The 465759-nt window shown below is 36.4% G+C and overlaps 12 protein-coding genes, 1 long non-coding RNA gene and 1 pseudogene across 21 annotated transcripts; 3 read left to right on the top strand and 11 right to left on the bottom strand.

Moving 5' to 3' along the window:
* Nucleotides 1–442: 442 nt before the first annotated feature.
* Nucleotides 443–41547, bottom strand: kcnh5b (potassium voltage-gated channel, subfamily H (eag-related), member 5b). The gene is made up of 11 exons (XM_052571942.1): nucleotides 41226–41547; nucleotides 39934–40057; nucleotides 38954–39060; nucleotides 38151–38279; nucleotides 36353–36471; nucleotides 34100–34492; nucleotides 27071–27500; nucleotides 22313–22512; nucleotides 21970–22222; nucleotides 17427–17623; nucleotides 443–2205 (listed from the first exon to the last, which is right to left on the bottom strand). Exons 1-11 carry the CDS (start codon nucleotides 41296–41298, stop codon nucleotides 1183–1185), a joined length of 3048 nt encoding a protein of 1015 aa, XP_052427902.1. The 5' UTR covers nucleotides 41299–41547; the 3' UTR covers nucleotides 443–1182.
* A 12293-nt stretch (nucleotides 41548–53840) lies between these two features.
* Nucleotides 53841–78422, bottom strand: ppp2r5eb (protein phosphatase 2, regulatory subunit B', epsilon isoform b). The gene is made up of 14 exons (XM_052572748.1): nucleotides 78060–78422; nucleotides 74305–74465; nucleotides 63339–63535; nucleotides 62594–62695; nucleotides 61992–62084; nucleotides 61750–61880; nucleotides 61606–61665; nucleotides 57410–57518; nucleotides 57261–57314; nucleotides 57123–57173; nucleotides 56854–56973; nucleotides 56476–56603; nucleotides 55383–55484; nucleotides 53841–55285 (listed from the first exon to the last, which is right to left on the bottom strand). The coding sequence occupies exons 2-14, from the start codon at nucleotides 74459–74461 to the stop codon at nucleotides 55186–55188; spliced, it is 1404 nt and encodes a 467-aa protein (XP_052428708.1). The 5' UTR covers nucleotides 74462–74465; nucleotides 78060–78422; the 3' UTR covers nucleotides 53841–55185.
* Nucleotides 78423–80049: 1627 nt separating this feature from the next.
* wdr89 (WD repeat domain 89) lies at nucleotides 80050–84176 on the bottom strand. 2 transcript variants are annotated; one of them, XM_052573472.1, is made up of 3 exons: nucleotides 84027–84176; nucleotides 82374–83055; nucleotides 80050–81354 (listed from the first exon to the last, which is right to left on the bottom strand). In XM_052573472.1, exons 2-3 carry the CDS (start codon nucleotides 83035–83037, stop codon nucleotides 80858–80860), a joined length of 1161 nt encoding a protein of 386 aa, XP_052429432.1. In that variant the 5' UTR covers nucleotides 83038–83055; nucleotides 84027–84176; the 3' UTR covers nucleotides 80050–80857. The 2 variants fall into 2 exon arrangements, with proteins under 2 accessions (XP_052429432.1, XP_052429431.1); XM_052573471.1 differs by having other exon boundaries at nucleotides 82374–83048; nucleotides 84027–84168.
* Nucleotides 84177–86522: 2346 nt separating this feature from the next.
* On the bottom strand, nucleotides 86523–105933 carry sgpp1b (sphingosine-1-phosphate phosphatase 1b). The gene is made up of 3 exons (XM_052572491.1): nucleotides 104965–105933; nucleotides 94557–94646; nucleotides 86523–90232 (listed from the first exon to the last, which is right to left on the bottom strand). The coding sequence occupies exons 1-3, from the start codon at nucleotides 105643–105645 to the stop codon at nucleotides 89681–89683; spliced, it is 1323 nt and encodes a 440-aa protein (XP_052428451.1). The 5' UTR covers nucleotides 105646–105933; the 3' UTR covers nucleotides 86523–89680.
* Nucleotides 105934–107125: 1192 nt separating this feature from the next.
* Nucleotides 107126–112329, bottom strand: LOC127969899 (uncharacterized). Its single transcript, XR_008156402.1, has 4 exons — nucleotides 112006–112329; nucleotides 110480–110580; nucleotides 110126–110241; nucleotides 107126–109885 (listed from the first exon to the last, which is right to left on the bottom strand). It is a non-coding gene; the product is annotated as an uncharacterized LOC127969899 (long non-coding RNA).
* A 1562-nt stretch (nucleotides 112330–113891) lies between these two features.
* Nucleotides 113892–136271, bottom strand: syt16 (synaptotagmin XVI). Of its 2 annotated transcripts, XM_052571819.1 has the most exons (7): nucleotides 136049–136271; nucleotides 128234–128410; nucleotides 122097–122309; nucleotides 119547–119863; nucleotides 118261–118701; nucleotides 116898–117081; nucleotides 113892–115503 (listed from the first exon to the last, which is right to left on the bottom strand). In XM_052571819.1, the coding sequence occupies exons 1-7, from the start codon at nucleotides 136059–136061 to the stop codon at nucleotides 115190–115192; spliced, it is 1659 nt and encodes a 552-aa protein (XP_052427779.1). In that variant the 5' UTR covers nucleotides 136062–136271; the 3' UTR covers nucleotides 113892–115189. The 2 variants fall into 2 exon arrangements, with proteins under 2 accessions (XP_052427779.1, XP_052427780.1); XM_052571820.1 differs by lacking the exons at nucleotides 128234–128410; nucleotides 136049–136271 and adding an exon at nucleotides 126087–126414.
* A 1089-nt stretch (nucleotides 136272–137360) lies between these two features.
* snapc1b (small nuclear RNA activating complex, polypeptide 1b) lies at nucleotides 137361–141478 on the bottom strand. Its single transcript, XM_052571874.1, has 10 exons — nucleotides 141241–141478; nucleotides 140717–140876; nucleotides 140224–140364; nucleotides 139769–139876; nucleotides 139415–139564; nucleotides 139108–139152; nucleotides 138893–138955; nucleotides 138579–138714; nucleotides 138419–138490; nucleotides 137361–137902 (listed from the first exon to the last, which is right to left on the bottom strand). The coding sequence occupies exons 1-10, from the start codon at nucleotides 141369–141371 to the stop codon at nucleotides 137847–137849; spliced, it is 1062 nt and encodes a 353-aa protein (XP_052427834.1). The 5' UTR covers nucleotides 141372–141478; the 3' UTR covers nucleotides 137361–137846.
* A 1774-nt stretch (nucleotides 141479–143252) lies between these two features.
* Nucleotides 143253–149407, bottom strand: LOC127970427 (interferon alpha-inducible protein 27-like protein 2A). 2 transcript variants are annotated; one of them, XM_052573018.1, is made up of 11 exons: nucleotides 149259–149407; nucleotides 148780–148815; nucleotides 148536–148697; nucleotides 147152–148369; nucleotides 146127–146183; nucleotides 145979–146047; nucleotides 145805–145909; nucleotides 144464–145634; nucleotides 144361–144390; nucleotides 144034–144195; nucleotides 143253–143920 (listed from the first exon to the last, which is right to left on the bottom strand). In XM_052573018.1, the coding sequence occupies exons 1-4, from the start codon at nucleotides 149266–149268 to the stop codon at nucleotides 148170–148172; spliced, it is 408 nt and encodes a 135-aa protein (XP_052428978.1). In that variant the 5' UTR covers nucleotides 149269–149407; the 3' UTR covers nucleotides 143253–143920; nucleotides 144034–144195; nucleotides 144361–144390; nucleotides 144464–145634; nucleotides 145805–145909; nucleotides 145979–146047; nucleotides 146127–146183; nucleotides 147152–148169. The 2 variants fall into 2 exon arrangements, with proteins under 2 accessions (XP_052428978.1, XP_052428977.1); XM_052573017.1 differs by having other exon boundaries at nucleotides 145979–146032.
* Nucleotides 143253–168102, bottom strand: LOC127970428 (interferon alpha-inducible protein 27-like protein 2A). Its single transcript, XM_052573019.1, has 12 exons — nucleotides 167965–168102; nucleotides 167465–167500; nucleotides 167219–167380; nucleotides 166867–167051; nucleotides 147152–148184; nucleotides 146127–146183; nucleotides 145979–146032; nucleotides 145805–145909; nucleotides 144464–145634; nucleotides 144361–144390; nucleotides 144034–144195; nucleotides 143253–143920 (listed from the first exon to the last, which is right to left on the bottom strand). Exons 1-5 carry the CDS (start codon nucleotides 167972–167974, stop codon nucleotides 148170–148172), a joined length of 408 nt encoding a protein of 135 aa, XP_052428979.1. The 5' UTR covers nucleotides 167975–168102; the 3' UTR covers nucleotides 143253–143920; nucleotides 144034–144195; nucleotides 144361–144390; nucleotides 144464–145634; nucleotides 145805–145909; nucleotides 145979–146032; nucleotides 146127–146183; nucleotides 147152–148169.
* Nucleotides 143253–170795, bottom strand: LOC127970426 (interferon alpha-inducible protein 27-like protein 2A). Of its 2 annotated transcripts, XM_052573016.1 has the most exons (12): nucleotides 170664–170795; nucleotides 170519–170554; nucleotides 169627–169788; nucleotides 167965–169483; nucleotides 165954–166043; nucleotides 165824–165853; nucleotides 164231–164392; nucleotides 163465–163569; nucleotides 144464–145634; nucleotides 144361–144390; nucleotides 144034–144195; nucleotides 143253–143920 (listed from the first exon to the last, which is right to left on the bottom strand). In XM_052573016.1, the coding sequence occupies exons 1-4, from the start codon at nucleotides 170668–170670 to the stop codon at nucleotides 169380–169382; spliced, it is 309 nt and encodes a 102-aa protein (XP_052428976.1). In that variant the 5' UTR covers nucleotides 170671–170795; the 3' UTR covers nucleotides 143253–143920; nucleotides 144034–144195; nucleotides 144361–144390; nucleotides 144464–145634; nucleotides 163465–163569; nucleotides 164231–164392; nucleotides 165824–165853; nucleotides 165954–166043; nucleotides 167965–169379. The 2 variants fall into 2 exon arrangements, with proteins under 2 accessions (XP_052428976.1, XP_052428975.1); XM_052573015.1 differs by lacking the exons at nucleotides 143253–143920; nucleotides 144034–144195; nucleotides 144361–144390; ... (2 more) ...; nucleotides 170519–170554; nucleotides 170664–170795 and adding an exon at nucleotides 162563–163178 and having other exon boundaries at nucleotides 167965–168108.
* A 730-nt stretch (nucleotides 170796–171525) lies between these two features.
* Nucleotides 171526–182608, top strand: LOC127970424 (PHD finger protein 3). Of its 4 annotated transcripts, none has more exons than XM_052573009.1 (16): nucleotides 171526–171712; nucleotides 172729–172994; nucleotides 173074–173184; nucleotides 173766–175020; nucleotides 176082–176325; nucleotides 177095–177137; nucleotides 177339–177459; nucleotides 178203–178359; nucleotides 178572–178688; nucleotides 178907–179035; nucleotides 179138–179276; nucleotides 179559–179754; nucleotides 179834–179981; nucleotides 180076–180165; nucleotides 180255–180450; nucleotides 180539–182608. In XM_052573009.1, the coding sequence occupies exons 1-16, from the start codon at nucleotides 171540–171542 to the stop codon at nucleotides 182110–182112; spliced, it is 4959 nt and encodes a 1652-aa protein (XP_052428969.1). In that variant the 5' UTR covers nucleotides 171526–171539; the 3' UTR covers nucleotides 182113–182608. The 4 variants fall into 4 exon arrangements, with proteins under 4 accessions (XP_052428969.1, XP_052428972.1, XP_052428971.1 ...); XM_052573010.1 differs by having other exon boundaries at nucleotides 171643–171776; XM_052573012.1 differs by lacking the exons at nucleotides 172729–172994; nucleotides 173074–173184 and having other exon boundaries at nucleotides 171609–171712.
* Nucleotides 182609–183029: 421 nt separating this feature from the next.
* On the bottom strand, nucleotides 183030–372923 carry LOC127970451 (protein eyes shut homolog; annotated as a pseudogene).
* Nucleotides 318745–325795, top strand: LOC127970425 (uncharacterized). 2 transcript variants are annotated; one of them, XR_008156612.1, is made up of 2 exons: nucleotides 318745–318915; nucleotides 325653–325789. XR_008156612.1 is itself a non-coding variant. In XM_052573014.1 (2 exons), the coding sequence occupies exon 1, from the start codon at nucleotides 320853–320855 to the stop codon at nucleotides 325167–325169; it is 4317 nt and encodes a 1438-aa protein (XP_052428974.1). In that variant the 5' UTR covers nucleotides 320782–320852; the 3' UTR covers nucleotides 325170–325378; nucleotides 325653–325795. The 2 variants fall into 2 exon arrangements, 1 of the variants encoding a protein (XP_052428974.1); XM_052573014.1 differs by lacking the exon at nucleotides 318745–318915 and adding an exon at nucleotides 320782–325378 and having other exon boundaries at nucleotides 325653–325795.
* Nucleotides 372924–437326: 64403 nt separating the features above from the next.
* Nucleotides 437327–442625, top strand: zgc:171579 (uncharacterized protein LOC557116 homolog). Its single transcript, XM_052573126.1, has 3 exons — nucleotides 437327–437502; nucleotides 438222–439151; nucleotides 439801–442625. Exon 3 carries the CDS (start codon nucleotides 439808–439810, stop codon nucleotides 440819–440821), a length of 1014 nt encoding a protein of 337 aa, XP_052429086.1. The 5' UTR covers nucleotides 437327–437502; nucleotides 438222–439151; nucleotides 439801–439807; the 3' UTR covers nucleotides 440822–442625.
* The last annotated feature ends 23134 nt before the right edge of the window (nucleotides 442626–465759 follow it).

Here is a 465759-nt window from a genome sequence, read left to right as displayed (position 1 = left end):
TAAGAACATTTTCAGATTTGGTTTTCGTTGTCATTGTGGTGTCCTGATCTGCAGAATAATCTTGTTTTGCTGAAGAGAAGATGATGGTTGAGTAGCCCAGATGTGTTTGTCATGTGCCTTCCAGTCCTAAAACAACGGACTTTGTTTTGAGAGCTAAAAATATCATTTATTAAGTTATCTTGAATATGTGAACAAAATGTTGCAGTTTACAATTTTTTATTAAGTCAAGAGATATACAGTGGTGAAGCTGCATTTCAGGCCCAAAAACTGCTACTGTTGCTATATTAAATAAAACAAACCCAATAACATTCAGTGGAACATAAATGAAGGGCATATAATCTTACATGCTCCAAAATCCTTGACAAAAAAGCTGAAATGAAAACTGACACATGTAAGTTAAAATATATAGAAAGACAGATGAAAAACAGACCTGTCCATCACCGATAACCAATGCAGGTTTTATTTCTTCAGCTTTATCTCAAGAGTGATGTTCAGGTCATTTAAGGCAAAGTTCTTGAGTGCTGTTAAGGTCATTCATGCATATGTAAATGTTTCAAACACAACACATTCTTCTTCAGTGATCTGTCATGCTACATTTTGTCAAAAACCTGAATGTACATTATGGTGATACCAAGACAATCAGCAGTCTCTTTCATTTACACATTGAAAATAAGCATTCTGTGAGAATAAACAGATCTGCATGCAGTTAACTGCATAATATACAAGCATTTAAATATCAATTGTACAGACTTCATCAGGGTTGTACATTTTTGGCAAGCCAGAACCCAGCTGGTCATGCATTATATATACAAACTCACACTGAGAAAATGGGAAAAACAACATTTCCTGTATTACTTCAGTGTGCAAAAAAGTGCTGATTGAACATTAAAAACACTAAAACTAAAAATCCTCTTATTTTTGTATTTCTCAGTGCATTCACTGTACTCTGATGGGGTTAGAGTTCCTGGCCCTTATTTAGATCCAGAAACAAGCTCCTGTTCCCATACAAATGTTCAGTTGTCAGTTTTATACTTAGAATTCAGAAGCTAGAAACCAACCCAAGCTCCTATTTTGGGCATTCCTGTAACTGCAGATACAGGTGCCAAACTTGGATGCACCAAAGCCCCAGTGATGCTACAAATGCTGCATATCAAATGTTTATTGAATGCAAAATCTGTTTTACTATGGCAAACCCTCATCCTTTTTAGAGTCTGGTGTACTGAGGGTGGACACTGGGATGCTGCCTTGTGCTTTGTGTTTGGGTCTGTGCATTTTTGGGGTTGGGTCTTCACTAGACGTGGGCTTTGAAGTCTCTAAAAGCAGCCTGAGAATCTGTCCAACCCGTTCTTCTAAAACTGCCATCCTTCCATTCAGAGCTTGGATCTCTGTCCGCAGCTCCAGCCTTGCCTCCTGCAGCGAAGCCTGGAATGAGCTCTCACTACTGGGGTAAAAATCCTGTGCTGGTCCTTCTCCTCCACCGACTCCAGGAACAGGGCTCTGGGGCTCTGAAACCCTGTCCAGTCTCTGGTCACTGTAAGTCAAGCCACTATCCCAAGAGTCTGTTTTGCGAAGCGAACTCTTCCTGGATGTTCCAACCTCCTCAACACTTTCTATCTGAACTTTGACTTCTGGTGAAACGCGCTCCATGGACACAGCTTTAGCCGCATTGTTCAATCCATCCTTCCTCTCATCTTCTGGAGGTGAGCCAGGGGCAGCCATGTTGTTTTTCAGTCTCATCCAGCCACGGGCAGTTCCTGCGGGTTTGGTCCGCGCTGTGTTATTCACTTTGAGTCGATTTGTGACTTGGTCCCCACTGACCACGTCAGGTTTGAGTTCCATGATGTCGCGGTTGTTCTGCTTGACTGAGTCGCCCGCTTTAGGATAGGCCAGGCAGTTCTGGATGGGTGTGATTTGGGATATGGTGACCACGCTGCTTGTGGACCCGTTCTGAACTGCGTGCAGTGAGTTCTGCATGAGGGAGGCGTGAGGTTTTGCCATGCGTGTGGGCTGCTGTAGATGCTGCTGATTCTTCTCTAGGTCCAGCTGGACTGAAGTGCCCTGGCTACGGAGCTCTTTCTGCTGTTTAAACTTCTGGAAAAGTTTTCGGACTGGGTGGTCCACAGGAATGCTGAGTGGAACCTCATTCTTTGAGCGCTGCCTCTCTTCTTCCTCCTTCTTCACGTCGATGATTTTACGAAATATAAACTGGATAATGCAGAGAAGAAATACCATCAGTTAGACAGAAAATGGCATCTGAGAATTTTGGAATCAACAAAACTTTCATTTACAGTGGAGATAAAAATCAGAGAACAACCTACAAGTTCCTAAATTTTGAGGTCACTGGTTGGAGTCCTATTTTTAGGTTATCCTAACAGGAGTTAAAGTGCAGTTTTTTAAGCACATTTCAAGAGTTCAATATATTCTGAATAGCAGTATAAAGACTTTAAATACGATATTTGAAAAAGAATGCTGATCAGAATTAGAGAACACTTTATTTGGTGTTAATCTCATGCTAACTTCCTTAATTATCTGAGAAACTCTGTTTAACTGACCACCTAACTTTCCAGTTTTGACTGACATTGAAAGACGGTGATCTGTTCTAAACAGACGGAAACACTCTGACAGCAGGTTGTCCAGATGAAGGCCAATAGCAGCCATAGCAAAGAAGTTGGTTGTTCCAAATCTGTGATTTCTTGAATATTTCTTTTTTACAGTGTCACTAACTCATTCAAATCCCCCAAAAAGGCTGGTTGTCCAAGAAAGACAAATGCATGAGAGGACGGAATAATGCAGAGACTCTCAATGGGCAACACTGAAGCTGGAATTGCTGAATTCATTCAAAGCAAGGGCCTGTACAATTCCTACTAATATTTGACTTCAGTAACCTTCAGAAATTTTTGCTTTAATCTTTCTTCATGCAACAATCATTGCTGGTTTTTGTTGAAGTATCTTGGTTATTTTGTAAAACACTGTTCTACTAGCATGGTATAGCCACAGTTAAAATTCCTTCAAATTCTGAATGACATTTTTTTTTGTCAAAACTTTAATGTTTTTTAAAGAATTATCTTTTCCACACAAAGTCTGCATTTATTTGATCACAACAAAACCAGTAATATTGTGAAAAAAAAATTCTGTTTAATGTAACTTTTCCTCCTCCGGCTTGCCTCTTTGGCCCGCATCACTGAGCACAAGAACAAACCTGTTCTTGATAAAGCTGCTGTGAAAACATGGGAAAAGCCGATGAGGAAGAAGTTGGGGTGAAGTGAACTTTATATAGCCTAGGCGGAATAAAATCGTTAAATCGGAGTTAATCGTACCGTCTATAGCGCTTTGTGATTGGATGTTTATACTGTCAATACATGAGACAAACCAATGGGCCACTGGCTGCTTGCTGTCCCTGCGTGATGGTCCTTGGCAAAAAACAAACAAACAAAAAAAATTATGTCGGCCCCTTGGGTGCCTTGGCCTACCGGGAAAATGCCTGGTATGCCCGATTACCAATCCAGCCTTGCTTTGGTGTAATTTGACCAAATTCCATGTTTGTAAATTTTGAGTTATTAAAATAGCTTTTTCTATTATTTAAAAATAATAGACGCCAAAATGTTATTAGAACATGTAATAACAGGAATTTCGGAATTCCAGGGTATTATTGAAAATGTGGGGAAAGAAAGATCTAAATGATACATGTTTTTATCTTCTTCTCCCACCGTCACACTAAAGCTTCCATTGTGAGGATTGCCATGGTCTGCCCACAGAATACATGTGTTTGGAGTTCAGTCTTAAATTATGTATCTGTTGTTCTTTTCACCCCCTCTTTGTCTTTTTCCTGCCTTTCTCTGATCTCATCTTTTTATAATTTTTTTCACCACATGAAAATCATCAAGTTCTTTACTGAAACTCATTTTTGGTGATATATTCATTTAGTTCAGCTGATGATATTAATTAACTTGTGTGTCTTTCTCCCAAGTTAATGTAAAACATGAGCAAGGTTGGAATGCAGACAAAAAACTGCTCAATTCAATAGCTACTAACAAATCTATCTATCTATCTATCTATCTATCTATCTATCTATCTATCTATCTATCTATCTATCTATCTATCTATCTATCTATCTATCTATCTATCTATCTATCTATCTATCTATGTCTGTCCGTCCATCCATCCATCCACCCACCCACCCACCCGTCTGTCTGTCTGTCTGTGTGGTGCCATGTTGAACTGAATTAGGATGCAAAATCAACATACAAATGGCTAACTTGTCTATTCACATTGAGCTGGGATAGGAACAAATTAATATTTTTTTTATCACCCATTTTCCTATTTTTCTTAAGAATCTGTATTGTTTTGAAGAATCCATACTGAGTGTGTTTGACTCCTAAATCTGAACACAAACATACAAAACTGATGGATTAGTTCAGACACTGGAGCCCACAGAAAGAGAACATCTGTCTATTCTCTTTTGCCCTTTTTCTGAAAGTCAGCAAAACAAGAGCTGAACACTGCCACATTCTCTGTTTGAACATTACAACATTTTCTGTCCCACCGAGGCTACGTTTGAGATCACACACCTTCCTCTGACACACAAAGCTCCTGGTAGACTTTAGAGTTATTCACACAAAACCAACAGAAATTATTTAATGAGTTCCAGTCACAGAGGGAACTGCGGGTATTTGTGTTGTTTTTTTAATAACGCTGGGAAATGAAAGCTCATTAGAACCTATTCCTCCTGACCCCTTTCAAGGCAGTAATTGCTTGTACGCCTTGTACGCCTTGAGATGATTGTACATCTCCAAACCAAGTTTTGTGAAAAACACAGTAAATTTGATTTCACTAACTGTGGTACAGCTGGGGATGTACTGGCAATAGGGATAACAGTGATGCTGGGACTGTTGTCTTGTAGGCTTGTCAATATCAATTTAAACATACAAAGCAAAAACAAAGATTTGAAGAGAGAAAAGGTTCTGATATCTTCAGGCTGGTCCATTTATGCCAATGTTGTGGATTCGGGCACAGAAAACATTGATAACAGCCTAAAGCAGCAAAGTTCTCTAGCCTGTCACTAGACAGTTAATGTCTGGCTCCTGCTTTGACTGTTTTTTCTTCTTTCTGACCTCCGTCGCTCCCTGTGCTGTGACAAGAGTCCTCAGTGAAAGGTTAAAATTAAGGCAGAATCTCTTTCATGATGTTGTAAGCACACATAAACCAATCATTTACTTAACTAAACCTCAAAAACATGAACAATTAATATTAAGGCTTAAAAGTGCAACCAAGAAGTAGAGAAGATTTACAGCCTTTTCTGTAATTTTCAATAAGTAAATGTCATTGGCTGCTGAAAAAGATGAGATCATGCGCGTTATGATATTGTAATCGTGTACCCTCTTGCGGAAAGGACACAATGCAAATTTGCAATATGCATATTCAGGTTTGCAAAATGCATATGGTAATATCAGAGATTTGACATTGCCAGAAGGCATATTGTATAAACAATTACCGCCACAACGAGGTGCACGACAGAAATAATTACATGAAAATCTATAAATTCTTTCATATCAGAAGAAAGAGGCAGAAGAAGAGGCATTTATAAACTCATAAACTCCAGCCTCGGTCTGGGTCAAAGCCATTATCACATTCTTTACGGATCCGAAGCAATGATACGGTTCGAAATTTTCAAATGGACCGACTCACATTCACCTCAAAGGACTTTAGCATCTCACTGTGTCTAAACAAGAGACAGCGGTGGCTGACCTGACTGTCCTTCCCTGAAGGAATATCACACACAATGCACATCACAGCAATATGCAATAAGCAAAACGTCATGCTTTTTCCTGGTGTATTAAAGCACTCTGGTTATTTTAAGATTCTACTTCTGATCTTGGAGCAACAGAGTGAAGGATTTGCGCACTGGTGTGTGTTCACCTGCAACTGTCAACAGAATAAGAGAATGAGAGATAAAAAAAACAGCTGTTATGACGCATGTAAGTGCTGTGGTCAGTGGAGCAATTAAAATACTGTAGCAACCATAAGACAGATATCATATATCCAATATACCAATATCTATCAGATTGTCTACCTGTGTAAACATTTTTAAACCCTATCTTAAGACATGTCTGCTTTATGAGGCCTTTGCTGCTTCATGAGGACCACTGGTTTGGATTAGATGCATTTAAATGAGTTTATTTTAATCTTGCAGTGTTTTAGTATCTCTTTCTTTGTATTTCTTTGAAATTGTACAGCACTTTGCTACACTTAGATTTTAAGGTGCTTTATAAATAAACTGTGATTAGATTTTTGCAACTACATGTTTATTTTTTTATTTTTTCAAAATTTTAATGCACTACCATTCAAAAGTTTGGCGTTAGTGATTTACTTATTTATAATAATAATAATAATAATAATAATCAGCAAGGAATAAATGTAATACATTTCTTGATTTTAAATTAAAACCAAAGTAAGTTTATAATGCCACAAAATATTTTGATTTAAATTTTCTATTCAAAGAATCCTTAAAAAAACTATCGTTTCAACAGGTTTTGATAATAATAACCATTATTGATATTTAAAAAATAATTACTGAACACCAAAAAAGCATTTATGATTAGAACATTAGAATGATTTCTGAAGGATCATGTGATTGACGACTGAAGTGGTATATATATATATATAGAGAGAGAGAGAGAGAGAGAGAGAGAGAGAGAGAGAGCGAGAGAGCGAGAGAGCGAGAGAGCGAGAGAGAGAGAGAGAGAGAGAGAGAGAGAGAGAGAGCACATCTGTGGTTATTCTGAACATGTCACTTGTCAGTCCTTTCCAGTTTGAATGTTTATTATGTGTGTGAAGAACTGAGGTTTGAGTGACTTAAAATTACATAGAAGCCTGTTAGCAACACAATTGCATAACATAACTTGGACACACACACACACACACAAATAAACTGCAAACCCACAGTGGGGAAGCGTCTTCTCTCTGACGAGAGGTAATTGGCTCAAAATGTGTCCACAGCGTTTACTGCTGAGAATCAGTGACAAATGCTTCAGACCCTCTTACTGTCACATTACAGTTAGGAGGAAACCAGGTGTGCTCACACACACATAACAACTCCTCATTATATACTAATAGATAATGTAACTTCATCTTACATGTAAGAAACCCCAAGCAGGTGGAGAAATAAATTAAATTCCCTTGACATTATGGCAGCAAAAATATCACACACACAAGCTTTCAGATTTACAGCTGCCACATCACTCCAAGTCCCTTTCACGCATTCTTGCCAGCAAGTGAAAAAGCTGGGCCACTCCACTCCTCCTTCAATCTTTCACTCTCTAGAATGTTCTGGAAGCACTCCGGAGAGAAGCCATTATTCCAAAGAGAAAATCGGCAGGGGAGTCTCACCTACTTGCCTGAGGACCTGTGTGTGTGTGTGTGTGTGTGTGTGTGAGGGGGGGCGCTGTGTGTATCCATGATTAGATAAGATGGTTTTTTTTCTTGGTAAGAGCTCTTGGGGACCATCACCCTGAGGGGAGCTAATTGGAGCATTTCATCTTTATCCATTTGTTTATGTGTGTGTGTGTGTCACTTCTTTCAATCTGTTTTACATATATTTATAATATAGTGTTTAAACTTGTGTTTATGTATCTATGTATCTCTCCGGAGCTCTAGCACTACAGCGAATAAACTTCACTAATTAGACCACTAAACAGACCAAATAAAGATAAAGACAGGACTGAGAGGGAAAACAAATGAGCGAGAAAGAAAGAAAGAAAGAAAGAAAGAAAGAAAGAAAGAAAGAAAGAAAGAAAGAAAGAAAGAAAGAAAGAAAAAGAAAGAAAGTGTCTTGGGGCGAATTTACTTAAAGTGAAGGTGCTGTCCACATAAGCACCTGTTTCACTAAAGGAAATGCAATCAGGTAATGGTGTAAATATAAAAATTATACTATATTATATTATAATAAATTAATATAAATATTACATGTAAATTAATTGTATTATCATTAATAAAATAATAATAAATAAAATAAGAGCAGCTAGTATATGGATATATGCCTTGTTAAATCACTCTTCTCCATCATTTGATGCAATAGAAAATGTGCATTCAGAAGTAGAGCACGACCGATATGTTTTTTTTTTTGGGGGGGGGGGGCTGATACCGATACTGATATTAGAGGGTATATTCTTTGTGTATATTATAGTAGAGTATCATTCAGAAGATTGGACAATTTCCCTTTCATGTGTACATTTGACTGGTACTATATATAGAATACAGTATATATATATATATATATATACATATATATATAACAAATTTTTGCAATGATCACTCAATTGTGGAGATCAAACACTTATAATGACGTGACGTAATGGAGGCAGGGCATTTAACAATTTAACAATAAAATGTATTATCCAAAAAAGTCTGAAATCAGTGCAAGTTGAAGTTTATCAAGTTGAAGTTTATCCAACTTTAAATCGATTAAATTCCATTCAACTTTATTCCGGTTGAAGTTTATTTCACCTCGCTACTGTCTTCACACACAGATGAAACTTACTAGAGAAGTCTGAAGTGTGACATAATATACATCAGTAAATAAATACAATATAAATTCTCATCTCGCGCAATTTAATGTCCTTTGAATGTAACGTGCATGTTCCCTTGGAACTGGAATCATGGCGGACTCTAATGTACAAGAGACCTCCTTACTGGAGTGAAAGTGTTGACTGGTGTCACTATCTTGCGAACGCGCTGGTGGATCTCCACCAAATTCGGGGGATCCCTTCAGCTCGAGGAGCCCTATGGAATGCCATGCATCGGCAGCCCCCCGGGACCACTAGATCGGTCAGCGCCAGATCTAAATTTTACCACCCGTAACTCCCGAACCCTGGAGGCTATCAACGCGGGGGTGGTCTCATTCGAAAGAGAGCCTCTAGACATAAACTCAATTCACGTTCGAGAGGGTTCCTCGAGCTGAAGGGACCCCTGAATTTGTTGTGGATCCACGGAGCCATTTCGGAGATATAGCCATTCAAACTTTCAAAGTTTCAGGTTCATATCGGCTGATAATATCAGCAAAACAATATCTCTGTCAGACTCTTATCAGAAGTGTGTGGATGCTGCTTAGATGATAACACTGCACCTCCCCTTTAACCCTCTGGAGTCTAAGGGTATTTTTGGGGCCTTGAGAAGTTTTGTCATGCCCTGACATTTGTGCTTTTTTCAGTTTCTTATAAATATCTAAATGGGTAAAGTCTAATATCACTGTAATCAGCACAAACTGGGCTATAATAATATGTGAAATGCATGCATGTACGTGATTGTATTTTTGAGAAAAAAAATGTTATGCATGGTTAGTGAAAAACTAAAAATGTTAAATCACTTGAATAAGGCAATAAAACACATACATAAAATTGGTTGCCGGAAAAGTTGAGAACTGGAGCTTGTAGCCTAGAATTTTTCTTTCTGAATGATGTGAAAATCATCTTGTTTACTCACTCACAGAAAACAATATATTGATTTAAATTTTCTAAAACACTTTTTGTTGGTAAAAGTCATATGCGAGTAGGCGTCAACTATCATGAATATCATTGTGATTTACACCTGAGAAGACAAAGGCCTGCATAATGAGCTGCATAATGAGCCTCTCATTCAACTGTGCCACTCTGAGGGAGGACTTACAAGAAAGAATGTGAGAACAAAATAAAAGTATATAATTTTATGTTTGTAGTTTATTAAGAATATATTTAATTATCCCACAACATAATTTAATATCCACTTGGGGGAGCAGTTAAACGGTTTATTAGGAACAATCAAAGCTGACTTTCAAATTTTTTGGCATCCTTTCTCTAGTCACACAATCCTTCAGAAATCCTTTTAACAATCTTATTTTCTACCAAATAAACCCCATTTATTATCATCATCATTATTATTATTATTATTATTATTAATGTTGAAAAGAGCTGATAATATTTTTCAGGTTTTTTTAGGGGGAATAAATCGAAAGAACTGCATTGTTTTTACATTTGTTAGAGTTATCTCTATTTGTCACATTTATATTATTTACATCAAGCTTTTGAATGGTATAGTATTGTATATTGTTAATGAAACTTCATAATGTTTCACTTGATTATACATTAAGTCAGGAATTATAGTTTGGAAAAAGTATTTGGAAAAAGTCTAACTAGTAAAATGTTTACACGTTATTTGAAAACTAGTACAAATAAATAAAAAGAGACTTACTCATGTTTATGATCTCTGCTGAATAAAGTGCTTCATTCTTTTTTCTGAGGAAATCCATTTCTCAAATCCTCAACCACATCACATCTTTTTGGGGTGAATTATGTCTTATTCCTCTCATCGCGAAGCAAACAGTAAAATAAAATAAAAACTTGAAGAATAGTCTGGCTGCTTTTTCTTCTGTGTGGGCGTATTCAAGCCGCGCGCTTCAGTTTGAATCTGAATAGCGCGTTAAGCGCGGGGGCGTGGTCACATTAGATATAATGAGCAGAGATATGAAAAACATACATCGCGTTGTTTTCATGTGGATTACTTTATCTCAGAATATTTGTTATCGGCAGCACTTGTTTAGTTTAAAAGTAGACATTCCAGGCTTTCTATAGATATCTCTCTCATGTCTCTTCGTTGAGTATTCACGGAGTTACAGTTCATTTTAATGAAATGTTTGTACATGACGATCAGCGGAGACAAAGACTGTAGACAGCGCACCTTGTTTGTTATCTTTATTTTATAAGTGCACAAAGGTTTTTTGTTATTATGTCTGTATCCAAAAAAAACTAGACCCTTTACAGATTCGATTGATGTATTGCTCTTATCTGTACGATCAAAACTGAGAGTGTAATTTAAGTTCTTTTCGGGGATATCAGGTGAAAATGACTCAAAACGCATATATGCGTTAATCGACTCGAAAGGGTTAATCTCTAAATATCTTTTCTCATTTTTTTTTCAGCCCTACCCTGGTGCCATCACTGTACCGTAACCAAACCTTGCTCCTCTCTCACTCACATTGAGGGAGAGTGTGTCAGTGTCAGCGGGTGATTAGGTGACACATTAGGGCTGTTTAGGTAATCCAGCCTGTCACCTGCAGCCACACACACACACGCATCTAATGCAGCCATGCACTCAGACAGACTGATGAGATATGAGATTCAATCTTCTGTTCAATTTACTGCTTAAAGAAAATAACTCTAAACCTGTCTGAATCTTTTTACCGGAGAAAGCATTTCACTCCCAGTGGAAATAACACAACCTTTCACAAATCTGCAGTTGCTACATGGTGCCCAGTGTTTCTGCCAAGATGCCACAGTTACTAAAGTCATTTCTTCAATAAGACAAATGAAGCAACACCTCCAGCAAACCACATGACATTTGAGGCTATGTGCAGTGATTTTGGAAAATTTATTAATACAAAATGAGGGTTTAAAATTGGTAGATTATATGTATTGCTAAATATAAAAATTACATCTATATAACTCTATACATAATAATGTATACTACCTTTTATATTAGATATATAATATATAATATATAAAATTATAATAGAAATAATAATAATAACAGTGATGATAATAACAATATTAATAAAGTGTAATTATATACACACACTTGTGTGTATATATATATATATATATATATATATATATATATATATATATATATATATATATATATATATATATATATATATATATATATACAGTTGAAACCAGATATTTACATACACTTAAGAAAAAAACAAAAACTATTATTTCTTTACTGTCATACATTAAATCAGAGTAAACGTTTTCTGCTTTAGATCAATAAATATTAACATATTTTCTTGCAATTGTTAAATGTCAGAATTGAGAGAGGGAGAACTTTTATGTATTTTTTTTATCACTTTCATCAAAGTCAGAAGTATACATACACTAAGTTTAATGTGTCTTTAAACAAAAAGAAAACTCCAGATGATACCATTCTGAGCTTAAGAACCTTCTGATAGGTTCATTGATTCCATTTGAGTTACTTGGTGGCACATCTGTGGATGCATATAAAGGCACACCTTAAACACAGAGCCTCTTTCTTTGACATCATGGGAAAATCAAGAGAAATCAAACAAAGACATCAAGAAAAGAATTGTGGACCTCCACAAGTGTGGCTCATCCTTAGGTAAAATTTCCAGATGCCTGAAGGTCACACGTTCATCTGTTCAGACAATAATACGCAAGTATAAAAAACATGGGAATGTACAACCATCATACCAGTCAGGAAGGAGACGGATTCTGAGTCCCAGAGCGGAAACTTTTTTGGTGCGAACTGTGTGAATCAACCCCAGGACAACAGCAAAAGACCTTGTAAAGATAATTGCTGAAACTGGTAAGACCGTGTCATTATCCACAGTAAAACGAGTCCTGTACCACCATGAACTGAAAGGTTACTCTGAGAGGAGAAAACTATTACTTCAAAACAACCATAAAAAAGCCAGACTACAGTTTGCAACTGCACATGGGGACAAAAATCTTAATTTCTGGAGACATGTCCTGTGGTCTGACGAAACAAAAATGTAACTGTTCGGCCATAATGATAAACGGTATATTTGGAGGATAAAGGGCGAAGTTTGAAGCGCCAGAACACCATCCCAACCGTGAAGTATGGGGGTGGTGGTATAATTTTGCGGGGATGCTTTGCTGCAGAAGGGACTGGTGCACTTCACAAAATAGATGGCATCATGAGAAAAAAAATTTTTGTGGATATATTGAAGCAACATCTGAAGACATCAGCCAGGAAGTTAAAACTTGGGCACAAATGGGTCTTCCAAATGGACAATGACCCCGAGCATACCTCCAAATATGTTACAAAGTGGCTTAAGGACAACAAAGTCAAGGTATTGAAGTGGCCATCACAAATCCCTGATCTCAATCCCATAGAAAATTTGTGGGTGCCACTGAAAAAGGCAAGTGCGAGCAAGAAGGCCTACAAACCTAACCCAGTTGCACCCGTTCTGTCAAGAGGAGTGGGCCAAAATTCCAGCAAACTATTGTAGAAAGATTGCAGAAGGATACCCAAAATGTTTGGCCCAAGTGAAACAGTTTCGGGGCAATTCTACCAAATACTAAGGAAGTGTATGTATACTTCTGACTTTGATGAAAGTGATAAAAAAATACATACAAATTATCCCTCGCTCGATTCTGACATTTAACAAATGCAAAAAATATGTTAATATTTATTGATCAAAAACAGAAAAAGTTTACTCTGATTTAATGTATGACAGTAAAGAAATAAAAGTTTTAGTGTTTTTTTCTGAAGTGTATGTGAATATCTGTTTTCAACTGTATATATAATTAAATATATATAATAATTTATATTTTATAATAAAAATATAAATTATTCATAAATAATAATAATAAATAATAGTAGAATATTTTTTATTGTAAAACAATATTTCAGCCAGAACTTTTTACATTTAATAATTACACATGTAATTAACAGGATAAAATGAATGATGTCATTGTTTGCTTGCAATGTTGAGATAATAATGTCACTTATGAAAATTTGATGTGGTTTGACAGTAGTACTGTAGTACTTTAGGCAAATAAGCAGTCTCAGAATTTGTAAGTTAGTGACAGACACACTCTTATTCTGGGTCACATCATTAATGCAAAAGCCTTGTGGTGGAAGTGTGTCTGTGTAGAGTGTCTGCCTGAAGGCCCACAAGCTGTCTTTAAAACTTTGACTGATTAACCAGAAAACACATACCATCAAATATGTGAGAATATTACACAAACCTTCGAAAAACCATAAAATATCATCTCACAACTCTTCCCTGCACGCACACAATCAACAACATACCAGCGATACTAATTTTGTGTATGACTCTCTTTCTTTCTCCATAATGATTTCATCCCTCCCAGTCTCTCTCTCTCTCTCTCTCTCTCTGTCCTCCATTAGATGGCAGATACATGCTTGCAATCTAAATCTTTCATTCTGTTGTAACCCTCAGGCTCCCTTGACAGAGACACTAAACACGACTGGTCTTTCATTTGACCATTAAAGAGTTTTGAATTCACTAAGCTGCCGTTTTGTTTCTATACCATATATACTGTACAAAATGGATAAATTGCTTTTATATGATGAGAAATATAATTTTTTTTATTAACAATTAAAAGCTTTTTTTGTCTAACTGTTTATTCACGGCAATCATGAAGATTTAAAAATGACTCCCAGTCCTGATTCCACACCATTCCCTTTATTTTCTGTCCTCTAAAGTGTACAGCTCAAAAATACTGATATTACTGCAGACATTTCTACAATAAGGCAAAGAAAATAAAGCATTATCATCATATGATCTTTGAAGCTATATATACACAGCCAAGACTTCTGGCAATATTATTATTAGTGTAAGTTGCTTTCGATAAAAGCATCTGCCAAACTCATAATGAATAAATTAATTGAGACACAAACCTGACTTCTGATCGTATTCTACTCTGTTCCTTTAATTTTCTGTCCTCTATTTTATATGAATACAGTAGCAAAAAGACAAATGATCAAAAATATGTTGAGACTGCTTAAAACCAAGCTGCTGTGAATTTTTGTTTTGCTTCAGCATTGATGCAAGACTTTGACAGGGTAAAAGCAGGGCAGGGAACAATCAGGGTGGAAAAAGGGAATAACATTAAGAAAAGATGGAGAGAGAGAGAGAAAGTGATAAACAGGAGAAGTACTTATGAGAGCAGCTTTTGCTTTTGATTTATTCATATCTGACCATTAACCTAGAAAAACTCTGTTGTTTGTAGGTTTTAATGTGTGTGTCTTTGTGGTTATGTGTGACTCTTAGTAATTGTTTAGAAAAGAGGGAGAAAAAACAGAGGGAAGGAGCAAACAATAAGCTTCTAGTCAAATCCAAGGCTGCTGATAAAGAAAATGAGTAAAGTATGTAACAATGAGAAGACACTAGAAAGATAACAATTGAACAGTAAAGGGGAGAGGATTGAACATGAGAAGAGAAAGAGAAAGAAAGAAAATCTTCGCTCCATATGCACCAACATACTGAATCTTTTTTCTCCACAGGCTTCCCCTCTTTCACACTACTGACCCAATTCTACCCATAATCCCCCTGATGGCCACGACACATCTTTATACTCTGTACTGTATCCAATACGATTAGGGGAACTGATGACAAATGTGGCTTATGTCCAATCAGAGCTATGAGAGCTTAAAGGTTTATTTATCCTAAAAATGTTTTTTTGTAATTTATTTTCCCTTATGTTGTACCAAACCTTTATAATTTCTGTTCTTTACGTATGAAGAGATCATTTTAATGTATTCTAGTTCAGTTTGTTATTATCCAAATGGTAAGCAAAAAACCCCACTGTAGTCTATAGTAGCTTTCTGTGTGGAACAGACCAAAATTTAACCTCCCCTTCTGCAGACCTGTCAAATCACTTACTGTATGTGGCTTGTGACCAACTTGATGATGATGATGATAACCTTTATAGCGCCTTTTCCCGAATATATATACCCATCCACTTTCCAAGTATGAAAACAGCAGCTTACACACCAATAAAATAAAGAAAGTCATAAGAGGTTTGGAAAGACAGGAGGGTGAGTAAATGATGACAAAAAAAATCATTTTTTGGGTGAATGTAGCTTTGAAAACAAGCTTCATCTGCTTCAAATGAGAATACATTCTGAGAACAAAAACATCACTTCAAAGTCCATAACCCAATTCTTAGCTTGTCACTTAAAAGAATACTTCTGTCATCATTCACTCACCCTCACATAATTACAAACCCATAACACTTAGAATATAAGCTTTAAAACACAAATTAAGATTTTTTGTTTTCTTTTTTTAAAGGGGGGGGTGAAATGCTCGTTTTCACTCAATATCCTGTTAATATTGAGTACCTATATAGTAGTACTGCATCCTTCATAACTCTAAAAAGTCTTTAGTTTTATTATATTCATAAGAGAAAGATAGTCTGTACCGATTTTTCCCGGAAAAACACGACCGGCTGGAGGCGAGACGTGTGGGCGGAGCTAAAGAATCTCGAGCGCCAGTAGGCTTTTGCGTTGATAGCATGTGGAAGCTGTGACATTACCGTGAGGGAAAAACCATCATCCAAAACAAACCATGGCTAACAGTCAGATTCAGCCGTTTATTTATGATCCAGAATCAGATCCCGAGGCTGAAACTGAACGAGAGCAGCAGCAGCAACGACTCGCTCCGAGCGGGGCTCGAACCCGGGTCTCCGGCATGGGAGGGGACGCACTAACAAGGGGGCAGAGATATTTTAAGCAGTTTTACTCACCGCCTGCGGTTCCAACACACGATCGTGACCCTTTTTCTTTGGGATTGCATCATCCTTAAGAAATAAACGATACGCAAATCTGTCTTCAAACTGGGCCTTGTTTGTAAAACAAGCGTCTTCAAAATGCAGGGAACAAACAAAAACACTTGCACAACTCCGTTGATGCTCTGTAAAAATAAACTCCATCCACTGGTCCCTTAATGCTGTTTCTCTTTTGGTAATCTGTGCAGGGTTGTCTTGCCCTGGCAACCAAAAACACACTCCTTTTGTGACATTTCGCAACGCTCTCGCTCTGATCAGTGAATGTCTGTTGTGCTCTCAGTGCTCTGCTATACGGGAGCGCGCGCTCTTCCAGCAGAAGTGCCCTAGGACCCATATAAGGAAATTCCGCTCCATCTAACGTCACACAGAGCCATACTCGGAAAAAACTTTCTGAAACTTGTGACAAACCGGAAGGAGTATTTTGGGAACAAAAATACTACTTCAAACGTACAACTTAATTTTTGAAACTTTGTCCATGTTTAGCATGGGAATCCAACTCTTTAACAGTTTAAAAAACTCAGTATGCATGAAATAGCATTTCACCCCCCCTTTAACGAAACCTCGGATAACTTTTATGACATTTTTGTGTCTTCTAGGCTTTTGTTATCAGGAGGGTGATCTTAATTTGTGTTTTGAAGATTAACCAGAGTCTGAGTTTGGAACAACATGTGGGTGAGTAAATAACAGTTTTCATTTCTAGATGAACTGTACCTTTAATTTATCCAACATACCATCAATAAATCTAATCATTATAATTCCTCTCTGGGTAATTCAGTCCTTTAAACACACTTACTGTTTCATCAGTATCACAGCATAGCTTAAAAGAACATAATAATTAAGGTTTCAAATCATCAGCTGTTACACTTTTTTAACTCTGTAACACGTGATCAGAGAACAGGGCCAATAAATCAACAGGGAACATAATAAAGAGCCTGTAAACTAACAAGGGAAAACATTAGATTTCAGCACATAGGAAAAAAGTAATAAGATTGAATAAAGCTGAACTCAGACAAATAAAACACTGAAAAATCCTAGCAGACTCAAATGAGAGGGATACATAACATAAGAGAGGTGTAGGTGCAGGGGAATGCGTCTCACCCTTTTTCGTAGGTTGCAGGTGAGAATGAGGTTTCGAGAGAAGGAGTTGGCAAACGCTGTGTAGAAGTCCAACACTTTCAGCAAGGCTTCTCTCTTTATGATGTGAAGATCACAATACGTTAACGCCCGAACGTTAGCACATGAGTGGGCCAAAGTTGTCTCCTTCCAAAACACATCCCCAAACACGTCCCCTTTACCTGAGAGAGAAAGAAGAAAAAATACCAGAGAATAAGCAAAGGGAAAATAAGAAGAGTCAGAGTGAGACCAGACTATTTTAATTGGTGTCAATCAAAATGCATAATCTCACAGCAGAATGATCAAATCTGACATTTCAATTAATGTTCTCTTTATAGACCTGGAGCCTGGCACCGACTTGAGTTGAAGAATTACTTAACTGCACTGGAAAAAGTTTAGCTTACTCATCTTAAAATGGGTAACTGACCTAAAATTAAAAATGTTCTAATCAATTACTCACTCTCTTGTCATTCTGAACTCACATGACTCTATTCTTCAGTGGAACACAAAAGTAAGTATTCTAAGGCCAAACAACAGGTTTATGTTAAGAACAGAGAAAAATAACGGGAGAGTTCACTTAAACATGAAAATTCTGCCATCATTTAATCATCTCATTCCGTTACAAGACTGTATGACTTACTTTACAAATGATATTTTAAGATCTGTTTTTAAATATTGAAAGTCCTACCCTTGCTCTGGTCTGTTCCTACAAACTTCTCATTTGACTTCAGAAGGTTTAGAAGAAAGTGCATGAATCATGTGCATAAATTATAATCAACTTTTTCAAGCAGCTGAGCATTCTGCAAAAATGATTTTGTGTTCCACATGAGAAAGACAATCAAATGAGTTTGGAACAGCATGAAGTTGAATAAATGACAGAATTCTAGTTTTCTGGTGAATGGAATGGTTACATCTTTTTGTGACTTGCATTCAAATTGGATTATTAAAAAGAAAAGAAAAAAATACGTAAGGAAGGGACTTGGTTCTATTCAACAGTTAACAAAACATTAAAAACAAGATCAATAGTATTAAAAAAACTATTTTCAATTTACATTTCATGGCAAGTTTAAATTTTAAGGCCTGAAGGAAACCAAAACTATTCACAAATGCAATAAATGTGAAGCACATGACAAACTTATAGCTCAAGGATCATTTTTTAATTATCTCTTACTTTCAGAACTGACAGAAAGCCTTGGTGAAAGAAGGCAAGAAACAGTAAGCAGGATAATTGTTGCATTAGATGAATGTGGTATTATCGGAGAGGAGTGTAGTTGTCTGTACTCGTTTGAGATGCCAAAGATCAATGGCACACTGATCTCTCCCATCACTTTCCGAAGATCCTCGGCGCCAAGAACCTAAAATAGACCTTCAACCTTCAAGTCCCAACCCTGCACTGATTCCACAGGATGCAGCATTGCTGAACATGCAGTTACCACAAGAACAACAGACATACACCTGGACAGACTAAAAACCTTATTTGGTTGGTTTCAAAAAGGATATATCTTGTTTTTGATGCTGAGCTCAGCATTATCTCACCACCACCATCTGACACAGGTGTTTGTCCTGCCAATTAACTTATTCCTAGTACCAAAACACATTTAATTGGCTGTACGTGCCAGACCAATTAAACCACAATTAACAGCTGCTAGAAGTGAATGCACAAATGTGCTCTTAACCTTTTAAAGCAAAGCTAAAAAACAAAAAGATTTTCCTGAAAATCCGTCATTTTTATAACAAAGCAACCAATCTCGTGGCAACTCTAATTATAGGTTATAGAGTGCAAGCACAAAAGCTGCTGAGATGCATTTGGTAGAAAGTGAATTTAACCTCCATACAACTTTTTTTAAGCTTTATCTAAACAATATTCTGGTACGAAAAAATAAGGTGTGATTCACATGGTCAGGGTGTTTATTTTGACTCGAATACACTGTGTGCAGCAGATCTGGCCTGCAGAGACTTTGTCAATGGCTCTACTGAGAGTTTGAAGACATCTGTAGTACAGCGAAGTGGCTGTGGGGATTTACAGTTTATCTCAGACAGAAGAGCAAAGCCACCAAACATGGTCTCCAAGGAGTCTTTTGTTACCATGGCACTCTGTTGCCTTGGGGACAATGGAACCTATACCTTCAGAATCTAAACTGCAATATTTTATGATACTTTAACAATAGCTATGTTTCCATCCAACTATTTTTATGTTTTATATTCAAGATATGCATAAATGTTAAAAATGCACATTAAAAACGTATGGCCTAAACCAAGAAAACATTTAGCAAAATATATTTTTTAATGCAGATCAAAAATACAAAACGTGGGACCTACCAGCAGACCGATCTCATTGCACAGCATCTGAAATGCTAGTTTTGTCATTCTAAAATGCTTGAGCAAAGTCTTGTCAAAGTGCTTTGTTTTAATTAACTCCCAGGACGGCATTCCCAAACATCAGGCTATGAAAATAAGATAACATGACCTCATTTCACCTGCAAGATCTGCAGCTCATAATTTATTGTATACACACATTATTACATACAGGCTTGAAGTAAAGTCTTACTTATTATATATACATTATATACAGTGCCTTCTCCTACTGCAGCAAACTAAATTTCTTTGTAATATTTAGCACAAGATACAGGAGTAAAGAATATGTTTTCTTCAACTCAATGAAAACATAGCTATTGTGTGTAGAGTTTGAGAATTTTAGGCGGAATAGGTAAATGAGCAAATATGCAGCGGAAAAGGAGGCTCTGAATCCAAACACACAATTTATAAGAGATAGTTCCAACAAAAATGATTTTTTTTTAAATTTACTCAATATCATGTTGTTCCAAACCATGATGGTTTGAATAGCATGATGTTGAGCAAATTATGCCAGAACCTAAATTTGGGGTGAACAATGCCTTTTAAGTAACTCGTGGGAATGTTTTTCCTTCTTTTACACACATTTACAACAGTTCTGTTGAAGACAGTTCAGTGAAAATTGTTTTGGGTAAATGTGAGCCATATGGATAAATGTGACTAATGACTTAACTTCATCTCATTCATCTCCTGCAGAGCTGCTCAACTCTACACCTCACTAACTCAGCTCTACAGGAGCTCATCTTCCTCTGCCTAGACACCCACCACCCTCCTGGGCACAGAGAGACACTGTGGGCCCAGGCCTCCTGCTGAGCTGCAGGAGAGACAAGGCCTCAGCTCAGTGGCCATTAGAGATTCATGATTAATGGTGAAGTATGGTTCCGTCACTATGACAACTCAAGTGAGAATAATAATCCAGAGAGATTTCAGTGAAGCAGCTGATTGAAAGTTTGAATATTAGATGGTGTTTTTAATGGAAGTTTGATAGCTGGAGATCCAATAAAAAATCTAATTAATAATGTCAAAAAGACAACTTAAAAAAAAAGTATTTTATTTGAAGTGATAGCTCACCCCAAATTTGTAATTCTGTTTTAAATTACTTAAACTTATGACGATTCAAAACGACTTTCGCTCATCTTCGGAACACAAATTGAGATGCATCGTGGTACTGTCATGAAGTACTTTCATAATTTAAAATTAAGGTCGAACTACTGATAACATATAGACCATTATAACATTGTCCTTACTTTGTTTCTGGGCCTTAAAAGTGGTAGTTGCATTGCTGTCTATGCAGGATAAGAAAGCTCATGGATTTCATCAAAAATTTCTTCATTTGAGTTCCGAAGATGAAACTAAGTTCTTATGGGTTTGGAACAATGACATGATTAATTAAACACGAATATTTATTTCTTGGTAAACTATCTCTTTACATTTCTGAGAAGCATATGCTGTTTTTTTTCTGTTGTGTCACAAATCTCTGTTGCTGCTGCTTTTTAAATAGTTTTCTTCACCATGGCAACCAAAATGCAATTCTAATCTAGCATTCAAACGCAAACTCTGACAGCAAGAAAAGACAGATTTAGAGACACGCTTATGGAGGAACAAAAGCACCAAATGCATATCCCATTTGCTCACATTTATCAAGTGTGAACGACAAATAAATAAAATCATGTGAAATACGATTTAGTCCATCAAAGCCACATTCATATGTGGTTTAATCACATTTATGGAAATCCGTTTCAGTCTGACCACTATGATCGGTTTTCGCATAGCATCTTTGCTTGTCATTTTCTCACGCCATGTGCAACCTAAACATGTCAGAGGTTGTTGTATAAAACATACTGAAAGCCTGTGCAGAAACAATGTTGTGTTGTTGCGAAGTGCAGGTCAAGTGCAAAATTACGGTATACTGCTAGTCAGCCTGGTCTACACTCTTCTTTGAAGTTTGAAACCAATGGAGACAGCAGCACAGAATAAAGCCACGCCAACATCTGTATTGCAAACCCCATCACAGGATACAAAAATCTAATCTTATCAATTGCATCATAGAGTGTGGATGGTCAATCATTTAAAACAGATTCCAATTGGATATAAATAATCAGCATTGGAATGGCAGGGTGAACAAAGCTGAAGTTCATGGAATGTATTAATTAGCCTAGAACTTTTAAAAACGAACCCAATATAGCGATGACCTCATCGTCCTGGATGACCTCTAGAGACCCTGACACAACGAAGCAGAGCAGGTCCACGCTTTCACCCGCATGAAAGATGAGGTCACCGGGGGCAGAGTGTATCATCTGGAACTCCACGGCCAATGAGCGCAGGCATCCGTCACTGGCCAATCGGAACGCTGGGTGCTCGTTGAACACCTTCCTGTTCAGGTGCACGCAGATGTCTGCCCGCATGTCCTTGGGGCAAATGGAGAGCACCTGCACACAGATGAATTTCCAATTTAGTATTTTCCACAATTAATATCAAAAACTTCAGTCATGCACCCATCACTTCTGTTTCAGTTTCACCTTCTCTGTGTCGATGCCTTTGGACATAGACCACGTGGAGACGATATAGTCCATCACTCTCTCACTGAGGCCTTTGGGCACCTGGTAGAGCTTGAGGAAATCCCGCACATTATTCAGCATTTCATGGTAACGGTTGGTGTTTGCATACATCTGCTGGAAAATGGTCGTCACATTACCGAAGATAGTGGCGTAAAGGAGAGCTATAGGACATGAAGAAAGAGAGAAAAAAGGGTCATGTCAGATAGATTTGAAATGTTTCTTTTTTAGGGTCCAAAAATGTGTCCAACTAAAGTACTTAAATATTAAATTAGTCCTTCAGTCATAAAAGAAAAGTATTAAAAAAAATCTAAAGTTGTACTAATCTTTTTTTTCATTTAAATAAAGTTACATTTGCATGTATAGCTTTTGACCATAGTACTTAAATATTTATTCTAAAAATGGTTATATACGTTATTTTCAAACCAAGAGTGCTTGTAAAAATGAAAGTCACTGGAAGCCACATGGATTTTAAGAACTACAAATTATTTAAATGGGTAACAGGACTAGTACAAACAATAATGTTGTTTCCTTTAATTTTTTTTTTTTTTTTTTTGAGTATTTATAAATTTTACATTTTACAATAGGCTATCTGGTAACACTTTACTTAAAGCCTATATGTATAATGCATTATAAAAGTAGTTTTAATGCATTATAAACCTTATCAACTCATTGTTACACTATGCATTTTAAATTCAGTTATAATTATTTATGCCAAAATCTAATATATTACAATGCACATTATTAATTATAATGCATTATACCCATTAATAACCCTTTATAGTGCATTAAACATAAAGGCTTGAAGTAAAGTGTTACCGGATATGTACAATGCAAACTTCTGTTTTTTTTTTTATTGCTTTTCTCATGAGTTACCACTGTATCTTTGCTCTTTGTCTCTATGGCAACCTTCCCTGAAATAGCTTTCCAAATACTTCCACTCATAACCAATAACGGACGAGCGGGAACAGAGAAGAAAGCAAAGTGGATGGAATATAATGAGGTAAAAACGGATGATGAAAAGTCATCAAATGACCAAGAATTTGTACAGTAATAAAAATTATTCTGATCGCAGAAAGGCAAAGATAACCATGAGTTAATGGGAGGAGAAGTATAAACAAAAATATTAACCTCATAAACACACCAAAGTGTTTGACAGTAATTTAAAAAGAAGGAATTCAGAAAGAGCTTTTACTTTACGTTCTGATTTTACTGAAATACTGTGGCTCTGTTCATGCTGTAAACAGATTAAATTGTTTTACTGTTGTCCACATAAAAACATCCTTCATAAGGTAAAAAACATTCTGTGAAAATGTAACCTTTATATCTTCAATATTGACTGAGAAGGGCCATGTCAAAAATGGTTGAAATCAAACTTTGATGTTTGTTATCTCATAATTAGATTTTGAGACTTTAACCTGGATTTCACAGAGAGAGTCATAAATGTCCATGTATGATGTTTTTAACAGGCTGTTAATCAGACTGAAAGCATCAACACATTTTCAGTCGTAAACAAATGACTCTTTTTGTCATACCTAGATCAATATGATTTGAGAAACAAAAATGATCTCTGAGACAATTAACCTCCATGCAAGCTGTGAATATATATATATATATATATATATATATATATATATATATATATATATATATATATATATATATATATAGATATATATAGATATATATAGATACATAAGATATATCTAGGTATATCTTATATCTAGGATATAAGTCTAGGTTTATCTGGTATGTGTAAATAAAATACAACTAAATTTTACCCTACGTGTCACCCAATGAGATTTTATGCTTTTTATGACATGGAGAAATTTGTAGAGCAAATGGTATGGATGGTGCAGGAGGGAGAGTCTCAGGAGAACCTGTCCAAACTACCACAAATAATGAGGCCTTCTAGGACCTCACTACCAAAGACACACAGACGAGATGTGGGCAAGACAGGAATAAAGACAGATTAAGGCAGAAGATTCAGATCTTTAGTGAAACATGGACACAAAAGAGAAAAGATATTGACTGAAGGATTAGAAGATGAGAACAATGTGTTCAGATAATTACAGACAGAGAAAGAGAGAATGGGTCTGCACTGTGTATGAGCCTCATCAAAGAGTCATCAAAACAGCTAACTACAATTATAATTTTTATTGTGCATGGGTGATCATCTCCCCTTGATAAAACTAGTGTTGTCACGGTACCAAAATTTCAGTATTCGGTAACGATACCAGTAAAAATCCACGGTTCTTGGTACCAATTTTGGTACCAAAGCAAAACACAAAAATATGCTAATTCCACACTTTTTATCTCTAAAAATAAAACCAATGCCATTCTTTATACTTATAAAGTTTATATATAATAAAGGGGATTTGCTATTAAAATTAAAACATGGGAGAAATATTGTGCGATTTATTTCTTTAAAAAGTTTTATAAATTTTTCAACAGTAGTAGTAGTATCACATACATTCTACTAAATAATAGTAATATTTCTAGCACAATGCCTTTATGTAAAAATGAACTTTTATTTTGACGGTTGCCATGAATACCTTTAAATTGATGCTGGTTTTACTCAAATGAAATGGTAAAATGCTTGTGAAGTGACTAAGAACAGTTTTGGTGATGTTGTTTATGTATTTATGTCCTCATTGAGGTGGCAGATGCTGAAATTACTGCAAGCATCATGCTCTTCAGTCTATGTAGTAAACAAACTCGCACGTCTCTGCCATTCATTCCTTCACACAAAACATGCAGGATTCATATTTCAATCAACTTTTGTGGCTTAACATTTACAGATACTGGTCCATATGGAGATTTGATTTGATTAATTTATGCTAACTTTGACAAATTCCGTGACTGTCCATATTCAAATGTAAGTTTCATTTTCATAACTGGATTTTGAGATTCCATCTGCGTTTTCTGCTTCGTGGAAATCACAGCGCTGTATGCGTCAAGAACCGGTTTGAGTGGGTACTTGGTACAACAGGTACTTAAAGAAACCTGGTACCTTGATATTTTCATTTTTTTTACCGACTTGGTACCGAAGTACCGGGTCTTTTGACAACACTAAATCAAACCAGTGTTCTGAAGACAACATCAGGTGTAGATCAACAGCCCTGTTAAGGGCCTTTAGCTTAAAACAACCTTGTTTCTGACTTTACACTTTGGCATAAAATTTTACAGCATACCACTGGGGTGGTACTAATAGGTACCTTCAAGGTACTAATATGCACCCTTTAAAGTACAAACTTTGGTATACCTTTTAAAATGGTACTGCCCCAGTGCACTTTTAATTTTTTTTTTTAAAGTCTGGCCTTAATGATGTCTGTCTGAATAATGTCATTAGACACATGGGAGAAATCCCTTTTGCTAGCCGTTTCTTGCTGTTCCTCGAAGAGCCCTACATTTCATGCATCAGCACTCACAACAGCACCAACAGCTCATTTGAGCATCCTCTTAAAGGTTCATAATGACCCATTAGTCTAATAAGCATTTAAAATGACTCCTCCACCTGTGTGATGTCAGGTTAAAGAATATTACAGGTCAGGAAAACTGTTGTCTGGGTCAAAAGCAAGAAAATCCCTTATGATTCACAGATCTAATGGGGGTATTTTTACAAAAAGGCTAAGGAAATAAACATGAGTTGGAGCAGAAATGGGAGGCAAGTCATATTTGACTCATCTAAAACAGGCAAAAAAAAAAAATGCAATAAGGCAAAATCTCTTTCACTCACTATTAATTTGATCAAAAATATTTAAATATTATTACATTAAAAAAAGTATACACATGCACATACACACACACACACACACACACACATATATCCTTTGGAAATCATTCTAATATGCTGATTTTCTGCTAAAGAAAAATTATATGTAATATAAATGTACATGCAAATTTTAAATGTTTTTTTTTCACTCTTGATAATTTTTATGCATTTTTGCTAAATAAAAACATTAATTTCTTAAAAAAAAAAACATATATTATTTGTATTGTAATATTGTAAATAAGAAAAGTAAAAATGTAATTAAAAAAATAAATTAATGAAAAGAAATATATAGAAATAACCATATATCTCAACATAAAAGTCATTGTTTTGAGTTCAAGGGAATGTATATATTTGGCATTTGAACCTGGGTTTTCTTGCACACTAAAGAAACTTAAAAAAGTATCCCTAAAAAAACATGGAGGAGGCCCCTGTGAGTCAGTGCATGGGGGTGAGTGGGGTTTCTATATGTGTGTTTGTGCGTGTCAGCACTCACACACACTGGTAATTATGATCACATCTTTGTTTAGTCTCCAGAGTGACTCCTCTCCACATGCACGGATCTGGAAAAGCACATTAACAACCACTGGCCTCGTTCCTTCATTCTGGCCAGTTTTATGTCCCTCTCTCTACCGATCTCTCTCTATTACTGTCTCAGAGTTATTTCTGAAGGAGATGCACTAGAAGCAAAGCACTGCTGTCTGGAGGACAGAGGGGCAGATGAGATTAGTCTGAGTTATTCTGACAGAGGAGAGAATAAACAGAAAAAAAGAGTAAAAAGCAAGAAAGGAACAGAAAAGAGACCCCGTTTAACCTGGTATTAAGATTTACTTTGGCTGATTCGATTTTCCAATTGAAAATGACAATCTTTCTACCCTGATCATCTGTGATCAAATCACTTAGCCAAGAAGGGTCTAAAAGAGAAGACATGAAAGAAGACAAGCACTCACATCCAACCATCATCATGGCCACAGAGAAGATCTTCTCTCCGTCTGTAGTTGGCGCTATGTTTCCGAAGCCAATAGTGGTCAGGCTGGTCATGGTGAAATATAGTGAAGTTATGTACAGAGAGTCTTTCCCAGGGCCACCCTCCCATTGGCCAGTCCCACTGGCATTGTAACGGTACGGGGATCCAATGCTGGTGGCTAACTGGTAGAGCCAGCTGTCAGTCTTGATGGTGTTGGTTTGTTCATCAATGACCTCGTAATCTCCAATGCTGTACCATATACAGGCAAGCCAGTGGGCAACCAATCCAAACACACAGACCAGTAACACGAGCACAGCTGCACCATACTCCAGATAGTGGTCCAGTTTACGTGCAACACGACCCAATCGAAGCAGTCGAACCACTTTTAGAGAACTGAACAAGCTACTGATGCCCTGGAAAATAGAAAAAGAAATAACAGACAGTCACATTTTAGTACAAAATATTATACATGGTTTACCTTTACATATCTGTTACATTATTTAAAACTATACCTGTTGTAAACACAGACTGTATGGTTGTAAAAAATATACTGTGTATAAAACATCAGCAGATTTCAACATCAGCATATCAGATGCCCCTTTGTGTGTGTGTGTGTGTGTGTGTTTATATCTATCTATCTATCTATATATATATATATATATATATATATATATATATATATATATATATATATAAACATACACACAGGTGCTTCACAAAAAAATTTTATATCGTGAAAAAGTATTAATTTTTTGTCATTTGTTCCAAAAAGTGAAACTTTTATATATATTCCAGATTCATTACATTTAAAGACTTTAAACTTTTTTTTTAATTTTGATGATTAGAACTTACAGCTTAAAAATATTAGTATATTTACATTTGAGTGGCATTAAATGACCATTCCCTGCAGTATAAATTCCAGGTATCTCTTGTTCTTTGAAACCACAATAATGTTGGGGAAGACTGCTGACTTGGCGATGGTCCAGAAGAAAATCATTGACACCCTCCACAAAGAGGGTAAGCCACAGAAGGTCATTACTGAAAGGGGTGGCTGTTCACAGAGTGCTGTATCATAGCTAGGGCTGCACAATAAATTAAAATGGAATCGAAATCGTGATTCGACAGAAACTGCTATTGTCTTGCGTATCTTTCAGCAAAAATTTTTTTTTATAATCATCAGTAAATCTTTATAGCGGTAGCTGCTCTTATTGATTCAACGTGACTAATAAACACACGATTATGATGATATATGGTATATCTGTGTTATTATTATTATAATTTTCATAAAAAAAAGTATATTTAAAATGCAATGCTTTCAAATGGAGCGGCTTGAGCTACACAGAGCCGTAGTTCACTAAGAAGCTATGCAAACAGCTGTCATTATCGCAAACAATTATTTAGATTTCATAATCACGCAATAGAATCATCTGCGTTTCTTTTGTGTAACTTGTCAGTGAACTACAGCTCTGTGTAGTAAATGCTGCTCCATCTGGAAGCATGCGATGATTTACTGCTGATTGCAGAACTGGCTTTACTAACAAAATGTGTATGACAATATCATTTCATTAATCATGCAGCCCTAATCAAAGCACATTAAATGTGAAGTTGACTGGAATGAAGAAAATGGGTAGGAAAAGATGCACAAGCAACAGGGATGACCACAAGCTTGAGAATTCTGTCAAACAAAGCCAGTTCAAACAATTGGAAGAGCTTCACAAGGAGTGGACTGCAGCTGGAGTCACCACGCTCATACGTCTTTTTAGGAAAAGGGCTAGCTTCTGAAACAGAAACAACGTCAGAAGCATCTTACCTGGGCTAAGGAGAAAAAGAACTGGACTGTTGCTCAGTGGTCCGAAGTCTTCTTTTCAGATAAAAGTAAATTTAGCATTTAATTTGGAAATCAAGGTCTGGAGTGTGGAGGAAGACTGGAGAGGCACAGAATCCGAGTCCAGTGTGAAGTTTCTAAAGTCAGTGATGATTTTGGGTGCCTTGACGTCTGCTGGTGTTGGTCCTAATGTTTTATATTTACATTTAATCATTAAGCCAAAGCGACTTACAAATAAGGGGAACAATAGAAGCAATCAGATGAATGACAGAACAACAGTACACATGTGCTGTGACAAGTCTCAGTTAGTCTAGCACAGTTCACAGGGCTAGGGCTTTTCTTATTATAATGGAGTAGAATGGCCTTTTTCGGCTTGTTAAAGATCACTCTCATTGCTGTATTCTGGATCAGTTGCAAATCCTTAATAGTACATGCGGGAAAGCCTGCCAAGAGAGCATTGCAATAGTCCAGTCTGGAGAGAACAAGAGCTTGGACAAGGAATTGTGCAGCTTCTTCTGAATGGAAAGGTCTAATCTTCTTAATGTTGTATAAAGCAAATCTGCAGGACCGTACAGTTCTAGCAAAATGGTCTGCGAAACTTAACTGAGCTTCGATCTCAACTCCAGGGTACTTGGCTGTCCTGGAAGGAGTTATGGTTGACAAACCTACCTGTATAGAGAAGTTGTAATGAAGCTCTGGATTGGCTGAGACCACAAGCAGTTCTGTCTTAGCAAGGTTGAGTTGAAGGTGAAGGTCCTTCATCCAGCTAGAAATGTCTCTCAGACTCAATGTGAACTGCTAACATTGGATCATCTGGTTGGAATGAGATGTAGAGTTGAGAGTCATCAGCCTATAGTGATAAGAAAAGCCATGCTTCTGAATGACAGATCATAATGATGACATGTAGATGGAGAAGAGAGGAGGTCCTAGCACTGAACCTTGAGGAACCCCAGTAGCAAGAAGTTGTGACTTAGAAGCCTCACTCCTCCAAGAAACAATGAAAGACCTACCTGAGAGGTAAGAGTTCAACCATTGGAGTGCAGTTCCTGAGATGTCCATATTTATGAGGGTGAACAAGAGGATCTGGTGGTTAACTGTGTCAAAAGCAGCAGACAGATCCAGCAGGATACCAAGATTTATTTATTTAAGTCCAAAGTAAATGCAGCCATCCAGAGAGATTTTGGAGCACTTCATGCTTCCATCTGCCGACAAGCTTTATGGAGATGCTGGTTTCCTTTTTCAGCAGGAGTTAAGAACCTGCCAACAGTGCCAAAACCACTTCCAAGTGAAGTGAACCCCATATGGAATCTATGGGATATTTTCAAGAGAAAGATGTGAAACAGTCATTCCTACAATACAGATGAGCTGGAGGCTGCTATTAAAGAGATTTTGGCTTCAATAGTGCCTCAGTAGTGCCACAGGCTGATCGCTTCCATGCCAGACTGATTCTGGAATTTGTGCTTAAGGAGCCCTGACCAAGTATTGAATGCATAAATGAACATACTTTAAAGAACTTGAGCTTTTCTGTTTTGAAAATCCCTTTTTCTTTTTTTTTAATTAATATTAGGAAATATTCTAATATTTTTATCAAATGGATTTTGGACTTTCGTAAGTCACAAGTCATTTTCATAAAATACATTTGTGAAACTTTTTTTTTTTTTTTTTAAATAAATTTTTCACAGTGTTGTGTGTGTATAATACATAAAAAAAATGGATGCATCAGAAAATCTGCAGATTTTCTTTCATACACAGATTTGTTATTAAAAAAGTCATAATTAAACAATTATCTACATACCGACATGCAGCACTCATAGGGAAAATCAATTTGACATTTAATCTGTCTAAATCATTCTTCCATTGTCATTTATCACATAGATGCTTAATGCAATGTTAATTACACACTACATTCTGAAACAATGAGCACTACTCATATTTTTCAGTTCACTGAACACACTCTTTACCTTCCTAATTGCTAAATTCTGCAAACAGTTTTTTCTAAATTTGGAGCAGGTGAGCTGAGCCAAGACGACAAAGAAGTGTGAAAGCGGTAGGACATCAGAACCACTTTGTGGTAAAACACTCTGTTCTCCGACATGATCCAACAACCTTAAAAGGCATCTGAAAAATTTATGTAAGGCAGCACTTTAGTCCTCTCACTGCAAAAAAATAAATAAAAATGACCGTTCGGTCGGTGCAGCCTGACCTAGTGTGACCATCTGAAGCATTTCCTCTCCTTTAAAGTGTAAATTCAGTTCCAGTCATGTAGTGAAAGATTAGAGTGAGCAGAAATGACCAACAACGCAGCCTGCTATACGCACATAAACTTAGACCAAAATTGTAAAGCACAACATAATTATTTAAAGATAATAAAACTTGAAAATGCAGTCCTATCACAGGATTGCAAAAGCATATAAATAAATAAATATAGCTTGATAACTATTAGTTTAGACACTTTAATGGATATTTCATTGTTAGGCACAGAGCAAACAAACATGTGAATCATGAAATTAAGAACCAACTTTAAATAAGTATGCCTGAACATATACCAGAAAAGTGAATACCACTGAACATGTTTATGACAGAACTGGGTCAAAATTATAGAAAATTATAGATTTTTATTTTATTTTATTAAAAAAAAAAATTAGCCTTATGAATGGTTTTGGACTTGAACTAGTAAATACACAATGCAGCTGTGAGGGATTTCAAACCACTATATTTATGAATTAAGAATTCAGTTGCTCATTTTATTTTTCTGTTCCATAGCTTGATAAATTTTCCCTATGTTGTCAGAGAGAATGAGAAATGATTGTGTTAAGGGAAGAATTATTTTAATGTACAGTACAACAATATAATTATTCACAATCTTATGTATGTTCTTTCTTTTTTTAAATGTTGGGTTTAAGAGAGTTATTCATCTAATGATTTCAAAAAAATTTAATATAATGGTTAATATTCAAGCTGAGCTACTTGACGCATCACCACTTTCTTTAGCTAAATTAAAAAAAAAAAATTTGTCATAAATGAAACATTTAATGACAAATAAAAAGGACAGTCATAAATAATTATGAGAAACTGTCAAGATAACCAATCCCTTATGGTGGTTTGGATGTACAGTAACATTACACCCTTGATAGTTAAAAGTGGCTTTTAAAGATCCAGCAACCGCAGAGAACACGATGCATCAGAGGGTTAATTAAGATAATTATGTTATGTATTTGAAACAGGAAACCTTGATTAAGTGGAGCAGAAAAAAGAAAAAGAAAATATTACAAATTGCATGATATAAAATGATGTTTGCTTGACTGACATTTATTCTCCAGCTCTTGAAATACAATAGAATGTTCTGGGACAGGTCCATTGCTCTCTCAGAGCAGAGCACTTCTAGTAGATTACAAGGTCCACACTAAGGCATCTGGGGTCACTCTTACATCACGACATGAAGGCTTTCTAAGTGAGTTTCTGGTACAGTGAGCAGCTCTTTAAGGTAAAACTTGTACATTAAACTTTAGTTGTGAGTTTTAAGGTTGTGTCCACACAAACATTATAAAGCCATTAACACTTAACAACAATGACAACTGCATTTGAAAAAAGGTCATTAATTTATTGATTTCTTTTTTGGACTGTTTTCTACCCTGCTGGGTTGAAATCAACATGGAGTAAACAGTATGTTAATACTGGGGATTTTTTTGACATGGTCTCAAACTGGTAGTCTAGGCATCACAGATGGCATCAGTTCATAGTACGAGTTTGTTGAAAGATTTGTCAAATTATATGCGAATCAACAATGCTCTCAAAATTACCCACAAACACAAAATCACAACAACAAGCATAAATGCAATGCATATATTTGAACAAGTTTGAGTGTTTGTGTATTGTACTTAAAAAAAACAGTATATATATTTTTTTGCATTTTGTTGCAGCTTTTGATACTGTACGTACTGAGTAAATACTGTAGGTCTTTTTTATTAGAGACCTCACTAAATATAAAATAAATAAATAAGAAAATAACTAAATAGGTGGTATGAAAAAAAAATACTTATTCTCTTAAACAAGAAAACAAGCCTTACACTTGTAATTTATCTTGTTTTCACAAAGTCCATTTATTTTTACTGGAAAACAAGACACATTAATGAAAAAGCTGTTAATGTACTGTACTTCTCACAATATAAATTCCAGAACAGTCAGACAAAAATAAATAAATAATTGATTTGAAGCCTGCTAGCATTCAATGAAATCCTGTTTACAGGTGAGTGTCTGGGGCTTAGATCACTGCACGGACTTCCTGAGTGAAAGACAGAAGATGATCCACTCTGTGTGCACTAATCGATATCTATCCTAAAGCACATCACCTGGACAGACTCCAAGAATATATAACATAAACCAGGAAAGAATGCAAAGGACAACATGACTTTGTAACGGTTCAGTTTTCATGAGGAAGGGCTTTACCAGTCACCATTATAGGCTGAGTATATGGCCAATCAATACAGTGGGCTTCTTTTTTATTAGTATCGTTCTCAAAGCCGCAAACCACACAGTCAGTTCATTGACTGTCTTGTGAATATTACACACATAAATGATTAGAGCTGCAAAGATATTACAACTTCAGTGAGATAAAATGAGTGCCTTTTTAAACTAATTTTCTAGAACTTATTTGCAATGTAGTGGCATTTTGAGGCTCTTAGTCGTACACAAAACTTAAAATAAGCTGTAAAATGGACCAGACTTTATGCCGTCAATCAAAAGTTTTACACTGAGGTTCTTTCTGGAAAAATGTTGACATTTTTGCAGCGTGATAAATATTTCAGGTCAGCTTTTCTGTTTTTCTGTCCTGAAACTATCAAGCTTTCAAAAGTTTAAATGAATCTGAACGAGAACCCTACAGCATTATCCTCAGCAGAGTACCTTTGAGGAGCCCTGACATAAGAAATAATTGTTCAATCTTTCATCTTTGAGGTTTGACAGGTAAAAAAGTAAAAATCAAATGTTTGAAGCACTGCTAAGTTTTACTTGAAAAAGCCAACTACAGCTTCTCTACCAACAATAGTCTCACTCTCAAACGTTTTTAGAATATAATACAATTCATATTTAATTGAACTACTAACCCTTTTTCCAAGTGTTGAACCATTTCCATTCCACTCTGTGTCCTAATCAGGTACAAAGCAACAAAAAGGCAGCTTGGCTTCTCACCTCATCCACGTTTTCGAAAGCGTTGATGATGTCATAGGGCAGACAGGACAGCAGGTCTATTACGAACCAGGTCTTCAGGTAATTCATCCTGATCAGCTTCGGATCCGAGATCACCTCCCCTCCAGGCCCGACAAACGTTGTGTGGAAGTTGAGCACGATGTCCACAAGGAATATGACGTCCACAACGCTGTCCAGAACCAGCCAGGTGACATTATTCTGTTTGGTCTTGAAGGAGACGTTGTAAGGAACCATGATGGCAGTGTAGAAGGTCAGGATGAGGATGACCCAGTCCCAGGTGGTCTTAAAGGTGCAGTAGTGTAAGATGATGTGAGGAGGGGTCTTAGGGGCCTCCTGCTTATACTGTGGAAGAATGTCAGAGCCGAGCTGAAGCACCTTAGGAAAAAAAAGAGATGGAGAGTGAAGGATCTAAGAAAAAAAAAAAAAAAAGAAACAAAAAAAAAATGTAAATCCAATGCCAGTTAAATTCTGTTTTTTTTTTTTTTTTTTTTTTTTTTTTTACAATATTTATTGTGAATATTACTGCATGAAAATGCCTGGTCAAATCATTTTGATTTACATTTTTTTTTTATATTTATTTATATAAATATAATTTATCTGTTTGTTAATTAAATTAAATTGATCACCTTATTTTTTCCCCCAGTACTTTTGACATTGCTAATAAGGAGATTTTCTTAAGGGAAAATGAGAGGGAAAATTAAATGAAATGTAGAGGGCCCTAAGGAAAGTGAGTTTGTTTTAAATATTAATTCTAGCTTTGCATGCTTTCCACTCTTCCCTAGACAATACACTGTTTGTTGTATAATATGCATGCTCATATATACAGAACATGAAGTTAACTCAGAGATTTAAAGCCAGAGACAGTGAAGAACTGAATTCAAATGTGAAAATGGCTGCATATAGTGTGTTTTAAATTTTGTTTGAAGATTGTTAATAATGTCAATCTAAATCAGTGATCCTCAAATCTGGCTCATGAGATCCACTTCCTGCAGAGTTTAGCTCTAACCCTAAACAAACACACCTGAGTTTGCTAATCAATGTCTTCAGGATCGTTAGAAAATCACAGTTAGGTTTGTTTGACTAGGGTTGGAGCTAAATTCTCCAAAGTGGATCTCGCGAGCCAGATTTGAGGATCACTGGTCTAAATCAAGAGGAGACCTTTTTTTAAAATTAATTCACTAAAATTATATAATGTAAAGTTTACAAAAGAAAGTTAAAATAAATGTTTACAATTCAATCGAGAGCATCTATCGCACATTTTATTTTCTTTACAAAAAGGTGAAATTCAAGGTCACATTGATGCACATTGTACCATGGAAGTGACCGATTTTGGAGGATTTAAAAGTATAAATGCGCAAGATATAATTTTTCTAACATGTTAATTCTTCTGTTAAATTATTATTTGAGCTGTAAAGTTGTTCTCATCATTTTTACGGTCGTTTAGGGTTATAGGCATTTTAATTGGATGTAATTGCAGAAGAAAGCTCTAAAATCACATTAATTCATTTAATCTTTACGTCTTGTGGCAAGACTTTCGAAACTTTAAGTATTTTAATGCTTGCATTAATTTCCATTGTAGTACCTCTCAAAGTAGAGAGTCAAAAAAGGTCAAAATTAATTTAATATTTTGTGCTGTCCATTAAGTTCAACATAAACTGAACCCAGAATTATCCCTTAAGTGATTTAGGATGAATGAACTGGAGAAATGTAATAGCCAACCTTTACCAGTATAATGCTGCCTTGCAAACACTGTAACAATACAGATCAGAAACATTAATCCATCATAAAAGTCTCACAAAACAAACCTTTCCTTGAATGCTTTCCTCATTAAAAACTCTTCCAAAGACTTAGGCATAATAGAGTATGTAAAGATTGAACTTTACACACATAAAAACAACAACATATTTCACTCCTCTTTAACACCCTCACACAACAGTGACGGCGCAATGACCAACAGATGAGAAAAGCAGAAAAGTGAACAGGGGTTATGGGACCCCTGTACACATATACAGTACACTCTTAATCAGTGTTAATTATTAATAGCAGCTTCTGGCAGCCCACTGTAGACTTCTGCTGTCCAACAAACACGTGTGAGATTGCGTTACAGCAGTGTCCTTTGTGTGATTCTATTACAAGTTTGTCCTCAGTGAGATGAAGTTTTGAATAACCTTGTACTGCACAGTCAAGGATGTAAGCAAATGCTGCCTGTGTGTGTGTGTGTGTGTGTGTTCTCACCTCTGCGAGTCTGGACTGTTTGTGGGAAGTGATGTCGCTTTTGCTCATGGGCGTAAGCTGCTGAATGGTGCTTTTGCTGTTCGTCAACGCTCGAGTCAAACGTGCAAACTTTGTCCAACCTGCAAGAAACATATTATGCATTTTATAAAAATACTACATTGAATTAAAAGAACTACAACTGAAAGACAGATGCAGTGAGTTCATAAGATTATGTGTCTTTCAGTTCAGTGTGGTGTTTTTATAAAATACTCTGCACAACTGAATTCAGTTCAGTATTTTGCTTTAATGAACGTTCTGTACAAATTAAACTTGAATTTCACAAGCTCCTGGTCATTTCTTGGAGTTTGTTAATTTGGTTAATTAATAAAAAATATTGTGAATGTTATAAATAAAAATAAAATTTGGGGTAAGTAATTTCTTATATATATTTTTTTTAAAGTCTGCGTCTATTTGATAAAAAAATACAGTAAAACAGAAATATTGTGAAATATTATTACAATTTAAAATAATTTTCTATTTTAATGTATTTTTAAAATGTTACTTATTCCTGTGATGGCAAATCAGATGAAATATCAACCATTCCACTCTTCAGTGTCACATATTCCTTCAGAAATCATCCTAAAATGCTGATTTGTTTATATAGTATCAATGCTGCTATCATGTTTGTGTAAACAGTGATTTACTGATGAATGGAAAGGTCAAATAGAAAAATCAATTTTACATTGCAAAAGTCTTTACTGTCATTTTTTATCAATTTAATGCATCCTTGCTGAATAAAAATATTAAATTAAAAATAAATAAATAAATAAAGTACTGACCTTTTTGAATGTTATATGCACACAACAAAAATATTAATCCAAAATATCAGTCCTCTGTGGCTCAGCTATGACTCAGCAAAATGCTTTATGATGAGTAAAAGTGGAACAAATGTTTGCTGTCACTCCTGCAATGATCTTGCAATGAAATAAAACTCCTGGAAAACTGTCTGAGTATATACTGTAATGCTCTCATACACACTAGTCAATCTCCTGCAAACATGTTCATGTCACATTTCAACCCAAAATAACTTATATAATAAATAATGTGACACAATCCACTATGACATTTTCCCTCAAAATTCTGATTACTGTAACATAATTCCACTTTATCCTCAATAGTGATTCTAATTACTGCAACACAGTAACTGTCTCATTTAAAAGAAAATAATGCACTTAACGGTCATTAAACTAGTGTCATAGCTAACACAAAAAAAAAAACAGTGGTCCCAAAAATAGGCTTCTACTTTAAAAATAATATTTCTTATTTCCTTCTTTTGATTTTGGTGTGAAATGTGACTTGGACCTTGTTTTAAACAGGTTTTGTGAAATTCACCCACATACACCAAAGCAGAACGTCAACGCCAGCACTATTGGGATTTTTGGAATGAGACTCTATATAACTTTTTTCAGTTCAATAAACAAGCTCCCACGAGCAAACACACACAAACACAGAAGTGCTTGAAAATAACACTTGTGTGTGAGTGCCAAAAGGAAAAAGCTGGCAATGCTTACCAATCATAAACAAATATTTATTTGTTGGGCATAAGCAAATTAGAGGAAGTGTTTATCTGTCAGAGCAAACTCAAGCCCAACAAACACTACTGGCATGTCTGTTACCATTACGTATTAAAAATAAACTGAGACTTCTGTGAGATAATCTATTTTGAATAAATCACTGAAATTACAAGTGTATGTACAGTACATGTATAGCTTATGTGTGTGTGTGTGTGTGTGTGTGTGCGCGCGGGTGTAAAACTCACCCCTGGTGCTTTCATCTTCAATAGGTTGTTTAAAGACAGTGATGTCCTTAAATGTACACAGGAACAAAACCACTTTGTCATTTTCATTTCGGATCGGTGCAATCTGCATGTAGAACCACACTGGAGATCCTGTGCAAGGTGAGATGTCAAAGTCAGCATTATTATACCATACCATTATTACCACATGATTCTTCAGAAAGCACTTTAATATGTTGATTTGGTGCTCAAAAACATTCTTTATTATTATCAATGTTAATGAGTCTTGAATTTTGCAGAAACCATGACTTCCATTCAAGAGTTTGGAGTCAGAAACCTTTTTTTACATTTTTTTTTTGTAAAAAAAAAAAAAAAAAAAAAAAAACAGAGAGGGAGAGAGAAATAGAAGTAAAGACATTTATAATGTCACAAAAGTTTTCAATATTGTTCTTCTGAACTTTCTATTCATCAGAGAATACTGAAAAAAATTATTAGTTTCCACAAAAATATTATTTTAACACTGAAAATAATAATCATTATTAATAACTGAGCACCAAATCAGCATATTAAAATGATTTCTGATGGGTCACGTGACACTTAAGTAATGAAAAGTCAGCTTTGCCGACCAGAAATAAATGGCATATTTAAACAGAATTGTTTTATTTTAAATTGCAACAATATTTCACAATATTACTGTTATTTTTTTATCAAATAAATGACTTGGTCATAGGAGACTACTTCCAAGAATTTTAAAAGAACTTGAAAAGAAAAGCACTTTTTGACCGATAGTTTACATGGTAAAGTTTAATCCATCAAGTCTCACTTACTGTTCTTTCTGTACAGCAGCACTTCAAAGCAGGTGGACTCGTAGTTGTCAAAGGCCTGTCTCACCTTCTCTATGGTCTTCTTGTCTGTCAGCTCTCCATACATAAAACTACAGAGAGAGATTAATCAGACAGACAGACAGACAGTAATCTCCTGTTTTCAAACCAAATCGTTCGGTTTAGGAAGAAAGTTTCAGTATGGTTTTTTAAGGAATCATCCCTCCCATCAATCCTTTGATTCACATTTATAAACATTCTAATGAATTCAGGAATTAATGCGAGCAAGTAAAATGATCAGAAGATGTTCATTTTTCCACACGTTGACAACAGACATGAATTATGGTCATATGTTATTAAAAAGATTAAAAGATTACAGCAAAATCTGAAATTCATAGGCAACTCACACCTGATGCAAAGTGTGACCAATTATGGCATGTTTGTTTCTGTTGCAGTCATAGAGAATGGCTTATTAACAACACAAAATTGTCAAGAAGAGATGCTGTAAAGTGTGATATGAAGTCTCTAAGACCTGGAAAACAGTATATCTGTGGCTCAGCACTTTATGAGAGCCACTTACTGAAATGAGATTTATATATATTTATATCACTATATGACACTGAGATGCCAGATCATGGCTTGGCCAAAAAAACTTGAATTCTAAATTCATGATACCAAACTTGTTTACATCACTTCAAAAAAAAAAAAAATTATCAGTGATTTCAAGATTCGTTTTACATGTTACACTACTTTAGGCAGAGCCAAAGTGATGTAACACCTCAAGATTATGACATCATCACCTCTTGGTTTTGTAGAAATGAGTCCACATGGATCCACAACAAATAATTCAAAGTTTCAGTCTTAAACTGTTTTATTGTTTTATTTAACAGGCCCCTTAAGGTACTGCAAACCCCGAGATCTCAATACAGCATGAGCTGTGTAACACAGTGCTACAGATTTCTATTGTCACATGTATACCCACTCACCTGCACGTGCTGCTTTTCTGCATGACCTCTGCTCTGTGGTATCCAGACAGCTTGCAGAAGCCGTCATTACTGTAAACTACAGGCCAGTCCACAATCTGAGCGTTCCCCAGCAAGAAACTTGTCTCTGAAGGTTCAGAGAAGATGACAAAGAATAAAAGAGGGAGTGGGAATTAATGATCTGACTACCACACACTAATGCATTTACAGTCTTTGCTTCACAGTTAATTACTGTCACTGATCTACTTTAACATCTGGTGTACTCTCTATAAAGGGTAGACATTCGAAAGCCCATAATATTAAACTACAAATGTTGTCATTCTTATTGCAGAATGGGACGTTTTAGAAACTCTTATTAGATTAATATTTAAATTCTTTTTTCGCAACTAAATTATCACGTCTTGTATAGCCAACTATAATCCTCAGATAAGGGTTGTTTGTGATGCAGTATAAAGAAACCAGACACAGTCAGAGATGATGCTCCCTCTAGTGGTAGCAAACGCAACAGTCCGCAATTTGCGGCTCAGATCTCTCAAAACCATCAAACGGAGTATTCCAGCCAGTCCTGATGAGCTGCTGGCGCAGAGGTGTGGAGGGAAATTATATTGAGTGCCTTTTTAATCAGCTGAACGAGAAATGTCTAATTATTTAAATTGGATAGGTTATAATTAACAACACACAATGATTTAGTCAAATACAATGCTTACCGTAAGATTGATTATTAGAATTAGTACATTTTCCAGATGTTAAAACTGCTGTTTATTATTATTATTATTAAAGAACTAAAATTACTTGTCTCAAAAATCGCATAGATTTCAATAATTTAGCTAGATGAATAAAAATAAAAAACAGTGGGAAAAACGTGTCTAAAATATTAATTCTGCAGCGCAGTGGGAAATTAATATTACCTTTTGTTAGCGTTACATTTTGAAGTGCATTTATGAAAACGGCTTTATGGTAAAACATAAATACTGACGACAGAGGTTTCTCTATTTACATAGTTTTTTTTTTTTTAAAGTTATTCTCTCTCGAAAATGCCTCAATAACTCAATGCATTAAAAATAAAATTAATCACAGTATGTCCAGCTCAGAGAACTGCAGTCTCTAAAATATAAAGGAAATTAATGACTAAATAAAAGTTACAGTTTTGAAATGTTTCAGTACAGCGTCCAAAATTATTATCATACGAAAAACCTGTTAATTGCATGTTTTAAGTTTGAAATACTCTATATGTAAAAACTGTAATGTCAAGTGACCTAGTGCATTTCAGAAAGCATAAGCGTGCTCCTCCTCACCACTCGAGCGCCTGACGATATTCTCCAGGAAAGTGTTTTGCGGTGCCACCAGCCCTCTCTTTCCGCCGGGCATCGTGCGGCTGTGTGTGTCGCGCTGCTCTCGTCAGGTGGGCACTCTCTGCGCGTGGAGTCTCTGCCGGCGGAGCGGGGAGGCTCATGGTAACGTCGCGCTCTGGCTGCCGGGAGCTTCTGCGTGCCACCCGCGCGCTCTGGGCTCAAAGCTACAATCGGTGGGCACGAGGAGCTCCCCACCCCGCGCATGCGCAACTGAGCCGGCGCGCACAGGCTGGCACTGGGGATCTCCAACACCAAGCGCGTTAAATGCGCAAGAGCGCACAACAACCCCTCTCCACAGAAAAACAATGGTTAGCTCTGAAGTCTTACATGATAATATCTGACATTAGCGCAAAAGGTATCATAAAGATTAAAACGTTTTAAATGTTGGTTTTAAACATAGAATCATCTTAAGGCAAGACACTGCAGGTGTTACCATGTAGCCCACCCAGTTAATTGATTACAATGATTGCAAAATGTTTTGGTTATTACAAGTTTTCTTAAATGTTAGGTTTAAATATGCAAATGAGGCATTATTTAATGAAATGTGCATACATTTCTAGTACAAAAATCTGAACACTAAATTAAGTCGGTTTCAAAATTATTTTTGACATATTAAGAGTAAAATGTGTTTACAGAGGGAATTTTGGGTATATAATTTTTGTCACTCCATAATTCAGAAAACAATATATTTTCAACATTTTAGGGGTACCAAAATGTAAAGCTTGGTGTGTGTTTGTGTGTGTGTGTGTGTGTGTGTGTGTGTGTGTGTGTAAGTGCTATTGGAGTGGAGATAAAGACTAATTTTGAGAACTCTGCCTTTAGAAATATATTGTGCTTGAAATCTATTGACACAAATACATAAAGTGCTATAAAAGAAACACTTTACACTCTACTAGAAAAAAACACTTTATGAAAAAACAAAAAGCCCAAAATCTCAAACTTGACAGCTGCATGAATAAAAACAGTATTTTTGCCTGCAGAAATGCAAAAGTAATTTATACTAAAATGTACAAATAACTTATGTACTGTGCCTTTAAGCTACCAAAATGCACCCTTTAGGGATAAATAAGGTACAAAGCTGTACCTCTTTTTAAAAAAGAGAGTGAAGTGACATTCAGCCAAGTATGGTTGCATTTAACCCACCCGAAATGCACACACACAGAGCAGTGAACACACTGTGAGCACACACCCGGAGCAGTGGGCAGCCATTTATGCTGTGGCACCCGGGGAGCAGTTGGGGGTTCGATGCCTTGCTCAAGGGCACCTAAGTCGTGGTATTGAAGGTGGAGAGAGAACTGTTCATGCACTCCCCCCACCCACAATTCCGTCCGGCCTGAGACTAGAACTCACAACCCTTCGATTGGGAGTCCAACCCTCTAACCATTAGGCCACAACTTAAGAGAGAGCTTAAGAGAGTCGACCATTGAAAAAAATCTGTATTCAAAGGACAAAATTATTATGTCTGATCAAGGCAAGTCGTCACATTTTATAGAGGTTCTTTCATTTACCGTTTATATATATATACCCTTTATATTTTTGCTAATTATAAATTGTATTGTGTTTCACAAGTGTTTTGCTACATAAGACAGTTCACAGTTTCCCATTGTGAAAACATGGCGCAAATAATGATTGAAATATTCAATGGCATTTTATAATAACCGAGGTTATCAGGTTAGTGTTCTATATATATATATATATAGACATTTAGAAACTTAAACAAATAAACCTTGAGAAATAATTATTGGAATAAAGTGGGACATCTTGCCCCAGTCTCACCTTTATAGAAAAAAGATACAATTAGAAGTTTTACAGATTAAAAATAAAAAGATGTAATTATAGCACAGCATGTGTTTACATTTAATGTGGATTTAATTTTCACAGAAAGCAAAAGGAACATATAGTAGAGTAGGTTATTCAGTAATATTCAGTGGGAAATTTCCCTCTATTCAGATTTCTGGTTGACTAATAATTACAATTTATTTAATGAATAAACATTTACCTTTGGTCTCCTGCATGCTTGTCACAAGGCCTATGCAGGACATTGTTCCTAGCTGTCCTTTCCTTAAAAACAGCCCTGTCAAGATCCATTTGTACACAGGCTTAGGCAACAGATGACAGCATGCACAAAAATCCACCAAACTCTGGATATAGTTGCTTCTTTAAGACCCCACATATCTGCTTCAGTGCTGTCGGCTTGTGCTTGCCCTTTAATTTCTATTAAGCTTTAATCACTGGAGGCTCTCGCTCTGATGGGTCCCTCACAGAAACACCTGTTCTGCCCTCAGCCACCTGCTAACAAAAGACATGATGAATAGAGTGATAAAGAAGAGATTCATACTGAGTGAGTCTACATCAACATATTCCTGTAGTTAAAAAAAGCAATCTGTTAAAAGCAATCAGTTTTGAGGTCTAATATTAACATGATAGTAATATCTCAGATAAAGCATGATCAGAAATGAGGACGGTGAGTTTGGCATAACATAATCCACACTTTGGAACTGCAGGGGTGCAACAGCAGTCACCAGGCTAATTGCCCTTTTTTAACTTGTAAAGATGCCCAGGTCAATTACCAAACCACAGGGTTCCCTGCCTACATGCAGAAGCACATGCAAGACCTCATTTTCTGACATTCTGGTGAATAGTGCACTTATATGGTTACATAAGCAACAAAACAGCACGTTATCAGGGGAAATCTCACAAAAACATGTCAGGTTCATGGTGTGCCTTTATAAAATAGATAGAAATATGAATTAATATGTTGAATGCAAAAATGTATTTTTAATTGTAATAAATGTATAATATTTGTATATTATTAAATATACAAATCTAGTTTTAAAAAAGTACACAAAAACGTGCAAAAACATGATTTAAAATTATGATATATTAAATGTCAATAAAATATGTATATTTTAAAAATGCATTACAGTAATACCAGCTGCGTCCCTAAATTTTAATGAAAAGAATGTCACTCTGCAAACCTTTTAATGGTTTGAAAGCAGTTTATTTTCTTTATGCTAAATATAGATTCTATTTGTATAAAGAAAATTAAGTCTATTAAGATTTTAGCATTTTAACGGTTTTCTCTTTTTTTCCACTTAATCATAATAATTGTGTTCCTGTAGCTCAAGTGGTAGAGCATTGCGTTAGCAAGCGCAAGGTTGGGGGTTCAAATTGGAACACATGTTAGGGGAAAATTGTTAGCCTGAATGCAATGTAAGTCGCTTTGGAAAAAAGCATCTGCTAAATGCATTAATTTATTTAAATGTAATTATATAGTATATTAATATTAATTCAGTACAGAAATACTGGAACTCATGTTGTCCAGACAGACTGATTATACTAATGAAAAAAAGTTATGTTATAAAAATAATGTAATAGAAATTAGCTGTTGAAATAGCAGTTGAGGCCCTAAATTTGCTTTATTTTCATGAAAAACATTGCCAAATTCATACAATTTTATGGTCCAAATTTAATTTTATCATGATAAATATAATTTATATTTTCCCCCACTGGTTTTCGGCGAGAAACATGGTCTGGATGTGTTATCAAGAGACTGTGACATATCCACCAAGTTCATACCCTAATATACTGCACAGCAAAGAACAGAATGCACTGGAGAAGTTTCAAGAACTCTGAGAGCCGACAACATTGCAATCAGCAGGCCAAAACTCATTCCTCAAGACATTATCTGATTATTACAGCTCTGTTGGTTCTTTAATGAGTAACACACTTTAGGCTTGACAGCATGAATCTCAAGTGATCGATATGTTCCCAGATGTTTAATAATTCAAGTTTCACTGAGAATGTCACAGACACAGACCACTGTGGCGGGGGGGGGGGGGGGGGGGGGTGACCCCGTGACCCCACTCTACCTCCAGAGACGGCAACATGCTGTGTGATTGCAGATATACACACATTTAATTACACAGAGTCGCACACACACACGCTCAACTGTTTTCACTCACACGTTTGCGTAATCTCTCAATCTCACTCACACTCTCACACACAAAAAGAGCCATGTCTCCATTTCTTGGCATCGATTGTGACCGTTAATAAGCCCGTGAGCATATCTCAGTCTTTCTTTTTTATCTCCCTCTTTCTCTCAGTGATGCCCATATACAGTCAGATATCAAAAATTCTTCCTAATTAGAATTTGTTTGAACCTCACTAAAAATATCTTGCCGACAAGTCAATAACTTCTGAATCTGAAAGCAGAGAGGTTTCCCTAAGCAACCATGACAGGGTCAGAGAACGAATGATAACTTCACAGACATGATAGATTTTCCTTTGTCGTTACACCATTAGCGGTCTCTGCAGCATTGCCAGACTTCCCTTAGAGGGCTGAATTACAGTAATGGCCTCTACATTAAGTGAGCTAGATATATATAAGGCTCAACATACCCATTTTACATATTGTGACATACTTCAAAGCAAAATTGAATATTTAACGAAATGTAGGGTGGGACTTTTATCCATAAGGATTTGATTAGAAAATGAAAAGTAGGCGTCCCATACCAGAATGGAACAAAACATGAATGTGAGTTTGCGTTGAGTTTCTGAAGGACTACCAACTTTTGAACCACAGAGGCCAAATATTAAGACTATATAATTTCCATTTCAAATATATTGTTATTTACTTTTATATCCTTAACCTTTCTTAGAATGGGGTATTAAACTACTGTTGCATAACCAAACTACTATTTGAGCAGAAATAATAGTGTGAGTTTAGTATAAAACTACTGTTTCTGAATAATGAACGATGAGGGAGTGTTTGAAACTTGTTGGCATTAATTTTGCAGATCTGTTTGTTGCCACCAGTGGCACAGAAATTACATGCTTCATCATTAAATATTGCACAATATAAAAAATAAAATAAAAAACTGCTGTAGCATTCACTGTTGGTTAACATTAGCAATTATGCATGTGGCCCAAGTAATGTTAGCTGAAAAGGAGACATTAAAGACGTGGAGCAAATTCCATTTTGGTATCTAAAAATATATAATAATATTAATTCATTTAAAATGATCTACTGCAGGAGTGTAGAAAAGCTGCTTTATTTAATAGTAGCATTCTCTTTTGGTACAACCTATAACCCATGCGGCCCAAGTCTGTCAATACATTTTGCTGAAAAATGTATCAATTGCAAATTTAAATACTGCACTATAAAAACTGCATTATTCACAATAATAGAATTCACCATTGGATAAACTAATAACCCATTCGACCCAGGCAACGTTAGCTGAAAAGGGGACATTTAAGAGGAAAAGTAAGTTCCATCTTAATACACAGTGATTAAATAATAAAAAAAATTGAATTCAAATAGGATTTTCAAAAGAATTAGAGTTCAAAAAAAGTGGACATATTGTGTAACCTTGAGTGCTAATAAAACGGACATAAACGTTCTTCTTTCAGAGACCTTTTCTTCCTTCATCAGAGTGGTCAGGTGAGAAGTTTGGCTCATGGTTCTCTAACAATCAAACGCGTGGCCAGTACAGTTCACGGCTCAAGTGGATCACAGCACGACTCCAGCATCTGAAACTGACAGACATAGGCTACTGGCCTATTCCCAGCAGGGAATGAAATGAGAAATAACAGGCGGCAATCAAAGAGAAGAAGTGAAGATTTCCAAATGCAGCAGCATGGTTTTTCATAGCACGATTCAAATTTGTCTTTTAATACGTCTTAAACTTCAGATTTAGGTATCAGGCTGCCTCTATATTTAAGCACATCAACATCAGTATGTCCCAGAACTGGCCTCAGGTGGTGTAGGTGCTGTCACGCAATAGTTTTCCTGAAACTAATAAGATTAGACACCGTACTCCTAAGTTGTAATATTTGTTCCCTGAAGTCGCAGGGTCCATGAATCTGTTTGTACGCACTCAGATAAATACACGTGGTGCTGCTGCCGGTGATGTCGAGCGCAAACCTGATCTCTTTTGTCTCGATGCTCGGGCTAATTACAGCTCTCCCCACGATTGCTGTCCACATTCTCAGATTCAGAGCCATAAACATTTAAGAACAGGAAGTCCTTTTTACAAGAGCTCTCCTGGAAATATAAAAACAATATGTTCCCATATATTTGCATCATAAGCAGAAAGAATATGCATACATCAATGACAAGAACCACTGAATGAAGCTATTTATGATTTACAGTAGTTCAAGACTTTAGCTACATATATACTACTGTTCAAATGTTTGGAGTTGGTAAGTTTTTGTTGTTGTTTTTTTTAATGTATTATACAATTTTGATGGCAAAGCTGAATTTTTAGCATTTCTCCAGTTTTCAGTGTCACATTAGCCTTTAAATTCCTTATTTTTTGTATATGAATAATTTTTTTTTTCTGGAAATCTTAGGTGAATGAAAAACTCAAAAGAACAACATTTAACTCAAAACTTTTGAATCATAGTGTAATGTTATAGGCTAAATTATAAATAGTACAAACAAATAATTTTTTCCATACCCCTCCCCTTCATAAAATTCAATAACCTGTACAACAGGAAATATGTAGTGATGCACATGACTAAATATTGTATTCTTTTATAAAGTGATTTTGTTATAATCATGTAATATTTGTTTGTTGCTACACAAAAAGTTCAGTTTAATAAGAGAATCAGCGAATCACACTTTTCTGAATTTCCAAAATAAAAGACACAGTTCCAGTGTTTCCAAACACTGCCTTCAACACCTGCCAGCACCAAGACTCGAACCGGCAACCTTCTGGTAACTAGCCTGGCCCTCTAAGCATTAGGCCACAGCTGCCCCAAATGTGATGAAAAGTAGGTAGTAAGTAAGTAAGTACTACAATGTGTAAGTAATACAATGTGATAAGAAAAAAATTGGTTTGTAGTGTTTCTATTCCGCTACTCTGTATAATAATAATAATTACTTTACCCTGAAAATTGACTGCGTTTTGAATTATAGTGGATAATGCACCACCGTAAAGACAGGGCCAGAAAGAGAGGGAGAGTGAGAGAAAGAGAAAGCAGAGCTCATGAGAGAATGGGATCATGATGCGATGTGACTCACTGACATTCAGTCAGGCCCTCATTAAATTAGTTAAAACACCCCTGCAGTATCCAGGACTGAAATGTGTTTAATAATCTCAAATGCTCCCTAATTACAAGGATTCAGCCTCACAGGCACAGAAGTTCAGCAGTTCAAATAATTTTTTACTGTTATTCAGCTTATTATAGTCCAAGTGTGAGAGATATAGTTCCCCCTCAGACATCCAGAATGCACAGGTGATGATAAAACTGGAGCAGCTGCCTATAATGATGCCACAGGAAACAGAAAATAAACATTACAGTGACAAGCCATCGTTTATCTTCTGTTTGTGTTCATGCAGTGTTATTACAGAGATTTTTTTACTCGTTTATGCACACAAGTAGTCCCCATCTTGTATTTTCTTTCTTCTGTGAAAAGTCTATCTACTCAAAATTAGCAGAATATTTATTTATTTTGCATCAGATGTTGTGTACTATATTTTAGCACAGCTGGAAAGCTGTGTCAGCTGCTAAGCATCTAGAACCAGAACTATTCATTTAATAATTGGGAATTTGTATCTTTCTGAAGTCCTGTCTCTTCAACAATTATAGTTCCACCAGTAAAATCGAGACAAGGTTAACAGTGCTCTTAATCAGTATAATCCATTCCATCTCCAAATTTCTGTGTCAGAATGTCTCATGGCACCATGCTGGTGCATTTTAACTCCACTGAAACACTTTGATATGTCAGAGAGTTTTAGATCCAGCTCACTAAACAGCTTCTGAAGACATTAAGGCTGTTTAAATATTCAGAAACGAATGGAGAGAGACGGAGAAGCAAAAATAGAAGAGCAGCGTGTGTTTATATGGGAGAAAGTGAGAGAGACTTTATCTTTTTAAATCCCATCGACCTGATCTCAAGTTCATTGCAACACATTAATAATGCATATAATAAACCAACATAAACATATCAAGTAACCTGTCATAATTCAGCACTAAGGTCTGAAGATGATGCAAGGATGTGTTATTTAGTTAAGAATCTTGTGTGTTTCACTGACAGACAGGAATGCACTGGGACCATCACAAACTATGAATATAACAAAATACCTGTTTAACCAGTTCAACTGGTGCCCCAAAATGGGCCCAGGTCTGTTTTGATCGCAAACAGTATTGAAAAAAATTACCACCAAATCAGAACATTACAATTATTTCTGAAGAATCAGGTTACACTTATTAACTTTTCAGTTACACTTTATTTTAAGGTGTCCCTGTTACAGTGTAATTACACATTTATGTATGCAGTAATATGAGTTAAGAGTTAAGAGTTATTGGTATGTAATTATGCTTATTTTTATTATAAGAGTAAATACATGTAAAAAGGACACCTTAAAGTAAAGTGTTACTGTTTTTTCGGGAATTAATATATATATATTAAATACATATATATATATATATATATTTTTTTTTTTTTTTTTACTACATACATACACATATAGAAGTAGGAGATGGATAAGTTAGCCAGAACATAATTCATTTTCATTGGTTCATATTTGGCCTCATATTTGGTTTGACCAGCACAGTGTCTATTGGATTTGCATTTTCTAATGTTTAAAAAGCCTTCCCCAAAGTGAATGAGGTTTTACCAGGTTTCTTCCTGGGAGAAATCACAACCCCACACACATCCTCATCACCAGGAAGATTACGTAAGTCTAATGAAGGGGAGATGAGCGCAGGAGAGAGTAGGAAGACCGTCTTTGTTTTCGGCCAATAACAAGAGAGATAATTGGGGATTGTCGACCGGTTGCGCATTCACAAGTTTTCTCCAAGACTAGTCACGCAATGTTTCATCAGGTTAATAAGAGTGCTCTTTCACAACATGACATCACAACAGTGTTGTAAATCATCTTTTGACTGAAGGTTTAGTTCTGCAACTGATCACAACAGAAAGCGAGCCATGCAGGGATAAAAGAGGGAAAAATAAAATAAAACATGAAAAAAAGAAAGGAGAGACAACAAACAGTCTCAGAAAGAAACAGACAGAAAGAGAGAGACAGCGTGAATATGTGTGGGCTAGCGTTGTATTTTATTTTAGAAACAGGAGTGGGTGGATCTCATGGTGTACATCACCATATTTCATTCAGAAACAAACATTTGAAAATAGCATGACCCTCATGAGAAACATGAGACAAGCTGAGAAAAAGAGCTTGATCGGTTTTAGCATTAAAAATGATCTATAAAATATATTATCTATAAAAGTTACACTACCTTACAGATATGAATCAGGTGTCATCTCTTAAAGCTATAGACTGCCCAAAGATTAATAGAGTGTCGTCACCCTCGTGCTATTCCAAACCTTAATGCATTTCAAACACAATTATATTTTGAAGAATGTTGGCAACCAAACAGTTTCAGTTTCCACTGATTGCATTGCATTTTTGCTGGTGACATTAGTGTCAGTACATGATCCCTTCCAGATTTATAAAACAGTACTGTAAAACAAGCCCTTCAACCAACCAAAAAAAATAGCCAATGAAAAACTTGCTCTGCTTTAGAGGAGGTATATTAGAGAAAGGACATGGGTCGGGGTGGTCTCCAATCCATTGTTTAAGGTCATGTGACATGAAATGCCACATGTTTGTAATAAACAATTGTATCAAGACATTTTTAACGTCAAACATCGCTTCCAAATCGACATCTTTGATGGGCTGAGGGTGAGTAAATTTTTAGCAAATTTTCAGTTTTATTTATTTAACCATACATTTTTACATATTCCAACATTGGTACTGAAAAGTAGTTGATCAGATTTTAGTATTAGCAGATTATTATTGTTTGTTTGACAAATCAATCAATAGGTGCTGAAACAAGAATATGTCCTACCTGGGAACATCAGTCACTGAAGAGCAGCAAACTCTGTTGACCTTTAGGATGTTAACAAAGCAACCACTCAAAAAAGCAATAACTGTATGTTATGGTTCCGGATATGAGATCATTCTTGATTGTGTCCCAGTCTCTATGACACACTAACTGTGGCGCACCTTACACAATCACTTGGAGAAAACCTAAAAAACAGACTGTAAAGTGGGTGACTTTATAAGAAAAGGCAATTTGACACTTCAGAAACAAGGACTGGGTGACATCTGTGACCTGAATATAACCCAGTTTTCACTGGCCTAAATTTTAAAATCACTCTCGCCAGATTTAAAGTGCATGGACATAAATTAAGATCCCAAAATGCATGGATTTGATTACACGTTAAATGTTAAAAAACATCAGTAAAACAAATCACGCAAGTCTTATTTAATTTGTAAGATTCTTTCAACCTAAGCATCAATATTCCAATGGCAATATACCCTTTAAGCACAAATTACCAGTATTATTTGGAGTACATGCTTCTTTAATCAGTTATGCAAATAAGTTTCTGATTCAGATTGTGAAAGACTTTGCCAACCTCACATTACTCTTGACATCTTTTTTCCTCCAGAATTGTCTTTAAATTCACAGGGCTCTAGCCAGCTCCCAGGGCTAGTAAATATTTTAAAAAGACCTTAATCGAGTCCCAGATAACTTTTGCTTTAAGGATCTAAAACGCTCCATGGCCTAAGGTTACATAACTAGTGTATTTGAGTAAACCAGAAAAATGCATGCAGCCTGCACTTTTTGTCTGGAAAATTTAACTAGTTCAAACAATGAAAAAATAAATCATGCCAATCATTTTACGCATACATCATATTGACTGTGGCCAAACGTAGTGAGAAATTACTTAATTTAGTGAACAAGTATTTTTAGATTCAGTAAAACACATCTGATTCTCATCTAAGCTGGCTTGACGTTCTTAGCTGGTTTACACCGGTCTCCCAAACTAAGTTGTTGTTCACAGTTTAGCTTGTTAATATGCTATTAATAAGCCATGCCCAAAACCTTCTAAAACCAGAAAACACGCTCAGGCTGGAAGATCAGCTAAGGTCAGAGAGATTTAAACTTGTTTTTTCTTCAGCAGATATGTAATCAATGGAAAGGAGTTATGAGTAAAAGTAGAAGTTACTTTGGAAGCCCTCCTTTGCTGCATTTTAAACTGGTTTACTTAAACATTTAAAAGAGTAGTCCATTAGTATCTCAATGCAGATCATAAGGAGAGAGGGAATGCATTTTTTAACTCAACTCATGTGTTCTGACAATTATATTCACTGAAGGAATTATGACTTGTAGATGAGAGAAAAAAAGTGCACAAAAATAAAATAAAATGAAAAAATAAAATCACAGGTTTTGGACAACTTAATGGTGAAATAACATTAACTTCTGGATGAACTCTCTCTTTAAGAACTTTTTTTTTTTTGAAAAAAGAAAATCTCTGCTATTCTTGTTTCCAAGGGTGATGTTAATTAAAGCAAGCAGTCACCCAAGTATGCCCTTACTTCCTATCCCTTCCTCTCCCTCCAAGTAAATGACAGGTTAATGCTCAAACTGAAAGAATAAAGCCTGCATATGTCTTAAATACATATACTCCTGCCAATTTCAGAGCAGCTCTGAATCCTTTAACCCCTCAGGAAAAATCCTGCAAGCTCGCACTTTAGCATGCAAACCATTAGGACAAAACAAGATCGACCTGCATCTAAAGTCTACATGCACAAAGGTTGAGAAGAGTTTAAGATGCACAGCCAATGTTTTCCACAAAAGCAAATGTATTGTTAGCTGATTTTAATTTTTTTTTTTTTTTTGTTGAGCTCTGCTTCACCCTTGTGGAAGAATTTGGTACTTGTGAGTAGAGGGCTAAAATCACACACAAACTAAACATTGTCCTTTAAACAATTAATCAATCACACAAAGCAACAGGTCAGCAGAAAATGAACACACTCTTATTTATTCAACCTCTAGTCATTCCACCCTGAAGAAAAACTTTGAAGAACTGTTACAAAGATTTTGCAACAAAAATGGTATTCATAGTCTCCAGGTGTCAAAAAAAAAAAAATTCTGTTCTTACAGGAATTAACCAACTACTTGACTTGTTGAGTGTGTAAAGAACTATTCAGACTGATTTAAATAGGAGTTCACTAATAAAACATGAGTCTTTTCGATTCATTCATTAGACCAGATCAGGAGTCATTCACAACAGTTTGTTTGAGAAGTACGACTCATTGTCAAGGTTGCAGTTTGAGTTGGACAGACTTGTTGGTTAAGTAACGAACTAATCATTCTTACCGGTTCAAATAGATAACACAAAAGTTCACCAATGAATCTTGATTTTTTTTTTGAACAATTACAAGAACTGGTTTATAAAAGCCATTCGTTATGCCATTCTGATTCAGTTCAGTTTGGGAACCAATTGTTCAGACTGGTTTTGTGAATCCAATTCATTGAAACTTAAAGGAATAAATCAGTTAACAGAACCAAAGGCCATGAAAATCATTCAGTTTTAGTACTTTAGAAAACAAATCAGAACCATTTCATGATTTTCAGCTGCAATAATGCCCAAGTTATTCACTTTCAAGTTATACAGATGCATCTCTTTACCCTTTCATCCGCTCACACACGCCACAAATAAGGCAAATGTGCATTTCATCTTTATCACAAAACAGGTTTAATTTAATATCTCTTTATTTTTTAAAATAATTAAACATTTGCATTTATCCAACCCTTTCAGCTTTTATAATCGTTTGATTTCTGGGGCTTTCTAAAGCACAGGTTTAATTCTGACAAAGCTCCACAGCATCAGTCCTCCACAGTCCCCCTCTCACTCCCCCCAAATCAGCAACTAAGTAAAAAAAAAAAAAAAAGGAAGAACAAATTCCACTTGGTCAAAAAAACAAAAAACAAAACCAATTCCAGACAAAAAAATAAAATAAACCCAAAACAAATTATAAGTGAAACCCAAGAAAGGAAGAGAAAAAAAAATTCCAAGAGGTGGTGTTCAATCTTTCCTCATCATATACTGGATTCTCCTAAAGAAAAATACGCTAAAGGTTCTACTAGATACAGAGTATCTAAGTACTGCATTCAGATACAGTATACAGGTACTTAACACTGTAACAAACTCCTCACACACTCGAATGCAGAATGTGTGTGTGCACGTGCAGTTCGATTTCTCATGACAAGCATCTCCGGTTTTGCTGCTGGAATTCTGGACACCCGCTCTGATGTGTGTGTGTGTGTTTGTGTGTCCCATTTACTGGTACCAGTACCGGACTGGTGCTAAAGAGTCCAAATGAGTGTATCGGGCGGCACATTTGGACAAAAAAAGAACGAAAAGGGTGGAAAAACAAGAGCTGGTGTGTATTTATGACTTCCTCTTCTTTGCTGGTTACTGCTTAGTGTCCTTTTGCGTCTCCTTAAGGTGTCCAGACCCACTGCATTTATCCAGATGTTAACAAATAATCAGAGGTCAAGGGCAGACTACTCTGCTTTCAGATATTAAGGACACACAGGTGGCGAATGTTGAGCCAATTCAGAAACATGAGGAAGAAAAGAAATAGCGGGGAAGAGAAAGGTACATAGAGAAGGGGGCAGGTGAGGATAATGAGAGAGAATTGGGCTGGTGTTGTTCAGTAAGGATGGCCGAGGTATGTCAGATCAGTGGGATGAGATTCTCTGGTTGTTTGTTTGATTTTCTTAACAGCAGTCATTTATTTCAGTCCTACTGTCTGTTCAAAGTCCTTACACCTCCAGTGCGGGTTTCTCTTGTTTTTTTCCTTATTTTAATTGTTTAATTTCCTTTTCTAGTCATGTTGTTTTTGGGCATTATATTTTTAAGGGGGAAAAAAAGAAGATAAAATAAAGTTATTTACAGTGCTTTTGAAATTATGAGACTGACGAGGTGAATCTACCGTAAAGTAAGTCGCACAAATACAGAAAGGAAAAAATGTGGCCAACGTTCCGAGCGCGTGTTGGAGGCGTTGGGAAAAAGCGGTCCGGGAAAGGCGCGTCGTTAAGTGGGAATAATTCCGTCGCTCTGGAGGCTTTTCTTTAACTCCAGATCCTCCAACCTCTTCCACAGCTCCTCTCTCTCCTTCTCTTTTTTCTTCTCTCTGAGGAATGACAGAATGAAGAAAAAAGCTAATAAATATGAGGTATATTTAACACCGCATGCTTAAGCGGCATAAAAGAAGATTAAAAACAGCTCACCTCTGACGATCTGACTTGTAAGTAGACGTGAGTTCATCAAACAAAGGGCTGTTCATTTCCATGAAGGCCTTCAGAACATTATAGACTAAAGCTACAATGGCCCTGAAAGCAGAAAAAGAGAACAAATTAGCAATAAGCATGATTGGACGGGAAATGATTAGCCCGGTTAATGCTGGACAGTGAGGACAATGCTGTGTTGAGTACATCACATACAAATATACTAAATCTTAACATGGAGGTTGTGAAAGTACACTACTGTTCAAATGTTTTGAGGTCAGTAATGTTTTTTTTTAATGCAGATGCTCACCAAGGCTGCATTTATGTGATCACAAATACAGTAAAAATCAATATCGTAAATATGCGTTCAGTGGATACTCTCCAAAATGGCTCTACGGTGATGCAGGAGACAAATTGTTGAACAAAGTCATTATTTTTCTATTCTTTGTGTATAAAAACTATTCTTGCAGTTCTACAAAATTATAGTTGTACCTGATGTCACATGGACTGTTTTACTGATCTTTCTATATTTCTGGACATTGACTGTATTAGTTGCATTGCTATCTATGGGAGGGAGGGTAAGAGCAGTCAGAATGCACCAAAAATATCTTAATTTGTGTTCCGAAGATGAACGGAGGTCTTATGGGTTTGGAATGATATTAGGGTGAGTAATTAATGACAAAATTTTATTTTTGGGGTGGAGTAACCCTTTAATGAGCTAACTCTCTGTGTACTTGTTTCATGGATGTACGTATGTATGCATGTAAAAATATATAAAAATACGGACCCCAAACATTTGACCAATAGTGTATAAATTGGACTGAACAGTCATTTTTACACATAAAACCTATTAAACTAACATAAAATTAACTAACCCGTTAAAATAAACAAATCTGATACTCGCAAAAGCAATCTGTGCAAAAGTGTGTATTTAATATTTTTAAATTCATAGATTACATTTGATCAAATTTGTATGCGTCTTCGCAGATAGCGTCCTGAGATAGATAGTAAATTGAAGATAAACCAATAGATGTGACTGGGACAAAGATGCCAGTGATGTTGTTAAATACATCAGAAGATTGTAGGCTTGACTCACGGGTTCCAGTGTTCTTTGGAGATACGGTACAGACTTGTGAACATTATAGGAAGAATCACATTAGAGTTCTCCTCAATCAGACTCATGATGTACTCGTTATTCCAGTAGTACAGAGCTCTCTCAGCCACCTGGAACACATACACACAATCTGAACACTTTCTAAGCTCATAATATGATGCATCATCTATTTGTATTGTCAATTGCTGCATGCGTTTCAAAAGTTGTTTCCTTTTAAAAGCAAAACTGTGGTGAGAATTGGCTTGTTCTCAAATAGCGGGCTGCACAACTCAGAAAAACTGAAAAATTGTTTATTCTGGCTGCATAACTACAATTGGACCGGTTTAATTAAGTCTTGGACTAGAGTTGATTTGTGCAGACCTGAAAATGAGGGCTGGAGACACATTTGGAGATCTGTTTGAAGAGAGGCTCCTGTATCTTCACAAACTGCGTAGGCTCAATCACATCCAGAATCTCCTCCAACTCTCCTAGGTACATGACCTACACACACATCAATGCAGACAATCAGAGAAGCGTTTACAGAACATCAGTGAATGCATCCTAAAGCGTCATCAACACTGCCCTGAAATCATGACTGCTCAACCTCATGCTGTGAATTAGCTCTATTCAGGAGACCGCATTCATCTCACCTCTTTCTGACTGCAGGTTTTAGGCCAGAATTTCAGCAGACCTCTGATAACCTGTTAGAGGGAGAAAAAAAAAACAGGATTGATGAAATAAATGGACAAAAAAGAAAGTAATGATTATAGTGGAAAAACTGCACTTACTGGTTCTGTTAATGCAGGGTCTTTCTCTAAGAACTGTACAATACAATATGCCAGCTGCAAAAACAACAGTAATGTCACTGACAGCATTAACACTCCAGGAAGTGAACACACAGGAATCATCTGAATGTTTTCACACAAACGGGAAGTACCTGTGCATGGAAAAGTGAGAGGCTCTTGACGGTGTGAAGAGGAATCAAAACTTTCACCAGAAACTGTTTGTGCTCAGCCTTCAGTGGCAGAGCGAAGCCATTGATGATGCTGACAGAAGACAAACACAACTTTCACAAACAGCATTCTGAGATTGCCAAACCTTGAATTTATTGCAACAGTCAGAACAATGCAAAACTCATCAGGGGCTTCATGGTAATATAATCAAGCTTCATGGAAGCTGCGGTGCAATCTCCAGTTCTGAGGTTTTTATAAGCAAGCACGACAAATGCTGCAGCGGACTGATCTTCAGTGAATTTATTTGCAGTCTGCCACTCACAAAATGCTTTCATCTGGCCAAGATCTGTATTATTTTATTAACATTGATACTGTTTTACGGCACTTTAAAGCTCCTGTAGAGTAGACTATATGCTTTTTCTCTATGGAAACTAATGCTTGTACCACAAAACCATGGTGAATACAAAACTATATTTTCAGAAGAAACTTCTCTTTAAGAATGGTTAGATGATCAAGAATAACTCAGATCTTATGTAAAAGAAAATTCCATCTGTAAATTGCAATTATGTAACTAGAATTAAAAGTTAGTGAACTAACTTTGATGTTGGCTTGGCCATCTTGGCCATGGAGCAAAAGAGCCAAAGTACTTGTGTGCCCAACATTGAGTTGCCCCGCTGCAAAATTAATACACATAATAATGCCATAAAAAAATACACCTGCAACAGTCTTTTTCCATGCTCCCTTGCTGTTTTCTTTTTTTAATAAAAAGCCTGGGCTATGATAACAGCTATGACAGGGTTGTCTAGCTGGATGTGAAATAAGTCTTGCCTATTTTTCTCGTGTATGTATTTCACAGTCCTGCCACCGTTGCGTTGTGGGCAACGACACACAAGATTACTGAAACAATGCATTTTAAATCAAGGAGATCATAAGGGGTCCAAGCACAATGGTTTGTATAGATGATGCAGTTACACACTGTTTAAAATTGTTTAATTTGTACTGTATGTTCATTCTATTTATTTATTTGTGCTATTTACATAATGTTTACTTTTTTTAAGTTTGTTTTTGTTAATGTAAAATAGCACTGCATAGTCTTCACTGTAAGATAAAATACACAATCAAACCAAAATGTATTCAGACACCTTCAACATTTCTCACATAATCACAGTTTATTTGCTGTAGTTTAGAAACTGGTAATAATATATGACAATAACTCAGAACAAATTCATCTTGATAATTTCGGATAACTTTGATAAAAAGATATGTAATGGAATCAACCAAAACTTCAGACTGTCAGTATGACAATATTTACACAACTATCAATACTTTGTTGAACAGTTACCAAGCAAGAAATGCTTAATTTGGTTCAGTCTGTGGTGTGAAAAGGTTGCATTAACAATTAAAGAAAGAAACACTTAAGCAAAACATGGGCAGGTCCTTAATTATTATTTTTTTTTAATCAATTTCACTGGTAGCCTACTGTATGAAGAATTAGTGGGTATAATATTTCACAGATCACCATTTTGCCATACTCACTTACATAAATGAACTAGTGGCCTGCACCCACTAGTAAAACAATTCTATCTTATTTTTGGATTGACTTTGGATAAATTCTTGTACTACAAGGTAATTCAGTCAAGAGCAGTGAGTGATTACTTTCATTTTCATACATTAAAGACACTGACAGCAGAGCTAGTAAATTAGGCGCGGTCCCTTTAAGAGACAAACGCATCCATTATGATGATACACATCCGATTTTTTTTTTGCAAATCTTTACTTTCACTTAAGACATAACCACATACTTATTCGAACACACTTTCCAACACGGGTATTTCGACATATTTTGTATGTATTTGTTGTCGGTACAAAAGCAAGAAGACTTTGAGACGCGTCTCTGCTTGCTCCCTGAACAACACCGCGCTGCTGAATTGAGCTCTTTTGCTTTTCGCTCTTTTTTCTGTTTATTTAAACTGCGATTTGAATTTGTTCGTTCAGGTCCAGGAGGAAGTGAACGTCCTGAACGACAGCTCTCTTCAGTGTTGCTGTCCCTGTCCGCGATACGCGCGGCTCTCTCTCGTGCACACGCGCCATCAGCTGCTCAGTTCAGTTTCCCGCAGCGCGGGGCTGAAGCCAACTTGATGTGTTGAATGCTCGGAGCACGTTATAAAACGTATTCTTAAAATACACATTTCTGTTTTAATAAATGGTCATATTAAATCATAGCATAACACATAAGTAGGTACAAAAATAATCAGTGATGCATGCGACCCTTTTGGTCTCAGTGTAGCTCCCTGCTTTACCATGTTATGCAACGCTGAGCAATTGCTGCGACGTTAAGCCTGACAGAGAAATCTCACAAGCACATATAAACACTCATTTTCATATGTGTAATATATTCTTCTAATTGTTTTGTGCCGTTTCGCTGCAGTGTTTTAATGTGAAAGGCTGTAAATGTGTACTTCAAGTGTTCAGACAAATACATCGCGAGCTCATCTGTGACGTTCAGCATGATGATTCAGTTAGAAACCAGCTAAGACCAGCGTGACAGTGGCCGAAACTACTTTAAAACCATATAATATATTATTCTAATTGTTTTGTGCCGTTTCGCTGCAGTGTTTTAATGCGAAAGGCTGTAAATTCTCTGTGGACTTCAAGTGTTCAGAGAAATACATCGCCAGCTCGCGAGCAGTTGGCTGCCGCGAATATATAATGTTATTACTTTAAACAGTTCAGAAACATCTGAATTTAGCTCTTGGTGTGTTCTAACGTGTGGATTGCGTGTAATCGCGTTTTTAAAAGGTCTTAAATAAGAATGAATTCGCTAGTTCTCGGCTCCTTGTAGACAGCCTGGGCTGAGCAGCAGTATTTTTAACCAGTTTAAAAGTGAAACGAAACCCGACTCCGCCCCTAAATGTCATTGCAACTGTAGGGGCGCAATTTTTCTCAGACAATGTAAGTCTATGGGTAATGAATTTTGACATTTAAAAATTAATAAAAAAAAAACTTTAAGTCTGATCAGTCTGAAAAGATATAGCAACCATCACCGCTCTATCCCGCAGGTGTCTGCCGAGTTTGGGGCTTGTGGCTTTAAAGCCCTAGGAGGAGTAGCGTACAGAATTTCTGTCAGAAAAATAATAATAAGAAAAAAAAGAAGAAGTTTAAATAGCATAACAGTATGTTGGCTTGTTGCCAAGCCAACATAATTATGTTAAGTGACTGAAATAATGTAAATAGCAAACTTAGGGTGTATGAATGGCGTGACTTTTTCTCAAGCACAAACCCTGCCCTGAAGACATTTCTAAAGATTTCATTGGTCATGTCGATGAAAATGCTAATGGTCTACACAACTCTAAGGAAAAATTAAAAATTAAAACACTAAACCATAATTAGTGGAACATTCTGATAGATATAGTTGCTGTTTTTCCTGTTAAGCTCCATCCATGTTTTTTTTTTACCTTGTAAACAATAAAATCAGCTGTGAGGTGGAATTAACTTGTTTGGGGATTTTATTTTTTATAATGTTTTTGTTTACATAATATATGCGTATGAACTGTATATTTATTATGAATATATATATATATATATATATATATATATATATATATATATATATATATATATATATATATATATATATATATATATATATATATAAATACTCACACACAGAAGTATATATTTTCGAAAAATGTTAGGTTTATATATTAAATGTATTTACATGCAATATAAGTTATATGATTATAAATAAATACACATGTAAATACATGTAAATATTTCCAAAATATAAACTGTGTGTGCATTTATATATACATAATAAATATACACACCATACACGTATATATTATGTAAACGAAAACTTTGTTTCATTTTGGATGTGAATCATTTGACCGCACTAATATTATATTATATATATATAAGGGCTGGGCAAGTTAATGCATTATCATCGCATTAACATATTAATTGATTAATGCCGACAATTATTTTAATCGCGCCTAATGCAGTTTTTTTTTATTATTATGAAAATCCATTATTCTCTTGCTCTAAATACACATACTAACAAATCATGGGTCACTGGAGGGGATGCTCCCTATCAAATTATTTAAGCTAAGCATCAACATGCATCTATGTAAGCCTAGCAGTTAAGAAAATAACATTGTGACTTTAAATGAATACAACTCACCTTCCCAAAATCTCCAACAATTCTGCCACTCCACTGAAGTGCTCAGTTTCATAAACAAAACTAAGAACAAGAGAGACCGAGAGATGAATGCTTGTGCTTTATTCTTACATTTGCAAATATAATGTAAACTGTCATATCACTCACCGTAGAAAAATATTATTAATCTGTTTTCGTATAAAAGCTCTTAGTCCAAGGAATTTTCCGTAGATTCTGTGTAAGACTGTCTTCAGGTAATCTCTCTCCCGCGGGTCCTCGCTGTCGAACAACTCCAGCAGCTGACAGGCCAACATATGGACACCGCACACACACACAAAAGAAAAGATGAGCAAACAAACATTAGTAAAAAACTAATGGATTGAGAAGATTTTTAAAAAGAACATCCTCACCTGTAAGACAAATTTCTGGTCTATGTACTTTTTGGCAATGCTGGGTTGAAACTCCTGGCTCTCCAAAAAACGAATGAAGAACTCATACACGAGCTAAGAAGAGAAAAGAATGAGAGAGTTAATACTTGGAGGAGTTCTTTGAACTCTGCATGCATGCAAAGACAGGTAAAAGGTAAAAGGTTGTGGTTCAGTTGAGGTCACAGTCACAGGACACACTGCTACTGCCACCAGAGGTCACTGCCATTATAACAGGTCGGGAAAAAAAAGAGACATGGATCACATTTCTGGGAATGTGGCTTTCATTATTGGACTCTCTGATGATGTAGATGAAAGCTGGGATTAATAAAGAAACAAAAGAAGTTTTACCAGGAAGACTCTCCTTGAGATATGCATCTCATTTCTAAAGGAGTCCTGGAAGCATACAGTGAGTACACACACACACACAGAAAGGGTCAGAGTGTGTGTACAAACCCTCAAAAATACACACAAAGACAAACATGCCGAAACAAATAAAACAGACAGGAGCCCTACAAAAGGAGAGAGGGACCAGAGTGCACAAAAATATTCTCAAGAACGTCTACTGTACACACACACACACACACCTGTAAATGTGGCCATGAGGCCTCTAGGGTGGGTTCATCCTCCTCCGGATCAAACTCATTACTGTCACTGGGCGGAAGAGTTCGGAATATATTATAGGATACCTGAAAAAAAAAAGTAATATAACCATAAAAATAGATTAATCAAATATTACAGACCAGACTGTGTGAAGACAAGCTTTCTTGAAATTTCAAGCTCTAATCAGATTGACTTTATGCAACTTCAGGGTATTAGGGTGCACAGGTTTGTAATTCATCACTCAACCTAACTGGAGCATGTGCATTTGAAAGCTTTTTTAGGTGAAAATTATTTTTTGGAATAATTTTTGCATAAAATGCATGTTCATTTAATTTGAGAACTTTTGTGTATTGGTATGTCTCTTTAGGAATTATTAAATTGTATTGGGTATATAAGCAATTTATCATTTTGGCCATCTTTATCATTAAATACTACCATATCAATCAACCATAATTTAAAATAATCATAATTTACTGCTTTTGAACATGAATAATTCTGAGTTTTAAAACCATTTTCAGACACTAGAAAATCATCTGAATATAAATTGAATAAATATAAATTATTAATTAATTCTGCTGCATAACTGTGCTATAACATTTCAGATTTCCATTATTATATAAAAAAAATTTTTGTTTGTTTTTTGAAAGACATTAATATTTTTATTTATGAGGAATGCATGAAAATAATCGAAAGTGACATTAAAAGACAATAAAGAGTGTTTTCACTCACCATTTTGACGACCTCGGGGTAGGCCTGCTCTGTGAGGTATCCTCGGCTGACAGTGACATAATCGACAAGCTCGTTGAGGGTTGAGCGCTTGTATTCTTTCATCTTCAGGTCTGACAGAGTGTCCATGAAATCAAACAAAGCACAACACTGCTGAAGTTTCTTCAGGAACAAATCCGGCTGCTCCTGAGCAGAGACGTCTGTGCACAAACAAACAAACACATATGAGAAAAAGCTCAAAATGTCCTACTGAAACTTCACTTTGTGATGGGTGTGCTCACAAAAGCACTTAAGTAGAAGGTTCAGGGTGTACTTCCATATATACAGACACCATCTGACTCCGACACAGCCTGAGAGAAAAACTCATAATGGTATTCATTTTAGTTGAGTTTCAAGTCAGTAAACATGCCAAACAAGACAAAAGATCCCATATCTCTCTCAATTAACAGGAAAGATTTGAGGATGTAAAGATCACACTAGATCAGTCATCAGACATCAGGGGCAGTTTTCCAAAGGACTCCAAAGGCCTTGGATATGTAAACTAATCAGTGGGCAGCACAGGAAAGGGAAGAAAACTAAACTTCTCAGAGTTCAAATTCAGAACTTATTTGCTGACTTAACTGCATAAATGGCAGAACGCGGATTTAGAAGCAAATCTATGCTGTATACCCACTAATTTGGTTCACCTAACAGATAGCCTTTAAACAATCACCATCAATGTCAATGACAACAAAAACACCCAATGAAACAGTTTGAGGAGCAATTTCCTTCCCAGAGTTGATGTATCTCCTATTAAACAGAGAACTGGGGTTTGACAAATAACTTTTTTTAAAAAAAAAAGCTTAGTTCAGTTGGTTTGTATATTGGTGTAAAAAAACAAGCTGCTTTTATCTGCCATGTTAATCAGTAATTTTACCCATGATAAAAAAACGTGCACTTAATTTGCTAGGAAAATACTTGCGAATACGGCAGTTATAATAAAATGTACAGTAGCCCAGCCTAATAATATTTTGTCTATATTAAAAGTATTGCTCTTAACAGACCTGTGTGTTTTGTATCACTAGTGCAGTGTCCGTTCAGGGAGCATATAAGTCCTGCCCACATGAAGCGCATCACTTCCAGCTCGCGCTGTTCTGTAGTTTATTGCGCCAAAATGCGACACTGCACTCCCTTGGGTCTGCAGCAACACACCCACCATGTGTGATTGGATGAACGGTTCTCATCTAGGCTTGCCACAATAGACTGTGCTAACGGTTATACCGTTGTTAAGCCGCAACCCCAGTTATGTCACCAAACCCCACCGTCATTTAGATTTTTTTTTACAGTAATATAATTTAGTTCAGTTAAAGAACAGGCACTACAATTACTGTGTAATTTATTTATTTTATTTGACATCAAGGTGCATACCTCCAAGCTTTCTTATTCATTTTGCTAAAAAACTTTCTATATTTCTTATTTATTTGGTTGTATATTATAGATGTTTACTTATTTCCAGTTTTGTATGCCCATTTAAACTTCATGTAATTTATTTGTTATTTTATATTAGGCAAAGCCTGCCCTATAGCATGGTGTATTTTTATTCATTTTGTTAATAAGAATTCTATGTTTTATATATAGGCTAAATTTAGTTTGATGTAGGGCTGTGCAAAAAAAAAAAAACCGAAGGCGATTTTCATGCGCATATTGTCAGTGATTAGTAGTATATCTCCAGCACGTGCGTTCAGATCAGGATTGGCAGGTTTTCAAAACAAAACCTGCCCAATTACTTCTCAAAACTAGCCCAATCGCGTTTTGTTCTGGACAATAAAATAAAATTCCCTTGGTAAAATTAGCATTTTAGGGGCTAAACATCACGTTATTGGGATTGGTGTTGCTTCGATCCGCGGACATGAAGAACAACCGCAGAAATGGCAACACTGTTTAGCCTTTACTACAGAGCCGTAGATCACAGAAAATCCACACAAAATCGATTTCAAAATCGGAGGCGATTCTTTGTTACTTTTGAAAGCGATTTTGTGTAGCTTCAATTTTTTGCACAGCCCTAGTTTGATATTGCATTCAAGCAATAGACGCCGAATTACCACTAATCTGAAAATGCACACAGTGCTTTTAAGCTATTTAAAGGTCCTGTTCTTCATGATCCCATGTTTCAAACTTAGTGTGTAATGTTGTTGTTAGAGTATAAATAATATCTGTAAAATTATAAAGTTTAAAGTTCAATGCAAAGAGAGATATTTTATTTAACAGAAGTCGCCTACATCGAATGGCCAGTTTGGACTAAATCCCTCTACTTCCTTCTTTAATGATGTCACTAGAACAGTTTTTTGACTAACCTCCACCCACAGGAATACACAAAAAAAGGGGGCGTGGTCTTGTTGCGCTCCCACGGAGAAGAGGAATGGTTGCGTTTGTAGAGTGTGTTTGTCACCATGTCGTCAAAACGCAGTTATTTTCATCCCAGAGTCCAATCACCTTTGTTTGGGCTTCCCAGGGACACTGTACTTATAGATCAATGGTTACAATTTGTGTTTAACTCGGTTCCCGAAAATTATAATCCACATGTAAAACTATGTGCAGCACATTTTGCTGAGGACAGCTTCCTCAGTCTCAATCAGTTTAATGCCGTATTTGCACAAAGGTTATTCTTGAAAGATGGAGCAGTTATTTAAGTTGGTGCGTTTAACAGTTTCTGTAACTTATTACACAAAGGGCTACGCTGGTTAGCTTTGTTAACTAGATGGTAATTGAAACTAATCTGACAAAAATTTTAAGAAGAGTGTAGTAATTCAACCGGACATTATCGATTGTTGGTGTTTGTAATGATCAGTTTAAATTAATTGTTTATTATATCTATTGTTTACTGTTTAACCACATGCTAGTTTAGCTGCAGCCACGTGAATCATTGTACTAAATAAACAGCTTACCATTGTGAAACATCCTGCAAAAGTCGTGCTTGCACAGGTTCTACTCGATCCTCTTCATCTATGTTCTCTGGGTCTGATTCCGGCTCAAATTGATAGGGTAAAATTAAAGACATGTTTACAATAACACTGAGCACATGCATCTCCACGTTATGGTAAGAGGCGTGACCTTTCAGAGTAAGGTGCGCTAAGCTGCTGTCGAATCACAACACAGGAACCGCTGGCACAATCAGAACTCGTTAGTATTTCTGAAGGAGGGACTTCATAGAACAAGGAAGTCATCAGCCCCTTTTTATGACAGTGAAAACAGCGGTATACAGATAAGTAAATTGTGTGAAAAATACTGTTTTTTTTACACGCGAAACATGAAAACGTTATTGCACACTGTAAACACAATCAAAGCTTCAAAAAACACGAAAAATGGGACCTTTAAAAGTGAGTGAAGGGCACCGAATTGCCACTATTTGAAAGTGAAAGTAAAATGCGCACACCGCTTTTACAAGCTATTTAAAAGTGAAGGAAAGCAAGGAAAAGAGGGAACACCCTGCCCCCAAGGTGATGCCGGCATTCTCGTTGTTGTCACACTCCGATTAACCGGTGTACAAATTTCCTCACCATCACAACCCAACTGTACAAGCTGCAAGAAGCAGTCTCAGTTCACAATGCAGTTCTGCAATTTTTATATCAAAGTCTTTTAAATAATACAAATGACTTCTGCAAATGACGTAAAAGGGTTGTGATTCAGTATCATAGGTCACAACCCTCACGAAAAGATACAGAATCACAACATCCAAGGAATCCAACTTATCCTATAAAACTATCCAGTTGCATCTAAACCTGAACATCCAAAAGGTCAGGATAAAAAACACAGGGCAGTCAAGGCAGAGCAAAACAGCACTGCTACAGTAGAGGACATGCAGATGAACATCTAGACAAAAGACATCCGTACAATTGCTCAAGTTAGACACACTCACACTCATTTTGGGATCAGGTGATTCAATCATGTGCAGTTATTTTCCATTTGTTTCCAGACTGATTTCTTGTTCTTGTTAGTTTAAAAGTTCACAAGGCTTTGAGGTATTAAGAGACGCTTAAATAAGAGGCCTGAAGAGTAATAAATTAAACAGAAGGTCTGTAGCGAAGTCTTCTGAGTCATTAAAGAGAAACAGATCTCCAAGGTGCAGTGGCATATTCATATATGGTGATGGCTTGTGCCTTGTGCTGCTTCACAAACATGGGTGGGGAAAACCCCACTTCAATGGAACGGTGGTCTTGGATTACTTTAAAGAGGCTGTTTGTGTGTAGTTTTAAATGCACAGAGAGAGAGAGTACTGGTTACAAAGTTGTGTCCAGTTACTTACACAGACATAGTGCATGTGCAAGAGTGTGTGCGTGAGTTGTTCCGACAGGTGGAACTAGCAGGTGACTTTCACAGAGCCAGAGACTGAGAAGGAAATGTACTGTATGCATTTAATGCAAAACACACACACACACAAGCAAAGACAGTTCCCTGAATCTAAAGAGAAGGATTTTTTCACTTGGGCATGAACTCTCACGATGCGGAGTTACAATAAAGTTGACTTGTTTGTACAGATAGTAAAATTCTTCTCACATTATGGCTGAGAACTGCTAAATGGCAGATTTAATATAAATATTTGTATCAAAACAAAAAAAAAACTAAAACTCAATAGTTATACAATTTTACAAGTGAATGTATGCAATGCATCAACAATATAATTTACAGTACAGAAAAAAAAAGTATATTAATTTTGAGGTCTTCTATGCATTACATTTCACTTTGTCTTTTTAAATTACCTTTAATACGATTTTACAAGCAAAGGAAATTAGGTAAAATCAATGCATGAACAGAGAAAATAAGCACACAATTAAATATGCAATATCAGCCCATAAATCCAAACTTGATCAATACTGTGTGTGAAGAAAAAAAAAAAATATTATGATGGATAAAGCACCAATAATTCTAAACTGGGACTTACCAAATTATTTTTACAATTGGAAGAAGAACCGTCCAACAAAATTAATTTATTTGCGAAACGTGCAGCATTTTGGGCTGTATATTTATTTGAGTGTAGTCTGAGAGAGCAACACAGTGTTGTTGTTTTGTTACAGTGATGCTGTAGCTGTCATGAAACTAAATAGCAGTTCAGGAAACATTTTTAAACAAAAACTTTAGGATAAAAATGCAATAAAACAGTGGTTTTCTTTCCAATTAATGCACTAAAGTGAACATAAAACATGTCTCGTAACCTGTAACATTAGAAACCGCCTAGTTGAATTCCTCAAAATAACATTCAAAATGGTCACATAACCATGATGATACACAACAATGAACTAATTCTGAACATACTGAACTCGCATCTGCAAAAGTGACAAGTCATGTTTGTGAGCCAACTAATGGGCATGAGAGAGCGCTCTGCGCTCATCCCATCATTTAAGATCAGCATTTAATTGAACAAAAACCTTTTGGCCTGCTGATCTCACACGTGTTCACATACAGTCAGAACCAGCCCCCAAAACACCAAACACCACAGAAGATAAAACGCTGAAAGACAAAATGACAAAAATACACCATGACCACCCGCTCTTCCCTTTCACTCACTCAGACAGGTCTCTCTCTCTTTCTCTGAATTTCTTCCTGTGTTGTTAACTCCAGGGAACCGGTAGTGAGTCGGAAGTTAAAGTATATGCAAAAGTAAACCAAACATGACTGTTTGTAAGCCTCGTGTGTGTGTTATGTGTACGGTGTATGGTGCACAGAGCTGCACCTCCACAGAAGAACCCATGAGATCAGGTGTCGGATGGCTGAGCTGAGCCCACGGAAACACGGACGGGCTCTGTGTCTAATGTGCTATTTTCTGCCTTCCTCATTTAAACTCAAGCCAGCAAGGTCAGAGGCACAGCACGGATCCCGGAGAGGAGGGGCAGGAGTTTACGATGAGCCGGAAATGTATCTATGGTGGCCAGAACACATGGCTTAATAGCAGCCTGGTAATACTAGGAACACACCACACTGACCAAGACTCTAAGCATCTATATTTACAAACATCTTCCAATGAATATTTACAACATCTTCAAGATCGTATTTCTCGTTTTTTACTAGCTATCCAGAACCAATAGGCAACTTGATGACAGGTCAGTGTTTTCCTTGTGTAAAATGACATTGTGCAGCATCAGCAGTCTGACATCCAGCAGGAGAGAGTGTCCCACGCAGATGAGATACAAAAGCTCACATCTCTCGGTTGATGCTGCGTGTGTTGCCAGGTCCCACTCACCTATAGCTTCTCTTCCCCTCTAGACAACACATTTTCTGTTTTAAGGTTCTCAGACAGTTTGTACACTACTGCTCAAAAGTGACAGAAAAAGATGTTCATAATCTCACTAAATATTCAAATACATGCTGATCTTTTGAATGGTATGGTATGGTATTAATATAATAAATATATTAAGCAGAACAATTGTTTATAAGAGTGATATGAAATATTTCATGACTTCCAAATCAGCATAAGAGAATGATTTCTAAAGAATCGCGACACTGGTTGGTAAAGTTGTTGAAAATTAACTGAAAAACATTTACAATATATTCAAATACAAAAGATAGCATTTTTAAATTGTTATGATAATTCACGATATTAAGAGCATTTTGAATCAAATTATTGAAGTCTTGGTGAGCAAATAAAATCTTACCAACACCAAGCATTTGAACAGTTGTGTATGTGGCTTATTTTGGCTTGTGTGTGTTAGTGACAGTGCACAGTCATGAACTGACTAGTCATTAATTATTTTCTATAAAGGTTCAGTGTTAACAGCTAAGAGGAAGTGAGTGGTCTTAACCTCAGCCTTCAGGTGACACACCACTAAACACACCATTAAAGTCTCTTTAGGAAAAAAAAAGCTAAGTGATTCTACAGTGCCCTCTATTGGCCACTGGGTTTCATGGCGCTCAATACATCTGTCCAGTAAATATCCATGACATTAGAAATGTTATTCTGTAGTCAGTCTCTCTCTCCCTCCCTCCCTCCCTAGTTTATTTTTACTGTTCACTAAAAGGGATTTTTCATTGTGTCATTTACTCATCAGAAAGACTTTGTTTGAAAAAGCAAGCAATTGTAAACACATTTTTGCTAATTCGACAAAACCTTCTCTAGGTTAGCTAGCTAGATAAAGCTTTGATGACAAATTAGCAGCCACAACAATACATCACAGCAAAAGGTTTCCAAGGTATAAAATATATGTACAATTAACAGTGGCACTGGCCCAAAGGGACAACTTTTCTGTCAGGTCTGAACTGCTCACACACAGGCCATCTTTACTGTTGAGTCACGCTGTAACACTTGAGACTCTGAATACAGAAAGGTTTCAGAGAATCACTTTATAATTTGACAGTCTGCAGATGAACAGCTGCTAGTTTTGTAGTTGTCATTTTTTTTTTTCTGAAGTGATTTAGAAAAGTATAGCATTACATCACTTACTCACCAATGGATGCTCTGCAGTGAATGGGTGCCATCATAATGAGTTCAAATAACGGATTAAAATGACTCTATAACCAGTCAGCTGTCTAGTGAAGTAAAAAGCTGTATGTTTGTAAGAAACAACCCATCATAATCCATTAAATCATTAACTTTAAAACAGGGCTTATGATTTAACATGTTAATGTGGCACAATTATTAAATGCATTAAAAATATTAACATATTTGATGCACCCTGTACCTGTACAACATCTTACATTGTCCTGTATCATATTTGGTAACTACTGTGTGCAATTACTCTTTGCATGATGTAGCCAATTTGAATTCAGTTATACGCAATGAAAATTCAAGATATGATGGCAAATAATCCATTGGGGAGCAAGTGATGTAATTTCCAAAAATAAAATCATGGATAACATGATGGTAAGTAAATCTTCAGCAAATTTTAATTTTTGGGTGAACTATTTCTTTAAACATTATATTACCAATACACAACAGCTGCCAAAAACACAACTGTAAAAACTGATATTTTGGCTATCATGCTACGAATGCTAGGCTGTGATCATATCACTCACACACCATCTCTGTGACATTTGAGGGAGTGACCCCTGTAGGGAATGAGATTCTTTGATCCCCCCTTCCCATAATCCTAACTGAGCGATCTGCAGGGGGTAAAGGTCATCAATATAGACTAGAAACATTTTCAGTCACTCCTGCTCCATTTCTTAGTCCATCAATGAATAGAGCTGATAGTGCATCACAAGCAGAACGCAGTCATTTTCTAGGAAAGGCAGTGAATGTCAGACAAGAAACGGGTGAATCTGGCAACAGCCTGTTCTTTGATGACTGGGCAATTGTATTTTGTATTCATACATGATGAGAGATAAACAGACAAAGCCTTATGGGAGGGCAGTTTCCTTGGCAATGGCCAATCAGACGCACTCTAGAAATACTAGCTAAATCAACCTGTTTGACCACTCAACACACTGATATGGATTCAAAGGTTATTTGGTCAAACAAGTTAGTGTCTTATAAAAAAAATAAATTAAAAAAACCTATTTGCAGCACTGAAAAAAGTAATATTAAAGTTCTAATAGGGATGCACAGTTATCATTCATAATCATTAAGTATTTCTACTGATACTGTAATTTACGTTTTTAATTTGATAATGAAATTTAACTACTGTTTTGTGTCACAGAAAACAGACTCTATATAGAGCTTATAATTACTTAATCACAGTAGCCATTATTTCTAGGGATGCACCGAAATGAAAATTCTTGGCCGAAACCGAAAACCGAAAAAGAGAAAACCAAGGCCGAAAACCGAAACCGAAACACCGAAATAAATTATGCCAATTATTAGTACCATTGCATTTATTGCTATGACCGTGTACTAACTTTACTAAAATTAAGACATTGCAATTGCATAAATTAATATTAAAGTTTCAAAGATAATTACAATTACATAACTTATTTTAAAAAAAAAACATAAAAATACATAATTACAAATGATGTAAATATTTATTAAGCACATTGCAACAATGCACAGTGTAAAATAAAATTCAAACTAAAAAAGTATCCCACTCATGTGTATATTTAATAATAATGTACAGGCCTACTGGCCTGCAGAAAGGTTTTAAAATGAACAGTTCTCTCATAAAAACAAAGTGCATTTAGGTGAAGTGCATTTGAAATTTTTCTATGTAGGACTAGAAAGTGCATTACTTCTCCAGTTGGCAAGACTGTTATCACTTCTGGGGATGGGGACTTCAGACAGATAACCATCCAGCTGTTGAGCAGTTGAGCTTGTCATCTGCCTGACATTTGAGACATATTTGTATTTAAATAGGGCCAGGGCATAAATAAACATTTTTATCAAATTAAAGCAGAAATCTAGCAGAAAATCTAGCATAAATATGGCTACAATCTGATATTATGTATGTATATATGTTTGTGTGTGTGTGTGTGTGTGTAGTAGCCTAAGAACAAAATAGCCAACGTATTATTATTATTTGAGGCACTTTCTTGCAGAATTCCACTGAACATATCAGACAACGATGGTGCATTCCACTCATCTGGTGCAGAGATCAGTCTTTTTTTCTGCGCTCTGATCTGTCTCCTGCGCTTGGCGCTTCTCCGTCTCCACGCGGGTTCTCCGCATCCAGCGCGGCCTGGATCATTTCGCGTGCGCGCTGCCTTATTTCCGCATCCAAGTAATGGTCATTATAACGCGGATTAAGCACATTCGCGATGAAGTGCAGAAAAGATCTCAGTGAGACGTGTGCTAACAGACTCTATAAGTACTTTTCTTTGTTTTTACTTCGTGGTCCGTCTTAATTTCTTTGTTAGGAGACGCTTTAGTGCTGCGAATAAAGGAATACGAAGAGAGAGAATGTTCTCACTGGTGTTAAGTGAATGTCGCGGGGAGCTCGTGGTCTTTGCTATGCAGGTGCACGTGCAGGTCGCGGTTTCTGTTTGCGTCATCACAACATTTCGGCCGTGTTGTTTCGGTGATAAAAGTCTATCGGCCGAAAACCAAAAAGGCCATTTTCGGCCGAAAATTTTCGGTGGCCGAAATTTCGGTGCATCCCTAATTATTTCCAATATTTTCTATTAATTGTGCAGCCCTAGAAACTTGTTACATGGTGTGTGTTTGTGTGTGTGTGTGTGTGTGTGTGTGTGTGTGTATGTTTTCCTTGTAAGGAGAAAGAAAAAATAGCAAGTCAGACCAATGGACGAATGCAAGACACGTGATTGCACACACCCACGTTTTCACTCCATCACACATGCTCCACAAAAACAAGCTCTTCAGACACACAGCCAACTGACATAAAACTGTAAGCCCTCAGTGAAATGGACAGATTTCTGCACTGATCTCTCCTCATTTAATTTTAGATCTGCCAGCGCCAACAGCACAATTCTCAGGCGAGCTTCAGGGTGACAAAACATTGGATACGTCTCTGCATTTGTTTGTTTTCTGTGTCTCCTACAGCAACTGAGGGTGATTCAGTAAATACCGGAAAAAAACATTTATAATACAATTGAATCTACGGTATTTGCATAATGTTTACTAGCAGATACCAAAAGATATTGCAGATTTGTACTTTGTAAAGAGTACAAGTAAGTCATAATCATAAACAAGCACAGACAAGTCAAGATGTACTCTTAAATTTTACAATCTTACTTAACTGCATTCTACAATACTATATTTACTATCTGTGCAATTTGCAGCATGTCTACTGTGCATATTTGCCAAAATGTGCAGCCTATACACTACCTAGACTTATTTTAATTTGCAATAATGCTTCATATTATGACCATTTTGTAATTATGATCAAATAAATGCAACATTGGTGAGCATAATTTCTTATAAAAACATAGACCACACATGACCTCAGAAAAATGCTACATTTACAGCAAATCTTTATTCTTGTTCTATACTGTAGAGCTTTATAGACCACTAAAGCAGTCTGAATCAGAATAATATTCTACTCTGTAAGTCTGTATCAGGGACTCAGAGCTCAGGTGATTTTAGAGCATTTAGTAATCGTGAGTGGGTCACCTTTGAGCAGGGGAAGAGGTGTGAGTTCGATTGGTTTGCCCTGAGAGCGGAACTGTGAGGAACTCTGAGAACGTTTCTGCTTGGCTTTCCGGACAGACTTCCGGGAAAATCCGTCTACTTTATCCACTGATGGAGGCGTGGTGGATGCGGAGGACATAGCCCTGGAAAAAGAGAGCGAGGTGTTTAAGACAAAACATCAACACTGCAACAAATGCATATTTGAGAAAAAAAAAAAATCTAATATTGCCCCAAAATAACGTGCATCTTTGTGGTATGTGTAAAAATACATCCCATCAATAGTCCTTGGGCACATGAGAACAACTGAGGGTTATGATCTCCAATATAAGATCTTAACCTCAGCTTTTAAAATGAATACCTTCCCAGGATCATATGATCACAAACATTTCAAAATACTTCTAAAAATGCTAAAGAATGGCCCATTTTTAATGGCTTTGTTCTGTTTTGTTTGGAAACAACCCTACATAAACCATCTCCAAGTGTTGACTTTGCTATTGATCTTCATTTAAAATGACAGAAATGCTGAGACAACACTTACCAATCATAAACGTTACAGATTTAGTTAGTGGATTGTGTGTATGTTTAAGAGCACAGATTTTGAGTAATGAATGAAAGTATATGATAGACTATGAAACACTACCGAATGTTTGTAGAATGACCATAATTATCTTCATTTAATTTGCTTTGGCTATAAACAACTGCTTGTTGGTCGTTAACATGATCACTCTGTAAAGACAAGTTTTTAGATAAATACAAATAGAGAACACAAACATATTTTGCATCATCATCAACATCTCGAGTCTTATATTTGCAAGGTACTCAGTTATTATGAACCAAAATATTTACAGGTACACACACTCCTACAGTCACTGACGCTAATCAGGCTACATAATTGCATGATGATTAATAGCGAGTTATTCCTGCAAAACAACACATGAAAACAACAAAATGAAACATTTCTTATCTGTGTATTTAGATTCTGTAGGAACCTGGCGGGAGTGTTTTATGATGAATTAAATAATTCCAGACATTTAACTGCGTAGTGGAAAAACAAGACAAAAGAGTATGTCAAGTTGCTCTCAAGCAGCACCATAAACAGCCATTAGTTGCACTGAGGTCTTCAGATCAGTGACGTGTGTGTGTATTTTCATTATGTCTGTGTTCTGCAGGTCCAGTTTAAGCAGCGCTAAATCCAGATCTGTTTTAATGCCTTCGGACAAAGAAGTTTGCAATTCAAAAGCAACTGTAATTATAAAACAAGCCACAAATGGCTATAGGAAGGAAATGTGGTGGTAAAATGAAAATCTAGACAGGAGATGTAAATAAAGGCAGGAATGCACACTGTGATGAAAGATAAAACAGCATGAAAACAATTTCATAAGCAAAAAAACAACAACTCTATTTTGATGAAAGAAGGCGTGTAAAACACAGCAGGATTCTGTTGACTGAAAAAGTCTGGATCAGGTTTTTTTACAGGTCTGCTGGTGTCAGCTTAAATTACATGCATGATATTAAAGCAGATAAACAAAGAATTAACAGGTAGAATAAGTACAAAAGGCAAGGGAAGCGGAGGAGGAGGAAAAAGACCACCTAAAATTTCCTCTGATTATGTTAGTGGAACTTAGGTCATAGATCTAGAACTGAACTCAGTTATTTTGTCTTTTGAAAGCAATATCTCTGAGCAGACACAAATGAATTTGCACAGAAGAGTACATTTCAACTGATTTGATCTGAACTGGACAGTCCAAAACAAGTGTGGTCTTTAATCTGACTATTCAGTGCACTTTGATATTGCAATCTGAGAGATTTAAATTAGCAGACATCAAACGATTGAGATGATGCCAACATCTATTGAGGACATCCCATAATGCTGCACTGTGCAGCCCACCACAAACAATGACATCCCCTTTCTGAGACACTTCTCCTGTTCTCAGAAACAACAGGCCTGGCTGTATCACTACCTGTAAAAGGAATAAACCTTCTCTCTTATGTACAAGAACAATGATTGCAAGCAACAATCTCACAAGAGAACATTGACGAAAACACAATAAACACAAGCAGTCATTGTGGTTAAGACTCTTTGAGAATGTCCCAAAGCTGAGATAAGTCACATTTTACCCCAAAATCAACAGAAAGAAACATAACAATACACATAAAATATTTTTGTACATTTATTATTAATTATTAAATTAAAAAAAAGCATAAACTGCATTTAGACCATAAATCTCATTATAATGATGAAAAATCTGATAAAATATATATATATATATATATATATATATATATATATATATATTTTTTTTTTTTTTTTTTTTTTTTTTTTTTTTGCTGTAATAAAAAATATTATAATAATGAATACTAAAGGGAAAAAGTACTTCATTGACATGAAAATAATGCAAACATTTTAATTAGTGAAGTAAAAAAAAGTTTTAATTATGCAAAGATATATAATGTGGGGTGAAATAGGACCAGGACTTAAAAAAATTGTAAGAATGATAAGATGAGAGCAGGAAAAAGATAAATGTTCCTTCCTCTCCTGTTATAAAGTTCACCCTGGTTTGACATTCACATTGAGATATCTGTATGTAACCAAGACACAGACTACAGACTTCTGCAAAAAATGAAGGAATGAAATCCCTGACAGCCCATTTTAAATTTAGCACAAATGCCAAACCTTTGTCTACACAGATAGATAGATAGATAGATAGATAGATAGATAGATAGATAGATAGATAGATAGATAGATAGATAGATAAAAATCAAGCAATCACAACTGCAGTGCAGCTGAGATAGTTTATGAGATAGTGAGAGATAATCCCAAATGTCCATGCTGTTCGACAATCCAGCCCTGTATAAAGATCTGCAGGTATAAAAACATCCCAGGGTTTAGCAACTGGATTGACTGACAAAGAAGTGAACAAAGCAACCACAATCTAGGAACTCATGCCCGCTGGTAATCCAAAACACACTGCAACCGATGCCCTGGCCCTAATCTCTATAACCAGGTATTTAGAGATAACCTTTCCAATTAGTTTTGACTGAAGGTCACCCAAAACAAACAGTCCAACTGTAAACCACTCGTGGGATGCATGTGTTGTAGTTGTCGGTGATGAGATATTGGAACTGCCAAACTGCCAGGCAGCTGAAATTAACCAGACCATGGAAACAGGGCACAGAGGCATGGTGCCACTGAGCCAAAGCAAGAAGTTGGCAAAGAAGAGAGAGGAGTAGTGATCAGAACCACTTGTATTTGGTGAGTTAGTCCGTAATGAATAGACACAGAGTTTGGAGATTCACAAGAGCAGTTTAGCACTGTGGTTCCATCAAAAAGTACAGACAAAAGTATAAACCTACAGTCCATAAGAGTGCAGTTGATGCAGGTTCATGATCTCCCAATGTTCCTTAACATATTTAAACATACAGAAACACAAGCAGCTGACAAATACCTACTGCATTCCAGAACAAAACAGATGAAGAACAAGCTTTCTTCAAGGATTTTCATTCATACACCCATTCAAATGTTGCTTTACAGTCAAGAGGTGTGAGATATATTAAAAGTATGATTACATTTTTTTTCCCCATTTAACTACACAACCCCTAGCAAACTCGGTATAAAAAGTGTTCTTAGACCTTAAGTTCGTTTATTAGACATATTTACTTTAGTATATGAAACACCAAAACGTACCGGGTCTCAATTTGAGCAGGATAGGCAAAAAACATTCAAATATTAAATTTACCTTGATGTTTTCGATGTGAGGAGCTGATTTGGATGTTTTTAACCGTCTTTCCTCCTTCAAGGCCTCTTGAAGCAGCAGAAAAAGAAAAATAAAGAGACAAAATCTGTTTTTGGCCTTAAAAACTGCCAAACCCACAGCAATAATCCCATCAAACACTCAAATTGCCGATGATAGAAAATGATCCAGCTGAAATACGAACATCGCCGGGTATCTCTTAATATCCACACACCGCGCTAATATGTTATTTTAATAGAGAAAATATGTTTTATTAGGGAATATAAGTCCCTTTTTCGCCCTATTGTCAATATTACTGGGCTGAGTCCATGGCACACATAACACGGAGGCGCTCTAGGCTGCTGGGCCGGGTTCGGGCCTACAGTGCCACGCTATTGGACAGTTTGAAGATTCCTCGGAACATGATTGGGCGACGTAGGTGTCAATCACCACACATGGGCGGGAAAAACCCTAAGGCTTCTCTAATGATGAATAGGGAAGTTGGGTTGAGGTGTGTGCAAGCAGGAAAGAGTCACCTTACTATTTTAATTGTTATGTAGTTTATTACAACGTAGTAAATTACTATATAATAAATATTAAAAACTTGAACACTTTGCCAATACTAAGTTTATTATGAAATCATCTTATAAAGCTATATGTATCGTTAAAAGCACTCAAGAAATAAAAATTAACTGAATAAAAAAACATTCATAGCACTAATACATCTTTATTCAGAATGGCGACAGTCTGGACAGGGAAAAAGAAAAGGAAATAATCAATCTCTTTAGGAATGAAGTTAAACCTGTATAAGAACCCAACCCATATAAGGAGCGTCTCATTCCAAAGAGCACACCTGGCGTGAAATATCTGCACATCGCACGAGCATCAGAATCATATGGCATCTTTTACTCTCAGCTGCGGTTTCATGTGTTTCAGGAAATGAGTGACGAGAACGCGCGCGTAGGCACCCACGTCATTGCGTACACAGGGAACGGCTGATTACGCAACAGATACTCTCTGGGCTTCTGGGGTGTTTCACTGAATTTAAATGAAAATAAAACCTATTTTTGAAACCTATTTATGTTTAATCATAAACAGGGACATGTTAAAGTTAATAAATTACCTTAGTCCAGTGATAAAAAGATAAATCTGCAGATAAATCTCCAATACCATAACTTGTATTAGGGATTGAAAGGCACCAAACTGTAAAAAAAGATGTAGTGGTATTAATGCGTTTTAGAAATCAAATAAATTAACGACAGATGCTTGCTGGGGATTTTATAGTGGCTTCCAATTCAGATAAATGTATGCATTCTTTATTCTATATTTAAGGGCATTTACAAAACACATAGCACCCACAAACACCACGCAGTTGACAGTTTCTCAGTTGTCAAAATTCTGAATTCACATCACTTTCTGCCACATATTATTGAGGGTGGGGCAGTTTCCGATCGATGGAATACGAACTAATGAACAGGGCTGTCCAGTTGTGGCATGTCTTGAATTCAGCATAGTAAACCTCCCCAGGCTTCCATTACATCAGAATTATTAGCTGGACTCTGATCCTCAGTGTTTACACTGAGAGAATCAAACACTGAAAACTGTAGAAGCTACCCTAAGAAGAGTGTGTGACACTGGGGAGCTCAACAATCTCAGAGACAAACCCGCCTGCATGTTTAAAAGTCATATTTGCATTTCAAAGTTCACTCAGTAGGTATTCAAGATCACTAATGAGATTCAACAATAAAAATAAATAAATAAGATTATGATTATGATTATGAAGCTGTAGAATTAATTCTGCAGCTCTTGAGATCGAAAACTATTTCTATTTACAATTTCAGAAGTTCTTGTGGGTAAGTCCATGCTAAGAAGTAACAAAAAACACAAAATGTACATTTCTTGATGGATGATTTTGTAAAAAGCATTTGCTAAGAACAATAACCACCATTTTTGTCCATTAAACCTTTGCATAGAAAGAATGCTGACATGGGGAGAGTATGGTTGCACTTTGCATCATTTATTAGAGAGTGATTCTGACAGTGGTGCTGATGCAGGTACATATAAAAACATTTATGACAAGTTATTTCAGAAAATCCCCATGCATTAAAGGAATAGAAATAAATAAATATATAAGAATTGCTGATAATGTACCCGCCGTCATGCTAGCATGTAGATGAGTTTGTTTCTTCATCGGAACAGATATGGAAAAATGGAGCATTGCATCACTTGCTCACCAATGGATCCTCTGCAGTGAATGGGTGCCATCAGAATAAGAATTCAAACCAAAATCTCTCCAAATCTGTTCTGATTAAGAAACAAACTAATCTACCTCTTGGGTGGCCTGAGGGTGAGTACAATTTAAGATGATTTTAATTTTTGGTTTAACTATTCCTTTAATGTAATACAGCTTCAGTTTGTATTCCTGAAACCCAGAACACAATTTTATCTTTTTTAAGTCACGTGTTTAACCTCAAAAGTGATCTTATGAAACACATTTTTAAAAAAGGTTGCAAACAAAACACAAGAAATGTAATGTTTTACATAAGGGCAACAACTATCACAAAGATGAGTTTATCTGCTGGACAAATCAATGTCATGTAGCAATTTGTTACTTACAATTTAAAACCACAAAACTGTTTAAAATCAGCCAATGTCTATAATAAGCTATATGTTTTATACGGCAGAAGATTCTAATTTAGTCTCCATAAAGTGTTTGCAATTTCTCTGAGATTTCTGTCACATAACCAATTTGTTTCAGTGTCAACTGTCTCTTAGTGAAATCTGAGTTTGTCCTGTGCATGTGATCATGCTAGTTTTGAGCGGTCTTTCTGTACAGCTTGTTTTCTGTGAGCTTTAGTTTTGAGCTGCATGGAGGAGATGCTTTTCAGAGAATCTTTCTTCCCCACACTGATTTCCTCAGCTCCTGCTTTCCACTGCAACAACTGGCCATCTTCTCCACCCGTCAACAGAGACTGACTGATTGCATCCCACTGGAAGCACCTCACTGTAGCTGAATGACCCCCTCTGAGGGATTTAATGAACCTCAGACCACACCCACTGCAGTCCAGGAGGTGGAGCTCTCCATGATTACTCCCTCCCACTAACAGAATACGCTCCTCATCTGACAGCCATGTACCGCCCACAAAGTACTCAAGCGACGCTCCATCGGGGAGCTGGACAAGTGTTCGAGCATCAGCCGAGCTCAGAAGGGTCAGAGTGTCATCACTGTCTGGGCGAGCGACGTCCCATAGGTGGAGCCCTTCGTCATGAGTCAGACAAAGCAGCTGGTCAAGATCTTTGCCTGTTAATAGAAGAAATGAATTACCAGTTTAGGGTTCTGCGGAGTACAGATCTAGTGATGTTTAACATTTTAATTCAAATAGAACTTGAAACTCATATTTGTTACTTGGTAATAATAAGATTTAAACAGTTATTCCATTAAATAGCTAATCTGAATATACACATGCTAACAGGGTTCCCACACATTTTATCCAATTAACAAAGTAAATGTACTTAGAAAAGCCAATTTCTAGTCAATTCAATATTTTACAGCAAAGCATAACTGAAAAACGTATATATTCAATACTGTTATCAGTTTGCCTGTTGTTATTGTTTGATTATATTCATATCAAAATCATTATTATTGTTTGTATTTCCACATATTTACACAAATGTGTCTCATTGATATATATATATATTTTTTTGTGATAAATTTTATGTCATATTTGACAAAAATATACATAAAATAACACATTTTCATATACATTACATAAAAGTGACTGCATAATTTGTAGCAAATTATTTTACAGCAATTACTATTTATTATTAAATGTAACATTTGTTTTTAAGGGCCAGTCATCATAAACACAAACACCTAAGCATAGAGTTAGTAGAAGTATGATATTAGTAGTATGTATTAGAAATTTGCAAAAATAGTCATCAAAGGCATGGTCATCACCAATTAATAGCTAAGCATACGAGGAATAATATTCTTTATGATTATTATGATGATTATATAAACATTTACATGTCATAGAAATGTTTAAAACCTCTTAAGATGCATTTTATAAGCCTGGTCATCACAATTTAATAGCAAAGCATGAAATCTATATAAAAATAATAATTATTATATTTTTAATATTAATATTTAAAAAATGTAAACATGGAAGGCATGGTCATCAAAATGGAAAAATTCTGATATTTTACATGACTAAGGGAACTGTTTTTAGTACACTGTGACATAAAAAAAAAAAAAATACTGCTCAAGTTTTACTCTTATATAGTTTGGATTGCTCAGTCAGGTGTGGTGTTGCTGCCTACCTGTCCAGCAGAGGGAGCTGGCAGAGGAATTGCAGTTACAGGTGGTCACAAGAGCATCATCCTCTCTACCCAGACTCAGATCGAACACGTTCACAAGCCCATCTGTGGCTCCAGAAGCCAAACGATCTGCCTGCTGGGGGTGGAACTTCACCGTAGTTATGTCATCACTGTGTGACTCTGAGTAAACGCCCAGCAGACCGCCCATCTCACCTCCATCCTGAACCATACGGGCATCCCAGAATACCAAAAAACTGTCCTCCCCCACCTGCTCCGTGCCTGCGCACAGCACACGATCACTACAGCTCACATCAAACGAGCAGTACGAATGTGTCGAATCACTACGGAACACCTGGGTGGCATCAGAACCAGGCCGCCGGACGTCCCAGCACCGCAGTGTCCCATCAGCAGAGCCGGTGAACAGCAGGTGAGGTGAGAGATGAGAGAAACGCACTCCACACACAGGAGCTGTATGACCCTGGAAGTCACCCACCAGGCGGAGCGTCTCTCTGCTGTGCAGGTGCACAGAGTGATTGGAGCAGCACACAGCCAGCACATCTGACCCACTGCTGGCACAGGAGAGCTCCAAAATGTACGTGGCATCACTGGGCTGTAGCCTCCTGGCAATGGAGAGAGTCCTAAAGGTGTCCTCCAGAGTGTCCATCATCACCAATTACCCTGGCACCTCAAAAGAAAAGAGCATCATTTCACAGTGACCTAAGTGCAGAGATCCTCTACTGGTGACATATTTGTGTTTTACATGGCAAATGATTGCCTGCTGACTCTCAGAGAATGAAAGCATGGACAATTAAAAAACACAATTGACACAAATTTGGGTCCTGAAGTCAAATCAATTGAGAACCATTGATTTATTGTCCTATTTACTAGACCTAAGAAGTCATTCTTTAGTGACTAGATCAGGGGTTTTCAAGTGCCAAGAACCCCCAAATTGGTAATCCTCAAGCTGTCATCCTAAAATGTAAATGGCATCCATATATTTTTATATGTAAAGCCCCAACTTACAAGGTAAACAAAACCTAGTATTACAAATATGTATGAAATACTATTATTTGAAAAATATTTAGTTCACTACTACTAAATTACATTATTGTATAATTTTCTTCTCATTGTAGTACTGTACGGTTTTATTATTAATTTAAATCAAATTAATATAATTTTTAATTCATATAATTATATTTATTAGTTAAAATTTATACATTTATTTAATGATATACTTTTTTTTCTTTTTAATTGTTTTACTTTAAACTTTTATTTGGCCACCACTTAGAAAACATGAAAACCCCTGGTCTCGATCAAGGATAAATTAATTTTATACAACACACATAAATCATTAGAGATCGCTAAACCTTTATGACTCAAGTTGAAGTCAAAATTGTTTAAAAACAATTATTTCTCCATTATCTGGAAAGTGATGCAGAATTATTGTCATAATCACGGTTATAATTAAAACATGACGGCCAAGAACATGACTTCCTTTGCATATTAAGTGTAAACAAGTTAACCTAACAAATAAGACATAACAACGTACAAATCCCACAGCCCAAAGTACTCAAAATATACTGCTAATTAATAAAAGCTAGTAAAATGTGTAAATATTTTATTTAATCGATACAAATTATTGCACAAAACACTCACATGCGACCGTATTTGACCATACAGGCTTCAGTGTGCACCTCTTTAGCTTCTCCCCGGAAACACAGTGACGCTGAACATTAGTTCCACAACGGGAACGTGTTACGATACACTTGCTTAATTTGCTGTAAAACTAAAAAGAACTGTAATTCATCTAAATTTCTAAATCTGAAACACGACAACAGACACATTATGTATTCGTTTTCATGTCTAACATGAGAAGAGGCAAGAAACAGAAACTATACAGCGCTTTCTCGCCAGTAGATGGCAGTGATTCTCTCTGTATTATAAAATAAGAACTACTCATATCAAACATCGATTTATTTGTTTGTAATAGCATAATATATTTTCACATTTTAAATACGCTGTAAATAACTTCAAAACCAAGTGTATATATGGTACTTTGCCAGAAACCCTTTAAATGACTTGCTTTCAATTTTAACCAAGTACAGCTGTAAATTTGACTCTACTCTTTTCAAAAAATATTCGAGAATGTTAAACAGGAGGAAGTATCTGGGACATTTATATTGGAGAGTTGAAGAGTATAACATAACAAGGGGTATTATTGTGATGAGAATAGATGATGCTTTTTTCCTTTGTCCGCCTGTCGCCTTTGTTAAACTCCCAAAGGACACAAACGGGAGTGAAATTTGACATCTGAAACAACAATCAGCATTGTTATCAGATGAGGACAGGAAGTCTTTTGCGGACTTGAGCAGAACAGCAGGCCCATGTTGACCTTTATGATTATATTTCCAAAAATACTGTCCTTTTGTATTCTTTTAGAGTGTAGGGAACACATGAATCCCCAAAGTAACATTAAATAGCAAGGCCTTGACATGAGCATTTGACATGAGATATAAAACTTAAGTGAACTTTTTTTTTGTGACTGCTTATAGTTGAGTGTATTTGTGGCTGGTTGCATATGAGAAGCAAAGAGGTGTGTATTAAAGTGTTCAGTGTGTGATGAGTGGTATGCATTCACACAGGCCTGTACCAGCAAGCATACAAAAACAACCAGGCTTTAACCCTGTAAAGCCTAGTGTATCATATTTGATACATGCATTTCTAAGGCCTTTACATTATCAACATGATCAACGCTGTGCTGAAAAACCTATTGTTCATAATGTACTACATCCTTTCTGTTGTCTGATTGGACAGTGTATGTGTTCAGTTCATAGTACATGTCTTTTTACTGTGAATTCTTTAATGATTTTTATAAATTAAACATAAGAATGTTTTAATATAAACATTTATAATATTTGTAATATTTTGGTCTGTGGAAACTAGTTCCTAGTTCTATTTTGGATGAACACAAATAAGCTTTAGCTCATTTTACTAATAATTTCATTTTGGCTGATGACTAAACAGTGAAGTGAAAAAGAGGGGAGTTTTTTTTTTTTGCAACCTGAACTACAGGGCAAAACTATCTGGCTCAGCATGCTCTCACATGTACATTAATATTTCAGGCATTACAGAGAAATCTGTAATTATTCTCTACAGCCCAAACCGGAGCTGAAATTATATATAAATAAAACACTTATTCAGCAAGTTAAGGAAACAAAACTACTGGGTGTTACCCTGGATAATAAAATGTCATGGTCAAAACATTTTGAGAACACAGAGAAGATAATGGGAAGGGTGGTAGTTGCAGTAAGTTGTAGACAATTATTTACATTTGATATAATGAAAATAATATGGGACGCTTTCTTCTTCTCACAGCTGGACTATTGTCAGATAATATGAGCCAATGCTACAAAAAAGGATTTGAGGAAACTCCAATTGGTACAAAACAATTTTATTAAAAGTACAGCTACATTAAGGTGCAATTAAATCGTGGAAACTTTAACCATTGTCATTAATTAGGATAACAGGATAAATTGATTTTAAAAGGCAGGTAAAGGCACACCTTGGATTTCTGTACTTACAGGAGGTCGAGGTGTAGGAATTAATTGAATGAGCAATACGTGTTTTATATAGGAGCAGTTATAGATATAAAAAAGGGTGGAAGATATGTTTATCTTCTTATGGGAAGTCGTGGCCTAGTGGTTAAAGTTTGACTCCTAACCCAAGGGTTGTGGGTTCGAGTCTCGGGCCGGCAATACCACAACTGAGGTGCCCTTCAGCAAGGCACTGAACCCCAACTGCTCCCCGGGCGCCGCAGCATAAATGGCTGCCCACTGCTCGGGGTGTGTTTTCACACTGTGTGCGTGTTCACTGTGTGTGTGAGTGCACTTTTTTATGGGTTGAATACAGAGCACGAATTCTGAGTATGGGTCACTTATAGAGATGCTTTGGAATGTGAAGAATATATGTGACTTTTTTCTTTAGAGCATAGCCAAATAAATTAACAAATAATAAAATAAATAAGTGATCTCAGCAGGAACACTACAGAGTGTCCAGTGGAACAATGACTGAGCAAATGTGTGCTTATCAAACCCAGCCATACGATTCTGTTAATAAGATACCACTTCTGTATTTATTAAAGCAATAAAAGTATTAGCCTTTTTGATTTTTATTGAACATAATATTCAAACGTAATGATGTAGGAAACAATAAAGATCATCAGATAACAATTTCTATGAAATATTTTTTTAAACAAAGCTTCTATAACAAGCCATTTTATTAACATAAGGGCAAAGGTCTCCTTATAACACTGAATTCTTGGTCATTTGTGAATTATGCGTTTAGCCCTGTGGGAGTGCTGGATGGTCAGGAGACTTTCTTTTTTTTTTTTGTCTAACTGTTCAGTTTGTTACAGTTGCAGGTTTTACAAATGGATCTACATCATGCTCTTAACATTTTCAGAATGCCTCCCACAATATTAAAGGATGGCAAAGTCATCCGTATAATACAGATCATTAAAAAGGAAATCAAAAAGACCAAAATTTATATTCAAAGATGAGAATCAGAGCTCCAAAATAACATTCTATACAAACACACATACAGTATCCAAAACTTCTGGGATACATTTGGTGAAAAATTACAATTGAAAAACACAATAAGTAGCAAAACATACATCATTTTAAAAATCCTATTGATTTTACACTGAAATAAACATCCGAAGCAATCGGAGGGTGTCTTTTCAAATGAGACAAATGTTACATTTCTGTAATATATTTATGAAATGGTTATGACAGCAAACTGTACACTGACATATTTAACATGCAATCTATTTTCTTGTTTGAAAAAACAATAAAATATAAGACGTAGAAACTGATCGCAGACAAACCCAGTCTTCTTATATTTATTATGACTATTTACAAATATTTGGAGTTAGCTTTTATTTTTATATTTTCAGTTTTCAATTTAATTAAAAAAAATGTTTATATGGGTTTAATGTCAGTTTTAGTAATTTAATCCTCAAAGTAAAACTTCTTTAATTTCAGTTAGTAACAAAGGCAAAATTTATATTTCTTTCTTTCTTTTAGAAGTTATAGTTTTAAATAACAACACCGGATGAACCAGGATGGACTGAGCAGCAATCAGCCATTCTGATCTGTTCCACTTTAGTTTAAAGGTTGTCGATGCTCTACTTAGATGAAAGAAAGAAGAATGAAAATGAAACAGATGGGGATAATTGTCTGGGCTTATCAAACATAGCAGAGATTTAGATAAAAGGCACTATGTGGTATCCAAATTGAATCGGTTTATTCGGAATAAGCTGTTATTTTCAGTAAAACCAGGAGAAAACCAAATCAAAGGAAATAAAAATTTGACCACTGGGCCAGTTTCTGAGGAGTTTAATCTAGGTCATGAGCAGGACCACACAGATTCTGCTGCCGTTTTCTGCATTCCGTGCTGATTACAGGGGAAATGTTTTCATTTAGATATGGGAAAATGAGGTAAATTGACCTGGGACTACCATGTTTTTTGTAACAAAATAGTTATCAAATGATATTAAAATATTATAAAAAATATTAAATAAACAAGAAAGGGCTACAGTGTGTCTCGAGTTTGTTTTTAATGATATGCAATCCAATCTTTTGAAAATCCTACAGATTCCGTGTGGGGCTACTGAAAGAACTCATATTTGGTCATAAACACATGACAGATTACTACAACACAGGCCTGAGAGAAAACAAAAGCTACAATTTATCTACTGCCATCCAAAAACAAAATTATTATGGAATCACACAGTAAGGAACAAGCACAATTGGTCCAGTAAGCAATGCTCACCAAGGACAATCTCTTTCTCGTATTCTGTCCTAAATACCACCTCCAACCTTGGTCTCTCCCATATAACCTCCGACCTTAAAATTACATAGATCTGTATCCTTCTAGGTTAAGGGTCAGAGGTCAGCATTGCTCTGCGCTGAAAAGAATGGCTGGTTTTCTCATCATTAGGATCCCCCCAAAAAAACACATTCCTGTTTACAGAAGTGAGGAGTTGGAAACCAGCCTCTCTTTCAGCATAAATAGGAACTTGCATGTGCAGAAAGACAGAGAAGGCCACAGGAAGAGTATAAACGCACGCACACAGCAGTGTCACGCAAGGCTGACCTGTTACAAGGCCATCGCGGGGACACGCACAACAGCAGGCAGCAGAGCAGTGCAATCTGGGAACAGTGCATTTGAATCAGTACCACAAATTCGTCTTAACTATACACCTAATTCAACCATCAGAAGGCAGAATTATACATAGGCTTACTGGCAAAGCTTGTGTTTCAACCTGACTGAAAGCACACTGCTAAATGCTAGAAGAGAAAACATTTATTAGTCTAGTGCTGCGTTTCTTTGTGATCAATAATGCAGCACGTATGTACACACAAATATAATACAAGCAGCATTTTACCGGGAATAAAAGAAGACTGAGATTGAAGATCATCATGCCTAGAGAAACTACTTGAGTGGTCAGTTTAACATTTCGCAAAATATTTTCTTTTGCCCCATATATTGAGGGCAAGTAAAACGACAGAACTGTCATTTTGTATGAATTATCTTCTTAAGGCTTCTATCATTACAAAAGTCTTTGGAGAATAGTCCAACCTTCTTTAGATCAAAAACTAAACATCTCAATCAAGTGCAACAAAAATTACCACAAAGATCATTGCTTTTCCCAAGACTGATCATTTCTATTAACATTCGAGATTTCAGATTCAAATCTCGCAAACAAAAGAAATATAAATGGCTGGCATCAGTTCCAGCCAATTCGTCGCAGAAATTTTGCATGCTAAGTTGCATAAGTCCCATCTTCGCAAGAGAGATTTCAATCAACTCTTGATGCAAGAGTTTAAGTCCACCTACTGTGGCATGAACAAAACTTGCCAAAAGATTAGTCATAAGTCCTATAAAATTTGAGAAGTAGCAAAAATGCTGTATTGCTTGCGAAAAACAAAAGCACTGTAAGGTATAAAGTTTACAGTAGGACTTTAGATAAGAATAGAATCTGATAGATATGTTACTGTACTATACATGCATGCAAACTGCATAGAGACTATAATCTCTGGATCAACACCAAACAGGTGTTTTGAATAGGAAATCTGATAAAACTACAGTATAAATGATGTAAATGCAATCAAGGAGCATCTGGAAGGTAAAGCACAGTGTTACATTGATCGCCATTAGTTCTATCCAATCACTGATTCGAAGAGAGTTGCCTCTGCAGTCCAACTGGGCTCTTATTGGCTAAAAGAATAGGCATTTCTTCCACCTAATCACAACAGACCCACACATACAAACAGGAAAGGCACAAGAAAATGCGCATTTAACCCCACGGCTCCATAGACGATATAACGATACGGCAGCTCCACCTCCATGTGCTGCCTTGCTTTCCGGACGTCGCTGCTGGGAATCCCAAAGACCCAGCAGACCAGCGGGATGGTGAGAGCTTTCATTACGGCTCTGGTAGCCAGAAGAATGATGACACCGAGGAGAAAGCGGAGCAGACAGAGTCCAATCAGGCTGAGGGTGAAAGACGGGGGCTGAATAGGAAACATGGATGCAGGTGGGTCTGGCAAAAGGCCCAGGTGGTAGTTGATGTGGGATGCCAAAGCAATCCCCGCGCCAGAGCCCAGGATTTGGGCGGTGTCGCCGCGTGAGGTGCTCCAGGTGTCCAAGGTGAAGGAGAAGAGGCCTAGTCCTACGTGAAGTGAGATGATGATGAGTGGGGCATAGGGATGTTTGCGGTTAAAGGTGTCGATGATGTCCAGAGCAGGACTGAAGACCACCAGAATCAGCAAACTGTACAGAAAACCAGCAATAATGTCCTGAAAAGCATACAAAACACAGATATCAACGGCAAACCACAGGATTAAAAAAAAAAATGCATGTGAGACCCAAAGATGTCATTAAAAAACAAAAGGTAGTTTACATAGGAAAGAGGCTAACATAGAGAATGTACATATTTGAATATATCCTTATTTGACATGTAAATCTGTAGAGAAAGTTTGACCTAATGATAAACAAATGTCATTCTTAAAACATGGTCACAAAGAAGAACGGCATGGAAAATCAACACGTTCACACGGACATGAATGTTTGGAACCAAAATTTGGTCTGATTTTCACCTGTGATTTTTCTGTTCAGACCAATGTGCAAAAAAAACCCTGAAGGACATGCTGAAGGTAAATGTAAACTTGCTCTCTGAAAATAAGTCACACTTTTAGAAAAGAAGAAGTAACAGCAGCGGTTCTGGGCATGTGACTAAAGTACAAATCTTTTGGTCTGCCAGTGAGATGAAAGAAAAAAAAAAGTGAGAGAAAAAAAAAAAAATCTATTCAGTGACACTGATGGCATGCGAATATTCATGTTGGTCTAAACAAATGAATTAATCAAATTAAAATGTTTATCACACAATTTCTACACCAAATACCCAACAGGCCTTTATACTTATACTGAAACAGGTTAATAACTCATACAAGCAAACCTGTGGACTAAATTATTAAATGAAAGAGTTTCTCTTAATTTAAACCAGCAGCTGCTGTCTGTATCATTACATGTACTAGTCTCCAGCCTTTGGTTGCTGTTACTAACACAAGACAACATTAACAGAATATCCCATATAAACTAAGAACTTGTGTGACCTAAGGAAAGGTGAACTGTGTGATATTATTCAGTACTACAAATGTGGTCATAAAGTGGTAATTGATTAAATTATCATTATGTGCATTATATAGATTTATACATTTTATGCCTTTATAGATTTTAACAATGCAAAGCATCTTATCTGCCTCTCCTCTTTAAAGAAAATAGATGAATTATACAAGTCACAAGATTAGGAAAATGTGAATGTGATCCCTTGTACCCGGTCATATTTTTGATAATTCACATGAATTCGCAAAGATCCGAACTAAGTCTACATTAGAAAAAGGTTTAACTTCGCACAAACTGAGAGGTAAGATTAGTCAACTTTGCTTAGCAGAAGGTCAGTTCACTACATTCTTAAACATAGTTTGTGTGTGTTCAACAAATAGCAAGACTTGTGGGAGATGTCGGATTTCAGAATACTTCAGAATTGGGTGAAAGATTCCATAGAGACCACAAAACACACACATCCATGAGAAACCACTTAGACAATACATAGCGCTTTAGTCTGGCTTACTGTGTGTGGGAGAAGGAAATAAACTGGTTAATTTATAACAGTTTTCACACTCAGCACTTAAAACATCATGGAAACTCTTCACAGATTAACTTGCAAATGTTCATTTACACTCGCCTTCAGTCAAACACACACACACACACACACTTTCCCTAAGCCTACTTTTAAACCCTAACCTCAAATTTGGCCTTTCAGCATTTGTAGATGCAAAAACAGAAACCATTCAGTCCCTTTACGAAGCGGTTTTCCTTGTGGATCCCAAGTACATTTGTCTGGATGTTTTCCAATTATGTTCAAAAGGACAGAAACATTTTCTTCAGAAGACATGCCTTACCTCTCGCTCTCATCTATCAGTCATTAACCATTATGGGCTCATTTCCCACATCTGCTGAGAGTTCACTGCTTTTGCATGTTGTGCATGTACTTGTTTTGACAGAACGAGTGTGAGACAGATATCTCTCTTCAGCCTGTACTTGTGATTCTTCAACTGTCAAAGCGTGACAATCAGATCAAAGCATCTCTGTCAGTAAACCACAAAAAATGTAACTCAAAAAGGGAGAATAATTCTTGCAACAGATAGAAATGAATGCAAGTTAGAGATAAAAGCTTGACTGAAAGGTTAGTATCACTCTGGATGATGAAAAGTCAATTTATAAAAAAAAAAATATTAGCATATTAAAACATACTAGCTATGATTTTAGTCAATCAATTACATAATGAATAATTTTTATAAGATTTTTATTTGGCCATAACATTTCCTAAAGATTGTGTCATCTGACTATTTGACTGACTGTTTCACAATCCCTTCTTGTCTCGTGAATATGAGGGTGTTAAGACAATCTCACGGTTTCCAAGGGAACAATCTCTAGGGCAACGGACACTCATCCCCTCAACAGGGTGACCAGATGGATGAGGTCACCCTGAGGGTGACATAACTGCTTAAAGCAGACATGGAGCAGAACACTAAAATGAAACACCAAATTTTCAGGACTGCGGAAAAATCATGTATTCTAGACAGACAGACAGACACCTCACCAACAGATGAAATCATTCAGCAAAATTACACCATTTGTTACTGAAACAAGACATAACCAAAGGGATTTACCATGTCTGTACACGTGGATGATACATGGTTGTAATGAATTGGGATTTTGGGGCAACATGAGACCCAAACAGATGGATGTAGTTAAACCAGTCCGCTCACAGTCTATTTGACTAGCCTCAGGTCACACAAATATGCTTATTATTCAAGCCATATGCAGGGCTCCAGACTGCAACCATATGCTCACATTTTTCTGGAGGTGCGACAAAATTTTGTGAGGAGTCACACTGGTGCGACTACTGTGAGCGCTGCCATTTCTGTTGCATTTGAAAAGCATCAAATGTCAAATGAAACAAAAGTGTAACAAAATCCCACCACTCGTTTAAGCTGCAGAATGAATAAAGATTGCTGCGAGAGCTGAAGAGATGCATTAAAATTTTCAATGACAGGGCTGTGACAATAAATCGATGCAGAATCGGTATGTGGATAAATTTTTAGATTTTCCGAATACATCGCGATACCTCTGGAATCGATTTTGCGCTTAAATTTAACAGCAGATGGCGATCTAATCTAGTTTTTTCCGCACACTCAAATGCTCATGAAGAAGAGTGCTAAAGAGCTCATGTGAGTCGTGTAATTTCACTTCATCTTAGAATGCTTTTATGATGCAAGATTAATGTAAACACAGCCCACTGTGAACACCTTTGTAATTCACTTCAAACTTCTCAAATTTTATGAATGTTTATTTTAGGTTCAAGTGTCTGTAAGGATTTGGAAACGAGCAGAGTACGGGGGTTTCTAAAGCATGCAGTGCCATCTGCTGTTCAAAACTAAGCTCAGAATCGATTTGAGAAAGAATCGTGATGCATTCAGAAAATCTCAGAATAGATGCTGAATCATTTCTCGATTCACTATGCATCGATTTATTTTCCCAGCCCTAACTCAAGCAGTTCATCATTTAAAGTTTCCAGCACTTTAAAGCTCCAAAATGATCTGAATGTTATTTTTAATGGGATGACCAAAATATAATGTAGTTAACAAACACTTACATAAAACTAAAAAAATACTTAAAATCACCATTAAAACCCTTTAGATGGCAGCTTTAGTCATTCATTTCTACTTTTTTCTTTATATTTTGAAATTATAAAAACACCATAATAAACTATTTTAAAATAAATCATCAAGAAATCTGACTTTGACAGAATTTTGCACTTTTTTTTGTGTACGAAATGGTTAAAATGTGGAAAATATATGATCTATTGCATTGCAGGCTGATTAAAAGGTGTGCCCCTAAATTTTCTGCTTGTGTTCCTAAACATTTTCAGTCGGGGGCTACAGTGCTCCTAGTAAAAATAGTTAGTCTGGAGCCAAAAAAAAAAACATACTTCTGCTTGTAATTATCTGGCCCAGTAAAGAAAAAACTGATTTTTTTTTTTAAACAAACACACACACACACACACACACACACAGATAACATCTACACACAACCATAGATAAACTAAGAATAACAAATTATTAATTTAAGATTTGATTTGATACTTCTAACTCCATTAGTAAATTATGGGTTTAAGATGAACATTAAGTGAGCATTAGATAACAGCAGAGGAAATCTAAACCTAAAAATTCATTAGCATGCATTATTAAAAGGGTGGTTTTTTCAAAGGCTTGATTTTTTTATTTTTATGGGGAGCACTGTACCATGGTATGCGTTCATATAAAAAAATAAATAAAAAGAAATAACGTGTTTAATTATGCAGATGATGTTTATTCTCAAACATTACAGACTAATTAAAGTTAAAAAAGTAAAATCATAATCAACCACCCCTTTAAAAGTAACATTATATAACATTGATATAGTTTAAACTTATCTTGTATCTCTAAAAATGACATCCATCGTTTATTAATAAATACAAATATTATGTTTTGTTTCAGCTGTTTTAATTTGTCTTACCAGTATGGAGTGCATGCCCATGTATATGCGGCTCAAACACACCAGGACACACCAGCTGATAGCTAGAGAGAGACCCAGCAGCAGAGGATACTGTGAAAACACACACACACACACACACACACAGATTAGAATATGCTTCAGGTGATGAGAATTTCACTATGAATGCAAAATTTCACTATGAAACTCATCAGTAGTGGAATAAAATGTTAACCATTACTTGTGTGCTTTTATAATAGTGCTTTCTGATTTATGTGTAAAATGCAATTGAATGGTTAACATTACTCAACATTACTTCAAGTGACCTTTGAAACTGCTTGAACAAGCTAGTCCATCAATGTACATGAACTACCAGCAAAGGGTTATATAGGACTGCTTTGCTTTTGTCTTTTTGAACACACATGACTACAACAGATGGCAGAGGAGGAACAGCCGGTGTGAGAAAACATCCACTTGTCATCTCTTATAAGGATCCAGAGAATAAATTATCTGTCTCACTCGCTGTCATTTCCATGAGTTGTAGTACTATAGAGTAAACCAGATGTGAAGAAAGTACTCCGTAACACAATATAACAGCTTACACACAGATGGTGTTCTAAAAATCAAGCAAGCACACATGCAGATGAGTGCAGAGACACACACACACACACACACCCGGTGTCTTCATGTTTGGCTGTGGGCCCAGTGTCACAGTGACACCACAGCAAATGCTAACCGGTTTCATGAAGCTGTTCTGGGTGTGTGTCCATATGTCTCAAGTGTCCATGGTAGTATCTGAGCAATACCATTCTCATCATTGCCACTTGCATTTGTCCACAGATGGACCCCTCCTGTGGTACAATGGCCGTTCAACCAACAAACACTGAAGTCAAACCCTCAGCACACCATAAAACAACCACTGAACTACAATTACTGTCCCACAAAGCAAAAGATGGTCAGGCAGATGAAAAGAGTGAACCAAAGCCAGAAGGAAACTTTCTGCCACACTTTTAACTATCTATGCTGGTTAACAAACATAACATTTAATTATAAACACTCTCTGTTTTTCATCAGATATAAGTAACATTTCATAATTATTTATAGCATCTATAGATATTTAGGAAAAAAAAACTTTTACTACTAAATTGTACAATTGTTTTTACTTCATGATATATTTTAAATAGAACGTTCAAATAAACAGCATTTATTTGAAATGGAAACATTTTGCAAATTAAATGTCTTAATTTAAAAAAAATAATTGATAAATAAAAGTAGTATTAATAAAAATAATACTTTTGTAAGGCAAGTTTATGCAGTATGCAAGGTTTCAGTTTCACCTGTACATGTGTTCTCAGATTTAAAAACATTCAGTTGTATCAAATTGCTTAAACTTGCATGAATGTTAAAAAGCAACACATTCCTAGTCATCGTTCATTCGGATTAAGCTGCCTGCCTGTGTCTTTGGTGGCCCACATCCTTCTGAAACCGATTACTGCTGAGTTCAAACACTCCAGCAGAGATTTATATGCACTAACGTCCATGTTTAAACATGTACAGCAGTGGATTTGCACTGAAACACCAGCTGTCAAGAAAATGACATGGCAAATAAAATGCTGCTTTAACTCAGGGATTTCCATTCAGCTCAGTATAATAAAAGGGAACAGGACATTTCCCTCCTTGCTGTTCCCTTCAGTTCAGTGGAACTGGAAAAATATTTTTCAAAACATTAAACCTCTAACTTCTGCTTTGCCTTGACAGAAGAAATCCCCTGAATGAAAGGGAAAAGGAGAACTAATACAAACAGTTAAATGTGTCTGTTATTTAGAAATATCTTTTTTGGCAGGATCTCGGTTAAGGCCTGTTCAAGGACGTTAACTATAAAGATAACGATAAAGATATAGTTCTAAAAATCGTTCTCAATATTAAAAAATGGCAGAGTCCACACTACAACTATAACGATAAAGGCACAGAGAAACGGTATAGTTGGAATCATTTTCAGAACGATTTTTTTCCAGCTGATGAACGATACAAACAGTGACATCCAATCAGAATCCATCCTGCTATAATGAGCTCGAGAATTTAAAGTGGCAGACACACGTGCGCTTAGAATAAACAGACAATATCGTTCGCTGGTGTGGAGGCTAATATCGTTATCTTTATAGTTATCGTTATTGATGTGAACGGGGCTTAACACAGTTCTAAAAGATTCCGGAGACCGTCTTGATCACTCAAAATGTGAATGTCACTATGATCACCAAATGAAATAGCAATGACTATTTTTGGTCAGCAAACAGAAAGTTCTGTCTCAAACTCATGCCATTGGTTGAGCAAACGCCACGGTGTTGGGATCAACACATAAAATGAGTTCTGCCTAATGCAATGCAATTTAGCAAAAGAGAAGAAGACACAATCAATAGAAGATGAGATCCAATCTCAATGTTGAATTTACATTTCAAAGTAACCCGAAATTTACTATAAAACCATGGAGGAGAATCCATTTGTATCACATACAGTGTAACTGCAGGGTAAACAGTGTGTCAAGTGATTCAGATGAACATTAGAAACACAACCATTAAAAAAACCAAGGATTCAAACATAGAGAGTTAGATCATGCTTGGTTATCCAGACCGCACCTCATGCCCTGAGACCACATGACACAGAACCACATGCTGAACCAATTCACAGAGATCTTTCTCTCCCTTTCATCTGAGCCTTAGCTAACCTCAAGCTCAACATCTGCCTCTGGTTATAGACTATATGTGTGTGTGAGAGCTCTCTGCAGCGGTGTATGCTGGTGTGTGTGAGAGAGAAGGCTAAAGCTTTGATTGCCAAGACTGTATGTGTAAACAAAGTATATTGCATTAATAATGTGCCTGTAATCTCCATGACAGCAGTATAAGGGAGTGTCAGCCAGCAAGAGACTGAGAAAGTTTATTTTTATGTGCATGAGTGGTTTGTGTGCTTATCCTGCTGAAGCGTATTCAAACAAATTCAAATAACATGCACTTACCCAAGAAACTGACTGAACCACACTGAAGGGCCAATGGTTAAAATATTCTTGAAATACTTATCACTGATTTCACAAACTTTTTTTTGTCTCTCATTAACATTTGGCAGAATCTCTTATTTAAAGTGACTTACATTCACGTTGCATTCAAGGTATACATTCTACTGCACAGGTGCATCTAAATTCAAAAAGTGAAACTTTCATATATTCTAGTTTAATTACATGTAAAGTAAAACATTTCAAAAGTTTTTTTGTTTGTTTTAATTTTGATGATTAGAGTTTATAGCTCATGAAATTCTAAAATCCAGTATCTCAAAAAAATTGAATATTTACATTTGAGTGTCATTAAATGAACAACCCTAGAGTAATAATTCCAGTTATCTCTTGTTCTTTGAAACCACAATAATGGAGAAGTCTGCTGACTTGGCAATGGTTTAGAAGACAATCATTGACACCCTCCACAAAGAGGGTAAGTTACAGAAGGTAATTTCTGATAGTATTAAAGCATATTATATGCAAAGTTGACTTGAGCATGAGCTGACTGGAAGTTTGAGAATACTGTCAAGCAAAGTGGATTCAAACACTTGGGAGAGCTTCACAAGGACTGGACTGAAGCTGGAGTCACCACGTTCAGACGTCTTTAGGAAAAGGACTACCAAGCCACTTCTGAAACAGATCCAATGTCAGAAGCATCTTACCTGAGCTAAGGAGAAAAATAACTGGACTGCTGCTCAGTGGTCCAAAGTCCTCTTTCCAGATAAAAGTAAATTAAGCATTTCATTTTGAAATCGGAATCTGGTAGAACACTGGAGAGGCACAGAATCCGAGCTGTTTGAAGTCCAGTGTGAAGTTTCTGAAGTCAGTGATGATTTGGGGTGCCGTGACGTCTGCTGGTGTTAGTCCACTGTGTTTTATCAAGTCCAAAGTCAATGCAGCCATTTACCAGGAGATTTTGGAGCACTTTATGCTTCCATTTGCTGACAAGCAAGAGATGCTGGTTTCCTTTTCCAGCAGGACTTTAGCACCTGCCCACAGTGCCAAAACCACTTCCAAGTGGCTGGCTGACCATGATATTACTGTGCTTGATTGGTCAGCCAACATGCCTGACCTGAACCCCATATGGAATCTATGGGATATTTTCAAGAGAAAGATAAGAAACAGTCAATCTAAAAATACAGACGAGCTGAAGGCTGCTATTAAATAAACCTGGGCTTCAATAGTGCCTCAGCAGTGCCACAGGCTCATCGCTTCCATGCCACACCTTTGTGCTAAAGGAGCCCTGGCCAAGTATTGAGTGCATAAATGAACATACTTTAACAAACTTGAACTTTTCTGTTTTTCAATTTTTTTTTTCAATTTTTTTTTTATTTTTTTATTGATATTAGGAACTATTCTAATATTTTGACATACTGGATTTTTTTATTTATTTCATGAGCTGTAAGCTGTATTCATTACAATTAAAACTATAAAAAAAAACTATAAAAATGACCACTGCATGTGTCAAAGCCGAAACCCAGCGCGGGTGTTTTTATATCTGTATTTCTGAACAACAAAACGCTGTTATTAGAGTAGTTAATCGTTAGCATAAGCACGGCTAACACTAATACAGTATAATGAGCAATAAAATCAAGTTTCTTTATTAACTATTTAATGCTCCTATAACTTTTATTAGGGTAAAAAAAAAAAAAAAAAACAGGAGGACATGATCATATTTCATATATTTTTACACACCAGGGGTTTTGGATTAAATAAAAGCAGTCAAATTTTTTAATCAGCATGTTTTGGTGTTTTGCTTTGGTATTTAAATTGATACCAAGAACCTTGGATTTTCACTGGTATTTGTAATGAATATTGAAATTTTGACAACACTGACAGAATTATCGAATTTCCATTTTTTGTTGGACTATCACTTTAATGTACTGTACGAACTGTGTGTGACAAATAAATTTGAGATCTTCTTAAACTTAGCACCATGCCATTACAACAAAATAAATTAAGAAACATGCACTCTAAATACATTTCCAACATCACACACTGGTACCAATGTATTCCCAATATCATCCGTGAGTAAATTATAATAATGATATAATGGATTGGACATGTCTCCCATGTGCATCTTATGATATGACACCTGAAAAGACAGAAAACTTTTTTTTTTTTACTAAAAGAAAAAAAAAAAGTTTCAAAAAGCAGAGTGAAAGACGAGACAGACTGCAGACATGAAGCATAGCTAAAGTGAAAGAGATAAGAAGAGGGGGCGAGAAAGCGTGCTTATCAGCAAACCAGCAGGAGGTCTGCTTATGACTGACAGCAATGACATGACTGAGTGGGCCAAAATCAATCTCAGCACTCTCAGATAAGACTAAACTAAACAACGGTCCCTTAAATGCTTAAAGCCACTAGTATCTAAAACCCACAGCAATGACTGGATTCCCATCAAAGCCTCTCTGCATGACCAGAGAACATCTACCCAAAAATGGAAATTTGTGATTTGCTGAAGTAATTGATAGCAGTATGTCCAAACAGCTGCTGTTTTCTATGCAATAAAAGTGAATTGGTGACTTCAAATTAAAGGCTTAATTTCTTTTCCTTATACAAAGCTATTGAATGTGTTGGAATATATGACAGAGTACTGATGCTTTTTTAGTCAATAGCCAAAAAAACATTGCTAATAACTTCACCTGGACAACTTTAAAGGTGATTTTCTCAATATTTTGATTTTTTTTGCACCCTCAGATTACAGATTTTCAAATAGTTGCATCTCAGCCAAATGTTATCCTGGTTTTGTGGTCCAGGGTCACTTATAGGCTTGGTATGACGATAGTAGACGTCATGACCGACATCTTTTATTTATAGGAAATCTGTGCTTTTTAGACATCTGACATGGCTCATATGATTATGACACATTCTGAATCTGTACTGTATAAACACCATGAGTCATCAGTTTATTTTATCATAACTCTCACTCCCGAAAATTCCCAAATCATGTTCCTTTTAGCAGTCTAATTCAATCCTCCCAAATACAGTTTGTGATTATTATATGAGAATTAGGGGTGGGAATCACCAGAGGCCTCACCATACGATATTATCATGGTACTTGTGTTACGATACAATATTACTGCAACTTTAAACATAATGCGATATTCACTTGGCTGAAAACTGAAAATGCTTTGCAATGATTGTTTATTATTTTGTTCAATAATATGAAGTTATTTTGTAAGACTTTTCAATTTAACTCAATTTTAATTATACTGATTTAAAAAAAAACACAAGCCAATAAAATAACACTTTTACTGAAAGTAACAATAAAACTAGACAGATTTTATATTAATATTGTTAACACTTTACAATAAGGTTCATTAGTTAACATTAGTTAAATACTTCAGTTAACTATTTATAACATATATGTTATTATTATTATATGTAGCCTATCTTTTTTGCTCACATTTTTAGCTGTTTTTTTTACTTTAATAATTTTCAGATGCCGAAAACTCAGTGCATCCCTACTTACATCCCTTCCTTGTTTAAGAAAAAAAAAGTCCATACATCCAATCTAAATACAGATGTGAGTTTCCAGATAACATTCCACAATGCCATCATCTTTATTTTACTAACTTTCTGCATGCTGAAGGTTACCTAGCTCAACACAACCCATCTAATGATTTATTTTATTAAACAAGAATTTTTTTTTCATTTCTTCAAATAGTATACTAAAAGATCATTACTTGGCATTAATATACCATTACAGTATTCACGATACTATACTGTAATGATTTTTTCCCCTACCCCTAGAATTTAGCCATGTTCTATCTGCTGTGAGTTACATAATCAAAGCGTAAAGGTTACAAACGTGTGGGCATTTTCAAGGGTTAAACTAATCATGTTATGATTAGTATTCTAAATGTTATGTGTGTATTCTAAAGGTCATTCTGTATTGGTCTGCCACATTTCTTAAAAACCACCTCATTAAAGGGCCAGTGCACTAACAATAGGATCATATGGTCATATCACAATATGACACTAACCTCCTGATTTGTCATTGTAAAATCAGGTGATGGTAAAAGTAAACATGTCTAACTCCAAAGTAAATAGCAATGAGGAACAAATGGCACATATTATATTACTTTGTAATCTAGGTGTTATCTGCTCATGATAAGCTGCATATGAATTCATACTACTCTTTAATACTTACTGAACTTGCTAGTGGCAATAAATCCTCTAACATTTGATGCATAACAGAGAATGATACATTTGTAACACCGATGTGTACACCCAAGACTTTCTTGTTCTACGTTTCACATTGTTCATTCAATTCCCTGGGATGGGAATTTACATGGTATGCCTTTGCAGCCTCCAATTTAGGGTTAATTTATAAACCAGGGCTGGTTATGCTGACTGATGTACAAGTGTGAATACATAGCTTAGCACAGGGTTAAAAGTGGCCTTTAAATGGGGATAAAGAAGATTATGCAGGATTAAACTCAGGATGAAAATCTCTGAATTTAATTCATGAACTCAGAAAGTGCACAGAGTATAGGCCATTGTTTTGAAATATTTTAACACCCACACAGTAAAGGATTTAAATAGATGAAAGGATTACAGAGCCAGACCCTAAAAATTCACCTAAATAGGTTCCTGTGCATACCAGTTAACCTATCCATATGAAAATATATACAAAAATATAGAAAACATCTTAAACTGGTGAGGATGGTGCTGCTTACTAATAAAAAAAGAGCAATAAGTAGACCTAAAAATTCCTTAATTAGAATGGAAAAACGCCTGAAGGTGTCTGGATGATATGAAAGCATGTTTCTGTTTCAGAATAAAAAATAAAGTATCCGTTACCTTATTTCTCAAATCTTTTTATTTTATTTTATATTTTTCTCACTATTTCCTTTTTTTATTTATTTTTTTACTATGATGTGAAAACAGGCTTTCATTCTATGAAGAAGTATTCTAATTTGGTGCAGTATGTTCATCTTATTTTAAAATAGAAATGTTCTTCTACAAAAAAGTATATAGACCCTTAAAGTCGACATGAAGTGAAACTTTTCTTCATTAATGTAAAATATTTCTGAGTAAACGGCCTCTTGAATGAAAAAAAGTAGGGTGGGACTTCATTTTGCCCATCGGGAATTGACTGGTCATTGGCTAATTGCGGTTATTTTTCATGTGACAGGTTGGCCAAGTCCCAAATGGCTAAACCCTTACGGTCTTCCTCTGTGTCCACACTTCCATTACGTAATGATGCCACTTTGACTGTCGGGTAGAAGTCTGCTGCAGAGCTCGCCCTGCTGTGGGCTCAGCCGAAGTGCGCTAAAATGATGAATGAGACACCCTACAGTCTCGTGGATTTAATGGACACGCACACACGGTGGCCATTTTACGTCTGTAAGACCGCAAGTGCACATGAAGTGTTCCATTTGGGACAAGGCCGTTGCTAGAGGCAAGGGACTGAAACTAAATAAAAATAAATCGATGCATTGCGAATCGAGAAATGATTCAGCATCAATTGTGAGATTTTCTGAATACATCGCGATTCTTTCTTGAATCAATTCTGAGCTTAGTTTTGAACAGCAGATGGCACTGCATGCTTTAGAAACCCCCGTACTCTGCTCGTTTCCAAATCCTTACAGACTTGAACCTAAAATAAACATTCATAAAATTCGAAAAGGTTGAAGCAAATTACAAAGGTGTTCACAGTGGGCTGTATTTACATTAATCTTGCATCATAAAAGCATTCAAATATGAAAGTGAAATTACACGACTCAGCTGAACGCACAAGAGCTCTTTAGCACTCTTCTTCGTGAGCATTTGAGTATATGGATAAAAAGTAGATTAGAGCGCCATCTGCTGTTAAAATTACAGAGGAATTGCGATACATTCTGAAAATCTAAGAATCGATCCACGAATCGATTCTGCATCGATTTATCGTCCCAGTCCTAATATAAACTATAATATATAGGTTGAGTTACAAGTACGAAATTACAGTTTCAGTGTCGCTTCAAAGGGCTCTACACGATACCAGATGAGGAATAAGGGTTATGAAAAAAATGTATGCTTTATAAACAGAAATGCTTGCCTTTCACTGTGCGTCCACGATTTCACATTATACGCAATTACATTGAAAAGGTGACGTGTGAAATAGGCGGGAGTACCGACTTTGTTGTATGTTCAATGACAAATATTTGTTATTTGTAAACTGCGTTTGACTTGGTCTTTGCAAGTTCAACTTGTAAACACTGAAATGGTAGGCCTGTCGCAATAATCAATATATCGACTTATCGCGCAATATATGTAATGTACATGACCTCAATAATTTTTGGTGACACAATATATTCGCCCATTATATTTACTTGGAAATTTTAGTCACCATGTTTTGTACTTTCCACTTGCGCCTGTGTCTTTTGCAGCTTCTCGTACATAACATGGTGTAGTCGTGAGGAGCTTGTTCAAATTTAAGACATGCTTCTACAAAAAAAAAGTTAATCTGCCGATTTGGTCTTGTTTAGGGATCTGTGTCTTTGTGCATACAGATATCTGACTGCTAAGTAGTGATTGTGTTTTTCAACCTTAGTGTGCATCCTAGATTTACAGAGAAAAGATGGTCCCGGAAAAATCTGAAGATGGAAAAATCTCCATACAAGTTCATTGTGCATTATTCTTTTTTCTTCTCGTTACTTTGCACTTTTTGTTAAAAGAAAGTTTATTTACTATTTATTAAGATTTTTAAGGCATCTTATATTTGGATACTTAATTTCCACGATCTAAATATTCTCAAAAATTAAAAGTTTGTTGTCATTGTGTAGGCCTTCTTGCATTTTATGCTGTAACATTATGATTTTATATTCAGTGGCATAAAATGGTATTTAAAATGACAATAATATTGATTATCGCAATTATTTCTGGGGCAATATATCGCACAACAAAAAGTTGTCATCGTGACAGGCCTATGAGTTGGTACCTTTTAAATGTGATTACGTATTACGTGAAGCTGTGGATGTGCATCGCAGAGCAGAGCAAGGAGCATTTGTTTATAAAGCATAATACTTTTTTTTTGTTGTTGAAAATGACCTTGCTAGATATTTCCCGTCTGGTATCGTGTGTAGAGGCCTTTGAAGCTGCACTGAAACTGTAATTTTGACCTTCAACCGTTTGGTAGCCATTGAAATCCACTATGAGGAGAATAATCATGTAATGTTTTCTACAAAAAAAATAATTTCTTTTTGACTGAAGAAAGAAAGACAAACATCTTGGATGACACTGGGGTTAGTAAATTATCAGGAAATTTTAATTTGAAATTGAACTAATCCTTTAAGTCCTTTAAATACTTCTGGGGACACTGTACAAGCTTGCTGTATGGAATGTCACTCATCAATCATTTACTAAATGTCATGCATGCATTGAATGGTGTGATGTTCATACCTCCCATCGACCGTAGGTCAGCAGGAACAGGCTCAACGGTATTGCGGTACCGGACATGGCATGCGTGGAAGGCATGCTGTACTCCGAGTTGTAAAACATCTCCACCTTGACCACCGGAGGCGAGGCAGGTCTCGGCCAGCGGATCACATCTTTCGTGCACTGGCCGAGATACATGACCCACACCCAGACCACGACTAACCGGCGGCTCACATACGCGTCCACGTTCCACATGAAGAACGGGAAGAATGAGATGTAGAACAGCTCGTTCCCAAGCTCGGTACCAAGCGTGAACAGGTAGTAAAGAAACTTATTGTCGATGATGAACTCCTGCCCGACGTCTCCGGTGAGAGAGTTTCTGCGCAACGGCTTTACCGCGGATCTTTGAGCCTCGACCCCGTCTTTATCCTGCGCCTGCCCGTTGACGTTTTCTCCCGCAGCCCCGTTTGCCACGCCGTTATTGTGTTTCTCCCTTTCGCTCTCTGCTCCTGTTGTTCTACGGCGGGTGGCGTCTCCGCCTCCGTTCTGAACATCCCCGTGGCGAGTGCTTGGCACCCCGTTACGGAGTCTGTCAGTCGGTTCGGTCCCGCGCACCCCGCACAGCCGTTGGAATCGGGCGACGTGCTGGGGGTCCTGCAAATATTGCATGAGACGAACGAATTCCGATTTCAACGCGCCTGCCATGTCCAGCGACAAACTGCGCAAGTTGTATCCGCCCGGTAAGACCAGGAGAAGCTTGAGCTACTGTGAATAAACCGTGCTGTGGGTTATTAAACAATGTCCTTCATTGCAGTGCATACAATAACAAAATGCCCATTCTAACGAAGACAAATAGACTTATAACAACTGTTAATGTTATTGCTGGACCTATGAAGAGAATCTGAACCACCCCCCCAAAAAAAATACTTATGAACGATTTACAAACCGACCCCCACGCCGTATCCGGTTACTGACAGATCCGCGCGACCACGAGTGGGTAGAATGAAATTAAGAAAGAGCCGTGGATTCAAACTAGGCGGGGCTTAGCAGCCCGGACATGGTCTGTGATTGGTCAGTTACCATGGGTCGAAATAAAAAGAATAATATGTTAACTCTTCGCTGTTGGATATTAATCCAACTGTTAGAAAATATCATGATTGACTTTATTTACATATAAAATATTACCCAACCGCCCCTGAAACATCAAAGGGACATTATTTTCACGTGGTAGCTGTTGCTTTTCACAGCGCACAGGATTGATTGACCAACCCTAGAAGTTGGTGATTACAAAAGGTAGTGTGGGCCGATTTATATCCTTGCGTTAAGTAGTAATCGTTCAAGTGCGCGAGAACGCTTTTTGGCCGATTCTCACACAGAAGGCTGCATCTCCTGGAGGATGTCTGATGTTTGGAGGTCGCATTTGTAGCCTGCGTACAGTTATACATTTTACCATTATTCTTAGTTAAGCATAAATTGTTTTAATAAGGTTATGACTTGCGAATGTAATGCTCAGTCAACTGAAATAAATCAGACTTGATGACGTATAGAGCCTTCCGTTTAAGAAACGTCCTTAGTGTAAAAACGTTTTGTGATTTTCTTTTACTGTCTGTGGATTTAAAGGTAGCTCAATGGGAAATTCGGATTCTTGCGTCGCAAGCACCACCTGAAATAAGACCACTTTTGTCAAGGAAATGTGTATCAATGGTGCAGAGACGTGCACGTACCGATTACACCATCGTTGGAGACTCGGCATATGCTGGAGGAAAAGGCCAATACTGATACATTTTTTATGTGCATTTATATTTATTTACACAGATTAAGAGAAAGGACTTAGTAAAACATTCAATATTATATATATTTTTTTTAGGAAATGTTTATCAATGCTGCGGAGACGTGCACGTACCGATTACACCATCGTTTGAGACTCGGCATATGCTGGAGGAAAAGGCCAATACTGATACATTTTTTGTGTGCATTTATATTTATTTACACAGATTAAGAGAAAGGACTTAGTAAAACATTCAATATTATATTTTTATTTGACTGCAGTGGCATGAAAATAGACAATTCTCGTATGCTACTTTTAAATCTTTTGGCAAAATATCACTAAATTCTCTGAAGAATAGTGTTCTCTTTGAAACAAAAAAATAGCTCCATTTCAAAATAAACTGATATCCATGCCTATGCCTTGAAATCTCCAAAAGATAGCACTTTGAATTTAGATTTCAGTAAATTACATTCAGATATTGAAAAAATACAATACATATACAAATGTGCATAAACACACAAAATATTAATAGTAAGAGTACCAGTCATTATTAACCGTACCAAAATATTTTTTGCACAACTTTGCCTGTTAGAAAACTTCATGTAACCAATGTATGAGAGACATGCACAGCGATAAGAGACAAGAACAGGATCATCTGAGGTTCTGTGTAAGAGTGAATGGCAGATTTTACACTACATTGAGCATGTATACCTTGTTTTCCCTTTTAGTCATAAACCGTGGGTCTGTGCACTGACTGTAGGCCATTGTTATGAGATATGCTGACACCCGCATAGCTAGGGGTTTCAGATCCAAAGATTATAAAGCCAGAAATGAAGAAAATCTGTGTGTTTGTGATTGTGTGTGTGTGCTCTTGTTTTTGTGACATATCAGGACACAACTCTGTATAATGACATGGGTATGACACAGGTATTAGAAGGAGAGGGTGACTTAAGAGGACATAACCCATGTCCCCATTTTTCAAAACTCTTATAAATCATACAGAATTTTTTTTTTTTTTTTTTTGAGAAAGTAAAAATGCACAAAGTTTCCTGTGAAGGTTAGGGTTAGGTGTAGGGCCATAGAATATAAATTTTCTACAGTATAAAACCATTACTGGGATGTCCCCACTTTTCACAAAAACAAACGTGTGTGTGTGTGTGTGTGAAATGAGGCATTTGAAACTCAGTATACTGGCCAGACAAACTGGACAGACAACTAAAATTTGTTACAAGGTACAAATAAGTGTAAAACAGCATTATAAATGGCAGGTAGTACAGTTGATTGAATGAATGAACCAAAAAGGTCTATGCAGCTGAGAATTCATCGCCATAACACTAGATGGCAGAGTCACCTTAACATAACAGTTTATGCCAAAAGCCTCAAAAGGCTGTATGCAATGAAACACAAGAAGCAAAATGCAGTATTTTTTTTTCTTTTTTCTTTTTACATCGTGAAAGCTGCATGTCACTACACTCTCAGAAAAAAAGGTACAAAAACTTTCATTGGGGTGGTACTCTAATTAGACACAAAAGCTAAAACACATCTTTTTACATTATTTAGGCAAAATGTTACATATTAGTATCTTAAATGTGCATATTGATACCTTTATAAAGGGTACGGTGTGATATGATGAGTTTTGTACGTTTTTTGCTGAGAGTGAGACCCCGTTTAAAATAAACACCAAAAGAACGCCCTGAAAGAAAAAAATTCACTTCTTATTTGCCCCTACATTTTGCTGTTTTCTTTTCTTTTGTTATTTTTTGTTAAAGCTATGGAAACTTATATATTTTTTAATCCATTACTAGCTTGACATCAGTAGCCACTTACACAAAAATGTCCATTTCACAGCAACAAAGCTTCAGTAAAAATGACTCCATCCTTAGGAGCAGCCAGGACTTTGACACTTACAGTTTACTTTTTTTTTTTTCTTACAACATAATATAACAACCACAAGGTGCACGGCTTTTCATTTGCCTTTTTTTAATCCCTGAAAACAGTGCTTAAAGGGATAGTCCACCCCAAAATGTAAATTTTGTCATTAATCACTTACCCCCCATGTCGTTCCAAACCTGTAAAAGCTTTATACATCTTCGGAACACAGTTTAAGATATTTTGGATGAAAACCGGGAGGCTTATGAAAGTCAGTTACACTGTCAAGATCCAGAAAATCATGATACTTTATGAATTGATGAGAATACTTTTTGTACGCAAAGAAAACAAAAATTTTATTAACTTTATTCAACAATTCGTCTCTTCTGTGTATCTCGCATCACCACAGAGCCATTTATGAGAATATGAGCTGAAGGCAAGCCGCGTATGCTGTTCTGTCAGCCGCGACACAAGGATACATTTTCTATGTGTATTTACACTTTGATTTGAAAACAGCAAAAGCATGCAGCGTGGCTGACACAGAAGAGTATCTTAAATTGAAAATATCTTAAATTGTGTTTCCAAAGACGAACTAAGCTTTTAAAGGTTTGGAACTTATGGGGGTAAGTGATTAATGACAAAATAGTTTTTTTTGGGGTGGAGTAACCCTTTAAGATTATAGCTCACTCAAGCAAATTTATGAAAACAAAATGTCTGTGGTCAAAGTTCATATCAACAAAGCAGTGATAACAAGATGATGTCTTTTTCCGGTTGGAAAATGCACCCTGATATGGATAGACACCTATCATGTCACTAACCGCAGAGCTCACGCTCACCAGCACAAGCACAAATGCACACAAACCAGAATCCTCTTCTCCCTTAATGCTGGCTCCTGGAAATCAGTCATAGATAGATGAAAAATCCCCTGCATGTGTGCATGACATCTTATCCTTTATCATCTAAGTGATAGAGCAGCACTGAAGCTCCATGATCAGGAGGCAGGGTGTGGCAGCTGCCCAGGCCGCAGATGCACGTGGCTGGAGAAGATGAGAACGGCAGCAGCTTGTACTGCTGGAACTCCTGGAGCACCACCTTCAGTCTCTTCCGCCTCCTCTCCGTCTCCTCCTCCCCTTCCTTGTCATCCCTCTGTTTCTCTCTTTCCCTCTGGGCTTCGTCCAGGTGGATCTTGCGTAGCAGGTTGTTGATGAGCACAGAGCGGCGAAGGTAAGCCTCGGGGTCATCTAGGAAACGCAGCTTCTGCAGAGACAGGCGCAGGATGCAGCTGCGCTCCTCACGCAGGATCAGGTGCTGAGGAGAGACAGTTGGAAGATGACAGGTGTGGAGACATGAGACAGACATGAACAGTGTTGTTTACATGTAATCTATCATTTGTCTTTCTGTCTGTCTAACTTTCTGTCTATGTATAGTTTAAAAAAATGTTTTACTTTTTTTCAGAACAGTCAAACAATTCAAACTTTGCTTTAAAAATACATTTATGTGTATTTCACTTCAATAAATTGCATTAAAGCACATTCAAATGACACTTACTTTTTGTAAATATCCATGTAGGCTTCCCTGAACATCCTCCTCTTCCGCATATTTTCGCTTAAAGTAGGCGACTTTCGACGTTGTTGACCGTTTAGGGCACTCTTAGAGGAAAGACCCTGCAGGCAAGCACACAAGGATTTTGTGAAAACCATGGCTTTGCAACTGGATGGAAATTAGACTTGTACAGATGTAACATCTCTTTTTTCAATATCTTACTTTGAAAAATGATTCAGCATAAAACAATTTCTAGTGCAAATGTGTCCTTAAAACACTGCCACTAAGTGGATTAGGGTAGACTAATGTCAGTGTGTTTTGTAACAAGGTGTGTGTGTGTGTGTAGTGTGTATTAATTACCTGAGAACTGCTTCACGTGGACACAGTCACACACCTCTCTGACAAATCCTCTATTGACCTGAGACTCTTTCCTCTGGCTCACACACATTGCCTAATGGATCCTAGTAGGAGAAGGATAGAGACAGAGAATCGTTTACTGGATCTTTCTATTTTGAATCCGATTTCAGGTCAGTATTATATTGGTGTGGATGTGTGACAACTATCAACTATGTACAACCGATCTTCATTAGATGGAAAAAATATTGTAGTTCTGTTTCAGAAAAGCAAACACAAGTCGGATATCTGTTACAGTAATGTAATGACATTAGCAGGCAGCTGTGCTGTGGTTGCACTGAGTCTTGCTGCTGTGTAATTCAGAGCGCGATCGAGCTGCATTTTGATTTATCAGATTCAAAGAAACGTGCAGTCAACACATCAGTGCAGCGCGCGCTTACCGTGGGTGGATAGATTAGTGTGGGCTGCGAGTGAGATTGTGCGCTCTAGAGAGAGCGAGAATAAATAAAACCAAAAAGGGATTTATCTTCACTCTACGATCTGTAAAAATGCAGTTCATTTTGGTCACTGTATTTTGTAGAGTTATAAATATAAACGTCATTAAATAGGCTATGAATTATTTTATTTTTTTTGTACTGATAACACGGATGTTAGGCCTAATGCCACATGATGCCGTTAAATTCTTATGTAGAAAATTCTGGCAGTGTCCAATTATGCATAAAATATTTGTAATTCTTATGTTAGCTTTCTCATAATTATCATGAATTATTCTTATTATGTTTTGTATTTAATTTTATATTCATTTTATTTAATTGTAACACTGTTTTGAGTTGCTAGCTGCACTGTGGATCAAATAGCAGTTGTTTTTGACACTGGATGCAACAGCAAAAACAATAGTTTTCGCTTTCTAATGTAATCTAATGTAAAGTTTTTTCTTTAGCAGCATCCAAGATTTAGGGTTTAAAAAACAAGATCAAACATTCAGCTGGTCATGTGATATGTGATCCATTCTATGCAGATAAAAAAATCTTATTTAAGCTAAGTATTTGTTTGGAAAATGTAGGCTACTAATCAGTTTCAGGAAAAGCCAGTGCATTTTTACATTTCTCCGTAAAAATAAATATAAATTAAATACTCTAAACTAAAACTAAATGTTAAAATATTTTTGGACTAAATAATTTATTTACAGTAGCATTTTACTTTTGTGTGTGTGTGTGCCAAATAAGTAGCCTACCGTCAATAACTAAAAAAATCAAACAGAATATGCATGCGTGTGTTATGTGGTATAATGCAGCAGCCAGTCAACTGTCACGCTAATGAATGAATCACGGAACGCGCATTTTCCAAAAATCTAAAAAATTCCAAACTAGAGAACGGGTCTGTTATGTTTAGTACTATTAAACAACTGCATCTGCTATAACCGTTGAAAAACAAACAAAAGCATGCAGTAAAAATGGAATATGATGTTTTAAGTACGCTCACATAGAAAACAAAACAAAAAATCTGTGATTACAAGAGGTAATTGACCCTACCTTATTTCTAAAGCCACATTAACAGTCCCCGCACGCGCGTTCATCAAACCAGAGGCTCAAAACAGCTCATAACGTGCCGAATGTAGCCGCTTTCAGCTCCGCGTGAGCTTGACGCTTCGCCCCCAGATGTCGAAGTCTTGCTTTTGATATAATCCCTGTAGTATTCGGCTCACTCTCGGCTCTTAAAATATCCCCTTTCTGTGCAGCGAGCAATAACAGACTGCACCGGCTCCTGATTGGTCGACGCTGAAACAGATGTTTCCTGTTGCTAGGAGTGTCACTAGGCAATGATGACGCTCCAGCATCAAACTCCATTCTTCTCGCATCCTCTGCTGCTGCCTTTCCTCCTCTCTCTTCTTGAGTATTTCTTAACATATGGCTTATCTCTTAGTATCAGTTTTACTTTTGAAAGATTTTATTGCTCATATACTCTTCTCTCTGGCATACATTAGTATATCATAAATGGAAACCTTTTAAACTGTTAAATTATCTTTTAACCTCACATCTTCCAAGCTTAATTATCTCCTTTGAGCATAAGCGATTCTTCCACTCCCATACGCAAACACTACATGATGGGAAAATGAAAACACACACAAACAGTTTCAGATAGGCTACTTTGTCAGTCTGATCAACAGATGATATGATCATATGGTTGGTTATCTGTACATTTTTCAGTGCCAGTATTACCTATTTTCACAGTTGTGGTACACTAAGATCAATGCATTATCAGTGTAACAATATAAAAATGTATTGCTATTCTGAATCATAAAAAAATCACATTGTCAGCAAAAGTAGTGTATTACGGATGTCTTTAATGATGGACAAAAATATATGCATTTATCTCCAAAAACCATGTTGTATTTGAATGCATGCAAAACAGGCACTATTGATTTTTAAAACACTGTGGTCCATGCATCTGTAATGTTCCAGAGTTTTCCATGCTAATCTCAAATTTCACTGGCTATAAATAAAAATCCATACAGGTTTGACCAGATCAGGCACTTTATATATATATATATATATATGTATAAAGCATTACAGGCATGCATTACAAAAGAGTTTGGGTTTTAATGTCATAAGGACAGTGTTAAGATTGTCTGAAGATCTTCTTGGACATGCATAAGTGTCTGTGCTCTGAGTAGACAATTTTTGCTAAGTAGAATTGGTCTCTTTCCAAGCAATTACAATGAATGGGGACTGGAGCTTTCAAGCTTCAAAATGGATTCACAAGAATCATAAAAATAGTGCATAAGACTTGGGCACTATACTCAAAGCAATCTCAAGCTCTGTGAGAGGAACATGCTGAAAAGCATTCAGTGATAATCTCCAGTGGTCTGCTAGGGGATTTATGATCAGATCTTTGAGTAACTGATTCACATGAATTTCAGAAACCGATCTTTCTCTTCAAATAAATCATTCACACCATTTTTTGAACTGTATCACTGAACTAAATCGATTGAAAGGATTCATGCATGGTAGATCAAACATGGATGCCAAAATGTTCAATGAATAATAACATTAGTCTTTTTAAAGGTGATACAGTATACCAATGAAAATCGCTGTCCCTGGTGCTTCTACCCAAGGCCTACCAAACATTTTTACTAAGTTATTATTTTTCATTTTTTCTGGTAAAGCTTGTGACAAAACGAGCATGTCAGATTTTACTCCCCCTCTGACATAGAAAGTGGATTTCATTATACAATTACCACCCTTAATCTGCACGTTTCCACCCAAAGCACCACCTATGTGTTTTTGCAAGGGACACATGGCGAAAGTTTGAGCAAAGCATGCTAACTGTTCTGACACACAGATCTAATATTAAACATGGCATTTCTATCCCAGCTGTTTACCTTTACAGACATAACCGACTGTTTTCGTAACTCGTGTTTTCACATAAACCTGTGTTTATTTGACAGTTTAAGCGCAATAAGACATGAAAAATAACTTGGTTTCGTACTCACATGCCATGTGACAGAAACTTTCAGTGAGCGTGCTTCAGATATGTGCACTCAGTAAACCGTATATCAGAAGTTCAAACTGATATGGTTTAAAACACATGATTTCAGCGTGATAGACAAGATAATAAAAACCAAGCAGATGTTTTTTTTAGCAGAATATCTGAGGAATGAGCTGTAAACAGCCCTATTTTGGATAAGGGGGTAGGGAGCAGCAGCTCATTTGCATTTAATGAGACATCCACTACAGTGTGATTCTGCTTCCAATCAAAAAAGGCTTTTTCAAAATTATATTATACATTATCTGTGGTGTATTTTGAGCTAAAACTTCACAGACAAATTCTGGGGTGTCCTGAGACTTATATTACATATTGCAATAAGGGAAATAACAGGTCTCCTTTAAATCCTGACCAGCACCAGTCCTCATTCAGTGAAATTACTAAAAAGAGTTCAAAACTTTTGCGTTTCATGGTTGAATGAAAAGCATTCAAAATGGAACTTTATAAGGGTGAGTAAATAATAATAGAAATGTCCTCTTTGGGTGAACTACGCCTTAAAGACATTTGCTGATATCTCTTTTTCTGATATGAATAGAGATAACTTGTGCACTCCTTTTAACAACTTTTATCATAACATGAGTCTGTGACTTTATATTACAGTTTTGTTACTTGACATTTTACATCAAAATATGTATATTACATATATTGATGTGAAATGTAAAAAAAAAAAGTAAAAAGGAGAGCATGAATGAAAGTGCACGTGTTCAGCTAACAGTTTTCTACTCAAACATTTGGTCCCACTAAAACTGGTTCTGGCGTTCTAGCTTAAAATGATCTGAAGAAAGGCATTTAATCATTTCAAATCAATCCTCCATTCATGAAATCGCTAGGCGACAATCACCGTGGCTCGGGCTATAATGCGTTTTGATTGGTTGCTGCTGGAGTTGAAGAGAGTAGTCTGTATATTACACCATGAAGTCATTTCCTGGTTACCAGATAAGAGGCTGTATCAAGTACTCTCAGGGAGAAGGAAAGCGGTGTGTGGGGGTTTCTTTGTGTTTGTATGCTCTTCCAAAATTTACATGCCATATCTTTGTTTGATACTGTTAAAAGTGCTTGTTCATTCCGGGTTTTGTGGGTATTTTTGGTGTTGGCTTTCACCTCCTTCCCAAAGGAAAATCCAGCTGAACGCAGTAGGTTTGAGTGATTAGACTTCTATCTCTCTCCCCTCTAAGCTTCTAGTAGTGTGTGCCAGCGGCAGACTTGCTGATTTCCGCTCTCCTTCATGTCCTGCCAGTGAAGAAGTTCCTCCTCGCCGCTGCTGTTCTGGCCCAGAGCCACCCAGCCAATCATCTCCTTGCGCTTCATGTTCCGCCGATTGTAAATGGAGACCATTAATGTGACGTCTGACAGTTGGAACAGTGCGACCTGGAAGACAAATGTCTCCTTGAAGACAGGATTCGGCTGACTGCGTCGGATGGACGTCTTACAGCGGGATATCTCCTGTCCCATGGAGTTTAACAGAGCGAGCTTACCAAATGTATCTGAAAGAGAAACACATCACTAAATCACACCTCAATATACTTACTTAATTATCTTGAACATAAACCTTTTATGTTATATTCCATCTTCTCCAGGTGATCAAATCTTTTTGTTTTTGGATAATACTAACATTTGAATTTGCTTTACATTAAGCAGCACAACTGTTTTCAACATTGATAACAACAAGAAATGTTTCATCAGCATTGGACCAGATCTAGATGAGTTTTTTTCTCATCTGAACAGATTTGGAGAAATTTAGCATTACATCACTTGCTTATCAATGGATCCTCTTCAGTGAATGGGTGCCGTCAGAATGAGACTTCAAACAGCTGATAAAAACATCACATTAATCCACAAATAATCCACACAACTCCAGTACATCAATTAATATCTTTTGAAAAGCTGTGTGTTTGTGTGAAACAAGTTTATCATGGCGTTTTAACTTTTGTTATAATCATAGTGTGTCACTTCTGGCTAAAATGCGAGTCAATTATCCATAATAATGCTTCCTACAGTGAAAAAGTCCATGTCTTATTGTCCTCTCACATCAAAGTCCACCAACATATTTGTTTAGAACTGTTTTAAATGATGCTTTATCCGCGCATATTTCTCTCCTAATTCAGACAAAAACACCCTTTCACTGAAGAAAGCAATATAAAGGACAGAACAATTATATTTTAACCAGAAGCAATGGGTCGAAGTGGAATTGTGTGGATGTTTTTATTAGCTGTTTTGGACTCTTATTGTGACGGCACCCATTCACTGCAGAGGATCCATTTGTGAGCAAGAGTTGTAGTGCTAAATTTCTCCAAATTGGTTTCAATGAAGAAACAATCTCATATACATCTTGAATGGCCTGAGGGTGAGTAAATGTTCAGAAAATTTCCATTTTTGGGTGACCCTAATGGTAGAGTAGATAAGTACAGTAACAACGTTTTTTTATTTTTAAAGTAGGCACATATCTGTGACACAGCATTATATCACAGTATATGTTTGTGTATGTATGCATGGTTTTCTTCAGCAGTGACTCATCGACTTAAAGAGAGAGGTGTGGGAAAAAGATCTGTGGCTCTGTGATCGATTAAATGCCCTGTAACTCCATTCACCGAGAAGCATCATTGTGAGTGACTGTGACAGATTAATAGTCATACGAACAGCATGAACGTTTGACCCACAACACAATGTGTGAGGATGACACATTCAAAATGCGCCTGTACAAATGTGTGTTCTAGCAGCTTGTTCGTGTAGAAACGATTTATTGCAGTACATTTCCTCGGAATCAATATCAGACGGCTTTAACAAAGGTTATTTGCTCAAGAGTCACTCCTGATGGTCTAATGATGCCTGTGAATGTGTTTCTGAGCCTCTGTTATTGCGAGTGGGATGGTGTGTTTACCTGGAGGTCTGTTGAGAGAGAAGTTACGGAAGTGGCTGCCTTTAATGATCTCTACAGACAGTCGTCCTGTGGTGGCGTTATATGATAAACCCAGCAGTAGTTCTGGGTTTCCGCCGTGAGACACAGAATGACTGGAGGAAGCACTGTCACTCTGAGCGCTGAAAGACACCTGGGAGTCTACTGTCTGCAGGGAGGGAGGGAGATGCCAACCTAATTAGTTGGTGTTTGTACATAAAGTGTAGTTTTACATAGCTTTTCAACATATGGACACTGAACTATTCCATTATGCTAGTTTGTATTTATTTGTAATTATTATGTAGAAAACTAGTTTGGCATTTAAATTGTTTCTGAGTAAATCCTACACCAATTTATTTTCAACATACCTTTTAAAAATGTAATGCCTTGTACATATGGGACCCTCAACCACAAAACCAGTCTAAAGTAGCACGGGTATATTTGTAGCAATAACCAACAATACATTGCATGGGTCAAAATGATACATATTTCTTTCATGCCAAAAATCATTAGGATATTAAGTAAAGATCATGTTCCATCAAGATATTTTGTACATTCCCTACTGTAAACATAGCAAAACTAAATTGTTGATTAGTAATATGCATTGCTAAGAACTTCATGTGGACAGATTTAAACATTAAATGCGACAAATATTGATATTCTCAATATTTAGATCCCCAGATTCCAGATTTTCAAATAGTTGTATTTCGGCCAAATATTGTCCCATCATAACAAACCATACATCAATGGGAAGCTTATTTGTTCAGCTTTCAGATTATGCACAAATCTCAATTTGAAAAAATTGTGTTCTGTGGTCCAGATTCACATATTTACAACTTTACAAACATACAAAAGAATCGTTGTGTAAAAATATGATGGTACCGTCCGAGAAGTTTCAGCAATTTATATTCTAATGAGTTTTTAGACAATTTGTTGAGACTGTAAAGTAAAAAATCCATAAAAAGCATTTCAGAAGTAGTTTGCACATAAAAATCTCTATCCAAATGTATCTGTATATTAAATAAATGTATCTGTCCCCTTCAGTCTTTAATCATAAGGACAGGATAAGCTTAAAAAATTTTTAAAAAATGTTTGCCTACAATTTACTTTGGAAAAAAGAATTCACGCCTAAATCTAATATCTAAATCTAATATGTATAGATTATAATTCAATATAAATACATATTTTTTTTATTTCTGGTACATATACAAATACATTGTTAAAAATAAAAAATAAAAATATATAAAAATAAAACTACTGGCCCAATTGAAAAATCTTTTCTGTTGAGCCAAAAACCACAAAAAATAAATAAAAAAAGAATACTATCAAAGCAGGTACACACACACACCTTGAGATTACTACGTGGCTCCAGGACCAGTGTGATCTGGAAGCGTCCTGTGTGTTTCAGCCTGCTCAGCTTGTACATGGCCTCCCCCATCATCCTCTCCCTGTTCATCTTCCCCAGCGCATACAGGCGGAACCGCAGCGCAGAGGAACCCAGATCCCCCGGCTCTAGATGTGAGAACCGGAATGTCTCCTCAAACCTAGGCATGGAGCCTTTCTGTACGGCCGTCTTGTGCCGCTGTCGTTTACCAGGTAACAGCACCACATGCACCTGCCAGGAGTCCATGCCACTCCGTGCCTTGTCTGGAATACCTTGGGCCATTATCACTGTGACCAGGAGCCTGTGGGTTTCAGCCCGGTAGTCGAGGGCAATTATGAGATCACCACATTTTGAGATATGTCCACGAGGGGAAGCACTCAAAGGGTGGGATGGAGATTGTTCATGCTGTTAGAGAGAGGAAAAGCTTATTTGCATATGTAAACACAAACATGCTCAATGCAAATGTAAACATACAGATCTAACACACTTTCACACACAGCCTCGCACACCTCTAACAATGGATGAGGAAGATTTTACTGTGAAAAACTAATACATAATAATAAAGTGTTTCCATTAGCAACAGCTATGAGTACCACAGAGCACAGACGACTCATGAATATTCATTAGAATTTAGTTCTCATAACACTCGTGGAGAGGTGGAAATATTTAAATCATAATTATGAACAGAAAAATTTAAATATGGTGTAACACAACAGTAATAATACACAACAGTAAATATTTGATACAATTTTTATAAATTCAAATTCAGATTCTATCTATCTTATTAAATTCATACACATTTTTGTTATACATTTTGATTAAAAGCCTTTTGTATTTACCAAGGCTGCATTTGCATGATCAAAAATCTACTAAAAACCTCAATACTGTTAAATATTATTACAATTTAAAACTTTTTTTTCTGTTTTAATATATTTTAAAATGCAGCAGTCATTACTCCAGTCACACGATCCTTAAGAAATCGTTATAATATGCTAATTTTTTGCTGAAAAACATTTCATGTTATCAATTTTGAAAAAAATTACGTTTCAGAATTATTTGAAGAACAGTTCAAAAGTTCAAAAAGAAAATTATTTGAAACAGAAATCTGTTGTAACATCATACATCATCCTTGCTGAATAAAAGTATTATTTTTTAAAAAGACAAATCTTACTGACCACAAACTTTTAAAAGGTTGTCTATGTAGAAGTGATAAGAAAAGATCTGACTCTGTTGAACTCGAGCGCACACACCTCAGAGCTCCATGTGGAGATACTATCCGTAGCCTCACTGTTGTCATATCCATGATTGTCGACTGCCAGACTCCTCTGTGGGTTTTGCCGTCCAACACTGCTCAGGCGACTGCCCTCGTCCCTGGGTAGAGCCTCCAGACCGTCCCCTGTGTCCTGGGAGCCCAAAGAGATCTGCTCCGCCATCAGAGAGAGGGGGTCTGTGAAGGTCCGGCCCTCAGGAAGAGGACTCTGTGATAACGGGTCTCTCGGCTTAGACCTCACACGTCGCCTGGATGACAGGGGATCTTCAAAACTCTGCACACTGTTTCTTTCAGCTTCTACATGGAAAGAACGAGACTGAATTACTTCATATGGCTGAACTAATGTGTTGGTCAGAAAACTGCTCGGTCTCAGATGTTTCTCCAAAATTAAAAATTGTAACACTTTATTACAAAGGTTTTACAGTTTTCTGCGTTAGACCATCATTAATATTAAATCCACAAATAAAATTTTAAGGTTTCAATAGCAGCAGATATTTATTTTAGTGATTTCTAAAGATTTCAATGTAAAAATATAATAATAATAACTTTAATAATGTTTATTAGTTCTAAAAAATACGTTTTTGCTCAAAACTAACCAAAATTACAAATTTGTTCATAATTTCCACAGAGGCAATAGTGTAGATCCCTAGAGCAAATGAAACCTTATTGCAAAATTTTACCATAAACACATTGTTAATATATTTCATTTCTATTTAAAGAGTAAAGAGCTATAAAACTAATTTAGATCATTCAAACAATTTAGTCTTTATTATTTGAGCTCAAACTGAAAGAGATTTATTGTAGACTTCTTGACAAAACTGAGCACAGTTTGAGACGTTGTGTTATAGAAGAAACAACTGAGATACTAAAGAGAGCTCTTTTGTACATTTTAATTCAAATAAACAGACGACTACATTAGTAGTCTAGTAGATTTTTAATAAAGAAGTAAAGACACAATTAACAGCTGTCTCACCCACACTTTCCCTAAGCGTTTAGCAAATGAAATTTTATTGACACTCTGACAGTGATCATAATTGCAGGACAGGATTCTTTGACCAATCAGGCTCTCTGGAGCAGATGATAATGATAGTCATTTACGGCTTTAAGTGCTTGTCCTACGTGACTTGTGACTCGTGACTCTGTGAATTTCACTGAATTAAATCTCGTTTAGGGTACAAACTGTTCTACTCAGCAGCAGCAACCAATTAACTGTAGACAGGGCCGGTTACTCTGTTACCATGGCGACTGGAAAGACGCTTTTCCATGGCAACTGATGCTGTGATGAACATTCTGAGAAATACAGCTCCATACAGCAAGTATTCCGTGGACAAAAGCAACCGAGAGGAAGCTGTTTTAGTTGAGAGATGTTTAATTGCATTGTAGAGATGAGGGATGTTGACTGAGCGTTAGGGGAATTAACACTGCCATGACTGGCGGCACATTTATACATATTTTTAAAAGGTGTTTGGATTTATAATGCATCTTCTGAAACATAGGTTAGCTTTAGCCTTTATCCTGAATATTATATTTATATTATATTATATTTTTATTTTGGGTCTTAAAACTCTCAAAACAGAATCAATCTCAGCAAAAGTCTCCATTTGTTCTCCATGTAATCTTATTGCTCTCTTAGAGGAGAATTAGAGGAGTAATATTAAAGACACCTCATTTGTTAAATTTCATCCCTATATAAAAAAAAGGACTTGTAAATGGAGAACAATGTATTCCACAAACCACTAGCCAGCACAGTATCTTTCCATCAAACTTTATTTTTGGCTTACCACAGTGATATTTTAGTGTTATTTACATTTATATTATATTATTAATATTTTTAATTTTTTTAGTTTTTATTTTAGATTTAGTTACGTTTAGTATGTTTTTTTTCACTTTATTCACTTTAATTAAGTATTAGTCATTTAAGTACTTCAACTTAGTTCAGTTAGTTTGCAGGGCTAACTAATACATTTTTGTTTTCCATCTAATATTTATATGTTGTTTTATTACAGCTTTATTTCAAGGTTTCTAATAGTTTTAGATAACATCGACAATAGTTTACCATAAAGTGTATTAATTAGATTTTTATTGACAAAATATTATATATATATATATATATATATATATATATATATATATATATATATATATATATATTATATATATATTTTTTTTTATGTTAAAAAAAGCCAATGTAATTTTTTAATGGCTTATATAATATATTTCTGTTATTCTGATGACATAATAAAAGGCATTTTTTATTCACAATCACCCACACTCACACACTGAAAACAAACACACGTATCCTCAAGTAGAAATGCTTTTGAAATAGCTGAATGACCTTAATGAATGAATGTCCTTCTTTATAAACCATGGCTCTGTGCTCTATTAATCAGCAAAGAGCCGTCTCAAAGCATAGTGAAATATTCAGTGTGGTTGACATATATGTGGCTGTCATGTATATTGGGAAATCATAGCTATGCTATACATATTTTTAAACAAATGTCTGAGTGAATAGGAGAATGTGGGTGCGTACCTTCACAGTCAGATGGCTCCGTGCTTCCTTCTTCCTGGTCAGACGGCAGCCGTTTAAATTTGTGATGTTTCCCTGGTGCATTCTGGGTGTTGAGCTCCGTGACACCCAACCGGAAGCTTTGTGAGCGGGAAACTGAGATCTCAAACTGCTTTGCTAACTCATCATCACTGTCTGATGAGCTGGAAATCTCTCCATCATCACCATAAGTATTCACTACACACACACACAGATGGACAAAAAAAGAGACAGACAAAAAAAAGTTACAATAAAGATAAATGCAGAGTACATGAACGAATATAGACCAGTACAGGCCTACCAGCCATAATTCCAAGGCATTGCTATGTGGTTGCTATGGTGTTCTGGGTAATTACTGGGCCACTACAATTCCCAAACTAGGTGGATGCTAGGTTGTTGTTAACTAGCTTAAGTCAATAGAGTAAGACATTCTGATCCCCTAGAAATGGCTCTAGATCCTTATTCAATGCAACTCTATGGAAATTCTTGCCATGCTAGCAGCATTCAAGTAAGAAATGTATTCTTATTAAAGCTATAGGCATTATTCATTCCTCAGTAGTGAGTGATTTTCTGCTTTTACTTTATTTTTTGGGTCATATTAACAATGTAAACAGCAGTAGGTACTGTATGTTATGCTGCTGTCACTTACACAGATATAATATAAACAAGCGATTTATTTCTCAGATGTTTACCTTCACAGACATAACTGACTGTGTTTTTGTAACCTATGTGTGTTTTTCACATAAACGTGTATTTGAAAGTTCATGAAAATAAGACATGAAAGAGAACTTAGTTTAGTAAGTACTCACATGCCGAGTGAGTTACAGATGCTTTTTGTGCATGAGCATCGGATGTGTGCACTCAGAAAACCTTATATCAGAAATGATAACTTACATGGCTTTAAAACACATGATTTCAGCACGATAGACATGATAACCAAAACCAAGCAGATTTTTTTTTTAGCAGATTTGAGGTAGGAGCTGTAAAGGCTCAGCCCTATTCTGGAGAAGGGGGCGGGGAGCCGCAGCAGCTCATTTGCATTTAAAGATTCATACATGAAAACAGTGTGTTTCTGCTTCCAATCAAAATAGGCATTTTCAGAATGATATAACAAATGATCTGTGGGGTACTTTAAGTTGAAATTTCACAGACACATTCTGGGGAAACCTGAGACTTATATTACATCTTGAAAAAAGGAGCACAATTGGTGCCCCGTACAATAACTGATTTCTTTTCAAATAAATATTTTAAATGTAATTTATTCCTGTTTATACTTTTTTTCAGGATTCAAAAAGATTCAAAAGAACAGCGTATTTATTTTTAAATCTAAATCTTTTCTAACATTATGAATGTACTCTCACTTTTGATCAATTTAATGCATTCCTGTTGAATAAAAAGCCTACATTCTTTCTATATATATCTATATATATATATATATATATATATATATATATATATATATATATATATATATATTAGGGCTGCAGGACTAATCGCATGCGATTGTCATGCGTGTCTCGTTAGTAAAGCCGGTTCTGCTATTAGCGGTAAATGTCCATCAGCTGCTTTCAAATGGAGCGGCACTTAACAGACAGAGCCGTAGTTTGCTGACAAGCTACGCAATAACACGTTCATAATCACAGATGAATCGAATGCAGTTATGAACACAATATTGCATAGCTTGTCATATTTATATTTTCTTACTGGTCCCAAATGTTTATGCAGTATTAATAGTGGTAACCACCTTAGCAAGCACCATTAAAATATAAGACCAAAAAAACTGAAAAACATTCACTTCGTACTGATGCAGGGCGCTCTGACCACAATGAATTGTTTTTTCCCTCATAAAGTGAGATAGAAAGACAATGTTGTTGGTAGGTGACTCAGACATGTTGGTATTTTTAAAGGTAATGTAGAGTGTTTGTAGAAAGGCATGTCTACCATATGCACCTAACCATAAGAGGGTGGCCAATTAGTGTCTTTGGGTCTCTTTTTTCTCTCTTATTCATTAAGTTGTACTTCCATTCATTGCACTGCATTTCACCACATAATTCAATCACATACACACACACACACACACACACATCAAATTAGGCCAAGTGGCTATGTAAGGAGCAGCATAGGAGGTTGCCATAGTTACCAATCCCTCACACTGAAGTGCTTTTCCTCGGTACGCACCGAGTGCGTTCAACATGACATAAATGATACCTACGCATTGAATCTGAAAGAAGAACAATCATAGCAGCTGTGCCATTCCAAACAGAACAGCTCATAAATAACTGCAGCAAATAACTCTTCAAAACAATGTCCTTGTAGAGTCCAACTCATGGATATTTTGTATAAAACATATATTAAACCAATTTTACCTCTCTGATTCTGTACAAAATAAAATAGTCATTTCATTATATGATATTATATTTCTAAAAACAGAAATAATTATTTTAACTATTTTAATAAAAACATAATGTATTATGAATAAATATGAATTAACAAAGAACAGTATGTTTATATATTGCAATAAAATTATGTTCAAAAGATTAAAGCTGCAGTCGGTAACTTTTGGCGCTCACTTCTGGCAGAAGAACATTGTAGCCGGAGCTACTTCTCTCTGTTTACATCTATGGCAAGTCACGCAGGTACAGTGAGACTCTGCAGCGTTGCCGACCCCAACCAGACTAAAATAGTCAGAATATAAACACTATTATGGGGTACCATTGTAATTCAGGATAAGACAAAAAACACACATATATATATTTATAATGTCCAAGATCTTAAAGGGATAGTTCACCCAAAAATTAAAATCCTGTCATCATTTACTCGCCCTCAAGCTGTTCCTGACCTGTATGAATTTCATTATTGTTATGTGTATGTTGTATGTATGTTAAACACAAGAGATATTGTGAAGAATATTTGCTGGTCAATTGACTTTCATAGGTATATTTTCTATACTATGGAAGTCAATGGTGACCAACAACTGTTTGGTTCCCAACACTCCTTCAAATGTTTTTTTTTTTCATGTTCCACAAAAGAGAAAAACTCATAAACAAGCTAAGGGTCAGTGTCAGAAATTTCATGACAGAATTTTCATTTTAGAGTGAAATATTCCTTAAACAAGCATGTTAAAAGTATCATATTTGGTGTTTATTGACTATGTATGATTGAATTTTTTGTGTTTGTGTGATCGTGTGTGTGGGAGTGAACATGGCATGTGTATTTGATATGTGTATATGTGTGTACAGGGTATTCATGTGTAAATTTAATGACTCTCCTGTTTGTTTTGAAAGGGCGTTCTCAGTTTACTGAATATATTAAATATCCAGAAAGATGAAACACACACACACGCCTGAGGCTGTGTCTTAAACCCTGGTTATGACTGACTGCGTGTCTGTATTTAGTCTCTTTCCAAGCAATATAATTTCTCAGAAACTTTTGCAAACAATGAAAATTTTATATGAATAATCAACAAAAAAGATATCTGAAAGCATAAGCTAAACCGAATGTACAAGACTTCTAATTCATCAGCCACTATAGACAAACAATTAGAAGAATAATAGAGTACAGTAAACAGTAAAGCTAGCTGTGCTAGAAGCCAGTGTACATATGATTATTATGATAACTAATAATAATAATAATAAGATAACACATACCAGGTTGCAATATTAAGCAGCATAACAATCTGTTTTGGTAAAGTTTAAATGGAATAATCATCTGACACTGTGACTAATTGTCACATTAAAAATTATGTGGATCCAAAACTTACTGTAGCAAGGAGGAAAAACTAATTTAAGACTCTAACAAACACTAAAATTATGAAGCTACCAGTCAACAACAGGTAACCAAATCTTACACAGCAAACATGTAACCAGTTTACAAGAACAGAAGCACCTGTGATGTTTAAACTAAACAAATGAACAGCAGTCTCAACAAAAACAGACCAAGAAGATGAACCAAGCCAACTTCTAACCCACATCTTACCAGCATGAGAGCAGCGTGAAGCCAGCAGACTCCTTCTGCTCTCCAGCTCGTCTGTCTCTTCACTGATGGGAGTCAGACGTTCGGCAGAGAAGGCATAATCAAACCTGCTGCCCTGACCTCGCAGCACCAGCTTCTCCTGTGGATCCACTCCAGATCCATGAACAACCCTCAAGTTCTGCTCCACCTCTGAACTCTCATCCGTCACTGAGACCTCAGAGTCAACAGCTCCGGTTTGGCCGAGGTGGCGGAAGCCACTGGAGAAAGCATCTGAAATCTGAGCGAGCCATAAGGAGAAGGCTGGAATACCTGCCTGAGGAACGTCTGCCATTCCATCAGATTGCAAAATGGGTTTCTCAACACTTTGGACAACAGCTCAAAAGAAGGTCTATTTTCAGATGCACAGAAGACCCAGTGAATTCCCTCATGTTGTTACTGTTTTAAAAACAAAATCAACAGAACTAATACAGTACATATATTTACTTCTATAGTGCAACTAACTACCACAATTTGTAGAGCAGACAGACATCAAACAAAACTGCCTTTAGCTATCTGATGAAAACTGTTCTAAATAATACGGTTTAAACTGTTTTAAATGGTCCAAAATAAATAAAAAAAAATGTTTATTCAATTTTTTTAATGGCCAATATCTATGGAAGCCTGTTTCCGCCACAGAACCAAAAAAAAAAAAAAAAGGTTATTGTGACTATTTATCTCACAATTCTGACCTTTTTTCTCACATTTGGGAGTTTATATCTCATAATTCTGACTTTTTTTCTCAAAATTGTGTAATATGTACTCAAAACTGTGAGAAATAAAGTTATGAAGCGCAATTCTGACATTTTTTCTCAGGAATATTAGAAATAAACTGCCAATTGTGAGTTATAAAGACCAGTTCTGAGGGGGAAAAAAGACAGCTATCTCAGAATGATAGTTTATATCGCACAATTCTGACTTAATAACTCACAATTGCATCTTATAAAGTCAGAATGGAGATACATACAGTAAACTCACAATTCTGAGAATTAAAGTCACAATTGTGAGTTTATATCTCACAATTCTGATTTAGTTCTCACAATTGTGAGTTTATATATCAAAACTCTGAAAAAAAAAAAGTGTCAATTACAAGTTTGTTTCATGCAATTCTGAACTCTGAAAATAAAGTCAGAATTGTGAGATAAACAGTCCTGGATCCGCAATTGTTTTTTTATTCAGTGGCGGAAACGGCTTCAACTGATAACTGGATAATATTAAAATATTTACTTAAATATGAAATTAAATGTATAAAAATAAAAATAAATCAAGTTAATTGATTATAAGTGCTACAAGTGAATTTAGTCATCACAACATTATAATACACAGTATGAAAATAGATAGTAAAAATTTGTCAAAGATTGCATTTAACAATGTTATTAAATTATCTGTGTTTCTAAAGATAAACTTTTAGTGAGCGTTAGATGATGGTAGAGGTAATCTAAACATAAAAATATGAAAAACTAGCATGCAAAATTTAAATTTAAATTAAACTTAAAATGAATTTCAAATATCAGCCAATAGCTAATAAGGTACCGATATAGCGTGCATCCCTAGAACAAACACTTACCAGCAAGACTTCCCCAAAAAACAATCATTTAGAGCCCCTGCACCTCAGAAACTATCTACATATATCAAACCTTCATCCAAACCAGTTCAGCAGCACCTGAAGTATGGAGTTTGACTAGCTAGTAGACTCAGGACATCTCATGGGACAGACAGAATGAATGTTTACTAAAGGAGCTGCTTTGAAATACCACAGCAGAACGCCCTCCAACACCCAGCTGATATACTGACTGTGTAATATGTGTGTGTGTCTGTCTAACCCAAAGGTGCAGGGTTAACTCATTGGTGAGTGAGTGTGTGTATGTGTGTTTTCCAGGAATTAATAGAGACTGGGACAGCCCACAGAGCACACAGAGCTGTGCATGGTTCATTGCATAAAACAGATAATTAGATCCCAGTAACTCCCCCGGACTGCCAATGGTTATCAAACAGACTGCTATTATATTCACCTTGAATATAGGAGAAATGTATTTTATTAATGAAATACACCTTTGACAAAAAAAGAGCAAAAGAAAGTCATGAAAAATGTTTTGTCTGAAAAATGAACTCACCGAGTCCCTGGTGAATCCCAGCGCGGTCTCTTCGTTTGCGCCGACTGTACTGCTCAAGGCATGGCAGACCTCCGACACGAGCGAAACACAGCTTCTTACTGATAAAGAGGAAGAGTATGGCCAGTAAAATGACAAAGATGCCCACGGCTGACAGGAAGCCCACCGCCTCGGGAGTGACTGGTGAGGGAACAAACACACAGATACACATTGATCAGAAGCATTTAAGTACAGAAGTTCCAATTTCATACTGTATTAATTATATTTTCCATCCCTTAAATAGATGGTCTATCCAAACATGAAAATGATTTCATTATTTACTCACCTCGTGTCGTTCCAAACCGACATGACTTTCTTCTGTTGAACATAAAATAAAATATTATAAAGAATGTTGGTAACCAAATAGTTTTGGTTCCTATTAACTTCCATTGTATGGACAAATAATACAGTGGAAGTCAACGGGAAACAACAACGTTTGGTTATCAACATTCTTCAAAATATCTTCTTTTACATTCTACATAAGACTGAAAGTCATACAGGTGTTGGAACAATATGAGTGTGAGTAAATAATGACATAATGACATTTCCTTTTCGGAGACGTTTGGTTCGTCTACACCATATTGATGGCAGGGTTTACAATGCTTGTGGGAACATTTGGTCCTCCTCACAACCTTATGTAAACCTTACCCACACACAGGTGAATGCAGACGCCATAATACAATTATAGAGAAGCTTTACTCTTAACATTTTTACACATCCTTTTATAAAACCTCTAGATAGATTTTATAAAAAAATATATATAATATATATATATGTAAACTGCCCTAATGAATACTAATTATTGAAATGTTTGTACCACTGACCATGTTTTCTCAACTTCATTTGCTGCTAATATAACTGATGTATTATATAATGAATTTTAAAATGAAACAAAACATATACAAAGAAGTCTAAGAACACAGATGTCTTCCTAAGCTAGATTTCCTATACAAAAAGGGTTGTAAAAGTGATCTCAAATGCTAATTGAATGATATTTATTACAGCACTGCTCAAAACATGTGTGCTACAACAGAACAGAATTCATAACTAAATGTATTTGCGGATGCCAGTTTATATAAGTTCAATTAGTCCTTTTGCTCACAGTTGCAATGTATTTTCATTAAAAGGGAATTTGTTGACTACTATAAGACTGATCTCTGCCTGGTGGAAAACAGCCCTGCAGCAGACAGAGAAACCATGGCCTCATATTCAACACATATTCATCAAAGGTGCTTTGAAGTGAACACTTCAAGTGTAAAATGGACCATTAAGTTGCATAAGAGTGAATATTTTACTGAGTCTGAGAGGGCAGGCACCTCTTAGTGTGTGTTTACATGTGTGTGTTGAATGAAAGGCTGAAGCTGAACACTATTATGCTGAACCATCTAATCTGCACCCACACACACAAGCCAATTGCACAGTCACAGTTGTCACTGAGATGAACACAACTACCACTCACACAAACAAATGTGAAAAACAGAAGGAAAGATAAATATGCTTTTAAGAGTAAACCTCAACTCACTTCCATTGCATAGAAAAGAGCAGCATGAACATTCTGCCGAATATATTCTTTCATGTTTTTTTTTTGTTTTTTTTTCATTCGAAATATCATCATCGTTAGGGTGAGTAAAATTGTTGACAGGATTACATTTTTACAACTTTCATCCCTTCAAGATTCAACAGATGCACTGCTGCACAAGGCTGTACATTTCATATCCAAACACTTGGCCATGCTCTCTGCACTCTTCTAGATGCGCAAGCAAGAACACACTGACCTTGTAAGCACAGAAACACACATTCACACTCACCCACATGGACTTCTGTACTGCAAGAGCAGGATGGTTTCCCTGGAAACAACTCAAGCATTCTGTGACGAGTGGCTTTGTTCACGTAAACACACATGATTTCATGTTGCCATGGGTTTAGTTCATATAAGCTCTAAATATAATCTAAAATCATTATACCATTATTAATTTCTAACTATTATCCAAAACAAGCTAAATGTTTTAACTCAACACTGTTGGAAGGTACAAAACGGTCCCTTGAGGCGGTAAACTTTTATAAAGTTACTAATATACACACTTCATGTATTTTTAAGGTACTAATATGTGCCATTTAGGGGTATATACGGTATAAAGATTTAGCTTTTGTACCTCAAGGTACTGCCACTGTGACAACTGAGAATCAGAGAAAGGTGAATGGAAAATGGCTTGTGGCTTTATGGCTTGCTAGACAAGACGTAAAAAGAAATATGGAGAGATGGAAAAAGACAAATTATAAGGAATAACAAAACATTGTTTTTTAAAACGCCATAAATTTCTTGCCATGCCTGAAAATGGTAAAACATCTCCATCTACTGGTCATTTGTTTGAACTGCATCATATTAAAGCCTAACCGCGTAGACTGAGGAACAGCAAATCGTTTAAAAATAGCTCGATTTTATGTTTGTTGTTTTTATTTCATTGTTTTAAAATGTAAGACAACATAACACAAATGAGCATACACAATCCATATTTAATTGCTGATTGGATAATGAAAATTATTTTTTCTTAAGTCAAACTTTAAATGATATGCTTTTAATAAAGTGATTCTTTTCAATGCCACAAATTTTGAAAGCCAACATTAAAGGCCTGCCATTAGTTAATTGGTACAGGATGTCGTCTTTCTCCATTTTTACAGTAAGCTTCCTGTCAGGCACTAACACCCTTCCTGACAGCTGAAAACTGAAAGCTTCTCAAAATCCACTATCCTCTGAACACGCTAAGGCACACTCTTTTACATCTTATCCACAAAATCTAAATTCCTGGACAGAAGTGGGTCACCCTGAGTAAACAATGCTGCACAGACAGAAAAACATGCTTCAGAACACCAGTTCACAGACCAAGCCTTGATGGTGACATTTTTTATTTTTTTTAATTCATCAAGCACACATTAAACAAAGGTGTAAAAAACAACAACAATATATTTACACTTTTGTATTTTACATAAATGCTGTTATTCTGAACTTACTATTCATCAAAAAGTCCATAATAAAAAAAAAAAAATTATTCATAAAAATATTCATTAAGTATTTGAACTGTCAAAACAAACAAAAAAACAGCTTTGCCATCACAGGAATAATTTCAATTTTAAAATAAATTCAAGCATAAAACAGTTGTTTTATATTGAAATACATTTTCACTGTATTTTGATCAAATAAATGTAGCCTTGGTTAGCATAAGTCTCTTCTTTCAACTGCATTAGAAAATCTTCCCGACTCCAAATTTCTGAATGGTAATGAAACTGCTGAAATGAAAAAAAAATCTAGCCTATAAAATTCTTTATCCAGAACAATGCTGGAAAATCATATCCGTAAACCAATTCATGACAAAATAGCACCATGAAGCTCACTCTCAAACATATAATGTACAAACACAATTCCTTAAAAAACTTCCAGAGCCTAAATCACAGATGGGTCAAAAATTAGGGCACTGAGACACTACTAAGATTCGAAATTCTTTGTATCCTGGATTTGTATTGTTCAATTAACACTGGAGCATCTAGAAATGTGTTTATACAGATAGGAAGGGTTTTACATGTAAAGATGAATGTTTTCTGTCTCCTCCTTTAAAACACACACCACCTGAGATCATAACCACCCTGTCTCTAATAAAGGCAGAGGTGGGGAGCTGAGACACAGGTAAATGAATCACTCTATAAATAAAGGAGGGTTGGATGAACCTCAAACACACCAGCACATTCTCTGCAGGACAAATAAAAAGCTCATAACAGAGGCTTGTGATTCTGAATTTTCATGACGGACCATATTAAATTAAAAATTAAAAAATTAAAAAAAAAAAAAAAAAATCCAAAGCGACTTACAGTGCATTCAGGCTATCAATTTTTACATATCATGTGTTCCCGGGGAATCGAACCCACAACCTTGTGCTTCATAGCGAGGTGCAATACCAATTGAGCTACAGGAACACATATAATGGTGCAATTTCCTAGAAACGGTCTTGTTCTTGTCTGAGAATATTATTAGTCCAAGAACAGCATGGAATGCGGCAGGATTCTAGTCTCTCTAGTCTATAATCTATTAGACTAATTAGGTTATAGGTAATATTTTTTCATCTGAGCTATCTAGAGTTCACTAATCAACTAATGCATCAGAGATAAAAGTGAACCAATGCAAAAAATACAAATAATTAGATCATTTGCAGGCAAAAAGAGTTACAATCTCATCCTTGTTATAAAACAATAGGCCTATAGTAATAGTAGGGTAAATATTTAATTACAATAAAATATTTATTAGGCCCCCAACTATAGAGCAGAAATCAATAAGATAAGCAATTTATTATAAGTGAACTCCACCATTATGGAATATAGGAGATCAAATCTCTATTTCATGTTTTTTACAGTCTCATTTTGAGATATTTCACCCAAAAATCATTAACTAGCCTCAAGTCATCCAAACCTGTAAGATCTCTGTTCATCACACATTACACAAATTATGATATTTCCACTGAAATCTGATAGCTTTCTAATCCTGCATAGACAGCAATGCAACTGACATGTTCAAGGCCCAGAAAGGTAGTAAGGACTAAGGACATCGTTAAAATATGGGATATCAGTGCTTCAACGTTAATTTTATGAAGTTATGAGAATACCTTTGTGCACAAAGAAAACAAAAATGATTTTATTCAACAATTCCTTCTCTTCCATGTCAGTGAATGAATGAATGATGCATTCCTCTGCTTGCAAACAATGTGCAGAGCATCCAGGTTTTTTAAGTCAAAATGCTTGCTCCTGTTGTCAGCAGCGTCACATAGATACATGGTATTGTTGTGAATGTGTGTAGAAGAAATTATTAAATAAATGTTTATATTACATTAATGTGAATAACTGTTTTTTTTTTGTGCACAAAAAGTATTCTCATATAAAATATAAAATATATATATATATATATATATATATATATATATATATATATATATATATATATATATATATATATAAGTAAAAAAGTAATCCTCTTAAACATACGTAAATTTAAAATGCATTATAAGCTTATGGCTTCCAGACAAGATTTAAGATTTTGACCACTGAAACGTATACATTGTAGAAAATTACAAAACACAAAAACATACAATACATTAAAACTTTTCCTGATCAGACATTTTTTCAGGTTAAAATGATCAGAGTTCAGGTTAAAATGCTCCTTCGTTATAAGAATTGGCTCTTCTCTTTCAGAAAAAGGGTACAAATACAAAGGGAACAAAGAGGTACAGGCACCCTATGAGGTACATCTTTGTACTTTTTCTTTTTACCCCTAAATGGTACAGATTACTACTTAAAAATACATATTAGGCTAACTAAAGTGTACACTACACATTAGTATCTTTAGAAAGGGTACCGCCCCAGTGACAGATCTGTAGCCTGCATTTTTTTCTGATGTTTTATTGAGTGCACTTGTTTAACAAAGATTTATTATAAAATTATACTGATATTAAAGTTTCAGTTTGGAGAAAATACCCTTGTGAAATACTCCCTATGTGTAGCCAAGATCTTCATGCAAAATAAACGAGCACAATTCATTATAAATCTCTTTAATGATTTATTAATTGGACTATTTTAGTATTTGGTTTCTACATTTCCCATTGGATATCAAACAAAGTTGATTCAGAAAATAGAGTACTTTCAGCAGGGAGGGGCATAAATAAAGATGTTTTCTGAAGGTTTATTTCTATAGCCTATGATGAACACAGTTGCACAATCTGTCTCAGCGATTCTTCAGTTAGCTGGAGATATCTGACACAAATGGATCTATTTCAAAACATGAGGCTTCTTCAAACTATGCTTTATGTTAAAATATTTATGACATCTTCTGTATTAAAGATAAGGGCTTTGAACAAACTTAAAGTTGATTTCAGTGTAAGTGTACTGATGTGTATTTCTTTGTGCATTGTTAATTAGCTATTTACCTTTGAACTTGCAAGAATAAAATTTAATTCATTTCATTCATAAATGTAAAAAAAATTCTAAATTTCAGTTCTATTATCTATACTTTATATATTGTATATTTCATCAAAGTTTAATTGAACCATTTTATCTTTTGGAAAAAAAAAATTGTTCCCTATACTGCTGTTATGGTAATGACATCAGTTTGGTGGACAGTGATTTATTTAAAAACATCCATATAAATAAAGGTACTGGAAGGACCACAATCAAAATCATATAAGCCATAACGTGTGCTTTAATACTAGAATGATTACAAATAATAAAAAAATCCAACCATAAACGTTTTTAACCTCTTGAGACCCTGTGGCCTCATATGAGGACATTATATTTTTGTGAATTTCTCTGAGTCTGTTCATGCCACAGTTTTAGATCTGGATGTCCTGTACAGAGCACATTCAGGGCTTTTCAGAGATACCAAATGATTGGATGTTTCACATGACCACTCCCTCTCCTTGGTCATCAAAATGTCTGAAATTAATTTAGTGACACTCTTATAGAAATATGATAATATTTCTATAATATATTGTAGTTATCATTTAAATCTGTCTAATTTTTAAATTCTGTGTCATAAATCAACATCTCAGAAATATGTTATGGGGTTTCAAATCAAAATATGACTTTCTGTTACTAAACAGGACATTGATTTCATACATGTCCTCAGATGAGGACACCGGGACTAAACGCATGCTTATGACGCATTTTTGGAGACATAACAAATGAATAGAGAAAGAAATTATATTTCAATATTCTATGAAATATTATATATTATTATGAAAATCTTGACAATTATTACTCACATTATTACACTTCTTTTTTCATTACATGTTGCCCCAAAAACACATTTATATGCAAATTAGATTTAGTTTATAGATACATTGTATATAATTAGAAAACCCATTAATGGTAATTTTACACACATTTTGCAGAAAGAAAAATGTTATACTGAATTATTCTGTTATACCATAGTTGAGAATCATCTTTATACAAAGTTTGGTAAAAAAAAAAAAAAAATCTTGAACATTAAAAATTTATTGGTGATTTAAAAAAATCTATTGTTTTTGCCTATGCATTTTCATTCATGTCTTTTCATTTTTTTTTTAGAAATTGAGTCCCGATGTCCTCTGCCGAGGACATAACATAACTTTATAAATGGAATGCATGAATGCAGAGCACAAGGCTACACTGGGAAATCCTGTGTGCGATGCATGACATGCAATGTGCATCTGTGCTTGCAAAGTGAATGAAACTGCTTTGCAGCATTTCACATCATGATAGACCCACTGTCCTCACATGAGGACATCTTTTTTCTGGGAAAACTACTTCCTGTACAAAAACAAATTTTAGGTATTATACTTATTAGGTCCTACATATCCCAAATAGCAAGAAAAATTATAAAATGCACAACAGGCAATCTCTCGGGTTTCAGGAGGTTAAAGCTATGTTCAAAAGCAATAACAATCAGCAGGTGATGAAATAAACTGCAACACTAGCAATAGCCAGAACATGGATTATATAAAACATCGCTTGAAATTCCCCAGGCGTGTTTATAACCGTTTGGATGAAATGTCAGTTGTTATAATGTCATATATAGCAGAGAACATGAACCGTCTGAGATGATGATATGAATGATTATAATGATGCTGGCAAAATAAATCGCTGAGCCATGTCGCAAAATCAACAAAGGACCTTTAATAAGCATAATGATAGTGTGTATAAAGACATTAGACCAGGAAAGAAATCAAAGCTTTGTAAAATCGTTTAAAGCAACGCGATACTTACTATCTGATGCCATGGTCGCGTGCACTGAACCAGCGCCTCCAATCGCCCGCCCTATCGATCAATATCGATCGATATCTTCATAAGTATAAACAAAGAGGCTTGGCGACCGGTTCTCTTTCACGTATCAGTCCGCCTGTCCCTGTCAAACCTTGATGGAGACGGAGCGGAGGAGAAGCCCACCAGGACAAACTGCTGTCGCGTGCACGCATACGGGCACGCGGGCATCTGGACGAGAACGCGCTGCGCGCTCGCTACGCTCTGCAGCAATGACCTCCAGAACTTTCATCCTGACTCAGTGTATATCATATTCAGTTTCTGCATTTAGGCCGTATGCATTTATGAATCTTCAACTTTTGTGTACTAGGGGTTGATTTTTATTTTTGTTAAATGAAAACCACAACAAATCTGTCCTGAATCCTTTTACCATATGCTGTATTTTTTTTTTTCCCAGATGGACTTGTATGAAAATGTATGCAAAAATTATATTATTAAATTTGACTACACTGCAAGACTATGATCAAACAAGGAGTAAAATAAATTCATATAGTGTAAAAATAACAACGACTGACAATTGTGCCGACAAGTTCGATATAATTTTAATGTACTTGTTTACTAACAGTGAGACAACAGTGTCAGCAAAAAAATTTAGAAAAATGACAAAAAATACTGAATTATTCTGTGATGCATGTATAAATATTGTTGTGGGAAAAAGTAAATAATGCAGAATGTTTACACATTGCATACAAATATGAATCAGTTGAATCATGTAGAGCAACACTTTAAATAGTTTAAAGTTTACTGAAGTTTACTGAAATTCCTATAAATCTACTCTCAGCATATGCAAATCTGCTGCAGTTAGTTGCTAAAAATAAATATACCGTTTTTATAAGCATTATTATATTGTAAGCATTATTTTTTATCAATCTCCCAAAAAGAAAGAAGTCAGAAAACACCATATTTAGTCACACAAATTTAGCAAACAGAATCTCTTACCCTACACTGCTTATGTGTCTGATGTTCCCAGCATGCATAGAGGGGAATTAATCTCAGTCACTATGATTTGGATGTATTGAATTCATCTTAAAAGCTACGGCCTATTAGGTGCAAACTACACCAATCTTGACTGTGCTGCAGATCTAAATTATCAGGTGACTCCGCACTTTGGCTGAAGCAGGAATGAGCAAGGGAAAGGAATGCTAGGATTGGAAGTTATAAAAGATATTGATTAAAATCATGCAGCTGAAGGAGTACATCAATAAGACCTTCAGGTCAGAAAGAACTGGACCACATGCATATAAAAAGACCACACAACTCTCGTTTCTCAACGTGTGTGAGATGTATTTGTTGGCATGAATACAACAGAAAGAAAGTGGATTGATATAAAAACAAAAGAAAAACAGGAAAAGCCAAACATTCTGAATTTTAAAATCGTTACCATCATTTAAAACATCAAAATATACTTAAAAAACTGTCCATCTTAAATAGCTGCTTAATAACATGTAAGAACAGTAAACAAAATAGCTTTTTTTATATGAACTATTACTGTCTAAAATGTATATATATATATACACATCACATATTCTGATCCCAAATACTAAAATACAAAAAAAAAAAAAAAAAGAAGAAAGAGTGGTCTTAAAAGCAACTTACGTTCACTTCCCTTTTAAGCCAAAAGCAGCAATGTTTAAAATTACATAAAACAAATCAAATGAAACTGGAGCTCAAAGCACAAATCACACTAGCTTTTAACACTGGGCGGCCCGCCAATCACACTCCATCCAGATGGTGCTGCTTACTACTAAGTGGGATCACTGCTCTTGTTGGGGTTCCAGTTGAATTTTTTCTTCTTTTTTTCTAGGGAATTAAAAAAAAAGTGCAGTTCTTGCATCAAATAAGATCTTCTGTCATTATTAGTTAGGATGATCTAATGACACAAGGGTATCTGAAGGGTTTTAAAATCCAATTTAAGGCTTTTAAACACCTGCACATATAAATCATCACATTAATCAACATGACATAATCCCATGCACGTCCTGATTTTGCCAAGTCCGATGTGTTCCTAGGTCAACATATTTTGTTGACCCTGGAACAACATTTTACTCCAAAAATATATTCTTAACCATATCCCTACACCTAAACCTAACCTTAACCATGAGTAATCCCTAAAATCAGAGGAAATGATAGATGAATGACACTGATGTACAAGCACCAAACACTGATTTTAAGCATAAACTTCACAAAATCTATAAACTGGTTCTTCAAATCTGATTGGTTAATCACAATGTTGTTCCAGGGTCAACAACGATGTTGTCCCAGGAACATGTCTCACTTGGTAAAATCAGGTTAGGCTAATCCCATCTGTTTGCTTACCTGTTTCCATCTCTTCTTTCACTGCACTCAAACACCACAGCCGGGTCAAACTCGAGCCCTCACTCGAATTCCCTATCATATAAAATGGCTATAATCAATCAATCAATCCACACCAAACTGTAACTAACTGAGGTTGAGGGTGAGGGTGGGCAGGACTTACCCTGAGTTCTGAAGCGTAACTGAGTGCGCGTTTTAAGTGATGGGAATCTTTTCTTTTTTTTTGGAACGACTGGTGAAATGTCTGGTCCAGCTGTTGTGACCAATTCTGCCTGTCTGTGACGTCGGGACTTCGAAGCCTAACAGGGAAATGATGCAAAACAGTGCAATTGCTTAATATTATTATGCTTAATAATCTATCTACATGTAAAGGCCTGGTAAAGTGTTTATTTTATGTGCTCATGTCATTTATTATGTACAAACAATTAAGCAATTTAACAAGCAATCTGACCAGTCTCTTATGCTTTCTATATTTACCTCTATAACTTGTCCATATGATTTGGATTTGATTGATGCTAACAGCTGGGCTCTGCTGGAGCACTTTGGATAGAAAAAGAGAACAGTGAATGATGCACTCCTCTGGTAAAACAAAAGTACTGCAACATCACAAGACAGCCACATCACTGCAGTATGGACCACTATGTAGTATTAAAGAGACAGATATGAAAATTAATTTGAACTCAGTGTCTTACTTCTTGATTTGAAGGTCCCTCTCCAGCATCCTGCTGCTCAGATGTCTGAAAAAAAACAAATATATGATTTAAATACCTACACAGTTACAAAACACATATACAGCACATTTTATAAACATATTCAGGAATAAGCAATCATTGATGTAGAAGTTTTGCACTACTGTTCCAAAGTTAGGGTTTCTAAGATTTGTTTAAATATTTGGAAATCTTAAGTATCTTTAACTCACCAAGATTTAAATGTAATGTAAAACATTCCTCAACAACAAACAATAATACAACATAGGTTCATAAGCACAACTACACTTACTGCACGATTCATCTGCCAGCTGGAATAAGTGAGGATGGTGCTGTTTAGTTTGGAAACCAGGTTTTGTTGTACGATATTCAGATTTGGGTCTGGTTCAGTGAAAATGGCTTTCTTCACACCTTCATAATGCTCATGGATGTTTGCAATTTCCTACGGTCCGGAAGAATACAAATGGACTTGTAAACAAAAACAGCCTTCATATTTACAAGCAACTCCAAATCACACTTGTAATTGTCAAATAAAACAGATTAGCATTTAAAAATCACAAATTCGATGCGGTCTCTACAGGATGATTTAAAAAAATACTGGAGGAGATGCATTTGAATACAAAATGAAGCTGTTATGTTGACTCACCTCGAGTACATCTGTGGTGACGAGTTCCTGAGGACGTGATGGCGGATCAACAAACTCTTCACAGATTTTCCTCTTCATTCCATCTTCCCTCTTTATCCTGAAATTGAGCTGTAAACATGTACAATGAGCACCTTTGGCCCGAGTTCAGAAAACTCAGGTTAAATCAGTTGATGTACAACAATACGGACACACACAGCAAAGAAAAAATGCTGCTTAATAATGTCAACATGTTACATCATTCATCTTTCTTGTCTTACATGACATATCCTATTGAAACAGGATATTCAGTGTAAGGTGGGACTATACCCACACTAAACTGACTAATTCATCAAAGTAATTGAATCAAAGGAATTTCGGGGCAAAAGTATGGTTTATTCAAGCCTTTAAAGTTGTAACACTGTGTCTTGCAGCCTGTTTAGGTAGTAGGTACACAAGCACTGAGATTATTAACCTACCGGTGTGGGCATGGCTGTGAAGCAAAAAGCTTTATCGGACAAGAGCTTTCTGAAGACATAAACCACATCATAATGTTTAGCATTCACTGCATCCTTCTGAAACTGCATAACATCCTTCCAGTCCTTCAGAGCAACGCGGATCTACAAATTAAAACACATTCACAAAGAAAGAGACAACCGCTCAAAAACATTGCAATACATGAGTTTTAATTCATTTGCTGCCATGTCATTCGAAACCTGTATGACTTTCTTTTGGAATATAAAGAAGATATCTTGATGTTTTGTCCATACAATAAAAGCCAACAAGGTCTAAAATTAAACTTGTAAGATATAATATCTTTTGTTCTCCGACGAAAAAAAAAAAAAAAAAAAGTCACACAGGTTTTGGAATGACATGGGAGTTAATAACCCCACGCCCTAGTAACAGAACATAACGATTCAAAACACGAACGCTAAGGTAAACAGAATGTTTAGATTCTGGGTGACAGCACACCTTCTCTTTGGGAATGGCAAGTTGTGTATTGAAGAGGCCATACAGCAGATAAAGACCCCCGACTCTGATCTGGAACGTGTAGGGAGGGAAAAAGTACGGAGACGCCACAGACAGAACCAGACGAGCAAAGCGCCTTCTGTCATTTGGCTCCAGTTTACCACTGCAGAGAAAAAGAGAGAGAAAGAAATGACTATTCAAACATAATAGGGGATGGATGGGAACCCCTCATACAGATCATATTTGGGGGCCTGTGCATGGTATCTAAACGATGGAAAATCCTTGCACTAAAGCATCAATACACACAATAAAAGCAGTGACGGGGGAAAATAATAATAAAATACAATAAAACGAACATTCAACAAGAAATACTTTCAGATAAGCAGACAACTTTTTAGTGTGTGCAACTGAAATATGAGTTTTGCCACAGTATCACATGTTCTTTATATATTTCTTTTATTTGATGATTCTAATGTAATTTAAAAGGATTCACATGAAACTGTCACTGGCATCGATGTTAAACTCACTAGAAGATGCTGCTGAAGTCCATGTCTCTCCAGATCTCTGCAAACTGTTCGTACCGAACTGACTCGGTCATTTGAAAACGACCCAGTAGTTCCTCACAGTCTGTTTTCACTGGTCCTCTGAAATTATCCATCTTGGCTTGTTATCAACACGAATACTTCATTGCTTATGTTTTAAAATGTGATGGATAAAATAGCATTGTTGTTTGAATCCTCGTCTTCCTCATATGCTGCTGTTTGATAAAAGGTTTAAAGTTTTCTACTGCCATCTAGTGTTTCGGATGTATAAAAAGTGCCCGTGTCCCAAACACAGAGCGATAGAAATATGACTTGCAATTTCACTTGTGGCACCAACTATTGTCAGAGGATGATGATACACACATTTTAAAGATTGTGTCGATATAGTACAGTAAATTCGTGTTATTACTTTATAGGAAACAACTCAAAGCCAAAACAACATCTAGCACATTTTTTTATTGGTTAGCATAGTTACACATTTCAATAAGGGTTATTTTTGCATGAATTTGATAAAGACTGAAGTATTCATGCAATATGTACTAATGATTCCATTAATGACTGTCAAAAAGCAGTTCATAAAAATGAAATTGTAAAAAGTGAACAATAAAAAACAACATCTGTTGTAATAGCCTAATTCAAAAGTAGATAAATTAGCTTGCTGACACCCTCAAGAAAGTTGTCTTAGTAACAGAAGCTTGAGGCTATCGTTTTCAGAAGAAACATTCAAGCAAACATGAAACTACCTGCTGGGATGCTAACCCAGCATATTTGCTTCTCAGAGTAGTCTAAACAATGTGTGTACCTTGCTATTATTTAAAATCATTCGTTTTTGCAGACAAATGTGCTACCAGGGAAAAAGAAACCTATTTGATTTTCACTGACGTATTTTACAATGTGCCTGCATCAGCACATGGTGTTATCTATGTAGGCTACTTCTGTTGACACATCCTTCACTGGGTGAAGGGTAGGGCCGGTATGGGAACGTACACAGGTATTACAACATTATTACCTTATTACTGAATACCTAATCTTATTGTTCTGCTAGTATGTGAATTTTAACATAAGGTCTTATGTGACAGAAGAATCAAATTTTTGTGGAACCAATTTTTGTTGGCATCGCAGTGAAGAACCTTTTGAAGCAACTTTATTTTTAAGAGTGTTCATGACCGTAGATGTAAGAGTGACAGTTCTGTAGTCATTAAGTCCATTGATTTGGTTTTTTTTGGGGACCGGAATAATGGTGAAGTGTTTGAAGCAGCAGGGATCTTCACTCAGCATGTAATACAACAACAATAGCTCTATATTTGTATGTTTATACAATTCTTTTGAGCATTTATCATGTTTTTTATCAAGTAAGAGGGATTTTATTTGCATATGATTTCATTAGCAAATAATTTGTCAATGTATTGTCCTGCAGTGGCATATGTCATATCTGTGGTTATCCAACATTGATGTATCTGAAAGAAGGTAATGAAAAATGTTTTGTTTGATAAACTGGAATAAAGTACAGATTTTATCAAATTACATTAATTCATAAAAAGATTTCTCTAAACATTTTTGTAACAATTTGTTTTGTTTTGAAAATTAAAATTCTGATTTAAGTAAATTGCTTGTGTTTTGGCACATGTAAGTGAAAGTTTCTATTTGCATTACATTTACATTAATATTAGCGTCTTTAAACATTCCGTCATCATGTGAGCCAATACATGCAAAATAATTTATAAAGTTGTCAGTAATGTGAATAAAGCCATACTTATATAAAAATGTGCATATTCTATTGCAGACACTTGAAAACACACAATTGTTGTTAAAAACTATGAGTCATAAATTAGGTAAAAAAATAATTGAAAGGTTAGAGCCCCATTTAACATGACTTATTGATTTGCAATTGTGAAGTTACATAGAACTTCATAGAGTTACATAGTTACAAGAACCCTGTAATTAGTGAGACAGATGTATAGAGACAAAGCTTAACAAAAAGACAAAATACATCTATACACATTATTTCAATTGTTTATTAGGTTTACTAAACAAGGTCTCTACATACATATTGTGCAGGTCCAAACAAAACGATTTGCAAACACATACATGGTGCTTGCAAAAGACTCTTAAGAAAGCCATCCTCTGTAGGAAACCTGTGGTGGAGAACCCATTCGAAGAACCCTATTTATAAGCTTTTATTTTGGTGACCACATGAAAAATAGTGCCTATGGTTACAGAATTGTGCGGAAATCGAAGAAACCCCTTTTCATTATTCAACAAAATTCTCCTAATGACAGTTAGTCTAACTCAATGAAACATTTTATAACACAAAATTGGTTTATGATAGCTAAAGAAATGACAGAAAGATCTAATATGTTTTTTCTTCTTTTTCTATTGTCAGTGCTAAAAACAGCATCTTTAACGCAGGTGTGTATTAAAAGAAGATCTCATACACACCTAAACCTAGGGCTACTGATACAGAACAACATTCAAGAGATTCTGATCACCATGACAGACAACGAGATAATGAACATATAAAGAGATACATTTACAGCACTAGTTACTGATTCAATAAAATGAACTGGTCACTGAGTGCAGTTGCTGGCCATACTGGCAACGGCACCCACCACGGCTCCCACAGTCCCCACGATGGCTTGACCTACCAAAGGGATTCCAGCAGCACCTGATGACATAAATTCAGTTGTTAACTGATGGATTTGTGTATTTGCCCTCAAGCATAAATAAATGTCGTTTGGCCATTTAAAGTTTTTTTTTTCACCCTGATATCTGACTCACCAGCAGCTTGAAGAGTTGCAACCACGGATCCTGCTGCAATCCCTCCTCCGTTAGCGACAGCAGTAGCTGACATCAAAGAGGAGGCAACAGAACCTGCAGCAATTCCTGCGCCGGTGAAACCTGCGGCTGCTAGAACAGCAGGAGCTGCAGCGACTGTTAAGACTTGGTGCAATCACACACAGTATAAGCAGGTTAGCTCGGGTGGAAATACTGGCACACATTAGTACTGTTTACAGGCCACTGAAACATGCAACTTAAAACATTTATTTTATATCAAAATAAAATAGATTGAAAATACAATAAAAATGTAGGCCATTTCATTTTTACCTGCTCCTACACCAGCTCCAATAAGCGTCACTAAGGAAAAGAAAAAAACAAGTGAACAACATTTAACAAACATTTAAAATTCTACAGTTCTATTAGAACTTACCTGGATCCATCTTAATCGACTTTACTCAAGCAATTCGGGATGCTCTTGCTTTGCACTGACGCTCTTGCTGGTGAGAGCTTGCCTTATTAACTTAGCGGGCGGCTACTTCTTGAGAAAGGAAACCGAAACCGACCCCCCCCCCACACACACACACACACAAACACACACAAACACACACAAACAGAGCGGAACATTTGAGGACTGCGGACCGTTCAAGACAAACACATACCTTGTGTTTGCTCTGATTCATCTGTTGTTTGCTTACTGCGTAACCTCAGCCACTGGACAACTAAACTTTGACAGTTCGGTAAAACTGGCAAGATATTCACAGATTCGACTTTTCCGGATCAATAACTCGCGAGCAAAACGTTTTTGGTACACGAATTATGCCTCTTTTTACTCGTAGTGATGTAGTAAACGAGCTACAAGCGAGTTTGCCTGAAAACAAGCTTTCCTCCGCTCTGTACAAAATACGAGTTAGACGCTTTACCAAAGACTTGCTTACTAAGAATATGCACAGTGACATCTGATGGTCAGGCAATAACATGGCAGGTTGTAGACCACCCTAAATTAGTTAAAAATTGCCACAAACTGTATCCAAAAAGAAATACACAACAAATGTATAAAGTGCATAAAGCCAGGAAGTGCATCTATAATGTTTTTAATATGTTGCAAACACCAACGTTATGACAGTGGTGCAAACTACTTCAATCAAGTCACATTTTTCCTTATGTAGCGCTTTACAAAACAGAGACTGTTTTAAAACATTTCAACAATATTTAAAATGGAAAGATACAGAGTAAGTAATGTTCTCTCCATTAACTATGAAACAAATCTAAATTCTACATAATGTTACAGGCTTTTCCCTCAAGGACAAAGTTGATGTACAATGCTAGCCACGACAATTTAAAGAAAATTACATTTACATTAAATTTAAAGTAGAAAACTAGATTAGTAGAGAATCTACAGCAGAATATAATAATAATAATTATTATTATATATGAAAATCTGTCCACGATTGTGGTTGTAGATTAGATTAATGTTATGTCTGACTTCATAAATCCCGACATTTTCTCAAGGGCATTTTGGGGCATTTACGCAGTGCAGTTGCCAATTAACCTTGCAACTGAGCTCACAGCAGCTCCCATGATACCTCGGCTTGTGACAGCACCTGATTTTTGAAAACAAAAATGAGTTAATACCTGTTTTGATCACACGTTTCCAGACCTACCATAGCAAATAACAAACATCATATGAAACAGACTGCTTCTATACAGTCAAGAAAATTCTATCTTAAAACTAAAAACCAAATCAGTACTCAAATAAGAATAATGTATTCACCTGTGGCTCCTGCACTGCATACCAATGGTCCCACCACAGCTGCACCCAGAGTGCCGCCTATGGCACCTATCACAGCCTGAGCTGCAACAGGGATTCCAGCTGCACCTGATAAAACAAATGACATTCTTTAAAAAACAGTCATTCCAAATTAGATTTCCATAAAAGATTTCATACATGAATGCAGGGCCTTCACTTGAATTCACAGATCTTTGAATATTGCAAGGGTTCCTGAAAAACAGACACCTACAGTCAGATGATCAAGTACAGCCCTTTCAAAACATTTCATACACTGACTTGAATACCGCTCTGGGGTCTCACTTACCAAAGGTCAGTACGCCCAAAAGTTTTCAGATTTATAAAACCATGCACAGACCAGAACCTGCGCAAAGAAGACAGGAAGATTGTGCATACGTGCATTTCCAACTCATCTCCTCATCGAAATCATAATATATGGAACTGTTTTACTATGCATAACCTCATACATATCATTTACATGCCAATTCCCATGCACTTGACACCATGTTTAACACAGAGACAGTAGGGAAATAGTATCCCTGCTATATTTTAGAATGAATACATGAAAATATCCATAAAAACAAAATGGTTTCAAATAGTTCTCAGATATTTTAGATGATCTCATTCTTTTACGCTGGCCAAATAGAATTGTGATTATTTCAAATTAAAAGTATGCAGTTTTGCTGATAAGTTGTGGGAAGTCTTGGCCTAGTGGTTAGAGAGTTTGACTACTAACCCTAGGGTTGTGGATTTGAATCTTAGGCTGGCAATAACATGACTTAAGTGCCCTTGGGCAAGGCAGCAAACATGGGTTAAACGCAAAGCACAAATTCTGAGTATGGGTCACCATACTTGGCTGAATGTCACTTCACTTTCAGATAAACATATTTTAGTGGAAACAGATAAACGCATATTTATTGCAGTGTAGGGGAGAGCGAGGTCAAAAGTAACGTGGGATGAAAATAACAAAGCGATTTTCTCAGAGTCTCTTACTGCATTTGCATTCCAAGTTATGACAGCATGTTCAACACTCAGCCCTTGATTATATAAATGTTTGCCCTAAATTCTTGAAATGCTTAGTCAGGGGGCAAATTACACCAGCCTTTATGGTTAGAGAACCATGGTTAAAAAGTTTGTAATGAAATGCAGCAAAACTTGAAAATCATGTCTTCTATCTAGTGAAAAGACATTCAGCATTTTATTGACCTGCTCATGCGTCAGAAGCTATCATTGTACTTACGAAGTAAATGGACATAGTCCTATGTTTACTATCTGCGATTGATAAATGTGAAATATTCTGCAGAATTCCAGTTAGGATAGCCGTGTACTTACAGGGATCCATCCTGAGTAATCTCGAATCAGCCTTGGACTGTCTGCTTGTGAGTAGTGAGAGCTGGAATTTTAAATGTCTTGGTGAAGCCTTTTTTTTTTTCAGAAAATGAAAGATTCATCACAATGCAAATTTAAGTTCAACACCCACTGCACGCACGCACACACACACACACACACACAAAAGCCAGTGGATATCCAGAAATAATTAACACTAAAATGGTAAATGGTTGAAATAACATGACTAGCACACACACACATTTATAGATAAATGTATACATATATAGGAATATCAGCTAAACTCCTAAAAAGGCATTTCAATTACTGACAAAAATAACCTTTTTAATGTAAATTAAGTGAAATTATTCAACTTCAACATTGAAGCCTGATAAAAATGGTCATTTGAAATAATGTCAGATATACTTTATATTCTTTTTTTTTTTCAGAAGGAATAGTCCAAAAAAAAAAAAAAAAACTCCAATCAGTATATTCTTGATTTGTTCTAAATTCTGGGTTATTCACCTTGATAGCTCAGATGGAGGATGCTTTTCAAGAAAGGAAACCAAAACCACAAATGGAGCAGAACTTTAGACAAACATTGGAGGAAGGCAAATATATCATATTGTTCTGATTCATCATTTATTTGCTTACTGCATAGCCTATACATTTTTATTTAGTTCAATTATGTGAAAGAAACATTGATGAGAGAAGCTTTACAAAAGACTAACTTGAAATGTCGAGGGCTGGTCAGATTGCAGCAGGCGAAAAAAAAATGGCAGGTAGCAAATGAGTTTAAATATCTGACGAATCCAAATTCTGCTGTAAAGATTTAAGTATGACATTCAAGGACACAAATCCTTTTAATTACAATTTCTTGCACTCATACTTAAAAGGTAATACTTTGAAATCTGGCAAAATACAAAATTTTAGTTGATTAATAAAAGGAGTTATCTTCAATCATGACCGACATGAACACAAATACAAAGTGCTCAAACAAATACATTGTTATTAACAGAAGTCCTTATTTTGGCACAAGGTCTTTGGACTCCAAAAAGAGCATCTCTATCTCTTCTTCTTCTTCATTTCCATCATCTTCCTCCTCATGTGAAGGTGGACTCCTGGAACGAGAGAACAAATCTGCAGCTCCACCTATTACAGCACCTGCTGCTCCACCCACAGATGCCACAGCTGCCGCCGCACCTGCAGACAGTCCAGCAGCACCTGACCAGAGAATACAATCTTTAAATCACCACAAATCTGAAAAATCTTCTCTGGGATTTTTGGGAATGACAAAGGAGTCACAAAATTATTACAATTGTTATGTTTTTGTGAACACTTCCCTTAAAATAGAGAATGGGCATAGGCACATGGACTTTATAAAGAATACCTGCAGACTGGAGGAGTGCGACCAAACTTCCCACAGCCACACCACCACCGTTGGCGATGGCTGCTGATGACATCATGCTGGCAGCCAGAGACCCTGCTGCTATACCAGCAGAGGTGAATCCAGCCATGGTGAGCGCCACAGGGGCCAATGCAACCGCACCAACTAATGGACAAACACAAGTAATTATCATGTGCACAACTGATATGCATTCATTTACACAAAACAATCCTCAGAACACATTTACCTGCCCCAGCTGTGACCCCAATGATAGTGAACAGTCCTGAAAATGGATAAAAAAAATGATTAAATGACTGCAGTTTTTTTAATATAACAAACTGCACAAACCCTTAATTTTATTGGAATGCTTTAAGTTCATTGCATTAGTTGCCTGTTGACAAAAAATATTGATAAAGATTAGAGAGATACATTACCTCCTACCCAAATGTAGCTTATTTTTTTTTTTTTTTACTGATAAATAAGTCAAAAATGGAGGAAGACAGGCGGTGTCTATTATTGGGTGTCCTAATTCACCTCTTTTTTTCTAGTCATAACTTTTTTATAAATTCAGTTATGAAAAGGTAGATTGTTCTTATTTGTTATGAAAAATATAGACTGATCACCCCTTGGAAATTGCTAGTTCGTCAAACTAGTTCTTAAGACACAGTCTTAACGTTGGCTACGTTTATGCATCTGGCTCCAGCAGCTAAATTTTGCGCTACTTACCGCGTTTCATGATTTAAAAGATCGTACAGAACAATGACGTTTTCATGCACACGGATTTGCGTTTAATCTGAAGCCCAACAAAAGCCCCTTGTTCCTCTTCCTGTGCACAAGTAGAATAATGACGTATCAAAACCGAAACTCAACCGTTGCCGGAAATCAGCAGGTCTCTGCAGGAAAGTAATCTTATTGCTTCTTCATTCCTTCTTCTTCATTAATCTTATTGCTCTCGCGGTACTTTGATGTCATACAGTGATCATTATGTGCAGCGCTGCTTAAAGACGAACCTCTGGTCGAACGCACCTTTAGATTGCATTAATTAGATAATAAACCTAATTATTTCCACATTATAACCACAAGGTGATAAACGCTCACTTTTGCCAAGTAGGGGGTAGTTGCAGCCTGGGGCAATGGGCGTGCCAAAAGGTGGGGGCGTGCCAAAAGGAAGAGTTTAGTAACCTTATTTTAAGTGACATCAACCAATTAAGCAAACAGGCACAGCTTTATCCACTAAAACATTTATTTAGCTTTCAGTTTCAGTCACCAATTCAAGTAAAAAAAAAAAAAGAAAAAAAGAAGATAGATAGATAGATAGCTAGTAGATAACTCTGTAATGTCTTCCTCAAATCTGGACTGATATTTCATTCAACCATACCTACACAAAAGAAAAAAATCATATTGAGAGAATCAAACAAAAAGTAATCAATAAATAGAATAAAATCTAAAATAAAAAGTGCAAGAGTCAGAGAGTGCAAGTCTGCGGCCCGACCCTTTCCAATATATTATAATACAACCGTACTGCTGACTCTTCACTGAGTACCAAAAGTACATATGCTTCCTGTGCATGTTTTCTAAAAGAATGGAATCACAAAAACGTTGACTGGCACTCATCTATACTAATATTTGGTTAATGTGCATGTACACCTCCAACATGTTGGATTAACTTCAAAAGAGTGTTCTTGGAGTGCACTTTGGGCAATGGTACAGTTGATGCATGAGGATCTAAGACAAAAGGCTAATAATTCAGAGGAAAGTTACTGGCAGTGCTTGTCTCCATCTTCTAATGTTGACAATGTGCCTCTGAAGGAAAGTCAATGTCTTTCTCAGGTGTGTTGGATATGCAATGTTAAAAGCAGAATACATCCAGAAGGCTGTTATGAAGGCTTCATCAAGGCTGGTGCACTGGCACACGTCTATTCCATCTTCTGTCACCACATTGAGCCCTCCTCCTACGATTGCCATTTTACAGTCAGTATACATCAGCTGTATGGAAGCAAAGGGTGTAGCAGGGTCCCCCTACATAAAAAATGAGGTAAAAAAAAAGAAAACACTTTTCAAATTCTGTTTCGTCCTCTTTGGCTCAGATAGTGTAGCTACATACAGTGCAGAAGGCTAATGAAGGCTTAGAAGGCTAATGTATGAGAGTCACAATATACAGTCAGTATCATACTCATACTACAATCTGAAGTATGAGTATTTTTTGAGTACATCCTCCTCAGACATTCCTTCAGTGCTTTCTCAATGTCTCCAATGACTCACAAATAAAGATTACAATATATTGTTACTACAATATTGTGTGTGATTATGTTGATATAGACAAATCAATGGATTAAAAACAATGTAACTTATACAGTCATTTCTTTCTATGTTTCTCTGGAAAGGGTTCTTCACAACCAGTGTGTTGGCAACTTGCATTAGTTTGATGCCTAGCAGAAAGGTAGAAACAAACTCTAAATTAGAGTTTTTTTTATTTTGTCTAATCGTCTTAGATTGTGAACCGATCTTAGTTCAGTTGTAATAGCAGAGATGGTAATAATTATTATACTTACAGTATTTATTCTGTACTGTATTGCACAAAAAGAACGCAGAAATAAACTATCAACTCTGAAGGATTCGGCGTCGATGCGTTCATCGTTTTGTCTCAATGTACATATGTCTGTCAACTACAATAAACCAATTACTTCAGCTGCAAGATATAACGCAAAGGAATAATTATGATTGTATTGTAACAAACTTACGGTATCTTAATATACATATTTGTGATATATAAAGTATAGATAAACGTATGATGAATAATTACCTCACGTCTTATCGCCGCCACCTTCTCTTGTCTAAAGGAAGTTACGTAAAAGTATATTTACAGCTGATTGGCCAACACAGTAAAACTCCTCTCACCCTTTTGACACGCCCCTTTAAGCTTACCTTTTGTACAGCGGGGAATCCCCCGAGGGGAGTGCTTGGGGATTGCTAGAGTGCAGCCCTAAATGGATGTAGCCTATTTCTGCTCTAGCACCCTGACAAACTGCTGAACATGTTTACATTGATATAGCTATTAATTTAATATATTGATACAGCCATTAATTTTGTCCCAAACACAGAGCGATAGAAATATGACTTGCAGTTTCACTTGTGGCACCAACTATTGTCAAAGTCAGAGGATGATGATACACACATTTTAAAGATTGTGTCGATATAGTACAGTAAATTCTCTAGGCCTACAAAAAATATTCTCAGTTATTTTTTAGGAAACAACTCAAAGCCAAAACAACATCTAGCACATTATTTTATTGGTTAGCATATAGTTACACATTTCCGTAAGGGTTATTTTTACATGAATTTGATAAAGACTGAAGTAATTATGCAATATGTACTAATGATTCCATTAATGACTGTCAAAGAGCAGTTCATAAAAATGAAATTGTAAAAAGTGAGCAATAAAAAACAACATCTGTTGTACTAGCCTAATTCAAAAGTAGATAAATTAGCTTGCTGACACCCTCAAGAAAGTTGTCTTAGTAACAGAAGCTTGAGGCTATCGTTTTCAGAAGAAACATTCAAGCAAACATGAAACTACCTGCTGGGATGCTAACCCAGCATATTTGCTTCTCAGAGTTGTCTAAACAATGTGTGTACCTTGCTATTATTTAAAATCATTTGTTTTAGCAGACAAATGTGCTTCCAGGGAAAAAGAAACCTATTTGATTTTCACTGACGTATTTTACAATGTGCCTGCATCAGCACATGGTGTTATCTATGTAGGCTACTTCTGTTGACACATCCTTCACTGGGTGAAGGGTATGGCAGGTATGGGTATGTACGCAGGCACTATGACGTTATTACCTTATTACTAAATACCTAATGTTATTGTTCTGCTAGTATTTGCATTTTAACATTAGATCTTACAAGAATGACAACCGCCATTGTTTCGGTTTTCTTCCCACATCTGTAATTATCCATACTGGTGACACATACAACCTAAACGTTTTCCATTGAGCTCAATAATTTTAAAACTGCTCTGGTTGCACTTTATTTGACAGTTTGTGTACTTGCAGTGTATTTATCTAAGAAGGTTCTGCTAATACAAGGTAACTACATGGGGTAGGGGTAGGTTTAGGGGTAGGTTCAGGGTTAGTACCTAGTTATTACATAGTTATTGTAATTACTATAATAAGTACATAGTATGTACATGGGGAACAGGACTGTACAATAAAGTGCTACCACTGCTCTTAACTTTTAAAACCAACCACAGATTGGTTTGTGGATTTCTTCAAAAGATCTTCAAAGATTTCTAAACACAACTTCTAAACATTTCTGAGGAACCTCTAAAGCAATCCACAAGCCTTCTTTGATGCAGGTGTTCTATGTCAGAATCAGAATCAGAAAGATCTTTATTGCCAAGTGCGTTCACACACAAACACAAGGAATTTGTCTTGGTGTTAGGAGCTTCCAGTACAGAAAATACAAACTAAGTGCAGACATACAGTAAATAAAATGAGAGAATGTTCATCTGTTTCACAAAAGGTGCTTTCTGGTAAAATAAGGTTCTTCAGATTATAAAAAGGTAAGAAAGAGATGGTTCTTTGAATAAAATTTTGACTGAATGACTCTTTTTGGAACCAAAAATGATTCTTCTATGGCATCGCAGTGAAGAACCTTTTGAAGCAACTTTATTTTTAAGAGTCCATGACCATAGATGTGGGAGGGACAGTTCTTTAGTCATTAAGTCCAATGATTTGGGGTTTTTTGGGGACCAGAATGATGGTGAAGTGTTTGAAGCAGCAGGGTTTTTCACTCAGCATGTAAGACAACAACAATAGCTCTATATTTGTACAACGAACCAACAATGATGTACCTGAAAGTAAAATAAGCGATAAATCTAGTTGGCAAAGTGCCATTGATTAAGGTAATAAAAAATATTTAGTTTGATAAACTGGATTAAAGTACAGATTTTAACCAATTACATATACTGTACAAACCTAGCGTTGAACATAATTTCCTTAATCACTTTGGCTAAATTCTCAATATTTTTTTCTCTCAATTTTTTTTTTTTACAATTTGTTTTGTTTTGAAATTGAGATTTAAAATTCAGATTTAAGTAAATTGCATGCGTTTTGGCACAGTTAAGTATGATTTTCTCCCATTTGCATTACATTTACATTAACATTACCATCTTTAAACATTACGTCATCATGTGAGCCAATACATGCAAAATCATCCATTCAGTTGTCAGTAATGTGAATAAAGCCATGCTTATATAAGCATTTGCATATTCCACTGCAGACACTTGAAAACACACTATTGTTTTTCATAACTAAATATGAATCAGAAATTATGTTAAAAAAAATGTAGAAAGGTTAGAGCCCCATTTAACATTACTTATTGCTTCCAGTACAAAAAATACAAACTAAGTGCAGACATACAGTACATAAAATGAGAGAATGTTGTTCAGGTGCGATATGGCCTGGAAGGAAAACTATTCTCGGCCGGCCGGAGGGCAACAGTTCAAAGAGAGAATGTGCTGAGTGTGAGGGGTCCTATACTCTCCGGTTACTCTGGAGATGTAAAGTTCTTGGAGTTGGGTAGAAGGGTACCAATCATCTTTTCAGCAGTCCTGATTGTCCATTGTAGTCTTCTGATGCCTGTTTTGGTAGCTGAACCAAACCAAACAATTATAGTTGAACACAGGACCAATGATGGCAGAGTAGATCTATTTCAGCAGCTCCTGTGGCTGGTTAAACTTCCTCAGCTGGCAGAGGAAATACAGTCTCTGCTCTTTTTCACAATGGAATCAATGTGAGTGTCCCACTTCAGATTCTGTGAGATGGTGTTGCCCAGGATAGGTTTTTGATATGGATACATTTTTGAGAGTGTTTAGCTCCAGGTTGTTAAGACTGCATCAGACAGCCTGCTGCTCAACCTCCTGTCTGTAAGCAGACTCATCTTCATCTTTGATGAGGCTGATGACAGTAGTGTCATCCATAATCTTCAGAAGCTTGACAGAGCGGTCCTTTGAAGTGTAGTTATTTGTATACAGTGAAAAGAGCATTGAGAGAACACAACCCTAGGGAGCCCCAGTGTTGATTGTGATAGTGGCTGTCTGTCAGGAAGCTGGTGATCCACTGACAGATCGAAGTGGACACAGAAAGCTGGGTCAGTTTGTCTGAGAGAAGGTCAGGCATGATGGTATTGAAGGCTGAACTGAAGTCCACAAATAGGAAAGATGCTCAAATGTCTTCACTCTTAAAAATAAAGGTGTTTCACAATGCCATAGAAGAACCTTTTAGTCTAAATGGTGGTTACCACAAAGTTACCTTATTTCAAAGTCCCATTGATTAAGGTAATAAAAATATTTAGTTTGATAACATCTCGGTTACGTATGTAACCATGGTTCCCTGAATAGGGAACGAGATGCTGCGGGGATGTCACCACGTATGGGAGCATTCGGTGTGACGAATGTCTGAAGCCCTATACCATCCCGCCAATCCTATTGGCCAAATAGCGCTTGGCACCGCCCTACGCATGCGTACGCATCATATACCTGGGTGCCGTGCGCCATTTCGCTCAGATTTCATGACTGAAGAAGAGGAATGCTATCAAGGTACGGCACGGCCAGGACCGCAGCATCTCGTTCCCTACAGGGGAACCATGGTTACATACGTAACCGAGATGTTCCCTTTCATAGGTCACTTCGATGCTGCGGTGACGTCACCACATATGGGAACGCTATACCATAACGCCTGACGTACCTGATAGCTGGGATCCGAGGAAGCATCTGCTCAAGCGGAGAGAACCCGGGAGCCAGGAGCCATCCTCACATCCAGACTGTAAGACTTGATTAAAGTGCTTGGTGAGGACCAACCTGCCGCAGCACAGATATCATCAATAGAAAATCCACTGAGAAAAGCTTGAGAAGAAGCCACTGCTCTCGTGGAATGAGCTTTAACTCCTAAGGGCGAAGCGAGTCCACGCGCCTCATAGGCTAAAGATATTGCCTCCACCAGCCAATGGGACATGTGCTGTTTTGTAACCGCATGGCCTTTATTCTTATGTCCAAACAGACTAACAGCTGGTCAGACTCACGCCATGGGGCTGTACGATCCACATAAGTCTTTAAAGCTCTACAGGGCAAAGACTTAGATCTCCTGACCCTGCCTCAGCAGGGGATAAAGCCTCCAGGACCCTTTTCGCTGAAAGCGAAAGGGATTAGATGCGACATTAGGAAAATAATTAGGCCTAGGTCGCAACAACACCTTCACAGAGCCCGGTGCAAATTCCATGCACGAGGGTGAAACAGAAAGAGCCTGTAAATCCCCAACTCTCATGAGGGAGGATAAAGCCATAAGAAGAAGTGTCTTCAGAGTCAGGATTTTATCCGGTATTGTTTCCAAGGGCTCAACAGATGCCCTGATAACCCTGCAACACAATGGATAAATCCCATGAAGGAACTCGCACGGGGCGAAAAAAGGCCTCAGCCGTCGCGCACCCTGTATGAAACGAGAAACCAGTGGATGACGGCCCACTGAGGTACCGTCTATATATTCGTGGTAAGCTGAAATGGCTGCCACGTAAACCTTAGAGTGGCTGGCGTCACTCTATCCGAAAAACGATCCTGAAGGAACTCCAGCACTGAAGCCACTGGGCAGTAAACTGGATCCACATTACGATTTTATCACCAGGTCGTAAACAGTCTCCACTTGAAAGCATATAAGCGTCTCGTAGAAGCTGCTCTAGAATTCAGTATAGTCTCAGTGGTTTCAACTGAAAGACCGGGACATACTAACTCACTCCGCTCAGAGGCCACGCCCAAAGTTTCCACAGATCTGGCCTCGGGTGCCAAATCAGTCCCTGTGCTTTGTTATAATAAATCCTGTCTGAGGGGAAACTCCATGGAGAGCCCACTAACAGACTGATCAGGTCCGCAAACCACGGCTGCGTGTGCCATTGCGGAGCCACCAGCAGCAGCTGTTCCACTCTGTCCAGCCGTATTTAGGATTATACCGCTGGGATCAGATGAATCGGGGAAAAAGCATACAGACTGGTCCTGGGCCAACTGTGAGCTAACGCATCCAAGCCCAGGGGCGATGGGGGCATAGGGAGAACCATAGTGGGCAATGCGTAGTCATGCTCGACGCGAGTAAATCCACACTCGTTTCTCCGAAAATCTGCCATAAGAGATTCACTTTTTGGGGGTGTAATCTCCATTCCCCTTGTTCCAGAGCCTGTCTGGATAGCAAATCCGCTCCGAAGTTCAAAATTCCGGGGACATGAACAGCTCGGATCGACAGAAATTTGTTCTGAGACCAAAGAAGAACATGTCTCGCCAGCCTGCACAGGGGGCGAGAGCGTAATCCTTCCTGATGATTCAGGCATGACACAACCACTGCATCGTCTGATCTGAGCAGCACATGACGGCCGATCAGCAGATTCGAGAAATACTGGAGAGCCAGAAAAACTGCCAGTAATTCCAACCTGTTTATATGCCAACTGCGTTGTGCCGCTGTCCAAACTCCGTGGACTGGGCGCCCTTGACAAACAGCTCCCCAACCGGTCAAAGACGCTTCCGTCGTGACGGTCTCTCGGAAAGCACAAATCCCCAGCCGAAGCCCGGTTAGGAGAAATTCGATTGGCATCCATAGTTTTAACCAGGCCCGTCGCGACAAGGCAGGCAAACCAAGCAATTGCTTGGGGCCCCGAGCTGGCCTGGGGCCCCAAGACAACGACTGGTTAAGAATAAAATGCAACGACACTGTTTGAGCGCCTCTTTGATTGTCAATGCAGTAACGTGCAATGACACTGTTATCGGGATCCCCCTCAAGGGGGCCCCTCTCAGTAGTCGCCGACAGCAACCAGCCAACACGTGATCTCTGCTACCGGCAAAATACAAAACCTCCTCGGAAGTCATGAAGCGGAATTATGCTTCAGGAAGCCAGAAGAGAAAGGAAGAGGAGGATAAGAAAAAACAAACAAAAACAAGATAGTGGTAAGTGATAAATTACACTGGATATAATAGCTCTACCTTGTCAGTCTTGTACAAATGGTGTAATTTTGCAGCAGGTAGGCTAGCAAAAATATGTTTATGTTAGCTACCTGGCTGACTACAAATGCTGCTTGTAACGAACAGTTAGTGCAATTTTTTTTTCGAAAGGAAGGAATATGGTTACGGTAGCATGTTTTTTTAACGGGATAAGGAAGACGCAGAACAGAAATCGCGTAAGTTACTGCAAGGAGTCAGCAGTGTTTTGATTTGAGGGCGAGGGCAAATGCAGGGCTCTCAAGTTTTGAACTGAGTTCAGAGTGAGATTTTGCCCGCGGTCGCGATGGCGGCAGGGGTTTGATGGGGACGGGTGTCTGATCTCATAAATGACACATATTCTTACAAATAAAATAATATTTATTTAATTCAGCATTTATTTGTGTGTGTGTGTGAGAGAGAGAGAGAGAAAAAATGGTCAGTGCTGTTTATAGTAGGTGTTGGTAGCTGGTTTTGAGGCCAGGGGTTGGTGGCTCCCATTTGAATCACTGTGGTTCCAGGCCAGCCATTTTTCACAGTTCCATCAAGTGCTAAACTGTTCCTGGTTTAGGTCTTGTTTAATCCCACCATGGAGAAAACCCTCTCAGCATAGGTATTTGAATGAGCAAGCACTAACACTAATGCAGCTATTTTAGAAAGCCTCCCTGCTTATGTCCCTCACACCTTGATGGACACAGGAGTTATCTTGTCTGCAGACTAAGCACCAGTAAAAAGAGCTGGTGGTTCCCATTGTGATGAATGGTGATCGGGTTGACCACTCCTTCTTAAAGGAACACCTACAGGTGGCTGCTCTACATAACCCTCTCTTTTTCCCTGTTTCCAGTGGGTTCTCCACTGTTTCCTCTATGGTCCTCCACAGTCTCTTCCATGCACCCATCCTCTTCTGGCACCCTAACTCCCTCCCCTACTGTATTCTCCACAGCCTCCTCCTCTGACCTAGCCACCTTTTTAGGGAGCTGGGCCCGCATTCATAAAGATTCTAAGAATCCTCTCAGAAAACTCTTAATTTAGCTTAAAAACTTTTACGTAGGAGTCTTAGCTTAAAAGCGATTCGGGACCGATCTGAGAGCAACTCTGAGTAAGGAAAAGACAAAAACGTTTATCTTAGTGAGGAGGCGGGGTTGAACCGGTTGCTATGTATGACACAATCTTTTGAAGACTCTGATTGGCTGGTTGTCCAAGAAGGAAAAAAAAGAGTGATTTTAAGTATAGGGTCTATTCTAATCCTCACTTTAAATTTACATGCGTAATTTTTCCTATTTGACCGTTCTCTCTCTCTCTCTCTCTCTCACACACACACACACACACACACACACACACACACACACACACACACACACACACACACACATTATATGTGTGTATATGAATTCTATTTTTTTATTTACCATGCTTTTAATTTCCTATAAGGTATTTGATTGGCTTAGAATGATAAAAATTGTTCCACTCTTTCCAGTTACAGTGATTGCTGTCCTATTTAAGTGGCGGTTTGAGTGTTGGTTTTAATGTATCAAACATGGAATCAAAGCCAAGAAGAGCGAGAAAGCCAAACTGGACAGAGGAACAGTGTTTACTGTTAGCCCAGTTAATGGATGAACACAAGGCCATTCTTAAAGGAAAATTCAGACACAGCAAGGGACAAGAAGCAGACATGGGACAAACTATTAACGGTTCATTCCCCCTGCTTGTGCGCACCTAAGCCTGCTATATTCATAAATGCAGTTTTTTGAGCTTGCAAGGTGGGAATGTCCAGTGGAAACGAAATGAACTGCGACACAATAAGATGTTCTGAAAGTGCTGTAATTGTTTGTGTGATCACTCTGCTTACAGAAGGTTGTGACAGACCCAAATCATCACTATTGCATTGTTGCATGTTCCCAGTTGCCAAATATTGTAATGTAGTGATTACTTTAATTTATATATTAAATTATATTATATTAAATTATTATATAATCTATACCGTCTTATTAACTCATTGTCATCCATTGTCTGCAACACATTTCTTCTGCCTCTTCATCTTTCTGCCATTTTCTCCTCTGCTAAAGAAACTCTTAAGCCTCTTAAAAGTCCTCGTCTGTGCTCATAACAAATTTTACCTTAAGACCTCTTTTAAGGGATAAGATGCTTTCTGAATTACTTTTTTCTTTACTAGGATTTTTTTCTTTAATTTTAAAAGTAAACGCCCACATTTCTAAGAATTTTCTTAGAATTTTGTCACTAGGAACTACTTTTTGCATTAAGATTCTTTATGAATACGGGCCCAGATCTTTTAGAACAAAGCATGAAAGATTGCTCCTTTGCCTCTTCCCTGACATCTTTGAAATAGACGAATGCAATAATCAATATTATACATTGGATAAAATATAATGAAATAGCCTAGGCAAAACGTTTTGAAAATGGGGACCAGGATGAGGTGCAGTAAAAATAAAAGGAAATAAATTTTTTTTTTTTTTTAAACTATTATGGATACTGCCATACAAGTATTATGGATAGGCCTATTATAGAAGTCTCTTATATAAAACTGTCAGAGTAGCCCCGCATCCTCTTCAACGTGTAACTTTGGCAATAAAAAAATAATAGTGGGCTAATAATAGGCACAAAAGCTACGGCCGACCACGTATAATGGCCAAAATTGCGTGCGTGTCGGGGTCATAATAACCATCAGACCAAAACATATCTTAGACTGTTTTTAAAAAATGTTAAATTAATATATTGATAAAAAAAAACATATAGTGAAAATCTGTGTCATTGTCTTGACAAGTCTGTAACCGTAACGTTACCTACTTCAGCGAGCGTCTGGATCTGTGTTGCACACGAGCCTGTAAAAATCTTACCCGGATACAGCAATGCTATTTTCTGATTGGCTGATCGGTAGCTATATTTTTTTTATTCGATTAGCAGGTGCGTGTCAGGGCCTTCGGGGAACTCACTTGATTCCTCTAAGTTACCTGTTTCACTGTTTAAAAAAATAGCGCCGCAACTTGGTGGGCGTTGTCCTCGTAATGTCTCTGCGTGAGAAATACAAGGTGTGGCGTGTGAGCGTGTGAACGGGTTGAAATGCGTGAGTCTCACGCCCAATGCGTGAGACTTGAGAGCCCTGCAAATGTAAAGAGAACATCCTGGCGTGTGTCGATTTTGAATGAATTAATTAAAAATAGGTCATTGCACTTACATCAAATCACGATATGTACTAATATCTGTAAATATTAACAGTCTATTTAAATATGAATCCTGCATGTTCTGCTCGTCTCTGTTAATGAATGGAGCAGATTCGCGACTTCCTTTACACTGAAGCGCACGTGACGCTCGCGGTAATTTCAGCATCTGTTGTCTCACTAAAGACGTGAACACATGAACAACATCTCCAGAACTGCTCTGACAGTCACTTCACGTGCATTTGACCGTTTGATTTGAATAAATGGTACGTCAACCCGTCAAAATAAAAGTCCTGTTTTAGACAAGTATTTGCCAGAGATGTATTACTATTGTTCAGCAGAACATAGCCTACTGCTAAGGTTTAATCACACAAAATTTCTTCCATGTTTTATTTTATAATAGTAAATCCCCTTTGTTTACCAAAAAGTTAAGTTTGCTTAATTTTAAATAATTTAAATATAAATTAAATTAATGTTTTGTGTTTAATGTTTAATGTGCATCTCAGAAAATGCTTTATTTAAAACCCCAACTGAATGGCACTTAAATGCACTTAATTCATCTGTCAACTTTATTGTCATTGTTCACAGTACAATATATAAGTATAGCTGATATCCTGCACAGCCCAGAGTTTAAATTGATAAGTGTGTGCTGTCATATTATTGCAAATCACTATTGAATTCCCACCAAACTATTTTTTCAAGCAGTATTTGCACTGTAAACCTTTTTTTATTCATATAAAGTGCGGGTGAACTTAAACTGTATGGATATGCTGTGGTTCCTGTAGGCTTTGCGTGCGTGCAGGGGTCGGGGGGCCTCTATGTCCATTTTGCTTGGGGCCCCCAAATTCCTTCAAACGGCCCTGGTTTTAACGACATCACACACCTCCGTGTCACCGAAATCGTCCGATGCGTAAGAAAACGGGGTGAAATATTTCGTCTTTTCGCCCACCACTGAAAAGGGTACATACATTTTTGCCCTGATATATGGCTCACCAGCAGCTTGAAGAGTTGCAACCACGGATCCTGCTGCAATCCCTCCTCTGTTAGCGACAGCAGTAACTGACATCAAAGAGGAGGCAACAGAACCTGCAGCAATTCCTGCGCCGGTGAAACCTGCGGCTGCTAGAACAGCAGGAGCTGCAGCGACTGTTAAGACTTGGTGCAATCACACACAGTATAAGCAGGTTAGTTCGGGTGGAAATACTGGCACACATTACTGTATACAGGCCACTGAAATATGCAACTTAAACATGTATTTTATATCAAAATAAAATAGGATTGAAAATACAATAAAAATGTAGGCCATTTCATTTTTACCTGCTCCTACACCAGCTCCAATAAGCATCACTCAGGAAAAGAAAAACAAGTGAACAACATTTAACAAACATTTAAAATTCTACAGTTCTATTAGAACTTAACTGGATCCATCTTAAATCGACTTTACTCAAGCAATTCTTCAATAGCGTTCATGCTTGTGGTTGCTAGATGTGAAGAGCTTTAAGTCCCAAACAGAGCTTTTCTCCTTTAAGGATACACTTTCTGCCTGGTGTTTTAATTTGGTGACCTCATAGCTGGCTATGGTCATGATCATGATTATATTTTTTTATCAAAATAATCGTGATTATCTGTTTAACCACTATCGTGCAGCCCTAACCTCAGCCAATGGACATCTTAAAGTTGACAGACGCTTTACCAAAGACTTTTGTGCACAGTAATGGTCAGGTGATATGGAAGGTTGTAGGCCCCATAAATGAGTTTAAAATTGCCACATAGCCTACTGTATCCACAAAGAAATACACAACAAATGTATAAAGTGCATAAAGCCAGGAAATAGAACAAAGTGCATCTATAATGTTTTTAATATGTTGTAAACACCAACGTTATGACAGTGGTGCAAACTACTTCAATAAAGTCACATTTTTACTTATGTAGTGCTTTATAAAACTGAGACCGTTTTAAAGCATTTTAACAATATTAAAAATGGAAAGTTACAGAATCAGTGATGTGAACTTCATTAAATATAAAACAAATCTAAATTATTCTTAATGTTACAGGTTTTCCCCTCAAAGACAAAGTTGATGTACAATGTTAGCCAAGAAAATGTTGTTATAATTACATTTACCTATTTAGCAGATGCTTTTATACAGACATCACAAGCAATATTTCATAGAAGCAAACAATGTGTGCAGTCTGTTAAGTAAACATTAAGTTTAAAATAGAAAGCTAGATTAGTACAGAATCTACAGCAGAGGATAATAATAATAATAATTATTATTATTATTATATATGAAAAACTGCCCGTGATTGTGGTCGTAGATTAGATTAATGTTATGTCTGACTTCATAAATCCTTAAATTTTCTCAAGGGCCTTTTGGGGCATTTACGCAGTGCAGTTACCAATTAACCTTGCAACTGAGCTCACAGCAGCTCCCATGATACCTCCGCTTGTGACAGCACCTGATTTTTGAAAACAAACATTAGTTAGAACCTGTTTTGATCACACATGTTTCCAAAGCTACCATAGCAAATAACAAAAATCATATGAAACAGACTGCTCCTATAAAACATTTTTCTTATTAGCTGGAAAAACAAATGTTCAACTTAAAACCAAAGCTTTTGCCAGTGTTAAAAAGCGCTTATACAGTTAAGATAATTCAATCTTAATTGTACTCAAAAAACTAAAACTAAAAACCAAAACCAAATCAATACTCAAATAAGTAAATAATGTATATAATGTATTCACCTGTGGCTCCTGCACTGCATACCAATGGTCCACCCACAGCTGCACCCAGAGTGCCGCCTATGGCACCTATCACAGCCTGAGCTGCAACAGGGATTCCAGCTGCACCTGATAAAACAAATGACATTCTTTAAAAACCATTGACCAAAAGTCATTCCAAATGAGATTTCCATAACAGAATTCATACATGAATGCAGGGCCTTCTCTTGAATTCACAGATCCTGAATATTTCAATATAGAGTGGACTTTCGTGAAGTACATTACCTGGTGTCATTAATGTATTCAGCATTATGTATAGCCTAACAAAAAAGGCTAACAGCAATTTTTTATTTATTTAATTACACGTTATTTATTTCAATATAGGCCAATCAATAAATCTATAAACAAATGTCTTTTCAGATAAAGTGGGCCCACATTAACCTACATTGTTTATTATCACATTAAACAAACATATTTAGCAATATATTTAACAAACCTCAAAACATATATCCTAATCTATTAATTTATAAGCTAACTCAGTGTGTAAAATTCAAAACTGATAATATTTGTTTACATTTATCTTTAGGTGTGGCCACAGTCACCAGACCAGTGTCATTCCAAATAGTGTCCCGTTAATAAAGTAGGCTACTATAGCTGTGTGCTGTAACCCAGTGTGAACACAGAGTCTAGCTTAAACAGCCCGCTTTGTCGCATTTAACTTGAAATCGCACAGAGTAGCCTATAGAAGGAAATCACATGCAATTGCAAAGGTTTCTAAATATGGGCACACCAGCGGCTTGAAGAGCTGCCACCACAGATCCAGCTGCAACCCCTCCTCCGTTAGCGACAGCAGTAGCTGACATCAAATAGGAGGCAACAGAACCTGCAGCAATTCCTGCGCCGGTGAAACCTGCGGCTGCTAGAACAGCAGGAGCTCCAACGACGGCTGCGACTGTTGGTGGAAACAGGGCATATTTTTTAAAACCTTACTGGTTCAGATGGATAAATATTTAAAAGCCACTTAAAACAGTTAGCCTGTGTTAGACTAACATATTGCAACAGTTCATTGCGTTGAAACGTAAGCTGCTTTTCCACCATCGGCCCAAAACGTTCTTGTAGTTTAAAGGTCTCCTGAAGTGCCTTGAAACAAGCAGCATTATTCTATACATTATTTATATGTCTATGTTTAAAACTATATAAGTGAAATGTCTTGGGTATTCTATTCTTTTTTTTTTTAGCTGTTTTCGAAACCGCTCCCTATCCATATAGTGCACTATATCGGGTGTAATCCATTTTGTTAGTGCTGTCCGAATTCTGAGAGAACAACTTCATTCCCTACATCCACTACTTTTTTCGTTTTTACCCACAATTCAATCTGACTTTGAGTGTACAACCGATGTAAGCCTTGTCAAAATACCATAGACTGTATAAAAAGCCAAATACACTTGCAGTCTTTGGACTTGACTACTATGATGTATTTTGTGTATTTGTCCCAAGTAAGGATGAAGACCACAAGTGTGTGTCAAACTTTTCATTACCTGATGGGACACAGTTAGTGTTGTAAAAATGCAAGTGTTTACATAGCTTTATTTTAATTTCAAATTTTAAGTACTTAGCATTTTAAAATCAACTTCTAAATGTCTGTTCAGTTGCACCTATAACATGAGAATTTTAATTTGTGGTGCTTCTAATTAAGTGATAAAAAGCAGTTCCAAATGTTGTAATAAAAATAAATGCTAATCTATGCAGCAATAAACTGTTTAGCACTTGCTACCAAATTATATGTAATATCTAATTATTATTATTAATATTTAACTGTACATGGGAAAGGTTTCCGTGACCTCTTGCAATCTGGCAAAAAGTCTCGCGATTTATTTCCACAACATGATGCATGACGGTATACACACCCAGTCAGCCTTGAATGCCGCTCTGGGGTGTGGATTTAGTGTGCGTTAAGGGCACTGCCCTTTGATGTTTTTACAGGTTTTTACAGGTTTACAGGTGCGAACACCATGAAGACTTATAACTTTTCACTCGTCTTCCAAGTGGTGGCTGATAACAGAGCCCGTGGAAAAGTGCGTCAGTCGTTGCCTTGGTAAAGCAAGTGTTTTCGCTCAAAAACAGCTTTCGCTCAAAAAAATCTTTAGCCAGCTGCAGAGAGAAACTAGTCGCCAGACAACAAACACAAGTGATCAATCCTGAGCAGCAGCACACGCATAGCGGACAGTTCCAGATCGTGCTGTGTCGAACCGAGCTCGAGTGGAAACATAACTGGAACCGTTTAGCCCGACCTTGGAAAAGAGGTTTAGATTCTAATAAAATGTTGCAGAACTTGAAAATCATGTCCTCTATCTAGCGAAAAGACATTCAGCATTTTATTTACCTGCTCCTGCGCCAGCTGCTATCATTGTACCTAAGAAGTAAACGAACATAGTCCTATGTTAACTGTCTGCGATTGATAAAATATGAAATATTCTGCAGAATTCCAGTTATTAGGCTAGCCGTGTACTTACAGGGATCCATCCTGAGTAATCTCGAATCAGCCTTGGACTGTCTGCTTGTGAGTAGTGAGAGCTGGAGTTTTAAAGGTCTTTGGGTGTATCCTTTTCAGAAAACGAAACGATTCACAAAGCAAATTTCATAAAGATCAACACACACACACACACACACAAAATAAATGTATACATATATATGAAACTATCGGCTAAACTCTCAAAAAAGCCATTTTAATAACTGACTAATAACCTTTTTAATGCCATTAAAATTAAATTATTCAACCTTAACATTGAAGCCTGATCAAAATGGTAAGTTGAAATACATATATATACTGATATACCTGCAGTAATAAATACATAAAAAAACAGGATGCTTTTCACGAAAGGAAACAAAACCCACAAGCAGGGCAGAACTTTAGACAAACATTGGAGGAAGGCAAATAGATATTGTTATGACTCATTATTTATTTGCTTACTTACTATTTAGTTAAATTACAAAAACAAAATTGCTATCAGATGAGAAACATTGCTGAGAGAAGCTGTACAAAAGACTAACAAAAAATGGCGAGGTCTGGTCAGATTGCAGCAGGCGAAGTAATTGCAGGTAGCAAATGAGTTTAAATATCTGACAAAACCAAATTCTGCTGTAAAGATTTAAGTATGACATTCAAGGACACATATAGTTTTAATTACAATTTCTTGCACTCATACTAAAAGGTGATACTTTGGAATTTGGCAATATATATCTATTTTTAATTGATTAATAAAAAAAGTTATCTCTTTTTACAGTACATGCACATTTTAATTGCACAAGCATAAAACTGACATGCACACAAATACAAATTGCTCAAACAAAAAAATTAAATAAAATTAAAAGCAAATACATCGTTATTAGAGTTATTAATTAACAAAAGCCTTATTTTGGCACAAGGTCTTTGGACTCCAAAAAAAGCATCTCTATCTCTTCTTCTTCTTCATTTCCATCATCTTCCTCCTCAAGTGAAGGTGGAATCCTGGAATGAGAGAACAAATCTGCAGCTCCACCTATTACAGCACCTGCTGCTCCACCCACAGATGCCACAGCTGCCGCCGCACCTGCAGACAGTCCAGCAGCACCTGACCAGAGAATACAATCTTTAAATCACCACAAATCTCAAAAATCTTCTCTGGCATTTTGGGAATGACAAAGGAGTCACAAAATTATTAAAATTGTTATGTTTTTGTGAACACTTCCCTTAAAATAGAGAATGGGCATAGGCACATGGACTTTTTATAAAGAATACCTGCAGACTGGAGGAGAGCGACCAAACTTCCCACAGCCACACCACCACCGTTGGCGATGGCTGCTGATGACATCATGCTGGCAGCCAGAGACCCTGCTGCTATACCAGCAGAGGTGAATCCAGCCATGGTGAGCGCCACAGGGGCCAATGCAACCGCACCAACTAATGGACATAAACACAAGTAATTATCATGTGCACAACTGATATGCATTCATTTACAGAAAACAATCCTCACAACACATTTACCTGCCCCAGCGGTGACCCCAATGATAGTGAACAGTCCTGAAAATGGATAAAAACTGATTAAATGACTGCAGTTTTTATTTTATTTTTTATAACAAACTGCAGAAACCCTAAATTTTAATGGATTGCTTTTTTTAAATGTTGATTGCAGTAGTAACCGGTTGACAAATGTCACATTTTCGTAAAGATTAGGGAAATACATTAGGATACTGCCCAAATGGGTGCTACTTTTTCAGTTAATTTTTATCAGTCTAAAATGGAGGAAGACAGTCTGTGTCAGTTATTGAGTGTCCTAATTCACCTCTTTTTTTCTCTTCAAGACTGGTCATAACTTTTTTTTTTATTCAGTTATGAAAAGGTAGATTGTTCTTATTTGTTATGGAAAATTAAGACTGATTACCCCTTGGTAAATGCTAGTTGGTCAAACTAGTTCATAAGATACAGTTTTAACGGTGGCTACGTTTATGGATCTGGCTCCAGAAGCATAATTTTTGGCTACTTACCGCGTTTCATGAATTAAAAGATCGTACAGAACGATGACGTTGTTTTCATACACACGGATTTGTGTTTAATCTGCTGCCCAACAAAAGCCCCTTGTTCCTCTTCTTCTTGGGCAAATGGGCAGTGTGCACAAGTAGAATAATGACGTAACAAAACCGAAACTCAACCGTTGCCGGAAATCAGAGTTGGTTTATTGTTTACATTTTTCCCCTTACGAATTTAAGTGCAGCACACTGTATGTATGTTTGGTACGGTAAAAAAAAAAAAAAAATTAAATATGTATGTATAGCGGAGGGGCTATATATATATATATATATATATATATATATATATATATATATATATATATACATATATATATAAATGGTGGCTTTCACATGACATAGATATGTCAAAGGCTGACCACACTGACCCAACCAAACCCTGTAACAAGTGTTTGTTCTGGTAGTGTGAACTGGTTTTGTTTTTAATGCAGACATTCAGCTCAGATAAAAACCAGACTCTACCAGGATCAATCACATCAAATGTATTGAATATATCATGTTCCTTTTTAATTGTACTGAAGCAACCATCAAGTTTCTATGTAGACAATACTTTAATGACATCAAAGAGCACTTGAGAGCAAAGTTTTTCTAGAAGCTATTCAAAAAAATACATTCAAATTTTGGAACCCATTTAGATTCCTGAAGTGGGTTTTAGCAGCAAAGCCGTGGAATAACTGATTTTGGTTCCCCAAAGAACCTTTCAATGAGTTTCTAAAAAGCCCTTATTGTTATTATATGATGAACAATTGAATTGTTGTAAGAAACTTTTTCCCACTATAAAGAACCTTTTGTGCATTAGGATGTTACAATTTTTTTCATGGAACCACAGATGCCAATAAAGAACCTTTATTTTTAAGATAATATTTGCGTGTATTGTACCCTTCTGGTCAGCTTCAAAACTCTGTATTGAAACTTTATTCTCTCCTTGATTAAATACATGTGTTTGTGCTGTTCATCATTTGCAAGTAACTGTGGATTGCAAAGTGTCTATAAATGTAACTGGTCACAAGATCACCACATGGATTCATTTAAAATAGTTATTTTTCAGAATCTTTGCAAAACAGTGAATAATAATAATAATGAACAGGATGTAAATACAATGTAAAATTTCTGTTAGAACATTAATCTACATTTTACCACCACATTTTAATGTGACTTGGAGCTTTAGAACGACCCCGTAATTTTGTTAAGAAAGGTGGCGAATCACAGATTTTTCTATATGTGTTTCGGATGGTTACATTCTTATTTTCAAAATGTAATGAAAGTTTAAAATCAAGCTACAAGCAATTACTTTAAACACAGAGAAGCTGGTGCTAAACTCTTTTCATAGTAGCTGGCTGTGATCAGAAGCTCTTTGGACTCCAGTGCGTTTCTCATTTTCGCTTGAACAAATCAACTGCTCCACCTACTAGAGCTCCTGTGGCACCACCCACAGATGCCACACCAGCTGTTGCTGCTCCAGACAAACCAGCAGCACCTGAAAAAAAGGACAGAATGCAAACCGTTCCATATTAATCAGGTACTAATGATTCTTAAAAAATCAGTTACACTTCTAGCTTATAAGGCTAATTAATGTTTGATTGTTTTGCTAGTTTATACTCCTAAAGAACTGGTAAATACCTGCTGACTGGAGGATAGCAACCAAACTTCCTGCAGCCACACCGCCCCCATTGGCAATGGCTGCTGATGACATCATGCCAGCTGCCGTAGAGCCTGCTGCGATACCGGCGCCCGTAAAACCAGCGATCCCGAGTGCCACCGGGGTCAGAAGTACAGCACCAGCTAATCAACATGAAAATGAACAAATAGATCAAAATATTTCTGTGAAAACTTGTCTTTTAAATTATTAAATTAATAACTAGCATTTTACCCTTAAATGGAATAGTTCACCCAAATATAACATTTTTCAGTAAAAAATTGTAAAATAATATTATGAAAATAATTCTCTGGCCATGAGTTTTGCTTCATTAGAAAAGATTTGGAGAAACAGGACTTGCTCACCAATGGTTTAACTGCAGTGAATGGGTGCCGTCAGATCAGGAGACCAAATCAGTGATAAAAATGTAACAATAATCCAAAAATAATTCACATGCATCCAGTCAATCTGTTAGCATACACTTTGTGACGTTTGAAAGGAAAAAGAAACTTCTGGCCAAAATACCAGTCCATAATTCATATTTGTTTAGAACGGTTTTAGCTTGTAAACTTTGCTGATCTGATCATTTTTTCAGAGAAGTTAAAAACATCTTAATTGATTACTTACTGTTTACTTATGAGTTATTGTGATGTTTTTATGAGATGTTTAAACTCTTATTTGGACTATCTTAAAAGAGACAGAGAGAAAAAAAATGTAGAACTACTACTAAATTTCTCCAAATCTGTTCGTTTAAAAAAACTCATCTACATTATGGACGTCCTAAAGGCAAGTAAGTTTAGATTTTCAACAAATTTTAATTTTGGGATTAACCATTAGGGTATTTGTTTTTGAAAAACATTTGGTCTTACTACTTACCTGCCCCAGCTGTAATACCGATGACGGTGAATAGAGCTGAAGTTGAAATATAAAATATTTTAAATAAAAACAACGAGAAAAACATGGATATATTTGCTTTGTGTCGTTTATAATAATAATAATAATAATAATAATTGGTACTCACATGGCATGCTTTCGAAGAGTTTACATTAAACTACACAACGTGAGAACGGCCATCGACGGCACACACTTCATTATTTTTTTAGACTCGTGACTTGGACACGTTTAGACTTCACCACGCCCCAGTGACGTACAAAACGAAACTAGGACGCTTCGGTTTCCTAGAATCGCTGTTATTGTTGGCAAGCAACTACTTCTTCCAGAGATCGTCTTACTAAACTTAATTATTCTATTAATCGCATTATTTCTCTTTCATATGCTTCACCTAACTTACTACTTTAATTTTTGTTCTTTCTGTGATGTAGCTATTTTTGGCAGTCGACATATTGTGGTCCACTGATTCTTCCTCTGACAATGATCACAAGACAGTTGGATGTTAAGATGTAATATTTTATTTAATCCCGTGCGTCCCATTCTCAATGTAATTATACTTTGTTCTATTAATTTTTGGAAAGTAACGGTTTACTGCAAGAGCAGTTGTATTCCTCCAGGGGGCGCTTGGCTGATCAGAAACCCTTCAAATCTGAGGGCGTTATTTGGAGAAACATGCTCACAAATTAGCCATCTTTTACATTCATTATTTAAAATATTTTATATCAACTATAAAAGCAGAAATAAGTAGAAAGTTACTTACAATAATGGTTTATTTAGTCCGGAGAAGCGCTGAGTAAAGTAACAAGCACCATGTGACAACGCCATAAACGTGTGCTTAAATTTGTGACCTAATTGTTATTACTTAAAAATAAATTAATGCAATTATTTATTTAAACATACAGTTGTTTGTTTACTTAGCTTTCTATTACACGTGCTATAATTTTATTATTATTTGTTGAAATACTATCCTGCACATGCTTGGCCACACGCTTCTCCCGGTAAAGCAATGACGACGAGTGCTAGATCTAGATCACGCTGCCCCCTGTCGACAGATCCAGCGCGTCACACGTTTACTGGCTCGGAGGGTCAACAGGAAGTACTACTTGTCCCACCACAGTACCCAAGCGGAAAAGGTTGTGGCATTGACGACAACGATAACCCGAATGGCATCCCAACAACGTAAGCGATAATACAAGTCCTTATTCCATTATGCACTGGCTCTTCGATCACAGTGACAAACGCGGTGAGTGTTTTATCTAGCCCGGAGTGGGCGTGCACGCTCAATTCGTTTAACGCGAGGCCTTCCAGCGGTGCACGCGACGTGAGTCGAGTTTGTGCAAAAACCGCGTCGAATGTGCCGCTAACTGTATATGCACATTTGGAAGGCGGTGTCGAACGCTTGGGGTTGATAAGAGTGAGTTTTACTCGGTCTGGTGAGCGGGTGAGATGCACGCAGACTGGTTGGTTAAGGCCCGCGGAAGCGTTTGGTGGCGTGTTTGTTTTGTGAGGCGGTTTTAATACCGTGCTTTGCTTAAACGGCGAATGCATTTTTTTGCAAACACTAACGCCGTTTTTAAAATGCTACATTTTCTGCTCAGGGAGAGTCAATGGATGTGTGAGCTGCTGGGGGCCGCGTGCTCTAGCTGTCTGTGCACGCGAAGCGATCTGGAGCCAAAATAAAAACACCAGTCTACTCTTAACACTTGAAACCAATAAAGTTTTTTTTCTCCCCCCTATTACGCGGTGCGTTTGTTGTAGGCACACAACTTGATGTTGATTTTAAGTTGTTCTTTTTTATGGAACTTTAAATAGTTAATTTCAGGTTTCACGGTGTTCTTGTTACACCTACTATTATAACAATAAATAATTCGCAGCACAATCAATTACATGCAAGTAACCCTAATCCAAACTATAACCATATAGTAAGTACATGTAGTTAATTAATATATCACCCAGTACTTATTTGTATAATTACACTGTAACAATGAGACCTTAAAATGAAGTGTTACCGGAATGCGTCAAAACTCTCTAAAGCTTAATTTGTTTAAGAACATACCTTAAAGTCATGGCTCCAAAACAACAACAACAACGTGGAGTTAATGTCATATATCCAACTTATGTCAAAATACCCAACATTAGAAGATAATGCAGTGTTCAAGATACATTTATAACAATTACCTGTTTTACTCTCCCAGAGCAAACCATACAGTGCAGGCATTCATGGATATAGTTGGTGGCCCATTCAATCATCTGGTTCCCAGTGACCAGTTGGATGATTCCTTACTGCTCGGACAGAACCTGGAATGTGAAGCTAGTGAGGAGTTTGAAGCGGGTCACGGCCAACCCGAAGATTCACTGAAGAACATGCTCAGTGACAAAGATCCCATGTTTGGGTCTGCTAGCGCCCAGTTTCATCTCTTAGAAAATGAAGATGTCAGTTTTAAGCTTGGGAGCTCAACAGGTACAGTAGTTGCTTTCGAAGTCTGCTTGTGCGTTAATTTAGAAGAAGGTCTGTCATTGAACTACTTTGTGTTTTGCAGCTGCAGATCATGACATGACAACAGCAGGTGTTAGTCAGAGTCCATCCGAAGGAGAACACAGTCAGTCCAATTTCTCACAGGGCAGAAGACATTTACAGAGGAGACAAACAGGTGCACATAACAACATGGACACATGAATCAGCTTGCAATAAAGGTTCAGAAGTAACCCTAATAAGTTCACTGATTGTTTGCAGCTGTCCATTTTTTTTTTTTTTTTTTTTGGTAAAGCTTTTATTTTTTAAAATGCAATTTAATAGTTACATTTAATTCTTACAATAAAAAAGATAAAATGTAAATTATGTAAACTTGTAAAAAAAAAGTAGTTTAAAACTATTAAGACATTTATTCAAGATTAGTTTTTTGTCTTAACAGTGATGCATGTAGAATAAATATTGCACTGAGCCACAAAAATGCTGTAGGAAATCACAAAGGGTCTTTATGTTGTTGAGACGGGTAGTTTTTTGCACTGTTTGAACAAAAAATAAAAATTAATTGACAGTTTTTCCCAGTTCACCCTCCTTTTGATCTCCTTTGATATTGTTTAAATGTCTGTATTGGGATATTAATAAAGTATAATGATGATTTGGTTTAAAGTCTTATTAAACCAATATTTTTGCCCATTTGCTGTGTATGACTGCTCATCTGTTCTGTTTTGCCACTTTGAGAGTATTGAAACCATTTTTCTCTTTCAGCAAGCCGCGGTCGTGTTAAAGGCAGACGGCCAGGTCCTGTGCGAAAAGCAGCTGGGAGTAACAAGCAAGAGGCAACATGCAGCACAAACCCAGGTGGAGATAAAAGCCTTGATGCAAAAAGAGAAGCCCTGCTCAGCCGTCGTTTTGGAGTCCATGAGGTCGACTCCTCTATGAATCCAGTAGTTGTGTTACGTCGATTAACTGTTACTGTCGGGGGCTTCAAAATCGAACTGCTTCCTGGCCCGTCGCAAGCGTTTGGATCGTTTAGCACTAGCGCTCTCCAGTCTCTGGGCTTCCAGGATGACGGTGTTGCTGCTGATGGCCTTGCACTCAATTTGGAACAAACTCAAGATGATGGCACACAGGAAGTTGTTAATTCCGAACAAGAGGTTGTCGGGGAAGTGAGCGTCAGCCAGTCAACTAGTGACGACATGCCTATGGATTTTGGGCCATATGTGAACCCTAATGAAGTACAAGACACTAACAGCAGCACCAAGTCACTCAAGCCCAGCGTGGAAAACACCACACCAACAGACACCAAAAAGAATGACCAAATCAAGACCCGGAAGCTAAGCGCACAAAAAACAGGGAACAAGAATGGCACGGCAGTTCAACCTGCAGTCAAAAAGCTTCTGAAACACAAACAGGCTCTGTCAGCTGCCAAAAATAAACCATCTCATCTCACCAGGCCAGGGCTCTTGCAGAAAGTCTCTAGACATCCCAGAGACAAAAAGATACATACTGGCCGCCCAGAAAGTCTCAAAGGAAAGCCTGTCAAGGTTGGCTTGAAACGTCCAGGTGGGCCAGTCACTCCTAAATCACCCTCAAAAATACAAAAGATTCGAGATGGACATCATGCAAACCAAACGGTGAACCCACCTGTCCCGGTGTCCCCGACTGTCAGCAGGAAACTGTCATCTGATTCTGGTCCGGGTGTCAAGTCAGTCCAGTCTCCTCACCCTTCGAAAAAGCCACAACATCCTCCCACTCCTGTAAACAAAACAAACCCACCTGTGACAAACAGCCAAGGAGAAGAGGAGCAGGAGAAGGTCAAGATCAAGAAGCCAGAGAAGATCCAGCAAAGACACAAGAGTAGAAACTCAAGGAGCATCTCGATAGAGGAGCCGCAGCTCTTTATCCCTGACAATGCCCCTGTGGTGAAGAAGGAAGCCGAGGGCGAGCCTCCTCCTGAAAGCGAGACTGTGTGGGATCCCAGCAAGCACTGCGGATCATGCAAGAAACCTCACAACAACCGGTATGTCAACTTTTATCTCTACATTTATTCCAGTGGTCATAGGTCAATACATTTTTGTACATAGGTCAATACATCCGTTTAATCACAAATTTTTCTAAGACATGAAAATATACAAATTATGTGTCATTATTAACCCTAACCTTTTTTATTTTTGAAAAATGTGTGAAATAGTTTTTTATGGTCGGTCACAATTGTGACCAGTGGGAAAATGTGTGATAAAATTGGTTATATTTCTTAGGCCAGCTATTGTTTGATCACATTCTAGGGTAACTATTATGCATTAAAACCCTTATACAACATTGACACGAATACTGAGATAAAAAAACGAAAGAAATACAAGCTACGTTTTTCAAAACTGTTACATTCTTGCAAAATACATCATCAAATTTTTATATTAATGCTACCAGTATTTCAACATCAATATTGTAAATTGTTTAACATTTGAACTTTTAAGTACTATATTTTGTCATTGCAACATTTTAGTGTAATTTTCACTAACAACTGCAAATTGGATTTATATTGTATACTTAAGTTTATGGTTATCCCATTGATCACTGTTGTGACCATCAAGATGTTTACTCATGACCACACTCAACAAACCGAATATATGTGAATTTATATATTAATACTAGACACCTTAAATATGATGTGTACAAAATATCTTTTACAGATCTTTATAATAACATACTGCAGGAAGTGCACTAAAACATCAGTCTAGAGATTTATAAATTAAAACCTTTTTTTACGGTCACTATTAAATCAAGATGCATTTACTTGAGATACAAACTGAACATTTAAACATTGATCTGTTGCAACTTTGAAGTGTTGCTAATACAACTCTTTGTGTGGTGCTTAGACATTTGTTTAGATACCAAATTGACTTATTGGTACCTTCAATTTATTGCTTAAATGTTCTTTATTTTGTCTTAAGTCATTTACATTAAACCTGCAGAAACCCTAATAAATTGGTAGTAAGAAAAGCCTCATGTTAGATCTGAATGTATTTGCTCAAAGCGATGGGCTGAAGACCGACCTGTGCTGTTGTCTGTTTGGTTGAGTAGGTTTATGGTGGGCTGCGGCCGCTGTGATGACTGGTTTCATGGGGATTGTGTGGGTCTGGATCTGGCTAAAGTTCAGCAGATGGAAAAGGAGGACCAGGAGTATGTGTGCTTGAAGTGCTGTGCGGAAGAGGATGGGAAAACCGGTGCTCAAGCCACAGAGCAGTCCGATGATAAGTTATCTGCTAAGCAAAAACCAAGACCCCAGCAGTCGGTCACCGCAGGTGGAATACGACCCTTCCGAAAAGTAAGCAAACAAGTCATCCTGTAGTAGACTGCAAAATAATGTGATCACATGCATAGTTGAAAAAAATCAAGAGTGAAAGGAAGTATTTAAGTTGTTTTAATTATTTTGTTTAACTGACATGCATGAAAGTATAGACGTTGCGCAACATCACTTTAATCATGTGAAATGTGCCTGAAATTGTTGTGAAAACCAGAGGCTGCCAAATTAATATTAGCGTGGCATTGCCTCAAATCAGATTAATCAAAGGGTTTTAAAGGAAGTAAGAGTTTTGTACTAATGGAAACTCTATTTGAGACAAAAAACTTCAAATATTACATTTGGACTTCAAGGGGGAAAATAATACAAATGTACAATATGACCCTTTTAATTGGAAAGAACATGGGATCTGATTTGTCCTATATCAACTTAGTGCCAAAACAAAATTAGTTTGTCTTTGAAGCATTAAAGTATTTGATGATTTGCTTATGGCAGAATTACATATATTTTATTCTGCCCTTTCTGATTTAGCTTTTGATTTGTGTGGTAGCCACCAGCTTACTTTAAAAGGGTTTGTACATATCTGCTTTTCTATATTATTAACACATGGGTGTAAAACACACAGTGTATGTGGACGGTTCCTCACAGGGGTGTTGCTGTGTTCACATGGATAGGTGTGTTACATTCTCCAACTATCAATGATATGGTCACTTGAATTTGGTTGGCTCAGATTGCAGTTTTCACTGCTATATTGTAGTTTTTCTTTTTTTTACATTTTTAATTTTTTACATAGGATGTTGGAGAACGACGACCATCAGAAGATTCAGCATCAAAGGGTATACATACTTCCATCAGTTATTTTATACACCATTTACACAATTTTATTAGTTACATATATAAATATTTTAATATATAAATATTTTAAATTGTCAGTTTATTATTAAAAGGTTTGCTTATTAATAAAATGATTTTGTGCATTCATTTTAAATAAATACAAAATTATATACATTCATAATTTAGAGTTAAAATTTTTGCAGGACCAAGTGTGAAACATGAGACGAAGAAAGTGAAAATATCACATGTGACCTCAAAGAAACCGTCCACTGGGCAAATCAGGCGAAGTGTTCGAGACTCACTGGAGGAGATTCTTTTGAAGCGGTGTGTGAGAATGTGATTTTTGCTGGATTATCAGTTAGAGTTAGTCAGTAGCTTTTCTTTAGTTGATTAAAAAGAGCTACAGTGGGGGAAATATTTATCTGATCCCCTGCAGATTTTGTAAATTTGCCCACTTACCAAAAAAACAAGGGTCTGGTAGGTTTATTTTAAACTATAGAGACAGAATACCAACCAAAATATCCCGAAAAAAATATTTTATATAAAGGTTAGAAATTTGAGTGAAATAAGTATTTGATCCCCAAGCAAACATGACTTCGTACTAGTGGTCGACCGATATGTATTTTCAAAACCTCTCCCTCCCCAACATGTTTATTTTACAATAATGAAAAAGCTAGAGGGAGGTTGGAATGGAAGATGCAGATAGTGTGGACAGGTGTCTTATACACCTGACAAGCTGATATTAATAGTAACTTCTTAAAGTGGCAGGATGTCCACATAACCAATCTGTGGGAGCCAGATTTCTTGCTGGTTGGTAGGGGATCACATACTTATTTCACCCACTGAAATGCAAATCAATTTCTAAACTTTTTATATAATCTGGATTTTTTTGGTTGATATTCTGTCTCCATCCGTTAAAATAAACCTACCATAAAAATGTTATTTTGTAAGTGGGCAAACATTATAAAATCAGCAGGGAATCAAACACATATTTTCCCCACTGTTCCTCATTTTTATGTGTGTAATGTTGTTCATATTCTCTTTCAATGTTTATCCTCTTATCTTAGACTGAAGGAGGCCGATATGAAGATTTCATTGGACAAGCCTGCTGAGTTGGCTAGAAGAACGGAGAAAGAGCTTTTTGCTCTTTTTCAGAGTGTTGACAGCAAATACAAAAATAAATACAGAAGTTTGACTTTCAATCTGAAAGATTCAAAAAATAATGTAAGTAATTTAACATGATTTTTGGTAATATGATGATTGTTTTTCAGTAGCATATGACGTAACAACCTTGCAAACAATATTGTAAAATATGATTTCATATTTGACATTTCATGTCTCTCTCTCTGTGCAGTATATTTTCACTGTTTGCCTATTTTCATTTCACTTCTAAAAATCTTATGCAGTGTTTATGAAAAGAAATGATCTTTTTTCAGGTGTTATTTAAGCGAGTGCTCAAGGGGGAAGTTTCCCCTGCAGATTTGGTGCGTATGACTGCAGAAGAACTGGCCTCTAAGGAACTGGCTGCTTGGAGACAAAGAGAGAATCGACATGTTAGTAAAACATAGCTGTGTTGCATTTCTAAAATCTCACAATTTATTTTTTAAACAAACAGCGTAATGCCATTTGCAAAGTGTTTCCCTTCATTAGTAAAGTAAAATATGCAGCAGCAAATTACATTAATATGTACATTAGAAAAGTAATTTCATAGTCGTTCAGAATTTGAATTCAGAATTTTGATTGTTTACCCTATTGATGTTTTTGCTGGCAGACGATTGAAATGATTGAGAAAGAACAGAGAGAGGTAGAGAGACGTCCTATCACTAAAATCACCCATAAAGGGGAAATTGAAATTGAGAATCAGGAGCCTGCCAAGACACCAGAGGCCATAGAGGTTGAGGTGAGATTTGGAAGACATTATGCTCCATTCTGTGCAGCTTTGTTCGATTTTCCAACCAGGAATAAGAAAATTGCTTACTAAATGTTCCTTTTGTGTTTTCAGCCAGAGCCTGTGCCGAAACCTGCGGAAGTTCCTGAAGATAAACCCCCTGAGACTAAAGCTGACAGTCCTAAGAAATCTGTAGATACCACCAACTTGCACAAGTCTCATCTATTTGACCTCAACTGCAAAATCTGCACAGGTAAAACATTTTCTGAGTTCAAATAATGTTCTGAAAAGGTGAAAAAATTTAATGGGTTATATCATACTAAACTAAAAAGTATCCTGGGTCTACTTATGTTAGCAAAGCTTTTGACAAAAAAACAAAAGAAAATCATAAAGTACAATAAGAATCTTCCACATTGCATGTTAAAAAGAAACTTATGTTGAAGTTGCAAAAGTAGTAATTAGTAAAGCTGTCAGAGTATAAAAGGATGTTTATGGTACAATGAACTTACTTAGATTTTTTGATGTTTCTCTGAAGGTCGCATGGCTCCGCCGACAGAGGAAGCTGCTACAAAGGTGGTAAAAGTGGCTACAACAGTTGTGAGAAGGCAGTCTAGTACGACAGAAGAATCTCAGCACTCCACAACTACACCTACATCTACATCAGCACTGATAGACGATCTGTCTTTAAGAGCCATGGAGGAAGGTCTCCTCAATTTTTTGCCTGAATCCAGGTAAGAGTCCTGATTAAGCCAGATTTTAAATGATTTTAACAAGACTTTAAATAACGTTATGAAATTGTTGCGTTAATAGGTCAGATAGTCTGAGTAGCAAAGAAGACACAGCGACTTTCCTCAGTAGTCTGGAAAGTCTGTGGAGCAGCTTTGTTAATATGCCAGCTGTGGCGAGGTTCCTAACAAAAGCTTATCCTGTCTCTGGAATACTGGACCACCTTACACAGGTAAATTGGCAGTCATACATTTTGAAACATCCTAAATGAGTCCTTTACAAATACGACTTGACATATTAGAAACGTTTTGAATTGGTGTCTGCAGGATTTGCCAGACAACATCCAAGTAGGTGGACGAATCTCTCCTCAAATAGTCTGGGATTATGTCGAGAAAATCCGTGCTTCCGGGACAAAGGTGAGAATGATTTATTCTTGGATTTGTCACATTCTGTAAGTGACCATTTGTATGTGCTCTTTGTGACTTTACATTTTTTTTCCCCCTAGGAAATATGTGTTATTCGTTTCTCCCCTGACACGGAGGAAGATGAGATCTCATATACCTTGTTATACGCCTATTTTAGCAGCCGGAGAAGATACGGTGTTGTCGCCAATAACCGCAAACAAGTTAAAGACATGTATCTCATTCCTCTCGGCTCCACAGAAAAAATTCCCCATCAGATTGTACCGTTTGATGGTCCAGGTAAGACTTTCTTTACAGGCTCATTTGTAGGATCCACATGATTTTTGCAACAAAATCTTGATAATAATTGTGGCACTCCACATTGTAGGGCTGGAGACCAATCGTCCCAATCTTCTTCTCGGATTGGTCATCCGCCAGAGACCAAAAAGAGACTTTGGGGTAATCCTGCCAAGCGATGTCAAGGAAGCTCCAAGTTTCTTGGCAGAAAGCAAACCTCATGTCGATTACCCACAGAAAGCTCCTGCGGTTCAAGATGTGAGCATACAGAAAAAAGACACTGCAGACTTAATTAAGTCCGTTGTTGAAGAACCTATATTGGATACTGAAACCGAAGAGAATGTTTCTTTGCGCTTTCTTCCTGGGGTGCTGAAGTTGCCTGGAAATGCGGCATCGTCTTTGAGCGACACTGTGAAGGGTGATCCTACAACAACAGTAACCAAGACTCCAACTGTTGATAGTGAAAACCATGGAGAAATCCATCCTAAATCTACAGCCACCGCTCCTCGACTTGATCGCTTCATTATCAAGAAAAAAGACCCCAAAGCTGTTAAAACAGAGCAGGCGCCATCCAGCTCGAGTTTGGAGACCAACTCGGAAAAGAAAGAGAGTGGAGTCATTTTTTCTCTGAGTGACAAACCTGCAGATGTTTCAACAGAGAGTTTCCTGTCTTCTCTCACGGCCGCTAAACCCAAAGATGAGTCCGTGTCCGGCAGCATAGCTGCACCTGCTAGTCAAGAAACAAGTGAAACCACTTCATCGGATCCACTGAAAGATTCTGTCAATGATGGCTCTAGCTCTGTCCCCAAAAACGAAACCATATCAAGTCCCACCAAGTGTTTGAAGACACCTGGTATTTTAAAGACACCAGCTTCATCAGCTGAACCTACCGAGTTAAAACCTCAACAACCAGAAAGTAATTCAGAAAAGAAAGTTGCTCCACAACCATCGGTGCAACCTTCTCAAGAGTGCAAAGCCATAGAGGACATCCAAGCCATCACCACAATCTCCTCCATTGGGAAAAACGAAGGTCCCAAACAGCCCAGGACCTCTTCTTTTAGCCCTAAATTATATAATCCAGCCCTCATTTTTCATTCTTATCATGCTGGTCCACCTGATCCCCAGTATTATCCTCCTCCAGCCAATCCTGCCCCTTTCTTACCCCTTCAATCACAGGTTCCTCCACCTTTCCCGTTTCCTCCTGGTCCACCTCCTCCACAGATGTTCCCTCAAAGCGATCCTCACATGCTCGCTCCACCTTGGTCTCAAACCGTCCCTCCCCAAACGCTCCCTGCACCTCCTCTGACATATGAGTCCAGCTTGCCGACCTCTTCACCCCTCAGCAAAGACGAGAAGGGCTCGGAGAAGTCCTACAGTGATTTGGGCGACAAGCCGTCCAGAAAGTCTGATGAGACCTACAGGAAGGACAATAAAGATAGAGACCACTATGACAGACACCATCACAAAAGCAGGCACTACGACAGGGACCGCGAAAAGCACAGGGACAGAAGTCACAGTCATAAAGAGCGCCACTCGAAAGAGGACCGGTACGACAGACAGAGAGAGCGGCACCACAGCAGCAGTCATTACCGGGACAGAGACAAACACAGACGGGATTCTGATCATGAGAAACACAGGAGAGACTCAAGAGACAGGCGTTCGTGATCTTGGCATCAAACTGCTCCACTTTCCTTAAATCTGTCAAACAGTAGAAGAAAACTATTTATAAAGTTGCAAAATGATTTTAATATGGAAATGCAGCTAGTACGAGATTTCTAGTTAGTGTTTTTTTGCAATCTAAAGGATATTTTTGTTTTAATTGTAAATTTTCCTTACCTGGCTTTACGATTACCCACTAACATTGTCTTCATAAGCAGCTGGTTGTAATAAAGAAATGAAACTACTGTTGTACGCAAAGTGCTATGAGACAAAAAGTCTCATGGCTGATGAGAACAGCTTCTTTAGCTTCACTTTTTATTTTTCCGTTTTAATTTTTCTAAATTTTGCTCAAGTATTTTCTATGTTTCAGGTGACAAATATTTCTTTGTACATTTTGTCTTGTCACACAACAGATATGTGCTTATTCAGCACATTATGTACAGTTCATAATATGTTTTTATTGTTAGTAAAGCGACTGAAATTAAAGTCTTTGTTTCTTAAAGTGGCTCTTTTTTTTATCATGCACTGTAATAAAAACAAACAAAAAAAAGCCACCTGAGATACCAGAAAAAGGTATTGTTTATTTTACAATAATGAAAAAGCAATTAAATATTACTTTTGGGGTAGTACATAGGTATTTCACATTTATTATGGGAAATGGAAGTGCGTCAACTCTAAGCCACTTTTTTTTTTTAAATATTTTTATACACCAAACACATGGAATATGGTTTAAAACTGTATCTAAACATCACATATTGCTATAAACAAATATTGCTAACGGTAGCAAAAACAGCAAACCTCATAGTTCACTAATGAAAACATTAGACACTCTGACTCTGCTGGGGAAAAAAAGCAAGTACAAGTAGGTAAAGGTATACTGCACCCTAAAATTACAATTTTGTCATCAATCACTTACTGCCATATTGTTCCAAACCTGTAAAAGCTTCGTTTGTCTTCGAAATACAATTTAATATTTTGGATGAAAAGCAGGAGGCTTGTGACTGTCCCATAGACTGCCCAGTAAGATACACTGTCAAGGTCCAGAAAAGTATCGTCAGAATAGTCCATCTACCACCAGTGGTTCAACCGTAACGTTATGGAACGAAGAGAATACTGTTGGCAAATAAACCAAAAATAATGACTTTATTCAACAGTTTGAAGCCACGTTGCCTTTTCTACTACCCTTCACTGTGTGCCATCTTAAGCCGGTCACATCTACACTTTTTGGAGACTTTAGTAGTAATAGTTTCATTTCCCAGATTACAACGGAGCTGCACAAATCCAGTTGATAGGGATACGCTGAAGAAATCACCTTGGGTGGGAAGAGATACATGATAATTAAAAGAATTTTGTTCACAATATTACAAAACTATATTGCGATCTTGATTGTTTTTTAATTCATATTTTGTTATTGAAGTATATCTGAATATGCATGAGTATGTATGAATATGTATTAAGCGTACACTTTTCATAATGTAACAAAAGTCAAGATGCTGTCTTACCGGCCAGACTGCTCAAGTAGCATGCAGTGTAGAACAGGGTGCCCTCTGGTGAAAGAGTTTGAAACTGCAGTTGCAGATGAGTTCTGTGCCTTATGTTGATGGGAGGAAATGACATCCAAGAGGATTGATTCCCACTGAAGAAAGGCTAAGTGATAGATGCAGCTGGAAAAGACACGGAGAAACCTGAAAGTGTTGAATTTTAATGAGCTTCTTTAAGCAACTTCTTGACTTTCATAAATTGAATGGACCAGTAGAGTTCCACAAAAAATCCTACAAAAAGAACATTATTGATATTATTCAGTTTTGAAATGTATGTTTTAAAATGTCATAAAAAAGTTATTTTAATGTGTCATACTATTTTACTGTATTTTTGATTATTGCATCCTTGGTGAGAATAAGATACGTCTTCAGAAACATTTATACAAACATTGTAAATCCAGGTAAATATATTAATTCTACTGTATATTATATTATATTATATTATATTATATTATATTATATTATATTATATTATATTATATCTATTAACTGGATAGTATTTTGTTTCTACCCACAGTTACTATATACCTGAAAAGAAACACAAATATGCCTGTTAATCATAATAATAATGAAGTAATTAATCTCCGGTCTTTAGAAAGCAGAATGAGTACATTTGAAAATTTTAACCTATCATTTTATTATCTTTATTTTCTTTTTTACACTATGTTTGTCTGAACACTACTGAGGACCCCCAGATTGTGGTCTAACCTTGCTTGCAGAAGAGACCAGCAGAGCCTAGGGGGCACTGGCATGTGTATCCATCAGGAAGGGGCACACAGGTGGCGCCGCGAGCGCAGGAGGAAGGTGGGATGTGCTCAGCATCACAGAACAACACTTTCTAAAGAGTAAAGAGCACCTTTCCATCCAAACACACACTGACAGCTGGAGGGGAAGGCCAAATACAAATGATTAATAATGTTTGTCAGTCTTTCCCGTACACAAACAGGCACATTTTCTGAAGTGGAAGTCTTACTACACAGAGGATCCAGAGTCCACACAGGTGCCTCCGTTCTGGCAGATGACCAAGCTTCACATTACATCCGTACACTGGCCTGCCCTCGGCCCTCGGCCCCTCCTGAAGGATGAAACCTCCCATTCCATCTCGCCTGAAACAGCAGATCAAAAATAAGCCTTTAAAGTCAAAGATAGAGAGAAACTCCTGGCATTATTTACTCACTCTCATCATGTTCTCATGGTAACCAGGGGCTGTAAAAAAACAAAAAAAACAACAACAAAAAAACACACACACACAAAACAGAAACGAAAACAAAACAAAACACTAAAACCACTTTGAAAATAGTCTTTACTTGTGCATTATTCTGATACAAGCCATATGATATATTGAGTGAGGAATAGAGAGATATATACAGTATCAAAAGTTTGGTGTCAACAAGATTTTTTTTAAAGAAATGTATATTTTAGTTCAGCAAAAATGCATTAAATGGATAAAAAAATTACAGTAAACACTTTTCCATAGTTACAAAAATGTATTTCAAATGCTGTTCTTTTGAACCTTTCTTTTGTAAGAATTCGGACCATATCAAACCATTATTTGATGATAATATGTTTCTTGAGCACCAACACAGCATATTAAAATGATTTCTGAAGGGGCATGTGACACTGAAGACTGAAAATTCAACTAATCAATCACAGGAATACATTTATTTTTTTAAATTGTAAAACAAATTAGAAAATGTATTTTAATCATATTACATAACATTACTGCTTTTACTTCTGATCAAATAAATTAAGTAATAAATTACAATTTAATATAAATTAAAATTGAAAATAATTGTAATGTTTTACAGTATTAGTTTTAACTGTATTTTTGCTCAAATTAATGCAGATATTTGATCAAATAAACCTCGAAAGAACAGATATTCTTCAAAAACCTAAAAACAAACAAACAACTGATCTCAAACAAAGCACTTCTAATCACTTTGGGGGCATTCATTGAACAGCATGCCCCAGATGCCTTTATCTATAAGACTAGAAAATGCCGTCACTGAAATTTCATATAATAAAAACACCTAATTTCAGCACATCGCTCTCTACAGAAACAAGAAGAAAAAATTACATGGTGTTGACAAAGAGTGTGACTATTTTTGGAAAAGCTATCAGGGAGAAGGAGAGGCAGAAAATATGTACAAATCCATGATGCTGAAAAAGAAATAAATTATGCTTTTATGATGATAAAGAAAACTCTATTCTGTTCCTCTCTTTCAAATAAACAGAAAAAAATAATTTAAATATCCAGTAAGTGGCAGATACAGATACAGTGTTATGAATATCAAGCCACTTGCGCTCCATGAGATCAGTTCATATATTCATAGGTGGGTATTAAATTAAGATGATAATTAAATAGTCAGTCAATAACCATTTAAAATCTTCATCAAGTAGTTTCAACAATGTAATTTGAGCTGTTCTGATACTATATTTTATTTGCCCAGTAGACTTCCGTTGTAAGGGAATTACTGTCAACAGAGGGATGAGTTGAAATTATGTTATGCTTTAATACGGAATAATTTTTATTGAATCTAGAGCATTTCTTCAACAAAAGCGACTATATAAGACATGCAGTGGTTTGGAGGAATCATTTAACAAATGTTTTCATGATGATGTGCTTAAAGGGGTCATATGATGCTTTTTTAAAGATCATTATTTTGTGTATTATGTGTAACAGAATATGTTGACATGCTTTAATGTAAAAGGAAACCCACACATTATTTTTCAAATACTGTACATTATTGTAGGTTCCTATGCCCGGCCTCTCTCAAACGCGTTGTTTCCTACAGTTATTTGTTTGGTCAATACATAATTCACATACTTATTTGGTTATTTCACTGCTTTATGTGTCTAAACCTTTGACGGATCAATAGTTGTTACATTTTACAAGCAATTCCCCTCAGAATGATAATGTTGACCTGCAAACACCATATTTTGTTAGCATTAAAATGTATGTTATCATAAAGTTTTATGCTGAATGATTGCACACATATTACACACAAGGTTAAGGGTCCCATCAGAGCTAAACACAAGATCAATTCATGCACCTCACTTTCTCTGCACATCACTACACAGATGATCCAAGTAAGAAAGACTGATTTAATCATGAACTGACAATCTGAATCAAGACATCAAACAAGACCATAATGAAAAACAGGAAAAAAACACACTACCTTGAAAGCTGTTGTCAGCATGATGTCATACTGCTCAGGCCCCACCCACGGTCGCTGACAGACTGTCCTGTATTAGCATATTCCCGCCCTCAGCCAGCTGTATGATGTCTGCCATGTTCTTCTTACTCATACAGCTGTAGCAACAGCAATGTTTCATAAACAATGCAGGAATTTTGTAGTTGGATGTAAAAGTGAATCTTCATGTTCTCCTGACATCTGAGCAATCGAGGATGCAGTGAATTTTTTTAATAATGTGCTACAGAATACACAAAAAATGGAAGAGATGGGTGGGGTGAGCAGAAGCTCATTATCATTTAAAGGGACATGCACTGAAATGGGTTGCTTAGAACAGATTTTTTTTTTGACAAGGTAAAAAGGCATTGTTTTACACAAATGAATGTATAAAATATACAATTTAATATATATATTAAAGATACTTCTGAAGATATATATTTCCATTAGATTTTTTTTTTCAATAAGCTTAAAAGTGGAAAAATTATTTATGCTTAAAAAATATAAATGATATAACGTATTCTTTACTTTTATTATCTCTATAACATATTACAATCAATTTTTAATTTTAAATCAATTTCTACTGGTAAGCAAGTAGATCTTATCTTTATTTCTTTAAATATTTCTATAATAATGACGTTTATATTTATTGTAATATTTATAATTATTAAATTATTTATTATACAATTATTATTATTAAATTATTTAAAGATTTTTAACACATTTAATGGTACACACACAAAAGTATTTTTATTTTATAGTCATTATGTAACAAAATATTTACTATTTTTATCTTTTATAATAATTTTTCAGGATTATTTGATGACTGCAAAGCTCCAGCATTTCTTTTTAAATGTTTTGCAACACTATAAAAAATCTTTAAATCACTTTTCGATCAATTTAATGGATATTTGCATTGAATAAAAGTCCAAAACACAAACAAATGAAACAAACAAAAAAAGCCGGACCCAACTTTTGAATGTTAAAAATGTAAAAAAGTGTATCTAAAAATAAAATTGTATTAGGTCAGACCAATCTTTTCTTTTCAGTAAAGCTAAGTCAATATACAACTTATCAATGTAAATATAAAACACACTTTCAGCCATCTGTTTTTCAGATATCTTCCAAAGTGCACTGTGTAAATATTGATCCTTGGGTTCAGGCGCTTGCTGATAATTGTTGCCAAACCCGAAAACCAAGATTATATTTATGAACAATCCTGCCATTCCGCAACCCCAATGTGAAGAAGTCGTCTCAACTTATGCCTTCATAAAAACAATAACCCACAGAATTCAATTAATAAATGCAGTGGGGACCAAAAGTCTGAGAACATATTTGAAATCTAGGATTTTCCCCCTCATCATTTTAAACCTGGAAAAAAACCGATTAAGGGTTCTGAAAAATGCATGAGGTAAAATGAATCACTAATTTTGATGTGGTCACTAACCACTCATTTACTATGCAAAAAAGTAATAAATTAGAAAAAAAAGTAGGTCAATTTGAAGCATTTTCACTGGTGGTCCAGGTCAATCCGGCCATCTATAAAATGTAATTTATTTTTCTTTTGAGCTGATGGATCTAACGCTCCAATTTATCTGGCCAATTATCAGATGAATAGTTGTCTTCTCATCTTCTCTGATTCCTTCTTTTTGGTTTTGTCCTCCACTGTGCTGCATGGCTCCCTTGACAATTGCTTCATTATTCATAGTGCTGTCCTGTTCTCTCTTTCCCTCGATGAATCATCCTAAACTATAATCCCAAGAGACACTCGCTGAACTGAGGAAGATTCATACCCCCTTACGCTTTTATTCGGCTGCCTGTCTTTTGATTAAACATGTTCGTAGCAGTGACGTGTCAGTTAGCAGCCACCGAAACTGACCTTAAAATAAATTGCCAATGGTGACGGAGGAAATCAAGGCATGAGGAAACTTGACCGAGATGGCGTGTCTCTCAAAACGACAGCTCGTCTTAACGCCATTTTCAACAGGAAGTTGATTTGTTGGTTTTTGTTATAAATATACATTTCTACATTTAGAAAAAAAGGCTGTCATCTTTGCATTCAATCATTTTCTTAATACATTTGTGTGTGTGTGTGTGTGTGTGTGTTTTCAAGTAACAATAAGCTTAAAATAATATTGTTTTAGGAGCACAATTTTACAAATATGCATCATAAAATATTTCCAAAAGTATTCTTTTTTAAAGATTGGATTTTTGCTTTAAATTTGAGTTTTGTCTAAAAAAAAAAAAGTATTCTTAATATTTTTATAATATTTTCAATTTAATTTTCAAGAAATGTATAATTAAACAATATTAAACTTTTTTTTTTAGCTGTTAAGCAAGACATTTTTTAGATCAATTTATGTAATTATAATATTATTAAATTGATCATTATTAGTGCTGTCAAACAATTAATCGTGATTAATCATTTCCAAAATACGTTTTTGTTTACATAATATACTGTATGTGTGTGTACTGTTTATTTATCATGTATATATAAATACACACATACAGTATATATTTAAAAATATTTACATGTATATACATTTATATGATATATAAATATATTTAATATATAATGTAATGTAATATAATGTGTTTGTATTTATTATATAAATACACACAGTGCAGACACTTATATTATGTAAATTAATGGTTTGACAGCACTAACGATAATCTATTATACATTAATACACACTATTATTAAATAATTATTACTCATACTTATCTACCAATTAAAGATGTTCAAATGTTTTTATTAGTAAACAAGTCTGCATTTATTGTATTATATAACAAAATATGGACACCGTTATCTTTACAGCCTATTGGTTAAGAGTTCTCCTTCATTGTCTGCGATTTTTTTTAAAGACCTCATATATAACAGATCTTTCCCTTATGGCAGATAATAAAAATCATCGCCCCGTTGTGTGCACAGATAAATGGTCTCTGCTGTTGGGTCCTGGGCTTACACTTACAGCACATTTTACAGCAGCTGCACCATTAATATCTCCTAGTTGAGTGATACTATTTCTGAACCTCACTTCTTCTAACATGACCTCACATCTAATGCTGGGAAAAGCTAAACTGCTATGAATCCAGCTCTTTTTTTCATACACCAGCATTGTATGATGAGAAATGCGCTGAAATCAAAGTGAATAAAGAAAGATGGGGTAAAAAAATATAAAGGAATAGGCCAGACTCTCATTTAGACTCACCTTGTCCCTTTTGCCCAGAAAAGACAATGAGATTGTTTCTCAAAGCGTAAACATTATTGGCAAAGGTGAGCTTCAGGTGGAATTAATAAAAACGACCCATACTGGGAATGAAAGGATGAGTGTCCAAAGTCAATTAAACCTGGGCAGAGTGATGTTGACAGTTGCAAAGAAATAGCAAACTTATTATGGTTAATAATGATGTATCATAAGGGTTGCATGTTCAATTCCATCTACATTTACTATAATTATACTTGAGCTGAAGTTCCCAGCAGCAGCTGTCTGAGAAGGAGACACAAGATGGCAATATTGCACTATTTATAGCGCTTGTCAAATTCGAAGCATTATTATTTCCTGCAGGGAAAAACGGCTGCTGCTAACGATTATTATTGTAATTTTGTTCCATTTTACTCTGGGAACGGACATTGGTCATAACAGCGATATTTGCAGAAATCTGTCAGAATTTGTGAAATGGCTTTCACTTTGGACAATGCATTTCAGAGCTGGGAAATCTCCCCATTTAATCACCTGGTCCATCAAGCATCGCCCTGAAACATTTCAGCTTGGGTACATTAAGCTTTTACACTTTTTCTCCACTGGAAAAAAATGTGCTACATAAAGAGTTTTCTCCACCCCTCATTTTGTCTTTATGAACTGTGCAGTCTGCAAAGCCTCTCCGGAGGATTTCTCCGAGAACAGCATTAAAGTTCTTACCTCTGCTCTCCCCTTGAATTATTGATGCCTTTTGAAATTGCACATATATTACCTTGTCATGGTTTATTTGCACAGAGCCTAATGAAGGACTAGAATGCGTTTTTAGCAGGCATGGCTTGATGGGGCCAGCTGTATTTCTTAACTCGCAGTGTCATGTAATGGCTCTGTGATACGCTGCAAATGCTGAGCTACTTTTCTTGCTCCAAGTGAAATCCATTAATAAACCGGCAATTTATTAATCGGACATGCTGGGTTCTTTTTGAGAACACCAATTACCATCCTAAGATAAACTGCAGTCCTGTCTAAGGATGTGGTTTGAGCTTATTTCCAAAGTAAAATGGGATTTCTGATATAGTAGCCTTCAGAGGTTATCAGAACTGCAATAATTAGGCCCCCCCAAAAAACAATCTTGCTTTCCCTGCTTGATTTCTCACTGAATAAAACCAAACTGTATTTTTTTTTTCTTCTTGTAACTATTTTTTTTTCTGTCAATGTCTCATATGACAGGATAAAGATATGACCTCAGATAACCATATGACTTTTCATGCAAAGGCACTGCAGAGCACAAGCTGCTTCTCTCTGCCATTGCTGGAGGTGAATAAAAGAACAAGAAAACAAAACCTCTAACTCGCTGGCAGTTTTTACAGATGACATATGACCCATTTATTTCCATTCGTTCTAGTCAAAAACCATTTGTGTGTAAGGATTTTTTGCTGTTGTGAAATTCAATAGCTCTCCGTCAGCTGCGTTGGCTGGACCCAGGGATATTTTATTGTTTTTGATTTCCTTCTCTTACCACTGACACACACACTTATGCACGCTAAAATGAAATAAATAAAGACATAAAAATAAAGATATGCACATGTAAGCAACTCCTCACAAAATCCGTTTGATCCTATACACATCCCACAAAATAATTATTTAATCTTTTGACGTAGAGCCTGGTGCTGATGAAATGAAAATACAGGAAGTCACATGATGTGTGTGTTAAGGCAGTAAGGCGGTTTAGGACAGATGTGCTATTATGTTGTGGGTCTATTTTAGGTGAGTGTGATGTTAACGGTGCGTCAGAGAGCACAATCTTTCCTCTAAACTCCACTGCCGCCTCAAGCTGCTTTCAGCAACACAAGCTCGCATGATCAATCGAAAGATGTCTGCCTGTGGATTCTGAATACACTTCTAAAAAAGCTAACTCTTTGATAATAAAGCTGCATTTATGCAAAGATTTTAAGTCTGTCAAAAAATAAAAATAAATAAATAAATTAAATTAAATTACAGTGCTGTTATTTTTAAATAAAACTATTAAAAATTATTATTGGCAAACAAAGTAAAGATGAAAAATATACAAATTAGAAACTTGAAAAGAAAATTTTAAATTTTGCCTTGGCAACCAACTAAAATAAGTTTTCATTTTAGTACTTCACCTTACAGTGAAAGAAAATGTGCATGACAGTGTTATTAAACTAACAAAAAAAAAAAAAAAAAAAAAAGGAAAATGATGAACATTAGATGAAAATCTTAAAAATCAAAAAAAATATTAAATTGTTGCCATGGTTAACTTACGTGCATAATTTTAACTAACTTAAATAGGTTTTAAGAATATGTTTTTGTAATTGTAGCACTAGTAAAAAATAGAAAATAGAAACATACAAATTAATAGAAAATCACATTATTAATAAAATGACAAACCTAAACTAAAAATAAAACGAGAAACTAAAATATGAAAACAAACATTGATTTAAAGTGTTAATGAATACTAAAATGTAATATGACACTGGTGCATGACACCAATGTTTCCAATACATTTCTTTTCTTGAAATTTAATTGAAGCAGCTACTTTGGATGTTACCACATACTGTACATCACATTTGCCATGTTGCCTGGCAACTTAAAATAAATAAATAAATAAGAGCATGCTCTCTGAATCTTATTTTCTGACTAATCTATTAAAATACATGAATAAATATGTATCTAAATGCAACACTAAACCAATACATAAAACAGACTCAAAACACCCTTCCTATAATTCCATTAGCCCAGGCTCATTTGAAGAAGTCCAGCGCATCTAAAGTTGAGTGACTGCCCAGAGGCAGCGAGGCCTTGGCTACTAATCAATACTGATTGATGTTATCTGCTGTTACCGGCCTTTAAATTCAAATGTCAGTCCCACTCGGTGTGACACTGGGAGATTAGAACACTCTATTTGGCATCGGGCTCTTTGCTGTCTGACAGAGCGATGTCTTCTAGCCCTGCCCGGCGTGCTGTGCCAAGCGGTCGTCAAACCACGCCACCCAATTAGATTACAGCAAAATAGCAGCAGTTCTTTTTCCCTCTAAGCGCCGTCCAGAAGATGAAGAGCTATCCGTGTAAGCAGATATCTGACTTTAGCTGACTTAACACTGCGAGGTAGAGCCGGGAAGAGGAGTACATTAGTTACACGGCACTGTAGTGTGTCTTCACAGCTTTGTTATTTGAGACAATAAAACAAACCCGATTGCAGCGGGTACATTCTGTGACTACGCTTTGATAAATTAAGTCTCAGGGTAGTCTAATTACTTGGTGTGCTCATTATATTTGGATGCATACTCTATTACCTGTGGATGCCTTGAAAGGTCAGAGGAATTGAGATGGGAGTGCAACGCAGACTGGCAGTTATCCACAAAACGTTCTGAGTTCAGTATCTGTTAAGTGAGCGTAGAGCACTTAGCTTCTCTAATTGGAACGGTATTTCAATGACTTGCATCAGTTAAACAAAACCGCCGGGAATACATTTTAATCTACCACCTATGGGTCTAACCTCAAAGACGGAGGTGCTGGCAGGAGATGGAGGAAAACAAACCTCTTAATGCAACAAATATCAAACGAAACACCCTCTGGCCATTCCGGCTTCATTGTGTCTCCATGCATGCTGGTGTAAATCGCCGTCTGTGCACACAAAACCTTGACGGGACCTACCCTCGTCGCAGAGGAGACCCCTCCTTCCGTAGGGGCAAAGACACGCTGCATCTGGGGAACGCAGGTGGCGCCGCGTGCACACAGGTTTGCTCGCAGGCGGTGAACTGGCACAGCTTACCGGAGTAGAGCGAAGGACACACGCAGATCCAGATCCCTGCATCGCTGCACACAAGGAACCAAAAAACAGAAGAGATCATTAGTACACCAATGAAATGTACCCGTACTGCATCATTACCTTCAGTGGAGTTTGTGTAGAAAGCATAAATTGGGAAGGGGCATTGGAGGGGGTTGAGAGTGTCAAAAAAGCAGAGGGGAATACAAATGAGAATACAGAGCAGAAGTGATGGAAGTCGTACATCACCGGCCTGAACTCTAGACCAGCCATGTCAGACAGTCCAACATGAACTGAAGTAAAAGGGTATTTTTTTTCATTCTTTTGCTAAGTAAAAACATTCTATACATAAAGAAAAGAACCACACTTGATTTAAGATATGAATGTATGTTTGTATAAGATGAAGACTGGAAATCAGTGATCTATAAGGGGTTTACTGAGAATTTTAGAGAAGACAAATCAATACATAAAAATCAGTATCTGTAAAAACATGACAAAACTAACAATGACAAATATATTTTTTTAACGTATAATGAAAAAATACATGCATACATTTTGGGATATATATATACCATTTCATCATTTTAGTAAAATAGTGAGATTAAATCACAAAAATGTTTTATACAGATGAGATGCAATTATCATTTTAACAGAAAAGATTTGCAGATAAAAATGTATACATATATGTATACATACCTGTACACACACACGCACGCACGCACACACACACACACACACACACACACACACACACACACACACACACACACACACACACACACACACACACACACACACACACAGAGCTTACATATATATTTATAGCTTTATAAACTAATGTTCTTTATAAACTAAGTTTGGGGACAATAGACTTTTTCTCTTAATAAAACAAGGATGCATTAAATTGATCAAAAGTGACATTGAAGACATTTACATTGTTACAAATGATTTCAACTTCAAATAAATGCTGGTTTTTCTATTCATCATAGAATTCGGAAAAAAATAATCACAGCTTCCCCAAAAATATTAAGCAGCATAACCATTTTTAAAATTGATAATAAGAAGAAATCAGTCTTGCACACTAAATCAGTATATTAGAATGATTTCTGAAGGGTCCTGTCACACTGAAGACTGGAGTAATGATGCTGAAAATTTAGTTTTGCCATCACAGGAAGACATTTTAAATACCTTGCTGCCTTTATATTTACGATTAACAAATAATTTAAACATTTGCAGGTTTGTGGTGTTTTATTATTTAACATGGACTGTATTGGATTGTCATGTCATGCTGTTACTAAAAACAACATGCTAACTTCATGTAGTGCTTTCAGACAGTGCTCCAGGCGATTTACCCAGGAAAAACATCTAGACAAAATACCTCTATACAGTATATACATTATGCATACACAACTTTATGTTTGGTGGAATGTCCATTTTAGGAAAGTTATAATATGTGGCAGGGAAAAGACTAAAAGGGAAAACGCTAAAATATATCCAAGACCACTGGGACGAAGAAGACTCAGCATAGATAAACAAAAAACATATTGAGTGAACCTTTAAAAATTGTAGGTTCATTTAAATAAGAGCATAACTGGGCCTGAAGGCCATCTGCAAATGGAGACTCACATTCTGCTGATGTTGATCTAGCCTCACTGTAAGCGAATGATTAGAAATGCTCTAGCTAACGGCTGACTGCCGAGGTGCAATTCCGCAAACGGAACTTTCATAATTCCAGGCTTTATCCCCAAGCGAGAGGTAGAGGGTGGGCCAGCATGATAAGCAATATTCAGACAAGACTTTCATAAGCTGCCGGAAGACGCAGACGGTTTTCAAAGGTATAATATCAGATACAGGAAGGCATTGGAGGAGTTTCAAATCTATAAATTAATAATGTGTTTTGAGCTGCAGCACAGCTGAAATGAAATATTTACATTCTGTCACTGGGATTTCGAACCAGTGCAAGTGACTGATACACACACACACACACAGTACACACAATAAACAATATTCCTTAAACCTGGGCATGAACAAATACAACGCATACACATGTTACAACAATAATTGCACATATGCAAACGAAACTGGATTGGACAACATGCAACCTTCCCACTCTGTAAGACACTAATCAAGTGACCTTGTTTGTACACAAGCACTCTTTGCACCGTACCCAGGGAAAGACAGAGGACAGTTTGTCACTGCCTTTCAGGACAGCAGGGGGTAATGCCGCGGCAGACTGCGAGATTATTGCCCCGCATTATGTAGAACATGCAAACACATCTGTTTCTGTGACTGATTGCCCTTCACCAGCCATGCGAGCTCAGACTGACGCAGGGAACATTCAGGTGTCTGCTGCATATGGCGAGCTCCGTACGCAGCCAACTGTGTATGATCACTGGAGATGTGTTTACCACTCTTCAAAGAGAGCCTTGACATTGCAGTGACATATTCTGTATTTTGATCATGTCCCTTTTATTTTAAAAAGAAAAAATAAATAGACTCAAAAAATTGGAGTTTTGTGGCATTTAGCCCATTGACTCTGAAGCCATCTATATATAGAAGAAGAAGAAGAAGAAGAAGAAGAAGAAGTTTTATTCACACACACATACATATATTTATATGCACTTGAGATAAAACAAAGAACAAAGAAATAATCATGCATGCATATATAATTAATAAATAAATAAAACTTCAGCAGATATTTACATTTACATATTTAAAGATGTTGCTCTGTAAACATCCACACAATTCATTTTTTAATTAACAGCATTTCTCTTCTGGAAGAATGTACATATATATCACTTGTACACACACACACACACACACTGAAATGTTTGGGTTCTATAAGATTTTTTTTTGTTTTTGAAATTAGACTTTTGCTCACCAAGTTTGCATTTATTTGATCAGAAATACAGTACAAACAGCAATATTGTGAAATATTATTACGATTTAATATAACTTCTTTCTATTGTAATATATGTATAAATGCAATTTATTTATGTGATGCATAGCAAAATTTTCAGCGACTATAACTCCAGTCTTCAGAGTCACGTGATCTTTCAGAAATCATTCTAATAGGCTGATCAGGAGCTGAAGAAATTTTTCATATTAATATCAAATGACAAAAATTGTTGTTTCATATTTTTTTGTGGAAACTGATATATATTTTTCAGGATTCTTGAATGAATAGAAAGTGCAAAAGAACACCAATATTTTACTGTCACTTTTAATCATTTTGTCTATGCAAAAAAAGGTATGGTATACTCACTTTGCCAAAATGAGCATCTCTTTCTCGACTCATTTTATTAGATTTGCAAACATATTTTTTTCCCTCCACAAGATTGGATTAAAAATATAATCCAATCACTGCACTGCAACATTATGAGGTCACTGGACAAACATTTGACACTGCTTTCATTCTTGGTCAAGCTCCCTGAAACATACTGTTGCTAATATGGTTCACAGAGGTCATCCTGCATTCAATTATATAAAGATCCTGATTTAAATGAACTCAGTGACTGTGGGGGTATTATGTAAGACAGTCAAGAGACTGAAACCCAGAGCATTTGTCAGAATGGAGGTGAATCAGAGGTCACTGCTACAAAGCAAGAGACTTGGGAATAAAAAACACAGTAACTTTTCTTTGTAATCTATGTGATGTTCCGAAAACCTGGTTACAGACGTCTCCACTAAATTGAGTTAAATGTCTTCCTGACGCACACCTCTACCAGCAGATATAATGAGCTGCCATCACCACTGACCATTTCAGCTGCAAAAGTCAGCTTCTGGAAGCAAACGTGTATGAATAATTTAACAAGGAAAGTGTTCTCCATGTCTGTTTAAATAAGGGTGCATCAAGAGAATAAAATAAGCAGACAAAAACAGTCTCTGACTTCTGACTTGCTTTTCTATATCTACCTCACAGACTCTAAACATCATAAAATATCTTAGAGGTATCAATAAAATAGATAAGTCTTCATTCTGTTCAATACCTTCATCTGATAGGATAAATAAAGCAATGCAAACCCAGATGTGTTAACAATACTGACCAAAGACAGCATTTAAAATTCAAAGACCCCAGCTGTAAACGTGACATGAGGCCACAGCTCACCGGAGACCCAAAATGGAGAGGCTGGTCCTCCAAACGTGCTGGATTGCCTGTTTAGTGGGCCAAACACTCGATTATACACTTGGGCGGGCGTGACAGACTCAGTAAAAGAGTTTAGTGCTCAGCTCGACAGGGAGGTGAATGATGTCGCTATACAGGAATGAAATGAACGGCTGATATACAGCTGTTCACTCCTGCCCTCCACATACTCTAGCCGTTACCGGTGGAGGTGGGCAGGATCTGTCTCAAAAGTCAAAGGATTACAACCGTTAAAGCTATGAATCACTGTCAGGACTCAACACTAGTAAAGGGACTTAAAACAGGAAGCCAAATTCTTTGAATGCACACATCACGTCCAAATCCACATCCATATATGCACTTTTGGAAACTTTTAATAGTGCCAGAGACAAAATGGATGAGGAGACCTGATGAAAATAAAGGAGAGAAAAGACTCTAAGCAGAAGTAAAAGGCAAGGAAAGAGGGAATATGTTTGAGAACCATCTGTTGAGAAAAACTAGCCTGCTAATGTCAGCTGCTGGCATTTTGTGTGGCAACGTGCTTCATCCGCTCTTCTTGGCTAACTGGGATTACCATTAGGGCATCTTCCAGAGCTATTATCTGCCTCACATGAGTGCAGCTAGTTTTATGCTTTTAAAGTAAATACGGTCTGTGATTTCATTCTCGATGCAAAGGCTAAGTACTTTGCACATGATGTCACAAATGAAAATAATCGCTGCTGCCTTTCAGACTAAAAATGAACGATTACATACAAGATATCTAGCCAGCGTATCAAAAGAATCCCATGTGATCAAAGAGAATACTCCGGCGATTTGTTTACAGGAAACCACTCTGTGGGGGAAAAGATAAAAAGAAAGGACGGTCATCACCACAGAAAAAGACCATTCAAACACAAACTAAATTTCGAGACTGAACTTCTCAATGGCTCATCTCATGAAGGTCAGTGAAAGGGGGTAATGCACCAGGTTGGTTCTTGAGATATATATATATATATATAAAAAAGTTGGGGTTAGAACCAGAAATACGGATGCCACCATGTATAAGATTTTGTGTTTAAAATGGAATACCTAGATTACAAAAACACACAATAGGAAAATATTTAAAACTATATTAAATAATTATACAATTCAAAGATACAGTTCATCCAAAAATAAAAATGTTGTCATTATTACTCACCCTCAACCTATAAGACCTTTGTTCATCTTTGGAACACAAATGTTTGATGAAATCCGAGATCTCTCTCTTACCCTGCACAGACAGCAAGGGTCCTACCACGGTCAAGGCATGAATGTAGTAAGGACATTGTTCAAATAGTCCATGTGACATCATTGATTCAACTTCACATTGATTTTGTGAAGCTTTTTATTATTATTAATGTGTACATTGTTGATTTGTCATATTTGTCAAATAAACAGGAAATAAATTGAGTAATTATTCAATTAAAGTCAACAGATTAGCCAAATAAATGTAAAAAGTTAGAATGGTCTGGTGTTACATATAACATATCATGTAATATTCAAATTATGAAGCAAAAGCAAGATCTCACAGTATTAATAGGTTTTCCATTATTCCATACAAATTCTATTATTATTACCATCCAGTAACAAATAATAATTTCATCACATTCATTCATTGTTTACGATTATAAAAAGTATGGAACATTAAAAAAACTATTTCAATCAGATGTGTCAAATAACAAATGTTTGCACAATTGGAGAATTTATTACAGGAAAAAAAAAAGCAGGTGTCAGGTTCATATTACGTTTCAAATTATAAACCAAAAGATCGCACAGTATTAATCTTTATTATTCCTAAGAAAGTTGTCCATGGATTTTGTATTGCAATATTATTTTTTGCTTATTCAGTATATTATGAATGAATTTAGACCATCAGCTTTATACACAACAAAGGTTAAGTATTTAGGTTAAGTTCAGCACCAGTTGTTTGTACTCCTTCAGGAAAACCGTTCCACAGCTGTCAGATACAGATTCCCTTAGCGTGTGATCAGCTGAGCAAAAGGTATTTTCATGACTGACATTTACATGGATTTGTAATACATATCTCATTAGACGAAACTAAAAAACTCTGGTGGTCTTGTATTGACAAATTAACCTTTAGTCATGTTTTTACGATTCACATCACAGATCTTGAACTGCAGAACTCTGCTCAAGAGCAGCGCACAGCCTTTCGGGTCAGGAACAGAAACTGGCTGAATGATTGTATTGCACGACAATACATTTTTGTATCGCAATAATTTTTTGTATAATAATATACTATGATACTGCTAAATACCTAGCTAACAAAAATATGTTCTAGGAACTTTTTCTAACATTCCTATAAAGTTAAAACATTATTTCTGACATTATTTCAAATATAGACATAATTTCTGAATGTTCCCTGAATGTTTAAAATGTACAGATTTTATATGCTTTAAAAATGTGTGTGTATTTTTTACTTGGTTATGATAATGTAAAAGAAAATAAACATTCCATTTTATCATTAAACATTAAAGGGACATTAATTTTCAGTTGTTGTCCGAAAATTCTGAAACAAGAACTAGTAACATTTACAAAATATTAGATAAACGCCCAACTTTGCCCTAACATTTTGAGAACATTATTAAAGACCATACAACTTTTTAACTTTTTAACATTACTGGAAGAACATTTGTTCATAATTTTGCCAAAAAATTGCAAATAATATATACAAAAAAGTATAAATGTAAAAAAAAAATCATTTGCTGTTTGTTTTCTTTAAAAAAAAAAGAAAAAACAATATTTTTGTATTCTACTGTATCTGTTTTCTTGTTCTTTATTATATTATTTAAAAAGCCCTTCCTATGTGTAATGCATTATGCATAATCAATCACATGGCAGCAACTCAATGCATTTAGGCATCTAGATGTGGTGAAGACAACTTGCTGAAGTTCAAACTGATCATCAGAATAGGGAAGAAAGGGGATTTAAGTGGCTTTGAACATGGACTGGTTGTTGGTGCCAGACAGAGTGGTCTGAGTATTTCAAAAACTGCTGATCTACTGGGATTTTCAGGCACAACTATCTCTGTCTGATGAGTCATGATTTCTGCTGCGACATTCAAATAGGGTAGGGTCAGAATTTGGCATAAAGATTGTGAAAGCATGCATCCATCCTGCCTTGTCTCAACGGTTCGGGCTGCTGGTGGTGTGATGGTGTGGAGGATATTTTCTTGGCACACCTTGGGCCACTTAGTACCAATTGAGCATCGTTTAAATGCCACAGCCTACCTGAGTATTGTTGCGGACCATGTCCACCCTTTAATAACTACAGTGTACCCATCTTCTGATGGCTACTTCCAGCAGGATAATGCACCATGTCACAAAGCTCAAATAATCTCAGATTGGTTTCTTGAACATGACATTGAGTTCACTTTACTCAAATGGCTGTCACAGTCATCAGATCTCAATCTAATAGAGCATCTTTGGGATGTGGTGGAATGGGAGATTCGCATCATGGATGTACAGCCGACAAATCTGGAGCAACTGCATGATGCTATCATGTCAATATGGACCAAAATCTCTGAAGAATATATATATATATATAACACACCTTAACTTACAAATTATCTGCCATGCTGCCAGTTGCAGATTTAAGATTTATTATGGATCATTTGGATCTGCATCATGACTTGTGACGAGCCTAAAGATTTGCATCCAAACTATTCTTCTGACACAGAAAAATAATAATGTGTAATTATAAACCATTGGTTGTAGGCACAAAAACACAAAAGCGCTGCCTGTGGTTTAACAAAAAGCACATTCACACATCACTCACGTCCCTGCAATCAGGCCTCTGATTACCGCTATTTAAACTCAAGTGAGCATCTTCATAGCATCCGCATAACACTGACAATATTTACAAACTCCGTGCCCTGGCAAAAGCACAAAATTTAGTAGAAGATTGCTTGTATGCCAAATATTAAAAACATGAGATGCTTGTGAAAGAAAGCTGATTGATGTACATGACAGCTACACATACAGTAAAGACAGGCATACATGGTGCGATTTTTACAGTTGTACGAGCTCGCAGACATTTTTTTATCTCGGGAGAAAATCGCAGATGCTCGCATGGTCATGGCTCGTACAGTGTAAGAACAATTATGAGCCGATCCGAGAATGTTATGAGCACCTCTCGACCTCCCTATAATTTTCAAACATGTCAAAAAATAAATAAATTGGACGGTGTCGGTTTAAATTCGTGGCATATGTATGGTTGAACGAGACGATCCATCTTAAGTTGACCAATCAGAAGATGATAAAACCCACATATTATTTATATAAATAGGCTATATTGTAATTTTACTTAATTATAAAGCTCAGTTTTTTATTTGTTATTCCGAATTGTGCCAAATTTGCCATTCAGCTTTATGAATGAATATACCCGTTGTATTTCTGGCAAATTGACTAGAAATTCTGAAATAGCCTTCCCAGCTCGAGTTGTTTCTGAAGAACAGAAAGTTGATGCTTTTCTCTGCTTTTCAGCCATTCTCTTTGCCATGTCTTTGTTTCTTTTTTGGAAATCACAAGCCGTAGATGCCAAAAAAAAAAAAAAAGAAAAAAAACGATTTCATCCTCAGAATCCATATTTTCATAAATGGTGCGAAACGTCAGAGTTTGTAAAATCGTAGTAGATTCAAGTTTGTCAACAAGAATGAATGAGTCCTTTATCAAGACACAGCCAATAATTCTCATCTACACACTGAAAACACTATTTGCAGAATGTAGCCTTTGAGACCGTTCTTTCTCCAAAATAAAAAGATGTGAAATCATACCTGATACAGGTTCCTCCATTGTGGCAGGGTTGGGGCTGGCAGACTGCAGCATCACAGAGCTGAATATTTTGGCCTCTGATTGCTTCCCCCACCACATATAGCTCTTTGGAGCCCATCTGCAGTTCACGTATGCAGCCAATGAAGCTAGAGACATTCCCACTGTTGTGGTGCAGCTCAGAGAGGGATGGAACGCCAATGTGGGGCCAAACACCACCTGAGCGTTGGTAGAAGGAAAGGTGACATATGTTAACAATAAAGATGATTTTATCTTGTTAAAGAGATTCATGTTGGTTTATCCAGCACTTCAAAAAAGTCTCTTGTTCTCACCAAGGCTGATTTTTTAAATGAAAAATACAGTTAATATTATAAAATTTAATTTTATAATCAAAATAACATCTCTATTTAAATATATTTTAAATTTAGTTTATTCCTAAATATTTAGCAGCCATCACTCCAGTCTTCAGTGTCACATGATCTTTCAGAAATCATTCTAATATGCTGATTTGAAACATTTATTATTATCATTAGTACTGAAAATGACAGAGCTGCTTAACATTTTTGTGGAGACTGTGACACTCTTACTTTTCAATCAGTTTAATGCATTTTTCCTGTAGAGAGAGAGAAAAAGAGAAAAACAGAGAGTGAGAGAGAGAGAGAGAGAGAGAGAGAGAGGGGGAACTTGATTGGTAGTGTATGTTTTGGGATAGTAAAGTGATAGGTTTTGGCAAAAAAGCTAAATATTGTAGGTTATGATACACTTTATTCTTTCCTACGCAAAGATATGTCATGCAATAACTGTTCTGGAGTCAATGGCTCTTAAAGCCTGGAAATTATAATTGGAGATAAAAGCAAAGTTTTTATCTTTGAAAGGATTTATGTGGAGCCACTACAGTAGCTTTAAGGACCTTTTGCTGCTATATGCATTTAGCAATCATTGTTCATTTAGGTCAAAAGCTAATTATTCTTTTGAAAAAAAATACAGTTTATTGGTTTTGATCAAGACAAGATTAAACATCTTTCCAATTTACGATAACATATTAGTGAGTCTGTCTGATATATTTTTGCCTTCTTAAACATCTATTATGTTAGCTGGACAATAAACTTTGTACAAAGTTTTGAAAGAAGAAAACTCTTATGACAAACACATCTTATTTCCTCAGCCTTTTCTTGCTTTGTTTTTTTTTTTTCTCTAAAAACTACCCAAAACACTTTAGCAGCTGCCCAGTTACCATTCACAACCCCATGGCATGCGCATTTAAACATATGCAATGGTTTTCAAAGTACACAAGGCCTATTTAATCATAAAACATACAACCAACCTTAAAACGGTTTTAAACTTTCAGATGGGGCTTTGTAGTCTTCTTGTCCATTTGAAAGATATTTCCATCAAGAACAGCTTTCAGTAAAGTCTCCGGTGATTTTTGTTTTGTTTGTTTAAGCAGCTCTATAAATGGATTTGTGGGGCCATTATATTCTGATTAAGGCTCTTATAGGCTGTAGAAAGTGTCTGATTATTGCAGCACAGCTCTCTCTGAGGTTCTCATCAATTAGGAGGACAAAAACATGAACCAATTATTTAACTTGAATGAGCAAACTTATTATTTTTGCAACAAAAATCATTACACCATCTCTCAAAAAGACTGAGTTGTCTTTACAAAAACAACAGCAGAATGACCTACCTGACTGCAAATATATATATATATATATATATATATATATATATATATATATATATATATATATATATATATTCCTTTCCATTAGTTAAAATAGACTGTGATAATTTTTAATCCTTCTTTAATACACACATTATTGAAATTTGTATAATTTTATTTTAATTGATCTAATTATGCCCTAATTTTTAATTTGAGATAATGTGTAAAAAAAAAGTGCTATTTATAGTGTAATCTTTAACAAAAGAGAGGGTAAAAAATGGTCACAGAATGGTTGAAATAAATCAGACAATTCAAAGATAAAACACAGAATGTCTCAGCCATTCAAATGATTGAATATCCAGAAGCAGGTTTACCTCTGACACAGGCTCATCCATGAATTTCTGCTGCTGATTACCAGTTCCATTAGCTATATCTGTATCTCAATGATAAAGAGTGAGAAAAAAAGTGAGAGAGACAGAGAGAAGGGAATACATATCAAGAATGAGAGAGTAAGACAGAAACAGGGCATGGGAGGGAGGAAGGAAAATCTCATTAGATCATGCAGCATTCACAATAAATCCATTTAAGCATGAAAACTACACAAATTGGTGAAGGGAGTTCTGGGCTACTACTAGGCCACTCCACGGAAGAAAAATCATCTCAAACTCCTAAGCAGCATATATATTCATCTTCCGAGCTTGTGTTCTGTCTCCATCCTTTGCTATTCTGATACTCCAGCAATATATTTTCGCAATCATCTCGAAAATGTCAAAAGAAAATCTCCTCCCTGCTCACGGCTGAAAAACAATCCATTTCTTGAACCTAATGCAACAGTAAAAGCTTCTGAATGTTTCAGCCATCTCCCCCACGAAGCTTTCAACTGCGGCTCTGCCTATATCCTGACATGATCCAACAGTTAATCTACAAAAAAACCCTACCATCTTCACAGAAAAAAACATGTAATTGGCATCCACATGCTTAAGTCATGGATTTCCTCGCTGTCCAATCAGCTCTTTCAGGCACTTGAAAATGTTGAGACTTGCTTATTCCAGCACCAGCTTTTGATTTCAGCCCATGTTGGGTTCAGGGCAAGGAGGGGGAAAAAATCCCCTCTCCTTTAATGACCAGATGCGAGCAATCAGGGCCATTGCCCTCATGTTAATTTAAAACAGCCTTGCAGGACACCTCCCTGAAGGCAATCAAAGCCCTACAACTTCAGGTAGCACTAATTACAACACTGGGGATGTTATGAGAGTCGCTCTGCATACAGATTGACAAATTAATGCCCGACTGGGACCATGAGAAGGAAATTCAGCTTGACTGATAGCCCGCCCACTTCTGAACCAGTATTGCTGATGAATCCTGAACATAAGGACATGAGCTGATTCGATTGTTCGCAGAGGCTCCTGCTACGACTCTAATATTCTGATATTAGTACAAGTAGCGTGATGTTATGAGGAACTAATTATTTTGATCATGGCTTCATAATCACTTTAGGTGCATTGGACAGCTGTTTGCATTTATAGAGACTTCATCGGGTTTAATGTGTCTTATATGATATGATGATTTCAGCATTGGCAGTATATACATGGGCATGCAGTAACATCTGACTATTTTAACACAAAAGTATTTTGAAAAATTAAAGTGTTATTACAGTTAACTATAGTTAGCTTAAACTGAAACTAAAACGTCTTTATTTGAAATAAAATAAACTGAAATAAAGTATGAAAAAAAACATAAAGGCATGTAAAAAACAAACGCTTTCAAAAACTACAATTAAAATGAAAACAAAATATAAAAATAAAAAGTAATTGAAGATATCAATAAAATCTGCATTCCTATTTCAGCTATACTAAAATAACACCCATTTAACAAATAAATGCTATTATCAAGCAAGATTGTGGGCAATTGTGTTTAAAACTCCTAACCCAGCTCATGTAACTGTTTTCTTATCCAGACACATTTAAATGCCACCCACTGAGATCTACAGGGGTTTGTCCCTTTAGAGCATTAAATCAAATGAACCACAGGCAACAAAGAGAGTAAAAACAGAATCCAAAAACACTCACATTACATTTATGCTGGTCAGTACAAACATGATGTTAAAAATGATTTAAATGTCACTTTATAAAGTGTGGCAGATGACACAATCTTAAATGGCTACATGCTACCAAATGGCAAAGGCAGCTAATATTTCTCAAGGCGCATGTTAAAGAAATCTAAAGGAACATCTAGTGCAGAGCTCCAGTGTCTGTGCTTTGTCTGAGCATGACTGTGATGATCTAACTGGGTGCTGGTGTCATTCTTTCTGATGAGCTCTTGTGGACACATGGATACAGTCCTGAGGGAACAGAATCAGCACACTGGGTCGTTACAGAGAGAGAAAGGGCACAATTCAGTCGTGTGGGAGTCTCAGTCAGATCTCATTATCTGTTGACTTGTATTTCTAAAAAAAGCAAAAAGAATATACAACTCGATTCAAAAGTCTGGGGTTCGTATTTTCTATTTTGATATATGTTAAAATGTGATTTATTTCTGTCATGACAAAGCGGAATTTTTAACAGCCATTTTCCAGTCTTCAGTACCACACGATCCTTCAGAAATAATTTTAAACTGCTGATTTGGTGTTTAAGAAACAATTCTTATTATCATCTTATTATCATATTAGTATATCATCATTGTAGGAAACTGTTGTGCTGCTTGACTTTCATGTAACTACTGTAGTAAAGTAATGCATTAATTACAAGAAAATATCAGAGTTACTTTTCCAAAAAGGTAATGCCAGTTTGTTTTCCCATTGATTGACCGACAAGTCTCTCGTCCACATATTGAGAGAAATTAGAAGTACAGAAGTGATGTGTGCACAGTGTGAACATGTAGTTCTAGACTAAATGTGAATGTGTATTAATTCATCCCACTCACTAAAAAAACTTTAGATTTAGTATCAAAATGAATTAAAACAATGAAATGCAAACTCAGAATATGACGCAAACCTGCAATTATTAAGTATGTTAAATAACACAAATGTGTCTAATCCCATTTTATTAACTAATGTCTTTGACCTTTGAAGATCCAGTTCAACCATACTAATAATGCAAAAATGACTTTAGATGAACTAACAATTGTGCTTCATTGTTTTTTTATTGCTGAAAAGTAATGCAAACGTACAGTGCCCCGCACATGACATGCAAGAAAAAATAAATATATTGTGCGCATGATTTACTAATTCGTTCCCTGGATTTACTATTGTGTTCGCTCGATTTGCTAAATCATGCGCACAATCAAGGGAACAAATTAGTAAATCATGAGCACAATTTATAAATCAAGTGAACACAATAGTAAATCGAGGGAATGCTATAGTAATCGTGTGCACGTTTTAGTACATTGAGGGAATGAATTAGTAAATCGTGCACACGATTTAGCCTTATATTTTTTCCTGCGTGTCATGTGCGGAGCTCTGTACAAACGTAACGCATTACTTTCCATGAAAAGTAACTAAGTAACGTGGTAAGTTACTTTTTTAAGGAGTAACACAACATTGTAATTATATATTATATATATATACACACACACACACACACACACACACTACCATTCAAAAGTTTGGGATCAGTAAGATTATTATAATTTTTTTTAAAAATGTTTCTTGTGCTCATCATGGCTGTATTTATTTGATCGAAAATATTTGACATATTGGGTTTATTTGAGAGCCCCAATCCGCTCTGACTTTCAGAGAAAACACCAATGAATTTTGGCTTGTGGATTTTGCTTACCTGAGCCACTCCCCGCGCATACGGGTATTAAGACGACAGGTGCATCAGATTTTTGCTGGGGAGCTGAGTTGGTGAATGATTTCTTCTCCACAAAGCTTTTTCGTTCTGGAAGCCTGGAAAAATGAAGCTGTTCCTGGTTGGTGTGACGTGGATTAGCAATAACAAGCAGCAAATCAATTATTCTGATAGATTTCATCCAAATGCCCTGATTCTATTCAATCTATTTAATTATATTCTCTTTAAAAAAACATGAATGATTCCTGAACTGATCCATAATGATTCATACAAAATAATGTGACCAAGGCAGTCAAAACTGAGAAGAAAAAAAGTCTACAGCATAATTCAACATGTGTCACCATACCTGACACCAGCCACATGTCGGGTATAAAAATATATATAACTGCCCAAAACCCTCTTTTCCTTTTGTTCATCATTTAGTTGTTCTGTTAAATAAAAAAAGAGTTGAGTGCAATGACCTAATTTCTTAAGAAAATGAGCGTGAACTTGCAACCACAATGCTAGGCTGTTGTTCATGGTTGCCATGTTGTTGACATGCAGTTGCTAAGGTGTTTTTAGTCATATTGCCATTTGTTTGCTGTGCTGTTATGGGTTAGTAGGCATTCCACCATTCATATATCCTGCTAAAAAGCCTTATTTTAAAAAGATGTGGCTCCTTTATATCATAGATTTATATTTTACTGGTAAAATATATTTTACTGCTCAAAGGGTTTGTGGAGGTGATTCTCTGCAAATGTGCTCAGACCTGATGCAACATCATGACATTACACACACACACACACACACACACACACAAATGCTGCCGTTCGACAACTATGAAATCTAAAAGCTGAATATAATTGCAGTTCATGCCACAGTTCACTAGAATGAATGCTTGGAGACGGCGAGCACCGCGGGGCCACTATTGGCCCGACTACAAAACATGTATAAAGCACTGGCAACAGATGGCAGTAAAACATCATGAAGCTGCAGTTCTGCAGTACACATACACATACACATACACACACTGCTGCTTCTTTATTGGTGGACTTGAAAACAAAGGCAGAAATTAGAGAGGACTTTTACTTCGTGCCACATCGCAAGTCCGCAGGAACAGCAATAATAACAAGAGGTATGACAGGTGATAATCTCACACAGAAACACCATCAACCCAATTCCCTGTTGGCCCACAGATAATGTAGAGAAAAATATGTTTATGCTAATTAAGGGCTGTTAAATAGATCTACAATTCTTAAATTCATTCATGCATCCACTTCGACCTGCTCTTTATCTGAATGAGAGCCATTAAGAGTCACAGTTGGTGCCACTCATTGAGGAGTTTTATCACATTGTCCACAACATATTAATAGCTCACACTGACTGTGTCATCATAAGCAACCTAAGATGAATGCACAACTGAAGAGCTTTGTTCCCACATGCATGTTTTCTGAGAGGCACGCTAACGCGTCAAAGGCCGGTGGCAGATAACGGCGCTTCTCTTGATCACCCCCACCGAGGGAGCCGATAAAGACAGATGCAGCCCCTCATAGACTCACTCAACCAGCTTCACTGACTTTCATGCGTTAAAGTGTCAAGGCATTTTTTGCATAACAAGCTCACTCGAATGGCTTCAGTTATTTTGGGCAGCCCGTGTTCTTAGTCATGTCTCCAGCTGATCTTCCAGACCCAAATTACAGGCGTGCCCTATGGCTTTGAGATGCCGCTCCAGATGAGGTATTTTGAGAGGAGTCTGACTACTTCCCTGATTAAAAATAACAATGCTTACAGCCTGCCAGACACAAATATTGAACTCAGAAAGCTGGTAAATTTACAAGCATGCATGAGAGTAAAATTTTAGGAGTAGCTATTGAAAATATGGTGATTACAGAGGCACTTTTGAAGAAAAATTTACAATCCTCAATAGTGAACTGCGAATGGTTATTTGGATGTTGATGCTCTTGGTTCGGGTCAAAAGTATGAGCTCGGAACCTTCCCCTTGGACAGCACACCAAATATGCATAACCTTTACTCTGTTTATTATATATAAATGTGAATATATATATATATAACTTTTTTTAGATATATAAAATGTTTTTTTTTTTTTATTATTACATTAATTCAGTAAAGATGAATTTAATGGAATAGAAAGTTGCAGTATCATGATTGCCAGAAAAATATTAAGCAGCTCAACAGTTTTTACATTTATAATAATAATAATAATAATAATAATAATAATAATAATAATAATAATAATAATAATAATAATAATAATAATAAATGCTTCTTAGGCACCAAATATTAGAATGATTTCTCAAGGGCAACGTGACTGAATTAATCACTGCTAAAAATTCCAATTTTTATTATAGGAATTAATTACATATTTCAAAATTCAATAAATAAAAAAAGTTATATTTTGAATTGTAATAATATTTAATATAAGAGTTGGATAGATAGATAGATAGATAGATAGATAGATAGATAGATAGATAGATAGGGAATGAGCTCATGCAAATTTTCTATTTAAGCATATTTTCCTTCCTGTATTTTTGACTTATTTCATATTCAAAGTAATTTCATGGCCTAAATGTGATAATATAAGCAATGTAAAAACCAAATTCAAAACTCGAGGACAGAATATACAGCACCAAAATGGGATCTCAGTATATCTGCAGATCTAATGCATTGATCCACAGAGCAGACGCATTAAGAATGCTTCCTTTTTTTTTTTTTTCAAACAAACCCAGCAGTAGTTCCCCAGGAATAAATGGCATACATTTAAATAATAATACGTGCTAGTGAATGGAAAGTTCATGTGTAATAAAGCACAGGACGCGATGCTGTGTAATGCAGCATCTCACGCTTGTTGACCTTTGGCTTTGTATGAACAGAAATTACTTAAACACAGCAGACTTGGGTAAAAGCCAATCACAGCAGAAGCATCTGACAATATATGCAGACATACCTAGACACACAAACACTCGCAACAGACTTGATAGATTTAGGGTAAACACTATGTCCCCACTGCAAGCCTTTAACCTTATTTAACCTGTATGCTGTGCAGAGCAGTACTACACCACATTAAACAAACTCAACATTGAAAAGCCCTCAGCAATACAAATGGAAGACCAACAAAACGTATTAGAAGGTTAACCTTACATGCAGTGTCGACTACCAACAGTATGTATTCAACCAAGGCCACAATAAGCAATGTATACTGCTTATTTGCTATACATCCATCCATAACAAGAAGAAAAAAAAACAATGAATGAAAGACAGAAACTAGGACAGGAGGGCTAGACCGTTTAGAAACAGCACAGTCAAACGGAGCTCACAAAGTATGAATTAATAAGATCAAGATTTTTTTTTTATTCGTCACATACACGATAATATAAAGCATATATAACCAGCAGTGAAATGGGAGTAAAAAAAAGATCAAAATATGAATAAAATATCGTTTTTCAAGTGAATTGAATACATCAAACATTCACAACAGAACATTATTCCCAGAAATGGGAGAGAGGGAGAATGAGGTGTAAGTTTCAGACTTCTTTAAAACTCAGAGGTGTGCTTTGATGTCTGAAATCTAGATCAGCAGTTTAGGAAGACTAATCAAAAAGTTTGGACTAAAGTATTCCTTCCATCGTTTCTTGAAGCGATGCAGCGGTGGAATGTTGCGCAGTCGACCCCATCCACTTGTCACTTGATATGAATTTATGTGAGCTGAGTAAGATCAGATAAGATAGAAATTTATTGATCCCTGAGGGGAAATTTGCTTGTCACAATGGCACAGTGTCACGCCGAACAGAACTGTGCATCATAGGCCAGTAAACACAAAAGGGCAAGAGAGAACAAAATGAACACCATAATAGATTGAATCCCTTGCAATACCAAATAAAAACATGCACACATAATAAACACCACACAGGATGTAATCAGTTAATCTTCATCGATAGCTTCAAGTTAGAATTCTATATTAATTATACTTTTTTTTTTTTTTTTCTAGACTGTTATATGGCTGGTCGAATACATGCATGCAGTATGTAGCCTACTCTCAGTACCCGTACTATTTAGCATTATGTAGAATGTACTGTATACAGTGTTCTGTATACTAGAGCTCATGCATGAATGTAATATTGGATGAACTACTGCATTTGACAATGTTCAGGATAGAGTAGAGCTCACTGCGTGGGATACTGTATCTAACAAAGCAATGCACTCAACCTGACCTTCTGCTTGCATGGGAATGAATGAACCAGAAGTAAATCCAAGTGCAATTGTGGCTGCTTTGATTTTTAACTGTACAGTACAGCTTCCCTGAAGTCAGATTTTACGCAATTTACTCTACAAGACCTGCTCTATCCTGAATATATATATATATATATATATATATATATATATATATATATATATATATATATATATATATGTATATATATATATATATATATATATATTAGGGCTGTCAAATGATTACATTTTTAAATCAAATTAATCAGAATTTTCAGTGGATTAATCATGATTAATCACTATTTGCAATTACACCTGAATCCTAACCATTTTTTTTTCCTGAAATGCATACCAAAAGATAAATAACAGGACACAGATACATAATTGTATTGATTCATCAATATGTGGTTCTTTTTTTTCTGAATTTCAAAAGTTTCACTTTTACTTAGATCAAATTTACCTGAGCACTATATCAAACCATGCCATTTAACTACTGATAGTGTAAGAGTTTTAGGTGAACTAGTAGTTAAATATAGCCACATATCTATGAAATTATGCATAGAGAAACACAAACATGCTCCACCATCACATAAGCAGCACTCTGGGCACTCTTGTTTTTGGGAGGTGTTCATTTGCTCTGCCACAATACTTTAGGATCGATATTTTCACGTTCTGAAGGCTTCAAGTGCCAGTAAAACCAAGTAAAAATGCATATGCTTTTCCAAACATCTGTAATATTCGCTGCATTGCATGTAGGTGCTCTGCGCATGCGTAGTTTGAAACACAGGACACTAACAGGAAGAAGCTCCAGCGTATCAACTACCAAAGTCGTCTCTGTTTATCGAGCTTGGCATGAATGTATTTGAGAGTAAATGGGGTAAAACCTTAAGCTTCTTCGGTGTTTTCGTCGTGGCGCTCGCCGCTGTTTTTATACTATCTTGAGAATTCAGAGATCGACGAGACTTTTCCTGACCTGAATAATTTGTCACACTACGCATGTGTGAAATGCGTTAAAAAATTTGACGTAATTAACGACAAACAACTAATTAACGCTGTTAACGCGCTATTTTTGACAGCCCTAATATATATATATATATATATATATATATATATATATATATATATATATATATATATATATATATATATATATATATATATAAACTGAACAAAATTATAAACGCAATACTTTTGTTTTTGTCCCCATTTTTCATGAGCCAAACTCAAAGATCTAAGACTTCTTCTATGCACAGTGACCTTTAGAGTGGCCTTTTATTGTGGCCAGTCTAAGGCACACCTGTGCAGTAATCATGCTGTCTAATCAGCATCTTGATATGCCACACCTGTGAGGTGGATGGATTATCTCGGCAAAGAAGAATTGCTCACTAACACAGATTTGTGAACAATATTTGAGAGAAATAGGCCTTTTGTGTACACAGAAAAAGTCTTAGATCTTTGAGTTCTAATTAATGTTATATATTTTGTGTGTGTATGTGTATATATATATATATATATATATAACATTAAACAGGTGAATCTTTACATTCTAGCAAACTGTTTTCTTCAATCATAAATTTATAAATTAGCAAATATTTTATTAAACATTGTGACATAAATAAGGTATCATTCAGATAATGTTATGTTTTATTAATATATATTTTTTATATTTTTCATTTTCATCTTAATTCTTACGTTTTACTAATTTTGTTATGTTTTTGTCATTTTTATTATTCTTTTTTAAAAATTAAAAAAAAAAATATTTCAGCATTAGCTATTTGAGTACATCAAGTTAAAGCAAAAGAAAATGCTCCTTTATCAAGAATCTGTAAAAATGTATATAATAATACTTGCGGGTATTTCATAGAAAATATTAAAATAAATACATAATAATAATAATATTACTACTACTAATAAAAAAAAAAAAATGCATTACTTATAGTAGTTATATGAATCATCAGACCAATTTCTTTCAATTTGAATTTAATTCAACTTCAGCAGTTGAACTGCAATTTAACGGGTATGCTGAATGTATTTGTATTGCTTTTGGGGCTTTATTCCTTTTTTATTTATTCTAAATTGTAATCCTAGCTGATAAAGTAATCCATAAGTAACAGTGCAACGTGACATGTTTCAGTTAACTGAGACAACTGACAAGGTTTTCAATCATTCTTCAACTGCTCAACAGCTGCTATAATTCTGTTTGCCTCATCTATAAACATTGACATCTTAAGTTCTGAAGGACTTTCGCCAAATAGACTGCTGACACAGACTTGAGCATCTCAAACTCCCCGTACTGCTCTCAGGTATATCATCATCAGGGGCCAATGATTCACATTACTTTCTCCAGTGCCTGATTTTTCAAGTGACCCATTACACTGTGGCAATGGAAAACCGGAGATGATGGAAATCCCCGCAAAGAGTTGGAATCCCCGCAAAGAGATAATCAACAGCATCATTCAACATCAAGTCACATGAAGGAGAAACACTAAAAGTATGTGGAGCTCTGACCACTACATCCATATGTGACTGTGGAGCATTTTAAAATATATGGAGTTAGCCCTCCTTTTGTGGCTTTAACAGCTTCCACTCTTCTGGGAAGGCTTTACACTTGATGTTGGAACATGGCTGCAGGGATTTGCTCCCATTCAGAAATACGAGGTCAGGCAGTCAGCATTCCAATTCATCCCAAAGGTGGTTTAGGTCTGGGCTTTATGCAGGGCAGTCAAGTTTTTTCACACCAGGCTAAGTAAATCATTTCCTTATGCACCTCGGGAGACTGTGAGGCTGAAACAAAAAAGGCACAAGCCATGTTTGATAATGAGATTGCGTAGCTATAAGCTTGATTTTTTTTTTTTTTGCAATAGCCAAACCCTTTAATTATAACAGGATGTCTATGTACTTTTGGCCATGAATGCACATGTGCAGCCCCCAAAATCACACCAAATAAAACTGGCGACACATTTATGTTAATTAAAAAGAAATAATTATAAAATGTGCCACTCAGACTCTCTCCTCTAATGAAAGTTACCACACTCTTTCCAGCTGCATTAAAATTCTGCTTAAGTGCCACTTGGCTGACCTTGATCCAGTACCATGCAATGCCAGATCTCATCAGATCTTCACGGCTCTAGCGGACCCAGAGAGATGACCTCAAAATCAAGTGGCAGAATTATTGATATCGACAAAGCCAGGTTTGACAGGAGGAGGAGATTAGACCCTCATGTCAGTGCTCGGGGGTCAGGGACAGGGTGCATACTGTATATGGAGGTGATTAAGATAGCAGGATATTATGATTAGCTCTAACCAAAAGACAAATATGTTAATTTCAGATGATTAACAGGGTAGTTCCATAAAAAAACAATAATTGCTTAAAATCTACTCAGTCTCAGGCCATCCAAAATGTAGATGAGTTTGTTTCTTCTTCAGAACAGATTGGCATTACATCACTTGCTCCCCAATGGATCCTCTGCAGTGAATGGGTGCCGTCAGAATCAGAATCCAAATAGCTGACAAAACATCACCATAATCCACAAGTCTCTCCTGATTTAAATGAATGTTCTCACTGTAGAGAGCATTATAATGAAAAGGGCTCTTTATTGTTAGTTTGTGGATTACTTAAATTACTTTTGGATTATTGAGATGTTATCCTCAGCTGTTTAAACTCTCATTCTAAAGGCACCCAAGTATGCAAAATATAAATTTCTCCCAAGTATGCTGATGAAACAAACTCATCTACATATTGGATGGCATGAGAGTGAACACATTTTCACTGTTGGCTTTAAGCTTTGTATAAAGCAGTAAATACAGCAAAATCAAATATAATACAACTATACAGTACAATATTAATATTTTATCCTGCATATTGATTTTAGGCAATTTTTATTTTTATTTTATGTTGATTATATGAATTTCACTTATGAACGTACACAGATGTACTGACAGATAACAGTAACAAAGTTTGTTGGGTTTCGTTGGACAAATGTTACCCCTATTGGTGTCTGTTTTGTCAGTTCTTATTTTCGCAGATTGAACATCGGAATATTTAAAAAGTGGCATACAGTAATCAAATGGCATGTGGCATTGGTCTGTGTCTATCAGTGCAGCATGAATTGGCCTTAAAATTTACAACAGGTGAATAAAATGCACTCTCCCTGTTGCCTTCAGCATGAGTGGTTGGCACAGCAGGGTGCATGTTCAGTTGTTAGCATTGATGTCTTAAACTTGCTGTAATCTTAATGCTATTTAAAAGGTTTTAGCTGCTGGTACACACTGTTCAGTTCAAGACACAGTCTTCTACTCATGACAATGTTTCTTCGAAGGAACAGAAAATATATTTTGAATAATTTCAACTTTCTCCCCCCAATAAGGGCAAGCAAAATTGGATCCCATAGAATTTCATTGTCTGGGGAAATATTTTTTGTGCTTCACAGAGAAAGTAAGTCATACAGGTTTGAAACAACATAATTGTGAATAAATGATGACAAAACCTTATTTCCTTTTTTTTTGGAACTATCCCTGTAATTGTAACTGATGATCCTGCTGTAAGATATGTCAAATCAACTTAATACTTCAATTTTTCATTCTACCATTGGATCAGGTATTTCTAAAGGATTTCATGTACAACTTTTACAGTCTCTCACATCAGCATTCAAACTCTTATAGATACATGGATGTGCCAATGTCAAAGGAAAGACTCATTGTATATATTGAAAACAAAGAAAGCAGACATTCAGAAAATTGCAGATGACACATCTGACAATATCTCCATTCCATCAACCAGAATATTTCCTCAGACGAGTGACAGAAGGAGAGAAAAACCTTCTCCAAGTCCTCATAGATGAGACCACTGAGTCAAACAAGACAGCAGGAATATCTAGAGACAACTGATACAGCCTGTCAGATTGTTAAGTTAGAAGTACTTGGCATCTAAACACATCTCCAATGGGAGAGAAGCTGTTCAAGAAACCCATCAAATATACAAGAGAAATCAGAACCATAATGGCAGAGGACTGTTATATGCATCCGCAAAATAGCCATATATATATACTGTATATGAGTATGTATGCAATAAAATGTTGCTTAATTGCTGTCTGACCACAATTAGATCTGGATATATTTCATTAAACTACATGCTTTACATGCATCCAGGGGTGAGATAAAATGTAATTGAATAAATGCATTAATTATACATAAATGTAGATGTAGGTTCATAAACATTATTATCATTTGAATACAAATCTGTTATACTTTTTGTAGAGCAAGTAACACATTTTAGGTTACAGCAAGTCTAAGCAGGGCTGTAAATCTATTTAAAATTTATAGATTTTTGTATTCTATCTGCAATAGTTTTAAACTATTGGCCTACTGTAGAATTAAATGCTCTTTCAAGGTCATGATAGTTTAGTTTTTTTCAACACAATTAAAAAAAAAAATTAACTACTCTAACATGATACATTAAAAGTCCTATAATATTCTATGATTCACTTACATCATTTAATGCAGTGATAGCAACAGATATGCTAATAGTGAATAAATGCAATTCTATTACCAGCCTCTTGACATTCAAGCCTTTTGAATTCTTATGCAAAAGCCTTTAGCAATACATTCAAACATGTCATATTTACTAAATATATAATGGAAAACACAATCGAGTTATAGTTTGTGAACTTAAATACATCTCCTATTTGAGTGGTTATATATGTTCATTCCATTGTATTAATTATTGAATTATGCACGAGCAGTGACTGGCTCCTTCAAGATAATGTTAATTAACATTATTGTTAAGTGTTGAAAGTAACAATGTCTGATATGTAGCAGTTAGTTTCACTGTGGCTGTGTGATTATGGAAATTACAACAAAGAAAAACATGAAACCTGAACCATATGAAAATGTGCAGCTTTGATGTGACTCCAAATGTCAAAACCCATGAGAGCCAAGCATGCGATTTAAAGAGCACACTCAAACAAAAATCCCAGAAAAGAGCTACTAATATAATTTATTTATAACACATCTAAAAATTGTCATATAGGAAACATAGAATTGAGTTCTGAACACATCTTTAAGATTTTATGACTTATGAACACATCCTCTGAACACACATTTAGTTGTTTCTTCAACTATGGCATTTTAATATCCCAGGGGTTGATTTTTTTATTAAAACATGTTTTTTTTTTTTAATAGAAGATCACATTAAACACTTTTCACTATACCCTTATTATTTATTTTTTTGCAACTTTTAAAATTGCAATAATCAGAAAAAAAACATAGAAAATCCAAAATCACTTTAGAAAATTGTACATGAATTGTTCATTAAATTCAGACTGTAAGAATATTACAGATGCTGATAGATTAAGTAAAATAATAATTTCTTAAAGTGCACTGCCAATATTATAATAATTTCCTCATAATTTTCCTATTTTGTCTTAAACCTCAATATACAATTTATTTGTAATCAAAACTGCACAAGATATAAAAGTTTTGTTTTTAGATAATGTCTTGAATTAAGTTTATGTTCCACAGATTATTGCCAAATTGCAAACAACACAGTTTTGTGAGGTTAAAGCTTAAAACAAGTAAAACTTACAAATTCTTTATCTTCTCAAGCTAATTAAACTTGTTTTGAGATTGTTTACATAATTTAAAATGACAACAAATACTAGAAATATGATCTTTTTGGTGTAAAAAATGAAACATAATTCTCACCTCACTAAAATTAACACCAAGCTATTGTTCCTGATATTCTGTGGGGCAGCTGTAGTCAAAACATTAAAGGGGGGGGGTGAAATGCTATTTCATGCATACTGAGTTTTTTACACTGTTAAAGAGTTGGATTCCCATGCTAAACATGGACAAAGTTTCAAAAAATAAGTTGTACGTTTGAAGGAGTATTTCTGTTCCAAAAATACTCCTTCCAGTTTGTCACAAGTTTCGGAAAGTTTTTTTCGAGTATGGCTCTGTGTGACGTTAGATCGAGCGGAATTTCCTTATATGGGGTCCCAAGGCACTTCTGCTGGAAGAGCGCGTGCTCCCATATAGCAGAGCACTGAGAGCACAACAGACATTCACTGATCAGAGCGAGAGCGTTGCGAAATGTCACAAAAGGAGTGTGTTTTTGGTTGCCAGGGCAAGACAACCCTGCACAGATTACCAAAAAAAAAAAAAAAAACAGCATTAAGGGACCAGTTGATGGAGTTTATTTTTACAGAGCATCAACGGAGTTGTGCAAGTGTTTTTGTTTGTTCCCTGCATTTCGAAGATGCTTGTTTTACAAACAAGGCCCAGTTTGATGATGGATTTGCATATCGTTTATTTCTTAAGGATGATGCAATCCCAACGAAAAAGGGTCACGATCGTGTGTTGGAACCGCAGGCGGTGAGTAAAACTGCTTCAAATATCTCTGCCCCCTTGTTAGTGCATCTCCTCCCATGCCGGAGACCCGGGTTCGGAGCGAATCGTTGCTGCTGTTGCTCTCGTTCAGTTTCAGCCTCGGGATCTGATTCTGGATCATAAATAAATGGCTGAATCTGACTGTAAGCCATGGTTTGTTTTGGATGATGGTTTTTCCCTCACGGTAATGTCACAGCTTCCACATGCTCTCAACGCAAAAGCCTACTGGCGCTCGTGATTCTTTAGCTCCGCCCACACGTCACGCCTCCAGCTGGTCGTGTTTTTCCGGGAAAAATCGGTACATACTATCTTTCTCTTATGAATATAATAAAACTAAAGACTTTTTGGAGTAATGAAGGATGCAGTACTACTCTATAGGTACTCAAGATTAACAGGATATTGAGTGAAAACGAGCATTTCACCCCCCCTTTAATATTGCTGTATAGCCCAACCTGGCCACTGTTCTTCCATTCTGAAGAAAAACATTCTGCTCCTGGGCTGAAAGGACAGAGGAGATATTAAGAAATGAGGAATATTTCACTTAAAGCTTATTCTAATGAGATTTGAAGATGACCTATTTTAATTTGTGTCTAGAAGACCTGTTCCTGTACTGAATCTCTAGCTTCTGTTCAGTCAGTTACATTTTGGTTGAGTACATTGAACAGTAATATGAAATAAAATCTCTTTTTCTTTCGAATGAATTTCTATAGAGCTCAGGCAAAATTCTAATCCAAATACATTTTTTATAAAGGACATAAATTGCAATCAACTTGTTTAATTATGTTACCTGGAGGTTTGCTAGATATATACAGCTTTGCATTTTATTGGTGACATTTGATTTCTTTTTAAATATTTTTTTTGCCTTCCAATATGAAAAGTTTTGTTAAACAATTGTATTACTTGTGAAAATATTACTGAAAATTGTAAAATTTTCTGATGTAGATTTAATGCAGACAACAGTGATTTTGTGAGTGAGTGACTGAATAATCCATTCATTTGATTCATTCAAACAGACTGATTCATTCAGGAGCGAAACAAGTGCTTAAGAATGAGTCAAAGAATCATTCACTCTACTGAGTAAAAAAAAAAAAAGGTGATTCATTCAAGAACAAAACAACTGATTGGTTTTATGAGTTATTCAATGAATCAATAACTGAACCGATTTGATAAAAAGGCTGATTCATTCAAGAACAAAACAGTTGACCAGTTTTATGAGAGTCAATTAATCATTCACTCAGGAACAAAATGCTACTATTCTGTTCCGTGCAGTCTTCGTTTAATACTGTCTTCGTTTAATTTTTGCATAACAAAAATATAAAAAAACTAATCTAATCTAAAATGTAAGTTCGTTAATATTCCTTAATATTAACTTTGTCAGCCCATTTTCATTACCTTGTTTTTTTTCGTAAACCTGCCACACCTGCTGTTAATATTCGTTAATATTCCTTATTAACGTTTTCAGACCATTTTCATTACCTTGTTTTTTGTAAACCTTCCACAATTGCTGTCAATAAGTGGTGAGAATAAATCATGAGAATTTCAGGAAATATAAGTATACCGTTAAAGTGCAAAAGCACAACATGGTTTACAGCATACATAAGTACAAGGTATCACAACTAAATCAATAACTGCCTGTTTTATTCCCACTTGAGCTCCAGTAGTCACACAAAAATATTGTGGAGCTTCCTGCTTACTGTGGCATGTCTGGCAACAACCCCAGTGATTGCAGATGCACTTGGCACCTACTGCATCAACTACAGATGTAGTTCTACGTCTTTATGTTAAGGGGACGGTGTGCAGGAAAATGACAAATTACTCCTTATTGTCCCAATGGCCCTGTTACCCTGTACTGGGTCTAACGGTGCGTGGATTCTCTTGTCAGTAGCTGTCACCTGTAATATTCACAATCCCTCTTGTCGGCTGATGACTGAAGCCCAGCGGGAGTCTCACAAGCTGCTCGCGGGAAGGTTTTGTTTGGAAGGCAGTGAAAGGATGAGATGCAGGTGTAACTTTGAGCATTTTTCTGCATTCTGAGGCATGTCTTCTGAGCAGCTTCCTTTGATCTCTAGAGTTCTACCTTTTCTTACATTCAGACAAGAGAGCTTCATCTGGGCTGCACAGCTATACATCTGAGCATTATCATCCACCAGTGGAAAAACATTCGAATCCAAGAGGTTAATTTAGTGACAGGCAAAATAAAATTACAAATATATATTAACTGAAGAATGAACTGATTTGTTGTTACATTATAGATCAGATACCAGTGGTGTTTTGCTTCTCCTTATCTTTTAAGATTTATAGAAAGACTATGTGTTCTAGACTTTTGTAAGCCAGTGTAGGACTTAAAATTTGTTTATTTGGAAACAAAAAAGTATAAAAAATTTCACTTACCACAGAACAATATGTTAATCACATTAGATTTTTTTTTTTTTTTTTTTTTTTTTTACAATATATATATATATATATATATAATTTTGATTTAATATTTTAGATAATAGTTAAGTAAAATGAAGAGGACATATTCTGTATTGTTCCGAGATCACTATTCAAATAATTATCAAATACTGTTACTCATCACATTTGAAAATGTTACCAAAAAATTAAATGAAGAGAAAATATTCTAGGTTACTATTCTAATAATAATAATTTGTGACATTGACCATGTACATTTTTCTGTCTAATCTAATCTAATCTAATCTAATCTAATCTAATCTAATCTAATCTAATCTAATCTAATCTAATCTAGTCTAATCTAATCTAATATAATCTAATCCATATAAATATTATTGAACTTTGCATTATCATGAGAAAAAGTTTGTAGTTGTCTCCGACTACTGGAGCCCACTATAAGAACTGAAATTATCTGGATAAAATTGACATTGATCAAAAGTCCACTCGCCACAGAAAAATAAATAAGTTACTAATCACATTCACGCCGGGTTGAGAGAGCATTCTAATTAAATCAGTCTGTTTCCCTCTTTTAAAATTGATGAATGTGTCACAAGCTGAACAACAGAGCAAACCCAAATGCTTGCTTCCTGTCTTTTTTTACATGGCTAATCTATAAAAGGAATTTCACGAGGACTCTGACAGGTTGAGACATGAGATAAACACTGTCATATTGGCCGTGTCAGGTGAGCTGCATATGCACGGCTAATCTGACAGGGTGGAAGTAAAATGAATTTTCTAACTTGACATCAAGAGCAATCTCATTCAAAGATGACAGTCCATCCAGCCCATCTGCCTTTAGTGGCAAAACTGTATGGACATGACTCATCTCCCTATCAGGTTATTTAAATGTCAGGTGATTGCCAAGACCGCTGCTACTGATCTAATATGGACTGCATTATAGTCATCTGAAATAAGCTTGAAACCTTTGAAAAATGTTGACTGCAAATGTGACAGTATGTGAGTCAGGATCAGCACAATATTCAAATAAACATTAATCACACCACAACAGATATTATTATTAGAAACACAAGATGAGCCCTGCCCATAATAACTGACATCATCACATCCTCACAAAATGATCGCTGATTTTATAAAATTTATGAAGTAAATAAAATATGCAAACTCCTTTTAAACCAAAAACAATGATCTGTAATATTATATTTTGTTGCAATTCTATTAAAATTTTATATTAAAATTAGAAAAATCCAAAATATCATAAATTTGTACTGATTTTCTCAGACTTTTGGACCCCACTTTAAGAATTTAAATGATTTGAATAAAACTAAAAGTAATAAAAAACACATACAGTATAGCATAAAAAAACATAATACTGCACGTTACTAATCATATTTGAAAATTAGGTTTTGTAGAATTATGCAGTATAGATAAAAAAAAAACGTAATACTGCACGTTACTAATCATATTTGAAAATTAGGTTTTGTAGAATTAAGGGGAAATATTCTATCTTACTATTCTATGGGCTCTACCCATAGTTAGTGACATGTGACATCATTACATACATTTACATTTGCATAGCCTTTTCTCATGTTTTGCTAAACTATTTTAGATTTTAGTTTAGAAAAAACCCCTAACAAACAGGAAAGTTCACTCTCGATCTGACAAGCTGTAATCTCATTGACTTACTTTATCCAACCTGCTGAAGTAAGGGCACACAGGATTTTTAATCAATCTGTTTGGAAACAAATTCTTGTTTACAAGGTACCAGGTTGACAGCGAGGGCTTCTGGACATATGGTTAATATGTATGACCAATTATTATGTCAATCAGTTGATTAAAAACCTGAACTCTCTAGTACAACAGAGATTTGTCAGCAAGGCAACGTTTAATAAAACAAAACGGACCATTTATAATATATTCCTGTTTTCCAATAACAATACCTCTTAATATTTTAATACATTATAATTCATGTAAATCTAATTCACTCATTTACAGGTAAAAATCCCCAAATACTCATTCATTTGGAGTTCAGCTCAGCCAAGGGACCATATTTGTTCAGGACAAAGTAATTGAAGAGCATCATCCAGCAGGGTTTGCCAATTAGCTAATGGGATCAGCCAACATAACTTTAAATTCAGCCCACAGCACATATCCCGGTGTGATTGATTTCACCTAGAGACATTTGCTATGTCATTAACATGTCCTGAGAGAGGACTTCATTACTGGATAAAGAGGTACAGTTGATGGTCCGGCGTTTTAATTTAGCGCTGAGGCTTACAGTTATTTTCACAGTCTCATAACTCAGTGTGTGTAATCCGCAGCCTGCGATGCTGGGAAGCCAATTATTCATTAACACACACAGATAGAATGTGAGTTATCGAGTCAGACTTTCTGCATCGTTTGGATATGATTGCTATTCAATAGACACGCAAGGAGCAAACAGCCAGTATATCATGAATGTCGTGTCAAAATAAATCACCCTCTAAAATCAAGCTGACAATAATATTCTTACATACTGTATGCTATGTATTTATATACAGCTGTTCACCCTAATCTTGGAGTGGGAGACAAGCATGTAGCCATAGAAACATAATTTATGACTAATATGTCACTGGTTTGAAATTAGCACAGCTAATCAAGTCTGTGTGCAAGTTTTCTGCTAGAAATGTTTGAAGCCCTAACTAGGTTTCCATGGTAAACTGTATTTGATACATTTATGGAGCAAAATGAAAAAGAGAGAGGAAAAAAAAAAACTCATCTGCAATAATATAAAGAAAAAGCATTACACAAACTATTTTTACTCGGATCTAAAGCACATTAAAATATTCAGTAGCTATACTTGCTATTGATATACAGGTGCATCTCAATAGATAAGAATGTCATGGAAAAGTTCATCAGTAATTCAACTTAAATTGTGAAACTTGTGTATTAAATAAATTCAATGCACTCAGACTGAAGTAGTTTAAGTCTTTGGATCTTTTAATTGTGATGATTTTGGCTCACATTTAACAAAAACCCACCAATTCAGTATCTCAACAAATTAGAATATGGTGACATGCCAGTCAGCTAATCAACTCAAAATACCTGCAAAGGTTTCCTGAGCCTTCAAAATGGTCCCTCAGTTTGGTTCACTAGGCTACACAATCACGGGGAAGACTGCTGATCTGTCATTTGACCAGAAGACAATCATTGACACCCTTCACAAGGAGGGTAAGCCACAAACATTCATTACCAAAGAAGCTGGCTGTTCACAGAGTGCTATATCCAAGCATAACAGAAAGTGAAGTGGAAGGAAAAGTGTGGAAGAAAAAGATGCCTTATGAGGAGTGTCAAGTAAAAACGATTCAAGTATTTGAGTGAACTTCACAAGGAATGGACTGAGGCTGGTGTCAAGACATACAGACGTGCCAAGGAATTTGGCTACAGTCATCATATTCCTCTTGTTAAGCCACTCCTGAACCACAGACAACATCAGAGGCGTCTTACCTGGGCTAAGGAGAAGAAGAACTGGACTGTTGCCCAGTGGTCCAAAGTCCTCTTTTCAGATGAGAGCAAGTTTTTATATTTCATTTGGAAACCAATGTCCTAGAGTCTGGAGGAAGGGTGGAGAAGCTCATAGGCCAGTGTTAATCATGCTTGAAGCCCAGTGTTAAGTTTCCACAGTCTGTGTTGATTTGGGGTGCATGTCATCTGCTGGTGTTGGTCCATTGTGTTTTTTGAAAAACAAAGTCATTGCACCCGTTTACCAAGAAAGTTTGGAGCACTTCATGCTTCCTTCTGTTGACCAGCTTTTTGAAGATGCTGATTTCATTTTCCAGCAGGATTTGGCACCTGCCCACACTGCCAAAAGCACCAATAGTTGGTTAAATGACCATGGTGTTAGTGTGCTTGACTGGCCAGCAAACTCACCGGACCTGAAGCCCATAGAGAATATCTGGGGTATTGTCAAGAGGAAAATGAGAAACAAGAAACCAAAAAATTCAGATGAGCTGAAGGCCACTGTCAAAGAAACCTGGGATTCCAGACCACCTCAGCAGTGCCAAAAACTGATCACCTAATAAAAGATACCTTTTGCTCCATAATAGTATATTTAGAGCTGCAGGGGTTAACTGGGCTATGTTAACCAGCCAAACCCTCAACCCCTTGGTTGAACACAGAGGATAATAGGAGGAGAGAACTGCATTTTAATAGACAATTATTAGTATGCGCCCTTGTGTGCAAGGTGAGTCATCTATATTTTGGTTGGTTTCCCAGAAGAGAAAGTCAATTTTAAATGTGTACATATCCTAAAAATTATTTTAGCATATGGATGAGCTCAAAGCTACTGTTCCAGACGAGCACTAAAAGCCACAAAACAACAATTTTGATTTCAGGGGGTCTTTTGAGAGCTAAATCCTCCAGTGGATCTCAGATACTCACAGTAGAGAATAGTACCATGAGGTGTCTTGCTCTTCATCGCCAAATACACGGCCCTCCTGTCCTCAGAGAAATGGCTTGCAAAGTGCATGTCTGACTGAAACAGGGATGTCAGAGACTGCAACTCCAAGAAAGAAGTACTATGAAATCGAGGGAGAAAGATTGTTGCATCTTTAAAAAAAACTAAACAATTCTGCTGGTAAAAGGTAAATTTGACAATTCAAGTAAACATCTGTCCTTCGCTCATTTTTTTCCTTAAAGGTGCCATAGAATGCAAAAATCACTTTTATAATGTGTTTCAACACAGTTGTGTGGCTGCAGTGTGTGAAAACAACCAGCCTATAATGCTAAAAATCCACTCACTCATTGTTTTATAATTCTATTCTTTGTGCTGACAAGCATTGTGGTGAAGTCAGTAACGGTCACCATAACACCGGTATGCCACGAGCATGAGCTCTTGAAGCTCGCACTCTTCTGAGACGAGAGCAGGGTTGCCAGGTTTTAGTAACAACAAAACCCCGTGGACATGAAAAGCAACCCGCAACAACAGTGTTAAAGTAGCCACATTCCACGGGAAAATTGCGGACTTGGCAACACTATCTTCTTTTAAACGAAAATATTCAAACCAAAATAAATGGGCTACTCTCTGATGATGTAATCCATATGAAATGTGCATTTCTCTCTGCCGTTCATGGCGAGTCTGCATTGTCAACTTCATCTTTGCATCGACTCAGAAAACACCAGTTTATTACTAAACAATCAAATGACTCCTTGCATATTTTCAAACCAGCAGGCCATTCTGGGTTGAGTCTGGGTTGAGTGAGACCCCACAGAGTGAGCGAGCGGATCGGGATATTCAGAAATGCCCTCTCCACTCATGAGCTCTGATCGGAACCAACACTAGCCTCAATGTCTGCTGACCTTGCAAAAACATACAAATAGACATAGCCAGACTAGACTATTTTAGGACAAATTATGAGCTTACTGACGTTCTTTTATAATTCTTGACAAAATTATAATAGAATAGTTTTTTTGTTTTTTTTTTGCCTAGTTAGTTTTGCCTACATTCCTATGGCCCAATGACGCTACGATGAGCATTTACTGCTTTTTAAAAAGTATGGTCAGGAAGCGGGTCGGGTACAATATTGAATTTAAATTTTTTTGCGGTCCGAGTTGAGGGCGGGTTAGTTGAAAACATTGGTCCGGTGCGGGTTATTAATACACTGACCCACGCATCACTGAAACACACTCTTTTGGGACATCAGAGAACAATTTAAAATATTGTATCAATGCATTCTATGGCACCTTTAATAATTAGGGATTTTAAATGAACAGGGGATGACATACGTTTTGTAGAAGGGCAAGTCTACATACACATACAGTACAACATGTCAAACATTTGGAATAATTCAGTTTTATTTAAATTTGTGTGAAAGATATTATTTGATCAAAAATAAGTAACAGAAAAATGGTAAATTAGTAAAACAATTAAAAGAAAACTTTTTTAAAACTTTCAGAAAAAAAAGCAGAATTTTTACCATCATTGCCATCTTCAGTGTCACATATATTGATTAACTGCTCAAGAAACATTTAATTTTATTACGAAAGTGACTTGTTTTTGCTCCCTTATATTTGTTTTTGGAAACTGTGTGTAACACACATATAAAGCTTTTGATCAGTGAGGATGAGTTAAATTGATCAAACGTGGCAGTAAAGACACAACAAGATTTGGTACAAAAGATTACTGTTTTTAATTATTATTATTATTATTATTATTTTTACAGTTATATTGATAAAGATACATAAAAAAATATATATATATATATTTTTTCAACAAAAACTTTGTTAATAAGAATTATTTTTACTAACTGAGCAGCAATATTCACTTCATTTACTTAAATTAAGCACATTTTACTCTTTTTAATGTATTTTAACAATTTCACTGTATATTAACCAATTAGTTTTATAGCATTCACATTTTTGGTCATTTGATTTTTCATTACCAAATACTATAATGCATAACCTATAGTTTATTTGACTAGCAACATTATGACTTCTGATTGTGTTTAATCTCCAAGCTGAATGCACAGTCAAGAGCAGTAATGTCTGCTAGACTCTGATAAGTACCCTACACGCAAAGGCAGGTGGATCCTGTCAGGACGTGCTCTGGAGCAATGTTATCTCCTCCAGGGTGACAGACGACAGTGACGTTAGGGGAAGAAAAAGGTGGGTGTTGAGTGCTATGGTCAGGACCTCTCTGCAGTGGTAATGATCTTTTACACAGAAGGCAATATATGCAGCACGACACTGTCAAGGGATATGTGACAAGACTTCAACGCAGCCCGTCCACGGTGAACATGTGTCAGGATATTGCTCCAACAGTGGTCTATATACCACACATTAAGGCTGATTCAGCAAGAGGCAGGATGCAGTTCTCAGGGAGGCCAGTTAATTTACTGTACATGACCTATGCAATTACACACTAAAATGGATCTAACTAACACAAGAAACAATTTCTGGTTTTAACACTAGTAGAGACAATTTATAGATTATATATTTTTTTAACCTGCCATTTTGGAGATTACTTCAGCATTCTAGGCTGATGATAGGGGAAACTTTTTGAGCAATGTTGCTGGGCAACCCCCATGTATCATCAACTTTAGAATAATGTTACATGTATAAAACTGGGAGAACGGTGGATTATTTATTTTATTTTATTTTTTTAATTAAACTGATTTATCATAAAAGCCTTCTGAAAACAAGCAATAAAAAAAATTAAATAAAATAGATGTTAACTCTATTTTGCATTTGCGCTTTTGCACAATTTTTAATTACAACACTATTTTATAAAAATTTACTGCATTAAAATATGACAAGTTTACTTCCAAGCATAAAACCTACTTATCTTTATTTTAATTACTGTAGTGTAAAACTGTTTAAGTTTGCATAGTATTTATTTATTCATTTATTTTTCGTAATATATCTAACAACAGAAGACAAATATTTTGGGATTAATTTTATTTATAATTAATCCCAGTTTAACAAAGCCACTTTGAAACAATATCTATTATATATTTATGACCAATTTTTAGAAAGCAGAATCAAACGGTAAAAATGTCAGATTTTTTCATGTAATTATTTATTCAACGTATCAGTAATTAATGTTCATATTGATAAATGTAATAAATACAATTATTGAATTTCAATCTGCTAATTTTTCCATTTACAACACTATTTACAAATTAAAACATTGTCATCAAACAATACGTCAACAAGATGTATGCAATTTTTATACAAAAATGTAAAAAAAAAAAAAAATATATCCGGTTTAAAAATCCCTGTTTTATAATAGACATATTAAATCAGATTGTGTTCCTTTGCTCCCTATATGCGGTCTGGTCTGCTTGTCGTTGCAGATGTAGAGCTTCAGATAATGATCCATTATGATCAGTGTGATAAAGTGTTCGGGTCTAACATTGTGTCTAGCTGCTTGTTACAGATGCTGGTTAGGCAGAGGCTTGACTGCAAACCATCCATCCTGAAAATAATGACAGTGAGAGACAGAACATCATCCCACATGCCTTGTGAAAAATTAATGAGTCTTTGACAACCCTTTCGACCTTTTGGATCTGCATTTATGTGACACTGTGCTGCCTTTGTTACAAAACCAGAGACTCAGTCTCACATACTTTTTCTTAAAAAAACTTGATTAAATATCTTGATTAAATATGAGTAATGATAAATGCACCATATCTACATAACACAATACTGCAAAGCGGCAAAGTATTATTTAACTCCGACTAAAGGAAGAGGCTCCTCTGTCAAATCCCTACGCTTGTTATAATAATTCTCATCGAAAAATTTTCTCGGCAAACAAACAGCCCTCAGACTCTATCCTCTCCGGCACCCAGAAGGGCCGCCAACACCGAACAGAGTTTGAGGCTCAGAAAGTGGCCAAGCAAATCGAGCGATTCCCAATGCTCCACAGAGATTGGACTGCAGTCAGAGCAAAGGAGCCTTTCAAACGGCCTCCCGATTCCTCTAACTCAGCAGAAAATAGTGCACACTCTCAGGGCTGCTGTTTAAGGGGGAGTTTTACGAGGCTGATGAACCATGAGATAAGCACAGATACTGTCTTGATGGATAGACAAAGGGAAAGAAAAGCAAACGACTGGCAAAAAAGGTGACTGCGGCTTTTTCTTGGGCATTACAGACAACTTTGATGCAGCAAACACTAGATACTATGCAATCAGCGGTGACAAAGGCTATCTGATTTACAATGTTCCTTTGCATGCACTTTAAAAACTTTTTTTTGAAGTTGCAAATAAAAAAAAGCTTATGTATATTTTACAAGAATAAAATACCATTTCTTTGCTTCTGCTTGAACATTTCATGTTTTATTGTTCATGTTCTTGCCACTGTCATATTTGGCTTGCTCAGCTGGGGTTCAAAATACTTTTTCATCGATTTGATGGCACTGACATATCAGATGAGTATAAAATATGAACTGTGCTGAATAATGACACTTTTGTAGAGCTGCTTTCTAGATTAATCAGATTTGTTCATCATTGTTGAATTTTGCAACATCAGCCCTGATACTGACCTGAATTGAATCAACATGTCTATTGTCAACTGTTGTCTTCAGTTGAATTGCTTTGCGCTGAATTGAACTAAACTGAATCAACATTGAACTGACTTGAATAATGACATTATTGTCCTTTTAGAGCTGCGTTACAGCTGATTTAAATGTTATGTGAATCAAGTTTGTTCATACTTCGAATTTTGCAACATCATCACTGCTATTGACTTGAATTTAATCAACTGACTCAAGCTAAATAACAACACTATTGTCCTTCCTGAGCTGCTTTACAGCTGAATTGAATTTTAACAAAACTGAAAAATGATATTTTGTCTTCTGTAGAGCTGCTATAGCTAATCGAATTTGATTATAACTGACAAATCTGGCAATTTGGACACTTACTAACCTGAACTGAATCAACACTAAACTGACTGGAGCTGAATAATGATACCATTGTCTTCTGTAAAGCTGCTTATTGCTAAATTGAACTTGTTTCATAATTGATCAACTTTATGTATTGAACCAAACTGAATCAGTTGTATTGTTATTTGGATCTGCCACATATTTGATAAAGCTTGAATGACTGATTCTGTTACTTTGTTTGATATCACAAAGCTGCTTCGAAACAATATTCTATTGTATAGAGTGCTACATAAACAAAGATGGCTTGATATTAATTAATTCAATGTGTTCAATTCAATTTGCAAGCAATTTCTAAATGTAAATTGTTTCTACACCAATTTTGTTCAGTGTACAAGCATGCTATGTGGTCATTGAAAAAAGAAAAAGAAAAATCTGCACAACTCTACTTGTAAGCTCAGAGGATATATTTAATACAGTGTCTGCTTGATTATGTGATATTTCCCACGAGGGAACTACAAATGAGTCCGCCCTGAATATAGTAACCTCGTTGCTTTGCATAGTGCCCAGAGGGACAAATAACATTTCAGTGGATTACTTAATTATCTGCAAATTAGCACTTTGAGAACAAATGGCGGAGGTGCCGACGAAAGGGCGTAAGAGCGCGGAAGTGCTGAGTGAGTTATTGAGAGAGGTCACAGATTGCCTTCCTGCTTTTTATAGGACTGTAGACTCATCATGGAAAGTTCGTTTCATCAATAAATGCCTGAATAAACAAAGCAGTTGCTGCAAAAAGCCTGATCAAGAAACAGGTGAATGGAAAACGTGACGGACAGCTGTATATGCTCTATGAAACACACTGTGAACCAAATGCACAGTGCAGAGCTCTTTTCTCCTTTAGAGCACTTTTCTCTTCATGTGTTAAGATTATGCCCCAAGTCTGAAAGCAAGCTGAGCACTTTTATATGGAGGAAACCATATTGTATATATACTAATGCCCTGACACCAAACCCTGTCTGTATTATTACTCTTGAGGTGTAATGCACATGTGCATCCGAAGCTCCCAAAGGAGGGCACGATCTGACCAAGCTGTGAAAAATGCTGAGAGGCAAATAAAGTCATTTCATCTTGATGACAACTTGTCATTAGAAACATTGCTGACATCACATTTTTTGACTATTCAGATTTCATTTGTATATGTGTGGGTATAGTATTTTGCTCCCCATATTTTTGACTAATGTAGTATGCGAGCAGGGCATTTGCATAAACTGCATGTAAGGTTCAGTTTGTTAACATTTGTTTATGCACTAGGTAGTTCTTTTATTTCTTTAAAAAATGTATTAATCTAGGTTGATATTCATTTATACTATTGTTTATTGTTAATTCATATTATTCATAGAGTCAAAAGTTTAATAATAAAATATAAATTAATAATTTTATTGCATTTATTTAAAAATGCATTTAAATAATCAAAAGTGATAGTAAAAACATTTATAATTAGTGCTGTCAAAAGATTAATTGCTGTTCTTTATTCATCAAATTAAAAAATATCAAACCAAGCAAACTAACAAAGAAAGAAAATCAAACAAACAAATGAATAAAGTAAACAAGCACTACATTTGTTTTCAACAATGATTTTTGAAGGATCGTCTTCTTTAAAACCATTAAAATTCATACTGACCCCCAAATTTTTGATCAGTATAATTACAGCATTTCAACAACCTGAGACAATAATAACTGAGCTATATGCTTTTGCAATGTGAAAACAATACAAAAAGCGCCTCATCCACCCACCAACTAGGAAACACAGCAGCAAGGAAACACTGCAGCTGATTTAACATGCTCACTTCACTCTCAAGTTGTAAAAGTCCCACCAGGGAGACATCACAGAGAAACAAAAATCAAATAAAAATACCCACAAATCTACTTTCTGCCCTTCCAAAAATTAATGTACAGTAGAAAGAGGCTTTAAACCTCACAGGAGTCAAGATGGTCTCAGACATGGAAGTGCATCTTTATTTAGTGGTCACTAAACACTGCCTCATTAAAAAAAATCATTATTTCAAGTCATTTTAAATTAATTTTGATGCAGAAAAAAAAAGTTGCTTAATGAGCAGCTGAGTAGTTTTTTTGTTGTTGTTGTTTTTTAGTCTATTTCCACCAGTTTAAACCAGCGGGTGTTATCCTCTATACAGTACCTGTACTGCATTTTCCAAGAAAATATTATTTCAGACTTTCTACTTGTCTTTCTACATGCATTGGTTGCTTCGAGACTGGTATATCATCTCTCATTTGTCATGCGACATTGAAGAGATTCAGTGTGACTCTGTCGCTTCCTTTCCATTATGAAGTCACAGACAACTTCTCATCTTCCTCACCCCTTCACCCTCAGGATGTTCGCCGCTGTTTTGCTGTGACATGTTTGCTGATGCTAGCTGGTCAACCAACAGGGTAATTATGAGAAGACCAAATTATAGTGGTAAGAAGGTCAATTTATCTAGAGCTGATGGTGAAGCCTCTTGCTAAACTATGCTTTATAAGATTTTAAAGGCTATAAAAGATGAAAAAGGTTTTTTATTCATCAGGAACATGCTGTCTTCTACACTAGTCATGTTTTTAATCATGCTTTAGAATATTATTTAACCACTATTACTGTTGCTATGCTATCCTTTTAATTTCTCTAATGAGTCATCATGAAGCCCGTTGTTGCCTGTTTTTTCCCCCTCCAAGTTCTTTATCTGTCTTACCAACTTTGAACAACCATTTGATATAAGGCTGACATGGTCAAAGCAAAAAAATAAATAAAATAAAAATCCAGCTTTAAAACCAAAAGCTCTGCTGTGCATGCCTGGGAAAATAGACGGATAAATAAATAAATTAAATAAATAACAGAAAAGAGAAAAAAGGAGAAAGCTTCATTCAGCTGCTGTCAAATGTACTTAGGGACCAGCATTCACAATGAAGAGGAAGAACTAAGAGGAAGAACTCGAAAACTGCTTTCTAGCAGAATTATAATTTGTCACTAACCTCCTTGTTGTTTATGGAAAAACATTTTCATGAACTATTCTAAAAGCAGTTTCCAAATGCAATAACATCTAATGTTACTATACCTCAAGTTCTCACTTTCAATGAAATCAAGATAAATGAATGGAAAGATGCCTTCAGATATGTGCTTGCTTGTATAATATAGTTCTTCAGGATCTCAAGCTGCATCGAATGCTATGGGGAATGCTTCTAGTGTGAGTGAGACTGAATATTATATGCAATCTGTCCAATGGAAGGGCATGATGTCACAGATGGGGTGACGTAAGCGACCAGGAAGCTATAAAAGCATGTGTTGCACAGCTGGCATCAGCTTTGTTGTCATTCAGCAAGTTCTCTGTGTCGTCTCTGCATGTGTTATCAGTCTGTCATGTGAGTCTTATTTGGTGTTGTCTGTCCTACATAAGCTCCACCATGTCAAAAGCACTTACTAAGACAAAAGGGCGATAGCGGATCACGTTTCAGGGCACCTCCCTGCTCGCGCTACATTACGAGTGGGGATACACGCAGTCTGTACCTGGTCTACTTGGGAGCGAGCCGACTCTCCGCATTGCGAGCACATGCCAATGCGGAAGCTTTGCTCCCGGAAAACTCTCTTCGAGGAGTGAGTCTTCACCAACATTCCTTGCGAGTCTGGTCCCGCTTCCGCTCAGGCAGAGCGGCAGCTGCATTTGTGGGTTTCACAGGTTCGCAGAGGGAATGGAGACGGGCGAGTCCCTATCTCCTTCCTGATCTGCCAGATCTAGGTGGATCAAAACTTTGCCTATCTTCCTCCGAGGAGGTTGATGTGTAGGCCAAGCTTAACATCAACTGGGCCACTGAGAAACAATATGAACCGCAGAAAAGCAAGCTTGATGAATGCTTTCTGCGGGCGAGACCCCCCCCCCCCCCACGCTGAAGCCTACCTTTTTTTCCCCAATTTGCACAGTGAGATTGCTAGATTATGGAATCAGCCGAGGCTCAAAAACAGAGGCTCAAAAACAGTGGAACAGCCGCTTCCAACGAGCGGCGCTCTCATTTTCTTCCACCCACGAACGTAGTGGAGTTGAGAGGCTTGCTACCCCTTCAGGGGTCTCTAAAATTTTTTTGATCGGTTGCCCCCTGCCAGTGCCCCGCTTCAGCGCACTGATCTAGTTGTCTTTATAGCACTAAAGGTCAGTTTCGAGAGACTGATTACCTTAGTAGATCATTTAGCAGCGTGGAAACTACTACCAAATGTATCTCAATGGGTCCTGCACATGATAGAAAAAGGTTGTTGTATTCAGTTCCGCTCTGCACTGCCAATATTTAACTGGGTGATTCCTGCGTTGGTCAGATCTGAGCAGGCTCTGGTTATGGAACAGGAAGTGAATACCCTATTAAGGAAGGAGGACATTGAGGTGGTCCCTCCACACGAGAGGGAATCCAGGTTTTACAGCTGGTATTTCATAGTTCCTAATAAGGATGGGGGATTGTGTCCAATCATAGATCTGTGTCAACTGAACCGTTCAGTCATGCGACTGAAGTTCAAGATGCTCACCATCACAAATGCCATATCTCAAATCAGGTCAGAGGACTGGTTTGTCACGATAGATCTCAAAGACACATACTTCCATGTCTCCATCCTACCACAACACAGGAAGTTTGGCTTTCAGGGGCAAAGCATATCAATATTGAGTACTTCCGTTCACCCTTGCACTCTCACTCTGCACATTTACAAAGTGTATGGATGTTGCTCTGGCTCCAATGTGACTCAAGGGCATCTGTATACTAAATTATATCACCAATATGTTGATTTTAGCTCAATCAGAGCAGATGGCGGTTCGACATCGAGATGTCGTCTTTGCCCACATGGGGTAGCTGGGTTTGAGAATGAACACCAAGAAAAGTGTGCTGTTTCCATTACAGAGGACCACTTATCTAGATGTGGTGTGGGATTAGACCACGATGCAGGCATTACTGTTTGTATTGAGTCGATCCTCACGTCAGTCAGGAGATTCAGAGAAGGCCAGTCACTCACTGTTAAGCAGTTTCATAGATTGCTGGGTCTGATGGAAGCTGCATCCAACGTGATACCTTTTGGCCTGCTGTACATGAGGCCCCTACAGTGGTGGCTCAGGACCAAAGGATTTCCCCCCTATGGGGAATCCACTTTGAACTATCAAGGTCATGCGGGGATGCCTTCATGCCTTAGACATGTGGAAGAAACCTTGGTTCTTGAATCAGGGCCCGGTGCTGAGAGTTCCTTGTTGCAGTGTAACGCTAACCGATTGGGGTGCATTCATGAATGGTTGCCCTGTCCGTGGCCTGTGGAGCGGTTGTCATCTGATGTGGCATATCAATTGTCTGGAGATGCTGGCCATGTTTCGAGCACTGAAACACTTTATCCTAGACTTAGGAGGTCACCAAGTGTTGGTGCGCACCAAGAACACATCAGTGGTCTCTTACATCAACCACCAGGGAGGTCTGCGTTCATGACACTTGTACAAACTGTAGCACCAAATCCTTTTGTGGTCCTAGGACAAACTCCTCTAACTCAGAGCAGTATACATTCCTGGACATCTCAATGTGGGAGCAGACATCCTGTCGAGACAGGGGCTGAGGCCCGGGGAATGAAGGGGCACAGCTAATAGCATCCGGTCTCTCAACCGAGGTTGTTTAGACCATCCTCCAATCCAGAGTTCCCTCAATGAGGAAACTGTATGCCATGAAGTGAAAAATATAGTACTGAAAAATATAGTACTGCAGGCCTTATGTCCTCCTCCCTTCCGGGATCCCAACCAGATGAAGCTTAATTGTATGTGTCCAGTTCGAGCGCTGGACACCAACTGCTCGTGTGCCATGGTCCTCCCAAAAGGGGTCTTCCTGTTACAAAGCAGACCCTTAGCCGGTGGATAGTTGAGGCTGGCCTATGAGTCCTCTGACCTCCCCTCGCTGATGGGAGTCAAAGCTCACTCCACAAGGGGTATGGCGGCCTCCAAGGCCTTCTTAGCAGGTGTATTGATGCAGGACATCTGCAATGCTAAGGGATGGTCCATGCCCTCCAACTTTGTGAGGTTCTATGGCCTTGATATGCGAGCCACTCCTGGCTCTTCTGTTTCTTTGAATGAGAAGGTGTGTCCAAACTTTTGGTCTGTACTGTATATATAGCTACTTTTCATGCAAGCCCATTTTATGTTAGATACTATTGCTCACAGTTAGTTTTGTGCCACTAAAGCTTCTTAAAAAGTCATTTTGTAGTATATTAGTAAGAAATGCTAAATAGTTTTCCATAACCAGTAGTAAACAAATGTAAAAATACTGAAAGCTTCATCTGAAAAATCTTTTTTCTTCTCATACAGGAACTGAACTTATCGGCTCACAAACACATCAATCAATGTCTGGCATGGCAGAAAAATAGAAACCCAAGGAAAGAATAAATGATTTTTAATTAATTTGAAACCAGGAATCTCACCGCCAGAGCATGTGCATGTTACATCAATAGAGACAGATGAACTTGTAGCTCAGCAAATTAGCTCTTTTCCTGAGCTTTGCCTTTTGATACAGGGCAAAACATGGTGATTCAGCAGAAAAGGGTGCAAAATACAATAAAAAGCCAATTAGAACTATGGAGGAGCACATTACAATGAATACTCCACTCCAGGAGGTGCATAAAAACTTTCCCAGACAAGGTGGAGATTTTGATAAAAAGAAAGTCCGTTGTCAGTTCAGAGTTCACTAAACTGTTAAAGTGTGAAATATTCTGCCATGGCAATTCAGTACAGTACTTTGAGTGTCAGTCAATATCAATTGGGTTCACGGTGTAGAAGACTTTCCACTCACCAGAATTTAATATCATTCATGTCTTATCCTGGCATGAGGCAGAGGAGGTAAAATGAATCTGGAGAACACAGGTGACAGGGTCACCATCTCATTTGTAGTAGGACTCAAGAATGTGAGCAGATAGAGGGATATGGACCTTATTTTAATCACATCAGGAATTATGTAAAGTGATCCCTGGTCCAACAACAGGGTAAGTATTACATTTTCCTTTGAGAAAATGTGCCGTGCATCTGTAGACAAAATGTTTGGTGGGAGATCATTGCCTGCTTTTGGAGGTGAGCTACTATGTATCATTACGACATCAACCAAAATGTTTTGTTTTAAAGCTCCACACCATACTTGATGGCTCATTAGAGTTAAATTAAAGAATGCAGCTAATTTAGTAGTTCAGAAATTCAGTAGGGAGGTTTTCAGCTGTTGATGTGAAGAAAGTGAAAGTGACGTGACATTCAGGCAAGTATGGTGACCCATACTCAGAATTCGTGCATTTAACCCATCCAAAGTGCACACACACAGAGCAGTGAACACACACACACACACACACACACACACACACACACTGTGAACACACACCCGGAGCAGTGGGTCTTACCTTGCGCACACAGGCATCCCGTGAAATGCAGAGGATAGTCACAGAAGAAAGACGAGGCTCCACTGGGCAGAAAGATGGGCCGACAGGATACGCCTTTGCTGGTGGGTCACGATACCATGGAGGCCTACAGTACAACATGTGAGCAAATGAAAAGGTGAGGATGAAAATCAGTAATCACTTATTATTATTTCAGAGCACAAAAACATGTGTTTAATTCACTAGCCATGAGCAATCCAATTAAACCAGGCAAATCATTTACAATTACGCACTTATACATGAAACTCAGTGATATCTAAACCTAATCACATCCATTTACTGTAAAAAAGCAAGCGGTAAATTATATGTCATCTAAAAGAGATGTTTATGGGTTGTGTGGCATTCATAATTTAATTGAGAATGCCTTTTAAACCCCAAATCAATTTCTGAATTTAATTTGAGTCAGCAAAGAGGATACAAAATTGCAGTTCAAATTTGAATGCAAGGACACAAGGAAACATTTAAAGAAATTCATGTAACCGTAATTTGTAACTATAGAAAAGCAAAGTTGTGTCAAATTAAAGCTTGTTGACGGACAGAAAGATATCTGTAAGTGCTGGGTTTAAACTGTAAGCAAGTTTAAAATTACACACACAGTATGAAAAAAAAAAAAAACAGCATAATGGTACAAGTGGCTAAGCAACGTATACAGCAACAGTCATTGAGAGGAGATGCATACTACTAAACTATTAACATCACAAAACTAATTATTTTACTGGGCAAACAACAACGCGAGTGTGAGTAAATCATGACAATGTGAAATTTGTCAACATTACATCAAAATCAGTCCTGAAAAATATATTGGCCAGTTTCTCTGACTCATCTTTTCATAATTTATGAATGGACATAATTTATGAATGGACAAGCAATATACCACACCTTATCATGTTAAACTACCTTAATTATCATAACTAAACAAATAAGGTACGACAGAGTAAGAAGCTTTCAAAACATACAGTTATGCCTACAAATCAATCACTTCTCCAATTATTAACCACGAAATCAGCTCTCAAAACAACTATGATATATCATTCAAATTGCCTGATTAATGTTTCTGTTCAAATCATGTCAGACTACACCATGTAAGATGCCAGAAACTGTCATATTAATTTGGAAACCCCATCTCTCCAGTCCACTGCAGAACAAATAATATAGGATGACAATAGAGATTGGAAATCTATCTCATTTAAATATACATAGAATTTATGTGGTTATCAATTTCAGGTTCTGTTCAAGACTCATTTCCTGCTGCTTTGTAAAACTGGTCTTTTTATTTAAATAGGCAAAAATCCAGAAATAGTGCTTACATTTTCTTTGGAACAATAATACAGATGTGTGAAGCCAAACACTTAAACATCCCCAGAATCTCACTCTTGATGAGCAATTTGCACACAGCATGAACATACAGCACCTGTGCACTCAAGTGACATGCTAAATTATAGATTTTGTGCTTGAGAGACAGCTGATAAGACTGGCAAATAGCACATCCAAGAACCATGAGGCAAGAAGGAAAACGGCAACTTTTTGAAAGAAACATTATGGAGTGAAAAATATAGCTTTTTTTGTATTTAACTACATTGTAGGCTGTTACGATAAAATATATATTTTCAAATTAAAAATGAACAGATTTTATAATTTATAATTTAACCATAGCAATATTTCTCTGGCTAACAATGAAGCTTTTTAAATGAATGAATCTTGATAGGGGTAATATCTTATTGATTTATTTTTTAAATAAGTCTTAAAGTTCTAGAATATACTGTAACAGAGTGTAACCGCAATTTGATCAATTTAATATTTCTCTATAAAAACTAATAAACCTAAGGACTTAAAATATCTGAGGTACCAATTAAGATGTTTAAATATATTTAAAAAAAAACACTGATTCAACATTAAAAGTAATTTTACATTAAAGACAAAAACTAATGACAATGTTACATTTAATTTATTTTAAGGCAGCAGGAACACTTTTTTTATTAATTCTTTTTTGTTGATGGTTTTGGGAAGAATTTTTGAGAAGAATTTCTTTTTAAACAAACTGATTCACTAATATGAATAGTTTAAAATGAATTTAGACTTCCAAACACTGCCCAATTGTTCCTGGCAATGGCATGGTCCACACAGATTCTTCTGAGCTTATTAATTTTGATTATTTCAATGGAACCGGTATAGTTGTGGAAAGGCTCAGCTTCCTGAGGGAACAGAGAACAACAACAAAGTCTCAAGCAGTTTCTTCAGAGGAAAACAGAAAAACATCTCAGGCCTAAGGGTGAAAATAAAAAATGGCTACAAAGCAGCTATTCTTGGAGAAGAAAGTGCAGTACAACAAAGAGGTTGCATTTTAAGGCATAGTTCACTCAAAAATAAAAATTATGTTATTTACTCACTCTCGTGGGTTTCAAAAAACCTGTATTATTTATCCTTGGAACATAAAAGTAAACATGTTAAAGAATTGTTATAGAAATATAATATATAATAATAATAATATTAATAATAATAATATTATATATATATATATATATATATATATATATATATATATATATATATATATATAGAGAGAGAGAGAGAGAGAGAGAGAGAGAGAGAGAGAGAGAGAGAGAGAGAGACACACTTCTATTTTATTAGCTGTGCTGAGAAAAGAGTAAAACGCATGTGGATCCAATCTTTGTTGTGTAGACGAATACACACCTGAACCTCTCCTTTTTCTTCTCCTAACAGTATCTGAAGTGCCCGTGACCTGCTTCTAGCTGCCTGAAGGAAAATGAAAAGTGTGCTTGCTACTTTCTCAGAGCTTTATCACTGTCAATATGTAGACCTTGACAGTTCTTTGAAGTCCTCTGAACCAGTTTTTAGTAACCTTAAAATTATGGGGAAATTAATTTCCATTTTAATCCAATTTAAGTTGGAGGTGTCAGTCGGTCAGGTGTTAAGTGGTCAGGTCACAACATGACAAAAGGCAAACCATCGATCTTTCCCTGTTTCCACATTATAATCAGAATTCATAGTTGACCTGATGATTACTTCAAATTAATCATTATAATAGTTTGGATTGAACTAGAGATAATTCAAATATCAAAGATGCCAATTAAGACAACTTTACATTTCAAGTTGAATTCACGTTCAATTTTAAGGCAGTATGAACACTTTTACTTCTGAACAGCTTTTTTTTTTTTATAAGAGACTTTTCAAAAACATTTATTTTACTGTATCACACACTACTGTTCAAAAGATTGTGGTCGAATTCTTATAAAATTACTCTTAAAACTAATACTGTAAGAATTTTACTGACCCCAAACTTCTGAATGTTAGTTTTTGTGATATGTAAACCTTTTATCCTGAACTTTTACCCTTAAATATAACCTCACACATAATTAACTTACTTTATAAGGTGGAAACCAAAGAGGAAGTCATCCGATGTAGAGGCGATCAGTAATTGCTCGGTCCCAAAGCCTGTTATAATGACTTTGTCTGCACACGGAGAAAGATATTGACTGTGAAAAAAAATAAAAACAAACAAACAGTGTGATATGCTTATGGACAAATTATCTCTGTCTTGTTATAAATCAACTTTTCAGGTCCCTGTTTCCTGTGTATCTCTTCGTCTAATGGCTGTAAATGCACTAAATGAATGATCTTTAGTATTAATACCACAGACGTCTTTAAAGGAAATTCAGTTTATGTTAATAAGACACATTTGCTATGCCTAAAGGAGAACACAATTACTTTAAAAGCTAAGCACTGCTAATGCCCACATTATCTGTTATTATTTTCCGCTTTTTTAATATTCAGACCGAAAACAGGTTATGCTGAATGACTCCTAATGACTGTGTTGTTTCCATGGATACGGGAGATACAGGAAGGCATTGAGAAAGAAATGGGGTCCACAGTGAATTCATTAGCTAGTACAGCATTTAAAATATCGTGGCGTTCGACTAGAACAGTCTAAGTGTGATTTAAGGCCATGCCATTTGTACAAATGGTTTAATCTTGTTTTAAATATCAGAAACTCATCAGATACAGCTTAAAAAACAACTGTAAACTGTTTTATTGCCAGTTAAAAGCTAATTAAAATGGCTACTGTTGAGACACAGTAAATCACAACAGAAAAAAAACCCACTAAACAAAACAAATGATTTGCTATGCTCAAGGGCGTCTTTCACCTGCGGCTAATTATTTCCCCTCTTCCATCTAAAGACATCTCATGTGTCTCGGACGGACTGTTCCAGAGATGTACCCAAGCCTTGGGAGATTTCCAAAGCTTATTCTGCCCTTCCAAACAACAGGGGAGGAAAGATAATTACCTCAGTGTGGATTCTGGGATAACTATGTGCATCTGGAGGACTGGCCTACAGATGCTCAGCTCATAATGACAGTATCCCCCCAGTCTCCTCCTCTTCTGAGGTTCAGAGAAGCCTATTTTGACTGATTTGTTAATCCTGTATTTCGCAGGCTGTGGAGTTTTTCTCTTGCTTTGCTCTGCACCTCAGGAGGAGAGACCACCAGGCCCTGGACGTCCTCGCTCTGGAGCAGCCGGAGAGACTGTTAATTTAGAAGAGCTTCACCAGAGCAGCCTGGCATCTCGCTAGAGAGCCACTGGTCCCATTGAGTCTTTGAGCAGACAGTTCCCCAGCGGGACACACAGAGAATGCTCCTTTTACTTAGAAATGCTTTAAAGGCATCAATAAAGCACAGCACGGTCCTCTAAACTGTTTCACGGTTTCACTCTGTCATGTGAGACATGAATAAGGCAGTGAAACTTAAAGGGGTTGCATTGTTACTGTACTGTACCTTTTTATGAAAAAAAAATAACTCCGTATTCTTCCCTGTGGTCTACTAATATATATCATTTTGTGCACCAAAACTAGTGTTACTGAATTTTACATAACCATTTTCCACCCTCTCTGTCAACCTCAGAATTACACAGGCTACTTTTTTGTGCTCCTGTGCCTTTAAGAATATAATTTATCGCAGTGGGGCACAATTCCGATTTTTTTTTTTTTTTGCAGTTCATGAACTTAGATTTGAATCGAATTGGCCACAACAAACAGGATGTTTATTTAGAATATGAATTGGAATGACAAAGAGAGGAAACACTGAACTGCAATTCAAAGAAATTCAAACAACAGAAAAATCTAATTAGTGCAACAATTTTGTAAACAAACTTGAGTAAAACTGACTATTTAAGCCTATTTATTTCCTGATATGTAGAATATAATTATCTACTCAACTACATTACATTCAAAACAACAGCCAACAATTTTGATTTTGTCACTCCTGTTCTATAAAAACTATTCCTGTTATTAATATGCGTGTTAACATGCACTGTAAAAAATGAACGGTTGAGAATACTTTAAAAAGTAAGGCAACTTGATGCAGTAATAATTTAGTGTTTTCTCAACATTAGATTTTTAGCTCTGCTCAATAAAGATACTTTGTTGAGCCAATGTAAATTTTTTTGTTCATGCAATACTGATTTTGTTATTTTACAAATAGAAACATTCTTGTCACAGCAACTGAAACAATAATTACTGTCAAAGTAATTAATCTTTTACTGTTTCCTGGAAAATAAATAAATAAATAGTTTAAAAAGACATTACATGATCAAATTTATGTTTCATAAATTGATGCATCAAATGACAAACATGAAAGATTAAGTTAGTCTTATAAGCAGATAACATTGTCTTTGTTTGTATAACAACAGACAGGACTAAAATATCCAAAAAGTAACACAAGAGGTTGAACATACTCTAAGCCTCAAAACCAAAAAAAAAAACCCCCACAAACCTCAAGAACGGTGACAACCAACACGTTAAAAAGATGAGCTTTTTACATCACAGTAAAACAAAAAACTACCAATAATGATAAAAAAAAATTACAAAAAAGTTGAAGTTAGCAAATAGCAAAACAATAATGCTATAACAGTAACTGCATAATTGATTCATGCTGCAATGCATGCTGGGAACTCACAAAGCCTTAACATTTCAACAATATGAAATTCTTGTGTGGGGCAACATTTGGGATAATTCTATTTTGTCTGACAAGGATTTTGAGTTTACTGGAAAATAAGTTTAATATTTTCCAGTGTGAATTTAGTGGTGGGAAAATCACTTTTTAGGCTTTTCTGTGCAAACCTATAAACAATTTTGCAATGCCTAAAACCATAAAATGACGAGAACAATAATAATATTAATAACAATGCTAATAATATATATATTTTTTTAACTGAAATGTTAATTTTAGTTTAAAAAAAAAAAAAACTAAGTAGCAAATAATTTTGTGGTTCAAGGTTTATCAATCAATCTATTAAGATTAATTTGTTCTAATCCAGGTATATTCCTTTTACTACTAACAGCCCGTATGGCAGTGTACATTGTGCCTGATTAGTGAATAAGACACAGGTTTTTGACCTGAAATTCAGCACAGAAAGTGACTCAATTGTTTTAATGAATTCTCACCTGTATGTTTTCATAGTGCAACAAAATCTATTTAAAAAGATGAAGGAAATTCTGATTTGAATAATACAACCCCTTTTAAGAGATGGTCTCTTAGTCCTGTTTTCCCCTCATTCAGTCATGTTTTGACAACTCTCTTTCACACCAAGTCTTTTGCTAGTTGGCACAAAAGTAATGACTGATTTGTGCAGCTGGTGTATCTTGGAAGATTTTCAGAATCTCTATGAAAAACAGACATAAACAGGCTGATGCACTCAAGATCGGGAGCTGGCTAAAGCATTCGGATGTGAAGAGGCTGCGCTGTCTTCTCAGAGACTCAGAATCTGATTAAATCTTTCAATGACTGTGTGACCGTGCATTTTACTTTCTGCTGAATCAGAAGAAAAGAAACAAACCTAATGGCCCTGTATGAATTGTGCTTCTGAACATCAAAGACCTTTCAGCAATCATTCAGCTCTCAGTCGAAATACCCAGGCCTGACAAATCTGGGGTTATACAGTACCCATTTACAGAATTGAACAAATGTAAGTATAAGAGCTGGACAGAAATACTCCCCATCATATAATATAATGTGTACATTACCTGTACCCAAGTCTCTGTTGACTGGCTGCAATAGTAGTCCTGTTATTGGAAACTTTTTCAGGGGAACACTTCAGTATAAGGATCAATTCTCACAATTAACTAGGTGCGTATTAGCATGCCTAGTATAATCATACTGTATTGACTGTTTATTAGTACTTATAAAACATAAATTTATTCCACATGAACATATTCTACATCCCTAATCCAAATTTAACATCCACCTCACAAACTATTAATAAGCAGAAAATTAAGAGTTTATTGAGGCAAAAGTCTTAATGGTTTGTTAATAACGAGAGTATCCAATGCTATCTCACGGCCAATTTGTACGTATTTTACGAGGTGGCTTATTCGTACGAATTTGTAGGACCTCACTCGTACGATTTTAATACGATTTGTCTAAACCCCAGTGAGGGTTAGGTTTAGGGGCGGGGTTAGGTGTAGGTCATTCGTACAAATTCATACGAATTGTGCAACTCATAAAATATGTACGATTTGGCAACAATCCTATGAATTTGTACGAGTGTGGTCGTACAAATTCGTATGAATAAGCCACCTTGTACGAATTGCCGTGAGATCGGGTTAGAGTATCAGACCTTAAATTAAAGTGTGACAACTTTTTCTTGTGGAATAAATAAAACATGACTGACTATCAAAAGAGCCTTTCTATACTCTAATTACTTTCTGTGGTCTATTTCAATTTATGGATAAGCTACAAAAGGCTACCTTTACATTAACGACAGTTTCCCCATCTGTTTCCTGTTAATTAACTTTTTCCATGTCCCTTATACAATTGGCAGACATCTGATTCATTTTAACCTCTATGATCTCAAACAATTCAGATACTGGAGGAGAAATTCTCATACCTCAAAAGCACCACATGCTCATTCCCATCAGCAACCTGCTGTGCTATATTGATCCGCTAAACTCCCTCCTTTCGGTAGCAAAAAATGTCATACTGGAGTGTGTGGGAAAAACATGTATTAGAATTTTCCACCTAACTATTTCTTATGCATATTCTTTGATTTGTAAAAGTAATGATATAGCTTTGAAAAACAAACAAACAAAAACCACATATGTATATGCATTTGCAGTATTACCCAAAGCATTCCACTGGAAATGTAGAGTTTTATGAAGAAGATGCCTTTTTTGGCGCTGACCAAATACAGTACATGGATTCAGTCTGGAATCTGAACACACCATCGACTTCAGTGCTTTCAAACTCCAAAAATGATTTCCCAGAATATCTCCCAAAACTAATATCTGTAAGAGGGAAATTTAGACAGCTAAATATACAGCCATCGTACTTGAATAGTATAAAGTTGACACTTGTGTGGATGTTATCTGGAACCATAATTTGCATAGATATCGAAGGTTTTATTTCATGGGGGTTAGTAAACAAAAACATGTTTTTCAAAATAGAGTTGAATTAAATATATATTTAAAACAGGATTATTTCATCCTGAGTACAAGAAAATGTAGCCTTATGCTACAGTGAAACCTAATGAGAATGAACATCACAGAACTTTTGGAATAAGAATGGAAAATTTGAATGAAAATAATGAATACAATCTGAATTTTTTTTTTTTTGAAAAACAGGCACTATGAATTAAGTCTTCCATGGAAATGAATGATAATTATTATATTATTATGATAGCTATTCATAATAATTATAGAATATTAAAATTTTTTATTGTGCAAAGTAACACATTTCATTCTGCCACTATCCCTTTTTAACTGACTTTAGTTGATTTAACCAAAACTGAAGAAAGCACACAAGTAACACATTATGAACACTAGAAACCATCAAAGAATTGATACTCTCCACATTAAATTCCCAACAGTGAGCCAATATTTCTAAATTAAGACTAAATTGTTCAACCAATTGTGAATATTACGAGGTTACAAAGGATCACAGTGCTCTTTAAACTATGAATATGTTAATGCTAATTATGATAATGTTTAGCTCTGAGCAGAAATAATAAGCATTACATATTATTTAACACAGATTTAAAGCTAACATAAAACTAATAGCACTTATAATGTTTTTGTGGTATGCAGTAAGTATACTGAGCGCAGTTAATTTAATTACTGTATTTGCATGGGATATGGTTTCCAATGCAGTCTTCCCTTACCTGAACTTCCATTTCCAATGTGATTTATAATATAAACAATAACAAACAATTTTTAATGTAAATAGGTATACAGCAATCAGTACACATTTAAATAGTCATATTGCACTAAATACAAACTGTATGAGCAACATTTTTTACTTCAAATATTCGCTTGTTAAGTCTGACGTCACGTAGCAGCGCTTCCGTGTCCAAAAGCTCTATCAGTTACCATGAGAAAACAACAAAAGGTGCTAATATAAACTCACAATGTGATAGAATATTAGCGAAAATGTTATAATCTTAACCTTTAACTCCATACCGAAGTCCCAGATAGCCAAACAATGAAAATATAAATATAAAAAAAATATATATAAATTATTTGTGTTTGGGACGCTGTGAGCAGGGAGACTGTAGTGTATACCGTAAGTTTGAAAGCGTTTAGCTTAAATGATTAATATGAATAAACAGTGCTCATAAACGGCTGCTGAGGTCGTATTCTCAAGTGAAGCGAGTTGAGGCTTGGACCCGGAAGCAGCGCTTCTTACGTCATCACTTAACAACCGAATAGCTAATATTGTTGTATCTTATATAATCCATGCAACCAGATTCTGGATATTTGCAAAATAATAAAAAGCAAAAAACACTGTAACCATTAAAGAAATTAAAGGATGAAGACGCAAAAATAAAACGAAATAAAAAAATAGTACCGACTAAAATGTAAAGTTATCTGCACTGAAGTTTTAAGTCAAATTAAAGTGGTAACACCGATGCAACTTGCAATGATAAATTAATTGCACTTTTCAACAGCTTTGAATTTACATTCAAAATCATTCTGAAACTTAGAGAATTATGTATACATAGAAGTTATGAAAAAAACATTTTTTAGAGTTTACAAAACTTCAATAAATCTCACATCTGATGGAGTTTTTTTGGGAGGGAAAATTAGCTTTATAAACTGTGCTTTCATTTGACTGAAAAAATTTCAGAAAGCCTGTAAAACAGGTAGCTGTAAGATCCCGGTCTTTCATTTTAAAGGTCTTTTATGATAATTGCGCCTAGTATAGTGGCTCCTTTCTCTCACAGGAATGTGATCAAAGCTATGAGTGACCCATTACCTGCCATGACTTAGTAAATTTAAAAGGCCGTTTTTAGATCAGTTATAATTGGGGGGGTAACTCCAGAGGAAGTCTATTCCAATTAGTGGTTGGAAAGGGCCTCTCGTCTAATGTTTTTTGCAGTGATTCTGCACTGATTTTCACCTCAAAATGTCCTTACCACTGTAGTGCATCTAATGTTTAGAAAATCTCTCATCTCATAATGAAATCTAAATGCATTATGTGTTTAACATTTCAAAGGATGCAAGTTAAAAAGCAGAGGAACATGCCAGTTACCATTGATAATGCTAAAAATAGCTGCTTTTCTCTACAGCAAGTGCATGGTGAATGAGAACAGCTTGCTTGGAGAAGGTTTAAGAAGATCCCTCTACTGCATAAACCTCTTTCTGTCAGCTTGAAGAACTTCAGCCCTGTACCATGAGGAGTTTTTAGCGCAAATGAACAGTAACCCACAAGATACTTGCAGTCGCACATGGTTCGCCAAGAAAGGCACATAAATTCCCCTCGCAAAGAGAGCAAAAGTGAGTGACTGTCTGAGAAAAATTATACCAGCTTATTACATGCCTCATTTTAAGCCATGATATCCTGCTCATCCGCATCAGTCGGCAATTATGGGACATTTTCAGAGACTTCCACCCTCTTTGAGATCATTAAGGGTACTGATGTGGACAAACTTAAAAGACTGGCTCTGACTTGAGCACTTTGGCCTGAGCATTAGCGTTGGTCTGGAGTTAATGCCCTTCAATCTCAAACAGTTCCTATGAAAGGTCTCGCCTCGGGGTATTTTGGAATGAAATGCTCAATAATATGGACCTGCCTGCGGTCTTCCTCCCTCCCCGTGATTGACCCATGCCAGGCTGCAAAACAGAGCACGCGTTTTGCAAATGCTGTCACGATTAATGGACCTACAGCAGATGAAGCCTTTATCAATATTTGCTTTACTTTAAACCTTTTTAATGCAGAAATCTTTTGATTTGCCGCTGAAGGTCTCTGGTAGCTTGTAGAAAAATCCCCATGTATCTGCTAAGTCCTGCACTCCATAATAGGACTAATATCTCAGAGTGAGGCCTGCGACCGAAAGAATGGAGGTCTCCGATTAATGAGGATGAATGTGGGGCAACTATGAAGCATCTACCTTCTCCCTCCCCTGGTGTTCCAGGCAGGCTTACCAGCGTTGATGATGGAAAATCACCCCTCTGAGTCTCAGCCATTCATTAATTTGAGATGCTTGTTTGGACTGATATAAGGCTTTCACACAGTCCGTGATTGCTGCCAGGAGGCAAACACTCACCTCATTAGCAGTTAACTCCACATCCCTTTTTGAAATCTGCATTTTAGCCACTGAGTTCTCCACGTGCTTGGCACAGTCTGCTTTCGCTGGTTCTTTAACATTCAAATCAAAACCGGTCAATAGGGACAGGTGATTGCGAGCTCATTCGTTGGGTTATTATCGACAGAGGGAGCTATAAAAGACACACTACAGGAAATCTCGAACATGAAATTCTTATTGGATAAAATAAGTCCGCAAACACTTTGAGGGTATAGCTATTGCTCATGTTTGCGAAATGCTGACTCTGTTGGATCGCTGCCAGCTGTGCTGATGAACACTATTATGGGATGTATAAATATAGATCTCTGTAAAGGGAAGAATAACAGAGAGCGTGTGAAAAAGATCAGCGTTTTCCTTCCGGCCATTCAAAAATACTGATGTTTAATGAATGAATGGTAAGCTCATCCATTAAAACTTTAGAGGCAGGGAAAGCACTCATGAAAAATAAACAAATGCAAGACTAACTTTGCACTTATGCACCATGTTATAATTTGATTGTCTCTTTCTTCTATACTTAACTTTAATTAGTATCCAAACATCATTAGACTTTATTAAACTAGCCTGCAACACCCGTGCATAACAAATGATACCTCAAAATGTAAGGCCTTTTAATAAGTGCGATTTCATGATTGTTACCTGACAGACTATAAAACACGAAAAAGGGCCCACTTAGACTTACATTGAAGAAAGGACCTAAACATAACAAATAGTAAGAAACCATCTAGCAAGCATGCACTCACCCAGAAACCCAACATTACCAACCAAAAATGTACTTTTGAAAGGGTATAATTTAGCTACTAATATGCGCACTTTGGAATGAATGTTCGTACCTGGAGTGCACATACTAGTACTGTACATAAGTGATACATTTTTACTTTCACCTCAGTGACATATTTTGTACCTTTTTTTTCTGAGAGTGTACCAATAAATCCCAGCGATTAAATAATCTATAAAATGGGCGAAAAAAGTACTTACAAGCATTGAATGTATAAAAACCATTGATTATAATATGGCTTAATATGATAAAAGGTCATGTGTAGAAGTGTTACTTCTAACTATTCTAAACTGATTTCTATAATAAAAACACTTAAACTACTACAAAAATAAAAACTGAATTTCCCATTGAGATAATCTTGATAAAAAAAAAATTGTCATCATAATTTCTCTGTCATGCACATATCTAACAATAATAAACATTTTATAAGCTCTGTGGCACTGTAATTCACACTGAAACATACAACAAAAACGTGTGCAAAAAGTGTCCCAAAGAAATTAAGACAGACACATTACATAAAACTGAAATTTATAGGCCTCATAATTCATGTTAATGAGATACAGATTGAGCAGATTGAAACCATGATGAATAATTCAATGCTAGTTATGCAAATAAATTAATGATCATTTTTCTTTATTGCCATCTGATTTATGCCCTGTCTGTGTTCCCATCATCCCATACATATACATGTGCAGGAATTCAGAGTACCTCGTTAGACTGCCTGACATCAACATGCGATGACAGATCATATAAAGCAGGCACATCTGAAGTTCGTTTTGATATGGAAATAGGACTTAAAACAGTATTCCTCTCAAATGTCACTTTTGCAGTGAGAAGTAAAAGTGTGCCAAATGATTACATTTTTGTTGCACTATGTTCAGTATTATTAATACCAACAATGAGTTTTTTCAAGTTATTTTTTTCCCTCTTCCAAATATGATGGACATGGACACACAAATTAACTTCAGATTTTGTCACATTTCCTATGCATTTCCAAAGTGTTGCATCAACTGTTTGTCCAGTCGTTGCATGTGAAGTTACACATCCAAACCAGCATGACCTGACTGCCACTGACTGATTTTAAGATATCAAAGAAGAACTCCTTTGTCTTTGGTTACTAAAATATATTCCACACTGAGTACGCTGGGAACGCAGAAGAGGCGGAGAGGACAGCAGAAAGAGAGAGCAGAGGGATCATGCAAGTTCCCGGCTAATCTATTTATAGCTGCACCTAGGGCAAAAGATGTTTTTAGAGAGCGACCTAGATAGACATATTGATGAGACTTTGCTGGTCTATTTACAAGTTACAGTATATGTTCTTTGTTGAATAATAATTTAAGATTGTAAAGAAAAATAATTGTTTAAGTTATTACATTCTTAGACCAGTGTATGAATGTGTGGAAATTAAATGTATAAAACTGCTAAATAAAAATTGCATCAGGCTTTCAAGACTTTGTCTGCTCATTAGCAGTCTGGTACCCTGCTCTCATTTTTTTCTCAACAGTATTTTGAGTAATTGTAAGAGACGTGCATTGGAAAGGAAATGATGAATACCAGGATTGTGCGTCATTTGGAACTGAATTAAGAATGCCATTTAAATTCAAATTCAATTCCTGAGTTTAAATATAATTTGAAACGAGGCAGGAAACATGGAATTGCAATTGGAATTGAGTGTATATTGAATAGAAATTTTATTAATATAATATCATCAAGTTATACTATAAATATTTACTTGACATAAATAGACAGACATCCATGAATTAAAAGTTAACCAACATATTAAGACAAGTACCAACAAAGACCCCCCCCCCAAAAAAACCCAAAACAAAACAAGAAACAATAAACAAAACACCAAAAAAAAAATCTAACATGTAAATTGATTAATGTGCTTTTCTTTTATCTAGAATTCAACTGCGTCATATCAAGACTGATTCACTGTTCTGAGAAAACAATCTCAGTCAGCTGTCAATCAAAAAATTTGTGCGATCCAAAGGCTAAATGGATATCTGAATCCACATTTTGGTTATAGATCTATCCAACCATTTTTGAGTTAAGACTACAGCAGCTTCCTTGAGTTTTATCTTAACAAAAATTGGCCTCAGTTCCACCCTGTCTGGACAATTGCGGAGAGATTTCTCAGCCATAGTGTAACTCTCAGGCACTTGAAGAAAATTAACAATGGATGCCCAGGCAAACCTTTAAAGCTGTCTGTAGCCTTCTGCATTGTAAATACATTGATTTCTTTAAAGTGCATGTTTGGAAAATTAACTGCACTGTTCCCCGAGGGCACTGACTTACACATACTTTGTTTTTCTCCATAGTGGCTAAAGAAATTAGTGCTGATGGTATAAGAGCAAACATTCACACCATCATATCCAGAGACATTTCTGTGCTCCCTGAAGAGATCAAAAAGCATTTTCTCTGTTTGCATTTTTTCATTCTGTGGAGAGATTTAATTCCATTTTGTTTTGCCCCTCAGGACCACCATAAAGTCTAGCTTAAAATGTCAAAATCAATCTCAACATATGCCAGAAACACATTTACCTTTATTTTGGCCCTTTAACTGGCCTATTGATTTTTTGTGGTTCACTTTGTATAGTGGCAATCTTAGATACTATTCTAGCAGCACAGCGTTCAAAAGATCAACAGTACAACAGAAACTCTCCTATAACCGAGAGAATGACATCTCATTCTCACTCTTTAACATTGTGAAATGCTGTATTTAGAAAAAATAAATACTTGAAGAACAGCTACAGGCCAGCAGTTAATTTCAAATCAATTCAGAAAGAAAGTCATGCTTTAGGGAAATTTAGGCACATTCATGGGTTTTCTTCTTCTAAAATAACTTGCTTAGACTTCGCTTCACCAAATTACTTTCAGTGATTTGACAAATTTAGCCTCCAGAATCCATTTATTAGTCTATTGTCAGGAAGTTGGGCTAGGATGGCTCAATTTCCCAAGTGATGTGGAAATTTAGTCCTCACGTTCAACACTGACATTTTGGCACTCTACAATTCATTCAATGCTACCAATGGGTGTTTTGTGTCATACTCAATAAACATCTAGTGCATAGTTCCTAATTAGTCGTAATTTTTCGAGCGAAAACTAATTGAGTTTGTTCAAACTATTGCTTCTTCAGAGAACATTAGTGGAACAAATGTGAAAAAAGCTCTTATTATCAGACATACCACAGATGGTGAGTGTTTATCTTACTAACCTTTAGGGGCTCTTAGCTCATTTTGGAACAGAGCAAAGCAAAATGTAGGTTATTTGGGAAATGTTTTCGGAATACACATTTCAAGGACTTTTTGTCTGGCATTATGTTGCCTGTGGTAATCTATCTGTATGTTATTGTAGTCACTGATACCATAGAGGAGAGCAAAGGCAATTGAAATTGACAAAATAAGAGTGATGACAATTACTCAGCACAAGTACAGTAAGGCTCTCTTTCTCTTTAACTGAGAAAAAGCAACATGATTATCTCATTTCATGAGAACTGAGAACTAAAATTAAAAAATACCTAAATATAATCTCATCAAAACATCTAATTAAAGATAATTATAATGTAGGTTCCACTTTTGCATTAAACACAAATTAGTTCGGACAGCTAAAATAATAACTGTACCGTTTAAAGCAGATAAGTACTTCAAAATGTGATGTTGGTAAATATTATGAATTAATATATATATATATATATATATATATATATATATATACATACACACACACACACAATTAAACAATTAAAGGACATAGTACGTATGATGCTAAGTGAGATCTAATGACAGAATTTTCATTTTTGGGTGAACTAATCGCATTTGTTTCAACATACAATACACATTTCTATATATAAATCCATTATTTTACTGAATGATTTCTAAGAAGTTCATAGATAATTGTGATATATCTCTTAAGAAATGTCATTAATCTCTTAGGTTTCCAAAGACAAGAAGACAATAAAGCTGATCAATCTCAACAAACCACAAAACCTTACTGATTGTTTTCAAGTGCTCATGATGTCTTTAATTTACCCAGACCTTTGGTCAATAATATTAAAAGCCAAAAATGTTGGCTAAAATGTTAAAATGCAAAAACATTTTGCTTCCTAGGAAAGCGGCATGTTCTTCATAAGGAATTGAGAGTGATTCAAAGACATTTCAGACTCAAAACCAAAAATTATTAATATAACACTTAGGATTTTATGAGGCTGCTAAAAACATTCAAAGGTATCACAAAAGTACAAAATATTGCATATGCAGTTTTAGTACCAACCTATCAGCAGCTCAGTGTTTTGCAAGTCCTGTTGATGCTGTCCTTACAGGAAAACCCATCAGGGCATGACTGGATCAAGCAGTCATTGGAATTATATTCATTAAATATGTTTTCCTCCTGAAACACAAAATAAAGACTTTTCTCACAACACAAATCTTTTATCTAAGTGTTTTTGAAATGCCTGCTTCGATATGGTTTGATGCCACATTCAACCATATTGTCAGTACAATAATAAGGCATTCAGAGTTTCTGAAATAATTGCACTAGTATGTGGCATTATGGTGAGGAAGTACAATGTTTGATGCAATATGCTGAAATAAGTGCAGTGTACACAACTAAAGGCTGGGGGCATTACAATTTAAGCATGGTGCAAAACTCACATTGGGCTGAATAAGAGTATAAATTACAGTAAGCTTAGCAGGAGCAACTCTGTTTTCAGCTATACTGTCTAGTGGCAATTGCTTTGAGACTTCATGAGCAATGACATACTGTATTTCTCCTATATGAAATTGATGGGAATTTTATTGAAATGTATTATATATCATATTCTGTGGATTTTTGATTTTAGGTGTTGATGTAAACCTTTTCATACCATTATACAGTATATAAAATTGCGGCTCTGTATGCCACCAGAACAGAACTAAAAATAAATAATAAAGATGAAATTGAAGTGCACACTTTAAGCTTTAAATCAAGGGGTTGAACAAAAAATATAACATGAAATGCTTAGAAATTTTAACCATTATTATACACAGGGCCTCAAATGCAATTGGACAAATAAATATAATCATAATTAAAATACTCAGTTTTAATATTTTGTTGAGAATATTTTGCAGACAATGACTACCTTAAGTCCAGAACTCATGGACATCACCAAATATTTCCTCCTTTGTGATGGTTTGTCAGGGTTTTGTAATGGTTTGTCAGCTGACTTCATTGTTGTTTGTTTGTTTTTTTCTGCCTTTAGTTTTGTCTTCAGCAAGTAAAATGCATGCCCAATCGAGTTGAGATGGGAGATTGACTTGGACACTGAAGAACATTCCACTTTTTTCCTTCAAAATCTCCTGGGGTTCTTTTGCTGTTTGTTTTGGGTCATCATCCATTTGTACTATGAAGTGCCGCCCAATCAACTTTGCTGCATTTGGCTGAATCTGGGCAGACAATACAATTCATCCAGCTGCTTCTGTCCTCTGTCATATCATCAACTAAACAACACCAGTAACCCAGTGCCTCTGGAAGCCATTCATGCTCATGCCATCACTCTGCTCCACCATGTTTCATAGATGACGTTGTATGCTTTTGCCCATGAGCTGTTCCAGGCCTTCTCCATACTTCTTTTCCCCCCATCATTCTGGTACATGTTGATCTTAATTTTATCCATCTGAAGAATGCTTCTCCAGAAGTGGTCTAGCTTTTTCAAATGTTTTTTTTTGGCAAAGTCTAATCAAGCCTTGTTTGCACCATGTGGTGAACTCTCTGTATTTGCTGTCATGAAGTCTTCTCTTGATTTTAGACTTTGACAGTGAAATGGCTAACTCCTGGAGAGTCCTCTTCACTTGGCTGGATATTGTGAAAGGGTTTTTCTTTACCATGAAGAGGATTCTCCGATCATCCACCACTGTTGTCCTCTCTGGATGTCCAGGCCATTTTATATTGCTGAGCTCACTAGTGCATTCTTTTTTTTTTCTCAGAATGAACCAAACTGTTTATTTGGCGGCTCCCAATGTTCCTGCTATCTCTCTAATTGATTTGTTTTGCTTTTGAAGCCTAACAATTGTCTGTTTCATTTGTATGTTGAGCTCCTTTGACCAATTGTTGTGGGTTCACATCAACAGCTTCCAAATGCAGATGGCACACTTAGAATCAAATCCAGACCTTTACCTGCTTAATTGATGCCTTGAGTATGTGTCATGTTCTCTTTGGTTATTGTCTTGAAATGTGATTATCAGTTCTGTTTGTTCATTGGTTGCTTTAGTCATGTGCCTTGTTTCCCATTGGTTTGTCTTTGTCATGTGACCCTCATTGTTTGATATTAGGCTTGTTCGACTTCACGCAGCTCTGTGCAAACCGATCGTCAGCTGACTTGAAGCAGTGCATGACGGTTAGAAATTTTGTCCGACTTGATACAGCGCTGACGCCACATGACTGTGACATGTGCCATCAACGTACCGCGAGAGCGATTCGAGAGTAGCCGGAGAACTCAGCCAGCGCAGCTTCTGAAGAGTATACAAATGATACATAATACATTATGTTCCTCCATTTGTTTGTTTTCTTCATATTCTTATTATATTATTATATTCTTCATATAGTTTATTTAGCTGTGTTTGTACTTCACCTGCATGTGGTTAGCAAACTGCTAACAACTTGCTGTAACTTCAACTTAACTTGACAACATTCTGTTCACTTTCAAATAGTTGGTGTAAATCACAATATAAATCCAACAGAATTGTGCTTTTCTGTATTTGAAAATCAGTGGTGTTATGTTTAAAATGTTAAAAAGAGCTCAGCAGGAGGGTACTGTAAATCTTGTTGCCGAAACCTTCTTAAAAGACACATACCCACCAGGGAATTTTTTTATAGGTTACTTTTATCATTTTGTATTAGCAGAAACACCCATGTGACAGTCTAGTCTGGTCAAGTCTTAGTTTATTCATTTGGATCATTTGAAAAAACTGCACTTGGGTTCCCACTATGCTCAACTTCAGTGGACTTTCGTTACTAATATATATTGCAATATTATACCTGCACTTCCATTTTAAGATAAGAGTAGTTATATTAGCATTTATATAGTATCTTATTGCTCATCCTTTTGTTTACTGGTACTTCGACAAGCAACTGCAGAAACGAAAATACAAAACTAGGTAAATGGCTTGCACATTCTAACACTGATAAGTGACATCTGTGCTTCCCCGCACTTGAAAAGCACCACTGGCATGTTGAATACTAAAGAACTCTGCTGCCTACCATACTGAGGATGTCAAGGATATTTAAAGGCAATCGCAATATTGGAATGGAAACAAACGGATGCCGAAAACTTGACAGGAGAAAGACAAACAGGATTGCGTCTCTCAAAATCACCTCAGGGGAAGATGAAGAGCTCAGGGAGGAGAAGGAAGGGGAGAGGGGGACTCAGTGAAACTTAACACAAATCTGGGCCGACAGAAGCAGGTGTAGCCATGGCCAGGCTCATTCTGATTGCACATTCCCTGGTTGCATGGTTGCAGCAAGCACTCATTAATGTCATCTTCACAGTGAAGGCCTGTCCAACCTGCCAGGAACAAAAACCCAAAGTGCCACAATGAGCCCACCCCGCAAGCAACAACCCCCACCTCTTCCTTCCAGTCTTATACTTTTTTCTACACCATCTCCATTCCTGCTTCGTTTTCACATTCTGAGAAGCATCCACACACGCACACATGTGGGCTGAATACATTTTAATACTCTATGAGGCTTGTGTCTGTTTCAGTAGCCTGCAAGAGCAAATTACTCCCCGGAGGAACCTAAGTGATTTTTGCATGGGGGAATCAAGATGCATGAAGCAGAAAGTTTTCATAAACCTTTATCGCTTTTGTGTTCTCCAAAAATAAGACTATCAGGAAGGTAAAAAATAAATAAATACAAATCTCTGACAGAAGATACTGCTGAAAAAGTTTTTTTTTTTCTGCAATAACAAACACTAGATGAAAACTGTGCATCATGGTAAGAAAGCAAATTGAAACCATTAAACCATACTGTTAATAGAACTAAGAGTAGAAATTTGAAAAAAAGAGGAACATTTACATCATTAAAAAATCTGGATCAACGATTTTTTTTTCTGCTCACAAATTAAGTCTCTTATACACACCAAAAATTATTTCATATATTTTCAAATGTTATTTATTCCTGTGATGACAAAAATTATTTTTTAGCATCATTACTACAGTCTTTAATGTCACATAATCCTTCAAATATCATTCTAATTTGGTGTTCAAGAAACTGTTCTTACTTTTTAGGATTCTTCAATGATTATTGTCATATGATATATTGACAGAAATTATTTGAAATTGCAGCAATTTTTAATTTCTGTTTTTTTATTTATTTATTTATTTATTTTTAAATAAATGAATGGTACTGATCCAAAACCTTTATATACTGTATAGCATTGTATTATGTATTTTCTATAAAATAAAAGCCTCATCTGGTCGACAGTGACATTGGTAGCCATTGATGAGGTCTGGTCCCATGGAGCAAGGCTCAGACCAGCATTCATTCATCTCAATCCTCAAAGAATTTCCCAGAAAACCTGGCAGGCAGCGGAAAACATTCCTCTTTTAAACATGGCATAGTGAATCAGATGTTTTTATTCTCTAAAAAACATGTATCTTTAAAAGATTGAACAGAATGCCACGACTTTCTGAGCCACAGTCTTGAGACCATCAAAAAAGCAAATATTCAAAAGGAAAAATATAATTAATGACAGACATATGGTCAGCTAAGCTTGTAAAAGCACTGGCACACAGATGGTAAGCAAACTGAGAAACGCCTCATTAACAGAATTCGTTGGCATATAGCAAAATTTCAAAATATCTCCTAGACTTTTTAAAGAATGGTTCAATTATCTGCACCTTTAAAACTCAAGTTCTAGGAAATGACACTAGGTTGACATACTGAATGGTGATTGCATGTGCATTCAGTGCATTTTGTAGTCATGGTGATAACACTACAAAGACGAATGATAATAGATATTTAGCGGTTCACATTTAAAAGCACTGAAAGGCTAATTGTAAAAGGTAGAAAGGACAACTGTATCTTAAAACAATCTTTTAAAAATGCTTCTGCATAAATTATAAATCAACTAACATGAAAATGTATAAGTAAAAACGAACATAACATTTATAAGAATATCAATAAATATCATGAATGATACTGACAGATATTCCTTCCAAAGTGTCCAGAGGTGTTCTGAATAAACACTTCCCAAAATAGCTTCTGTAATAGTCTAGTGCGTAAATAAATAAATGCATGAATACATACATACCCCTGAATTGAAGAAATTGCCCCCTAAATCTATTAACTGATTGTGCCACCCTTTGCAGCAGCAATTGCAATCAAGCATTGCGATAACTGGCAATGAGTCTTTCACATCGTTGTGGAGGAATTTTGGACCACTCTTCTTTGCAGAATTGTTTTAATTCAGTCATATTGGAGGATTTTCAAGCATGAATGGACCGTTTAAGGTAATGCCATAGCATCTCAATCGGATTTTGACATGGCAACTCCAAAACCTTAATTTTGTCATTTTTGAGCCCTTCAGAGGTGGGCTTGCTGGTGTGTTTGAGATCAGTGTCCTGCTGTATAACCCAAGTGCGGATGAGCCTGAGGTCACAAACTGACAGCCGAACATTTCCCTTCAGGAATTTCTGATAGAGAGCAAAATTCATGGTTCCATCAACTATGGCAAGTCATCCAGGTTTTGAAGCTGCAAAGCAGGCCCTGACCATCACACTACCATCACCATGTTTGACTGTTGGTATGATGTTCTTTTTTTTTTAAATCATTTATTGGTTTTATGCCAGAAGTAACGGGACACACACCTTCCAAAAATATAAACTTTGGTCTCATCAGTCACATAATATTTGCCCAAAAGTCTTAAACCATAAACACTGACCTTAACTGAGGGAAGTGAGGCCTGCAGTTCTTTAGATGTTGTTCTGGGTTCTTTTATTATCTAATGGATGAGTCGTCATTGTGCTCTTATTTTGTTAGGCCGGCCACTCCTCGGCAGGTTCACTGTTCTAAGTTTTCTTAATTTAAGGGTAATGGTTCTGACCTTGGTTCTTTGGAGTCCCTAAGCTGTATACTTGGCTTTATAACCCTTTCCAGACTGCTACGTCAACTATTTTGTTTCTCATCTGTTCTTGAATTTCTTTAGTTTGTGGCATAATGTGTTGCTCTTTAATCATGCTTCACTTTGTGTGGTTAGTAAAACTTTACTAAGCTTTCTAAAAAAATTGGTTAATTGCAGTTCTTACATGATTTAACAGGAAAGGGCAATTAATTTTTCACGAAACCTCTACCTTAACCAAACTTTGCATAGAAATTGATTAAGCTCTATTTTTTGGTCATGAAAACATGTGCTTTTGTCCCTTAACAAATTGAGAGAGGTTTTATTTAAATTGGCCTGTGAGTCATCAGTCCGCAAGTGATTTCAAATGAGAGTAAACACAAAGTGGGACGGGGGTGTTTGTTTTCCATTTGAGAAAATCAATCCAATGAGGCCTCATTTGGACAGACAATGCTTTTCTCGTTCCGCAGCTGTCCACCTGACATGACGAGAATGCAATATAGCATTATTACCCGGGCTAATCAGAGACTCTGGACAGGGGGCTTTATTCACATTAGAATATTGTCTTAGGAGGAAGAGATAATGAGATATGTTATGTTTTGGATGGGCCCTTTTATGCAGAATGTGCAATGCACCACAACACAATTTATGCCTTTAGTTTAGCGATAATGTTGTAGCAGCTGCTGCATAATCATCCACTCTGGCAGACCTTTAGACAAAACCAAGAGAAACTGTGGAAATGTGTTTCTGGATCAGTGTATGGCAGTTGTAACTAATAACAAGTTATATATTTTAAAATGAATTAAGCAAATATACGTTTGTTTAGCCTGCTCTTACTTGTTAGTAGTGTGTTGTTGTGAACAAATTAGTGGTTTTGAATTAATTTAAGTGAACAAATTATTTCCATTCTGATTTTTTATAGCTACTGAGAGTTTCTGTAGCTTTGATTAAGGTCCATTTAAGTCAAGTCACATTTATTTACATAGTGATTTATATAATACAGACTGTGTCAAAGCAGCTTTAAAATATTAAATAGGAAAATAGTGTGGTAATAACTTAAGAGGACAATATCAAGCAGTCAGTTTTTCAGTTAAAGTCAGTTCATTGTTGATTCAGTGATATCCATGACATCTAGAGGAGAAGAGAGATCAGAGGACTCATAAGCAAAAGAGATGGCATCAACTACCCACCGACTGAGGGTCTGTTTTGTATCTGGAAGACCTCTCTTGGGGAGCTATAACACACAAGGAGTTGGTCCGCCCTTCTCCACAGGGCAGCTCTGTGGATGTATTCATCCAGTGCTCGCACTGGACAAATACAATTAAGCTTCTGCTGGTCTGGCTCCCTGAAGGGAGGAGGACTGAAGACCTGGAGTACGACAGGCCGTGGTGTAGAGAAGGGGACTTTAGGAACATACCCTGCTTGAGGTTCCAGATATGCTTTGGCCAGACCGGGAGCAAAGTCGTGATATAAAGGGAACACTGAGAGGGCATGTAGATCCCCAACTCTATTGAGAGAAGATATCGCCAGAAGAAAAATAGTCTTGATAGTGAGGTCTGCCTGCACCTCCTCTTTGTTTGGTCTTGTCTTGTGCTTTTTACGTGATTTTTGTGACAAACAATACTAAATAAGACTCACAGAGCGCTTGCTGAATGACAGAAAGCTGATGCTGGATTCACCACACATGCCTTTAAGGTTCCTGGTCACTACGCCACCCTGCCCGTTACATCTCGCCCTTCCACTGGACTGATTACACTCGTGATTCAGAGCCAGTCACACTGAAGGCATTCCCAAAGCATACTCTATTGCAGCTCGAGTTCCTGAAAAGAAACCTATTATTGTACTTTTGATCACACATCTTAAAAACTTAATTTTCCTCTAGACTTATTTTACATTTCCACCTCAAGTAAATGTATTATTATTTAAAATATTTAGATATTTGTATTGCAAAACAAAAATACTGAGGAAGTCATTCATTTTAAGGAATGTATCCAATATTTAATGCCATGGCTTTGTGAATTTAATACTTTTTGCACTGATTTAAGACTTTCAAGGCCTTAATTGACCATTTCTGAAATGCATTGTTAGCATAAGTGGATAAAAAAGAAACCATTACCACCAATGGCATCTACAATCATGCTCCACAATCAAACTACAATGCTGTTTCAATGAAGTCCTGGATAGGAAATGCTTTCCACAAGGCACCGAGAAATTAGGAAGACAACCTGGTCCATCCACACATATCCCTCCATTGAAACACAGGAAGAAATTAAGAGACGTCTGCAGACACACATTCTGGTCAATCTTCCAGTTCTTCCCAGTGAAACCTTCTGTGCATATGCAGGCATATTTGTCATGAAGATCCACACATGAGCCTCTAATACGACAAGAACGAGTCCTACATTCCTAACATAAAAAAAGAGAAAGAAGAAACAGAAATAAGGGAAATTGCAATTAACTTAGCAAAACAATATTATATTAATATCTAGGTAATGATACCACAATATTTCTTTTTGCATTATGAATACATGCACTGTATACTTCACAACATACAGGGTGAGCGAACATTACACTATTATTCCTAATGGATGTCAGTTTTAGTATCAAAATGAACCAAAATCCAATGTATACTAATGAATTCTTTACAAACAACCAATATTTCATGGACTGGTAGCCAAATGTTTAATGTAATATTTTACTGAATCACTTTTACTGCTTGATTATACAATTTTCCGAGGGCACTAATACAGTTTTTACTGCATGCGTATAGCTAAATTTAATTACATTTCTGTGATTTAAAGATGCTCATATAAAAAGATACATGGTACATTGGTGGAGTTGATACTGTAAGTGAGTATAAAAACAGAATGGCAGATCTTGTCCTATAGTCATTACGGGAGCCAACAGCTAATGATTTATTCCAAACAAGTCTCTGAAGTCCTCCAAACAGCCAAGTGTTTTGTCTCAGGGGTACATTTAAGGCCATGCTAGGTATTTAATCAATTAGGGGATAGAAGCATTTTAATCAGACACTTGTGTTTAGATGATCCCATGGTTGTTATTCAGAAGAATATCCCCAACATCTAAACCATGCAACAATATATAGTACATATGTAAAATATTCTGCTGGGGAATTCAAGTTTTTAAACTGGAGTATCCCTGTTGTAGGGATTATGAACAGCATGATATGGACACTGCAATAACTTTACACATTAAATACATACACAATCTATTTTCAAAAAGCAAACAAACTTGCCATAGCATTCATAGAATCACAAAATATAATAACATGATTACTGTGCATTAAATTACAGCCTTTCCTCTTTCAGTTCTCGATTTCCATCTCTTCTCAGGAGATTATGGTGCTCCATTTCCCTTTTTAAGCATTATTAAAAATCTAACATAACCTGACAATATGTCTGACCTTTCCATTCTATCATCTTTGTTGTCACTGGAAGTTTAGAATATGAATCTAGGCCAAATATTATATTTCGGGTAGAATGAAGCTTACTCTCTTTTTCAGTCTCCCATGCAGATTTCTAAGTAGTGATATATCTAGCCAATTCACCTTCATTGTTACAGCCACAACAAGGGAAAAATTATTAGGGGATCTTCAAAATAAATAGCACTCTACAACTGGACATTGGACTAACACATTTTGTCACCTGGTTTCTCATACTATGATTTAGCTCAATTATGCTACGATTAAGAGAAAACAGTACGAAAACTAAAATGAAATATGTTTTGCTTTTATAGGGCAGTGTAAATTGCAAGCGATGTAATAGAATCTTTATTTATCACCACACAGGTCCAGTTGAACTTGATTCGTTGACTTTTATATGTCTCCTTAGAATGTAGCTATGAACTTGAACAACCCTCCTGCTGCAACCTGCAACCTGGGAATAAGTGCCTTGCTCAAGGGCACAATGGTGATGGCTTATGGATTGCTCCGCACACTGTACCAGCAACCTTTCAGCTACACCAGTTCAAAAATGTAACCAATTATCAGACTTGACGTTACAACCACTAGACCCAACGTGATCTCATGAGAATACGTGTGTATTTTTACGTTAAATGTTGTTCTACCACACGTACATTCTGCTAGACCAGACCAGACCACTCAAAGACAAAAATTGCATTAACAACCAAAGTTACGTGAACTTACAAAGAGAACTATATTATTAAGATGTTGTAATTATGGCTTACGGGGACTCGCCATAGATGTAATTGTTCTTCTACTGTACAAATGTGACCCTGAACCACAAAACCGATCAAAAAGCTTTCCACTAGGTACGTTTACATGTACACTTTTTGCTTCCATTGGAATTAATTCATTCTAATTTACGAATCCTAAAGTAGTGTTTACATGAACCCTGAATAAAGTGATTGAGTTGATATGCGCGTTTATATGTTACAAGCTTCTGATTGGATTTCATCTTTTGACATGCGCACACTGCATACATATGCAGAGTTTCCCGCTGTTGTAACATACTGTTTTAAAAAGCACACAGATAGTTCCACACGTCATTACGCAATTTTTACATCACTGCACATGCACAGTACTTTCCAATTTTAGTTTTCAATCCGATCAAGTGTTTACATGTCCTCTCGCTACATGTCCGATTACAAAAGGAATAAACAGCCCCTTACAATCCGATCGAAAGTCCAGTGTCACAAACTGTATTTTCCATCACACCACACCAACCCTACACCTAAACATACTCCTCACAGGAAACTATGTGCATTTTTAGAATTTCACTGAAAAACGAATTCTTTGTGATTTATAGGCCTTTTAAATCACCTTCTTGTTGTACCTTAATACCTATGTCATAAACATGTTATTATACAATTATGTGTCCTCATAAACCACATAAACACACGCAGACACATGCACACACACACATGCACACATGCGCACACACAAACCACACCCTACCGGCAGAGAGACCATTGGGTCACATTCAAACCGCTGTCCTAAAATAACTCAATTTGAAGCAAATCAGTCAAACGACACTAGTTTTTATGTTATGTGTAATAAATTATTGTTTACTTCAGATTTTATCTGCATTGTTTATGGTCTTTTGGGGCAGGATAAGCGATATATTTAAATCGTTTAGGTGGGTGTGTCTGCTGCGACAAAGGTAACTGATCTAACACAAAAAAATGGCTAATTTCTTTATGAACATAATTATTTAGGAATTATTAAACATGAACATATTAGTATCAGAAATTGATTTGAATATATAACAATGTATAATACAATTATGTTGTTAATATTGCTCTATAAATGAAAAGCTTAGCTTACTATCTGGGAAATAAAGCTTTATGTCTTTAAATCCACACTTTATATAGTCAGTTATTTCTCTGAATAAATTCAGATTTCAAAATGAGCAGTTTTTAGTTTGTTAAATATGTTGAGGTCACGTCCGTCTGATGTTTATAGTGTTCATGATGTTCACTACTGTAATGAATGTAGCTTTTTAATAGGGGAAATTCACAACCTTTAAAATAATAACCGTTTACATGCCTATGGTGTTTGCATTGTAATAATGTACAGAAATACTTCATATTTATAAACGCTGACTTGTTAGGTGATGTTTTCGAATTAAAATCATAAAATTTCCTATAAATTCAATAGAACGTTTACGCACATTAGGGATTATCAATATGGCGGCGCGGCGGCTTCACTTTCATGATGTCATGAGTGATCCAGTTCTATATTATAGATCAGTGTTTCTATCCTGAACCTACCCCTCACACAAAACTTTTTTTTACATAAATTTTTTTTATAATAAACACTGTATTTTGATCCTGTCCCTTATTATTATAATAAAATAGTAATAAATATATTTTTAAACGTTATGCTTTTTTTTTCTTTTACAACAAAATGCCTACCTCAGTGCAACACTGCATTTCTTTACATCAGTAGTATAAAGAGTCTTTAAGTAGAATGTAATTATTAGTAATAATTGTATATATTTGTAATATTAGTATTGTATAAAAGGCATAGTTCACCCCAAAATGAAAACTGTCACCATTTACTCACCTTTAAGCTGTTTTATGAATGTTCCTCTCTTCCGAATACAAATGATATTTTAAAAAATGTGTGTAACCAAACAGACTTTCTGGTATATAGATACAAATTTTTCATACTACGGAAATCAGTGGGGACCATCAACTGTTTGGTTAGCCATATTATTAAAAATTCCTTCTTTTATGTTCAATTGAAGAAAGAAACAAACAACTTGATGGGTAAATCAATGACAGACTTGTTTGGGTGAATTGATTTAACTACTGTATATTCAATATCATTGAATAAAAAAGTTAATTTAGTTTTTTTTACGATTTAAAGCTGCAGTAGGTAACTTTTATAAAAATGTATTTTTTTTTACATATTTGTTAAACCTGTCATTATGTCCTGACAGTAGAATATGAGACAGATAGCTCCTCTGGCTCCTCCCAGTGGTCCTATTGCCATTTTCAGAAATGCACCGCTCCTGGTAAGAAACAACCAATCAGAGCTGCGGTCCATAACGGTCTTCAAGATTTACAAAATGTATATAATAAGTGACATGAATCCATTTTCGAAACCGTGTTTTCAGCCTGTCCTGAATCACTAGAGTACACCTATAATAAGTGTTTATATTCGGACAATTTTAGATTGCTTCAGCGGAGTAACCCAGTACCTTTGAGATTCTTCATAGACATAAACAGAGAGAAGTAGTTCCGGCTACAATGTTCTTCTGCAAGATGCAAGCAGTTCTGTTTATTAACCACTAGAGCGTCAAAAGTTACCGACTGCAGCTTTAAACGATTAATCGCTATTAATCACATCCAAAATAAAGTTTTTTTTTTACATAATATATGTATGTGTACTGTGTATATTTATTATGTATCCATAAATAAACACACATACAGTATTGTCACACACCTGGACTCATTTAATGTGTTTTTGCCCGTGACCCAGTTTCTGTCTTTCCGTGTTTGATTAGTTCCCAGGTGTGTCCATTATCTTCCTCATGTGTTCCATGTCCCTGTTAATTTAATGATTCCATCCACCTGTGTTTCCCCAATTATCTGTTGTTCATAAGCCGTGTCCCTTCAGTTCTGTTTTGTCGGGTCTCCTCACTTGTGCTCACTTGCAGCTCATTTGCCACTTGCTACTTACGTGTGTCTACCTCTGTGCTCCATGTTGGATATCCCCTGTGTTGGATATATTAAAAGCCTTATTCTGTTTATCCTCGACTCCGTATTCCTTCAGGCAGCGTAAAACCGTGACAGAAGACCCGACCTCAAAAGAGAAAATAGAAAACTGCGTGTTCTTCCCTCCGTTTTGCTTTTGTTTTTTCACAGTCTTTTCTTTTCTTAGTGTCTATGGATCCCCTCTATCGTCCCGAATTCCTCATCCTCCTGCTGAAGCAGGAAGGACGTTCTCTCGAGGACCATACCAGACAGTTTTTCCTATTAGCTAATGCCACCAGCTACCCGGACGGCGCGCTCTGCACCTTCTACAACACCAGCCTGAACTCCAAATGCAGAGCGTTGTCGTCCGAAGATGGTCCTCGAGAGGATTTCGCCGCATACACTCCTGCGACTGAGGGTGAGCTGTATACAGTCTCTGAAAGTCATATGGAGCAAGTTCTGGATCTGATGGACTGGTCTACGGAGGTAATCCCTAATATTCCTGTTTCCCCGCTGGTTCCGTCCAGCCCTGATTCCCCTGTATACCCTCTCAGTCTCCCACTCCTACCTCCTCCAGTCATTTCCTCTGCTCCATTTCCGCTGGTTCCGCCCAGCCCTGAGTTTTCTGTTTCTCCGCTGGTTCCGCCCAGCCCTGAGTTTTCTGTTTCTCCGCTGGTTACGCCCAGCCCTGAATCTTCTGTTTCTCCGCTGGTTACGCCCAGCCCTGAGTTTTCTGTTTCTCCGCTGGTTACGCCCAGCCCTGAGTTTTCTGTTTCTCCGCTGGTTACGCCCAGCCCTGAATTTTCTGTTTCTCCGCTGGTTACGCCCAGCCCTGAGTTTTCTGTTTCTCCGCTGGTTACGCCCAGCCCTGAGTTTCCTGTATCTCCGCTGGCTCCGCCCAGCTCTGAATCTTCTGTTTCTCCGCTGGCTCCGCCCAGCTCTGAATCTTCTGTGTCCCCGCTGGTTCCGCCCAGCTCTGAATCTTCTGTGTCTCCGCTGGTTCCGCCCAGCTCTGAATCTTCTGTGTCTCCGCTGGTTCCACCCAGCTCTGAATCTTCTGTGTCTCCGCTGGTTCCACCCAGCTCTGAATCTTCTGTGTCTCCGCTGGTTCCGCCCAGCCCTGAATCTTCTGTGTCTCCTGTATTCCCTCCCAGCCTCCCTCTCCCGCCTCCTCCCAAACCTGCTGGTCCCTCTACTCCTCTTTCGCTGGTTCCGTCCAGTCCTGATCCTCCTGTCCTTCCTCCCATCCTTCTCCTCTCTCCTCCTCCTAGACCAGCCAGTTCCTCGCCATCCCTGCTGGTGCCAGTCAGTACCGCAGCTCACCCTCAGTCCGCGCCATCGGGGCGCGGTGGTTCGCCGCTGGACTGCCAGTCTCCAGCTCCGCCTTGGCGTGTTAAGGCCCTGTCTCCGCCTCCAGCCTCCGAGCCCTGGACTCCTCCTCGGTCCTTCGACCCAGCGGCTCCGCCTTGGCTCTTAGTTCCCTCGTCTCCACCGTGGCCTGTCATCCCACCTGCTCCACCGGGCTCCCTCGTCCCTCCGGCTCCACCTTGGTCAGTCGTCGACCATCCGCCGCCTCGGGACTCCACTCCTCTGGTTCCACCTCGTCACTCCATCCCTCCGGCTCTGCCAGGCTCCTCCTTCCCTCCGGTTCCACCTCCATCCTCGGTCGCTCCGGCTCCACATCGGTCTGCCAGGACCCCGCCTCCGCCTTGGTCGCCTGAGCCTTCTGCTCCACCTAGGCCCTCCGGAACCTCGACGTCCCCCTGGCTCTGCGGCTGTGCTGCTCCATCTTGGGCTCCTCACCCACGGGTGCAGTCTCCGCCTGTCGGCCCCCTGGTGTCGTCGACCCCTCCTTCACCATGGCTCCTCCCGCCGTCGACTCCACCTTGGATCTCCGTCCTGGCTGGTCTCTGGTGGACCATCTGGCTCCTCCTGCTCCTGTCTCCTCCCTGGCTCCTTCCTCCGTCGTCTCCTCCCTGGCTCCTCCTTCTGTGGTCCCTGTCTGCTGGCCCCCTCCTGGAAGTCCGTCCTCCACCGGAACCTCCTCCCAAGTTCCCACCTACGCCCCCCCCTGTTGTTTCTACGGTGCGAGGACGCACCTACCGGGAGGGGGGAGTACTGTCACACACCTGGACTCATTTAATGTGTTTTTGCCCGTGACCCAGTTTCTGTCTTTCCGTGTTTGATTAGTTCCCAGGTGTGTCCATTATCTTCCTCATGTGTTCCATGTCCCTGTTAATTTAATGATTCCATCCACCTGTGTTTCCCCAATTATCTGTTGTTCATAAGCCGTGTCCCTTCAGTTCTGTTTTGTCGGGTCTCCTCACTTGTGCTCACTTGCAGCTCATTTGCCACTTGCTACTTACGTGTGTCTACCTCTGTGCTCCATGTTGGATATCCCCTGTGTTGGATATATTAAAAGCCTTATTCTGTTTATCCTCGACTCCGTATTCCTTCAGGCAGCGTAAAACCGTGACAAGTATATATTTTTGAAAATATTTATGTATATACATTTATATATTTATATTATTATATTTCTATTAAAATATTTAATATATAAACATACCATATTTTTTCTTAAATATGTACATGCACGTGTTTGTATTTATGTGCATAATAAATAAACACAGTACACATTCATATATTATGTAAACAAAAACTTTTATTTTGGATTTAATCCTAATTTTTATTTCTCCTCTATCATACAGAGACACGACAAAAAACCAACTTGTTTTTACAAGGACCTCCAGCTGGGTTTATGCCTGAACATGCCACCAATAGCACAACCTATCTGTTCCATTTGACTGTAATCGTTACTGCAAGTTTAACACAAATCATCCCACTTTTAGGAAAAAAGGTACAGACAGCCACTTGTGGCAGTGCTGGATGTCAAATAGTTGAAAATCCTGTCAATAGCTGGTCTAGTGATACTCAGCTCTTACCAATAATAAAAAAAAAGGATGTGTCAGAGCTCTTGTTCACAGACTAGGGTTTGTACTTGTGTGATGCTGTAGTCGTTCCAAACAGCTTTACATGATAGTTCCCTGTCTCCACAATGAAATACGGCAGCCACGTCTCAGAGACTCACTGTCACTGTTAAACCTTGAACTTTGATTTCATTACAGCCTGGGGACTCTTTGGACAAACGCGGCCTTCTCTGACAATATGTGCATATTCATTTTGATTTATGATTCTTTAAATTGATGCATCATGTTTTATAGTCTCAAAGCAATTTGTATTTCTGCACACCTGCATTCTGTTTATTGAATTTCATATGCTAAATAATTTTTAGTTGAAGATTTAGAACTAGATTTACATTTCCTAAAGGAAATACCAGCGCTGGCTGAGCAGGGATGTGTACGCTTTTAGGTTTTGTCATTATTATAACACTCACGTCTCTGTCCACTGTGTATGAGAATCTACAAATATAAAGACACTGCCTTTGCAGTATGAGGCAGCTATATAGAAGACGCAATAAAAAGGGCAATCAAAATTCACTATGCAAATGCATGTAAGACGACTAATGGGAATTCAATTGGCGTCATCGCTGTTGGTTGCATAATGGACTCTTTTCACATTTATCTTTTTATATATATATATATATATATATATATTGCGCTCCAATAGAGAAAGTCAAATCCATGATAGTGTTTCTATGACTTTCCAAAAGAGGAAAAAAAATATTCAGATATTGATGATGCTGGTCTGAAGAGAGAAAGACGTCAATTATACCGACACTCCCTCAGCCATTGTATTGAGAAACACTCAAGCTTTAAATCATAGAAAAAAAAAATTTGTATCAAGGTACATAAAAAAATATACATATTTAATTACTAAAAAATATATTATAAAAAAACTAGATTTATATGTCATTACAGGTTCATGAATGCTGAACACTGACAATGTGTTTTTTTTTTTTTTTTTTTTTTTTTTTTTTTTTTTACTGATGATTATTCTTTAATTTGTAATTTTTTTGGTTTTGTACTTTTTTATACTATTTATAAAATAAATTACATTTTTATAATACAATAGTTTAAATATATACATACATACAAAACACACACGCACTATATACAATAAAAAAAAAGACAATAACACTCTGATGACTTACAAGATGCACTGACAACCTGTGAAGCTCAAAAAACATGCTTACATGCTTACATGCTTGATCTCACATCTGTGACCGGTCCATCCAACCTCACACTGACAGCTGTATGGATCCATTTCATCCAGGCAACTACAATGACAAAAGAGATTGTTTATGTGCCCTGACGTGCAAATTCTGCATTCATTATTTATGATTTATGAGAGATGATTTTACATGTCGATTAAGCTGCAACCTCAACCACATTTACCTGGCTTTACAGTACAGTATATAAACACACCAGGACAGCAGGACTAATAAAACTAAAAGCTTGTATAAATGATTTTAATAAGTGAGGGTCTTGTAAATTATATATAGTCAATTCATATTATAAATGTTAGAAAGTCATGTTGTACATGCCACTGCAACTCTCACACTCCTGCTGTCTCGATAAAGTCACATTGATGGTTAATTAATGTGCAAGTGCAACATTTACTAGGCTGTGATTAAACAGCTCATTTCCCAGTTTAACAGCTAATGTCAGGTGACAACCCGTATCTTTTATCCATCCTAAAAACTCATAAGTAGTATAATTGCATTATAAAATTTAAAGATGCATCTGTTTATAAACCTGAGCATGTTTATCTGCATGAACTGTGTCCCCTTTCATTTCTAGATTTTACAGGGCTCAACAATAAAGATGGCCCAAGGCCAGCGTGATAGTTTTGACAAGCCAGCATAGACATTTATTGATCACATATATTTGTTTTCATGTCTTACAAATGAAAAATTTGGTTATTACTGTAACTTGGTTAGATGCTCAAAGTGCAAAATACAGCTGGTAATGACTAATTATGTTGTGTTTACTGAGTACCAGACTGCTAAACAGCTAATTGGGAGTGAGCTGGCAAGAAGGATTGCAAGCACATTTAGTTTTTTAAAAGACTTTAAAAGACCGTCTCTTTCAGAATGAATGTGATGACTATTTACAAAGCTCTCAATCACAGAGCTTGAAATACACATCGTTACAGCTCAGCAAGGTTAATGTACCTCCCATGAACACAGGGGTTGGATGAGGACTCATCAGTGTTTCCCCACAGTGATAGCCAATGAAACCTCTGGAGCGCACACACTGGTAACCGTTAAGACCATTGATGCACCTCCCGTTGTTTCGGATGGGATTAGATCTGCACTCATCAATGTTTAGCTCGCACCATTTACCTTCAGGAAGAACAAAATCAATAACATTTAAATACATTACATTCAGCATTGAGAAATTCTTGCAAATCAAGGTGATCTCAGATATAGAGTCGGACTCCCAATCGAAGGGTTGTAAGTTCGAGTCTCGGGCCGGCAGGAATTTTGGGTGGGGGGAAGTGCATGTACAGTGCTCTCTCCACCCTCAATACCACGACTTAGGTGCCCTTGAGCAAGGCATCGAACCCCCAACTGCCCCCGGGCGCCGCAGTATAAATGGCTGCCCACTGCTCCGGGTGTGTGTTCACAGTGTGTGTGTGTGTGTGTTCACTACTCTGTGTGCACTTCGGATGGGTTAAATGCAGAGCACGAATTCTGAGTATGGGTCACCATACTTGGCTGAATGTCACGTCACTTTCACTTTCATATCAATGTGAAAAAAATTTATAAAAGTATGTGAATAAGAATATTGTGCTACATTTCTTCAAAAATCCAAACCAAAATACTGAGAAAAAAACGATGAAAAGCAAGTCTAATAATTTTTTAAGTTAAGGTAATTAGCCTTAAGTTAAGATGAGGTAAACCGTTAATAAAATCTTTAATTAGGTTAAAAAGCTTATTTTCAAAGAATATTTTATCAACCTTTAATATCAGCTATCAGAAATATAGATGCTTATGCCAATCCTTACTGAAATTCTGAAAGCATCTAAAATTTGATTTGAAATACAAAATTTTACACCTAAAACCATTTTGTGAGGCATTCAGGATCTTGTTATTGGTAGCATTGTATTTCACAAGTCTATAGACTGTAGACTTTAGAAAACTAAGACTATAGATAACGATAGTATAGCTTTAAAAGATGAGTATGAGCATTAAAAATCTGTATAAGCATAAAAAAGTGTATAAATAATAATACGTGTATAAATAATTTGCAAAATACTTTTTTGTTATCACAAAATAAAACAAATGATATGATCATCTACTCATGCTAAGTGCTATTTCAAACAATTTTAATGATATCATATTAAATTTTATCGTGCCACTTTTCCTCTTGATTTGTTTCAAAAAGTGCAGTTGTACAAATGAAGATGTTCAGTGGGAGAGCAATAGTGGTCATTTCAGGTATTTTTACTTCAATTGGCAGGATATTTATAATTTGTGTATTTCTAAATGTGCAGTCACGCTTTTGTATGTCACTGGTACAGAGTGCATTATTCTCTAACCTGGATTTATGACCAAGTTGAATGACATAAAATCCACTACAAAAAGGTTCGGTAACAAACACCCTAATAGGTCATAATTTACCTGGAAAAAAGCTGTAAATTCAATACAAATCCTGAGGCGAGTAAGACTCCGTAGACACCCAGGGAAAGGTTGACAAATGACAGAGATAAAAACGAGAGCCAAAGAGCTGCGATACTAAAGAGCAGACAGCCATTATTCTTCCTCCCTGTAACTACACAAACAAATGGAAGCATTTCCAAAAGCCCCGAGACATCTAAATAAAGAGCAGAAGCGATCTTTTAAACATTATGAATCATATGCTGATATTACAGGAATGTAAACTTAATTCACGCTTGACTACACAAATAATTCAGTCACTTCGGGCGAAAGTGACGCCATCAGTCACAGTTCAGGTCATGCACTGACAATAAATTAAAGCTTTATTTCAATTACTCACTGCTCAACGCACAGCCAGTGAGAAAACAAACAACTACCTGTGGTGTTTCTCACTAAAGAAGTTTTCAACCTTTCGTACTCAGCGCTGTTCTTCACGCTGAAGTGTTTTGGTGCGTCTCGAAGGCAACGTGGATAAATAAAAGGAACTAAAACATAACAATGAAGCAGATCATTAACATCTTTTAATTAAAGTGTTTTTCCCAATTGCTCATTCAAGGACTGTTGTTAATTCCGTTCATACTGACCTCCTGGTTAAGCGGTAATGAATTTATTTCCCTGCGGATAGTCATCTGCAAAAACAACAAAGTGTCAGTGTATCGACTGGGTATGAATTAACTGTAAAAATCGTATTAACCCCAAAACATGAACTGGGTTTCGATATTCAGTCACGATAAGCTGTTTGTAGTCAGCCATCAATCAAGTACTGTACTTTATATCTCACTGCTTCGTATGACACTATCAAGACTTATTGGTCGTAAAGAAGAGCACACCAGCCTCGCTTCATAGACAATACATTTACACTGTCAGTGCTTCTAATGAGATAATACAAAACCCTCTTAATTAGCATTTCCTTGTCTGATTTGACAAATAATGCGCCATCCTATCAGACTCTGTAGAATATGAGAAGCCAAGCAGGGGAGAGATTATAAAGCTGTTGGGTTAATCCTAATGTTGGTTTTCTTAAGGGTGCTCACTGTACTCATCTGAGAGGAGAAAAAAAACATATAATCTTCTCCTCCACTCCTCAATTACTCCTCTCTGCAGGAACTGCTCAAACCCACAGCAAGTTATCAGATTTTCTATCCAAGAGACCAAAAAAAGAGAGAACTAGAGCAACGCAAAGAAAGCCATTGAAGAAAAAATAAAAGTCTGAAAAATAAAAAAATAAACACTACCCAGAAGATAAAGTAGGAGAGAAAGAGCTGGAAATCTCTAGCAAGTGCTTTGCAGCTTCACAGAGCAAGAAATGGCTGAACAGCTATGAAAAATCATAACTGCTGAATATTTCCCTTGATATTTTAAATAATGATTAATTCAATACTTGTTTTAACATTTTAAAAATTACATATTCAAGTCATAAAATATCAACAACAAAAAATGAATTATTAAAACATAAAAAAATTATTAAATGAAACAAATTTATACACATGCATATTAGAGTCATGTATGACAACTATCATTTTAATAACATTTAAAATAAACTGACACATTTCATGTTTTATTTTAGAAATATTTTATATTTCTATATTTAAATATTAGTTTTTTTTGACAGATGAAAAATTTATTAATATAGCACTCATAGTCCTCTATATGGGGCATGCAACTGCATGTCATGTTTATATACGCTATACATCTAAAATGCACCCAAAGCGATACAAATGAACAGCTATCATGTAGGTTTCATAGCTTTAGATGCTACATCATCGAATAATTTAACAGACAGACATTGTATCATCTTTCTTTGCCTTTTTTCATGCAAAGCTGCCGATCACAATGAAGGAGACACTCACTATATCCAATCAAAATCACAAATAATGTAATTTCACCGAATGAGGCTGAGCAACATTCCATTTCAATTTAAAAATCATTTTGCTGCAGATCAGCCACAGAGACACGTCGGATGGCAGGCTGCTGCATATTGCCTTTTGTATCTTTGATTCTTCCTTCTTGAGAAGTTGCGATGCCGTTACATGTCTTATTAGGGCAAATATTTCCTCTGAGCCCCAGTTGGTTGAACCAATCCAGAATATATCCTCGGGCCTGAGCTCTCAGGGGACGCGTCCGATTCCTCAGATGAGCTCAGAGCTGAGAGGAAAGTAATGACTGGTGCAAGGCAGAGTGGGGCCTGATAATAAAAGAGGTTTCTGTGGGAATTAGGGCCCGTGTGTCAGGCTGAGCTCTCCCAGGAGTTTCCGTGCCTCTGAGATTTCCTTCTTTCCACTCTGCAGGATGAGGATAAATTGATGATACAGTACAAAAGACAAATGAAATTCATCTTCAAGCCGGCTGATGGAGATTGAGATTACAAAAAAAAAAAAAAAAAAAAAAAAAAACTAAAAAAAAAACTGCATTGATAAGTGTAATGGCTTAAGTTTTTTTAGGTTTTTGCACGTAACCTGAGGTTAGCACACGTGTTTAGATAAAACAGATACCAACATGTACAGTACCATGTCAATGTATGGACATATCTAAAGTGTAAAGTCTTTTATCCACAGTAGCTTCAAGATTGTAAAATATTATTACTAATTAAAATAACTTTTCTAATTTAATGCATTAAAAATATGATTTATTTATATGACGGTAAAGCTAAATTTTCAGCATCATTACTCCAGTCTTCAGTGCCACTTGATCCTTCAGAAATTATTTTAATATGCTGATTTGGTCCCTTAAATGCATCCTTGCTGAATACAAGTGTTAATTTCTTAATTAGAAACGCTTGCTGACCTCAAACATTTCAATGGTAGTGTATGCTAATTAAATTAGCACATTTACTGAAAAACTAATTACCTAAATGGCCTAACATCTAAATTTAATTATTTATATCAAGAAATAAGTAATTAACAAAGCAAAAATTATATTTAAAATCACTGAATCAAACTAAACAAATTAGGTTACAAACAAATATACATTTAAGGGATGTTTCAGGCAGAAATACAATTTCAGTTTACAACTGTTTACAGCATATATAGAGTAACTTTTTATTTTAAGTATATTTGGCATTTAAAAACATTTTTTTTTATCATTTTTAATCCTTAATAATTTACAAATAAACAATAGCCAGGATACAGGTTTGTTTCTGTGTACTAAACTTGCTCATCTGTCGAGTTCAGTTTAGACCAGTTTTCAGAAGATTCGTGAAGATTGCATGTTTATGAAGTGTTTACATTTTAAATGCTTTCAATATATTGGCATTGTACAATTGCAGTGCCTATATCCAAACATACACAAATGAATGAATGCCCACGAATAAGGATGAGATCACCCTGGGCAAAGAAGAAAACAGTGAAAGGAAAAAAGGACAGAGGAGATGAGGAAGTACTTGATTAAAATGCAGAGGATGAGGAGGAGGTGTTTAGTTAACTCAAGGTGAATCTGTGTATGTGAGTGTGTGTGTGTGTGTGTAGATATTCGTGGGAGTGTGCGATCTAATTAAAGTGGTAAATGTGCTGATGAGCTATTTGTGTTTTCTTGCCACTGAGAATCTGTCAGGCTGGGGAACGCAGCCCGTGTAGACACGATAAGCCCTGGTTTCTCTCATTGATTTTGTGTCTCGGGCTCTGGACGAGGTGGACGTACCTGGGAAGCCAGTACGGCAGACACATATGAATCCCCCAGGTTTGTTGATGCACACAGAGTCAAGGAGGCAGGTGGAAGCTTCACAAATGTTTCAGCAGGTGTTCCGAAATATCCAGTGACACAGTTGCATTGGAAACTGGAAAAGTAAAAAAATAACATTAGTAGCTAAATCTACTTTTTAAATCCCTGGCTGAGTCTGTAAAACGGGTGTCTGCTAACACAAAATGGTACCATATCTGCATGAAGTGGTTTTAGGAAAACTGACAGACAGGAAAAAGTATGATTGACAGCAAAAAGATCTGAAGCATGTCTGTTAATCATGACTTTGGCTGCTGCTATCATCGGACGAAATGACTGACAAGCTGACTCGGTTTCAAATATCCTGTCACCTGTCTAATTTGTGAGGACTTGGCCAGTTCAGTGGTTCTCTGATGGAAGGAATATCTTGTAGCATATATTCACACTTTAATAGGGCATTTTGTGTCCCGCTGTGATTTTTGGCTGGCTTGTTTTGTTCACTTTAGCGTATTTGGTCTTAATTCTGTACGGAGTGTTCTGCTGGGCTTAGTACATTTTTTCTTTTGAAATAAAAGAGTTTAATACGCTATAAAATAAAAAAAGCTATAAAATTGTAGACCTACCCCATTTACTGAAACCTACTACCTCTTTTCTAGCAAAAATGGGCTTATTTACTTTTGTAAATGATGACATATACATTTATATAAAAAACAGCACCACATTTTTAATAATTAAAAATTCAATTCAATTTAAACGCAGCCAATGTGTGATCTTTCAAAAGATAGGGCACCCATATCAGATCTGACAGCAAACTGCAGCCCAAGTAAGTAAAATATAGCAAAACTTCAACCAAATCAAACTTTTTCTACTAAAACCCTAGAAGCTAAAATAATAATATTTTAACAACGCATTCACATGCTTACTCTGATGTTGATCACATGATATGCAGAAAAAAAAAAAAAGGCGCACATTCCAGCTTCCTGCGTGTAATAATAATAATAATAATAATAGAGCACAGCCATGACAGCAACATGTTGCCATGTTGTAAGACAACATCTATATTGCAAATTGTAATATTGTTACTGTTGTTTTAGGAATAACAACGCAATGGCATTACCATAAAAAAAACTATGCACATTACGTAAAAATGAAAGAACGCTTATGGACACAGAAAATCGGAAATGAACTGTTGCAATACACTGTGGGGACAGTCAGTTATTCAATTCAGATTCCATCCAGATATGCACAAAATTGGATTTGGGACAGTCGGAACGAGGCAAAAAGAGTCAGAAAGAATGTGAAAAATAGTCATTAAAAACAATGTGTTTTTGAGATCAAATGAAAAATATTTGAGTTATTTAATATTTAAGTTTATTATACAATTTTTAACAGCTCTTGGGCACAAATCAGGCATAATCACAACATTTACTATAATAAAACGATACATTAGAGATGAATATGTTGCTTGTAAAAAGCTATCCTGCTAGAAAACATGATTAGTTTCAATGTTGATCAATAAAAAATAAAATAAAAAAAGAAAATAGTTTTTGCAGCTACACATTGTAGTAATGACATCTACCAGCAGGGGCAATCTGGATCAATGCAAACTAGCCAAACTGGTTGGTTTCGGACAAAATCCCGTATGCTGTAGCCTACAAGGAGAATCAAAGCAAACATCTGTAAACTACTGTTGTCAGTAAACTACATACAAACACACCTACATCTGACAGGACAAGGTAAAAGAGCTCCGCTGAGAACGATCTCCTCTAAAGCAAGCCCTGCTGTGTCAAAAGTGCACTTGTGTGGAAGAGAATAAGTTGTGAGCAAACGGAAACACCTGAAGTGAAATCCCTCAGACGGAAGCAATTCCGCAGGAAGGCTGGAAGCAGATGATCACAGGGGAGCCCGTACATGATATGAGACAAAGTGGAGACAAACCATTTAGGACCTAATTTGGCCTCGGGATTCCTCTGCCCATATGTCGGACTGAACCAAGAGCAGCCCTGGGGCACCCATTAAAGCACAACAAGGAGAAGATCTAGTAGTGGAAAACCAATATAGAGGCGTGATGCGAGCCTGCTGAACTATTCTCACTTGTGTTTAGACCAGCAGCTTATATATGTCAAGGATGAAAAAGCACCTTCATTATAAGCTCAAGCACTTTAGACAATAATACCAGCATCTCTCAAACGTGTCTCATTTCTAGACCGTCTAGTGAAAACAAACAGTTCAGAGAGGATACATGGGCTCCTACATCATAATCAATTTATGGAGGTTGCGGTATAGAGTGGAAAAAGTGCAATTCTGAGTTGCCATGGTACTTACCTGTTCACAAGGTCTTGGCAGACACCTCGGTTCTGGCAGGGGTTGGATACGCACTCATTGATGTCTTCCTCACAGCGTTGGCCCAAGAAACCTGGCTTGCAGAAACAGCTGCATAGAGCTGACCAAAAAAAAAAAAAAAAAAAAGCACTTGTTTATCTGGGATCATGCAACCAAAATGTGATTTTATATAGCAAGACCTACAACCTAGAATTTATAAATGGTTGTTAATTTAATAATTATAATAAACGTATGGTTCAACCACATATTCAGTTAATTTCAATAAAATATTTCTAGTTTTGAAATTCCAGGTATTTTAGCGAATATATTTAGACATACACTACTGTTTAAAAGTTTGTGATCAGTAATTGTTATATTTTTGAAAGAAATGTTTTATGCTTATCAAGGCTGAACTTATACATCTACAAACATTTGAATTTTTGAATTAAAATATTAAAATAACAGGTTTCTATGTTAATCTAATTGTAAAATGTAATGTAATTCTTGTGATATTAAAGCTTAATTTATAGCAGCCATTACTCCCGTCTCCAGTGACACATGATTCTTCAGAAATCCTTCTAATATTTGAACATTGTAATAATTGGAATTGAACACAATAAATAAAAGTTTATATTTTTGTTGAAACTGATAATTTTTTCAGGATTACTTAATGAATAGAAAGTTCAGAAAGTTAGTTATACTGTCACATTTGTATAATGCATATTTGATCAGTATAATGCATATATAGAAAGTTATACTGTCACATTTGATCAGTATAATGCATCCTTGCTGAATAAAAGTAGTCATTTCTTAGTATGAATCCATGAGCTCGATGAGAAGTGCATATGATGGGTGTAAGAAAATCTACTGCATACTACACTTGCTGACCCATCAAACTCTGAAGATATCACAGAGGGAACTACAGACTGTCCTTCCATAAATAAAAAAATGGCTGTCATCTCTATTGTGCTAATACTGGGGTTCCAAAAACTACAATGGAAAAAAACAGACATGTGGGCTTACAACCCAAAAATGGACCTTTCTGATAAATATACAGAATATTATGTTTGGATAATAGCAAACCTCAAATGTGCTGTAAAGAAAGTAAATGGACTGCTTTGGGAACGGTAGAACAACAACTGAGCTGCAGAAGCAGAAGTCAGAATTTGACCTCAATCTAACTAAATATAGAGCCATTCCAGCACATGAACAAAATATAGTTGTACATTAGGAAATAGTTATTCCTTTAACATTTAATTAACTTTTAATAACCTGGATGTTTTTATTTGGTATTACTGTAATTAATAAATTAAAATAAAAGTAAAATACATATAAAAAAACATAAACATGATTATTTATGTACTACAATATTATTATTATTATTATTATTATTATATTATGATATTATTAAAAACAAGGCAATTTTTGTTTAGTTATGTAAAATGTGTATTCTAATGACTTATTAAACAAATAATTATTACATTTCTATTTTTAAGATCAGATTTGAGCAAGATAATATTTAATGAGCAATTCTTTCAGTTAAAATATTTGACATGCATGTCTATACTGTCTTGTGAGGTCTTAAAGGAACACTCCACTATTTTTGAAAATAGGCTAATTTTCTATCTACTCTAGAGTTAAACAGTTGAGGTTTACTGTTTCTGAATACATCCAGCTGATCTTCGGGTCTGGCAGTAGCACTTTAGCTGTAACTTTGCATAGATTACTGAATCTGATTAGATCATCAGCATCACGCACAAAAATGACCAAAGCGTTTTGATATTTTTCCTTATTTAAAATTGTACTCTTCTATGTACTAAGACCGATGGAAAATGAAAAGTTGTGATTTTCTAGGCTGATATGGATAGGAACTATACAATCATTCAGGCATAATAATCAAGGAACTTTGCTGCTGTACCATGGGTACCATTGAGTTATAAATAGGGAAAATATTGAAACTCTCTGGTCATTTTTGAGTGAGATGCTGACGATCTAATCAGATTCAATAATCTATGCTAAGTTACAACAAGTGGTACCGCCAGACCCAGAGATCGGCTGGATGGATTTGAAAACGGTAAAACTCAACTGTTTAACTAAACTGCCACTATTAACACTGTTTAACTGTAGGGGAGTTGGAAAATGAGCCTAAAGTGTTCCTTTATAGGGATAGTTCACCCAGGGATAACAACTGTTTAGACATTCTGTTGGATTTTTGTGGTGTTGTTATCTCTTTTTAGAACTTGACTGATGTGTGAACCATCATTTTATGGAGGAAAAAAGTTACATAATGGCTTCTTTTGTAAAATAAGTAAAATCAATAAATTCCCAGAGGTTTAAAACTACATTAGTGGTGACTAATTAATGACAGGATTTTAATTTTGGGGTGAACGGTCCCTTTAACACAGCACAGTGCCAGAGGGCAACATATCTGCTGAAACACAAACAAACACAACAGAGAACTAAAATTAGAAATAAAAGGCAAAAAGACATGTAGCTGCTGACCCCATCCTCACAATGGCCTTGGTTCTGACAAGGTCTTGAGACACAGTCATCGCTATCAATTTCACAGCAAGTTCCCTCAAACCCTGCAAGACAGATGAGATGGTCATGGATCAGTAAGTCTCACTGCTCCATGAAAGCGTTAGGATCAATGATAACAAAGGCCCTTGGTGAATGCCATCTTAATGGAACTGTGCACCTCCCTATAGCCCATCTCATCTGCCAGGCCTCACACTCCTGGTGTCTCCTCCGAGGACTCTAGCGGCTCTAATAATACCTCGGTGCCTCCACAGATTAGGCTGAGGGCTTATGGTGGAAGTGTGGAAAGGATCTCGTTAAGATGGGGGAGACGGAGGAGGTAAAGTTCAGGGGCCTCTTTGCTCGTGTTCATTACAAGGATGACGGGGAGGAGGGGGTGTAATCAGCTCAGGGCTCTTGTTGGGGAAAAGGTCCTGGGAGATGTGAATATTCAGCTCTTTGTTGGAGAGCTACCGCTGTAAGCTCATCCTCTGCTCAGCAAGACATTTTGTGCCTGAAAAATGCATTAGAGTCAAAATAAAATTAAAATAGACTATTTTGCTTTAATAGGCGCTCCTTGTCTTATTGTGAACAAAAAAAAAGTATTTGTACTGTAACCTTAGATTGACATTTTAGAACTGACTGCTTCTTCCGGAACAATAGTTATGTCACTTACAGTAGGACACACAGGATATTGGAACTTTCAGCAGTTTGCAATCCAAAAGATTTATCATTATGGTAACACTAGAAAAGGTAACACTTGTTAACTACTAACCACAACATTTCTCTCAATAAATTCTTATTTTTGCTGCTTATTAATAGTTAGTAAGGTAGTTGTTAAGTTATAAGGCATTACTATGTTCTTAATTAGCACTAATACATGGCTAATATTCTAGTAATATGCATGCTAATAAGCAACTAGTTTTACCTATTCTAAAGTGTTAGCCATTATGGTAAATAATGGTTTTCTATTTCAATATAGTTTTTACCTTATTTTTATCTTGCAACATTATAAATATCTCCAACTTTTAGGGCTCTGTCATACACCCATCGCAGTGCGGCACAAGGCACGGTGCAAGTGTTTTTGCTAGTTTCACCCCGACTCAGTTCTCATTTTCTGGTCCAACACCATGTTGTTTAAATTAGCAAATGCATTTGAGCCCATTTGTGTGCTCAGGGGCATGCCTGTCTGAAAACGAGATGTGTTCAGGTGCATTATTGGCGAGTTGCTATTCTGAGGAACTGAAAAACTGTACTATAGACTATCTCAAACATGTTCTAAAGTCTGGCGCATTGTTTGTCTTTGTTATTTAAAGAGTATAGGCGGGTCCACAACGAGTGTACACGCTGCTTATTACATACACAGGGAAGCACAGCAGCAAACAAAAATATAAAAAATTAAAGGATTACAGTGTAAAACAATATTATTGTGTAGGCTACATAAATATAAAAATGCCAACATGTCATAATGGATAGTACACACATATATCAGAATTAAGCTACCTAATTGCTTGTGCACACATGTTCTGTCTTTGTGCTCGCAAATTTTGCCATGTAAATATCAAATCCGTCATGTCAAGAGCACAACTGGCTCTTAAATGGGAATGGGAGATGAGGTTTATTGCACGTTACGCCCCAAAACACCCATTGCTCGTTAAGAGAATAGGGTCAACTCATTTAGACCATCTACATGGGCTTAGCTCGCTAAAATAGGTCCCATAATTTCTTGGGGATAAAAAAAAAAAATGACTAGCTTTTCATCTTTTAACTATAGAGTATAATTTAAAATAAATATATTATAATATAGCTATTGTTTGGTAATTCTGGCAATGGATTTGCTTCATGCTACATTTTCTATTTCACTTGGATTTAAATTAAATTACTAAACTGAGCGAGTAGCAAATTCTAAATGGCAAACATTGTCCAAATGATTTAATAACTCTTTAAAACAAAATTTTTATGCGGATAATTATCGCATTTAATTTAATCTTTCACAGACCTTCTTGCTTTTAGCATTCTTGTGAGCTTATTGTCTAATTGGTTTAGTGTTGAGAGCAGATGTTGTGCAACAGTGGAAAGACAAAAGAGAAACCTCCAGCATTGCTCATGTTTTCAGAAACGTAATAAGCTTGATTTCATTCTGAGTCACCACCGAATAAATTTACAGTTCCAGTAAGCACACTTTATTTTTTAACACATGCAGCAGAACATCTACTGTACCTTATCTCCTTCGAGGCGTTTCAAAGCACAGGCTGGTTTCACACATTAGAGATGACTCATAACAGCAACAATAGAAAGCCAAATGAGTATACACTCTATCTGCATTTAATGCATGCCATGAATTATTCCCTCAAGTGTGAGAAGCATATACTAAAGGTTTGTTGAGGTCAAGTGCAACTAAACAGAATATCATTCATTTTTAAAGACATTTGACAGTAAATATTTGCTGAAAATTTTAAGAAAGGAGAGTTGAGGGCACAAACCTTCCTGTAAACTTATCAATACACAATTTCTGACTGGAAGTGTATAGGTTTTTCCAATGATTTCCAGAGTTGGCTGATTTGAACTGGCATCAACCCCCAATCTCATTCCAGATATCATCCTTCCATTAGATTCTAGCAAACACAATCGAGAATTGGGTCTATGCCACTATGGATGCACAGTACAATATCTGTTGGATTATATACAGCTGGCACCAGCCCATGATGAACTGTCAATCACAATGTCTCTAGGGACAATTTGGAGTGTCAACATTAATGTATCTGCAGCAAGAACACACAGTGAGACTGGAGTTCCTTCATTGTCAAAACACAGGGCAAGATACCTGTGGCTTGCACAAATGTTCCATCATTCTTTCCCAGCATCCTCTGAGCTCCCCACAAAGCCTTGTAGGTATTCCCTGGGACAACTCATCCTTCCAAAGTAAATATGAGACTAGTTTGAAATTTAGCCATATCAATACCGACAAGTTCACTGTTAGTCTGAAAACAAATAAAATCTGCATTAAGAGTATACATGTACATAAAAAATAATAATAATAATAATAATTTGTTCAAGTTGTTGTCGTATTTATATTTTCATGCAAATTTAATAAAAATTTAAATTGAAAAATAATGAATATTTTTACATTGAAATTACTTTTTATTTACTATATAACAATCAAACAATTAATGAATTAAGTTTTACAGGACTACGTTGGTCAACGTGTGTTGCACCAAGCACAAACAAGCAAATATTTTCAACTTTAAACCAGAGTCATTAACTTGCTTGATGAATTTATCAAGGTGAACTACAGTCAATTCTATTATTAACAATCTTTATAAATAACTAAGATTTATGAATGCAGTCTTAAAGCAACAGCATTCTGGTAATTAGCCTTGGCCCATGATCATCAATCTGAAAGACATGAGCAAAATAGGGCTAAAGCTAAATATTTATAATAACCAGTGAATATACACAAAGCAGGATGCAGAAAATGAGAGATTCCAGCTCAAAGGCTAATTGTGATGAAACACATACACACACAATTTATTTATCTGAATTTAATTAAAGGATACTTGTTTGACTTAAAGAAACTCTACTTAACCTCTGCATTGTTCACAGTTTCTGAAGTAGGCTCTAGTTCTTTGTAAGGGGCCGTTATATTTTCTTCCTTAGCCTGTAGTTATGAACTATTAGCTGTGAATTTGAGACTGGATTAGTTCAATAGCTGTATTCTAAGGCAGCATGCTAACTGAAATGCAACCTCATAAGTGACACATTTGGAAATTCTTTCAATGAACTCCCTGTGTGACACAAATAGCACTAAACACCAAGTCACTCTCGATTCACAATTTTGATTTTAATACACTATCAGGACCCCCCCCCCGCCCCCACCCACACACACACACACACTGAATGAATGGCAGCTCAAAACACCTTACAAAACTACTATAATACTGTACAGCTTTAGTTGGATAATGCAAACCACTGTCACTCTAGTAAAGTTTTGATGGACAAACAAGTGAACGGTTGTTGGCAGGGTGGGTAGGGTGTATTGGTTTGTTCGGGTGGGCGATATGGCAAACATTTCACAATTATTGTTTTTTTTTTTTTTTTTTTTTAATATCATGATTTTACAACAATTCTTTGTCAGGTTGGTTTTTCTATTTTGCCATCTGTTTGAGTATTACAGCCAAACTAATTTCCCTATTATAAAGATAAAACTTGCTACTTTAAGGTAACAAAATATAAAAAAGTATATGGCATAAATTTAGGCCAGAGTGGGAGAAGATAAAAATCTTTGTCATTATTTATCTTAGGTATATAAAAAAAATTGAACAAAGATTCACATTACAAATACACATACTGTAATATACAAATAAAATTAACAGTATTTAGCAGGAGCATTCAAAAAATGTTATGAACAAATAAGGAATGATTGACTTTGATAATTGAATTTTGATGTTTTAACATTAAAGGAATAAGTCACCCATAATTTTAAATAGGTTTTTTATTTTTTTATTTTTATACCTTCATGTATCCACTCAAAAGTAAACCTGAATGAGTTTCCTTCTTCTGTTAAACATAAATTCTGTTTTGAAGTAGGTTGAAAACCAAACAGTTGCTGGTTCACAGTGACTTCCATAGTATTTTTCCCCCTACTAAGTCAATGTGAACCAGCAACTGTTTGGTTATTCAGATTCTTCAAAATAACTTCAAAATCCCCCCATGCAAGCCACTGCTAATGATGTCGACCCACCTTCAGATAACTGAGTTTCCACAGATACAGAATGTTTTTATTTTTCATTTGTATTTTAGTATTTAACTAGACAAAAAAGTTGATTAAGACAAACTTTAGGTTGGCTTGAGAAAGCCTAGTCTGAAAGTTTTAAGCAGCTTGACTAGAGAGTTTCAAAAAGTTTGAAAAGTTTAAAAAGTTTTAAGTTTGATGGCAAGTTACAAGCATGTCACAACCATGTTTCTAGCATGATTTATAACTGTATTGATCTGGTGAGGAGGGGGCCTTGGGTTAAAAAAGGTTGAGAACCACTGGTCTAACGTATTTTTATATAGATAATCAATGGAGAAGTAGTACAGCAGAATTAGTAAATGGCCCCCTTCGAGTAGTTAAATTTAATCTAAAGCTGCTGCTATTAACCATTAAGGGGCAAATAAGATACAAACAGTCCCACTGACAAGCTGTTGTACCTATAAAAGTATACAATTATTGCACTTTTTTTTCTGAGAATGTAGTTTCACATTTGTATATTGCTAGGCTAACACTATAATGCTCCAACAAACAAAACATGCATTTTTTTTTTTTTTTTTTGCATTGCACTGCACTGCATTTTGGGATTGTCTTTCCTATGAAAGATACATGCAATGGCTAGGAAACTTAGGAGACAATATAATTAAGTTGCCTATGTAATATTAATATGTTGCCTAAGTAGATGTCTCACTAGGTTTGGAACAGAGCAAAATGTGCCGGCTCACAGAAAAAGGTTATTCATTCAGTGCCATTTCTCAGGTCTACCTTTCTCAATAATGGATACCAAATTCCCAGACCTTTTGCACTGGTGTCCTACATGTAGCATGCTTACTTAACATACATGATTCATAGCAGCCATATATACAGCAGGATAATGCTCTGCTGGAATGAATTTATTACATAAATTCATCTGCCTTCACGGGCAGCAGATTCTTTAGAAACCCCAGCTTGCAGCTATTCTAATGTTTATTAAGCATAAAGCTATCGTTTCACACAGCTTTAATGTAATGCACCCATGAAAGGCAGACAGTTCCATTGTTGAATCAAGGTCAATAAGATGAGACCATCCTGAATGACTTGAGAGCTCGTACTGATAGAGACATTTCTGCACTGAATGCTATTGTTTGGTATGCAGACGGCCTGTTACTCACATTTCCTATGTGATGAACAACCCACAGTCTCTTTTTGTGTCTGAGGTTGTTCAGGACAACTCATAAATTCAATGCTGCCATCCAATTATGAAGAATGAAGTCATAACTTCTATTTCATTCTTCACAGAATTTCACTTCGCCACATTCACATTGATAACAGAGACCACTTCCTATTGAAATTACCTGGTCACACAAATATAAAAATAACAAAAGGGAGGACTTGCAACCGCATGTGTACAGCACACATACATACATACTTTTTGCAATACATTGCAATATAGGTGCAGAGATCCAATCATGCAATAGGAAAGATAAGGCCAACTGCAGAGGAAAGCCGTTTACTGACTGGTTAGAATGGGATACAATCTCAATTGAGTGCAGACAGGAGTGCAGAATGTTGTGTAGGTAGGGATGAAATGAAAAGAGGGAGCAAAAAGGGAAGCAAGAAACATGCCAGAAAATGAAAAGCTTTTGTTCTAAATGTGGGATACCTCTGAGAGTTTGCCCCAAATCTTTACCACCAACTGCAAATTGAATTGATGCACAGAGAAGGAACGATTACTATGCTGTATATAGTGTATACAGGGTGTGCAGGGCTTGATCATTGTCTTTGGAGGCCCACTTAATCAAGAAACAAAATGTGAAAGAAAGGCATCTTTACAGTTTTAAATGCCATTTGTTAACAGAAACAGTACCAGCCAAAATTCTTGAAAAAATAAATAAATAAATAAAAAATAAAGCCAAATAACCTTACATTTTCAAAGGAAATAAAATAAATAAAATTGTATAAAAAATTATCAAAAAAAAAACAAAAAAACTAAACAAAACAATTAAAACAAAAAGAAGACTAATATTCTGTAAGCAAATTTGACATAATTTTACTTAAATTTACAAATAAAATACAAAATAAAACAGAATAGAATAAAATCTAAGAAAGCAAATACCAATGTATGTTTTAACAAAGTAAATAAAAAAATCTAAGTCTGTAATCTTTTTTAAAAATATATTTTAAAATAAAATGACTTTTTTTTAATTACATTTAAATGTAAAAATTAAGCAAGAAAATACCAAATCCCAATAAAAAGACTAATCAGAATACACTATATACAAATGTTATATTTTATCAATGTAAGTGAATAAGAACATTTAAATCTGTAATAATAATAATAATAATAATAAAAATCAAATTAAATTATGTTATTAAAATTAAAAAACAAAACAAAATAAAACATGCAAAATAAACTGCAAACTAGCGGGAAAATTGGTATTAAGGTAAAATAATAATAATAATAATAATTAAATAACACTCTAATAAGAACTCACATCCACTCTGGAAGAAGTTGCTTAATATGGTTTTAGTTGACAAATATTAATACTGTTGAACCTTTTACAACTTCTCTTTGTATACAAATGGATCTAAAATGTGAAACAGTATAAATATTTTGAACAAACAATTGTCTGGTGAGTCTACGTGTCTCCAAACTTTTGATTGGTACTGTGCATGTCAGCAGAAATAACGGGAGCCTTTGAAATGACAAGGGATGGGAATCAAACATACCGAAGCAAAACTAATGTGTCTCTTCTCATGTCCCTCATCATCACAACATCACTCATGCAAGCTGTTCTGACTGCTTAGTGACTTGCTGTACTCTCTCTCATCATTCACAGCCATGTGCCCTCAGGTGAGGGGTGTTACAGCCAGCCGGTCTTGCTCTTGCTGTACAACTATTTAAAAGCAAATTGCTGTGTAAACACAAAAGGTTTGTGCCTGCTCAGCCGAACAAGAGGCAGGGTGTGATCTTGTGGCTCAGCGCCTGTATCCAAATAAATGTTGCATGAAAACATCATTTGCATGGAAAGATATGTGCTGTTTCCTGTCGTCTCCTATCTCCCTGCCTCAGCTGGGGCCTTGGTTCATTACCGTGTCACATATTCATGTCAACCAACAAGATTAGTTTAAGAGTAATGTATTTTAAGCTGTAAATAAGAATACATCAAAGCAAGGACACAGTGTTGAATTTACCAACAGGTCATACGAATAACACTGCTGTATGAATGCTGGGGGAGAGTCAGTGAGAAGTGGGTTTTATCACATTCTCCTAACCTTTCGGACCCTTCTGCTTTAGAATGTGCAAAAAGTCAAATTTAAAGGTTTGCATAAAAACAAAATACAAAAATTTGCTCACCATTGTGAAGTTCCAAACCAGTATGCTTTTTTTTTTTTAGTGGTACAAAAAGAAAAGATTTTGAACAATACACTTAAACAAAAATAACTGTTATATGACCTGTGTATGCTGTATTCCAAATCCCTTGAATGCATACTGTACAATACCATTTAGAGAATGTCTGTTTTTTTTTTTTTTTGAATATTTGAATATGTTAGAGCAAATGTTTGCAACAGAGAATACATAATTTATATTTATTTTTATATAATTTATTATTAATATAATATAATATAATATAATATAATATAATATAATATAATATAATATAATATAATATAATATAATATTTTTTTTGTCCTATTTGGACTGGATGTGGTCACTATAAGCTCACCTTTACAAAACAGGTAAATGAAGAATTCTCCTTTTGTGCTTTACAGAAGAAAAACAGCTTACAGGTTTAGAGCGACATGAAGGTGAGCAAACTGACAGATTTTTTTTTTTTGATGAACAAGTCTGCAAAAGATAGAAGGAACACTACAAAAAAGGGCAAAATACAGCAGCTTTGGGGTATAAGTGATTTTTGTGGGAATGCTAGCTGGGTTTCAATCCATGGGTTGTGCAATAAAACACAGTGTTTCTGCCAGCTCACCCATGTACTAAGATATGAAGTGTGGGCTGAGAACGGCTGTGAGTCAGAGTGTGTGTAGAACGAGAGAGAGAGAAAGAGAGTGAGAGAGATAGAGAAAGAAAGAAAGAAATAAATAAAGAGAAAAGGAGGTGGCATGTGAGCCTACGCACATCTCTAGCTCAGTAATGCATGCAGCAGTGGATGCTAATTTCCTATTTCTCTCAGAAAAGAAATCCTCGGATTGCCAAAGCACTCTATTTTTATCCCTCGCCAACATTCTTTTCATTTCCTCCCTGATACCTTTACAACACCGTCATACAAACAACTCATTCACTGACTGGCCTCTGGCCTCTCATATCCCACAGACTTCATTCGTTTAGGATGCCCACAGTGAAAGAACAGATGCCAGGCGGGTTTGATTGCGTTTCGCAGGTCAAGCAGGTGCCATCGAAGGGGGTCAGATGTATAACAAGGAAAAAAGCTTTTGGTCACATCAGAGTTCAAAACAACCAGATGCAATCTAGATGGAGGCATGCGCACGATCATCTCATTTAAGAGTCATGCCGTAACATGGTCTTTTCTCTCGGCGGATTGTTAAAAGTGATGAGTCAGACTTTTTCATTGCATCATTTCATACAGCAGAAGGGTAAAGGACTTTAGGGTAGCCACTAGGGATGCGTATTTTGTTAAGTCTGACAGATAAATTCAGCAGAGCGCTCAGGGTGGGATGATGGGAATAGGTGGGGTTTCGCTTCTGTGCTGTGTACAGCCAGCATTTACATAGCTGATTCATACGGTTTCAACAACTACTAAAAAGAAGTCTTAACAATAGGTTGCATACATTTTTTCATGGAGAGGAAAGATAAACACACACACACACCCTTTGAATAACACTTGAAATTGAGTAATATACCAACAAAAATATTATTTATAGCCAGCCAAAAGTATGATTTTTTATTTTATCTTAAGCTCACCAAGGCTGTGTTTATTTGAACAAATATAATACAAACAGTTATACTGTATAATATTATTACAATTTAAAATAACCATTTCTATCTTTTTTAAGATTTATTTTTTTTTTTTTTGCATTTTTGCCTTTATTAGAATAGGACAGATCAGAGCTGATAGGAAGTGAAGTGGGAGAGAGATAGGGACCAGAATCGGGAAAAGGCCCTCAAGTTGGGATTCGTACTCGGGACGCCCATTGGAATTACATTGGAGCTGTTAAGTCGGTGCAGTGCACACAAGGCAATCGGCACCAAATTAATTGTTTTCTATTTAAATATATATTATAAAAATGTAATTTATTCTTGTGAGTGCACAGCTTCATTTTCTTCAGCATCACAATGTTTCAGAATTATTTCTTATATTATGTTAAATTTAAAAGATTTTGCAGCATAAGAATCTTTCAGAAACATTTAAAAGTATTATGTGTACACTATAATCAATACAGGGCCTTTGCCAATAAAACTGCCATGAGGCAGAACAGTAATTAATTATTTTACTTCAGTGTTCATTTAATCATTTAGCAGATGCTTTTATCCGAAGTGACTTACTGTACAAATGACAATAAACAGAAATAGTCAAACCAACAAATGTGCAACAATACATAAGTGCTGTGACAAGTCCGTTAGTCTACCTCAGTGCACTTAACAAGCTTTATATTAGACACAATATTAATAGAATAGAATACTTGTATCAAGGTTGTGATGTGATTTACTGACTACATACGGTACTCCACCTATTCGTTTGCCCAGCTCTTTAATTATCTTCAGGTAGTCAAGATCTTTTTATAATTCATACATTTACAACCAGATACAATGACAGCCGCTTTGACCAGAAAGTACTGACATTGTCTCTAATTATAGTGCTGAAAAAGTTGCTGTGGTTGTTGTGACTTCCGAGCATTCATCCCTTGTAACCACACAGTGGGACAGACCTCTGCATTATACAGCTGTACTGTGGTATACACTGCTGTTGAATGAGTAATAGCTTCTGAATCGCTACGGGGACGCATCAGATCCCTGTGAAACTGTGGAGTGATCAACTGAATACAAATGTGCAAAATTTCAAGTTAGAGCAATCTGTGCCTGAAACGCAGCAGACATGTATTAAGAGTAAGTGATCTGGTCTCAATGAGCATAATAATATCAGGAGGATTTCAAATGACAGACGAGCGTGTCTATGTGCGCATGCGAGTATGCTTTACTGTGATTAAAGAGATTGAGCAGAAACCTCTTTTGCACCCCCTGTTCTGTGCATTCATCAGACGGGACTCGCTCGTCTTCCTTTGATGGAGACCTGCAGCCAAAATTTAATGAAACACTTGGAACTTGTTCTTTGGCAGAAGTGATAGGGTCTGTTCTTGTCTCTGCAGACAAAGTCAGAAATGGGAAAGCAAAGAAAATTGCAAAATCATTGGAAGGGTAAGACACCGTTTAACAAGAAAGAAAGTACGATTCAAGCAGTTACAATGGCTTCAAATCACTGTGTGATCCTTAATAATTCTCTCCCATGCTGAAGACATCAATGGACAAATACTGCAGGGGAGAGCTGGCAGAACAAAACTAGAAAGTCATGCATATCCAGAGAGCCACAGTTTCCTCTCATGAGCCACTCTTTCCATCTATGAGTGCAGGAATGTGGAGTATTTGGCAGATTTGAAGGTTAGTTGAATGTAACGCTTGGCAATTCAAGTGAGATATTAGATATGCATTTGAAATTATTGTAAATAAGAAATAATATAAACATGCCTGTCTATTAAATATCATTTATCTGAACTAACATTCAGATGTTTACTTAAAGCACGTTAAACAGGTTTATTCAAAAAAAAAAAAAAAAAAAAAACATTTCCTTGATGCCATTAAATAGAAAGGATACACTACGAACACACTGCAATATTCAGATGCCGTAGTTTGTTTCCTTATTCAAAAAGACCATCTATTGAAATCAAGCTGCAAAATTGGCTCAAGGCTAATAAAAAAAAATCTCACAATATGGTTGTGATATCACATGCCTTCGTGCACATTTACATATTTGTGACATCTACTGTCTGCTCAGTACCTTTTACTTCAAATTCACTTTACAGTTACAAAAAGATTAACCCCAAAAGCAGACCTTAAAGCATGACTTACTCATGGAAAACAGAAATCATTTTATATAAATTGCTGCCTGAATTTCCAAATCTATGCATTGTACCAAACGTATGAAATAATAATAGAATTAAATAACCATAATTATACAGTAAGTGTACAAAATGTCTCCAATGAGGCCAAGGAGTCAAGGTTTTGTTGGGACATGACCCCATTAGATCTTGCAGAGAGATGCCGTAAGTACACCATCTGGCAGCAAAAAGCAACTTTCTGCTTTGATGGCCATTTAGAAGAATCTGTTCATTTTTTTTTTTTGCAAGTATGGATGGGTTGCAAACAAATGTCTTTCTCCATGTGATACATCAATGTCCTTGAACAAGAACCGCAATAGAGGGACTGATACTGTCATTTTATTCTACCTAAGATCAATACCTTAAACACTATAGAGCAATATTCAGCAATAGTTATTGTTTTTTTTTCCCAAACAAAAATAGAAAAAATAATTTTAACTACACAATTGAACACTTATAAACATGACTTTTCTATAAGAAGTCGTCACACATAAAAAATATATATATATTTGCAGGTTTTCAATGGGAACCCATTAAATAGGGACTAAAATAAGAACTTTTCAAAGATGCAATCAGTAGGAAATGTATGATTTTACCAGAATAACCAACTCAGTGGAAGGCAAATTAATTAAAACAAGCTACAGAAGTGTAAAAATAAAGTCCTATGAATGAAGGATCTCACTAAGCAGGTGGGTAAGCAGGCACAATGCCGCAGGGGTTATGCCGCAGGTCGCAGGGGTTGTAGGCCTGTTCACAGAGTGGTCCAGTAAAGAAGGGCGGGCAGGTGCAGGAGAACTCCCCTGGAATGTCAGACTCCACAGAATGTGCTCCGTTCAGGCAGGGAGAGGAAGAACATTCCTTCACATCCTCTCCACAATACAGGCCTGTCCAGCCAAAGGACACTTGCACCTATATGGCAAAATAAGTATTTTTCAGATAAGAGAGTTCATTGTTTGCTTATGTAATTTCAAGCTTGTTTGATGTTTTTTATTATATATATATATATATATATATATATATATATATATATATATATATATATATATATATATATATATATATATTTATTTATTTTTTTTCTGGCTGCTCTTTTCAGTAACAAACATGGATGCTGACCAAAGTGTAATATGTTCTATAAAAAAAACAAAAAAAAAACAAAATGAAAGAAAAGAAATGCACCATTAAAAAGAGAATCATAAAAGACTCCACACACGCTAAACCATTCAAAAGGAAAGATTTGTTTTTATGTTTTTGAAGGAAGTCTTTTGCTCACCAAGGCTGCATTAATTTGCTCAAAATGATAGTAAAAACAATAATATTATGAACTAATATTCGAAATTAAACAAATTTTCTATTTTAATATATTTTAAAATGTAATTTATTAATTTATTCAATAATTATCACAATAAATGTCAAATCTTGTGACGTTTAAAGCCAGATTTTTGCTCCAAAGTGAAAGTTTAAGAAACCAGACCATTCATTTTCCTTTCTGTGATGGTTGATTTCATTCATTCCGTGATGGTTGAGCTAAAAAAAGATGGCGTCTGAAAGTGGCGTTTGGTGGTCAGTTTGTGTGTAAATGTATACTTCTGACTAACTTTTTGCACTTATGATGTTAGTTACAGTATATAGAGAAATTAAGTATTATAGTAATGAAATATTTGTTTAGTTAGCACAAAAACTCTATTTTGTTGTAGATCATTAAACCGTTATGCTGCCTCAGAAGTCTGTCCTAAATCAGTTTCATGAGGTGACTTTGTGCAAAAACTCTGCCTGCAAAGTCATTGCCTCATATGACAACGAGGCAGCAAGTCAATGCCTAAGTTTTCTGATGCAGCCATACAAAATGTGCAGAGCAGGGTAGCGCGAGGACTAGCATTGAGAACCGCTGACTTATACTGATTTTTTTATGCGTTGCATCACACTGCGTAAACATAAAACCATGTTTGCATTTTTGATCGGAGAAACGACAAACAACAAGCGCTACTCTACACTGCTCAAAACTCACATTTGAATTGTCAGTGGCAAATCCTTTAAATATGTAGAGTAAACATGCTTATATACTGTGAGTCAGAACAGCTGGCTTTGTAGTCTTCTCTCCCAGGATCAGGGAACAGTTCTCCATAAAATGCACTGCACATATCTGAATATTTGGGTTGACTGTTCTGGAACAGTGTTGTAAATACAACTTAACCACTGATTTCTAGTTGTGTCCTCTTTTGGAAGGCCAAACAAAGTAGTTTGACTTTCACAAGGAAACTGTCACACTTTGCCTAAAGTCAAGGAGCAAGGAGCAAGGAAACCAGGAATGCACAGAACAATCTTCTTTTATTTTAATAATCTGGAGAGGAGCACAGGAAAAACAAAGGTAGATGTCCAATCTCCGACAAGCATGAACTGAATGGACATGGGCTTATAAACACAGGATGATTGGGAAAAAACACAGGTGCTAGGAATGATACAATCAACATGGGACATGGAACACATGGAGGGAAAACGCAACATAAGGAGTCCAGGGGCGTGACCTTCTCACAGCGGCTGTGGATTTCTCCCTCATGGCAGGCGGTGTTGCTGGCTCACACACCTGGACTGACGTCATGGCCTATGGCTCCGTGGCGATCCTCAGCTCTTCCACTCTCTCTAGCGATGGCTCGACGGTCGTGGTGGGCTCTGGCTATCTGTCAGATGGTCACGGTTCAATATGATTTCGGTACAACAGAAAAAAATAAAATAAAAATCTACTATGCTCGGTTTCTTTTCATTTATTTTGAACAGACAGTAGTACAAATAAGTTTTTTCCCCACCTAGATGTAAAAATACTAAATATTTTTGAATTCTGCTACATACTTATAATCTGCAGTAGCCTACATACAGTACATGTATATATATATATATATATATATATATATATATATATATATATATATATATATATATATATATATATATATATATATATATATATATATATATATAAGGAATAATTTCTTGAAATATATTTGATTTAGTTTACAGATAAACAAGGTAAAAATTTTTTTTTACATGTAACGTAGTCTACATATAATCTGAGTTTAATATATTTAACTACTTCGTCCTGTCAGAAGGAGTTGATGGAGCAGCAATGAAAAATGATAAAAGTACCGAGGCCTACCATTATTTACACAGTGGGAAAGTGGGTCGTGTACTGTTACACAGCGAGGGTGATTTTGTCTTTTTAAAAGCAAATGTGCTCCCCAGCCACTCAGCACGCATGCTGGTTAGTAAGCAGGGATCGGTGTATCGCTGGTTTTGTGAAGGTTGTGTAGTCATGCAGCCTCAATATTAGGGAAGGTAAGACTATCACACACATCATTATTTATTATTTGTGATAATATCTTGAGGCGATTGTGTTGTTAACATAAAAACCTAAGTATATTAACTTGTTTGTGACATACACAGCTGCTGACCTGATGACCATCTGCAGACTAAGTATCTTGTCTAATCTCTTGATTGTAAAGTGAAGTGAAAGTGAAAGTGAAGTGACATTCAGCCAAGTATGGTGACCCATACTCAGAATTTGTGCTCTAAGTCGTGGTATTGAAGGTGGAGAGAGAACTGTACATGCACTCCCCCCACCCACAATTCCGTCCGGCCCGAGACTAGAACTCACAACCCTTCGATTGGGAGTCCAACCCCAGTGGAGTACAGTGGAGTAAGGTAAGTGAACATTTATAAATTACATATTATAAAAAGAGGAGGCTGGAACTTGGAAGTGAAAAACGCCTTATAATCAGGTGTGCATAATTATTGTTATCTTGTACTATCGTAATTATTCTTATATTTTAAATAAATAGGTGCTAAATGGTAATCATGCTAAATTTGTTGTACTTTGTTACTGATCTTAAATGTATTCATAGAACGAACTTCATAAATCTAATGTTAGGGGAACAAGCACATAGCTAGCTAAGTTAATGTTAGCTTACCTGAAATTGACCATCTTTTTAGCACCCGGCGAGACTTTTTTACTGGGACATCGTTCTGTTGTGCTGTTATCTAGCCACTAGCTTAGATAGGTTCCTCTAAGCCGGAAGTAAGACTAATGCAATGGCGGCACCATTGTTGCCATGGAAATAAAGGTGAATACAGTGATGCATTAATAAGACAATAAGTGTTAAAAGTTGATTCTGCTGGTGTAAGCAAACAGTTATCAGTTTCAGCATTGCTAACTTGACAGCGCAGTTGGTACTTCATCAAAATAAAATACAGTGAACCAAACTTCAGCCCACCTGCCTCTGTGTCACCGTTGGAACTGAAGTACAAAGCCTATAATTTACATAATAAAAAATTGTTTAGCATTCAGATACATTACATTGCAATATGGAAATATTATGGAATATTTGGATGTGTGCCAAATGAAAGAGGTAGTATACACGAACACAAAGCTCCATTTCAGAAACAGTTGAGTGCAGTGCACAAGAAGCATCACTTTAGAAGCATATTCCTTTATCATTCTGTGAGAAAGCATTGAGATTCAACTCATGGTAACTGTCTAGTGGGATATATATATATATATATATATATATATATATATATATATATATATATATATATGTATATACATTTTTTTTTTTTAAGAACAGCATTTATTTGAAATAGAGATAAGAGTCAATCTCAAAAATAAGTTGTTTCATTTTGGAAATTCACAGCTTACCATTTTATATTTTTTGTTTCTCTCTCTCTCTCTCTCTCTATATATATTACATTTGAAGTCTTGAAATCCTTTGGAATTCCATTGTGTGAAATTACTGAGGAAAATAATATTGTACTATTAAAATATTCGTTCACGTACAGACCAACTGACACTCCTAGCACACAGTGACCTTGTAGCATAAAAGCAAATTCCCTCAGGGGCAGACTCCGATTTGGCTTAGCCCTGTGGTGCTTTTCACTAATGAATGTCATACGTCTCTGAAAATCCCTTTTTGTTCATTTTAGACCAGGATTACATTGTGTGCCATGAACTAAACTCTTATAAATTAAACCTTCTACTTAATTTCAGACGGAAAAAAAACCCCACACACAATAGCTATTTTAAAGAGGCCAGACATGATATTCCTACAGGTGTTATTAAAAGAAAATGAGCAATGAGTCATAATTATATTGTAGAAATGCAAATTATACTCATAGTGGGCATATTTTTATATTCTTTCATCATTTTCACAATAAAAACGTGGCAGCGCATGAAATAAAGTACACTATTTACACAAAATATAAGAAAACAACTTAAATGCCAAGTTCATGTTTAAATTTTAAAAGCCACTTTAAAAATGGCTTGATATGTATTTTTTTTTTGTCTATTTGATTTATTTCCTGTCAAGACAGGAAGTTAGGCCAGAACATATCAAATAAGTTTTAGTTCAGGTCACAAAAATGAAATCTGTATATTAGTACAGTCTAGTTTTAGAACTACACCAGCAATGCTATAAGCCACAAATCTCCAAAAAGTTATGCAAACTAAAAACAAAACACGGTTTTACTTTATTTTGTTATTCATAGTCAAAATGGAATCAGTGTTGGGAGATTTCTGGACAGCTGAGGGGATTTATAGGTTAATTGCACTACTGGTCTGAGAAGCATTAAATCCCAGACAGCTGGAAGTAGGACACTGGGAGGTTAGAGCAGTGAGCTGGGATTATATTTACCAGAGTGAATCCCAGACAGTGCTGGAGGTATCTGCATTCCACTTGGTGGCAGTGATCTTACAGCCGTGCTGCCAATCCCTGTCTTAAACCCATCCTCTATTCTCTTGCTCTCTACTTTCAGTCTATTTTCTTTCCTGCCTTCGCTCTGTTTCCTCCCTTCGCTGCCCTTAGCAAGAGGGCACATTAGGTGAAACAGAAGCAGGAGCTTTTCTCTCAAGAGAGTCACCGATTGAGAGAAACCTCCTCCTGCTGTGCTGCATTGATTGATTCATTTGTTTTACCTGCCATCTGCAATTCATTATCTCACACGTTTTTGAAAGTGCAGTCTGTCTCTGCGTGACGAGAGAATAGGTTGTTAAACTTAGTGCTGCTTTCTTCATACATAATGCATGGTTTGCTAAATGGGGGTTTATGGAACCCCGGAGGTTTGTGAGGGAACTACAGGTATATATACATACAACACACACACACACACACACACACACACACACACACACACACACACACACACATGTCTGGTCAGCTATCCTTGTGGGGACTCTCCATAGGTGTAATGGTTTTTATACTGTACAGACCGTATTTTCTATCGCCCTGCACCAACCCTACACCTAAACCTAACCCTCACAGGAAACCTTCTGCATTTTTAGATTTTCAAGAAACTTCATTCTGTGTAATTTATTAGCTTGTTTACCCGTGGGGACCTCAATTTAGGTCCCCACCGTGACACGAGTCCCCATGAGTCTGTGTGTATTCAGGTTTAAGTCCCCACCAGAATGGAAAAACAAGTACACAAACACACACACACTTATATTCGTGGCCTAATGGTTAGAGAGTCGTGGGCTAATGGTGGCCTAATGGTTAGAGAGTCAGACTTGCAATCAAAAGGTTGTGAGTTCGAGTCTCAGGCCGGCAGGAATTGTGGGTGGGGGAGTGCATGTACAGTTCTCTCTCCACCTTCAATACCATGACTTAGGTGCCCTTGAGCAAGGCACTGAACCCCCAACTGCTCCCCGGGCGGCGCATCATAAATGGCTGCCCACTGCTCCGGGTGTGTGTTCACAGTGTGTGTTCACTGCTCTGTGTGTGTGCACTTCGGATGGGTTAAATGCAGAGCACAAATTCTGGGTTTGGGTCACCATACTTGGCTGAATGTCACGTCACTTCGTCACTTTTCACACACACACACACACACGTTTGTTTTTGTGAAAAGTGGGGACATCCCATAGGCTTAATGGTTTTTATACTGTACAAACTGTATATTCTATCGGCCTTCACCAACCCTGCACCTAACCCTCAAAAAAAAAAAAAAAAAAAAAGATAATAATAAAAAAAAAATCATTCTGTATGATTTATAAGTGTTTTGAAAAATGGGGACATGAGTTATGTCCTCATAAGTCACCCTCTCCTTGTAATACCTGTGTCATACCCATGTCATTATACAGAGTTGAGTCCTGATATGTCACAAAAACAAGAGCGCACACACACACGCACACACACATATATATATATATATATATATATATATATATTCATGAGTTAATGAAAAGCTAATAATGAATGATATTGAATGTAAAAAAAAAATAAGTGACTGGAAGATAATCGCAATATAGCTTAGTACAATAATCAAAATATAGGCTGCAATTTAATTATACAGCTGCATAGTTCGATGCAGCTCATTTCATTATAGGATGATCAAATATTCATTAGTTATTTTTCAGTATAATTGTAATTTACAACTAAAGTGTCTTTATTTAATAATTAGAGTTTAAGCATACTTGATTTAATTGCCATTAAATTCATGAAATATTTTTTAAGTAGTAAATATTCTATGTCTAAGGGGTTCAACTGACATTTTGTTTTAATCAATTAGCTGATATTAAACTGATCCCGTTAGTATGTGTATGTGTATATGAATCAGAATGCAGCACATACTTTTACATTTGAATGCCTGTTAATTTGACACACTGTCTTAAAAACAGAAAAATACACTATTTGGTGTTTGAAAAGACTGCACATTTTAAATGCATATCTCTGCCAAAAGTGTATTTACATGATCTCACAGCTGAAACACAACAGACATCTAACAGAAACAACAGAAATCTAATTTCATCTATTTAAATGGGATTTTTTTACACTGATTACATTTATTCTTTTACTTTTATCCAAAGTAACCGTAACACTTTAGTATAGGGACCAGTTCTCACTATTAACTAGTTGCTTATTAACACATTGGCTGTTTATTAGTACTTATAAAGCACATATTTTGCATTACCATATTCTACATCCCTTATCCTACCCAATATCTAAACTTAACAATTACTCTGCTAATTAATAATAAGCAGCAAATTAAGAGTCTACTGAGGCACAAGCCATGGCTTTTTATTAGCGAGAATAAAGTAACATACAAATGAGTCAGGAAATGCAAAGAAATCCTTTTTTAGTGAATAAATACAAAAAATCTACATAAACTGGACTACCTCATTAATCAAGGTTGGTTGTTGGAAAAACTAGTCGACCATGTGACCCATCTTTAGCCTCCATTCATCCAGAATTTCTTTGCTCCATCAAGCTGTGATTTTGCAACCCACCTGTAAGCACTGACGAGGTCTGTACAGGTGCCGTTGTTTTTACAGAGGTTTGATGAACATTCATCGGTCTCCCACTGACAGAACTCCCCCTCCCAGCCGGGTAGACAGATCCTGGCAGTTGTAACTCTTTAATGCAAACGAAGACAGCGAATGAAAAGATAATTGCAAGTGTTGTAACACTTTCATCTAACCCTTGCCTTGACCTAGATGAATACAGCATATTCTGCCACAAATCACTCAACGCACCTGAAAATGCGTCCACAGTAAAAACATTCACAGGAAATTAATAGAATGACAGTATATTAAAGCACTGCAGTGTTAAAGCAATAATTAATTTTGCAATACAAATTTGGAGCTAGTATAGTAAAAAAAAAAGAAAAAAAAAGAAATGAATACTTTTGTTGAAAAATACTTTTAAATTGATCAAAAGTTACAATTACAAAATTAATTTCAAAATATTTCAAATAAATGCTGTTCTTTTTCACTTTCAATTACATAAATAAATCAATCAATCAATCTTATTTCCACAAAATCATTAAGCAGCAAAAGTATTGTATTTAACATTTGTCTGTTTTCAAAAATGTTCTTTATTGAATAAGTATTAATCTGGTAACACTTTATAATAATGTTCTAAGTCATTTATAAATTAGTTTATAAATATTAGTGATATGTAACACATTTAGAAGTGATGAATAGTTGGAATCACCTGACTAAGGCATTTATAAATGTTTATCCACTTCAAATTAAATGAGTTACTCTTCTTAAAAATAGTGCTTTATCATACCTGCATGTTTGTGCTTTTGAACACAAACCAGCTAACAAATTTGCCAATAAATCATATACTGATCATTTACTAATGGTTTGTTCATCAATTGTTTATGATTAACAATTGTTTATTGATAATTATACAAAACTATTTTGACATAAATACTTAAATGATTTATAAGTGATAATGTATCAACTAATAACTTATAAACCATCTACTAATGATCAGTTTGATTTATTTCATGATTTCAACTTTTTTAATGATAATTTACAACACATTTGTAAATTGTTAGCATACCACTCATTAATCATTTGTAAACATATAGTCATGTTTTGTAAATGATTCGTTCATCATTAACTAATAACTTATAAGTGATTTATAACTGAATTAATAAAATATTACTAAAATGTTAAATTACTTGTTAATAATTTATGAAAGTATAGTCATGTTTTGTAAAAGATTAGTTCATCATTAACTGATAATTTATAAATAACTTATAACAGAACGTTATTTTAAAGTGTTACCAAACAGATGACACTTCAATCAGTTTCTTTAAGCATAATCAAACATTACCAAAAAAAAAAAGACCTTCCGATTCCTTTTTCTTAGTCTGAAAAAAGTACGCAGACACACACACAAGGCGTGTGGTTGAGGATCATATTATAATTTGTACTGAGGGCAATCTGTGGGCAGCTTCAACTCCAAACCCACCTACTATTACCTCCAAATGTATTTAGCATGGTTTTCAAAGTTGTTATCTTTATGGAAGAGCAACCATTGCTATGCAAATGCACTCTCTCAACCACCCACCACTGCACATCAGATATTCAGGCATGTCTTTAAAGGCATGCAAACTATTAATTTTGGCATACATTACTAAAGAAATATGCATGAACCATGCATTTCAAAGAGAAATATTCAGAATTACACCCCATGCTCTGGAATAAACAGCACTTGAAATGAATGAACGAGTACTCTCTATTTAGTGCTCGAATAGAAGCTATGATGTAAATGCATTTTCGTCTTTTTTATTTCAGATGTGCTGTACTTTCTTGTTGAGTTTACTATGACTCTCCCCTCCACTTTGTCATTAAAGTTTTCATTATGAAAATTAATCACTGTGGGTGGTTTGCTGTCTGTTATTTTGCATGATAAAGGTTTATTCCATCTCATCCCATACAATGGAAATGAGCACAGGTTTGCACAGTCAAGGCATGGCTAGAGTTCTTCATCATGGCTGCCCTGAGGGTTGATCCTGGAGTGCATGCTAATCTGTGCTTCATCCCGACACAGACACAGTGTTAAGCTCTGCCTAATGTAATTTGAGCACCGCAGGCCTTATTCATAAGACAGAAGAAGCTATGCAGACATGGTGTGATAGATCAGATGCCTCCAGAAGACTTCTGTTTTTCACCCCTGGCTAAGGATAGTATAATCTTATTTAGGCTGCTAAATCATCAGTTGGGATCGTAGCTCTCCCGAGAAACCCGGGGTTGTGCGTGGTATTTTTATTTTAACAGAAGTAAATAAATAACTACATAAACACTGCCAGGAAATAAACTGCAATCTGTGAGAGGGATTTCGAAAGCTTGCTCCTGTCTTTACATGAAGTTGCACAAGAAAACTTCTTTTTGGAATAAGATAATTGTGATAGAATATGCAAGATGAATTTCTGCATAATAATGCAGTAAATTGCTGCTTGTAAAGACTACAATGAAAAGCGAGTATTTATAAAATGATGAATATTTTGTAGTAGTACTGTAATACCACATGCTACAGTACAGCAGAATGGCATTCTCAAAATTATGGCAGAATACATGCAGTATTATTAATTATACTTAATAATCTGTACAATCAAGTAACGCAAATCAGTCAAATTGGGTGTCAAAATGAACAGATCATATAAAAAAAAAAAGTAAACTGAAATTCCAAGAACCGTGTGCAAATAGATATTTCAAAATAACAATTTGAAAATTGTATCAATAAGTAATTAGATTGCTGAAGTTGTCACCTAATTAACTTATATATAAAAAAAAAACTTATATCTTATTATCCATGCTTAAACTTATTTTAAATTTAAAACAATTACTGAACTCAAAGTCGAAAGGTAGAGCCCTGTTAATTCTCTATGCCCAAGTGCATGCTGGGAAGACAGTGAATAGAACTGAACTACAAAACTATTGATGGAAATGAGCAAGGCAGCACATTTATAACTCATTAGATTATGAAACACATTCATATAAAATAGCCCTATGCATTATTAAAAAAGTTCACAATTCATTCACATTTGATTAGCTATAGCCAAATATATAATATTAAGTAAATTCTATACTTTAGCACAAGCTGATCTTCATAATAAATAATAAATAAATATAAAGTAAAACAGATGTACTACAACTATAAACAACAGCTACCAAAAAAATGGTGCATTCAATACAAGTGACTACATCTTAATTGAGATTAAATGTCTCTGCCGTGTGAAAAATGTAGGAGAAAATTGGATTGCCAATTTTCTAAGGTTAAGGAAGATGCTAAATCACTGATCATGACAATTTAAAAAAGATGTAGTGAATGTAGCAAACAGATGAGCAGAGGAGCCATGGATTGTGGTGTACAAATGGAGTGATTTGTTATGTCTTAAGAGAACACAGAGGACATCGGGCCATTGTACACACACTTCACAACACCATTATGCTCAAGGGGAATGTTGCAACAGCCCCTTCAACAAAGACAAGTTCAGAAAAAAAGGATGCTATGGGGATATAAAACAGAGTGTTGAGTTGAGGTTGTTTAACACTGCTGAGATGTGAAGTGAAAAGAGGAATGATGTAATGGCTTAAGGTCTTGTTCCTATAGCTCTCCTGATGTCATGACTGGGGTTTGATTTCAAGGGAACATGCGTGCTGATGAAATGCTAGATGATTTGGATAAAAATGTCTGCCAAATTAATAAATGGGGTATAATTCCAAATTCTTTGTAAATCCATGTTAAAGGGGTCATATACTGTACCAGAAGGAATCAAATTGTCATTTATCTTCTGAGAAAGTAGTTCATTACACCATGAATGCTGTTAATGAAGGATAAAGCAGATTAAAAACTATTGAACACAACAGCAAACCAGTCGCTCTGTAATTTATGAAGCACAGTTTTGAATCATAAAATGACATTTCTTCATCTTCTTATATATCTATATATCTATACCTACATATATATCTATACCTATATATATATATATATATATATATATATATATATATACAGTATACATATACAGTATATGTGCAGCAATTATATAAAAAAAGAAAGAAAGAAAGAAAGAAATGAAAAGAAAAGAGAAATATTTGTTCCACCATAGAGTAAACCCTTAGAAAACGGTTAAGTTGCAAAACTACATTGAAAATGTCCCCACGTCACCACTTCTCTCCACATGCCTCTAAATTCAATCAATTTAATAAGTTCACAAATATTCAAAGCAAGATGATTTGGATCAGATAAGCACGACCTAGCTCTTTTGCCTATCATGTTTGTCCTTCCAGAGTCCCATGCATTAGGCAGGTGGAGATTCCTGTTGGCAAACCAGCATGACGGAATTCACATTTTCACACACAGAGAAAGGTCAATCTAATTTACTGACTGTATGGAAGTAATCCACTCCCATGTGACTTTCCATGGCTGGCCCTCTTTCCCCATCCCACGTCCTTTGCCATGTAACCAGCACCTGGAAATATAGAATGTAAGAGCACAATTACATGGTAGCTAAACCATTTCCAAATCAGTGATTTCATACTTGTGACAGTAGAACAATCTTTTAAAGCGCTCATGCGATGAGCATATAGAAGCTATTAACACATTGATGCTATTCTAAAACTTTATTGCAAGCCTTAAACATGTCAGATGACAATTGCTCCATATTTCTTTTAAATCGCTTCCTTTACATTTGTAAGCAAGATCAAACAGTTATCTCAAATTTGAGAGTGTCATGGCTTTAAATAGGCTTAACATGATGACTGCAGTCACCTCATACTGTATGTCCTGCATCAACTTAATGATAGCAAGAAGGAAAAAACTGCATGTTGTTGACACCTTAACACAAAAAGCTAGTCAATCAAAGGCACTTTTCTTAATCTGTCAATGGCAAAGTCATCGAATCATCTTTTGTCAAGGTTACTCTCTATGCATCTCCGAGACGATCTCATTCCCTGATGCAAAATAGCTACTCAAATCATTAATTAACACAGCATGCAAGAGGGCTAATATCCCCGCCTGCATCTCTGTCCACAGGACAGCAGCCTACAAACCGCCCACCTTTGGGTTTCGAGGGATGCCGTGAATAGCCCAATTGCATTCTCCATTCAAAAACCGGGGCCTAGGGTTGCATTATTCATCATGAATAAATGATAAACTATTTTTGCCCTCCCGTTCTGTTCTGAGAGCTACTGGAATAAAAATAGAGGAGAAGAAGAGAAAGTCTGTGAGATAAATAAGAAGAGAAAGGGCTGGGGAGGGGCGGAAGAGTGTGAAATGAGAGCACAGAGGCTGGTATCTCTCTTTTTGGCTGTATTAGAGTGGGTTTGCTGAAAGGGAATGAAAAGCCGATTTGGGATGAGAGCCAAACAACTGCATGTCACACAGGCTTCTGAGCCACTGATTGCTCTCATTGGCCCTCTCTTTGTTATCTCAGAGATTGTGAGGCAACACAAGCTTAATCTACAAAAACAAAACTGCAACTCAGTGAATAAAGATAAAGGATTTTTGGTCTAGTCTGATATGACTGTGTCTGTAATAGAAGAAGTAATCTGATAATGTTGCATACTGCAACTTGAAATGATATTTACAACATCATGAGTAATGTGGCGTATAACCGTAAAAATACTGAAATCAGTGAAATAAGTGAAATACTGATTTGATTGGATTGTGAAAATATGGAATATATGGTTTAGACATTATTGCATAATACTATTTTTCCCCACTTTGGTTATATCAGTAAAAATGGAAGAAAATAGAAGATAGTGAAAACTAATATTTATTTTTTTTACTTATAATATCATGCACTGATGAAATGTTCAATATAAGACCAAGGACACTAATAAAAAATACTAGTTCTTACAAGGCAGAAAAATAGTGAGTTTTTAGGTAAGCTTATCTTTCATAAGTGTCATAATTGTCATGTATTAAATACAATGGACTAGAATCAACAGTGACGGTAAATGGTCAAATATTAAAGAGTTGCACATTTTGGTTACCAACTCACTTAAAGGAGAGCTCACCCAAAAATGAAAATTCTGTCATTTATTACTCTCTCTCAAGTTGTTCAAAACACATAAGACCTTTATTTGTGTCCAAAGATAAATGAAGGTTTTAATTACATTCCCATCATGTCTCGCAAATGACAATCAAATAAAAAAAATGACAGATAAATATTAAACTTCAATAGTTATTGTTGTTAAGAAACTGTTTATAAGTTACTTTTTATACAGTAAGTAACTGTTGCACTATATAGATACCAGTAATTAAAGACCAAAATACAATTTACTATAAGAATAGGAATAAGAACAGGAATTCAGTATGCAGATATTGCAGCTTTAAAACAAAACAGAACCTGCACATTCAATGGTTATAGTTTACAGTATTTTTTAATGATTAAAAATACTGAACTGTTAAAAATAATAAGTTTGTGGAGAGGAACAGTTAGGACAGGTCTATACATTATTTGTTATGTGCCGGTTATGTCATATCTCAGATGGGCCAGGAATTATTTATATTTTATTAATTGCCTTGCACAGAGAACAATAATCATTTAACAACAGATGTTACAGCTCATAAGTGGTTATTATACGTAGTTCCCATATGTATTATTATAAGAACTGCTGTTGTTCTTTCATTTAGAGCTGTATTTGAAAACTAATATTTATAGTTGCAGATTAATTGTCCTTACCAGATGGAGGTCATGTTGCTGACACTGTCACTGATGTCCTGCTCACATCTTATTCCAGCGTAACCAGTGTTACACAAGCAGTACAATCCATGCACAGCTGAAGCAGGAAACTCACAGAGAGACAGAAGAATTCACTTTAGAAGAGACGAAATACAGTTTCCTATTTTAGAACCGCATAAGAAACATTTTGAGAAAAACGTAAATTACAATGTGTTGCTTATGAACTTGGTTTCACAAACACATCATTCAAGACATTGTAGCTATCTTTAGCCCCATTTTCAGGGCTGGTTATGAAATTAAACCTTGTAAAGCCAATGTCAGTGCAGGAATCATGGCAGGCAATAAAAACTCAATCACCCAACAACCCAATTTTACAAACATACACTATTGTTCACAACTTTCCAATCAAAAATACAAAAATACAATAAAACAATGTGGTGTTTTTTTTCCAATTATTGTAACCAGTTGTACTGCTTAATATTTTTGTGGAAATTTATTCAATTTGTTTTTCAGGATTCTTTGATGAATAGAAAGTTCAAAACAATGGCATTTAAAAAATAGAAATATTCTCTAACTTTAAAATATGAATGAATGAATAAATTAATTAATCTACAGTATGTAAAAGTGTTAATTGTCTCCATATGTTCACATTCTACTTTCATGGGGTTAACTTAAAAAAAAAAATAAAAAAAAAAAAATAAAATAACTTTAGCATACCCAGCACAGTTAGCTAACCAACTATGATATTTTTGATGTGAATATCTATGTGCATTTCCGACAGAAAAAATGGGATGACATATACATAACATGATGACATTAAAATAATAATAATAATAATAATTAAACCAAGTAGAAGAAAAACCTTGCATAGAACAATTATTTAGCATACATAATTACTTTCAGATGTTAAGACATGACAACTTGACATTTGAAAAACTTAAGGCATTTAAAGACACAACATTCAAAATGTGGATTAAATGTTTTAAGCTCTACATTTCCTTCCACAGCCACTGAATTCAAAAGACTTATCATATTCTTTCTTTTGTCTGTAAACCTTTGCTCTTTAGCTTATCAGTAAAACTGTCTTAATCTGCTCGCGGAATTCCATGGTCATTTATATTCACCCCAGCAGCTGGAAACACTGTGTCCAATTAAATGTAATATGTGCATTTGTGTAGCCATCTCTTTTACAAATGTTACAAGAGTGTTGCTGTCCACCGTCTTTGCGTGCATCTGACTTACCCGAAACCTAATGACCCATTCCACAAGCCTTTAATCATTAAGGCTGAGAAGAAATGCATCCCCTGCCTTTCTGCTGCAAAACAGCAGCCTGTGACAGAGGTAATTGTGGGTTCTTACAGCCGCAAATTTATTACAAGACCTGCGCCGAGTCCCAGGATTCTTCATTATCCTTTAGATTTACCACATAATCTATGCTGCCACTCTGTCTTTGTTCGGGTACCCACGATTACTCTCTTATTAAATGCTCGGGGGCCAGAGTGGCACCTGTATTACTTACACCAGCTGCTCTCTCACTCTCTCCCCGTACAAACACAGCAGATCGCACACCTTCTATATGGCAGACAGGCCTCAAGGGACTGCATGTGTGGGGCTGTTTTAGCTGGTGCATTCTAGGAGAAAGTAAACAAGAAAACTTTGTCTAACGGAGCTTGTTTGAATTAGAGATGTTGGGAGACAAGACAAAGTGGCTGCAGGTTTGAATCCAAGCGGTGGACGAGGAATACTTGGTTGCCTGGTTACAAAATCGCCCTTCATCTCTGTCACCATATTACCTCAGAGCATAGCACTTAACTGCAGGTTGCTCTGGGAGTGCAATTAGTGAACTACATGTCGGTTTGGATAAAAAGCATGTGCTAAATGGCACGAAAATTAGAAGTAAGGTGCATGTATAGTATAAGTTAGCAAAGGATAATATTCTATTGCATTACAGCACCGTTAAGTATAGCTTAGCATTTTAATATTCTAATTGACATTGTGCAACATTATCAGTTTCATGTACTAAGTTTATGCAGTCATTTCCCCATTTCCTCATGCAATAAACAATTCCACCATATGAGACGTTCAAACTGTTGCTTCTGGCCAAAATATGAATCCGTAATCCATAATAACGCTTCTCAGGAAAAGTCTATCTTCTGGTGTCCTCTCACATCAAAATCTACCATAAACCATATTGGTTTAGAACTGTTTTTGCATGTAAACGGTGCTTGATCTGTGCATATTTTGCTCCTTATTCAACTGAGATGTATTTTTCACCGGAGAAAGCAATATTATGGAAGTTAAAAATGTCTTGATGATGGATTTATTTCTTACATACATGCAGCTTTTCACTTCATTTCACATTAATTGATGGACTGATTTTTTTTTGTGATTCTACCCATTCACTGCAGAGGATCCATTGGTGAGCAAGTGATGTAATGCTAAATGTATCCATATCTGTTTGGGTGAATAAATACATTTAGCTACATCTTGGATGGCCTGAGGGTGAGTAGATTTTCAGATGATTTTATTTTTGGTGATCTATTGCTTTAACATTTTTCACATAAAGACATGAACGATAACTTTGAAAAATGTCTTTAAAATGATGCACACTCAGACGCCAATAATGTCTTTAGCTACATTAGTATATGAACAAATGCATAATATATATCGAACACACAGAGCTCCCAGCATGTACTGCACTCAAAAGTTACTGTGATTTACTGTTTTACTGCCTGGGGTTTCGGTATTATGATCCTCTTATTTTTGTCATCGCTGCTAGTTTCTTGTTGTGCTGTGTTGTTCAATGACCAACTCATTATTTGATTGATGGTTATTGACTTATATTGTTATTGTGGATCTACTTGTGTCCAAAAAGAAGCATCTTATGTTTCAAGAGGACTTCTCTCTCAGAGGCAGGCAGCCTTACCAAGAAGTCATTTAAAACTGCATGATGAAGACAAATGGACATTTCTAGTATTGCTAATTGAAAATTTGCTGAACAGATCAGCAATTGCCGTTACAAGAGCTTACTGACTGAGGGAGACATTTAGTATTAACAAAATCAAGCTGGTTAAAATGCAGAAGACAATTACTCTTGTTAAGAAAAGACAAGAACATTATGCTGCCTTGATTTTTTTTACTTTTCTCAATTTACAGGTGCATCTCATTAAATTAGAATGTTGTGGAAAAGTTCCTTTATTTCAGTAATTCAACTCAAATTGTGAAACTCATGTATTAAATGAAATCAGTGCACACAGACTGAAGTAGTTTAAGTCTTTAGTTCTTTTAATTGTGATGATTTCGGCTCACATTTAACAAAATTCCACCAATTCATTATCTAAAAAAATTAGATTTTTTTGTGAATTGTTGGCCTTCTGGAAAGTATGTTAATTTACTGTACATGTACTCAATACTTGGTTGGGGCTACTTTTGCTTTAATTACTGCCTCAATTTGGCATGGCATGGAGGTGATCAGTTTGTGGCACTGCTGAGGTGGTATGGAAGCACAGGTTTCTTTGACAGTGGCCTTCAGCTCATCTGCATTTTTTTTGTCTCGTTTCCTCTTGACAATAACCCAAATATTCTCTATGGGGTTCAGGTCTGGTGAGTTTGCTGGCCAGTCAAGCAAACCAACACCATGGTCATTAAACCAACTTGGGCAGGTGCCAAATCCTGGTGGAAAATGAAACCAGCATCTTAAAAAAAAGCTGGTCAGCAGAAGGAAACATGAAGTGCTCCAAAATTTCTTGGTAAACAGGTGCAGTGACATTAGTTTTCAAAAACACAATGGACCAACTCCAGCAGATGACATTGCACCCCAAATCAACACAGACTGTGGAAACTTAACACTGGACTTCAAGCAACTTGGGCTACGAGCTTCTCCACCCTTCCTCAAGACTCTGGGTTTCCAAATGAAATATAAAAACTTGCTCTCATCTGAAAAGAGGACTTTGGACCACTCGGCAACAGTCCAGTTCTTCTTCTCCTTTACCCAGGTAAGACGCCTCTGACGTTGTCTGTGGTTTGGGAGTGGCTTAACAAGAGGAATAGGATGACTGTAGCCAAATTCCTTGACACCTCTGTATGCCTTGATCCCAGCCTCAATCCAATCCTTGTGAAGTTCACTCAAATTCTTGAACCAATTTTGTTTGACAATCCTCATAAGGCTGCGGTTCATTCGGTTGGTTGTGCATCTTTTTCTTCCACACTTTTTCCTTCCACTCAACTTTTTTTAAAGAAACATACCATAATTATGTATGGGTAAACCTATGTGGAAAAATTAAAAAGATGACATCTTACAGAAAATCCTTTCAAAATAGTATGCGCCCAGTGTCAACGACAATATTCAGAAACTATTTTAAAAAGATGTATCTTGTTCATCTGCTGTAATAACAAAGCTGTTTGTTTTCAAACTTCTTTTATGTACATAAAGTACTTAAATATAAATCCCATAATTTCAGAAGTTTCAATAATTCTAGAGACTTTTTAATACCAAATTATTATAATGCACTGCCAGGTGGTTGTCCTGCATCTTCAATAAACAAGCTTCAGGTAGTCCAAAATAGAGTGGCTAGATTACTTACCAGGTCAAGAAATTATGATCATATTACCCCAATTCTACAGTCTCTGCACTGGCTACCTCCGTAAGTTTTGTATCAATTACAAATTATTATTACTTATCTATAAGGCAATAAATGGTTTAGCTCCTGCCTAACTAGCCTTATACCACGCTACAATCCATCACGCTCATTTAGGTCACAAAACGCTGGACTTTTGGTAGTTCCTAGGATATCAAAGTCCACCAAAGGAGGTAGAGCTTTTCCATGTTTGGCTCCTAAACTCTGGAATAGCCTTCCTGATAATGTTTGGGGTTCAGACACACTTTCTCTGTTTAAATCTAGATTAAAAACACATCTCTTCACCAAGCATTGGAATCATGCATCTCATAATTTGTGAATGCAGTTGTATCTGATCAAATGCGCATTCTTATTCTTTAGCTTGGGTTAAACTAATTAATTTTACTTGCTTGGAACAGCAGCAACGTACGGAGTCCCCAGAGCCGGTCAGTAACATTTACTTGAGTACAGTACTTAAGTACAATTTTGAGGGATCTGTACTTACCTCCGGTTTCATTTTTGGGGAGTACTCATGACTTTACTCAAGTACATTTGAGAGGCAAATATTGTACTCTTAATTCCGCTACATTTCTATCCATTACCGTAAGTACTAAGTAAGTAAGTTACTTCTTCTGCCCCATCCACGCGGAGACGGAGCTTACCCCAATCCAATCTTTTTTTCCCTCGTCTCAAGAAATATCCGCGTCAGCTCGAGACCACAAAACGATGTAGTTTACATGCCAGACCAGCATGTGGCGCTGTAATTTTGCCACAGAGATACACTAAAACGGAGAAGAAGACATGGACTATGCTCATAAACCTTGCGAGTGGTACACAAACGAACATGGAATTAAATGGTAAAAAAATTGGCAATCTGTGTTAATGTTAGTTAATAAAAAGACAATCATTCAGTGTTTGTTCACGTTTTTGTTGCCGTTAGGTGATGTAGCGGTGTCTGATTGGGGCGAGATGTGGGCTAATGGCATTATCGTTCCAGAAAATATACGGATTTGCCGTCCAAATGAAAACGCCAAATCCGTGTGGACGAAACGAGTATCCAATAAAAAATGTGTGCGTATTCACAGAAATGCGTCTCCGTGTGGATGGAAAAAAATCTTGGAAACCCTCAATTTGTTGTTTCCCTCTCAAACATGATTGGTTTGTGCAGGCCGCCACTGATTGGGACAGCCTATCAGCAATCACCTTCAGCTTTCCGCCAAAGACTTGATTAAATTTGATTGAATTGAAGTACAGTACACACATTTTCTCCTGCCTTCGCCTGTATGTTAATGTGAGAGAAAGTAGCTTAATACTGTCAATCAAATGAGCTGAATTATTTTTTTCGTTCCTTGTACACTGACCTAAACACATTGGCTGATTTTCTTTAATCATTATTATTTTCTCTTTTATGCTGCGTGTATAACATGGTCAGGTCCAGCGGTATGTCAGAACATTGCTATATTGCTGCCTTTGCTGATTTAGGTTTATTGATTTGATTGATGAAAAAACAGAGAAACTCACATGTACACACAATTGTTAGCTGAATTTTCTTTTGATATTACATTATCTTTCTGATATTGCACATTAATGTAAGCTGAGCATTTGCTTTGATATTCTTGAATATGCGGTGTGTTTAACACAGTCAGGTTCAAATGTGGGTGCAAAAACCCCAAAACTCTTGCAGAGGTTTGTCAGAGCGTTGCTAGTGTGATATTGCCTTGTGGGCAAGTGAGAAATGTTAAATAAAGCAACATGGTAAAAAGATGAAGATCACTTGATTTTACTTTCAATTCCTTTTACATTCTCCAAGGTATTAACATTAACATTTTTCATAACTCCATGTAGGACGTTTCTGTACATAAATGTAAGCACTGTGGCAGTAGTAATGTAATATTTAGAACATGTACTCTTGTACTCTTGATACTCAAGTACTTTTAAAAACAAGTACTTCAGTACTTTTACTTAAGTACACAACTGACTGTAGTACTTTTACTTGTACTTGAATAAAATTTAGCAAGGGGTATCTGTACTTTTTCTCAAGTAATGAATCTGTGTACTCTGTCTGCCTCTGCACATGACATGCAAGAAAAAAAAAATTGTGCGCATGATTTACTAATTCGTTCCCTCACTGTACTAAAATTTAGCAAATCGAGTGAACGAAATAGTAAATCGAGGGAACGCAATAGTAAATGTGTGCATGTTTTAGTACAGTGACGGAATGAATTAGTAAATCATGCACATGATTTAGCCCAAAAAATTTTCCTGCATGTCATGTGCGGGGCTCCGTAGCTAAGCTAATTATGTCTAATTGCTGTTAATAGTTTTCTCACTGGCTGACTACGTCTTGTATTAATATTTCAGAAAATTCCTATCATATGCGAATAAACTGACAGTAACCACTTATAAGCTACTACTGAATATTGTAAAATTTTCTGTAAAGTTGCTTTGCAATGATTTGTATCGTAAAAAGCGCTATACAAATAAACTTTGAATTGAATTCTAATTTGAAAGTACCTCATTGCAAAGGCCTATTTAGTGCTTTGCTATCTGTAATCCTTAACTGACAACATGTATTTGATCTATGGCTTTTGTAATGATTTATGCAGAAGATGCAACACAAAAGGGCAAAAACATCTTATTGGATTGCTGAGGGAGAACAACACCCTGCCTTGGGCTTTGATTGTATTAACTCTGTCATTTATCATCCATTATTCAAATTACAAAGCATCATTTATGCCTCATGGATCCTAGCTCACAGCTGGAGCAAGACACTTGTCAAGAGCACACCAAAGCAACTGTGGCCTAGTCATACTGAATGAAGCAACTTGTGTCTCATAAAACTGCTTAATAAACTAAATCATGGCTAACACTGTCAAAGGGGTAAACCAACAGTGCCTTTGGTCCACACAGAGTGCCTTTCTAGAGTATCAGTGTTCTAATCAGACTGAAGGGAAACGTTTTTTGTTTGGGAGTTCAAGGCTGAGATATAACAACAGTATTTACCCGTGCAGACAAGGGTTGGAGTTGCAGTCATCTATGTTGATTTCACAGTGGGGCCCCCGAGAAACCCTGGCGACATCTGCACAGGAAATCCAGAGGGAAGAGGACGGGATCAGCCTCCTCCACGCACTCTGACCCATTATCACACAGATTAACGGCCTCATTGGGCAGCCAATCGCAGTTAATCCCTGAAATTCCAAATACACGATGAGAAATACAATTCCATCTGCAACAAAAACAACATCAGAAAATGTTTGACTGTTCGTTTACTCTACAAATTCTCATAATTACTTTAAAGGCCTCTATTGCCACATTTAAGTCTAACACAGACTTGTCACTTCTAAAGGGGTTTCACACATTCTGATCACTGAATTTCCATGACGTTTCCAAGACAGAGGCACCAATAATCAATATTTTTGTCAATTTATTATATAAATGAAAACACTTTGTGGAGTACAATTTTTATTTTTTTTTTGCATTGAATTTCAATGAAACAATCATGTGCTGTTACTTATGTCTAGAAGTGTTTCTTTTCCGCCTCCTACTGGACATTTAAGGTACTGCACTTTGTTTGCCGTTTACTTTCGGTTTCTCTCAGTGAATGCAGTCGGGAAGAACGTTCATACAGTTCCTATGGGCTATTGATTCCATCGTTAAAACCTTGGAAATATATGTCTGTAAGTGCTAAGTTTTATACTAAATAGTGCTTTAAGTGTTGTGTAGATTAAAGTAAAGTGTAGATCAGTATTATTGTTGTATTTGTTATATACAGATATGATTTGCATCATTGGTTCGATACTTTGTTTTAGCATACTGCTAATTTCTCTTCTGTTTGTATAGAATCTCATTTGATTATAATTTCTTGGCATGTACAAAACCGAACTGTATTGTTAACTGGATGTGTATGTAAAGGTGTACATAATGTTCATACATATTTATTCTTGTTTGTAGTTTTACATAAAAGAAGTGAGAAGAACAATCACCAGTAAAGTCACTAAAGTTACGAAGACTGCTTTCTGGAGTTCTTTTCTGAAATTGTACGCTATCTGTTAAGCCTTTGCCCAAGCAACGCAATTGGTCAGAACAGAATAGTAAAAAGACATTGACACAGCGGGTTAAAACAGCGGAATTACACGACCATTGTTACATTGCATTGCACATCTCTTCAGCAGCAAGTATGGAGTCACACTGTGATGAGAAAGAAACCTCTCAGGCCTTTGAGATTAGATCACAAGCTTCTAGCTGGAAATCATCACAAAGATCAAGTCGGTCATCAGCCAGTGCGGCAGCGACTCGGGCGAGAGCTAAAGCAGAAGCAGCTCGAGCTAAAGCTTCGTATGCAGAAAGAGAAGCAGCTATGATGAGGAAAAAAGCAGAAGTAGAAGCAGATCTATACTTGCTACAATCTCATAAAGAAGCGACTGCAGCATCCGCTGAAGCGGCAATTTATGAAGCAGCAGCTGACATTGAGGAAGGAAATATAGCGGAATTGGACCATGAGACACACTCAGTTCGTACTCAGCGTACTAAGGAGTATGTTCAGAAGCATGCAGTGGAACAAAATCAGCAGCAGTATTCTGGTACTCCGATTCTACAGTCATCCTTAAAGAATGCTGAACCTCTTCTGTGTGAAGCAACAGTAACATCTCCACATGTATATCAATCTTATGGAATGGAGGGATTAAAAATAAAACAGGAGACAATGGATAACCAGAGAGATCATGGACATCTCTCTGCTTTTCAAACATCTCCAGCTCCCAGCATTAAAGCTCCCATGTTTAGCCTACCATATACATCTGATTTAGCAAACTACATGGTAAGAAAAGAGATGGTGAGTTCTGGTCTTGTGAAGTTCGATGATCATCCTGAGAACTACTGGGCTTGGAAATCATCTTTCCAAGATGTCACAAAAGACCTTGGACTAACAGCCAGAGAAGAGCTCGACCTTCTTACAAAATGGCTCGGCCCAGAGTCATCAATGCAAGCCAAACGGATCAGATCGGTTCATGCACATTTTCCTATAGCAGGTGTCCGTATGCTTTGGCAGCGATTGGAAGAGTGTTATGGTTGCCCAGAAGTAATTGAGAATGCGCTGTTGAGAAAACTGGAAGAGTTTCCAAAGATTTCTAACAGGGATGGACAAAGACTCAGAGAGTTAGGAGACATGCTTATGGAACTGGAATCTGCAAAGTCAGGCGGACATTTACCTGGATTAGCAATTCTTGACACTGCTAGGGGAGTAAATCCCATCATTGAGAAACTTCCCTTTAATCTACAGGAAAGATGGATCACTCATGGTGCTAAATATAAAGAGGATTATCGTGTCGCATTTCCCCCATTTGGCTTCTTTGTCAAATTCATTTGCGACCAAGCAAGAATAAGAAATGATCCCAGTTTTTTGCTATCTATGCAGTGCTATCTCAAACAGGAGAAATTTCCACGGGTAAGCAACAAAATACCTGTGTCAGTGAGGAAAACTGAAGTGCTAACCACAGTTCCTAATTCTAAAGCCAACCAACCTCCAGATCCTGGTAAACAATGTCCAATTTACAATAAGCCACATCCGTTGTCAAAGTGCCGTGGTTTTAGAGGAAAACCCCTGGATGAAAGAAAAATGTACCTCAAAGAGCAGTCTATCTGCTTCAGGTGTTGCAATTCCACTAAACACATAGCAAAGGAATGTGCAGCAGCTGTTAAATGTAGAGAGTGTAACAGTGATCGCCATGTCTCTGCAATGCACCCAGGATCAGCTCCATGGGCAGTGGAATCTCCAGTAACACAGCAAGAGCAGGGCGGGGAGTCTGAAGGTGATATATTATCTGAGGTTACTTCTAAGTGCACAGAAATCTGTGGCAAAGCTCTTAGACCTAGATCATGCTCAAAAATCTGTTTGGTGGATGTTTACCCATCTAACTCCCCTGGAAAGGCTAAGAGGATGTATGTTGTTCTGGATGACCAGAGTAACCGGTCTCTAGCAAAGTCTGACTTTTTCGAGCTGTTTGGGATCAATGGAGATTCTTTTCCCTATACTCTTCGTACATGTGCAGGCACAACAAAGACAATGGGAAGAAGAGCAGATAATTTCATTGTTAGTTCACTGGATGGGAAAACTCAAGTGTCACTTCCCACACTCTTAGAATGCAACATGTTGCCGGAAGATCGCGACGAAATTCCTACTCCTGCAGTTGCACAATACTTCTCTCATCTCAAGCCAATGGCTGACAAAATACCACCTTATGATGCAAACGCTCCCATTCTTCTTCTTTTTGGAAGGGACATTCTAAGTGTGCATAAGGTTCGAGAACAGTGTAATGGACCTGGTAACCTGCCATATGCTCAGCGTCTTGACTTAGGCTGGGTCATTGTGGGAGAGGTTTGTATGGGAGGAGTACACAAATCCGAGACTGCAAATGTTTTCAGAACAAACATATGGCAAAATGGACGGACATCTTTTTTCACACCCTGCTCAAAAGGAATTCAGATCAAAGAACAGTTTGGTACTCCAAATGATCAATACCAATTCTGCTGTCCTGTCTCAAGCTGTTTCACGGATCACCTGGGTGATAACGTCTTTCAGAGGACTCCTGAGGATGATAAGCTTTCACTGTCTGTTGAGGATAACATCTTCCTTGAGGTTATGAACAGAGAAATGTACATGGATGAGTCAAACCACTGGGTAGCTCCCTTACCATTCCGTTTACCTCGCAGCCCACTGCCGAACAACCGAGACCAGGCAATGAAACGTCTTAATGTCCTCCAGCGCACCTTACAAAGGAAACCCGAGATGGCCAAACACTTTGTGGAATTTATGCGAAACTTGTTCATCAACCAACATGCAGAAATAGCTCCCCCACTGCAGCCTGATGAAGAATGCTGGTATTTACCAATATTTGGTGTGTACCACCCTCTGAAACCTGGGAAGATTAGGGTCGTCTTTGATTCTAGTGCACAGTATGAAGGCGTCTCGTTGAATAGCATTCTTCTTCGTGGACCAGATCTAAACAACAAGCTCCTGGGGGTCTTGATGCGATTTCGTAGGGAGCAGATTGCAGTTACAGCTGATGTAGAACAGATGTTTTACTGCTTCAAGGTCAGGGAAGATCACCAAAACTTTCTGAGGTTTCTGTGGTTCAAGGATAATGACCTATCCAAAGAAATCACAGAGTACCGAATGACAGTTCATGTTTTCGGTAACAGCCCGTCGCCAGCTGTGGCAATCTTTGGGATGAGACGAGCAGCTGAGTTTGGAGAAGACGAGCATGGAAGAGAAGCCAAGCACTTTGTCCATAAAAATTTTTATGTGGACGACGGCCTGATCTCTGTATCCAGTGCCGCTGAAGCCATCAGTCTACTGAAAAACACCAAAAACATGTTAGCTGAGTCAAACATCAAGCTTCACAAGATTTCATCAAACAGCCATCAAGTAATGGAAGCATTCCCTCCATCTGAAAGAGCAAATGACCTGAAGGATCTGGATTTGAGTGTCGATCCTCTTCCTCTCCAAAGAAGTTTAGGGTTGAGCTGGAACTTAGAGACTGACTGTTTCACTTTTCAGGTGTCTACAGTAGTTAAACCATTCACACGACGGGGCATACTTTCAACAGTTAACAGTCTCTATGATCCTTTGGGATTTGTTGCACCTGTCACCATGCAGGGTAAGGCCTTAGTAAGAGAGCTGTCATCAGAGCAGTTTGACTGGGACACGCCACTCCCATCTGATAAAGAAGCCCAGTGGAAAGCATGGACAGATTCATTAGCAGATCTCAAGGAAGTCCAGATTCACAGACCCTATGTTCCAGTCTCGATTTCCAACACTTCCAAGAGAGAGATAATCATTTTTGCTGATGCCTCTACATTAGCCATAGCAGCGGTTGCCTACCTGAGGGTTGTAACTACAGACGGTCAGTGTCACATTGGGTTTGTTATGGCCAAATCAAAGTTGGCACCATACCCTGCTCACACAGTGCCACGTCTAGAGTTGTGTGCGGCAGTTCTTGCTGTTGAGCTGGCAGGATTGATTAAAGAAGAGCTGGATGTGGATCTAACTGCAGTAAAGTTCTACACAGACAGTAGAATCGTTTTAGGATACATCTACAATACTTCCCGGCGATTCTATGTGTATGTTGCTAATCGAGTGGCCCAAATTAGACATTCCACAAAGCCAGAACAGTGGCATCACATTGATTCAGACCTCAATCCGGCAGATCTCGGCACCAGATTCATTCCAGCAGCTATCCTACCTCAAACTAATTGGTTCTATGGTCCAGGATTCCTCCATCACCCTATTCTCAGGGAAACTCCTGAAAATGAATCATTTGAGCTTGTAGAGCCAGAGAAGGATCAGGACATTCGCCCACATGTAGTAACCTTTGCCACGCAGACAACAGAACAGTCTCTGGGATCACACAGATTCGAACGCTTCTCTGAGTGGAGATCTCTTGTAAGAAGTATAGCCATGCTGGGCCATGTTGCAAAATCATTTTCTCAAGACAGAAATACCGGGGATTGCGAAGGATGGCATTGGTGCAATAAATGTCTCCAGTCTGAGCGCACACAAGCAAAGACTTCTATTATTAAATGTGTGCAGCAAGAGCACTATAAAGATGAATTCAAGAGTTTGGAGAAAGGTGAAGAAATCTCACAGCAAAGTGCTCTGAAGAGACTATCTCCCTTTGTAGACACTGAAGGACTTATTCGAGTGGGAGGTCGCTTACAATCAGCAGAACTGTCTGAACAGGAAAAACACCCACTAATAATTCCAGCAAGTCAACACGTAGCCACGTTGTTGGTCAGATACTACCATGATCGAGTGGCACATCAAGGACGACATCTAACTGCCGGTGCAGTACGTTCAGCAGGTCTCTGGATTGTAAAAGGAACTAAACTAATCAACCGTGTGATTCATCAATGCGTTCTCTGTAGGAAGTTAAGAGGTAGACTCGAAGAACAGAGAATGTCAGATTTACCTATGGACAGAGTGAAAGTGGATCCTCCATTCACTCATGTGGGTCTGGATGTTTTTGGGCCATGGAACATAATATCACGCCGCACTAGGGGTGGCAGTGCTGAAAGTAAAAGATGGGTTGTCATTTTCTCTTGCTTAAGTACAAGGGCTGTTCATTTGGAAGTCATTGAGTCCATGTCAACCTCAAGCTTCATTAATGCCCTCAGACGGTTTTTGGCAGTTCGCGGACCAGTCAAACACTTCAGATCCGACAGAGGAACAAATTTCATCGGAGCCTGTCGAGAACTGAAAATCAATGCAGATGATCCAGAACTAAAAGGTTACTTGCAGGAGCAAGGTTGCGTATGGACATTTAATGCTCCCCACTCTTCCCATATGGGGGGAGCTTGGGAAAGAATGATCCACATAGCACGGAATATTCTGGATGCATTGCTGCTAAAAACCGGCCTTTCCCGTCTTACCCATGAGGTTTTGACTACTCTCATGTCCGAAGTCATGGCAATAATGAATGCTAGACCTTTACTTCCTATTTCTTCTGATCCAGACACATTGGAAGTTCTGTCCCCTGCCATGCTCCTCAATCAAAAGGCTAGCACTGTACCAGCACCTCTTGGGGACTTTGACATTAAGGACCTCTACAAGAAAGAATGGCGACAAGTTCAGTGTCTGGCGGATGCTTTTTGGAAAGCTTGGAGGAGAGACTATCTTGCAACATTGCAAGTACGGAGGAAATGGACTGAGAAAAGACGGAACCTCGAGGAAGGTGATGTTGTCTTGCTTAAAGATTCCAAAGTGAAACGTAGTGAGTGGCCAATTGGACTCATTGTGAAAACCATACCCAGCAGTGATGATAATGTGAGGAAGGTGGAGGTAAAGATAGTTAGAGAAGGATCTGCTAAGGTATACCTAAGGCCTGTCTCTGAAGTAGTACTACTCCTGCCTGGGACGTCACAGAAGGATCCATAATGGTATAATAATTTATTATACCAGGCGGGGAGTGTGCTGTTACTTATGTCTAGAAGTGTTTCTTTTCCGCCTCCTACTGGACATTTAAGGTACTGCACTTTGTTTGCCGTTTACTTTCGGTTTCTCTCAGTGAATGCAGTCGGGAAGAACGTTCATACAGTTCCTATGGGCTATTGATTCCATCGTTAAAACCTTGGAAATATATGTCTGTAAGTGCTAAGTTTTATACTAAATAGTGCTTTAAGTGTTGTGTAGATTAAAGTAAAGTGTAGATCAGTATTATTGTTGTATTTGTTATATACAGATATGATTTGCATCATTGGTTCGATACTTTGTTTTAGCATACTGCTAATTTCTCTTCTGTTTGTATAGAATCTCATTTGATTATAATTTCTTGGCATGTACAAAACCGAACTGTATTGTTAACTGGATGTGTATGTAAAGGTGTACATAATGTTCATACATATTTATTCTTGTTTGTAGTTTTACATAAAAGAAGTGAGAAGAACAATCACCAGTAAAGTCACTAAAGTTACGAAGACTGCTTTCTGGAGTTCTTTTCTGAAATTGTACGCTATCTGTTAAGCCTTTGCCCAAGCAACGCAATTGGTCAGAACAGAATAAATCACAATAATGACATTTTTAGTCACTCATGATTACTGCACAAGGATTTTTTAAATACATTTAATTATTTTTTATTTATTTACAGTTATAGAAATTGCATTAATTAAGTGCAATTTGTCTTGTTTTTTTTTTTTTTTTTAGGGCTGGATAAAAGTTTTGAAAGTTTTAAAATAAAATAAAATAAAAACACATCTTCCATTTTTTCTAATATTTACCCTGCTGACTAGTGTGGACTAGTTTATAAATTCTAACTGGTTTTAGATGAGTAATGTTGAATGTTTCAGGCCTGGTATGCATGTATGTATTTATATACTGTATGTCTGTATGAAAATAAATAAACCCCTAATATTTATATTGTTTTCATATAATCCTGCTGAAGAAAAAAAAAACAGCTTAGACTAGTTTGAGTCACCTTAATTCCAGCTGTTGGTCACTAGCTAAAACCAGCTTAAAAGCCTCTCAGCACACCTTATAAGTAGAGCTGGAAACTGGAAAGAGGGAAATTTATAAGACAAAAATGTACATGAATTGAAGTCCTTAACAAGTAAAAGAGCCCATAACATACTGGCAGACTGAGACTGATAGATGAGAACAACTTCAGTGAAAATGAATGACATGCCTTGGATTGTCTAATTACACTCCATGGCATTGTTGGGTAATAGCCACTATGAACTCTCAGGGTTTCAATTAACACGTGGATAGACCGTGCACTATATTTTAGCCAGTCTAGACACTAGGTCATTTAGTAAAGGATAGCTGTGTAATGGGTAGGTTAATGTTCCCAGCATCCCTCCACATAAACACTATGCGAATTTCTCAGAGCAGTGAAACCGTCTGTGCCTTTTTTCCTCAATTTCAAAACAGAATAACCGATATCATCATTATCCCTGACAACCTAATTTGCGCGTCTAATGGAAGCGTGATCCATGATCTCTGTTTGAGTATAAGCAGCGATGACTGAGCTGCCTGATCGATTTTAGATGAGCTGCATTCGGTGTCCGGAATTGGCCAGCTGAGCATCAAACATACACGCACTAAATAAAAATAAAAACACACAGAAATCACCAATGCACAAAATGTAGCTGTGTAAAACAGGCCTATTCACAGCAGATAGTTTCTGCAGTTTCTTAATATGAATAACGTAGTCAAAGAGCACAGCACTCTAGGGGGAGTTTGCCCTGACATTTAGGTCTGATTCGATCAACCTCTGAACTGAACCAGCATTCCGTAATGTGTGTACATGAATACAGGCTTATTATAATACATTATCCTTACCAAAATGTTCAACAGTAAGTCAATTATGAGGTTAACAGAATCCTAAAATCATTGTAAATGAAACCCATGCATTGTAAGTGTGGAAATGCTTTAGAGAATTTAATTTCTATTTAAAAATGACATCATAAAGTAGAGTATGAAGCACCCTGGCAAAACTAGATTATGTAGATGGTGCCAGTCTCTCACAGGATACATTTTATTTTATGTCAATATTTTTGTTTGACATATTTATATTATCTTATTTCAAATATATTTAATGGCGATAATTACAATTTAAATTGATTTTAATTTGAACAATGGAAAATGAAGATGTCAAATGCTGACTGCATGAGTTCAGACAGGTGAGAGGAATGCTCTCTGAAGTTAATTAACTTTGTTTTTCTTCACCCTTCACCCCAGTACCTCAGTCTTCATTACCTTTAAATGGATCCATGCATCGGCAGTAGTAATTACTCGGTTGGTCAATGCAAGTGCTCCATTCTTATAGGGATATGAGAAACACTCATCAATGTCCACCGAGCACTCAGGACCTTTAATGCACAATATCAAGCAGAAAAATCTGATTTTTTTTTTTTTTAAAAGAAGCCCATACCTCTCAGAAAACACTTGAGAGACAGCATTACACAAATGACAAAAATATGACAAGATATTTTAGTATTTGGGTACTATGTATAGCTTTAAGATGTGGAGGCATATTTTTGTGCTGGGTCCCATGTGAGCAATAGAGAAACAATGGAGAGATAATCAATGCGATAATGTTAGACACACCAGAAAAACCCGAAGGGAAAATGCATTTAAAGACATCTGAGAGGTCCAAACACGTGCCATTGTTAATGTATGGTGATGACTGGCATTCATCTATGTGTATTTCACATAAACTGCCTGAGAAATGAGAGAAATAGAGAAAGGCACACAAAAAGAAGAAAATAAGAATGAGAGTTGTCATAGAAATTCCCATGCTAACCAATTATAAGCTGAAGTTTCCACCGCACAAAGAACCTGGAATAAAAGTAAAAACAAATCTAAAATCCCTTTTAAGCCTTCGAGCAACACAGCTCCTGGTTTGAAATGAAAGTAGATGAATTTACATTCCGCTGGGCAGGAGGCTCCTAAAATATACTGAGAGCTTGAGTTGACTCATACCGCCAAATGAGCCTATTTCTTTTCCAATTTGCATGAACATGAAAGAATTAAGTGGAAATTACTCTCGAAATAGAAATGTAATGTGGCTGGATAAGAACTAAAAGTTCCCCTCTGTTTTAAGGGTTGTTTGTAAACTAAACATGACACACTAAATGATCCTATCTCGTCATGCTGAAGTGCGTAATTTTTCTATATTAAAATACTTCTATCTTAGTTTAAAGTGATGAGACAACTGTAAGTAAGCCATTTGCAGGTTAACTTCCCTGTGGCAATTTAAAAACATTGCTCTTTTTGTTTGAACAGGTTGTCAGCTTCTGGCTCAAACAATGGACCCTTCTCACATACTGTGATGACATTTTTCCACAGTTATTAACATAAATATTTGTTTTTATTTATTTATTTTTTGCCTTTTCAGAGTGTCCCTATTAATGGGAATTGAAATGTTCATATTTTGGTTTTGGGAGTTCCAAACTTCATGCATGCAAGGCCAAAAAACACTTTCATTCTCTTATGTGTGTTCCAGGCAACCCGTAACCCGTGTATTTCCCAACCTATTGTATACCTGTGAAAGTGCACTGGAACGGCAGTCAAACCCGTGACTTCCCACCCGTGAACTTTTACTAGATCGATGTACTCCGAGTTACGAGTTCTGACGTTACACAGCACTCGAAAAAACAATGACAGCCCCTACGAATAATATTGCCTATGGATGCAGTTTATGCACGTGGTACAAGTTGAAAAAACGATTTTAGGACAATGTAATGTTGCAATAAAATTATTAATCTAGCTACAATTCCTTGCGCTCAGGAAGTTTGGCGTGACTTGCCTTGAACGCTAGTCGTGGTCGTTAATCGTGCTTTGAAATCGTGACTTACGAGCTCAAAAACCTGCCTGGAACACAGCATTATAATGTATATTTATTTTTACCTTACTTGCTCAATGACTCCCAAACGATTAGCTCAATGAATCCTTTGTGTGACGCAAATCTTCCGTGAATGGTCCGATTGGTCAATTTTCATTTCATCATGCATGTAATGCTTGTTAAAGCAGCGTTTGCGGGCGCAGCAGTAAGCGTTACCAGGGAATCCACAAATTTTTTTTATCGCTCAAAAAGCGGCATCTAGTGGCAAATAATGAATCTCCATTTTCATTCACACCAACGCAAACGACCAACAAGTGGGCAGGCAATATGTTAATATTTTACATTGACATCGATTCGAAACAGCTTGGGATTAGTTTTAAAAAACGAATCAGAGTCGACTGTTTCTTTATTTCTTTTTTCTTTTTACGGTGCACTTTTAGATTTAAAACTCTGCAGGATGTTTTCATTCACTTAGAGATGTGTTACACACTGCATGAAAGGTCATTTTCAAAAATTAAAAATAGCTGCACTTCAAAAATGTTTTCTTACCTTGAATTAAATGACATGAAATTATGAGTTATGAAATTGCATACAATTACAGGAAACTGGTTAATGAGTATTTCAAATACAATGGCTGATTTACCTAATTTGATCTCTTCTGACCAACAGGAATTATAAATTTTTGTCTAATGTTTTTCCCCTTTTCTGGAAAATCGTAGAAATGCTAATATACTGTATATGGGGCAAATGGGAACAGAACAATGATGTTTGTTTAAAGGGGGGGTGAAATGCTAATTTTCACTCAATCTCCTGTTAATCTTGAGTACCTATAGAGTAGTACTGCATCCTTCATATCTCCAAAAAGTCTTTAGTTTTAGTATATTTATAAGAGAAAAATAGTCTGTGCCGATTTTGCTCAGAAAAACACGAGCCGCTGGAGGCGTGACATGTGGGCGGAGCTAAAGAATCACATGCGCGAGTAGGCTTTTGCGTTGAGAGCGTTTGGAAGTTGTGACATTACCGTGAGAAAAAAAAAAAAAACATCATCCAAAACAAACCATGGCTAACAGTCAGATTCAGCCATTTATTTCTGATCCAGAATCAGATCCCGAGGCTGAAACTGAACGAGAGCAGCAGCAGCAACGACTACAACAGCGTCTCTATGTGGTATGTATTGAAACTGTATATATTTGCTTATGTAACCCCTCTCTCCTGGGGTCCTTTCTGACGCTCCTCGCACTCGCTCCGAGCGGGGCTCAAACCCGGGTCTCCTCTAACAAGGAGGCTAAATGGCTACAGCCACTAGCGTCTGTTGCTAGTGCGACTCTTGAGATCGGGGAGGTTTACCTGCACAGCACTACTCGCTGGCCTCCGTTACACTTAGCGGTTTTGGAAAATGACTAAGTTCCACTTTATGTCGTCTTTTTTTTTTCTTTAAAGGTGTACAAGGTTTACTTGATGTGCTTACGCGCCGATAGCTAAGTTAACAACACAGAGATATTTGAAGCAGTTTTACTCACCGCCTGCGGTTCCAACACACAATAGTGACCCTTTTTCGTTGGGACTGCATTATCCTTAAGAAATTAACGATATGCAAATCTGGCGTCAAACTGGGCCTTGTTTGTAAAACAAGCATCTTCGAAATGCAGGGAACAAACAAAAACACTTGCACAACTCCGTCGATGCTCTTTAAAAATAAACTCCGTCCACTGGTCCCTTTTTTTTGGGGGGGGGGGGGGTAATCTGTGCAGGGTTGTCTTGCCCTGGCAACCAAAAACACACTTCTTTTGTGACATTTCGCTCTCGCTCTGGTCAGTGAATTTCTCGTCTCCGCTTTGCTATACGGGAGCGCGCGCTCTTCCGGCAGAAGTGCCCTTAGGACCCATATAAGGAAATTCCGCTCCATCTAACGTCACACAGACCCATTCTCGAAAAAAACTTTCCGAAACTTGTGACAAACCGGAAATACTCCTTCAAACGTACAACTTAATTTTTGAAACTTTGTCCATGTTTAGCATGGGAATCCAACTCTTTAACAGTGTAAAAAACTCAACTATGATGACTTCCACTTCTGAAAACCCCAGAAAAGTAAAGAGGGTTCATGATGTTTGGTTCTTTTTGTCTATACAATTCCATTTGGCATTGCTAGTGGCACAAAAGTTAAACACAAAGAAAGTTACACAAATAAGACAAATCTATTTCCTACTACTAGTAGTGCTATAGTTACCTTGACAAACATCAATATTAATCATTGATAAATAAACAAATGAACAATGTTCCATGTTTCAAAAGGCCAAAATGTTACTAAGTTTAATATTAACACTGTAGGCTGGGGAGTGACTCATGTACTGTGTAACCATCCGGAAATTTAATTTGAAGGATTCAATCCTACATTTAAACATGGTTGTCAGTTTCAAAATGTAACTGTGAGGCCTTCACCACCCAAACTACGAAACCACGATGGTAGGAAGGAATTATGTACCTGTGGTCTCGGCAGGGCAGAGACAGCTGAAGGAAATAAGCTCATCTGAGCAGGAAGCTCCATTCTGGCAGGGTTGACTAAGACACTCATTTACTTCAATCTCACAGTTATTACCTTGAGAAGAAGGGGAAAGATTCATTTCATTAGGGATTTCCTTGCAAATACAGGGGGTCGTGAAGCCCCTTCAAATAAAATAACCCACAGCTAATGATGAGGTGCTATGGAAAAAAAAAAAAAAACACTCCTGTCTATTTGGGCAAATGGATGGCAGAAAATGTGATGTCAGGGTAATGCGGTTTAAGAAATTCCCCTTGATAAGCAGACGGTCAACTAATGTCTTACAACATAGGAGCAGATTTGAGGTCACAGACCTTTTTATACATGGCTCAACAGAGGGGAATTGAATGTTAGAAAAACTGGGCAAAGGAAAAATTGCTGTAGAAAATTGCTTGTGGTGGAATTAATGACGAACCCAGGCGCACAGAAACAGTCATACACATTGATACCATCTTTACAGATATGAGTGCACAACAAGGCTTATCCAAACAGTCATCAATGTTTACCTCACAGTATCATCCTCGTAACCATGAGGAAGAAATGAAAATGGGGTGAGGGTTAAATGGATGCTTTAGTGAACGTGTGGACAGAGGGACTGGCAGATGACAAACCATACCAAATCATTCTTATCAGGCAAACATGAACACATGAAGCCCAGCGGGAGATCTACACACTTCGATCCGTGATGACACAACCCTTCAATGCAGTGACTGATGGAAGTTTCACAAAAAGGGTCTGTATTGCCATGTCAACACGTGCACTTGAAACCGCCCTCCTGTTCTTCGCAGAGCCCTTCGAAGTGCCCTTCGTATCATATGGGTTGGAGGTGCAGCCCGTAGCTGGCATAGAGCAGTCATGTCCTGTGAATCCTGTTTGAAATGGGATGAAAGAACTGATCAATGTGGAATGGCTCAGTGGAGACACTTGAGCATTAGTTATTTAGCTGTCATGCCTCAGTTGACACTCTTGCCAAATGCTGGTACTTCATGCATTTACGTCCTCAAGAAGTGGTATAATAAGACATGAAACACAAATATTATGCCAGTCAGTTACCATGCATGAAATGCAAAAAGGACAGGGGCTTTCACTCAAAACTGGGTATTTTGTATTAATTTAGCATTTCTGGGACCTTGACCTTTAAAAGACAAACGAATACATCATGCCAATAAACTTAATGAAGTAAACCTAATAAAACCTAAGCCAACCTCACCAGTAAAACGGTTTACACAAAAATCGAAATCTGTCCTGTAGGAACCGTATTTCACCTGGTGGGCATTTGAAATAGGTCTGTCCTCTCCGACTATAGCAGGTGCCGGCGTATAGAAAGACCTTATCCAGGGATGTGCAATCAGTGACAGCCTTGGAACAGTTCTTATCTCAGAGAGGCAGCAGATAAAAAAGCACAACAACTCTAGTGATGCAGAGGTCACAACCCAAGAACACGTTCTGTCATCAAAGCTCCAATCAAGTGGCATGTAATTGACATTGCTAATCTGAGACGGCCAACAACTGAAGAGTAAACAACACCTTGAATTGAAAGTGTTTACTTTCTTATCAGTCTTTTTCCCCTACCTTTACAATGCTTTGACAATATGTATTTCATATCAATAAACCAACAGTAATTTTGGAAAAAAAAAATCATTATAAAATTCCAATAATACCTGTAAAATAAATAAATAAAAATAGATGCATGCAAAAAGATTTTTTAGTTTGTTCTTTAGCATTCAAACGTGAATATGGTTATGATTATTCCACCACATCAATATTTCACATTGAACATTTTTCTCAGTGTCATAATTTTATGTTGAACATTTTTCTCAACATGAATATTTTTCCTCATAAAACAGTTATTTTAAATACAACTATTTCCTGTTAATCACTTATATAGAAGTGTGAAAAATACATTTCACAATTGAACGCACACATGCTTCTTGCAGTCTTTTAATTAATGCCATAAAAACGGCATGCATAATAAATGTCAAAAATAGGCCAATATACCCACTGCCTAATACCCATATAATTTTATTTATACTAATTAATTTACTTTATTTATTTTTTTTCATTTTTACTACTTAATTTAAATGATCAACTCACAGAAACATGCTTCATATAAAATGTCTTCACATAAAAAAAAAAGTCACAAGAGAGTAAACATACTTTGTCAAAGGCTATTCAAAGAAGACATAGTAATACTAAATATCCAGTCCCCTCTTTTACTGCAATGAGGCAGTAACATTGAGCCAGCTGTTCAGAGAAGAGAAGGCCTTTGAATCTTTCAGTGCAATCAATGGGAGATCTGAACTACCAGCATTCCTCTTTCAGAGCATGTTGCCAAGACATTGATGTCTCCGTAATGTCAGAGTACACAATGCACATAGAACATTGAAAGAGGGACTGCTATGCTGGCACTCTTTAATGTTTAATCTATGCTCACCTATATGTTGAAAGCCTCTAGAATTCTCCTGTGTTTAAACTTTTACAGTGCAATCCTGGACAATACACAGTTGAGAAGTTAGTGAAACACTGCTGTAAAAATGGTGATGGCTTGAGAAGGCTACTGTTATAAAATGTTGGGAAATTAAAACAAAAAGTAATAAAAAAATTCAACAAAATAAAAAATAAAGACTGCAAGTGATGTCACTAGCGGATGTACAAGTGTCTGAGAGTGCAAGTCTGAGAATGCAAGTGCAAGCCTGCAGCCGGACCTTGTTGGATGGCTTTGCCAATGAGACAATTGGCTCATTTAATTGAAAGGTGGGAGTTAATTGTCTACAGCTGCTATGGTAAATGTTGTAATTTCTCCCATTCTCTTCTTATTCTGCCTGTTATTATTCAAAATTTCAGTGTAGAAATGCAATAAGAAGACATGCTTTATATGGTAGAGAAGTAACTAAAACTCAACAGATCATTATTACTATAAAACAGAAACATTTCCCTGCAAGTTGCTGGACACAGCTTGTTAATTCTCTTTGGTTCCAATATTTGCATTTCAAATAATTCCATTAATGATGTGACTCAACGCTGAGTTAACAAATTTCCTCTAGGAGATGGGCTTATTTTTAGATCTTTGTTGTTTTGCTTTTTGCGCTCTAACAAGCCACATACAGTATTGATTAGTTTGGCTCGCTGTAACATAATAGAAAAATCTGAATAAATCAAAACATTCTTTACAAGAGCTACTTAGAAATGAATCCCGAGGGTACATGCATGCATAACTCCCTGTTAGATCAATGCAAGTGAAATTATTGGGGCAGAAAGCAGAACCACTGTGAATTTGCTTCACTTCACAGTGGGTGCCCTCAAAACTTACATATGAATGACATGAAGTAAATATGTCAGCTTTTGGTAAACCACACACCCTGCTGGTGCACTACATGAGCAGAAGTAGAAGCAAACACTTTTAAACTAGCACATTTAGTTAGACCCTTTCTAGACCCTTTCATTGTTGACATAAATGCAGTTATTGGTCATGTTGGTCATAAAATGTAGACAGCCATAATTCTGCACTGTTCTGGTTAACCAAAAGTATTATTGCAAATAAGAAATGTCCAATAATATCAGCCATAGAGTGGTAAACCACACCAAACATGCATGATCTCGGAATACTGAAACATATATGAGTGCAAAAAATTATAACATTCAATGCTTAGCTCCTGGAAGCAAAATCAGCTCAACAACTGTTCGTAGTAAACTTCATGAAATGGTTTTCAACAGCTGTGAAGCCACAAACCAGCTCATGTGTGGGCTGTGGAAGTGTGAAGCCCACCATTAAAGGACTCTTGAGCAGTTAAAATCCATTCTCTGGAGTGATGGATCACTCATCACCATCTGCCAGCCTGAACGATGAATCTGGATTTGCCAGGAGAACTCTACCTGCCCGAAAACACAGTACCAGCTGTACAGTTTGGAGAAGGAGAAATAATACTTTTCTTTCATTGTTAAGGCAATTCCCTTAAGCTTTACACAGAGAAACATGATTTATGTTTGCTTTTTGAGATAGACATTGCCCATGGTACAGAAAAAAAGGTTCATTTAGAAATTGATTGTTGGGTGGTTGTGAATGCCCTGACCTCAACTCCATGAAGCAAATCTGGATGCAAGTAAATTCTTTCATCATCAGTGCCAAACATCAAGATGCTTGCAGCTAAATGAAGGCGAAACTAAGACACGCTGGCTCAATGCCAAAACCTGCTGAGCAACCTCGCTGTCTACCCTGGAAGCCACCTTGATGTTTTGAGTGATTTCTACATCACATGCACAATGTCCCAATTACCTGACATGTCACTGAATTTAGCTTTAAATGAGTTTAATGAGAGTGGCTCAATTTTTTTTGCCATTCAAATATGTATATTTACAAATTCAAAGTTACTGTTGTGTCTTGAATGGCTGGAGACTGGAAAGAACGTGTGTGGTCAAAGTTTGCAAAATTGCAAAATGAAGCATCTTGAAGTAATTTAAAGCAATGTTCACTCTAAACATGCAGTTTTTTTTTTTACCCAAATTTGTCCATATTAGTCCATATTTGACCCAAAGTTCTGAAATGACCCAGCATCTTTTAGGGCCCAATTTTAACGATCTAAGCACATGGTATAAAAGGGCACGGCAAAGGTGCACTCAGGGCGTGTCCGAATCCACTATTACTACGTAGTTTGATGACGTGAAAACGGTCGGTGCACCCAGGTGCATGGTCTAAACGGTTGTCCCTATTATCTAATAAGTAATTTGCAAGCGCAAAGATGGGTAGCCTAATTCTAATAAATGCACTGACTATCTAATATGACGTAGCCATTTTACATATTTATGTAGCATACACAAAAATTCTATTTTTACATTGAAATCCTTAAATTTTTTATATAAAAAATAAGCGGCATGTATGCATGTTGTGTACCCGCCTATACTAATGCGCTCTTTAAATAAAGAAAAACAATGTGACAGACATAAGACCAGGTTTGAGTTGGTCTAGTTCCTCAAAATAGCAACGCGCCAACAATGCGCCTGAACACACCTCTTTTTTAGACCAGCACACCCATGAGCGCAAAAATGGGCGCAAATGCATGAGGTGTACGACAGGAAACTGAGAACTGTGTCGGGATGAAACTAGCAAAAACACTTGCGCTGTGCCTACAGCAGCATTGCGCCGTTTGTATGATAGGGCCCTTAGAGTGTAAGTAGCAGTTGTTGTGCTGCCTTCAATTCCCTGAGGAAACTTGTTTAAATTGAAAAAAATATTGGAATAATGGAAGTGGCGTAAAAAATAGAATGGATGGAAGGAAGATCTAACAAAAACAGTTTTCTTGGAACAAACTACATCTGAATTACACAACAAAATGCTGGGTTAAATACAATCAAAAGGATTTGTCCATACTTTAAATCAAATTCATACATTACAATTCTCAAAAAAATATACTTTGCGTTAATTTATAAGCTTTTATTAAAAATGTGCACTCACATAGTAATCTGACATCGTAAAACAAAAGCTTATCTGAGTTTTATAAGAAAATACTAAATACTATTAAAATTTCACATTTAAGTCAATGTGCAACTTGCCCTTCCTTGTAAATATACTTGCAATTTTTTTTGTTTTTCGGTGCCTACACAACTAAGCTTATATCTGATGTTAGCATATTCCTAAGCAGAGGTGGGTAGAGTACCCAAAAACTGTACTCAAGTAAAAGTACTTATGAAAATATTTACTCAGGTAAAAGTAAAAGTACTAGTCTGAATAAATACTTGAGTAAGAGAAAATGTATTGGATAAAAAAAAAAAAAAAAAAAAAAAAAAAAAAACCTACTCAAGTAGTTAATTACTAGTTACTTTTGATCATATACTGAATATCTATAGTCTATATAGACTATATAGTGTGTATATATATATACATATATATATATATATATATATACACATATATATATATATATATATATATATATATATATATATATATATATATAAGCCTTTATGTTGATTTACTGTACTGAACATACCAATATGTTCTGATTTGCATCACTGAAATAAATTATATTTTAAACTATGTATTATATATGTATAAATAACCTCTGACACAGAGAAGAGTGAAAACTTCTCACATGACCACTAAGTTATCGAACATCTGAACATAACGAACCAAATGTACATTGACGGATCTTCTGCAAAATGCAAACAAATGTATATTTCTGCAAGTGTAAATATTGTGGAAATATCAATATTAATTGTGTCTAGACAAAGGCATTCCTCCAGGAACAGAGCTAACACGGGTTTTGAGGGTATTTATTTCATACTCTGTGACAGCTAATTTAATGTAAAAATAATATTTTATTTAATGTGTAAGCATTAACAGGGGAGTCATGCACTAATGAGTGGGGGTGGAGGGGTGGGGGTCATCATGTGACACATAGCAGTCACAACAGCATATTGGCAAATTATTATTAAGTTTTTTTTATTTATTATTTTTTATTTATTTATTAGAAACACTACCAGACACATGGAATATATCATGAAATATCTTGATTCTCACCTTCATAGATTATGTTAGGTAATATGTGATGGTCAAAGTAGCCTGATAATGTAATCTATTTACTATGCATAAAAACCTGTCTGTTTACTTAAGTACCAGCTATGGGTGTCATGCCATAACATATTTCTAATACGACTGACTTTATATTAAATGTGAATTTAACATTGAAAGATATTGTAATATAAAAATGTCTACTAATATTTCATCGTACAGAAAGAGAGCAAATAATATTTACATGATCAAAGAACATTTTCACTAACAGTCTAGAGTTCAATCACTTTCAAAAACTCCCATTAAAATCACAAAAACTGTTAACATTGTAAAATCAATATTTTATTTACAGATTCGTAAACACATCTTTACTTTGTTGTTTCTGACTAAATAATTTGCCAGAAAGAGGTATTCAGTCAGCGAGCGAGTGAAGGAAGACTCATCGGAAAACCTTTGTTTGGCCATTGCATTCATAAGCTCAACAGAATTGTGTGTGATTGGTTATAATGCGCAGTGCTGTAAAAATGCTCTGCGCAAGCCAGCGAACGCAGATCTGAATTTAGCAGCTGATGATATGACTCGCTGAACGTTCTCACGTCAGTGTGACTGTATCAAATATAGAAAATATTAATCTGATTTTTGGAAGATACATTCAACTTGGCTCCCCTTCAGTGTTAATTTCGGCAACGAAGATGATGACAAAAAATATTCGTTACTTTGAGGACTACAGGACATTCAAAATGTGCATCCCTGTCATTGGATTGCGAAATACCTGCCAAAATTAACACTGCTCCCCCCTGTTATAAGTTACGTGTACAACAAACTAATGTCATAGTGGTATTGTGTAATGTAATCGAATGTAGCCCTGGCACTTTTCCATTATCAGATAGTACCTCCACAATAGTACCTGGTCGTTATATCGATGCTGCAGGAAACTACCTTGACATAATTTTCTACGCGACACATACCCACTACCCACACACATGGAACAATGGAGAAAATTGACTGTATGCTGTTTTTGATCCTCGGGATGTGGCTGTTTCTCACAGCAAGAAGACAAACATTGTTTCAGGAGAGGTTGAGGGCAGCAAAACGAAACTGCTGAAAAAACAGGAGAGTTTACTCAGTCTACCACGTGCAATGACACAGTGAATAGTAACGATTCTCTGACCAATCCAGCGTTTGGAATAAAATGAAGCATTTATAACTTTGATTGCATTAAGATAAAGTAACGAGAAGAGCATCACCCACAGTAACAAAGTAAAAGTACAGATCCACCCCCCCAAAAAAAATTTACTTAAGAGTAAAAGTACCCATCTTTAAATATACTCCAAAAGTATTAGTTACGCAAAAATGTACTCAAGTAAATGTAACTCATTACTACCCACCTCTGTTCCTAATCTCATTTGAGTGTCTAGTATACATATATTGGTTGAAATTGGGCATATTCATTAAAACTGGAACTATTTCTAAGTATCACCTTTTTAACATTTTAACATTTTTTTGCAAATCTTTCTGGGACAATTGTCTCAAAACTATGACCTAGATTGATTATGGACAAAACTGTGACCATGCCTGATGACTTAAATAACCAAATGGACAAAAAAACAAAAACAAAAAAACAAAACAAAAAACAAGCATATACTGTATGTTCTAGGTTTAAAGCACATAGAAAATTAGCATAGAAGAAATCTGAAACAGCCGATTAAAGTGTTTTCATTAAACACACTTTTATTCTGCACATAGCTTATATTAAAAAAGGTAGAAAAGCTAAATGGCATGAAGTGGAGAAAAGTGCAGGAATCAAATTTTCTGACATTTTATGCCGCCATAAATGCTTTCCAGCGCATGGTCACGCTACAAAATGACTATCATTAGCTCTGTCACAGACTAAGGCTGCAGGAGGCCCGTGACTAATGCTGGGCCATCAGCACCATCAGTGTGGGCAAATTCTCATCATTCCTCAAACTGACCATGGAACCAATTTCTACCTCTCCCCCATGTCATAAAATCTGACAATTATCCTGACTTCATTAATAATGCATAGCAGTCCTCAACCACAATCAAGGTTTAATCAGCAATGTGTCTCACAGGTAGGGCATTGACTGAGCTAAGAAATTATTGGCAAATTGTAAGGATTTATTTCCCCCCTCAACTTAATGATATAAATGACTTGGGGTAATTTAGTTGGTTTAACATGCAGGGCGACATAATCAAACCCGAGAAGCTGCTTGCATATGTGGCTGCTGCCATGGTTACAATGCGATTAATCAGCGTTATTGATTTTTGGGTGCATTCAGATTCAGTCAGGCAGAAAAACAAAACAAAAACATACCTAATGAACTAAAATAAAAGAATGAGAATGCAATTAAATGACTAAATATGAATGGATTAGCACAGGTTTGCGCAAATACTTAAAGGCGGTGATGTGAGTAATTTCTTCTGTTGTTAAGATATTTTCTATCTCATCTTAATATGCTTAGTTTTTAGGGTTTTAAATTTTATCAAAACATTGCTTGCTCGACCATTTACAACCAGCCTGACATAACTTGCTCAACCAATGCCTTGAGCGTGGGGTGGGACTATCTCCTTGTCTGACTAATGAAAGATGGAGTGTTTATGGAAACTTGTTTGAAAATAGTCATCATTTTGCAGTTTTGTTTGGTGCATCAGAAATCACAAACTTCACCTTTCAAAAAACGTATCTAGAATCTCAAGGTTGAACACTGTACTAGATTACTGAAAAGGGAAGTTTCATCCTTATAACCTCAGATTCCTTTCAAGTAGTTTCAGTTTGTTTCAATTTTCAAGAGGCAACAATAGTATCTCCACATGGATTCAACTAACAATAATTAAAACTAGTTTTATTACATTTCTGTGGATCATAAGCACCCTTACACTAATTTGACTGGCAGAGAGCTTCATTCAGTCAGTGTTATGTGACAAGAGAAATGCGGCAGTGCAATAGTGCAAATGACTCATTGTGCAAATGAAATGTTTAATCGTCTTCACTTCAACAGCACTTTTATGACACCACAACTGCATCTGCCCCATAACACCCAAATGTAAAATGGGGCTAGATTTAATTGAATTTACGGACCAGAAACGGCACAGCATCTCATCGGAGCACAAAAAAAAAAAAAAAAAAAAAAAAGAGCGAGAGAGAGAAATGCATTGCATTGGACATCACATTTAGAGTCACCTGTACATATTATGCTCTCCACGCAGTTATGTTCTAACAAAATCTGATTTATATCTCTTTTGATTTATCTCACAGAGATGGCTGCCAAAGCGTGCACAGCAGAACAGAGTCATTACTACAGTCCCCTTGGTTAGTTTAATCCCACAGGCAATTAGGATTTGTAGGACTTTGTTTTCCACTCAAAAGAAGCTTTACGGGGTTGTTATTGATTCTGAAAACTCCTCGGGCACACACGGACTCAACCCACTGGATCATTTAATCATGTTTAATAAGAGGCAGTCATTGCCTCTCTGATTTATTGCATTAAGCAAGCCATTGACAAATCCAGGCACAGCTTAGATCAAAGCAAAATCATCTTCACACTGATACACATGCATTCAGATTGGACCCCATAAACAGATACAAACAATGGCCATGTAAAATCTACACACATTGACTCTTATCAGCATATTTGTGCTAATCAGTAGATAAAGTTACCCTTTCACATTTTGTATTTTCATTCATCATGTCTGGATAAGAAAATCAGGACTGCTAATCGAACAAACTCCAAAGTCCATAAGCATAATTTTTAATCTAAAACTGAAATTATAAGCAATATAAATAATAGAAACAATATAAAATTATATACATTTCAATAGATTTACACATCTGTTGTTTTTTTGCAACAAAAACAAGAGCGGTGTGCTAAACAGAAAGTCGTCATTATTGCTAGGTGCAAGTAAATAAACTATCATTAAACCAAATTTAACACACTCGGTAACTAGCACAACCATAATGGAGCGCTCTGCCTCGGAAGCCCATAGCAACAACCATTAGCAAGTCAGACAGTAAGTGCTCATGGTTAAAATCCATCCTGTATGCGATCCCATTAGAGCTCTGCAGGAGACCCAGTATGTTATACAGGGAGGACTTTGTCAGTTCCACCTAGAGATCTGCCATGACTGAGCAAGCTAACAATGCTGTCACCGTGGCACTACGAGGGATTACTGAACAGCTAGAGGGACCCTTCATTATTGTCAGTGTGTTTTAGATACACATTGTGTAGGAAGGTTCACCCTCAGGATTGCGCTTTTGCAGATGAAGGTATATGGTTTCTCTGGAAATCCATCTGATTTAATGTACGGAAAGGACAATACAACTGAATTAAGATGCTCTATCAAAGTCCTTTTAAAGAGATTGTTCACCCAAAAATGTTTCTGTTTCTGTGATTAAGGCTCATTCACACCAAAGCATGATAACTATAAAGATAACAATAAAGACATAGTTGTAAAAATCATTCTCAATATTAAAAAACAGCAGAGTCTACATCACAACTATAATGATAGAGGCACAGAGAAACAATATTCTTGGAATCACTTTCAGAACAATTTTTTTTTCCCAGCTGATGAATAATACAAACATTGACACCCAATCAGAATCCATCCTGCTGTAATGAGTGGCAGATGAATGTGCGATTAGAATAAACAGACAATATTGTTGGTGTGGGCACTAATATCATTATCTTTATGGTTATCTTTATATCTATCGTTCTTGGTGTGAACGGGGCTTTACTCTCCCTTATGTCATTCCAAACGTGTAAGACTTTCGTTCATCTTTGAAACAAAAATGAATATATCTTTGATGAATATAGACAGCAAGGATCCTAACATGATTAAAGCTCTGAAACATAGTAAGGACATCATTAAAATAATCCATGTGACATCAGTGGTTCAACTGTAATTTTATGAATTTACTGGAATGCTTTTTGTACGCAAAGAAAACAAAAATACAGACTATATATTCAACAATTTGACCCCATAAACAATGTATGCACTGCATGTACACAGGCACATTGTTTCCATTGTTTACGCTTTGATCTGAACGTAAACAATGTATCTTCTTTTAAGCAGGGTTGTGATGAGTGGCACAGCCACCCTGAAATATGATTGGGCACTGGATCACTCATCATCAATAGGCTACAGTACTGTCATTCGGACTATGCCTGTATGCCATTGGATCAGAGAGCTTTCAATTGCAGTCAGATTGTTGCATGCAAAGTTTGCATTTGGAGTACTCAACAACATCATTAGATCAATGGGTTCTGCCAGTGCTTAGTTAAGGTACGTATTTTTTTTTCTTTTTTTTGGCAAGCAATTAAGTTCAAAGGCCAATGTAAAATATTTAATAAAATTGGTACAATAAAAACTGCACAAAATAAGTATTTTCTTTAGGCAGTACTTGAGGCAGTCAAGAAACCATGTTTCGTGAAATCAGTACAAAATGTGTGTGTTGTGCCAATGTATTGTTAAAAGATAAGCATGTTGTGTAATATCTCCAACAAATTTTAACAGCCAATTAAAAAAAAATGGTGTTGTAAAATTTGCTAATTCACAAGTTCAATACATCCTTAATCATTAAATTGCTTTGTTGAATTTAACGCATCCTTACAGAAGTGTAATAGGGATTTTATCTAGGGAGTCAAAATGGCTAGAAACGGACCTGACACTGCACACGTCTCCAGTGCAAGGTGGCTCTAATACAGCCACCAAAGCTGACTGTTGACATTCTAGCCAACGCTTGTGCTTATTCGAGTTGCGCGATGGACATTTCTGAAGTGGCTGTCTGTGCTAGTTCCATTAAGATACATGCATATGCCTCCTTTAAATAAATATAGTCAAAATCCTTTACCATGACTAATCGCAAGAGGCTAAAGGATACGTATTAGTCGCATAACATTGGTTAATGGAAATGCCTTTATTGCGCAATACCTTTTTATCAACATTTATAAAATATCACCAAAGTTTTGCGCAAATCTGTAATGGAAAGTGAAGTGAAGGTTTTGTTTTTTAGTACCTTAGTACTGGAAGTATTTTATCGTATTTATTTTTCCCATAAGCTTTTTAAAAATTTCAAAAAAGCCTTCAACAACCAGCTTTGAGATGATTTAAATGACATCTTTTGCCTTTTTTCAGATAAAGAATGTTAAGTTAACAATATTGTTCACTACCGAGTGTCCAAAAATTAAATCTCTAACATATGTGCACATAAACCAACAGAAAAAATAAAAAAGTGCAGACAGAATGCAAAAATGCCTCCAGTATCAACAGCCCCAGTCTACCTCAGACAGACTGAAAAACTATTACAAAATGACTTGCTGTCAACTGAAAGCGAATGATGTTTAATAATCTGAAAAAATAAATGATATACATACTTCTAAACCTACTTTTTGTAATGTCCAATCAATGCTTTACTCATCTACCAAAATGAATGAAATGTTTAAAATGATCTTTGTTTAAAGGATTTTTCAACATATGTGCAATGAATATAACATTATAATGCAATTTATTTTTTAAATAAACTTTTATTTAGCAAGGATACATTAAATTGATTAAAAGTTACATTGTTATGAAATATATTTATTTTTAATAAACTGTCCTTTTAAATTTTCAACACAAAAACTGTTTTTAACAGAGGAAATGCTTCTTGTGTACCAAATCAGCACATGCATGATTTCTGAAAGATCATGAGATACTAATGACTGCTGAAATTTCAGCTTCACATCACACACAAAAAAAATACATTTAAAATATTAAAATAGAAAATGATTTTCAAAAATATTTAAAAAATGTCCAAGCCCAAACATCCAAATGGTAGTGTAACATAATATAATAATAACATGTTAATAAAACGAGGTATTGTTCTGAACATCTAAACTGAACTACCCTCAAATACGCAGGTGATATTCTTTCTATTCTCTGCTTCTCCATATTTCATTGTTTCTGGCTTGCCTTTAGTTCAGCAAGGTCCAGGTCCCTTGAGCAAACCTTCCCTCAGAAGCCTGAAATCAGGGCAGATTAAGACTCCCAGAGATGCATTCTGCATTTTTTCTGAAGCGATGCCAAACTGAAAAATATTACACTTCTCCCATTTTAGGCAGCACTTTGACAGATTCCTTAAAGCTTGTTAGCAGAGCTGTAAAACGGCACATTTCCAGAGGATGTTAATGGCTTTTATATGTTTTGTGTGCAGAAGACGCCCTTTCTGACTCAGATTTATGAAGCCATCGATTCCTCTGGCAGACTACCTGCTGGCTTGTATGCTAATAGACTGAATCTGCGCTTTAAAGCCCTGTTTTGCTGATCTATATCGAATTTGTCTGCTGGTGCAGATACACTGTCCACACGCAGCTGATAGACGTGCATGTCGATAACCTTTGTTATAAATAAAACACAAAAACATGCAGTAACTAATATTTGATCAATACCTGCTGGAAACGAGGCCAACTGATGCATGGTGCCAATGATTAAACAAATTACAGCCTTAATAACCTCCCCTGGCAATGAGTGTCAATATCTTTAATTTAGCTTCAACACATTGGCCATCTTATTATGTTCTTATGCATCCAGTCATTATCGTAGGGGAGGAAATGGGAGAATAAACACACCGTGAGGTCTGACAGAAACACCCCAGGTAAAATGTACCCTTCTGTGCTGATGATCTAGCTTGGGTTTCTCCTACTTGAATCCAAAACCATAACTCATCTGAAGTGAAGTTGGACTAGATCAAAAAAGACAAGCACTATCCCAGGTACAAGATCCACTGTCAGTGTTCTCAAAATCATTATAAATCCTAAGCATGCGAATGCATAAATCAACCTAACAATCTCATCAACTGCCACATGTTTGGAAAAAAAGAGTCATTAATGGACAGCCAGCACTTCTGCCAAATCACGTAAGCGGTATTTAACAACCAATTGTGCGTGCAATTCACCGAGAACTTAATGTAGCATGAAGGAATGTCACACATACAGTGCTGCCTTTTCCAAATGGGATTTCTGACACATTCCATGGCTTTGAGCTATTCTCACTCCCACAAAGCACCAAAGTACCACGGCACACTCAAAAAAATACCTACCTTCTATTTTCTTTTTAGAAAAGCCTACCTCAAGGGTGTCCAAACTACAGCCCACAGGTTATTTGCAGCCCACCACCTGTTCTGTTGCAGCTTGTGAGATAAAGTTTTAAAAAAAAGAAGCAAATTTAGGTTTTTGCTTTTGAAAAAATTATATTCTGAACACTAGGTGCACAACCGAATCTCACAATATATCACCTCCACTAGTGTCTTCTCTTCGTCTCCACCAGCTTCTTCCACATTCTGAGTGTACTAAAAGAAGTTTGGAAAACTAAAAATCAGTTCAGTTCAAAAGTCAGTTCTAGGCATGCGAGTACTGCCCTACTGTGTCCATGTCCCCATACTTATTAGTATTTAACTCCAAAAACCTAAATAAATAATAGAAGAAAAAAAAAATGCATTTTCATATCTGCTGAGTGTGCACACTGGTAAGGGCTTGCTGACCACACTTTCCTATAATGTCCTCTCTCACAAGTATTGCTGGTATATAACTGTGATATATATATATATATATATATATATATATATATATATATATATATATACACACAGTATGCAGACTTCTTACTGGGTCAACTGGGTGTACCATGATGGGTCACATTCAGATAGTTGCTCTCTTAACGGTAATTTTTTATACTTTTTTACTGGAAAAATAAAGCACACAAACATGCATTTTTAAAAATCGCTACATTCTCTACCGTTAAGATTAAATTCCTTGGTATTTAAATACAGTATAATAAAGAACATGTTTCAGTGACTTGAAATGCGGTTTACAAAATAATTTAATATATAGTCTACAAGCAACTCACCTTTCAAGCCAGTATTCTGAAAGACCCACATTTTAAGCCACACTGGATGACAAAGCCCATTAAAATATAATTACATGCATAGCTCCATACACATACAGGTCTGCTGAAGGATTATAAGAACAAGTATTTGTATTTATTGGTCTTCTGAACCGTGAGGGTAATGAGAACACGTTCACTCTCAGGGGCGAGCCGGCATGCCAAGAGAGTATAGATGTGAAATAATTAAATGAAAGACCTGACATTGCAGTTCACAGAGGATGCCAGTAATAAAATGTCACACTGCACTCAGGGAAGAGACACACAAAAATTATATGAACATGAATATTTCCATAAATAAACCTATAAAGTGATACAATTAAAACTCACAAATAGGCTTAACAGAAAAAAAAAGGAAAACATCCATCTAGCAGGCTGTTATTCAATATTTTATATGCAGTGCATTCAAGAACAAGACAGTAATGATGTCAGCTATTCACTAATGCATGGGAAAACGCCGAGAGTAATGGCTCAGAAAATCATGCAAACGACACTTTGGCATGATCACACAGGATCCTTATGTGTCCGTACAGAAAAAGTTGGTTGGAATATAATTATCATGTGCATCTGAAGTTGTTCTTGGTACTGTGAGTAACCCTTACCACCAAATAATGTGACCAAATCACCATACTCTCAAGACTGACTACCCCTTGTCTAGAAATCATTCCTATCCACAGCATGGTGGCAGCTTATATCCATTTATTTTCTTGAGGGCTATGATTCAAACACTTGCCGAGGGATTATTGAGACTGCACTTATTTTCCATCATTTCCTGATATGCAATATGCATACTTGTCAGCTTTGTAGGAGGATGCAGAGACTAAAACCGGCTTTATTCTTGCCAGAAAGCCCACTCAGTTCACCCAACTTGTTGCACATCAAAGGCCCAGTAGACAAGACTGAGATGAGAAAATGTACATGATGGCACATTTTATAATCTGCATTTATGTTAAGGTTTTAACTAAATCACACTGAGCAGCACCGTTTTGTAATTCATTGTACTTTGTTATGAAACTCCTTAAAATTTTACAGTGAAAATTTCTCAGGAAACAGTGTAATGTAATGCATATTGCAGACATGTACATTATATTGTACGTTAATTTAATATGATATTTATCACACTTAATAAATATAAAAATAAAATGAAACGATAACCAGTAGGATTGTTTTTTTTCATCAGCCAATTAATTTGTTCATAAACATTTCATTTATAACTACAAATATAAAATGGATTTTATACAGTTTATACACATATAATATAATATAATATAATATAATATAATATAATATAATATATTATAATATAATATAATATAATATAATATAATATAATATAATATAATATAATATAATATAATATAATATAATATAATCAGTTACAGCCATGGTACTTTAGGTCTAAGGTGGGAAAATACAATTTCTGGAAAGAGCAACAGTAATCCTTTAAACTGAAATGCTGAGACTTTCAGGCACTGTTTCCTGAGAACAGGACCTCGAAAATGTCTTCCCATCACTTATTATTTTGAGATTCAATCTTGAATGTTGAATTCCGAAATCTAAATGAATTTTTAAGGTCCTAACCTGATCATGGCCTCCAACACCACACCATCTCCCGTAAGTATCGTGCCCTCTAATGAGACCTGTCCTGACAAGAAGGAGGTCTGTTTTCTGTCACCATCATGTTTAAAAGAATTAAAGAGAGGCCGTTTTAATAAGCACTAGAAAATTTACACTGATGGATTCTCTTCCCCTTGGGCTGGAAGATTATCTAGAAAACAGGGAGCATGAGTCACACAAGACATGTTTCTTTGGACCCAATAACGGTTCACATCTACAGATGCACGTGAGCTGTGGAGATAAGATCTTCACTAAAGTCTAAATGGTTCCTGGGGAATAATTACCTATATGGACCCGTGGCTCCTTCCCAAGAACAATGACATTTTTCAACATAATGTTTACTATATATCAAGTTCTTTAAATCATACATGGTGTAGCACAACTGCTTACGGCTCAGGATTTATCTTTTGTTTTGGAACAGAGTGCTGTACCTTACTTACCAAGTAGACAGATACAAATATAGTCATTGACCAGATCAATGCAGGTGCCCCCATTAAGGCAGGATTTGGACCAGCACTCATTCATATTCTCGGAGCATGTTCGACCTGCATGATGGACATTAACACAGACAAATAGATAACAAGTTGCCTGTATAATATCATGTTATACTTCTGTGACCTTTTTTTGAAGTCAGTATAAATAACTATTTAAAATATGTTTTACAGTACTTCCGCAATGTAACATATTTCCAAGTAAAACAAGGTTGAGAATTAACAAGTGGCCATTAAATAATAGAAAGAGTCTGAATAAATGCAAATTCACATATACATATATATATGCATATATACATACATATACATATATATGTATATATACATATACATATATACATATACATATATATATATATATATATATATATATATATATATATATATATATATATATGTATACATACATACATATACACACACACACACACACACACACACACACACATATATATATATATATATATATATATATATATATATATATATATATAACCTCCCACTATATATATATATATATATATATATATATATATATATATATATATATATATATATATATATATATATATATATATATATATATATATATATATATATATATAGTGAATTATAAGATTTGAATTTCAATCATTTTAAACAATAGATCACAATTAGTCTAAATGGCCACATTTTCTTTTTAATCTTGAGGAGTTCAGAAATGTTAGATTTTGAAAGTAAATGCCTGTCAACAGCCCAGAGATGGTTTCCTGCCTCAGTAAAACTGCTGAGTAAAACATCTAGCTTACCCTTAAATCCTGGAGCACACAGGCGTTGGTAACCTGCCACCAAATCAATGCAAACTGTTGGCACATGGTGGACTTTTGCACTCATCTGTCTCGAGCTCACAGAACGTTCCCTCATATCCCAGCATGCAGTGGCAGGTGTAGTTGTGCTGTTGGTCCAGACAGAAGGCGTGTTCTGAACACTGATGCCCAGAGCAGAAGTCAATGTCAAGTTTACAGTGGACTCCAGTATATCTGTGACCGCAAAGGCAACTTGGGATGCATAAAACAGTATCTCTTAATGGAATCGCGAACAAAACAGCCAGACATGGTATGAAAATAAATGGCTGAGTCATGGGGAAGGACAATATAATTTGCTTTGCTTTCTATCACAGGAACATGCTATTTGTTTTAGCAACTTTGGGTGGTCTAGAATTCTAGAATGAGACCGTAAACAGCAACTGAAGCTGAATAGAATATCAATTTTAATTTTATACTGAGAGAGAGACCCTGTTGGAAATGGATACAGTAAATCCATCTCAATCACTCATTAATCTATTAATCCATCAGTTTAGTTATCTCCCCATCCAGAATGTCTCTCCAAACCCTTAAGCTTTTATTGTATCTATGAAACACATTTTATTTTTATTTTATTATTATTATGAAAAATAATAATTATTATTATTAAAATATTTTTTTTCCATACACATTGAGGTTGGGCTGTTAAGCACTGTTAAAGCTGTTAAAAGTTGCCGTATAACTTTTTCAAAACAATTTTCAAACAATATGCCAGTCTTGTGCAAAAATAGAGAGAGAAAGAGAGAGAGATTATACCTCCACTACAGATTAGAAATCAAATTGATAGCCTACAGTATTTTGTTGCCATGACATTTGGTTGCAAGAAAAATCTATGCTCGATTCTATTGACATTCAACCAACAACAGTTGCCATATTTGAAAACCGCAACATAGGTGAGGGTTATCTTCAAATAATAACTACATTTTGCCCTGTTCATATCACAAAGCTATCAGGCTTAAGCTACAGTATAAGGCTGCAGAAGACTAGAAAAAGAGTAATGTGAACTACTTTTAGGGTGTCCATTTGTGTCCTTTATATAGATTGACAGATAATGGTAACTACAAACTGTTTGTGTATGAAAAAATATATATCCTTTTAGTTTTTGTTCAGCAGAGAAACAATGCATACAGGGTTGGGATGACAGAAGGGTAAACAATTACCAACATGAGTAAATGGTTACAGAATTTGCATTTATTCATTCATTTAATTTATTTGCATTTGGGTTCATGCTAATATTTATAATGACACTTTAAATGCATTTCATATGTTTATAAATATATTTGTATAAAAAAACAAACAAACAACAGACTCATATTTGAATCCACTTAATTTCTAAGCAAATAATTTGCTTTACTCTAAATAAACCTTGCATAAAGAGCTCTAAAAATAAATAAATAAATAAAATAAAGGAATTCACCCAGACTCACCAGTACCCACCAACTTCATCCATGCAGGTGGCTCCGTTCTGACACCTGTGCTGGACACACTCATTTATGTTGACCAAGCAGGTCAGTCCGGTCCATCCAGGTGCACAAACATACAGTAACTGGTGATGTTGGAACATGGCTGTCAAAATGAAAATCAACCATTACTCCAGAACAATCCTTCATTTAAATATGCGTGTAAAGGTAATTCTGGTCTTTTATAAACAGACGTGCTTGGTCCAAGTGTTAAATAAAACATGATGTTTAAAGGGGACCTATTATGCAAAATTCACTCTCACATCTTGCTTGGACATAAATGTGTGTTGGCAGTGTGTGTACACAACCACCCTATAATGATAAAAAAGCCACCCACTCCTTTTTTTGTTTTAAATTCCCATAAGTAAAAAGCAGTGTCTCCAAATTACCTGTTTTCAGCATTGCTGGTAATGTGACTAATGAGAAAGTTGACAAACACTGCCGTTTATACATAGAACAGCCCTGAGCGAGTTCACATCGAGTTGAAAACAGTCCGCCATTGCTGCACTGATGAGAATGTCTTTCAAGCACTTTACTTGTTCTGTAGCTGGACATATGAATCCACAGCTCTCTCCATTTACTCCTGAAATCTGAGCCGCTGAAGACGAGGTGGATTTATTTTGCTTTTGAAGAAGATGCTCCCTCAACTCTACCAAAATTAATTGATGTCTGCGTGAATCATTTACACTGGACTACTTTGTGAATGAGGGTCAGTATAGAGCAGTTTTTGCACAAAAGTTGCTCCTGAAAGATGAAACAGTGCAAACTTGTTCATGATCCAGCTACACCTCCAGAAGAAGTAAGTATCATGTGTTAGTTTTCCAAATTGCCTTTTCTGAAAGACCTTCTTGGCACTCTGCAAGGCTAATGTTGCTAAAGCTACCACTGTTTTATCTGAAGGTGCCTTCACGTGCTATCAGAATTATTGTAAATAGGAAAGTGGGAGTTAAAATTGCATATGAAAGCAAGTTCACTGCTGGAGTCAAGCTCATAATCACAAGTGGGGCTTATAAAGTTTGTAATAGATGTGCGATGGCACCATGAGTTATTTTTTATCGCGCCGTGCTCCCATCTGTGTAATTCATAAAGTGAATTTTTTTATGCACAGTACAATCAGATGACTGACTTTTAAACCGAGTGCGTTTTCTGTAAAGATAACAGGGTTTTACTAATAGTGGAGTGTTTATTTTCAACGGCTAGCATCGGTATTGCTGGAGCTTGAGCTACTGAAGCTCCGGCCTCTTCCCTGGAGCACCAGCTCATTTGCATTTAAAGGGGAAGACACAAAAATGATGCTTTTTGGCTCATACCCTAAAAGTGGCAATTTTAACAAACTATAAAAAATGTAAATCTTTAAAGTATTTTGAGTTGAAACTTGACACACACACACTCTGGGGACATCAAAGACTTATTTTACATCTTGTGAAAAAGGGGCATAATAGGTCCCATTTAATGAAGGAAAGCTAATGCATTTTAGTTTCCATTTACATTATTGGTGATAATCAACACAAGTAAAACAAATCTGACTGATAAAGCATGTTCAAAAGAGACATGCAATTAGCCATTGGTGATCTAGATCAATGGTAAACCATGCAAACAGTTTTGCATCTTCTAAAGAATATAGCTTGCTAAGAACAACATTTTTAACCTGTTCTTTTTAAGTGAAAAGTGGGAGAGGGAGGTGTATGCATTTTGAATGAGTCCATGCACTGAAAAATATGCCATATGCATATGCCTTATTACTCTAAAGAGCTGTTTATACTTGATTTGACTCATTTTTATTTTTCAGTCTTGTCATTGGCCTAATGCAAATTAGTTTACATGCTTTGTTGGTGTAATATGAATGATTTACTTCAAATTAAAAGGCTAATTTGCATTCCATGGAAGCCACATCACTGACTGATCAACAAAGTCATTTAAGGTTTGATTTGAGAACTTTCTTATTAGCAGCCATCTAGTTTTGCAGAAAAAAAATATTGTGAGTATTTACACATTAGTATTTTTGAGTGTATTGTTACTACAGTTGATATTTATTTATATGATATTATGTCAAAGTTCACAAAGCATGTTTTTTTTTCCGATTTTTAAAGACACTGGTTTATCAGTAAATGATGGATGAAGTTATAAATGGATATCATATTTTGTAAATAAATTTACATATTACTTTTGCTAGTGTTATTGTTACCATGGTGTTAATGCACATATACAACCCTATATGCTGATTTACACTTGGAACACTTAATAACATGACAATGAAAGTGATTTTAATTATGTTATGGACTAGTGGTGCTGAACCCTTCTAACCTACCTGTAGATAGTGAGGGCATTGAGTGTGACATATATGGAGCTGGTCACTTGGCTAATCCACACAGAATGTTCCAGGGGGACAGGTGACATTTGGAAGCATGCAGGCGTTTACATCAACCTCACAGTCAACCCCAAGTGTATCCTGGAGAGAAAGGTAAGAAAGACAAACCAATGTGAAGAATCACTTGCACTTCACCATCCCTGCTTTCTTGATTGGGAACTAAAAGCACCTTGTGCAAAACCAGAATTTAAAAGATTAAACAAGATCGAAACACCTTCTCTCTTGTTAATGCCTTTGAGAATGCACTGCATATGCTCCTCATGTCATTGTGCCTCAATCAATAGGGTCAATCAATGAACATGAAGCAAGCTGGAAATCAAATTCCTTTCTTTTCTTTTTCCTCCTTCTTTGTTTCTGGGAAAAAAAGAAAGTAAAAGTTTTTTTTGAAATTTTTGAAAGCTTATTCAAAGCCCAAAATCCAGTCAGCCCAAGTTAAAAGAACAAAATTGTAAAGGTCAGAAAGAGGCCAGGCTAGTTTGTTTAAGGGCTTTTTGTAGAGAAATAGAGAAAGAAAATCTGGCTTGCTTGCATTTGGTTTACATAAGGAAAACCAATAATTTCAAAATTCATTCACATAAATGTGTAAGCAGGAAGATCACACTTATAAAAATTAAGGAACGGTCAGAATGGTAGACTACAGTCCATTAGAAAGGTCAACTAGTGAATTTATAAAAAAAAATATTTTTTACTTTTTTACTACCCCTAAAATTTCATAACTTTCAAATAATTAATGCTACTGTCAAATGTTTTTATTTCTTGGTCTTTATACACATACATTTTTTAAAGAGAAAACATCTTCAATCCTTTAATGAGGAAGTCATTCAGATGATTCTCCCTTTTGTATCTCTTTCTCTGAGTGGCGAGCACGCGTGGGCAGGTTTAGGGAGGGGGCGTTTGGGACTCTGGGTCGTCTACTCATCGAGCGGAAGGGAGCAGCTGGCAGAGAAGCGTGCTTGTAACCCCGCCAGTGAGTTGCCAATCTCTAGGGTGAGCCATCAGGTTGCATCAGTGAATGCAAATCATGCCTCAGAAAGAGTGAGCGGAACCAACAATTACGGGAGGGAACCATATCAAGTGGCCTCAAAAGGGTAGAGCATTTCATAACACAATATTGACACAATTCTGCAGTACTAATGAGCTCTGGCAGTGTGAGAACGGGAGTGATTTGCTCAGCTGTCAGTCAGAGCCGCTGGCACGGTGGGGATTTGTGGCACAGTAAAAAAAAAAAAAAAACCTTGTTCTCGGAAGTAAAAGAAACTCATACCTGAAGGACAGGCACATTTGTAGTATCCAACAAAGTCAGTGCATGTTCCCTGGTGCTGACAGGGACTGGAATCGCACTCATTTACTTCAGCCTCACAGTAGCGTCCTGCAGGAAGACAGGGGTGTGAATGGAGTGTTAGTTAAGCTTTTACGCTCCGTCTCCCCTGAAGATATTGACTTCACTTTTGACATTTGGGATTTCGAAGCAAGTTTGAAAACTTTTCTCCCCTATGGCTCACTGTTTGGCACATGTCACTGAGAAGAGAGGACAAATCGTGTTTTACATTCTGAAACTATTTAGCAGCAGTTCAGACAGCCATTTACTGAGTCACAGTTCAGTCAGTTAATGCAGACAGACAGTATACTGAACGATTCAACATATGGAACTTTGAGGGACAGTATATAAGTGTGACTTAAGTTTTATGTGGAAAAGAGGCAATAAAAAATAATTGAGAAGGCACAGGGAAAGGATGTCAGAATAATAATAATAAAAAAATTAATAATAATAATAATAATATTATATATATATATATATATATATATATATATATATATATATATATATATATATATATATATATATATATATATGTATATGCATCACCCACTGATATTTCATTATATAATGATGATCAGTGGCATAAACTCAACCTCATGTTATTCTGAACCTGCATGAATTTCTTGGTAATAATTGGTAACTAAAATTAAACTAATTATAGATCAATCAATAAAGCTAGCTTCATCAAAAAACTACAAAAGCATGTGATAAAACTGCCTCTCTCTCACCAGTTTTGCTTCCTGTCAAGGCTGGTGTCAAACTATACTGACCTATTGATATAAAAAGGCATAAAAAACCAAAAATATAATCCTGGTTTGTTAAAATATAAAATAATAATAGAATTCATAATAATAATAAAACATTCTATGCTTACATAACATGTATAAAATTAGTTATTTTATTTATTTTTCTTACTAATTTTACTAATTAAGTTGACCTCAGGCAACTTCAGAAATAGGGCATATGACACAGAATGTCAGATTTTGTGTGTTCATATTTACAGCAGTTAGTATCCAGCAGCAAACCAATACATTTTCTGAAGTTCATATTGCCAACTCGCTGCTGGCAGATCTCTATTAATGTTGTTCATCCACACAGTTACATAACAAGTGACATAACATGGAATCAAATCAACCAAATCTTTGCATGGAAAAAGCAAGCTGTAGAAAAAAGAATAATTTGAAAGTCTTATCCAGTGCAAGATCTGCTTCACCAACGCTTTTCTCTGCTGTGAGAGAAGTCACATTATCGTCCCTCAACATGTCATCTGACTTTTTCTGGGAAGATCATAATGAAAGCACTTGACATTTCACATCGGCCTTCTGGCAATACCATGGTGAGAAATGCGTCAGGGACATTAATCGATGGGGATATCGTTAGCATCATCGAGATGTCTAAATAAAACATTGAGGTTTGAGCTGTGAAATGTTTTCTCCTAATAGTATTCTAATCCATTAAACAGCTCACAGAGATGTAGAAATTGTCAGGTGCCTCTTGCCGCTGACAACTGGGACGTGGAAAGATGGATTTCTTCATCTGCTAAGATGGGAAATAGAGCCATCAAGGAGACCGAGAGGTGATAACAAGGACACAGAAGCACTGGCGATTATCCCACTACAAATACGAGATCTGCTGCGTGGTACTGAAAGAAATCTCTCGGGACGGCATTTTTCAAATAATACGGCTTCATTACATGTTACGGTTTATAGGCGTTATGAAATGTAGATGATCTATAATTCATGTAAAGTGCCTATAAAAGACTACGTTACATTTTCCTGTACAAAACCATTGAACCGCAATGCAAGCCACCGAGATCAACACGTCATGACTGATGAAATCCAGTAAATCATTTGTCTTGCTTGTTTATTTGTTTCTGGGTTGTTTAGGCAAATAGTTAATTCTGTGCTCATGCGCTGGTGGCCAAGCTAATGAAAGATCTTCCTTTCCCAGTTACATTTACCGATTAAGTGTTCTCTAACCTCTATTTGCCCTTCATTTAGCAGGCATGATGAAACAATTTGTAGAATAATCCAGTTAGGAGGGCAATGTGCAAAGATGAGTTACGGTAAAGAGATGCCTCAGGGCAGCGGGACTCATCTCGGTGGAACACACACTCTGAGTCACATTACAGCGGATGATATAGATGTTGGACATGAAACTGTGTCATTCAGGGAAAAATTCAGAACTGGATGCTTTTCAAATTCGTGATTTGGAATTTGAATAGAACTGGCCGTGCCCCACAAGATGCTGGATGACAAGAAGAGTCATTTACTGAACTGCAATTTCGAGGATGGGCCCAACACAATTTTTTTTTACAAAAAAAAATTTACATCATTTACTAAATGTGACTTTTTTTTTTTAGAATATTTTCCTCTTTATAGATAAGAAAGTTCAAATACTATCAGAAACAAATGCTTCTAAATTGTCAACCAATTCCACTAAATGTTCACAAAAACTATGATGAAGATATAAATGCCCTAGTTATACATCAGTACTATGGTCTATCTTAAAGAGGTTTGGATAAAGTAGAGGATTCTGTGAAATTAACCTAAAATATGAATTATATATATATATATATATATATATATATATATATATATATATATATTCCATTCATTTTCTTCCTTGATTCAAATTCAGGCAATTTATTGGGAATAAGACTGACTTTAAATCCAATCCTGAAGTCTTCAAGTCTAAGTGACATGTGACTGGAATTAAAAAATGTCACCAGAATAACACACACATGGTGGCTGGCAGATATATTTTATATTATATATTCATAATTTCAATTTATATAACTGATTTTTTTTTTACTTATTTTTAATTGCATAAACGTTTTTTTTCTTTCTATGCAATCAAAAGACATGATATGAAAACATGACAGCAATTCTTCTCTCCAGTCCTTACCGTAGAAGAAAAAGTCTGAGTGTGGCTTTAAAAAGCTTCTGATGCCAAACTCAAACATAAATCAGGATAAAATGTTCCATAGTTTGTTGATGTAGTTTTCTTTTAACCTGTGTATCCAGGGAGACAGGTACACATTTAATGTGGGGGTGCAGTTGGCTGACTCATACTGATGCATGTAGCTCCGTTCAAGCATCTGTTTGGATAGGCTAAGCATGTGTTATCCGAGTACTGACAAAACTCCCCCGTGCATCCTGGTTCACAGAGATACTGTGGGGGGAAAAGAGGTTTTAGTAATTAATCTTAATTATTAGACATTTAATCTATCAGCAAAACACTTAATGGATCTACAATAGTGTATTTAAACAACAACAATAATAAATAAATAAAAAATACAGGAAAATATATTCTTATTGTTTGGTTAAACATGCATTCAAGCTTTTGATGAAAAGGTAATTGCACTTTCCAGTCCCTTATGTTGCTGCATGGCTACAAATTAAATTTACTAAATATCCTTAAATCTGAATTCTTAGCTAATTAAGTCCTTGGTAATTGTAAGAATCATTACTCAGAAGGCAATTATTTAGTCTACTAGAATTCAAGAATAGCATTCAAGAATTATAAGGAGAGAAAAAGGAAGTTTAAGAAGAAAATGCTGCTAATGATCAACAGATTCTTCACCAATTTGCTAATGAAGAAATGTGGCCTGTTTTCTGGACTATGTCAAAGTTTGAATTAAGGATGACAGTGATTAGAAATTAAACAACCAGATGTCTCCAAACTGCACACTAACCAAATCAGCTCTTATAATAACCAATGTTATATAAATAGCAGAAACTTCTTCAGAGAAATAGTGCTTTAAAATTCCAGTGCACAACAGAATCTGTGCAGATTTCTCAAGTAGTTTTTTTCCCCCCTCGCCAAGTTATTTTAAGTAAAGTCATATATATCAGCCATGAAGCCTTCAAGAACACATTCTGAGCTTCCCTGAATGTTATCAGCTTACTATAACATAAAATAGAGAACTTTTACTTCTTCTTTCAAAGTTAATGCTGACATACTGAAAAACTATTTTCCCATTCATTTTCGAGAATGTAGATTTTTTTTCAGGCCTCATTTGGTTCTTTTTATACCTATAAAATAAATATTTATGTATTCAGATTAAAGATATGTTTCAATTAAAAATGAAAATTTGTATTTTCAAATGAAAATAACATTTCATTACATTCACCTGCATGTTCTAAACCTGTATTATGTTATTTATTTATTTTTTCATTTAAACATCAGGATCAATCATAGGTTATTCATTGCTTAAAAGTATTTTTCCATCATATTAAAACAGCATTTATATTTATACACGCAAACACTTTGCATGACTGTGTCAGATCCCCACGTATGAACAACCAGTTTTGATAGTTTAACAAATTGCACTTGAAGTAAATCAATTCATGTGAAGCGCATATTCTAGAGCACTTCATAACAACAACAGATGCGACTGCATCAATCGACAGTGTATAACTGTGACACATCACTCAAAGAGCAGATCTGTTGATGAGAGTGACAGAAAGATGATATTGAAATAGAAGAGGATGGCTGAAACCTTGAGACACAAGCATAAATCAAGGATGTTATACTGTGACTACAAGACTGAAAACTCTTATAAATTATTAGATATGTATTAGCCGCTGAAATGGGGAGAGATTTTTGATTACAGACAGACAGACAGACAGATATAGAGCACATTTCTCCCCCAACATTTCCTGCATTTCCAAAGCATATACATTTCTTCAATGTTTTCTAATTTATCTTCTCTGTAATGGATTAATATAAGAAATGTCCACTATCTGAAATACATTTTAACTTTATTTAATCATACAAATTATTAACCATTAAAAAAATTAGGTAACTTACATTATATCCTACAACTAGGCTGAGACACAATCCCTCAAAACCTTGTCAGCATGTACAAGATGACATTAACGGTTAATGTCACATTACCCTAACCCTAACCCTAACCCTAACCCTAGCCACATATAAAAATAGACTTCTAAGAGTAAACATGACTAACAGAGTAACAATCACTGATTATATGATAAAATGCAGTCACTTTACTGCTGTTTATAGATGTCACAGTTCACGCTTCTTGGTGACATTTGTGGAATATAAAAAGATCCTTTCAGCAAACGCATAACAGGAATGTCTGTTAAACGTTCGACCACTGGCACACATGCTTTATAAATAGAGAATATCCTCTTGTTTCTTTGGCCTTAGTCAGATCTTAGTCTTGCTTCTGCTGTGATAAGACTTCACAGATCTTATTCTAGGCAAGATCACTCAATAATTAACACAGACTCCCAGGTGACCAAATGCTATTGCTTTTATCACTCCTTCTCTTTATACACATACACACACATATGCTATCATCCTCTAGTAATGCTTTTTCTCAAATTTGAATTAATCTTTTTCCCCCTTCAATCCAAATCTTATCTTGCATTTATCATGTAGTCAGAGGAACCATCAAATGTATTGACTCAAGTGATCTTTGCTAATAAAAACCAGAAAGATGAGCAAGAGCAAGAAAAGACATAGCTCTGAACCCCCCAAGGACTGAAGAACTCATAAAGCAGCCGAAACTGTTGTGGATTCCCTCATTATCAGCAGGAAGTAATTCAAAAGCTGTCAAAGGCTGAATATTGAACCTTACCATGGAAATTTAATGAACATTTCACTGTCTACAGACTGCATTTCTATTTCTGGCCAGTAAAATCATATACCAAGAAGAAAACACACAATTGCAGCATACATGATATCTAGCGGCACAAAATGGGAGTTTCATCACAAAGCAATTGATCCGAGTAAAATTAATATCTTTTTTTAACAAACTATGAAAAGATACTATACATGATTGGTCGCCAAAGACATGTCATCAAACCCAAAGGCACAAATGGTTCAGAAGGAGAATATTTCTAACTGGCTATTTTTCAAGATTACAGGTCTCTAGGCATGTGTGGTCACACAAGACAATGTAAAAAAAAAAAAAAAAAAAAAAAAACAAAGAATGTGAAAACATATTCACTGACTATGTATTTCTGTTAAGATTATTCCAGGATACATGGGGTAAGAAGCTTTAAGTGAAAATTATTTTGATTCACTAAAATATAAACAAGAAACCATTGCAAGACCAGGTAAATTTTAGTCTTTTGCAGCAAGTAGAAACAGTGCCTGTATATAAAATAATTAACTTAAGCAAACTGGTATTTAAATACCATTAAAGTGTGTTCTATGTTATTAATCAGTTTTATTTTGGTAAGCATGACACAAACAGCATTTAGAGTGCATGAAGAAAAAAAAATACTGTTATAAAAAGCCTGTTTTGAGAGCATTTGGGCAACTGAAGGTGTCAGAATAAACAGGAAATGCACTTTATCGTTGTCATCACCTAGTCTGGCCAATTGTGAAATAGCTGTGTCATCATTAGAGCTTGTACAGCCGCTCTGGAGAAGCTTCACTGACTGAGCAAGCCGGCTGCACACGAATTTAACAGAATTCATATTTTTATTGATATAACTTTTGTTGATCCTAACCATGGTTGAGAATCATGTGCTGCGGTATGTGCATCTCATTGCGCCTACTGAATTAAATATATTAGTCTATCAGTATAAATGTTTGCCTTCAGTTTAAAGAGGCAACTGCTACTCTTTATGTTGTTTTTGAAAAAAAAAAAAAAACTAATCTAAAAGATTATAATTCTAAAAGATGGCAGTTTAAAAAACATTGCTTAATGTTAAAAAAATCTTTGGTTGATCTGACAGTTCTTTTAAAGTTCAATAGACAGACTTTTATTCATTAGATGAACAAAAGTTTTAAAGAGGTCATTGGATGATACATGCACTTTTACAAGTTGTTTGAACTGCGTGTTGGCAGTGTGTGCACACAACCACAATGATAATAATATCCACCCAGTGTTTAATTATCTTTTAACATCTTTACCCCTTTCTCAAATCGAGCCAATCTCAGATCCCCGTCTTTGTGATGTCACACATACAGGCCCCTCCCATGGTAGTTTGATTGACAGTAGCGTTTCAGCACAGACTGGACTGGTGTCTTAATTAAGACCCACCCTGAGTGAGCTGTCATCAATCTGCCATTGTTTCACCACCAGAGCAGATGTAGACAAGAATGTCTCCTAAGCAATTGAGGTTTTCTGTTGTTGGATGTAATAATGAACATAGCAGTTGTCATTTAATCACGACATCAGACTTGAAGACGCAGTAGATTACATTTTCTTCTGAGGGGATATGGAATTACATTTGGTTCAATAAAAATGAACTAAACTTTATAAAACTGAACGTAACTTTTTTCAGAAACTATCAAAAATATGCCATTACAAAAGAAGAAAAATAATGAAAATTTAAAAAAATAATAATAATTAACTCAGTCGCACAAATTTAACAGGCTCTTCAAATATGCTTCATTCTTTGGTAATGTTTTTAAACAAAATTTTTCGCTAATCGTGGATTCTGAATGCATTGCCACAGATTTCGCTTATGCTTCGCAGTTTTTCATTTGGTGTTTTGACACAAACACCAGTATCAGATTATAGTTTAAAATATTAGTTTATAGAGGAGATGGGCCACAGAGGCCATGATAATTATGCTCCAATGCACCACTGAAGAAGGAACGGGCCGACAGGCCTTAAAGAAAAGCCACAAAGACCTAGATAGGCCACAGATGGAGATGCCTAAATGGGCCATAGTAAGAAAGCCAAGAGGCTGTAAAATGAAATGCCTCAGTAGTCACAGAGCGGAAGGCCATGAAAATAGACCATGGTGGGAAACGCAACAAGATAGGTAACAGAGGGGAAGGCCACGAAAGACAGGCCTCAGAAAGAAAGGCTAAGTTAAGCCTCAGTAAACCATAGAGGTTGTTGGGAGTAATATGAATAGGTATTGTACCACCACCAGTAATTGCATACAGATTATCTTGAGGACAGCTTGATATTAATTACTGAACATTTGAGATGGTTTGTTGTTCAGGCCTAATGTAGGATTCAAATGCGGAGGATTACCAACTTCCCAGTAGCTTGATAGCTGATGTTTGAACTCCACATTCAACAGCAGTAGTGGCCGGTGAAAGTCGTGACATTTGCCAAGAATGGTAGCCCAATAAACATACAGCATTACATTTATTAATGAAATACAAACATATTTACAAACAAATTACTGTATGAGCTTTCTTATTAAAGATCAGATTATGGCTTTTAACATAAAGACAGGATAGTTCATGAGAAAATGAGAAAGTAATGAGAAAAGTAATGAAGAGTAATGAGAAAATCCATTACAAAGCCTATTTTGTGAATGACAATAATAGACAGTTACGTAAACAATAATAGTCACTCTTACCTAATGGTCACAATAGGCAAAAAATAAGCAAAGGCCACGTATTTTTCGGATTTTAAGTCGCACCTAAGTATAAGTCGCATCAGTCCAAAAATAAGTCATGACAAGGAAAAAAAAACATACAGTATATAAGTCGCACTGGAATATAAATCACATTTATTTAGAACCAAGAACCAAGAGAAAGACTACAGGAGCACTGAGTGGCATAGAGCGCCCTCTCGCGGCTGTAGACGGTAATGTTTTATCTTGGTTAATTTCTCTTGGTTCATGTCAAATTAATTTTGATAAATCGCACTTGACTATAAGTCACAGGACCAGCCAAACTTTGAAAAAAGTGCGACTTATAGTCCAGAAAATATTGTAATATAAAGCCTTGACAGGCCATGTAAAGTGAATGCCCGACTGTACCTTGAGTTTTACGTGAAATAGTTTAGTCTGATATTGACAGAACTCATGCAGATGCAGTGGACGATCATGTACATAGCAGCTTGATGGCAGATTGCAGGAATTCTAAACCACCACATTGTGGAAGAGAGGCCATTCGTTTCAGTTAAATGATATAGGTAGAATTAGGGTTCTAGCAGTGACTTAAGAAAAAGTATATTCACAGATACATAAACATTCTTTAGGCTAGACTCCTGCACACGCTTGATAGAACTCTAACTGCCGGAACCTATTCCCCAAAAAAGAGAAAATGAGCCAGATTAGCATGATCAAAAGAAGTAGAGGTACTCAATTTTAAGCGAAGTCCCCAAAAGGCCATGATATATGAAGGCCACAATAGTGACGTGGCATTAAGTCTTTCTAATAGAACTTGCGCTAACGCTTCCATGGACTTAGAACATTTTTTTCTACTATAAGCTGATCATGATAAAACAAGGAAATAACCAGCACTGGAGCATCCAGAGCTGAAAAAGCAGTACAAAAAGGCCAGTCATTAGGCAGTTCTGCTATTTGACTTGCACTAACCGATCCTGACATCAATAACATTCCTGACTCAGTCGTTCAAAGATGAGTAGTAGAAGCAGAGAACAATCCCAGATGAAAGACGTAGACTCCCACAGATATAACCATTGGTGCAGTTCTAGAGCGGCGTGAAGAAATATTTCATTTTCATACACATGAGCTCTCTTAGGAGGATGTCTCAGACAGACCAAATTAATGTCAAACAAATCAGTTTAATGTGTCTGAGTGTCTGTATGTGTGTTAGAGAGAGAGAGAGAGAGAGAGAGAGAGAGAGAGAGAGAGAGAGAGAGAGAGAGAGAGAGAGATTAAAGTCTTTCTTTACTGTCAGTGCTCTCAAATGGTTAAAGCATCTCATGAGAATCTGCTATGGACAGACCTATGTGCTGAATTTCACTACTGAGTAAATGAAGGTCACATAAGACAATTAGTCTGCCACTGGCCCACTTTCTTCTAAACTCATCTCTTCATTACAGTAATGACTCATGAGCAGCAGACTGTAACTTTAACAATCCAGGGATCTGTTCTAACTGAACATGGCAGAAATGTCCCATTATCCCATTTTTTGTTCTATACCGAATATGCAACAGCTTGCTCAAGTCCAATCAAAAAAAAAAAAAAAAAAGTGTTACATATGCTACCCAATCTGCTATCAAAACAATTATTATTGCTTATTGTCACCTTCAACATGACACAGACTGATCTGCTTCAGGAGTGTCACAGAAATTTACATGTGACATTTCAAATTAATCTCATTCTCTCAGGCAAAAAAACAAAACAAAACAAAACAACAACATCAAAAAACCTTCAGCATTATGTGCAATGTAGAAAAAAAGGAAAAGGGCCTCACAAGTTTGTCTGTGGCGCACGCTTCATCCAGTTGACATCCGTTAGACTTCCAGTAGCTGTCAGCCTCAGTGGTGGTCTCACAGTTGAGGCCTGTGAAACCCCCTGGGCATGTGCAAACATATCCATTAGCAGTTTCCTCACAGCAACCATCATTCCAGCATGGGTTTGAATCGCAGAGGAGCCTCTTTCGCTCACAGTAAGTATACCTGCGATGAAATCATTTATTGAGAATGAACGACTATGAAATTATCATAATTAAAATGAATAAAAACACATACTTCTGTCAAAGTATTTTTTGATATAGACACTAGGTCTCATTGACTGTGCGTATGCATGCATTTGTGCATAAAATCATGAGGATGAAATCAAGATTCATCAGCATGTCTGATTTTTTTTTCTTAAAACAAGTGGAATAAAATGAATGTATTTATTTGTTTGTCCTTTTATAAAAAAAAATTATTATTATTATTATTATTTTTTTTACAACAGTTCTATGCAACACAATCTGTTATTTATGATAACACATTTGTAAATCCATCGAGTTCAAGGGCAATTTATTAACAAATTGTTACTTTGCAGCATAGCAGCCACCTTTGTGTAGATGTTAAAAATAATACCTGAAATTTTGTGTCTGGGCTTGTTTATGTACTTTGATTTAAGCTTTTCTTGGTAACACTTTAGAATAAGGTTCCATTAGTTAATGTTAGTTAATGTATTAATTAACATGAACAAACAATGAATAATACATTTATTACTGTATTTATTCATCTTCGTTAATGTTAGTTAATGAAAATACAGTTATTCATTGTTCGTTCATGGTAATTCAAAGTGCATTAACTAATGTTAACAAGCACAACTTTTGATTTAAATAATGCATTAGTAAATGTTGAAATTAATATGAACTAAGACTCATAAATGCTATAGAAGGATTGTTCTTGCTTAGTTCATTTTAACGAAAGTAATTAACTAACATTAACTAATGGAACCTTATTCTAAAGTGTTACCCTTTTCTTTATTAGGTTTGTCTTTACTTATGCTAGGTTGGCGTCAAAGATCAAATCACAGCCAGATTGGGATTTAGCACATTCCCTCTCTGGATCTTTTATTTAGCTGAATATCATGTTATTTTATTAAAGTATGCTATTCTGTTTACCAGTGCCTATTATGCCACTATCTGTTTCTAATAGGACTTTCAAGAAAATTAAAGAAAAAAAAAAAAAAAAAAAAAGATTTGTAGAAAGAATCATGCTTAATTTTTTTTCAAATACATTACTAGTCTGATTTAACTTAGCTGCTCTTTAGCTTCCAAATCATCTTCATAATAACTATTAGCTCCTGACTGCTTACTGAGAACAATTGTTCAAACCGTATGACTGCAATGAGAGTGGACAATTGCTCCAGCATATCAACAATACTGAGAGACTCAGCGTGGCGCCCCATGCCTCTCATATGGTCTGATGAAAAATGAGACTTTTCTCAATGCTTCACTAATGAGGAGGTTCAAAGGTCCAAATTAAGTCCCCCTCTTCCCTTAACCGAACAACCCAATCAAACAGGCTAAAGGCTTTGGCCCGAGAGCATCTAGGCTGCTGGTTCCTCTAAGGTAACAGTAGATTGGAACATCAGTCTGATTTCCGCTCCCCGCAGGTTAAATTTAGACTTGACTATGCAGCACTGTAGGTTCAAGGTGAACATGATTTGATTTTATTCCCTAGTGGTGCTCTGTTTGCTTTTTCTTTTTTCCCTCCATGTTTCTCAGCAGGAGCTAACTCATTTATCTTCCTTGTTACTGTTTTTTCCTTTCCTTTTGTCATTCAGTTTTTTAAGGCGTATCCTAGCGTGTTGAACTCACTGGATGATACAAAGGTGATCAGTCCCAGAGATGCCCAACTGCTTTTGAGGACACACCATTGGGCATCAGTCTAACTGAATGTCTCTCTGCAGTGTTTCTCTGGGATCCACAGTGGGAAATTGAAAATGAAAACCTCTCGACATATATATATATAATTATTATACAATTATACAATTTATATAGCTCAACATAACATTTTAATCTTCCAAAATAACTATCTTTGATTGAGAATCCTTCCTCGCAGGAGGTCTTTGAAATAGTAATGCATCATATAGGTACATGATTCAATGTTTTATAAAGGCTGATGACTTCATGAAGGTTGATGAAAATCATAAAAGCAGTGATATGAAACACCCTGCTGTGCGCTACCTTGAGATATCACCCATCCAAATCAGAAGCCAACATATTAAAACCACTCAGAAACAAGACAATTACAGCATTTGAATTTCCTCAAAAACCATGGGGCAGGTGAATAGAAAAATGAATTGTGTATCCAGTAGGGCATATCCTATTCATTCTGAAAATGCAGATACAAACAGCACTGGCAGTCTGAATAAGGTACACAGGAGAGTGGAATCAAAAGAAAATCTCATTTGAAGTGTCCCACGTGTGGGGCTCATTATTATGTGTGTGTAGGCTCTGATCCGTAAGGGCAGTCGGTACCGGGCCAGCCGTTAACTTCACTATGATTAATGGGGTGACAGCTTGGGCAAAGTCAGAGAGCTGCTGGCCCCACAGGGGGCCCAAACAGAGCAGAACTGGAGACCAGTTACTTTCACTTCCTTACAAGGTGCTCCAAGAATATGCGGTGAGAGACTGTGTTGATTTACTGATGTAACGGAGCAACAGTTCTGTCTAATTGTGCTGAATCATTAGTGAAATATGGCTGTGGTAAAGGGAAATTGGGTGCAAACAAGAAGGTACTCATAAATTTATATTTTATTGCAGTGTAGAACTCTTAAACCATACAGCATGAGCATCAGCTGCTTAACTCTATTTACACATTCATGTATATTCAATATTCAGGAACTGGATGAATAATTAAACAGTTTTTTTTTTAATGCTTGTTTTTGATTGAGCAACTTGATTGAAACGGGTTGCTGGAAAACAAAAAGTGTTACACCAAAGAGTATCAGTTTTAAGTCATTTTAACTTGAAGCAATCAGGTTTGAATAAGAAACCAGATACAGTTGTTATCAGTCAAAATAAATTGTTTAAATAAAGTGAACAAAGCAAGGCAAAAGAGTGTGTATAATACATATGATAATAAATATGTATGAGTAAATAATATTCTTAAAATATGTCCTGAACAAATAGGCAATACAGTACATATATATATATATATATATATATATATATATATATATATATATATATATATATATATATATATATATATATATATATATATATATATATATATATATATATATATATATATTTCAATCCACATAGTTATGTGGTGTGGATCAGGTATGCAAAAATGTAATTGCTACTTACAGACAATGAAAATGTTTGGAGTCAGACACTCCAAAGAGATGCTGCCTGTATGAAAGCACAGACCCTTCAAAAATCATATTTGATTATTTTTAAACACTAAAGCTGATGGTATTCTCAGAAGAGGCCAGTTTTCATGATTCAGATTGCAAGTGTTCCATGGCTGTTTTACTGTGAGTAGTGAATCTCTTGTGGAAATTCATCATAAACTGTGATAGTCCTAAATCTGTGTCAGACAAACTAGACATTTTTCTTCTGCATTAAAGCTGTAGGCATGACATTAAAGGCTGCTATCTGCTTGAAAAAACTGTTTCTAGACAAAAGTCAATTAATCAACAAGCAAAGGCCACCTAGGCCTCAGACTGTAGACTTTATCAAGATGCTATTATCAGGAACACCCAAGGGACGGTGGAAGTTTTGTTACACATTTGTGGGTGAGATGCTCATTAGCCCAGTAATGGTTTTACAAAAGCAAATGAGACTCATTACTTTCCAAAAGAATGTCATGGTTGTGCCTTATAAACAGATTGGGAAGGACACAGAATCCTAAATTGTTTATTTCTGCCTCTTTTCTACAGGAAAGACCCCATGCATGAGTTTTATCAACCTGAGCACATCACTCAAATAAGCCACAGCCAAAGTCTTAATTAAATAATTGGCCATTTATGCACCAAGAAATCTTCTGAAGACTTTCTTATTTGAATGCTTCATTTGTTCAATTTCTTCAATTCCGCTTCTTCACTTAGGAAAGACAGCTTAATGTGAGCAGATATAGAAAAAGCCTCACTCAGATTTGAGTTTGCATAATTGTGCTGCCATTGTGAAGGCACCCAAAATGACCCTTCATTAATCACATGACTCATTATCAAAATGAGCCAAATGAAGCCAAACAGTAAAAATAATTAAACATCCATTACTGGGCCTCAGAAGAAATATCACTCTATTGTGAAGTGAATAATTTACAGTGGCTTTCTAAAACAGACTTCTAACTAAATGTAATCATACTTGCCTGTATATCCTGTGAAACATTCACATCTGTAGCAAGTTGAGGACACAAGCTCCTGCTTTACAGCAATTTTGATGTCCAATGATTTCAGAGCAGTTGACACCTATGGTGTGAAAATATAGACATTACATTGAATTCATGCATATTTATTCAGTACATTATCTGATTCTTGACATTTATGATGTAAAAACTGTTATATAACAATATGAAAGATTTCTAGAGAGATTGGTGCTTTTCTACAATCCATTCAATAATGCCATTTTATCTTATAGTAATATAACTGCAGAAATATTAACTTTACTTAACTTTAAATAGTGCAGTATGGTTCGATTTTATAAAGCAAACATTTTAAATATCAACAAATATTAAAGAGATAAATGCTCCAATGCAGTATTATTATCCAGGCATTTTGTATTTGCTATACAAGGAAAGTGGAAGGTGGTGAAATGCCAGGCTCGATAAAACACAAAAAGTTTTCTATAAAATACAACATCCCAAGCCCCCTTAATTCATGCAAAAGCACCGTGTGCGGAGGAGAGTAAAATGTAAGCCATTTTTTATAGATAACATTGCTTTCTGTTTTCGCTCTCAAACATCAACTTACAACATTTTAAAATAAGCCCTGAAGCAATTGGTCATGTGACACACGTGAAACAATGCTATTTGCCATCAACGCACAAAACCCTGGGGCCTTATTTATCAACAATTTATAGAAAAGGTTTGATATTTTGTCTAGCAAAAATTCCAATATATAATTACAAGTTGGTAGATCACACACTTTGCGTGAAACTGTGCGTAGACAATCATTAAGCACACATGCGTGTGTACGCACTGTTGAGGCCCCAGGCGTCAAAGGTGCAATTTTTGAATTGAATGTCACTGCAAATTATTTGATAGCAAAGCAAGAGTTAAAAATGTACACATTTCATTGTGTTCCATTCACATCATTTTAGAGGACCATTTCTTTGGACTACTTTTATGATTTTCCCATCGACATTTAAAATCAATCCACTTTCAGTGAAGGCCATTCTGCCTACTCTCATGTTTCAAGGAAGAAAGAAAAGGATACAGCAAGGATCTTAGAATGGCATAAGGTAAATAATGACACAATTTTCCTTTTTTGAATTGTATTTTTAAAGTGATCATATCATGAGCAAAATTGTTGTTATTTAATGATGAGGGCTAGCCATAAGTGATCTATGTAGATCACTGGTAAGTAAACAATTTTTATTGTTATTTGAGAAAAGGTTAGCCAATCATAACAATCAGTGTATTCATCTATATGTATACTGTAGTTATATATTTTTCTATAATTAACATTAATGTGGTGTTTGCTTAAATGCTGTTAAGTGCAGGGTATTTGCTCTCAGTATTAAAACTGTTTAACAAATTGTGTAATGTAAAGGCATGTTTTCAAAACATTAATGTGTTTGAGATGAAGATGAAGCGAGTAATTTGGTTATGATATATATTTACCAACTGTGATCAATTTCAGTTCTCTGCTTTAATGTGACTCAGATCACACTGGCCTAGTTGTGATAGCATGTTACCCAGCGGTCTCTAAGGAACGCCTCCAGTGCTTCTAACAGAAGTACAATGAATTATTCAGCAGACATAAAAACAAACCACATTAGCTAGTATGACAACATTATACCACTTTAAATACTCTCCTCTCCTTGGTGCTCACCAAGAGACCAACATTTAAACAACATTTGGATTTTATTGACAAGCAAGACTAAGAGAAGAAAATTAAATGGCAGGAGGAGGTAAACTATAAAGTATTGCACGATTAAAGAATGCTTTCAAGTGGCACAAAAACATATGAGAATAATTACCATGATTAGAGAACTAAAGAGATGGGGGGGGGGGGGGGGATGAAATCATTTTAAATGGTTATTCAAATAAATGGTCCATAGGGGCTCTAGTTTTGAAATAATTGCATAGTGCTAAATGTAGAACACTTGCAATTATGACAGATAAATAATAAATAAGTGTCTTCAAAGAAACTAGGCTGTTCTCTGTATGTGGGTGGACACCCATTAAACCTCCCCCCATCCATTATGATTGAAAGGTCAGCATGGATTCATAATGGACTCTGCATTAAAGGGGTATTAAGCTAACATTAAGCTCAGTTGACAGCATTTGTGGCATAATATTTATTACAACAGAAAATATTTCTACTTGTCCAATAGTTTTTTTTTTTTTTTAAAGCTCAAATTATGGGTTATAGTAAGGCACCAAACTAAAAACACCTTTTGAATTTCCTGAATTTGATGTAAATTAGCAAACATAAATCAGAATTGCATTTTGAATGTTCAGTAAGGAAGAATTCAAATTAATTGAAATAAAATTAACTGAAATACAAAAGGTTAAAAGTTTGACAATTTAAAATTTAAATTGGAGGTTTGAATGGTTCAAACGGTATTTAGTTTTGTTGACCATGGTTAAAGAAAATTGCATTTTCTAAAAAAAATAAATAAAAAAAATATTGAATTGCATTCATAAATTATTCTTCCTGTCTTTCCAACTTTCCGTGGGGTGTGGCCATTTTAATTTGAATTCCAACTCATGAGTACTTCCATTGTAGGTGCATAACTCTAACTGCAAGTTTTGCTAAATGCAATGAAAGCTGTCAATTGAGCTTAACTTGCATTGAACTTGCAATGTACCTTTATGCTGCAAATGTGTATTAAACAACAGATACATGTACTTTTTGACAAACTAGATCTCCTCGCCTGTGAACAGAGCTGGGCAAAGACATTCATAAGGTGGGAGATCAGGCTGTTCTCTAGCTCAGGTAGGTGCCTCCATTTAAGCATGGCTGTTCATAACATCCATCGCATTTCTCGCAATAATGTCCTGAAAAGTGTTTGTGGCACTGACAGCTAAATGAATCATCTTTAAATGTAGTTCTGCATTCACCATTTCCCGAACACAGACGGAGAAGAGGTGAGCTCTGGCAGTACTGAGGATTTACCAGAAATGCAATGCGTAGGCCAAGCCTACACCGATGACTACTGCCTCTATGAATGACTGTGAAATAATTCATACCAGAACATCAGCCATTTCGAATCAATTTGCGCAGTGCCATTAGTACTGTTGGCAAACACCAACTGCTCCTTACGTGGCTCTAAAGTCAAGCAGGTTTCAAACTCTTCTTTGGACACATATTAGGTGGATACCATATAGTTTCAGTGTTCTGTCAGCAGAAACAAACATCACATATTCAAGTTGAAATTCCAGCGGGCAATGCTGAAGAAAGTTGTCCACAAGTGTCCATACAATGCAATAATGTAGCATGTTGCAAAAATAGCATGATTACTGCCTTAAAAATGGAAAAACTGAAATATCTCAAAAGTAACTTGCAGCGCTACAGGACTATTTTTACAGGACTGTCTTTTTTTATAGAAATGGTATGCTTTTGTCAAACACTTAAAAGAAAATAACAAATGGTGCTAATATGGACTTATGGTGTGCTGTAGTACTGCTTAACACTAATGACTGTAACCTATTGAGTACGGTAGGCTACTGTATAATGAAATCTCCACTGGCCACAATGATTAATATTTTCTGAATCATTGAAATATTGGCGTTTTTTTTTTTTTTTGTCATAAAAAAATAGTGTTTATAAACAGCTGCTAAGACAGTATTCTCACTTGAAATGGAGTAGAGTCTTGGACCAGGAAACAATAATTTGATACACCATGACAACAAGAAAAAAAAGTTAATTGACTGTAAACTCATTCAAATTCACAACTTCCAAATATGATTCAGTCAAAAGATTCAGCAAGCAACTTTAACTAAGCAATCTGTACATTTTGATAATATTGGGTTACTGAATGTCACATCAGGATGAGACTGAAAAACATGGTCATGTTGAACTGTTGTTGTACGGGCAGGAGTTTAGGCCTAATTCTTAAAAAAAAAAAAAAAAAGAAATTCTTTAACTTTTGTCTTCCACAGAAAAAAATAACAGCATACAGGTTTGGAATAGCATGAGGGTGAGTAAATAATCGCAGAATTGTTATTTTTGGGTGAGTTTATACTTTACCTCGTTGGCATAGCTCCTGTGTATGAATAAAAAGCATCTGCATTAGTTGTGAAACTGGATAAATAAGGAACTTGTGCATAGAATACAAAATAAGAAAACCTCCAGCGAATATGACATACATTGAGTGGCTCAAGCTTTAAATGTAGTTTCAGGGCTCTTTCACAACCCTGCAGAACCATGGATTTCTCCCACAGCTTGGCACCGCTCTGCCCCCAGGGAATCAATTTCAGTAAAATGGCCAGCTCTCTGCTCTACCTGCCTGCATGAGGCTAGTCAAACTAATGAGCAGTCACATTTGACTCTCCTTTCCCGTGTGCTCTCAATCTTGGACTGCTTGCCTGGAAGAAACATTGCCCTCAAATCTCTCACCACGAGTGGCAAGGAGGGCAGTAACTGGCTGCTCCACTTGTCATAGTCACTGAGCTTTCTGTCAGGTGTGTTGCACCCCCTTTTTCTTAGTTGTGCAGACTGATATTAAATTAAATTGCATTTGCCTTTATTTTAATAGATTTTAACATAAAAAAATATTGTCTTTGATTTTTAAAGGGATAAAATTAAAATTCTGAAAAAGCTCTTTTACTTACACCATATCTTTCTAAACCTGTATGTATTTTATTTTCCAAACACAGGAATATATATATATATATATATATATATATATATATATATATATATATATATATATATATATATATATATATATGTTGATAAATGAGGGCCCAGGCTTCAAAGGCGCAAATTTTGAATTGAATGTCACTGCAAATGATTTGATCATAAAGCAAGAGTTGAAAATTTACCCATTTCATTGTGTTCCATTCACATCATTTTAGAGGACCATTTCTTTGGACTACTTTTATGATTTTCCCATCGACATTTAAAATCAATCCACTTTCAGTGAAGGCCATTCTGCCTACTCTCATGTTTCAAGGAAGAAAGAAAAGGATACAGCAAGGATCTTAGAATGGCATGAGGTAAATAATGACACAATTTTCCTTTTTTGATTACGTATTTTTAAAGTGATCATATCATGAGCAAAATTGATGTCATTTAATGATGAGGGCTGGGCGTAAGTAACAGTGATCTATATAGATCATTGGTAAGTAAACAATTTATATTATATTTTATATAATATTTTATATAATTTATATATATTATTCTCAGAATCTCTTTTGGTCTCTTCCCCCTAGAAGAAGGAAAGACTGTACAGGTTTGGAACAGGAGGGGGAGTAAATAACCAAATTTCCAATTTTGTTATATATTAATATCATAACAAAGAGCACTGCACTACTGTACTACTAGATTCAGTAGCCAGCTCTAGAGGCCTTGATGTCTATAGTTCAATCATAGAAATTACTTTAATGTCATTTTACCATAGGCAGACAATTTGATTTGCCATTATAGGATCTACAGTCTATACCACTTTAGTAGGATCAGAATTGTTTCTAAGTTATGTCCATAGCCTACCCATGGGGACATTTCAGGTCAAACATATTAAGACGTCTTATCTAACTACATCTATTCACATATGCTTTTACAGTCTTGGAAATCTGTTGTTTCCATTTGCAGGTCTCTTGAAACTCATGTGATATTTTGTAGCCTTACATGGAAGGCTGCCTAATCCTATTCCTAATCTGACCTGACAGGACATTGCAATTAAATGTAATTTATTACTTTTTTTTTCACAGCATTGTAAATTAAGTGACATGTGAGCTCTTATTGAATCACCCTGTAAATTGCCAAAGAGTTCACTTGCTATTGCTTCTAAGTTCCATGTGGTATTAGGAGGAGGGACATTCTTAGTCAAGAGAGTCTGATTGGGGGTAAGATCAAATGAGATATCTGTATTTTTGGTTTTCTAAAAGCGTAAGAGTGCATTACCACGTGGAATGACTCAAATCTAACAAACATGGACTTAAAGTTGTGAAAACCTGCTGAGGTTTTCATCTACCTCGTGTTTTGCTACTTAGATGCTCATATCTCACATCTGACCATGTGTGATGTTAGCAAAGCTTGAGCTTCCCTAAGGTAGAAGCAGCAGGTGACAGTGCTAAATAAAATGTTCCCTCTCTGTCTCACACAGTTTCTGCAACCAGATCCCTCCGTGTCATCCACAAAGAGGAGTTAAATCAGACCGAGTCTCTCGCTCCCTCAGGTCCTGCTCAGGCTTGTAAGGCAGATAAAAGAATAGTGTTATGTAGATATCTCTGTGTCTTCAAAATCCCCATGCCTTCATCTGTGAATGATGGTAAGAATAACCAATAATGATGACTCTTTTTCATTGGATGTGACATCCTTATAGGATAAGCTGAATAATGGCGGAGGAGCTAAGAGGTCGGTGATTGACAGTATGATCATGCTCCTAGAATATAAACGTTTCATGCTGTGCAAACAGCAAGAATACTCCTGGATGGCTGTGATTTGTGACTTATTGCATTTTTGTGCTGTGCGCAGACTGACAAATCTGTCTTGTCGAACCTGGTTAGGGCAGAATCTGGTAAATCTGAACAACCAGAAAATGTCCAAACCATTTTATCTGAAGTTTGAACAGTACATCCATTGCTTTATAATTTAAAATCTTCTCTCTAAAACTTTTTTTGTCAAATGTTTTTCTTTAAAATTTTGCTTGTGCTAGCCCCCCCTCCAAATAAATGTCACTTGGTTTGACATTTTGCTATCTTGGGAGTAGCTTAAATGTCCAAATTCTCCTTGGAGCCACTGCACTGTGTGTAAACTGACCATGACAGGTAGAGGAAGGTAGCTGATATTTCTAACAAGACTCATTAGATTGAAATAAATAAAAAAAATGACACAAAGTTCGCATTAATTGTTCACTGAGAATTTCCACATGTCCAAACCCTTCTCTTGCCCCTGCATTTAACTTCTAACTCTTTTTATATCAGTCAAGGAACTGTGTGTCCCCTCGACAAAGAAGCGATCTCTATCCCAGAGCTGCGTGATCAAAGCGTATAGATGGAAAGCTGACAGATATAGAGAACTGAGAGTCTTCCTGTGTGTGGAGCCAGAGGCAAGACTGCACTATCACCACGTTGTCTACTGGCAGATGGATGCCACAGGGACATGAGAAAGCTCAGATTCAGCAGTTCAAAGCCTAGACACCCTGAAAACTGCATGAACACTGATGGGAGGAATGATGACATTATGCTCCAACTCAACAAAGGCAAGTAGAATGAAGCAACACACTGAAGCAAGACTATGAAGTAATGGACACTGAAAGAAATCGGTCAGCTTGCGATTTCTAATTATGTTGCTTCGAGCTTTGACATTTCAAAGTGTATCAGAAATTAACAGTCACTGCTGTGTAATGTAATTATGCAAATACCTCATCTTCTCTGAAAGTATGTGACTTTAATTAGAGCACAGGGTCTCCCGCCGAAGAACCGGACATACTGGTTGGACACATCCTTAATGTGTTTGGACAGATATTATCTGACTGTACAAAAAGCATATTTTTTTATGGAGCTTGGGCCAGTTGCTCAGGAGGTGGGGATGTTAATCATAGCGCAATCAGAAGCTAATTGTTCTTCTCTGAGAGGCTAAATGCAAAAGCACAATTAGGTTCCAAAGTATGTGAAGCCTTTAAAAATAATCTGATTGATTGGGGCAGGGGGGTTATTATGGGAGGGCTAACAAAAGCAACAAAGAGGACTAATTGTTTCTTACAATTGGGCTGCCAGATTGGCCAGTGATGTCTCTTCAGCATTCAGCAAGGATAACTAGAATCCTGCTCACACATGCACAAAAGAGACAACAAATCAATAGACATATATCTAGATCATCTTCAGTGACCCTTGTAACTCACATGCCCATTTATTTGTTACAAAATGGGAAGGCAGCGATTCGATTCGATTCACGATTCATAGGTTTTCGATTCGATTCAAGAACGGTTTTTTCAAATTTAGAACGATGCAATTCGAGTCGATGCACAATTAAATAAAATTTGATTCGATTATAACGATTCGATTCTGCATTTTTTAAGTGCATTCACGGGATTATTTAAATGTTTCCCCTAAATTCTTTAAATGCTAAGTCAGGGGGAAAAGTACAGTAGCCTTTATGGTTACAGAACCATAGGTTAAAAAAATAATAATAATAATAAAAAAAGAAAAAGAAAATTAACCTTTCGTCTATTGTTAAATGCTTATGCCACATGGCATACGTAAAAATGTATGTAAGCGAAGATTTACAAAAAAAAAAAAAAAAAAAGAGCTTTAAGAGTAGCCTATGTATAGGCTAACATTTTGTCACACCAGGGACATAGCCATCATTTCAGAAGTGACAGAAATGTCAAATACAATCATTTTATGTATGTAGCCTATGTATTATCATAATATATATATATATATATATATATATATATATATATATATATATATATATATATTTATTTTCCTAATGGAAATTTTATGAATGTTTTATATACAGGGCTACATTTAATTAGCAATTATTGTAATTTTCTGCACAGAATAAGGTAGAAAATAGCTACTTTATAGTTTCTGTACTGTAATAAATCATGTCAATTAGCAATGCATCATTCATAAATAATTTACTTGTTATGTTGTTTTTTTCTAAGTGTTTCATCAGTTCATTCTGCTTTCATTCAGTTTAGCTGCAGATAAAGTCTGGCACGCCTATGAAAGTGAAATCACTTCTCTTTCAGTGTGAACTTCTTTATCTCATTTTCACAAAATAAAATGCTATAGTAGGCTAGCTATTTAACTTTTCCTCTCCATCAGCGAATAATGATTCTGAGAGAAAATGCACCCATTGTCTGTTTGCTAAAGCTACACACGCTACTTTCATGCATCTGATTTTCAGATAAACCTCACGCTCTTATTTCAAGGTCGTTGTTGATGCAGTATTTAACCGCTTCCTTCGTACATTCGGTTCATCCGCGTTCAATGTAACTGTGCGTGATTTAGACACTTACATTTCTGCTCTGTTCATGCATTAAATACAGCATTCGACTGCTCAGGTAACCCCGTCGGTAAAATGCAGAGACAGAGAGCCATTGACAAACTACATAAAAGTCAGACTAGTCCACTTTAGTATCACTGACCAGGAGACAGTGTTGCCAGATCTCGCGAGACAAATAAGCAAACTGGCCTGTGAAAACGAGCCGAAAAGAAGCAACTTTTTCTACGGACCCGCGACTACCAATATTTGTAAGCAACTTTACAGAAAAACAAGCCCAAAGTCGCGTATAATAAGCGGACAACACTGCCTTTAGATCGCACGTCAGCTGCGTCAGAGAAGAACGGAGAGTGAGCTCAATCCTGTGACACTAGGGATTTACGAACACTCTTCCATGTCTCCATTAATTTGTAATCCACTATATAAATCGCGATTCATTCGATTCTTAGCGTTTTAAATCGATTACTACGAGATCGGCGAATGATGAATAAATGATGAAGGAATAAAAAATGTAAAACTATTAACTTCCATAGTAACTGATTTTTTTTTTTTTTTTTTTTTTTTTTTTTACTTTATTGTACAATTTTATTTTAAGCTATGTACATAAAACTCACTATAGTTCTTTAGGTTGTATTTAAGTTGTTTTTCCCCCTTTCAGCTTCACACCTTGCAAAGGTGCCCCCCACCCAAATTGCAACTACAAGACTTACAATTTGACCTTATTTTTATATTTAGCTTTATCTCATGATTATCTATACATATTTTTTTTAGTCTGAGGTCCACAATCCTAACTCTTAGTCTTAATAGTCTGTATATGCATTTACCTCTAGTTTACTAATCTAGGTTTCTTACAAAACCAGTATAAATATTGTTAGTTTTATGACTTTATGATTGCTTCCTAGACAGCAACATTGTGTTGGCCCAGATCCGGCCCACATCTGGCCTGTGTGAAACTGGTTGCTGTCTGGGTTGTGATGTTCCTCTTTGGTAAGTCACTTAGGGTAGCCTCTGCTAATTGAATCAATGTCATTGTATAGTTCAGTGATTCTCTATTAACTGATATTTCCAATATTTGACACTCATTTTAGGACATGGAGTGCTCTACTGAGAAGCAGATGAGCTGAATCAGGCGAGAGACATCCAAGATGTGTACTGTTAGGGGGCTCCAGAACCAGGATTGAGAATTATTGATATAGATAAACTTTATTACAGACTCTAGACCCAACAACAAGACCAACAACATAACAGAAGGAATAGATACATAAACACATAAAAACATACTTTGATTCATGAGAGTCTTAACAGGCACCCATACCAATGTTTCCACAAATATGATTGATATCTAACCGAGCTGCACCTAGGGCTTGCAAGCATCATTATAATACAGTTTTGAGACTCATCAAGTCAGGAAATGAACTTAAACATTAGGTTCCTCAAGAGAGCCTTTAAAGTTCTTAGCCCTGAGTCACAAAAGAGCTTACTTGCACTGCTACTCCTGGGCTTTTCTAGCAGTATCCTCAGGCAGTCATTATATGCTACCTGAAGTTTGCACATGGTCTCCTTTTTGTAGTTGACCCACAATGGGGCTGCATACATAGGGGTGCAGTATGCACGAAACAACATACAAACATGTTTGCTTGAACATACAACATTTGTCTCTGCCTATACATATCTGCATCACCTTCCAACCTGTCAGTGATGATGTGCCCAAGATATTTCCGTATAGATTTTTAAGTACTACATAAATACGCTTACTACAGTTTCTCATCAGAATATTGCTGTTCAGATTCAGTTTTTATTTCTCTGATCTGAATAATCATCAGTTCTCCCATTTGTGTCCAGTGTTCAAACCAGAAAGAAGAGCCTTGGAAAGTCAGACAGAATCGATGCCACAAAAGTCCCAAAGATAAATCATGATTAACCTGCTATTTGAAAAGCCTTGCAGCACTGGCAGTCTAAGCCCTTCTCAAGAGCCGAGTAGTGACCTTTTGACTAGAGATAGACATGAATAGCATTTCTGACACAAGTCTATTACATTCAATATATGTGGTGTATTGTAGTGCATTTATGTGGGCTTTTTTAGCCATTTTATAGGCATTTATACAGGGCTGTATTTGGATAATGCTACAATATCTGAAATGTTTTGAGCAAAATATCAAAAGCTGGGTTCATTTAAAAATCCATTTGCAAAATCTTGACTGACAGTTCATGAAGAAATTGCTATCAACATTTTGATAGAAAGAGAAAAGCCAATATCTGAGCGCTCTTTACCACCTGATGCTCAACTTTAACTGTGACAATCACATTTTCAACCAGTATAAAATTACATCCCACATTAGCTTGCAGCCGAATATTGCTTCAGTCCTCATTCTCAAGGGACTGAATCAGCAAAAACGTTACCTGGACCATAAGAATGAGAGAAAGATTGCAGGTTAAAAGGCTCTGAGGAGAACATGATGAAGTAGCTGTTAATGGCTATTCATACGATCACAATATCGATTTTTGAATCAATCCAATTATCCAAATGCTTTTATATATGGCTAATCATTTCTTGAAGCACTCAAAGTTGTGAATTTATTGTGTGCCTTCACACTCTGTCCGCAGTAATGTTGAGGGTAAGCATATGCTTTAGGACTCCAATCCATGTAATTCTTTGTTTTAAAGAAATGATGGCAGTAAAGCCACTTCCTGCACAAAAATATTGACCCACATATTAAATGTTTAATAAAAGGCCCAGGCCAGGAATATGAGCTTTTCAGTTAATTCAGTAACTTTATCTTTCCCACTGACAGCCCATCAGCTCTATAAATATGAAATATGACAGGAGCAAAGTATTGATAAATGTACTTTGTGCTGTGTGAAGACGCAAAATGAAACCGATGACTATTTTTAGTATTATTCACAATTTATGACTTACCTTTTAAGCCGTTATCAGCCCACAGCCATCGATTATAATGTGAAACATCTACTCCATCAAATAAAATCTCTAAAATTAATGCTTTTTCTAGAATCCAGGTGATGTGCATGGCAAAAATAGATGTCACTGAGAAGCCATTAACTTACTTTACAAAGTTCCACTTCAGACTGAAAAGATTTTGTTTGTCCCGTTGGGTTTTCAAATATCTCTACAGGTGAATTCACAGCACTGAAACACATTTGACATTTTTTCCTGACTGTCACAGTCCCGTCATGGCTTTGTGTGCTTAATCTGGCTACCGAAGCCACCATCTGTTCATTATTGTCTGTTCCTAGAATGACAAGTCCTTGCTCCTTAAGTTCATGCTGCAGACCAATGCCTTACATAAAGAGGTTAATAAATACATGCAAGCAAGTGTTTATTGTGATGTTTGCTAGTGTGTGGAGGTTTTGCAGCATCAGCACCATGAGTTTTGTTTTTTTTAAAAGCTTTGGAGCAACATGTAAATTTCTGGGAGAACCATCCATTTAATTTAGTTATATTTATTCACATTTTCATGCTGTGTCATCTTATTGTAGTTAAAGTAGTATGGTTTGGAAGTTCAGATATACTGTAAGTTTAACAAATTTGACAGGGCAAGTTTTAGAATATTTTTACCCATACTTATTGTTTAATTGGCCAATCTTCAGATTTCTGACTGAATCTGACAATTCCTGCTTGCCAGGCAGTAAATGTTACCAAAATAATGGGGGTTTATAAAGCTATGTAAATGGTTTTATTCAAGTTTAATTTAAAATCATTAGTAGTATCAGCTCTCTTTATTGTAATTTATATTGTTTAAATGTGAATTTTTATGTGTTGCTGTTGAATATTTTGGTGCACCCTGTGCTTTTCAATGTCTCTTTGCATAGGCGATAATTTTGCAGAAGATCAGTTATAGGTTAAGGGGCTGGTTGGATAAAATGCTAAGACTTGTTAGAAGTGGACTGGACTGGTCGTACATTTTTTAGTCAGTTACATAAAGACCATATTAGGTAGACTTGATTACACAAGTTTTTTTAAAGGGGTCAAATGATGTGATTAAAATTTTTCCTTTCTCTTTGGAGTGTTACAAGATCTTGGTGCATAAATCAGATCTGTAAAGTTGCAAAGACTAAAGTCTTGAATCAAAAGAGATATTATTTATAAAAGTTAAAAGTCAGCCACTCCTAGAACAGCTCATTCTAACATGCCCCCACATGTCTATGTCATGATGTGGGAAGATTTGCATAATGCTGCCCAAATGTTCAAGCAAATAAATAAGGCACAACTTTTATACTCACTGTTGCCGCCAGCGCCATTTTGTAGAGATGCTGTATGTTTCATTGTGAAAGAAAAAACTACTTTTTTTGCCTTCCAAAAGAGGACACATCTATAAATCAGTAGTTAAGTTGTATTTACAACACTGTTCCAGAACAGTTCAACCCAAATATTCAGATGTGTGCAGTGCATTTTATAGAAGATGATGACTGTTTCCTGAACCTGCAGACTAGCCTACAATGCATCTGTGGCACAAAGACTGTTTTTTTAAAGTGGGGCAATTCCAACTTTGCATAGACAGACAGGCACTTCTCATTCACAGCCTGTAAGTACGTTTTTTTTTTAATATTTAAATAATTTGCCAGTGATGATTAAAAAATGATTTTTGCAGTGTAGAGTAGGCTTGTTGTTATTTGTTTCTCTGATCAAAAATGCAGACATGGTTTTAAGTTTACACAGCATGATACACAACGCAACACGTGAAAAGAAAGTATAAGTCATTATAATCAGTAAATTATGTCCCCACTGGTTCCGATTTGGATCCAGTTCACCAAATCGAACTGAATCATTTGAAATGGTTTGCATCTCCAGTACGCACTAATCCTCAAATTACACAAATTTGAAAAAAAAAAGTTGTTTTATAAACTTGCCTGACGCTCCCTTTGACGTGAAATAAACCAATATCCAGAGTTATTCAGAGTTATTATCTTCCTGCTGGTAGACAGCATCACCGTTTGTTAATGTGTGTAACATTTCCATTACATGCTTGAGGTATTAGGCCAATAACAGCTCACTGGATATCTGGCCAATCAGATCACAACTCACTTTTTTAGAATGATGAGCTTTGTAAAAATCAATGCGGAAATTATATGGAAAATATATTTTTTTTTTACCTTAAACTGCATAAACACATTGCATTTCACCAAATACACAAAATATGTTCTTTTTAGCAACATCATGTGACCCTTTTAAAATATTACTTTGAGGTAGTGGCTTTACATTGATTATTTTAGTTTATATGCAAGGTGCACAGTTTATTTAACAGGCTAAACAATGCTAGTTACTAGATGTCTTTATCAAAAACATGGTACTTTTTGCTATTCTTTTCTGTTTCTTTAAAAAAAAAACATTTTGTGTAGAGGCAGAAGAAATATCAACTCTATATAATACATTCCATTAGAAGAGATTATATTTTCTGAATTTATGTACCTGCAAAGGATGCACTGGTTTATTTGTCACAAGTGATTATCTTTTATTTGTTTCTCCCTGTACCAGGAATCATAATACTGAGCATGCAGACATCATGTTAAGACAAGATGGGTTTTACCATCACATCTGCATTTATAATATACAGTGCACAGCTATTTTCATGGAGCAAAGAAGAGTATGATTTTGAAATGACATTCAAACTTCAAATTTGACTTTCAGAATTCTCTTATGAATAATGACACTGAGAAAAACATTAAAATTAGTCTATGTATGTATGGCATATATGATTCATTCCCATGATTCCATTATAACGAGGTTGTTTCTGAGATAGAAAAAACAATGTCGCTTCAACAATCAATATGCACAGCGAGTGCCTCTCCTTGATTATTGCTTCTGCTTGCAGTGAGATTTCATTCTATTAGCACTTCTAATATTCTTGTGAAAACTCTGTTTATCAAGACTGACATGTCCAGAATGTAATGAGATTTGTTTAAAAAAAAAAATGTTTTCAACATCTCCTTCATCTCTGTCTCCTCCTTTGAACGATCACCTTCATGCTACCTTAGGCCTAACAATGATTGCTTCAATGAAATAAAAATTAATTAACTGAGGTCATGGACTATGAATAATTAAAAAAGCTCTTCTTATTAGCAGGCCCTAACTAATGACAGCCATTCAATCTGTAAGGATACAGATAGTGAGAGAAATAACTTTGAGACATAACACAAAATACATTACAATGCCATTTATTCTCAACTTTAATCCAAAAGCTTTTCATTCCAGGATGGTTGAAACTAACACACTTTGTATTATTCAGTGTTGTTATTATTCATATATATTTTTACACACATTAAATTGGATGTTATTAGGATTAGTCAATTCAAGTCTTCTACAACAGCGAGCAAATTGACTAGTCCCAATAACAACCAATCTTTCACTGATATCGTAAACAACCTGATGCCCTTATCAGGCATCTAGAACTGAGCAACTCTGTCTGCAAATGGACTGACTAACAAGCAGACTTGTGAAGATCAGCAAATTATCAACTGCACTGACTGTGAACATTGGGCACCAGTGCTCCAGAAAATACTCACTGTTTACACATAACTGTTCAGCCAATTATAGCAGTAACTGCATAATTATATTGCGTAATTACATTTACTGTGATTGGACTAACAACTGAAAGTAATCAAGCTCCATACAGAATCGAAGTGAAGGTTTGATTGCATGTTGGCTCAGCAGCAACTATTTTGTTAAACTATTGCAAATGTTTTACCATTAGCTGATTTCTTTTATTTTTTATCATTAAATGTGTATGCACACACACACACACATTGACACTGAGATGCCTGCAGCGTATTGTACTTCATCATTGGCCGAGAAGAAAGTTCATTGTCAAATTTATTGTACCTTGAATATATGGAAATTTGTTTGGGTGCAGCACTACCTTTAGAATTGTGATTTACAGATGATTTGAAAATGCTCCTCAAACCCAGTGAATGCAATTTCAGTTAAGACATGCAGTTGCACACACAATAGGAAGAACACAGGGTTTGGTGTGGAAAGCCAATCAGTGAACCAGTACAGCCGACAGCATCAATTTATTTCTCGGTGTGATTACAAGCTCTACTGCACATTTGGGGCCACCTCAAAGAATTAAACATCTTGAAATATATCTGAAATTCATGCATGTATGAATGAAATGGATAAATTGACACATAAACTGTGTCAAATTTATTCAGTTGGTGATTGGGCAATTAGTTTAATGAAACTCATTTTATTCCTCTGTGACTTGAAAACACCGTCTCTGGGTTTACGATGTAAATATTTGTTTTTGACCAAATTGAGATTATGTATTCTATTTGATCATGTTATTTGCAGTCGTGTTCACATTTGTTTGTTTATTGGAGCGCTGGGATAAACAACATTTCTGATTGCAAGAGATCCTTTAACCAGTGCACAGGGAGGGGTCCGTGTTACAGAGCATGTAAAAAATAAATAACTTTATTTCTAGGGCACTTGGCAATGCTCAGCTTTAGCACTATGGGTTTTCCTTCAGTTTTAGGCTAGATTAACGAGTTGCCCTTTTGCTTTGAACGTTACCCATATTTCTAATCCCTGCGGCATGGGGAATCTTCATTAGAGAGAGAAATATTGACCTTCAAGTGTCTTTATGAGAATGTATAGCAGTGTAAAGTAAACATTTATCCATGTGACTCCTCAAACTAGCATCATCATTTGGACCTTAAAACGCCTCTTACCACCTTTTTCATCATATCAGGGTCCAAGAACCCTGGCTCTGCTAGAATGGAGGCACATGCTAAATGTCAGGCCTACAAGGATATTGGTATATTCTCAACAGTGTTAGGGAGTAACTAGAAGTAGTGACGCAGTACTAACCTTATTGCATTTATCAGATTGGAGACAGTAGGTCAGCTGTTGTTAAAAATGTAGCTTTTCCAGTAACAAGCTACTTTTTCCAGCAAGTAGCAGTGTAGTGTGACAAAAGCCTTTGTAATAATAAAATCTCCATATTCATCCGGAAGAAGGAGGCGGGAACCGGCGCACAATCAAAATGAAACTTTAATAATCACAAAATAAACAAAACAGCGCATCAGCCCCTCACGGACGACTGGTGCACGCAAATAAAAAGCAAAACATAAAATAAGGCCCAGGCCTGGTCCTCTCTCGTCCTTCACGGTCGTCGCTCCAGTTTTATATCCTTCCATCTCCTACGTTTGTCTTGTTTTTCAATACAAATATCTAAACAGCATTGAATCAAGATACATTTACTTAACATGCAAAATGAAGCTAGCTGATGTATTGTTTTCGGAAACAATTGAACTAAATTAAGTGAGTTTATGCTTAAAACAACAAAAATCCCTCAATGAGGTATGAAACATCTTTCCCTTTGAATGAAGTTAATTTTTTTAAAGCCTGTTAGCAAATATTTGTTCTTTTTTTAGTCAAACTTTTCATTATGTGTCATTGTCATTTAAGAATCTTTAGACATTTGCACTGGGAAACAAGACAGAAATACTGAGCAAGAACAGCTATTTTTTTTTTTTTAATGGTACACTTATTATTATTATTATTTTAAGTATTAAATTAACCTTAATAAAAACCGCAGAATCCCTGATTATTGTGTTTTATTGCTTAATTAGTATTAAGGGTAAATGTATCTCCTCAAATATGCTGTTTAAGGCTGTCATTCTAATTGAGATGCTGAGACATTTAATTTTATTTAATACATTTTATAATAAAAGCTATCAGTGTTTGTTTGTAGTGTTAATTAATGCAGAACATATTCAGATATTTGAGACTGTATTCAAATGTTTGTTTTTTATCACTTAAAACTATAGAGACAAATTGAGATACATATTCTGGCAAAACAAGGCAAGAACGGATCCATGAGGGATACTTAGAAACACAAGCTTATTATCTGCAGCTTTATTCATTTAATTAAGAAAATAACAGAATAGACTGTGAATTATATTACCATCTGCAGAAATGCCAATCCTTTTGTGAGATATGCTTTTAATGAATCAGTCAGTCAATCATTCAATTGATTTCATTCAATCAAACTGACCTGAAACATTTCAGAAACAGTTTATGGAAGGTGGCATCTTGGAAATTCCTGGTTGTTGCATTATGTATTTAATAAATAATAATAAAATCAGGATGTAAATAAGCTGTCTTGGATATTCGAAGGACTACAATCCTACAGAAAGTGACTAATCAGCTACCAGCTTCTTCAGTTGTATACTTTTCTCACCATACTATGTCTTATTATTTTGGAAACTATTAATATCACATTGATGTTTATTGATTTGCATCTAGATAATTAATGCATGCTGACATGAAATGCTGAGGAACAGCGATTAACCAATGAAATTACCCATAATATCAGTGACTACTATCAGTGATGATGCTTGGAAAGACACTGTCTTCATCTGTTAAAATTCACAAGAAAGAGTGATTTCATCCCTACGTACATCCAGAATAATGTCGACAATTTTAATGTTCTTGAAACACTTACTGCATATTGCTCATAATTGCCGAGGGAATCTGAATGCAGAACACAGTTACTCAGAATTGTCCTTCATGGCAAATGATGATTGATCTAAATGTCTCCTGGATTATGGTGTGCAGTCAACCCATAAAAGGTTTTGCAGTTGCATCCCAGCAATAAAATGCTCTGTGTGAACAGTTTGCCCACTAAACAGAGACTGTGTGAGATATTACACACTCTGCTGACCTTTTTATTGTACCTTGTAATTAGCACAATGCTAAGTGTATATTATGTTGTCAACACGTGATGATTAATTAGCAGAAGGTTAAAACATAACATAGCTTGACTTTACTATTAATGCTAATAAGATTACTTCTTTGTGGCATGATCCGTGTTTACTGAGAGAATGAAATGACCATCTGTCTCACTATAGACCTGCTTAGTATCTGAAAAGTCTTAATGGACATAGATCATGATTACCTGGGAAGTGCAGTTTCAGAAAAAAGATCAAAATTTGTAGGCCTTCATATCAATTTATAATATTAATTAAATTCTTGAAACAATACATTACATGCGGATCTTGTTGCAAAATTGCGTATATCGATATTCACCAAGAAAAGCTGCCAATTCAAGGCAATTTCATACATTATGTTACTGTTGCAGATGAAAGCATTGACAAGGCAATATAGAAAGTGGCTTGAAAAGTCAATATATTGTTTGTTTTATTCCCCTTAAAAAAAAAAAAGTTAGCACACTGTTACTCTCTGGCAATTTTTTTTATTCACTTAAACATTTTTGTGTTAATTTATGTGATACACTTTTCTTTTATACCATTTCCATGAGGTGGTCACTCCATGGCCTACAATTCACAGCAATTGATTTTGAAATCAAGGCTTTGTGTTTCCAACCCAGGGCCCACTCCAAGCAAAGTTTGGATTTGAGGCCTCAGCCCAAAGTGCTGGGTTTCACTCACGACTAAATCATTTAACATTTTTTACATTTAACATTTAATCATTTGCTTTTATCCAAAGCGACTTACAAATGAGACCAATAGAAGCAATCAGATCAACAAGAGAACAACAACAATATGCAAGTGCCATGACAAGTCTCAGTTAGTCTAGTACATAACGCAATTTTTTTTCTTTTTTTTTAATATAATGAAAGACAAAAAAAAGTCCTAGTATTAGTTGGTTAAGTGCTGGCGAAAAAGATGAGTCTTTAGATGTTTCTTGAAAATGAGTAAAGACTCGAATTGAGATTGGGAGGTTCATTTCACCAGCTGGGCACAGTCCAGGAAAAGGACCATGAGAGTGATTGTGAACCTCTTTGGGATGGCAGAGCACAAACTTCTGGAGGGCACATAAGATTGAACGATCTTTAATTGTTGGCAGCCCAGGGCCTGCCAACAATTAAATTAAAAACAATTTAATTGTTGAAACTGTGACTTTGGGGGATGGCTTGTCATTAACACAGATGAAGCTTTCATGATGAACTTCATTGCTGTTTCTTTCTTGCCACTAAATCATGGCGCCCATACAATGCATGATTTTCCAAGTCTCCGTATTGCTTTTCCTCCACAACTCTTTTGGATATATCAAACAGTAATGAGCTCAGTGAATAGAAAACGTGTATGATGAATTTGTTAATAATACTCTTGGTTCATTTTCAGTGTCATGTTCAAACTGAAACCGGAAATCAAACTGGTTTCCATTAAGATGACATTATAGTAGGCCTCACTTGTTCTTTTAATGCTGTTTCATCAATCAGTAATAATTGTGTGTGTGTGCATAGAACTTCATTGTTTGATAGGACAGGAGGCTGTGTATTATCATTCTCATGAATAAATCAGCATATAATTGTAGTGTAACTATGGAATATAATTTGCATTCTCTGGTCACATATTTTCATATAATGACCGTTAACTGTATTTTTAACCATTTTCCAAGCAACTGATTCCCTGCAGAGCTATTCTGCATTCTTGTATAAGCCATCTTTCTTTTCATAAAATAATTTGTGAATAAATGTTTACTTAATGTGACAATAGCATTACACATTGTAAAACATCAAATTTCAGGAAGTACATGGTTATGAACTTTTTTTGTGCCATTAACAGTATATTAATTTAAAATAGCACATTAGGTAAAGGTTTAGGCAGAACTACTTGACATAACACTTAAAATATTTAATACACAAGTTTTACATTATCCTTTGCAATTAATGCTCATTTTAGACAGCGACTAAAACATGTAGAAAAATGTAGCTTAATCGTAATTTGGAGGTCACAAATTACACAATAATTCACTTGGAAGAATCCATGACAACACTGTCTTGTTTACAAAACACATGCACAAGTAGTGTTACAGGAAATGACATAAGATCACGCGTGAGTGGAAATCTTGTGCAAGATTGGAATTCCTCCAAATGAAATTTGTGGTCCAGAAAAAGCTTGTGATCCAGGTTGTCTGTGCAGTGATTTACTGAGGAGAAACAAAGAAGAAGAATATAGAGGAGAGAATGGTGCAGGGACAACTCCTGCCCCTAGAATTTCTCTTGCCTTGCATCTTGCTCTCTCATTGGAAGGAGGTTGCCGCCGATGTAATTTCCAGTCAAAACACATTTCACACCGCAAGACTCAGGTCCAAACAGGTCCAGATATTTAACCTGCTAAATATTTCCTAGGCATTGGCACTTTTCTCGGATCACATCTTTAATAATTCACATGATGCAAACATCACATCATCATTTGAATGATCACCTTTTTTTTTAGCCTATCTAAAAATTCTGTCAACAACCGATGCATAGAACCAAGTCCCTATCCTACATATTTTCTTTTTTTAATTATCTGTTACACTTGGATGTACGTCACAATGCAAGGAGAAAATCTGCTGCTACTTCTGATTCCTCGCGACTTTAAGGGTCTCGCTTATTGAAACAGGGCATTAGATGAGCTTGAAGAACATCTTTTTATGTAAAAAAACATTTACGTTATAGTCATGAATTGATTTGCCACTTGCTGTTGCTATTCAGTGAAATGTGGTTGACATATTAGGGGAGAGACAGTCTCGTTTTAGAGAGCATTTTAGTGGACAGCAATTTAGATACCCTTGACTGCAGAATGAGTCATCAATATTTTTGGATCCTTTTTCCCAGAAGAGAATGACTAAATTTTACATTTATTATATTTTTGCATCTTTATTTTTAGCTAGTACATGCCCTAAAAGCTAACAATCAGGGACTAAAAAATATCCAAACAATGATTTCATGGGATTACTTTAATGTTTATTGTGAATTGCAGCAGTAATGCATTTTAAATTATGCAAAGAATCCAAAACATCAACACATTTTTAAGTAAAAAACAAAAACAAAATCGGGGCTAGTCCACTTTCAAGGCAGTTTAGTGCAAAGGCATCAGAAAGGCTGGTTAAATAAATATGTGAAAACATTACATCAATGTAGCTCATGAGCTTCTTACCTGTCACAGAGAAATTCAGAGGAACCCTTAGGGTAAAGAAGCTGTGAAATATTTATCAAGCAGTGCCTTACTGTGTCATTCCAGCAGTGGCGACAGAACTGAAAAGAATGTGCTGTCCATTCTAAAAGCCCCTGTCTTGCTTAAAAGTACTTGCATGATGATGTCAAGAGTTGCATGCAAGTTATAAGTGGCAGTGAATGTAAGAATGTAAAGATAATTTGTATATGATTTTAGTGCAGCTCTGTATTACTGGATAATGTTTATGGGGCACTTAACACACATATTTCTAAAGTGCTTGATTCATTAGTGTGTTCTGGAACCATAGTTGTGTGTGTATCCCTCAAATCTGGAGGAGAAAAAAAAAATAGAGGACAAAACTGCAAAGGGTTTTATTTCGGTGGATGATTTTTGAGGGGTTTTGAACTAAGATGACAGTAATGTTTGCTGACTAAACATCTTCTTAATGGAACTTGTTATCCTTCACAGGGTCCTGGGAGAAATAGCTCATGAACAGATATAATTATGTTGTTGTGAGATATGACACTCAAACAGTAATGAGCTCAGTGAATAGAAAACGTGTATGATGAATTTGTTAATAATACTCTTGGTTCATTTTCAGTGTCATGTTCAAACTGAAACCGGAAATCAAACTGGTTTCCATTAAGATGACATTATATTAGGCCTCACTTGTTCTTTTAATGCTGTTTCATCAATCTTTAATAATTATGTGTGTGTGCATAGAACTTCATTGTTTGATAGGGCAGGAGGCTGTGTATTATTATTCTCATGAATAAATCAGCATATAATTGTAGTGTAACTATGGAATATAATTAGCATTCTCTGGTCACATATTTTCATATAATGACCGTTAACTGTATTTTTAACCATTTTCCAAGCAACTGATTCCCTGCAGAGCTATGCTGCATTCTTGTATAAGCCATCTTTCTTCTCATAAAATAATTTGTGAATAAATGTTTACTTAATGTGACAATAGCATTACACATTGTAAAACATCAAATTTCAGGAAGTACATGGTTATGAACTTTTTTGTGCCATTAACAGTTTATTAATTTAAAATGGCACATTAGGTAAAGGTTTAGGCAGAGCTACTTGACATGACACTTAAAATATTTAATACACAAGTTTGACATTATCCTTTGCAATTAATGCTCATTTTAGACAGCGACTAAAACATGTAGGAAAATTTAGCTTTATCGTAATACAAATACTGACTCCAACCCATCAATGTATTAAATATTTCAAGGTTTTGTCATAATCTCTGCTATGCTTCTATTATGCTTACGCTATACTGTAATTTTCTGCATTTCTTATTATTTTTATTTTCCTATTCTGTTCCACTTACAGTATAGTGCTGTTTTTTAAAGTAAAACACACACGCACACACACACACACACACACACACACACACACACATCATTTTTATTTGAGCCTTCTTTCTTTTTTTCTTCATTTGCTTGCTTCCTTGCTTTTCAGCAACAATGAGTGCTGTGACCTGGTGCTCATAAACCTACTGTGGTTTGCTGTTGTGTTAGATACACATTTTTATTCTTTATTAACTGTGAAGTCTGCATCACATTGTTACACAAAATAATGTATGCTTTAAAAAAAAAATGCAGTAAACCTAAGCCAATTCGGCACAACATTTTCCCTCATTATACTACAAGAGCTCTTCTGTTTTCAAGGAATAATAATACATGATGTAACTCCTTTTCTCCATGGAGGCTGCACCTGAAGAAAGTTGCAAAGTCATTTTTGATGTTTAATAAAAACATGCTAACTTTGAGAATTCAAATCCTTCTCTCTAAAATTAAAAGAGCATTTTGGGGTCTGGAGAGGACGTTTCAGGTTCTGAATGTTAGAGTTTATTAGTACATCAAGCAATTTTATGATGAACAGATCCCAACCTTTTTCAGCCCCTGTGTTGTCTGACCTCTCTCAGCAGTGCGGTAAGCAGCATCTTTGTCTGGCATGATGCCCAAAACAGCATCCAGGATGCAGGAATGCAGCATTCCACACATACCCAGAACAAAATCATCAGTCTAATTAAAGAAATAGTTCTCTTAAAAAATTTGAAAGTCATATATGAGTTTGGAATGATACTGATGTGTAAATAAATGAAGACAGAATAACAGTTTTCTTTTTAGCATAACGATTGCTTTAACCATTGCAAGTAAATCAGAATAAAACTTTAACTAGAACTCAATACAGAAGGTGCTGCAGACGCTTTCCTTGGGATATTTGTGGAACAAAATGTTATTAAGTAGCGTTAATGTTCAGTTCTCTTTTTTCAAAAGGTTTACCTTTGTTTGTGGTATTTGCTTCAATCATGTTTCATCCTGTTGGGAAACAGAGCAGAGCCGCGGTGCTTAACGGTGAGTGAAGAGGAAAGGATACACAGCAAGGACACACAGCACGTGCCTCCATGCACCTCTGGGATTAAGATATTAAATGTGAATTATGGCAGATGAGTACATCCGTCACCTTGCCGAAAGCAATGATGTTCCGTTTTTACAGAGCCATCAAAAACCTGCTGTGTCAGAGATCAGCATGATTTCAGGTCTTTGTCATGCTGCAGGAACAATACATCACTTCATTCTTGTCTGGTTTAGCGGTAAAAAAAAAAAAAAAAGCATAGAATCAACCAATAGGGCTTATGTGAATTATTTGATAAGGTAGATGAAATTTCTTATACTCGCAAAGAAAATACATTTTATTTTACATTTCCTTATATATTAATGACAAATATAAGACTTTTTATTTATTTATATTGAAAATATACAGAATAATGGTCTATACTGTATATTGTTTAATATATAGCCTAATATAATACATAATGTGTGTTTGTGTGTGTGTGTGTGTATGTGTGTGTGTATAACTTAAGTAACTGTGAAGTCTGCATTACATACACAAAAAAATATATGCTGAAATAAACCTAAGACAATTCGGCACAACATTTGCCATCATTATATTACAAGAGATCATCTTTTTTCAAGAGCTTAGTATACTGTAATATAAATATATTTGAATATTAACATATTATAATACATTGTGTGCACACACACACACACACACACACACACACACACACACACACACAAATGCGTATAGTACATTACACCCTTCTCTCTTTCTTTCTCTCTCTCTATCTCTTTCTCTCTCTCTCACTCACTCTATGAATCTACATGGAATATATATTTTTGAATGCATCAATATATAGCCTTGGCCAATACCTATATTGTATTTTATTCAAAACATATACATGCTAGATATTTTCTCCATATGGAAATATATTGAGATTTTTTTTGCATTGTTTTTTTGCAAGGTTAATGCATTGTATGCATCCTGTATGTTCTCATAAAAATAGCCCTTGTTATTCTATTCAAAAGGAAGACAGAAACATGCTGCAGGCACCACAGTGCTGATGTTTGCTTTTGGCAAAAATAAGGATGAAATGTTTCTGAGTCTGACAATGAAATAATGTGCTTGAATTATTCAAAACAAACATAATCAGTGACAGTCTGTCTCTCACTCTCACATCCTGTGAAAAGTTGTTGTGTTTCCAGAACTTTTTGGAGACATGTTTGCATTATCCTGCTGGAAGTAGCCATCAGAAGATGGGTACACTGTAGTTATTAAAGGGTGGACATGGTCAGCAACTATACTCAGGTAAGCTGTGGCATTTAAACAATGCTCAATTGGTACTAAGTGGCCCAAGGTGTGCCAAGAAAATATCCCCCACACCATTACACCACCAGCAGCCCGAACCGTTGAGACGACGCATGATGTATCCATGCTTTCATATTATTTACACCAAATTCTGACCCTACCATCTGAATGTCGCAGCAGAAATCGAGACTCATCAGACCAGACAAAGTTTTTCCAATCTTCTGTTCTCCAATTTTGGTGAGCCTGTGCAAATTGTACCCTCTGATTCCTGTTCTTAGCTGACAGGAGCAGCACCCAGTGTGGTCTTCTGCTGCTGTAGCCCATCTGCTTCAGGGTTCTAAGTGTTGTGTGTTCAGAGATGGTATTCTGCATTCCGTCGTTGTGATGAGTGGTTATTTAAGTTACTGTTGTCTCTCTATCATCTCTAACCAGTCTGCCCATTCTCCTCTGACCTCTAACACCAACACTAGATATTTTCTCTTTTTCTGACCATTCCCCGTAAACCCTAGAGATGGTTGTGCATGAAAATCCCAGTAGATCAGCAATTTTTGAAATACTCAGACCAGCCCGTCTGCCAACAACAAGCATTCCACGTTCAAATCCACTTAAATCCCCTTTTTTCCCCATTCTGACGCTCGGTTTGAACTTCAGCAAGTCGTCTTCACCACATCTAGATGCCTAAATGCATTGAGTTGCCGACTGATTGGCTGATTGGCCATTTGTGTCAAGCAATTGAACAGGTGTAATAAAGTGTATATAACACACGCATGCACGCACGCACGCACGCACACACACACACATATATATACATATATTATACACTTTTATCATACCAGTGTGATGCACCTTTCAAAAATAAAGTCATAATTTTTTTTAAATACAAATTAAATTCATGCATTTGAATTAAGGTGGCAAAAAGATGTATTAAATGCAATAAACTCTGGAAAATGGAAATAACTGGTGTGTGCTTTTAATGATTTTATTCTGAATATCTAACATGAAGTTCCCTGCAGTTCTCTTGCAGACCCCCTTCTGGGAAAACTCTTTTTTGATGTACCCCAAAGTCAGTGTAGAATATTTTAATATTGATTTTAAAACATTGTGGTGGGCATTTTGAGATGAGAAAAAAAAAATCTGTTGGCTGAGTTTTGTCTTTATTCAGCTTAGCTTAGAGAAATTTATTTAAACAGTCAGAGACAACAATGCTATCTACACATCAGTTAAGAAACATGCATGTTTAGTCAAAATTAATTAGGCAATTATTATTTATTTTCTGAAATCCATTTGTTATATAAATGTTGACATTCTTTGAATTGCATTTTTCCTGTCATTCCTGCCCATGCATATTGAAACTGATCATTTTTTTATCATATCTGCACCACAATTCATCTGAGGGTGCTGTTGAAAAAACTATATAATACATTAAAAGCCTGTTGATAAAATATTGATTTTATGACACAAAACAGAAGTTTCCAATTTGTGAAGTGAAAGAAACTGGAGGCGGGCGGGGGGTCTTCCCTGCCATCTTTGCGTTAACAAGCCGAATTTTGAAATTTGAAGCCGAAATTTGAAACCGAATTTTTTAAATGTAGTGAAACACAGGAGAAAGAAACAGGTGCAAACATTCAAAATACAATTGCAGTGCCCTAAATGTTGATGGAAAAGATCAGAAAATTAAGTGAGAGAAAAAAAGAGCAATCATACTGTATATGGTAATACAGCTAAAGCATAAAATGAGGCAGTGTAGACAAATCAGGTCAGTGTAGCATTAGAATATATAACTATAGATGACAACATGCAGAGAAAAGCACCAAAGTCATGCTGGAAAGTGAGTAGCTCTAGGTTAATAATATGGGATTAACAGTGGGAGTTAAGAGAGAGCTCTGCCTGCACTGGAGAAGAAACTACTTTCAGATTCACTGGTCCTTGAGAATACAGATATGTCACGTCTTCCTGTGGAGAAGCTGGAAGAACTGACAGGCTGGTGAGAGGAACTCGATCATTTTTAACTGACCTGTGATGTGTAGTGCTGTAGTAGCTTTCAGCTTGGCAAGAGCCAAACAATCCAAATGCTGTCACAGTCACAGATGTGAGGGAGACAGGTTAACGTAATTTTACACAACTCAGGATGCCTATGAAAAAAAAGGATAATTGCAGAATGCCCAAAACATTTTGGAACTGTGCATAAAGAGATGATTACCACTTAAAAACATGGGGAGCAACATGCATTTTTTACATGAAGCGTGTGTGCATGTGTCGTGATGCTCCCCAAATTGGAGGTGAGAACTATTACGAATGAATAGTAATTTCATTGGTGCACAGTGATACTCTCTACACTACTGTGTGCTCCACGTAGACGTGTAGTGATATGATTTTGTTTGGACATTTTTTTCAATTGGTGGAAGAACAGTAGACAAATCAACTGGCAATATTGTGTAAGTTTCTCAAAATTAAACGTCTTCGTTTATTGAACTGTTATATAAAAGTGATATGACTCGCAAGCATGCTGGTGCTCTGACTCTGAACATCAACACTGCTGTGATTCAGATTGGATTTTGAATTAAAAAGGCGAGCATAAATGTAAATTAAGTCAGGAGTCCTATTATTTATATTAAATATAGGCCTACTGGTGACTTTGGCAACTGATTTTTATTACACTATATTCAGTGTCTGTCATTGACTCTCATATTTAAAACTTGAAGTTTAAAACATGGAGACAAAATCTGAAACACAAAGGTTTGTTTGCAGTTGTTTCTTGAATAGCATTTGCATAATTGTTAGCAAAATGTTTCGTTTTATTTAGTGAGTTTGACTTTGCAGAACAGTACGGGGAAAAGTTGCATCTGATTATTCTGTAGGAATAAATTATAAACCACTGAAAGAAAACTAAAGTGAAGATTTGCATTAAACTCTTGGCTTGTTTACCATATGGAAAGTGTAATAGTACATCCCTCTGCAGAATTCAAGATTAACCCTCATTACAATGGTTAAAAATGTTATCCTAGATTTAATGAAATATCCCAGAGAATCTGGTTTAGAATATCCTCCTACTTGCACTATCAGGTCATGGATGAAGCTATTTATTTATATAGCCTACTGTGTATCCTCCTGACTGTTGACTCTGTCTGCTCATCTTTTAAATGCCACATCTAGCCTCAGGATTCGATATATGTTGTGATACAGATTATTAAACTTACTTTTTTATTCAAACAAATTGGTTTAGAAACCTTCAAATACAACATTCATAATCCCTAATGAAAGCAGAGCTGCAAAGCGAGCCCTTAACATGCTGGGAACATTTCCCTTATTCAATTAGCATATTTTACAGGCCTATCAAGAATGCAAACACCGGGTGCCAGACGAGGAGGAGGAAAATGGAAAACATAAAGAGCAATGTTAAATGGAGGGCGAATGTAAAGTTAGTTATGCATTTGAGCAAGTGCATCATATATTGACCACTGACATAATAGGACACAAGGTGACAGGACCTGCGGAAATATATGACTTCTAATAATGCTACCTTACTATGCGCAAGACAAACACACATCTACTAAAACATATGTATATATCTAATTTTGGATTCAAACTTATTGTTTGTATAGGCCTGTATTTCCTCAAAAACTGATTTGCATGAGCTCAGATAAATGAGAAATATCAATCAGTTTCAAAAAAGAAATTCAAAACCTGTGCTAATTGAACCAAAACAAGATTGAATCTAATACTTGGTATAATATAGCATGACAAGAAATGTATAAGAATTTTTTTTTTTTTTTCTTTTTTTTTTTTTTTTTCTATCTTTAATCTTGTAGGCTGGTCATTTTTCACCACCAATAAACAAGGTGGAGAAGAATAAAAAAAAATATATATATAAATATATAAAATATAAATATATATATAGTAAATATAAAGTTGTTATAAAATTATACAGTTGTTATGCCGTGTGAGAGCAAAGTCTGTAGGTATCAAGAAAAAGAAAATCCTCTCAAGGTCAAAATGATGGTAACACAAAAAGAGGGATATATCATGTCTTCAGGGTCCATATTTTAAACAGTTAAGATTTAAGTATCCAGTGTATATATTAATGAATGAATTAAATCAGTAGCACTAAACAGATGACATCATGATAACATCTGTACAAGAGCATTTGCATGGCTCCTTTGTGTTCTCAGTTCTCTGAAATGTGCATTGTTTGTGCCAAATACCCAGATTCTCATTACCTTTAAAAGTGTCAAATAGCAGCCTAGCATGAGAGCTTAGCATTGTTCAAGCAAATAGACCTTAGCATTTTTAAACAAATAAAATAAAAAATAAATAAAATTCACAACTTTTTGCCAAATTCCTCCATTTAATAATAAATTAACACAAACTTGGTGTGCAAAAGCTAATCTTAACGGAATGCAAAAGCAATAGTAAGCATTTGCTATGTGTATATGCACAATTATTATTATTATTATTTTTTTGTTTTGTTTATCATTTTGTTTCCCACTCCAGAAGAAGACCACTCAATGCCTGTCCAAAAAGAGTCTGCTTCACAGCAGATATTTAAATACATTATAAATGTAGCATTTTATTTGTCATTGTATTTAATGTTGTTTGTATAATTATTTGTAATTCCCTCTGGTATATACTTTCTCACTTTGACAAAGACCACAAAAAAGTTCACTGGAAGTTGAAAAAAAAAAGACACTTTGGATTAAATAAAAAGGCATGTTTCCCAGAAATAAAACTGCCAAGATACAGTAACTTTGCTGAATTTTAATGTTTTTGAAGTTCATTACATCAGAAGTTCTCAATAGCTTCCAGCACTCCTGGCAAAGACTTACACCCAAAGACAATTAACATGAGCTCAGCTGTTATTTTAATCTTGACAGGAAAATTAAGTTTTTGCAGATTCCCATTGTTAGCACTGAATTGGAAATCCCCAGGTGAGACAAAGTGAACAAGCAAAGAGATGAGATAATTATATCTCCTGATGAGCCCAATCTGCATGGACACCACCTTTTTCTTTTTTTACAAAAAGTTTTGTGGATAACATTGAAAACCTTTGTTAATATTCTTTTCAAACACACATTTTGCATTGCAAACTTCCATGACTATATTTTCTTTATTCAAGATTAAATGCATTAAGTTTTAACATTTGAAATTTCATCTCCGACCCATGAACCAACTTCAATGTGAACATTTGACCTTTGGGTACACAAATATGCTAATATTCAATGTTTATGCTGTCCACCCACACCATTCATTTACAGGACACAATTTAACACAAAAGTCAGAAAACTTTTAGACCTCAAGACCAAATCTAGGTTTTATTTTTTTTATTATTTTTTTTTTTACATGAAAGACTCAATATACAACTACAATAACACCATTTGTTAGTCTCTTCTATGAGATGTACAGACATCTCACCTCGACATTTAGACTGTTTCCTCTGTTTCACAAGTTTTAAAGCTATTGTTCTTGTAGTGCAGCTTGCAGTTGCAAAAGTTCATCAGATCTGCAATGAATAAATCATCATGCATGTTCTGGATTTGCTGCTCAGCCCTGAGGGTGATGTTCTCTGAGTCCGGCTGCAGGTGTAGGTTGCTCTTTTCCTGTAAGACAGGAGGTAAAATAAAGCACAGGTCCGGTGTGACCTAGTTCTCCATAACCCTGTTCTTATCATCTCTCTCGCCCATTATATCAATCCAGAGATCTGAGACACCTGCCACAGTCGCCCAGAAGACACAGGTGTCTCTGAGTCCGTGTGATAGTCACTTGTGGCAATCCGGTCCCCTGACGTATTTTGGAATAGTAATTGGACGGGGACCAGACGTGTCTCTGAGAAGCTACCACATGAATCAACCTGTACAGGGCAGTGCTTTTAACAGGATATAACACTTTGGGTGGTCCCAGTCGCCCCAAATGTTCCATTCATCTTTCTCCAATGCTCTCCTTCTCTCACACATTTTCTCATTCTGGTTCTTGCCTGAATACCTCTGTCAAGGTTGTGAAAACATCTAATATCCTGCTTTGTTCTAATGGCACTGTGAGAATAAAAAGCTGAAATCCAACCCAGAATAGTTGGTCAAATTTACAATCCCAAGATGAATGGACTATCATCAAAAGGCCTGGGAAAATGTTGGTTACCCCCCCAACCCCCCACCCCAAAAAACGACGGCCCTGATTAACCCGGGAAAAGTCTCAGGAGTGCAGCTGGACTTCCAGATCAAGGACAGCTCTTCCAGATGGCCTTCTGCTAAGTTCAGAAAAATTAGCCTTAAATATATAAGGAGTTCCCCTTAAATTGGCCATGTGTTTTTAACTAGGGAATTCTCTTAATAGAGGGAGGCCGCCCAGTCAGTCATGGCGGACAAGCAGTGTGACGGTAATTATTTTTCAGAGGGGGATAGGAAAAGGCAAATCGTATAAAGCAAGAAATATGGAACAGATTCTGCTCAATATTGCAGAACTTCATTATTATATGACAATTAGATGTGACGGTAAATTACTGTGAAGAGAGGAAATAAAATAAAAAGAGCATTATGAAATCAGGGTTTTTCTTCAGCTGTGGGCACTTTTGACCCTGTGGACTTTCTAAACACATAATTTTTTGACTCTTGTTTAATTTGTCCATTAAAGCAACTGTTTAAAGGTTTGCATATTTTTGCAACTTTGAAGCCTCCTACAGTTAAGTGAGTGGAATTCAGCATCGTAAATACAGTATATTGCTGTCATAATTACAGTGGATAGTCATGTGCATTTGTTTTCATGGAATTTCGTCACTTTTATACTCCAATTCATCTTATTAGAAGTCAGTGTACCATCAGTACACTGATTAATGATCAATAAAAAAATAAATGATCAATGATCTTGAAACTTAAAGGAAAAAAAATAATAATAATAATCTAACACACAGTTGCTTTAAAAGAGAGCATGGTAATGTTATTAATGATTCAAATAATTTACTAAATATTTGTAAATTAAAAATATGAAGAAAAAAAAAATTGACATGACATAACTGTACAGCCAAGTATGGTGACCCATACTCAGAATTCATGCTCTGCATTTAACCCATCCAATGTGCACACACACACTGTGAACACACACCGGGAGCAGTGGGCAGCCATTTATGCTGCGGCACCTTGGGAGCAGTTGGGCGTTTAGTGCCTTGCTCAAGGGCACCACAGTCGTGGTATTGCAGGCCCGAGACTCGAACCCACAACCCTAGGGTTAGGAGTCAAACACTCTAACCACTAGGCTAAGACTTCCCCTTAATAATGTTAATCAAATCAAAAGTAAATACCCACATAATTTAGTTATTTGAATACATTTTAAATTGTTATTTTGTAAATAAATGAATAAATCAAATCAAATCAAGTCAGTGTTTTACATTTACCTCAGAAAGAGGACCAAATGAAGTTTAATGCACAAAGAACACAACCTAGAAATATATTTCAGAATATAAATTGCTTAATCTGCCATTTTCAATAAGATTTACTAAATATATGTGGTCGCTTTTGTGCGTTTAACTTGAATCACGTCCAACAAATATCACGCTGATTTGCTTAAAGTCTGCTTTGCGATTCTGTTGATAAACATGTTTAGATTTGACGTGTTTATTTCTAGCGCAGCAAAAAATTATTCTGACAGCAAACAGCAAACATGATTTTCACACAGTAAATACTGAAATGATTTAGGAATATTGTTACACTTATATTTGTTACTATAGTATGCTTTAAAACATACTAATTTATATTTTTATGAATGTGATTTTCATCTTTTTCAGTTTGAAATTCTGGCAAGCGGGAAAAGCAATACTTAAGCATAAAACACCAAAAATAAAAAAAAAGTAGAAAAATTTGAGCAGGTTAATTTTTCAATTAGTTTATTTTTGTGGACTCAAAGCCCTTAACTACTAAATTTACAGACAAACTGCACATATAAGTGGAAAATTTCTGACCCCTGAACAGTCACGTATCTTTTAGATGGAAAGACTCAATGCATCTCAAGTAGAGTCTCTCTAAGATGCGGTCAATAGCACTTAACAGCTTTAAATTAAGTTATTGACAGCATCCACTGACTTTACTACATATAGATGAAACCTCACATACGGCATCCCAAATTGGTCATCCTAAACATCAGTTTTATTTTTTACAATCATACTGCGACATGTCTGTTTATTACTGTACAAGGGAAAATCCTGGAGATGGACTATGTGTTTCAGCAGCCACTCAAAAAATGTAGTCGTCATGGTCACTGACCATAAATTGTCAGCCCTACATGTGCAGCCCACTCCATTAAGATGCTTGAGTTCAATTAAATTTATTCTTATGTTTCAGTTTTGCAGAAGAAACGTGACTATTTCAAGTGCCAATTAGGCCTTGCATTTATCTCTTGGAATCTGGCTCTTAACCCGACTGCCTGAATGAATGCCGTGTGCACTGGGCTGTGTCAAGACAAGGAACCTTGTGCAATCCATCTACTGCAGCAAATCTGGCTCTGATTTCTACTCGCTGTCCATCAGTGTTTGGCATCTACTAAAAGAAACCGCAGGCATTCGGACTGGCAGCTCCCTGTACAATCAATATTGACTTCCAGGCCTGATCTATTTTAGGGCCACTCATGCTGCAAACTATAGATCTTTAGGATTACTAGACTTTACTCTTCCCGCTCTGGAAGTACTGTCTATTCTGTGTGTGCACAGTACTTGCACTGCCATCAAAGCTCAGCTGGAGTTTGTAAGGCTACAAAGTCAAATATATTGATATAGTTTTAAAATGCATGTTGGCACAATGATCCCAACCATTACACAACAGTTAGTTCTAGTCCTTGAATCTAATCGAGCAGCATTTAAAGAGTGCTGATAACATCACTTTTGACTTTTCACTGTTTGATCACTCTGTGTGTGTGTCTGTCTACATGCAGTGCATTCATTAGTGGTAGGGATTTTTCAGTGACTTTCTGTAGGTCTCATTAATGCTCCAGGTGGCGACAGTTTGCTGTGTTCATGAGTCAGTCAAATCGAATCATTCAGTCACCCGAATCATTAAAAAATTCACTTAAAATAAATTTGGTGTGCATTCAACTTTGTTTTTAGACACGCACTCCTTCAGAAAACTTACCAAAGCTCTTCTCCTCAGGGTAATCCCAGCTGTCTCAAGTAGATGAGAATAATAGATGACAGACTCAAACTCACTGATTCGTTAAGGAACAAAAAAGTAACTAATTTGGTCAAACGAATCATTCAAAAAAGCAGAATCATTCAGGAACTAATAAATTGGTCTTTGAATCCTTTACTTTGATTTATTCAAAAACACTAATTCATTGCTTTGTGTGTTCATAGATGCAAGCTGATTCTTTCTCATTGTTTCAATGCTTTTTTGTTGACAGCAAGAATAGTCAAATAAAGGACAATGTTCGGCCTAAAATGTATATTATTCAATATTGACTTAGTTTTTTGGGATTGATATTGCTGTCACAATTGCACTACAAGCTAAAGGTATACATCCCTTGACAGTGCGATGTAAAAAATTTTTTTGTTTGTTTCGATTCGTTCCATTTGCTTGTCAGTTGAATGTACTTTGAATAGCATGAGCACTTAACAATGTGCTAAACGGATGGTGAATTAAGTATACATAATGTGACATTGTTTAAAACCCCACTGTTTCTACACATTTTTCATGACGTCTTTCAGTATATCTATAAGCTGACCACAGCAATTTTGCTGTATATGTGAGAACTTCATCCACTCTGTAAACAATTAAAATTTTCCAATAGTTAATGGATAGAGAGGAGAAAAATCAGTTTGGAAAACATTTCCTTCATAGACTCTCGACAGCTCAGTGAAGCTAAATGATTTCTCTCAAGCACTGCTGGATCAAGTTAAATGTCTTGCTCGCGAACATCAATCCTGTTTATCGCATAGGGGCTAGGAGGTGTTTGTGCACTGCTGTTTAACACATCTCTCCCTCACAGGCACAGCCTCTGAAAAAGCACAGTGGCATTTCCCTTCCCTCCCCACCACAGAGCTGCCGGCTCTCACCACATATTTATCTGTGATTGATATGCGAATCTCACAGGTTGCGTGAGACCCAGCGTTAATACAGGCCACTATCAAACAAATAATGTTCATTATTGCAGGACAGTTTCCAGCACTTTTGTCAATTGCAAGGTATATACAGTACGAATGGTGATGATGAGCTAAATTCGTCTAAAAGCATCATTAGCCAGGGATGGTCCTCACAAAGTGTTTTGACAGGTTTCCTGAAGGAGAACAAATTTAGCACACTAAAGCGCTATTAAAAGAACCAATGACTCGTCTCGCCAATTCTAATGTTCTAATAAGCTTTCAAAGAAAACAAACTTCCGCCTACCTTGAATGAATGAAAAAACAGGGAGATATTTTTAAAAATACATTTGTAATTATTCCCATCCTTGATGTTAGTGAATTTAAATGTGTAAATGACCCTTGAAGAAGTTCAATAAATCATTGTTAAAACCTTTATATTCACTCTTTTCGTTTATTCGTTTGTTACGGTTATTTTATGTCAGTGTGAAAATAATGCTGACAAGAGTGTTGGGTCACTTCATGCCAATTAATAGTGTGACATTTTGTGCCAAGCCAAGTCTTTTCCACTGCCTCTTTGATTTCTAGGATGGATCCTTAGGTCAAACTGTAGGATGCTATTATTTTAGGAATGATGTACTTTTTATGCTATAGTTTGTTATATCTATCTGTATAGACATTAAGTAGTTTTGCCAGTAGTAGCAATAGTTGGACATTGTGTGGGAGTAGATATGTTCAAAAATAATTTGTGTCTGTACAAAATGTTTATTTTATAAATCATTTTCATCAAAATAGTTAATTTGTAAGATATAATTGTCTAAAAAAGTAAATGTTCTACACACTTTTTAATTTTTTATAAACATGCATTTGGTTCAGGTCACTTTAGGTTATATAGATCCTTTTTTAAAAAACAGCTTTTATTGTTTATTTTACTTGTCATGAATTGGGAGGTTTAGTCTGCAATAACTGGAAAAAATATGTAATTTACACATGATCAGAGGGTCCAGCAGTGCTGCAGCCATTTGTCTGTGTTACCTTTTTCCTGTATTATTGGTGACATGTTCATGCTAGATTACCAGAAGCTCGGGAGAGATTCATAAGTCCACAGTGAATCAAATTTAGAAAATAAAAAATGTTGCTCTGCTGCACAACCAGCTATTAAGCTTGAATTTCTCTTGTCATGCCCCTGTAATACTGCGTCGCTAATGGAGATCATGACATTTTCTGCTAGCTGCCTGACAACCAGAGCGGCTGGTAATGCAGGAGGGTTGAATGTTTCTTTTTAACACGGGCACTTTGAGCTATTTTCCAAGCCCATTTGTGTTGCCCAGACACAGTTGTTATTTGTCCAGCTGGGTGAGAGGGACATCCTTTCAGGTCAAGCCTTTGTTGATGCAGCATCTCAGTGGGTTGGATACCTTTCAGTGCACACAAGTAATAAATTACACCTTTACCAGGAATAATCATAGCTGGCTTAACCATACAGACACTAGATTTGTGATACTTAATGCACTCTGATCTATGAGGTTATCCATGAGTTACTCAAGTGATTACAAAAGCTGCAGAATGGAAAATGGTAATTAACGGCTTTCAGAATGTGAGGTTAAAATAATAGAATGAATAGAATGTGAGTTTAAAATAATTCCTGTACTTGTTTCGCACAATTATGCTGTCCGAGTGGCCATACCTCAAAGGCACATTTAAATCTCTTCACATTTATAAATGTCATTTTTTTGTTATTTTTTGGGCTGTATATTATACATAATATACAGCACCCCTATAACAACATTAATATACCAGGTTACACCAACAAAAATATTTTTAGGGGTCAATGATACATATTTATGACTTGTTTTTGGTTCTTGGATAGACACGTTTTATACTTGCTGCAACAATATGTTTAATATTTTTAAATATAAATGTATGCGACAACATAAAAAAAAAAAAAAAACATGGCTTTAAATTAAAGGCCTGTTACTTATCTTATTACTGATTTCTGATTAGAAAGCTAATGCAAAATCACTTTATATAACTATCTGTTCCTCGGAAATTATAATATATGGTAATTATGCTGAAAATTGCTATTCCTTTGAGGAAATTACTATAATCAAAACATTATTCTCATAACAATTATTCCGTGACAATCATATTTTCTGTAATTACATTAACAGCAGTTTCTGCCGTGTGACTCAAGAGTGCATGAAAGCAAGATTTGGGATCTAAGACTGTTGAATAGGCCATGGTCCTGAAACAAAGAGATTAATTGCAAAGTGATAACTAATTTGTTGTGAAACCATAAGCTTCCACAGACGTAATTGCTCTTCAATTGCTGCCACGTTCTATAATGCTTAATTTGTGAGCTTGTGCACGCTGTCCAACGACACACTAATATTAACAGACAGCCATTTCCAAGCCTTGCTAATGCAATAAGGTTTTCATGTAGAATAACATTCTAAGTATAAGGAAGGTAATCAAAGCTGAACAAATTCCTCATTCCCAGCTTCCACTTAAAGGAAAGACTGGTTAATGCGGGGAGACTTTTTAACGAGGGCCTGTCCTTGGTTTTATTGAAAGTCTTATATCCAACGATGGATTTTCTCAATTGTCAACAGTTCCAGGAAGCTCTCCAACAAAGCTAAACCTCTGTTAGCAAGTTACAGAGCTGTGAAAAATCCCATAACAGCACTCTAAGCTTGCAGCTCAGTAATTATTCCCCTCTGTTATACTTTAGAGCACTGCTGATTTTGTTCAAGAGAATGGGGAGTATTTCGTAATGCTCCAGAAGTTTGTGGCGGTCATGCAGTGATTGTGTCTGACAAGAAGCAGGGCCACCAGACCCCTTGCTGAGCCTTTAGTTTTTCAGACAGTTTATGTTGTGTGTCTGTTAATTCTGGTCCTCAAATCTGGAAACATTATTCCAACAACACTGTCTTTGACACTTTTCACTGTTTGTAGCATCTGCTAGCACCTGCTTTGTAGACAGACTGTCGGTCTAGTTAGTTGTAGAGATTTCTTAGTCACTCTTCCTGCAGGTTCTATTGGCTTACACAAAACAAGAGTCTGTATTTATGAGCGAGACACTGAACTCTGAACACTGGACAGTTTTTGTTTGTGTTTTGGTTATGCAAACCGATTGTTGCATTAGCTGTCCGGTTGGCTGGTCTCAGACAATCTTGGAGGTGAAGATTCTGGATGTGGAGGTCTTGGGCTGGTGTGGTTACACGTGGTCTGCGGTTGTGAGGTTGGTTGGATGCACTGCCAAATTCTCTGAAACGCCTTTGGTTTATGGTAGAGAAATTAATAGAGTTGGGTCTGAGTCCACCTTTGTCGAGTACGAGAGTACCAAGTCCTTAAACATCAAGTCTAAGTCCGAGTCCGAGTCCAAAAGGGGCCGAGTCTGACTCAAGTCCGAGTTCTTAAAGGCAGAGTCAGAGTCGAGTCCGCCCGAGTCCAGAAAGTAATTAAATTAAAAAAGAGATATATATATATATATATATATATATATATATATATATATATTTTTTTTTTTTTTTTTTTTTTTTTTTTTTTTTTTGCATGTTTCTAATCTGTATATTGTAGATTATGTATAGGCCAAAGGGGTTTTCAAGTTGGACAATAATTAAGACTCTAAAGACTCTATGTTTAATAGGAATAAGGGATGATATATGAAATATCTGTACTGTATTTATAGTTTTAAATGACACATTCACAAATTGAGTTTGTAGTAAACAGAACTTGAACACGAGTAGAGCAGCTGATGATACTGAACTGCAGCACGTGCCGGTTTGAGCGATTCTCGTTCTCGAGTCAAGAACCGGTTGCATCGGTTTTCAGATCATCAGTACACTGAACCGAAAACCGTTTCTTTCAGACGCGTCCGATTGGAGAACCGAGGAGCTGATGATACTGAACATGCGTGATTCAACGTGAAGCCGACTGACTCACATAGCATCTGAACCGAACTGATTCTTTTGGTGATTGATTCTGAACTGATTCTGTGCTAATGTTATGAGCGCGGGTAAACCGAGGGCTCGAATGAAGGGCAATCTGGTGAAACGTAAGTTCATTTAATAACAAATACATCGCAATGGATTACGTATAGTAAGTGGATCATGGTTTCTGCACTGATGACACCTAATTTATTTACTTTATATCTTCAAGACTTAAATCCTTTAACTGACTGAAGTTATGATTACTGTCTTTATATATTTGAATTTTTGATAGACTTGATGCCATTACGTCATCACCAATGACGAGTGTAAAAGAACCGGTGAACCGTTTTTTTTTTCAACCGGTTTATTGAATCGAATCTAATTTGTCATCTCAATTTTATGCTGGTTTTATTGTTACACATGACGTGGACTCGACTGTACTCGGAATATTTTCAGAGTCCAAAATGTTCAAGTCCGTGTCAAGTCCGAGTACAAATTCACCCGAGTGCGTGACAAGTCCGAGTTCATTCAAAATTTGACTCGAGTCCGGACTCGAGTTCGAGTCCAAGTTCGAGTACCCTAACTCTAGAAATGAACATTCAATTCATGGGCAACAGCTCTGGTGGACATTCCTGCAGTCAGCATGCCAATTGCATGCTCCCACAAAACTTGCAACATCTGTGGCATTGTGCTGTATGATAAAACTGCACATTTTAGAGTGCCCTTTTATTGTGGCCAGTCTAAGGCACACCTGTGCAATAATCACACTGTCTAATCAGCATCTTGAATTGCCTCACCTGTGAGGTGGATGGATTATCTCGGCAAAGGAGAAGTGCTCACTAACACAGATTTAGACAGATTTGTGAAAAATATTTGAGAGAAACAGGCCTTTTGTGTACTTAGAAAAAGTCTTAGATCTTTGAGTTCAGCTCATGAAAAATGGGGTCAAAAACAAAAGTGTTGCATTTATAATTTTGTTCAGTGTATTTGCCCAAATGATTAATTTAAAAACTCTATTTTTTTTAGGAATGTTGACTGTTTATGAATAAATAATTTATACATTCCCTCAGCAGTTGGCTGCCATGACAGTTTGTTCAAAAAGTGTTGATTCATTCAGAAACTAAGAAAGAATAGACTGTTTTAGTATAAATAAGTCCCTTAATCATTTACTCCATTTTTTTTTCAGGAAAACCAAGTTGGAATGGGGAATTGTGACACTTAATTGTTCTTTGTTTGGATGTACTGTATTGTTAGCACAGCACAGACAGGTGAACTTGATGATTGCTGAAATGTTGTACAGGCTAATGTTGTACAAAAGCAATGTAACTTTTTGCATTAGTGCTGCTGCAGGCTTGCTCATAAAATACTGCATAAAACGTCATTGTTTCGGCACAACATGAATTTCAAAAAGTCTGCACATCCAGCAGGCTGTAAGCTTGATATATTTAAATGAACAAAACGAAAGCACTTTTTTTGTAATATTGCTTGATTCTATTGGCAAAGAATATGATATGCTGTGGAAGGAAAGCTGTCGTTAATTTAAGTGGGCAATGCAAACGATAGCGCTACATATCCTTTCATTATTTAGATAGTAAGTGGACAGACTTTGAATATTATATTTGTAATAAATATAATAGTCAAAAAACCTTTAAGTCTAAAAAACTGAATATTTTCACTTTAAGCTTCATAAAACTCATGCAGTATTATAATAATGTAATTTTATAATTCGGTCTCTTCTGAAAGACCTGAAATGAAATTATTTCAAACTCCTAGCTGTCACGATCTTCTAGTGAAGACACTCAGGTTCAAGTTTAACACTGATGAGTGCAGCGTACCATAATCTAACTAGGGCAGCCAATGACATTAAATTCTTATCTTGCAGAGAACCTATATTTGAACACAATTGAATAGAATTCTGGCTGAAGGGGCTATTCAGACTTCAGCAAGATTGGGTCACAACCACAATGAGATGTGAACTAATATAAGCTTTTAGAAAAAAAAAGATCACTTCCCTGAGAAATTTTGAAAATAATTGGGGGAGATATCTGCTGTGTCCTCATTCAAGCATTGGACAGTCTTTGGGTGGCATTTCATTATCCTGACAGGAATTTTCACTAGAACAAATTCATCACCGGACAAAAAAAGCGAGATAAATGGCTCGATGAGAAATAGACAAGCCTATCTCCTGAGCTGATGTGGAAGACTTTTTTATACATATATCATTATGTTAGAAGAGTGGAAGCGGCATGCTCTATATGAACATCTTTTTCAATTTAGTGTGTTTCAAATATTAATGGCAACATGATTTGACCTATTCGCGAGGCACAGGGCATGCAATGAGAAAGATGGCTCATTTAGTGAGAGGAGACCTCTGGCCCTGCTTCGGCTCCCCATATGGTAGGAGATGAACAATGAATGTGAAAAAAGCCAGCTCATGCATTTTAAATTCCCCCTCATCGCTCTATCTGAGCCAAAGAGGAGAGCCCAAATGCTTTTTCCAAATGGAGATGCATGTTTGTGAGACTATACACTTACTGCACACGCAGTGTGGTTATTTCTATCATAATATTTTGAAGCAGATAGAAGGTGACGGCTAGTAATGCAGCTAATTTTTTTAAGCATTTACCCAAGCAATGCTATGAATGTGGAAAGTGGTGCAATGCAAAATTTCTCCAAATATGAAGATAAAAAACTCATCTACATTTTGGATTTGTCTAGTAAATGTATCTTTTTTTTAAAGACTTTTACGATAATTATTATATATATATATATATATATATATATATAACACCCAGCTTGTCTTAAAGCTAACAAAAACTCTGCAGACAGCAAAATGCACATTCAGCTTGATTACAGACCATACATCTATATACCCTGGCATAAATGTGCAATTTTTGTCTGTATTCAATGTGCATACAAGGTAAATAGAAAATGAGATAGAAACAGCAAAGATGTTACAGACTGCACTTATTCTCTGAGCTGCATCTCACATAGTCTTAGTCTGTTTTATCATACTCCATTTTTAGTTAAGTTTGGAAATTTTACAATTCCATTACCTTGGCTTATTTTTTATTTTTTTTCTCTGGCATCCAGGGCATCTGTGGCTGCATATCAAGTCACAAACAGGAGGAAGACAACAATGGGGCAAAGAAGATTTTCTTGTGTGGAAGAAGTAGGTTGTATTAAACTTGCATAGAAGTGGAGCTGTGCAAAAGTGAAGGACAGTCTTATAAATTATGCAACAGGCAAACAAACAAACAAAAATGAGAGGCTCCAGGAAAAAGGGAAAAAAAAATCCACCTGGATGCAACAGTTTGAAACGGTATTCCAGCAGTCCCACTATTATTTGTTATGCTGTTTACTCTCTGAGGCAAGCAAGAACCTCAAAAAGGAACAAGTCCTTCAACATACCATGTAAAAATGATTGCTTTCTCTTTGAAATGTTGTGCAGTAATACCATGAAGAGGAAAATGGTTTTAGATTGAGACTGTGATGCTATAACTGAGAAATCTGATTCATTTTTGATCGCTTGATCTAATGATCAAGGTCCTATTTGATGTCTGAGATATGTGACATGATGTGCCTTTACAGTGCTAAATGTATACCAAATGGTGTCTTAGAAATGAGATGTAATAATGTTTTCTGCCCCAAATAATTAACATCAAGCATCTCCACTGAAATGTGTATCAAGATTAAATCACATGGTAGATAGTCAGAAAACATGGTAGTCTTCATGAAGAGTGTTAAAGCTTCAAGAAACTAAAATCCTAATCATTCCATTGCTTTATGAGGACACTATGCTAAAACAGATAAAGCATAAGTTACTCTAGCATGCTCCTTTTAATTTTATTGTGCTGCATTAGCTCTAAATAAAAAAGATTATGCATATAATTATAAATTCGTATAATTACAGATGAGATATAATTAAAACATTATGTGCATAATTAAGGGGTAGGATTTAATTAAAATGGCCATACCTGAAGTTGCAGTTTGTGATGGGTCTCTCCTTGCTGATGTAATTTGACTTTTAACCTAAAAAAAGGAACTTATAAATACTTGAGGAAATGTAAAAAAAAAAAAAAAAATGTCTCCAAACAATGAAAATCAAGTGTTCTGGACTTTTTGTTGGCTGTGAAAAAAAAAAAAAAAACAAAAAAAAAAAACAGAAATTCTTCAAAATATCTTATTTTTTGTTACCCAGAAGTAGAAAATCATACAGCTTTGATACGGCATGAGGGTGAATAAATAAAATATATATTTTTTTTTATTTGATGTCATGCAGCAGTATTAGATCCACGATCTGTAATTTTACCCAGAATATTGTCAGAAAGGTCAAAATACGTAATGAAGGTGCACCAGGCAGCACGATGACAGGTATAGCTTTAGTTACAGTTTTCAAGAAGGTCAAAATAAATGAGAAGCATTGTGAAAAATAGACATTTCTATCCAGCCTTAAAGGGACGGATATCCCCAAAAATGAAAACTGTCAAAATTTGTGTACTCACCCTCATGTCATTCCTAAACTGTTTACCTTTCTTTTTCAGTGGGACACAAAATATATTATTTCCCCATACATTTGAAATCAACGGGGTCCAAACAACACTGACTTTTAAAAATGTCTTCTTTTTTGTTCACAGAAGAAAGTTATACAGATTTGGAACAACGTGAGGGTTGAGTGATTCACTTACAGTACACCTGGACCATTACACTTTCTTTCACGTTTGCTTTTGTGAGGACGTTATATATCCGAACACTACTTTCCCGCCCTGTTCTTCTTGTCTGAGAAGCATTCTCTTTAGATCAATTACCAGCCGGAGCTATCTAGGTTGTTTCAGCATCATGGCAAACATGGGATTAATTACTGAGACACACCAGCGCCACGGTACAAGGGCGCCTCACCAAAGGAGGGCTTACAATCTCTCTGTGCGGGCCGGAGCTTGTTTGTCAAAAGAGGAGGGCGAAATCCAATAGAACCCCTCGTGTGTCTCACAAACCTGTCATTAATTACACAGTTTCCTTCATCCAGTGGCGGCATCTCATGAGTAGTGTGCCGTACCACTATTGCTCCCAGTTTTGCCCTCTGGTGGGTGTTAAGCTCATATAACTTTATATTCTAGGACAGACTTACTTTTCAGGCATCACATACAAGTTTCTGTTTCCACTTGCAGCGAAGGTGTGCTGTGTATATATATATATATATATATATATATATATATATATATATATATATATATATATATATATATATATATATATTAGGGCCGGGACTCGATTAAAAAAATTAATCTAATTAATTAGAGGCTTTGTAATTAATTAATCGAAATTAATCGCATACAAATATTTGACCTGAGAACAGTGAGAAGTAATTTTTTTCACATGGATTTATAGTATACCATTGAGTAATGACTGAATACATAAGCTTAAGCAACAAAATATTGTTTATTTTTGTTCAACCAAGTCTAGCAGACCAGTGCAATTTTTGCCATGAAGTGTAGCAATAGCATATTTAGAAACAATTTAGAAATATTACATTCAAGAAGCTTATAGGTGCTGGAACCTTCTGTAAAGTGTTTTTTTAAGTAAAACACAATACTGTCAATTACATTCAGAACATTGGAAACCCTGACTATTAGAAAACATCTCTCTGTTGCTTCAGAGGCCATAACATACTAAGTCCAACTCTCAACAACCTTGGTAAAAACAATAAAGAGTTCAACATAAAGTGTAAAGTCCACGCTAGATGTGCGAACGCTAGTTGGTGCTCCAGTATAATCGGTCCGCCGAAACGCGTCCAGTGAGAAACGTTCCGCGGTGCAAAAATAAGTTATTAAAAGCCCGGGAATTTTTTTTCTGTAATTAATTAATCTTAGTTAGCGCGTTATTTTTTGTGTAATTAATTAATCTCAATTAACGCGTTAAAGTCCAGGCCCTAATATATATATATATATATATATATATATATATATATATATATATATATATATATATATATATATATATATATATATATATATATAAATATACATATATGACTAGACTGCTCATCGTGTTCTAAACTGTTTTTTGGCGGTGAAGCAACCAGTAGTGTTCGAGTGGCCATCTTTCTCTTCCCTACCAGCTGAGAGCTTCATTGATTGACAGCCCAAACACTGACCTAAAATCACCAAATTTGATGCATTTCAGTCACAAGGGATTCGTTTTTAAGAAATGTGTATGTAAATTAATTTTTATTTGATATTAATTGCAATGTTTATGGTCTTTTCGGACAGGATAAGCGCTATATTGAAATAACTCATGTGGGTGTGTTAGCTGCACACTTGCCGACACAGGTGACTGATCCACCACAAAATACATTTCTTTATTAACGTAATTATGCAGGAGATATTATAAATGAACATATTTCAGGTATTAGTATCTGTAATTAATTTGTATATACAATACATAGTACAATATGTATTGTATTGTATTGCTCTATATTTTATTTAGATTCAAAGCTTACCATGCATCATCTTGGAAATAAAGCTTCATGTCTTTAAGTCTGTAGCATACACAGTCTAGTGTTATTTATCTGAATAAGTTATGATGCGTGTATTATTTTATATCCCGAGGGAGCAATATCTATTTCAGACTCCTCAAGGTCGTGCAAATTCTATGGCATTTTGCTAGCATTACAGTTTCCAGGAGTAATGTGTATGTTTAATTAATTATTAATTTAACCAAAGTTTAAATCATTAAATGCTAAAAAATAAATGCTGTTAACAAAATCATTGTTAGAAAAACATTTGCAGTTATCCTACTGTATGAATAAAAAACAACATAATTACATAATGTTCAAGGCGAATTAACGCATAAAGACAAAGCATACATATTCAAATTTCATGAGCACTTTGTCATTTGAAATGCATATGTTGTGGATTTGTCCATCTGATGTTCATCATATTCCTCTGATTTTTAATGCGCAGTGGAATTTCCAGATATTAAACAAATAGCTATTTACATGCATAGGATGCTTCAGGAATACTTCAGATATAAAAACGCTTACTCATTAGATTATGTTTTCTCATTAAAATCTCCTATTATTTCAATAGAATATATGGGAATACTAGGGAATACCAATATGGCAGCGAGGCAGCTTCACTTTTATGATGTCATAAGCAATCCAGTTCTCAATTATAGATCACTGGTTGTGTCTTATTCGAGACACAATATTGAGGGTGACTTCTCTTGCATGATTATAGAGTGCAGATTATTTGGAGGTTAGGCTTAATTGTTATCCTCGTGGAGCCCGGGGTTGTCTAATTACATGGATTTGTTAGTGGCATTTGCATGGCCAAAAGGTCATTCGTTTCACATTTTTCAAAAGTAATTTTCCTTGCAGTTATTTATCAGCATTGTGAGGAGGACAGCGACTTGCAAATGATGAAGGAGCTCTAGGGAAACTAGCGAAGGGTCAAAATCTTCAGAGTTGCCGTCAGCTGTATTTCGTGCATCTGGTGTTAACCGTAATGGTGGAACTTAAATGACCTGTGTCTGAATGTCATTTCAGAGTTATGGCATAAGCTGGAAAGATTGTTTGTTTTTAAATGCTATTTGCTCTGCTTTTTTCCCCTGAACTCCTTAAATATTCAATTTCTTTCACAGCAACATGCTTCCTTATCCGAAACCCCGGAGGTATCTCGGATTTTCAGGTGAAGTAATGTATTTCTGCTTTCGGCAGGCTGTTGGGATGTGACCTCACTCGTTCTTGGCACACCTTCGTTTTTCCTTTATGAAAGTCTTAATCTGGTTGAAGCGCCAGCATGTGGTCCCTCTTGCTCTCTCTCCCTCTTTCTGTTTGAAAGACTGAATTAACATGTGTTTTCACACATTGACAGCAATGCTTACTTGATAAAAGCATAATCGGTAAACTGTAACTGCATGGTAATGAGTGACATGACAGTGACAAATAACTTCAGAAATACAGCATTTCAGTGTGAGGGGCTGGTTGAGCTAATTCCTGTCACAGCAGAGGAGTTTTTTTCAAGCATGCACTTTAACTGTGCATATGCTATTAACACAGTTCTCTGTTGTTTCATGTGAGGATGATGGAAAACACTGATTTTCAAATTAATGTAAGTCATAATGTATAGTTATAATTTTAGAAAGCGAGATATTTATTCATTTCACTTATGGATATACAATTATTTGAGTTTTATTATTTATTTTAATATGTGAGAAGAAAGAAACAGGGGAAATACAGGGGTCTCAAACTTCCCTCTAACTAGTTAAATCTGAATTATTTTTTTTCATGAATTTCATATTACAGGCTTACTAAGGTTGGGATCTAATTAAATCGAGACCACAAAACAGTTCACATTTTATTATTATATTCAATTCAATACTGTATTCAATACCTACTGTGCAATAGGAAATATATATTGGTACCATAACTACTTTGTCTATATCAGATATTGTTTTTGTATTAATTGATATCGGATGAAATTGAATATTTGTGCTAGCTGTCTTTTATTTTTACATTTAGATTACCTTTTCTGACAGGGGCAAGGAATCAACTAATAATCAGAAATACCTCTCCTCACACTGTAGAAACAACAGAAAGGCGTGGCACGGGTTGGAACTAAGTAGGAGGTTCCAGAGATAAACGGATATCTGGGAGGAGGCCGACAGGAGAAGATGACGGAGGGAAGAGCCAGAGAGGAGAGAGGAGGGATCCGGAGCAGGAAGAGTCCAGCTGGATCCAGGCCACAGCCATGATGTCGACCCATGATGGAGCTGACGGAGGGAGGAGAAATAGAGGAGGAGCCCGAGAGCCAACGAGCCAGGGAGATGCCGAGGTTCTGGGAAGCCAGGGTGGAGCTGAGGGCTCTGTCGACCGAGGCGGAGATCCGGAGATCAAAGGAGCCAAGTGGAGCCGGTGGGATGGAGTGACGAGACGGAGCCGGAAGGACAAGGGAGCTGGTGGAGCTGATGCTTCGACGGTGGAGGGGAGGGAGCTAGGAGCAGAGGTGGAACCACTGGGTCTACAGGCCAAGGTTGAGTCCGGGCCTCGCAGGCTGGAGGCAGAGGTGAGGGATAATTTGACCCCGGTAACACTTGAGGATGGCAGTCCCATGAACATCGCACCACAATGAGGATGTGCAGAGGGCGAGCAGAGGGGCTGCCAATTTTGTAGAGTTTGGAGACTGCTGGTTGCCAGGGGAAAATGTCAGATTATCCTTCATTTCAAAAAAATATTCAAATACAGAATTACATGACTGTCCAATCAGAAAGTGTTAACAAGCATTACCTAATTCATTCTAGATTTGTGATACATGTACAGTGTTGGAAGGACTCAAACATGGCATACTGGTTGCTTGTTCTATTGGAAAATGGAGGTGATGGAGGTATTTTATAACAAATTGAACACACAATGGCCAATTTGGGAAATTACTGCAACAGCTGCTGCTTGGTAGGGTGGAAATGAGGAGAAATTTGAGGGAATCTTCCTCAGCCAGAATCGTAAATATCTTCTTCATTAGTATGCATCTCTATGCACTACCAATGGCAGCTATTCATGTGTTTCCAGCCAAAACACCTGGGAAAGAAAAATATATGAAGATATTGGTTGTTGATTGGCTGCTGTGGGGTCTGTGCATGAAGATCTCCCACAAACCGTATATACCATGAAACATCAGCTGTTCTGCTGCATATTACCAACATACTGAAGATAAACACTGCCACCAATGAGATATGACAAAATATGTCAGAACGTGTTCCCCAAAAGGTCATGCCATTAAGAGTTCATGGATATAAAACTGATAGTTTGCATTTCTGGCCTTTGCATGACCTTTTAGTGACAGTATATATTTAGAGTCAAAGTGTCTCATTATCTCTGTTCTCAGAGACAGTTAATTAAATTGGGCACAGAACAGAGTTTAGAACAAAATAGGTAGCATACTTGCATACAAATAATAAAGCATTACATAAAACAAAGAATATGCTTAAAATAATTAAATAATGGGAAATTTTGAATGTTGGCAGGCGTAACTTGGATTGTAAATGCAATCATATTCAACAACAGGAAATACTCATTGTGTAATTGTTCTCCTGTGAGCCAAACTACCGACACACAGTCATTTCATTTATGCATAATTGTCAAAGATGGAACAGTTTGTGGCACAACACACTGCAATGATTTTCTTAATTAGTATTTTTGTAATGTTTCCAGTATCTAAATCTTTAGTGGATTACTTGAGAAGAAAAAAAAATATATATTAAGACTTTTCTTAAAGGGGGGGTGAAATGCTATTTCATGCATACTGAGTTTTTTACAATGTTAAAGAGTTGGATTCACATGCTAAACATGGACAAAGTTTCAAAAATTAAGTTGTACGTTTGAAGGAGTATTTCTGTTCCAAAAATACTCCTTCCGGTTTGTCACAAGTTTCGGAAAGTTTTTTTTTTTCGAGTATGGCTCTGTGTGACGTTAGATGGAGCGGAATTTCCTTATATGGGTCCTAAGGGCACTTCTGCCGGAAGTATAGCAGAGCACTGAGAGCACAACAGACATTCACTGATCAGAGCGAGAGCGTCGCGAAATGTCACAAAAGGAGTGTGTTTTTGGTTGCCAGGGCAAGACAACCCTGCACATATTACCAAAAGAGAAACAGCATTAAGGGACCAGTGGATGGAGTTTATTTTTACAGAGCATCAACGGAGTTGTGCAAGTGTTTGTGTTTGTTCCCCTGCATTTCGAAGATGCTTGTTTTACAAAAAAGGCCCAGTTTGACGCCGGATTTGCACATCGTTTATTTCTTAAGGATAATGCAGTCCCAACAAAACGACGGGTGTTGGAACCGCAGGCGGTGAGTAAAACTGCTTCAAATATCTCTGTGTTGTTAACTTAGCTATCGGCGCGTAAGCACATCAAGTAAACAAAATGCGATGTTGTCATCAAACTGAACTTTCCACATGTACAGCTTAAAAAAAAAAAAAAAAAAAAAAAAAAAAAAAAAAAGACGACAAAGTGGAACTTAGTCATTTTCCAAAACCGCGAAGCAAATATATACAGTTTCAGTACATACCACATACAGTACATACCCCCCCCCCCCGCTGAACAAATGTAGTTTTTGTATACCCAATTGGCAAATAGTAAAGTTAATAAATCTATTAAAAAAAAAAAAAAAAAAAAAAAAAAAAAAAGACTGCCTAGGTATGCGATGTATATTCATTTAATTAACCAAATTACATTATGCATTAATGTATAAAAATCGAAATATTTATATTATAGTGCAAAATGTAAATTGGCCAGTTAACTTGTCAAATGTAGCCAAGAGTTGTATGTTATTTTAAAGTGTGAATCGTGTTAAGAGGATGATGCAGCTCAATGGTCTGTAAATGTTTGTTAGTTTTAGCCTCATTAAGCTTCATGTGCAAACTCTAGATTTCCAATCAGTATTAGAGAGGATCACTGAGTAGTCGACACCATCTCTGTAACATCACAATATATAAACAACTCTTTAAATATCACTTTAGTTTTGGGGACGAATTCTCACTGTCAACTAATTGCTTATTAGCACATTACTAGCATTTTAATTATTATAATTATATTAAGCATATATTAATACCTTATTGTTGATGAGGACATCACTAAATTCAATGAATAACTGAAAATTGAGAATTTACTATTGTCCTTTTGCATTATTGACACACTCTTTTCCTTTTTAATACTACAAAGCTGCTTTGACACAATCCGTATTATTAAAATCGCTTTATAAATAAACCTGACTTATTTTGCATGGCCACATTTTAGATCCTTAAATCTTACCCCATGACTAAACTTAAGAATTACCATACTAACTATTAATAAGCAGTAAATTTAGACTTTATTGAGGTGAACTCATATTTAACAGTTACTTAATAGCGTGAATTGGTCCCCAAGCCACAGTGTGACCATATTTCTTTAGCTTTCAGATCTATAACACATTGAATATAACACAAAATCCACATTTATGAGGTCACTTTGTATAAAATGTAAGCTAAATTAATAAATATCAATTGGTGCATTCTTTCTTTTTTATTATATATATGAAGGGGATAACATGAGTAAATAATAACATTATTTATGTTTTTGTGTGAAAAATTCCTTTAACATTAAACAGCATAAGTGTTGGTTGCACTGTTAATATTTTATTTCAGTATTTCATGAGAGCTGGAGAGATGAAACAGAGGATTTGAGGCTGTGAATGCCACTGCTCCATGTTGCTGTGATAGTAACTCACTAACCAATGAGAAGAAACATGGCAGAGACTCCAAAGCACCGAGGGGAAAAAAAGAAAAGAGCCCCTGACCTCTGCCACCCCTCCATACACATTGTCAAATTTTGATTAATTGCCGCTTGCCATCATTTATAGATGAGTCGGTTTACATTAAGATTCAGGTTCCCCCTGGTGCGCAGAGGGTCTCACCTTGGTTCAGGTAGCTGGCTGCGCAGTGGCCTGGGGGAAAGGCTTTCGGCCAGCTGGAGGAAATCTACTGTCCTAGATCCTGGGATAGTGCCACCACACCTGCTACGATTCACCTCCTGTCCTTGGGTTTGTGAACCCACTGGCCATGTCGACTTCAGCCATGATAAAAAAAAGCTGGTTACTGTAATCCGTGGTAAATTTGTTCAGCACTTTATGATGAGCATCAACAAAGTTCACAGTTCACTAACAGTGCATAATTCACAAAGGTACAGCAGACTCTCACAAAGGTCTTAGGAGTTAATTATAGTCTGTGTGGCAAATGGATGATGAGTTACCACGGCTAACAACATTTTCCAGAATCACAGAAGTTGGTGGCTGCTTTTTGGAGTGACTGTCATACATTCTGACAGAAAATGAACCGTTGTGATAAATGAGTAGTCCATTAAATGTAATTAGTTATAATTAGACAATGCTCACAATTATTTTGCAAACAATTTTCCAGTAATGGACAACTAGACCACAGACCACTAGGCTAGAAAAAAAAAAAAAAAAAAAAGTTCCACACTTTAATTACTGGCATTTTGAGTGTGATTTTCAGCGCTGCTCACAAAAGAAACAACTGTTTGTAGTGATCTGCTCAAGCTGGATTGATCTTACTTCAGTATTTCATTCCATGTGGCAAAGCTTCCAATAATGATTACACATCGATTTGATGTCCAGATAAAATTAGCTGAAGGCTGCACTGCAGAACATCTGTTTTGACGATGCCTCTTGTCAATAAAGGCTGTGAGAAACAGAATAAAGATTTTAAATCACAAAGTAAGTAGTAAGCAGAAAGCTTTTCTCTATTGATGCCTCAAAAACAGTTTGAGGTGTTGACCACACCAAAGGCCTGCACATGAAAAGATCTGCTACATGTCTACAATGTAATCAGAATCTGTTCTCCTACTGAAAATACTTAAGAACAGATGGCTTGAAAAAGTAGAGCATGTAATATACAATTGTAGCATGTACAGTATAGACAAAAAATAAATAAAATAAAAATCTACTCTAAACCAAAGCAGTTTATAAAAAAAGTGTGTGTGTGTGTGTGTGCGTGCGTGTGTGTGTGTGTGTATATCTATATATATATATATATATATATATATATATATATATATATATATATATATATATATATATATACTGTATATCAGATTGTTTAACCTTGATTAATATATCTAATTGCAGTGGGTAAAAATACCTTTTAGAATATTCTTCTTTGCCCGAGGCATTAAAAAAAAAGTCTTCCACATGGAAGTGGTCTGCCAATATATTCATACTTATTATGGGGCTGTTAGGCAAGTAGCAAGAAGCCTACTGAGGTTCAAAATGCTAGTATTCAATATGACGGAATAGTGAACACTGGAAAGTAAATAATAGGGCCAGTGAGTGTTCTTACACAATATCAGCTAGTGTAAGTCCCACTTTCTGTTTCATAGGACCATTCAGTCAAGCTTTTTGCTGCCAGGATCTCCACACAATGGTGAACTGCACCATGTAATGATTGAGTCATTTTTGTGAATTCTGTTTTTAAGATTATATTTTCTAAATTAAGTATAATTTTTGCTGTAGTTGTGTAGACAAGTGAACATGATAATTTATCTTAACGAAAACATAAAACAGGTCTCAGTGATTTTGGTAAGGTGTAACGGGGGTAAATGTCAGGTTAAGGCAAGTTGTCTCATATTCTTTTATATCATATTTTTAATTACAATTCCTGAATAAAAAGGATTTTATTTTTATTTTTATACAGTATATTAATTTACGGAAAAGGCTATTTAATGGCATTGTGACAACTTACTCTATATAATCTGACAACTAGCTTTGTTCTCCTTTATGTGTTTCTACCTTATGGATGACCATGATTCACATTTATCTTACATTCACCATACATGTTTGTTACTTGTGTTGACCAGAGCTGAAAGGTGACCAGGCATGGCTGATTTAATGCTGATTTAAACATTTAAATATTTATTACTGTGGCCCGGTGTGTTAGTGACTACACCAGACACAGGAATTAATTATTTTTTTAGGGGATCGTTTATTCCAGACTGCACTTAACAGTGCAGCGTTAATTATGCAAATCTTAAGGGTGTTACACAGTAAGGCTTGTTACAGTGGTTGAAATCAATAAAGATGTTATTTTTTCTTTACATCAAACTCTCTTGTCTCTTTGTTCTCAGTCACCACATTAACAGGTCAATTACATGAATATAACCAACATAGACAACGATAGTGGACTCTTATACTGAAAAACAAATACACAGTGTTACAAGATTTGTCAGCATGCATAGAAGATCAAATAAGGCTGCTTATGTAACATAACATGCATAAAAATGAAATTAGAAGCCACATTTCCCAGTAACATTAATACATTACACTGGCTAATATTCACTCAATCTCAAATCACAGTAAATTAACACTTGTACACTTTAAACGTCAACTAATTCAAACTTACTGTTCATCATCATAGCATCACCATAGCATTGTACACGCTTTCACAGCCAATGATGAACTCAATTCCCCCTCTGTGGACAGTAATAGACACAATACAACACTGGTTCTTAACATTTGGAAAACACGACACCAGAACAACTGTAACAATCTACTGGTTACAAAAAAACACACATATGCATGAGTATTAAACAATTTTTAGAATGGATTAATTAATAACACTCACTCTGTTGCTTCACACTCGGCCTGAGGAAACAGAAGGCCTACAGAGCTCTCTTCTCCCCTCTATAATCGACCAAGGATGACCACTAATCACTTAATGTTCAAATCACATCATGCACAACAAAATTATCTCAATAATAAACTGGCATTGATGATAGTTCAACACTTACGCTTCGAGATCTATTGTCGATCTGATTTCGTCACATGGGTACGTGTCTCGACAGAAATCACGGTCACTCAGCACAATACACAGCCATCCGCATTAACAAAATATTAAAGAAGGCTTTCCAGTCACTATATGTGCATCTCTCTCATTATATTGATAATAACACGGAGTTTTATGGCTTCGACGCTCCACCGCATGAGCAGCATTCAAAACACGTTATGAAAACGCGCTGTTTTCAGGCGAATCTCGCGACACTTCCAGAACGTCACACATTCACATTTCTTAAAGGGCTAGCGTATTGGATGGAACATGCTACAGTGTGATACATGCTGAGTCCCTTAACATCAAGCTTTTACTAATCAGTCCAGTGATAACTTTTGTAACGTTTGACCTGGTTACACTCTCCCCTGCTGATAGTCGACGTCCCCGGTGACTACCAACCCTAATCATCTTGTCCCCCTTGAAGCTTCCCTGTGGTATAGAGGACCATGCCAGCTAGCACCTGGGAGAGCACATCAGGACTAAAAGACACTGCATTACATGTAGACTTGGGTAATCGGTTTGGGTTACTATGCACTCCTGCAGTTGTTCTAGGTGTTTTACGCACAGCAGGATAAGGCACTTCTGGCTTAACACACTCTTCTCTTTTCTTTCTAGGGGTAGGCACCGGTCTCATCACTGGATTCTCAGCAGGTAAGTGGACACTTTCGGTTTCTGGCTCCCGAAATACTGGCGTCACTTCCAGGTTATCATCATGTGTCTCATGACTCGCTGGTCCTGACCAGTCACCGCTCATACCAGATTCCTCTTCCTGATCATTGAGATAGTCTCCGAGCTGAGGAACGGGCTGTTTTGCAGACTCCGAAGTTGAGACTAACGTCAGTTTCTCCCCAGGACACAGAACTTCCTCCACCAGAACGCACTCTGTCTCCAATGAGGGGATTTCTGACTCTGCAGGTGAGGTAGGTACCTCCAGCACAGGGGACTTCCGACGCCTTGGAATGGGCACTGGGACTGGACTATTGCAGGGCCTGAGGTTGGATCTGTGCACTCTTTTTACCATATCCCCTTCGACAGACTCCACAGTGTATGTGGTCCCCTGAACCTCTACCACTCTGTAAACGGTGGAAGACCATGCATCCTGAATTTTGTTTCTTCCTGGTGGTCGGTGTCGCAGGTACACATGTTGTCCAATCTCTACCGTGGGGCAATATACTTTCTCCTCATGCTGAATTGCTCTTTCCACAGCCTTCCTTTCTGCATATTCCTTTGCTCGAACATGGGCATCTCGGAGACGTTCCTGGTGTACTTTTAACCAATCAAGTTTGTCATCCGTTATAGGCTCTTGGCCCAACAGAGCATCAACTGGCAGATGCGGCTGAACCCCAAATAACAGATAGTACGGTGAGTACCCTGTGGATGAGTGGGGCGTCACATTATATGCATAGACCAGCTCTGATAAATGTTCTGGCCACTTGCGCTTCTTTTCGGGTGGGAGAGACTTCAGAAGGTCATGAAGGGTTCTATTGAACCTCTCACATTGAGGATTGCCCTGGGGGTGATGTGGTGTCGTCCGAGTTTTCTTAACTCCGTACAACTTGCAGAGTTCCGCAATCACAGCGCTTTCAAAATTTCTGCCCTGATCAGAATGCAGACGCTGCGGCACTCCATATTTCAGGAACCATTCTCTGAGGAGCATTTTGGCAGTGGTCTCAGCCTTTTGGTCCCGTGTGGGAAATGCTTGACTGAACTTTGTGAACACATCAGTCACCACTAGAACATTTTCTCGCCCATCCGTGGCTGGTTCCAGGATTGTAAAGTCGACTGCTACAACCTCCAGTGGCCGGGAAGCCAAGAATGAAGCCCAAGGCGCCTTGATCTTGGGTTGCGGCATCTTTGCTAACACGCAGCGCTGACATCGCTTCACCCACCTTTCCACCTCCTCATACATTCCTCCCCAGAAACATCTCTGTCTCACCAGGGCTAATGTCCTCTCTATACCCTGATGGCCCATCTGATCGTGAACGTTCTTCAGGACTTGTTCTATCAGACAGGTGGGTAACAACATCTGGTGACATTCTCCAGTGTGGACGTCATCGATAACACGGTATAAGAGACCATCCTTCTCTCTGATCTTTGGCCATTGTTTCAGCAAAGAACGCACAGACCTGGACAAACCTAACTTCTCTTGCTTGGTAGGTTTCCTTTGACGGCTCCAGAACTTCTTGAACACACTGAGAGTTGGATCAGACTCCTGAAACTGACGAAGTTCTGACTTTGAATATCCTGGCAAAGTGGGGGTATTCTCACACCCAACATCCTCTTCTCCTGCCAAAGATGCCTTTAACTGCCAGACTTTGCCACCCTCAACTCCTACTGCTACGAGGTCTGGTCCCAGAGCTGTTCCTGTCCTGAGGGAGTTACAGATTGCCACACAGCCATCATACTCTGCATCTTCACTTTCAAAGTCTGGTTCATCGGATCCTGGTATCCTGGAAAGGGCGTCAGCAGCAGTGTTGCATCGTCCAGGGCGGTACTTGACATCGAAATCAAACACAGCGAGTTGAGCAGCCCAGCGTTGTTCAATGGCTCCCAACTTGGCAGTCCCGAGGTGGCAGAGGGGGTTGTTGTCCGTTATGATGGTGAATTTGGACCCCAGCAGATAACTTCGGAACTTTTCAGTGACCGACCACTTAAGAGCTAACAGTTCCAGCTTCATGCTGCTGTAGTTTTTATCATTTCTCTCAGCCCTTCTCAACCTCCTACTGGCATAAGCGATGACTGTCTTCTTACCCTTTTGATGCTGGTACAAGACTGCTCCTAACCCAAGGTTGCTCGCATCAGTCTCAATCACAAAGGGAAGAGTGAAATCAGCATACCCCAGCGTTGGTGCACTGGTAAGCTTGTCTTTGAGACGTTCGAATGCCGTCTGACACTGAGAAGTCCAGGAACTCTTATACAGTTGAGCTGCCTTGACGTGACTTGTCTCCCTAAGGCACGCATTCACTACATCATGCAACGGCCCGGCTATCTGGGAGAAACTTTCGATGAATCTCCTGTAATAGCTACAAAACCCCAAGAACGATCTGAGTTCCTTGAGAGTGCCGGGGACTGGCCACTCCCGAACTGCACTTATCTTATCAGGGTCTGTACTCACGCCTTGGGATGAAACTTGATGGCCCAGGAATCTCACTTCCGGCTGCAGGAAATGACACTTCTCTATTTTAATCTTCAGCCCAGTTTCCTTCAACCTTCTAAACACAGTTTCAAGTCGCACAAGATGTTCGTGAAAGGTGGACGAGTACACCAACAAGTCATCCAAGTAGATAAGCACAATTTGGAACACAAAGTCACTCATTACGGCCTGCATGAGCCGCTGGAACGTGGCGGGCGCATTGCATAGCCCGAAAGGCATCCGATGGTATTCATAGAGGCCAAACGGCGTGGTGAAGGCTGTCTTATGTCTGTCCTTTTCATGGACTGCAACTTGATGGTAACCGCTAGCAAGGTCTATTGTCGAGAAAACTTGTGCTCCGCCCAGTGCATCCAAGCTCTCATCGATGCGCGGCAATGGAAAAGCATCCCGGTTGGTTTTGGAGTTTAGTTTCCTATAATCCACGCACAGCCTGAGACTTCCATCAGCCTTGCGCACCAGAACAATGGGTGAAGCATAGGAACTCGAGCTTTCCTGGATGACACCCTTCCGGAGTAAACCTGAGATATGCTCTTTGACCTCTTCAAACTGGGTCGGTGGTATCCTGCGATATGGCTGAGCTACAGGAGTATCATCTGTCAAGTGGATTTCATGCTTCACTCGGTCTGTATATCCCAGGTCCTCATCATGGACAGCAAACACATCTGCATACTTCAAAATTAATGCACCGAGCATTGCTTGCTCTTCTGGATTACCTCCCATATGCAGTCTACTTAACAGGTTACTCAGGTCAGCATCAGACTCTGCTTTATCTTTCTGATCAATTCCCACTTCTCTATGTTCGGCAGAGATGCGCTGGAATCTCGCCTCACAGGCGTCACTCTCAATACACTGACAGAGGGTAAGTATCCCAAGCCGAACTTTAGGGGGCAGCCAAACATCTTCTTGGGAGAAGTTGACCACTTGAACTGGAAACACTCGACTTCTGGATGACACTAAGGTGGGCATAGGGATCAAGCCACCTGGTAATGGGGTGGTTCCTGGTTCCAGCAACAGCCAAGCATTGGTGTCAGTGGCTTTCTTGTTTACTCTGGCATAAACTGTGGCTACAGAGGATGCTGGTACATGGACTTTGCCCTTACCAACAACTCTGGCTGTTGACATAGTTTTTCCTAGTTCAACTTCCTGTACGCGAGTGAAGGCTTCCCTCCACACGGACTCCAGCTTTCCTCCTAAAGTGGTGTCAAACTCAGTCAGTGCTAACTCTCTGCATCTCTGGGTGATATTCATGCCAATGATACCAGGGGGAGTTAAATCTGGCTCTGAAGAATCCCCATCACGGACTATCAGAAACCCACACTCAGGTATAGTAAGCCCCATCACTTGGATGTCCAATTCAACATACCCCAGGTACGGCAGTGGTAGCTTGTTTGCTGCAGTTATTCTTAGCCACTTAGAGGTGCAGTGAAGGTCCTTGTCTTCTCCGTGGAGGTTTTCTCTGAAGAAGCTTTCTGTTAGGGTACTCACATTTCTTCCCGTGTCCAGAAGACATCTAACTGAAACACCATCAATGTGAATATCAACTTCAGGGCACTTGCCAACTGCACGCTCTAAGAACCGTTCTTTTGTTAACTTGCTACATCTCGAGCCTTCTGGTTTTCCCCGCATTGCTCGGCTCACAGCAACGGAGGGACCCCGTTTCCCTGTAACGCAGAACTTGTGGTGGCAGTGGACTGGTCTTTGGAACTACGTGGTACAGGACACTGCCTAGCTACATGTCCCACCCCTTCACATCTTAAACAGATGGGTTGGCCGTCATCTGTATACTTGGGCTTGAACTTTGGCTTTCCACTCTGGCTACCACTGGGACCACCCTTTTGTACAGCAAGTTCACGAACTGCATTAGTGAGTTCTCCAATAGCTTTACCCTGCTGCGTGATAACTTTTACTACCTCTTGCAAAGCTGAAGCCATGTCACTTTGTGCAGCACTGGCGGGATTTAAATGTTCTGACATCTCCCCAGAACATGTACTCACGATATTTCGACTCCTGGCCACATTAGCACCACGGGGTCTGTCCTCCACAACCCACATCATGGCCTCTTCACGGACATCAAACAGGGTGGACTGAGGCTTTTCTCTGACCAGCTTGCGCAGCTCTCTACGCAGAGTCGCATCTCTTATGCCTTCGATGAACTGATCTCTTAAAGCCAGCTGGGAATCAGACACAGCATAATGGGACTGTTGGAGAGCAGAATTAAGAAGCTGAGAGAGAGCATGGGAAAAGTCACGGAAGTCTTCTCCCTCTAGCTGTCTGCGTGCATAAAAAGCATGTAACAACTGTGGTGTAGTACGTTTCTCTCTAAATGCCCCCCGCAAATATGAAAACAGATCACTGGGTTGCTTGGTCTCCCCACCCATACACAGCTTAACTTCATCTAAGGCTGAACCTCTTAAATGTGAAAGTATGAAATCAACTTGGTCATCAACGTTCAAACCCCTTACCCGAATTACACGTTCAACCTCATCAATGAACTCATCTACAGACTGACCATCTTTAACATGATCACCACTGAATGGCATAAGTTGACGTTCCCTTGGAATGTAAACATAAGATCTAGTGGCAACATTACTCATATTAGCAAGGGTTGACATGACTTGGTCGTGTCTTCGACCTAGCTCCAAAATTTGTGACTGCAATTCTGCCACTGGATTACCTAGATCATCATGACCCACAGCCTCAGCATTGTCCATATCACGGCTGGCTCCAGCCTGAGCCGCTGGCACATCATCGTCTTGGTCCATGCTCTTGCAATGTCTCTACCTCGAATGGCACACAGTCACAAAACACAGTCACAGTCACAGCGGATTAACCTGAAGGGGCTATTTTCTGCGGTCGCCTTTGTCAACGATCTCAGCGTCGAAGTGAACACCCTCCTGCGTTCCTGAAAGCTGGTCCCGTGCTTCACCGCAGGCTCTCCAGGCACGTCCCACTTCACGTCGTCAACCTCCTTGGCACCGCTAACTCGACCCCTCTCCACCACTACCGTTGTCTATGTTTCTCCTTATCCACCTGACTGTCACCCCAAAATTAGCAATGGAACCCCACTCCTGGTACCAAAATTCTCTGTGGCCCGGTGTGTTAGTGACTACACCAGACACAGGAATTAATTATTTTTTTAGGGGATCGTTTATTCCAGACTGCACTTAACAGTGCAGCGTTAATTATGCAAATCTTAAGGGTGTTACACAGTAAGGCTTGTTACAGTGGTTGAAATCAATAAAGATGTTATTTTTTCTTTACATCAAACTCTCTTGTCTCTTTGTTCTCAGTCACCACATTAACAGGTCAATTACATGAATATAACCAACATAGACAACGATAGTGGACTCTTATACTGAAAAACAAATACACAGTGTTACAAGATTTGTCAGCATGCATAGAAGATCAAATAAGGCTGCTTATGTAACATAACATGCATAAAAATGAAATTAGAAGCCACATTTCCCAGTAACATTAATACATTACACTGGCTAATATTCACTCAATCTCAAATCACAGTAAATTAACACTTGTACACTTTAAACGTCAACTAATTCAAACTTACTGTTCATCATCATAGCATCACCATAGCATTGTACACGCTTTCACAGCCAATGATGAACTCAATTTCCCCTCTGTGGACAGTAATAGACACAATACAACACTGGTTCTTAACATTTGGAAAACACGACACCAGAACAACTGTAACAATCTACTGGTTACAAAAAAACACACATATGCATGAATATTAAACAATTTTTAGAATGGATTAATTAATAACACTCACTCTGTTGCTTCACACTCGGCCTGAGGAAACAGAAGGCCTACAGAGCTCTCTTCTCCCCTCTATAATCGACCAAGGATGACCACTAATCACTTAATGTTCAAATCACATCATGCACAACAAAATTATCTCAATAATAAACTGGCATTGATGATAGTTCAACACTTACGCTTCGAGATCTATTGTCGATCTGATTTCGTCACATGGGTACGTGTCTCGACAGAAATCACGGTCACTCAGCACAATACACAGCCATCCGCATGAACAAAATATTAAAGAAGGCTTTCCAGTCACTATATGTGCATCTCTCTCATTATATTGATAATAACACGGAGTTTTATGGCTTCGACGCTCCACCGCATGAGCAGCATTCAAAACACGTTATGAAAACGCGCTGTTTTCAGGCGAATCTCGCGACACTTCCAGAACGTCACACATTCACATTTCTTAAAGGGCTAGCGTATTGGATGGAACATGCGACAGTGTGATACATGCTGAGTCCCTTAACATCAAGCTTTTACTAATCAGTCCAGTGATAACTTTTGTAACGTTTGACCTGGTTACATTACTATTGCATCTTTACGTACAACAACTAATGGATTTTTTTTTTACTGTAGGGATGGTATGTGTCCTGTATACACATATATTCGGACATCTGTGTCACACTTGTATAAATATATGAAACATTTAATTCAGCAAAATGTCAAACAAAATGGCATCTGCAAAAATGGCATCTTATTGCTAAAAGGTGTAAATCGAGAGAGAATTAATCAATTGCAAAGACTTTTCTTGTTAATTTGTTTTAAATCATCACTCTGGGAATTACACCCTTGATTAAACAAAACCACGACTGCTTATTTACAAGTGACTGCATGCAGCCAACAGTAACATTGAGCACACTAGTTGCCAAGACAATTGTCTCCAGTGCTATACTTCAGTTACTCTTTTGTAGTCTATTTTCAGTACAAGATGAGCAAATCTCTTTGGAGATGACATGTAAGAATCTCAGGATTGTGTTTCTCCCTGGCGCAGGGTATTCTGTCCTCGCACAATGCTTTCTTTCATGCTCATTATTAGATAAAGGTCTATCATTTTGAAAACGACATTCAATTCGGTCTGATCAGCTGTGGTTCTATTTTCTAGTCTGCATTCACATGGATAATGAAAAAGGTTCTGCTGCTGTCATTTGTCACTCTGTCAGTATAAACCCACAGTCTATAACTCATTCAAATGGGTCAAGGTTTCTCCTGTGAGTGTACATGGTTAATGGGTGGAGCTATACAGTACATTTCTACAGCGTAGACATCATCTTTTCATTTTACTGCACCTAAAGGCGGACAAAGCTGCTGTAATCACAGCAGGCGAAAGAGGCAAGAGGTTAATTTTCTATGCAGTTCATATATGTCCTACTTTATGTAGAATAATGAAATTACTGAAGTTTAAAGACAGAAATCATGACGTTTTTCTTTTAATCCAATTACAACAACATGCAGTGATTTTTCAAATGTTTTGAGTCATGGCATAATTCAAGGAGTGACGGCATTTTGACTCTAAAATATTACATCCTGATAATAACAGAAATCAGTATAATATCTAAATTTCAGTATAATGGATAGCTCTCTGATTTCACCCTGTTAGGTTCATTCCTGTAAGTAAATCTGGTCACACTTTATTTTAGGGTCCAATTATCTCTATTAACTAACCATTAACTATGACTTTTGACTCAATTAACTCCTTATTTGCTGCTTATTAATAGTTTATAAGGTAGTTGTTAAGTTTAGAGTATTGGGTAGAATTATGGATGTCATACATTATATGTACTTTATAAGCACTAATAAACAGCCAATATGTTAATAATAGACATGCTAATAAGCAACTAGTTATTAGTTTGAATTGGACCCTATACTAAAGTGTTACCTTATTTTTTTTTATACAGTTTAAAAACAAATACAATTATTATGTTTTATTAACTAACACTGACAAGAATAAATAAATGTAAAAATACATTGCACATTGTTAGTTTATGTTATCTGCTGCATTACTAATAATAACAAATGAGACTTATTGAAAAATGTTCCCAAATTTTTTACATACCTGCTTCCTTTTTCTCTTTCTTTCTATTTCCTGCAGCAGAATTTGGCAGTGATTACACTGACATTGTCAAAAATGTCATAAAGCAGAAGTTGGATTTGGTTGCCCCAAATAAGAAGTTGGATTGGAATTTCCCAGTTTAATCTGTTCTCTAAAGTAAGAGAGTTTGACTTTCAACACTATTTTTAGGAACTGCAACATCATTTCTCCATCAGTTGGACAAACGGTAACGGTAAGTGTTTTTTTTATTTATTTATTTTTTTTCTAGTGTTTATTTAAAGGGTTAGTTCACCCAAAATTAAAATTAAGCCATAAATTACTCAGACGTCATTCTTGGTGATTATAACTTTCTTCATTTAGACAAATCCAGACAATTTTTAGACAAGTTTAATAAAAAGCACATCCATCAAAAAAATGTCTCGCACAAATCCTGGGTGTGAGCAAAACCTCCTTTAACGAATTGTTGCATTTTTGTGAGAAAAATATCCATATTCAAAATGTTATATTCACTTTAATCTAGCTTGAGCTCACAGTTGTAAACGATGCAGTTCCAGGGGAATGATTTATGAGGTCAGCTCAGAAGTGTCACATGCGGAAATACAGTGGAGAGATCAAAACGAAACAACGGTCACTAATTAGAAGTACAAAATGAGGATTTGTAAAGAAGAATGTTGGAGGATTTTGATATAAGCCAAGTGGAGACTGGTTTTCCTTTGATAAAGTAAGGAAACTTCGCTTCCTTTCAAATACTGCTGACCTCATACTGTATGTCATGCTCCCAGAACTGCTTCCATTTTACAACAGTGAGCACAAGTTAGATTAAAGTGATTATTAAGTTTTTAATATGGATATTTTTCTTACAAAAACACATCAATTTGCTACAGAAGGGCTTTGTTCATCCCCCAGAGCCGTGTGAGAGGAAGGAAGACTACAAGACTACAGCGGGGAAGTCGTGGCCTAATGGTTAGAGGGTTGGACTCCCAATCGAAGGGTTGTGGGTTCTAGTCTCGGGCCGGACGGAATTGTGGGTGGGGGTAGTGCATGTACAGTTCTCTCTCCACTTTCAATACCACGACTTAGGTGCCCTTGAGCAAGGCATCGAACCCCCAACTGCTCCCCGGGCGCCGCAGCATAAATGGCTGCCCACTGCTCCGGGTGTGTGCTCACAGTGTGTGTGTTCACTGCTCTGTGTGTGTGCATTTCGGATGGGTTAAATGCAGAGCACAAATTCTGAGTATGGAGTTGTCACTTCACTCACAAGGTAAGTAATTTATGGCCTAATTTTCATTTTTTTTTGGGTGAACTAACCCTTTAAGTTTTAATTTTACTGCGAGTTCCTTAAAAAAATATTTGGAGAAGTTGTAAATATTAAATCTGTAATGCATGCTAAAGGTTTTACAAATATTCATAAGGACATTTACAAAACACTTTAGGTTTGAGAGTAATTCCAGTAAGATAAATGAGCCTGAACAGACAGCATGATATAACAAGAGCAGTCAATGAATGAAGGCCATCACAGCTTTCTTCTATCCCCTCCAAATTTATTTCACTTTATTTCTTTTGAAAAAAAATAAAAAATAAAAAATAGTTATGTTTCATAATGTCCAATCTGATCTTTTCCATTTCAAATGAAGGTGATTCTCCTTAACGTCTCCTTTTGTTTTTGATGAAAGGTAATTTTTTTTTTAGTTAATAATGACAGAATTTTATTTTGGAGTCCTTTAACTTAAACCTTTTGTTGTGTTAACATCCAGTTATACCGTAACTTCTGTATTGGTATATGGAATTCTTCAAAGATCAACACTATGTAAAAACTAATAATTCATCTAAAAACAGAAAACCTCTATTGTAACTTGTCCTTGCTTTTTCTTTACATTTTTTATATAGCGCTTTTCTAGGCACTCAAAGTGCTTTACATTGTCAGGGGTATCTCCTCATCCACCACCAGTGTGCAGCATCCACCTGGTGCACCAGAACGCCCACCACACACCAGCTTTACTGGTGGAGAGGAGACAGAGTGAACTTGTTTTCAATTAAAAGTTTGAGTCTTATGTTAATGATACTTAATATATTTCATATTTTAGTCTTTGGTGAGCTACAGTAAACCTTTTTTTACTAGACTCTTTAATGTTTTCCAAAGTGTAGATTTTTGGCATTGCATGGAAATCCAAAAGGGTCAAATGTATATATATATATATATATATATATATATATATATATATATATATATATATATATATATATATTTTTTTTTTTTTTTTTTTTTTTTTCAGACGATAAAGTGAAGGAAAAAGTGACCAAATTTCACACATTTTCTAATAATAATTATAAAAAAAGGAATTGCTCAAATTGATCTCAACAGAACAGTACGTTTAAGCAATGTACAATAGCAACAATAAAGGTGAATCTTAAAGCTTGATGGTTAGTTTTAGTAGGGCTACCCTTTAATATTTTAATAATTCACTAATAAACAATTGCAAACAATTGCTTTCTTTGTAGTGATGCACTGGTTTTAGGTTTCATACGTATTACATAATTTGAGAATATCTGTCGTCCATTTGAATTTGGTTCATTTGAAAGTACATTACACTCTTTCTCTAGATCAACATTAGATTGTGCAGCCATGTAATGTTGCTTGTACTTACATATTTTGTATGATAAGCCATATTTGAGATAGATGAATGATAGGGGAGTGTTTGGATATCCTGCCTGACATACTGTATAAGCATAGACTCGCTGTTAATTATATGTAAGTCACAGACTTTGCCTGTGAATTAATTTATTTTATTATTATTATTATTTTTATTTTTTTTCTGCGACTAATAACATTTTGGTCAACCAAGCCTCTTCTGGTTGACTAACGAATAGTCGACTATTTTGGGGCAGCCCTTGTTTTTAGATTGCCCTGTACTAATGATTCTATTACGAAGATTGACATCACAGCATGTTAACAATTAAGTTAAATCACAATTCAGTTAAATGTTCAGTGTTGCCAAGTGTTCAACATATTTATATGTTTTTTCTAGACTTTTAAAGAACAATTATTATTTCATTTTTAGTGAAACGGCAACCAAACAAAATAGGTCACCACTGTAAGAAGTCCCAGCAAAGCATACTTATAAAATCACTATGTCAAAGTCAACAACTTGGGAACAAGCCCTTTCCTCTGCCAGCGTTTTCATTTACGTCTTGCAAGCGGCCTTGTAACAAATGTGGAGGCAGAATTCTCTGCAAATGCATTTTGTCATGCTGTTTTCTTTAGGCCAAATCCCATTGGTTCACCGAGTGCTCATGCATCAACTACAATTTCACCTTTTATGTATTGCATGCAAGCAACCCCTGCAGATGGGACCTCCGGAGGTAGAGCGCTTACAGTTTGGGCATGAATCACCGGGGCCATTGTGTCACAGTATTAAGATCACCTGCAATGGGTTTATTTAACAGGTCTGGCCACAGATAAATGTTAAACCTCTGCTAGATTGCTTTAATCCATGTAAATTCAATCATTCAGCATACAAAGACCCACCAGTGACCTTCCAATACAACAGCAGAAAGCAATCACCATATTGATTTGCTAATTAAAGAGAAAATTCAGTTACCTGTGTACTAAATCATCAATGTATGTTAATAGCATGAGTGCATCTGTCGGGCCGAGGAGAGAAATCCACAGGATTATGATATTGCATTTTTTTCCAGACATCAGTGGCTTTTTTTTGAAAAAAAAAAGCTTTTCTCTGAAAGCGTTGCTATTGATTGAGTGAAGGACACGATTATGACAGAAGGATGCTGTGCACTATGCTTGTTTCTTGCTCCCTGGGAACACCGAAGATTGCTTTGCTATTTTGCTCAAACTACATTTGGCCAGTCCTGACACTTAAACCAAGCTGTGTACACCGATGAAGCTGCGCTTTGACATATTGTAAGTCTTTTCAGCATAGAAATCAATAGTTTTATTGAAAGTTCACTATTCTTATGGTTATTTTCTGTTGCCTATTGATCTGAAGGTGAATGAGCTCATAACAAACCAATAACTGCTTTTAAGTCGGATGTTGGCAGTGCCAGTTCTTACAATTATACACTTGTTTTTTGGCAAAATTGCTTAGGAGTCTGTGGTGTGCACATGGCATTCCTCTACATTAACTTTAAATTTATGCATTTCACACTTATGCATTTGGTTTTTAACTTGTTAAAGGGTCAGTTCACCGAAAAATGAAAATTATGTCATTAATGAAATAATTTTCACTTATGGGTGAACTATCCCTTTAACTTGTTTATTAGATATATTCAGTGCAATATTTATAACACATTTTTGCATTGGAACAGTATTTATTATGAAAAGCACTTTGATTCTAAAATGAAGATAAATGTGATTTTAAAGGAAAATGCTTTTCTGGTTCATGCTTAAACCATTTATAGTGGGTATTTTTTATATATATATATATAATTTCCACCGACTCTTTAAAGTAAAAATATAAAAGACAATTATATAACTTTGAATTAGATCGCCTTATTTGGGGGTCCAAAGTTTGAAAGTACCTGTAAATATTATAATCTGTTGGTGTGTTCTTTAGAGATTGAATCCATGACATTATGAACCCAATATCTTGACCAGGTGATGCCATTCTTTTGTTTCCAAAGGGCCTGTGGATTCAAATATCCCCTCATGAAATCATCATATGAAATGTACAATAAATGTACAATGTATTCATCCACTCCCAAGGCTGAGCCAAACATCTCCTTCTGTGTATAGAGGCTGCTGGAGGAGCTCCCTCAGGTTGGACTCACCAACACCCCTAAGAAATGCCACTTCAAACTGCTTGAAGAGTTTTACCTGGACTTCTAGATCAACTGGGGACTGATAAAACCTTCAAAAGCAGATAGAAGCTGAGCAGTTTTATACATCCTGGCCTGCGAGTATGAAATATGTATGCTGTTTCCAAGGGTAGGCAGGTTACCATCAATGCCTCATGCCTAGTTTTTCTAGTATATCATCTCTCCTCTCAAGCATGAACAGTAATGGATGGCAAGAAAAAAATACTATGAACGTCTAATGTAGGGTTTAACATGCTACAAGCTTTATTCTACCCTTCACTCTCCATGTTCACGCCAAGCTGCCATCCATGAAGATGATGCAATTCACTATCTGACACCAGCACTGTACATGACTTTGATTTATTATTATTTTTTGACACATGAATGGATCATCCAATGCACAATGCATGTCTCTTATTTTCTCTCTCAGCTCTCAAATACCAGTGCACACTAAAACTTATTCGCATGTTAATTGCGGGTGGAGAGAACCGTTCATATTTACTGGTAAAACATGGTAAAAAAAAAAAAAAAAACATTGGGTGATTTGGGTGTTGGCTAAGCCTTGCAGTTACCATATCCTCCTGACACATTTCCTCTTCTGCGTTAGTTGATGTTAGTCATGTGCTAAGCTCATTTACACTAAAATATGCTTCTTCTGCCCCTCCCCCCTTTTTTATGTTTTCCCTGCATATGAGGTCACGTTCCTGTAAGAAATTATGTGACTTGAGTTGTCAGTTTGCAGTCAGAACACATTAGGTAAGTACAGTACATTTCTCATTTATTCATATTCATCCTTTGGATTTAGGTTATTAGCCTAAAGAGCATTTTTAAGGGTGAATTCACTGAAGAGTTTTGCCACTTTTGAAAATGTTTTTTTTATGAACCAAGTGCAGTGAAGTTTAAATAGGCACTAAATGTGCTGAAATAGTCAGTCAATAAATGAAATTAAGCCACTGATATAAAGTATATATAATGTATATCAAAACCTGTCACCAAAGTTGTCTTAAAATGCGTTCTTGTCTTAGGACAGCTTTGATCAACTTTTTTGATCCACTTCAAATTTTTACTAGTGTGTGTGTAACATAATAGACGGATGTAAAAATGTATACCTTGAATGGCTTTGTAGTGGCTTTAGGTAAAAGCATTTGAAGTTTGTGGTCATATTCGTGCTGTTACCTGATTTGAATGATTTCACATGTGAATTTGGAACTAAATTGCTGCAATTCATTCTTAGTGAATTCCCCCTACAACGGACTTTTGAATTACTTGTCCTGTAAATGTTAATGTCCCAAGTATAATTGTGCATATATTTAGTCAGTGCTTCATATAAAAATTAATGGCAGTAGTTTTGCTTTGTGAATAGAATTTAAAACCATATAAACAACACAATACCACTCTGTCATAGACAAAAGATGAGGAACCACTTCAATGTGAGCACCCTGGACATCTTGAGTGCACCAGCGATTGTGGGAAATGCTTGTGGAATCGACTTTAGTCAAGACGGCATCTTCCTTCCCATCTTGTATGGAATCTTCTTCATCATCGGCACTCCTTTAAACCTGTTGGCACTCTTTGGGCTCTACAAACTCATCCAGTCAGAGAATGTCCTACCTGTGTACGTCATAAACCTTCTGATCGCAGATCTAATTCAACTTCTGACTTTGCCTTTGTGGATGGACTACTATGCAAACGGACACTACTGGCGCTTCGGACCCCGGAGCTGTCAGTTCATGGGTATGTTTTTTTACATTAGCATTTACGCGGGCATCTTCTTCATGTGTATCATTGCTCTAGAACGTCACCTGGCCATCGCCAGACCTCTCAGGTTCAAGCATATCCGTAATTTGAAGTTTTCTCGCTGGATAGCACTTGGCATTTGGATTCTAATTGCGGTGCCTCCTGCCATTGCGTTCGACAAGCTCTTTCCCAAGCAGGCAAATTACACTCTTTGTATCGAGAAGTATCCCTCAGAGGGCAGTTTTATCACCTACAGGCTGATTACTCTGCTTGTGTCCTTCATCATACCCCTTAGCTTCATTGTTGGTCTCCACAGAGAGACCGTCCGATCGCTGATGGCAATCAACTCACTTTTATCCGAGGAGAAGAGGAGTATCAGGGGTCTGCTCACCCTTCTGGTGGCCGTATTTGTCACGGTGCTGGGGCCCTATCATTTCATCGGCTGTGTGAAGTACCTGGGACTGCTGATACACAGCAGTCCGTGCGTTTGGGAGAAGGCAGTGTTTGTGCCCTATCAGTTAGGACGAGGCTTTCTGAGCCTTAACAGCTTGCTGGATCCTGTGTTTTACATCTTTCTCCGCAGAGACTTTCGTGCTGCTGCTGGGAAGTACTTGCCCTGCCTGAGGAGAGTGAGAAGCAGATCGTATCGGACAGAGAAAGCGACAAGCTCCACTCTAGACTGTGACTGAAGATTTCCCCTTGGTTATGTATTTGAAATATACTTTGGACAAAGAGCTAAGAAACTGTGCCAAACTAATACAAAAGGCGTAATTAGATCTATGGTGATGCCATCATCTCAAGACAGGTGTTTTAGCATCATTGATCATTTTTAATTAGAAGAAATTTGGCATTGCTATAATTTTAGTTAGCCTTGCTGACTTTTTTGTCTGTCTGTTGATCATTTCCATGTCTGCACTGCTGGAATGATTTTTATTTTATATTATCTTAGTTTATTTGTCTGTCATGCCATGGCTAACCTGCTGAAACAAAACTAACATATTAATTCTATTTCATTGTGGTTTTGGCAGTAGACTTGGTGGTATAGTGTAAAATCTTTACATAAAAAAAAAAAACAGACAAAATTTGTCATCACCCATTAAAATGTTTTTCACTTCATAACTATTAATGTTATTTCAACTCTCAGTACTTTTTTCTCTCAAACAAGAGTACTTCACTTACTTCCTCCTTTTTTACACATTTACACTGTGTTGATTCTATTCCGGGTGTGAAACTGAGACCACAACTACACAAATACAGACAGCATCAACATCTTTCTATAACCAACCTAACCTACAATTATATTTCTTTCCTATCCATAAATGGCAATAACTTAACATCTGAATACATCGGGCTGATGTTTTCTGTATAAATATGACCTGTCTTTCTGAATACAATTATCTTATCTTATTTTATCTTAGATTTTATCTCAGTTTAGTTTATTTATCTGTCAATCATTTCCATGTCTACACTGCTGGAACTGAATTAAGGGGTTCTACACTATTTTATTATGGTCTTAATAATACACATTATTTAGTGTCCGATTTATATTTTAAACAAAACAATTTCACATCACCAGACACAATCTTTTTCCTGCTTATATCTTCACTGTTGAAACAATGATTAATACTTTTTTTAGTCACCCAAATGGCATGATGCTTGCAAGCAACTTGTATCATGACATACAGACAGCTTTCTCTTAGTGTTAAAGACCTCCTTGATGCAGATTCAGAAATTACCATGGCCACATGAGCAAGTGATTCACGTTCACAGGAAGCTGAGGTTTGACCATGTGAAATAAATTCCCATTTGATTTCGTGACCAGTATCCGAAAGCTCCATTCCCATGGGAAATGCCAACATGTCGCTTTCAAGCAATGTCTTTTTGGGAAAAATCAAGTTGGCAGAATTTAGATCTCCAACTGCAGTATGTCTCACTGTGAGATTTTTGTGCCAGAATTAATAATTGCACCCACTGCCATCAACTGCAAAGACAAGACACAGACATATCTTGCCAAGGGTCGCAGCTTGCATGAGACCATTGGAAACACTCTGCAATTATAACATTTTATATTGATTTCCATCATTTGCCAACTCTATCTACATACTCATCTCTCAGATTAATTCAGATGTGTATTGTTAGGGCATAAAAATCTTTATTTTCTTTTAGTGCAATGAACTGAGGATAAAGTCTACTATATGAAGGACTGGTTTTGGCCATAAATTCCCACAAATGCATTAACTCCAGAGGATGCCATTGACCACATTTAAAAATGTCACAGTTCAGAACTTTATAGAGTGAACTTTAGAAACTTTGTTATATTTGTGATCGTTGCGCACCATTACTTTTCATCAAAGAGTTGAAAAGTTTGTTTATGTCTGTTTTATATTTTATATTCTGAGTCATAAGTTTGAACTGGTGGAATGTTTATTAACTGTTCAATTTTATAAAGGTTTTAGCAGTGTAATCTGTATAGTGGATTTATTTTTTTTTATTTATTTTTTTCCCCACATTATCTTATAAGATATTTTTGTTTGCAGAGACAATCATTTTGCACTTCCTACAGGAACCACACTTTGCTTTACAGAAGCAACATTATTCCGGTCATAAATGCTTTTAATTAAATTCCTCAGCATTACAGGAACTGTTCAGCATCATAATTAAAGTGTTATATCATTGGTTGCTTCTCTCACGGTCTCCTCAAAAAATCTGAACACCTTTGAAAAATAAAGCATTTCAAAGCAAACAATGTGTGTTTTCATGCCAGCCATGCTGTTAATGTGCTGTCTTTTGTCTATATCTTCAAAAGTTGTCAAAGTTTCCCTTCTATTGAAGTTTGCATTTGATCATATTTTATAGAAGTGTGTAGGCCGACCAACTATAACATGCAACCTACGTGCTATTCTCTGTGGGTAAGAGAAAAAAATCTTGTAACTTTCTTTGAGCTTAATATGATCAGAGTATTAAAAGAATAAATGCATTCATGTCTGAAAAAAAAAAAACATGAGAGTTTTTACTTTACTGCAGTTCAATGTAGAAGAAATAAATGGCATCTACAAAAACACTAGAGGTTTATAGTACAAATATGAAGATCAGAATTCTTTGAACAAGACTGTTATATGCATGCTGCTGTCCCAGTAGCAGCTCATACCCATTGGACTTTTAATGCTTCAGAGAAAAATATCACAGACTTTCTGTAGCACACACAAAATAGATACATAAATCCTTATTATCTTGACAGAAAATACAGGAACACGACAAAACCTCACTCATTACCATGCATAATGCAAACATCCGTTTATAACATGAAAATAAAAAGAGCCTGCAAGAACCTACATGCTTATGTTAAGACCAAATTAAACCTCACAAACTTTCAGTCACACACATTAACAACCTAGGGAACAATGAAAAAACATGCCTTTGCTACATTTTGCAAAACTCTGTACATTTAACCAAAAGCCAGACAGGGTACACGGAATGTTGAATTTTACATGAATGGAAACAAGGCTGTGGGCCTTGATAAAATAAAATAATATTACATCCAAAATGTCAAAACATACAGTCTACTCCACTTTCCTAAATGAGGTCATGGTGTGACATATGGTTCTTCTATTGGTCACACAGTTTCATGTGATACAAATTCGCAGGCTAGAGTTCACCAAACTTTGAAATGCAGCAAAATGCTAAACTTCTTTGCATAAGCTTGCATTCCTGCATTTTATTTAAAAAAAATTAAAGTTTAATGCAAGTTAAAAGTTTTGTGAAGTGTAACTGGCCCTTTACAGTCTTTTACAATGGAACACACTGTAAAAATTCCTAGATCACATAAGTTTCACAACTGACCATTTTCAAAACAGTTTTTTTCTACTAAAAGTTTGTTTATGAAAGAGGATTCATCAATTGTTTCATGCAAATTGTTACTGGGCAGATTAGTAAAGATTAATAAAGACTTATATTCAGTTCCTTGTATAACAGACTACTATGTAATGACCTCAAAAGATTTTTACAAAATGTATGTTTTGTAGACGAATATATTTTGACATTTGAATCACATATCCATGGAGCAAACTCTATATATATGGCTTTTCTGATATTGTAAACTTGCTTGGTAGCTCACCTGGTACATCATTGAACATGTGATGTGAAGTCCTGTGAACCATGAGTCATGTACAAAAGACCTCAAAAACACACAAATGGAATGGTTGTTTTAGTTTATGCATTTTACCGTTTTTTTTTTTTTTTTTTTTTTTTTTTTTTTTTTACTATCAGTTGCCAGATTTATGTTTATCTGTTTACTTTAAAACTGAACATGCATTTACTCACTGTACAGTTCACTTTAAAATTGCTGTGAAACATACAACAATAATAAAATGTTGCAGTGTTACATCATTTTGCAGTGAGTGTGGTTGTGCCTCATAGTAAGTGTATCAAGCACGATAGTATTGATTTCGGTAGGTATGTAGTAGATTGTCTCATGAAGGAATGGCAGCATTTTGATTTTAGATTAGCACTTGTCTGTTCCTTTAACCTGCCTTGTCACACACTGGTTCGCGCAGACCCAATTTGTCAATGAGCTCATTGTAAAACCCATCAGTAATGGCGTGGGTGGGCATGATGGGTCTGTGCTGGTCCTGCATCAGAGCTTATTGATCCCCACACCTGAAATACTCCTCAGATATATATCACATCAGGTGGGTCTCTTATCAGTGACTTGCAGGCCCATGCATGCCTTTAATGGGAAAATTTTACGCAAAACTTTAAAAAGACTCTGAATATATCAGTGAGTGTGCAGCTGCTGGTGGATAACCAAGCCAACAAGTCACCTTTGAACGTAATTCAAACATTCTTCCTGGTTTTTCTTTGTAATGTTTATCTTGTTGCCTTGCATAACAAATTATAAATTATCATGAATAAAAAAGTATTTTGAAAAGAATTGACTGCTCTATTAATTATTTTTTATTTCATAATAGATCAAATGGAAAGAAAGTCTTTCACACTAAAGCTACAGTAAAATATGAATTATGAATTATGCCCCTTTTACAAGTCAGTTCACTCTTTGGCTATCTTGCGAATACAGCTTCCTCTACTACTCCGATATACTGTACTAGTATGGAAAAAAACGAAAAGCTTTGAAACTGTTGATCATTGCTAGGTTATGTTTTAATAACATATTTCGAATAATACATTAAATCCGATAACAACAGAATCATAAAAGTTTTTTTGTGTGTGTGTGTGTGTGTGTTTTTTACTCAGATCACTCAGAATAATTATATTTTTCAGGTTGGTCAAGCTAATTGTTCACAAACAGACTGATTCCTCAGATGGTTCCTCAAACACATATTCCTCAATCAAAAAGGTCACTGGCTAATTTAACTGTAAGGCGGGGCTTACTTTCTCTATCATAAAGGTGATTGGCTCTTGTAAGTATAAGATGGGAGCACGTTGTTGTTGTTGTTTTTGGGCAACTGACTGTACACTGATAAAAATTATTTTGTGGTGAAGTAAATACTACATAAAAACTAATTACATTTCTACATTAAATAATCAAGTTCAGACAAGTTAATTATATATTACTAATCAATTTAAACTTGTAGAAATTAAAGTTTGAAATTATAAGCATATATTACTTGGGGTTGTTTGTCATGTTTACAATGATTCTTTAAGTAAATATATAAGTTATGATCCCATTCTTCCCATCATGCACTGGGGCATGAATAATTAAAAAAGTCATTAAATTGTCACTGTTTTCGAGTTGTATTTATACTGCTTTATGGTTGATTTTGTTTAGTAACTTACTACTGTTTTGTGATATCTGGAGTATATCTTGAGCGAAGATATTTTCTTTTACTGGAGATAAGCTGTCTACTTGCTTACTTACATGTATGCAAATGAACCACATGCATTAATAGCATGGTTGTTTTCCAGTGCTATCTTGTTGGAGTAAATTAAACGTACTTATATGTAATATGTGCTTGAGGATTGCAAACTCTAACTGGCCATATTAAATTTACTTGATTCTTTTGTTAAATGTACCTAACTTGGTTCAGTAGATTTTCTAAATTTGATACCTGAAATGTATGTGTGCAAAAACTCACAAAATTAAAATGAAGTAAATCTAGTTATTTTTTTTTTTTATTTTTTTTTTTATTTTTTTTTTTTTTTTCCAGGGTAGAATTTTTTCTATCATTTAAACAAAACAGTATTATTCCAGCCAGGTATTCAAAACAGCAGCAGAGATAATTTCTCTTTAAGCAATGGTCCTGTTCAACATTATATTCCTACAGGAGTGGTAAAGGGCAGTAAGGCATCTATACAACACTCCTGCACTCGTCCTGGATTGTAGAAATGGTTTCACTTAAGACTTTGCCAATTAAATGTGCTCTTCTATTTAGCAACACTTAGAGGGTTATACAGGGCCATGAAAAGGACATCGTATGCCATGTAGTGGAAACTTCTCACTTTCAACATAAGTGACAGTTTCAGTGTTGCAAACAGGCATGGGGTGAGGGGTACAATATTGTCATTTTCTGAAAAGAAGAAATAGAAGCATTGGATTTAATGTAGCTATTTGATATTGTTGTGAAGACATTGCTTCTCTCTTCCAGTATAATGCATATACTGAATATCAGAAAGATGATTTTTGTTTAGGAGTCGTAATTGTGTATATGTGTCTGGGCCCAAAATCTTTGTCAATGACTCGATGCTTTTTGTTTTGGCTTTTCCCCCCTTCAGAATTGTGTTTGTCTTTTATTATCATTATTATTCAGTCTGGATTTTTGTTCTGTTCTCTTTCTTTAAAAAACACTACATTCTTTATACTCCATTTAACTAACATCCTCATGTTTAATTCATTACCCACAAAACCGTAAATAATGACTGAAAAATAAATATAGAACACTGATATAGTCTCACTGTGAAATTAGGCTTGTATTTTGATAATGCCTGTTGTGTGAAAGGACTACGTGTTTGCTAACAATTATCTGACCTACAAAGAGGAAAATAGATGAAGCATGTTGCAGAATGTGTTTAACACAATGTTGTAATTGTTTATTTAATCTAGTGCAGATAGCAGATTAATGATCATGGTCCTAAACAATGGAAATGATTAGTTCTTATGTCTTGAAGAACAATATTTATTTTCAGTATGAGAGACTGGAACATTGCATTAAAGGCTATATATGTTTGTTGTACAATGTATTGCCTGTGGCATTACAAAATGTTCTTGTTCCATTAGTTTGTGTAATTTGTTGGTTTCTTCAAGCAGTGTTACTATGTTGTTCACTGGAGCCAGAAAGTGATGAAACAGAAGGATATTTATTCCTTCAAACACTTTGAGGTTTTAATTTATTTTCAATTAGATGTTTTAATATATATTTAAAATACAATTTGTAGGTGGACTACACATGCAATCATTAACAATTGATTTACGATAGATTTACCAATTGACTACACTTAATTCATAATTGAATGGACTCTCTGAAAAAAGGTACAAAAGCTGTCACTGGTCCAGTATCCTTTCAAAAGATGTACATTTGTACCGATTAGAACCTTAAAGTGTATATATTATACAAATAAGACTGAATAGGTGAAAGAAAAAAAAAAATACAGTCTGTTCAAATTGTCTACTAACTTCTTAAGAAAAAAATGTTTTAAGATTTATTTATGTCAGAATTATTAATGCTAAAGGAATCTGTTTTGGCAAACCTAATTTCAATATTCAGTCAGCTTCTGAAATAAGGCAATATTATATTCCTCCCTTAGTAAGAAATAAAAACTGGACAATCTAGCATGAGGTTTGGCAATTGCATTACCATTTTTATGAGGACATCTAAGAAGAACAGTTAAGAGTTGCCAATGAGCAACAAAGAAAGCTGTTCATCGCTGTCTAACTAACTGTTAGTTTTTTAAATTTATCACCAGCCAAAAGCTAAGAGTATCCTGAAAGAATACATGCAGAATAAAATAAAGAGGAGGAAAATTACTGTTTTCTGTAACAGGAAAATAAATGGGTTTGTTTTTAGACAGACTAGCCATATTTTTTTTTTTTTTTTTTTGACATTGTCAGTGGGTATCAAAATACATTCAACAGCAATGTTCAATACATTTAATATTTTAGTCCTCGGCACATTAATATGCAATCAGCTGGTCAATATAAGAAAAGCAGCCATTGCTTATGGTGTGTTTACATGTTGTTGATGGAGGGTGGAAGTGTGGCTGGTTGGATGATGGAAGTGCCAGCATGAGTAATGAATTCCGAGTGTTGTCAGTGGAAATATGGGTGAATGCCTAAATCCATTAGGAAAATGATGATAGATGAATTAACTGACTAGCATATGCTTGTCTTTGTTGTACATACAGCTGTTTAATACCATTTGTAACCTAATCAATGATCTTGTGAACCTTTCTTAGATGTGACTCTGAAGAACACATAAGCATGTGCTTTACACTAAAAACACATTTTTGGCACTTCATCACTTGCTGTACTCAAGTCAAATGAGGAAATACAACATAATTAATTTCACAAAAAAAGTCGACATGTTCCCAGCATGCTTTGCATCAGACTAGATGGGAAGAATGAATGATTAAATAAAGTGCTTTTGTAGGTTTTTGGGATGTTTTTAAGTGAGATTCGAAAATGGGGACTTAATGCTCCGTTGTAATTTAGATTTGGAAGAGTTCTTTTTATGTTGAATTTTTAGGGGTTAACGCTATGGTCAGGACTGGAGCTTATGCAAGGTTGAAAGTGTGATATTACTGGGCAATGACAATTATTTTGATAGAAAATAAAATATTACTCTCATTTTACTTAGATTTACTCCCCATCTACATGCCTTAGGTATGGATACTTATTTACGTCTTGTTGCTTAGTGAGAAAATGAAACATTTGGTATGTTTGGATGTACCATGTTAAGCTGTTGATTCAAGGTAAACTGTGCAGTTCTGGACTCACTTTTGCCATCTATGAATGAAGCATAAAACTGCAATTGGAGGATCAGATGAGGGAGGGAGCAGTTGGGGGTTCGATGCCTTGCTCAAGGACACCTAAGTTGTGGTATTGAGGGTGGAGAGAGGGTGTACATGCACTCCCCCCACCTACAATTCCTGCCGGTCAGAGAGTCCAACTCTCTAACCATTAGGCCATGACTTCCCCAAGCTGTGCTTTGCCTCTGCTGTTTAGCATAGATTAATCAGATATTTTGAAGTATACCTTACAGACTATAATCAGCATATCAGAGATGATTTGATTAGCTATAGCAAGGACACTTACCTTATTAAGTTTTAGCTTTTTTGAATAGAAATAAAGTCATTTTTTTTTGTATAGTGCTTTTCACATTACACATTGTTTCAAAACAGCTTTACAGCTGCATATTTGCATTTAGCAGATTAAATTGGGCTGATAATAGGTAATGTAGTGTATTTTGCATTGATATAAAGAGTTGAGATATACTTCATGACAAATATCTCATGTGAGTATGCTGATTGTATGCAGGTAAAGTTGGATATACTACAGTATATATGCATTATATACACTAGAGCCAACCAAAAGTTTAAACTAATTAATTATTTGTATGCTCAGTAAAAAAGTTTTTACAGCATGTCTCATACTCACTTAGGCTGTATTTATTTGATCAAAAATACAGTAAAAACAGTAAAATTGTAAAATATTACAGTTTAAGTATCCATTCACATGGAAAAATAACCTATTGTCTGGTAATATACTGTAAATTATTCCCCCAGTCTTCAGTGTCACATACTCTGATACTGATACGATTGGTGCTTAAATATTATCATTTAATATCGGTAATCATTTATTCAGTTTTTTTTTTTTTTTTTCAGGATTCTTTAGTTAATGAATAGAAAGTTCAATGAATAGTATTTATTTGAAATATATAGATTTATTAACATTATACATTATATGTCTTTAGTGTCACTTTTTTGATAATTGTTCTGTTTTTTTTTTCTTCTTTTTTTTACTTACTCCAAACACTTAAAAATGTATTATTGACTAAGGAGTAGAATTTGCATTGCATAAGGCATCTTTACAGTATATGTATAGAAATAACCCCCCTTTTTTTGGACTATATAAAATATGATCCCGTCCTTCTTTCATCTGAGTTAATCTGGGGTTTGACTGAAAACGTCTGCTGGTCTATTCCACCACTGCGGTTATGCATTCTCATTCAGACGCGCACCGTGGTTCCCATGGCAATGTCAGCTTTCATTTTCTCTTAACTTATGCCTGTTTGCGTGCATTCTGGCTCCATTTCTTCTCCCTGGGCAGCTCTCACTTTTATGACTGATTAGCCAAACTGATTTCCTATTCCGTCTTGTGTCTGAGACTTTCAGACATCCCATCAACTGCAATCAAACGACGAGGTAGAATTGATGGACAGGAAAGAGATGCGGAGACCCTAAGGATTTGAATGTTCTGCCCTCCTCTAAACTGATCAGATGCTTGTGGATGGGCAAATGTATTCATTGTCATCTATATTTCAGCACCATACACATATTCAGGAAGTGCTCTTAGGAAACCTAGAAATCTGACCAATTACGTTTGAGAAGATGCCTTTAAACTTACTACATTCTACTGTATGAGCTTCTGTTAGGCAAACCGTATCACATTTCTAACTATGAAATGGTGTAAAGAGGTCTAGTCATTAAATATTTTTTTTTTCCTGTATACTGTGCCCTTGTTATTTTCCATTCTCACAGCAAAGGTCAAATTATTCCCATGTGATTTCTATGCGTTATCTATTCCTGTAGTGTTCTCATTTATGTTTCGATTAAATTGACTCTATTTGACATGATGTATATTGTATAATCAATACAGTGCAAACTGCAAGCGTGCAGCTGTGAGATTCATTGCTAATGGTTACTCTTAAGGGTGCACATTTCATCAGTGTCGGACACAGGGCTTATGATGGAGGAATAAATCATTTGAGAATGTTTTAAAGGTACAGTTTCCCCAAAAGTTCATTTCAGTTCAGAACTGCTGTCCTTTTGTTCCACAACCACACAACAGGAATATTTTTTTTAGTAATAATTTTTATTTATACAGTTGTCAGTTGAAAAACAGAATTTAGATAATTTATTGTGTGTGTTAATATTTGTATGTATGTATGTATATACAAAAGCTGTTGTGTGACTGAAAGGCGTGTGATATTCTTTCACTATTTCTATATCAGTTATGCATTAAAATATCTGTTGATTGTGATTTGCATTTGGAGGCTGTTTCTGTAAACCCACATCATGTGGTCAAAGGAGCTCTCCATACTAGTGAAACAGACAATTGTTAGGCTTCAAAAACAAAACAAATCAATTAGAGAGATATCAGGAACATTGGGAGTGGCCAAATCAACAATTTGGTACATTCTAAGAAAAAAAAAATGCACTGGTGAGCTCAGCAACATAAAAATGCCTGGACGTCCACAGAGGACGACAGTGGTGGATGATCGGAGAATCCTCTCCATGGTAAAGAAAAACCCTTTCAAACACTCTTTTCAGTGCTTTTTTTTTCATTTATCCATTCATATCTGAAGAAAAAACAACAACATTCCATCGTTAAAATATAAATATGACATGTAAATCACAATTTAAGCTTGAATCTCATCCAATCTGTCAACTCTAACACAAAAGACAGATGTGACACTTTCTGCAGCGATTATATTGTGTGCGTAACAGCTTAGCACCAATGACATGGCCTATAAGAAACTGGTTCAGTGCACAAAAACATTGACCTCATCCCTTCCAGTTAATCTGACGATTGCATTTGTGTAGCATGCTGGCCTCCATGGGACCATATCTATTTTCTCTCAGCACTTTGAAACCAATCTGGAGTGAGGGATATCGAAAACATTGGCCCTGCCATGTACCCTGGGGAGACCTGGCAAGCATGTTCTCCTCAGACTGACAGCCAAAAGTAAATTTAGCTGTCTTTGATGTTGGACTTGTTGCCACTGTATGCAAGTACCCTCAAGATGTGCCCCCAGTTGAATAGAAGTGTCCCTTTTGATGCTGTTGACAATAAGTCAGCTGTAGTTTAAATAGAGAAATGTAAAAAACAAAACAAAAAACAAATTATGTGAGCTGACCACCTTCAGATGTCCTCTAAATTGTTTCTGCAACAACAGAACAGATCCATGTAAACAGTTTAAAGAAAGTAAGTCCAAGCATTGCTAATTAGTGAAATCTCTGGCTATTTGGTAATGCCACATTAATTTGACTTGTTCCACGGGGTGAAAAGGCTGCAATGAGTTTTTGAGCTGTTGGAGCTTGGAGCCTGGTATTTAATATTGAATGTGTCTTCACTGGTCTTTCAGGTCCAGCCAGCTTCACTCTCACCTTAAACCCCATATCAAACAGCCACAGCTGTAGCGGAGCCCCAAGCAACGTCTTCCTAATTCAATTCAACTGCTTGTCACTGTGGGCAATGCTAGATAGAACATTATGTGAATGGATAAGCCTTTTCACTTTGCATTAGAAGAGAGGTTTTATCATTTATTTTTGACTTTGCCTGGAAAATAAATTACTCAAACTCTCCCAGCATTATTTCCACAACCGGCAGGGCTTTCCACTTATCCAATTAATAATCCAGCAATGTTTCCTCAGACGCAGACAAGACAATTATTAATAAAATTAAAAAAAAGGAAATGGAGGAACCGAACAGTTCATTTTAGGCAGTTATGGCATTCCGCTATTGCACATTAAATATATGTAAATATATATTATTTTTTTATTTTTTATTTTTTGCCTTTTTGATTGGTCATGAAACGCTGCTCATGTGCGAGCAAATAGATAATTCTGATACATGTGATGACTATCCATTATGACATGTAGGCATTTATATATATATTTAATTTTTTTAATTAGCCTACAAAAATTCTTATGCATTGCAATCTTTACATTTTTTATATTTGGCATGTTTGTGTGCTGTTTGAGTGCCGCCTATACTAACACACTCTTTAAATAACAAAGAAAAACCATTGGCCAGACTTAAGACCAGGTTTGAGTTGGTCTATGGCGCAGTCTATTTTCAGCTTCTTAAAATAGCGCCTGAACACACCTCTTTTTTAGACCAGCACACTCTAATGAAATCAGCACATAAATGAGCGCAAATGCATTTGCTAATTAAACGACGTTGCGCTGGAAGGGAAAATGCAAACAGCGCCGGACTGAATCTAGCAAACAGATTTGCGTTACATTGTGTCGGGTGTATTATAGGGCCCAATGTGTATTGACAATAAATAAATTAAATATATGTAAATATATATTATTTTTATTTTTATTTTTTTTTGCCTTTTCTGATTGGTCATTTTTTTTATTTAACACAATCATACAGTACATCTAAAATTATTTGCTTGAATCTATCGAACCATGTATATATGTGTGTGTGGTTTATATATATATATACAGTATGATTTATATCTCACTTCATTCGCCATCTTGCCATAATTTGCAATGAGCCTATAGACAATCAAGTGTGCACTTGTTTTTGGAGTATTTTTTAGTTAATTTTGACAATCAGCATCATGAGATCAATCTGCTGTAATTGCACATGGAGTCATTAAGAGATTCTCTTCAGGCTAATGTGCTTGAGTTCCTTACGTGGTGCATCACAAGCTGCATATGGTTGTGGGAGCATTCAATCTTCCGTGGTAATGGGACTCTTCAGCTAGGGAGGAGGCTCAAATCATGGTTTGGCAAATCCATGCCAGCATATCAGACATCTGTCACTCCTAGCAGCCGCCTGCCGTGTTGGCAGCGGTTCCTGGCAGCATCTCTAGCAGATATCCCAAAATGTCTTCGACATACACGACTTAGCCACAGAATTTATCTTCGACCTCCTGTGGCAAACCATAGATCAGCCAGAACTTTTATTAAGATGTGAGATGTGATGACAGGCTGGTACATCCCTGTTAATCATTTTTTTTTTTTGTGGAAAAAATATACGTCATTTATGGTGGGGACATTTTGGATGATTTTGTCCCTATCACTTTATGAAATAGCTTGTGGCAAGAATGTATAATATAGTATCTAATACAGATGAAGCATCTCCAGTTGTTGAGCCGAAGTTTTCATTTCGTTAATGGGTACTATAATGAGAGGCAATTGGGCACCAGAATTTGTTATATTTTATGTTCTGCTGAGAGGTCGTTATGGTTGTCGTCGGTTGTGGAAAGCAATGGCGACAATCCTTTCTACCACACACAAAGCTCCTTTCCATGAATTGCTGCAGTATCTGTGAAATCCAGCTTGATCCCTTGAGTATCTGTATGTCACTTTAAGGCCTGTCACACCAATGATGATAACTAAAACTATAAAGTTAGAATAATCATTCTAATTCTATTAGAATAAACATCTACACACTACAACTGCAATGATAATGACACAGAGAAATAAAAAAATCTTTGCATCACTTTTTTTTTTCCAGCTGATAAAAACAATCAGAATCCACCCGATTTTTAAAGCTGGAGCTTGAGCATTTTCTGTGGATGCTAACATAATTATTGTCATAGTTATTTTTATGGTTATTGCTCAGTGTGTGTGAACTGGCTTTTTCAAATTTGTTCATGAAATTTACATGGATATGGACCTTCAGCACTGACAGCATTTAAAACAAAAGCGTTTAAGTATGTTTTATAAATTAAAAATGGACAGGAATCCTATTTATAAAAAATATAATGAATAAATAGATTTGTAAAAAGTAGTTTTAAGGGTTGCCAGGTGTATGTAACAAACCCACCCCAATTTGTATTCAAAACATTCTCTATCACAGTCAAAAGCAGCCCAAATGTATTCGGGGGAAAATAGCTATTAAAATATCTCCAAAATCGCAAAAATCTCCTATCAGAGGGTTCCTCCTTAGTTGAAGTAGTGAGGGGTTACGGTAAGTTGCAATGTGTTGTGGTTTTGCTTCAACCTGCGGACAGAAAAAAAAAAAAAAAGAAAAAAAAAACACTTTCCCAACAGTATAAAAGTTGCACAATTTCATGGGACAGCCACAGACTTGGCAACACTGGGCATTTATACACGAACTTCTTGTTTTAGATGCTTTCTATATTTTATTCATGTACTTTTTGGTGTCTATGACAACTTAGAAAACTGTATGAAAAAAATAAACAAAAGACATATGAATACCTACGATTGCTGATGAGATCATGTTATGACACCATGCTGTGACATGACAACCAGCTTATTCTCCCAAACCACTGACCCCTGTGCTTTTATTACAAATAAACACCTATTTGTCTGGATCCAAAAAACTAATTGTCTATTAGCATTCAAGAGTAGACATGGTTGACTAATGGTTGTGACCTCTGCTCTTTTCTAAAGGTCAGCTGATTGCATTAATTCCCAGAGGACCATTACTATTGGCATTAGTATAAAGCCTGTCATAGTAAATATGATGTGGTGTATCAAATAGACAATCTCACGTTGGCCTAGAAAATACAGTGCGTTTCAACTCTCCATGCAGAAAGTTGACTTTCCTTATCTGGAACCCTCCACCTCTACATCTCCATTCTTTTTGCTGTTGTCAGCGTTTCAGCCCCACCTCCAAACCCCCAAATGATTTTGGAAGCTGGAGGAATGCACAAACACCACAGCTTGAGGTGATTACTAATAGAGTTTATAATTTCCGATTTGGCAGGTCATTTAAGTGTTGGGGCATATTTTCATTGGCAATGCCCTGGGTTGGAGTGCAGATGATGACTGTGGTAGAAATGTCTGCTGCGATATATCTCTGGACCATCATGAGCAAAAAAACCTATCACCCAGAGAGTTGCCCTTACACAGACTACATGCTGCTTTTAAATTCTGCCAAAAAGCCTTTGAACAGTTCTGTTTTGACAGTTGAATGTGGCCAAGCTTCTAAGCAGCTTCCTGGGTTTATTTCCCTAAGGTGGCAGAGACAGAAAAAGCAGATATCGCTATGAAAATGGCTATAATTGGGAATGAACCCCCTTTTAAAAATAGATATATAAAATGCAATAAAGAACAAAGGGGGAGGGGAGGATAGGTTAAAAACATAAGTGATTTGATATGTTGGAACACAAAAAGCTTTGGCACCCTCTGGTGTTAACTTTATTTTCTATGTTGATCCTGTTTTAGCTCAGCCCTGCAAGACAAACAAAGACTGCCTGGTGTTGTATAGCTATTACGTGATTAAAAGCCCAACACGGTAATTCCCGGCAGCCCAGATCCGAGTCTCGGGCTTCACAGAGAATATGAAGACATGCTGCAGATGTGCACATGAATGAGAGGCTTTGTGCAAATGCAAAATCTCTCTAGTATTATGCCACACAGCTATTAAAAACTCCAAGGCTGTGTGCAGAGTATCATGCCCTGGAATGGCTTCATATTTTGGTTGTGTTATGAAAATGATAGAAAATTCTATATTTAGAGCACTTTGGGCAAGAATTTACTAAACAGTTTTGTGCATTGTATTTTTAACTAGCCATTCACAAACCCTTTAAACCAGTGATGTGAAATATCTCTGCACCTTGCATCTTGAAATGAATTGGCATTCTTTTTGGTGCAGAAACATACCGCTTTAATGTAAATCAGCCTTATTATAGATGCAATTTAATAAGCCTTACAGTATGTGATCAGTGCTGCACTATGAAATAGGAATTAAATAAATAATTCACTCAATCCCATCCCATCCCCTGTTGTTCTCTCTTATCAAAATCCAACAATTTTTTTTTTTTTTCAGAACAATTTTAGATAGTTTTTTATTGGTAAACACTGATTGATCTGTTCATATTTTTCTGCTGATTCAGATGAGTTAAAAAAAAAAACAACTAAATAATAATAAATTATAAATAGAAAATTATGGATAGAGGTTTGAAGTTAAAAATGCTTTAATAATAGTTTTGTTTCTCAAACATGCAGCTTTTTTAAATTCACAAGACATGAACTGATGGACTGGAGTCATGTGGAACACTTGTGGACTATAGTGATGTTTTTTATCAGCTGTTTGTACTCTCATTCTGATGGCACCAATTTACTATACTGTTGAGTAAGCAATGAAAGCTAAATTTCTTCAAATCTGTTCTGATGAAGAAAAAACTCATTTACATCTTAGATGGCCGGAGGATGAGTCAATTTTCAGTAGATTTTTATTTTTGGGTAAATTATAATGAATAGAGTACCCAAAAATAAAACTTCTGTCATAATTTATTCCCATTCATATTGTTCTAACCCTGTCTGAATTACTTCCTTTTGTGGAAAATAGAAGAATCTTTTAAGAAATGTCTCTGTGGTTTTATTAGTCAATAGCAACCAAAATTATTTGGTTACCAACATTACTTAAAGTACCTTCTTTTGTGTTCTGCAGAAGAAACAAAGTCAGACAGGCTTGAGATCACGTCGGAGGGTGAGTAAATGACGAACAATTCTCACTATGCTTATTTGGATGTGTGTTATTCACATGTTAGCTGTTTATTAGTGCTTATGAAGCACACAATCTTTATGACCATATTCTACATCTCAAATACTACCCAATACGTCAACTTAACAACTACCTTGCTAACTATTAATGAGCAGCAAATTAATAGTTTATTTAGGTTAAGTTTAGGTGTGGGGTCATGCAGAATAAGGCATCAATATGTGCTTTTTATGTAATAATAAATAGTCAATATGCTAGTAATATGCATGCTAATAGCAACTAGATTATAGTGAGCATTGGTCAATTAAAAAAAGTCAATGGCAGGGCCAATTCATCGAAATCAAGCTTTTTAAGTGCATGTAAACGCACTCGAAAAAATAACATCAGTGTGCTTGTATACTGCTTACATCTGTTCTCCTTGGTCTCATGCTCTCATAGGCTGAGGATAATCATTATTTGTCAGAACACAGCATGCTTGTACAGACCATTGCCCTGTGCCCATCCAAGGTGATCGCAGGCTGCATTTAATTGGTGGCGGTGAGCATGTCTCTGGACCCTCTGCTGAGAGCAGCATGCGATATGACCCTGCCACGTTTACCCTGTCAACCGTGCCATCCAAAATGTTCCCAGACAGCTCAAAGTTTTCATCTTTCAGGTCCTAGGTGGCATTCATCAACCTTTAAATGAGAGGATGCGACACAGCACTGACTGATGTGGTTTCTCACGCTGCGATTGTGAGCTGAATGCCACCAGCGACCAGCACCAGACATGTGGTGATCCCACTTTTCTCAAGCCTAGTGGCTGTAATTTCAACATTTAATGAGTCCAGTTTTAGTCCAGCTGCATAAATTCCTCCAAAAGTGAGGAATGAATCCTCCTGGAGTTCTCCCATGAAGCTCCCTGGGAGATGCACAGCACAAATTACCCCATTAATATCTCAAAACTATTCGCAGAGGGATCGGAAAGAAATAATCCTTTTGAGAGTATAAATTCACTCCCAGGTGAGCAGTATGGGGCATTCATATGTTACCCCTTCTGTTTCCATTACATTTCGTGCACAGCCACCGCAGGGCTGTATGTGGGGAGGGAGAACCGTGTCATTTTGTCAATAAAGACCGGGTAATTGATCTGCCCTCTCCAAGGGATGCGGTCCGACGTGCTCTGTCAGAACACTGTAAAAGGGAGAGAAAAAGAAGCATGCCAATATTACCTCGGCTCATTTAATGAGTATTGATCATAAATAAATAAATAAACTAAATTCTGTGAAAATCATTAATATTCATAGAATTAGCATCATTATGCTGCACACCGTTGCCACTTGACTTGTACACGGCTCTCCTGGTGATCATTAGAGAGTTACTGTTGAAATGCTGACAGGAACAACAACATTGTGGGTATTAATTCACAAGTCTGGCTCTTTTTTGTACCTCCCCTGTTTAAATTTCTAAGATGCAGAGTGCCTTATCTCTGCTGGTGGAGGGAACTTTCGAATGGAAAACAAATTGAAAAAGCCTACGAGCCCATTTGCCCTTTGCATTCATGCCCTTTATGACGACTTTATCTTTTGGTAGAAGAACCGAGTTGAAAACAGTGTTATTCCGCCAGGCAGTTGCTTAACGAATTAGTCAAAATGTGGTATTGAGAAGGAAAGTGTTCTGAATCTATTGAAGAATGCCAGAATGTTATTGACAGTGACATCAGGGTTGAAATGTTCTAGTGACACTGATGTTAACTGGTCTACAGTGTAACAGTAATATGAGTATGACGAAGTCAGGCTAGTGTAACAGCATTTTAGTGACATATTCAAAAGAAATGTACTATATAAAGAATGAAATATTATAAGGATATTCTTCTATTTTGAGAATCACTTAAAAAACTCTGCAACTGAAACAGTATGAGACATGATGGTATGAAAGATCATGTGACACCAACACCATCTTGCGACCAATTCGTACATATTTTACAAGGTGGCTAATTCATACGAATTTGTATGAGTTGTCTAGACCCCATTGACTGGTAGGTTTAGGGGCAGGGTTAGGTGTAGGTTATTCGTCCAAATTCATACCAATTGTGCAACTCGTAAAATACATAATATTTAGCACAAATCGTATGAATTTGAATGAGTGAGGTTGTACGAATTCGAGCGAATTAGCCACCTCGTAAAATATGTACGAATTGCTGTGAGATCAGGCTGGTGACACTGTAGACTGGAGTTTTGCTGCTAAAAAAATCTGCTAAATAAATTATAATTTAAAATATAATACAGTAATTTTAATGTTTCACAATAACAGTACTTTACTGTATTTTTTTATTTAAAAAGCAACCTTTGTGAGCATAAGATACTTTTTTTATCTTCTTAAAAAATCCTACCAGCCTCAAATTTTTGATAGTATAAGAGTTACCACAAAAGTTCTTTGTTGGTACATCGTATTGACAAGTGTGATTTAACAAAATCTTCCATATTCATTCCTTGCATTAATGAAGCTGGAGACTTGGCAGTGAATTATATTGTGACATTCACTTTTTTTGGTAATATTGTGTCTTTTCTTCTTTAAAATATTTCTACATTATTTACGCAACAATTTTATTCATACTCCTAATTTTATTACTTCTTTTCTTAGCGTTTAGAGCTTGTGTCTGTAACATTATGACTTAAGTCTCTGACCATGGTAATTTGTGGTGGGGATGGTGGGACACGTTTCCACTTGTTGTCATAGCTGTTTTTGTTCCCGCTGCTTGTGACAGGTATGGGTCTCCAATTGTTAAGTAGCAGTTATTTTGTTTATGATCCAGACTTTCCAAACACCTTTGAGTCACTGCTGTCAAACTAAACAGTGTTGGCCTTTTTTTGTGTTACTTATACACTTATGCTAAAAGCCAACTACTATAAGTGGCTTATATTATTGTCAGTGTGGATCCACTTTTAAATGCATGACTTTCAGTCAGAAACAGTCATGGATGAGAATATGAACGTGAAGTTAACATTAATCATAAGACAATTGTCTCTTTTTATGCTAATAATTATAATACTAATAATATTAATGGCCATTAAAATAAAGACCACATGAAAATGGCATTTGTGTCATTTGCACTGTCAAAGCATAAAAAAAAAAAACATCAGTTTTTCCATTTAAAGAGTATACTGAGCAATGAAATGCAGTTTAATAAATAAGGAAACATTACGGCATATATTTCAGGATGTTAGTGTGATTTCTAAAGTGTGGTTATTATCTGCGCTATATTAAAAAGCTCAGACAACTAGATTTGTAACTGGCAGTTTTCTGAGAGCAACCCTGCTTTATTTCTTTCATTTATTATTTAGCTAAGAGTCCCTAAATAGCCATTGTTCAAGGCAGGACCTGGAAGTCTTCACATACTTTGACACACTAATTATTTCTGCTTGTTTACTGGCTGCTGAATTGGATGGAATCAGTAAACAGACATTAAGATGAGCTAAAATTAAACAAAACATTTGTTGCTAAAGAAGGAACTGGTTTGGGTTTGAGTCAAGTCAACATATGGATGATTCTTTTGAAATGCCACCGTATTAATCAGTGATTATTAATAATTCGGAAAGAGACTGCTCACCAAGGCAGCATTTATTTGATCAAAAATGATCAGTTTTATTACAATTTAAAATCAATTTCCTGTTTTAATATATTGATCATGCATTTTATTTCCATGACTGCAAAGCCAAATTTTCAGGAGCCATTACTGCAGTCTTCAGTGTGATATGATGCCTAATAATAATTTCTTACTATTAATGTTGAAAAAAGGTCAATACATTTTTGAAGATTTTTTTTATTTTTTATTTGTTAATAAGCAAACGGTTAAATAAGAAACAATAAAAGATGGCTTGGTTTAATTTTTTCTGGAGAACTCAATATTTTCATGAGTTTAATATGAAAATCACTGAGACATACTATTGAATTTGCACAGTTGAAGGTGAGTGTTCTTGGAAAACTTTTGTACATCTTTGCTGGAAATACATATAATTATTATTATTGTTTTTGTTGTTGTTGTTGTTTCTTTTATATACATGTATTGTGATGTGGTGACTTGAGCAGGAAAATGAAAGTATGACTAAATAATGACATTTAATAAAGTGAGTGATTTTATCATAACACTGTGACTTTTAATATTCCATAGTTTGCTTGTTTGTTTGACCATTAGCAAGTCAGTGTAATGTTTGGGAAACTTGTTAGAAATCAATCATTATTTTCAGTCAGTTTGATGCCTCTAGTGGTCAGAAATGACACTTCACCTTTAAGACTTGTCTTTATAGCAGTATGGTAAATGCTGTTTAGAAATTCTTAGCACATACCATTCTGCTATCTCTGATGCGTACCTGTATCTTATTTACCTCCTCATATGGCACTAACATTCATCAGAGCTCTCCTGCTAACTTTATGGAGCTCGATGCTGTTCATAAATGCGAATAAAAACCTTCTATTATTATACAATGTACTGAAACAGAAGCTGTGTTTTATGAAAGCTATTAAAACACTAGAAATCAGGTGGTATTACATGATTATATTATATTGTAAATTATGAAGGCTTGTGCTTTTAGTGAGCCCTGAACCTCTATAAACACGCACACAAACACAGATGTCACAGCAGCGTGTGTGTGTGTGTGTGCATCTGTGAGATACAGACATAACCACCTTTAAATCATGACCTGCAGAAATGCTATACATTTTTAAGAGTCAGACAGCACCGACAGACCTTCTCAGCACTGCTCCAGATCTTAAAATATCTCGCAAAACCTGGCGTTAACAAAGGCGTACAAAGACACACTGCTTCATTTAAATGCAGCTGCCTGCCTCGAGCTTACACAACAGCCAGCCCCACTGAAAAGGAGTTTGGTAAATATGAGGCTGGCATGGAGTGTCTCAGAGCGTTTGTGAATGGGAGATCTCTCTCATTCCCTCTCTTTATCAATTACACATGCATACCCCATGAGGGGAAGATTTTTGTGTTTGCATTAGACTGAATGCGATGTTAGCAAAGTAGCCATTATGCTTTGAGTTGAGTGCTTTTTTTATCGCATTGCTTTCATGTTTATCCAATTTGTTTGCAAGAATGGACTAAAAAACACATTTGAGGGACATCAGAGTTCGCCACGTTGTGGTCCACGGTTTGAATAATTGGAGATGAAATCTGCTCATTTGTAGCCGTTAGCCTATTGCCCAGTGTATTTCATTAGCATAATCACAATCCATTTGAAAACAATCCCTTTGTATCAATAAGCGTGTTTAAAGCCTGAAACCCCCTGGACTTGAAAAATTACACCAAATCAAGCCAAACAACTCTCATATCTTCATGCACAGGAATGAAGACTCAGTAGGAGGCTTGGGAAACTTTGTAGCTACTATTTCACAAATCCCCTAAAGAAAATAAACACCAAAAGCATGGATGTACTCGCAATTACCTTTAAAGTTCAGCTTTGTTAATGAGGTATTTATCGCTGGCGCCGATACAGGATGGCTGCCTCCGTGTCGAGCTCCGCATATGTTTTTGTGTTTTTGTTAGTTTGTCCTGTCTTTAGTTATATTCCTGCCATCAGTTTCACCAGGGAAGAACTGCTGAACATTCGGCAGAACGCACCACAAGATGTTTTTCCGGATTTCAATTATTCAGATGTTTTAGTGAACGTTGTTATCGGAGGAGCGGCGGCGCTGATCAAACGCTTCAGGACGCGCAGACGGGGGAAGCGAGCGGGAGCGCTCGTCAGATTCAGGAAGCGCGGATTTCGAACGCCGTTGCCTAGCATCCATCTGGCAAATCTCCGCTCTCTACCCAACAAAACGGACGAACTCCTTCTGCTCTCTCGGACAAATAAGGATTTCACACACTCTGCTGCTCTGTGTTTCACGGAAACCTGGCTGAATGACACCATACCGGACAGCGCGCTCCATCTGCCGGGATTTCAGCTGTTTAGAGCGGATCGTGAATCAGAATCCACTGGGAAATCGCGCGGCGGCGGGACATGCTTTTACATCAATGAACGGTGGTGTACAGATGTAACTGTGTTAAAGAAGACGTGCTGCTCAAATCTCGAAACACTCTTCATTAACTGCAAGCCGTTCTATTCGCCGCGGGAGTTTCACTCGTTCATTCTGGTCAGTGTTTACATCCATCCTCAAGCGCATGTGAGCTCAGCTTTACAGAAACTCGCTGATCAGATCACAGAGACAGAACAACAACACCCGGACTCTGTTTTAATCATTCTCGGGGACTTTAATAAAGCCAATCTGTCCCGTGAACTGCCAAAATACAGACAGCATGTTACATGTCCCACAAGAGACAGTAATATATTGGATCACTGTTACACCACAATAAAGGATGCATTTCACTCTGTTCCACGAGCAGCTTTGGGACGTTCTGATCACCTTCTGGTTCATCTTATACCGTCCTACAGGCAGAAACTAAAATCAGCTAAACCTGTATCAAGGACTGTAAAAAGATGGACTAATGAAGCAGAGCAGGATTTACAATCTTGTTTTGACCTCACTGATTGGAGTGTTTTTGAAGCTGCTACCACCGATCTGGATGAACTCACAGAGACCGTAACATCATATATCAGTTTCTGTGAGGATATGTGTATTCCTACAAAGACTCAACTAATTTACAATAATGACAAACCGTGGTTCACTGCAAAACTCAGACAGCTCCGTCAGGCCAAAGAAGATGCTTACGTGAAGGGGGACAATGTCTTGTATAAACAGGCTAAATACACATTGGAAAAGGAGATCAAAGTGGCAAAGAGGAATTATTCTGAAAAAATAAGGACTCAGTTCACTTCCAACGACTCAGCATCAGTGTGGAAAAGTCTAAAGAAGATCACCAATTACAAGACACCACCCCCCAGCACTGTAGAGAATCAACGACTGGCAGACGATCTGAACGAGTTTTACTGCAGGTTTGAAAGAACACCCATCACCTGCCCTGAACGCCTCCCCACAAAAACATTCACACCCTTCACAACTCCTGCAACCAGCCCTGAATGCCTCTCCAAACTACCGTTCACACCATTAACAGCTCCTGCAACCCATCCTGAACACCTCTCCAATCAAGCACTCTCACCATTCTCACCTCCTGCATCCCCCCTCTCCCCCACACCTGCAATTCAGATCAGCGAGGATGCGGTGCGCCAGGTCTTCCGGAAGCAGAAAAGGAAAAAAGCACCAGGCCCAGATTGTGTTACACCAGCCTGTCTGAAATCCTGTGCTGACCAGCTGGCCCCCATCTTCACACAGATCTTCAACAGATCGCTGGAGCTGTGCGAAGTCCCTTCATGCCTCAAACGTTCCACCATCATCCCCATCCCTAAGAAACCCAAAATTACAGGACTAAATGACTACAGGCCTGTGGCTCTAACGTCTGTAGTCATGAAGTCATTTGAAAAACTGGTGCTGGGCCACCTGAAGGACATCACTGGACCCTTGCTGGATCCTCTTCAGTTTGCCTACAGAGCAAACAGGTCTGTGGACGATGCAGTAAACATTGGACTGCATTATGTTCTGCAACACCTAGACAGACCGGGGACTTATGTGAGGATCCTGTTTGTGGACTTCAGCTCGGCCTTCAACACGATCATCCCAAACCTCCTCCTGCCCAAACTAAATCAGCTCTCCGTGCCCACCTCCGTCTGTCAGTGGATCAACAGCTTCCTGACAGACAGGCAGCAGCTAGTGAGGTTGGGAAAATACACATCCAGCACCCGTACAATCAGCACCGGAGCTCCCCAGGGCTGCGTTCTCTCCCCACTGCTCTTCTCCCTGTACACCAACGATTGCACATCTAAGGACCCCTCTGTCAAGCTCCTGAAGTTTGCAGATGACACCACACTCATCGGCCTCATTCAGGACGGTGACGAGTCTGCTTACAGACAGGAGGTAAAAGAGCTCGCTGTCTGGTGCAGTCTCAACAACCTGGAGCTTAACACCCTCAAAACAGTGGAGATGATCGTGGACTTCAGGAGAAACCCCCCTGCACTCCCCCCACTCACCATCATGAACAGCCCTGTGACTGCAGTGGAGTCATTCAGGTTCCTGGGTACCACCATCTCTCAGGACCTGAAGTGGGACATTCACATTGACTCCATCGTAAAAAAGGCCCAGCAGAGGTTGTACTTTCTCCGCCAGCTGAGGAAGTTTAACCTGCCACAGGAGCTGCTGAAACAGTTCTACTCCACCATCATTGAATCCATCCTCTGCACTTCAGTAACTGTCTGGTTCA

The sequence above is a fragment of the Carassius gibelio genome, chromosome B13 (genome assembly GCF_023724105.1).
Source record: "Carassius gibelio isolate Cgi1373 ecotype wild population from Czech Republic chromosome B13, carGib1.2-hapl.c, whole genome shotgun sequence".
Classification (NCBI taxonomy): domain Eukaryota; kingdom Metazoa; phylum Chordata; class Actinopteri; order Cypriniformes; family Cyprinidae; genus Carassius; species Carassius gibelio.
This window is presented reverse-complemented; position numbering and strand designations above follow the sequence as displayed.

What these genes read in the sequence shown, in the direction of transcription:
- wdr89 (XM_052573472.1), bottom strand. Translation starts at nt 83,037, where the DNA reads ATGATGGACACTCTGGAGGACACCTTTAGGACTCTCTCCATTGCCAGG. An exon ending in CAGCTCCCTCTGCTGGACAG is followed by an intron (nt 81,355 to 82,373) that starts GTAGGCAGCAAC and finishes TTCTATTAACAG; the next exon opens with GCAAAGATCTTGACCAGCTG.
- ppp2r5eb (XM_052572748.1), bottom strand. Translation starts at nt 74,461, where the DNA reads ATGTCCTCCGCATCCACCACGCCTCCATCAGTGGATAAAGTAGACGGA. An exon ending in ATTAATAATATTTTTCTACG is followed by an intron (nt 61,666 to 61,749) that starts GTGAGTGATATG and finishes TCTTGTTCTTAG; the next exon opens with TTTTGTTTATGAAACTGAGC. An exon ending in TCCAAAGAACACTGGAACCC is followed by an intron (nt 55,485 to 56,475) that starts GTGAGTCAAGCC and finishes TTCTGCTTTCAG; the next exon opens with GGCCATTGTAGCTTTAGTCT.
- LOC127970425 (XM_052573014.1), top strand. Translation starts at nt 320,853, where the DNA reads ATGTACCTCAAAGAGCAGTCTATCTGCTTCAGGTGTTGCAATTCCACT.
- LOC127970427 (XM_052573018.1), bottom strand. An exon ending in TGGGGTCACAGCTGGGGCAG is followed by an intron (nt 148,698 to 148,779) that starts GTAAATGTGTTC and finishes TTTGTCCATTAG; the next exon opens with TTGGTGCGGTTGCATTGGCC. An exon ending in CGCACTCCTCCAGTCTGCAG is followed by an intron (nt 148,370 to 148,535) that starts GTATTCTTTATA and finishes TTCTCTGGTCAG; the next exon opens with GTGCTGCTGGACTGTCTGCA.
- zgc:171579 (XM_052573126.1), top strand. Translation starts at nt 439,808, where the DNA reads ATGAGGAACCACTTCAATGTGAGCACCCTGGACATCTTGAGTGCACCA.
- LOC127970428 (XM_052573019.1), bottom strand. An exon ending in TGGGGTCACCGCTGGGGCAG is followed by an intron (nt 167,381 to 167,464) that starts GTAAATGTGTTG and finishes TATGTCCATTAG; the next exon opens with TTGGTGCGGTTGCATTGGCC. An exon ending in CGCTCTCCTCCAGTCTGCAG is followed by an intron (nt 167,052 to 167,218) that starts GTATTCTTTATA and finishes TTCTCTGGTCAG; the next exon opens with GTGCTGCTGGACTGTCTGCA.
- kcnh5b (XM_052571942.1), bottom strand. Translation starts at nt 41,298, where the DNA reads ATGCCCGGCGGAAAGAGAGGGCTGGTGGCACCGCAAAACACTTTCCTG. An exon ending in GCTGCTGTACAGAAAGAACA is followed by an intron (nt 38,280 to 38,953) that starts GTAAGTGAGACT and finishes CACCTTGCACAG; the next exon opens with GATCTCCAGTGTGGTTCTAC. An exon ending in AAGGCATCGACACAGAGAAG is followed by an intron (nt 22,223 to 22,312) that starts GTGAAACTGAAA and finishes ATCTGTGTGCAG; the next exon opens with GTGCTCTCCATTTGCCCCAA.
- syt16 (XM_052571820.1), bottom strand. Translation starts at nt 126,414, where the DNA reads ATGGCAGACGTTCCTCAGGCAGGTATTCCAGCCTTCTCCTTATGGCTC. An exon ending in TTCACGCTGCTCTCATGCTG is followed by an intron (nt 122,310 to 126,086) that starts GTAAGATGTGGG and finishes GTGTGTGTGTAG; the next exon opens with TGAATACTTATGGTGATGAT. An exon ending in CTCTCTCAACAGACCTCCAG is followed by an intron (nt 115,504 to 116,897) that starts GTAAACACACCA and finishes TTTCTCTTTCAG; the next exon opens with ATACATTTGGTAAGCTCGCT.
- snapc1b (XM_052571874.1), bottom strand. Translation starts at nt 141,371, where the DNA reads ATGGATAATTTCAGAGGACCAGTGAAAACAGACTGTGAGGAACTACTG. An exon ending in GACTTCAGCAGCATCTTCTA is followed by an intron (nt 140,877 to 141,240) that starts GTGAGTTTAACA and finishes TTTTCTCTGCAG; the next exon opens with TGGTAAACTGGAGCCAAATG. An exon ending in GTTACGCTTCAGAACTCAGG is followed by an intron (nt 138,491 to 138,578) that starts GTAAGTCCTGCC and finishes TTTATATGATAG; the next exon opens with GGAATTCGAGTGAGGGCTCG.
- LOC127970424 (XM_052573009.1), top strand. Translation starts at nt 171,540, where the DNA reads ATGACGACGAGTGCTAGATCTAGATCACGCTGCCCCCTGTCGACAGAT. An exon ending in TAAGCTTGGGAGCTCAACAG is followed by an intron (nt 172,995 to 173,073) that starts GTACAGTAGTTG and finishes TGTGTTTTGCAG; the next exon opens with CTGCAGATCATGACATGACA. An exon ending in TTTACAGAGGAGACAAACAG is followed by an intron (nt 173,185 to 173,765) that starts GTGCACATAACA and finishes TTTCTCTTTCAG; the next exon opens with CAAGCCGCGGTCGTGTTAAA.
- sgpp1b (XM_052572491.1), bottom strand. Translation starts at nt 105,645, where the DNA reads ATGGCAGGCGCGTTGAAATCGGAATTCGTTCGTCTCATGCAATATTTG. An exon ending in TGACCTACGGTCGATGGGAG is followed by an intron (nt 94,647 to 104,964) that starts GTATGAACATCA and finishes GTGTTTTCACAG; the next exon opens with TATCCTCTGCTGCTGGGTCT. An exon ending in TGGGCATGCACTCCATACTG is followed by an intron (nt 90,233 to 94,556) that starts GTAAGACAAATT and finishes TATGCTTTTCAG; the next exon opens with GACATTATTGCTGGTTTTCT.
- LOC127970426 (XM_052573015.1), bottom strand. An exon ending in ATTACTCAGGATGGATCCCT is followed by an intron (nt 165,854 to 165,953) that starts GTAAGTACACGG and finishes TTTACTTCTTAG; the next exon opens with GTACAATGATAGCAGCTGGC. An exon ending in GGCAGCTCTTCAAGCCGCTG is followed by an intron (nt 163,570 to 164,230) that starts GTGTGCCCATAT and finishes TTGTTTTATCAG; the next exon opens with GTGCAGCTGGAATCCCTGTT.